This window comes from Microcebus murinus, chromosome 8 (genome assembly GCF_040939455.1).
Source record: "Microcebus murinus isolate Inina chromosome 8, M.murinus_Inina_mat1.0, whole genome shotgun sequence".
NCBI lineage: Eukaryota > Metazoa > Chordata > Mammalia > Primates > Cheirogaleidae > Microcebus > Microcebus murinus.
The window spans coordinates 39,115,782-39,692,497 of NC_134111.1; the positions used below are offsets into that span (position 1 = coordinate 39,115,782).

At 39.1% G+C, this 576,716-nt stretch overlaps 3 protein-coding genes, 2 non-coding genes and 2 pseudogenes across 37 annotated transcripts in view; 3 read left to right on the forward strand and 4 right to left on the reverse strand.

Moving 5' to 3' along the window:
- Positions 1-68,240: 68,240 nt before the first annotated feature.
- On the reverse strand, positions 68,241-68,444 carry LOC142872780 (uncharacterized; annotated as a pseudogene).
- Positions 68,445-90,153: 21,709 nt separating this feature from the next.
- Positions 90,154-90,260, forward strand: LOC142872826 (U6 spliceosomal RNA). Its single transcript, XR_012920912.1, has one exon. It is a non-coding gene; the product is annotated as a U6 spliceosomal RNA (small nuclear RNA).
- Positions 90,261-95,318: 5,058 nt separating this feature from the next.
- On the forward strand, positions 95,319-320,486 carry TANC1 (tetratricopeptide repeat, ankyrin repeat and coiled-coil containing 1). 7 transcript variants are annotated; one of them, XM_012745247.3, is made up of 27 exons: positions 95,319-95,464; positions 123,892-124,000; positions 173,384-173,463; positions 201,936-202,133; positions 232,721-232,825; positions 244,562-244,692; positions 245,770-245,956; positions 257,988-258,251; positions 263,735-263,857; positions 264,847-265,128; positions 265,978-266,135; positions 268,478-268,709; positions 269,916-270,082; positions 271,805-272,412; positions 278,735-278,843; positions 279,843-279,965; positions 287,664-287,900; positions 289,774-289,959; positions 292,237-292,315; positions 307,636-307,769; positions 309,242-309,365; positions 309,637-309,812; positions 312,652-312,784; positions 314,084-314,175; positions 315,951-316,097; positions 316,511-316,611; positions 317,260-320,486. In XM_012745247.3, the coding sequence occupies exons 3-27, from the start codon at positions 173,403-173,405 to the stop codon at positions 318,692-318,694; spliced, it is 5,592 nt and encodes a 1,863-aa protein (XP_012600701.2). In that variant the 5' UTR covers positions 95,319-95,464; positions 123,892-124,000; positions 173,384-173,402; the 3' UTR covers positions 318,695-320,486. The 7 variants fall into 7 exon arrangements, with proteins under 7 accessions (XP_012600701.2, XP_012600706.2, XP_012600707.2 ...); XM_012745252.3 differs by having other exon boundaries at positions 244,565-244,692; XM_012745253.3 differs by lacking the exon at positions 257,988-258,251.
- Positions 320,487-321,814: 1,328 nt separating this feature from the next.
- Positions 321,815-361,749, reverse strand: WDSUB1 (WD repeat, sterile alpha motif and U-box domain containing 1). Of its 5 annotated transcripts, none has more exons than XM_012745282.3 (11): positions 361,606-361,749; positions 359,002-359,176; positions 356,541-356,725; positions 353,732-353,824; positions 350,966-351,059; positions 339,732-339,765; positions 338,042-338,082; positions 337,855-337,961; positions 336,629-336,805; positions 330,569-330,709; positions 321,815-322,079 (listed from the first exon to the last, which is right to left on the reverse strand). In XM_012745282.3, the coding sequence occupies exons 2-11, from the start codon at positions 359,124-359,126 to the stop codon at positions 321,922-321,924; spliced, it is 1,155 nt and encodes a 384-aa protein (XP_012600736.1). In that variant the 5' UTR covers positions 359,127-359,176; positions 361,606-361,749; the 3' UTR covers positions 321,815-321,921. The 5 variants fall into 5 exon arrangements, with proteins under 5 accessions (XP_012600736.1, XP_012600732.1, XP_012600733.1 ...); XM_012745278.2 differs by having other exon boundaries at positions 359,002-359,423; XM_012745279.3 differs by having other exon boundaries at positions 359,002-359,423; positions 361,562-361,749.
- Positions 348,075-350,036, forward strand: LOC105860476 (syntenin-1 pseudogene; annotated as a pseudogene).
- An 11,600-nt stretch (positions 361,750-373,349) lies between the features above and the next one.
- On the reverse strand, positions 373,350-373,456 carry LOC142872834 (U6 spliceosomal RNA). Its single transcript, XR_012920920.1, has one exon. It is a non-coding gene; the product is annotated as a U6 spliceosomal RNA (small nuclear RNA).
- Positions 373,457-381,258: 7,802 nt separating this feature from the next.
- BAZ2B (bromodomain adjacent to zinc finger domain 2B) overlaps positions 381,259-576,716 on the reverse strand; it is a 248,145-nt gene continuing 52,687 nt past the window's right edge. For 4 of the 23 annotated variants that reach the window (XM_020288472.2, XM_076005568.1, XM_076005567.1 and 1 more), the window contains 36 exons: positions 511,518-511,664; positions 496,497-496,685; positions 491,610-491,777; positions 490,535-490,728; positions 483,617-483,817; positions 482,921-483,316; positions 476,603-477,209; positions 474,613-474,906; positions 472,966-473,026; positions 472,038-472,146; positions 471,667-471,768; positions 458,922-459,132; positions 452,969-453,061; positions 452,797-452,858; positions 448,832-448,897; positions 447,030-447,095; positions 445,626-445,670; positions 445,350-445,382; positions 444,032-444,097; positions 432,502-432,642; positions 429,126-429,380; positions 427,755-427,969; positions 425,185-425,259; positions 423,799-424,042; positions 418,494-418,556; positions 417,024-417,168; positions 408,315-408,970; positions 407,302-407,575; positions 406,973-407,128; positions 406,102-406,262; positions 401,139-401,449; positions 400,616-400,751; positions 396,679-396,825; positions 390,173-390,438; positions 389,731-389,874; positions 381,259-386,083 (listed from right to left, as the gene is read on the reverse strand). In XM_020288472.2, coding sequence (XP_020144061.2) covers positions 385,930-386,083; positions 389,731-389,874; positions 390,173-390,438; positions 396,679-396,825; positions 400,616-400,751; positions 401,139-401,449; positions 406,102-406,262; positions 406,973-407,128; positions 407,302-407,575; positions 408,315-408,970; positions 417,024-417,168; positions 418,494-418,556; positions 423,799-424,042; positions 425,185-425,259; positions 427,755-427,969; positions 429,126-429,380; positions 432,502-432,642; positions 444,032-444,097; positions 445,350-445,382; positions 445,626-445,670; positions 447,030-447,095; positions 448,832-448,897; positions 452,797-452,858; positions 452,969-453,061; positions 458,922-459,132; positions 471,667-471,768; positions 472,038-472,146; positions 472,966-473,026; positions 474,613-474,906; positions 476,603-477,209; positions 482,921-483,316; positions 483,617-483,817; positions 490,535-490,728; positions 491,610-491,777; positions 496,497-496,685; positions 511,518-511,662 — 6,651 coding nt within the window. In that variant the 5' untranslated portion in view covers positions 511,663-511,664 and the 3' untranslated portion in view covers positions 381,259-385,929. Of the gene's footprint in view, positions 386,084-389,730; positions 389,875-390,172; positions 390,439-396,678; positions 396,826-400,615; positions 400,752-401,138; positions 401,450-406,101; positions 406,263-406,972; positions 407,129-407,301; positions 407,576-408,314; positions 408,971-417,023; positions 417,169-418,493; positions 418,557-423,798; positions 424,043-425,184; positions 425,260-427,754; positions 427,970-429,125; positions 429,381-432,501; positions 432,643-444,031; positions 444,098-445,349; positions 445,383-445,625; positions 445,671-447,029; positions 447,096-448,831; positions 448,898-452,796; positions 452,859-452,968; positions 453,062-458,921; positions 459,133-471,666; positions 471,769-472,037; positions 472,147-472,965; positions 473,027-474,612; positions 474,907-476,602; positions 477,210-482,920; positions 483,317-483,616; positions 483,818-490,534; positions 490,729-491,609; positions 491,778-496,496; positions 496,686-511,517; positions 511,665-551,855; positions 557,370-576,716 lie in introns of those variants that run through there. The other 19 variants (XM_012745208.3, XM_012745210.3, XM_012745209.3 and 16 more) reach the window with 19 other exon arrangements.

Consider the following 576,716-nt stretch of genomic DNA (forward strand, 5'->3'; position numbering starts at 1 on the left):
ACCTCTAACTGATGATGCTATTTGACAATCAACGCTTCCCCTTACTGAAGGAAGAAGCCCAGCACGTCAAGTCCATCATTCTACAGGTTGACAACTCTTCAAGGACAACCTCGTGCTGAGCCTGTCTCTGACTCCTGGAAATCCAGAGACATTTGGCTAAAGCCCACTGGACATGAGGATACATCCCATCTCCTCCTCTGCATTTTTGGGCTCTTTTTCAGGAATAAGAGAATTGCGTGAGACACTATCAGGCCTTCAGGAAATGCCAACATGAATCGATAAGACAGGCCTAACCACCCCACTACTCTGGCTTAGCTCAGTTCCCAGCCCTATGAGGCTTTTGCCAGAAATATCCAGGAAGATAAGTGTTGTAAGGCAAATGCACAGAAGTTCAAGGTCAGCCACCATTTCCCCAGGGGACGGCAGCACAGGATAAGCCAGATGGTGGGTGCAATGGAACACTGGGGGGACTAAGATTTAGGAGATGGAGGCTTTACTTCTGGTCCTTACTAATTCTGAAATCCTAAACAAGCCACTCAACCTTTCCAGTTCTTGTCAAATGGGCATGATAACACCTTACTCCCAACCCTCCTACTGTTGCCTACTGGTGACAAAATGACCACTGATATTTGTAAAAGCTATTTGAAGAGGATTAGTGAAGGCAAGGTGGTACCAGGATACCTATTCTAGAAGCTTCCAGAACTAGAGTTGTAGTAGGAGAACTACAAGAGGTGGTATTAGCTGAACCCAGAATAGAAAATTCAGAGTAACGCTGAAGATATGGGGCTGGGAAGAAACATGGGGAGGAGATTAAGAAAAATGAGAAGCACAGATGGTGGCACTCCTAGAAGAGAGGCTGCTCAAAAGGAGCCTTATGCAGTGAAGTCTCGAGCAATAATTTAGGTCCCCAGTTGTGGGCCTAAACCACCAAATCACAGGCAGTAAGAAGCTTGGTGTGAGCTTCAGATCTGAAAGGAAATTGGCATGATCTTGGATAATGTATCAGAAGAGAAAGGACCAGGCCTCTGAGATAATTTGGTGGTGATGTGGCCGCACATGCAGACAGTCAAAGAGGCTGTGCCCTCCGCCTCCCGAGGAAGACACCCCCCTCGTCCCTCTGGTGCACCTGAGGCCCAGCAAACGGCTCAACAGTGGGCGGGGAGGGGTCCTCAGGCTGGGGACTCACTGGCAGATACTTTTCTTTAGTTCACTTAATTCCAACTCAACACACTCTGTGCTAGGCACAAAGAGGAGGAAGACAGTGCCTCTGCCCGTCAGGACCTCTCAGACCAGAGGGAGCCAGCCATGCCAACAAATCGACTGGAAGAGGGTGTTCAGGCATGGCTTGGCGAGCGGTGGGCAGAGAAGTCACCTGAGGGTCACGTATAGTCAGAAAAAGGCAGTGGCTGTGGGGATCACTAACCCAAGCGCAGATCATTCATAAACAGACTGTAGTTAAGCTTTTTATTGTGAGATTTTCAAACACACACAAAGGTTGAGTGAGTATGATATTGAACCCTCATGTACCCATCACAGAGTGTGAACAACGTGGCCAGTCTTGTGTTTGCTCTAGCACCAGCCCCTGCTTCTTCTGGCTCTTCCCTCTCTCCTTCCAGAGTAGTTTAGAGTAAATCCCAAACATCATATGATTTTATGTAGAAATACTTCAGTATGTTATCTCCAAAAGATAGGCCTTTGTGTACATTCTCTCTCTCTCTCGCTCTCTCTCTCTCTCTCTACTGAATTCTCACAAATTGTGAACGAAAGGGAGTATTTATGTCAGCCATCCAAGAATCCTTCACCACAAAGGGAGACTGGCACTGCCATGCTAGCCACAAGAGCCCAAACAAACAAACAAGCAGAAGACCCGTGGCCGAGCCAGTAACGCGCACTGGGGAATCTGGGAAAGCTGTGAGCCTCGCACCTCTGAGACAGAATGTGAAGGTGACGTTCAGGCTGAAGGAGGGAACAGGGCAGACACAGAGTTGCTGGGGGCCAACCAGTGGTATGGGAAGAAAACACAAGGAAAAATTCGTTCTTGCTGAGGAGTAAATATAGGAAACACTTGGAAGAGCTATTTCTGGGGCCACTCAAAAAAATGGGGTAAGAGAGGATCAAAGGATGATAAATTCATGTCAGGAAGAACTAAAATCAATTTATACAACAAATATTTATCAGGTTCTTCCTGCGCGAGAGGCTTTCTTTAGATGAAATCCAAGTCCAAAGAATTCATGGCTGGCATTTGGCATATATTGTGCTTTAAAATGAATGTCAAGATGTCAGCTGGAGTCACCACCCGCCTCAGAATAGACAAGATTGGCTCAGATCCCCACCCCAGCCCCAGTGGGCTTCCAGAGCCCTCTCCACAATGTTGGTGGAATTCCCAGGGGCACCACAGTGTCACGGTCACCTCTGGTTTCTGATGAATTGGTTCATTATGTTCAGTCCCTGTGGCCCCCACAACCATGATCTGGCCTCAGCAATTTTCTGTGGTTTCCCAAAACCCTGCTCCTGTGGGTGGTAAACTTTACCAAAGACCCAGAAGAGAGTAGATGGCAGTGACCAGACAATGTCCAGTAGAATATTAGACATGTATGTTCCCCTTCCACCTGCTTCCCACCGCCCCACCCTGCCAGAGGATTGTGTTCACTGTGAATTCCGCCCCGGCAGACCCTTCTCTTGCTGGTGTTCCCCTCCCCTACACTCCTGTCCTCACTTCTCTGCTCTCCCCCATTCAGTTCCAATTCAGCAACTCAGCTACTTCTCTGGCTGTTTTGACTCCTGGGAAACCATGTCTTCATACCCCAATATAGTCTCCCCAGCCCCAACAAGTCTGACATCAGCTGTCAGGATGTCAATATTTTTATCCAAATATAGTAGAACAGATGGATGAACAATGAATAAGTTAATTAGAAAAGCAAAGTAACAAAGAACCTGAGACAAGAAAAATGAGAAGCCAAGGGAAAAGAAGAGAACTGTCAAAGGAAATGTTGAAGGCCTGAAAGAGAAACACGTACAGGGTTAGGGCAAACAGAGCTTCAGCTAAAAATATATAACACAGATGGAATTCCAATCGTGGTTTCACATACAGTATTTCATGGACTCTTCACAAGAATCCTGAAAGATGGTGTCTATTATTATCCCATTATACAGATGAGGGAAATGAGCTTCTGGAAAGTTAAGCAATTCCCTGATGTTTTATAGCTTGTGAAGTTATGGAATTTCTCTGGGAATCTCTTAATCCCAAATCTAGAGCTGCCTCTGGCACCCCATAGGAAAATATGCTGGAGCTGAAGCTTAGAAGTCTCCAAAGAGGATCTAGATGTATTTTGACTTAAGAAATAGAGCTGAATTTGAAGACAGAAATCTGTGTGTGATAGGACTGGTTTGGGATGAACCAAATAGCTCAATAGGGCAACAAGCCATGCACGTTCAGATTTTCAGATTTTTGTCTGAAAGATGCTCCTATGGTTTGAATATTTGTTCCCTCCAAAATTTATGTTGCAAGTTAATCCTCAATGTGGCAGTGTTGACAGGTGGGAACTTTGAGAGGTGATTGGGCCATGAGGGTTGTGCCCCCATGAATGGTTAGTGGGTTAATGGTCATCATGGAAGTGGGGCTGGTGGCTTTATAACAAGAGGAAGAGAGACTTGAACTGACACACTCGCCCTCCTCACCATGTGAGGCCCTGCACTGTTTTGGGATTCTACACAGAGTTCCCACCAGCAAGAAGGCTCTCACCAGATGTAGCTCCTCAACCTGGAACTTCTCAGCCTGCATAACTGTAATAAATAAATTCTTCTCTTTCTAAATTGTCCAGTTTCAGATATTCTATTGTAAGCAACAGAAAACAGACTAAGACACAATGTGAAAGTTTGAAAGATCATGGAAGTGAACTGGGTGGAGAGAAAAGATCAAACTTATAGGTATGAGCCCTCAAAAGACAGATGAAAGACAAAAGGAAATTTGCACAGGATGCCTCTGCTGTGTACAGCAAAAGGCACAGGGGTGGAGGTGATGTCAGAAAGGAGCTAGGGCAGTGGGTAAACCAAAGGCGGCCTTTGCATTGAAGTATTTATTATCAGACGATAGAGCACAGTAACAGAGATTTAATCATTTTCTACATGGGCTCGCTGAATCAATTTAAATAATTAACAGAAGCATATTTCAAATGACCTGGATGCCCACCTTGTGAGTAGGTATGTTACAGGACCTCAAGCCCAAGTGTGCATTGGTATCTTCAACCCCATTGGGGTCAACAGTGCCACTAGTTCATCTCAAAGACTTCTGAGAAAAGAGGAAAAAAATACATAAATGTTCTTCACGAGCAAAAGTTTCACAGTAGTTTGAAAACAGAAAAATGAGAAAGAATTGAGTCCTTATCAGCTTGCTAAAGAAACTACCCATGTGAGCCAGAATCATATCTATATTAAAACAGTGATTTATTATACAATGAAATAATTTAGGTCAACACTGTGAGTCCAGAGGAATTTCTTTTCCTTCTTTTCTTTTCTTTTCTTTTTTTTTTTTTTTTTTTTAGACAGAGTCTCACTTTGTTGCCTGGGCTAGAGTGCCACGGCGTCAGCCTAGCTCACAGCAACCTCAAATTCCTGGGCTCAAGCGATCCTTCTGCCTCAGCCTCCCAAGTAGCTGGGACTGCAGGCCTGCGCCACCATGCCCGCCTAATTTTTTTCTATATATTTTTAGTTGGCCAATTAATTTATTTCTATTTATAGTAGAGAGGGGGTCTCACTCTTGCTCAGGCTAGTTTTGAACTCCTGACCTTGAGCAATCCGCCCACCTTGGCCTCCCAGAGTGCTAGGATTACAGGCATGAGCCACTGCGCCTGGCCTTCTTTTCTTAAAGGGGGTCCATCAATTACTTAACTTTAAGAATCATTGGAGTGGAAAAGGGGATATTTATTCAGCAGCCCATACTAGCCATTTGAATATAGGAGAATTGAGGGGAATCACAAGAAAAATGCTAAAGGTCATAAAATGTAAAGTATAAGATTTTATCATTTCTATGCACACAACAGAGAGATTGACACTGATTTACTAAAACGTAGGAAATTGGATAAAGCAGCGAACAGAAGTCCTGCTCCCCTTAAAGATTTGAAAATAATGAAACTTTTTTTTAAAATGACATAAGGAGAACTTTCTGAAGCAGGGTAGCCAGAAGCGTTCAAGAATAAAATAGATACCACTGCAGAAGCGTTTAAGGGCGAGCACAGACAAACAAAACGAAGGTGGCAACGCTGGGGCAGAAACAGCGAAATCAAAGACCAGATGAAAACAGGATGGAGGAGACGAGAGCAGAAAAAGGTCATGCAAGAACAAAAACACACCCTTCAGAAACCTGACGTCTGGGGGAAGAGAGGATTGCTGCCAGATTAAAATGGGCAGAATGAGAAGGCACCAAAAAGCGAGCCTCAAGATAATGGAAGGGTTTAGCCAAATGCGTCAAGTGCAAGGAAAGATTGAGCCATGAGCTCAGCCACAGGCTGACAGAAAAACGAGCAGTCTGACAGCAGACATCGCGGGTCAAATGGCTCTAAGTGAGCAGCGTCTTGAAGCAAGAAAGCTCTCCGCATCTGCCAGGCATGCCGTGTGGTTCTACCAGGCTTCTAAGAATGAGCAAACCGCTGTTTTCAACAACAGATGCTTACAAGGAAGGTGAAGTGTCCTGTGCAGTAAAACAAGGAGCTGGTGATAATATTTTCCAGAAAAGAGTGTAGCCGTTGAGAACTAGAGGCCACTATCTTTAAAAAACATGTAGTAGACTTTTGTAGGTAATTTTCCACAAGTTAGCACAATGCTAGATAAAGTAAAAAAAAAAAAAAAATGTTGTCTGAACTGGTGTGAAATGCCGAAAACGGCAGGGACTTAGCAGGGATAATCAACAATGGGACAATGTGTGTGGAGGTGGGAGAGGGCATAGTGCCATGTCTTTCTTTTTTTTTTTTTTTTTTTTTTTCTCTGTGTGTGTGACAGGGTCTTTTAACTCTGTCACCCAAGCTGGAATGCAGTGGCTCAATCATATCACTGCAGCCTCTAACTCCTGGTTTCAAGCGATAATTCTGCCTCAGCCTCTTGAGTAGTTGGGACTATAGGCACCTGCCATCATGCCCAGCTCATTCTTTAAAAAAATTTTGTAGAGATAGGGGGTGTCTAGCTATGTTGCCCAAGCTGGTCTCCAACTCCTGGCCTCAAGCAATCCTCCCACTTCTGCCTCCCAAAGTGCTGGGATTACAGTGTGAGCCACCACACCCAGCCCAAATCAGTCTATTTTTATCATGCAAGGGTGAAGGCCCAATTTTGCCCTATCTTTTTATTTTTTCAAAAAGAATCTGAAATATAGAGTTTCATGTAAAATCTCCTGATTTTTATATATTTGTTCAAAATTTTTCTTTTTTACTGTATAGTGTGCAGACCAAACAATTGCAGCCTGCACATTGGATTGGACCCATGGGCCATCGTTTTATACAAGCCAGGATTTTCACCTCGAGTCTGCACAACGATCCCAGATTCCTGATGACCTAAGGGATGTAACAGTAGGGCTTGCCTCCTTTGCAGTCTGGGTTCAGGAGAAAAAGTTAATACCAGAGTTTGGCAAGAAGTAGGATGCAAAGATGAAAGAGAAATGACCTACTTTAGACAGAGCTTTAGTTTTCACAGGTGGTACCAGTGCGGCATTTACTAAAGGCTTACAGCTGAACTGACAAATAAAATACAAGGTCATAAAAATAGAAAACCAAAAAATTAAACCTTCACTTTGCAAAAAAAATGAAAACCAGAGAAATCTGATAATACTGCTGGTATGGATGAATGAAAAGGCTAGACCCATGAGGATTTCTGCTTCTAGGTTTGGAGGGTGTAGAATAATAGCTATCATTTGTTGAGAATTTACTGTGTGCCAGAGACTACCTATTACATTTAATCTCTAATCTTTACAATAACCCATTTTACAAATGCTAAAGGATTATTCAGAAGGGTTAAGGCCCACAACACCCATGCCCTCTGAGCCTTTATTTATGCTTTTTTTTTTCCCTTTGACTGGAAATCTTTCCGCTACTCCTTTTTGCCAAGATATTCATTGCAACGTTATTTATAATATTTAAAAACCAACAAGTGACCAGTAATTCCACTCCTAGGTATATACCCAGGAAATAAAAACTCATGTCCACATAAAAACTTGTACACAAATGTTCACAGCTATTATTCATAATAGCCCCGAATTGGAAACGATTCAGATATTCATCAACTGATGAATGGGTAAACAAGAGACAGTGCCTCCATATGCTGTAATATTAGTGGACGATAAGAAGGAAGGAAGACTGATAGATGCTACAACACAGGTGAATCTTGAACATACCATGCTGGGTGAAAGCAGCCAGTCACAAATGACCACATATTGACCATTTATATGAAATGGCCAGAATAGGCAAATCTACAGAGACAGAAAGTACATTAGTGTTGCATAGTACTGGGAGGGATAGGGAGAAGGTTGGAGGTAGCTTTTTCTTTTTTTTTCTAGAGTCAGGGTCTCACTCTGTCACCCAGGCTAGGGTGCAGTGGCTTGATCACCTGAACTCCTGGGCTCAAGTGATCTTCCTGCCACAGCCTCCCAAGTAACTGGGACTAGACAGGTGCATGCCACCTCCACTGGCTAATTTTTTAATTTCTTGTGGAGATCACATTTCACTATGTTGCCCAGGATGGTCTTGAACTCCTGGGCTCAAGCAATCCTCCTACCTTGGCCTCCTAAAGTGCTGGAATTACAGGCATGAGCCACATGCCCAGCTAGACATAGCATTTTTAACCTGAAATGTTATATTTAGGGGTGATGAAGATGTTCTCAAACTGACTGTATTGACGGTGGCACAACTCTGTGAAAATACTAAAATGCATTGAATTGCGCACTTAAATAGGTCAAATTGTACCATGTGTTAATTATAAAGAACAAATTCGGCCGGGCGCGGTGGCTCAAGCCTGTAATCCTAGCACTCTGGGAGGCCGAGGCGAGCGGATTGCTCGAGGTCAGGAGTTCGAAACCAGCCTGAGCAAGAGCGAGACCCCGTCTCTACTATAAATAGGAAGAAATTAATTGGCCAAGTAATACATACAGAAAAAATTAGCCGGGCATGGTGGCACATGCCTGTAGTCCCAGCTACTCGGGAGGCTGAGGCAGGAGGATTGCTTGAGCCCAGGAGTTTGAGGTTGCTGTGAGCTAGGCTGATGCCATGGCACTCACTCTAGCCAGGGCAACAGAGTGAGACTCTGTCTCAAAAAAAAAAAAAAAGAAAAGAAAAAAGAAAAAGAACAAATTGGTTTTGGGACATCAGTCGCATGCCGTGAAACACATAAAGAAGGTAGCGAAGGTTGACACCAGTTTTGAGTTCTAGCTTCCTCCCCAACCCAAACCAAGCCCCTCAATCTTGGGGTCTGGCTATGCCTTGGGCCTTGGTCTAGCCAGGGTGGCTGAAAAGACATTCCGGGGGTAACAAGGAGACGTGCAGTCATAGGAGTGGTGAGCGGCAGGCAGCACATAAGCATTTCACGTCCAGTGTCTCATTTGCTTTCATGACAGCCCCGTGAGAAGGGTATTATTATCGTTTCCACTGGAAGGATGAGGAAATACTTAATGAGATAAATGCTTAATACTAATGATGAATGAGATTGCATCATTCACGAAGGAGTGAAGCTGGCACGTGGCAGGGCCAGGGTGCAAACCCAGACGACCAGACGTCACTGCCAGGACTCTCCACACACGGCTCTAGAGGTCAGATGGTTCCTGACAGGAGGACCCCACATTCCCGTACACTGTCAGTGGGACTGTGAAATGCTACGTACTTTCTGGAGGGTAATTTGACAGGATGTATCAAAAGCCACTAAGAAACAAAAGGCTGTATTTTTCAATTCAGCAGCTCCACTACTAAAAATTTATCCTACAAAAATTGTTGGACATACAGATGTGAAACGTGAGGCAAATTAAAAAAAAAATTGTTGGACAAATAAAAAAAGATATATATATAGATAGATAGATATAGATACAGATATATGAACATAAGGATTTTCATGAAGGTATTGTATACAGCAATAGACAAAATTAGAAAAAAAAACTTTTTAAAAGCAAAATCCATACTTCCGTCCACAAAGGAATGGCTAAATTATAACACAGCACATCTCTCTGCCACTGTGGCTGAGCTCAGGAAAGAGCTACTCTGTGGATAGCAACTGGGGAGAGCAGCGTGGGTGAGAAGCAATGGGGGAGTAGCAGGGAAGAGCCCTCCCCCAAACCGGGTCACAAGTCCCAGCCTGGGCTGGCATGCGTCTCCTCCTCACCACCATCCAAGTCTGCAAGAAGACTGTAGAGCAGTATTTATTAATATTAATGGCAAAACCATTTGTTCAATGTCATTTACCCAAAACATGTCATCTAGCATTCATGTATTCATGGAATGTTTCTGAAATATTTAAAAAAAAAAAAAAAAAGAACTAGACTTTGGGCTGCAAAATACTTTCTCTAAGTAGTCAACACAGCTGTGCGAGACTCTGAGTTTTTGACATAGCCATGAAGGAGCCAGGCCAGGCCCCTTTCCTTCCTTAGACCTTCTATGATTTCCCTCCACTTTCGTATTTCTCCTCTTTCTCCAAAAGGAGCAAGCTCAACTGGGAGTGAAGAACAAAAGGCAGGTCCAGACCTGGCCACATTTACCACGGTTGCCAGTGGCAGCAAACAAATGAATTTAACACAAGGTGCTATTTATATTTTTTAAATGACTCTTAAACAAGGTGTAATTGAGGACTCTTCTCCCAACTCCATTACTGAACTATAACAGTAGCCTGTATAACTTCTTCATTTAGGACTTCAGGGAAGCTGCAGACCTTTAGAAATGAAATGGCTCGATTTGTACGAAAGGGAAGAGGAAAAAAAATCTTCCAGGGACTGATTAACAGCCACCCTGTGGAGTGTTTGATGAGCTCCGCAGTGACACACTTAATTGACCTCCTCACCTACAAACAGTAGATGACCCAATGGCCATTTTGTACAATAGAAAAGTTAAGATCCGTCTTCTGTTTAGGAAACATTTATTTCCCCCAAAAAGACTCTCTTGTTCATATCGTATCACCATAAATTCATGAGGTTGATAACTAAGCAATGGTTATATTCCTAGGAAATACATACTGAAACATTTAGGTGTAAGAGAACACAAACCTCAGATGGTTCAGATACAAAATTAGTGAAAGGTAGGTAGATAGAGATCGCATGAGTTCATGTGGGATAAAATGTTGGCAATAGGTGACTCTGTAAAAGGCATACACATGTTCTTTGTGTTATTTTTATTTTTGTAATTTTTTAAAAATTTGAAATCATTTCTAAATCAAGTGTTAAAAATAAAAAAGAGACTCTAGGTCAGAAACTAAGAATACACTGATGATCCTCAAATAGTAACAAGGCAGATTGGGAATATTACTGGCCTATATCTGATATTACTTTATTTTTTATAGTTATTTTAAATAGATAATATATTTATATGATTCAAAACTCTGAACACCATAAAAACATAGGTACTGAGAACTCACACCCTCCCTGCTCCATCCACTCAGCTACCTCTCACACCCTGTAGGTAACCATATTTATTCATTTCTGATTTATCTTTCCAGTGATTATTTAAGCAGATATAAACAAATATGAACAATCTATATGGTTCCTCCCCTTCCTTACACAGAATAGGGCATGTTGTACACACGATTCTGTGCTTTGCTTTGATCATGTAACAGTATATCCTGCAGTCTCTTAATTCTGATATCCCTTTAGGACAGGCGTCCTCAAACTACAGCCCGAGGGCCACATGCGGGCTGCCAAGCACATTTATCTGGCCCTCTGGGTGTTTTTGCGCCGCTGCCTATCCTGCTTAGCAGCCAACTCATCCCGGGCCCACAGTGCGCACTCTCCAACGGTCTGAGGGACAGTGAACTATCCCCCTGTTTAAAAAATTTGAGGACCCCTGTTTTAGGATGTCCCTAAAGTATGCCTGACCCTGATACCTGACTATGGATTAAATTAACTGTATTTTGCATTTACATTTCACAGCTGACTTGAAAAGTCAACTTCTAGGGTTGTCAAAGGTCAAATTCAAAATGTCTAGACACTGTCTTAAACATTCTAGCTAGTTTTAAACATCAAGGAAAAATAAAACTTCAAATATTTTTCTTGAAAGAGCACTGAGAAGATGGGTTGACCACAGAGTTTGCTTACCCTTTCATTATTCCTTTTTTTGATGCCTCACTCTGGGAATTTTCGGACAATATTTGTTTTGTCGTCTTGTGCTCTTTGTTGCACATGGCTGCAGCCCAGAACTGTCAGAGGAGATTAAGTTTATAAAAGAAAAGTTTCTAAATTCGTTAAATATTGTGACCAAATGAAATACTTTTTATTTCTATTTGCAATGCCTTTCAGCTCAATTCGACAGACATTTGCTGTGCCTTGTGCAAACCACTGAGCTTTAATAGATGGATCAGACATTGGTCCTGGCCTCAAGATGATCACAAATAATGTGTCTTCAATGAAGAAGCTGCTGTGGTATACAAGCAGGCACACCGTGCAGCAGGAGGACAAAGGAAGGATGCTGAGCCCTGCCTCATTAGAGAAAATGAGCTAAGTCATAAAGACCAGTAAGGGCTGACCTGAAAAAGAAGGACAGGGAGGAACAGCAGAAAGGAAGGTCATGAAGTTTCAGAAAGACATGAAAGTACCTAGTGTGGGTGGACAGGGAACAGCAGAAGACGTGGCTGCCAAGGGGAGAACCTTGTGTGACCTGCCAGGGAGCTGGGACTTGGCTCTGAGCAGTGGTTAAGGGAAGGACCTTGGTCAGGCTAGCCTTTGGGAAGGCTCACTTTTGCTTTGATGCAGAAGAGATACATCCATAGGCACAGAACCAAAGGGACAGAGAGCAGCAGACACTCCAAGGCTTGAGGATTGTTGGCTGTGGACAGGAGGGGCCAGGAAGATCTTTGGTCCCAACTAGTGTGACTCAGGGAATGATGGTTCCATTAAATGAATCAGGGAAGCTTAGAAGGAGGAGGGACAGGAGGAGGACGTCTGTTTGTGTCATGTTGAATTTGCCCATAGCAGGCAGATGCAGCCATAATTGTGATGATTAGAGGAGAGTTCTGGTAGGAGAGACAGATATTTGAGCATTGTATTCGTCTCCTGAGGCGGCTGTCACAAATTACCATGAATTTAGTGGCTTAAAGCAACCTAAGTTTATTCTCTTACAATTCTGGAGGGAGAAGTCTAAAGTTAGTGTCACTGAGCTAAAGTCAAGGTGTCAGCAGGGCTGGTTCCTTGTGGAGACTCCAGGGAGAATCCTTTCCTTGCTTTTGTCTGCCTCTGGAGGCCACCTGTGTTCCTCAGCTCACGCCCTTCATCCACCTTCAAAGCCAGCAGCACAGCATCTTGCTCTGTGCTCACATTGCTCTCTTCTTCTGTCTCCCTCTGCCTGCCTTTTATAAGGACACTTGTGATTACATTGCGTCCCCACGGATACTCCAGGATAATCACCCCATCTCCTGACCACATCTGCACATTTTGCCATATAAGGTAATGTTTATGGGTTCCAGAAAGTAGGACCTGGACATCTTTGGGGAAGGGGCAATATTCAGCTTATGACATGTAGACGATATAAAGTTAGTGAGCCACCAGATATATTCTCCAGCAAACTGGTATTAACTGAGTAGCACCTAAGTGGACACATAGGGGCTACAGTAATAGGGTATTGGGCAGGTGGGAGGGGGGAAGGGGGTGGGTATATGCATACATAATGAGTGAGATGTGCACCATCTGGGGGATGGTCATGATGGAGACTCAGACTTTTGGGGGGAGGGGGGAAAATGGGCATTTATTGAAACCTTAAAATCTGTACCCCCATAATATGCCGAAATAAAAAAAAAATCTCAAAAAAATAAAAAATAAATAAATAAAAAAAATAAAGTTAGTGAGGGTAGAGACAATCGAGGAGGTGAATGTGTGCAGAGAGAAGAGCAAGACCAGAGCACTGGGAACACCAAAGTTAAAGGAGTGAGCACTGGAAGAAGGAACCCAAAGGAGAGGGAGAAGGAAGTCTGGCTGGGAAGGGGAGTCCCAGGAAAGAGCTGTAGATGAAGTCAGGTAAACCACCTGGAGAACATCTTTCCTGGGCCATGTCAGTGAAGTGCAAGGGGAACCAGATGGCAGCAAATAGCGGTGATGGGCAATGAGGACAGGTGGACCATCCTTTCAATAGGTCGGCTAAGAAGAGAAGAGACAGGGTGGCAACTAGAAGGACATGAAGACTCAACAAGGGAAGCCATTTTGCTTTATTCTGCTTTGTTTCTAAGAAGGTATGAGTCTGGAAAATGTTTGTAGGCTGAAAAGAAAAAGCCCATGATTGGGAGAGGCTCAGATTTATGCAGAAGAGGGAGTTCCTGATAGAACAAGGTCCCCAAAGAGGCTGGTGGATAGGAATTCAAGAGCACAGATAAAGAAAATTTAAAGTAGGTGTATTTTTAATGAAGCTTGTAGGAATTTGTCTTATGAGCAAAAGAAAACATTTAAAAAGCCTATAAAAATTCTCACATAGGAGAAAAAATGTACAAGATTGTTCAAAGGCAAAGAGATATAGGTACAAAAGTGTTGGAGACAGTATTGTTTGTAACAGGGAAAATTCGAAACATGTCTATCAGCAAAGGATTAGTTAAGCTATGGATTGCAGAATGGCTTTAAAATCTTGGAGTGGAAGGTTCTCCCTACATAGTACATGATTTTCAGACAATATAAAGGAAAGTGCTACAGAATTAAAAACAAAAACACAGCCAACAGCCTCTATAGATGCCATAAACAAGGTTGGAAAAAAATCTCTAACTAAAACATAAAAAATTCCTTCAAATTCATTTTTTAAAATGACAACCTAATAGAAAACTGGATAAAAGGTATAATCTGGCATTTCCTAGAAGATACAAATCAAATAGCTAATAAATACATGTTTTTTAATGATCAACCTCATTAGGGATTAAGAGATAAGCAAATTAGATGCCATCATTTTGCCAATAAGACCAAAAAGAAAGATTGATATCTTTTTTCTTTTTTCTTTTTTTTTTTTTTTGAGATTGGGTCTCGCTCTGTCACCCAGGTTGGAGTGTGGTGGTGTGATCATAGCTCACTGTAGCCTCAAATTCCTGGGCTCAAGTGATTCTCCTGCCTCAGCCTCCCAAATAGCTGGAACTACAGGCATACATTGCCATGTCTGGCTAATTTTTCTTATTTTTTGTAGAGATTGAGTTTTGCTATATTGTCCAGGCTGGTGTTGAACTCCTGGCCCCAAGCAATCCTCCCACCTCAGCCTCCCAAAGTGCTGGGATTACAGGTGTCAGCCACCACACCTGACTAGAAAGTTTGATATCTGTTGTTGGTAAGACTGTGCAGAAAAAGCTACTCTGATGCAGGTTGATGGAGTTTAAATATATCTAACATTTGTAGAGAGCAATTTATAAGTATTTTATTTTATTTTATTTTAACAGAAAGAATGTCCAGGGATATAAGTATTTTAAATATACCTTTTGACTTAGCAATTCTGCTTGTAAGAATCTATTTATACATACACAAGAAATTATGAATAAATATGTGTTTTACTTGTTCATACTTGTTTATGTGCCTGGAATGGGGAAAAAATGAACATGACCTGAATGTACATTAAAAGAAGAACAGATAAATACATTATATAGCAGTATGTATTGGAATAGTGGGCAGCTATTTAAAAGGAAATAATTAGATTTAGATGTAATAAATTATAAAGACATGAACTTATAACATTAATATTTAAGTAAACACAAAAAAGAAATAGCTAAATTCCAAGTATAACATAGTCCCATTTGGGGGAAACAAAAATTATTTCTGCGTAAAACAAAGATTTGATAACACACACAACTTGGATGCATCTCCATTGCATTATGCTGAGTGGAAGAAGCCACACTCAAAGGGCTGCATACTGTATAATTGCATTTATACTACCTCCTAGAAAAAGCAAAACTATAGAAATAGAAAACAGATCAATGTCTGCTAGGGCTGAAAGTCATGGAAGGGTTGACTACAAAAGACACAAGGAAAGTTTTAAACTTTCCTTGTGGGGGCATAGAAATGCCCCAGATCCCAATTGTGGTGATAGTTGCACAACTATATGTATTTTTACAAATTCATAGAACTGTATCCTATAAAGCGTGAGTTTTACTACATGCTGAATTCTACTTCAATAAACCTGACTTTTTTAAAAGTTTGTAAAGATTCCCAGCAAGCTGTTAATAATGGTTACCCCTTAGAGAATGGGAGTGGGAGCATAAAAAGAGAAGAATCTTTCACTTGTTACAATCCTGTGTATTTGGATTACTTTTAGTAAGTGTATGCTACTTTGTGATTTTTTAAAAGGTTTCAATAAATACGACATGTTGAATCCATGCAACATTGAATAGACACTGGAACACAAGTAAATTTATAATACATGTACTAACACATAAATGTATTCATAATCACTGTTAAGGATAAAAAGAAATTATGTGAAAATATGATTTGGAAAAATACAATACAATTGTGTGTACACATATATGATTAGATGTGTGTGTGTGTGTGTGTGTGTGTGTGTTTGTAATGTGTGTAAACCAGGAGGATAGCTACCAAACATTTAACAGTAAATTAATGGTATTTACTTTTGGGCAGAAGTATCATTGTGGGTTTATAGAGGGGTGTGACTTTTATTTTTAACATTGATTGAATGGTTATGTGGCTTTATCATTGCCATAGATATAAAAAACAATATGCTTTTAAAATATGAAAGAAACTGAAGGAGTTTCTTTGACTAAAAGGAAGACGATCCCGTCCTGTGAGAGTGAGGCAAAATTTGTACAGACATAGAAAATTTATGAGTTGGACAGTGGAGAGATGGAAGATTCTGTACTGTACTTTTGGCCTCAATTTTCTCAATAAAATTGGTCATCTGGTGAGAGTGTAGGGGAACGGGTGTTGGGGAGGGGAGGGAGTTCCTGGAAGGTACAAAGTTCTGAAATAGTTTGTAAGAGGAATGACAGAAAAGGCCACAGAGGCTAAGCGAGCAGAGCTGCCTAGGGGCCAGGTTGCAAATGCTCTCAGGGCTGTGTGAGGTAGCCAGGGAGGGGCCCCAGCAAAGTGGGAGGGCAGGATCATCCCAAGTGGGTCTTGGTGCCTCTGCTACAGCCCAATGTCGCCATGCTCCAAGAAAAGGCAAAAGTACAGCTTTTTAGATGAAACCATCCAATTGCAAACATTGGCAACTAGTTAAATGTTGTTTCAAATATTGTCCAGGCCAAATAACCTGGGAGCCCATGAGAGGGCAGGTAGGGTGCAGCATGCATGATTTTTTTAATATAACCCTATTTTTATTCCCCTATTTTTTACAGCCCACTATTTTTTTAACCCACTGAAGCTTGTTTCAGGGTGGGGGAGGGGAGTGAGATACAGTTCAGAACAAGAAAAGTCATTGATCAGTTGTGATGTTCAAAATAGACCTTTTTAAAAGAACATGGCAGAAACAATAATTTTGAGATTCAAGTTCTAAGCGGCAAGAGCCAGGTTCTTAAGAGAGAAAAAGAACTTTTTCTCATTCTAAAAATTTCTTCTTAAATATCTAGAACAGGAGACTGGCTCTTTTGGAGCTCACATGAGAAGGAATTCTGCAAAATGTAGATGTAAGTTTCCCTCAAGGAAAGAGAGTTTGACCGGTTGGTGGGGAGGAGCAATCAGAGTGGAGGGAGGAGGACAAGATAGGAGAGTGGCTCCTGAATCCCCCAGGGAGGTCTGATGGTGGGTGGGGGTGGTGAACACCATCTGCTTCTCTCCTGGATGCCTGGGAGGAAGCAGCCTGCCCCATGCTCCGTGCCAGCACTGGGCAGTTCTGCATTCGAATAGCATTCACAGGACGGGTCTAGACAGAAAGGGCCTGAGCGAGCCTCTCTTCACAAGCCTCTCTGATCTGACTTTCTAGACGCCTAGGTGGTACCAGAATTTCTCACAGGCCTCAGGGAAGATGGCTTAGGGGGAGCTGAGAGGGCTGGCCTGCAGGCCAAGGGGTCCCTATGGTGAGGGATGAAATGACCCTGCGGCTGAGGGCTCCCGGGTGGACCGTCTGGTCACAGCAGGCCTCAGGGTGGTCTGCATGGCCAGTGGGAGCTGAGGTGGGCTGTGACCCCACCTCATTCAAAACAAGCATTTCAGGTAATTGTGGGGCATGCTGAGGCAGCAGCACAACTGAACTGGAGCTGGGTTTGGCCTGGCTGGGGCCGGAGGGGAACAGGTGTGCAGTGGAGGTGAGGATATTTACAAACAATGATTCCAATTACCCATCGAACAGACTAAACCCACACTTGGGATATTGACAACGTGGGGAAACACAAAAATGAAAAAAAAAAATTTTTAAAGAATATCATATTCTCAAACAGGGCATGGTGGCATGCATCTGTAGTCCCAGCTATTTGGGAGCTGAGGCAGGAGGATCATTTGGCCCCAACCTGGGCAACATAGTGAGACCCTGTGTCTTAAAAAAAAAATTATATTCTCCCCCCATTTTACCTTCTTTAATAAAAAAAACGCATATAGTCACAATGAGAACCAAATTAGAAATTGGACTTCCTTATAGTTTTTGCATTTCATGTAGGGATGAGGGCACCCTAATTATTTCAGCATCCTGGGTATCTAATCTATCCCAAAGTTTCAAGTAACTGTGTGATCTGGCTTAGCTAAGATCCAAGATGGGAAGATGGGAAGAAAGAGGCCTCCGTGGGGTCCGAGAGCTGCCCTGGTGTGTGGGAGGAGGTAAGTGAGGGTGTGGTCATAGTCTCCTGAGGACAGGCTCTGGGCTGTGGCCATGGAGGTAGGTGGCCCGTGGAGTGAGATAAGGGGGCAAGGTGGGTGAAAAGGTCACCCAGGATAAAGCGGGTCATGGGATGGAAAAGGAGGACTGTGAGTCAGGTATCATGGTCTTCAGGGAAAGCCAGAGAACCTTCTAGTGCTGGACAGATGCTGGATGCATTCTGTGTACCGAATCTACCCTGTTAGTCACACACTTCACCATTGGCACTTCATCCGAAGCAGCCCATAGGCCTGTTCTATCAAGTAACATGTGTATACTGGGTACTCACACAACACCCTTTACATGGCAAAGCTTTGTGAGCAATACAAATTAGTTCTTTTTCTCACATTTGTCAGCTTTTAGCAAAATTAAGATCCACATGTGCAATATCAACTCTGTACTGTACTGTTTCCTGTTAAACACACATATAAATTTCTCCTTCCCAATTTTCCAGCTAACAAAAGGCAACATGTTATCTTCTGAAAATTTTGTTTTTAGGCAGCTGAAGGTAGACACACGAGCTGCCAAGGGAGCCCATTCTGTGCATTTTTATTTGACATTCAAAGTGAGGTTGCAGAGAAAGCTTTTTATTCAACAGCAATGTCTTTTTTTTTTTAAGTCTCCAGAGAAAATGACTACCCAGGAATGATATTTTTAAAACTTGTTTTCATTTTCCCTGTGCCAAACTGAGTATTCCTGAGAGAAAACAGAGCTTCCCAGGGCATCGGGACTCAGAGTTCACGATATCTAATCTGGAGCGAGTTGCCATTTTTCCTACAGAGAGGAGGAGAAGACAGGCTAGAAGAGAATGCACGTTGACTCCTACTTAATCTTTAGCTTTACAGTGAGTTAGGCTGGCTTTTCTCCTTAATGATTTAAGCATCCAATGCTAAGCTCTCCTGTCAAATAAACCAAAAGTCTGGCTTTTTTCTGTTCTTAGCTATAATAAATATTTATCTATGGTCTGAAGAAAGAGGGAAAAGTCAAGCTGGTTGTGGTAGAATGCATTTCTGTACATACCGTCAGCAAGTGTTGAAAAGAGTGATGCAGTCATTGCCACATTAAATGCTCAAGTCTGCCAAGTGGAGGAGGGTTTGTTTGTTTTCCCAACAACATCCCCTTAGTTTTCTCTCATTTTTATTTTACTTTGCTAATCGAGACTTCTGCAAGATCTGAGACTGCACTGGATTTAGTCTGGGAATTTGTAGGGTAAGAGAAGCCCTTGAAAGCAACCAGTGGCTATCCTTGACGTTCTGGAGTAATAGTCAAGTATTCATGTAAATGGAAAGGGGAAATTTAGATGATATAGAATTTCTTTTTACTTAATTTGGATTCTTGTCCTTCATGCACATGCATTTATATCATGTAGCAATGTGCTGTGCTTGCAAATTGTTGATGAGGTCTATAGGAAGACTGTGCTAGGACTGCATCCCATCTCCTTGGAATCTTTAGAAAGGGTGGGGATGGAGGCATGTGTTGCAGCTTGGAGACTCTTCAGGTAAAGTTCTAAGAACTACTAGAGTCTCTTGAGTAGTAAGGCTTCTGTTACACTTGATTTATTTATTAGAGACGGGGTCTCCCTATGTTGCCCAGGCTGGTCTCAAACTCCTGGGCTCAAGGGATCCTCCTGCCTCAGTCTCCCAAGTAGCTGGAACTACAGACACATGTCACTGCACCCAGCTACTTCTATTATACTTGAAACTAGGTGTGTTATTTTCCTGTTGTTGCACTAACAAATTACCACAAACTAAATGGCTTAAACACACACACACACACACACACACACACACATATTGAGTACCGTACAGTTCTGGAGATCGGACATCCAAAACGGGTCTTATAGGCTAAAATCAAGGTATCGGCAGGTGTGTGCTCCTTTATGGAAGCTCTAGAGGAGGACACATTTTCTTGCCTGTTGCAGCTTCCAGAGGCCACGTGCATCCCCCATCTTCAGAACGTGTCACTGCAATTCCTGCTTCTGCCCCCGCATTTCCTTCTTCTGACTTTGACCTTCTTGCCTCACTCTTACAAGGACTCTTGTGAATACATCTGGCCCACTTGGACAGTTCGGATAATCTTCCCATTTCAAAATCTTAAATCCACGACATCAACAAAGTCCCTTTTGCCATGTCAGCCAACGTAGTCACAGGTGTCAGGGACTAGGGCGTAGACACTGTTCGGCCTCCTGCACCAGCACGGCTCATGCTTTCTCAAACTTGGGGCCGATCCCCATCTTCAGCTGCCACAGCAAGTTTAACCCGGGCCAGGGCCCTTAGGGGTCCAGGCTTCTGCAACCCCCCACAGCCAGTGCACCTTCTGCGCCGCACACACTTCTCAGCGTGCCCCTGGCTCTAATGCATCCGAGCAGCCAGGACACGGCTGAGCAGCCGTGGGGGAGAGCTCTCAAGTCGCCGCAAAACAACTCCAACCCCAGGGTAATGGATGTGGTGAATAAGCATGAAAGGCGACATAATCAAAGATATTCCCGGCCGGGTGTGGTGGCTCACGCCTGTAATCCTAGCACTCTGGGAGGCCGAGGCGGGCAGATTGCTTGAGGTCAGGATTTCAAAACCAGCATGAACAAGAGCAAGACCCCATCTCTACTATAAATAGAAAGAAATTAATTGGCCAAGTAATATATATAGAAAAAAATTAGCCAGGCATGGTGGTGCATGCCTGTAGTCCCAGCTACTCGGGAGGCTGAGGCAGGAGGATTGCTTGAGCCCAGGAGTTTGAGGTTGCTGTGAGCTAGGCTGACGCCACGGCACTCACTCTAGCCTGGGCAACAAAGCGAGACTCTGTCTCAAAAAAAAAGAAAAGAACAACAACAACAAAAAAAGATATTCCTATTTTCATCTCCCACTGTCTTTCTAAAATTTGTTGGGGGGAGGGGTAAGTGTGAGTGGATGTCTCCATGGGGCACTTTTCGCATTTCGAGCAGGAGAGTTCTTGGCTTACTAGACACTGGGCATTTCAGGCCCTTGTCCTCTAAGTGCCAGTAGCATCCTCCCCACCAGGCATGGTGACAATCAAAACACACTCCCACACATTTCCTAATGACTCCTAGAGAGGTGGTATTGCCCGAAAATTCAGGCGGGGTCTGTTCACTCTCGGGTCCTCGAGAAGTAAGTGTTTTATGGTCCCTGCAGGTCACACACAGAGTCTCTATTCAGCCATTAGAATGCCCGGTCCAATGTGAAAACCAAAATCCTGAGGGACTTTGGGCTGCTGCTGGGAAATCTGCAGTAGGACATGGGGACTATCAACGATTTCCTTAGTCCCCTCCCTTATTCACTAACTTGAGTGGGCAAGAGCTGGGAAAGGGGTCAGAGAATTTCCCAAGTTTCTTGCCAATGGCTTGACCACAACTGACTTTTCCTTCTGTGGGGGCTTTTGTGAGTTTTTTGGTGATTCCCATCACTGGGAATCCGGCACAACTCTCAGGAAATGCAGGAGGCATGTGACCCTCAAGTCCACACCCGCGTCAATCCCTGGTGTCCCCACTTCAATCCTGCCATACGCATGTGCACACAGCTCAAAAGTTGGGGAGCTGCCGCTTCATCCTGTGCATGGTGCTCCAGAGCCTGACTTTGGAACGTCCCATCTATTGTAACTTGGTACCTAGTAGAAACTGCCATTTAGCATCCTACTGTGGTCAAGAATTAAGAGAATAATTTCAAAACAAATAATTTGCTGCTGATTCTGCGATACCAGAGGCCCTCTGGGTCTCTGAGATTCCTCAACACTGTGAAATATATACAATTCATTTTTATAATCCGATACCTTTCCAAGCTGAATTTTGAAGATAGTGCTTGAAATGTCCTTTTGTCTGGAAGAGTGTTAATATTTAGGAAGGTTTTTTCCTCCCTCCCATTAAAACTCTGTCCTTCTCTTTGCTGCTAATTCTAAAAGCTGTCTTAACCTTGCTGCTTTATTTTCCAGTCCCCTTCAAATGGAGGTTTGGGGACCCTCAGATAACTTGTCATCCATGTGGGTTTTGACTTTTAAAAAGCATTAAGGAATGCCTGGAATACAGAGGAGTGACCAACTCAAATCTAATGAAAATATAATGTCTTGTTTCACAATAACAGCTACTACAAAGCTTACACAAGATCTGCACATACGTTTTCTCCTTTGATCCTTACGAGGCAAAGAGTAGGCAAGTCCTATTTTACAGATGAAGTGTTCACAGTGAATCTACAAGGCAGGCACTATTACCATCCCCAGGAAACTGAGGCTCAGAGAAGTTAAGTAATTCACCTAAAGTCACACAGCTGGTAAGTAAGCCTTCCATACACATGCTCCTTTTGCCGTGCCTCACGTTTAGCCTTTGCTCTTGAACTAGAACTTGATCACTTGCCCATGAAACGCTTTGATATTCACCCTATACCAGGAAAAAACATTCGAGGGTGTTTTTGTCTGCCTGTTTTATGGAATGTTAATGCCAGCAGAAGCCCAGATGGCCCAAAAGAGTTAGACTTTTATGGCTCCCAATTTTGGCATTTAAGGGTGAGTGAAAAGGAACATGAGTCTGAGGAAATAGCAGAGCGAGGCATCCCACAAGGTATCACACGTCTTTGTAAAATGAGTACTTTGGGACCAATCAAGCCAAGATAAACACCGAATCATTTCGAGTGAGACCAAATCAACCTCCTGGTCTCTATATTGCTCATTAGGAGCCCAGGGCACAAAGCTCACAGGGCCAGGGTGTCAGGTTAAATTCTGGAGCATTCCTGTGAACATTTCCAGAGACCTCCCCTTGCCTTTGTCATCTGCACATTAAACAACCTCCTCGCCCCAAGGGGCCCCTTGTTTTGCAGACCTCCTGCTGGGCAGGGCCTTCTACCCATGATGTCTGTCTTCACCTTTAACTTTAGGAGAGCCCTGTTAGCTTCCTTTGTTGCAGAGTTATGATCTGCCCAGTACTCAGGCTTTGTACCCTGAAGTTTTATAGCTCTTCTCGACTCTTCTACCCCGCGTAGCACTTCATAATGCTCAGGATTCTTTGTTGCCTTCATGCACATTCAAGTGCTGCTGCTATGAAGCCTTATAAATCACTGAGTTGTGGCGAAGAACTGTGAAATGCAAGGTCAGATGATAATGTTTTACTGGACACAGGAGATTCTTAAAAGCTCAAAGAGCATGAATATTTAGCAGTGATGATGTACTACCCAGACGATAGCACCACCCAAAGTGGCAGAGACTGGTTGGCACCACTCAGAGGACCCTATCTGATAGGATGAGGTGGTTAGCATAAGCAAATAATGGGAGAATTAAGAAAAGGGTAAGTCAAGCCTCAAATCTGAATGACACCCCCAGAAGAAAAACTATCTTCTCTGAATTCTATAACTTCACCTCAAAGCAGTTTTATGGCACCAATAATTCTATATAGCTGGTCAGTATGTTCATAATGAATTTCATGCCTTTCAGAACAATTTGATGAAGTAAAGCACCCTGGGATCGTGGTCAGAACTCATTCCCAGCAGCTGTTTACCATCCAGGTGGGTAGAGCACAGATTTCAGGTTTATAGAAGCATCCCTATACAACCCGGGGATAGAGCTCATAGCTGCCTGCGTGAGGCTCTTTCAGGTTGTCAGGAATAAAGGCTTAGATGTCCTGATTCCAAGGATGAGGGTCTATGATTAACAAAGAAAAACTCAGGCTCTGAAGTCAAACTGACTGATGCAAATACTGGCACTCCTATCCCTGAACAGTGTGCAGATTGGGTAGCCTTCCTCAGCCTTCATTTTGTCATCCATAAAATGGGAAGATTAATATCTAACTAATAATATTATCTGAGATTAAATGAATAATACTGGTCCTCAAAACAATGTTAGTTCTTTCATCAAAAACACCATCAAGAAAACAAATAGACATACCATAGACTTGAAAAATATTTATAGCATATTTATCTGAACAAGGATCTATAACCAGAATATATAAAGAATTGTTACAAAGCAACAATAAAACGATGAACCAACCAATTTAAAAAATGAGCCCAGGCCGTGCATGGTGACTCACACCTGTAATCCTAGCACTCTGGGAGGCTGAGGCAGGAGGATTGCTTGAGCTCAGGAGTTCGAGACCAGTCTCAGCAAGAGCAAGACCTCATCTCTACTAAAAATAGAAAAAAATTGGCTGAGCATGGTGGTGTGCACCTGTAGTCCCAGCTACTCGGGAGGCTGAGGCAAGAGGATGGCTTGAGCCCAGGAGTTTGAGGTTGCTGTGAGCTAGGCTGACGCCACGGCATTCTACTCAGGGCAATGGAGTGAGACTCTGTCCCCCCAAAAAAACAAACGGAAGGGGAGGGCCAAAACTTGGACAAGAGAAGATAGACGAATGGACGATGGACATGGAAAGGTGCCCGACATCATTATTCCTCAGGGAAATGCATGCAAGTAACAGTGAGATACTCTTTCACACTCAGTAGCATGACTAAAGTCTGAAAAGCACTAGCTGCTGGTGACGATGCAGAACAGCTTTAGAATTCTCCTACGTGGCTAGTGGGGGTGTGAAGTGGTGCAATCACTTTGAAAAACAGCCTGGCAGTTTCATAAATCTAAATATGCACTAACCCTATGACCCAGAAATTACACTTCATGTTATTTATCCAAGAACATAAAAACATATATCCTCAAAAACCCTTGTATATGAATGTCTGTAGCCAGCCTTATTCTTAATAGCCCATCAACATGAGAAAAGAAAAACAAATCATAGCACATCCTTAGAATGGAATACTAATTAACCATAAAAAGAAACCAACCATTGACACTTGCAACAACATGAGTGACTCTCTAAATTATGGAGTGAAAGAAGCTAGACACAAAAAAGGACACTATATGAAGTACACACACAGGCACATTAAGCCATGGTGCAAGAAAGGTTGCCAAGGAGCACGAGAACTTTCTGAGGTCCCGAAAATATTCTATTGTGTTTTGGTTGGAGGTTACATGGTGTACACACATTTTCCAGGTTCATAGAACTGAACATTTAAGATCGGTGCCTGTTGTGTTAAACTGTACATCAACATAGAATTACCTGTGTTGCTTATTATTTTATCCTTAGTACAACAAATCCGTAGCAACGCCATGGGCCTCGTGGAGACCTGGCACAGGACTTGCAGCTTTCAGCATATGCCAGGAGCTCTGTGACTCTGCCGTTTGTGGTCCTGTCAGAGCTGAGCATCTGTTGTTCCCTAAACCAGTGACTCTGCTCTGTCATGACTCAGAGTCCCCCTCAACTCTGCAATTATTTCTACTGCTGCCTCTCTCTTTACTTCTCATGGTTTCTATTGTAATTTTTCCTACTTCCCTCTCTCCCTGCCCGCACCCTGCCCCAGGGAATGAGATTGGGTGAGTTAATGAGCAATCTCTAACTAATAGCACCCCTGGGTGGGCACCCCTGTTGGTCGGATCTCTCATATCCGCCCAGCTAAAAGCTTCTGCTGCCCTTCGTTTACAAAATCGAAAGCTGAGCTGTCCTTTGTCAGAACCCTATTTCTGTATGGTCCAATCCTCATGGCCGAATCGGCAGGGTGTTATAACACACTTCATGGCAACGTGGCGGAAGGCAGGAAGTCAAGGTGCTGTGTGGGCAGCTGAGCACTTGTAGGTCCCTGAGTCAGTCACTGTAATGGCCATGTTCTACCATGGGGAAGCAGTGCCCCTCGGCTCCCTAGTTTATAAGTCTCTGGCCCTGGTTTGGGGGCAAACATCACTGCAACAGGAAGGATCCAAATGCATGTGTTTTTCACTCATAATACCACTCTAATACTTGGTCGTATTACCAGTAAGGTCACAAGGTCACCAGAGCTATATAGTTAAATATATGTTTAGTGTCAACTGTTGACTCCCAAAAAACCACTAGAAAAACTCGTTGATGGCCGGCGTGGTGGCTCACGCCTGTAATCCTAGCACTCTGGGAGGCCGAGGCGGGTGGATGGCTCCAGGTCAGGAGTTCAAAATCAGCCTGAGCAAGAGCAAGACCCCGTCTCTACTATAAATAGAAATAAATTAATTGGCCAACTAATATATATAGAAAAAAATTAGCCGGGCATGGTGGCGCATGCCTGCAGTCCCAGCTACTCGGGAGGCTGAGGCAGCAGGATCACTTGAGCCCAGGAGTTTGAGGTTGCTGTGAGCTAGGCTGACGCCACAGCACTCACTCTAGCCTGGGCAACAGAGCAAGACTCTGTCTCAAAAAAAAAAAAGAAAAGAAAAGAAAAATTCGTTGATCAAGCAACACTAAGGGAGAACTTCACTTTGACAAAGTGTTAATAGTGCCTCAACATGGGAAAGTAGGGCACGATGTTTTTAGGGTTTAGGATCAGGGCCAAGTGACTTTCAGGCAGTGTTGCAAGGTGAGAAACTGGTTAGAATGAGACCAAGTTTATGACATAATAGCTCGGCACCGTGGGCTCAGTGAGGTGGGGGTCTTGAGGGGTGTCTTGATGAGCAGGCTGCTAGTCGGTTCACACTCTTCCAGGAGGGAGAATTTCCTGGAGTAAGCAATTCACCTATTTCTGCTAGATCCCAGAATTGGTCAACACACCGAAAGAGAACTCTGCTTTCAGTTCTCATTGATTTACTTGTAAAATTTTAGAGCAATTTCTCACATACTCTCCTTTAATCTCCCGCCTTCAAATCCATCAATTACAAAACAAGATTTTGGTGTAAGTCACAGCTGTTGGAGACCTTGGCAATGAGAGCTGGTTGTAACAGGGTGGCTATTGTTGTTTTTTTTTAAATTCCTCTAAGACAGTAGGATGCTTTTTGTATTTTACCTAGTGTTTTCCTTCTATTAACTTTCGGATCCAGTGCACTGATTTTCCTCATTTGTAAAATAGGGATAATAAATGTACCCACCTCACGGAATTGGGGTGAGCATTAAATGTCTTACATATGTGTAAACAGCTTAGAAACTATTATTATTATTTCCTCTTTTCTCCAGCCTGGACACCCCAGTAATCTGTTAAGCCATGAACATATCTTGGTAAGTCCCACTGTGGCACTTGCCCCAGGTCTTTTCCTGCCCCTTTACCTTTCGCCCTCAGTAACCAGGTGCGCCAGGGTGGCCATAGTAGTTATTTAAAACATCCAGGCTGCTCAGTGCAGCCTCCCTCTCCTCCTCTGGTCTGGTCTTTTTTCACAGCAGGGGACTTGCTGCACTCACAGCAGCAGATGTTGACGTCCATGGCCACCATCCTGCTGTTCCTGCCTCTGCTCTTGGTTCCAGCCCCCACACCCTTTTGCTCCTCCTTCTCCCAAATTAACCTGTCCTGATAATAATATGCAGCTTAAAAACAAACAAACATACGCCCATAATATGCCAAAATAAAAAAAAATTAAAAAAAAAAAAAAAAACAAACGTGTCGCCACAAGCCGCGGGACTATACATAGGTGTATGCACTTGTGAAGACGCGCAGTAGGTTCATCACTTGAGTTTGATTCCACCTGAGAATCGTTTCCCAAACCGGCGTTGCACTAGGCCAGGCACTACCAAACGTGGAACTCTCCTTAAATCCTAGAAAATGTCCTCAGCTGGTTGAGGCTAAGGCTACAGTAGCCCAAGGCTGAGGATCCAACGAGTCAGCTCAGCCACAGGCCCTCTGCCTGTGCTACAGAAGTTGGCGACACCCTTAGGCTCACCTCACCGCAGTTCTCCTGGTAGCAGCCACCGCCAGGCTAACGCCCCTTGCCCTTCCACCAGCAGTCGCTCTGCTTCCCCCACTTTTCTCAGAATGAGAGGCAGTCCCCCTGGAAGGGACAGAGACACTCCCTGTTGACCTCCTCACTGCTACACGTGGACGCCATATACATCACATCCCACATGCAGACCAGTCCCAAGGTGGGACTGGGGAGAGGGCCTTTGCCACAAGCCTCCCCTTTTCTGAGCCTTTCCCCCTGTTCCAAGTGTCAGTGGCAGACACTCCGTCGGCTCAGGAGTGGGAGGAGGCACAGGCTGTGAGTGACGAGCAGATGGCTGCAGGGGGTTGAGGCTGAGCCGCTGGCTCTCCACCCCCTGCCCGGCTTGTCCCGGCAAATTCGTTCCCTGACGGAGCACAGCCTGGGTATTGCGACAGTCCCTCCCTGGCCTCCCCACCTCCGCTCTCTCCCTCTGCCGCTCGTCCTACGTGGAAGCCGGAGTTCTCCCCTGCGACAAGGAACCCTGTCACACTTGGCTTAACAGCTTTTGTTGACTGTCTTGGCTGCAGGATAAAATGCCAACTCCTTAGCTTGGCCCAGGTCACCTCCCATCCACTACCAAGCTCAGTGTGGTCTTGTCACTCCTAAAGTCATCATAATCTCCAGACGCTGCCCCGGGACACAGGCTGTTAATACCACCAGAGCTTCCTGAAATCTTCCCTCACCCTTCCCACCTGCCAAACTCCTATTCACCCTTCAAAACCTCTCTAACATCCCTTCCTCTGGAGAGTGTTCTCAAGGCCTCAGTGGGAAAACAGTGGTTCCCGGCTCAGGGTCCCCTCAGCATTAGGCTCATCTACCGTGTTTCTCCGAAAATAAGATCTACCCATAAAATAAGCCCTGGCAGGATTCTAGGCATTTGCACAATATAAGCCCTACCCCAAAAACAAGACCTAGTGATGGGCGTGGCCGCGCAGCGTATCTGCACAACCCATGCATTTCGTCATGGAGCAGTAATGAACACGAGCAGCCCTTCTCACCTGCCCCATCATGACAGCTACTACCCTAGAGGTGACTGGAAAGGTGCGGGCAGCCCCACCAACAAGGTTGGCTCCCCCTGTCAGGTCCCGGCCATCCTGTGCGTGCTGCAAGCTGAGGCTTTGAAGGGAAAATAACACATCCCCTGAAAATAAGCCCTAGCGTGTCTTCTTGAGGAAAAATAAATATAAGACCCTGTCTTGTTTTCGTGAAAACACAGTATCTAATACAGGATGCTGCAGGTTTCACTGCAGTTTATGTTTACATGTCTCTCTACCCCACTGGACCATAAGATCCTCAGTGAGTGGTCCCCATCATAAGCTGATGCTCAATGTTTCTAGTGAACAAATGAATGAAAGGTCAAATGCATACTGCTTATACTTTCTTCTTAAGCTTTAATATGCTGCTCAATATTATCAACAGGTTCGCACCTCCCCTCTTAACCTCCCCATTCACCTTTCCTGGGGATTGGGGGTTATGGAAAAAGGGAAATTATAATGGCTGTGAAGTGGGGCAGCCCTGTCTCTGGACACTTCTGCCTGCCCTTTTGGATGTCCTTTCCCGGCTCTGAGCGCCCTCTGCACCTCCAGATGCTCAGGAAGAGAGCGAAGCCAAGCGCCAACTGGTGTGTGACTGTGAGGAGTCATTTCACATCTCTAGACTGACACACTGGAGATTGGAACCCGGTGACGTCAACGGCTTGCTGTAGTTCTGACAATATTTAAGTCATAAAGAAAGTAATTTGAATTCCAGGCATTCTCCCAAAATGGGAAAATTATTTCCGTGCAGAGGGCCTCTTCAGCGCTCCATGTAATATACTGCTGTTTATTCGTGAGTAAGGCCAACCCTGGTAGTGGCTTCTTCCTTTCCAGACACATCACCTCCCACCACATGGGCACCTCGGGAGACTGTTTTTGGCCTATTGATGTTGATGGGACAGCATTTGCTACTGCTACAACCTGTACAATCCAAACGCTCCCTAGCAAAATTTTATTTTTTTCCCATCTCATGAGCCACCACTCACACCCTGGACTATTTGCAAAGCTTCCCTGGTATAGAGAGGCCTGGGAACTTGTGCTTTGTGAAGCCCTGTATTGGGCACTCTTTGAACAACTGTGCAGGTAATATATTGCACAACTCCAGGGGGCACCCTTCATAGTGAGGGCAATGTACACTTGCACATGCATTAGGATAACTTTCTGGCAGATGGCAGCAAAGTGAGCAAAAGTTCCCTCTGTTACCCGTGCAAATGTACTTTTGGTATTAGCTATAGTGCTTTTTTTTAAAAAGGAAACTATGCCAAAATAGGGTTATGCAAATTGTGTTGGATCATCAATATTCCTGTATAATAAATTAATATTCTTCTAATTATAGTAAGATATACATAACATAAAATTTACCATTTTAACAATTTTTAAGTATATAGTTAGTATATACTTAATATATAGTTAATATATACAGAAATGTTAAATGCATTTCCATTGTTATGCAACCAATATCCAGAATTCTTTTCATCTTCCCAAACTGAAACTCTGTACCCATTAAATAACAACTCTTCATTTTCCCCTCCCCCCTGCAACCACCATTCTACTTTCTATCTCTATAAATTTGACTACTGTAGGTTGTTCATATAAGTGTAATCACAGTGTCTGTTTTTTTGTGACTGATTTATTTCACTTAACATAATGTCTTCAAGACTCATCCATGTTGCAGCATTTGTCAGAATTTTCTTCCTTTTTAAGGCTGAATAACATTCCATTGTATGTATATACCATATGTTTTCATCTATTCATCCATCAATGGATGTTTGGGTTGCTTCTACCTTTTGGCTTTTGTGATTAATGTTCATGTGAATGTGGATGTACAAATTAGTACTTTCAACACACCAAGAAAGTTTCATGATGAATAACTCCTTTGGGACTTTCAGAGTATCTCTAGAATTGCTCATATAACTTCATTTCCTTTTGTGGGTACACGGCCAGGTCCACATGGCCCTACTTTTACCACTCCACACTACTGAAAACTCTTTTTTATGATTCTTCAAGCAGGCCTCCCTAGCATAATTGGCAACCTGAATAGATCATTTTAATGACCCTCCTGTATACAACAAAATTATTTTCAAAAATAATCATGAAATGAATAATGATTGCCTAAAAGAAATGCAGATCATGATAACTTTCTTTTATTGAACTTTGCATATATTGAGAACTGAAACTGTCTACAGTCCCACAGCTTACTGTCTACACTAACATGACTTTACTCTTCCAGAATATTCTTGATCAGGAAGATAAAGTTGAATTTCCTAAAATATAGATTTATCCAAACGATAGATTATTAATTTGCCCTCAGCAGGGTGTCTTAGTTCTTTCCAGTTGCTATAATAAAATACCATAGACTGGATGGCTTAAACAACAGATTTCATTTTCTCACAGTTCTGAAGGCTAGCAAGTCCAAGATCAAGGTGCCAGCCGATTTGGTTCTTAGTGAGGGCTGTCTCCCTGGCCTGTAGACAGCTACCTTCTCACTGTGTCCTCACATGGCCTCTCCTTGGTGCATGCACGTGGAGAGAGAGAAAGCTCTGGTGTCCAGTCCTCTTCTTATAAGGACATTAATCCTATCATGGGTCTCTACCCACATGACCTCATCTAAACCTAATTACCACCTAAAGTCCCCACCTCCAAATACAGTGGACCCTTGAACAACACAAGTTTGAACTGGCTGTGTCCACTTACACACAAATTTTCTCCAGCCTCCACCTGAAACAGCAAGACCTACTCCTCCTCTCTCTCCTCCTCTTCAGCCTACGCAATGTGAAGGAGGAGGATGGAGGATGAAGACCTTTATGATGATCCACTTCTGCTTAATGAATAGTAAATATATCTTCTCATCCTAATAATGTTTTAATAACATTTTTTTCTCTAGCTTACTTCATTGTAAGAATGCAGTATATAATGCATGTGACACACCAAATATGCGTTAGTCAACTGTTTATGTGATCAGTAAGGTCAACAGTAGGCTATTAGTAAAGTTTTGGGGGAGTCAGAAGTTATGCATGGAATTTTGACTGCACAGGGGGTCAGCACCCCTAACCCTGTTCAAGGGTCAACTGTCCCATCACATTGGAAATTAGGACTTTAACATGAATTTAGGGGGACACAAACATTCAGTCCATAACACAGGGCAAATAGCATCTTTTCAAAGCAATGGAAAACACAACTGTACTTATCAAATGAATGTTTACTTTTTGAAGACTAATTTTAAAAACCTAACTTCACTGTATTCCACAGTACTAAGCTATTATATTATGAACTTTGTCCAATACCAATCAAGCCTGACATTGAAAGACTCACTTTATACCAGACCCCAGAAAGCTCATAAATATCCCCACCTCTGATTTCCCTGCTACTAAGATTTCATCAAGACAGTGACCCCTCTGGGAGGCCGAGGTGGGTGGATTGCTCAAGGTCAGGAGTTCGAAACCAGCCTGAGCAAGACCCTGTCTCTACTATAAATAGGAAGAAATTAATTGGCCAACTAATATATATAGAAAAAAATTAGTGGGGCATGGCAGTGCATGCCTGTAGTCCCAGCTACTTGGGAGGCTGAGGCAGGAGGATTGCTTGAGCCCAGGATTTTGAGGTTGCTGTGAGCTAGGCTGACACCACAGCACTCACTCTAGCCTGGGCAACAAAGGGAGACTCTGTCTCCAAAAAAAAAAAAAAAAAAGACAGTGACCCACCAGACGCCAGCAGTCAAAAATATAATCGAGTCAGTTAAAAAAAAATTTTAACAAAATAAGTATTAAAGGACAAAAAAAAAAAAGTAATAGATTGATATTTTTAAAATTAGGCCTGGTGTGGCACTTTGGGAGGCCAAGGCAGGAGGATTGCTTGAGGCCTGGAGTTTGAGTTCAGCCTGGGCAACATAGCAAGACCCCATCTCTACAAAAAAATAAGAAAAATTAGCCAGGCATGGTAGCACATGCCTGTAATCCCTACCATTTAGAAGGCTGAAGCAGGGGGATTGCTTGAGCCCAGGAGTTTGAGGGTGCAGTAAGCTATGATCATGCCACCACACTCTAGCCTGGATTACAGAGTGAGACCCAGTCTCTAAAAGAAAAAAAAAATTAATTTTTTCTGAAAAGGAGGCAAAAACTTATGCCTACATTTCGTCTATTGCAGTAATGAATAACATTACCATTTCTATTTTTAAGCCTTAAAATTTTGCAAAGCTGCCAAAGACTGTCAAAATGAACACTTTCACTCAAACAAAGAACACTTTTAATTATTCTAATTTTGAAAAGCTTCTTTCAAATGAATCAATACTTATACAAATAGTTAAGAAAAAACTTAAAGCAGCAGGATGAGATTCATAAAAATCCCATTTCACAGTCAATCTGAGATAGTGATTCTGTACATGTTGTTTCTTCAGGATTAATTGGAGAGGTTTTAAAACATCTCTGCAGTCAAAAAAAATTCCCTCAAGTATCTCCACCAGGAAATGCATCATAAATTTCCTCTGCATTTACTTAAAACTTCCCAAATTTTTCTTTTGCAAAAATCAGAGAAAGTAGCTGAGTGCTAGTCAGCATTGATTGTACTTGATCCTTTACTTTAGAATGAGTGTCTAGTTCTTGCTGAAAACAATTCAGGCATTCAAACATTGTTCTTTTGATTTCTTCTGGCAATGTAGACCAGCATCCTTTGTTGTTTCTCCTGACATTCTTCTTCGACGTGTCCATTTCCTTGTTTTGTTTTTGCAGAGTTAACGATGTTCTCCACAATTTCTATGTGTCCATCTTCAATAAACAATTCTAAAGCTTAACATTTCACAGGACATTGTTCCACGTTGATTCCGGCCCACTTGTAAACATGTTTGTGTGGTCACATAAAATGACAATTAAATACTCAAGCTGTCTGTCTTTACAATCACTGTATTGTCATTGATCGTTTCAAATCTACAGTTTAGACTCAGAAATATGTGATACAACTGTGCCCAAACCGAGGTCTAACGATTCCTGTTTACCATGAACTTAACTCCTGAAACAAATCCTTGTGACTGAGCCTGCGTGTGTCATAGGCCAGCTACGTAACTGGAAGTTCTCCTCATTAACTTCCATGATATAGAACGCCATATTTATGAAAGAACAAGTCATTTAAATGTGCAAATGGGAAGCATACATATATATAATTAAAACTGCAAATAAAGCATAAGTCATTGTTTAGAGCATAGCCAAATATAATTTTTCAGAGAGAATTAATTTATCAGTGTGGTTGTTTAGAATTTCTGGCTAAAAGTGATTATAAAGAGCCAGTCGCCTTTTAGTTAATTTTATTTATTTATTTTTTTTATTTTTTTTTTTTTTTTGAGACAGAGTCTCGCTTTGTTGTCCAGGCTAGAGTGAGTGCCGTGGCGTCAGCCTAGCTCACAGCAACCTCAAACTCCTGGGCTCGAGTGATCCTTCTGCCTCAGCCTCCCGAGTAGCTGGGACTACAGGCATGCGCCACCATGCCCGGCTAATTTTTTATATATATATCAGTTGGCCAATTAATTTCTTTCTATTTATAGTAGAGACGGGGTCTCGCTCTTGCTCAGGCTGGTTTTGAACTCCTGACCTTGAGCAATCCGCCCGCCTCGGCCTCCCAAGAGCTAGGATTACAGGCGAGTTAATTTTATTTTTGTTTTTAAGTTCCCTTTAGATAATACACCGCTTATGGCCCACGAAGGGAGGATGCTCCCACTCGCCTGTGTCCCCTTGGCTGCCACCTCCGGAGATCAGCCGGGAAGGGAGATCGAGGCACATGCGAGACTGTGGTGCAACTGTGACCACTCCTGTAGCAGGACTGCTTCCTTGTAAATGCAACCCCAATTTTCTTCACAGCTCCGCCTCTCCGGGAAGTGGACCCTATGCCAAATTCAGGAGAATATACTAATTAATCTAAGATTTAGAGTTAATCCATTTCTTCTTGCCTGAAATTGGTTTAAGCATGGGCGTTTGTTGACATTCTAGCCAAAGAAGCTTGAAGAGAAGTCTAACATGGAGATTTCCAAATCCATCAGTCACCCCAAGCACCGTCTATAGCTAAACAAATAAGAACATGCACGTGTGTGTGTGTGTGTGTGTTTGTGTGTATCACCTTGTTTCCTATGTATGTGCATACTATTGAGATTAATTAAAATAAAACTACACGTTCACATAAAAGTAATAAATTCATAGTATCTGTTAGTCTTTATGTATTTTTGCAGTGAAAAGATACTAAAGATACAAATATTGTCATATATATATATATACAGGTTCATGTCTTATTTTTAGGTTTAAAAGGAATCCTCTTTAATGAATAACATTCTATTTCTTTGCTATTACATAGCTATAGTGTCAAAATTTTCCATCAACCACTAGAGGGCAGTATAGGCCAGCAAAAAAGCCCAGCCATCCACTTGACTGCGGCACAGTCCTAAGACTATTTAAGTGCTGTAGTAATAAACAGCCACTTCGTTAGAATGACCAATTTAGGCAAAACAATTCAGGCCTCACGTTTTAAAAATTCAAAATGAAAATGTTTTTACTAAATTCCATGGAAATATGTATATTAGACATGAAGTGCTCAGAGTCTAGGGTTGAAGTGACAGGGTTTAACTCTCATCTCCACCATGAGTAACAAAGTGACCTTGGGAGGGTGTTTTAACCTCTCTGTTTCCGTCTCTGTAAAACGATGATAAGAACAGTATCTAAGAACAGTGACTGCCTCGCACATAGTGTGTATGCTCCGTCAGTGTTAGCTCTTACTAAAGGTAGAATACTCTAGCTCTGGAGTTATACTGCATGGATTCAAATACTGGCTCCATCTAGCTATTAATAAATAGCTTGGTGATTTTGGGCAAATGACTTTTCGTAGCCTCAGTTTCCTCACCTGCAAAATGGGGCTAATAATATCAACCCCATTGTAACCGCTTGAAGATTAAATGTACATAAGCACTTAGCACAGTGGCTGGCACTTAGTAAAATGTAATATATGCTTATGTTAGTTTCATTTTTAATATTTTTTATAATCACTAATGATATTATTACTTGTAATGAAAAACTTGGCACTGGTATTTATGCCATTTATTACTTACTGTAAGGCATATTTGAGAAATATTAATAGCAACATGGAGTACATTTCCTGGTTTGTCCCAAAGCCACACAGCCCTTTGGCCACAGACAGTTCACCTCTGTTCTAAAGCGCTGTCTCTACCTGAAGACCAAAATGAAAGATCGTGCAACTAAGTGGAAAGTGTGATTGGACACATGGGGGGAGAGGGGAGGGCAGAGGCAATATTTGTAACCCTAACAATATTTGTACCTCCATAATATGATGAAATAAAAGGGAAAAAAAAAAAGAGTGATCCTTGTCAGAAATGTGTACAATTTGTGCCCCTTTAAAACTTGCTTTCTGTAATTTTTTTCTTTTTCTTTCCTTTTCTTTTTTTTTTTTTTTTTTTTTTTTTAGAGATAAGGGGAGGGTCTCGCTATATCGCCCAAGCTGGCCTCAAATTGCTGAGCTCAAGCGATCCTCCCACCTTAGCCTCCTGAGTGGCTGGGACTATAGATGTGTACCACTGTGCCCATCTAAATTTGCTTTCTTTTTGGAAGTAGATCTTTGATGTGGATCATTCAAAAATTTTGAATTCCTACTATAAGTTTGTGCCCAAGGTGTCATCCCTTGTTTATTTCTGGATAGATTCACAGATCAAAGCTAGCATCTGGCTCACTCCTATATCCCAGCACCACTGCACTCCACTGGACTCCAGCCTGGGTGACAGAGTGAGACCCTGTCTCTAACAACAACAAAAAAGACTCTAGCATTTGCTTTCTCCCTATCCCTAAGCTATTCTCTGCCACCACTGGAGTCTGTCTTGCCATTGAGCAAGGATATCTCAGCATTGACAGCCCAATTTACATCTTCCTGTCTCCATAAAGAAACTTGTCTTTTAAAAAAAAAATCATACCTACTTCAAAATGATATAAAGACATCATCAGTCATTTTATGCGTTTTTAAATATCTGCCACAAGAGTTTGATGGTGCTGAACTGTTGCTTAGCATGTAGTATCTTTTAGTAACAAAAAAAATTTTTTTTAATGTTGGCAACAAAACAAATTGATTTCATGAGCTTACTTGACAGTATAGGGGGATTTAGAGTTTGCCATAATGAGCCAAGAGGCCCAAGCTGCTTCTGCCTGGCCTGCAAATCCCCACAAATCCCACAGTTGCCAGCCAATCTGGTCAGTTCTTAGCAATGGATTGAATTTCCCCTCAGTTTTCCTCAGTCTCACCTCAGAACTTCCTACTCCACTGGACGCCATCACTGCTCAAGCCAATCCCATTATGGACAGAGCCACCGGGGGCAAAATCACCAAAAGACAGAGAAAAGGGCTGGTTGGACTACTGCAAACCCTGATCGCTTCCAGAAGACAAGCTCCCCCATGGGAGCCAACGAATCTGTTTTCCCAGTCATCTGTTTTCTCCAAGAGTTCAAAGGCTTTGTCCAGTAAGTCAGAACTTCTGTAGCTGGACGACTGGTGTTCCAGTGTGATCATGTCTGCCCTTTAAATGTGAAAACTGAAGCACTTTGTAAAACCTGAAAACAGTTTAAGACATTAAAAAGACTCCCTCTTCCTAAGAAAGAAAAGGAATTTTCATGCACTGTAGAAACCATTCAGGGGCAAAACATCACATGTAGTGAATATAATAGGGCCTTGCATCTCCCTCTTATTTGAACACAACTCTCATTGACTTAAAAGTGACATTTCCAAACTGGCTGCAAGAATGATTTGTCCCCCAAACAAAGCAGGCTGCATTTGTTCTGCTAGAATGGCTTCTCTTCTTTGTCTCCGGATAATTTGATACAGCATACATTCATTCATTCAGGGCTGACTCTCATTTGAAAAATTTCTCAATGAGACCATTTAAAAAATAGTTTCTAATCCAGAGCTTTCATGACTTCCTCTAAGACTTCTTTCAGTCTTCGGTCTTGTCCCTGTTAGCTTAATAGAATTGGCAAAAATTGATCTTTTGAAATGAAATTTTTCACGATAAATTTTAACCTAAAAGGGGTCATTTTTTCCCTAAAACTCTGTTTGGACTATCAATATGCAGTTTGTATCTACAGTTTTAAGCTAGGGATTTTCTAATTGCTTCCAGATTTTTTTTCTTCCAGTTACAATGACAGGTTATCAGCCTTAAGACTTGGAAAGGAAGGGAAGGGAAGTCACTTAAATGAAGTCTGGTGCCTTCCACATGCCTGAGCCCCTTGCAAAAGGAGTAACAAATCTTAGAGTGTTTAAAACCAGTGCCATGGAAACCAGAGCTGCAGGTAATATTTTCTCTTCTGGGAAAAGCTCCCATCAGGGGCCAATCTCCTTGCTACCCACCTCTCAGTCCCGTGCACTTCCTGGCCCCTTAGGTCAGAATCCCTATAAATCTCAGGGCTCTGCCATTTTCCCAGGGCAGAGGTGAGGACTGGGGGAAGAGGTGCCTCCAAAATCACATCTTCATTAACTCAAACAAAGCACACATGAAGGTTTACATTTTGGGCCTATGAATCTTCTTGGTGATGGTTCCCATGTCTCTTTAAATAAACAATGTGGAAAGAAAAATATTACGGTCTCTATTTGCAGCAGTTCTGAAAATAACTTGTGCAAGAGAGGTGAAGCAGCGGCATGTGCCCGAGCAGGGCTCTCTCGCTTCACTCTCACAATTGCCTCTTCCTGAAAAAACAACCAACTCACAGGTTAGGACAACACCTGTGTGTACATTTAAAAAGCCACAGTTAAAAAGCCTCTTTTTTACTAAAGGTCAGCTGCGAGTTAAATTTAGAACTGACCAGAAGGCAGTCTGATTAGTGGTTGATTTTACCTTCAACTTGTGTTTTTAGCATATGAATAGGGTTTAAAAGAAAAATCGGGTATTTAAACCAGGGTAGCCCTTTAAGACATAAATAACTGAGAGAATAATGAGATTGTTAAATATCAAAGAGGTAACTACTACATCCTAAATTTCCCCTTGAGTGAGAAGCGAATGATCAAGTTCAGAAACACTTCATTAGATAGAGCTAAACGCTAGCCTTCTTCCTGCTAATCTCCTCCTGAGCTTTTTGCTCTTCACTTGAGCAAATTAACTGAGGGTGAACGGTGATCAAAAGAAAAACTTACGAAGAGCAAACTCCATAAATTGCCGGTGAGGCTGAAACACAGATCAGAAAAATATTGCTTCAGTCAGATAAAGATCAGAAGCAAGAGGCACAGAAATAAGCATGAGACATCCGCCATAAAATAAATAGAAGGAAAACAGAAACAGGAAGATTTGGAGAGGGGTTAAGAATGTCACAATCAGAAGAGATCTTTGCCGAGCTCAGCAGCTTCTCACGCCTTCTTTGTGTACCTTGCTTGGCAGGTAGAGCCTGAATTATGACAAGGTCTTGCTTTAGAGACCCCATTGCCCACCTCCTCCCCCCCCAACACTCCCAATTTTTTTTTATATATATAAATAAGGTTTACACAAGCCCCTTGAGCTGAGTTGAAATGAACACAGGAAGTTTACATATGAGTTAAGAAAGACCATGCTTTAAGAAATAGTGATCTGGGCCGGGCGTGGTGGCTCACGCCTGTAATCCTAGCTCTTGGGAGGCCGAGGCGGGCGGATTGCTCAAGGTCAGGAGTTCAAAACCAGCCTGAGCAAGAGCGAGACCCCGTCTCTACTATAAATAGAAAGAAATTAATTGGCCAACTGATATATATATAAAAAAAAAAAATTAGCCGGGCATGGTGGCGCATGCCTGTAGTCCCAGCTACCCGGGAGGCTGAGGCAGAAGGATCACTCAAGCCCAGGAGTTTGAGGTTGCTGTGAGCTAGGCTGACGCCATGGCACTCACTCTAGCCTGGGCAACAAAGCGAGACTCTGTCTCAAAAAAAAAAAAAAAAAAGAAATAGTGATCTGAAAAATCACTCGGGAGAATAATACATCCTACATACACACCTGCACATAAACCAAAAGACCTGCGTGTGAGGTTATACTCATTGTAGAGTTGTTTGTAAAGTATGCTCTCCAAGATATATTGGTCCTCAACAGTGTGTACAGTATGCTATCTCTGGCATAAGAATGGAGAGGAAATAGGGATATATACTGTGTTTACGTAAAGGAACTCTGGAAGGAAACGTAAAAAAGATCAGTGAACATCATCTCTTACTGGGGCAGGACAGACAGGGGTAAATGGGACAAAGATGGGCACTTTTCTATGAATGACTTTTTAAACCATTTTGTTTTAAACCATTCAGAATTTTTTTTTATTTTTTTATTTTTTCAGAAACAGGATCTTATTCTATCACCCAGGCTCCCCAGTCCCATTTCCCAGATATCCACTGTTAGCTTTTTGTTATATATTCCTCCAGATTGTTTTCTGTATAACTACAAGTGTTTTTTTTTTGTTTTTTTTTTTTTTGAGACAGAGTCTCACTTTGTTGCCCAGGCTAGAGTGAGTGCCGTGGCATCAGCCTAGCTCACAGCAACCTCAATCTCCTGGGCTCAAGCAATCCTCCTGCCTCAGCCTCCCGAGTAGCTGGGACTACAGGCATGCGCCACCATGCCCGGCTAATTTTTTCGAGGTATATATTAGTTGGCCAATTAATTTCTTTCTATTTATAGTAGAGACAGGGTCTCGCTCTTGCTCAGGCTGGTTTCAAACTCCTGACCTCGAGCAATCCGCCCGCCTCGGCCTCCCAGAGTGCTAGGATTAAGGCGTGAGCCACCACGCACAGCCTAACTACATGTTTATTTTAAGAACATTACTTATACAAAGATAATTTAAAGAAATCCAAACCAAGATATATACACTGGATATTAATACCCTGATTAGGAAGAAGACATTCTATGAGATGATATATCTAATTATCTTTAAAGGATACATCTAAATAATTCACTAACTGCTAAAGTATTAATCTAGGATTTTTTTTCTTGGTGATTATTAAGAGAATGTGATAGAAAATTCATGCAAACGACTAAAATAAAATTACAGAATTATCTGATTCTATAAAAATATTTTAGCAACATTTCAAAAAGAGTTAATACATTTAATTTATGAGTAAAATGTTTGACTCTGATAGAAATGCTTTCTAAATCACATAATAAAATATATGCTTCAATGTATTTAGCTATTTAATTAACTGTTTAAATTAAGAGAAAATAGTGGTTAATAACTAACACCGAGATATCTTGTTTGGTTAGACCCAACCTTATTCAAGAAAGATTAAGAAACTTTTTACCATAAATGTGTTTTATATCACCTTATACACAAATTCTTTTAGTCATAAAAATATTTTGGGCAGTCAGGCTGGGTGCAGTGGCTCATGCCTATAATCCCAGCACTTTGGGAGGCCCAGACAAGAGGATCACTTAAGCCCAGGAGTTTGAGACCAGCCTGGGCAACATAATGAGACCCATCTCTACAAAAAAAAAAATTTTTTTATTAGCTGAGCATAGTGGTACATTCCTGCAGGCCCAGCTATTAGGGAGGCTGAGGCAGGAAGATCGCTTAGGCCCAGGAGTTTGAGGTTGCTGTGAGCTATGATCACGCCATGCCCTGAGTGACAGAGTGAGACTCTGTATCAAAACACAAAAAAATATTTTGGGCAGTCAAAAAATACCCAGTCATGTTTTGAAAAGTCAACTAATACTACAAAACGTATCATAACAGACAGACAAAAAAACATGACAACAACAAAAAAAAACAGCAGTATTTTGTCCCAGAATTAGACTCCCCGAAGGCAGAGGCAACTTTTAACCCAGTTAAGTACTTTTCCCTTTACATTTAACATCTTATTTTTAGGAATAAGTTTATGCTGTTATTTATAGATTAAACAATTTTATACGTGGCAATGGACTGAATGTTTATGTCCCCCAAAATTTATATGTTGAAATTCTAACCCCTAACATTATGGTATTAGGAAGTGGGACCTGTGGGAGATAATGACAGTGAGCCCTGGTGAATGGGATTAGTGCCCTTCTAGAAGGGACCCCAGGGAGCTCCTTCTACCACCTGAGGCCATAGCAAGAAGTTGGTAGTCAGCAACTCAGAAGAGGGCCCTCACCAGCACCCTACCACGCTGCTCGCTAATCTTGGACTTCCAGCCTCCAGAACTGTGGGAAATAAATGTTTGTTGTTTAAGCCACCCCATCTGTGGTGTTCTAAGACAGCAGCCTGACCTAAGACAGACATCATCTACTCACTTCCTACGACAGAAGATAAATACTTCGTACCCTTTCACCAAACCCCCCATGCACACACTTCTCCCTCCCTGTGTGTTTTAATCATAATTTTGTGTTACATGAATATTCAAGTTTTATAATATAATGCTGCAAATATTGCTCAAGAGTAAGCAATACCTTGTTTATATTTCATTTTCTATACAACTTTTCTTTCTTTTTCCTACAGTTAAATATTGCTTACTTGTCCTTTTTGTTTTGTTTCTTGTAGTTGTGAGTAGAAAGGTACATATATGTGTGTGTGTGTATATATATATAGAGAGAGAGAGAGAGAAGGTATATATATCTCTTTCCTTATACTTTCCCAATTCTCTTCCAGGCAACATGGTCAGGCTCCTCAAGCATTCTAGCAGTTCATTCCTTTTTCTTCCCCCACCCTCTCCTGGATCCTCCCATCCTCTGTTTCTTCCTGGACTGTCTGATTGCTACATTATTTTGCCGTTCTGGGATATCAGTTCACCATCACTCTAGAAATTAGCCGGACGCGGTGGCGCGCACCTATAGTCCCAGCTACTCGGGAGGCTGAGATGGGAGGATCGCTTGAGCCCAGGAGTTCTGGGCTGCAGTGCGCTATGCCGATCGGGTGTCCGCACTAAGTTCGGCATCAATATGGTGACCTCCCGGGAGCGGGGGACCACCAGGTTGCCTAAGGAGGGGTGAACCGGCCCAGGTCGGAAACGGAGCAGGTCAAAACTCCCGTGCTGATCAGTAGTGGGATCGCGCCTGTGAATAGCCACTGCACTCCAGCCTGGGCAACATAGCGAGACCCCGTCTCAATTAAAAAATAAAAATAAAAAAAAAATAAAAAAAAAAGAAATTCAACTTGCCTCTTTCTTCTGTTGGAACCCCTGATTCCAAACTTACATCTTCCCCTTTCTTCATTTATTTCCCTCTTTCAGTGGTGCTTATGCTCCAGAAGCTTCCTAGGGAAAAAACATGCAGAGAAAGCAAAGTTTTCGAGATTTTGCCTGTCTGAAAAACAAAGTTTTTGCTATCCTCATCTTTGGTACTTTGGCTGGCAGAGAATTGGGTGGGAGAGATTTTGTCTCAGAATTTCAAAGTCATTGCTCCATTACCTGTTGGCTACTAGTGTTGTTGGTGGGAGTCCTATGCCATTCTGTTTCCTGGTGACCTAGCTCTTTTTCTCTATGGAAGCTTTCGGATTCTTTTTATCCCTAATGGAAATTTTACAGTGATGTGCCTTGGTATAGATCATTTTTATTTGTCATTCTCAGTGGGACCCCTCACCAGGGAGTCACTACATCCTTCATTCTGGGACATGTTCCTATAACGTAACTGTGACGGTTAATTTCATGTGTCCACTTGACTGGAGTGGGGGGGTGTCAAGATATTTGGTTAAACATTACTCTGGGTGTGTCTGTGAGAGTGAGTGAAGTAGATGTGCCCTCCCCGATGTGGGTGGCTCTCATCTAATCCACAGTAGGCCTGACTAGAACTGAAAAGGTTGAGTAACAACTCACTCTTTCTTTCTGTCCTCAAGCGGGGACAAAGGTCTTGTTCTGCTTTCGGATTTGAACTCAGACTGGAACCTACACCTTCTCCTGTTTTGTTTCTCAGGCCTTTGCACTCAGACTGTAGTTATACCGTCAGCTCTCCTGCATCTTGCTGGCTGAGGGTCTCGGGGCTTTTTGGCCTCTGTATCCACACAAGCCAATGCCTGTTGGTTCTTTTATTATTATTATTATTTTATTATAAAAAACGAACTCCTATTGCTCCTAGGCTACAAATGTGTGCAGCATGTTACTGTACTGAATACTGTAGTGAGTCCTGTTGTTTCTTTCTCTCTGGAAAACTTAGACTAATACGTACTTTTGACAATTTCTGCCTCTCTTTTTTGTCTTCTCTCTGAAATCCTTATTAATTAGATGGTGAACCTCTTGAACTGCCCTAATTTTCTTATTTTTTTCTCTCCTTTTTTCCAGCTTTTTTCTTCTACTTTTGAGAAATTCTTCAACTTTGTCTTTCAACCCCTCTGTTGAATTTCTCATTTAAAATAGTTTTAATTTCTGAAACTCTTTTCTTATTCTTTGATTATTCTATTGTCTTAGCATCCTGTAGTTATTTTTTTTCTTTATTTTTCTTTAAAGCCAGTCATTTTAGCAGTGGGGAGTTCCTATAGTTATTTTATAATTGCAATATAATCTCTTGTATTTCTGAGGATATTCATACTTTGTTTGAAGTCCTTTGCTGCTCCTTGAGCTTCTTGTATTCATCTGAGTTCCTTTTTTTCTGCTTGTTTTGTTCCTATTTTTTCATGTCAGAAGGTTTCCTCAAAAATTCATATTTAAAAATGAGGCACTAAAAAGTGGATTGGAAGCTCCGAGTACATGAATGAGGCTTGTTGACTGGTGGGGTTTCACTGTAGGGTGGTCAGGTGGGATTTGGATGGTTTGTTGGATAACCGTAAAGGTGAATAGGTCTTTCTGGGGAACTTCTCAAAGAAAAAAATTATCCAGGCTCCTGAGTGAGGGGTATGAGCCGCCTGCCAATATCCTTGTGGCTGAGGAGGGGAGCAGGCCTGGGCTGTCACCATGTGGTATGTAGCCTTTCACTCATTGTCGCTGTGTTCTGTCCTGTGCCTCATCCTCACGTTCAGTTGTGCCTGTCACCCCTGAGTTGAGAGTGTCTAGTAAGATTTTTCCAGGGATGAAACCTCCCATTCCTGCTGGGGTTGGAGGAGTATAATCACTGGACTTCAGGGGGTAGGATAGAAGTTCAAGAGATTTAGCTGCTCTTTATTCAAACTCTCAACTAATTTTCCTATTTTTATCCCACATCTTGTCCTTCCTTTGAAGGAACATGGTGTCTCTAACTTCTTGAGTCTCTCAAGTATTCTGGGCCATGAATCAGTTTACCTCTCACTGGGAAAGCCTCTGCAGAGACACAAGCTTCAGTTTTTACTTTTCTACTAATTCAGTTACCACTTATCTTCCACTTTAACCTTTCAAAAATTTGCTGTTATCTCTAAGCCACTATTGTTGCCTATCTGTTCTGCTTGACCTTTATTGTCTCTTTATGTCTCCACTGTCATTTTGGTAAAGTTTTAGGAAAAAGCATAGATGTACACAAAACACGTGTTGTAAAAGATACGTAAGAGTCCTTTGCAATACCTAAGCATAGACAGCAAATATGAAAGCACACTTGACAGTCTTCCACTCCATTCCCCCAGGGGAATCTTGTCAGTGCTCTGGTATGTACACCCTCCCCAGTCCAGTCTTGAGGATGACACCTATACAAGTCATTTGATTCTATGTTTTTGTTGTTGCTGTTCTGGTCTTGGTTTGGTTAAGTGAAAAATTACCTTGGAGCAATTTTCATATTAGTACATATCTCATTCTTTTAATGACTATTTAGTATTCAATTGTATGAATTTATCATGATTGAGTTAATCATTTATTCTTTCTCTTTTTAAAATTGGACATATGTGTATACATATATACGTACATACATGTACTTACATATACACATCTATATATTTGAAAGGTCAATAAATTAAGTAACTTGAATCTCATAAATATCAAACAATTGTCTATACACAAGAAAGAGGGTAAAAGAAGGACAATGTTATATGCATTGAAAACTTTATTGTAAAGTATGTCTAATAGTGAATGAGTAGAACCACATCCAAGGCCTCCAAGACCAGAGATATTAGGATTCAGCTCCCCCTGAAGATGCATCATAAATTAAGCTAAATCATCCTAGAAGTTATGCAAGCCCATAGCCATAGAGTTATGTAAGTCAATAGCTCTATGGTTCAATTTACAATTTATACCTTTACAAAACATGATTTACTCTCCATTAGTCAGAACCACTGTATCAGTCAGAGTCCTGATGGGTAACAGATGGCACTTTCAAATGGGGTACTGAGGAGAATTTAACCATGGGACCATTTTCAGTGGTGGGGCAGGGTTAAAAGAAACCAGTAAGAAAGGGTTAAGCAACAGGGAGAGCCATTGTCACTCCAAGGCCTGAGTGTCAAAAGAAGAAAGCAGTTACTGGGTGCAGAGAGTAACTCTAGCCAGGAGAGAGGACACCTACAGGGGCCATGGCCTTTGAGGGGGACACAGACAACCTTTAGCAAGCAGAACTGGAAAGAACAGGAAGAAAATGCCTGACCTTATTCTTCTCTTGTATCTTTATTTGCTAGATCTGGCAATGGCAGATAGGGAAGGCAAGTGGAGGATATTCCTCTTACATGAAGGAGACACATCAGTGTCCTGTTTTGTTCATTAATGGCAATGTATGTGGACCTCTGGGCAAAGCCACGTCCCAAGAACCAGAGACACACATTTATTCAATCATGGTAATGAATTGGTTATGTCTGCTCTGAAAATTGTCCACACTTTGGCTTATAATTCCAATTATATAGAAAAGAGACTGCGCATAAAAAGAGTCAATAAAAAAGTAATCCTTAGAGGGGAAAAATGTCCCCTACTTGCTTTTGCCCATTAGTATTAAGATTTAATTTTTTATTATTCCAATCTGGAGTCTGCAAATAAGATGTGCCACCAGGAGCTGCATGGAATATCTTAGAAGAAAAATTCCAGCATGGCCAGAGGCTAAGTCAACCAGAGAATGCGAGAGGAATAACTTGAGCAGAGACTGCAAACCGTCCTCACGTTTGCAATAAATATTAACCCAAGAGAGAAACAATGCACAAAGAAGAATATGAATGGGGTGGGTAAGAAATCAGAGTTCTCCACAAACCACTATGGTTAAACAATATTCTTGTAATTCCGAAGCAGCAATCTGCTTCAAGAATAACATTTATTTTAACCTATAAGCAAATAGACAAAAATTGGAGACAGTGTGTCTACAGCTATTCTTAAATTAACATAATAAATATGATTGGTAGGCAAAATAAGAGCCCAGAGAAAGCACTGGGATGTTACAGGTTTAGAAAGTACTTTTTCCCTACAAAAGCTTTCTTAACTTAAAAATAAATTTGATTTATCCCATTTCCACAGCTCATCTATTTACTACCAAAATGTGACATTTTTAGAGGTTTTGCATGTCATACTTTCATTATGAAATGTGTTTTTTTAAAAAACAGTGAAGAGGAAAAATGATTCAAGTTCTGCCATTTGGCTCAACAGCTGTAAGAGTTTGAACTCATTCTAAGTGTTGGGCTACTGTTGGCTCCTTGATGCCTGGTGATGTCCGAGCATCTGGTTTCCAAATAGTGACCTACATAGCACAGCTGACACCTGGGGTAGATCTTTTTTTTTTTTTTTTTTTTTGAGACAGAGTCTCTCTGTTGCCTGGGCTAGAGTGCCATGGTGTCAGCCCAGCTCACAGCAACCTCAAACTCCTGGGCTCAAGCGATCCTCCTGCCTCAGCCTCCCGAGTAGCTGGGACTATAGGCATGCGCCACCAAGCCTGGCTAATTTTTTCTATATATTTTTAGTTGGCCAATTAATTTCTTTCTATTTTTAGTAGAGACGTGTTTTCGCTCTTGCTCAGGCTGGTCTCGAACGCCTGACCTTGAGCAATCCTCCCACCTCGGCCTCCCAGAGTGCTAGGATTACAGGCCTGAGCCACCGCGCTCAGCCTGAGGTAGATCATTTTTTAACACACGCTTCTATATGTAACCCAATTATTTTCAGTAATAATCATGAAATGAAGTGAATAATAACAAAAAAATACAGTGAAATTTTTCTTTTATTGAACTTTCTACTTATAATCATGTCAGCAAAAAAATAAATGTTACAGTACCAAAAACAGTAATTCTGCTTAATTACATTGAAGGAGGGTTTTTTTTTAAAGGGGGGTGGAGGCTGGGCATGGTGGCTCACACCTGTAATCCTAGCACTCTGGGAGGCCAAGGGGGGCAGATTGCTTGAGGTCAGGAGTTCGAAACCACCCATCTCTTCTAAAAATAGAAAGAAATTAATTAACCAACTAAAAATATATATACAAAAAATTAGCCAGGCATGGTGGTGAATGCCTGTAGTCCCAGCTACTCGGGAGGCTGAGGCAGCAGGATCGCTTGAGCCCAGGAATTTGAGGTTGCTGTGAGCTAGACTGACGCCACGGCACTCACTGTAGCCTGGGCAACAAAGTGAGACTCCGTCTCAAAAAAAAAGGGGGGGGGGTGAGGAGGCATAGAACATAGAAATAAAGGCTTCCAAAAAATTTAACTCCCCAAGATGTGACTATAAAGAGGTACCATAAGGACTTTTGCAATGGTGAAATAGTTCTGTATCTTGATTGTGGTAGTGATTACATAAATCTACAATGTGATAAAATTGTATAGAACTACATACACAGCCACAAGCAAGTGCACGTAAAACTGATGAAATCCCAATGAGGTCTATGGATCATACCAATGTCAATTTCCTGGTTTTGATATTTCATGATAGTTATGTAACACGTCATCTTTGGGGGTATCTGGGTGAAAAGTACTGGGATCTCTCTGCACTATTTTGATAACTTTCTGTGAATCCATAATCATTTCAAATTAAAAAGTTTATTAAAAAGTTTGCATGCTATGTGATTCCATTTATTTGATATTCTTTTTTTTTTTTTTTTTTTTTTTGAGACAGAGTCTCGCTTTGTTGCCCAGGCTAGAGTGAGTGCCGTGGCGTCAGCCTAGCTCACAGCAACCTCAAACTCCTGGGCTCCAGCGATCCTTCTGCCTCAGCCTCCCGAGTAGCTGGGACTACAGGCATGCACCACCATGCCCGGCTAATTTTTTACATATATATATCAGTTGGCCAATTAATTTCTTTCTATTTATAGTAGAGACGGGGTCTCGCTCTTGCTCAGGCTGGTTTTGAACTCCTGACCTTGAGCAATCCGCCCGCCTCAGCCTCCCAAGAGCTAGGATTACAGGCGTGAGCCACCGCGCCCGGCCTATTTGATATTCTTGAAAAGACCAAAGTATAGCAACAGGGTTGCCAGGGTGGGGAAATGGTATGACTTACAAAGGGGTAGAAAAGGGAGCATTTTTGGGTGATGGAACCTAATGGTGGATGTGGTTACATAAATCTACACATGCATAAAAATTCATAGAAATGTATACCAACAAAATGTCAATTTTATTGTATGTTAATTTTTTATAAAATTTTGTCATTATCTTAAACATTTTTTTAAGTGTTGAAAGCTTTACAATCAGTCAGACTTTCATTTAAATATGGGATATCGGGCAAATGAATCTCAGTTTTCTTATCTATAAAATAGTAATAATACTATCCACCTAGTAATAATGTATGTATAGGCCTTAGTACATTGCCTAGCACTGAGAAAGCACTGAGAAAATAGTACAAGGAGACTTCAAAAAGTTCATGGAAAAATGGAATGAAAAAATAAAATTAAAAATATAAACTTCATTTATCAATGTAAGTCCATCAAGTTCAAGACACTTATAAGTGATGATACTAGCCATTTAATCTATCTGTAAAGAATTTAGGGTTCTGGGAATTTAATCAAGTTGATAAAGTCTAATTTACATTATTAACTCCAGAAAAATGGGGCTCTTTAAATATTTTTTTTAAGATTAAGAAAGAAACAAGTGGCTCATGCCTGTAATCCTAGCACCCTGGGAAGCTGAGGCGAGGCAGGTGGATTGCTCGAGGTCAGGAGTTCAAAACCACCCTGAGCAAGCAAGAGTGAGACCCCGTCTCTACTATAAATAGAAAGAAATTAATTGGCCAACTAAAAATATGTATATTTATATAGAGAAAAAAAATTAGCCAGGCATGGTGACGCATGCCTGTAGTCCCAGCTACTCGGGAGGCTGAGGCAGTAGAATTGCTTTAGCCCAGGAGTTTGAGGTTGCTGTGAGCTAGGCTGACGCCATGGCACTCACTCTAGCCTGAGCAACAAAGGGAGACTCTGTCTCAAAAAAAAGAAGAAGAAAAGAAAGAAACAAAAAAGAAATCAGAAGAGTCAAATCAGGACTATAAGGTGGATGCCTAAAAATTTCCCATCAAAACTCTTACAAAATTGTCCTTGTTTGATGAGAGAATGAGCAGGAGCATTGCTCTGGTGAGGACTCTCTGGTGAAGATTTCCCAGGCATTTTTTTTTTTTTTTTTTTTTTTTGAGACAGAGTCTCGCTTTGTTGTCCAGGCTAGAGTGAGTGCCGTGGCGTCAGCCTAGCTCACAGCAACCTCAAACTCCTGGGCTCGAGTGATCCTTCTGCCTCAGCCTCCCGGGTAGCTGGGACTACAGGCATGCGCCACCATGCCCGGCTAATTTTATATATATATATCAGTTGGCCAATTAATTTCTTTCTGTTTATAGTAGAGACGGGGTCTCGCTCTTGCTCAGGCTGGTTTTGAACTCCTGACCTTGAGCAATCCGCCCGCCTCGGCCTCCCAAGAGCTAGGATTACAGGCGTGAGCCACAGCGCCCGGCCGCAGGCATTTTTTTCTGCTAAAACTTTGGCTAACTTTCTCAAAGCACTCTCTACTACCAAATGTTATCATTCTTTAGCCCTCTAGAAAGTCAACAAGCAAAATGCCTTGATCATCCCAGAAAGCTGTTACCATGGCCTTTGCTCTTGACTGGGCTGCCTTTGCTTTGACTGGGCCCCTTCCACCTCCTAGTAGCCGCTGCTTTAATTGTGCTTTGTCTTCAGGATGATACTGCTAAAGCCACGTTTCGTCTCCTGTTACAGTTTTTTAAAGAAGTCCTTCAGGATGTTGATCCCACTTGTTTAAAAATTGCCAGTGAAAGCTCTGCTCTTGACCATTGCTGATCTGGGTGCCATACTTTTGGCACTCATTAAGTGGCAAGTTTGCTCAACTTTAATTTTTCAGTCAGAATTGCGTAAGCTGAACCAATTGGGATGTCTACAGTGTTGGGTATTGTTTCCACTATTAATTGTTGGTCCTCTTTAATTAGGGTATGAACAAGATGCTAATGTGGGCTTCCTCTCCAACATCATCCGGTCCCTTCTAAAAACAAGTTATCCATTTGTAAATGGATGATTTCTTTGGGGGCAGTGTCCTCATAAACTTTTCATAAATCATTAATAATTTCATCGTTCTTCCACCCAAGTTTCACCATACAATTTTTTTCTTTTTGAGACAGGGTCTCAGTCTGTCACCCAAGCTGGAGTGCAGTGGTGTCATCTAGCTCATTGTAACCTCAAACTTCTGGGCTCAAGCAATCTTTGAGCCTCAGCTTTCCAAGTAGCTAGGGTTACAGGCATGTACTACCACACCTGGCTAACTTTTCTATTTTTGGTAGAGATGGAGTCTTGCTATACTGCCCAGAGTTGTCTCAAACTCCTGGCCTCAAGCAATTCTCCCACCTCGCCCACCAATGTGCTGGGATTACAAATATGAGCTACCGCCCCCAGCCTTCACTACAAATTTGATGTTTGTTCTGGCTTCAATTTTGGCAGAATTCATGTTGCTCTGATTGGGGCTCCTTTCAGACTGAAGTCTTATCCTTCTTAGTGCCTCAAACTAGATCTTGTTCAGACACATTATAACAAGTTAGTATGAGTTTATTATGGAGCCAAAAGATTTTTAAATCCATGCATAGTTTTTTAAATAATATACACATTTATCATGAATTTTTTGAAGAACCCTCTTATTACTTATTTGTTTCTACTTTTTATTTAGAAGATTCACTCTGTAAGGAAATGTAGAACAAACAAAAAGATTACTAGGTATCTCTAATGGGAAACTGCATTGTCTAGAACACACCTTTTGCATTATCTGATTGTAGCCTTTCATTGACTTTGAGTTATTTAATATTTTATAATTCTGTAATTTGTAGACAACTGATCACAATCCAAAATAATTCTTATCTATTGTCATGCAAATAAATTCTGTGGTAGAATTGTGGTGTGGTGGTTTGATTCCCCCCCACAAACTCCCACTCCAGTGAAAAAATCCAGTTTTGTTTCCCTTTGTAAATTCATTTTAGCATTTCTTTATTCCATATAAATGTGTGGTTCTTTTGACTTCTCCTTTGAATAAGTTGTGATATGTTTCCAGTTTCTTTGTTAAATAATGAATTAAGTAAAATCTTTGACATGTGTTCATTTCATATTTGCATAAGAGTCATGATTTTACCTTTTTTTGGGAAAACCATCCTTTAACAATTTTATAGCTGTAAAACGCTCAGAGGAATTGCGAAATTGCAATAAAAGCATTCTGCATAGCACCTTTGTCATTTTGGCTGTTTTGAGCTATCTGAAATTTCAGTGTTTTATTAAAAAAATGTCCTAATAATCAAATGCAGTTTTTGTTACCTTTAATATAAAGCTTTGTACATAGTAAATCCTTAGTATATATTTGTTAAATGAATAAATTGTATTGACATTTTATCTGAGATTGCTTCATCAGATGAAAAGGCAGACTTTAACTTTTGTACTCATGAATTGAGGCAAACATACAACAATGCTTTTATTACTTATTTATGATTATTCTGAATTTATCAGTCAGGAAGTAACAATATGGTAACAAACAGCTCCCAAACCTCAGTGGCTTAATACAGCAGCAGTTAATTTTTCACTGTCCATTGCAGGTTGGAAGGGAGCTCTTCTAATCATTGTCACTCAACGACCCAGGCTGTGGAGTTTATATCTCAACATTTACTTCTGATACGGAAAATGTTGGGCGCCAGGACACAGCCGCTTGCTGCCTTCCCCCGGCTCTGCATCTCCGTGGGTCAGCGCTGCACGTGGCCAGTTGGAGGGCACGCTGCTGGGGCTGGGCCCCACAGCAGAAAGCCGCCAGGGCAAGCCTGCGGGAATGACCCCAGGCCTGGATGCTGCTGCCTGTTCCGGACTCACTGCTTGCATGATCCTGATTGGGTAAATTTTGAATCCCACTGTTTTTGATCGGATGTTAAAGCTTGTTGTCGATTGGATGTTAAAGGTTGATTTTGATTGGATATTAAAGCTTGTAGTTGATTGGATGTTTTTTGAGCCCTCCCAAGGGTATAAAAGCAGGAGGAGAACAAGGAAGGGGGCAGAAGGAAAGAAGACCAGAAGGTGGGAAGAGAGCTGTAACACTAGGTGTGCTGAGCCTGCTGTGGAAGAATAAAGACTATTCTCCGACTCTTCAGTTCTTTCCCCGGTCAAGAGCTGTAACACTAGCTGTACACATTGCCACAACACTTCTACAATCACCCCTGCGAAGGGGACCTGATGAATCATATACAGGCTTTTTAAGGTTTTCACCTAGAAATGGTACATGTCACTTCTCCTCACAGTCCATTGGCCAAAGCAAATCACATGGTCTCACTTTACTTCTAAAAGAAGTACAGCCCCACCATGTGCCAGGAGGAAAGAAAGATGGAAACAGCATTAACAATGTCCACGTCAATACGCTCAGTGATAAAATGAACACAGAAGGATGAGGTGCCCAGCAATGGACTTCTAATAAAATCATTAGTAAGAACCATAAAGCTGCTAGAAATTTCCTGTACACCTTCTCCCCTCACAAAAACGTTTCCCTTGCCACTGCCCTACAGAAGAAATCAATCATCCTTTGCATTTTTTTCTTTCTGGTTAAGATTTGGAGAAAGAGAGGGAAGCACTCTCCTTGTCATTTACATCATCAGAAAATCACTAAAGCACCCCTGTGAACTTGAGGAGAGCTCTGGGCACTAATCTAAGATAAGAAATTATCTGAATGTCTAAGGGAAACCTAAATACTCAGAAAGAATCAAAATAAAACTTCAACTGAGGGCACAAAGGAAGAATGAAAAAATAGTTGTAATTGGACAAAGGTAAGAGATTCTTCAAAAAGCAGATGGATGGGTCGAATACAGTGTCTATCCGATAATCTACCATGGGGGGGGGGCACAGAGCCCTGTTTAATTTTTGTGCACTCCTTGGTGAAGACAAAATGATTATCCCTGGCACAGTTTTAAAACAGGAAGAATGAAGCCTTTAAATCAGTTTTATTGAAGGAAAACCACAGTCTGCACCAGAGGACTCAAACAACCCAGGAAGTGAAGTGTAGCCAACCGCTGCCTGGGGGAGTGGGGGGGTGGGGAGTCTGTACCTGGATCCAGACCAAGTCTGTTTCAAATCTGTTTGATTGAGAATTTCACTTTGAAAAGAGTACTTCATGGGACCTTCGGGAGCTGTCAAACTCTGCCCCAGGGCAGAAGATTAACTGCTCTGTGGACCAGCAGGGAGAAGCCCAGTAAATCAGAGGCCCCTTGTTTGTGGGTCTGTGGACTTACAGGTGGCAATGTAACAGGCAGTGCCTCTCTGCAGGCGCCTGGGGGACTTCACAGTTTATGGCTCAGAACTAACCCTGTGAATGGAAAAGAGCTCTGGAATCCATTTTCCAAACTGCTGATTAAAAAACCTATTTGCATGAACCTACAAAAGAAAAATTTCCTTGAATTTTGTATCTTCTAGAAGAATGCCCAGGAAATGGGCTTCTGGGGAGGGGAGCATCTCTCTTGTGTCTTATTGAGGGGATTATGTCAAGTTAATAGCATGACTGGAAACAGGTCTGCCCTTTAGTGGCTGCATGTGTTTGTGACCCGGCCTAAATTGTTTTTTCGGTAAAAATGGGGATTATAATGAGGATTAAATGAGTCAATTATATGGAAAGCAGAACAATGGACATAGCATGTGCCATACAACAATTGGCTTTTGTTATTATATGTATTTGCATGTATTACCTATTGAAAAATAGTCTAAAATGTTTTTATAAGATATTTGGAAATATTTCTATAAAGCAAATAATTGCATCATAATCTCTCTCTTTTCAAGGATTCAATTTTTATAAGGATTTCTTATAATTATAGACACAACTGTTACGCCCCTGACTCCCTCATTCTTTCTTCTTTGCATTTCTTTTTGATGATTCTGCCCTGCCAACTGCAGGGCTTCCTATAGCTATATGGTGACTGAGAGGGTAAGGGGCTGTTTCTATCAGTGGCCTCCCACACCCCCTCTTCCCTTGTTATCTGACTGCTCCCCAGAGAGCTTATCAATGGCAGTAGAAATGAAAGAATATCTACTACTCCTCAGACCCCTACATTGTAGCCACCCCAGAAAGAGAGGAGGGTGCTCTCTTCCTCCATTTTTATTTGCAATTAATAAAGGCAAGGAAATGCCTTCTCAAATTTAGGCTTAGAGTATGGGTATTAAACTGGAACCACCACTTCCCTTTTTTTTAAATTAATAAACTTTTTTTAGAGCAGTTTTAGATTCACAGAAAAATTAAGCAGAAAGTACAGAGTTCCCATATAACCTATGTCCCCACATAAGTACAACCTCCCCAACTATGAACATCCAGCACCAAAGTGATACATCTGTTAAAATTGACAAACTGACCTTGACACATCATTATCACCCAAAGTCCATAGTTTACATTAGGGTTCATTTTTGGTGTTGTGCATTGTGTGGGTTTTGACAAATGTATAATGATATGTACTCACAGTTGTAGTAGAATACAGAGTAGTTCCACTGCCCTGAAAATCCTCCATGCTCCACCTATTCATCTCTCTCTCCCCTTAATCCTTTTACTGTCTCCATAGCTTTCAATTTTCCGGAATGTCATACAGTAAGAATCAAACAGTATGTCGCCTTTTCAGATTGGCCTCTTTCACTTAGCAATATACATTTAAGGTTCTTCCATGTCTTTTCATGGCTTGATAACTCATCACTTTTTAGTGCTGGATAATATGTCATTGAATGTATGTACCACAGTTTATTTACCCATTCGCTAACTAAAGGATATCTTGGTTTCCCCTAAGTTTTGGCAATTATTAATAAAGATGCTATAAACATACCATTTGTAGGTTTTTGTGTAGATATAAATGTTTAATTCATTTGGAAAAATACAAAATATTTCAGTTTTGTAAGAAACTGCCAAACTATCTTCCAAAGTGGCTAGCTGTACCATTTTGAATTCCTACCAGCAATGAATGAGAGTTTCTGTTGTTCCATATCTGCCCCAGCATTTGGTATTGTCAGTATTCTGGATTTGGGCCATTCTAATAGGTGTGTAGTGGTCTTATTGTTTTAATTTTCAATTTCCTAATCACATATGATGTTGAACATCTTTTCATATGCTTACTTACCATCTATATATATTCTTTGGTGAGGTGTCTGTTTAGATCTTGTTTTATTCCATTTCGTGTTTCTATAATGGAATAGTTGAGACTGGGTAATTTATAAAGAAAAGGGGTTTATTTGGAGAACAATTCTGCATATGGGTAAGTTCAAGGTTGGGTGGCCACATCTGGTGGCCTCTGGTGAGGGCCTTGTGCTACATCAAAACATGGTGGAGAAATGGAAGGGGAACCAGACACAGGCAAGAAAGGGCAAAACACAAGAGACAAATGTGCTTTATAACAACTCACTCTCTTGGGAATTAATCTATTCCCAGGAGAATTACCTCAGAATCTGAGGACAGACCTTAATCCATCTTAATGACCTAATCACCTGTTAAAGTCATCATCTTCCAACACTGTCCTCTTGAGGACCAAGCCTCAGCATGAGTTTTGGTGAGGACAACCCATATTCAAATAGTAGCAGATCTTTTGCCCAATTTTCAATCGTCTTTTTTATTTTTTCATTGTTGAGTTTTAAGAGTTCTTTGTATATTTTGGATAATAGTCCTTTATCAGGTATGTCTTTTGCAAATATTTTCTCCAAATCTGTAGCTTGTCTTTTCTTTCACTTGACATTATCTTTTGCAGAGCAGAAGATTTTTCATTTTAATGAAGTCCAGCTTAACAATGATTTCTTTCATGGATTATGACTTTGGTGTTCTACTTTAAAAGTCATTGCCACACTGAAGGTCATCTAGATTTCTTTCTATGTTGTCTTCTAGGAGTTCTAAGTTTAGCATTTCACATCTAGGTCCATGATCCATATCCATTCTGATGATGTAAGGTCTGAAGATGTATGGTCTGTGTCCAGATTTTTATTTTTTTTTTAAATATGGATATCTGGTTGTTCCAGCACAATTTATTAAAAAGACTATATTTGCTCAATTACATTGCCTTTGCTTTTTTGTCAAAGATCAGCTGACTATTTTTATGTAGATCTATTTCTGGGCTCTATTCTGAGCCATTGATCTCTTTGTCTATTCATTTGCCAATACTATACTGTCTTAAATACTGTACCTTTATATAATAGTAAGTCTTGAAGTTGGGGAGTGCCAGTCCTCTGACTTTGTTCTTCTCCTTCAGTATTAACTATTCTGCATCTTTTGCTGCTCCATATAACCTTTGGAACCAGTTTGTCAATATCTGTAAAGTAACTTGCTGGAATTTTTATTGGAATTGCATTGAATTTACAGGTAAAGTTGAAAAGAACTGACATTTTGACAATATTTGGCTTTCTATCCATGAATATGAAATATCTCTCCACTTATTTAATTCTTTGATATCTTTTATCAGTGTTTTGCAGTTTTCTTCATGTAATAGACCTTGCACATATTTTTTTAACTTATACTTAAGTATTTACTTTGGGGCGTTCTAATGTAAGCAATAATGCATCTTTAATTTCAAATTCCATGTGTTGATTGCTCATATATAGGAAAGTGGTTAACTTTTGCAATTAACCCTGTATTCTATAACCTTGCTATAATCACTTACAAGTTCCAGAAGTTTTTTTCTCAATTCTTTCAGATGTTCTACATATACAATCATGTCATCTGCAAACAAAGACAATTTTATTTATTCCCTCTGAATCTATATTCCTTTTACTTCCTTTTCTTGTCTTACTGAATTAGCTAGGCCTTCCTTCCAGCACAATATCGAAAAGCAGTGGTTAGAGAAGACATCCTTGTCTTGTTCTTCTTTCTTTTTGTTGTTGTTGTTGTTTGCAATTGCTAAATAATATTCCACTTGTCTTGTTCTTGATCATAGTGGGACTGCTTCAAGTTTCTCACCATTAAACATATTACTAGCTGTAGATTTTTTTGTAGATATTACTGCCTTGTCAGAAACAGCAAGGGATTTTTCTCTGATGTTCACTGTGAGAACCTGGTAGAGCTTCTGGGGATAAACTCACAAAAGTGTGGAGACCCTTCTATTATTGGGTCCCCCTGGATTTTTTAATGTTAAAAGTTGTCCACACTGAGCTTCCAGCAATTCATCAATTACAGTTCAGGTTTCCCTAGCCCAGCACTGGTTCCTGCAGAGATTTCTGCTAAATTGTGATTCTCTGTATCTACCTGTTGGTCTCTCCAATTTGGGAACAGCAGTTTACCCTAAGATCTCAATTCTCTGATAGATCTAAGAAGAGTTTTGTTTTGTTTTTAAATCTGTTCAGCTTTTTATTTATTGTTAGGACAGAGGGGCAACTTCTCAGCTTCTTACACATATAACCAGAAACTGGAAGTGATCCTTTTTTTTAATTAGAAAAAAATGTTTTTTCAAATATACAAAGAAGTAGAGAAACTACTATAATGAACCCCTATATACCCAGCACCCAGATTTAATGATTGTTATGTTTGTCATATTTACTCCTGTTTTTGTTTTGTTTGCTTAAATGTTTTAAGCAAAATTATAGATATGATGACTTTATTCCTCTTTTAACTCTTTTTTTAAAAAACAGCTTTATTGAGGTGTAATTCAGATACCATATAATTCACCCATGTGAAGTATACAATTCAATATTTTCTTTAACCCTCCACTCCCTCAATGTTATTTTTTTTGTATATCATAGATATGTGCAAACATCACCACAGTGAATTTTAAAACATTTCTATTACCCCAAAAAAGAAAACTTAAACTGTTACTCTTCACTTCCTCCCACACCCCACAGCCCTAGGGAACTACTAATCTACTTTCTGTCTCTATTATAGACTTGCCTCTTCTGAACATTTTATATAAATAGAATCATACACTGTGTTACAATTCTTTACTAACTGGCTTCTTTCATTTAGCATAATGTTTTCATGGTTCATCCATGTTGTAGCATGAATCAGTAGTTCATTCATTTTGTGGCTAAATTATATCCTATTGTTTGGATACACCATGTTTTATTTATCCATTCATCCACTGATAGATATTTGGGTTGTTTCCACATTTTGACTATTATGAATAATGCTGCTATTCATCTACAAGTAACATGACATTTTACTCCTAACATTTTTCATATTCATCTATAAGAGATAAGGACATTTTTCCACATAGCCACAATGCCATCAGAATTAACAACAGTCATCTAATAACCTAATCAAGATACAAATTTCCCAGATTTCCCCCAAATGTCTTTTCTAGTTTATTTGTTCAAATCGGGATCCAATCAATACAATGCTTCAATATACTGCATTTGGTTGCATGTCTCTTGAGTATGTTTTAGGTAGAAGAGTGCCACCCTTATTCCTCCTTTTTGCTAATGTTGACTTTTAGAAAGCCACCATCCTCCTTTAAATCATCTGGCAGCAGTGAAAAAATAGCAGACTGAGCTAACAATAAACTTACTCTATCCACCTTCATTCATTCTTTTTGTAGTTTATTTGAATCTCAGGCCATAAAATAAATGTAACTTTACTCTTCTATACAGAACTTAACTTCCACTTTGAGCCCCAGCCCCATTCTACTAAATGGTGGAAACTTAACCATGATCAGATGGGGGTTTCAAGTCCATTTTTCCCCAGGGTGGAAAAGGGTTTTACAGAGGGTGGATGTACGTGGGCAGGTGGGTCATGGATCCTTGGATTATCATCTCTCCATGGTGTCCTCTGTCCACTCAGCCCATGCAGATTGGTGCTGTCTTTATCGTCAGCCTAGAGCAAGTCCTCTATAGGTCCAGGGGCTCTCTGGGCCTTGTTTTGTAATATTCTTAAGCATGCAAGAAACATTCTATGGCTCCAGTTTTTAGCTTTGGGTTTAGGAATTCCATGACGCTGTTTTCATTCTGTCTAGACCTGCACTGTCTAATATGGCCTCCAGCCATATACGGCTACTGAATACTTAATTGAAATGTAGCTAGCCCAAATGGAGATGTGCTATACTGATAAGATACATTCCAGATTTTGAAGACTTAATACAAACAAAGAATGCAAAGGCTCCAGTTGTAATTTTTATGTTGATTATATGCTAAAATGATAATATTTTGGATATGTTGGGTTAAACAAAATATATTATTAAAATTAACTTCACCTCTGTCTTTTACTTTCTTTGATCTGACTATTAGAACGTTGAAAATTACATATGCACACACCTGTACTTCCAGCTACTCAGGAGGCTGAGGCAGGAGGATGACTTAAGCCCAGGAGTTCAAAGCCAACCTAGGCAATGCAGTAAGACCTCATTTCTAAAAATTAAAAGTTAAAAATTAAATAAAATAATTACATATGTGGTTCAAATTTTATATATATATATACATACACACACACACACATATATATTGCTTATTTTTATTTATTTATTTATATTTTTAGGGACAAGGTTTCAGTCTGTTGCCCAGGCTGGAGTGCAATGGCTCAATTATAACTCACTGCAGCCTTGAACTACTGTGCTCAAGTGATCTTCATTTTTCAGCCTCCCAAGTAGCTAGGACAACAGATGCATGCAACCACACCTGGCTCATTTTTAAATTTTTTTGTGGAGATGAGGTCTCACTATGTTGCCCAGACTAGTCTGGAACTCCTGGCCTCAAGTGGTCCTCCTGCCTTGCCTCCCTACGTGCTGGGGTTATAGGCATGAGCCACTGCGCCCAGCTGAAATTATATTTCTACTAAGCAGTGTGCTGACCTAGACGTTCCATGCAGCCATTTATTCCCTACTCCTCTATGCCATACCAAGGCAGGGGGGATTCTGGTGTTTTATCAACTCTGCAAGCTCTATTCCAGAATGGGGCTCAGCAGGGTGGAAGGTGGTGCCTAGATTCCTTTCCTAGGAACATGCACCAGTATCTCACTTGCTTCCTTTCCTCAACTCTCCTTTCTCCTCCAAATTACACAATGTTTAATAAGGGGTGGGTAACCCTGCTTTTCAGTTTTCCAAATCTGTTGTTTATACCCCACCCAAGCTTTTGAAAGTCAAAAGCCAAGAATTTGACTCTTGTTCTACTATGTTATTCATAACCTGAGGCAGTCTGTGCAAAGAACACCCTAAATGCTATCAAAATGGGGGAGTTATTACAGAGAAGCAGGAAATGGGAATAAAAACTGCATCAGCTACTATACCAAAGCATCACCCATTACCCATCATTCTACAAGCAAGTTTTGCACGATGATTCTGTGTCCAGCGCTGTGCTGGGAGCTGGAAGTACCAAGATGACTGAGCCTCAGGTCCTGCTATCACGGAGTACAGGCCTAATGGGTGATTTAAGTATGTCACCCATAGATGCAAAATGTGATAGGCACTGCTGCTGACATCTGTTTAGGACACAATAGGGCACAGGGAAAGGGCTAAACTGGTCTATTCTGCTGGGGCCTGGGAGGAGCTACTAGAAAATGCAAGTCAAAGCACTGTGGAAACTGCAGAGCATGAGAGAAACCACTTTATTGGGGCCTGTTTTTGTGCCTCTGAAAAGTCACTTAACCTTGCTGAGCCTCAGTTTCCTCAACTGAGAATAATATGGATGATTTTGAACCAGTTCTCTCTACCTGCAAGCACTGTTGTGAAGGGGAATTGTTCATTCCATAAATACACCAAACTGTTAGCATGCTCTGGCTTTGGATGATGAGATTATAAAGGACTATTATTTTATTCTTAATAACATACATTACCTAATTTTTATGTAATGAACAAGTACTATTTTATAATCAGTAAAAAGAAATTTTTTTATTTTAAATTTGCCTTTGCTGCCAAACTCCTTGAACTAGTGGTCTACCCTGGTTCCTTCCACTTCCTCCCCTGAATCCACTGAATCTGACCATTGTAATCTGGCTTCTTCTCCTTCATCCAAAGGTCTCCGATGGCCTCCCACTTGCCAAGACCAATAACCTCTTTTCAACTATTGTCCAACTTGACTTCTCTACAGCATTAACACAGCTCCTTAAAATTTTTGAAAATCATTTTTTAAATTATAAAAGTGAGTTACCTACACTCCCACATGTCAGAAGCCATCATCTGGGATGGTGCCACCATAACTCAACCAAGGCTATTTTGGTCTATTTCCTGCTACTCTTTTTCCTTAACCACATTTTTACGTCACTGTGGCATGAATGTATATCCAATTTTGGACTCAACACCTCTTTCTTGAAACTCTTCTTATTTTCACAAAACAATTCTTTCTTGTTTGTTTTTCATAATTTACCCATCTGGCAAACTCAAAAACACGAGAAGGGACCCAGAGTCTGTCTGATTAAATCAGTTCCAGAGAAAGTGGCTGCTACATTAAATCACAAAGTTTTTCCTAAAGTGCTTGTTTAAATGCAGATGCCTGGACCCCAGTCCATTCCCTCACAAAGATCCTATTTCACTGGGCTTTGTTTGGGCTCAAGAGCCTGTATTTCCTGCCTTCTGTAGCATGTGGCCCAGAGACCCCACTGAGAAACCTGCTGCAGACACACCCTTCCACAGCAACCAACTAGCCAACCAGCCAAAAACCAAAAAAACAGAAAACCGAGGAAACCCTAACCAGTGTTTCCTAATCATCAGATTCCCTAGAGGTGGAATCTGAGTGTCTGTATTTTTAAAGTCCTCTATGTGGTTCTGATGAACTGTTGACTTAACTTCAACCACGCTGTTCTATTTGTATTTCCCCGAACACATGGTTCAAGTGCAACAGTTTCTTTGTTTGTGCCTTTCCTTTGTCCTGGATTTCGTGTCCTCCTCATGTTCATGCTTAAAGTCCAGCTCAAAGGTGGTCTCCTCTATAAAACCTTCACAGAGGCTCTCTTCTATCCCCTCTATCTTCCTAGCCCACTCACAAATTAGAGTTATTCATTTAAATATCTATGGCTTTACTGGGCAATGAGCTACTTAAAAGCAAGTATAGTGACTATATTAGTTATCTATTCCTGAGCAACAAATTATCCCAAGCCTATTGGCTTAAAACAACAACAAACATTTATTAACTAATAGCTTCTGTGGTTCAGGAATTCAGAAATAGCTTAGCTGAGTGGTTTAGGCTCAAGGTCTCCCGTGAAGTTATGATCAAGATGTAGGTGAAGGCTGCAGTCATCTGAAGGTTTTACTGGATTGGAAAATCCATTTGCAAGATGGCTCATTCCAATAGCCAGCAAGTTGGTACCAGCTGTGAGCAGGTCTGAGTTCCGCTTCTTGTGGATCTCTTCATAGGGCTGCTTGAGTGTCCTCACAGCATGGTGGCTGACTTCCTCCAAAGAAAGTAATATAAGAGAGAACGTGATTCAAGCTTCGAAGTCTTTTATGAGATAGCCTTGAAGGTCACACATCATCACTTCTGCGGTATTCTACTGGTCATGCAGGTCAGCCATGATTCAGGGTAGGGGAAGATCATGCAAGGATGTAAATACAGACATGCGCCACATTACGATGTTTTGGTCAATAACGGACCGTGTATATGACAGTGGTCCTATAAGATTATAATACTATATTTTTATTGTACCTTTTCTATGTTTTGATACACAAATATTTACCATCATGTTATAATTGCCTACAATCTTCAGTATAGTAACATGCTGTACAGGTTTCTAGCCTAGGTGTATGGTAGGCTATACCACCTAGGTTTGTGTAAGTACACTCTATGATGTTTGCACAATGATAAAATCATCAATGGATACATTTCTTAGAACATGTCCTCATTGTTAAGCAACACATGACTGTATCAGGAGGTAAATCATTTGAGGCCATCCTGGAGGCTGGAATATCTGTTCTTTTTGTCTATCCTTTGCCCCTTCTTCTGTGTAGGAAACATATTTCATGTTGTTTAAGTGATATTAAACCCTCCTCATCTGAGGGGAAAGTAGGTAATCTAAGCATGGCCAATATGAGTACTCTATTCCCCTATCCAGAGTGGTCAGTCAAATGGGCATGTGAGCAAGTAGGGCCAATCAGAATCTTCCTTGATTTTTGATAAATGGGTTCTTGGAAACAGACAGTCTCTATTCCTCTAATATTATATTTTGAGCTCTGAGAATGATCTAAACTGGAGCTTCTTATAGCTGTTTTGTTCAGGTTTATTGGAGAAGGCTATCTTTAGTAAAAGAAAATGAGGCCAGCACACAAAGAGAGGCAAAGATGAGCAGAGGTGAAAAGAGAAAAGGGAGTCCTAATGAAATAATCTAAGCCCCATTGATCCAGTCATGCCTGAAATTTACACCCAGACTTTTCAGTAACATGAGTCAATAAATTTTCTTTTTCGTTTAAGCTCTTTTAAGCTGGGTTACTATCACCTGCAACCAAAACAGCCCTGGCAAATCAGCAGGGTTTGTGTCTTATTCCTCTTGGATTTCCAGCATTGGGTTCAATTCTTAATACTCAATTCAAGTTTGATGAATGCATTAATTATATTTTTACATAAAAGCAATCAGAGATGTGCAAACATTGGGCATTTTTTGTTAAGAATTGGCAACTTGCTAAGTAACTAACAGTTACAAGAACCCCAAAAATCTTAGAACATCCAAAAGTTTTGAGATCTGGCATCCCCCAAAGCCGGTATGTTAGTCTGCTGTTCTCTGGTTAGTTTCCTATTGTTCTGTGTGATGCGGTTGAGTGAGTCACTCACTGAGATCCCACATATACACAGAACTGGGCTGAGAAAGCAGGACTGTGGTGATGTGCACCAGATTGCCTCGGTGACAGGGAAATGGGAATGGGCCCCGAGTGGACCCCTACACACTCGCTTATGCAACACGTGGGCAAAATTCTGTTGCAGGAATTAAAGTGAGTAAATGGGTGAGAAACATTTATAGAATGATGGTCGGGGGCTGGTGATTTATGTCCCCTCTAAGAACTACGCCCAGAGAAGAACTTGCAAAGGAAAGATGCAAGATCAGATTTACAGCTGCAGATGAAGAGTTCATCAAATTACTGTGCTAGTAATCGGATTATCCCGCTTCCTGCCCTCACTGTGGGGCTGACGGGAGCAGAGATAAACGTGAACGCTTTGCTATGACTTAGATCAGTCGCTTCACATGTGTAAATGGTGGTTCTAGTAGAGGATATTATAGGGAGATATACAAAGAAGTAAATACGAAAAAGAGAGAGGCAAGTTGTCTACCTTTCTCTTTAAAGCCTCCAAAAACTCAGCAGCTTTGTTACGTCTAGGAAAACTGTTGTACACATCATCAACCAAACGACAGGTCTTTATTTTTAATTCATCACAGAAGCCTGCTGCCCAAATGATGCCTGACAGGAAAAATCTCTTGTTGGTAAGGGCCTTTTCTGAAGCCAAGAAAAAACCTCAGAATTCTTTAGTTTTCCCCAGGGCTCTTATGGCAAATCCAGTTTCCTTTAACCCTATAAACTCTTGTTTTGGCTTCTAGCTAAACTGTTGTTTTTCAGAAAGGAAACTATGATATGTAAAGTGACTACAAGCCTAGATTCCAGAGTCTGGATTCAAATCACTGCTTCTCCACTTATCTGATCTCTATGACCAAAATCACACTTTGTGCCTCAGTTTCCTCATCGGTAAGTTGGGGATAGTAGTATGATAATAGTTCCTCTTTGTAGAGTTGTGGCTCAGAAAAGTTCCTGGCACATAGTAAGCCCATATAATTTTTATATTATTATATAGACAAAACCGCATTTCTCTCTAAGACTCTTCCTCAAAACTTTGTTATTGTAGTTAGATTTTGTTTCTATTTGACTTCTTTTTTTTTCTTTTCCACTAAATACATCTCGTGGGCCGGGCGCGGTGGCTCACGCCTGTAATCCTAGCACTCTGGGAGGCCGAGGCAGGCGGATTGCTCAAGGTCAGGAGTTCAAAACTAGCCTGAGCGAGACCCCATCTCTACCATAAAAATAGAAAGAAATTAATTGGCCAACTAATATGTATAATATAAAAATCAGCCGGGCATGGTGGCTCGTGCCTGTAGTCCCAGCTACTCGGGAGGCTGGGGCAGGAGGATCGCTTGAGCCCAGAAGTTTGAGGTTGCTGTGAGCTAGGCTGACACCACGGCACTCGCTCTAGCCTAGGCAAGAAAGCGAGACTCTGTCTCAAAAAAAAAAAAAAATACATCTCGTGTTAACTATTTGTGGACCAAATGTTGTTAACTGGCACAAGTCAATTTGGTGGTCTACACTGCCAATGGGAGTCATTAGACTAGCCTGGGCCTTCTGTCTGCCCCTGCCCAGGGCCACTGAGTGCTGAGGTCCCTAAAAGTTAGTCTCAGACCTGCCGGCAAACAAGCCCATGAGTCAGACAAGTCATCCTTGTAAGCTCCTTGAGCTCTAGGCTCTCTGGCCCGAAGCTTGCGTGAAATATTCAGTTGAACCAGACGCCACAATGTCTGGTCCAGTGGATCAGGTCACTGCATACTGCATTAAGCAGCAGGCACAGACTAAACAAATGCCCAGGCCTATAGCACCATTCTGGGCTCACCCCAAACCTACACTCCATTCATTTAAGGATGAGGTGCCTATGCAGTACACACACCTCAAAAATCATGCATTGTACCAATAAAAAGTTATGTCTAACATCTCTTATGCTAATTAATAAATTCTCTAGTGTCGATTCAGAAAGGAATAGTTGAAGAAGCTGTCATAGCCATAGATTCTAAGTCCAAAGTCCTGATTAGGGCCCTTAAATGCTAACAAACTGCCCCCTGGAGTGTGTATTCCCCATTAGACTGCTTCAAATGTTAATTAACAACTCCTAGAGTGAATGTTAAAACTAACTTTTAAAGCACACACATATATCTTGCTATCTAGGCTGAAGTATTTAAATTATGGCAATAATTGTCTAATGTCAGTAAAACTCTCAAACCACAACTTGATTTTTTTCTTTTTTTAGGTGACAGCCTACCTATTGACTCTGATCTTTAAACACATTCATAGGTTCCTCATTAAAAGCGAATAATTAAAATAACATCAGCTGATACAGTGCTCTGTTTGCAAGGAACCTTTACAGCTCTTGATTTTATAATCCGTGAAAAATGTGTTTTCAGACGTGTGGGTGGGTTGGAAGTGATTCTACATGTGACTCAGGCACAGCAGAGGTGACACTTAACTAGAGCGCTTTAATACAGGATTATCAGTGGGAAACGGTCCTCAAAGAAACAGATTTTTGATGAAGCAAGTGGAATGCTACAATTTAAATATCAATGTATTAACAAGGTAATCTTTTTAATTTTTGCTAGCTGTAGAAAACAAATCTTTGGTTTATGGTACAAAAGCTGTGTAGCCAATGCTAAACTCGAGTTCACAGGCTTGTTTATTTAGGACACACCTCACCCCCTTTGCTTTTGAAATTGAACTAAAAGTAGGTCACAGTAGGCAAAATATTAGAAGAAAATATAGATACTTATTTTTAGCATCCTTGATGGTACATAAGTTTGGCTCTAGTTAATTGCAAGGAGAGTAGCAAGAGGGCACGGATTTTTTTGCAGGGCGAGGTAGAAAAGGCAGAAGGGGAGAGAGATGCTGAAGGGTTGTCAAAGACAGGCTCTGTCTGGTTTGAAGTGGATGGTGTTCCCTCAAAATCTTAACCCAAATTTTTTTATTTTGTTTTTTGTTATTGTATCGTTAAGGGAAATGAAGAAACTCTATTATTATTGAGGAGTAGCAATTCACTGTGGTGTAAGCATGACACTGTTGAACTGCTCCCAGCTTCCTTTCATGGAGTCCCTGCTTTGTTCTGGGCAGTGGGCTCCCTTGATCTCTAAATGATGTCTCCTATAGTTTTCCAGTCCCATTTCTAATGTTCAGACTCGTTCATTTTTAAACTTCAAACGCAAAAACAGAACGTCGATGTCAGAAGATTCAGAGCTGTCTCCTTCCCCTGCCCCACCATCCCAGCACAAGGCAGGCCAGCGGGAGTGGGGCTGGGGGGTGTGTCTGCTCTCACGTGCCCTCTTCTCCTCCTTTCTCAGAGAGGAACAGCCCGGGTTTGGAAGACGCAATGAGAGGCAGAGGCTCTTCATTGGCTCCTTTAAGGAGCCAATGGGTTCTCCCACTGAGATTGCTGTTGCATCTCTACCTCTCACAGACTTTCTTCCTCCTCTGTAGCTGCCCCTGTGGCTGCTCCCTGGCTCCCTAGGGTCACATGTCCTGGCACAGTCCCCTGACATGGGACTGCTGCTCAGGCCCAGCTTCTTCCCCTCTCCCTTGGGCCAGGCTGCCTGCCTTCCCAAGTGACCTCTCATCCAACACTCTCTTGGATGTGCTACGGGCAGGATGGCTCAAGCCATGCTACTCTGCCTCCTTCACTTACAGGAAACCCTAACCTTGCAGTGCAAATGGTGGAAATACAGTCTGGAGCCTCATTAAGAATGAATTAGAGCACTTTGTAGGAGTCAAGGGAAACAACAGAAAGCAATCTATCATTAACTCAAAAGGAATGCACCATTCCTGAAAACACTGCAATTCTATGCTGAGGCATGGAGTGGATAGAGCAAGCTCCCAATCCATCTCCCAGTATTAATACTGTAAATATTAATTGAGTGCCCTGTACACAGATAAGAAACACATTAACTGATGCTTTAACTGATAAGAACAGATAATAACTATATTTGTTTTTAGCCAATAGGTAGAGGATTCTACTTAAGCCACACCCTTCCCATTTCACATTTGAGTTGGAGGCTGAGCCCTCCTCAGGGCCCTATACCTCTCCCATGCTCTCAATTTTCTCTGATGTTTTCCTGACCCAATAGTACACTCCCAAGAAAATATCTTTCTCCCTGAAAATAATCAATTTCAACATCTTCTTCCTGAGGCCTGACCCCCACACCTCCTTTGTGTACGCACACCCACTAAACATCACTGGTCAGCCCCATCCTCCAGCCCCTGTATTTTCTGTACCTCTTTGAAAGTCAAAGGACAACTCTGGGACTCAAGAAACTTTTTTTTTTTTTTTTTTTTTTTTTGAGACAGAGTCTCACTTTGTTGCCCAGACTAGAGTGAGTGCCATGGCATCAGCCTAGCTCACAGCAACCTCAAACTCCTGGGCTCAAGCAATCCTGCTGCCTCAGCCTCCTGAGTAGCTGGGAATATAGGCATGCGCTGCCATGCCCAGCTAATTTTTTCTATATATATTAGTTGGCCAATTGATTTCTTTCTACTGATAGTAGAGATGGGGTCTCACTCTTGCTCATGCTGGTTTCAACCTCCTGACCTCAAGCAATCCTCCCACCTTGGCCTCCCAGAGTGCTAGGATTACAGGTGTGAGCCACCAAACCCAGCCAAGAAACCATTTTTTAAAACTTTTTATTACTGAAATTTCCAAACATCAACAGAAGTAGACAGAATCGTATGATAAACTGGCATGACCCTATCACCCAGCCTCACAGTTATCAACTCATGGAAACCAATCTGGCTTCCTTTGTCTCCCCCTTTCCTCTATAACATATATCCAAAATAAAAGAACTCTTTTTCATTTTCAAACATAACTGCAACACCATCAACACACCTAAAAACTGAAACAGCAATTTCTTAATTATCATTAAATATCCAGTACATAATCACATTTCTCCAGTGGTCTCATAAAGTCAGGATCCTATGGGTTTTTGTGTTGTATTTGAAGCATTACTTGTGAGAATCAGAGTACATTATGTTATGCTGTGATCTCAGACACCTCCAGAATCAGAGCAACACGTTTTTATTTCCTGCTCACATGAGTTTCCACTGTGAGTCAGCTCCACATCCTCTTTACTTCTGGCCACAGGCGAAAGAAATGGTCCCTGTTTGGGAGATGCCCACTTCCTGGCAGATGGGAATGAGGAATGGTTAAAACACACAATGACTTTTAAAGCTTCTGTTCCAAACTAGCAGCCATCACATCTGCTCACATTTCACCGGTCACAGCAAATTACATGGCCAAAGCTGATGTCAGTGAAGAGAAGGGAAGTATAATTCTCCCTCGGGAGAGGGCAGCCATGATCGGAAATGATGCAACCTAGCATACTTTTCAAATCTCTTTTAATTTATAGGTTTTCCTCATCTTTTTTTTCCTTTAATTTATTAGTTGAAGAAATGGTGACATTTGTGCTGCAGAATTTCCTATATTCTGGATTTTGTTGATTACACTCCTGTAGTATGTTTGTTTAATGTGTTCCTCTGTCACCTCTACTTATAAAATTGTAATTAAATCTAGAGGCATAATTGGATTCAGGAAAAAATTAGGGCCTAAATGGAACCAACTGGATCTTTATTATGGCCTGTGAAGTCATTCAAAAATTCAAATTTTGGGCAAGGATACTTCCTCAGTAGTCATATGTTGCATCAGTTATCTCTTGCTGTGTTGCAAATCATCCCAAAATTTGGTGGCTTAAAACACAAATAATTGTGTATTATCTCACGGTTTCTGTGAGTTGGGGGGATGGTTTATCTCTGCTTTATGATTTCTGAGGTCTTAGCTGAAAAACCTAAAAACATGGGGACAGAAATCATTTGAAGGCTTGACTGAGACTGAGAGTTCTGCATCCAAGTGGCTCACTCACTTTGTTAACAAGCTGGTATTGGTAAGTTGGGTTTTTTCCAAGTTGCTTGTTCACAGGGCTGCTTGAGCACCCTCACAATATGGCTGACTTCCCCCAGTGATTAATCCAAAAGACTGATGCTGAAGCTGCAATGTCTTCCATGACCTTGGGAATTCATTCACTGATACTTCTATTGGTCACAAAACCAGCCCATATCCAGTATGGGAATAGTCTACACAAAGGCAAGAATACCAACAGAGGAGGTTGATTGGAGGCCATTTTAGAGACTGGCTACTATATATGTTAAGTGATTTTTTTTATATTAAATAGAAAGAAAGAAGGGAAAAATTATATCATGTTTTGTGGGACAATGGCTTCCAGCATTTAGATATCATGGTCCAGTAGAATTTCAAGGGAAAAACTTCCTAAATGGAACTGCTGGATCTTTATTTGGCCATGTAAAAAGAGTAATCTGTTAATTCTACCATCATCATTTTTTTTGTTTTTTTTAAATACCTTTTTCATACACAAGTACATTATCTGAGAATGAAGAATCCTTATTTCAGACATGGAGCAAGAGCAATTCTTCTAAACTGCTGGTGAGAATGTACATGGGGAATCCATTTGGAAAACATTCTATAGCTAAGTTGAGGATTTACATACTTGATCATCCAACACTTCTTTCTATTTTTTTTTTAATAGAGATGGGAGTCTCACTATGTTGCCCAGGCTGGTCTCAACTCCTGGGTTCAAGCAATCTTCCTGCCTCAGCCTCCTGAGTAGAATATTTTTGATTCACAGTTGGTCGAACCCATGGGTGCAGAAATGTGCAGATGTGGAGGGCCAACAGTATATTCATACTGTGTGATTCCATTTGTACAAAGTCTCCAAACAAGCAATATAGGCATACTTCATTTTATTGTGTTTTACTTTATTGCACTTCAAAGATACTGTGTTTTTTAAAAATTGAAGGTTTTTGGCGACCCTGCATAGAGCACATCTATTGGTTTCATTTTTCCAACAGCATGTGCTCACTTCCTGTCTCTGTTACATTTCATTAATTCTCACAATATTTCAAACTTTTTCATCATCATTATATCTTACGGTGACCTGTGATCAGCAATCGTTGATGTTACTATTGTAATTGTTTTGCAGGTGCATCCATAGAGAACAGCAAACTTAATAAGTGTTGTGTGTGTTCTAACTGCTCCACTGATCAGCTGCTCCCCCATGTCTCTCATTCTCCTCAGGCCTCCCTATTCCCTGAGGCACAACAATATTGAAATTAGGCCAATTAATAACCCTACATGGCCTGTAAGTGTTCAAGTGAAAGGAAGAGTCATACATCTCTCACCTTAAATCAAAAGCTAGAAATGATTAACCCAAGACAGGCTGAAAGCTAAGCCTCTTATGCTGAACAGTTAGCTAAGCTGTGAATGAACAGGACAAGTTCTTGAAGGAAATGAAAAATGCTACTTCAGTGAACACATGAATGATAAAAAAGTGAAACAAGCCTATTGCTAAAATGGAGAAAGTTTTAGTGGTCTGGATAGAAGATCAAACCAGCCACAATATTCCCTTAAACCAAAGCCTAATCCAGAGCAAAGCCCTCTCTTCAATTATAGGAAGGATAACTGAGGTGAGGAAGCTGCAGAAGAAAAGTTTGAAGCTAGCAGAGGTTGGTTCATGGGGAAAGAAGCCATCTCCATAACATAAAAGTGCAAGGTGAAGCAGCAAATGTTGATGTAGAAGCTGCAGCAAGTTATCCAGAAGATCTAGCTAAGATCGTTAATGAAGGTGGCTACAAATTTTCAATGTAAACACACAACCTTATATTGGAAGAAGATGCTGTGTAGGCTTTTCATAGCTAGAGAGGAGAAGTCAATGCCTGGCTTCAAATCTTCAAAGGACAGGCCGGCTATTGCAGCTGGTGGCTTTAAGTTGAAGCCAATATTCATTTACCATTCTGAAAATCCTAGGGCCCTTAAGAATTATGCTAAATCTACACTGCCTGTGCTCTATAAATGGAACAACAAAGCATGGATGACAGCACATCTGTGTATAGCATGGTTTACTGAATATTTTAAGCCCATTTGAGACCTGCTGCTCAGAAGAAAAAAAAGATTCCTTTCAAAATATTATTGTTAACAATGCACCTGGTCACCCAAGAGCTCTGGCAGAGATGGAAAAGGAGATTAATGTTGTTTTCATGCCTGCTAACACAACATCCATTCTGCAGCCCGTGGATTAAGGAGTCATTTCAACTTTCAAGTCTTATTCAGGAAATACATTTTGTAAGGTTATTGCTGCCATAAACAGTGATTCCTCTGATGGATCTGGGAGAAGTAAGTTGAAAACCTTTTGGAAGGGATTCACCATTCTAGATGCCACTAAAAATATTCATGATTCATGGGAAGAGGTCAAAATATCACCATTAACAGGAGTTTGAAAGAAGTTAATTCCAACCCTTGTGGATGACTTTGAGGGGTTCAAGACTCCAGTGGAGGAAATCGCTGCAGATGTGGTGGAAATAGCAACAGAACTAGAATTAGAAGTGAAGCTTGAAGATGTGACTGAATTGCTGCAGTCTCATGATAAAACTTAAACAGCGAGTAGCTGCTCTTATGGATGAGCAAAGGAAGTGGTTTCTTGAGATGGAATCTACCCCTGGTGAAGATGCTGTGAACATTATTGAAATGACAACAAAACATTTAGAATATTATTATACATAAGCTTAGTTGATAAAGCAGGGAAAAGGTTTGAAAGGATTGACTCCAATTTTCAAAAGAGTTCTGCTGCGGATAAAATGCTATCAAACAGTATTGCACACTACCAAGAAATCTTTCACGAAAGGCAGAGTCAATTGATGTGGCAAACTTCGCTGTTGTCTTGTTTTGAGGAATTGCCACTGCCACCCCAACCTTCATCACCACCACCATGATCAGTCTGCAGCCATCATCATAAAGGCAAGTCCCTCCACCAGCAAAAAGATTGCAACTCACTGAAGGCTCAGATGATCGTTAGCATTTTTTTTAGCAATATAGTATTTTTTAATTAAGGTATGTACATTGTTTTTTAGACATACTGCTATTGCATACTGCATAGATTACAGTATAGTACAAACATTACTTTTATGTGCCTTGGGAAACCAAAAAATTCGTGTGATTTGTTTTGTTTTATTGAGATATTCACTTTATTGTGCTGGTCTGGCACCAAACCTACAATGTCTCTGAGGTAAGCCAGTTTAAAGTAGTCTGCTTTGGTACACTTTTTTGGTTTTTTTAAGAGATGAGGTGGTCTCACTATGTTGTCCAGGCTGGACTCAAATTCCTGGGCTCAAGCAATTCCTCCTGCCTCAGCCTCCAGATTAGCTAGGAATACAGGCACGTGCCATCGTGCCTGGTGGGATGCAGTTTTTCAGATGAAAAGAGTTAAACAAAAAAGCAAGCGAGTAATTATTAGAAAGCTCAGGCTGTAGTTATCTTTGGCAGAGGAGGGTTTTCTTATTCTGAAGGCACATAGGTGGGGACTGCTGGGGTGTGGACAATGTCTTATTTATTGACCTTAGTGGTAGCTACACAGATACCTATTAAACTGCACGTTATTTTTTTTTCTGTCTGTGTGCTATACTTTACAATAAAAGGGGGTTTTAAAAAGGAAAAACATTCATTTTTTTGAATTAAAAATTTTAGCAAGGAAAACTTTTTTTTTAAAAGACCATCTGTTCTTTCTCAGCTCCATCATCTCTCTCCTGCCCCTGTCCCCCTGCGGCATATCAGGGTCTCAGCGGGACCTCTGCTGGCTCCGCCACTTGCAGCTTTCGCCGTGAGACTCACATGTCCCTGACTCAGTGGAGCAGGAGTGGGTGTACGTGGTCACACATGTGCATGCACACACGCCTGGAGCTTCCCTCCCTGTGCTTCCAGAAGAGGAAGCACCTTCCCTCCTCTCCCAGGATTGGTGAGAAGAGGGAACAGCCTCTCTTCAAGAACTCTGTGGCCTCAGCCCCCCTCAGAAGCGCCCCCACTTCTTGCTGCCAGGTCTCCAGACATATAGAACGGTGAACTTGCTGGCACTTCGGACAGGCAGTCTCAGAAATGCCACCAGCAGTCCAGTGCCTGCCAGAGCCTAGACTAAGTGGACTAAGAAAGTGTGATGCTTAGTGCTTTAGTTCCCTGCAGTATCCTTGCTAGTTCTTTTTTTTTTTTTTTTTTTTTGAGACAGGGTCTAGCTACATTGTCCACTGACAATGAACTCAAACTTCTGAACTCAAAACTTCTGGCTCAAAGGATCCTCTCACCTTGGCCTCCCCAGTAGCTGGGACTACAGATGTGCACCAGCATGCCTGGCTAATAACTTATTTTGGTACTGAACACTTAACAGCATCCTGTTACCCTATTGTTGGTGGAGCACATAATGCTCCAGGAACTTTGCCAATTGTCTTACATGCATTATGCAGTGTTTTATAATTCACAGTATTTTACTTTATTCTCACAGTAATCCAATGAAATAGATGGGAGGTAGCTAATTATTTCCACTTTTCAGAGGCCACTGAGGCTTCTCAGCTTGAGTGTCCTGCTTAAATCTCTGTAAATGGCTGGCCACACCTCTGAATGCCTCCTGCACCCACAGGCTCCTGATAGTATCTCCTGACCCACTCCCTACTGAAAGGCTGGGTTTGCCAGAGGCAGTAACCTGACTCAAGGGCAGCCAAGCTATAAGGCGGAGATATATGGGGTGGCCTGGAGCAAAATCTCTGCTCAAACAGGAATAGGGTGATTAGGGAGGTAATTATATTAGCTTGGAAATACTTTGTAGGTAATACAGGAAGGATGTCATTATTAATAGGAAAAGCTAAAAGACACCAGATGAGAAGGTCCTTGTCTTAGTCTTTTGTGCGTTGCTGCAACTAAATACCATAGACTGGGTAATTTTTAAAGACAAGAAATTTATATCTTACAATTCTGGAGGCTGGGAAGTCCAAGGTTGAGGGGCCTACGTGTGGTGAGGGCCTTCCTGCTGGATCACCCATGGTAGAAGGGAGAAGGGCAAGAGGGCACAACAATACTGATAGGTAGGACCTTACTAGGTTAATTATCTCGGGAGTGAGTCCCTGATAACAGGAAAAATTTAGCCTCCTTCCTCTCTTGCCCTCTTGTGCCCTCTTGCCCTTCTCAAGACTGAGCCTAGAGGCAATGAATACTATATCTTATCTGATTACAAGAGTAATCAGATACCTTTTTCTCCCAAAGTACTGATAGAAAAGTAGCATAGAGAATATAAGAAACTTAGAGAATGAATCCAGAAAGCTATCACCTGATTAACAGGATAGACAGATTTGAGGAAGGAGGGGGAGGAGGAGAAGAAGAAGAAAGAGCAGGAGGAGGAGAGGGGGGAGGAGTGGGGAGGAGGAGTAGGAAGAAGGGAGTGGGGGAAATTATAAAGGAAATTATGGAAGAAAAATTTCCACAAATAGTCAAAGTGGGTAAGGTCCATCCTAGTGCTCAGTGCAACAAACGAAACAAACGAACACCGCCACAAAAAAAAGCCATGGCATATCTTCATATAATCCCAGAACACCAGAGAAAAAAAGAAGACCCTAAAAGTTTCAAGAAAGAGAGAACAGGTGGTGCACAAACCAATAGGTAGAATGACACTGGACTTTTCTCACTCATTTTTTAAGAGTTTTGTAAAAACAATTATAAATATATATAAAACATATATATGTAATATGTACACATACATATGTACATCATATATGTTTGTAAGTCCATAGAAAAAGGTCTAGAAAGTTACCTACCAATATATTAAAAGTGGCTACCTTTATAGAATAGGAGCACCATGGTGATTTTAAACTATGTCTATAAGCAGTTCAGTACTCCTCTCTTCAAAACGTGGGGCCCAATCTCCCTCCCGCTGAGTGTGGGTGGACTGAGTGTGCATGTGTGATTTCTGACATTAGGTCATAAAAGACATTTGGCCTTTTCCATGCTCCATATTTTGGATCACTCACTCTGGGGAGAGGTAGTGTTATGAAGACAACTAAGCAATGCTGTTGGGAAGTCCACGTGGTGAAGAAGTGAGGCCTCTTGCCAACAGCCAGCACTCACTTGCCACTCGTGCGAGTGAGTCACTTGGCAGTGGATCCTCCAGCCCCAGTCGAGCCTTCAGATGACTACTCTCCCTGCAGGCATCATGACTGCCATCTGTGAGACACCCTGTGCCAATAACCACCCAGCACTTTGGTAGGATGAGGCAGGAGAATCGCTTGAAATTAGGTGTTCAAGACCAGCCTGGGCAACATGGTGAGACTCCTGTCTCTACAAAATATTTTTTTAAAAATTAGCTGAGTGTTGTGACACATGCCTGTAGTCCCAGCTACTCAGAAGGCTAAGGCAGGAGGATCACTTGAGCCTGGGTATTTAAGGTTATAGTGAGCTATGATCACACCACTGCACTCCAGCCTAAGTGACACAAGAAGACTGTGTCTCTAAAACAAACAAACAAATAAAAGAAACTTTTTCAATAACTGATGGTGATGATGGTATATATAAGGGAACAGACAAAACTATATAAAATATCTGTTCCTAGTGATATAAAACATAAGGCATTGCCAATCATCCATTATTATGTTTTTCTGACTGAATATTACCTAGTCATCCCTGATTTGCAGAGAGATCACAGAACAGCATTTTGCTCTGTTGTATAAAAGTTTATGTTTGTGTTAACAAGGGACAAAGAACCCCTTTCCGATGTTTTTCCTTAGAGAACCAGTACTTCAACTTGACAGTATTGATTAATGTAATGCCACTAGTTAAGACACCAGTTAAAGAAGTTAACTAAGTATTTAAGGTCTGCCTCTTTCTCATCACCTGCATAACCTTTCTCTGGGTTACGCCCATTAGAACTTCAGTATTTGTCTTTTGTTCACATCATTTCTTCTCTTCTACCCAAATATTTTATGTCTGTACTCCTTGGGCAAACCCAACAAATCAGTCTAGCCAGGTTGCAGAGTAAGGACTTCCTAGAAAAATAGCATTGGCTTAATGACTTCCCCTGTTCATAGTTACATTTAATTCCTGTTTGAGCTAATGGTACCAGGGGACTGATGTCTGCATCCTGTAGCAAATATTCCCATCGTTTCTTCCTCTCCACTTAAAAACATTCTTTAGCTCTTACTAAAGTTAAGAGCCCCAGAGTTCTTTGAGTGAGTATTGTATGTGCTATTATATGGATTTTATCCATGTACCAGATTTTGTTTAAAGTGTATGTTAATCTTGCCTGTTATATAAACTAAGCATCTGTAATTTTCCATATGTAATGATACCATCAAGGGAGGAAGGAGTGTAAGAGAAGGAGAAAAATCATTATAAAGAGAATGTTGGAAGTGTATATTCAGGGAAACTTGAACCTATGCTCCCAGGAATATAAATATTAAAAAAAAGAAAAAAAAGAATGTTAGGCTAAGACAAAGGCACTTAGACCTAGACCAACTGTCTGAAAAGTTAAAGTCATCGGTCTCCTTGAATTACATCATTAACCCAAGTTGGGGTGTTCAGGGCCCTTCCAGTCATTGTCATTGCAGCTAACCACCCAAGGAGCATAATAACTGCTGTCAACCTGTCCTTGTTCATTTTTAGCACCCAGGCTTAATTAGCTTTCAGAAAGGAACTTGACACCTCTTTGACACACTTAAAATGTGTTGGTAAAACAATTCTCCCCAACATCCTCCCCTGGTCCCCTTGGCTAACTCGAAGTGTCCACCATAACTTTCCCAGAAGCAAGTCAAGCTCCACCCAGCTTTGACTGTGGAAAGCAGGGCTTTCGGGCACTGCCTGTTTTATGGTCTCATTTGAATTATAGTGGGCAAATAGGGTGAGATAAAGTCCAAATAAACTGGCTCTGAAATCCCCATGCTTGTGCGGATTTCTTTGGCCCTTTGATGTCTGTTTTGTTTCTCTGTTGGAATGTTTCAAATATGCACTTAAGTCACCCATAGAAAAAGCTGCTAATGTAAATAGACGTGTGCTTAGAATGGGCTGTCATCTTAACCTTCCCAGAGATGCGAAACCCATGAAAACACAAAGGGTCAATTGGAATTACCTTTTCTGTTTCTTTTAAATACGAGAGGTTGTGGAGTTCAGATTGCCTTTTCCTTCTCGTCTCTTTATTTATTCAGGTGACTTAAATTTTGGCTATTATAAGAGGGGTTGACCCTCAACTTTAGGACATTCCTCTTAAAATTAAGTTTTGGCTTCCATGCCTAACTGATTACTTTACGAGTACTCTTGAGTCTTTGATAATTTATCTTCATCGTGATTTTCAATTTTAAGAAATCTGCAGGAACACAGAAGTGTGCTATCACAGGTACTTCTTAAACTCGTGCTGTAAATGCTGTTTTCAAGTTTAAAAAATTTTTGTCATACAAGTTTCATAAAAGAAAAAATTGAGAAGAAAGGAAAAAAAAATCATCCATGATCTATAACTCACCCACAAACACTACTAAAATAGACCTAATCAGAAATGAGATGGGGCATCGACCCTTCCAAGCACAATCAAGTTGGTATGTTGAAGGTAGTGTGTACTAGGACCAATGGCACTGCAAAATTTAACAGACTGCCTTTTATATGTAACATTATGTCACAAGTATTTTTAGGTACAGTATTCATAAAAGACAGAATTCTATTCCTTCGGGTTTATAATGTTTTTTTAATACTGCCCATAGAGAAATTAAAATCTGGCTATATTGTATCTACATCTCCAACTTTGGTTGAATACTTAAAGGTCTTACCATGAACTAGGTGGTAGAAGTAAGTCATGGTGTAAAAACTACTTTTGAAGCTCATCCTTTCTTTGCTAAAAAATACACATCTTATAGAAGTAGGCCAGTGGTGTGCAACCATGCTCTGTTCGAGACTTCTAGAGAGAATCAGTCTCTCTGGCACGCTTGAGTGCATACCTCACTTTGAAATGTGAATCCCTGTCAAAATTAGTATATTCAGAGCAATAATAAAAATAATAACAATGCTTCTCGTGAACTTCTCAAAATTATCAACACTCCTTAGATATGAAGGGTGAGAATTATATAACAGCGCAGAGAGCCCTTTAAAACACTTAGGTATCACCCTGGGTGACAGGAGACACTCTGAAGGGCTCACTCGAAGGTTTCTGAGGAACAGAAATAGCACACGCTGCCTCTTGGCGTTAGGGTACTGTCTGACTCACGTGGCATCCCTAGTACCTACCCCCTTCTCCACAATCTCACTGTAGTCATCTTTGTTTCTGGTCTTGTGGTGACCAGTTTTAAATCCTTGGGCAAGTTGGTTCAGTTGGTCATCTCACTACACCAGGGAGGCCAAGGAAGCATGACCTCATCAGTGGCCATGGTTTGGCTTTGTGGAGGGAAGTCTTTCTTACAGTAACCACTTTCCTCCACTCTTTATTTTCTCACTCCCTCCCGCCCTCCCTCAGTGGTTGTCAGTTTGTGAGTGGTTCAACATGTTATGCTAGAAGGCTAGAGGGATCATGGAAAAAGTATCGATTTTGGAATCAGGTGAAACTGAAATCAAGTCTACCTATTAGATGGGACTCCTGAACAAAATACGTGACCTGCCTAAGTCTCAGATTTCTCATCTGAAAATTGGAGTTAAACGATATCAAAAATTTGTTGTGAAAATTATTATCTTTTTTTTTTTTTTGAGACAGAGTCTTACTTTGTTGCCTAGGCTAGAGTGAGTGCCATGGTGTCAGCCTAGCTCACAGCAACCTCAAACTCCTGGGCTCAAGCAATCCTCCTGCCTCAGCCTCCCGAGTAGGGACTATAGGCATGCGCCACCATGCCCGGCTAATTTTTTCTATATATATTAGTTGGCCAATTAATTTCTGTCTATTTATAGTATTGACGGGATCTCACTCTTGCTCAGGCTGGTTTCAAACTCCTGACCTTGAACCATCCGCCCGCCTCAGCCTCCCAAAGTGCTAGGATTACAGGCATGAGCCACCGCGCCCGGCCTGTTGTGAGAATTAGATAAGTGATACGGCACACGGCTAGCACATAAATAGGCACTCAGTATTGCCCTTTCTCTGATGGTCATTGGTGTGATTTGCCAACACTTTCCGGTGCTGCCCTTCCCGGAACATGGTAGATTGCACTTCCTGGCCCACTTTTGGTTACTTGGGGCCATGGGACTGATTCCAGCTAATGAGCTGTGGGCAAAAGCAACACACACTTGAAACACCAGAAGAAGACCCTTTTTTCCTTTTGATATGGTGACTGGCAAGGTTCAGTATGACGGCTGCTCCCTCGGCTTGGGTTCCATGGCAATAATGAGGAGCGTGTCCCTGCTGACCCGTGAAGGACTAGTGGAACGAACAGGAAACAAACCATATTTTCAGCCACTGAGATTTTGGTGGTATTGTTCCTGCAGCATAACCCAACCTGTCCTGTTGCTTCTGTTGCTTTCCACTACTTGGGCAACCAAGTATAAAATCTGAGTAAATAGGAACATCATTTAATCAGTGGTTTGGGGAGATGTCTGCTAGGTTCTCTGATTTCACTCTGGTCATATGGTTAAGTCATATTTTCAGACTGAAGCTGGAAATAGCTTTGCTGGTGTTGGAGATGGATCCATGTTTCACTCTGAGTAGAGTAGCTTGGGCAAGCAGAGATGGGAGGGCAGGCTATCTATGCTGTCATATACTGACCCTTGGGAAAATCTTGAGACATCTTCCAGGGCTTTCATGTGTTTCAGATTTCCTCTTAGGTGAATCGACAACATTCTCTTCTCCCCATCCCTATCACCAGTCTTACTTAGAAAGCATTGAAATGTTTCTGAGTACCAAAGAAACTAACCTATTCTATTCATAAATAAAAATAAAGAAAGCATCTCTTGGAAATGAACATTTGTTTTCCCCAAATTAAATTTTAATTTTGAAAAACAATCCCTTTATTTAAAATATTTAAATTTTCTATACCCACCCCCTTCATAAATCTACTAGATCTGTCAATTAAAATATCTCCTTAGAGGGCCAGTTGAATGTAACCTAACAGCAATAAAACACTACACTAGAATGTCAAATTCTATTTTAACAAATGTTATTACTGCCAGTGTCTCTGAATAATGTTTACCTGCCCTAGTTGATAATTGATAACTTTATGCAATTTTGCCATAGCTAAATTCCAGAACAATAATACTGCTCAGTGCAGTGACAGCTGATTTATAATCATGATACTTTATTTTTAAAAAAGGTAACTTTTATTCAACAGAACAGACTCGTAAAAAGAAAAAGAAAGGAAAAAAAAAAAAAAAGGTAACTTTTATTAAGGTCTTATTATTGGCAGGCAGTGTGCTGAGTGCTCAGATCAGGATTGCATTCAACTGCAGATAACAGAACCCCAACCACAGCAGCTTACACAAATGGAATTCATTTTTCTCGTACAATAAGAAGTCTAGAGATAGGTAGCCCACCACAGGGACAGCTGCAGGAGAAAGTCATTAGGGACCCAGGTTCCTCCCAGCTTCCTGCTCCACCATTCTTAGCACGTAGCTTTTGTCCTCTTGGTTGCGAAATGGCTGCTTTTCTTCCAGGTTTCCCCATTCCAGATGGAATGAAAAAGGAAGGGCAAAGAGCTGGCTCAGTCAGTCCCTTTTTCATCAGAATCTGCCACTTTCCTGGAAACCTCTCCCTGTAGAATCATATGATCACTATAGCTGTAAGGGAGTCTGCAGGTGGGAGTACTTTAGCTGGGCACATTGCCACCCCAAACAAAATCGTATTTCTGTTAATAAAAAATGAAGGTAGACTGTATCTTGGATAGAGAACTAGTAATATCCTCCATTGAGCTTTAAGTGCATTCTCAGATCTTTACATCAAAATTATGAAATACTGTCCCCCCCCCCACATTTTATACAGTAAGAAACTGAGACGTAGAGGGCTTAAATAACTTACCTAGATGACAGGTGGCAAGAATGGAATTTGAAGCTAGGCATCCTTTGGATAGACGATTCTCAAGTAATCACAAAAGGCAAAAATCCGAAGTTGGTTAAGTTTGGAGATTGATTCTGAGTGCAGCCAAAGTCTCTAGGGCAATCTGCCAGCAGGTCCCTATGGGAGACAGTAATGGTGTCATAGATTCCCTGCTGTAACCACATGCTCCCAGACTCCAGACAGTCCTAGGGCAGCTGTGACAAGCATCTGTATTAGCTTGCTAGTGAGGCAGAGTTCATGAGTCCAAACAACTTGGCACATCAATGGTTCTCAGCCAGACAGTGGGTTGGGGGAGGGTGAGTCAAAGGTGTGGCCTTTCTGCCCTCTGGGCTTAGGGCACATGTTTCACACATGGTATAAGGCACTCCAGGTTCAAGGACAGAACAATAAATATTTACAAAAATTTAAATAGTCACTAAAATGTGAGGTTTTTTTTGTTATTTTTTTTTTTAATACTCACCCTGTTATCTTTATTCATTGTTTTAGTTAACTTTAATAGCTCCTGGCCTTTACTAAAATACATGAAGTATAGTAACAAGAAGAAAGGCTCCGCTCAGGGAAAGAGAGCACAGGCTGGGAGCCAGCCAGTGTTCTCAGGTTGTAAAATAAAATCTCTAGACCAATCGGACACTGGCCTCAGGCCATGGCAGTGATTAATGCCAGAGTTGTAAAAAGTGCTATGGTGGGAATGGCTAGCCAGGTTGTACTGTGTGTATGTATGAGTTGCTTTTTTTCTTTAAAGCAACTTAATATGAAACACATAATTTTCAGGTGTTTGGGAATCTAATATAAAATTAAAGACTCATTTACTTTTCTCTTTTAATTAAGAACTTAAGTAACTTTATAGAAGAAAAGTAGCCTAGGTAACATTAAGCTCCAAACCAATTCTATTACTCCAAATCTCCACTGACCTTTGTTAATAAACATTAGTACATTTTTACACAGATGTAATTAGTGTAGTAGTCATACAATTCTGGGGTCTACTTTTTTCACTTAATCTCATTTCATATGAACATTTTCATACTTATTCAAAACACATGTTCTTAGGTTTTTTTAAGCTTTCGAGTATCCTGTTACATTGATCTGCCATAGTTTGCTTAATTATCTCCTTATTGTTGGGCATATGGGCTGTTTTCATAGTATTTCTGTTATAAATGATGCTACTTCCAACATTTTTACACAAATTCTTTCTTTTTTGCTTTTAGTTTCTTAAATTATATTCCTCAAAGTGGCATTGTTTAGTCAATGCGTATAAATATTTACTTATCTCCTAACTGTGCTCTGTCTAACTTACTTCAGCAATGTAGAAATAATACCCGCTTTTGCACAGCCCTGGAAGTGCCAATTATGTACCTGTTGTTTCTTAGGTCCACATCAATCCCACTATATGCTGCTTCATAATGCTGGGGCCAGGAGCCTGCAAACTACATTTCCCAGGCTTCATTTCTACCTGGCTTCCTGTTAGGTTCTGCCAATAGAGGTGCCAGCAGAAAATAAGAAAGTGGAAGAAGGGGGAAGCCATACTTTCCTTTCTTTCTGCTTCTGGCAGTATCTCTAGAAGTGACTTCATTTCTGGATGCCCTCTCCCTGGGGTTCCCAGAACACTATTTGGCACTCCCAGTGATGCAGTGAGAAGTGCAATCTTGTGCTATTGTAGTGCTACCACCTCCTTGTTGCTCTGTGAGCTGTTTTCAGTCTTTCTGTCCTTGTTAATCTCAGAGTTATCTACCTTTCCTTTTTTGACCGTTCAGTTCTCCCAGCAATATAGTTTCCTGTATTAAATGTCCTCTCTTTGAAATACCTACCTTGGTTTCTAGTTTCCTGACTAGATCCTGATTTATAAGCTGAGTCTTATAATTCTAATATGTATTTTATTAGGTTAATGTCAGTATGATGGCACCCTAAAGTCTAATTTTGAATTTTTAAAACTTGCCAGTAGACATTGATTTTTTTAAAAACTGTAAACATTTTGTTGATTTGCATAATTGTTTGTTTTTGTTTGTTTGTTTTTTGAGACATGGTCCCTCTCTGTCACCCAGGCTGGGGTTTGGTGGTGCAATCATAGCTCACTGTAACCTTCAACTCCTGGGCTCAAAGGATCCTCCTGCCTCAGGCTCCTGAGTAGCTGGGACTACAGGCACTCACCACCATGCCTGGCTAAGTTTTCTATTTTTTTTCAGAGACAGAGTCTTGCTTTGTTCCCCAGGCTAATTTCGAACTGTGTCTGGCCTGATTTGTATAATTGATTTGTAAATTTAAATCTATTGATCTTTATTCAATTTTTGTTGGCTTATTTTTCAGTGTTAACAAACGTAGTTAGGCTGAGTGGTGGCCTCTAAAAAGATATGTCCATGTCCAAATACCTAGAGTTTGTGAATGTTACCCTATTTGGAAAAAAGGTCTCTGTGAAAGTAATTGAGTTAAATATTTTAGAATTAGATCATCTCGGATTATCCAGGAAGGAGCCATGAATCCACTGACAAGTGTTCTATTTTTTTAGTTTGTTTTGTTTTCTTTTGGAGACAGGGTCTCATTCTGTTGCCTGGGCATGAAGGCAGTGGTATTATCATAGCTCACTGCAACCTCAAACTCCTGGGCTCAAGTAATTCTCCTGTCTTGGCCTAACAAAGGGCTGGGATTACAGGCATGATCCACCAGGCCAGGTGACAAGTGTTCTTAAGAGACAAAGGCAGAAGCCCTGCGTGGTGGCACATTCCTGCAATCCCAGCTACTTGGGAGGCTGAGGCAGGAGCATCACCTAGTCCCAGGAGTTAGAGGCTGTAATGTGTTAGGATGGCCTCTATGAATAGCCACTGCACTCCAGCCTGGGTGACAGAGCAAAGAAGTCAGAGAGAGATTTGAGAGAGACAGAGGAGGAGAAGACATCACACAGGGGGAGAGGACCATGAGAAGATGGAGGCAGAAACTAGAGTCATGGAGCCATAAACCAAGAAATGCCTGGAGCCATCAGAAGCTGGAAGAAGCAAGGCAGGATTCTCCCTTTGAGCCTCTAGATAGAGCACAGGGCATGTTGGCCTTGCCAACACCTTGACTTTGGACTTCTGGCCTCCAGAATTGTGAGAAAATAAATTTCTGTTGTTTTAAGCCACTCAGTTTGTGGCAATTTGTTGTAGCAGCCACAGGAAACTAATACAAACATTATACAATTTCACTATTGTTAAAAACTACTTTTTCTTTATTTCATTTATAGTATTCAAAGTACTTATACCTTAAAAGGGGAAAAGGTCACACAACTATGGCCATTAGATAATTGGGTTTCAGATGCTTTTTTACTTGTATCCATCTCTCATTTATTATTTGTTCCTACCTTTTTTTAAGGTGAGATTTATTACAAGTTGTTCTCGTTCTGTTCTTTCTGTTTCATTTTGCTGATGGCTCTAATAAACCTTATAATTAGGCCTCTGTGTCATTCATGTTCAGGGAAAAAAAACTCTATTAGCTTCTCATTGAGCCAAGACTCTTACAATTAATTTAACTTTGCCTATCTGTTTGTTCCTCCCTATCCTTCTTTTTAAATTTTTAATCCATCTGTTATCCTGTTTTCTTCCCTTTCTTTTACTTTCTGTTGTACCAGTGATTCCTAACCTGTTTTTTTTTTAATTGTGGTTACAAAAAAAAAAAAAACAAAAAAACACATAACTGGTTTTTTTTTTAAAACCATCAAAGAGCCCCTTGATTATTTTCTCTCATATTTTCATCTGCAACCCATATTTGCCAGTTGTGGTGGATACTTTATGGCCCTTCAACCAGATCCAAACTTCACAGAACAAATCCCTTTATTAGAAGGATTTGTTCTGTAAAAATTGGATTCAGTTAAAAGGCTGCACTCAACTGGGAGGCCAAGGCGGGAGGATCACTTGAGCTCAGGAGTTAGAGACCAGCCTGAGCAAGAGCAAGACCCCGTCTCTACTAAAATTAGAAAAAATTAGCCGGGCAGTAGTTTTTCGTGCCTGTAGTCCTAACTACTTGGGAGGCTGAGGCAGGAGGATCCCTTTAGCCCAGGAGTTTGAGGTCAAAGTGAGCCACGATGACGCCACTGTACTCTAGCCAGTGCAACAGAGTGAGACTCTATCTCCAAAAAAAGAAAGAAAGAAAGAAAGAAAGAAAGAAAGAAAGAAAGAAAGAAAGAAAGAAAGAAAGAAAGAAAGAAAAGAAAGAAGGAAAGAAAGAAAGAAAGAGAAAAGCTGCACTCCAGGATTCAGAAGGCCACATGTGGCTCCAAGGCCTCAGGCTCCCCACCCAGCAGGGCCCTTCCACTCTCTGTCATTGGTTTGGAAGTGGACATTCTATCTCAGGTGGTCCAATCAGGGTGAATTTCAGGACTGTTGCTTAGTATGGTGGGACAGAAATGTGTGTTCTCTCCTACTGGATATAAAGAGGAATCACATAGCCCAGTTGCAGTTTCTAGTCATACCACATTCACAGAGGGGATCAGCATTAGGATGAAGGATGGAGGTAACATTGTACACAGCTGAGCTGAGGATGGAAGGAAAATGAATCCCTGATGGCCTTGTTGAATTGCTGGATCATCCAATTTTGAAGCTTCCTCTCTACCCATGATCTTGCCACTTAAGTGAGCCAATAACACTCTCTTATTGGTTAAGCCCATACGAGCTGAGTTTTCTCTGACTGTACCCTTAACTGGTATATCAACGAATAAGTAATTAGTCTTTTTATTAAGATATGCAAATCTGAGCTTTTGATAAAGCATTGTAATATTTGTTAGCATTTATTATCTACTATGTGCCATTGCGTTGCAAAGTAGTTAAAATCATTGTCATTAAAAGTATGTTAGTGGCTGAGGGAGGGAGAAGGGCAGAGAAGGATACACAGAAGCAGCACATTACCACCAACAACTTTAAACTTAATAATAGATGCTCTCATTCTTTTTTTTTTTTTTTTTTTTTTTTTTTTTGTGGACGAGGTTCTGGGGTCCAAAGAGAGGGGGGCCCCAGAAGTCGCCCTCTCATTCTTAAAATGTCCTTTAGCCACCACACTTCAGGGAACTTCCTGGGGAAGGGAAATGTCCTTCCTACACAGCCTCCTACCTTCTGCTATCTTGCAGTTTCCCCTTCCCTCCTCTCCTTACAGATTCTTCTCCCTGCCACAGGCAGAGCAGTTTGGCCCTTGTCTCTGATACCTTGCCACTTAATTCTCGCCTTCTACCACAATAAATGTTTTCCCCGGGAAAAACACCTTTACTTTCCTGGGGGGGGGGGGAGTCTGGTGCCAACTATTAAGATAACAGTTTCACTTTGGGTTGCAAAGAGGCTAAATCACTTTGCCAGGAGAGGGAGAACTGGGTTGTGAGTGCAAGTTTATCCATTTCTAAAGCACAAGGTCTTTTTATTACACCACAGCAACGCTCAGCAAGAACATTAAAGGATACTATGTGACCTCTGAGTCTGGGTTGGAAAAGGCCAGCTTTTCTTCCTTCCTTCCTTCCTTCCTTCCTCCCTCCCTCCCTCCCTCCCTCTCTCCCTCTCCCTCTCCCCCTCTCCCTCTCCCCCTCTCCCTCTCCCCCTCTCCCCCTCTCCCCCTCTCCCCCTCTCGCCCCCCCCCTCTCTCTTTCTTTCTTTTTGTTGTTCTTTTTCTTCAATTGGTTAAGGGCCATGTAGCTTTTGCTGCTGTTCTTGGGAACTCACTCTGGGAGCCCTCAGCTGCCATGTGAAAGATTTGACTATGCTGAAACTACCATGTGGAAAAACCACAAGGAGACAGATAGAGATGTCCAAGGAGCCCCAGCAACTCTGGCTCCCAGCTGTTTGAGTCTTCCCAGTGCAGCCACCAGACCCCACCCCAGCCATATTCTGACTGCAACTTCCTGAGGGACCCTGAGTGAAAACTACCTAGCTGAGCCCAGTCAAACCCTAGATTTCAGAGCAAAATAAATCATCATTATTGCATGAAGTCCCTCAGTTTGGGGTGGTTCATTACATGGCAATAGATAACTGGGAAAAAATGCACAGTTTATATTTATTAAATCAGGCAACATATTCCTTATCCTTATGGAGCTCACATTCTAGTGGGAAAAAGTTGTCAGACTATGATCAGCTTTTAAGCCACTCTGCCATGTGGTCATCAGCATTATTTATTGTACAGACCTCCATTTGTCTCAAGGGCCTCTAGATGTTATGTTTTAATCAATATCTGGAGACGATCTTGCTTTTGATATATTTGTCATTCTAAGTGGTGAAGTACAGGAATCTTTCTTAAGTCAATTTTTCCTATTATTATTTTGGCTTCCAGCTTGCTGAGTGGTTTTTTTTTTTTTGCCATCTGATTTTTTTTTTAAACTAAACTTTTTATTTTAAGATTATTGTTGATGTACATGCAGTTCTAAGAAATAATATAGAGAGCTCCCATACCTTTTACCCAGTTTATCCCAAATGGTAACATCTTGCAAAAGTTTAGTAAACTATCACAAGGATATTGACAGGTGTATAGTCCAAAAATGTTCCATCACTATGAGGATCCTTCTGGTCGCCCTTTTAGAGCCACATCTGCCTCCCTGCCCCTTACGTGGTCCCTGACTCCCGGCAACCACTAATCTGTCTTCTATTTCTATAATTTTATCATTTCAAGAAAGTTATTTAAATGGATCATACAGTATGTAACCTTTTGAAATTGGCTTTTTTCGTTCAGTATAATCCCTGGAGATTCATATAAGTTGTACACATCAACAGTTCATTCCTTTTTATTGTTGAGTAGTATTCCATGGTATGGATATGTCACCATTTATTTGGCCTCATTCATCTGTTGAAGGGCAACTGGGTTGTTTCAAGAATAAATGGCTAGTAGTATAATTGCTGGGTCATTTGATAGTTTCATGCTTAAAGTTTTTTTTTTTTTTTACAAAACTCCTTAACTATTTCCCAGAGAGGTTATATCATTTTATACTCCCACTAGCAATATGTAAATGATCTAATTTCTCTGCATGCCACCTTATTTTGAATAAGTTAAATATAGCTTCTCAAATAAATATTATGTTATCCCTTTTTTTTTTTTTTTTTTCTGATTGCAGGTACCAATTCTTTGTCCAACAAGATTTAGGCCTCTGACATTCTGGTTGAATCCTAGGGGTAGGATAGGGGCATGGTGATTTAGAAAGAAGATGAACAATCTAAGAGGACACCACCTAATTTTAACCCTCAGTGATTGCTTTCTTATTTTGAGTTCCTGATATCTTGTTTTAACCTGTTTCTATTGTAATTGTATCAGTAATCTCTTTCCCTTCAGGTGGTCTTTTCAAAGGCACTGAAAACCTTGAAGAGTTGAGAGGCAATAGATTAGCTGTGAAAGCAAAAGGAGTTTTAGCAAGAGCTTTGAAATCACTGAAAGGTAACATGGCTTTAGCTACAGCTCACTAAGTACTCAAATAAATCTTTACTAAGTAGCTGGCTTTTAGAGCAAATGCTCTAGGTAAGGGGTGACTTCTCTAATGAAGCTTGGTAGTTTAATTTCTCCTGATAATTACACAGTGCCCTATTTTCTCTCAGGCAGACATGACTCCCACTAAAGCCACTGAAACATTTAGAAATGACACTCAAAAAAGATAGAGAGGAGCAAAGTTTTATATTTAAACAGTTTCTGCCCTAAATCTAAAATGTTCAGATCTTTAATAGACTGTTAGATAGAATTTCTAATTACTGTATTAAAATCCCAAAACTAGTTTAAAAAATAGTTTTCTAAATGCATGAATCCTGTTCTATGCACCCTTTGGCTTAAAAGTTATTGTGGTCTATTCTAAGTGGCCCTTGATTGGACAAACCTCTCCAGTTCTATCAAATTGATTATTTTCATCATCAAAAATATCAACATAGCGCTCACCTCTGTAGCACATGTACTAAAATAGGAATGATACAGAGAAGATTAGCATGGCCCTTGTGCAAGGATGACACACAAATTTGCGAAGTATTCCGTATTTAAATAAATTAATAAAAAAGGAATCTATTCCTTATCCATTTCTGGATTAGGTTGTCTGATCATTGAGGGAGGAGCTACAGACTGATTTTGAAACAAAACCAAAGTCTCCGTTTTGGCTTAGGCTCTCCATATTTATGTCCCTCTCCTTGGCACTCCCTTTAAACCAAATGTTTTGATAAGTGCTGTTCCCTCATTTGCATTTCTTCAAATAAACATGCAACCACAAAGCAGTTTTGATTAGTGTTTGGATTGACAAAAATATTTGTAGGATTCAAGTTTACAATTTCATTAGTGTTTCTCAGTGCTATTTCGCAGAAATGAAAAGATTGTCACTACTTAATAATATAAATAAGATTGTAGTGGCACTTGCAAAGAATCTCAGTAAGTTTTTTTAAAGGAAATATTTCCTTTACAATTAATATATTATGTAATTAAGAATTTCCATATGTTGGTTTGCATAGTGAGATATGCCTGTATTGCATATGTAGTGTAATTTTTTCTCTTTAACACTAACACAGGATAAAAATATATCTCTATAAATTGCTCTTGTGACTGCTACTGTTTGAGACAAGAACTGCCAATTTACCCCCAGATGAGTCTCTGAGAGCTTAATTGGAGTTATTACCTACCACTAAATCATCTTGAAATCACTCTTCCTCAAGAGTGCAAATGTAGGCATTCTGGATTGCTCTGGTTGAACCTTTAGGTTGTTATTCAAACCAAAGTGGTTCCAAGAAAAATAGTTTATTGTCTTTTAAATAAAAATGAACTTTAGTAGAGCATTTTCTAATTTATTAAGTGGTTTTCACCTTTCTTCGTTTAATCTTCCCAACAATCCTGTGAGGCTGGGATTCTATATAGCCTCCTCACTTCATAGATTGGGAACCTGAGGCTCAAAAAGATTAAACGAATTGCAATCACAAACAATAAGTGACAAAGTCAGAACTGGCATCTAGATATTATGGCTTCATTGCCAGTGCCGTTTCTTATACAACTTGCTGAAAAGAGGGAAGTGACACTCCCAAGGTGGAGAATATTGAAATGCATCTGTTGTACTCAAAGTTAACAACACATTTCTTTTTAAACTATCTTAACCAGACTCACTGACAGATTGCATTACCTTACCCTTCCTGAACAAGGGACATTTCTGTTTCCCCCTATAGGACATTTTAGCATCATAAGATTGGGCTAGATCTATATTGAAAATGTTAGTCAGATGGCATGCCATCTTAAACCAGATTCTCCCAGGACTTTAGATATTCCCATATTCTTATGAAGAAATGTGAACCTTGGAATCTATCTCCCTGCTTCTTCCCTTAGTGGACTCCTTGTCGGTTTAAATAATTAACTGCCTAACCTGTATTGGATGAGTTTCTACAATATTGGCAGGCCCTGTGCTAGACCTGTGGAGGGGTTTATATGTCCCATGACCCCTTTAATTTAACTGCCTGGCTAACAGTGTACAGTTATGGCTTTCCATATCCCTGGATGAATGTCTGCTGTTAGCCCACATCTGACCATGGTGTTGGTACACGTGTGTGACCACGGATCATTACACATGCAGGGACAGTGTGGGGTATGTAATTTCATTGCTTTTCCCAGCTGATTTCCAACTACACCCAATGTATTTTATTATTCCCCATGTCTTTAAAAATTCTTTTCTTTCCCAAAATGTTAAAAGGGAGAGGAAGTATGAATGGACCAAAGGAGAATGAATTCTGTAAAAATTTAAAGATACCCCAAAGAAGGAAAAAAGTGTTTGTGTGCTAAATTGTTTTGTCTGGATTTCCTTAAATTTTGCCTTAAAAATTGCCTTACATTTCTTTTTTTTAGTCCTGTCTCAGCTTTTGTATGTAATTACTGTACTGTTTTAAACATTTCACTTCTCACTATGTATTCTATACTACACATACCATAATAAATACTGGCTATGATCCTTACTTAGGCTTGATTTAAAATAGAAGTACTTATGAATCTGAGCAAGGAAAAAAAGCATACTAACACTCACAAGGCACTTTGTTTTCTCATGCCTTCCTCAGTCTATTGCCCTGGGCAGTAAATTGTATGGTAAAATAACCAGTTTATTATTTGTTGTTTTCTTTCACTCTGCTGAGAAAAGCTACACTGCTGGCAAACTGACAGAAAATTAAAAAATGGAATCCAATATATCGTATGTATGTTTGGTGAATGTGTGCAGCGTATAATATTCATGTGATATATATTTCTCTTTTAATTTTTTTCCAGTTGTTATAAACAGAAATGTGATGAATGAACTTTTTAAACTATTATGAGCAGAGATACCCCCAGGAAAGGAAAAGCTATTCTTTCTCTCTCCTCTTCATAAAAATACAAACAAACCATCACTGAACAACTAACTAAAAGCATTTTTATTTTTTAAGGGAAAAGTAGATTTTTAAAAAAAGTACTAAAATTCATTTTTTGAACTTGTGCTCAGCTAATACTTCATATATTAAGATGCTTAGAAAATTTTCATATTTTTTTTTTCTTGTGAAACTGGTCTTAATGGAAGCCTCCCTTTTTTTCCCTCACCCTCGTATTTTTTTTACTCTGTGTTTTTGTCTTTGTCTTTTATAAAATGTACTGTTCTCACCCACAGCTTAAGACAGCTTTGATGTTTTTAGTATAACATACTCTATGTAATGTTAGCTGTTTAAAGCTGGAGATCAGATTGTGCATATAACATATGTAGTTTGGATTATATAAACACTACAGGAAGAAAGGGAGACAGGGCCTTTCTGTGTGCAAATTTCAGATTGCTAGCTGTATGCCTGTTTAGAATGTTAAACACTCCTAACTAGGCAGTGATGAAGTTACTTCTTTAGTGACTGTGACTTCTGAAACTATAAAGACAAAACTTTTTCAACTAAAAATAATTTAAAGTTGATGACAGTAATTAACATATTTACGTGATTTTCTACTTGCTACTTTGGGAATTTTGAGGGTAGAGGGGGAAAAAATCGCCTTCAAAACCCAATTTAACTAAGCAATTTCATCAAAAATTTGGAAATATAGCTGAGAAGAGCCAAAGACAGAAGAATGTGGGACAAATGATAAATTTCAACCATTATACATTTCACTCATTATAACCAAGTCTGGAGCGGGAAATTGCTTTCTAGTCCCCCTAAAAATACGAACCAACCATCACCAAAGAACTAACTAAAAGCACTTTCGCTTTTTAAGGGAAAAGTAGATTTTTAAAAAAGTATTAAAATTCAGTTTTGAACTTGTGCTTAGCTAATACTTCACATATTAAAATGCTTAGAAAATTTTCATATTTTTTTCTCCCAAAACTGGTCTTAATGGAAGCCTTCCTTTTTTCCCCTCACCTTTGAATTGCCTTAGGACTGTTTTTCTTATCTTACTATTTCAGATTAGACTACCATGGAGTTTTTGTCTTTTGTTTGTGGATTCTTTTATCATTAAGGTTGCAGTCTGGCTTTTTCATCTGCTGTTGAAAGATTGGTAACTTTTACTCATTTCAAGAGAAATTAATAAAATAAAACATATTACCATGTTTCCCAGCAATGAGACATTTCAGAACGGAGAAAGAAGTCAATAGCTTTTCTGGTTTAATACCTTTGTATTTTATTTTAAATATTCATATCCTGCCTTGTTTCAGGAAGACTTCAAGGCTGCTGATATGTTTACTGCTCACACATCAACACAGTAATAATAATCAGGCCTTTGAAACTGTGGATGAAATACCCAGCACATTTCAGTCATTTTTAATTTATGAAGAGAGATTGGCATTTTGCTTCCAGTCCCTTTCCATAGAACTTTAAATATGGACACCCCTCCTGCCGGTATCTTTATATTGGAAGCTCTGCGTGAGGTTGAAGTTTTTATGGGGAAACTTGTTTAAAACACAGTTGTCTTTAAAGGCAAGTTTGCCACAGCAAGGTTAGGGGTTGCCAATAAATCCATTTATAGCAACTTCTGTATTCTCTGCTCCAGACACACCGATGGGGTGACCCGTGCACAATTCCCGCTGGCCACACAAGGCAGCAGCAGTTCTAGTTAATCCTTCCATGACGAAGGCTGGCCTAGAGGGTTTCGGGTATGAAGTGGGCTGAGGTCCCCTGGACCGATTTGGCTGCCTGGAACTCCTGGGAGGATCTGGAGAACCCAGGATTCCCGAATCTCTAGGGTCTAACCTGACTTTTGCTCTGCTGAGGAATAACAAAACATTTTGGGAACGCAGGAGTTTAATTTACTGCCACCAACTGACATAATAATAGCATCTTTGTGTGTTCTCCCCCTTGTCCCCGCCAGGCCTCCCTGCTCCCGCCGGCAGAAGCGCGACGCGGGCCCTCCGCGGGTGCAGCGCGGACAGCACCGGCCAGCCGGGAGGGGTCAGAGCAGGCTACAGACCTGGGGCCCCAGGGACGCCCAGGCTACCACTGTCCCTGAACGTCCCTAATTCGCTTTCAGGAAAGAACCAGGGCGCAGCCAGGGAGATGCTTTCTTACACCTTCCCTCTCCCTTAGCTCGTTGTGGCCCCAGAAAGTGAGCGTGTTTGAGTGTGTTCGTATTTTTGTGTATGTGTGTGCAGTTAACTGAGGCATAGAAAATCCAAGAAAGCCACACAAGCCACCCTAAAGCATCCACGGAAACTCCAACTCGGCTAATTGCTCCCACATGTCCCCCTTGGTTGTTTTTAAAAAGTAGTGAGGAGGGTCACTTTACTGGTTTTAAAGAGGCTACAGAAAGGACTATCGCCCACGTCACTCTGCTCCCGGAGGGGTCCAGGCGCAGAGCCCAGGGACCCCCCCTCCAGGGCGGCCGGGTGCTTCCCGCCGGGACCAGGCCCCGAGGGGAGCGGCGGGAGGCGCCCCGCCCGTGCCCCGCGGAAAGTTCGCGCGCCGCGCCCCAGCCGGTCCCCGGAGCTGCGGCAGCCGCGGGCGGGGAGGGGCGCGGGAGGCGCGGCCGGGGCGGGCGCGCGAGAGGAAGGTGCTTTCGGGAACACGCGCAAGGGCGGGGATTCGCGCTGCCAATGAGGCCCGGCCGTGGGCCGGGTGAGGCGGGGGGACGCGCCGGAGCGCAGCCCTCGCTGTGGCAGCTGCGGGAGCGGCTGCCGCCTCGGGAGCGGGAGGAGAGGCAGCCGCGGAGCGCCGAGCCGGCCGCGCCCCGAGGCCGGGCCCTGGGGGTGGGGAACCGCGCGGAGGAGCTGGAAACTTTCCCGGCAGGTAACTCCCGCCGCCGGGGCGCCGCCGCGGACCTCCGCGCGTCCGGGGCTGGGCCAGCTGCCGGGGCGCTGAGAGGAAGAGAGGGTCCCGGGGAGGAGGAGAGGGTGTCCGGGGCGAGGGGAAAGGCGTGTGGGAAAGTTTCTGGCGCCTCCTCCCCCCTTCGGGAGCTTTCCGGGCATAGGCACAGACATGTTGGGCGCCCCGGGCCTTGGTCTCGGCGTTTCTGGGGAGTCCGCACCTTCCCTGCGCCGTTTCCTCTGCGTCCGACCGAGCCGGCCTCCGGCGGAGCGGGTGTAGGGGGAACCGGGAACACGCGGGGCACGCTGGAGTTTCGGGGCCACCCCCGGCCGGCGCGCCTGCTCGCCCCCTTTCCCGCCTCCGCTGTAGCCCTGGGGCTTGGCAAGGGCCTGGGCAGCGCCGGGTACCTGGGGCTGGGGCGGCGGGGGAGACGCGCGCCTGGCACCGCGGGGTCCCGGGCGCCCCCGGAGCGTCGGGGTGCGCGGGTCGCTAAGTTGCCGAGCGAACTTAAGCCGGCGTGGGGTAGGGTGGGAGTGGGAGTCGTATTGCCCCAGTCTGGGCTGAAAGTCTATTATTTCGCCTCCAGGAACACTGCGATTACTATATCCACGCTCTTTGAGTGGGGAGCGGGGTGAGTTAGAATGAGACATTGAGGACTTTTCTGTGGGGGAGGGGCTGAGGAAACCAGAGTTGTGTCAAGATTGCGAGCCCCTTGGTCTTGGATGCAGAGTGGTCACTTGTAGGGGACTGTGTCAGGGCGCACGCCCTCCCCTGGAGGACTTTGGGGTGAGGACGCGCAGCTCTGGGGTTGCGGGGGTGGGGGGGGCTCCCGGCTTTGGCGCAGCGGCTTTTCAGAACGGCTGGCTGGGAAGGAAGCCCCAGGCGTTATGTAGCGTGTTTGCAGGCGGAAAGGTCTCTGAACCGGCATTCTCAAAACTAACTTACTGTGTGAGGCTCCGCGAGGAAATGCGGCGGTGGCCAGGTAGAAATGCGGCGAGGGGCGGGGGACGCCGGGCTCGGCGACAGTCCTCTCCCTACCCGCTTCGGCCCACTCTTGGCAGCCCCAGAGCCCTGTGCCTCAGGTGATGGGGCTGTTCTCGGCGCCTTTCCCTGCTGGAGTCAACTCGGGGAAGTAAGGAGGGCACCTTCATCTTGAACTTGACCCCGGGAGGGAGCAGCGTCGTCCCGGCGGGTTACAAAGTAAAGGGAAGCTGAATCTTAACATGGGGTGGACCTCAAACGCTGGCGCAAAAAGAAGCTCCTGGTTCAGAATCATGGAGGAAAAGGCTCTGGTCTGCTGAGATGTCCCTAGCCCTGGAAATGCCAGACGCACCAGACTGCAGAAGTTAATATATGTTTGGTGGGGGTGGAAGAGGAAAGGAGAAACCTGGTTAGTTGGCACAGAGGGTTGGTGTTTCTGTAGTGGAAATGAAAGGAGTTTGCTTCACCAGATCCGCTACTCTTTTTTTCTTCCTGGGTCATCTGCTTTTCCTGCCAGGTTGGCACTCCTGGGACAAGGGAGGGGGGAAGGAGAAGGAAGCAGTTGAGAAGCTTCTCTGGCCAGCCTGGAGGTATTTCAGATCTGCCACTAGGAAGATTCCTGGATTTTAACAGCTGCTTCTTGATTGCTGGGAATGAAAGAATTTATGAGAGGCTGAGAGGTGTTCATTATAGTAGTCGTCCGAATGTTTTACTCATCTAAACTGCTTAAAGACCACACAAAGAACCTTCCCTAGAGTATGCCAGTTTTTGCAGTTTGTGTCAGCCAGAATGCTTGGTGGGTGTCAGTCAAAAAGCATCATAAATATATCCTGGCGGTTTTAAAATGAAAAGTATGTGGAATTAAAGTAAGTATGGTATCTGATATCCTTCAGGACTTCCTCCTCGGGTTGTTCTTGTTACCTGCCAAGTGAACTTGGTCCAGGCTTCCGGACTGTTGTGATTTGACAATAAGGGATGGGAAATAGTGTCATTGATTTTAGTGGAGGCAGGAAAGCCTAGAAATAAATTTAAGGTCACTTTTCATGACCCTGTCTTGCAATTGTGGTGCCACAGACTTAACTTTTTGGCACCAAGCTTTTTTGTTTCCAAGTTTTGCTGGAACTTGGAAGCAGTGATTTTCCTGCTTGCTTGGTTTAACCACCAGAATGTCCAAATTATCATAATTTATGTCCATAGTGGAGCTAAAATGTAAGTGATTCATAGTTAGCCTTTTTGTGCTTCCCATAACAGCCTGTAGAAAAAAGGAACATTTTGTCTCTTTAACCACACACAATTTATTTGGTGCCATAGTAGGTTTTTGATACTGGGTGATTGAGGGCACAATTTTAGAGACAATGGCATTGTCTTGATTAAATTGTCCATTTTTAGGCAACATTCTCTTCTGAGTTGGCGATTAATTCTTTATCTCCCTGAGAACATTAAAACCAGTATCCTGGGCTAGTAGAGCTGTAATCCATCTTATAATGACTCCTGTCGGCATAGGTGGAGGTTAATAATGGTAGGTATGTTGATGTTTCCGTTACACGTTTTTAACCCAGTTGTGAAGATTTTGTCTCCCTTAGGTTGAGAATACGGTTGAGAGTCTCATAGATAAAGAAATGGCTTTATTTTTACCTTTCTGATAAAAAGTTTAGCTTCTAAGTTACAGGAAAAAATTTACAGAAGCATAATAAAGAAGCATGCTTATATGTTTTTGCGAAGGGGAGAAGAGGAGTTTGTTTTACTCCCTAAAATAGCTTTGTTTTGAAATATCTTTTAAAATGCATATTTCACTGGAAAAAGTAGGACCCCAGCTTCCCCCCCACCCCCAGTTTACAAAAATGTTCTCTGTACAGGGCTCTTAAGCCTTTCTGGACCTTGGTTTTCTCATCCTTATCATCCCTAAAATGGGATTACCTTGCAACCCTAGAGTTCTGTGATTCTCCAGGAGTTTGAGAAATGTAGAAAATCTGGAGCCAGTGCAGTAATAGTAGAACAGTGCTGTGGGGTTTATAGACAGTTTTACTTGCATGTTTTATTTCTGAACCCTAACAGACCTGGGATGTTGGATCAGTTAGGCCAGTGTCATCCATAAATAATGGAGTTGAATTGAAACCTGTATCTTCTGATTCTCCCTACTCCCTTTTCCATACCTCTGTTATTCATGGAGTCACTTGTGCGTCGGCTGAAACCTGACATACAGACCGATGTTAATATGTGGCAATTTCTCACAGTATTTTATTTATGAGTTATTTTGGTTTCAGAACCCCAGGGTTAATATCTGTGCTTTGATCTCAGGGATTAAAAACAGTTCACTAATAATGGTAATAAAACTTTCTCCCCAAGAGGAAAGTCACATACCTCAAACTAATCATTTGTTTATTTTCAACTTCTTTTTATTAAGTAGGCTTCAGGGTCTAATGTGATTTATAATCCAGACTGGTAACCCAGGCAGCATTCTTAAGGAAATCACTTCTCAAATCTGTACCTCTTTTTAAAAATAAGAAAGGAACATACCATTCGCCTTTCATCTTGGTATCTCTCAGCCTAATTACAAAGCCTAGATGAATATTCCTCTTTAGGTGCCATCATTCTTGGGCTCTTTCTAATGACTGGATAAGTGTGATATTGCAGCACTTTGCATGCTAAATAAATCCTTCCCTTATGCTATTGGTTTAATGGTAAAGAAGTAGTAGGTTACAGGTGACCCATATCCACTGTGTCTCTAAATGTTTGTACTGTGTCCTGCTTGCCTAGTTAGGAGCACTCTGCAGCTTGACTTGCATCTGGAAGCTGGTATGGATATCTTTAATAGGTTCTGAAATGAGATTACGTGCCAGCTCTTGTATGTCTGAGCAGCTTGTGTATCTTCAGCTTTATAAACTTGTTCTCAGAGGAATGTCTTTCCAAAATATTAGGCAGTGCAGTTGAAACCTCAGAAAGGATATATCAATCAGAACCCATTGATAGGGTCCCATTACTGGGAAGGAGGTGCGGTGAGTCTGAAATTGCTGCCATTTCCATGGTTGAGAGGAGAAGGGAGCATCATGGAGCAGTATTTGCTAATGAAGGTGGAAAACTTTGTTATCAGTGTACCAGAAAGAGATGAAAACAGCAAGGCACAAGAATGGCTGTTGGTTTTTTCTTTTAAGGAGAATGGATTTTGAACGACAGAGGACTTTGGATGAAGAGAGAAGGGTTTCAGGAAACATTATCTTGTGGAGAGTGAAAGGGGTTCTCGTGGTTTGGTTTGGCTTTGTTGCTGATGGAGGTTGCCCTTCTAGGGCAAGTGTTGTCTTTAGGGGCTCTTGCAGATGTGTGTGCTAAAGAAGAATGTTCTGGAAAAAGAGTTTCAGAGGCAGGCATGGCAACGACCAGAAAAATGTTGCGGAGGGATGATATAGTCCCTGGATTTTAGCACACGCTTTGCCGCTAACATGAAGGAATTTATTAGTAAAAATCTTCTAGTTGCAGTTGTGGATGGATGTGAACCCAGTAAGTTCAACCACATAGCCTAGAGCCACAGTGACTCAGCCCCTTCCCTGCTCCACCCCAGCACACCTAGGGCTACATACCTATCATGAACAGCTGCTTGTTCCCTCTGTGGGTGGGAGGTGGGGGCTGGAGGGTGGAGAAGTCTCTAAGAAATGCTTGGCTGTGACTTTCTGGTGCATTTATATATATACTTATGCAAAAATGGGATCCTATTGTACATGTACTTTTGAGGAAATGTAAAACCTCACAGCAAGAAACTGCCTTTTTGATCTTAGTTTCAATTTGGGAAAACCTTGGAGAGAATCCAAATTGGCCTGATGCCTGCCAAAGGAGAGTTACGATGAGACCCATAAGATGGGACTATGGGGAGACAAAGTACCCCACAAAGAAGGAGGTTATTGTTAATGGAGGAGGAAGAGAGCTGGGTAAACAAAAAGAGCTAGCCAATGCAGTATGTTTCCAGAAGTGGTATTGCTGGTCATAGCAACATACCACCCACTATGGCAAAGGATGTGAACATTTTGTGATGTGTACCCCTGTAGTCTTGAGAGCAATGGACTTGTCCACATTCTGTGAGGCTCTGAGTTGCTGTGCACACAGGCACTTGCGTAAGGGGGTATTGAATTACTGCTAAAAACTTAAAAGAGTTGGTCATTATTCCCATGTAACCCATTATACTTCCCTCGCTCTGCCATGCTTTGTTCTAAATTACTTGGGATTAGTAACATCAATTATTAATGTTTATTGAGTGCTTGCTGACTCTGAACTAGATGTTTGAATTTTAAAAAAACTGTGGAAATGAAACAGTATGGTTCTTCCCACCCCTCCACCATCCTACATATATAGACTGCTATGGCAGAGATGCTTGGTTGCTCGTACAACAGCATTTTAGGTTTTGGTCCCCCTTGTTTCTTGCGGCTTAAGTCAGTAACTGTTTATTTGCTTGGGATTCAGAAATTGGAGTCAGGCTCAGTGTGGATGGTTCTTCTGCCTGTGTCTAGGCTCCCTCGTGCTCTGGTGGTTATGTGGTTCATTGGGGATTGCTGTAATAATTTATAATATTACAGTCAACTCTCGGTACCTGTGGGGAGTTCGTCCCAGGGCACCATGGATACCAAAATTCTCAGACACTCAAGTCCCTTGTATAAAATAGTATAGTATTTGCATATAACCTATCCAAGGCTCCTGTGTATTTTAAATCATCTCTAGATGATTACTTATATTACCTAATACAATGTAAATGTTATATAAATGTTACATTCTATTTTTTATTTTATTTTTATTGTTGTAATTGTTATTTTTTATTGTTTTTTACCTTCAAACTGTGGTTGGTTGAATCTGTGGATATGGAACCAGAGGCCAAGTATAGAGGACCAATTGTACTTAGTACTATAATTTTGCTTTTGATTGGTTTTTCCATTGGCCATGTATTTAAGGGTAAGCTGGATGTGTCCCCTGTCCCAGGGAGTGAATTTTGATTAAGCCAAGTTAGTTTTAGTAGTAACCATACCTGTTGCCAGCGACTGGTTAATGAGCAGGTATGTGATACCTATTGGATCTTGCTGTATTTGAAACATAAGGTGGTCAGCACAAGAAAACAAGTTGCACAGAGTGCAAAGATTGAGGTGCCTAAGACCACAGTGACTTTTTTTAGCTGCTAAATTAACCAACCCTACAACTGCTGTGACTCAGAACTTCTTGATTAAAACAACAACAACAACAACATTTTCATTATTGTTTCAGACAATGATCTCCAAAGTAGAGTGTGATAGATCACCCAATATGGAAGGGAAGAAATTATTAGAATGTTAGAAAAAAATTAAGCCTTGGGTTGACACTGGTTGGTATATATATATATATATATAGTCTCTTGTCAAGGTAGGTTGTAGGAGGTCTCCTGAGGAAAGTGGACATTGTACAACCTGCTAGAATTAACAGCAGTACCCTCATTCTTGCTTTTGGTGAACTCTATCCATATCAATGGATTTATACATTATAATAACCAGTTTTAACTAAACTGACCCCACAAAAATGGGCAAGTGGTTTGAAAAGTTTTCTTGCTAAGATAGTGTAATGATAATGAAGTAAGTATATAGGAACAATTTTGTAAATATGAGGTTAGAAAATGACCTTTAAATCAAATTTGACAAGTTGGCATAAAAATTGTATATGGTTTGTATTATTAATAAAAATTAACTTAAAAATACTGTGACTTTCATCCTTGAAAAAGTTTCTAATGGATATTTTATAATGTACATGATACATTAGTTATATATACATGTAATTTATAACTACTGTTTTAATTACATATAAATTATAACATGTTGGGGGTACATGTTTAGTATTTTTACTGATAGGGCTGCATGATCATAAAAGCTTGAGAACACTATTTATTTATTTTTAAAATAGAGATGGGCTCTTGCTCAGGCTGGTCTCAAACTCCTAAGCTCCGGTGATCCTCCTGCCTTGGCCTCCCAGAGTGCTGGGATTACAGGCCTGAGCTGCTGCGCCTGGCCCGAGACCACAATTTAAGTCACAATTATAGTCAGGCATTTTCTGTTACTTGCAGCCAAAAGCACCATAGTGATGCTAGGACAAATGAGAGTGGTGCTGTCCCCATTTTATTTTTAGCTTGCAAGATTCTCTGTGATCTGGTCCCTAACTTTGCTTTCCAGACACAGCTGTCCTCCCCATCTCTGCTCCTAACACTGAGCTCCTGTCCATCCCTGACTGTCACATAACTTTATTTCAATTTTGCCTCTAGTGAGGCTTCTCTCCACCTCCACCACCACCACTGAAATTTATGTTCTTTATGGCTTACCTCAAATATTACTTTCACATGAACATTTTTCTGATTTCCCTCCCTTCCGCATTTCAATGGTTATTTCCTGTTAGAATCCCTAGCACATTGTACATTCATTATGTTTTTCTCTCTTTGCCTTTTATTATTAAGGTGCTCACTTGTTTGGTTTGCAGATGGATTGTAGGCTTTTTGATGGTAATGGTCCAGTCTTAATTTCATATGTATATATGTATATTTTAAATATATATATATTTTAAATACTGCTTGTTTCCCTGTTGGGAGAAAGAGAGATTGACACAGAGCTACAGTTGTTCAGCCTCACTCTGTGCCTTTCACTCTGGGGGGATTCTCTTGCTGCTAACCCTCTGGCAAACTTAGGAAGGCAGGACCTCCACACACCTGAAGGGAAACCGAGGACAGGGTGCTCATGTGGCCAAGACAGGAGGACTCAGGATTCATACCTGGGTCATTTTTATCCCCAAGCTGTTTTGTCTGCCCTCACATGTGTTACTTAGAGTTACATGCTCTTTCATGTGGGAACTCTGACGTGGGGAAAAAAATGGGAAGCTCCATAGGATGATGGTGCAAAAATATTACTGGGCAATTGTAAGCAGGTGTAGTGAGTTCAAAGGAGAGTCTTCTCTCCTTGTGGAGTAACAGGAAAGGCCTGGTGTGTGATATGTATGAAGATCTAAATGCTTGTGAATAGTTAGTTAGGTGTCTGCAGGTACCACGAAGCACAATCGTGGAAGATACTTCCCATGGTGGACACCTGGCTTGAACATCCCTCGTGGGAGACAGGAGGTGATGGGCTCAACGCTCCTCAGTAAAGTTGCCTATGCCTGTATTCCGTCTATGGAAAGGATAGTGAAGCGTTGCTAATTTGTAGGCTTTCAACTTGAGCCCTAGGTACATGCTAGTATGATGGAAGAGAGGCGTTTCTCCAGGGTTTTTGAGGGTCGAATGACAGAATGTATATGAAAGTGTCTTGAACATTGTAAATTACCTCCTAGAGGCAAGGAAACATCAAATTTGGATATTTCCTTGTAGCAGTTACTTCTAGCTCAAATTTCTTTGTTAGCCATTTTTGTTTTCTTTTAAGTACATTTCCAAAGTGTTTTAAAGTGTTGGGGTTCTTAAATGGCATAAGTTATACTTTTTTTCAAATGAACTACAAATATTAGTTGAAAGCTTGCTATGAAACTTTTAGCCATGGTATAAATAGAATTTGTGATTAAAGTAAATCTCTTTGAGGATGAGTTCAGTTTTTCCAAAGCACGTGTTTATAAGAATTGGACCACTTTTGGTACATAAAGATGGAAATTTAGGGGGTTTTGATTTCGCGTTCTAAAAACCCTAACTGAAAGACTAGAGTTTTGATTTCAGAGTTTTGTTTTGTTTTTGTTTTAACTGTAAATCCAGTAATTTATTTTGATGAGTCTTTGGAAAGGGTTGGGGAAACCTTTGAAATATTTCAAGGTAGTTTTAAAAGGGAAAAGTAGGCATGGTTTGATAATTTGGATGAATTTGAAATCTTTTTCATTGTAGATATCCAAGGAAATGGATTTGAATAAATAAAATTTAACTCCATTTGAAGGAAATTTCTCAGGGGAATTTTATGTTATAGAAAGTCTACTTATAAATTAAAACATGTTACCTCAAAGAGTAAATATACCTCCAAATGCAGAAGATACTGAAATGGTGAGTGACTCCTAAATTGCAAATAGATGCAATTGTGAAATTCATATTCAAGGTTCTTGAATTGTGCATGTGACATAAGAGAGCCTTACTTCTCTTAAGATTTAGTTAGGTAAAGCAAGAATTCCCAAGTGGGTTCCATGGGAAACTGATTCTCAGGAAATGAACAGGTGTTATGCAGGGGGAAAAGTTCTATGGTTAAATAAGTGGGAGAATCTGGGCTAACAAAAGAAAACCAGATATTTTGCTTTTAACTGAAGGAGTTTTGAACACCCTTAGAGCTAATGTTCATCATGAATATCCTTGAAAGGAAACAGAGTATTCAGTATTTCCCAAACGAATGGAACTGTAGAAACTTTTTGTTTTTTGCAGAGCATCTTTTGGCCAGAAAACAATGTTAGTTGGGTTGATGTTTGCTGAAATACTTTAAAGCAAATCTCAGATATGATGTAATTTCGCCTGACAAACTTTAGTATGCATTTCCAGCTAAGGACTAAAAAAAAAAAAAAAAAAAAAATCACCATCCCATTATCACTGTTAACAGAATCAACAATCATTTTTTGATATTATCCAATTGTTCCCTAAATGTCATTTGTCATCATTTTTGTTTTTTGGAACCAAGATTCAATCAAGGTTCACATATTGCACTGTGGGCTGTTGTTGTTTTTTGTCCCTTTAGTCTTTTTAAATGTCAAAAAATAGTATCTTACCACCTCCCTCTCCCCCTCTCCTGACTTTTAGAAGAGAACCTGTAGCATGTTCCACATTCTGAATTTGTTTCTTTGTGGTAGTGTTTACCTTGTCTCCTTGTTCTGTATTTCCTATAGGTCTAAAGGCATGATTAGATTCAGGTTGAACATTTTTGGCAAAAATAGGTCCCATACTTTGGCTCTTTCTCCACCTATGATTTGGGAACAGGCATTTAAGTTTAGCAATTCACAAGAAGTAGCTTTTTTTTTTTTAATATAAAGAAGTAATGGCTTAGGGTTTGGCAATTAGTTTTACTAGTATATCAAGCGGATGCAAGTTGAATTTATTCTAGGTGTGTTTGGAAAGATTCTCAATAGTTGGCCTGGTTAAATGGATATAAGTTGTAGGTATATTTTAAGACTATGAGCCATGTATCTCTTGGGTAAAGTGGCTTGGGTGTTAAACGTATTTGGTGGTTGAATTTTATTCAGAATGACAGGGTGGCTGAGTTGTAATGGTAAAATACTATCCTATAAGAATTATTTTTAAGCACATTAATTTGGTAGTGTGCATTAATTCTACCTCTACTCGATAAATTTTAAATTTTTTTTTTAGAGACAGGGTCTTGCTCTGTTGCCCCTGCTGGGAGTGCAGTGGTGTGATTATAGCTCACAGCAACCTCAAACTCCCGGGCTCAAGCAATCCTCCTGCCTCAGCCTCTTGAGTAGCTGGGATGGGATTACAGGCAGGCGCCACCACGCCTGGCTAATTTTTCAATTTTTTGTAGAGATAAGGTCTCGCTGTTGCTTAGACTGGTCTCAGGAATATTTTTTTTATAAATGTTTATGCTAATCTTTTAAGGTACCGCCATAAATTTAAGGACACCCTCAGGGTGATGATTTTATATGTACGTTGTCTTGGAAATTCAGACATGTAAATAAAAGTTTCTATCATAGCTGACTTTGCTAACTTAATTTGCTATTTAAGTTTTTTCCCTTGATATCCGTCCAAGTGCTTGTTGTATGTCTGGGAAAAGTTAAACTTAAAGGAATTTTGTGAATCTTAATGAAGAATAGCTTAGTATATATAAAGTAGCTTTGCATGATGAATGATAGCTGTCATAGTCTTTCCTAGCACATTCTTATATTTAATCCCTGAACCGGCAGGGATGCTGTTTTATACATTAAAATTTGCCTGTTATGAATAATAAGGTGCCTTGGACAGAATAGGTACTTTGTAACTATAGTAGTACATTAGCAATATACATACACACTCCTTTTCTTCTCCTCCCCTTGGTAACATACAAATATATAGGATATGGTAACAAGCATGATCTTTGAAGCCAGATGAACCTTGGTTTTGTATGTGGTTCTGGCAATTTACTTGACCTGTTTTTTGTCTGTAAAATGGGGATGTAATTTCTGTTTCATAGGGTTCATGCCAAGACTCAGGGCAAGAACCTATAATACAAAACACTTAGCACCAGGCTTGGATCATAGGTGTCCCAAACAGATCTTCTGCCTACTTTTACTATATTTTAAATTCACCTTTCTGGATCAGTTGTTGAATGGTAGTTTTTATTTGTTCTGAGTGTTTTTAAAATGTAAATTTTGAGGTATTAGTGATGGAAGTCCAGATAAGATCTTGATTTCAATCTATATGGGTAATTGGTTGCTTAAATTAAAACATTTAGATGGTTATATGAAATGTTTTGAACTAAACAGGTGGGACAGTTTTAGTTGGCAATTTATAGAGGAGAAGGAACCAGAGGAGAAAAAAGGGATATTTTATTATTGACACAATAACATTGCTAACAAACTGTCTGGTTTTCATGAAAATCAACAATTACAAAATCCATTTATTTCCTGAGACTGCGAGAACATGAGGAGCTCCTCAGACTTCACTAGTGCTTGCTTGACTGTGGTTTAGAACAGTAAACTTTATTTAATTTAGATGGAGTAAGTATGTAGCACTGCACTCAAGTCATATGCCATGTGTTTTTATGAAATAAATAACACGCAGGTGTATTTAAGAAATAAATAACTGTTGCCGACCAGGAGAGCTGGAGGGTGGTAAGCACTTCCCTAAAGAGCCTCAAATCCTCAGCTTGGAGCAGGGGGATTCTTTGTATTGGCCTTGTGCCTACTAAGGACACAGGTGAAGGTAGAATTAGTACATCCTAAGTTTTGAACAGAAGTCAAGGAGCAGTTTGGGGACCGCTTAGACATTTATGGGCCTTCTATTCTTGGCATTTATGGATAAACCTAGAAGTGTTCTCTTCTGCCATCAGCTGTCTCCAAGTCTTGGGGCATTTGGCTTTGCATGTGGCTCGTACCATCTGTCTCAGCAAGACAGGGGCTCACACTGCTCCCTGCCCAGGTAGTGCCTATTCCTTGAGAATGAACTTGGTTCCCTAGGGATATTCAGGTCCAGCTACGCTTGAGTTTTTATACTTTCTCCTTACCATTAAACAACAGTTTCGTTTATCTCTTCCTTTCTGAAATGTTTCATTTCAGCAAGAGGGACCCCATTGGCCATCTAACTCCATGTACCAAGTGTCAAGGCAGGAAGAATTGAAGGGTGTGATTTCCTCCATTTCTGGAGGGACAGTGAGTTCTAAGCCAATGGAATTCATAAAGAGATTTTTATCTTCACAGGGTTGTTTTGCTTCCTTCATTAAGAGCAATCCTAGGTGTCTTAATAAATGTATTACCCTTACGAGTTTTGTGTTTTTTTTCCCTTTTTTTATAGACAGAGTCTTGCTCTGTCACTGGGTCTGGAGTGCTGTGGCGTCAGCCTAGCTCACAGCAACCTCAAATTCCTAGGCTCAAGTAGTCCTACTGCCTCAGCCTCCTGAGTAGCTGGGACTACAGGTGGTGCCACCACCCATGCTAGGCTAATTTTTTCTATTTTGAGTAGAGGTGGGGTCTGCTCAGGGCTCAGGATGGTCTTGAACTCCTGAGCTCAAGAGATCCTCCTGGCCGGGCGCGGTAGCTCACGCCTGTAATCCTAGCACTCTGGGAGGCCGAGGCAGGAGGATCGCTGAAGGTCAGGAGTTTGAAACCAGCCCGAGCAAGAGCAAGACCCTGTCTCTACTAAAAATAGAAAGAAATTAATTGGCCGACTAAAAATATATAGAAAAAATTAGCCGGGCATGGTGGCTCATGACTGTAGTCCCAGCTACTTGAGAGGCTGAGGCAGGAGGATTGCTTGAGCCCACGAGTTTGAAGTTGTTGTGAGCTAGGCTGACGCCACGGCACTCTAGCCTAGGCAATAGACTGTCTCAAAAAAAAAAAAAAAAAAAATCCTCCTGCCTCAGCCTCCCAGAGTGCTAGGATTGCAGGTGTATGTCACTGTGCCCAGCCTATCCTTACGAGTTTTTGGAGGTAAAAGGTTACCATGAAGGAGTTAAATGTTTGACAAATTAGGAACTATTTTCCTTTGTCAGAGTGTGGTGGAGGTCTTGCATCAGCTTTTCCAACAAATATTTCTTGAGGGCTGTCATTGTGCTCTTTAGAGCTTGAGGCCCAGCCCCGTGTCTCAGTCTGGGGAGACAAGTGCACACAGAGTTCTAATGGAAGGTGTTAGGGATACACATGTGCAGCAGGAGAGTGAAGGGGGAGGAGGAGAAGAGGGCGGACGGGGAGGTGGCAGCTGGGGAAGGCTTCAGGGAGGAGAGGGAGGAGGTGAAGGATGCGTAGGATTTTGCCAGGTGGGAAGGAGGGTGAGGGGCTTTCCAGATAAAGGGAGCGTGATGAGCAGAGGCTGGGAGGCATGAAAACATGAGACGTGTTTAGAGTGTTGTTACTAGAACAGACGGTGCTTGGCATTTGGGTACAGTGGCAGGGAGGAGAGAGCCAGATTGCAAAGGCCTCGCATGCCAGGCTAAGAAGTGTGGACTTGATCCTGTAAGCAAGTGATAACTGTCAAAGGCTTTTCAGCAGGGAGATGATGTAATCAGATCTGTGTGTTGGAGGAAAGCTGTGGCGGACATGGTGTGGAGGAGAGATTGGAGTGGGGACAAGATAGGAGGCTTTTGAAGTAGGTCAGGTGAGAGATGATGTTTGAGGTCTGAGTTAGTGGGAGGAAGAGAACTAATGCCAGTTGTATACCTCTTAGTGTGCACTTAAGGTACATGAGCTCGTGTAATCTTCACAAAGAAAACTTTTCATGTGACGCTGTTATCCTCATTTTGCAGAGCAGGAAATGGACGGGTTCAAAGTAACCTGGCTCAGCCAGGATTTGAACTCAGGTTTACTGTCCTGTGCCATCATGGTTTTAGAACAGGATGTCAGGGAACAAAATTTCAACGAACGATGTTTTAAAGATCTAATTGTCTTTTATTGGGGATTCATAAACCAGGCAGCATTCAGTCTACAGAATAGACAGGAGCCCCGCAGGGTGTGGCAAGAACAGTGGGTTTTGTAAGGTATCTTGAGCAGGAGCAAAGAGATAGCATAGTGCAAAAAGCAGATTGGTTAACATCAGGTTACTTCGGGTTGCTTTCCTTGTGTGGGTTAGAGCAGAGGGGACTTCTTTATTGCGCTGGCTCAGGTTGACCGGGACTCTGTAGATCAGTTGCTGTGAATCTCCTATTTTTTTGAAAACTGGCCTATTTGGGAGTTTGGCTGTCATCTCTCCCCTGATTTCTCAGAAGGTCCAATCTTACAGGTAAGCAGCTTAAGTTTCAGTTTGGTGATGTGGAACCTTAGCACGAATGACTTCGTTTTGGGTTGGTCTTTTGGGGCCCAGTGTAGGAACTCAGTCCAAGTCATTCGTCCCCCATACATTTTATTTTAACAGTTTTATTAATGAAAACATGAAGAGAAGGGTGCACATGGGAGATGATTCTTTGTGGTAAATGGAAACTTCTTCCAGAATAGAAAAGGAATGCTTGGCAGCTGACTGAATTCAGGTAGGGAGTTTCCAGGTGGGGCAGCAAGGCGTGGATGGTGAGTGATACTAGGAACAGTACTCTCTCAGGAGGGGAGGGGTAGAGTTTGGAGGCCATCTCAGATACCCAGTTGTAAACGCCCAAGGAGGTAGTTGAAGGTCACCTTTAAGCTAGGCAGGTGTGGACTTAGAGCTTGTGTAAAGGGCATGCAGTGCACAGGCTTCATCTGGGGCGCTGATTCAGAATGCAGACTTCCAGGCCCTGTCCGTAGTGTTGCTTCAGCAGATCTGGGGTGGGGTTTGGGGATCTGCGTTTATGTCAAGCTCCTGGGTTGACTGAGGTTCTCCCTTTTGAGAATGTTTGGCACTCCAGATGGCCTGGCTATCTTTTAATTTCACTTCCTTCAGAGAGTGTTTAATAGCTTCTCAGACAATATGACGTTGATCTCTGGTAAAAAGCAACATCCAGGAAAATTGCTTGTTTTCAAAAACTTGTGTACATTCATATTTAATTCTGCCAAAGATGTGTTAATTAATTAATTATTTTTTTTGTGTGTGTGTGTGTGTGGGGGGGTCTTGCTCTGTTGCCTAGACTGGAGTGCAGTGATGTGGTCATAGCCCACTGTGACCTCAAACTCCTGGGCTCAAGTGAAAGGATGCTTTTTAGTTATTTGGATTAACATTCAAGAGTAACAAGCGGCCTGGTACATTGGCTCACACCTGTAATCCCAGCATTGGGAGGCTGAAATGGGAGGATCGCTTGAGGCCAGGATTGTGAGGCTGCAGTGAGCTATGATTGGGCCACTGAACTCCAGCCTGGGTGACAGAGTGAGACCCTGTCTTAAAAAAAAAAAAAAAAGCTGGGCGCCGGTGGCTCAGGCCTGTAATCCTAGCACTGTGGGAGGCCGAGGCAGGTGGATCCCTCAAGGTGAGGAGTTTGAAACCAGCCTGAGCAAGAGTGAGACTCTGTCTCTACTAAAAATAGAAAAAAATTAATTGGCCAACTAAAAATACATAGAAAAAAAAATTAGCCAGGCATGGTGGCACGTGTCTGTAGTCCCAGCTACTAGGGAGGCTGAGGCAGCAGGATTGCTTGAGCTCAGGAGTTTGAGGTTGCTGTGAGCTAGGCTGACGCCACGGCTAGGGGCAACAGAGTGAGACTCTGCCTCAGAAAACAAACAAAGAAACAAAAAACCACAAAAACAAAACAAAAAACAAAGTAGAAAGCACTCAAAATTAGGTTAATTCTTGCCTTTTAAGTGGACCTCTGGCAAAAGATATCTAGTCAAATTAGATTCTGAGTATTTTTCTTTCTTACAAAGAGGTTGGAGGGGGGAGTCTGGGGTGTGGGCAGGGAGGAGAACCCAGGGCTCTTGGTTTGCCTGGGAATGGCCTCGGTTGTCACTGATTACAAAGTCACTGAAAAGTACTCAACTCTTTGAAGTCTGGGTTTTAAATCCGATCAACCGTTTATTAGACCATTTGCTTGTTATTAGTCCTGACCAGCCTAGGTCCCCCTCTTTGTCTCTGTCATGTGTGTCTTTTTTTGGTGACTGGAAGCTTTGAAGAAAGGCAGACTAGGTTAAGGTACCAACTCATTCCCTCAGTCCCAGTGTGATCTGGGCAGGTTACACAGCCTCCCTGAACTATTTTCTATGAATTTGGAACAAGGGTACTTTTGGAGGTTGTTTTGGGAATTGAATGGCATGCAGTCAAAACACATAGACCTGAGCTAGCGAAGCTCCCTTAATCTCCAGAGGGAGGGTGACCAAGGCATCTGCCTCATTCAGCACACGGGTAAGTGCCTACCTGTTCTGCTAGGGCGTGTATCTAGGGCTGACCATGTGCACTGCTTTACAACCATTACCTACCTTAGTCTACTTTTCCCCCAGTGTTGGGAGGTATTCTTTTATGCCTGTGGCTGATACAAGTCAAGAAAGGGTTTTTTTGTTGTTTGTTTTTGTTTTCACCCTGTGTGTCTTTTTTGTTGGTGTCTGGTTACCCTTGGGATAATTTTTGCTTCTTTGTTTCTCTTAGTGAGCAAGGTTTGGGTTCATTAACTGCCTGCTGCTGATTAGTTCATTTTCATAATGTGTGGGAGGGAGGAGCCTCCTGTGTTGTTTTTTCCCCCCTTACCTTTGCTAAAAGCCATTACTACTTACTGCCTCAGTGACAGGGCCTCTCAGCTCCCAGCCCCCTTTCCTTAGTCCCCATCCTGATGGGAAGGGCACAAGGAGGAGTCTGCTTGCTCTCTGCTCGGTTTGTGCAGTCATTTAACATGAGCCAACTGAGCCCTGTTCCGTGCTAGCCTTTGTGCTAAGTGCTTAAACTGTCTGATTCAATCCTCTTAAAGGCCTTAAAGAGGAGCAGGCATTCTTAACTGCTGTACACCCATTTTGCAGGTGCATTTCTGTATAAAGGTGCACCCCTGAGCCTCCCACCCTTCAGGCTGGTGGGCCCCCAGTACCTCCTCCTGCAGTGCTGCCTTCTCTCCTTCCCCTGCCCACCCTCACTATAGGCTTCCCAGGGTGCTTTTCCTGGGGTGACTGTGTCCGTCTGGAATTGATCCTAAAGGACCTTATAGATCCTTTAGGGGTGTTGGGTCCAAAGATCAGTTTTAGTGAATGGTGTGGGAGCTGAGGATGCTGTGGAGTTGGGGGGTGGGGAGAGAAATGTAGGGCATAACTGGCTGTGCACAGGGAGCCCAAACTGCTGGCATGAAGCAGGGCTGTTGCAGCTGCTGGGGACTGCATGAATGGCCCCTGGAAGACCCTTCCTGAGTGTGCTAGCTGCAGCTTTGTGTATGCTTTAGGCAAACTTTTTTTTGTATATAATATCCTTTTTGTTTTCTGCTATTTTAGTCCTACATTCTAGGTTGCTTTTCACTGACTTTTTGGGGACAACAGTGCCCTTAGATTATCCATAATAATTATGAAGATGTTGAGTCCTTCAGGACTGCATATTTGACTGCCTCACTTAACTTGCAGCATCAAAACATGCAAGGGAACAGCGTAACGGAAGGAAGAATGATTCTGGAGTAAGTTGGAGTTGGTTTCAAATTTCAGCTCTCTCTCATGCCCTTGGATAAGTTTCTTAACTTTACGGTGTCAGTTTCTTCATCTGTAAAATGGGGATCATTGTGTTTCCTAGAAAATAAGACAGGGTCTTATATTTATTTTTCCTCAAGAAGACACCCTAGGGCTTATTTTCAGGGGATGTGTTATTTTTTTTGAGTACGGTACAACAATCTACACTTATTCAAATATAGTTAAGTCATCGTCTTCTGGAACATCATCATGACTCTCCAAATCCAGAATTCCATCTTGAATTTCTTACTACTCTATTTCCTTTAGAACCATTGGCCCCAATCTCTCATGTCAAGCAATAGAGCTCTCATGGGGCAGATGAGAAGGGCTGCTCATCTTCTTTACCGCTCTGTGATGAAATGCATGGGTTGTGCAGATCTGCTGCATAGCCACTCCCATCACCAGGTCTTATTTTTGGGGTAGGGCTTATATTGCACAAATGCTTAGAAATCCTGCTAGGGCTTATTTTATGGGTAGGTCTTATTTTCGGGGAAACGCGGTAGAAAAAATGGTACATATACCATTTTGACACATAATAGGTGTTGGGAACTTCCCTTCTTGTTTGATTCAACAGGTAATAAATTGTACCAAACTCTAGGCTGTTACAAAGATGAATAAGATGTGGTTTTTGTCCTGGAGGAAATTTAAAATCTAGTGGCCAACGCTGACTCATGCAAATTCATCCCGAGGAGATTAAGTGCCAAGACCCTGGTTGAGGCTGGAGCTGAGCCCGGCAGCATTTCCTCTGCCCTGAGGGTTGGGAGGTCCTTGCCTTTAGGGAGGAGGTGATGCCTAACCCCTGTCTGGAAGAATTGAGTAAGAATTCAGTTAAGCAAGTAAGGTAGGATGGGTTGTAGCCAAAGCAACGGCATGAGCGATGGATGGAGAGTATTAGGAGAACTATACTGTACGCCTCTGGGTCTGGCTGGATGGAATTGACTGTGAAGGAGAAAGTCTTGGAAAGTGATCCCAGAGAGCCTGGTGAGTGTAAAGTTACTGGTGGGCCTTGTGTACCTTGCTGAAGTACTTAGACTTGATCCTGTAGGTAGGTGATGAGGAATCACTGAGGGATTTCAGTTTGGGAAGGGACATGTTTGAATTTGTACCTCAGCATGGCTGCTGGGAGTGGGAATGAGCGTGAATTTAGGAAGGATAGAATGGAGACCAGGAGACTACATTATGGTTGTGATGACCACTTGAACTTGGGTAGGAATGGGAAGGATGGAGAGGCATATTAAAAGGCAAAATTAGTAGGGATTGATTGGTAAGGGATGGAGTCAGAGGAAGAAGGAAGAGTCGAGATTTCAGTCTATGTAATTGTGAAGGGTGTTGTGGATGCAGAAGGAAGGAATACAAGAGTAGAATTAGTCTCCCCCTCTCCCCCAAGGAAGATGAGTTTGGGGCACGTGACACTGAGGTGTCCATGGGAGTCTAGGTGTAGTTCAGCAGGTAGTTGGATGTTGGCAATAGGTTTTCGATGCTCAATGGGAAAAAGCCAGGGAGTTTAGAGATTAAAGTATACTGTTATTGATGAAATGTTAATGATACATGTACATTTCCTAGTAAGAGAAGAAGATGTAGAATTTGCTAGGATAGAAAATCAAAATGTGAGGAGAAATAGTGTTTAATAGCATCATCATGCATTTTTACAGTGCACGGTCTGGTTAAGTAAATTATGGTGTATCCATACAATAGAGTGATCTGCAGATGTTAAAAGAATAAGGTAGATTTATATGTGCTCTTAAAAATCACCAAGAATGTTATTAAATGAAAAATAGATGGTATGCATAGAATACCTTTAGAAGTATCTATAACAAACTACTAATGATGATTGCTTTTGGGAGGGATGTGAGGTCTAGAATAGAAAGTCTTGCTTATTGTTGCAGATTCTTTTGTGCTGTTTGGCCATTTTTTTCCATATTCATACATTTCTTTAAAAGATACTGTAAGGAGATGACTAACGTTGTACATTATCAGGTGAGCTGGAAACCAAGTGGCAGAACATAAAAATAATCTGTGCAATGGTATTGTAATAGTATTATGCATAATGCTAGACTATTTCATGCTCTGACAGTAATGCCATGCATGGGGGGAGAGTTTAGAGTTTCTACCTTTCACATACATTATTTGAGTCAGAATTAATCACTCCTCCATCTGTGCTTTCATAGCAATTAAAATATTTTAAGAATTATAAATGTTAAATGATACTCTGTGAAGTTTGGAAAGGAGAGAAAGGAGTAATACATGTTTCAGTACAGCAATCCTGATTTTGTTCCCTTCCTTCCCTTCCATTCTTTGCATATACCTTTAAAAAAATGTAGCTGTAACTAAAGTATACCTGTACTTACGGGCTTTTCTGTCTAATATGCTTTCACGCATTCTCCAGGTGTTGTATAGCTGTCCTCCTTAGCTTTGTAAATACCTGTTATTTTGTGGAGTGCCGTGATTGTTTCCCTGTGCCTCCTTGCAACCTCTGCTCATGCCCTCTCCAGCGTACCTGTGTTAATTCCCTGCATTGTTTTTATTTTATTATTTTTGAGACAGAGTCTCGCTTTGTTGCCCAGGCTAGAGTGAGTGCCGTGGCGTCAGCCTAGCTCACAGCAACCTCAAACTCCTGGGCTTAAGCAATCCTCCTACCTCAGCCTCCCGAGTAGCTGGGACTACAGTCATACACTACCATGCCCGCCTAATTTTTTTTCTATATATATTAGTTGGCCAATTAATTTCTTTCTATTTATAGTAGAGACAGAGTCTCACTCTTGCTCAGGCTGGTTTCGAACTCCTGACCTCGAGCAATCCGCCCACCTCGGCCTCCCAGAGTGCTAGGATTACAGGCGTGAGCCACCACGCCCGGCCAATTCCCTGCATTGTTGCTCCTCTCTTCCTAGACTCTTGGGGCTGGGATGGCCTCTTTGTTACCAGAATCAGGGCACAGAGAAAAGAGTGCAGCAAGTATTTTTGTAGGAAATAGATGTTCCTTCTGGACTTTACAACAGCATTTTAAGGTAGAGACTGAGCAGACAGTCCTCGGCCAAGGAAAGGAGTTGGGTTAAACAGTCTTCCTAAAGTCATACAGTGGCTACCTGGAAGTGACAGAACTCAAGCTTGAATTCAGTTCTCCTAACCCCAGCCAAGCTGTCTTTCCACTGTTTGTAAAATCAGAATTTTTCAGTAGGTTTTACAGAGGAGCAAGCTGATTGAGTTCCATTTAGAGCGAGTAAATCAGGATTTTGACCCTTTTGAGAAATTTAAGAGCTGTAGCTTGTATTTTGGAGATGCTTGATGAACTGGGTTCAAATCTCAGCAGCACTTTTTTTTTTTTTTTTTTTTTTTTGAGACAGAGTCTCGCTTTGTTGCCCAGGCTAGAGCGAGTGCCATGGCGTCAGCCTAGCTCACAGCAACCTCAAACTCTTGGGCTCTAGCGATCCTCCTGCCTCAGCCTCTCGAGTAGCTGGGACTACTGGCATGCGCCACCATGCCCGGCTAATTTTTTCTATATATATTAGTTGGCCAATTAATTTCTTTCTATTTATAGTAGAGACGGGGTCTTGCTCTTGCTCAGGCTGGTTTTGAACTCCTGACCTTGAGCAATCCGCCTGCCTCGGCCTCCCAGAGTGCTAGGATTACAGGTGTGAGCCACCCCGCCCGGCCTTCAGCAGCACTTTTGACAAGTTGTATAAACTTGGGTAAGTTACTTAATATCTCTGGACTTTAGATTCTGCTTCATATTATAAGGTTTGATATGTATATGGGCACCTACCCACAAAGGGTTATTTTAAGGTTAGGTGTTAGCACCTAACACATGGTAGGGGCACACTTAATGTTAATATAACTTTTTTCCAATGGTTTGACTAAAAAGAATAATACCAGTGTTGGTACAGGTGATGGAAAAGTGAGAGTTCCCATCCAGTGTTGGGAGAATAAATGGGAATAACTCTTCTGGAGGGCAGGCAACCTGTCAATGTGCTAATTTAAAACCTGCAAATCGGCCGGGCGCTGTGGCTCACGCCTGTAATCCTAGCTCTTGGGAGGCCGAGGCGGGCGGATTGCTCAAGGTCAGGAGTTCAAAACCAGCCTGAGCAAGAGCGAGACCCCGTCTCTACTATAAATAGAAAGAAATTAATTGGCCAACTGATATATATATAAAAAAAAAATTAGCCGGGCATGGTGGCGCATGCCTGTAGTCCCAGCTACTCGGGAGGCTGAGGCAGAAGGATCACTCAAGCCCAGGAGTTTGAGGTTGCTGTGAGCTAGGCTGACGCCACGGCACTCACTCTAGCCTGGACAACAAAGCGAGACTCTGTCTCAAAAAAAAAAAAAATAAAACCTGCAAATCCTTGGACCCAGAGATTCCAGTTCTAGAAATTTGTGCTAATGAAATAATTGTACAAATGCACAGTTATATTGCATGGATGTTCACTGCAGTATTGCTTAACAGCAAAAAAGTGGGGAAAACAAATATTTACGTCAAAAGGAGCTTTGGGGAAAACTGGTCATGCCAACAATGGAATGCTCTGCTCATAGCAGTTGAAATATTTTTTACAAACAGGTTGTTTGTACGGGCTGAGAGGGAGCTAGATGGAGTGATATGGAAAGGTGTCTTCTATCGATTGTTTAGTTGAAAACAGCAGGCTACAGAATACTGTGTATGGTATAATATGTAGGCTTTTTTTTCCCCAAAGTGTATATTATGTATCTGTTTGACATGTTTATATGCCAGGTTCTAAGCTAGGCCTATTTAAATGTATATATGTAAACAGGAAAAAAAAAAAAAAAGACTGGAAGATCTTTGGTGGGATTGAACAATTTTTTCTGTTTAAAAATTACCTTTATACAGCATTATTATTTCATTATTTATGTACTACTTTTATAAACCATATTTAAAAAAATACAAAACATTTTCCTCTGTTCGTAAAAAAGTAAAAACCTGGGCATTCTCTTTCTCTCCCTTCAACTTTCAGTTCTTAAATTTTCTTGTTAAGTTTTTTAGTAGTCAGTTTCTAAAGTCATCTCTGGTTTTTCTTCAGGGAAGACATTATCTTTTGTCCTGAGTTGCTTTTACTCCATAACAAATAGCATTGAATGCCTTTTGTGTGAATGAATGTGCTGAGGTTTGGCAGTGATGCTCCAGATATCTGCAGTGTATATTTGACAGTATTATTCTGGTCATTTTGAGTACTTGAAAAATTAAATCATTTTAATATGAAAAACCTTTCTAGTGGTTTGGATAGAGTATGTGCCCTATACATACTCTAAGGGGCTAATCTTTGCCTTGCTTGTTGTGGGGGTTAAAGGAGATAATGTGTGTGAGACACCTTCTGCCTTGTCTAGTTAAGTATTCAGCAAATACTAGTTCTTCCCAAACTCTTAGAGTTGAGATTAGGATTTCTGGGTGTCTTGCCACTGTGTTAAGGTTGCCTTATAGCTCTCTCTGTGTTTACAAGTGTGTGTTTTTAGAAGTGTTTGAGATGTGGTCGTGGTGGTGGCTGGCTAGTGGGCAGTTTTGTGTATTGAAAATTGCTGCAAACTAGGGCTTGGTCATTATTCCTCTTGAACTTTTTAAGTATAACAGATGGTTGCCAAGCGTTTCTGTTATTCTCTGTTAAAAAGCAGTTTTTAACGGGTGTAAATTCCAGCGTAAAAATATTAATCTTTGAAAACCCAGAGCTAGGCTCCTGTTATCAGCTGCTTGAGTGTTACCAAATGTGGTAGAGGCTAACCAGATCCCTGTAGTGATCCCTCTCCCCCAACCCCAGCGCATTGCCCGAGGGAGGGTGGGACACTTGGAAACTTCAAACCGAGGCTCTTGGTAGCTGTCAGAAAATCTTCTTTAGGTTTTTATCGAAAGGGATAATGAGAAACCTTCCAGGCCAAGAGGCAGTCTTATACCTGTCTCTGTTCGCTTTGGCTCCCTCTCTCCTCCCTGACCCCCATTTAAATCTTTCCTGACCTTTAAACCCCACATTTCTCAGGATGCTTGCCCTGACAGCCCTCAGTTCTACCCTTGTATTTCTGTCTGTATCAGACATGTTAGCACCGACACCTACTGCCTGACCTTTAGATTCTCATCGCAGGTTACAGCCGACTAGAGGGCATCTGCCAACCAACCTTTTGCTCTTGCCTGTTGTCTGGGCATCCCCTGCCCGGCTCAGCCCTGAATGCCACTCCACATGCTACACGGTGACTGATTCTGTGTTTCTTCTTTGTCGGGTTCAACACTCTATGTTTTGGAAGAATCCTCTGGAAGGTTTCCCACACAGCAAGCAGTCTTCTCTCCTTTAATTAAAAGAGAAGGAAAAAGGAACTTAAAATAATTTTGTGTAAGCCTGCCTTCAGTGTTTTTCTTTTCACAGACATATGCTAAATAATATGGCATACTTTTTTGTTGTATAGCTTGATATTTGTACACACGGTATATATATTCTATCAATATGTATTCTTCTGGAAATGATTTCTAATGATTCTATGTAATTCTCTTTCCAGCCTGTAGGTGTAACATAAATTTTCCAAGTGTTTACTTATTACTGAATTTTAAATAACACTGCAGTGAAGTATTCCAGTTTTAATTGAATGACCTCCAGCAATGAAACTGTGTTAAATTAACTAAACATAGCCATTTCTTTGAATAAATTTGTCCAATCTGTTCATCTTATTAGTCTCCTAGTAATCACTGTGGTCCAGAACTAAGCTGTCTGTCCTGGGGTACATTCAGACCTAAGTATTATAGTATTAAGGATAAAACAACATGTATACCAATAAGAAGGTGGTGGCAGGTATTTAAGTAAATAAGACTCTACATATTTAGGCACTAAAGAGCTTTAATGGGCGCTGCCTGTAATCCCAGCACTTTGGGAGGCAGAGGCAGGAGGATTGCTTGAGGCCAGAAGTTTGAGACCAGTCTGGGCAAGATAGTAAGACACCATGTCCACAAAAAAATTTAATTTTAAAAAAACTTTAATGTATACAAATTCAAAATGAACCTGTAGCTGTTTGTGCCTTTGTGTGTGTGTGGAAGGGGGGAGGGGTTATTGAGATATAGACTGTGAGAAAAGAATCTACCTGCATGACAGTTGTATGACTTAGCCACTGAAGAGAGTGGGGGAAAGGTAGGTAACTTTGGAAAATGAGTGTTTTGACTATTGTACATAAGTGTGTACTCACAGGTTAGGATACACACATGTATTTCCTAGATGTGTCCACTGATAGGGCTTGGAAGCAATGACATTCCAGTAGCAACAAGCACACCCAGATTTTGGTTCCTAAATAGCATTCTCCAGTAACAATAACCATGACTCCTTGAAGAAATGGATAATTATAGGTCAGGAGCATCTTCCATTGTCAGAAAAAAAGGAAGTGCTCATAAAACAAAGGGTGTGGGCATGTCAAAAAGATATAGGAGCCAGCTTCCTAATAGCCAAAGCTGGAATAATTTGAGAAACAAAATAAATAGCATAGTACTGTATTATAATTGAAAGTATAAAATAATTACACCTGTACATAACTTTATACTAGAAGAAGAGATACCTTCCTTATAGAAGAATTTCAAATAATTTAGATACTTCCCTCTTAAGGAGCTAGGGCTTAATTCCCCCACCTCTTGAGCTGGGCTGAATTTAGTGACTCACTTCTAAGGGATCGAGTATGGAAAGGGAGGAAAAAGTAAGTTTATAGTGGAGAAACCTGACAAACACCACCTTAACCAAGTAATGAAAGTTAGCATCACCAGTGGTAAATCATGTTGAAAGCATGTACAGTCAATATGGTGTGATGAGAAGGCACTTCACGTCTGTGGTCTTCCCCCAAAACCCATAACCCCGATATAACCATGAAAACATGAGACCAATCTACAAAATACTGGACCATTACTACTCAAGACTGTCAAGTCATGAAAAACAAGGAAAGACTGAGAAACTGTAACAGACCAGAGGAGAATAAGGAGGTAGGGCAGGTAATTACAATGTGGGATCCTGGATTGGGATCCTCGAATGAAAAAAGGACATTGGTAGAAACATTGGTGAAAACCCAAATGGAGTCTGGAGTTCAGTTAATTTTTTAAAAGGGCACTTAAAAACATTTGCTTCCCAACATTTCATTATGTAAACATTCAAACATAAAAGTCGAAAGAAATGTACGGTGAACATCTTCATACCTGCCACCTAGATTCTACAATGTAAGATTTTGTGATCTTTGCTTTATTACATATCTACCCATCAATCCATCTTATTTAAAAAATTATTTTAAAGTAAGTTGTACACATAAATACATGTGACACCCCCCCCCCCCCCCCAAAGCCTGTTTAAAATGTAATTTCTACACTCTCTGCCAAGGTTGTTGTCCAGCACCTATCGGGCCTGTCACAGTGGATACTATGTCTATGGTTGTGCCCTGTTGAGCCTACAGGACCATGAGAAGTTGGAGAGGATGTCGGTTATAGAGGCACGTTCCAAAGTGATCACAGATGTGTGTGATCAGGTGACCATGCTTGACCGACGTGGGTCTATACTCGTGGGCAGTGGGGCATCGTGGGATCTGTGAGCATCAGGATGTAACAGCTGCTTTCCTGGCATGAGGACAGTTTTAAGGAAGTCTGGAAGGGATGGTGCATCTGGTCTGAGACAGCACCGAGCTGCTGAAGTTGTAGTGTGCAGTGCCTGAGCATTTATCTGGGGAGAGCCTAAGGCCTGCCTCACCATGCCATTCTCCCTTCCCTCTGATCCCCTGGGAAAATAAATAGAGCTGGAGGAGAGAGGCTTTAGTTCTGGAAGGGAGTAGGAGGACTGACCAGCTCATCAGTCAGGAGAGAGTGCAATTACGCAGAAAGGACAGAAACCACTCCCTGAAGGCCACAGACTTGGGGATTTGCCCAGAAGAAGACCTTACAGCTGCTAACAGTAGCCCTATTCAGTTTGGGGTGCATAATGATTTTTAAAACTAATCAGGAGCCAAAGCCTGAGGCTGGGGACAAATACAAATATCTTGTTGACAGAGCAAACATCTATATTTTTGTCAGATAGGAAGTTGCTGGGAAGGTCAGAGTGATGTAATGGTGTGCGGCTAAGCCTTCATCCTTAAACAGATGGGCCCCCAAGGTACCATCTGCAGCTCCCTGGGGCCCTTCGAAATCACTTCCTATAAATTAAATTGTCCTAAGTTAGTATTGTGAAATTAATGTGGTAGCCATACCAGAAGCAAAGCTAGACAAAGGAAGGAAATTTCCACTGAGTTACCCGTTTCCTTTTCCTCCCCTGGTTTATAAATAGACCTGAGATTTATTATTTTGTCAACTTTCTTGTAGCATGTGAATATTGTTGCCTCCCCAAATAGCCATCCAAAGTAAACTTCCCTTTCATCTCTTAAGCTTGGACAACTGCATTTATCCCTACCTAAGCCATTGTCAGCTAGATATTCTTCATAAACTGTCTTTTTCTATTTTCGGTTTTCTGTTTTTGTTGAGGAGGAAGTAGTGTTTTTCTTTCTGGTTTTTTCTTTCATCAAAGGGATATTTGTTCTGGAAAGACAAGGGGAAGGGGTGTTTCTCAGTCTAGATCAGAGGCAGAAAATGTGGGGCATCGTATGTAAATGGCTGGTGATGAATCTAAATTGGCGACATTTTTAATAAAACATTTCAGCATAGAAAGCAGGGTCTGATGTGCTCATCCTTTTATTTATTCAACAGTTCTTGGCACATTGATGTGCCAGGCACTGAGGAGTCGTAACGGATGATGCAGCCTCTGTTCTCGGGGAGAGAGAAAATCGCAAAGTGAAGTTTAAGGAGGTGCTAGAGAAGCTGGAGGAGGAGGAATAAGGGGGGCCTTCCTGGAGGAGGTGATGCTTGAGCTGTGTCCCAGGGGAGTAGCCAGGTGAGGTGGGGGTTGGGTAGGGGAGACCCTAGCGGAGGGGTGGAAAGTTAAATGGTAGATGGAGCTCAGCCAGCGGGGAGCTGAAAGAGAGGCTGAGGGAAAGGTTGGTTCAGAATAGGAGTAAGAGGAAGAGCCCGGGAGGTGCTTGTGGCTCAGTTGGTAGGTAAGGAGTAGGGAAGGTAGGGTGTTAGCACATCAAGCTTGCTGGCTTCGCTTTTCTGGGTAAAGTGGGAAGAAAGGGCATTTGCTAGAGCAGGACTGAGAAAGATGATAAGAATTTTCAAACAGTGGTTGTGGAGAATGGAGGGGGGCTTTCTTAGGCTACTAAGGGCCTTTCTGGGTCAGAGAGTTCAAGTGCATTGGCATCTTTCTGTGGTCTTTGGGCCCGGGGTGTAGGTGAGGACAAGCTGAGTTGTGTTGATACTCATGGGTGTGGTCAAGGAGGAGGGCTGCAGAGTCTACGGGGAGAGCTGGATGGTTAGTGGTGGGGTGCGTGCTGTGAGGTAATGAAGATGGGACACACTCAAGGGACATCAAGGAGCAAGGACCCCTGGGGAGAAGGGGCTGTGAGAGTCGGAAGGATGGGAGGTTGTGGGCATCAGGCAAGAACTTTGAAATATGCCTCTGGCTGTGAGGTGTGACCCAGGGAATGGCTGGCCAGAGCCAGGAGCCAAGGACCAGAGCCCAAGTGCATCTGCATCACTTCCTGACCCTGTGCCTGGCGCTGCCCTTCCTGCTTTGAACTGTTGGTTTAACAAGAGCTCCATGAATAGGCACTATCACCATCCCCTGAAGAGGTGAGGCCACCAGAGGAGGTGAAGAGGTTGCCTCAGGCCACGCAGCTAAAATGTGGTGGAGTTGAGGTTCTAATCCAGGTTGTCCCCTCTGCTCTTGTTCATTTAGGAGTTGACTGTTGGGGAAGAACGTCTCTCAGGAGAAAGGGCAGACCAGAGAATTGTGAACTAAGCCTCTCCTCTTCTTTTCCTGGTGAATGAGAAGTCACCAAAAATAGGTAAGACAGCTGAGATTTGGGGTAGGTGGTGGTAGGACTGTGAGTGGTGAGAGCCTCAAAGGAGGACGAAGTTTCACCTGAAGTTGGAAGACAGATGGGCTGGAGAAGGTCTGGTCTTTCTGCCCGTCCAGAGCCACACTTGAACCAGTGCCTCCCGGTGGAGTGGGGTCCCCTCAGAAGCACAGAGAGGAGTTAGTGTTTAATGGGTACAGAAATTTCATTGGAGAAGATGAAAAAGTTCTATAGATGGTTGGTGACGATGGTTGCAGAACAATGTAAATGTACTTAGTGTCACCGAACTGTATACTTAAAAATGGTTAAAATGGTAAAATTTGATGTTTTGTCTATGTTATCACAATAAAAAAAATAAAAAGGTGGTGTAGGGAGGGAATGATAATTGTTATCATTTATGAAAGTTTTCCCTGGTACAAAATGGGCAGTTATTAAATATTTGAATGTCTGCTGGGGATTTTGCTAAGTGCTTTGTGTGTATTTTCATTTAATCCTCACTTTCTGAGATGAGGTAAAGCCCTGCTGTGCAGATGAGGAATCTCAGGTTTAAAGAGATTAGGCAACTTGCCCAAGGTCATGCATCCAAGCAATGCTGTAGCCTGGGTGCAACCATATCCCTGACTCCAGAGCCCTTGCTTGTACCAGAGCCCTTGCTTGTATCCCTTACGGAATTGAACAGTAGAAAGAAGGTTCCAGAGACTGTGGGAGAGGGAGAATGGAGGGGGTTGTGGATAGAGGAAGTACCTGGAGTAGGGAATTCTGGATGAGGAGAGGAGGGTGGGGGGCAGGGGAGCAGCAGGACCACAGGAAAGAGAAGTCGGATGGCAGGGACCACCCTCCAGTGTCCAGACTGGGCATGTGCTGTGACAAACTGGCGCAAAGTCCAGGTAACACTGACCTGGTCTCAGAAGAGGGCTGGAGGTGACAGAGAAGTGTAAGGGCCAGTGTGGCCCTTACACACAGGGATCACACAGGGGATGCCTGTGTGATCTACAGTTAGTCTTGTCAGCAGAAGATTCTTCCCAGCCTGGGACTGGTGGCATGGACAGCGTGGAGAAGGGCTCAGGCTGTACTCCCTTCTCATCTTCATCCTGAACTCTCCTTCCTGCTGACCTGTGCGAGGGAGCCAGTCTGCCATTGAGTCTGAAGTCAGCAACATGATACTGAATTTAGGTGCACAAATACAGGGAAGAGGAGGAGGCAGAGAGGAGGATTGAATATTTTTCTAATGCTGACAGAGCAAATACCAGAGGTGAGGTTAAATCATGGCCAACTACCAGGCTTTGTAGACGATCAGCAAACTGCAAACAGGTTTTTATCCTATCTAGCAGAACAGTATGAAATATATACACCAGGAAATAGATTTTACCTGGCTCCCCACGAAGAGTTTTGAGGTTGTAACCTAAAGCTCCTAAAGGTGGGTCTTATCTTAAGTGGTGGCCAGTGGTGTTTATGATCCCTCAGGTGGAGACGGGGGCCTGTCTCAGATATTTAGGTTTAGTGGGGTGTTTGTGCACTGATTATAAGGGACCTCTTCAGAGCTCCTGTTACCATTTTTACTTAATATGTTTACTTTGGATTCAGCAGGATTCTTTTATTCTCCTGCCCGTAGTTTTAAATTCTGTGCTAAAAGGCAAGACTGCCTGAGCAGTGCTTTCGGTGTGATAGTGGTGATCACGGAAAGCGTGCTCTGTGGTTATATAATTATTTGGAATAAATAAAAAGGTGTCTCATGGTAGGTCCTGCAAGGGCAGCCTGGAAGTGGCATTGTTGGGGATTAAGTTGCACTGCAGTTGAATCTTGCAGCTGTCAGACACGCGGTAGGGCAGCTGTAACCTCCAGGTGTAAATAGACTTTCATCAGCATCACTGAAAAGTGCTGGGAGGATCCAGGGCGCTGCGGGATGCTATCTATCACGAGTCGATTGCAGAACCTTATTCCTGGCTGCGATGTGTTTTACTCCCCATAGCTGGCTGGATCCATAGAGCTTAACACAGTTCATTTCCAGGAAAGGTAGAGGGTGTATATGTGCTCGTTGATGTCAAACTCTGATTGATCATTTCACTGTCCCCTTTTCTGCCCTAAGAAACAGTTGGGGGCCGAGTGGAATTTGCCTTAAAGTGAAAATAGGGCTAAGCTAATGATAACAAAAGTAGTCCTTCGTTTTGGGAAATAATAATGGCTAACAGTATAATGGCCAGTTACCTTCTGTGCTTTCTTGGGATTACCTAATAGGCTGCTTGAACACAAGATTTTTTCATTTATTCACAGCTGCATCCCTCGGCCAAGAACAGTGCCGGGCACGTGGTAGGTGCTCTAATAAATGAACTTAGTACAGGTGAGGATGCTGAAGCACAGAGAGGTTAAATTGGCTGCTCAAGGCCACACAGTTAATAACTGGATTCTTTGACAATAGGTAGATGAAGGAAGTAGGAGTCTCAGGGAATAATGGTTTGTCTTCAGAACTTCCTCATTGAGAATAGTATTGTGCATGCTTTTAGAGGAGGTGTGAGTTTTACAAAAGTGAAATTTTTCTATCTGTTAATAGATACTAATTTTTAAAATTAATTTTATTAAAAATATAATTTATGATATTTTATAATTATGTTATGAGGATTAAGTGAGAAAGAACTTAGAACAATCCCTATATTTTGTAAGTGCTAGAAAGTGTTTGAAAATTTGCCGTGCATGTCATTTATTTTTTTTAAAGGATGTTTGATTGCTTACTTGGTTTCAGTTTTGAAATCATGGCAAAATTTTTTTTAATTATAGAGATGTCTTTAAGAATAGACTTGAATAAGAACATATAATTCAAAATATAATAGGAAGCCAAGAGTGAGGTTTGATTTTAGTAACAATAATGTTATGTTACCATTCTAAACACTGCATGAATATAAAATATTTTATTATACAAACAACTAGAATATAACATTTTAATAGGAATTGTCCATAGAGCACCAAGAAAAGTATATTAGGAAAAAGTATTATTGTTTAGCCCAGTAGTCTTTAAACATTTGTGACATTGCAGTCTTAGCAATAAAATACTTTTTGCTCACATCTGTATCATTTATAAATTTATAGTCACACACTTACTAATAAGCTCTTTGCATTATAAAATATACTAAATAGAAATAAAAGAATGACACAAATAAACATGATTTGAATATTTAGGGTTTTTTTTTCCTGTACCCCTGGAGATTACCTTTTACCCTCTTTTGAGACATCTGATTTAGAAAGACAGCATAATCTAGAAGAGGAAGCACACAGCATTTTTTGAAGGAGGTTTACTATTTTTCTGGAGTCGGATGTGCATGAGAAATTGACAGAGGTAAACTGTCAGGCAGACTGAGTGTAGGATGTTTGGAGAGTTAACCAGAAAGCTATCCTTGGCCATCTATCTAAAAACGTTGATGATTAAAGGATTAAAGTGTCCCCATTAGAATTGTCAGTCCACTTCCTTATAACTGATAATCCTGGACACTATGAAATAGAAGAAAAAATATAGTTTATACACAACATATGCAAATTTGCTTTTAAATTCAAAAGGTGTTTCAACAACTGTCATGTACCTTATCACATTGCAGTCCGTGATGGACTGCACGTACTAGCGGCCCCATAGGATTATAATACTGTGTTTTTACTGTACCTTTTCTGTGTTTAGATGCAGAGATACTTACAGTTACCTGCAGTACTCAGTAGAGTAACATACTGTTTGTTACTTTGTTGCCTGGGAGCAACCACGTAGCCTAGGTGTAGTAGGCTGTACCAACTAGGTTTGTGTAAGTGCACTGATGTTCTCACAACTAACATTGTCGCCTGACCGTGCATTTCTCAGGACCTATCCTTGCCATTAAACACATATTACTGTATTTCTGAATGGAATGGTAAGGAAGCTAAGTTAATTATTTGGAAGTGAAAAGTGGAAGTAAGATGAAATCACTGGTCTGGACCTTGGCAAGAGGGGTAGTGGGGAGGTGACACTCTGCTTATGGTCCCCAAAGAGACCAGGGTAGAGGCTGGCTGAAAACTCTGGAAAGGCAGAGGCAGAACCTAGAGCGGGGTGCTTACCTTTGTTATTGTGTAATACTTGCTGGTAAATAATCTTAGTTTCTCCACAAATTAACGTTTTCTAAGATTATCAAATCCTTTACCTGTTTCTAGATTTAAAATATCGTATAAAGAAAGACTATCAAGTTACACTGGATTCATTGGTTGAGTGCTTTGTCCTTGTGGGTCAGATTCAAGCTTTTGTAGTAATTTCATTTATGAATGAATGAATGAATGAATGACAGGATCTTGTTATCACCCAGGCTGGAGTGCAGTGGCATGATTATTGCTCACTGCAGCCTCTAATTCCTGGGCTCAAGTGATCCTCTCACTTCAGCCTCCTGACTAGTTGGAACTATAGGTGTGCACCACCATGCCCAGCAAATTTTTCTGTTTTTTTTTTTTTTGTAGAGACAGTGTCTCACCATGTTGTCCAAGCTGGTCTTGAACTCCTGGCCTCAAGTAATCCTCCTGCCTTGGCCTTCCAAAGTGCTGGGATCACAGGTGTGAGCCACCTTGCCCAGACTAGTGGTTTTATTTTTGAGAAAATTTTTATTTTTTATTTTTCTCAAGAACATTTATATATCTTTTTAATTAGATTAGTTTTACAAGCAACTTGAGAGTTCTTTTCATAACAAAACACCGCTTTTCAAATAACATGACTTTATAGTCTGTTTATGAATCCTGAAATTTTCTGCCTGCTATTGATAAAGGTCTGTGTTTTACAGCTGGTGAGAAAATTTTTATTACAAGAGAAAGCAGCTATTGCTATTTTTGGAATTTCAGCTTATACTGTGGTTGATACCTACAATTTCTGTTGCAAAGCATGCCAGTATTCTGAATTGCATCCAATACAGGTTGGTGGTCCAGATCATTACTTGCAAATTGATGAATCCTGTTTTAGCCACAAAATCAAGAATCACAGCTGTGCTCCAGAGAGGGAAATATGGGTTTTTGGTCAACCAGCTATTGGTTATTTGGAAATTGTTGCTGACTATTCTGCCCAAACTTTGCTGCCTATTTGCAACTTGCATTATAGTTCAGCCTAGTTCTGCCATTTGCCCTTGTTTGTGGGCTGTGTGTAATATCATTCAGTCTCTCCTTGGTTTCCAACATGCCCAGGTTAAACGTAATGATCCCAGATTCTGTTTCATGTCGCTTTTTGGCATGCATACCCAAAACATTGAGTCCTATATTTGGTCAGATTTGTGTGGCATGATTGATTTGGAAATAATGTTTTCAATTTCCTTTTACTGCATATATCAGAACAACTTTCTGTTAACTAATATGGTGTTTTGACTTTGGGTTTTAGCATGTTTTAGAACAAATATTCCAGGATAAGTCTTATAGTAGGAGTTCAAGGCAGAATTCATTAGCCTTGTGACATTTACTAGCCACCTCAGACCATCAAGTGGTAATGAACATGAATTCATTTCGAATGATGGTTTGGGTAAGCTGATCATCCATAGTTTCCTATTGATCTTAGAGACTGGGTCTAACTGCTGAAATAAGTTGGCAGTTTCAAACAGATTTACAATGCAAATTATTATTTTTGAAACATTAAAAGCAGGTCCAAAGCTTCATTTTTCATTTGAGAGTGTTTAAAACTGTGCTTACAGCCATTTTGTCCCTCAGAAAACTAAAAAGAGAATTATCATATGATGTGCAATCCTACTACTGGGTATATATCCAAAGGAAAGGAGATCAGTATGTTGAAGAGATGTCTACACTCCCATGTTTATTGCAGCTCTGTTCACAATAGCTAAGATATGGAATCAACCTCAGTGTCAACCAGCAGATGAATGGGTAAGGGAAATATGTGGTACATATACACAGTGGAATACTATTCAGTCATAAAAAATGAAATTCTGACATTTGAAGCAACATGGGTGAGCCTAGAGAACATTATGTTAAGTGAAAGAAGCCAGGCACAGAAAGGTAAATACTGCATGATCTTACTTATATGTGGAAGCTAAAAAAGTTGATCTCGTAGAAGTCAAGAGTAGAATAGTGGTTACCAGAGGTGGAGAGAAGTAGTGGAGAGGGGAGGGTAGACAGCCAAAGGTTGGTTAACTGATACAAAAGTACAGTTGGATAGGAGTAATAAGTTCTAGTGCTCTATAGCAATACAGGGTGACTGTAATTAACAGTAATTTACTGTATGTTTTCAGATAACTGGGAAAATAAATTTTGAACATCCCTAACACAACAACATGATTAAATGTTTGAGGTGATGGATATGTTAGTTACCCTGATTTGAACATTGTACATTATATGCATATATTGAAATATCCTATTGTACCCCCCTCCCAAGAAAAGGTCAGCACTAATTTAAAAACAAACAAAAAGCAAAATGCTGTGTACTTAGTGCTGAGAAGAAGGTGGAATTTGAAAGCATTTCAACATGATGGCAGATTATCTACAAATAAAAATATTAAAGTGTTAATGGAAGCATTTCACAGCAAGTGAGAAAAGATCCTTTTCTGGAAGTAGGTGGGCCAGATATTAAAGAACCAGAGGAAATAGCAAATACAGACCATTTGTGGGAACCTTCCATTCCCTCTGGAACTTCCTTGAAAAACAGGCTATGTAGGGAGCTAGTCTTTGGCAGTATTCAGTCAGCTCTGGAGAAGTTTTCTTAAACGGTAGTTATGGTATCATTCGGAGAACACTAGTGGTAAGTGTTCTTATCCTTAATTTTACATGAAAAAAGACAGTCACTTTTATAACATCGTTTGTTGATGTATTTATGGCTTAGATGGGGGAAATGTGAGAAACTATGATAGTTGGCAAATACTTAGAAATGACAGGAATAGAATTAGAAACTGATAAAATAAGAATTTGGGGTTCCTGGGAGTCCTTGGGAAAAGTGGCCTCACTGAAAGAGTCAATCAGGGAAAAGTAATGCTGCTTCCAGAGACATTACTCACTGGGGGAGCGCAAGCATGCCCTTCCTCACCCTTGCCATGGGAGGCTGTGGGAGTGTCGGTGCAGGGCCTGGCCTGGGCACGTGAGCCTGCAAACCCCTTTGCGTCCTCCCCATTGTTAGTACAGTAAAGAGAGATTTCACACTAACATGTGGCTCTGGCTTACAGATTCTAATCTGCCAAATCCTATTTCAAGGATGTTAAAGGGGACGACATTCAGAACTATGTGTTTGTAGAAATGAATGAAGAGCACTTAAAAGTTTTATCTGAATGACTTTCATTTTCATTCTAAAAAAAAAAAAAACGAAAGAAAGGTTTATTGGAATAATCTCCTAAAGCCCCTTCTGGTTCTGAATGAGTGTGTCCATTTTGAATAGATGAGGATAGGAGGTGACATTTATTTAACACAACCTCCTATTCCAGGAGCTGTATGTACAACAGTTGCTTTAATCCTTCATTATTTTATTCACTCTATAAATCACACTTATTAGGTAGGAATATCACTCTTCCTATTTTACAAATAAGGGTGAGTAGCATGGACAAATTCACTTAGCTACCACCAATAGGTAGCTGAGCTGGGACACATTAGGAATGGTTATAATAATAGTAATGGTTATAATAGAATGGTTATAATAATAGTAACAGTGAATCCTTGTGAGTTTTGAAAAAAGTTAGTGTTTTGGGTGTTAGAGTTGTTTTGTTTTCTGTATTTCTTCCTATTGTCTCACAGATTACTTGAAGTCACAAAACTTTTTAAAGATAGGAAGATCTCAAATTCTACCCCTTGAAGAAGAAACACTAATTTTTTGGATTCTCAGGAGGGGAGAGGGCAATAAATGATACCCCAGTTTTCCGTCAGTTCTGAACCAATTCTGAGAGGCAAGGAGAAAGAATACATAGGGAATTCAAATTGCACCTTTTTTTTTTTTTAAACTGATAGAACTAATATTGGAGAATATGACTTAAGTATTTTTTTTCAATAATCCGAGACTTATGTTTTGACTAGATGACTTAAGTATTTTTTAAAAAATGGTTGTTATATGTACCAACAATGGGCTTCCTACTGCTGAATTCCATCTAGACAGCCTTGCCCACCTGCTCACTGACAGTGCTGGACCATCAGGCCCTCCCATGTGGTGGCTGTGGTGGCCAGAACGTTGACCAGACTTAAATGTATGCTTGCAGAGTAGCTTGGCATCCGAGAAGATGAGGGAAGGGCTGGGACCTGTCCCCAGTTCCTATTCCTAAACTTCATGGATTAGGTAAGTCACTAGGGCTGCTAGGAAGGGGTGAGTGAGGGGCCAGGAGAGAGGCTCAGATGATAAGCTAGAGGGGTGTTCTTCACATGCAAGAGGAACCAGGCTGCCCCCAGCCCCCAGTGTAAATGCTCTTCTGTTTCCCAAAGCCAACATTGTTCTGAATGAGTTGTTTTCTTCTACTTGAGATTCCAGCATTTGTAAAAGTGAAGTTGTTAGATTAAAAAGAAAAGCAGAAAAAACCCTAATCTTGTTGTTTTTGTTTTAGTAGAAGTCAACGTAAAATATGTTAGCATATGTTATTCATGCAGTGTTCTAAGTTGGTATACGTGATTGTGCCAATAGCAATGTCTTTCAGAACCTGAATTCAAACACATGGCCCTGAAACCTTAAAATACCTTGGTACTTTTAGGTTTTTTTGGGAGATAGTGAATAGATCAAAGACTTCACATAAACAAAAACTGCCCCTTTCCATTGTGTTGAGTTGAAGTCTCTGCCACGTAACAGACCCGGTTTTAAAGCTGTGCTTTCCTGTTTTTTCCTAATAGGGATGGAAGATACTCAGACTGAAAATTTTTGTGGGCAACTGGCTTGTCAATTTCTGAAGTAACATTTTTATTCAACAAGGAGTACAGCAAATTTGCCCAACTAAATTATTCATAGGAATTACAAAACTTGTCACTTAGAGTGGATGTTGGGATATTCAGGTCATTTAGGAGACTGTGGTTAAAAATAAAATGACCTAAATATATAGCTCTACTTTTTTTTAAAGGGAAGTTTAAGCTTTTAATTTTTGTTTGACATTGGTTCTAATTCTGTTTCTGTGGGGAATGTAAGTAGCTACTCTTTGAGTGTTCCAAATAAAGAAAAATTCTTTCTACTTTTCTCGTTGGTCGTTCTGCATAGTATATATGTAGCTCTATTTTTAAAACAGGTTATATAAATTCTGTATTCTTTCTGATACATGAGAGGTATACATGTGGGTGACAGAGAAATTGGAGAAGGTTGTAAGCAAATGACTCTTCCAAGAAGAAGACAATTCATTAATTGTTCTGGTCATTCCTTTTACACTTTTAGGGAAGGAGCATTGGAAATATGAGCTTGTCCCAGTCTGCTTTTGGGCAATAACTGGAGCATAAAATGTTGAAAATCAATTATGTATTTAGGGAGGATAAAACAGGCTGACATATTGAAGGCATATTGTATTATGTTTGGTGGACTAACCAGGACAGTTACGTCATATTCCTGCAGTAAAATTGTGTCCCAAGAGGGTGAGACGTCCTGATAGAGGCTAACACATCCTGATGTACCCAAACTTCACAGAACACAAAAGTATTTCTAATAGACTTGCCATTTGTGCTGGGTAAAAGTCCTGTCTTAAAAATCGGCTCTGCTTTTTTGTTGTTGATGGATAAAGAGCTTGATATTTTTGTTTTATACATACTTGTCCCTGATTCACAGCAGTGTGGTAAACCTGCAGTGCACTGAATGTTCCCTGTGCCGGTTAGGTCGTGAGGTCTCTGCAGGAGAGGGTAGAGAGTTTTGGATTTCTCCTGTAACCCCCCTGTGCCTGACAGAGTGCCGACCCTCTGTATAGCGTTTGTAGATTTGTAGGATACTTGTGTGGATGTTGTCTTATGTCCACTTGATAGGAGAGGTACCCAAGAACGGGGTTCTGTTGTCTGTGGTCACAGAACTTGTAAGTACCTATATTAGTTTGCTAGAGCGGCTGTAACAAAGTACCGTGTTCCCCCCAAAATAAGACCTACCCATAAAATAAGCCCTGGCAGGATTTCTAAGCATTTGGGCAATATAAGCCCTACCCTGAAAATAAGACCTAGTGATGGGCGTGGCCACGCAGAATATCTGCACAACCCATGCATTCTGTTGGTCACGGAGCAGTAAAGAAGACGAGCAGCCCTTCTCATCTGCCCCATGAGAGCTCTATTGCTTGACATGCGAGATTGGGGCCAGTGGTTCTAAAGGAAAAAGATTTGCAAGAAATTCAGGATGGAATTCGGGGTTTGGAGAGTTACGATGATGTTCCAGAAGACGACGACTTAACTATATTTGAATAAATGTAGATTGTTGTACCGTACTTAAAAAAAAATAACACATCCCCTGAAAATAAGCCCTAGGATGTCTTCTTGAGGAAAAATAAATATAAGACCCTGTCTTATTTTCAGGGAAACACAGTGCTACAAACTGGCTGCCTTAAACCTCCAGTTCCCAACACCACCCCCCCTCCCCCGCCCATCAGTGGAAAAGTTGTGTTCCATGAAACTGGTCCCTGGTGCCAAAAAGGTTGGGGACTGCTGCCTGAAACAGTAGAAATTTATTGTCTCAGAATTATGGAGGGTGGAAGTCCAAGATCAAGCTGTTGGTTCCTTCCTAGGCCCTGTGAGGGAAAGATTTGTTCCAGGCCTCTCTCCTTGACTTGTAGATGGCCATCTCTTGTGTGTCTGCACATCATCATCCCTGTATGCCTGTCTATCCAAATTTCTCCTTTTGATAAAGATACCAGCTATATTGGATTAGGGCCCACCCTAATGACCTCATTTTAACTTGATCACCTCTAAATATAGACCCTATTTCTAAGTAAGGTCACATTCTGAAGTACTGGGTGTGGGGACTTAAGCATGAACTTTTAGGGGACATAATTCAACCCATCCAGCAAAGATCTGGGGGCACAGCCTCTGTCTCCTAATTCAGTAACTTCCCCTGCCCAGGTTAATAAATATTTGGTTTTTGGTTTATATGCAGCATGGACAGGAAAGACCTAATTTTCTGTTCAAACAAATACCTACTGCACTCCTTATAGTTTCCTTCTATGCTGGTTTATAGATTGAAGCCAATGCTTAGATGGTGACAGTTTTGCTCGAGGCTGTTTTTCAGTGAATTTTAAAAACAATTATCTTCTCCCTGTTTGATCCTAGGAGTGCAAAAGTACTTGTTATTTGATGTACACATTGGTTTTAAAGAGGCATAAACTGTTTTCTTTGCCTATGATTTTTTTCCCTTTTAGAGTTTTTGAAACACCTATTTGTGCCCTAGCAGGGGAAATGATCAGTGATTGAGGGTTTCTAGTATAGAACATAAAGCCACCTGGGGAGTTGGCATCTTAACTCTCAGGCAGCAGTGGAAATCCAGGTGCCAGGTAGTTATCCACTGAGAACAACTTTGGGTTGATACTCAGAATGTACTCTTTAGAAGATAGAAAATACTATATCCCATCACTTTGAATTTTCAGAGGTATTTAAAGGAATCTTTTATGCCAAACAGGCATCACTTTAAGAAATTCCGAGGATAAGTTTCACCTTAGAGCTAGGTGCCTTCTGTCTGACTCAAGATTGTAAACTCACAGGGGATGGCCCTGTAAATGTTAGCAAATACATATTTGCAGGGGTTCTGAGTTAGAATACTGTAAATACAGACTGGATATACCTGTTCTGTGTGTGTTTCTCAGGTTAATTACAGTTTTCAAAGTAATTTTAAATTTGCTTTTATTTTACATACTTATTTTTTTTAGTGAAAGACAGATGCCTTAGAAAGCAGCTGCTTATAGAAATGTGAAAAATAAGACCCTGATTGGGACTTTCTCCTGTGTGTGTTGATTCATAGCGCAGTGGAACTCTTTGTGTGTGCATTTTGAATACTGGTATAGAACAGGCGTGGATCAAAACCTCTTGTCAGTGTTGCGGTGCATCCCACAGTGCGAAGGTAGCCAGTTACATAGTGCTTGGCAGAAAGCCGCCTATTTTGAATATTTGTTGAGAGAAAAGAGAGCTTGAATCTGTGTGGAGCATTCGATAACGAAGAAAGAACAGCCCAACTGCTGTAGACAGGTATTCAAAGTCTATCCCACCAGCCTCATACTGTATTAGCTACACATGAATTCCCACGAGGCCTCCAGATTGAAAACAAAGTCCACTGTTGTGCTGTACAGCTGTTAAAATAGTTAATACTGTTCTTCTCAAACTATTATGGGATGTGCATTATGTAGCTTTTGAGAGCATGGATTTATAGTGCATTTGGGGTCTTTGGGATCATTAACAACTTAATTCAAGCAAATAGCAGCAGACCAAATTATGTAGGCTATAGTAGTTCTTTTTTTTTTTTTTAAACTGTAGTAAAATATATACACTTAAAATTTACATTTTAATCCATTTTAAGTGTACAGTTCAGTGGCATTAAGTATATTCACACTGCTGTACAACCCTTACCGCCATCCATCTCCAGAACTTTTGCATCATCCCAATGAGAAATTCTATACCCATTAAACAATCACCCTCCCTTCCCCCCTCCCCCAGCCTCTCTAACCTCTATTCTACTTTTTCTCTCTATGAATTTACCTGTTCTGTGTACCTCATACAGTGGAATCATAGACTTGTTCCTTTGTGTCTGGTGGCTCTAGTAATTCTTAATATATGTCTGTATAGTTTTCACTATATACCCTTTTCTCTTTGATCATAAAATGATTTGGTAGATAACTTTAGAATATTAAAACTCTAGGACAGAAATTTGAAACTCTTATGTCTTCAGGGGCCAGAAGGTAATGACATCTAATATTTATAGAGAAGTTACTGTATCAGGCACAGCTCTAAGCACTTTGCAGGCAATAACACATTTGCCCTTACACCAACCCTGTGAGGTAGATGCTATTAATAATACCCCAGTTTTGCAGGTGGGAAACTGAGGCCCAGAGAGATGAATTACTTTCTTAAGATAATAACATGGCTAGTATGTGGGGGAGTGGAGATTCCAGAGCCCAAGTTCCTAAGAGCTCCTTGATTATGCTTAGGTGCTGCTGAGCCAGCCAGGGAGCGAGCTGATGGGAAACAACTGATGCTCAGCCCCAGTACTGGGGGGTGAATTAAGGGAGTTCTGGAAATAGAGATTCCACTCAGCTACCGTTTGTTGTTGCTGAATGGGAATGCAGGTGCAACGCTGCTTGTGCTTCCAAATTTTTTCAGAGAAGCTAGAAATCCTTTTTTATGTGTAACCTCCTGATTTCTAAGTGTTGACAGCCTAACTCTGTTACACCCAAAAAGCATGTGGGCCGGACAGAAGAATATCTATGGCCCACTAGTTTCAGACCTTTGTTCTGGAGGCTCCAGGACAATCTCCTTCTTAACCAGACCCCTCAGCAGTTGATACCCCTGGGAACACTCATCACTTGCCACTGTTTGGACCTGAAGCAGGGTCTTGGTAATCTTTGCTTCCCCGGCTGCAACTTTCATGTAGCAATTTTCAGTAAATGTGTGCCCAGCAAATGAGTCTTTACAGCATTCACGATTTCTTCCCTAGTGCTGCCAAGAGTTCACTGAAAGTCTAATTTAAAACAAAACAAAGCCAGTCAATTTTGAGAGAGGCTCATATCTTTTCATGTAGAGCTTCATAATTTATTGTTTCACTTTGAGCTCCTTTGAATTAACAATGCTGACTAAAATAGGACTCTAAAGTGTTTTTTTTCCCTTTAGAAAAATTCCCACCAAAGAAATTTAAATATATGCTATGTATAACACATAGAAACCTATGCCTTCTTATTTTAATAATAGCTACCAGTTTTTATGACATGTTTACTGCCTGCTAGTCACTGTGTTAAGGACTTTTACGTACCTTATTTCTTTTAATGTAGAGTCACTCAATTAAGAATTTGTGAATTTGAGTTGAATTTTAGAATAAGAAGGGCTTGAACATATCTAATCCAATTTACTGACTGTGTGTGAAGCTGCTCACAGCCAACGTATTTGTCTAAGGTCATACATCCGGTATATGTACAGCCAGGTCTTTTGTACACACACATGTGTTAAGTGGTATAGACAACCTTGTTGGACATGCCTGTTGTGTGGTATAGTCAGTCTCCCTGTTTTTTTCCTGGCCTCTGGTCCAATAGTCTTTTTTTTTTTTTTTTTTTTTTTTTATTATTTTTTCTTTTTTAACACGTCGGGGTAAGTACCAATAGTCTTTTTTTAGACACCATAGTGATTCTACTTTTATCTGTCCATCATCTGTGGAAAGATAGGGTTTGTTAAAGTGTAATAATAATGTGTTATTACTCATTAGGTTATTAAGTATGAAATGTTCTATTTCCTTAAGTACTAAGTTTGATGGTTGATATGTCTGACATTTCAGTTTGACACTTCTTGTTTTGTTTTTGTTGTGAAGGTACATTCTTATTCTTTCAAACACACGTTTTGGCTTGTGATTTTCTTTCCAAATTCTTTTTTAGAACAATTTTTGTGAAACCATGGATAAGTCAAAAATTCGTGTTATTTTCGAATGTGAGTTCCATCATGGAACAAATGCAGTGCAGACCAGCTTGAAATATTGAAGTTTTTGGAAGGGTTGTGGCTAATGAACATACAGTATGTTGATGGTTTGGGAAGTCCATTCTTGTGATTTTAATCTTAAAAAACGAGCCAGGTGGGCGACCTGAGACCAAGGTGAATGATGATGAGCTGAAAGCTGTAGTGGAAGCGAATCCATCTCAACCCATGCATGAATTAGCAGCAAGTTTTGACATCACTATTCCAACAATATTTGGCCATTTGAAACAAATTTTCAGGGTAAAGAAGCTGGATAGATGGGTTTCACTTGAGTTAAATGAGCGTTAGAAGAGAAATCATCTCGAAGCTTGCCTTTCTTTGCTGTCACAACACAAAGGCGAACCATCTCTATACCATATTGTTACATGTGATGAAAAATGGATTCTTTTTGACAATTGCAAGCAGTCAGTACAAGGGTTGGATAAAGATGAAGTACTGTCCAAAACTGAATATTTGCCAGAAAAAGCTAATGGTGTCTGTTTCGTGGCCCAGCGCTGGTATTATCCACTCTGGCGTTATGAAACCCAGTCAGTCCATTACAGTGAGTGTCTACTGCAGCCAATTGGATGAAATGATGAGGATGCTTACCATTTAAGCAGCCAAGATTAAGCAGCCACATGTCACACAAATACCACTGCTCAAACTATAGAAGCTGGACGTGGAGACTCTTTGTTATCTACTATATTCCCAGACCTTGCACCAACTAACTACCACTTCTTCCAGGCTTTGGACCATTTCTTGCAAGGAAAAATACTCAATTCTCAATGAACTATGGAAAATGCCTTTTGTGATTTCATGGCCACTCCTTTCCAGGCTGCTGCTTTGCTGCTGGCATAAACAAGCTACCATTAAGATGGCAGAACTGTGTCAGTAGTGTAGGCAAATACTTTGATTAATTGTACTGCTTCTTGTTTGAGATATAATAAACTACAGTTTTGATTTGAAATCAGACATTTCATATTTAATCACGTAATAGAAAGCTTCTGAGAGACCAGTCCTTACCAGGGTATTGGAAATGGTTTGCTGCTGCTGGTCTGGATTTGGATCATCCTTTTGCCCTTGTGAGATGCCTGGAGTTCAGAGTTACTTGTGGCTAAGAAATGTGACCAGATCCTTAGCTCATTAGCATAGGTCCCTGAACCAGATGATCTCATAGATACTGTAAATGAGAATGTAAGGAGAAGTTTTAACTTAAAACAGGCAATTTACATATGAATGATAGAGTAATCTTCATATTCATCTAAAATACTTGACTTTTGGCTTGCACTTCAGTAGATATCAGCGGTTTTTAAATCTGTTTCTAGTGAGGAGGGTAGGGTTTGTACTTTTCTCTCATTCAGCTGAAAATCATTTAGGCTTTTCTGTCTAAAAGTTATTTTCCAGATAACAAAAGCAATCTATGCTTCTGGTAGAAATTTTTTAAAATAAAAGTAGCTGGGCACGGTAATGCATGTCTGTAGTCCCAAGCTACGGAGGAGGCTGAGGTGGGAGGATCACTTGAGCCCAGGAGTTCAAGGCTGTAATGTACTAGGATCACATCAGTGAACAGCCACTGCTCTCTAGCCTGGACACCCATCTCAAAAAAACAAACAAACAGGCCGGGCGCGGTGGCTCACGCCTGTAATCCTAGCACTCTGGGTGGCTGAGGCGGGCAGATTGCTCAAGGTCAGGAGTTCGAAACCAACCTGAGCAAGAGCAAGACCCCATCTCTACTATAAATAGAAAGAAATTAATTGGCCAACTAATATATATACAAAAAATTAGCCGGGCATGGTGGCACATGCCTGTAGTCCCAGCTACTCAGGAGGCTGAGGCAGAAGGATTGCTTGAGCCCAGGAGTTTGAGGTTGCTGTGAGCTATGCTGACGCCATAGCACTCACTCTAGCCCGGGCAACAGAGTGAGACTCTGTCTCAAAAACAAACAAACAAACAAACAAAAAAACAAGAAAAAATTTCTCTATGCACAAATTTACTACAGACATTTAAAATAAAATATTAAATTTAATTTTAACAGTATACAACTGAAAGTAAAATCAAAGGAATTGCTGAACTGCAGTTATTTTTTTTTTTTCAAATTTAATGTACCCCCTCCACACACACCCAGAGAAAATTGTCCTAAAAAGTTTTTAAAGTGTATGAAAATACTGATGAGCCCAGTATAAGAATCCAGATTACTCGGACTTCAAAATTTTTTTCTTTTCTGCCTCATTGTACTGTCCACATGCAAGAAAAGTATAAGCAATAGAGATTGGCATATAATTGAGGACTCGTGTGCAATACAGGTCAGAAATCACAGTTTGAGGAGGGATAGAGAGGGGACATGAAAACTCACATTAAAAAAATTAAAAACCTAAGACAGCTGAAAAATTTTTCAGGAGAAATTAATGGAGAGATCGGTATCTTTTTCATCACTTCAAAAATCTGAAATAAGAGTTCTGCTACATAAAAATAGGTTTGAAATCCCAGGCATACATCATTTTACTTGCTCCCAGCAACTTTTGGCAGTATTCCTACTTTTATCATTGAAGATTGAAGGCTGATGGAGGGGAAGTGACTTGACTCCCTGGAGGTGACACCACTTATCAGGGGAGTGGCTAGAATGCCATCCTGTCTCAGCTGGTGCCCTTTGTGTCTAATACTCAGGAGAGTTGGGTGTCACAGACATGTACAGATACATGTCACCTGGCACTCTTGTTATCCTATACACAGTTGCAACTTTGGAATTAAGCAGGAAAGCCCTGTGAGCAGTCTAGAATAGATAGTGCATGTATAGGGCATGCACCTTTCTCCTAAGTGCATTCCCAGGACCTGTCATCTTTGATCTGGAGGCCATTTGGATTAAGGATACAAGAAGGTTCTATTTATAAGAAAGGTCAAGCTGGAAATTGGAAGTGGATGTGGACTGGAGAAGCTGGCAGACTTGACTGGGTAAGAGCATCAGTTTGGGAAGAACACAGATTGTGCGGCTTGACAGACCTTCCCAATATCCTTACAGGGACAGTAACTGGGTTTTTGTAGTGTCTCTGGGCTAGGTATTGTTCATGTCCCAAATGTTCATCAGATGCATACTGTGTACCAGGCCCTAGGTATGTGATAATAAACGAGTTGGAGTCTCTTCCCTGTTGACAGTCTAGGAGGGCACAGGATTTCATATATAGATACAAGACAGCATAATAAAGGGAATATAGATGAATGAGGTATAGTGGGAGCACAGGGGAAATTGAGACCTTAGCTTTGGAATGAAAGGAAGGCAGTGGGGTCTTAGGGAGTGAATAGGAGTTGTCCAGGTAGAGTAAAAGGACATTCCAGGTAGAGAGAGTGGTCTGTGTATGTAAAGTGGATGGAATCTGGGTAGCAAATTTTAGAGAAACTTTTACACCAAATGGGCTTTCAAAAGTCATAGAAATTGTCAAAAAAATACAAGTATAGGAGGTATATAACAAACTAGCTTCACAAATACCAACATTTTGCCAATCTTGTTTCAGTAATCCAACTTTTTTTGTTTTGGGTTAGAGAAATTTGTTTATTTTTTACTGTATGTATTTAAAATGTACAGCATGATGTTTCTGCATACAGTCATGTGATGCATGGTGATGTTTTGGTCAACAACATACAGCATGTACCACAGTGGTCCCATAAGATTGTAACGGAGCTAAGAATTTCCTATTACCTAGTGATATGTAGCTGTCATAATGTCATAGTACAACTTTTTAAATAAATTTAGTGCAGCGAAAGTATACACTGTTTATAAACTCTACAGTAGTGGATAGTAATGTCCTAGGCGTTCACATTTACTCACCACTCACTCACTGACTCAGCCAGAGCAACTTTCAGTCCTGCAAGCTCTGTTCATGGTAAGTGCCCTACATTTTTAATCTTTTATACCGTATTTTTAATGTACCTTTTCTATGTTTAGATACACAACAGCTTACCGTTGTGTTCCTGTTGCCTCCAGTGGTTGGTACAGGTGTGTAGTAGGCTATCCCGTCTGGGTTTGTGTAAATGTACTCTATGATGTTCTCACAGTGATGCCTTATCTCTGTCCTTTAGCAAGGCTCATATGACTGTACTTATGCTGATTAACATGTACGTCGTGAAGTGATCACTACAGTCATGCAAATTTAACATACCTATCATCTCATATAGTTACTTTCCTTCCTCCCTCCTGTGGTAAGAGTACCTAAAAGCTACTTTCTTGGAAAATTACCAGTAAACAATATTATTAACTATAGTCTTCATGTTGTTTCATGTTGTACAGTAGTTCTCTAGACTCATTCATTCTATATAACTGCAACCTTGTAACTTTTGACCCATGTCTTCCCATTCCTCCCTTGGAGCAATTTAAAGCAAATCCCAGGCATTATATAATTCCCCTTGCAACCAGTATGTATCTCTGATTTTTTTTTTTTTTTTTTTTTTGAGACAAAGTCTTGCTCTGTCACCCAGGCTAGATGCCAAGGTATCAGCCTAGCTCACAGGAACCTCAAACCCCTGGGCTTAAGTGATCCTCCTGCCCCAGCCTCCCTAGTAGCTGGGACTACAGGCACACACCACCACATCCAGCTAACTTTTTTTTCTATTTTTAGTAGAGACAGGTTCTCACGTTTGCTCAGGCTGGTCTCGAACTCCTGGCTTTAAGCAATCCTCCCACCTTGACCTCCCAGAGTACTAGGATTACAGGCATGAGCCACCATGCCCAGCCTGTATCACTGATTGATAAGGATCTTCCCATCATCACATGGTAAAATAGGGATAATTCCCTAATAATAAATACCCAGTCCATATGTAGATTTCCTCTATTTATACAGGTTTCATTATCTAAAGGATTAATTTATTTAGCGTACCTAATTTTTTAGGGGTGTTAAATGGGGCTGTACTCTAATATCATATTTTTATTTCTTTCTTTAGAAATATAATACAATTTATTTGGTCTTATTTCTGATCATTGTTACTGATCAGACTGGCCTCGATGGAGGGCTGTGTCTTAAAATTTTTTATATTGCTTATTTGTCATATAGCAAAGTCGTTTCTGGGATTCAGAGAACACTCCAATTCTGAGAGCTAGACTATAAATGGCTTAGGATACACTGACCAATTCCATTGATTTTTGCTTCAGATTTTAGCTGTTAGTGTTTGGTGCAGGAGTTGGAAGCGTGGAGTTTGTTGTACATAATATTATACCTCCAGATTTTGAAAGCTGTCCCTTAGCATGCCTTCTTGGCTTAGACCAGCTCAGCATCCTTACTCAGGTACTTGGAGTGAGTCCCCACAGCCTCAGCCTGATCCTTCAGGGTTGGGCCCAACATGCCCTCCTTTTGATGCTTTCCTAGACTACTTCAACCTTCTTTGGTTCTTCGTTCCCTCTCCATATCTCTTACCCTGCACTCTAGCCCTTAATTCTATGCTGTCTTAGTCTGTTTTCTGTTGCTATAGCTGAATACCTGAGTCTGGGTAATTTATAAAGAAAAGATTATACAGTTCTAGAGGCTGGGAATTCCAAAGTCTAGGGGCTGCATCTATTGAGGGCCTCCTTGTTGGTGGGGCCTCTCTCTGCAGAGTGCCCCGAGGGTTCCCCAAGGTGGCTCAGAGAATCCTGAGCCTGGTGGATGCTGCCAAGATTTGCCACTTGTACCTTCCAGAGCAGTGGGTTGAGTTGCACTTGAGATTGCTTGAACCACAGCTGGGGCTGCCGAGGAGCACTGCACTAGGATGCATGCAGAAAGCAGAGACTCGAGGTGGCCCTGGGTAGCACACCCATGCTGGGTACACTGGGCATGACCCCTGAAACTATTTTGCCCTGCTAGAGCTCTGGGCCTGTGATAGGAGGGGCAGCCTCAAAGACCTCTGAAATGGCATAATGTTGTACAGCAGAGTTCTAAAACTTTTTCACCCTCTGTGACTGAAATTTTATATTCGTTGTACAACTCCCATTTTCCCTTCTCCCAGCTCCTGGCAGTCACCATTCTAAACGACTTCTATGAGTTTGACTACTTTATGTACCTCAGAAGAGTGGAATCATACTGTATTTGTGCTTCTGTGACTGGCTTATTCCACTTGCATAATGTCTTCAATGTTGATTCATGTTGTAGCATGGATCAGAATCTCCTTTCTTTTTTTTTTTTTTTTTTTTTTTGAGACAGAGTCTCGCTTTGTTGCCCAGGCTAGAGTGAGTGCCGTGGCATCAGCCTAGCTCACAGCAACCTCAAACTCCTGGGCTCAAGCAATCCTACTGCCTCAGCCTCCCGAGTAGCTGGGACTACGGGCACGCGCCACCATGCCCGGCTAATTTTTTTTTTTCTATATATATTAGTGTGCCAATTAATTTCTTTCCATTTTTATAGTAGAGACGGTGTCTCGCTCAGGTCCAGCTCAGGCTGGTTTCGAACTCCTGACCTCGAGCAATCCGCCCGCCTCAGCCTCCCAGAGTGCTAGGATTACAGGCGTGAGCCACCGCGCCCGGCTCTCCTTTCTTTTTGTAACTGTATAATATTCCACTGTATATATACATACACATTTTATTTATCCATTCATCTGTCAATGAATATTCAGGTTACTTCCACATTTTGATTATTGTGAATAATGCTACAGTGGACATTGGAATGCAAATATCTCTTTGGGATTCTGATTTCAGTTCTTTTGGATAAATACCCAGAGATGGGGTTGGCGAATATGTCTCATCTTTTAAAATGAAAGTGTGTAATAATGGAACTTGTTTATTGCTTCATGCAATGCATGGTATACAGAGTGCACCTGTCTAGCGTCATTGGGAGCCTGTCTAGAGACCAGGTGTCCACATAGTCTGTGTATATTCACTGTGCCTTATTATAGGTACTTAGTGCTTCTTGCTTTACCAGTGCCTTACTGTTTTTGATCATGTCTTCAGTAACTTTGAGAATTATTCTGGACAGAAGTCAACGTTTTTTCCCTCGAATACTTTTTTTTCCACTGGTCACTCACAGCAGCTGTGCCATGGAGGAAGTGTTGACAATGCTTTTGGTTTTTTCAGTGACTGTGTATTATTCCTTCCCAGGGGTGAAAATATTGCAAGCTTGGAATTTTCTGGATTGTTAACAAGATCAAAAGCAAAGATATAAAGCCAAGGGGGAAAAGTTTTTCTACAGAATAGTGGTAGAAAGCAAAAAATGCTAGAATTTTTGTAGAAAATAATAGGTATTGCAAAAATAAACTTTGACCAGAAAATGAAAGTTGCTGTTTTTCCTGTTATTCTGAAGCAGAAGAGAGTGTAACCTGCTAAGAGTTTTTAATATCTGATCTTAAAAGGGTAGTGATAAAAATGCACATATGTGTTTAGCTTATTAGTAGAGTTTTAGAGAATGACTTGATTTCCTAGAAATTATTTCATATTTGTAATTTCAGTAACCATGGGTGTTAGCTTTGAAGTGGTTGCCAGAAGCTTTCTTCGATTCTCTGCCACCTTGGGGAGATATACAGTTTTAGCCATTCCTCTGATTTTCCTCCGTTTTCACTTTAGAACTTTAGAACTAATGAACAAAGCCAAAATGGGGGTGTTGAATTCTCCAGGAAAAGAGATATCCTATTTTCTCTCCTTTGTTTTTGACATTATTCGATAGGTAACATCGAAATCTTGTGACTTATTTGTGCTTTGGCCAGAGGACCCTCAGCTTTTTGTGATCTGAGTCATTTCTCAGCAAGGCCCAAGGCATTGAGCTTGGAACCGCCTTCTCAGGGTTGTGGACAATAGATCTAGCATCTGCAGCTGGGAAGTCAGGAGGAAAGGCGGAGATCATCCGGGCTAGTGGCCTGGCAGATGGTGGTCTGCAGTGGCCCAGGCAAGCTTGTCCCCCGTTCTGGACATATGGATTCAGAGTGACCTCCAGTCCCCTGGAAGATTGCTAAGAGCAAGGCCCTCTCACTACCCTCTCCTGGGAGTTAGCAGGTCATCCACAGGGTCTCAGGCTCCTCATTAGAACTGAGCTAAAGGATGGGTTAGGCCTGTGGAATGCAAGAGAAAGAAAGCGAGTTATTAGATGCAAAGTCAGAGCTGGTTAAAAGGCAAGAGCAGCTTGGCCAGAGCTACTTAAATCTCTATCTTAGAAATTCCCACTGGGTTGAGCCAGCAAGGGGAGTGTGGGGGCGGGGGTTAAGAGGCTTCAGCTGTGGGGAAGGAAGGGCTGTAGACACTGAAAACAACTGCCCAGGCCTGGAAGTCTGGCAGCTTAGACCTAAAGAGGGAAATGTTCATTGTCCTGGTAGGGCATTTTGGCCTTCTTGTAAATGCACACTGGTCTTAGAGTATGAGGTGCATACCCAACGATGAGCTTGAAACAAAACTGAGAATTACTTGAATCTGGTGAATCTGGAAATGGATGTAGTTTTCAATTCAGTTTAGACAAAAAAAAATTCCTCAGTTTCTTCTCCCAAGTGTAAATTATAACCTTATAATTCAGAACTACCAGTTAAATTCATTAAAGTACTCTCTTTACCAAACTTGAAGCAAATCAGTGCTTTCAAATGAGATTATTTATCAAGAAATAAGTATGAAGTCACCCAATAATCAATTCTGAGTAGATGAATGATTAAAGATGTATGAAGTTAGGTTGCTTTAGGTCACAGGAAAACCCACACTAGCCTTTGTGGTTCCAATGGGCACATACAACAGTGCAGAATTTATCCCTTGGCTCTGTATCCCATATAAATAAGATTCCAAAGCAAACTGAAGCTTGCCTCATTGATCACAGAATCCTAACATTTAAACCAGTTTTATTAACGTTAAGAAAGCTGGAAGCTTAATACCTTTAGAGACTATGGAAATGTGTAGGCTCTTTTAAAACATGCTCATTTAAATGTCTCCTTCCCTAACGTCATAAGGTCCCGGGGATTGAGCTGGCAAAGTCATCAGGCTTCATCTGTGATGGAGGAGGAGGTAGGTAGGGGACCTGGTTCCAGTACAAAGGTGCAGTCCCTCTGCTTAAAGAAGTTTATAGTCTGGTGAGCAGCTTTACTCACGGATACCATCATACAAGGTAGATGAGAAGATGAATGTGCAAGTAGCCAGATGGGAGAGTCCAGATCAGAAGGGCCATGCTGAGTGTCGTGCGCTTGCCCTATCCTGGTGTTCGGTGGTGTTGGAGATGATGTAGAGATGGCACATTGCAGTGGGAAACAGTGTCCTTTTCTATTTTTGAGAACACTTGGGTCTTAAGGACTGAGGTTAGCCGTGTGGACATCTTCTGTCCTGCATATAGTGGCAGAGACCCACTGAAAGCAAAAATAACCTTTTCCTGCTGCCCAGGGCCCTGAATAGTGCTGTTTTGAAATGCTTTGTTTTGGTGTCCTTGGGCACTTTTGGGGACTGAAAGTCTGTTTATACTAAAACAGCCTATAATCTACTGTTTGGGGTTGTACAATTTCTCTCCTGTCATAATTTCTCAGAGCTGTCATTGTGCCGTGGTCTAACAGTGGCCCTCCACCCTCTTAATTTATGGTGGCTTGGGAGATCAAATATTCCTTCCTGTTAGAATTGAATCTAAAAGAAGAGTGAAGTGGCCCTAAGGGAGGGCCTGGGAAGCTGTGGTAGTAGGTGGAGGGAGGTTGAGAAATTCTGTCTTGTATTGTGCATGAACTTAGTTGCAAATTTTGGCAGCTTCGAAGACTTACTTGCATCTTGGTTCCTAGCTGTTTTCTGGATAAGTTGAGGTTGCAGCTTATGCCTTCTGTCTTTGATAGGCCTCCCTGCTTTCTTCTTCCACTCTTGCCTAAATCAGTTTTGTTATGGAAAGGAGAGAATGAGAGTTTTCTCAGGGCAAATGAGAAAAAGGTGAATGGAGGAAAACCCAGGGCTGAGGCAAGGTCATGGCCTGTTAGTCAGGCATGGTTTTTGCAACCTAAGATTTACGGAACCATGTGGAAGAGTCAGTGGAATGTCATGGACCTTGTCATCAAGAAGCTTAGCCTGTAGTTGGGAGAGAAAACAGACCTGAAACTGTCAATTGAAAGAAGTTGTTTTGCATCTGGTGTGAGTTCAGAGAAGAGTGATTTGAGTCAGGAACTTGAAGCTTCAAGGGTTTGGGGTCCTAGTGGAATTTGGGTGGCCATGAAATGTATACTGTAGAGCCCCTATCAGGAGGCCGAGGAGGGCAAGTTTGTGAAACCCCAGTTAGGAAGTGGCAAAAGTTAGGGGAGATTTAGCAGCACATCTGGGGAACCCATTTCAAGAGGAGGAATTGATGAGGGTTTGTGAGTGGTTCACAGTGTTGTGTGGGTGATTGAAATGCAGTCTCTTGATGACTTCTGTGGCCTGGGCTAGTGCCCAGGAATGGCCCAGGCCCCTCTGATACAGATGGGACACACTTTAGGAAACAGTGGTAAAGGATAGAAAAGGCAAAGCTGCTTAATTCCCCACAAGAAACAGAAATTGGGAAGAAGGCATCTGAACTGAACAGCCGGTGACTTTACAGTGACAGGTGGAGAGCAAGTAGCCCTAAGAATTAAGCAACATGGGAGTGAGAATGGAATTAGCAGCTCAGCTGGAGCTTGTGTTCCTACAGCCCTCACTCTTCACCTGGATACCCAGGTTCTTTCTTATCCAGTCTGTGTCATGTCTGATAACATGATGATGCTCATGAAATCAAGGTCAGGTTCAACCTGGGTATGGACTAGCTGGTTTTATACCAAGGAAAGCTCTGTTCTTCAGGCACTGTTAGGTAGTTGTCCTATAATGGGTGTGTTCTTTCCTAGACTTAGCAAGAAAATAAGCTCAGTTAAAAACAAACAAACAACAACAACAACAAAAAACAAAGCAAAACCCTTTTAGTACTGTTATTAGAGGAACAGGAGGAAAAAAACAAAGCAAAACCCTTTTAGTACTGTTATTAGAGGAACAGGAGAAATCATAGTGGAGTAGATTCTTTGCATCTGAAAATCATCAGGTTATAATCACTTCTCACATGGTTAACACTTAACATAGAAATCTTCTTTACAGATAAGCTTAGAATTGCTACCTCTTGCCCCTGCCGCCACCCACCAAAGCAGCCAAACATGATGGCAGGTGCCAGCCAGGTCCTGTTAGAGATGACCCAGTCTGTCTCTGCTCCTGCCCTCTTCCTCAGACCACACCTTCATTACCTGCAAATTGTTCCTCACTTCCACTTCCTTCAGCTCTCTTTCCTGGTCCATTAGTTTCTCCCTCCTCTCCCTTTTTTTCAGGCATAAATATTTTCCATCCCCTCAAGAGGACAAAGGAAACACCCAGAGGATTCTAATGGGCCCTTGGGATCAAAAACCACCCCAGTGTAGTTGATAGGTATAATGGTACTAGCAGGACACCTCTCTCAGAGAAATGGAAGCCACAAAATTTGAAATTGAAATAGGTTTTTTAAAATAATGCCTTTTGCCTCTCAAGCCCCACAAATTCTCCTCCTCTCTGTTTTCCTCTGTCATGTAAACCTGCTTTCTATTAAGCACCAGCTTTCAAAATGAAACAAGAGCTTTCTTTTATTTGCTTTAGGATTTCTGTGGTATTGTTTTCCACTCTGTTGCAGTTGCGTGTGACCTGCAGCTGCTGGCGAAGTCCCTGGTACAGCGCCTAGTGCCTGAGCTGCCTTCATCCCGTGGTTCAGCCTCTCTGGGCCTCACATTCTAGCCAAGGCAGGATTCAGAGCTGTAGAACCCTGTACCACCGGAGGATTCAGACTGTCACGTGGAATCGATAGTGACATGCTTTGGTCCATGAACACATATAGTAGTCTTTGTCTTGTGGTCTGAGAAGGCCCAATGCCAGGTTTTTAGAAGGATATTTCAGAGAGTTTTTTGATGAATACTTCTATTGGGTAAACAGCTTTGGAAGTCTATCTGTTCATCCTTGAAAAAAAGTGATGAATAGGAGGTAAAACCCTAATAATTCTCCTTAAAAGCATTTTATGGGGTTTTTGTTTTCATTTTAAGACATCAATAGGAAGTTAGAGCTGAAAGTAAAAAAGATAAAGATGGGCAGTTGAAGTCCTCTTTCAGCTAGTCTCTAAACTCCTGTGTCTTAGGGTCCACAATTCCTTCAATAAGTGTATTTTGTCATCTTGTACATTTTACATGAGAATATTTTGTGGTGTAATGCTAGTTGTTTCAAAACTTTCATGGGTCCAAATGTTCGGTTGTGCATTGAAAAAGGCCTTGGGATGAAAGAAGGCCAAGACAGATTAGAAAAAATTCATGAATTTTTTGCCGACCTGCAATTGATTTTGAAGGACAAAAACATGAAAACACGAGGCATAATTTCTCTTCTGAGTCTGGTAGGTGACCTAACTATAGTTATAAGTAACTTCTCAAACACCACTCAGAGTTCCGCTGGTCTTCTTGACCTTTCTTTTTCCTTTCTGTAATTGCTGAATAAGGCCCTTAAAACCCATGTAGGGCCAAATACAGAATCCAAACTCTGTGATCTCATCACCACAAAAACAGGCTGGAGGGACAGTCCTCCTTCTCTCAGGAAGCCGCCTCCCCTTGGGAGCTCTGTAACTCTGTAATTTATACTGGTGCCTTTGTAGTCTTAAGTCAGAAAGGACTTCCCCCCCCTCCCCTCACCGAAGTAGTGTTACCAAGGAGTTGCTCTAGGCGGGGAAGAGGCCATAGAGAAAGTGTGTGTGTCTGTAACCTGTTGTGGATCTAATTTCAAGGGTGCACACCCATCGTGGGTCCTCTGGGCAGAGGGTCTGTCTGATGGCGGGCATGTTGTGGGCTGTGATGGATATTCTTTCATACTTGCCCATCGGTTGTGGTTAGGACAAATGAGAAGCCTGCCTTTTCTGCTGGTTTGTGCTTTGTGAAAGGAGGCTTGGCTGAAAGCTGGGAGATGATTCCTTCCCGGCTGCCAAGGCCATCTGTAGAGAGGCAGGTGATCCCTTTGAGCATATACTAGGAGGATCCCTGAGGTATTTGAGCTACTGTTCACTAAGTGGTACTGCCCTGCATCGAATGCTTAAATACAATGCCAGTGAGGTCAGCAACCCAGTGTAGGAAAAACCTGGGGTGCTCAGAGCCTTGGCATTTGCAGGCTGTTGCTGAACGTGAGCTGTTTTCTTTTTGAGGAAACATTAAGCATTTGACATAGGGGTAACCCTCCGGTCCATGTAGGGTTCTCCACATTCTGCTCAAATGAGATCTCAGCTGTCCCTGAAGTGGGGGAGACTGAACCTGTATGAGTCCCTGGTTTCCTTCCAGAGAAAAGCTTCCATGCACTGTTCCCATCTTTGAAGTCCTGGTGGGCAAGGAAGGCGTGTCTTCTAGAGCTCCTCATTAAACAAACTTGAAGGAGAGGCCTTCGTCCAGCCTCTGCATGCACAAACCTATTAGTACCCTGGTGCCCGGGTGGTTTTGTTGGCCCAAACGTGACTGCACACGATTCCGTCCTCCTCTTTGGCAGTGAAGCCCGGCAGGATTGACTTGGGCAAGAGCCTGAGTTGGTGTGTTTCAGCGTGGATGGCACCTTGAAAAAGAACACTGTCCAGGACAGGTGCAGCAGTAAAAAAAAGACATTTCCCAGGGAAATGGGCTCCGAGTCAGTCAGAGAAAACCTCTCGTTGGAATCCTTCAATCATCAAGCATACTTGGGGCATCTGCCTCCTCTTGTGAGGAGAGCAGGAGGGGTGGTGGGCGACACCAGGGAAGCCCCAGAGAAATGGCAGTAGGGGCGGTCAGGCAGGACAAAGCCGGTGCTGAAGCCCAGGTCCCAGCCAGGTGTTCTGAGTGTGGAGGAAGGACTGTGAGATTCTGTGGGGCTGGGACAGGCATGCAGGTGATTTTTGAGCTGTGCTTGGAGGATGACTAATTTCTAGAGTGGGAGAGAGGTGTTCCAGGACGAGGGAAAGGGGAGAGTAGAGGTGTGAAGTTGGGTGGTGTGTTCAGAAAGGTGAATTGTGTGGAAACCTGGGACCCGTGAGGGGGGGAGATAGGGAGTGAGAGAAGGCAGTGATCCGGAGGATTTCAGCACCCTAGAGTTTGAGAGGTTATAGCTCATTATCTTAAACCTTTCAGACATTTCATTGTGTGTTGGGTGGCAAACCCATTAGCATCCCATAAAGAGAAAACCTGAGATGGGGGCTGGGGGAATCTGAGGGGCTTAAGATTATGTATATGCTGATGTTTTTCCTCTCAGTTACTGCTGCTTTGGGATTTTCAGGGAAGTTGGAGCTGCTTTATAAACTCTGCTGCTTGTCTCATAGGGTCGACAGGTTTCCTGAAAGTTCTCTTGCCAGCTTTCTGTGGCCAACTTGTCCAGAGGAACTTTCTGGGTGTCCTCAAGGGAGTGAGACAACCACTCTCTGTTGCAAACAACAGGAGACTGGGGTGAGAGCTCTTGAGACCAGGGAGATGTGTGTACTAATATAGAATCCATGCTCTGACAGACCAAGTGTTTTGAGATATGTTAATTACTGAAAATTTTGAGGACTTTGACGGTAAATCAGGTTTTTATTCGAATTAATTTAAAGATGATTATTTTTTCTTAAATCAGTGTCTTGCTGTGTTAAAGCACTCCCGTTAATAATGTGGAAGCTTTGGTACATTCTTATAAAGCTTCTAATTTTATTGACTTGAGAGTTTTTTGGTCTCTTTTTATGGTGTTCAACACGGTACTTTTCCACTGAAACATTTAATATTTGTTGACCGAATGGCTAGTATTTTGGTTTACAGCTTGTATATATAGAAGTACAACTGATAAAAACTTTAGATTTTTAATAAAGTCAGACTGGCTATTTATTCTGTGTCATTGTATTATTCTCCTGCCTCTTATTCCCCATGAAAAACTTTGTAAAGCTTAATTACAAGCCACCTTATAGCTCCCGGGAGACAAATAAGGGACCGCTTACAACCTGCCTTACCTCAAATGCTCCTCATAGATTGGCTTTGGGGGTCATGTCAGTTAAAGCTGGCGTCAGTCCCATCTCCTGCCCGTTCTGCAGACTGTCCTGTGATCTTACGCTGAGTTGTTTTGTCCTCCTCCCCCACCTGGGTTTCAAGAAGGATTTTCTAGTTGTGTGGCTTTAGGAACTCTAGGCAAGTTGCTAAACCTGTGCTCTGATTTCTCTAGTCTGTGTAGGTTGTGAAACAAAAATACCTACTTGAAGAGGTTTGGTGAGGCTGGAGGCTCCTCGTGGCAGAGGTCCTTGTTCTAGTCATCTTTCTATTTGCATTCCCTGTCTCCAGCGTGTAGCAGGACTCAAATATTCTCTTTTTTCCTTTGAGAGAGAATCAGCTGTCTGAGAGTGGAGTCTGCAGTCCGATTTTAAGTGAGCACAGCTTGAAGGACTGTGGCTGTTTGTGCTCAGCTGCGCACAGTTTAGGCAGAGCAGGAATCCCAGAAACACCCAGAGCAGAACGGCTGACGGGGGGCACTGAAGACTCTTGACTTGGATCCTTCTCTGTAGGTGTTGGACATGCTCCTCCGTAGGGGGTGGGGGTGGGGGTGTCCAGGTTAAAGCTGCTTCCCACCCTCGGTGAGTTCTTGAGATGTCCACGTGACCCGCGCGCGTACCCTGCCATCTGTTTCGTATGACTTGCCAGCAGGATTTTGTTTCCTGCGCTCACCCTTCTGCCACACCCTGCTGTCCGTGAGGAATAGAGTGGCCACATTGCTCCCCAAAACTTTGGGGGATCGTGCCAAAAGGCAGAGCTTCTCAACAGCAGGGGCATATCAGAATTCTGTGAAGCTTTAAAAATTAGGATAGTGGGACTCAACCCAGGTGTGCTGAACTAGCGTTTGGGGGAGGGGGAGTCCCTGCTATGCATGGTTTTTTTTTAATGCTCTACAAGAGGTGATGGTGTGCATTATTACTGATAGCCACATATAATAAAGAGTTTGACAGATGCATAAAATTAGTGACACGAAGATCCGAAGAAATTACCTGCTTAGATAAAACAGTGCCTACAAAGAGCAAGTAGTATTTTTAGAGGACGTATTTTGGAATTCTCAAATATTCACATCTTTTCCTGTATATAGGTGATGATTCTAGTCATTCGTATTTGAGATGTTTAGCTTTTTGAAAAATATTTGTATGTGGAGTAGACTTAAAAACAAAAAACTGTTTTTTAGCCTGAGCAGATGTTTGGGGGAATTTCTTTGAACTTCACCGACTCGTTTAACCAGTTCATACTGCCAAACCAAACATTCCCTTGTTGTGCCATAATATGTATCATACAACCATTTTATAACTTTAACTTCAAATTGCATGGGACAACATTTTTTATGATTGTAACTATAGAAAGAACAAGGAGGATGACATTGACAAGCAATTCACTAAATTCAGCAGGAATTGAGTCTTATTTAGAAATCCAGGTGGAAATCTGCTTAAATAAAATTTTACAAAGATTTGCATATTGAAACCAAGCCTCTCTACCTGTGGTAACACATTTCTCAAAGTAACACTGAAAGAGCAATTTAAGTGTATTGCCCTTGGAGATTTATTGGAAAGGAAATCTATTAAGTTAAACATTGTTCCCCCTCCAGTTTTTGTGTGGCAGAGAATTAGCTAATTTTTTCTCCTTCCCTGGGACCAACTTTAGGAAGCAGAGAGGGGCTTAACAGCAAAGATCATGTTCAGTGGTTTTGTGGTTTTTGACTATGTCTCTTTTGCAAATTCCTTTTCTGTGAAAGAAAACCTTGCAACCCGTTGCTATTTGAGGTTTTATTAATTTGATGGGTTTGGTGGAGAACGGTGAGTTTTGAAGTTAAAGAATTTTACACTTTAGGAGGGACCTTGCAGATGGCCTAACATCTGATTTCCATTGTCTCAGCTCAACAGAAGCTGCTCTTGTTGAGGTCACAAATGGCCTCTGATCATTAAGCCCCGTGGTTGCTTTTTTGTCCTTGACGTGACTTTTCTGTAGCACTTGATACTGCTGACCACGTCTCATTTGAAGCTTTCCCCTCTGGGTTCCTTTACACCATTTCTGACTGCTTTGCTTTTCCTCCTTTTATTTCCTCCTAGGTCCTGCTGTGTCTACCCTTAAATGTTCATGTTCCCTGGGCTTTATCCATGGTGGTTTTCTTTTAGTCTGCTCAGCTTTTTGGGGGGAGACCTCAGTACTTCCGCAGCTTTAGCCACCACCCGCACTTTAATGACCTCCCAAGTCTCTGAGTTCACCCTCCTCTCGAACAATCTTTTGGACATTTCTACTCGGATGACTCATGGATACTTTTAACTCAGGATATCCCAACTGAACTCATTTCCCCCCCTAATTATCGCCTGCTTCCTGCCCCCCACTCCAACCCCTTCACCCCATGCTTCTGTCCGCTCTTCCCATTTTGGTCATTGGCACGACTTTCTAGCCTGTGGCTGAGGCCAAAAGTTTGTGACTCATCCTTTACCCCTCCCTCAGTCAGCCCCATATTTTAATTGGTGATTAAATTGTATCATTTTAATATCCTAAATAAAGAAGGAAAAGGCAAAACTTAAAAATCACTCCCCTAACATGTAATTATTATGGGCTCTAAAACCTTCAGTTGGGCCTGTATAAGCGGGTATAATTACATGAGACAATTACAACCCTTTAGGTAATACACGCTTCATGCTAGGTATAGTCCTGGGCACTTGTCATATGTTATTTCTGATTTTCACAGTATTCTCAGATACATCATCTCTGCTATAAGGGAGAAATCTAGGGTTCGGAGAGCTTAAGTACAAACGCAAGGCCACAGGGCAAGACATGTGGGTGTAGCTGAGATCTAAACCTATGGATTGGTCTACAAGCTTTTGCCTTTTGGCATCATGCTGCCTCCTTGTCATCTTTGTTTTCATAATGCCACAGTGCTGTTTTAGGTTTCTTTCAAATAGATTGATTTTTTAGAGCGGAAACTGGTCTTACTAAAGTTTGTGTCTGTCAAATATACATATTTTTCTTATATAATTGGTGCTAAAGACGTGACTCTTGTCAGGGGTCCTCAAACTTTTTAAACAGGGGGCCAGTTCACTGTTCCTCAGACCGTTGGAGGGCTAGACTATAGTTTAAAAAAAAAAAAAAACTATGAACAAATTCCTATGCACACCACACATATCTTATTTTGAAGTAAAAACAAACAAACGGAGGCCGGGTATGGTAGCTCACGCCTGTAATCCTAGCACTTTGGGAGGCCAAGGCGGGCAGATTGCTCGAGGTCAGGAGTTCAAAACCAGCCTGAGCAAGAGAGAGAGAGACACTGTCTCTACTATAAATAAAAAGAAATTAATTGGCCAACTAATATATATAGAAAAAGTTAGCCGGGCATGATGGCGCATGCCTGTAGTCCCAGCTACTAAGGAGGCTGAGGCAGGAGGATCCCTTGAGTCCAGGAGTTTGAGGTTGATGTGAGCTAGGCTGACACCACGGCACTCACTCTAGCCTGGGCAACAAAGACTCTGTCTCAAAAAAAAAAAGAGCAAAAACACCCGCATGTGGCCTGGCAGGCCGGGCCATAGTTTGAGGATGCCTGGACTATGTCGTCTGTGGCTTCATCTTGGTACAAGCCCCGATTCTTCCTTTTGCTGTGTATTTGCTAGGCAGCCTGAGACAAGGACAGTGGGATCGTGCTGCTTGTCCTCACAGGGTTTTTGGTGAGAATCACATGGATCACCATAAAAGAAAGTACTTTAAAGTTCAGGGACATTTTTGAGAATTTCTGTTTAGTTGTGGAAGTGGATGTCTGATTTACATAAGCCCTCTTTTCTTCATTTATAACTGACAGCGTGTGAAAATATAAACTCTCCTGGATTTCTGATATTCATGTTGATCAAATCATGTAGAGAAGAGGCTAGAAAAAACCTTTTTAATAAAGATAGTACACATAGAACTACTTTCTATCTTTAGTAAAACTACTTTAGATAAGGGTATGATCTACAAAAGCTAGATGGAACCTATTTAGGTTATAGGCAGGTGAATTAAAGCAGAGTCTACTGAAGTTTATTCTGTTAAGTTGATCTTGGGAGCATGGATTTGGACATGTTTTGTTCTATACTAAAATGAACCCTAAATTGTGACTCAGAACCATTGTATTATCTTGTTTCCTCATAGGTCCTTCCTTTTGCCCTGTGAGAAGGAAACCCTCTTATTTTCCTTTAGAGTTCTCCCTTTTCCGTAATGTTTTGGTAACAAAGTTTGTCTAAGGGGAGAGAGTCCCTTCTAATAAATGTATAACCCCATTTGTCATTGTGGAATTTAGAAATTGTTTAACTTTCTAAATCTCAATTTCCTGCAAAATCACTCTGTAAATTTGGGGCAGTGCTGTGTATTTTTCGGAGTTGTTTTGACTGGATTCTGACAGACTGTACCTGACACAGGTAGGTCCTTGGTGAGTGGTAGTTATTACTGTGACAAACTTAAGTTATCAAAGGCCTAAACCTTCCAATTTAAAAAGGGTTAGACTGGCCTATGAAGAAAAGATTGAGGAAGAATTTATGTAACTGACATGGAGAGGGAGGGAGGGAGGAGACAGTCTTGAAGAGCAGTGGGTCCCAGGAATGTGGACCCTAAAGAGTACAGTCCCTGTCAGCTGCACCCCAGGCCTGAGGAAGCAAACCCAGGCCGGGAGCCCAGCAGCCTGCCTTGCAGTATCCCTCCAGGTGACTCTGAGGCACTTACCTGGCCTAAAGTTAGAGAACTCGGGGTGGGGGTTTCTGGAGTAGTCCCAGCAATGGAGGAATGGTGGGAGGGAGCAAGGACTGATGAGACAGTCATTTGATTGGCTGTTTACCAGGCAGGGAAGGAGACAGTGAAGAAGAAGAGGGTTCAAGTCTCGAAAGGAGTGGTTATTATGTGCAGAAGCTTCGAACCCAGGCAGGTGAGTGGGGTCTGGAAGTAGGGGAGAGGAAGATGAGCTTATTTTATCTTATTTTTGAGGAAGAAATCTAATTTTATTTATTTTTTTATTTCAGCATATTACAGGGGTACAAATGTTAAGGTTACGTATATTGCCCATGCCTCCCCTCCCCCTTGAGTCAGAGCTTCAGGCATGACCATCCCCCAGACGTTGCTTAGTTTCCAGTGAGTTTGTGTGGCCAGGATTGATGTCAGCAAGTTGGAAAGAAAGCACTTTTCCTGTAGCACCGACAAAACAACGAGAAACAGAATTGTGTTACCTGTGTGGAGATAGCAGCTGAAGTGGGTATTTCAATCATTTTTCTAAGGAAAATAGTGCGAAGAAAAGAGAGCCAAGGATAGACTGGTGTGGAATTGGGTGTTTGGGATTATGGCATCCAGTTTCTCTTTCTGAAGGATAAGTGGAAATGTTTAGCAATACATGGCAATATATTAAATAAAACCAGATTATCAGAACAGTGTTATAGTTTTGACCTTTAAAATTTTTTTTTGAAGAGACAGAATTTTGCCTTTTTGTCTGGGCTTTTCACAGGGGCTCTTCATAGGTGGTGATAGTGCACTACAGCCTCTGAATTCCTGGCCTCAAGTGATTCTTCCACCTCAGCCACCCAAGTAGCTGGTACTATAGTCGGGCACCTGGAGAGTTTTGCCATAATTCTGTCTTTAGACCCCATGCTGTGTAATAGAGCCTTGTCCTTGTGAGTCATTTTATCTTGGGCTTCTGGTTGTGCTGTGAGGACCAATCGGGAGGCTATCTGTGAAGTAAGTGTCTCCATCTCTGCCGTTGCTTTTGTGTTTGTTTTTTTTTTTTATTTGTAAAGATCTTCTATTTTAACTGATTTAGAGTATTGACAAGGAGACAATTATAAAAAGTCATAAGTCAATTAGAGATGAATGTGGCTTTATGGTTTTTAATGAATTATCAGTACGTTGAAATATGGGTTTTTTAGGTTTGTGAGAAGGCAGAGAGTTGGCTTGGGAAGTTTTGCTGCATAAAAATGAGAATCGGACATTTAAAAAAATTTTTACATCCAGCTTTGTTGCAGACTCACATGTTTTGCTATAGCAGGAATCTGTTTTGCTGAGACCATGAAAACTTAGCACATCTGTGCAACATTTTCATTATATCTAGAACAATTTGACATCCACTGTCTCTAATTCAAAGACATTCAAGAAACATGTGTCCTGTTTTCCACTGGGTTCCAATTGGGCTGTTTTTCCTTAACGGGAGGCATTTGGACCACACACTTACATTTAGGAAATGACTTTGTGTTACATGTACAAGAATGCATAAGGAAGGGTCTCAGTTTGGAAACTGTAGCTTCTGAAACTCTCCCACTCCTCCCCAGGAAAAGTGTGTGTATGTGTATGGTTTCTGTGCTGCTTCACAATACCGATTTTGTTCCTTACGTCTGAGATGTGTTTCATACTGTCTATGTGTTGAGAGAAGTGATGACAGGATCGCTGATCAAAGGCTTCAGTGCAGAGTTACTAAGGGCTTTAATTGAACCTTTCGCTGGGTTTTAGAGGGAAAAAAATCTGATGTTCATACACGGCATGTGACATACCTTCAAGTGTAAAGCTTGAAATTCATAGGTTTGATTAAAGTTTTATGGGACTTCTACAAATAACATCTGTCATCTCCATGCATAGGAGTTACTCTAATTTAGCTGCAGTATTTTTTTTTCCCTGTTGAGTTGGGTTTGAATGCTTTCAGTTTAGTTCAGAGCTACCATGCCAGTTCTTCCAAAACTGCACGAGGCTTGCACCTTTCTGGGAAGTTTGGCTGCTGCCACAGCTGAACTGAGCCAGACTTAGGTTATTTTATTAGCCTAGAGTATCATGCTCCTGCAGCTGTTGTTGTAGTTCCTAACCATGAAAACAAAAACCATCTCAGTTACCCAGGGTCCATGGGAAATTGGCATTGGCCCAATGTAAGTCCGTGTATTTTGGATTCTGAATTATATTTATCTTCCTACGGGCATCCTCTGATTTAGGGCACGCAGCTGGGGAATGGCTTTGACTGTATGAGGCAGTGGGGGCAGGAGAGGCCGAGCTTTGGGTACTGCCCTCACTAGGAAGCCTGATCCAGTTAACCAGACACCATAAATACTTTTTAAAAGAGGGAGAGAGTGAGCACCAAGAAAATAATAAAACCAACAGTGTGTATAAATACACTTGTCCCAAATATGAAACCTGGCATTTCCGTTTTTGTACATTGTCTCACACTGTGAATTTCTGGAGGTCTTTGTCCTGTAATGCCAGCCAGGCCTGGTTATTGTAGATGTATATTAGTATTATAATTTGGTGGTGATAGTTGATCTTGTTAAATAGAACCTTTACAGACTGCTCTGAAAACTAATTGTAGGACTTGGCATTTAATTGCTAGCAGCGTGCATGTGTGGAATACTTCATCCTGTGAATATGTGCCAACTGGTAAATTGCTGTTCTTATGAATTTCAGTAGTACCATGAGTGGGATAAAACTGTGGTACTGTTTCTCTAGAAGCACCTAAGCTGTTAGCATGGCTTTTGGTAAGTCTAAGTAATTGTTCTATTGCGTCTGATCCTCTGGGTCAGGGTCCTTAACGCTTGGGATCATTGGTTGGCCTTCAGGGGTGCTATGGTTTGAATATGTCCCCCAAAGTTTGCGTGTTAGAAACTTAATGCCCCATGCAGCGGCTCTGCCCTCATGAGTCGATTAATGTCATTATTTTGGGAGTGGGATAGTCATCGTGAGAGTGGCCTTGTTCTGAAAGTGAGCTTGGCACTCTTGCTCTTCCACCATGGGATGGTGCAGCAAGACAGCCCTCACTAGAAGCACGCCCCCTGACCTTGGACTTCTTAGCCTCCAGAACTGTAAGCCAAATAAAGTATTGTTTGTAAATTACTTAGTCTGTGGTATTCCTTGACAACAACACAAAATGGACTAAGACAAGGTAGAGGGGAAGGGGAAGTCTGTGAACTTGGATGGTTGGAGAAAAATTTACAACTTTATTTTCACTGACCTCTAGCCAGAATGTAGCCTTTGCTTCGTCCATGAAAGCAGACAACCTGCCACGTAAGATCAACAGCACCTGTGACTTTCTCGTGTAGAAATTTCTAATTTTTATATCATGTTGTAGAGATAGCTTAAAATGTTTATACCACCACTGTTTTAAAAACTGCAATAGTTATTAGACCTGCTGTGTTTTATTTATGTGTTAAGCATACACTACTGTATCAGATTCGCTTTTTAAATATTTTGACATTTATGTTTCAATATAATTATTCATAGTTTTCTTTGTAATCCTATTTTCTACTTAGAAACATTCAGAAACACTCTGATTAGAGGGTACAGATTGCTGAAGTGGACCCATGGCACTTAAGAGGTGTTACAAATTCCTGCCTTGGTTGGTACCCTTGAATCTTTCTCATCTTGCTTCAAGACCAGATTTATAACATTAAACTTGGATTGATATATATTTTTTAAAGTCTTAACATATTTGGCTTTTGTTTTCTAGCGTGACTTGTCTTTGACTTTTTTCATCTGGAGCTCTGGTATTCCCCATTTTGGGACTGTTGGAGTCAATTAAAAAATAAAACCATTGTCCATGCCCATGTGCCCTTTCTCACAGGCCTCTGTGAGACTGTTCAGTGCAACCCACTGTTTATGGCCAGGAATGAGTTCCCTTAGAAATTTCAGATGAGAACAGAGTGATATATAGGCTGATATCATTGCTCCAGCTGTGGGAAGAGGTTGGTGCTATGTGGCTTCTTATGAATTTCCTTTAGCTCCTGACTATACCGTCACCACAGGCATACCTTAATTTAATTTAGAACTTGATATCCAAAGCTAAAACCTTAATAAGTGTTTTAGACTGTGTAAAACTGCCCAAAGAGAGAAATCAAGGGCATCAAGCCATTCCTGTATCCCATCACCTTTTAATAAGCTTTATGCAATTTGTTCATGAGAAATGGGGTGGTTTTCTGAACTTCTCTTGAATAACATAGTTCTTAACTTCTAGGTAAGTGTTAGAAATAGGAGAAGCATTGCCCATATGATGCAAAGGTCTCTGCCCCAAATAATCTTCCCAATCGGCATTCTGGCCCAACTCCAAGTGTTTTCTCCCTGTGGTCTGATGCACTCAAGAGCTTGCTCATTTTAGCATGTGTTCTGTTGCATGGTACTCTCAGATCACACATGGACAATGCTGTGATTTAGAATAATTCTGATTAGTGGGACACCTAGCAGACCTTGAGGGACTGGACAGTAAGTGTCTCTCAATGGCGGCAGGTTCTTTTGCAGGATAGATTGGGTGTGGCTCTGGGGGTAAGGGGTGGGGAGAGAGTGAGTGTGTTTCTCTCCCCATCTCAGTCTCCAAAGATGATTCTTCTCTCATAGGCAGCTTTGCCTTTGTTTGACTTCCTTACCAGGTCCCTGGGAACTAATGTCTCTGATTTTTTTTTTTTTTGAGACAGAGTCTCGCTTTGTTGCCCAGGCTAGAGTGAGTGCCGTGGCGTCAGCCTAGCTCACAGCAACCTCAAACTCCTGGGCTCGAGTGATCCTTCTGCCTCAGCCTCCCGAGTAGCTGGGACTACAGGCATGCGCCACCATGCCCGGCTAATTTTTTTTTTTTATATATATATCAGTTGGCCAATTAATTTCTTTCTATTTATAGTAGAGACGGGGTCTCGCTCTTGCTCAGGCTGGTTTTGAACTCCTGACCTTGAGCAATCCGCCCGGCTCAGCCTCCCAAGAGCTAGGATTACAGGCGTGAGCCACAGTGCCCGGCTAATGTCTCTGATTTTTATCCAGAAGAGGAGGCCCAGTAGAGAGACTGCATGGTCAGGCTTGGGAGTCAGACTGCCTGGATGAGGACTCAGTGGTGTGACCCTGAGCAGGTCACCGGCTTGTCTGCGCCTCTGTAGAATGGGGATTAATAGCACCTTCTCAGAGCATGGTTGTGAAGGTGAAATGACTACATCTGTGCTGAGTGTTTAGAGCAGGGTCTGACGTGGTTAATGGTAAATAGGTGTTGCAGGCTGCACATTAGAATCACCTGGTGGCATTAAAAACCCTCTCCCTCTCCCCTCCCCCTCTCTCCCTCTCCTCCCCTCTCTCCCCCTCCATGGGGATTGAGAACTCCCATCCTAATGAAATTAGGGCCCAAGGAGTTTAAAACCTTGTTCAGAGAGTCACAAGTTACTAACAGAAGTAGAAGAGGGATTCTGATGTCTTATGTTCTGGAATATTAAGTGAAAGATCCATCTGTCAGCTACATAAGCAAGAGATCTTTCTGTCATGAAGGGCTGCCTTTCACAGGGCATCTTTGAAGTTGTCTGACCCTTCACTTTGAGGCCAGATGCAGTGCAACTTAAAAAATTTAATTTCTTTAGATTTACATTAATAATACCAGACTCCATTCAGCTGGCATTGATTGATCTGTAGTGCTTTTTTGCACTCTGAAAATTGTCAAGGCCTCTTTCAGTACTGAAAGCTTATCACCTCATACTGTCTCCCACTCTGAGGGTTCCTTTTTCATCCGTGGTGATGTGGTGGTGTATTGTCTACTGTGATTACACTGGTCTTAGGAACAAGAAATAAAGTTTTCCCTTTAAAATTATGGCACCTACAGGAGGAAAGGACCTGAAATTATCCAGGAAAGGGAACAATATTCCCTTAGGGAAGTCTGCAAAAGGTGAAATAACTTGTTCAAAATCACTTGGTATGCATAATGCCTCCTACCTTTATTCAGGAAGTTCTGATTGCCATGAATGAAGAAGGTGGTCAGTGTAAGGTGAGGATTGTAGCTCTGTTGTATGATACAAGGGAAAAACTTAACAGGGAGGAAAAGGGGAGAGAGAAGAGAATGTCATTCTTAGAGTGTGACTGTTGTGGAGCAAACCGCCATAATGAGGATCAGGGCTTGAGTCTCCAGGTAAACCTTACACAGGTGCCATCCTGTGGCCCCAACCATGTCCTCTGCAGAGCTGTGTGAGGGAGGATGGGACCACAGCTGAAGACCATGGTTCTCCGGGAGCTGTTGGCCTTCTGGCCACTGGGGCCCAGAGTTGACATTGCCATTCTCTCCTTTGTCCTTGGCCAGACCTGTAACTGCTGCACTCCCACCTTCATGCAAAGCCACCTCTTCTTTGAGGCTTGTATCCTGTGCTGTTCTGGTCACCTCACTGTCCTCTTCCCTCCAGTTCACTGAGGACTTTGGAAGCAGCTGCTCAGTGCCTGAGCTTTCAAATCAGACCAGGGTTCAAGTCCCAGTTCCACCTTTGCTAATCCCGTGGGCTTTATCATTGTCTGGAATTGTTCCACATCTAAAATTAAAAAAAATTCATTTAAAAGAAGCAGACACTTTTCAGCTTCTTCCTCCTTTGTTTATTCCAACTGTGTTCGTTCTTTGATCTCTTTGAGATACTGTGTCTTTTCTCTCTGGCAATCCTGCCTCTCAGGGCTTCACTCCTTTCATGTCCAGCCTTGGTTCCATGGCCCACCACTCTGAACACTCTTGTACATGCACCTGTGCCGTGAACTCCTGATTGTGGATCAGTCCTCTTACCCTCTGGGTGGTGGCTTCTCAGGGCTGAGCATAGAGGACAGAATTGTACAGTTTCATTATTTCATTCCATGGCCTGGTCTGCAGTCTGGTTTGGGTGATCAGAGCTGTTTCACCTAGTGCTTGCATTTCTCTCCTCTACAGGGCTGTTCTGAGTCTTCACTGCACCTCCCTCACCTTCTTTTTACTTTATAGAGAAAATGAAGGCATGAGCTTTTTTAGCTTCTCACCCATGTTTGTCTACATTATTGTCTTCCTCCTCCATCATCTTGTATTTAACTCTGTGTCCTCTGTAGCTTGGCACAGAGTAAATACTTAGGAATGTGTATAAAATGAAAAAACTGGAATTGCTAACCCAGGGCTCATTCCTTAGTTGGGAAATTAGATTGTAACCCTATTTCTGCCATTCACTGGCACAAGAGAGCCAAGGCAGTTTCCTCCATTGCTCAGGGCCTTGCATTTTAAAGAAGGATATTAAATTTACTTATTAAAGGATGACAGTCTGTTTTGAGGTACAGTCATTCTCTTTTACAATGACAGGTGGATTAAAATTATGTTCCTACACAATCATCCAGTTGATGTTGAAATGAGAAAATACATACTGCTGATTGTGGCTTGTGGAGTGAGGCAGGGTCTGACCATGTAGGGGCTCACAGCCCAGTGGAGGGGGCAGGTACATCAGCAATTAAACTATGGTTAGGAAGGCTTTTTTAAGAGGAGGAGCTTCTGAAGTGGGTTTTGAAATGGGCTCATGAAATTCCTTTGCTTTCTCTACTAGATCTAAATAGCCGTGTAATATCTGTGTGGTGGTAATAGTGACAATATTGCCATTATTTTGTCTTCTAGTTAGGAGTGTTTTGCTGCCAGGGTAGGGAGGTAAGACTTGGCTGGGGAGCTTCCATGCTACAGGGAATGGTGGGTGAGCTGCTCTGCGAGACTGGGAGCTCCACCTTGCATAGTATCCATTGCCTGGGAGGCATAATGATTATTGGCAGGATTGCTGCCCTTGGTTATTTTCCTATCTGAGCCCTTCTGGTTTTAGGGAGAATGTATTGATTTCGTTTTGGCTTTTCCATCATTGCACTTATCCATTCTGTGTGCATATTTGAAATACCAAAGTAAAACATTCCTGTAGCTGGTGCTTTGGAAGGCCTGATATTAAAACAGATCTTGCTGTATAAATGTGCTGTTCTTCACATATAAACCAGATGCCTTTGACCATAAACTTGAGAATTAGTGTTTGGTACCACTAGAATTCTTAAATTTAGTCCATTTTGATTTCTCTTCCCCAACAACCCTTTTAAATAAAATGCTTTTATTTAAAAGCATTTATCTAGTGTTATATTTAAGGTACTTTGCTAGATGCCAAGGGGATTTGTAGAGTTCAACATTTTTCACCACAATTTGGATGGATAATCATCTCAGTACAAAGTGGGTTATAGAAATTAGAGAAAAGATGTATTTTGGCCCCCCTGGCCTGGAAAGGCTTTATGGAGGAGGTAATGTTAAAAGTTGGACTGACCAAATCCTTTCACAGAAACATAAAGATGACTTGTACTCAGAAGCAAGTAACTTCTTCGTATTTTCCTCCAAAAGTAAAATTTCCTTTCTGCCAAGTAGTTATCAAAATGAAAACATCTTTAAACAAACTTCTGTATAGTAATTTTCTAACAACTTGAAATACTGGCTTAGAAGAGTCAGATTTATTTTTACTAGGAAACTCTTCCTAAAACAGCTTGTATAAATATTAATATATCTTCCTACAGAAGATTTTAAATATACACTGAAGGTGATTTTATCATAATAAGGAGTTTCTACTTAATTTTTTACATCAGAACTTAAGGATTTGAGTTGAAACTTCATGCTTAGAACTCTTTTAAATTCACATTACTTGTGACTATAAATTTATGCTTTTTAATAACTGATATTCTTTAGAAGTTTCCAGCACATTTGAAAGAAAAAAAAAACCTGATATTCAAATCTGAAATCTTTTTCCCTAAGACAACTATAAAGAGAAGGACAGTAGAATTAGAGGTTCAATTTATAGAATGAGTTTGAATAAAGAAGACAGAATGGTTGGATCTCTGTGTCCTAGAGCAGCAGTCCCAAACCTTTGTGGCACCAAGGACCTGTTTCATGGAAGACAGTTTTTCCATGGACCAGGGGAATAGGGGGTGGGGTGGGGATTGGTTTCGGTATGATTCAAATGCATCACATTTATTGTGCAGTCAAACCTCTCTGCTAATGATAATCTGTATTTGCAGCCGCTCCCTAGCACTAGCATCACCGCCTTAGATCATGAAGAGTTAGTTTCTCATAATTCCCACACAACCTTGCATGCGTAGTTTACAGTAGGGTTTGCACGCCTGTGAAAATCTAATGCCCCTGCTGATCAGAAAGGAGGTGGAGCTTATGGCGTGATGTGAGATGGAGAGTGGCTGTAAATACAGAGGAAGCTTCCTTAGCTCACCACCTGCTGTGCGGCCCAGTTCTTAACAGGCCATGGGCCCCTACTGGTCCATGGCCCCAGGAGTTGGGGACCACAGTCCCAGAGAATAAATTAAAGCTTAATTGTGCCATATTTTCCAGCCATACAAATTAAGCAAAACCAAAGGCCAATTCTTTACTTATTATCAGAATTGCTTTCTGGTGGTTTTAACACTCCCTCCCCCTCTTTTCTGGTTGAAGCATCTCAATCTTGGAGAAATTGTGTTACTTGTTCACAGTCACATTGGCTAGGTCTCTTAATTCCTAGGTTTTCTCTACTTATTAGGGGGCGGGGAACATGAGAGAGATCCTGGAATTTCAAAAATTCATTAAGCTTTGGTTTTTCCCAGCCTCCTGGGAGCTCCTGCTTTCAGGAAGCTTCTGTATGCAGAGTTTCCCAAGAATCTTCAGCCAAACCGCCAGTGCTCCCTCTAGCTGGCCTCTTTGTTTCCTCTCTGGTCTCTGTTCTGCTTTGTTTTCTCTTATTTGCTCTATTCTTTTTTATTTATCTTGTAGGCTGCTTCAGACTCCTTACTACCACCACCCATTTCCTTTCTTTTGATAAACTACTAAATCTTGCTAACACAAAGAAAAGTTCTAAAGGTGGCATACCGAAGACATGGCTATTAGATGAGTCAAATTAGGTTTTAAAAAGCTTTTTGAGCTCCTGACATTGAGAATGTTTACAGTGTCTCTCCCTTCTTTGAAGCAAAAATATTTCTTATTATGTGCACCTTAGTTTCCAGTGTTTCACTTGTAAATATTGCTCCTCTAGCTGTACTATTTATTTTGACAAAAGAAAGGAGGCATCTTCAGAGAGAGGTTTACTTTGAGGCCAGATGAATGTTTTGATGGGAGAAGCTCCTTCAATCAGAGCATGCACTGAACATGTGAGTTTTGGCATTCGGGGGTTACCAGCCTGAGATTTTAAGGTTGACTCAGGTATGGACGTAAAGAGATATTATTAAATGCAGCACTTTTCTCCCAAATATCTCATTGCCTTTGATAATGTCACATGGATTTAACTGAGGTTTCTTGCATTCTTTGCAAATGAGACTATATAGGAATGTTCTTTGTCAATTATAAACTGCTATAAATGTTGGTTAATTGCTTGATTTGGAGGAAATCGCTCATCTGTGTTCATTGTAGCCTGGTTAAATCTGTCAACAAATACTGAGAACAGAGTGGGTGCAAAGCCTGTGTTCTGGCTTCTGTATGTATCTAGTAAAGAATAAACATAGTCCCTGCCCTCAGCTCCCAGCTTCCACTTGAAGTTGTGTAAACAGGCAATATGGCCCTCCAAAAGTGCAATATTTTTCCCTCCCAAGGAAAAATTAATTTGCTTATTTAATACTCTTTTTTTCAATTTAATTTGATTTTTAAATTGACAAATAATTGTATATATTCATGGGGTACATAGTGATTGCTGGATACATATATAGTGATCAGATCAGGGCAATTAACATATCCCATCATCTCAAATATTGTTTGTGTTGGGAACATTCAGTATACTCCTTGTAGCTATTTGAAACTATGTATTATTATTAATGATAGTCATCCTACAGTGATATGGAACACTAGGACTTATTCCTCCTATCTTTCTATGATTTTGTATCTTGTAACGAATTTAATGCTGGTGCTTTCTATGATTTCAGGCAGGGTGGTCGTAGTTATAATATTGTCATTGTGATTACAACATGAAATAGATTTTGTCTTGTTTTGGAATCATCTCACTGGTTGGTCTAGGATGCTTTTTGTTACATTTTATATACCAGTATAACACCCTGTGCAGAATCCTAACCATAATGTGGAGAGGTTATGCCTGTCCTGGAAGACTTGATGTGCTAAAGGAGAAATGCCAAAAGTAAAAGTAAGCTTTTGATAGTTGATTTAACTTCTTTTGCAACTTAGAGGCTAGTTTTTCTCTTGTTGGGGCCCAGAACATGATATCCCAAAATACGGCACCTTGACAATTGAGAGAACTGCAGAAGCAAGAAGGCCCCTCTAACCTCCTCTCACCTTTGTCCCCTGAATCATGGGATCATAAGGGATTCTCTGACCTATCTCACTTTAAAGTAGGTTATATCAGACCCTCATTCCAGGGACGTCCTGCCCTAATACACAGGCCTTGCTAAGTCCCCACACCCTACTTATTACCATTAGGACATACTTCTACACAACTGTCCGTTCTTCGTTGAACCTAAGCATAAAAACACAGGTTCCCTGGGACTTGGGGTCTCCATTTCTGAAGGCTCTTGTGTCACATAAAACTTTGGTTAAATAAATTTGTTACGATTTTCTCCTGTTAATCTGTCTTTTGTTATAGGGGTGTCAGCTATGAACCTTGTCATGAGTCAGGAAAAGATACTACTTTTCTCCCGTATACTCTGTTACTCAAGAGCATTTGATTCAAAGGAATGACAGCTGACATTCTCTACTTTTTCAAAGACCTATAAGTATTTTAATCCAGCCACATATTTGTTCTACTTGCTGTCGCAGAGGCTTAAGGGTTTTATGAGGCAGAACTTGAAGGATTCTTTTTGGCCAGCATTTGAATTATACCTGTGCCTTTGGTCTGTAATATATGCATGTAAAAAAGGACAATATTTCTTATCTTTTATGCTATGATACTTGTCCGTAAGTACTTCCTCACCACACATATGGTTCTCTGGTAGCAACTTGATAGCTCTGCCAGTTTCTTTTCAGTGTGTTGGGCTTGCCATTTAATCAGTTGGGTCTCAATTACTGTGTCTGGAGGGCTGGTTTACATCATTTCTGTTTGGTTCTCGTCCATGACAGGTCAGTGTTCACCCTTTGGGGGGGCGGAAATGGCAGTAGTTGCAGTTGCTGTGGGGAGGGAAGTGTGTGGTGGTGCAGGGAAGGAGAGCCTGCTGGCTGCCACCCAGGTGGGCCTCAAGGTGGCATTCCCAGTGAGGGCTTTCCCATTGTCTTCCTTTTGGTCTTCAATGGGGGGGGGGTCAGAAGCTCACGATTCTCTGCTTCTTAAATGGATGACTCACTTGGCAAAGTGACTCCCTTTAACAAAGCTCACAAGAGCTTTTGTTTAAAGCTAGAGCACTGGTTTATTAATTTACTTCCAGAATCATATCTGTCAACAGGCCAAACAGTTGTGTGGACTAGACCAGTACCCTCTCTCCCTACCGTTGGTAGGCTAAGAAAGGAGCCAAATTCTGTAGTGCCTCTCTCTGAGAACAGAATCGGAACAAAGGGGAAGTAGTTGCATCATGTCAATGTTTAATAGCACCCAGCTCCTATAGCCTGATGTATCCACTTCCAGAATTGGATGTGGGGGAGTGTGTTTTTAAGTACATAGATACTGTCAGGTATGCCAGGTAATCGTCTCTGGAATATACCTCAGGTGTTGGCCCTTCCAGCCTGTTATTACAGCTGCTATTTCTGACCATCCACCTTCAGATGGGCACAGTCTTTAGTTGGTGAATATCAAGTTGCCATTATGGGTTTTAGGTCACAGACTTCCAGGTGACTTTGTATAGCTCCACTCTGATCTGTTAATCTCAGAATTTAACTTGCTGGGAAGGCTTACTGTTTTTCCTTTCCAGTTGGTGTTTGGTGGGGAATGGTTCTTTATTTTTGCACTCAAATATGACTGGGTTAAAGTTTCTCCAAGTCACAGTTTGAATAGCCTTTAGAATATAAAATTTAAGCTCTTCCCCTTGAGTTTCTATTTATGGAAGAAAACAGGAATTGGAAGAAAAAAAATACAGCAGATATTTGATAGCTTCTTTCACTTAAGACCACTGATGTGGAAGATTCGACTATCCTGAAGACAGCGAGCTTCTCAAAGTAGACAAACTAGGTGTCTGGGATGAGATGCCAAAGTCAGTGTCACCTAGTATTTGCACTGTGGGATGTGTACTCTGGCAGGGCAGGTCTGCTGCAAATTGCTGATGACCTGGGTGATTAATCAGGGGCAGCTTCGTGGACATGGTGGGGCCTGAGCTGGTCCGTGATCAAGGTAAACACAGGGCTGTGGGAGAGTTCACCAAGGCGCGTGCAGGGAACGTTGGGCAAGCTTTGACAGCATGGCTCTGTCGATATTTTTCTTTTATAAGTATGTAGTATTTGCTAAGTTGCAAACCCGAAAGGTTGGTTGATTCGAAGAAGGAAACGTCTGTGCTTACCAGGCATCTATTTATTTATTATTTTATTTTGCATACCATTTTTTATACTACAACCTTTTGCATTGTTTCTTTCAAGTGTGACTCTCTAGAGAAATTTGTGTTACCATGGTTCCCATCGTGGAAGCTCACTGTGGCCCTCTTCCAGGTTTCACGTTTGCCCTATAGGTGAAACCTAACTCTTCTCACCAGGGTTCATTCAAAAGAGAGACTTAGGCTCTAAGCCCTGCTCCTTTTGTGTGGTAAAGACTTGTTTGTAAGATGATTTAACCCCCAATAACCTTCAGTGTGGCTTTCTTCAAATTATACCTAAGAAATTATTCTCTTACTATCTCCCAGTTTTGTTTGTTAGATCGCTGTTTGCCCAGAGCTTTCATTAGTCTGGGAAGACAGGCTGGCCTGCTGGAGTGGAGGAAGGCAGAGCCTTGCTGGGAGTCTGCACATGTGGGTTCTGGCCCTGCTGTTAATTGCTGCATGACCCGTGGGCAAGTCAGCCTCCCCGGGTCTCTCTGTTTCTTCATCAGAAAAACAAAGGGCTTGGAAAAATAAATACAGGCCTGGACCATATGATAACAAAGGTCACCCCATGCTACACTGTGTGATTCTGTGAATGGCAGCACATTTCAGTGGGGCCTCACAACATGTCTGTTCATTCTGGGGGTTGAGAAGGTGGGGTGGGGTGGGTATTACACTGAGGCTTCGTGAAGCATGCTGACTAGGCAAGTCTGGGAGCCCTCCTGAGTGCATTTCTCCCTCCAGCCCCCATCCTCTATTCCTCTCTCTCCTCCTCCTCCCTTCGCTTCTTCTCTTGCTCCTACCCACTCCCTCTCCCTTTCTGTCTGTTTACTAGTAACTTCCTCGCCTTCTGCTTTCCTCTCTCAGCGCATTAGCAAAGGTGTGATGGGTTAACACAACCCAGTAAGAGTTGTTACTGTTTGGGGCTGTCCAGCTATGTCATCCGAGTTACTAGTGGGGGGAGAGCTAAAGGAGGCTAGCTTCATGATGAAATAATGGTGCTTTTGTCTGTCTCTTGCTGTGGAGATGGTTTCATGTTTCATCTTAGGCCTGGGCCATTGTGGTGTTTTCACAAGCTCAAAACAACCCTGCTTAAAAATGCAGTTCATTATTTAAAGGATTTGGCCATAATGCCACAGGCCAATTCTACTTACCTTCCCGCTCCCAACACCCCAAGGTCATAACTATATATAGTAAAAACCCACTGCGGTGTGTGCTGTTTAATCGGCTCCCTTGATCAGGGTTAAAATGTATTCCCACTGTATTTATTTTGCAAATGCTTATAAGATATGCTTCATTTCATAACCTTCCAAAATGTTTTTCTTGTAGTTATAATTAGTAACACCTGTAAAACATTGCCTTTGACCGCATAGCTTCCTCTTAAACCATTATCTTTTTGATTCTGTGTTTTAGTGTTTTCTTCTTTTGATGAACTGAGATTGGGAGACAGTATTTCTGTGCCAAATCTCTTACAGTACTGTACCCAGGTTTAGCCTCATAACCTTAATTAGATGTGGAATGCCGAGAATGCACTATTGTGTTTTTTTTAATTTTATAACAAGATAGTGAATTTCTGATTACTTCATTGAAAGTTACAAAACATTCCTCATGTCTTTAGCATTCAGTTTCCCATCACAGTTGATTCACAGAAAATTAATGTAAAACTCAAGTACTTTCATAATATCCTAAGCAATCTGCTTGAATACAGGTTACCTCTTATATCAATATGCAAGTTATTATGCAAGAACCTTTAATTCCTCTTCTCTCTTTTCTCTTTAGAAACAAAAGAGTGTTGAAAATGTTAAAGGCTGTGCTGAAGAAGAGCCGAGAAGGAGGAAAGGGAAGCAAGAAGGAAACAGGTATGTGTAGGAGAATGAGCTGACTCACTCCAGACTGGGTAGGTTCACTGCTATGGGAATAGGTCAGAGAGGGTGACCTGGTTAGAACAAACAGCAGACTGGAGGCTCTGAGAAATGAAATAATAATAATAATATATCTCTATATATTTTTTAAATTTCAAAATATTAAGAGAGTATAAATAAACTCATTGTATAATGCTGAATTCAGGGGTTTTAGAGTGCCTGTCACCAGGGTAGTGTTTACTGTACCCAATAGGTAAGGTTTTATCCTTCATCCTCCTTCCTTTCAACCCCCTTCTTGGTTTCCAATGCCCTTTGCATCTCTTTGTGCCTGTGTATGCCCATCATTTAGCTCCCACTTATTAGTGAGAACATGTGGTATTTGTTTTTCTATTCCTGAGATACTTCACTTAGGATAATGGTCTCCAGTTCCATCCAAGCTGCTGTAAAAGACATCATTTCGTTCCTTTTCATGGCTGAGCAGTACTCCATGAGATATATATATATATACACACACACACACACACATCACATTTTCTTTACCCACTCATCCATTGATAGGCATTAGGTTGATTCCATGTCTTTGCAGTTGTGAATTGTGCTATAGTAAACATTTGAGTGCAGGTGTATTTTTGATCAAACGATTTATTTTCCTTTGGGTAGATACCCAGTAGTGGGATTGCTGGATCAAATGGTAGGTCTACTTTTAGTTCTTTGAGGAATCTCTCTACTGTTTTCCATAAAGGTTGTATTAATTTGCAGCTCTGCCAACAGTGTGAACATTCCTTTCTCTCGGCATCCTCGCCAGCATCTATTATTTTTTGACATTTTTAATAATGGCCATTCTGACAGGGGTGAAGTTGTATCTCATTGTGGTTTTAATTTGCATTTCCCTGATTATTACTGATGTTGAACATTTTTTAATATGTTGCCCATTTTTCTATCTTTTTTTGAAAAACTTCTGTTCATGTCTTTTGCCCACTTTTTTTTTTGAAATAGGATTTTGCTCTTTTGTGCAGTGGTGTCATCATAGCTCATCATAGTCTCAAACTCCTGGGCTCAAGTGATTCTCCTGCCCTCAGCCTCCTGAGTACCTGGAAGTACAGGCAAGTGCCACTGGGCCTGGCTAATTTTTCTATTTTTTGTAGAGTTGGTGTCTCACTCTTGTTCAGGCTGGTCTCAAGCAATCCTCTCACCTTGGCCTCCCAAAGTGCTACCATTACAGGCTTGAGCCACTGCTCCTGACCCTTTTGCTCACTTTTTGATAGGGTTGGTTGTTTTTTGCTAGCTGATTTGTTTGAATTCTTTGTGGATTCTGGATATTAGTTCTTTGTCAGATGTATAGTTTGTGAGTATTTTCTCCCATTCTTTAGGTATTCTATTCACTCTGCTAATTATTTCCTTTGCTGTGCAGGAGCTCTTTAAGTCCCATTTATTTATTTCTGTTGTTGCTGTATTTGCCTTTGGTGTCTTAGTTATAAATTCTTTTCCTAGACCTATGTCTAGAAGAGTTTTTCCTATGTTTTTTTCTAGAATTTTTATGGGTTCATGACTTACATGTAAGTCTTTAATCCATCTTGAATTAATTTTTGTATATGGTGATAGATAGGGGTCCTGTTTCATTCATTTGCATGTGGCTATCCAGTTTTCTCAGCACCATTTATTAATAGGGAGGGTATCATTTCTCCAGTGTATGTTGTTGTCTGCCTTGTTGAGGAACAGTTGATTGTATCTATATGGTTTTATTTCTGGGTTCTCTACTCTGTTCCATTGATCAGTGTCTCCACTTTTATACCAGTACCATGCTGTTTTGGTTTTTATAGCCTTATAGTATAATTTGAAGTAAGGTAATATGATGACTCCAGATTTGTTCTTTTTTTGAAGATTGCTTTGGTTATTCTGGCTCTTTTTCTGCTTACAAATGAAGCTTAGGATTATTTTTTCTAGGTCTTTGAAATATAATATTGGTATTTTGAAAGGAATTGCATTGAATCTGTAAATCACTTTGGTCAGTGTAGACATTTTAACAATGTTGATTTTGCCATTCTGTGAGCATGAGATGTTTTTCCATTTGTTTGTGTCATCTGCAATTTCTTTAATCAGTGTTTTGTAGTTCTCCTTATAGCGATCTTTCACCTCGTTAGTTAGATACATTCCTAGGTATTCTATTTTCTTTGTTGCTATTGTAAATGGTACTGAGTCCTTGATTTGACTCTCAGCTTGTCTGTTATTAGTATATAGAAGTGCTGCTGATTTTTGTACATTGATTTTGTAATGTGAGCTTTTGCTGAATTTATCAATTCTAGAAGTCTTTTTGTGGAATATTTAGAGTTTTCTAGATACAAGATCATATCATCAGCACATAGGGATAGTTTGACCACCTCTTTCCTGATTTGAATGCCCTTTATTTCTTTCTCTTGCCTGACTGTACTGCTAGGGCTTCCAGTACTATGGTGAATAGAAATGGTGACAGTGGGCACCCTTGTCTTATTCCAGTTCTTAGAGGGAATGTGTTCAACTTTTCCCCATTCAGTATGATGTTGACCATGGGCTTGTCATATATGGGTTTTATAATTTTGAGGTATGTTCCTTTATACTCAGTTTATTGAGTTGTTGTTATTATCATGAAAGAGTGCTAGAAGAGTATTTTATTGAATACTTTTTCTGCATCTGTTGAGATGGTCGATCATATGGTCTTTGTTTTTGTAGTGAATCATATTTATTGATTTGTTTATGTTGAACAATCCTTGCGTCCCTAGGATGAAACTCACTTGATCATAGTGAATTATCTTTTTGATGTGCTGTTGAATTTGGCTTGCTAGTATTTTATTGAGGATTTTTGCATCTATGTTCATAAGGGATAATAGTCTGTAGTTTTCTTTTGTTGTTGTGTCTTTTTCTGGCTTTACATGGTGATACTGGCTTCACAGAATGAGTTAGGGAGGATTCTCTCCTTGATGTTATGGAATAATTTCTGTAGCATAGGTACCTGTTCTTTTAGGTCTGGTAGAATTTGGCTGTGAATCCTGGTCTAGGGCTTTTTTTGTTGGGAGATTTTTTATTGCTCCTTCAGTCTTGCTGGTAGTTACTGGTCTGTTCAGGGTTTCTATTTCTTCTTGATTCAGGTTTGGGAAGTTGTGGGTTTCCAGGAATTTATTCATATCTGCTAGATTTTCTAGTTTGTGTTTATAGTAGCTTTTGTAGTATTCACAGGTGATATTTTGTATTTCTGTGAGATCAGTTGTAACGTCTCCTTTTTCATTTCTAATTGAACTTATTTGAGTCCTTTCTCTTGTTTCTGGTTAATCTGGCTAGTGGTCCATTGATTTTTATTTTTTTGAAGAACCAACTTTTTGTTTCATTGATCTGTTGTGTTTTTTTTTGTTTGTTTCCATTTTGTTTAGTTCTGCTTTGAGCTTTATTCTTTTCTTCTACTGGCTTTGGGTTTGTTTTCTTTTTTTTCTAGTTCCTTGAGATATGACATTAGCTTGTTAATTTGTGATATTTTTGATGTAAGCATTTAAAGCTATGAACTTTCCCTTTAGCACTGCTTTTTCTGTGTCCTGTAGATTTTTTAAAGCTTGTGTCCCCTTTGTCATTCAGTTCAAATAATATTTTGATTTCCATCTTAATTTCATAATTGACCTAAGGATTGTTCAGCATCACATTATTTAATTTCCATGACTTTTTGTGGATTTGAAATTTTCTCTTGGAATTGATTCTAGTTTTATAACATTAAAATAAAGATAGTGGTCTGAGAATAAAATAAAGCCAGTGGTCTAAATGGTGTTGTTTAGATTTTTCTGAATTGTTAAGACTAGTTTTGTGGCCTAAGATATGATCAATCCTCCCATGTGCTGATGAGAGGAGTGTACATTCTGTAGTTTTGGTGTAGGATGTTCTGTAAATGTCTGTTAGGTCCCTTTTTTCTAGAGTCCCAACTTAAGTCCAGTGTTTCTTTGTTGGTTTTCTGCTTTGATGATGAAAAACATTTCTAAGCTTTCTTATGAGAAGTGACTTTGAGAATTGAGTTTGGGTGTGAATGAAATTCTTCCCCAGAAGACTGTGAAGGTTAGTAATTTTAACAGGTCCTTCAAATCTGGAGGGAGTCAAAGCTAAAGACATTGAGGGATAGCAGGTGTGTTCAGGAATTTGGTTTCTAGAAAGCCCTTTCCCTTTTCCCACATGTGATTACATTTTATATGTTTGACCAACTGCTGGCTGACTGGTCCTCATCTTTTTAGGTATCAAATTTTACTCCTAACAGGTGTAGCCCCACTTAATGCCAGACTGCTAGTTTTCATTATGATGAAAGCTACTTAATTTGGCTTGGATTTCATTCTCGTTTGTAGAGTTCTGGTGCATGTGGTCATTGTGACTCTAATAGCATTCCATTCCATGTGATAACCACCTCTGGGGTTATTTTAGTGAACACTCGGTGCTATACCCTTTTTTTCTCTGCTAGAAAAACTACATGTTGTCTAACTGTATTGCACAATAAAAATCTCTTAGGGTGAGTTGACTTCCCTGAAGTGTTGCATTTCACTCTGTAAACTCATGTTAATCCAGTCTCATTGGATAGTGGATGGTTTTTTGAGTTATTATATATTGAATAACATTTCAGTTTTAATTTTTGTTAAAATATGCTTGTTACTGAAACATCATGAAATTATCAACTCTTTAATTCAAAAGATCTTATAATGCCTTCTTCTAATATTGTTAGTATCTGTTGTTTCCATACTTACATAAGAGGATAAGTGGATTTCTACACTTTGGTTATGTAGAACTTAGACAAAATTTCTATTTATTACTAATTATCCCTTAAATGAAGTCTGCAAAACCCGCAAACTCAAGATAGAGCCTTTATTTTAAGGTCGCTGATAAGATTCCATTATCAGCTTCCCATCAATGCCCGGGTAAGCAGACACAAAGAAAAGAAGAAACCAGTTTTTAATGATATAAACAGGAGACCATCGTTAGCTCTTAACCTTAGAAAATCAACCCCTAGCTTTGAATAATTAATTAGAATTGTTACTATGGAGAAATTTCAGTTCACATAATTTCTATCCAGGGAGACATTCACCGTCTGCTGGATCAAGGCCAAAATGTCTTTCTCGTTAGTTTTCTGAAAGCTGTTTTTAAAAAAAAAAAAACCAAACTTTTTTCAATTTTGGCTCATCTGACACCAATCCTAGGAACATTTTTATTTGCTTCTATAGAAGCCTTGTAATTTCCAGGGTAAAGTTAGATCCTAAGCTGTCTGTTTGGCCGAAGCTGCCAACCATAGATTATTTTCTCAGGGCCAGGGTCCCCAAGCCAAAACTCCCTAGTCAGTAACAGTCTTTCAGAACAGACCTACCATCATCTTTGACCAATGCCAGGCTCATGTGAAATAACAGTATATTAATGATCGTTAGCACCCCTGCCTTTCATACTGGCCAAACAGACACGTAGTTTGTGTTTGAAACTTTTCCAGTTTCAGAGCATGTGATCTGGGGTTTATTCTCCCTTTGGTCTTTAAAAGCAACTACTGCTTTTTCGGAATTATTTCTTCATAATAATTCCCACCCCTGTGGCTTTTTCACTAATGTAAACCAACTTGAAAGAGCAATAGGAACGTTTCTCATAAAACATCTGTATGGTATGTGCCTTTTTGCTCTTAACTAGAACCTGGTTGTGTTAGGTTAGGAACAAAGCAGATGGAATTTTAAATCCTGATGAAGTTATGTCACAAGATGATTGGGGAAAGTACTTGGAAATTTGACCACTCATGTGGAGTTCTGTGCCAACTCTCATTATATGAGTAAATCATAGCTAACTTTCTCTATAAATTAAAGCTGGCTAATCTGAGACTGTTTCTAAGACTTGGGTAATAATGTCTCCTGCAATATGGAAAAATTTTGCACTACTGTTTCCAATTAAAAACAAAGACGCAAAATTCATTTTTATGTACTTGAACTTGCAATCATAGAAATTAAGGAAATATTTATGTCAAACGTTGAGTTCTGTTTTTCATATCCTTTGTAGATTGTTTTTACAGACAATCATTTACTAAACTTTTATGTTATACGTATTTTGAGAATTTAGAAAACATAATCACTGAGTTAAATCCAGTATTATTCGAAAGAAACCAAATATTTTTCAGAGGTATTGAAAAGTTATTCCTTCAACAATCCCTAAAAGAATATATCACATGTATCTACTGTAAACTATTGGTAACATTTTAGCAGGTAGTGAAATACAAGTTATATGTATATAAGGATATTTGAAATGGATATTGAAATGATATTTGAAATGTTATATATAGTGAGATTTAAACTATTGAAAACATTGAGTAAGCTCTAAAAATAGCAAAATTTTTTTTCTTGATTATTATTTTTTTCCTAGGAAATGCTATAGCTAGGCAAAAAAAGTGTTTTTTGGAGGCTATAGAGGCATGTTGCAGAAAGCAATATTGAAAACTTTAAAATGTTTTATCAGAAAGCACATTCACCTTATTTCTGTTTTTCCATCAGTGCAAATGATTACTGTATTTGTCTTGACCTTGAATTAGGCCTAAGGGAGCAAAAATCAATATTAAACCATAATGTGGGGAGGGCCAGACGAGGGCATCTGTTTTTCTCTCTCTTTGCTTTATGTTAGGGCCTTGATCAAAAACAAGCAAATGAGGTGCTGTGTTTATTTTGAAGCTCTTCAGAGAGGATATACAACCTTTACTACACGTTTTACCATTTTAAGTGACCTTTACTATCAGAAAATAGTCATGTTACTATTATTAAACTGTTACTTAGTTTAAAAATTAAATAATTTCTGCACTCTTAAGATTTGAAGTATTCTGATATCAAATCTGGACCTAATAAGAGTTAAGAGTGGAAACAGCCACATAGAAAGTTAATATCTTTTCTGTATAACACCATTGTTTAGAAAATGGATAGGAAAAAAGTTCCATTTTACAGTGGTAATAACAGCTTTAATGATCAGCCTAAGAAGAAATTTGCAAGCCTTATATTGAAGAAAATGATAAAACTTTACTCAAGGACTTAGAGGAAGTCCTGAATAAGTGGGAAGAAATACGGTATTCCTGAATAGGCTGATTGATTTTTCTTCCTTAATTATCTGTATATTCCATTTAATCCCTGATGCAATCCCAACTTTTTTTTTTTTTTTTTTTTTTTGGAGACAGAGTCTCGATTTTGTTGCCCAGGCTAGAGTAAATGCTGTGGTGTCAGCCTAGCTCGCAGCAACCTCAAACTCCTGGGCTCAAGCAATCCTGCTGCCTCAGTCTCCCGAGTAGCTGGGACTACAGGCATGCACCACCACGCCTTGCTAATTTTTTCTGTATATATTAGTTGACCAATTAATTTCTTTCTATTTATAGTAGAGATGGGGTCTTGGTCTTGCTCAGGCTGGTTTCGAACTCCTGACCTCAAGCAATCCGTTCACCTCGGCCTCCCAGAGTGCTAGGATTACAGGTGTGAGCCGCTGCGCCCGGCCTCAACTATATATATATATATATAAATATATATATATAAAAAAATATATATATATATAAATATATATATATATATATTTTTTTTTAAGACTTTATTTTTAGGACAGTTTTAGGTTCACAGCAAAATTGAGTGGAAGGTACAGAGATTTGCCCTTACATATGCATAGCCTTCCCCATTATCAACATTCCCCTCCCAGAGTGGTACACTTGTTACAGTGGTACAGTTACAGATAATAATATTGACACATTATTATCACCTGAAGTCTATAGTTTACATTAGGGTTCACTATGGTGATGTAATACATTTAATGGATTTGGATGAATATTTAATGACATGCATTTACCATTATAGTATCATGCAGAGTAGTTTCATTGCCTTAAAAACCCTGCCCTTTTATTTTTTTTTAAACACAACATAAAATTGATTTAAAAATTCATCTGGAAAAGAAAATGCTTAAGGAAAGTCAAAGAAAATTTGAAAATGCGGTGCACCTGCATTTAAGTAGCTAAGCCTGGTTCACATGCCTGGGTTCTAGCTGCATGAGAGACTGGAAGAGTGTGTTTGGACTTCTTAGCTTCTGTAGGGCAAAATGGGTAGTGTGGAGGATCCTTCAGTCATAGACATTGGGCAGGTTCCCTACCCTTCAAAAACTAACAGAGCACAGATATCTAGTGCAGTTCATTATAATAGCTGTTACTTCTACACAGCAAATGAATAGTGTTTTCTTTACTGGTCCCTAAGAAATGAAATAATTTTATCTCACATCTGTGATATAAGTAAAGCTCAGAGTTGGTAGTGCTTTTTTCTTTGAATTCTGGAGACTTTGGCCTTACTCTGGAAGCATTAGATGGGCAAGGCCTCTTGCCCTCCCTGAAGAGGGCTGGTCCCTCCCTATTCCTCTGTCCCTTCTCCAGTCTTCAATTCATAATGTTTTATCCTAACTCTCCCTAGTCATTTGGCATTGGTGTGGAAATAGGTCCAAGTTGAGACAGAAAAGCAAAGTTCAGTGAACTTTTTATTGTGGTATGCCTCAATTAAAATATAGACCGATTAAGGAACAGTTTCTTTATGTGCCAAAATAATAACTTTTTATTAGTCTTTTCCTTTCAGTTTAATTATTTGTATCCTTTTTTTTTTTCAGCAGGGGGGCTTAATTTGGAGCAACTTATTAAAAAAGCCATTTGACCTTTACCTTTCCATCATTAAAACCCAGGTGGTTGGCTAAATAAACTTGTAATGATGTTAATTAAGGCATTGGATAGTCTCTAAGCCTGTGTGTGTACTGAATTAATCTGTTAGCTTTGCATCTCATTCTTCACTTTGAATTTGAAGTAAAAGGAAGCTGTTTGCCTCTAAAGTTTAAAAGCCATTGATGTGATTGTTAAACTTGGTATTTTAAGCCATTCCAGGCTGCAGTCTGGCTTGCAGTGGTACCTTCTAAAAATGCCTCTATACAAACGATGCTTTGTTTTATGCGGAAAATATGAAGCTGCTTTTGATTACTCTGTGCTGCCATTGCCCATTTTCTGTGGTTGTAGGCTATTATTTAGGAATTTAGTGCAGTGACTTGTCTTGCTGAGCTGTGGATATTTGGTATCTTCTTGTTAACGGACTCCAAAAAGGTTTCCCAAGCAACAAAACAAGCAGAAATAGTTTAGTTTAAAGGTATTGTATTTCTCTTTACCAGGACATCTAAACAAATTCTGTAAAATATTAGGACATGAATTAAATGTAGAATGGAACCAGGCTGGTTTTTAATAGGAGCAGGAATGCTGTTTGATCAGTTCCTTCATCAGTTTTTCTCTTTGTCGTCTCACGAATGTCGCAAAGTCAAGGAAAAGCAGAGACTTCGGAATTGGAGGACACAGATTCAAATCCCAGCTTGATCACCTCCCATTTAACTTGAACTTGGACCAATTTTCTTTACCTTGATAAACCACCCTAGAGGGATGTTGTCAGGGTTAAATAAAACAACCTTTCTGCAAAAGCATCTTAGCTTGACATTTAGCTTCTGCTAGATACCTGGTGGTACATCTTTTCTTTCTTGAGAAAACTGTATGGTACCTTAAAGAATAAACAAAACTCCTTTTAAAACCCCTTGTTTTTTCCCTGTTGAAGAGAAGGCAGGACTGATCTCAGTCAGAATGATGGTCTAGAAGCTTCTTTCCATGACTTCTTATTCCCAAATATTCTGGCATCTACTTTGGGTACTAACGGCTCTTCTCCAGTCTTTATCCTTTCTCTGATAACATGCATATAGGAGGCTGTACTGGTTTGAGACCTTGTCTAGAGTCTTTCTAGATCATGGAACTGGCAGATAGCAGAGGCCAAGAGCCTGGAAGCAAACTCTAGGTTAAGGATGGAAAAGGGCCATCTGTACACTGCTGTCTTCCTGATTATTGTGCTTTTATTTCCCTTACTTAAATCAAGCAATTTAACCCTTTGCACTCGCTTAAATGTTAATGTGTATTTTCTTTCTGAGGGCTTTCCTCCCTCCCAACCCCCAACCTCCCACCACAGAAGCAAATTTTCTTTTTTTTTTCCCCTTTGAGGCAGAGTCTTGCTCTGTTGCCTCAGGTAGAGTACAGTGGCGTCGTCATAACTCGCTGCCACCTCAAACTCCTGAGCTTAAGCGATCCTCCTGCCTCAGCCTCCTGAGTAGCTGGGACTACAGGTGCATGCACCACCACACTGGCTAATTTTTTTTTTCTTCTATTTTTAGTAGAGACAGAGTCTTGGTCTTGCTCAGGCTGGTTTCCAACTCCAGAGCTCAAGCAATCCTTTCACCTCGGCCTCCCAGAATGCTAGAATTACATATGTGAGCCACTGTGCCCAGCCTTACAAATTTTCTATACGATATTTCTATACGATAGAAAACTTCTTTCCAAGTACCAGACATTAAAAGTGTTTTTATTTTTGATAGAAAATTTTCTTAGCCTGCTCAGGCTGTCTTAACAAAATACCATTGTCTAGGTGGCTGAAACAGCAGTTTCATAGTGCTGGAGGCTGAAAGTTTGAATTCAGGTTGCAGCAGGATCAGGTTCTGGTGGGGGCTCCCTTTCTGGCTTGTAAATGGCGACCCTCTCCCTGTGTTCTCCCATGGCTGAGGGAGAGAGACAGCAAACTCTCTGGTCCCTCTTATAAGACTACTAATCCCATCATGAGGGGCCCCACCCTCATGTGAAGGAACCATCCAGTCTGATCTCATGGAACTGAATTTATGTCCCGAAGTCCCTATCTCCAAAAACCCTCACACTGGGGCTTAGGGCTTCAACATTATGAATTTAGAGGGGACACAATTTATCCATAGGACTTTATTCTGATTACAAATATAATACTGTATTTCACTGATTATAAAACACACTATTATTTTATGTACTGCTAAGGAAGAAAAAATTGCTGTCAACTAAAGTGCCACAGAATTTTATCACTTAGAATATTTGTTATACTTAAGATTTCCCTTAAGTTACTTCAGAGAAGTAAAGATAATAAATATCAGTCTTTGAATCAATGCCCAATATGTATATGCTCATTGTAGAAAGCTTGGAAAACACTAAGAATAAGGGGGAAAAAACCAAGATATTCTGTATTTTTTGCTTTATCCTTTAAAAATATCATTGGTCTATGAAAAATGCCTAACATTTTGTTGTATCACTCTACCATGGTTTTATGTGGGCCCATTTTGTTTCCATATTTTTTTCCTCATTCATTGAAAAGCCCTCTGGAAAATACATACCGTTGTATGAATTACTGATTATTTTAGTAGAGTATGTTCTTAGGCATGGGATTAATAGGGGAAGGAAATGAACTTTGTATAAGCTCTTAGTATCTCTTGCCAAATTGTTTTCCAGAAATACTGTATCGGTTGCCATCTGTGTAAGCAGTACATGTGTGTGCCTGCTTTACATGATTCTTATTAGTATTGGGTATATTGTGGATTTTAATAATCCTTGCCACTTGTATAGGCTAAAACATGTCATTGTTTTTAATTAGCATGTCTTTGAGGTCGGTAGGCCTCTTTTAAGTATTTAGTGCTCATTTATATTTCCCCTTCAATGATTTTCATTTCTTTTCATGCCCTTGTATGTTTTTTCTGTTGGGAATAGGAGAGATATTAATCTGGGTCTTCCCTTTCCTAGTGTGGCTGTTGGTGTGTAATAGTGGGGTTTTTATAGAAAATCACTCTTTGGGGAATTTTCACTGAAGTCACTTATGGTGAAACTGTCTATGTTAGATGGATAAAAGTGTCTTTCTCTGTTGTTAAATTTCATATTTGTGCTGAGGCTGGAGATCCACTAGTCTGATTGGCCTTATATTCAAGAATTTATGAAGAAACCAAAATAACTATAAAAGCAACTAAAATGAGTCATCAGGTTGTCCGCAGTATGTGATAACATTCTGCCTCTGTGCACAGCCAAAAAGTCAAGATGTGCCAGAAACCTGACTCCTGGTGACTTCTTAACAGCAGACGGGGTTAGTTCCAGCAACATCTTCTGAGTACATTGCCGTATTCTCAAGTGCAAACTTCTATCCATGGCTGTATACTATCCCTATTGTATACAGGGATTCTTTTTCAAACTATGATAGAGGAATGAAGTTTTAAAGTTTTAGATCAAGAAGGATCTTAGAAATTTAGTTAAATTTCATTTTTTGAGAAGTATTTGGGAAAAGAGGCATTGAGCAATTGCCCAAAGTCATATAGCTAGTTAAAGCAGTGATAGGATGAAAGCACAATTTTTTTTTCCTTTTATTTTTCTTTTTTGCTTTCTTTTTTCTATAAATCAGGGAACAAAGTATAGTTTTGACTGCAAATGAGTTTTTTGTACCATGTCTCTGGCTGGCCTTCTTTATGTCTTGCAATGAGTACATATAAAGGAAAACATCTCTATGTTATATTTCTGTCCCTGAGACAGAAGATAGTAGATTTATTATTTATAATTTTTCTCTTTAGGGATGCTTATTTTGATTTTTTTTTCTTCTCTTAGGTTTTTCTTTTTCCTAGAAGGATTGAGATTCTTATGTGGTTTTAATCTAGACTCAGAGTCACTGAGTAATATCTATATTTCTTTTTCTATATCTTAAAGTCAAGTTTTGCTTAATATCCTTGAGAATGCTATGATTTAATCCATCCTATTCTGAAAACAGTTGTTTGGTAAAACCATTCAACTTCGTAAATGTAATGGTTAAATATAGTGCACAATTATATATTAAAAAAAACAACTATATGATGTTATTAAAGAAAAAGAACAGATACCATCCCTATTTCTTCTCTGCTTTCTTTTCAGTCCCCAAAGGCAACTAGTGTTAAATTTCTTATATGATCTTTCTAGATATTTGCTATGCATGTATGTGCATATGTTCATATATCTATATATTACAGATCCTTAAGAAACCCCACATGGACTTTACCATGCATTTATTCTGCACACTACAATGTTGACTGAATGCATTTTTAGATATTTTTTTGTATTATAGCACATTGTCAATATATAGACTTCTAAAAAGTTGGTCAATATTACATTGGGTGTGATTTATTTCATTATTCCCCTGTAAATGAACACATAAGTTGTATCTTTTTTGTTATTACAAGTCAGTTCTACAGTGAATCTCCTTGTGCATCACTGCCTGTGCTTTCGTAAGAATAGTGGTAAGAAAAATTATTGGGTAACAAGTTTGTTCATTTATAATTTTTCTAAATTTTTCTAATTATCTTTTGAAAAAGCGATGTTAGATTTATAGTTCCTCCAGCAATATATGAGGATACTTGTTTATTCAAATCCTCACCAACATAGATTATAGTAGTCTATTTCACTTTTGCCAGATGATAGGCAAAAATTGTATCATGTTTTTAATTATGTAATTCTTAATAAATTCAAACACAGTTTTGCATGTTTATTGGCCATTTGAAACTATACTGCCTGGGTTTATATCCTTGCTCCACAGTTTACTAGCTATGTGAATTTAGGCAAATCACTCAAGCTTTCTGTGCCTCGTGGTTCACTTATGAGGATTAAGTGAATTAATATTTATGAGGTGCTTAAACCCTTGCTTGGCACATAGTATATGTCATATAAGTATTTGTCAAAAATAAATAAAAATTCAAATTGTTTACTCCGTCTTGCCTGTTTCTTTACCTGTTTTCTGTTGGGTTCAATAGCTATTTTCATATTTTGGTAGGTGGTTAACTATTGATTACTTAAGTTCTAAGCGAGGCAAACATATGTGTCTTATTTAATATTGATTTATTGTATAAAGCCTGAAAAGATTCATCTAAGTCATCTTGCGTTTTTGATAGGATTAAGTGAAGGATTTTCTATTAATTCTGTAAGTTCAGTGTTGAAAACTGAGAGGTTACAAATCATTTTTTCAGGGAGGTCAGCTCTCTTTATTTCCCTGCCTTGTGAGTTTTGATTCCACTAATCTGATTAAACCTCTTAGAGCTACATCCTTAGCTCTAAGATTCTGAAGATTAGAGGTTCTGGAAGGTTTTTTGCCCTTCTATCCATTAGATTGTTACTATGGTTATTGGATTCCCTACACAGTACCTCAAATCCCTTCTGATTTGTGGAAGCAGCATCTTAAAGATGAATAAGAACTCTGCTGGGTTGGCTTCAGAAATCTTACGAGCCCCAGTTTGAATGTACCCAGAGTTCTCTTTGAACAAATTTCATTTTTTTTGAACTTCAGTTTTCTTACCTATAAAATGAAGGTGCTAATCTCTCTCTCTGTTAGATAGTGATTATCAGGGTCAAATGAAATGAAGTGTTTTTAAAAACCTCAAGTATATACAGTTGTGAAGAGCTGGGAAAAAAAAACTAAAAAAAAAAAAAAAAACCGGCCGGGCGCGGTGGCTCACGCCTGTAATCCTAGCTCTCTGGGAGGCCGAGGCGGGCGGATTGCTCAAGGTCAGGACTTCAAAACCAGCCTGAGCAAGAGCGAGACCCTGTCTCTACTATAAATAGAAAGAAATTAATTGGCCAACTGATATGTATATAAAAAATTAGCCGGGCATGGTGGCGCATGCCTGTAGTCCCAGCTACTCGAGGCCGAGGCAGTAGGATCGCTTGAGCCCAGGAGTTTGAGGTTGCTGTGAGCTAGGCTGACGCCATGGCACTCACTCTAGCCTGGGCAACAAAGTGAGACTCTGTCTCAAAAAAAAAACAAAAAAAACCCTCAAGTATGAGAAGTTTTAAAAACTTCAAGTTGAAGGTTGGGGATTAAAAAAACCCCACATAATCCTTGGTTTTGGGAAATGCCTATTAAGCAAGGAAAAATAAAGTATACATGTACAAATATTTAAACTCATATCAGGAGTTTTTGATACTCAAATGTTATGGGAGAGGAATGAGATAGCTCTTTCTTATTCAAGATACTAGAAACGAGGAAGTGAACCACAGTTCACCAGGAAGTAAATCCTCTGGAGATCCTATGATAGTACTTATGAAAAGTTGTTTTTTATTGAGCATTTACTGTATATCAGACAGTGTGGTAAGTTACCTCACATAACTAATAGCTTATTAGTAAAGGTTAGAGAACTAGCTTAAGATTACATAGTTACTAAGTGGCAGAGCCAGAATTCAAACCCACATGTCTCTATATCTGTAGATCCCTGAGAGCCCACCCCATGCATAGTATAGCAGCCAGGCTGCTTGAGTTCAATTCCCAGCTCTAGTTGCTTAATCTCACCATATTTCCATTTCTGCTTCTATACAATGGGGATAATGACAGAATCTACTTCTTTCTCATTGTTGTGAGGATTGAATAAGTTATAGTGCTTAGAACAGTGCCTGGGTGAGTATAAGCATTTTATAAATGTTTGCTCTTATTATAATGTATAATAATTCTATACCATTCTGGCTTGCTTTTCTGTTCCTTTAGGCTTTAGTAAATGGTGGCATTTTGGATATTTTTGTTTCCTTAGCTCACTTGTCTGTGTGGCAGACAACAACCCTTGCTATTCCATCTGGTGCAGATGTAGGAAAAAGCCATGGTGATAGGCGTGTCCTTAGCAGAGTACTGTAGGGACAGTTGCTGTAAACAGTCTAAGAGGATATGCATTTTCCAGGAGATGGAAGGAGGGCAGGGATATGAGACCTGGATGCAAGGATCTGAAGCCGGAAGCCTTTATGCAAAGGTGTGTGTACATTCAGAGGTGTTGTACACAGGTGATTCAGCGTTCACCTCAACTTTACAAAATGGGCTCTAGTGTAATCGTGTAGTACAGTGATTCCTAAAACTGACTGGTTCACCTGGACACTTGTGACTCATATTCCTACAAGACCCACTCACCAGGGGTGGAGCTTAAGCTTTTTCTTAAACATGATTTTTGAATGGATAGCCCTGTTTCGGTATGCAGTCTGTTCCTGTGTCTCTGCAGGGCCAGCCCCAGCCGGCCTCGTAGATGTACGAGTATGTGACTTTATAAACTCTTAGGAGGAGGTTCCCCCATTACCTAGGAAACCCTGTTCTTGGCCATCCTATAAAGATAAACTTCAGATACAGATATGCAAGCAGATAGGTGAAAGGATTCTATTGCAGAAATAACAAGGAAAGAGGATTTGATTCAAGTAATTTGTCAGTATGTTTTATTTGGCTCTTGTTTTTATGCCAATTCCCTGTCATCATTTGTTTGTTCTTATATTTATGCTTGCAAGTTAGATACATAAAAAGTAATAGCTATTGAATATAATTTAGATGTTTAATTTATATGCCACTTTATAGAAATTGTTAGAGGGCTTTTTTCCAAGAGTGATACTCAAAGAATGAATGAAGTAACTCACATTCCATTTTATATTTGAGAATTCATGATTAGAGTGGAATGTTAATATGGTTAGCTGCAGCGAGACAATATTGACATTGTTGCTAAGATATTTTACCAGACATGTCATTGAGGCTGCTATTTTGAAAACTGAGCAAGGATTTTTTTTTTTTTTTTTTTTGGTGGTGATAGTGGAGCCAGGGATATAGAAAATAAAATACAGAAGATACATACAGATAAGATACAGAAAATGCAGTCATCTCATTCTCTCCCCCAAGCCACTTGTTCACAGTTGATTTAGTTTGTTGCTTTCTAGAATGTGAACTGAATTGGTTGTGTTGCATTTCTGGGCATGTTTTTGTGGGGAAGAAACTTTAAGTGCTGCCTAGAAACTTTGAGGCATTTTTTCCCCCCAAAATGTTTATAGATCCCATTTTCCTTGTAAGGAGTTGAAATAAGATAAATGGTAACAACTTGCTTTTATTGTCTCCCTTTTCTCCTGCAGCAAGGCCCTTTGGCAGACAGCTTTGCTGATGGGACTGCCAGAGTTTGGATTTGAGTAGTTAGTGAGGGGGTGGTGTACTGGTTATGGTATTGTTCTAAAAGTCTTTTTTCCCCTTCACTTATTTTCCACCCCCAAAATGTCAGCATGTCCAATATGACAGAATGTTCCTGATGATTATCATTCAGAGAAACGTGACTTACTAAATTATCTGTGGGTAACTCAGAATTTCTTAAGCAGCGAACAATGCTTCATGCTCAGTATGCCTGTTGGTTAGGGAATCTGCTATCTGGGACGACAGTCCAGTGTGATCCTGTGATTCAGAGTTCTGACTCCGGACTCAGACTACCTGGGTTCAAATCCAGATCTGCTATTTACAGACTGTGGGATCCTAGGCAGCTTACTTAGCCCCACCCCCACCCCCAATCTTAGTTTCTTCATCTAAACAAGAGCACAATGACAGCATCTGCTTCAAATGGAATAGGATGAATAGATAAGTTAATGTATTGCTTTGGTTTGATTGTCCCCACCAAAACTCATGTTGAAATTTGATCCCCAGTGGCAGTGTTGGGAGGTGGGGGCCTACTGGGAGGTGTTTGGGTTATGGGGTAGATCCCACGTTCTTTCCTAGTGACTTCTCACTCTGGTGAGATGGAATTTGTTTTCACTATAATGGATTAGTTCAAGAGAGCAGGTTGTAATAAAGCCAAGATGCCCCTCAGGTTTTCCTGTCTTCACATGTGTCCTCGACCTTCTCTGTCATGTTGTAAAGCAGCACAAAAGCCCTCTCCAGAAGCCAGGGCTGTCCCCTTGAATTTCTCAGCCTGCTGAACCAGGAGCTAAATAAATCTTTCTTCTTTATAAATTGCCTAGTCTCAGGTATTTTTTTTTTATATAGCAACACAAAATGGACTTGTATGTAAAGCACTTGTATATATAGCACAAGTATGTATAGCACTTGTATGTAAAGTGCTTGGCACTGTGTCTGGCACACAAAGCAAGGGCTTAGTACTTGCTAGCTTCATCATCATCATTAGGGCAGATACATGCAATGAGCATGCATATATAGTTAAAACAGAACTCAATATAAATCCTGACACACTGCTTAGGTACTTACTTAATTATGAAGTTTGAAGGTAAGTGAGCTCTACCAGTAATTGTGGGACTTGGCCAGTAACTGAGATGGAGAATGGCTTTAGGAGTCGGATGTTGGTAGTCATGGTCCCCTGGGCTGCCTTGTTGCATGTTTCCATGGGCATCATTGACATAGGTGTGACATGTGCAGCATGGGGGTTCTGCTATTTTCATTTCTCACATTGGCCTCAAAGTTCTGCGGAGAAAAGTGAGTTCTCTGTTGTTATAAATTAAGAGGGTATATTTGGGTGGTTTTGGAGAAGTTCAATGTTAAAAAAAGCATTAATTGCTTGAGACTGGAGATTGAAGGCAGGAAGGCCAGAGTGTAGACAGCTTAGAGCAGTGAGGTTGCTTTGAAATGTGTTGAAGTCCCTGGGAGTAAAGCACTGGATCTTGGACCATGCAGTGGCTGTGGAGAACAGCCAGTCCAGAACTTCCTTGTGACAACAGTCAACAGGGAAGGCCCCCTGACAGCAGTGGGACCTGGATATGGGCACTTGGGGCTAGATGGACATGGGAAAGTCTGCAGGATGGAATAAAAAACAGTGGGCACAGCTCGCTCGAGATGCCTGGGTAAAGGAAGAGTGAGCCCCCCTCCTTCCTAGGGAAGGGGACTCAGGAGAGCAGGCATCTCAGGAACTTGACAGGTGGCCAGTGGGGTGGCTTGCTGGGGAACCTCAAGAAGTAAAAAGAGATGGATACACGTTTATGTTTCAGATAAATGTTTACTGGAAAATTAAATATTAAATTAAAATTAAATATTATTTTATCTTAAAAATAGTCTCATATATAAAAAATTGTCAGAATATATGTCAAACTGCAAATGTTAAAAGAAAGGGTTAAAAACAGCCATACTTCCACTCTCTTAAAAATACAGTCAGCATTGTGTTGAGCTTCCTTCTAGTTTGGGGGGTTGTATGTCTTACTTTTCCATTATTGTCATACAGCACACAAAAGATTGTGTATTCTGGCTTAAATGTTTGTTCCTTATGTTTTTTTTAAAAAATGGTGATCATATGGTAAACTTTGATTTCTCTTTTGCTGTTTTGTAATTTCAGTTCCTTGGCAATGAAAATAGTCATTGTGGTGTTCCCTGCTGTTTTGCTTGTTGAGAGGGGTGGGTTGGAGTAAAGAGAACCTTCCCTGTCTTGTGTCCCAATCATGTAAAGAAAAATGTGAGCTATTGTTAGCAAGTTCTGGCAGAGTAGCTCCAGTTACTGTTTTAAGAAGTCTCCAGATAAGGTAAGAGATTCTTTCTGCACCATGGGGTGAAGATAGGGTTCAGAAAACATATTTCCTGAATGAGAAGGGAGGAATAGAAGAGGGACAGTTCAGTGAAGTGCTACAAGGCCAGGATAGGGTTGTAGACTTTATTGCATTTTTTAAAAACCATAGTGTCCTCACTGTTGAGTAGTTAATTTTGAGTCTTCAGTAACTTTTTTTTTCTTTAGAAGTATAAATGGGCTGTTAATTTTCTGAGCCTTTGAGAATTGTATTTGGTTGATATCACATATAGTAGAAAATCTGGTACAGTTTCAGAAGATTTGGTCATGCTTTTCCTTCCCTCAGGTTTTATAGATGTTGCTTTTTTGACTTCTGGCTTTGAGTGTTGGAGCGGAGAAGGGTTGTGGGTACAGTTGTGTTCCCCAAGAAACGTACATTGAAGTCCCAACCCTTGACACTTGTGAAAGTGACCCTATTTGGAACTAGAGTCTATGTAATGTAATCAAGTTTAGATGAGGTCACACTGGATTAGGGTGGGCCCTAAACCAGTAGGACTGTTGTCCTTAGAAGAGACAGAGAATGCCATGTGTTGATGTAGCCAGAGATTTGAGTGATGAATCTATAAGCCAAGGAATGTCAAGGACTGTTGGCAATACTGGAAACTAAGAGAAAGGAATGGACTAGATTCTGCCTTAGAGTCTTCAGAGACATCAGGGCCATGCCTCACACCTTGATTTTGGACTTACAGCCTCCAGAAATGTGAGGAAATAAATTTCTGTTGTTTAGGCCACCTAGTTTGTGGTACTTCATTATAGCAGCTCTGGGAAACCAACATAAGAAGTCTAAGTGCAGCCAGACTCTGGTTCCTTTCAAAGTCCCTGTGGTTTTATATCCTACTAAACACTTTTTAAATACTTACCTGGATACCTGTGATAATTTTTTAAGTCTTAAAAAACATTATGTCATCTTGTCCTTATTTTTTCTCAGAAACACCTTTTTTGTTTTCTGTATCTATAACCTTTTCTCACTTTGTTAAAGTTTTTGCCCCTCCCCTCTGCATTCTGGGGAAACCCTCCCAAGCTTATTCTCTTTATGACTGGATTTTCTGTAGTGTTAATTATGCTTTACTGCCAGAAATGTGGATCATGATTTTATTATTGTTTTTTAAATTTTCTTCCTTTTCTTTCCTTATCTTTAATAGTCTATTGTGTAAACATATAGCATATCTTAGTCTATAGGACTAAGAAAAGAAACACCGTTATCAAGGATGTAGAGGTCATGTCACCCTATAGTCTACTGAGTTTGCTGAGTAGTTGACAGAATTTTGTTCTCAGTCTTCTTTCTTTGAGTCTTCAAGAAGATGTTCCCTTTCCTTTCACTAATAAGCTGTTTTCTCAGTCCCCTGTCATTGATTATTTGGAGGTAGGGGAAGTTTGATGGAGGCTTATCATCAAAAAAGGAGACCTAATCAGCTGTGTATTACTTACCCAGATTTGTTGGTGCCTGCCAGTAGGCATGGGGTGGAGGTACAGAGGCTGACTCTGGGGTGAGGGATTCACATCTTCCCCCGCGTGATGGGCTGGGCTCTGATGTTTTATAGACTGCACGGTTAGGCCATGAGCTGTTGGTTGCAACAGCAAAGGATGCTGCATTGTCATCCTTAAAATTACTAGGAATTTTTTCCTTTTCTGACCATCCCTTTCATTTAGTATAGTGTTTTTGCACTTGGGAGTTTTTGTGTTTTACCTTGTAGTTACAGATATTTTACCAGGGTGTTGGGAGAGGCCTTGCCAGGACTGCTAGCCAGATGCGGTTTTAAACAGAAACAGGATTTCATGCTTTTTACCCTCCCTCCGTCCAATCCCCTTCTCAGCCGGCTGTTTGTTCCCCCTCTTCCTTTTACCTCTCAATGCCTAGGTCCTGTCCTGCCTCATTTCTTTCCCTTTTAATATCCACTTTCTTCCCTGTCCCCCCATGCCTATCTCTCCCTCTCCCTTCCCCAGCAGACCTGATGTTTCCCTGGGGCATTGCATTATCCACGTCCAGGTATGAATGAGCATGCATCTGCAAGTGCGCTCACACTACACCACCCCGCCGATAGCAGAGATGACCAGGACCTGGAAGGGAGATAGTGAAGAGTGCGGAGACATGAAATGTGGATAGCACAGAGCCCACTGATGACGGGAGTGTGGTGGGCTCCTTGCTATTAGCATCTGACCTTGAGAGCAGGGCACCGGCCTCTTCTTCCTCCTGTGTCCTGTGTCCACTGCAGTCAGCTCCAAACAAACTCACTGCAGAGCAGTGAGCGCCACACACGTGTCACTCTGAGCACATGCCTTGTGGACTAGAACCTCATTTCACCCACTTGACAAATTAGGACATAGTGGGCAGCCCAGGTAGCCTAAAGATCTCTAAATCTACATGTGCCTCAGTCCTAGGGAATATAAATTTATTTATTTATAGGAAACATATGCACATAAGAAAAAATGCAAACCGTCTAAGAGTGTCTATCTCACACCTATGCTCCCAACTGGTCAGTTCCCATTCCCAGAGGCAGCGCTGCTGCCAGTTCCATGTGTGTCCTTCTGGAGACCTTCCATTGCATGTACGAATGTGTATGTTTACCTATATAGGTAGGTAAGCATTTACCATGTGTGCATGCGTATATACACACACATAGATATACACACTCAAAGAATGCACATTTTGAATAATGGAAACTTTTAATCATCTTCATGATTGAGTACAGTATTCCCTGAAGTTTCTTTTTCTTTGCTTCTCTCCCCAACTCTGTCTTGTGACAGGCACACAAGCATTCCAGGTCTTTCTGACCACCTTCTTGCCTCTGTGGGTCTCAATCCTAGCTGCACATTAGAATCACTTGGTGAGCTCTAAAGACCGTTGCCTGAACCGTGTGCCCAACCCATTAAAACAGCCTTCCGGGGCGGGGTTTGGGGGGGTCCTTCTGTGTGGAGGGAGTTGGGAATTGCTGCTCTGGTTGGGCGTGGTAGCCACATGCCTGGCAGAGCCACAGAGTTGTGTGTCCATGGACCCGGGCAACAAGTCTGTGCTGACGAGGAAATGTAGAATGATGAATTCCACACGGGTTTAAGGTGCAACCTGCCAGGCTGCTTTCCGCCACAGCAGCTGCTCTTCGTTCTCCACGGGCCAGGCGGAGCGACCGGCCTCAGTGCACCCAGGAAGCAGCGGGCCCGATGCTACTACGCACGCTACCAGGTGAAAGGAGAAGCAGCTATTTAGGGTGCTCGGTGACTAAACATCTATCTTGGATCCACTTCGCTTGTATGGTGACAGCATAAGGTGTGACTGAGAGAAAATTAATGATTGCTGGGCCTGGGTGCCTCCCAAATGGAATGTTCCAGGAGTGCTGTATAGCTAATTAACCAGCCAGCATGAAAAGTGAAAATAGATGAGGGAACAGGTTTCTTTTCACAGTGGCCCGGTACTGTGCCTAGACCTACATACACTATTTTTGGATTTCCCTCTTAAGCATACAAAATGACGTAATGTTGAAAGCCTATCTCAGTAGGCTTCTTGAAGGAGAGCAGTGCTGAGGCAGTGACGTCTGGATCTAGCTGCCTGGGTTCAAACTCTGCAGTGACACTTGCTGGTGTCCTCGGGCATGATACTTGCTCCTTTCTGTGCCTCGGTTTCCTCATGGGAGGAGGCTGCTGAAAATACCTACTTTGTGGGGTGGTTGTGAAGATGAAATGAGATAATATATATAAAGAAGCACCTAAAAGCCTGTCCTGGCATCTAATACATCTAAAAAATTTGTTATTTTTAAAGTACACCCCTCCAGGGTTTGGGGGCGAGAGTTTTTTTGTGAGGTCATATATTTTTAAAGCACAAAAACTCTTGCCTGCTGACATGTCTTAAAGGGAAAACTTTGACAATTAGAGAGGAAATGCCAGTCTGTTTACTCATCTGTTTCAGGGTAAAGCGCATTTTACATTTGGTTCTGTAACTATTGAGTGTTGAGAATAAAACTGGGAGGATAGTATTTACTGATCTCTGTTTAGAAGCCACTTGATAGATTTTTGATGACAAAAGGATAAGCTTGTCCTAGGGGCTAGGTTTTTCTGTACCCTGAGGGTTAGCTGCTTTTTTGCCCCTCAGTTGATACTGTTTGAGAATTAGTCATGATCTGTGAATAGGCTTTTGAAAATTGTTTTCTTGATGCATTTATCTTAATTTTCTTTTTGAAAACACATAATGATTAGTAGCACTGCCAGGGTACTAGTAGATCCTATATAAAACATGGAACGGTTTAAAGTGCTTTTAGTTTTGCAGAATGAGCCTTCTGAAGGGTCCAAAAATGATACTGGACCTTGTGGAGAAAATCTTTTCCAGTTTTCTGTAAATACAGTTTCCTCTGTGTGCATGTATGCATATAAAAAAGTTACACAGTTATAAAACCTTATGATGAAAAATAAGTTTAAGAAACATTAGTGTACTCTAAGGCAAAAAAGATGCCCTAACACATTTAATGCCCTAGTTAAATGTATTGCGCAAGGCTCGTTTTCTGGAGCTGGATAAACAGAACATCTTTCTCTTTCTATTCTAAGCTTCCATCCCCCGCCCCCCGCAAGCCACTTCAATGGCACACTAAATGGAAATCTTATTTCCTGCCTCTGCAGACCTATTTACCTGAATGTCCAAGTTCACCCTTGCCTTTCTCAGGTGTACCCTTCCTGAAATATACTTTTGCTTTCATCTCCCTGCCTTCCTTGCCCTCATTTTTTTAAAGCCTTCTCTAATCCTGCACCCCATGTCCTCCAATCTATGATGTCCAACACTGCCATTCTGTATAGCCACCTTTAAACAGTCATCTCCGAGGTTCACATTTTCTTCCAGTGTGAATTAAAATCCCTTTTCAATCTGTAATAGTGTACAAATTTTAAAATAAAGAACTATTCTCAAAAGTTGTGTCTGCCAGTTTAAAATACCTTCTTGGCTTGCTTTTATCCCCTTTGATAATTCCATTGTTGTTGCAAATTATAACTTTGACTTATACTTCCTGTATGTGTGTTGCATGTATTTTTATTTATTAGAAACAGAGACGACTACATGAATGTTCACATATCCCTATGCCCTTTCTGGTCTTTTATTTTTGGACTTCAGGGAATTGGTGATTTTTAAGAAAAGGGGTGTGTGTGTGTAAGCATGTTGGTATGAACAAGAGAGACTGTATATAACCTACAAAGCCAGAAATATTTACTGTCGGGCCCTTTACAGTGAAAATGTGCCAACTCTTTATATATTTAACTCATTTAAAGCATGTCTGTTTTGGGGATATCTACCTTTCTCCCCCCCCCCCCCAAAGTAAAGTTCTTGAATGTGGCTCTGTTCCTCAAGGGTAACTCCTAGGCCCCAGCTTCCTGTCTGAGAGACAGCATGACTGGACTAGATGCTCTGAGATGGGAAGCACACTGGGGTAGATGTGACTGTCTGCAGTGTGTCACTCTTCCATGGGAAATGCCTGTCAGGAGGAGGCCTGGTAAATCACTGGCCATTGATAACATGGTTTTCATACCCTGGAGAGGATGCATTGTCCTCCCTGGCCTGGGCATTGCTGCTGCCACAACAGGAAGGGTGATTGAAGTGTGCTTCCCATCACTTAATTGAGATGGGGAATAAAATAGGTCACTGCTAAAAGAAAACATCTATTCAAGGCTGAAAGAAAACTGCCAGCCATGCTGGTTGGTGCAGTGAAACATCTTTAATTCTTCTTAAACATCTTTAAGCATCTGCTGAGGAATGTTAAATCAACCAGAGAATTTCTGGTATCATGTTGCTGGTGTTATGTTGCCCAGAACCAGTATTGTATTGTTCATATGGATGCCCCTAAGATTTTCACTTTCTGCCTCTGGCGTCATTGTGGTGCTCTGTCTTTGACCTTAACCCCCTTGCCCTCTTGCTGCTAAAGCCACTGGCTCCAGAGCGCTGTCTCCAGCTTCTGAACTGCTGGATCACCCTGCTTTGTGCTTTGTCTCCTGTTCATACACAAAATTTCTCTCCCCACTTTGTGCCTTTCTAATAAAAGGAAGCTAGAAGTTAGGGAATTTTAACTGCCTCTGAAAAACAAATTAAACAGAACAACATGTTTGGGACTGATAATGAGATGGCAAAGTAAACTTGAAATAGAAAACCCCCTCCCCCAAACCCCATCTCCTTAAGTCCCGTTTTATTGCAGCCTGCATAAAATCAAAGTGCCAGGGCCCAGCTGCTCCAAAGGCTGAAGGTCCTCATGGTTCCAGCATGCTTCGGAAACTCATCCCCACCACATTTGCAGTTAATGAAAATATTTGCTTTGCCTGACATAAACAAAGTTTATGGGCAGAATTTATGATTAGGAAACTCTTTAATTCTCTTTTACCCTTCAATCCCTAATTGCTCTTGTATCATGTTGGAGAAATTCTTTAGTGTTTAAGAAAACAAACCTTTTCTCTCAGTAATAATCTTTTTTTATTTCTGGTGGTGGTATATGTATTTCTCTCTTCTTTTGTGTCCCTATCTAAATTAAGGGACTTGAAATCTGGGTTTTTATTAATATTTTTTACATTTGTATATAGGTCAGTAATATTCATGTATGAGTGGGGAGATACAGACCATCCCATAGCCATTTGACTACCCGGGTCTGTAATTTAGGCTGTGTAAGGGCAGCCACAGGGCAGTGTAGCTCTCTTCAAACCACGTGGAAAACCAGTGTCACCTCTTCAAGATGTCTCCTGTACATCTTATATATGTGACCCTCTGGGGCTGTGGGCTGCAGCCTCATTGCTTTCCAAGTTCTTGTCTATCTCCTAGTATTTCTTGCCCGAACACCCACAAGTCGGGTGACCTGGTGCCTTTCTTGTAGGCATAGTACCTGCTGGCATTCTTAACATGAGGGCACAGTGGTGGTGTGGATCAGTCTTGAGAACCAAGGTCTTGGTTCAGGTGTTGGACCAGAGAAAACAACTGTCCCTCTGCTTTCACAAGTCTTGTCAGGGCAGAGGGCATCTAGTCCCAGTGGGAGTCGGCATCATGGCAGAGCCCCAGCTCTGCCTCAGAAGCCCTTTCCTTATCAGACAGGTGAAGGGGAGGTAGCCAGGAAGCTCCATGCACTGGCTAAAGGCCTCAAGAGGTGGTTTCTGAGAGCTTCTAGGCTCATGCACGGTGTGGTAGACTGGCCCCTATGTACCTAGTGCTGGCTAGGGAGACAGGCTGGGTGAGGGTTGTAGGGACCTGGGGTGGGGACTGTTGATATTTGTATAGACTCTAGGAGGGAAGGTGCCTCTAACTGCTGCCTGCTTCCCACCCTTGCACACAGAGCTTTGTCTTGGACATTTGCACGAGTGTCCTTGTTTTTGTCATTCCAGTGATGGTTTTCTAGTAATTCCAGTTTTTTTCCTTTAAATGCCAGTCATTTGGGCAATTAGTCATAAATCTTTTGGTTTCCTAAGTTTATTAGAACCACTTCTAGCAGGGTGTGGTGGCATATGTCTATAGTCCCAGCTACTCGGGAGGCTGATGCAGCAGGATCACTTGAGCCCAGGAGTTGGAGGTTGCAGTGAGTTACGCTGACCGCCACTGCACTCTAGCTGGGGTGACAGAGTGAGACTCTGTCTATTAAAACAAAAAAACAAAAACCTTTATGCATAGCTGGCCCAGGTTAAGACTGAAGTTACCTTTCTGGCTTTGCTGACTTATCCATCGTGGAACTTCTCTGTTCACAGCTCTGCTGGTTTTGAGTTACCTTGAAAAGTAATGCATGAGCCTGTGCCCCCAGTCTGTCGAGGGAATGATTCTGCTACTTCCTCATGACTCCTAACATGAAAAATAAGCACAATGGTGCAATGTGGAACTGGATGGTTTGGGTTGAATCTCTTTTGAGCCTTGCACACACAGTTCTGCAAAAATTGAGTTCCCACCTGGCTAGACAGCTGTCATTTATCTTTTTAAACATTTTTTTTCAAATCTAGTCCTTGATTTTTTTTGGAGTCAGGAAGGCATGAGAAGGGCCAGTAGCATAGCTTTTGTTAGACTGGATGGCTTATGGAAAACTATGTATCTTTCAAATTCTGCTGTCCATAATTTGGAGCTTGAAAACGCTATTTAATCAACAAAGCAATTACTTAACCTTTTCTCCCTGCACATCCTCAGTTCCTTAGTACATACTGAGGGCAGGGGTGGCGAAGGTGATGGGTGGGGAGGAGCAATAGGAGGAAAGCATATTACCTGAATACTTGAGGACTGGCTGTATTTTTTTAGATAGGCTGTTCCTAGCCAAGGTATTCTCTTTCTTCTATACTTTCTACTCTATGATTGCATCCTCTTTATTTTTTAGGGGGTCTACCTACCCTAGAATTTCATAACAGTAAGCTTATTTGTCCCCAAGTTCATTTAGGGGTTGAGTACTAAGGGGAATCTGCCTAATGAGTGAGCCATGGCTCCAACCTCATGACTGGTTTGTGCAAGTTTGAAGTTGAGTTTCAGGAGAGTGGACCCTGTGTTATGGAGAGTGCAGAGTAGATGAGATGAGATAATAGAGAATGGTGCTGGGAAGGAACATGGAGGTGGGCTAGACCCTCCCTCGGACTTTTATTATTGGAGAGGAACTGGGAAGGCCAGAAGGGTTGGCGTCTGAATCTGTTCTGCTGATACACCCATGTAAGGCCAGTAAATCCCCTCCCTTACTTTAGCTGAAATCAAAGCTTCCTATGGATCATTCATGCTTGATGTTGATCTAATCTCAGATCAGTGGCTTTCTGGACCTCTTTGTTAAGAATGAAACCAGACCAGTTGGGGTGGTGCAGAAAGGGATATGTGACAGGGTTGCTTGATGTTTGAGTGGTGAAGCTTGAGTTTTTTCTCACGGGGCAAAAATTTTTAATAATAAGGGTAAAATAATTTTTTAAAAATATCAACACATCTGGTATATGAGAATTATATTTTAACAATGTAGTTTTTTTGTTTTCTTTGTTTTTTTTTTTTTTTTTAGACAGAGTCTTGCTCTGTTGCCCAGGATAGAGTGCTGTGGCGTCAGCCTAGCTCACAGCAACCTCAAACTCTCCTGGGCTCAGGCAATCTTCCTGCCTCAGTCTCCCGAGTAGCTGGGACTACAGGCATGTACCACTATGCCCGGCTAGTTTTTTCTACATATTTTTAGTTGTCCAGCTAATTTCTTTCTATTTTGAGTACTCTTGCTCAGGCTGGTCCCGAACTCCTGAGGTCAAATGATCCTCCGCCTCTGCCTCCCAGAGTGCTAGGATTACAAGAATGTTGTTCTTAGGAATTAAATTTGCATCAGTTTGTAATGGATGGTCTAACCTAAGGTGTTATCTCTCCACTCCAGGAGGTGACTTTGGTCCAGAAACTTCTCCAGTCCTGCCCCCTGGCCATGGTGGTGACTCTTCTTTGAGCAGTCTTCCTGCAGCAGAGGACACCTATAGGGTGAGCTTGGCCAAAGGTGTCTCGATGTCTCTGCCTTCATCACCTTTGCTGCCTCGACAGTCTCACTTGGTGCAAGCAAGATCAAACAAAAAATCCCCAGGTAAATAAGCAACAGAACAGTATCCAAATGAGCTGTCCTGGTTAATTAATCTACTGAAATTAAGCAAAACTAATGCTCATAAGAAATCTTCTGGGAGAATGTTTTTTCTTTGTAGCCATAACTTCTGAAAGAAGGAAATCTTTTTTTTTTTCCCCTTTAAGAAAAAAAGTGTGGTTTCAACAGACTTGTCCCTTTAGTTCAACCTCTACACAAGCTATTTGGACTGGCCAGGCTAGACTTTTACACAGATTCAAGATCGCATTATCAGTACTAACGTTAACCATCAGTTTTATTGTTTTCTTGCTGGTGAATTATAGTCATACACTGAATAATGACAATTTGGGGGGGGGTCAACAATGGACCACGTATAGGAGGGTATTGTCGTAATATTATAATACAGTATTATTACTGTACCTTTTCTATGTTTAGCTATGTTTAAATAAACAAATACCACTGTGTTACAGTTGTCTACTGTATTCAGTAGAGTAACATGCCGAACAGGTTTGTAGCTAGGAGCAATAGACTAATTAGCCTAGGTGTGTAGTAGGCTGTAACATCTAAGCTTGTGTAAGTATGCTCTGATACTTGCACGATGAGATCGCCTCACGAGCCATTTCTCAGAACATACCACTGTCGTTAAGCGACACGTGATTATAGTCCAGCCTCGTACGAGGTGCCTTTAAAGGTTATGGATTTAGGCAAGCATCATTTGACAACAGTATTTATTATTACCAAGTATTGTCTACTGATATATTTTACTTGATTACCTCATCTAGCAGTTGAAAAGCTATAATTTTTTATGAAAACTCAGACTTGTAAAAGGATGGGGGCAAGGGACTTATGGATTACTTGTATGCAGTATTTTGGCTTCCCTCAGCGTTACCAACTTTACTCTTACCATAACCTGAAAAACCAAACATTACTTGACCTTGAGAGGCTACAATTCACATGTGAGGAAAACCTTTCCAAAATGCTCATACCTGGAATGGTATAATTTCTTGGATTTTTTTTTTTAAGGTTTGCTGTGTTTTTCTTTCTTTTCTTTTTGTTTTCTTTTCTTTTCTTTCCTTTTTTTTTTTTTTTTTTTACACAAAAAGAAGGCAGGATTTTGGGGTCCAGTTGATTATATGCCACTGTAAGAGTTCTTCTCAGTTGCATGTAAACATATTTGGAATTCATCCAAAATGTGCCCCAGGGGCTGTGAAATTAATATCTTTTTCTGGTTTCCTAAATATTCACGTTACTTGAGATGACATATGTATTATTTCTGAATCATTCAGTGGATAGTTGAGTTTTTTATCTGGGTAAAATTAAGAAGGCAATCCTTAAGGCTTTGAATGTTAAAAATGGTGCTAAGAATTGGTGGGGGTCCAAAATCTTTTGTTCTAGAATTTTCTTATTTCGGACAACATTGTTTACAATCCAGTCATTAGCTGGAACTTGGAAACCTTTTTGGTATGAAGTGATTTCCTTTGCCAAGGAATTTGACCTGTTTATCAGTATTTGGGGAAATTCCTGGAATGTCCTTCCTTCCCTCTTTTCCCTCCCCCATGGCTATATCTCTTTGTCAGATTTCTTCTCTTCCTTCAAACTATAATAGTTCCCACACTGCTTTTCTTGCTGGGTTACCCTGATTGGAATTATTCTTACTGAATGAAAGTTATGCACAGGATTATACTTTTTCTTTATTCTCAGCCATGTCATTTGTCCTTTTCCCCTGAATTACGTATATATTGACAAAAATTCTTTGCTTGGCTCCTGAACCTTCTCCTAGGTCCATCTATGCACTTCCTTGTAAAGTCCAGTTGAGCAAAAAAACCTGCTAAGTCAGTTTAGCAAGAATCCGCAGCCTCCAACCTGACTAGATTCCTTATCCTTCGCATCCCCCAGGCGAAGTCTGATCTCCCTAGCCTATCTTCAGCAAGAATCCCTCACACCCCTGATGTTCCCCGTGAGTGATTTTTCATCCACCGAGGCCTACCCTGCTCCTTGGCTATAAATTCCCACTTGGCCTGCCCATGCTGTGTTCAGAGTTGAGCTCAGTTGCAGTGGCCCCCACACCTATTGAGATGGCCCTGAGTAAAGTCTGCCTTACTATGCTTGAAAAAGTATCACTGAATTGGTTTTTCTTTTCTTTAACAATATGTGCTTGCTCTGTCTGATGCTTGAGGACAGGCGAGATGTTTTATACCTCATCTATATAAAATAATAGAGATAATTCTGAACCTATCTGTATTCTTAAAAGGACTTCACTGAAAGTAACACCAAGTGCAGAGATTTGACCTCTTGTACAAATTTCCTTCCCGTAGTCTGTGCTACTGCAAATGCCTTGGTGGTGTTTGGGTCTTAGGTCTGGGGAATGCTTGAGAGACCCTAGAGAAGACTACATTTCAGATACGATTTTATTAACAACACATTCAATGTTTGTTTTAATGGGACTTTAGGTAGCAGTAAATGGCCTGGCAAGGGTTTCAAGGAGGCTACGGTTTGGGGGCAGAGAAACCCCTGACAAGGTCTTGTCTCCTTATATGTCTGGGGTAAATTAGATTTTGGGTTTTTTTTTTTTTTTTTGGGAAAAAAAATCCTAAAGTTTTTCTCCATAGGTATGAAATCTGTTTCTGCTGATTCTCTTCAAGGCCTTATGAATAGAAAGAAGTTAGTAGTTCTGCAACATTCAACCTTCTAACGGGTTGAAGAACATACTCTCCGTATCGGAAGTTTTTGGTCCAAATGGTCATTAAATAAACTGAGCAGATATATCTCTAACAGAGCAGTACTTGTGGGCTGCTCAAATTTGTGTAGCAAATTAGTGTCTCACAGTGGTATTTCGGCTTCATTGTCTTGGTAATTTTAATTTGAAAAGATAAAGGGCAGAGATGCTGCTTAAAAATGGCAGACTCAGAATATATCAAACCATGGACAGTATTTTTTCCACAGTGTCTAACACAGATTTCTGCTTAATCCGTATTTTTGGGAAAGTGTCCAGAACCCTAATGTTCTACCTGCCTGTTAAAAAAAAAAAAAAAAAAAGTTGACATATGGTTGTGAATGTGCACTGGATTTAAAAATATTCATCTATTTAAAAACCTGGCACTGTTGCTGCTAAGGATAGAGTAAATAAAGTGTGTCTGCAGCACCCAGAGGTGTATGGGACCACTTCCCACCCTCCGTCCTTCCACCCCAGTGGGTCTGCTCTAGGGTCATGTCATCATTCAGACCCCTGCTCTCACCTGAGGTGGGAACCAGTTTTACTTGTTTACATTGAAACTCTACACCAGTTGATGCTAATCAAGAAACTGTCAGGGACTGGAATTATTACTCTAGCAAGGGTCAAACACTATAAACCCCTGCAATAAGGCACTCTGAACAACACAGCCTGTATTAATAAACATTGGTATTTAATACAATTGGTGATTACCTTCTGGATCTTGGGAACTGTGGCCCAGAGATAATTTCATTAACCTTGCAATAATGTGACCCTGCCTTTTACATGATTGAGTTTCTTGCATTACACTTATATTAAGAGTTATTTTTATTTACTCTTCTGCCACCTTCCTCTGTTTATATTTTTTTTCACTGTTAGTTGGAAGATTCCATTTTCTGAGTATTGTTGCAAAATTTTTGTTTTCTCTAAGTAACATTTTCTGGTAATGAAAACAAGGGCCAGCATCCATTAAAGTAGTTCTGTGGCTTTTGCAAGTCTTTTTGGATTAAGAATTCATCAATATTCATAATGTATCCTTTTGTCTTCCAGAAAAGAAAAGAGCCCATTTCCTGTGGTTTATTAGTAATGTCATTATCACTGGTTACTTTATATAGCATTTGCATTTCTTTTCCCAGATCATTTTGAGCCCATTATCAAACAATGAAAAGGTCATGCATGAATGGGAAGTAACCCTTTGCAGTGCTGTGGTGGCCTACAACAGCAAATGGTGACACATGGGTGACACTGCTCTTCTGTTGTACTCACTGTGTGGGGACACTGGAAAATGCCAGCCATTTCTACTTCTGCTGGGTCCAGTTCCAGTTCTGTCTCAAAATCAGCATATCCAGTGTAGTAGTTTTGAAAACTCCTCTGGCTCTCTGTTTCTTTAAGGGAAAAAAAGCCCTCAAAACTGATAAGTTATGAAGTGAAAGTCATACTGTTTCTTTGATTCTTGGACCATGATGTCTGCCCTGGTGCTCTTGCCTCCTACCCCACAAGAATGTACTTACAGAAAATCTGGAAGTCCCATCATTGAGAGAGAACAATTGTCAACATTTTGAATTTTTTAATAGTCTTTTTAAAAGAAATTTGCTCCACCTAAACCTGAGACCACATTACATAAACTTTGGGACTCTGCCTTTTTTTCACTTAATATTATATCATGAGCAATTTCCAGTTTGCTGGAAAAGCTTGGTATTTATTGTCCATTGTTTCAATATCTTTTTTTTTTTTTCTGGCCAAAAAGGTGGTAAGAATCAATATTCTATAATTGATTTTTAAACCACTAATTGTTGGATATTGACATTATTTTAAAATTTTAAACATTGTTGCATGAGCCAAGATGTTTTGCTTTTTTGTTTTTGCTATTAAATTCCTGGTGTGAATTTTAAAATTGTGGTTAAATACATATAACATTTAACATCTTGACTATTTTTAAATGTACAGTTCAGTAGTAATTACATTCACACTGTTGTGCAACTGTGTCCAGAACTTCTGATACAAATATTTTCATCCAGTGATTGTTATACACATCTCTGGTATCTGCTCAAGGGTGGCAGGTTCCCAGCAGTGGAATTACTGGACTAAGTGGCCTGCATTTATAAGGAATCTTGATATATATTGCCAAGTTGCTTTCCAGAAAGGCTGTATTGATTTCACATTCCCTCCAGCATTCTTTGAGAGGCTTTTTTTTGAAGTTAACATCTTCTGGGAAGAGTCTAAATGCATAGTGCTTTGTCAGGCCTAACCGTGGACTACTGAACATTTTAAGAGACTGAGAGAAGTAATTCTGTAGCCGCCGCCTTTTGAACTTCCCTTCTGTCTGCACTTCTCAATTTCCATTTTCTTTCTTTCCACGATACTGTGTCAGGGGAATTATCACAGCTGAGTCAGATCAAGTTCATGGTCAGAAAAACACTCAGCTGGCTTCCAGTTTTAGCTACATGGCGAGGATCATAGAGATCAGAGAGGATCATAGGCATGTTGGAATTGGAAAGGCCTCCAGAGCACATCCTGTCCAGGCCGCTTTGCAGATGTAGAAGCAAAGACCTCTCAGTCATTAGGGAACTTGCCCCAAATTCGTGCAAGTTTTTACTAGAGCTTGATCTTCCTGCTCTGTCTCCAGCATGTTCTCCTGTGCTAGACTGTATTGTCTTTCTGCCTGTACATTGTTGACATGTGAGCTATGAATAAGTAAATGAGTTTGTGTTCTGGTTTCATGCATGGGGGAGGCCATAGGCTTAGACTTATGCACACATGCATCTGTGTGAGGCTGCTTGGGACGTGGAGAAGAGCACAGGAAATGCGCAGTCCTATGTCTCCTTGTAGAACCAGCTGACTCTAGTCCTTGCTTTCACTTCTGAGTGGTTGGGACCACAGTCAGGCATCTGACCTTCAGCAAGGATAGTTCCTCCTGCTGTGGTGACTAGGAGAACATTCTCTATTTCCTCCTGGAAACTTGTTATAGGATATTCTCCTCCTAGGAGTGGATGGCCTGTGCTTTACTGCCGTTGCTCTACTGTGAATGTGGCACACACATTTTCTGCTCTTTTTCTTAAAACGTGTTCATACATGGAACTGGTGTGTATGTATTTTGGTCTACTTTGAACCTAAGCACCTTTGGGTCCATTTATTTCCCTTGCCGATGAGTCCTGGTTCACCCATGTACAATTTGACTATACCCTGGAATCACCCCAGAAATTTTTTTTTAAGAGTACTGATGCTTGGATGCTACCATCAGAGATTCTGATTTAATGCATATGAAGTATGGTCTGGGCATTGGAATTTTTAAAAGGCCTCCCAGTGATTCTAATATGTAGCAAAGTTTGAGAACCACTGATAAGGAATATGTGATTATCTCATAATTCCTTTTCAATTGAGGGTAAGTCCATGTATGCTTTATTTTCTAATATTTGAAGATGAAAATACATTGCAAAAATGTGCAAAATAATCACACAATAAGTCTTGATTCCATCCATACCCCACCAAAGGCAACCACTTTTGATGGTATTTCCCACTTTGCTCCTGTAGTACATAAGCAACAATAATGCATTTGACCATTCTTCCAACATTGGACAGGTAAGAGGCTCCCCATTTTCTAAAGAAGGGTGAAAGAACATTCTTATGTGTTAATATTTGAAGACATCTCTGACATTATCATCCGATAGACTATAAAAGTGGGATTACCAGGTCAAAACTTACTTGATTAACTTTGAGGATGAATTAGTATGTGATTACTGGTCATTTGTCATTTTTTCTTTTGGGAATTTTGGTAATAGTTGTCCTTTATTCTACCAGGGCACTGTGTGTTTCTTACTGAATTATCACAGCTTTGTTGTTGTTTGTTTTAAGGCTATCAGTCATATATGCATGTTATAAAAAATTTTTTTTCCTGGTTCTTCATTTTCTGTTTAATTAGGTTATAATGTTTTATGACTCACAGAAGTTTTTCATTTTCTCAAGGCAAATTTATATATTTTTCCATTGTGATTTATCCTGTTGCATTTTTAAAAAACAGCTTTATTGAGATATAATTTACATATCATATAATTCACCCATTTGAAGTTTACAGTTCAGTGTTTTTTTAAGCATATCCACAGGGTTGTGCAAACATCACCACACTCTTAAATTTAGAATATTTTAATCTCTCCTTAAAAAAAAAAAAAAGCACAAACCCCCCATGCTCACCAGTAGTCACTCCCCCTTCCTCCCTAGTGAAGGCAACTACTCTTCACTGTCCACTGCCCAGCCCTCAGCAACCACTAAGCTACTTTCTGTTGCTGTGGATTTGCCTATTCTGGGCATTCCATGTAAAAGGGATCACATGTGGCCTTTTGACTGGCTTATTTTATAGAACATAATGTATTCTAGGTTCGTGTGTTGGAATGTATCAGTACTTCGTTCTGTTTTATTACCAAATAATATTTTATTGTATGTATATACCACATTTTGTTTATACATTCTTCAGTTGATGGACATTTGGGACGTTTCCACTCTAGGCTATTATAAGCAATGCTGTTATGAACATTTGTGTATGTATTTTTATATGGACGTATGTTTTCATTTTCATTTAGGTCTATATTAGTACCTGCTAGTGAAATTGCTGAATCATATAGTAACTCCGTTTAACCTTTTAAGGTACTGCCAGGTTATTTTTTAAAGTGGCTATACCATTTTACATTATTACCAGCTGAGTATAAGTTTTCCGATTTCTCCCTAACTTTGCTGACCCTTGTTATTGTCTTTTTTATTAGCGCCATCTTAGTGCATGTGAATTTCATTGTAGTTTTATTAAATTTTAAGAGTTCTTTTTATATTCTGGATATAAGTTCCTTATCAGATACATGATTTGTGAATATTATCTTCCATTGTGAAGATTGTCTTTTTCACTTTCTTGGTCATATTGTTTCAAATACAAAAGTGTTTAATTTTTATATAGCCCAATTTGTTATTAATTTATATTCTTTTGATGTCATGTTCTTCAAATAACTGTTGCCTAATCCAAAGTCTCAAAGACATCCACCCGTTTTCCTAAGAGTTTTATAGTTTTGACTTTTAAATTTACATCTGTGATCCATTTTGAGTTAATTTTTTGTGTATAATGTGAAGTAGGAACCTTTTACATTATTTTACATGTGGATACCAGTTGCCCCAGTACCATTTATTAAAAAACTAGTCTTTTCCCATTGAGTGGTCTTCTTTTTTTTTTTATTTTTTTTTTTAAGAGGGTCTCATTATGTCGTCCAGGCTTGAGTGCAGTGGCTATTCATAAGCATGATCCCATTATCGATCAGCATGGGAGTTCTGACCTACTCTGTTTCCAACCTGGCCTGCGGGTTCGCCCCTCCTTAGGCAACGGGGTGGTCCCCCACTCCCAGGAGGTTACCATACGGATGCCAAATTTACACCCGATTGACATAGCACACTATAGCCCAGAACTCCTGGGCTCAAGCAATCCTTCCCCAGCCTCCCACATAGCTGGGACTGTAGCCACCAACCACTGTATCCAGCTGAATGGTCTTCTGGTGACCAGATCGTTGCTGTGCCCTAGACCAGCCCTGCTCTCACCTTCCCCCTTTGCTCATTCTCTTCCCAATGTCCTGGGTCAGAACTTTTTCCCTCGGAGTTGACCTCACATGTGGCTTGCATCTCTTGCTTCATCCAGCCTTCCTTTGTGTCTCTCCTTTTCCCTAGGTGAGAAGTAACCTCTTCTTGCTCCAAACACCTGTAGCATTGTGTTTCCTCTTCCCTCTGCATAACCTTTTATTGCACTTCTCTGCTCTGACATTTTATGAGCTCCTTAAGGACAGAAGTCTTGTCTTTGAGTCTCGTCTGTTTCCCCTTGGGAGCCCTGAAAACAGGATCCAATCATTTCTTCAGGATCAAATCACTGCCTTTATCCTGGTGATGGGGCACAGGTAAGTAACTGTTAAAATGAATAGGGTTTTATCATTCCGTGTTCATCGGCTCCATGTGATTGGTTGAAAGTAGTAATGTACACATAAGCAATTTAAATGTAACAGTACCTTACATTTGTAAAGCTAGGAGCATACCTTTCTCCATATCTAGTGAGAAGTGATGCTTTAAGGTCCAACCTCCTTCTAGGGGCTTTGCTGTCACTGGGCAATGAGCAAAGGGGAGTATGTTTTAAACTGGGTTTGTCAGCAGCCTCTCATCCTTGCTTGCCTGTGCTCCCATCTCTCTCTTCCGTTTTCCTAGGCTTTTTGGCATTTTTGCTGCCTGTTTCCCGCCACCTGCAGTTAATGATGACTGGAGGTTTTATCCAGTCACACTTTGCAGCAGTGTCAGCTGCACCCTGTGGTGGTGTCAGATGGTGGCTGGAGCGAACCCAGTGCCATGCTCAGAAATGAATGTTTTTACCTCAAAGACAATAGGTGGGGGCGGGGCAGTGGTGGTGGGAATCTTTTTGATCATTTCTGATTCACTGAGAAACACAGAAGTCACAGAAGCCCAAGGAGGCTATTATACCTGTGTTTAGCATCAATGAATGTTAAAGTAAAAATAAACAGGAAGGAGAAACTGATTCTGCAGTTTGAATCCTGAAATTTGTTGTGAGGCAACTGCGTGTGCATGTGCATGTGCGCCTGTTGGCAGGGCCAGCCGGCCCACCCTGCTACCGGCAGAGGGCAAGGGTGTGCAAAGCCTGGAGTTGAGAAAGTATGGGATTCATAGATGGTGATTTCTAGAAGAGAGAAACCAGTAAGAACTAGAATGTCTTACAAAAGGAAAACTGGTATCTTTAGGACAGTCTTCATTATTAGGGCCTGGAGCATTAAAACCAGTAAGCACTGCCTTGGGCAGGGGCCTGTCTAGAGTAGCTGACAGTATCACACATGGAACTCTTTTCTGCACCAGGGCTCTGAGAAATATAATTTAGTAAATACTCTTCCAAAGAGATAGGATTTCCTTGTCACTTCCACCATCAACAAAATTGTCTTTATTGGTCACAGGTCCTGAGTGCAGATAATGAGCTCACCTTTTAAAGACCCTGGGAGAGTAAATTCTCCACCCTGAGTCAGGAACTGGTCTGACTCTGGTTTAGCTCACCAAGTTATGAAGGGTGCTGATAGATGCAGTCTGTCTTTGTCAACTCCAGTCTTGGGCAGGTCAGAACTGGGTTCACTTCCCAGCCTGGTGTACTTGGACAAGGTAAAGGTGTTTCCTCATCTGGGAGATGGGGTAATAATGGTGCTTCTCTTATGGGGTTTTTGGGATTGCATGTTTGTGTCCCCCCCCTCCCCCAAATTCATATGTTGAAACCCTGACCTCTAGTAGGATGGTATTGGGAGATGGGGTCTTGGGGAGGTAATTAGGTTTAGATGATGTCATGAGGGTGGAGCCCTCATGCTGAGATTAAAAAGAGAAAGAGGCCAGGGCTCACTCTATATTAGCCATGCCAGAAAACTGTTACCTACGGGTTTCACTTTCAGAGGTTTTAGTTACCTGAAGTCAACCTAGATCCAAAAATATTAAATGGAAAACTCCAGAAATAAGCATAAGTTTTAAATTGTGCAGTGTTCTGAGTAGCGTGCTGAAATCTCACTCTGTCCCACCTAGGACAGGAATCATCCCTTTGTCCAGTGTCTCCATGCTATAGACGCTCCCAACACTTAGTCTCAGTTATCAGATCGCCTGTTGTGGTATTGCAGTGCATGTGTTTGAGTAACTCTTATTTTACTTAATAATGGCCCCAAAGCACAAGAAAAGTGATGCTGGCAATTTGCCGGATATGTGAAAAAGAAACTTTGGCGTATCCAAAGAAGCACATGAAGTGCTTTCTTTAAGGGAAAAGGTGAAAATTCTCTACTTAATAAAAACCATCGTATGCTGAGGTTTCTAAGATCTACAGTAAGAATGAGTCTTTTATCTGTGAAAATGGTGAAGAAGGAAAAAGCAGTTCATGAGGTGTGCTAGTATTGCTGTCACACCTCAAACTGCAAAGGTTATAGCCACAGTGCATGATAAGGGCTTAGCAAAGATGGAAAAGGCATTAAATTTGTGAGTTGAAGACAAGACCAGAACACATGTTGCATGTTGCACCAGAAAGTTTTGAGCTTATATGAAAACTTGAGCAAGAGATTCCCTGAAATGGGTGACATCAAGCCATTTTTCTGCAAGTAAGGGACGTATGTACTTGAAAAAACATAGTGTATATACAGAGTTCAGTGCTATCCTTGGATTCTGGCATCCACTGGGAGTCTTGGAATGAATCTTCCGCAGATAAGGAAGTACTACCATACAAGGAGAAGGTGCTGTCTCCAGACCCTGGATCTGCTGGCAGTTTGATCTTGGACTTCCCAGCCTCCAAACTATGAGAAATAAATTGTGTTCAAGCCACCCAGTCTATGCTATTTTTGTTACAGCAGTAACTAAGACACGGGGCAAGCAAAATCTAAATGAGATGGAAACTGTAAAGTGTAGCCATCGTGGTTGCGATTTCGACGTAACCTTCTGCTCCTCTCATCTGAATGAGCGGCCATGAATGGGTCCCCACAGTTATCAGCCCCCTGGATTCTCCATCCTTAGCCAGATGCCCTCCAGTGGGATTCCACCCTCAGATCTGTGCTTTCTGGCAAGCACGTGTTGTCATGATATGCAGCACGGCGCCCCGCCAGGCTTTGTTCCCTGCGAGAGGACATGAAAGCGTGTAACGTAGTGGGTTCCACTTCCAGCTCTGCCACCAACTACTTGGGTTATTCATCTTCGCTTGGTTTGCACATGATTCATGTGAAGTGATCAAAATGGTATATGTATATAAAATTGCCTTGTAAAGGAAGCCAGCTCTTGGAACTGGCCGTGCTAGTGCAAAGATCTAAGAAAGCAACAGTTTGGGGCAGAAAAGAGAAATTTAGGTAAAGCAAAAAGGTAGGATGGCTGGTGGTGCCCTGCCTCAGTAATGTGTGAAGCTGCTACGTGCTGTCTGTGGAAATGAGAGCCTGTGGTTTGTGAAGCTGGTGGAAGTAAATGCTCCATTGTGGTCTTGATTTGCTTTCCAAGCAGTGAGTGGAAGTTGAGCGGTTATTTGCCATTTCAAACTGTGCAAGAGAGCAGAGTCACAAAGTTGCTCCTTATGCAGGTGAATGATAAAGTCAGCCCTTGAGGCAGAAGCCTTTGTCAGATCGACCTTGAATATCCCTTAAGTGGCTCATAAATGCCATATGCAGGCGTACGGTCTCTCGATGACACAGCCGTTTTTCTTCTGCCATTAAAACAGATTGTTGGTTGTTTGGATGAGCACCAGATGAAGTAGATAGCTTGTACTTAGGACTACACTGTACCAGAACCATGTGCATTGTACACCATAATCCCATCATGTGAGGGGCATGTGGGGCTGAGACTGGCTGAGGGACCAGCAGTTGAGACTGTGCCACAGTGGCCACGTCTCTTCCTTCTCCTCCTCTACCTTCTCCTCCTACTCCTCGCAAGTGAGGTAATTTTGCCCCTGTTACAACTCCACTATAATACTAGCCAGAAGAGTCCTCTGAGTTCATAGCAAGTATTAGGGATATTCCTGTCTTGGGTGGTTTGATGTTTCACAGGGACTCTGGATATAGAAGGTTGAGGGTCTTAGGTAATCACAAGAAAATATATGGCTCGTTGTACACATCTGAGTCTAGTAGTGTTAATATTTGATATAGAAATTAGAGGGCTTATTTATTCTTGGTCCTATTGTAGCTTTTACCGAAAGTGATGAAGATCGACCAGTGAGAATACAAGTAACCAAGTTTTAGAAGAACGTGAGAAGCAGTCCACAGACTGCAATCTCCTGTTATGTCAATCAGAAAGTGATTGTGGATGCTAGGCTTTTTAGTAAAAATTCAATAGGGATTTTCTTTATTGAAAAAATTTTTACAAAATAATTGACAACTTTTTTTCTAGTTATACAGTTTCTGTTAGAGCAGATTTATATATTCTTTGTGATTTGAATATATGCACACACACACTAAAAGTTGAGTGTAGACAGGTAAAAGATTCTCTGGGTGATGTTTTTTAAGGAGGTTATGAGGTCTAAGGAGGTCTTACCTGCATTAGGTAAACTTGAACTTCTGTATACTATTCCTTTTCTACCCAGGCTATATTGTATGGTGGGAAGACAGACCAGGATTCAATCCCAAGTCCCTGTCTTAGTAGCTCTGTTTCCTTAGACTAATGTCTCTAATCCTTGGTTTCCTTGTCTGGAAGTGAGAATAAATTGTCTACCAAATAGGTCTTTGAGAGGATTAGAGAGAATGTTTGTACAGCGCCTGGCTCCCAGAACATGCTGGAGAAATGCTGCTGCCGTTGCCATGTTACATCAGACTGGCCCAGACCTCTGAGATCAGGTCGCTCACTCCTGCCCTTTGTCATTTTTTCTCCTATATTGTCCTCTTTGGACTTCAGTCTTTCTCTCTGGCCAGAAGGACAGGAGGCACCACTGCTTCAGTGCAGGAACCTTTAAGACCTAATTTACTAACTTGGGTTAGTAAATGTTGATGAAACCATTCAAACTGCTGATATTTGGATTCGGGTTTGTAAATTCTGGGCATGGCTTTGTGCATGAGCGGACCCATCCACAGCTGCTGTGGGAAGGGTCTTGCTCTTGCCAAAGACTTAATTGGTTTTCATTTCCTGTCTCGTGTGTGAGTGTTGCTTGCAGCCAAATGCCTTATGCTTGTTTATTTTTTATCCTATTGTAGCTTTTATTGAAAGTAATAAAGATCACCAGTTAACCAAGTTTTAGAGGAGTGTGAGAAGCAATGCACAAGAAAAATAAGCTGATACCAAAGATTTTGTGAGTGAAGGCAGGGAAACCACCCAGCATCTGAGTGTTGTCTTGAGGTGAGAGCAGACCTGGCCTGACTGTAAAGAGATGCCTCACAGTGACCACCTGGGCCCGGTAAGGTTCTCAGGAAGAAATGACATCAGTAGGTCAGGTCAGGCAAATAGCCATTAAGCAGTTTCCAAGGATGTAATATTTACTTGATTTTAGGTATTACTGTACACTTTATTTTTCTTATATTAATAGTTTGTGATGTTTTAATAAGCAATTGAAAAATAACAGGTCCTTTTAAGACAGGGAGAAAAAATCTTGTAGCCTAAAACCTTGACTTATTGACACCGCTCCTGGTAGGTTTCTGTGTGATGCACAGAAGGGAAAAAATAAAGACAACCTGTTGAGTTCAACGTGTTTTCCCTGAAATACGAAACGTCTATCAGATTGCTTAAGAGAATCACTATTTTATTTGCACTTTTGACACCCTTTCATTATTTTTGTGGTTTACTTTCCCTGTTTTTTCCTTTGAAACTGGAAATTCTTAGTTTGCGTGCCCTTTGGGCTTTAAAAATGAAGTTCCATTTTATGCCACGGTTCTCTCAAGGGCTCTTTCTCTCTCCAGTTCTCCTGGACTTGCTGGCAGCTAAGCTGGCAAGAGACTGTTCCAGGATCCCTTTCTCCATAAGAGGACACTTTGTAGGTGGATGTGACTGTTTTTGGTGGTGATGTTTTTCTGAACAGCCTCTGAGGCACTCTGAGTCACCTAAATCTTTCACTTTAGTAACTTCGTGAGCTTCCATAAACATTTGTTTTCTGTTGGTTTATTGAACGCCAGCTATGTGTTGGGCTCTGGGGTAGAGATGAGGTGGGTGTAAAAGTAAATAAATACTAGCCCGTATGCTTTGGGAACCTCCCAGCTTACAGATGACAACACTGAAGGCATTGAGGTGTCTGCAAAGTACTGTGACCTGAAGGAGAAGAGGGAGACCCGCCTTTCAGAGGCTGGTAAGGCTCCCCGTGTGTGACGTTGGAGGGAGTTCTTGAAGGGCGAGTTAGGACTTAACGTGGCAAACAGGAGCTTCCAGGAGTCAGGCTTGGTGGAAAGACTGTCCGGTAGGGACGGAACGGCCCCACATGACATCCAGAGCGTACACGGAAATGTGAGTGAGTGGGCTGCGGCGGCTGGAGCTTATTACAAGGCCTAGTAGGGGAGGTGGCATCAGACATGAGGGTGGAAATACAGTGGAAGCCAGGAAGGGTTTTATTCTTTTGGCATTTTATTCTTTGACAATTTTAAGCAAAGGGATATAATAAATAGATTTGGGCTTTAGGTTGTTAACTGTGGCCTACAGGCCATCTTGGAGCTGAGAATGGTTGGGACTCTTGTCATGATTCAAATGAAGTATAGTGGCTTAAATCTCTGCTGTGGTAGAGGGGAGTGCAGTGAGGTATATGTGGGGTGATTTGAAAAAGTTTCCTGAAAAAGAATCTTTAGGTCGTAGTGACCTATTTGTACATAAGAATTAGGGAAGGAAGAAAAGTGCAGAATGGCTCAGAGCAAGGGCTTCCCAGCCCTTTTTATATTGTGGCACATACAGGAGATATTTGTATAGTAGTTGGGATGAATGACCTGTCCATGGGGACTGCTCTAGGCTCTGCCCAGCAGTCCAGAGAGCTGAGGGGACCTACATCTTGTCATACACATAACTCATTCTTGACCAGTTGGGAAGCTTGCTAAGCTCCCACTTGGTTTTCTAGATGGATCCAGATTCAAAAAATGTTGTGCCTAGTGGCTTCACATTTTTTCCCCAATTTAATTTTTATGGTATTTTCAAGGTGGGATTCATTCCTGTATTTTTGGCAAAGATTCTAAGGCTCCAAAAGATGGAATGTCAACCCTGGTTGGTCCCAGGATTCCAGGTAATGCTATTTCTGGCCTACCACAGGTGTAGGTGCTGGTGTAATTAGCTGCACTGTGGAATAGCTTGACTTTGCACATCTTGAACTTGGGATGTTCCACAGAACCTTGTTTGTGAAGAGCACCTAGGAGTTGGAGGTGCATAGCCTGAGCTCAGATTGCTGGCCTCAAAGGAGGAGGGAAGGGTTTGAAGATGTGACACCTGAGGCAGAAGCTGTCAGGGTCAAGTACGATAAGGACAAGTGTCTGTTAGCCTTGGAAATATGGTAACTGATGACCTTTGAGCAGAGTCAGCAAACTGTTTTGTCAAGGGCCAGATAGTAATATTTTAGGTTTTGAGGGCCATTCAGTCTCTGTTGGGACTGTTTGACTCACCGTTGCCGCACAGAGCAGCCATAGACAACACGTAGATGAATGGTCATAGGTGTGTTCCAGTAACACTGTATTTATAAAATCACTCAGTGGTGCTGTGTGACCCTTGGGCCGTACTCTATCCATGTGATTTTTGCCTCAGAAGAAATGAAAGGAACAGTGGAAACTTAGCACTTACTCAGTACTTACCATGTGCTAGACACATTACAAATATGTTAGCCCTGAAGTGTGAGTACCAGCCCCATTTACAGTGATGGAGAGCCCCAGGAGTTTAGGTAACTTTCCTGAAAGTGAGACAGCTGGTTGATGGCTGACTGGATTTGAACCTCCGTTTGATTCCAAAGCCTCAGTCATATTTTCACTTCACCGCCGCCCAGAATAGCAGCCTTAGATCAGATATTCTCAAAAGGTAGAAATGGCACAGAAGCCACAGCCTCTGTATTCCCGCCGCTGTCCTTCACATGACCTTCAGTGAAGCAGTATTTCTCTGCTTCCCCTTCCTCTATGGCAAGTGTCAAGGGACTGTCAGGAGCACAGTCTAAATACTTCAACATAGAAGGTAAAGGGATGGCACCTCTTATCAATTGTTACATTTGAGCCTTGGATGAACTTTTATTTTTAATACACTTTTTATTTTAAAATAGCTTTAGATTTATAGAGAAGTCACAAAGAATAATAGAGAGTTCCCATATACCCCATACTAAGTTTCCCCTATTACAAACATGCAACATTAGTAGGATACATTTTTCACAATTAATCAATATTCATACCTACTGATGTCTGTACTTTGTTCATATATTGGTTCACACCCAATGTCCTTTTTCTGTTCTAGAATCTCATGTTACATTTAGTTGTCATGTCTCTTTAAACTCTTCTTGGCTGTGACAGTTTATCAGACTTCCCTTATTCCGATGACCTTGACGGTTTTGAGGAGTACTGGTCTGGTATATTGTAGGATGCTCCTGTTTTGGAATTCGTGTGGTGTTTTTCTCACGTTCAGATGGAGTTACGGAATCCTGGACAGAAGCCACAGAGGGGAAGTGCCTTCTCACCACATGGTGTTGATGGTACAAGTAGCAACGTCACTTATCACTGTTCATGTTTATATTGATCACCTGGCCAAGGCAGTTGTTGCCTGGTTTCTCCATGGTAAGGTTACTCTTTTCCTTCCCTCCCCTTCCATGTATGAAAGTATATGTATCATATGCACACATGCTGTACATGCGGTCTGCTCTACTCTCCAGAAGGGGGTCAGTATGCACGGCACACACATAGGGGTGGGGAGTTAGGCTCCCCCTCCTTGACAGGGATTATCTATGTACATTGTTTGGAATTTTTCCTCATGAGAGATTTGTTTATTGTTTCCCATTTATTCATATCAGTATGGATTCAAGAGTAGATGAACTTCCAGTATTGCACTTTGATATAATTCAGGAGTACTCAGGCCATTCTGTCCCACTTTGTTGCCTCGATGGCTCTAACTGGAGCTGAGATAGTCTTTGCAGCGACTTTAGGTCGGGCCTAAAATGGGGGCAGGGAATCGCTGCCACAGTGGTTTAATTCCTCAATATAGACAGTTAAGCATATGTATGTTACCTGAAACCTTAAAGAAAAAGTATTTCTGGACTTCACGCTCCTAACAGATGCAAGCATTGTTACCATGATGGTGAAGAAACTGCTCTAGCAGGGCTGTGGGTCTGGAATTAGCATTGAAGTAGCTCCACCTTGCGGTTAATGCTGGATGAGCAGCGTATTCTAGGAACAGTTTCTGCTGAGTCCTGTGACTCTTACTTCAGTTGTCCCCAACTTTTTTGGGCACCAAGGGCAGGTTTCATGGAAGGCAATTTTCCCACAGACTGGGGTGGGGGAAGGGATGGTTTCGGGATGATTCAAGTGCATTACATCTATTGTGCAGTCAAACCCCTTTGCTAATGACCATCTGCATTTGCAGCCACTCCCCAGGGCTAGCATCACCGCCTCAGCTCCACCTCAGATCATCAGGCTTTAGATTCGCATAAGGAGTACGCAACCTAGATCCATCGCATGCGCAGTTTACATAGGGTCTGCACTCCCATAAGAATCTAATGTTGCCGCTGATCTGACGGGACGTGGCGCTCAGGCGGTGTTGCAAGGGATGAGGAGCTGCTGTAAAAAATACAGATGAAGCTTTGCTCACTCACCCACCGCTCACCTCCTGCTGTGCAGCCCAGTTCCTACAGGCCACAGACTGGGGGTTGGGGACCACAGTCTTACTTGATCCACTTGCCATTCTAGTAGCTAAAGTACTTTTATTTATTTATTTATTTATTTTGAGACAGAGTCTCACTTTGTTGCCCAGGCTAGAGTGAGTGCTGTGGCGTCAGCCTAGCTCACAGCAACCTCAAACTCCTGGGCTCAAGCAATCCTCCTGCCTCAGCCTCCCGAGTAGCTGGGACTACAGGCATGTGCCAGCATGCCTGGCTAATTTTTTCTATGTATATTAGTGAGCCAATTAATTTCTTTCTATTTATAGTAGAGCCGGGTCTTGCTCAGGCTGGTTTCGAGCTCCTGACCTTGAGCAATCCACTCGCCTCGGCCTCCCAGAGTACTAGGATTACAGGCGTGAGCCACCGCGCCCGGCCGCTAAAGTACTTTTAAAAGGAATAAAATATTTTAAGTTTTTCGAAAGAGGCTACCTTTTGACTTTGCCTTTATACATGACCAGGCTTACATAAAAAGTAAACACATTTAAAAAAATCTCTGTAGTTACTTCTTTTGGCATATTCACTATTACTGTATATCTTGAAGTAAGCTTTTTTCCGCTTTGATTATTCAAAATTGTCCAAAAGCTGAGATATATAAGTAGAACAGTTTGGAACCCTGAACTTCTGGAGCTATTTTTCTTTGGTATGGGCAGATTGGGGCATTATTTTAATAGTCTCATTCCATTCTTCTTAGCCCCCAGGTATTTTCAGACGTTTCTTCACTCATGGCTGAGATGTTTACAGCTATGTGGGGAAATGGTCAGGGAATATGCTAAGGCCCACTGTGATATGTGGGAACCTGGGACAGGCTGGGTTTAGCCGCTGTCTTCACCCTGGAATGTTCACACCCATTGGAGGCCTCTTGAGAACCAGGGGAGGCGGGGGAGTTGGGAGGATGATTTAATACGGCCTTGTGGCTGACCTGGTTGACAATTAGCAGGTGCTAAGCTGGAGATCAATTAGTGTTTGCTTTTTCTTAAAAAAAAAACAAAAAGTCAAGAAGGAGCCTCTCTTTCTGTTGTGGTGAATCAGTGTATATTCAGGAAATCATGTTCATCTTGATCAGCTATTTTAGAGTGAGGCCAGGTAAAATTGTGGTGGTTTTGACCAAGAGGAAAACCTGTACAAGAACCTGAACTGCAGCACGTTGAAGGGGGAAACCCTTCCCTCTGTTGTGTCCTGACCCCCCAGCACACGGATAGCTGCTGAGTGGTCCCGATGGCCTGCGTCCTGCAGGGGATGGGAGGTAGGCACAGTGTGAGGAGAGCTCTGGCTGTGACTCTTCATCGGCCTCCTGTCAGTGATGTCAGGGGTCACCTATGGCATCTGCGAGTGCAATTTGTCCTCTTCAGACTCTGCAGAGATAACAGCTAAGCCCCAAAATACCGCTTTGCCACTGCTCTTGAAGTTTGCAAGAGGAATTTCAGATAATGGAAAGCACATGCTTGCAAATGTGAGCTCATCACCAAGGAGGTCAGAAAAGGACTTTGCCTTGAGCTCACAAACCCAACCTTTGTGCTGCCCTTGCTTTCAGCCTCAGGTGAGGCCTGCTGTCGGGCTCTGTGGGGTGTTAGAGGCCGCTTGTATGTGGCCTGACACCAGCCCCCTCTCTGTTGTTGTGGACTGCTCCTGACTTCAGAGGTAGGGTCTCTGTACAAATGCCAGGGACACGCAGGAGTGAGTCCACTGGGGGTGCTGGCAAGTACACAGGTGATGACAGTGTACATGCTGTGGGGACAGAAGGACTGTGGTGTAGCACATGGAAGGTTCTAGAATTCAGCTGAGGGAACAGAAATGGATGATGGCTAGCCTTGCCAGCTGGGTAGGAGCTATGGGGATAAGAAGTAGACAGTGGTGGACTTGCAGTTAAGGGAATGTTTTTTTCTTGTTCTTTTTCTTTCTTTGAGAGAATCTTGAGCTCCTTGCATTGAGTAATTTGGAAGGGAGAGACTGACTTTACACAGGGGAGAGACTGTTTTCAGATGAGCCTTTTGATGTTTGAGAGCATCATTTTGTGTACACATGATGATAAGAGGTTCAAATTATTGTCCAGTGTATTATAGTTAAAATTTTAAAACATGGTTTTTCATAAGCCTTTAAAATTAATTCACAAATCTTGTGTTTATAAATTAATTAAAAAGGAATTTCACTTAAAGCTAAAAATTGCATATTTCAAATAGGAAGCACAAGGCTAATCTGTCAGATACTCCAAAATATACCCCTTTTTTAAAAATAAAAACAATAAAAATTCTGAGACCAGGCGTGGTGGCCTACGCCTGTAGCCACAGCTACCCAGGAGGCTGAGGCAGGAGAATCGCCTGAGTACAGAGTTCAAGGCTGCAGTGAGCTATGATCATGCCACTGTGCTCCAGCTTGGGCAACAGAGTGAGACCCTGTCTTAAAAAAAAATTATTTCTAGATATGCTCTATAGTTATGCCAGTGATGGCAAATTTATTACCAAAGTCAATAAAGAATGTACACACCTACCTATAGTAAGATAATCCTGTGGAATCTGCTTTATGTAAACAACACCCAGCTCCACTAAAGGGATACCCTAAGTATCTCTCTTTTGTCTCTTTCCCTGGTATTAGATACTTTTAAAAGTAGTGAAAAATTAGGGCTGTCTTGCCAAGGTGGACGGAGATGATAGGTGCTGGGGCTGGCCTCTACCTGTCTCTGCCTCTGAGTGGGTCAGAGATCTTGCCCAGGACCTGAGACTTGGGAGCTTCCTGCTACTGGGTATCACTAGTATCATATGAGTGGTGCTTCTCTGCACAGTTGGACACCACAAGCCAAGCCCCCTTTTTTAATTGAAAAAATGTTAAATGTGTTTTTAATTAACATAGAGTAAAATGTACCTTTCTGTCATTGTACAGATCTGTGAGCTTTGACCAATGCACAGAGTTGTGTACCTCTGCAATCAAGATAAAGACCAATTCTTTCACCCCCAAATATTCTCTTATGCTGCTCCTTTGTAGTCAGCCCCTCAGCCCTGGCAACCCCTGATCTGTTCTCTAAACCTCTAGTTTTGCCTTTTCAGAATGTCATGTATGGAATCATGCAGTATATAACCTTTGGAGTCTGGCGTCTTTCAGATAGCTTAATACATTTGAGATTTATCCATGTTGTAGTGGGTATCAATAACCCTTTTTATTGCAGAGTAGTATTCCATTGCATGGATATACTGCAGTTTATCCATTGACCAGTTGAAAGACATTTGGGTAGTTTCCAGTTTTTGGTTACTGTGAGTAAAGTTGCTGTAAATATGTACATAAAAGTTTTTGTATAAACATAAGTTTTAATTTCTCCTGAGTCAGTACCTAGGAGTATAATTGACTGAGTCATACAGTATGTTTAATCTGATGTGAAAATGCCAACTGTTTTCCAAAATGATTATACCATTTTGCGTTCCCAGCAGCAGTATGAGAGTTCCAGTTGCCCTAAAAATTCACCAGCAGTTTTGTGACATTTTGTATTTAAATTTTTGCCATTCTAAAGGGGGTGCAGTGGTAGCTCGTTGTCTGAGCTGGGCCCTTTTAATGGTCTCAGTGCATCCCTAGTAAGGTGGTAGCTCCCATCCATGGCTAATCTTTTGACCCAATCAGATTAAACCCATAAATCCTTTCCAGAGCAATAATTCTTATAGATATTTTTCTATAGGAACAGTTGGATTGTGCATCTCTCTTGCCCTTTCTTGCCTATGATCTCGGCACTCTGAGCACAGGTGGAGGGATGGCTTTATTATGGCTGTGACCGGAGGAGTAGCAGTGCGGGTGACTGTGAGGACAGGGTTGAAGAAAGTTTCAGGTATTTCCTCCCGATGGCCACTTTCTCCGTGAGGGTTCCTGCATAGGGCGAGGGGTGGAGCGTGCACGTGTGTGCATCATATTTGTTCAAGGAGGCTGGGAGGGTCTTGGCCTGGCTGCTGTGGAGAGAGGAGAGGGAGAGCTGATGGGTGAGACACAGGATTGCTCTGCTCTTGCCCTCTCCTGGGTGGTCGGGAGGTGTCACAGAGTCCCTCCCGGCTGGTGGGAGCCTCTCTGTAGACTAGGCCCCATGTCCTCTCTCCCACCTCTTCCTTTACTTCCAAATCTCCTGCCCTGACAAGGAATAAATGAGATTACAGCAGAATTCCCTACTAGCCACTGTGCCGAATAAATATGAGAAAATATTCCCAAATTAGAAAATGTCTTAGAAATTATTAGTTTATAGAAAATAAGTATAACTTATTTAAAAAGTAGAAAGAAACCTTTTCTTGTTGGAGTAAATATTTGTGCCCTGACTGAATACATAGCACTGTGCTAAGCTCTGTAAGGAACCCGAAAAGAGCTAAGTTCTCTTTCTCGGGCTGCTTTTCTTCCATCTACCGTGTTTCCCCGAAAATAAGACCTACCCATAAAATAAGCCCTAGCAGGATTTCTAAGCATTTGCGCAATATAAGCCCTACCCTGAAAATAAGACCTAGTGATGGGCGTGGCTATGCAGCATATCTGCACAACCCATGCATTTTGTCGTGGGAGCAGTAAAGAAGACGAGCAGCCCTTCTCATCTGCCCCATGAGAGCTCTATTGCTCAACATGAGAGAGTGGGGCCAATGGTTCTAAAGGAAATAAATTCGTAAGAAATTCAGGATGGAATTCGGGGTTTGGAGAGTTACGATGATGTTCCAGAAGAAGACACGACTTAACTATATTTGAATAAATGTAGATTGTTGTACCGTACTTAAAAAAAATAGCACATTCCCTGAAAATAAGCCCTAGGGTGTCTTCTTGAGGAAAAATAAATATAAGACCCTGTCTTATTTTCAGGGAAACATGGTAATTAACAAAGTCAGTAATTTAACCAGTACAATGCTAATTTCTAACCTATGCTAATTAGCATAACCCTGCTGTTGGTTGGTGGTAAGGGTGGCTAGCTGACTGGTTTGCAGCAGCATCTCTTGAGTGTGGCCTTTTGATTAAAGCTAGTTAACGACTTCTGGAGTCTGTATTCCAGATTAAAACAACTAATTGCCTTTAGGTGGTAGATTATACCCACCAGACATAACATTCATACCACACTGTTTATGTTGATGTGTTTTGAAATAAATTTCAGATGATGTAATAGACTCTTGTTCTCTTAGCTGAGAGCTTTAAGAGAGCTCATTCAGATCCGTGGTTCTCACCCTTGTGCCTGACAGGCAGAGGATGTGCCACTGATAATTTGTTGAGTAAATAAACAAAGTGAATTAATGCATTTCCATGTTCTAATATATAGTAACAATTTCGGCACAGTACAGGAACAGCATGACAGATCAAATGGCATTGGAAGAAAGTAGAAATATTACTTAGGTTATTTTGTTGTACTTGGAGTTTATTGTCCCTGTGGTACTATAAACATGCAGACTACAAACTTGAAAGTCTTTGTCAACATTTGTTTTAACAATGCCTTATTGCAGGGAGCATGGCTCCATTTTGATATGGTGTTTCCCGGCTAGCTCAGAGCACCTTACAGTAGTGAAGGTTTACAGCCTCACAGTGCTTGAGTGAATAAAGGCTGTTCACCCTTTCCCAGCAGACCCTTAAAATTAAGGTATTGGAAATGAATAAAAGGAGGCTTATTAAGAATGGTGTCAAGTAATTTTTAAAATTTCGTTCATCATTAGCAGGTGACCTGAGTTTCCCTAGACCTCACCTGTATTTGGGTGTGGATGAGGTCACAGAAGTAGTAAGAACTCAAATTGGGCTGACTTGATGTCCTCCTCTATTTACACAAGGCCCCAGGCTCTTGTAAAGTGTTTGTTAAAGTTCCTGAAAGCCCCCAGAGGGTATGTCTGCTGGGGCAGCCTGTGTGCTTCTCTCTCCTGATGCCTTGCCCAGCGTTGGTCCCCAGTATCCCTGGCAGTGTCATTCGCTGGAGTAGAGAGCCATGTCAAGCAGCATTTTAGGATTTTATTTACAGCCCCTGCCCTGCCTCTCACAGGGGAAATCCAAGTGATGGATGCCACGCTGTGCTTGAAATCACCCTTCTCTTTGGTCAAGGCTTTCTGCCTGGGTCAGTTCATTGTCTGACTCTTTCTTCCCCTCAAAAGGAATCCTCCCAAGAGGCTCTCACCCCTTATGATGGAGTCTGTGGACAGTGCCATCAGTCCACCAGCCCTGCTGCAAGTCCTGCAAGGAACAGAATAGCAGGGAGCCAGGCCCAGGGTCCTGGTACAGAGGACTGCCTTATGCCGCAGGCCTGGTTGGTCTGTCTTCCCCTTTCTTCAGTCTGAAATTGGATGTCTTCTCATTTTCCTCCCCCACCAAGCATTCCTTTTGGGGGTACAGGAGGAAGAAACTTTAGAAGGTCTGTCTGGATATCTTGCCCTTTCAAAATTTAAGACTCTGATCTGGTTCTTCACCACAATTAACCATTTGGAATTGGCTATTTAATGACATTTGTTTTAGGGATAACTGCCCCCCCCCAACAAACACACACACAAACAAAACCTTCTTACTCATCTCTATTTTTCTCATCTTGTTGTGAACACTTCCCAGTGTGAAATGAAAACTTATACTGGATAAAATTGACAGGAACCTTTACTGTGAAAGTTCAAGATGCTAAGAAAATTCCCTGAAATGATTGATAACACAAAGTATCACTTTTCATGGTCTCCAGATATCATGAAAAATGTAAGATCTACTTTAAATGCAATAAGTAGCCTCAGGTGTTCTGCATCCCAAAAATTGCTTTCATATATATAATTATTTTTAACTGAAAGGCTCGAATGAAAAGTAACCCCTGCCCTTCTCTCTTTCACTGCCTGGAGATAAAGCCCAGTTTGGTTTATTTCTACCATCCCTTTTTAGAAAATATTCCTTATATGGCAGTTTCTAAGCAGCAAAATAGTCAGCTGTGTGATTAAAATGTCAGAAACAGTAGGAAAACTGGCCTCTGGGAAAGTATATTTAGAGATTTATGTAAAGGCAGAATACTGAATGGGGAGATTGCTGTGCCTTGAGCTTGCAGAATGGAGTGATTAAGCGGAGGTGCTGGCCCCGGCAACTCCTTCCAGACTAACACAAGGCCCTTCTACAGTTAGAGAGGCTGGCAGGGGCTGTTCTTTTGCAAGCTGCATACTTGGTGCCTGCAAGTTTATGGCTATTTAACCTCTTTTGGGCTCATTTAAAAAATTTTTTTAAGTATCTTTTATAACTTTGAAAGCCCTCTCCCCTTGCGGCACTTAGTGGGGGAGGGGAGGTTGGAATGAAGAAAGGGATCTTGAGTTCAGATGAAGCAGGCTTAATTTATGACTGAGAAGAACCTCATTTATCTCTTAAATCTCGTAAACTGGGCAAGCTGATGCTCAAACCCCTGCCTCTGGGACCCCATTTCCACCTGACAGGAGGGGGTAGTTAAGTACTGGTTTTCCCTAGAGGCCCACCCTTGTTATGAAAGTATGGTCTGGGGTCCCAGCCCACACCTGAATATCAGAATCAGAATTTGAGCATGTCACAGTCGGAAAAGCTGCTCGGTGCCAATGCTGGGGGTCAGCTGCCTGGGAGCTGTGCCAAGGAAGCACATTGGCCTCTAGATCTGCAGTCCCCAACTCCCAGCTCGCAGACTAGTACAGGTCCATGGCCTGTTAGGAACTGGGCCCCACACCAGGAGGTGAGCGGCAGGCAAGCAAGGGGAAGCTTCATCTGTATTTACAGCCACTCCCCATCACTCGCATCACGGCCTGAGCTCCACCTCCTGTCAGATCAGTGGCAACATTAGATTCTGCATTATATGGTGAGTTGTATAATTGTTTCATTATATATTACAATGTAATAATAATACAAATAAAGTGCACAATAAATGTAATGCATTTGAATCATCCCAAATCCTCTACCCCTTGAGTCCATGGAAAAATCATCTTCTATGAAACCAGTCCCTGGTGCCAACAAGGTTGGGGACCACTACTCCAGATAAGCCAATTCTCAGCTAAGACCTGACAGTCTTGCTTTTAGGAGCCTGTTGCCTTAAAACATAGCTCGTAGCCAGAACACCATGTTTTGTGGGTAGCTGTTATGTAGAATTACATTCTGGTTAATTTGGGGCGGGGGGATCAACCTTTTAACACTTGGTTTATGAAAAGGGGGGAATTACTTTAAAGTACCTTATGCTTGAGTATTTTGTCTTAAACACAAAGCTCTGTGTAGGAAGGTGCTAAGCAGTAGTTCAGGGAATGTGGCCACTTGATTTGGGGAAGTTTTTCCATATTGATGGCCCAGAGTTAGTGTTACTGGTTTCATAGATGGTGAAAGACTTGGGTGATTGTGCTGGCTCCAGTTGTCCTCATTCTGTAGCCACAGCCTGCTCAGCCGACCACGTCGCAGGCCCTGAATGCCCTTGTCACAGTATCCCCTGTGCAGCAGATGCGATGTTGATTTTCTTTCTTCCTTCTATTAGTTCCTCAGAGTTCCTTCTTTAACCTGTTGCAATTGCTGTCTTTCTGGATAGGGTCCTTCTTTAACTGACTGTTGGGTGCTCCCTGGCACCTTATTATTTGTGCGTGGGTGTAAGGTGCTAGCAAGCTTATGGAAAGGTGTGTGTTGAGGGGAGGCTGTGTTGCAGCACGATTGGTCAAGGAGCTGCCGTTTTTCGGTGGCAGAGTCCCCAACTGCAATTATTTATAGGTCTCCTCTCTTGATGAGTTTCCCCAGAAAGGAATCCTCCAGTCTCTTCCTGCCGTCACATATAAGCTTGCCCGTCAGTTCTCACAGCTGAGAAGGGGGGCATACGTCTGAGGCCCATCAGTCTGTGTGTAGCATTTTTCTTAATCCTAGTTTTTTTTTTTTTAATTTAGAATTTAGGAGTTTTGAAAAAACCCAAAACACAAAAGAAAACAGAAAAAGGCCCTCACACAGTTTAGCTTTTGAATCTCCATTCTCTTGGAATTCAGGCTTAATAGAAAATAAACTCAGCCTCCAGAAAGAGAGAGGTAATGTTCAAGACTTAAGAAATACTGAGGTCTATTCCTTAAATAGATTATCAGTCAATCATGAGGTGCTGGGTATCCCCGTGCCCCTGCCTTCCCAGCAGCCTGGTGTCCCCGAGGCTCTTTGGCCTGGACTGAGCCCTCACCACCCCCACTCCTAGCACCAGCCTCTGCTCAGCCCATTGCTCCTTGGCAATCTGTTTCCCGCTTTTAGAAGCTCGGTTTCTTGCCTATGTCCTTTCCCTATTGGGCTCTCTTTAATCCTTTTATTGCAACTTTAATGGTATTTTGAGAGGGAGTGGAGGCAAAGTATCATCTGCTCTGTTTAATGCAAAGTTTGCACAAATTCTCTAGTGAGTGATTGAGGAGGAAAAGAATAAAACCTCTATGGCTATAAATTTATCTTGTTTTACAGTATTTGAAGTTCAGCTGTTTGTGAAAAGCAATTTAAATAAAAGGATCATGTTAGAGAGCAGTTGTTTATATTCACTTCATAATATTTCAGCTCCTAGTAAAAGTTAGGGGAGACCAGAGACAAGTAGGATGAGTGAAAGACTTGCAGGATGACTAGGTGGTGGAAAGTCACAGTGCCTTGGCTTTTTCTAGAATTGCATGTTTAATCTAGATTTCACAGCGCTTTGTAAGTGCTGAATGGTGATTCAGTGCATGGGCTTCAAAACTGCATAAGACCAGGCTTTGAATTCCTTCCTGCTTTGCCATGAGCAAATTGTTTCGTTTATTTGAACCTCAGTTTCCTGACCCCAAAATAGGGGAAATTGTGCTTTTTTTCCGCAAAGTTATTAGGAATGAAGTGATTAATATGTATACGTGCCTAGCCTTGTGTGACCACTGAATATGTGTATAATTTACTTTGGTATATTGTAGGTCTCCTTTCATATCTGACATTCCTGTGATTTACTGTGCTTGGGAGCCACGTTGGCCGGCTCTGCTCTCAGAGATGTTCCCCTTGTAGCAGGAGGCTCCCTTGCTCATCTTTCAGTTCTGGGACTTACCGAGGCCTGAGCTAGGGGGAGATGAAGAAGGAGAGGTATGGTATTTGTACCTAGGTCTGCCCAACTCACAAGTTTCTGCTCTTAACATCCTGACTCCTCAGTGCCATGTTATTTTTTATAGTTAAGGGATGCCTCGGAAGAAAACAGTCAGGGGCAAGTAGGATGCTTTCTGAAGGCCCTGAGTGACATTGGGTTCCATGGTCCAGTTATTATGAATAACCATCATACATTCATCTGAAATAGCCCATATTCTAAGAAAGTACTTACTATCAAAGATTATTTTTGAAGGACTTTGTTGGGTAGATAGATTGGAGCCTAGAAGTGATCTTTTTAGATTTCCCTGAAGAGTTAAGGTGAGTAGAAATACGGGCATCTCTTGAGCAGTGGGTATGGCTGCTGGTTGGGCAGCTGCGTGTCGTCAGACAATAACAATAAAAAAGGGCTTTGGGGTCCATTTTACCTTAGAGAGTGGGTAGGGAACCAAAAGTGTAGATTGGTTCCTGTCTTTGTCCCAGTTCCATTTCTGTCTATCCTGTTCAGGTCCTTCTTTCTAGTTTCTGTCTCTTCCACAGCAAATATTTTAGCCCTACTCCCCAGTGCTTCCCCCATGTATGTTTATATTTGGATGTGTGTATGTTTTAGATAAAATCTGAATACTGTTGCTCAGCCTGCATCCCCCACTTAGATTGAAAATATGTTTTCCCCTTCCCTCTGTAACCATTCTGTTTTAACCTTTTAAAAAAAATTCCCTTTCTGGCAGGGTTAAATAAATTATGAAGACAGCCATGTGATTAAATACTACATTAGTCATTTAAAAATCATGGTTTCTAAAGTTTGAAATAACATCCTTATTTGTAAAGTATATAAGCTTTGCTGATAACAGTCTATTTTTAAGATGTAGTACATTCATTATAGCTGGCTGGGAATTAGGTTATTTTTACAGTAGTGTAGATACTTTCGCAGCGAACCTTTAGGTGGCAGCATCTCTCCCCACAAACCATATTTTGCACAGGATTTCTCAGATGCTTGAGGTGTTTGAGTGGGAAGGGTGCCCCGCCTGCATCACCTCTGGCTGGTGGCATGACAGTGAGGGCCCCGGGACTGTCAGGGCTTGGGGCTGAGCAGAGGGGAGAGTCGTAGACCCCTGCCTGACACTCTTTCCCCCACCCCTTCTCTTACTCATGTAAAGTGTTTCCTGTCTTTGTGGCCTTATTAAAAGCCACTTTGAGTATAAGGCAGCCAAGGAAAACAGGAGTCAGGTGGGTGATTCTGGATCAGAATGTAATGTGATGCTTGAAAGGAGCAGACAGAACAGGCACTTTTTAAAAAGTGGCTTTATGTAGGTATAATTCAGTACCACCCAATTCACCCATTTAAAGCACACAGCAGAGTGCTTTTTAATATATTCACAGTTATACAAGCATCACTACAATTTAATTTTAGAATATTTTATCACCCCCAAAAGAAGTCTTGTGTCTCTCACCTGTCACCCCACAAGCCTGCACAGTGCCCGGCCCCTGGCAACCATTCATACTTTCTGTTGCTATAGATTTGCCTATTCTGGACATTACATACAAATGGAGTCATATAGTTGTGGTCTCTTGTGACTGGCTTCTTTCACTTAGCATAGTATTGTTACATTTCATCCATGCTGTAGCATGAATTGGTGTATCATCCTTTTTATTGCCCAGTAATATTCCATTGTGTGGACAAACCACATTTTGTTGCCATCACTTGATGGACCTTTGTCTATTACAGATGATGCTACTATGTACATTGGTGTACAAGTTTAGTTATTGTGTGAACATACAATCACATAGAAAAGTAGAATCGCTGGGCCGTATGGTAATTTCTGTGTTTAACCTGTTGAGCAATGGCTAAAATATTTTTTCCAGAGAGGCTGTACCATTGTACATTTCCTGTAGCAATGTGTGAGGGTTCTACTCAGTCTTACTAAGAATTCTGGTATTTTCTGATATGTTGGGGTTGCAGGGGGGACTTGAAGAGGAAGTAGGAGATAAGATGCTGAGTCTCTCTTGCATGTTTGAATTGCGTGCTGGACAGCTGTGTCAGCTGCCAAGAAAGCAGTCTTCTTTGCCCCGCACAATTACCGTGCGTCACCAGCCAGATAAGATGCCTGCCTTCCATAGCTGCTCAGACCATGTTGATATTATAGGCTCGCTGTTTGTAGTCCGTGCCTCCTGACTTGGAAGAATACCAAGCAACCAAATCGTCTTTGTCCCAGTTAGAGGAAAATTATATAAAAAACCCTGCACCCCAAGCCACCCAGGTTTGAACATGTCAGAATCACCTACTTGACATACAGCAAAGACAGCTGTAGAGACTTCACAGCAAAAAAGCAGCTTTTGTTTTTGTCAGAGTTTACATTCTCCAATCTGAGCTTTGGCAGCCCAGACTGGACATTCCCGTGTCTGAACTGAAATGACTCTGTGTGTGTGTGTGTGTGTGTGTGTGTGTGTGTGTGTGTTCAAGGGAGGGAAAGGGGCTGGCTCTTCCTTTAGGCATATTTGTGTCCTGCTAAGGACACACACTGTACATTCTGAAGCTTTGTTTGCATCTGGAAAAAATTAGCCACACTCAGATCTTTCCCACTGCAGGTCCTGTCAGGAAGCCCAAGTATGTGGAAAGCCCCAGAGTGCCTGGAGATGCAGTTATAATTCCGTTCAGAGACGTGTCCAAGCCAACAGAGCCCAGTGAGAATGGTAAGAATATGTTTTCAGTGATTACCCTCCCCCCGCAATTTTGTATTTAATATAGTGACACTCTCCATTTCTGAATGAAACTGGAGTGCCCCTTGCAGTAATACTTTGCTGAACTGATTGTATTTGGATTTTTCCCCCTAGGGCAGTTAGAGATCTGTTTAGCCAATGTAATTCTTGGAATTATGTACACAAGGTAGGAATATTTGAGTGGCTGCATATGCATTGTTTAAGGGTTGAATCTTATTTCCTCTGAATTTTGACCTAGTGGGGATTGAGGGGATATGAAAAGTCAGCCAGTGAACTGCTTCCAAGATTTCATTTTGTTTTTAATACTCTACCGCTTTAGAATACTCAACAACAGGCTTTGGGTGAAAAGCTGAAACTTTAACTGGACAAAGCTTGTAATAACTAGCTTTCTTAAAAGCATTTGGTAACTTGAAAGTTTCCTTTTTTTTTATTTTTTAACATCTAAAGTGTTTTAGAGGATGTCAAAGTAGGACAAAAAAAATCCAAATTGAAACCTTTTTATGAAGACATTTTTATATATTTTATGTCTGGAAATGTATAACAGACATTATGTAGCATTTAATAGATTGTATTAATAGTTATTTTTAAAAAATCAATTCAAGCATTTACTTGTTTGTTCCTCTCTGAGGTGTCCCCAGCTCTCAACTCTGTGGCCTTTAATTTGAGTGTTTTGAATTTGCATCCTATTTTCCTATAGAAACGGGATTAGGAATCTTGTCCTTTGTAAAGAAGCTTATTTTACCACAGTGTAGAGACAAGTTTAGAAATGTTCAAAGAGAACTTAGGGGAAAAAAAAACTCATCCATATTACTACTTTGGAATACCTGGCACCCACCTCTGCCTAATTGTTGTTGGTGGGGGCTACAGCCCGTATGCTCTAACCACTGCGTGTGTATGTTTGTGTTTCTGGTGGTGCATGGCAGGGAGTGGGTAATAAGTTGGACATGGGAAGAAAATGGAATGGGGTGGTGGTAAAAATATAGCTAAAAATGAGCTGAGTGGAGGAATTGGCAGAAGCTGAAAATCAGGAAGAGAAGGGGAGTTGCTCTGTCCAGGGCCCCAGTTGTGTGGTTTAGATAAGAGGCGCACACCGAGGACATGCGCTGAGGTGGGGCACCAGGTGTGTGTGGTGAAGGCAGAGACTCCACGGTGGTGTCTGGTGGGGGCAGCCGTCTGCTGGGGTATGAGTCCTCTCTCAGTTGTAAATGAATGTGTGCAGGAGGTCTGTTTGCTCTCATTTCTCCTCTGTGTGTTAAAAAGAAAATAAAAATCTATTTCTCTATAGTCCGATATCAGTCATCAGACTTACCGAGCTGTCTGCCCATTTCCGATTAAGCCTCCCTTTACCCTCATCTTCACCCTCCAACATCTTTGTAGTCCTGGTCAATTATGCCCCTGGCATTTTGGCTGGCCTAGACTCCATTATGCAACCTCTTCCTTCCTGGCTGGGAGCATTGTGGAGGTTCTGTGTAGGGTCTAGGACTCCTGGTATGGCAATGGAGGAGAAATTTAGGAGTTTCACTGGGCAAAGAAAGGAAGTTAAAAATAGTTCTCGTTGTCAACTTTTCCCCTCTTGCCCAAGGCAGAATTGGCCACCTTTCTTGGCAAAAGGAAGTGCTCTTATGTGAGCCAAGATAAAGTCAAGTGCAGCGATTGGTGGTATTGCGGGAGCAGCCTGACGTTTGTGTGTGCTCACTCCTGAGACCTGAGCTCTCTGATTCAGCATCCTCATTCTCCACGGGGACCAAACATGTGACATCTGTGGGCTGCAGACACAGAACCAGAGCCATTTCACCTAAAATTGAGGAACAGGGTAAACTTTTACTTTTCTAGGTGTCTGGGAAAGGGGTGTAGTTCCTGTTTGTGGGCACGTGGTCATGCTTGAAGGTAGCCATGATGCTGGTGGAAGCCCCAGCAGAGTTACCTTTCTCTTGGTTGGTGAGGAGGTGGTTGCCTAACAGAGTTGAACTTGGCAATTAGTAAGGAGTGTTTTGTCATCCCCATGGAATCCTTTAAATTTCAGTGGGAATAATGAAGTCTGCTGTATATTACAGTTTTTATGTCCAGGTCATTGAACCTAAAGGAAAGGATAGAGCTAACTAAAATTAATTGAGTTTGAGTATTAACGCAGGCATGTACAGATGCAAGATGGGCATACCCTCATTGTAAGCTTCAAAATCGGCATCATCACTTCTGTTTTACTTTAAAATTTGATCTTCTGCTTTCCATATTTCCTTTGGGCATTCTTATTTGTCTCTAAGACACTTTTCTGGGTGCTGTCAATAATATCATGGCAATGTTCTCCAGACTAACAGAGTCTATTGAGAAGAGCTCTTTGTGAAATGCTTTTGAAATTTCATGTAGACTCGTGAAATACTAAGTTATTCCGAAATATTCGAAATATTCTTCCTAGACTGTGCTGCCTCACTTTTGCTTTAGTGGTCATGCAGCTCCATCAGTTTAGTTTTGCTTTTTGTTTTTGAGACAGGGTCTTGCTCTGTCACCCTGGCTACAGTGCAGTGACATCATCATAGCTCACCACAGCCTCAAACTTCCAGCCACAAGTGATCCTCCTGCCTTAGGCTCCTGAGTAGCTGGAGACTATGGGCGTGCCACCAGGACTGGCTAATTTTTTTTTTTTTTTAATGGGTCTCACTATGCTGCTGAGGCTAGTCTACAACTCCTGGCCTCAAGCAGTCCTCCCTCCTCAGCCTTCCAAAGTGTTAGAATTACAGGTGTGAGCTACTATGCCTGGCTGCTTTGTCAATTCTTGATTCTTAACTCTCTGTTTGAAATTTAAATCAAAGTAAAACAAAGAGCATTTTGAATTTTTATATTAATTTATAGGTAATTGTATTTATGTGTATTTTGCATATTTTAGCCATCTGGGAAGCGGGGTAGATGATATAGACAGATGAACATTTTTTATAAGCAAAGAACCTGTTAAAGTTTGCATTCACCTGGAAACATCTTTAGGAAAAGACATTCTATCTTCTTCAGTATTTTAAAATATTTTTGAAACATAGCATTTTCTACTCTGGCAAAAAAAGAATGACTTGATGAAGTCCTCAAACAAAATACAGTCCCCTTTTTCCTGTCAGATGGTCTTAATAAGCTGTGTATCATATAGAATAGCTCATTCTAAATAAGCTGCTGCCTCTCTCTTTCCTATTCTTTCCTCTTCTTTCTCTGTGCAAATAAATAAATAAAAATAAGCGTCCTGTTGCTAAATCAACATATTGTTTAGGGGGAAATGTCATTTACCCACAAAAATAATATCTCTGCCTTAAGGAGGAAAATATTCCAGATAAGCTTGAGAGGATTATTATAATAGAATTCACAACTTTATTTCTTTGAATTAGAGACAACCATAATCCACTCAGGTTTGCTTTAATATATCATTAGCTACTTGAGCAAGCTTTGGGGAGGGGTGAGAAAGTTTTTAGTTTCATGAGTCATTGCTTGGTGAAGATCAGTCTCAAAATATGATGACACTATTTTTCTGGCAGTCTAGTTAGCCAGGAAAACTAACACACATGAAACAACAGAATAATTAAATGCAAACTATCTTATTGGGAGGAGGGGCTCTTTATCAGATATGTTTAAGGACTTTGACACCTTATGTTTTTGATTACTATTTCAGTCATTCAAACAGATGTAGAAGAGTAAAGAAGTATACATAATAATAGCACCTGTCTACCATTACCCAGGTTAAGGAATAAAACATAAGTGTGCATTTCCTCCAGTCACTGACATTCCCCTTTTTTTCCTAAGAGGTAACCTGGATCTTGCTTTATCTTTAATTTTCAGCTTCTGAGAATGGTGACGCACCATTCAGCCTATAGGTGAATGCGGTCAGATGGAAGTACAGAGGGTGCATGTGTGGTATGTGTGCATAGAAGACAGACACTTAGAGGTAGAGTATCCATTCATTCTGCATTTCCTTGAATAAGTATGAGTTAAATCCCTAACTGTGAAAAGCACTATCATGGGTGTTATTTGAGATAGGCTATCTTCATGGAGTCTTAAGAGTCTGACGGGATTAAAGACCTGTATACAAAGCGACTGTAATTTAAGGGAGGAAGTAATGTTGGCTCATCCAAGTTGTATAATGAATTGAAAATTCAGGATATGGAGATTCTGAGCATAGGAAAGGCTTAACTGGAGCTATGCCTTAAGATTTACCGGGTGTCTTAATTGGTTCAGGCTGCAATAATAAAAATACCATAAACTAGATGGCTTATAAACAACAGAAATTTATTTCTTACAGTTCTGGAGGCTGGGAAATCCAAGACCAAGGCACCCAAAGATTTGGGGTTTGGTGAGGGCCTGTTTTCCTGGTTCACACACAGCTGTCTTTTCACTGTAGCCTCACATGGTAGACAGACAGACAAGCTCCTTCTTTTATCGTGTCTTTTTTTCTTTTTTTTGAGACAAACTCTCACTCTTCCCCGGGCTAGAGTGCTGTGGTGTTAGCCTAGCTCACAACAACCTCAAATTCCTAGACTCAAGTGATCCTACTGCCTCAGCCTCCCGAGTAGCTGGGACTACAAGCATGTGCCACCATGCCTGGATAATTTTTTCTATATATATTAGTTGGCCAATTAATTTATTTCTATTTTTTAGTAGAGATGGGGTCTCACTCTTGCTCAGGCTGGTTTCGAACTCCTGACCTTGAGCGACCCGCCCGCCTCGGCCTCCGAGAGTGCTAGGATTCCAGGCATGAACCACCATGCCCGGCCAAGTTCCTTCTTTTATAAGAGCACTAATCCCATTCATGAAGGTTGCATCCTCATGACCTAATCATTCCAAGGGCCCCGCCTCCTAATACCGTCACCTTGGGGTGAGGGTAAGATTTCAACAGAAATTTGGGGCCAGGGGGACCCAAACATTCAGACCACAGCACCTGACTACATACAGAGTAGGATGGAATGGGGCAGGAAAGAGAATAGGATCAGGGAAAATGATTTAAGCAATTAAGTGAGAGAATAAAGTCTCAAATGCGATCAGGGTCAGGAAAGAAGAGGTGATGAATGGAAAGATTCTTGGAGGAATTGCAAGGACTTGGGAGCCAAAAGAGACAATGATGACAACCTCAGGTCTTTGAGACTACATCAGGAGGCCACTGGAGGAGAGGGAACTGTCTGCTTTGGTTTCAGTTTCAGGCACGATGACTTTGAAGTGCTGGTGGAACATATAGGCAGAAGTATCCAGGCACCAGTTGGAAAATGAAACTGGGTCTCAGGAAAGAGCTCAGGACATAAACTGGGCAGCTGTTTGTTTGGAGGTGATATCATCAGACTAGGCGAGTTAGATCAGGTTAAAGGTCCCTGAGAAGGTTGACTTTTTCACTTATGAGCTGTTACTAAGGTGGAAGGAGCACTAGCAAGAGGGCAGGAGAAGACACAAGACCACAGCATACTGGTAAGCATGACTGTTCCCTGGGAGTGTCTCTCAGGACGGTTGCCACTTTCTCCTTGGAGGACAGAGTGTTTGCAAGGTCACAAATCTACAGGAAGGTCAAAAGTAGAGGTGTGCTGTAAAGAAAGAAAAGGGAAAAAAAAATCAGCCTGCTTAAGAAGGCTGTTGCAGGAGAGCTGTGAAGGTGCATGAGTTGGAGTTACAGGTGTGTGATATGGAAATGGAATTAGTGAGGACCCTTTAACCCCAAGAAATTGAGCAGATAATAAGGGAAGATGAGAGATCAGTTATTAGGGTGAGGGGGGTGTGTAGCCAGGATTTTAATCTATTTGTAAGAAAAGCGAAAATTTAATACAATTGTAGGCTTAATGCAGAGGTACTCAAAGCAGGGGCTGTGGACTTCTAGGTGTCCCTAAGATCCTCTCACGGGTTTGTGAGGTCAAACTCTTTTTATAATAATAGTAAGAAGGTGTTTCCATTGCCATGGTTGTTGACATTTGCACTGATGGTACAATAGCAATTAGTGAAATTCTGGTACCTTAAGTTAATATGCATCAAGGCAAGGGCCTTGGGTACACTAGTTGCTGTAGTCTTCTTCACTGCCACGTGCTTGCATCAAAAATAATTCACTGAAGAATGTCCTTGACGAAGCACTAAAAATAATGTTATTAAATCATGACCCTTTTTTAACTCATCTTTTTAATACTCTGTGTGATGAAATGGAAATTTTCATGAAACAATTCTGAATGCTCTGAAGTATGGTTGTCTCGAGGCAAAGCACTTGTATGATTGTTTGAATTGCAGGCTGAACCAGCCACTTTTTAAACGGAACATCATTTTTATTTGAAAGAACAACTGACAAACCATGGTTATTCACAATTGAGCATTTGGCACACATTTTCTTGAAAAGGAATGAAATTAGCATGTCACTTCAATTAAAAAACAAAACAAAACACTGACAGAATTAGTTGCCAATAATAAAACTTGACCTTTCAAATGAAAATTAGGTTTTTGGGAAATTTGCATCTGTCACATTGATCTTGATGTCCTCGCAAGACTTTTCAATTGAGATCTTTGGTGAGTGATGTTTTGATATTGTGTAATAAAATGTGTCAACATTTGTAAGATCTGCAAAACCGGTATTTTCCAAATGACCCACTATGTAATGTTTCAAAATCCTGCATGGGTAAAAGATCCATTTGAAGTGAAAGAAATAGACCATTGGGTCTTACTATACCAGTACAAAAAATTCATTGACACACATTGAATCAACATTGGAACTTACCTTTAAGAAATTGTTGTTTGTCACATTTTGGTTAGGTATCAAAGAAGAATACGTATAGTTAACTGAAAAGACTCCTTCCTTTTTACCGGTTGCTTATCTGTCTGCGGCTGCCATTCTTCATATGCTTCAACCAAAGAACCTGTCCTAGCAGATTGAATGCAGTAGCAGATATGGAAATCCAACTGTCCTCTATTAAATTGAATGTTAAAGATTTGTAAAGATGAAACAATGCCTTTCTTCTTAACTAATTTTTTTAAATTGAAAGTATAGTTTTTAAATTAAAATATGAATTATTAACATGTAACAAGTCTTATTACTTTAAAATTAATCATAACCAGACGTGGTGGTGAGTACCTATACACCCAGCTACTTGGGAGTCCAAAGCTAGAAGATTCCTTGAGCCCAGGAGTTTGAGACCAGCCTGGACAATAGAGTGAGACCCTGTCTCAGAAAAAATTGAAATGACAATTAATATGCATTTAAAATTTTTAGTTTTAATTTCTTATATGAAAAATATCAACAGCTGTAACCCTCATAAACCAAAGCTCTTTGGAGTCCTCAATAATTTAGGAGTGAATCCTGAGACCTAAAAGTTTGAGAACCCACTGGCTTTAGAGTAAGGAAAAGAAGAGAGGGACAAAATGAAAACAGAAATGAGAAGAACTGATCTAAAATCTGAGAGCCTTCTAGAACTGAGGGAATGAAGACTGAACAGAGTGGCAGAATGACTAAAGAGAAAAAGGCTAATTCAGGTGGCATTCAGAAAGAAGAAATGGTTAAGTTTGGTGGCAGTTTCAGTGTGGAGTGAAAGATGAAGAGTTTACAGATAACATGTATGATAACTGTTTTAGTATCGCAGGCAAGAAACATTATTGATGGAAGCAGAGCAGGTTCATGGATAGACGCTCCTTTTTAAATACCGTTTTTGGAAATCTGAGGAGGGAGGGAATGGTGATGACTGAGGCGAAGGAGCAGCCAGAAAGAAACAAAGACATTACTTGTAAATAGAAGCCAGGGAAGGCAAGAGGCTGAGCACGAAGCGGGTCCTGGATAAACAGAGGCAGTGGAGGGGGATTAGCCCCAAACCAGGGACCTGTCTCATTTAACAAACTTGCTTCATAATTTCTGTCTTGGAAATTTGGTGTTAGGTCAGTTGTTCACATACTAGTGAATTGCTGGACCTTGTCAACTAAGCGCAGCATGCTCTAGCTTCTGGGGAGGGCCCGGGTGGAGAAAAGGTGCTTCTTGGTGGTGATCTCCAGGGATCTTCAGGGTTCTAATAGAGTCTGGCTTTAAGAAGAGGGAGTGATTCGATGGAAAATGAAAGCAGGCCAAATTGGGACAGTTTGAGAATCAGGAAAAAAAAAGGGAATTTGTTGTCTTGGAATAGGGTGTTGAGAGAAAGCTATTTGAGGCAGAAAAAATATATAAATAGAAAGCTCTATTTTTAGGTCAAGAGAAACATAAGCACATTTGAAACCAGATACTAACTTGTAAAACCAGAAAATAATAGCGAGGAAGTGTGGGCTCTCGGTGTGAAAATCGGTAGAGATATAACGGCCAACTTTCAAGCATCTTGTGGTTTTTATAAGTTGTTTGTCCCACATTATTGGTTTTGAGCCTTGAAACCTATAGGAAGTGGGTATGGCCGCTTCACTCATGAGGAAGGTGTGGTTCAGAGAGTTCAACACCCCTGTGAGGGGGCCAGAACTGGTGTAGCGTGGAGCACATGTTGTCTTCCCAGACGGTAGGGAAGGATTGATTATGAAGGGCATCGATGGTTTGAAGTTATGATGGCAGTGATTGGGAAGCTGGCCAGTTTATGGGCTACTCCTCAGTGTGTGCCCCTAAGCATAGTCAGATAGTGTGAATAGCTGAAAAGAGGCAGGCAGGACATGATGTTAGAACTTCCTTTTGCTTTTCTCCATGTGGTTAACTTTGGACAATGGTGTGTGATATAAACGGTTCCATGAAAATGTTACTGGGAGGAATATCACTCTCCACTTAATGATTTCCACAGAGGATGAGGCCAGTTAGTCTCTCAACTCCAAATATAACCATCATAAATTCTTTGGATATTTTAATCTGTGAAATGTAAAGTGTTGTTAAGAAATGAAGTTTTGTTTTCTCTCCAGCCCTTATCCTACTGGTATTGGATAAGATATGCCCATTATCAATATGTGATTTCATATTAATTATCTGAATGAAAATCGACTATAGTAGCCCATGAGAATTTGATTTGGAGGTCATTCTGGAGTAATAGCTTAAAGAAAATCATCTGGCTGTGCAAATCTCAGTGACTGGTGGAAATAGACATGCATTTCCAGTTCACAGTGTATGAGTGTGAGTTCCCGAGCAACTCTTCTCTCCTGGGATGGCCCTGTCACGCTTCACCTAGGGGTTCTTCTGCCAGAATGAGAAGTTCAGTGTGAGAAGGCTCTGTGCATTAGGGAAGGAGAGATTCAGACAGCTTGATGTGGATTAAGGAATTCAGACTGAAGGGGACCTTTTAAGGCGAAGGTCACCAGGATGACATCTTAGACGAGAGAATAATATGACAGACAGTTGGGGAAGCCTTTGGAAGAAATAAAATGGCAGTGGCTTCAGGGATGCAAAAACTGAAGTACAGAACTTCTGTCATTCATCCCGAACCCTGGTAGGGGCTTAGAACTTTGGTCACAGCAAAGTTCAGGTTGGACAGTTGATGATGAATTTAGGTGTCTCTTTTCAACTCAGCTATTAAACCTGGAATCGATACTGCTCCCCAGCTTAAGTGGGAGAGGTTTGGACTGGTAAGTTGTCTTAGGATTTTTTAAATAATGAAAACCTTGAGAACCGGGGTATCTGTCTGCAGACACAGTGCAGAGGTGGTAGTGGCTACTGGGGTGTTGTCATCCCCCTGCTGCAGGGAGGACCTACACAGGATGCTGGGTCTTGCAGCGAGTCCCGAGTGAGCTGCGGGCTGTGGCCTTGTTTGTTGTCAGGCGAATGTTGTGAGGCCCGTGCAGCTGAGCTCTTGGCCTCCACAGCAGCTGCCAACTGGGAGTAGTTTCTGGCCCTTTCCCCAGAGTGTTTCAGGTTGAACCAGAAGTGGAGCGTTCTGGGGCATAGTCACAATTGGGTAGCAGTATGGGGATTGTTTCGAAAGGAAAGGGGCCTGTGGCGTAGGGAAACTGCTGAGATCCACCCCTCACCCACTTCTTCCCTTTCCTACGTCTGTGTCCTGTCCCCTCCCTCCAGTCCTGCTGCCACCTCAGATAAAGTTGCTGCCCAGCCTGCACCTGGGGCTGAGCAAGGGGGCAGGGCAGGCGGGAGGACTCTGAGTGGTTCAGCCCTGGGCGTGCCTGGGTTGTGCCGATTTGGTTTGCTTCCCACCCTCCTTTCCCAAATGCCTATCTACCTTGAGAATCAAAATGTGGTTGGAGGTGGGAAGGGACCTTCTGTAGAGCAGCCTTGGTGTGTGGTCGACCCACCCTGGGGTGGCTCCCTTCTCTTGAGTTGGCTTGGGACCATTGCCACTTTGTATTGTGAGTTTAACTCACATGATCCAGAGACATCCAGGCTCTTTTAACCCAGAACAGTGGAGCCTTGGTTACCTTGCCCCTGCAGTTTTCTAGAGCAAACTAAAAAACATCCAAGCTGGATCCAAAGTGGTCTTCCCACCCCAAACATTGGGAGCTTTTGAGAGCAAGCAAGGGTGGGGTGCTTTTCCTTTCTTGAAGATGAGGGCAGCCTAGTTCCCTCCGTTGTAGCTGCCATCCTGGGCCCTGACTTACCTAGCAAAACGGATAGTAAGTAGGGATGATACAGGCGGTCTTCTCGAAAACTCTGCTTATTTTGCCTTTTGTAGTTCCTTACAAAAGGCAAAGTTAGCATTGAAATTTGTTAGTGATACTGTAGCTCAAAGGTAACATCACTGTATGCTTCTTTCCTCGTTTTATTTTTCTAAAACCCTTACCCATTATTTGCATATTTCTACATCTAGGCAAAATAGGTTCATGTATGTATGAGTCTAGGTACCTAGACAATTAAAGCAAGAGCCAAATGTTGAGTAACTATATTACCAGTTGCATATTGTTCTTTGCTTTGTACATTTTTTTCACCTCCTGATGGATACTGATTTTAAAATGTGAGAGAAGTGTTAGAATGATGTGGATATCACTTTATTTGTCAACCATAATTAAGTGCCCTTAGGCTTTTATATACAAGGTTAACCTCCAACTCTACATTTAATTCAAAGACAACAAGAAAATTCTCTTACATGCAAAAAGTCAGATGACCAGCCTCAGGAAGAACCTGAGAAAGGCCGGGCTTCTCGGCATTGCTTTGGAGCTTTCTGAGACTACAGCCTGGTTTTCCTCCACGTCTGTGTGGACAACAGTATGTTACTGGGTCCTGTCTCTTGGGTACGTTTAGCCGATATTTTAAATCTTTGTTTCAACATGGATTCTCAATGATTGACCCTTGTTGAAATCCCACTTTTGACTTTCACTGATGTGGGATGTGAACAGCAAGTTTTCCACTGATGTCATGCCCCCATCTTGCTTAACGAGAGCTCAGATTTCAGTTTGATCCCAACATCTATAACCTGGGTCTCTGCCAGCATGCCCCTTGGGGCTCCTGTGGGCATTGGCCACACCATGCTTTTTGAGGGTAAGAAGAAGGATAGATGGGCCTTTTCTTACCCAAACTGGTGTCTGAGGTCCCCGTTTTTCATATGACATGGAAATAGGAATTGCTATCAGATAACAACACCGGACTTTTCTGGTTCAGGTCAAATATTTTACCCTTTACACTTGGAGTTTCTCTTTTACTGTTTTCTTAACCTGTCACAGCCTTTTAATTAGAATGTATTGCTAGAGGACAGGCCGCATTGTCATACTTTGTGCATTTTATAAAAATACACAAAAGCACCAGACAAGCAGCTGTAGTGTGAACTCATCCAGATGGGAAACTGAAATTCCCCAGAGGGGCATCTTCATTGTTGTCTTTCTTTGTTCCAGAAGCAAAGGCCGATAATGAACCGAGCTGTTCGCCGGCAGCTCAAGAACTGTTGACAAGGCTGGGATTTTTGCTGGGAGAAGGGATCCCAAGTGCCACACACATAACCATTGAAGACAAAAATGAAACCATGGTAATGCCTGAGGAAGACACTGCATTTCATACCTGTTCAGAGGATGAATGAAGAGATAACCATCTTTCCCCCCTCCTCGAGTGGGGAAGTCATTGTTTGGTCAAATGAGTTCTGGGCTATTGTGTATTGAAATTTATTTCAACAATTTGGTTCTGGGTTTTTGCAGTGGGGAGGTGGGGAAAAGCAGAAGGAAGCAGAACTTAAGAAAACGTCCACATTAACCTTCTAGTGAGCACCTGGAGAATAGTGGCTGAATGAATTAAAGGGGCTAAAAGAATCCCTTCATAATGACACTAGTACTTTATCTTTATAGCACCATTCTTCTCATCTGGCTGCTTTAGTATATGCTTTCCTGTGCTTTTTTAGCTGCTGATATTTTGGAGGGTCAGTGGGGTGAGGAAAAGATTTATAGGAGATGAGACAGAGACAAAATAAGATGAGATCAAATGGTTCAGCTACCAAGAGAGCACCGCCTCCCCCCTCCAGGGAGTAGCTATGCAGCACGCACCCTGCCACTTCCAAGATGCGTGTGCTTGAATAGCAATAAGGGGCTGCAGCTTCAGCCCCCTGCGAGGGGCTCTGCGAGTGAGGGTGTCCTGTGTTGATTGAGGCTGCAGTGGTCACCAGTCTCCTTCCCCTGATCGCAGAGCCCATAAATCTTTAGGAATCGAATCAGGTCGTGGTGCTCATGAAACATTACAAAAACAGAGTTCCCAGGTTTTCCGTACAGGGGTCAAATAACCCATTTGTCTTCTGCAGACTTTCAATGAGAGGAAGTCTCTGCCCGTTTGCCATGTCTGTTTTACAAATGTGCATTCTCAATACATTATTGCTAAGACTGCCCTTTTAATAAAAAAAAGATCACAAAGGAGGGGAACAAAACAGATATATTTCTCTTAAAAGTTGAAAGATCATATATGTATATATCCATGTCTGTGCATATGTATTTCCCTAGATTTAAAAAACCGTCTTCCATTTTCCTGTTTTAAGTTTTATTGTTTCAGTGTCAAAAACAAAAGCATGTGTTGGAGACTGCTGTGTAAGCCGTGCTAACTCCTCCTTCCCTTCGTCTTGCAGTGCACAGCTCTGAGCCAAGGCATCAGTCCTTGCTCCACACTAACAAGCAGCACCGCATCTCCTAGCACCGATAGCCCCTGCTCAACCTTGAATAGCTGTGTCAGCAAGACGGCAGCCAACAAAAGTCCCTGTGAGACCGTTAGCAGCCCTAGTTCCACCCTGGAAAGCAAGGACAGTGGAATTATAGGTAAGAAGCACACGGCTCGGTAATGTAATGGCTTGATGCACGTCAACCAGAGCACTCACCAGGCACTTCCTAAGAGGGTTTTAGCATGGACTGTGAAGGTCAATCTGCCAGCAGCCTGTTTTTGCAAAAAAAAAAAAAAAAAAAAAAATTCTTTGCAGACGGCACTGGCTCCATGTGTAGCTGAGTGAATGGAGCATCGGCTTTTATGTTCCTTGATGTTTACTTTATAACACTCAGCTCCTTTAGCTAAAATTTTTTTTTTAATTTTTCCAGATCAGATCTGGCCTATGAAGTCCCTCCTCACTAATCAGTTCCATTTGTTGAGCATCAGGACCCGCTGGGGCACAGAGCAGGGCAGTGAAATCCCTGCATATTAAGAAGTCTTCCCAGTCTGATCTCAAGGTCACCTATTTCCCTGACAACAGTTCAGGTGTATGTTCTCTAAGGCTTCTTGCAATGGTATCTGACCACTGTTGAAGGACAGAAATTTATAAGGATGCCTTCCCTAAGGCCCCACACCCCCATAATAGGGGTAGTTGTCCTGAACCAAGCGGCCAGGAGACAGGGGTTCTAGTCCTGACTCCTAGGCCGATTTGCTAGGTGACTCAAGCAACATTTGACCTTTTTTGCGCGTTTCTTTCCTCCTCTAGAAAATTTAGGATATTGATTAATTTAGTAGTTTACAGTCCCATGTGTACATTAGAATCATCCAGGGAATTTAAGAGTCCTTATTTTCACCTGCCATCCCAGACAGACCACATCTGTGTTTCTGTAAGTGAGCTCAGACATCTATGTGTCTCAGGTCTCCAGCTTGGTGCCTTTCAGATAACGGACCAGTGGACCCCTTGCAGGGGATTGTTCAGGCCTTCCTCTGCTCTGAGATTATATTGCAATTTCACAGTGGAGCTCTTCTGAACAATTCACCTCCTTCCCTTTTGCTGAGTTATGCACATGTCTTTGAGGGATATTTTATGTTTTATTGTGGACTGAACACAATTTCCACATTAATATGTAATCAAGTGGAATGAATGGCATTTGAGCCCCTTATTTTCTTTAGTCACCTGCAGTTTCTTTTAAGTGTAATTTGAAAAGCCAAGTTGCAAGTTCATCCAGTTTGTACTTTGGAGATTGCCCCGGAAGGACTGTGAGATTCCTGGGATGGTTGTGGGCTATCTGGTGCAGACCTCGGTATGGCTTTGAGAGGGGCCCCTCAGCTTAAGGAATGCTGCTTCTTGCCTCAGTTTTCACTTGGATCAGACTCTTCAGTGGATTTTGGTTTTATTTTGCTTTAATTGCTTTCTTGAGACAATATTCACATACTGTAGTATTCACCCATTTACACCATTGGATGGTTTTTAGTATATTGTCACCATGTATGATTTTAGAACATTTTCATCATCCCAAAAAGAAACCTTGTGCCCATTAGAAGTCAACTCTACATACCCCCCACCCTACCCTTACCCTCTACCTGTCACCCCGGAGCTCCCCAGCCCTAGTCAACCAGTAATCTGCTTTCTGTCTATGGATTAGCTTACTCTGGACAGAGCATATAAATGGTGGCAGAGTTTTGTGTAGCAAATTTAAATTCTTTATCCTTGGTTTGAAGGCCTTCCAGTGAGCTTATTCTGCTAATTCCCCATTCTCATCTTACCTTGCTTCCCCAGTTGCTGTTTAGTCTAGTTCATCTAATTTTTTTCCTACATTACTTCTGTTCTCATTCTTTCTGAGCTATCCACCACTGATAGATCTTTGGTATTAATTCTGAGATAGCCAGATGACTTTCTTCACAGCCTTCTTGGCTCTTCTGAAATTTTATTCTCTCCGGGGAATTTATCTTCCTTCAAGGAAGATAAATTGTGGCCAGTGCTACTTTTTTTTTGGTGGTGGTGACGGAGGGTGGGGGGGGCAGGCTTTTACTTTTTATTGTATGTTCTGTCCGTTGGCATTACATGCTTCTGATTGTAACCAAATCAGTGTTTTGTTTTGACAGAAACTTTCAGTCACAGAGAACCTCCCATTCATTTATTTCTCTTCTCTCACACTCAGTGAGACACACAATGCTATGATTTTTAAAGAAGTCTAAACAGAGGAAAGAAGGGGTACTGATTTTGCTTTTTGTATTGTCAGTGAAAGATTGAGCTGTGGAGGCTCTTAATTAATTCTTGATTTTAATATAATCCCACCCAGATTTACTTGTACCCCTGGTATGTGCTCCCCCTGGTGCCTCAATATTTTCCTTCAGTGTATGCATTCTTGTTCTGTTTAATTTGGTCTCTATCTAGACAGGGGTGTGTCATTATTCCAGCTCCCTCTCGGCTTCTTAGCATGGTGTTGGGGATGAGAAAGAGAATTGTTGCTACTACCAGGTTGTGTTGAGGGAGGAAACATTTGGTCGGTTTATAAAGAAGCCATGCAGGATTCTCGAGAGTTCCATGTTGGCTTTGTCAAACCTTTTAATGTCCATGTTTTAAGCTCTGCCTTGAGGGCAGAGTAGTACATTTCATGTCACTCAGGCTGACCTTTGTCTGTCTGCTCAAGCCAACGTGTCTCCTGAACTTGGCTGAACTTGAAAAGTGGCGACGATTGAGGTGAAAGCAGGAGGAATTAGGAAGTGGCTGGGAAGGGCCCAGCTCTGGAGATCCTGCTTCCCACTGCATTAGCTGCTCCCCTGTGGGGTGCAAGGACTGTAGGTGGGATGAGAGGGAAGCACTGTGCTGGTGACAGCGTTCCTCTGTTCTCTCTCCTTCCACGACCTGCAGAATTAGAACCTCTTGCCAAGGGACACACGGGAGGTGTGGTAGGGAGGAGAAGGAAAAGAAGCAAGAATTTCCTCTCCAGGCAGACGTTAGCCACAGGCCTTTGAAGAGGCAGGCATGGTGGGGCCAGAGCGGGAAGGAGCTTCCTCTTAAGTCAATACAGGGTGTGCAGGTTCCATTGCTTCTTAACAGAGCAGGTATCTATGACTCAGTTATGGTTCTGCGATTGCTGGGGTGAGGGGCGTGCCTTTTTCCGTCTGAAGAACATGCCTGTTTTTGTAAGGTGTAGCCTGGGAACAGCAGCTTTGGGGCATCTTTAAATGTTCGATAAAGTATTCAAGAGCACTGTGATCCTAGCGAGCTGAGATGAAGGTAAGATACCTTGGCTTCCTGCTTTTGGAAGACCTGACAGTAGCTTGTAAAATAGGCCGGTAAGGATCCACGTTCCAGATTACATAGGGCCTGGAGAAGGGAGGAAGAGGCTCTGCCTTTAATTTTCCATTTTAAATAGTTTAAAGTTTTATCAGCCAGTAGTGCCCGGGTTGGAATGGCAAAGGCTTTAGGGGTGGGCTGGCACAAAATGCACAGCTGCCGTGGCATTATGAGGCTCAAACCGGGGGTCCATGTACAGTATTAGCGCAGTTTATTTAGGGCATTTGGGGAAATTTCAAACAGTACTTCACCCATCCTTTAAAATTCCTGAGCCTCTCCTTGCTATTTAAGCTGATTTCCGTCATGTTGATTATATTGAATCTAAATATTTTTGCCCAGCAGATGCAAGGACAGGAAGCTTGTGTTCCCACATGCCCGGGCAGCCCTCTCCGGGCTGCGCAGGGCGCCCTGCCTGTGTTCTGTTTCCACTGCTCAGGAGGAGGAAGGGCAGGCTAGTGACCACTAGAAGAATTTATGGGGCCCCTTCCAGTCTTTCCCCAGTCTTTCCCCACCCCGTGTCAACTGTATTATGTTATCCAGAGGGGAGTCCCACTTTATCCTATTTCAGGAGGTCCAAGTTCTTCTCACAAAAATGTCTTTAGAAGTATAATAATTCTGTCATGTAGAAATACTGTCTAAGCCAGATGGGATTCACTGAATTGGCTATTAATGTCTTTTTTTTTTTATTATTTTTTTAAGTAAAGTTCCTTACCCTTTGCGTAATAAAATCATTGGCATTACTAGAAGTCAGTGTCTGATTTTTAAATTTTCAATGTGGAAATCTTCTAAATGTGAAACCCAGCTGTACCCAATCACCATAAAATAGCTTTCAATTACTTGCTTTGAAAAGAAAAACTTTGTAAAGAAGTGTACTTTTGAAGGTGTTTCCTCCATGTCTGAGAAAACGTTTCTTCCGTAGTTGACACTCCTTTGAATATAACCTTGCTTCCAGCTGCTACAAATGGAAAGTATAAGCTGTCTTAATCACAGTGTAGAAAAAAATAAAGTGTGTGTATTCACTGGAATGTATGAACACCAATCTGATTTTTTTATTAAAAAAAAAAAAGCATCACTAAAAATAGTGGGTTTTAAAGTATTTTTTAGGCTGGGCTCAGTGTCTTACGCCTGTAATCCTAGCACTTTGGGGGGCCGAGGTGGGAGGATTGCTTGAGGTCAGGTTGAGTTTGAGACCAGATTGAGCAAGAGCGAGACCCTGTCTCTACAAAAAAATATTAGAATTAGCCAGGTGTGGTGATACGCACAAGTGGTCCTAGCTATTTTGGAGGCTGAGGCAGGTGGATTGCTTGAGCCCCGGGGGGGGGGGTGTGGAGGGTGTGTAAGGAGTGTGGGGGACGCCAAGTGGATGGCAGCCACCTCTCCCGGACTCGGTGTGTTTCCTCCCACCCAGAGCAGTGTGCTGTCCATCTGCCCGGCTCCCCACCCCTGAGCCGGCAGGCATGAGCCGCCACATTCCACCAGGCTAGGGAGCTTTCAGGATGATTAAGTGCTCAGAATTCCAGCCCTTCCCGACACCTTTCCCTTTTCTTTCCTCATGCTTGCCTGTGTTTTCCTCTTGTTCAGTCTGAAGCAGGGCAGCAGGTATACATTTAGACAGGCGAATACCTTCGCAGAAACATTTCTCCTGCAAAAGTGACTTGTGGTAAAATATTAGACATTTGGTTAGTATCTTTCCGGTGCTCGCTAGAGTCTGATAATATTTGTTTTTCTGCCCAGCTGCTTAGGATGTTAAGAAAATATCGTGGGCTGACTTTTATCTTCCCTGGACTCTCTCCTACCTCCTGCTAGGGTTGTAAAATGAAAGTGATTTCAGAGGTGGCTTTACACCTTTTATTTCCGGGAGTTTGTGTCCCAAGGGAGATCATCAGATGCAAAGGCACACAAAGATGAATTAATTGCAATTTATTTTCGCTTTTGACTTATTGTAAATCCTGCCCTTTTGATTTTATGCTAATGCTGCTTTGTTGCCACCTGTACTACCCTGCTTGCTACTAAATGGAAATGCTTTGAAATTGATTTGGTAATAACTATTTAGAGTGTTTCAAATCTGGGTTAATATTCATTTTGCTACATTGCCTGCAATTTAAAAAATCATCCTTAATTATAGAAGCCTTTTTTAAGTCTCTTGGGTGAAGGAGGAAAATTTTTCTTTACATATATAATTCAGTAGTATACTTAAATGTGGGAAAGAAATCCTTGATGATTTGCTATATACTTTTATTCAGCCAAATTAGATTCTTTAGGCTGTTCTGTCAGTGTAGCAAGCATTTATTGGCACCTACTGTGTACCAGGAGCAAGCTTGTCCAGTACTGGGGTAGTAAAGTTAAGGCACAGTATCTGTTGTCAAAACTTGTCCACCCCGGGGGACTACAGGATGGCCGCCTGCCCCATGGAGGGTCTGAGCAAGGTGTCAGTTGCTGAGAAGAGTTTAAAACATGGCATGATTGACACCTCTGATGAAAGGCATATGCTGTAGGTGCATAATGATACCAACCACTAATAGTGCCTTGAACTCTCTGCCAGAGTCTGGAACTTCGTGGTGTCATTGATCTGTGTCAAAAGCTCCAGTGTCTCAGCCTTCAGCGTACAGGTTATGTGAAACTTTGCCAAAACGCCGTGCAGTGTGCTTTTGCCGGAAAACTTCGTGTTTAAATCCTCAAGCTTTTCTCTGGAGACTATTCTCTGCTGTGTCAGACTGAGTTGGACAGTGTGGCTGAGCAAGGTGGGTCCCATTCCCCCACTCCTGAGCTGCCCTGCCCCCAGCTATTCCTCTAGGTGTTTCCGCAATCAAAGGGCCCGATGAATGTGACTGAGAAGGCATGGCTCAGGTCCCTGGCCTCGCTGCATGTCATAGCAGAGCACACCTTGCGCAACACGGGAGAGCATTGAGCTGGAGATTTGGTACAGAGATCTGGCTGTCACAGCCCGATCCCAGCGTGCCAGGCCAGAAGGGGAGCAAGGCTGGCCAGAAGTGCCACGCTGTCATTCTGGGGTGGGTGCAGAAGGAGAAGCCAGAAAGCCCCTTGAAGCTAAAGGTTATGGGGCATCCCACCTGGGACGTTCTGGTTGGCATTTCAAGAGAGGTAACTTGAGTGTCTTCACTGGATCCCTCTCCTTACTGGGCAGGGAGAGGTTAAAGCTGTGACTACAGGTGAGCCAGGGACCCTGTTCTGTGTATGGTTTGTTAGTTTGCAGGTGGGGTGAGCCCAGGGTGGGGAGAGAAGTGCAATCTTGTATTTCTGGCAGGAAAGCTGAAGGCAGGCTGGTCTCATCCGCGCAGTCTTTCCCTTTGTCACTCAGGGAAATCCCAAATACAGCCTGGCAGCCTCAGCTCCTCAGGAGAGGAGCACAGCCTCCTGCCAGGTCAAGAGGACTAGAGAATTCTTTGCATTGCTGCCCTGACTTGCCTTTTTGATCTTTTCGTGATTTTGGAGTTCCTTTTCTGCATTGAAACTTAATTTTCTAAAGTTGTTAATCAACTGAGGCAGTTTCTACAGTAGTTGGATTTTCCTTTTTTATTCGTTTCTTCCCTTCTCCTGCTTTTATAAACAACCATTATGTTCTTTTCTTGTCTGATCTTTAATTCATTGGTCCAGTGTTTTAAATTCTTCCTGTCAAACATTAAACTGAATGTAGAGGTTAAAAAATGTTTGGGGTTTTTTAAGCAACATTTTAATTTTCTTCAGTTATTTGGGGAGGAAAATGTTCTTGAGTACTCAGGATATGTGAGGCACTTTACATGCATCCTCATATCTAATTTTCTCCACAACCTGAGGAAGGACAAGACTATTCTATAGAGCCCTCATTTGGAAAATGAGGGCTACATCAGACTATTTATGGAGTGCATGAAGAAAATTTCAATTTCTGGGTTTTTTTCCCTCATTGTTTCAAAATGTATATTTTTATGTATTTTATTACAATAAATTAGGGTACTATATGTACAAAATTTAGAAATACATGTATATGGGATGCATGCCCCAGATTTTCTGTTACTAGTGTGGCATGATCAGAACAGTATAGAGCACCTTTCTGGAATACACCGCGACTTGGGGTGTTCTGGGGCTTTGCTGTCTGTAGGGTTGTTCCAGGGATTCAGTGAGTGGAGATATGGCACATGCATAGAACAGAGCCTGGCACGTAGTAAGCACTGTTGTGATAATCACCTTGGCCACTATCATTGTTGTTTCCTCCCTGGTGAATTAGAAATGCTCACAAATAGACGTTTAGTAAACCAAGATTTTTCTTTTTCGGTGAAAGGATGAGTTGAGGAAAGGAAATGGGAGCAAAAGAAAAGATGCAGTCAAGAGTCAGGTGCTTAAGATTTTATTCATTTGTCTTCTAAGTGGGCAGAAAGTTTTAAGTTTCCTAGTAGCCAGTGGAAAGAGAGAAATGCCATCAAATACTCGTTCCTGGTACCAGGTCCAGAGAGACATACCTCCTCCTTGTGGGACCTCAAAAGGGGAGAAACCAAGATTATCACCCAAGCCCCTCTCACCTTTCACCTCTTATCTTCCCTGTAGCTCAAAGAGAATTCTGCTCTGTGTGGCATATATTTGATATCATTGGCTTTTAGCTCCTAAACCTTTCTGGACTAACACTGTAGACAGTTTAGCTTTCTTTTAAAACTGTAACTTGATTTAGATCCCACCAAAGTAACTTTCAAGACCCTGGACCTACACTGTTTTTTTTGCTATTGACTCTTTTAAGTGTACATTCAACATAGAATCATCAGAAGTTGAAGAGGAGGTTTTAAAAAGTTGGGAAGGAGAAGAAAGAATACAGTCTTATTTCAGAGCTGTAAGGTAGCAAAACATTGGATGACTGAGTGCATGACTTTTTAACGAGGCAGACTTCATGAGCTGCAAACTATTTTTTAGCCATGTATACTTAAAAAAAACTCCTTTTCCATGTTGAGCCTTGTGCAAGCCAAAGGGTCTTTTAAAAATACACAGTGTGTATTGTCAGAGGATTAGTGTTGGATATACCACTAACCATGCATGTGCTTGCGTGTGTGTGTGTGTGAGATCAGGTTTTCCTGAATCCGTTTTGTACCTATAAAGAGAGGTTGGTGGTTCTCAGCCTGTCTACCTCCTTTCACAGTTGTGGTGATCAGGTATTTGCCCTAGTATATTAAGAAAGTACTTTGGAAGTATTCCAGCCCTGTGTACTAGTACAGAGAAAGAAAAGACCCCACCCCTGGGGCTAAAAGGAATTTTCAGCCTATGTGGAGAGTCAGAAATAGCACATGTGAATCAATGAGCAGTACCAAACTAATTTGATGCTAAATTGTAAGGCACAGCCTCACCTCCCAGCTTGATAAAGCTTAAGGCTTGATAAGTACTCATGTTTCAGAATCTGTGTGCTGGAAGCGTGGTTGAGACTGAACTGGGGTAATGATGGCAATAATTAACAAAAGCTATCATCCATACTAGTTGAAGGGATAAAATGTTAGAATTTTTTAGTTTTTAGCGAAATTTAACGATTATGCAGGCCAGGCGCTGTGGCTCACACCTGTAATCCTAGCACTGAGGCCGAGGCGGGCGGATGGCTCGAGGTCAGGAGTTTGAAACCAGCCTGAACAAGAGTGAGCCCCCGTCTCTACTGAAAAATAGAAAGAATTAATTGGCCAACTAAAAATATATAGAAAAAATTAGCCAGGGGCTTGGTGGCGCATGCCTGTAGTCCCAGCTACTCGGGAGGCTGAGGCAGGAGGATCGCTTGAGCCCGGGAGTTTGAGGTTGCTGTAAGCTAGGCTGACGCCACGGCACTCTTCCCCGGGACAACAGAGCGAGACACTGTCTCAAAAAAAAAAAAAATTATCCAGTCTCTGGGAAATGTCAAATAGCAACTTATTTTGTAGAGGTTAAAAAAAAAGTCACCACTGTTAGGACGTTGCCCTAGTTGTGTGTGTGTGTCTACATAGGCGCATTCTTGAGAGTTGATGGGGTTAACCTCATTAGGAATTTGAGTTTCTGTTAGCCTGCAAGAAAGACGTTAGGGTAGCCTGTCATTTATTGGAAGAACCAGCTTTCTCTTGAGAGACCGCGGATCTGCCGGTGTGGTTGCTTCTTAGGTTGGGGAAACCGGACTCATTGGGCCACTGTCTGCCCCGCCCAGTCTGCTTCAGCGCTTAGCTGTAGTGGAGCCAAAGTGGACATGCACCGTCCAGGATTCAGGCTGTGTAGGCTGCATCTGGTTTTGTGTTCCAGGGAGGAGTATCTATGGAGTGGGGCATCTTCTCGGGAAGGCCCGTGGCCTCAGATTTTCTAGCCTCCTGGCCCCTCAGAGCCCCGGGGAATGTGGACCTCGGAAAGAACGTCTCCTCACCTGAACTAAGGGCAGTGGGAGGGCTCTAGAGTCTCCTGCTTAAAACACCGCTCAGTACTTTCCTTTCGAAATGGCTATACCATCTGGGACTACTCAGCCCAGGCACCGTTCCTGCAGCTGGAAGCCTTCTTCCCCCACCCGTTTTCCTTCCTCTCACAGCTGAGACCTGCTCGTTTCCTCCCGTCAGATCCTGGGCATATAGTGGCCCTGCAGTGAACGCTGGGCCTTCAGCCTGTCCTGCAGTCCAGGAGCTCTCACGGGGCTTTCCCAGCTCTCTTCAGCTTCTGCCTGGGGCCCTGAGGTCCTGCTTTCCATAATGTCACTTGTGACAGGAAGTCTCTGTTCCCACTGCTTAAGGTCATAGGACTCAGACCCTTGGGGTTTTGAGCACACAAGTGCTTGGCACTTAGCGTACTTTGGCTTGTGTTTATTTTTCAACTTCTAAACATGTGCTCCCTAACAAATCCAAACAAATCACCCCCACCCCTGGTCTGGAACTTTTTCTCTCATTTAGATGTTGGGGTAGCCTGAGAACCTAACTTATTATGGTAAGTCTGAGAAAAGTCTTCTGAGTTGCAAACACTGGACTTAATAAATGAAAGTTTATGGTATAATCTGTGTTACAGGACCGCCTGTATTTTTATACTTATTAATAGGGTTGCCATTAATAATTACCACTAATAAGCAATAAACTTCTTAATAAATTAAACCATTTCTGTAAAGCATTAGAACAGTCCCTAGCATGTAGTAAACAACCTTCAATAAATGTTAGCTGCTGCTGTCACCATCACCATTGGCATTTTTATGATGGAAAGAGTCACATTTGCTTATATATGTATGCTCATGTTAACGGTCCATTTAAAAACGCCGTGAATCCTGTATTTTCCAAGGTAGAGGTATGGTTTAATACTGCTGATAGAACACTTGGCAATACTGGGAGTCTACTCAAAAGATGTGATAAACTCCATCCCAAGTCAGCTTATGTTTCTATTAGAGACATAGCACGAACAATCTGAAACTGTTAACAGTGGCGTTAAGTGTAGTGTCTCTGCCTACGATGGAAACGAAGTCTGTTTGTTTGCTCATTCTTTCAATAAGCAAACATTTATTGAGCACCTACACTGTGCGTCAGGCTCTGTGCTGTTGAGAAAAGAAAAGATTGCTGTAGACACTCTAAGGGAGGCTTCCGTGTGTAGCTGGGATTTTTAAATAGGGAGGCAACCAGAGGATGGTAAGTCCAGGCTGCAGACGCAGGAGGATCAGAGACAGCCTTAGGATGTCCTGCGGTCACATGCAAGGAAATTGTTTTGTCTTTACTTCCAAATCTTAAAGCGCTGTTGTAAAAATAAACAAAACCAAACTCCTTCAGGCCCTTTGATCCTAAATAACTGACTCTGTTTGAGCTAATTCACCAGTCTGCTGATAAAAGTACAAATCATCACAGGGTGTTGATAAAGCAGCTTAATCCAGGCAGCTGGGTTCTGAACGCACTTTGGCCTGGCGTACTCCCATTTAGCAGGCTTGCAGTCAAGGGCCTGGGCTACTAGGATTTAATAGGGAACAGAGGGGTCAGTGCACATGGCCCCTGTTTTCAAGGACACAAGCCAGCGTTAGGTCAACAGTGGGGCAGTGTGAGTGGCCCAGTGACCTGTGGCAAGGGGATCCCATACGGCTCCATGTCTTTAAATTAGAAGTGGCTCTTTGTAGAAGCTATGTAGGGTGAGTATTGCTTCTTTCTTTGGTCATTTTCCTCCTGCTGTTTTGCAAGAGATGTTTGCAAAAGGTTTTTTCCTACCTCCCCCCATCCCCAGGCTGTTTGTTGTTTTTTTTTTTCCTACAGGTTAAATTTAATTCTCCAATCATAGCATAGTTTCCCATGCTGGTACTTTCCCTGGGCTGCTTACCTGAAGGTTTTCCATCGCTGCTGAAGAACTAAGTCTAGTCAGCCTCTCTGGACCATCTTGAACAGATGGTATAAACTTTAAGGATCAAACTCTCTGCTTGACTTTATAATTGTGTTTTTGTTTCTGTAGATTTTATCCTGCATCTTTTCTGCATTAACCGTTTTGTTGATTGTCCCCACACCCCATCCCCCAACAAATGTTGTTCATTTGGGAAGTATACTTAAAGGTTCAAAGGAGTTTAATGAGATAGGAATTCTTTCCTGAGCAATTCATCTTTGTTAAAAAGAAAGGATACATTATCTCCAAATTATATAGATTTACTGTTAACTGTCTAAAAAGTATCTGAGAGTTTTTTTCATTATCTTCCTATTGGAGTTTTTTCCCCCCTTCTCTGTAAAGTGATTTAGCAGTTTCTTTCCCCTGATAAGCAATGTTCTTCTGATTTACCAGAATATCAACATACTTTGATAAAAATCTTTGTGGACTGGAAAACTTTCCATTGATCCTGGGGAGGGCAGTGTGTGTTTTAACTCTCAATAGATAGCCCCAGCCATGCCTGGCCTCCTTCAAAGTATTTTGGTCTCTCATTTCAGCCACAATTACAAGTTCATCCGAAAATGATGACCGGAGTGGCTCCAGTTTGGAATGGAATAAAGATGGAAGCCTAAGGTTAGGGGTTCAGAAGGGAGTGCTTCCTGATCGCAGGGCAGATAACTGCTCCCCAGTGGCAGAAGAGGAGACCACTGGGTCAGCGGAGAGCGTGCTGCCCAAAGCGGAATCCGCAGCTGGAGATGGTCCAGTCCCTTATTCTCAGAGCTCCAGCTCACTAATAATGCCACGGCCCAACTCAGTTGCAGGTAAGGCCACACCTCTCCCTGGAAGGGTTCTCTCACGAGACTGAGGTGTCCTGTGTTCGCTGTCTTCATGTGGGAGTCTAATCCAGACACAAGCCAGCTTTGTGATCTTGGATCGGGCAATGACCTTTTTTAGGCCTCAGTTTACCCATCTGTAAACACAATAAGGTTGTACTTAATGGTCTAAGTGATCTTTCTACTATGGAATTCTTTAAATCTATGATTTGGACTATGTGGCTCTTTGTGTATAAGGGAAGAAAGTATAAAAAACTCTCCTCTTGGGTTTTGTTGTTTTAAACCTGAGTACCTTCATGACTTTTGGTAAGCGGGAATTATTGTTTAGACTGAGTTTATTAATAGCAGCTCAAAGAATTTTGAATCCAGCTTTCAAACTTATTTTTGTGTAATTGGGGCCCATCCTACAGACTGGAGGTTGAATTTCCGTGCAATTTAATTGTAGCGGAGCTCACAGCTTAAAACAGAAGCAGTGGAAGTGAGAGGTCCCAATCAAAGAAATGAAAATAGCAAGACAGATGCCTTAGCAAGATGCAGCCGCTGGAACTAAGAGAACAAATGTCGGTCACTGTCGATAGCTGGACTGGTCAGCAGGTGGCTGTCAAGCAAGGAGAGTGCAGTCGGCCCTCCAGATCCGAGGGTTCTGCATCTTTGGATTCAGCCAACCACAGATTGAAAATATTCAAGAAAAAAAAAAATAATACAACAATAAAAATAATACAAATTTAAAAATACAGTATACCAGCTATTTACATAGCATTTACATTGTATTGGGTATCATAAGTAACCTAGAGATGATTTGAAGTATATAGGAGGATATGCATAGGTGATAAGCAAACACAATGCCATTTTATATAAAGGACTTGAGCATCCAAAGATTTTGGTATCCTGGGAGCCCATTGGGGTTGGGGGGTTACTGGAACTAGTCTTGAGTGGGTAACAAACAAGGGAAGGTTATGGTTTGGGATGGATGGGGAAAGAATTCTCTGCATCTGAGCCATGGTGCCTATTTTTAAGGTCTTGAGTTTCTAAACTTCAGGCTTTTAGGCTGAATTTAGAAGAGGAACTTGTTACAGTCACTCTTTGTTATCAGTGTAGCACTTAGAATCTCTCTCCTACTAATGCATGGACCCAGATTCTCTTTTGCTACATCAGAGGATTTCTCTGTAATTTATATTAGGCTCTCAGGATGTGGTGGGTCACTCTGGCTGTTGTTGGGTGTTTTACAATGGAACTCTGAAGCAGCTGATAAATAAATGTCCCTAATGGAAAAGTTCTGAGGCACAACTCTAATTCACTTTCAAAGGAAGTTAAAATGGCCTTGTTCCAGAGGAGGGATTTGGCATGTCTGTTCCTGGAGAACGTTATGTGTATTGACTGATGGCTCTTCCACAAGCTTTTGGTTCTCCCTCTACCGGTTCACCACCTTTAACATAATATGTTGCACCCAAGGCGTTTTAAATCGTATTTACCTAGTTGTGATGAATGGGTCATTTGTATTATCCCAGAACTTGATAGCTTTTCAACTTTAACCAAATAGCAAACTTGCATTCAATTTAATCAAGCTGTTTTAAAATTAGAAAAGATTAATACATTAATTTTAAGTGTTAAAAGCATCCCTTTTGGGGTTCTGTTTTCTGCTTGATGTTCTTTTGTGTGGTCTCCTGCCATGCGAAGTGACAGTGGGTGTGACCTGAGCTTTTCCAGAAGACTGCTGTGATTATAGAGCAGAGCTTTCTGATTTCTGCTGTGCTCATTCATTAGCTTCTACGTATGCCCTTGAGCTAGACCTCCTATGGAACTGGGAAGGTTTTACCTCTGGATTTGAGCAGAGTCTACCTGGCCTAATGGGTTTGCTCATTTCTTCTGTGCTGCATATTTTTAAAGCTAAATGCATATTTGAAAGGAAATAGGCAAATACCGTACCTCACAGTATCTGTTAACAAGCCAGGAGTCTGGAAGATTCTTCATGGCCCACCTTCCTGACCCTAAAGCTGAGCCTCAGTTAAGAGGGAATGGCAGGATTTTTCAAGTATCATTGAAAAGCATAAGATTCGGTTTGTAGAGACTATATGCAGCGCTGTTTATTTAGTGATGAGAAGGCAGGCTACTAGAAACAAGGCAGCAGACAACACTTGGTGCTAGAAGGATTGAAATAATATGTGAAGGACCAGATACTGAAGTCTCTCAGAAGTATTTGCATGTTAAGATCCATATAAACACAAATTGCTATTTGGTAGGAAAGGTGTTTTGGTGCATGAGGACAGAGTGAGGACTGGCAGGTGAAGGAAGAGGGTGATGCCAGGTGCATTCACAAGACTGGCCTGGGAGGTGAGGTGCAGAGCCAGGTCCTGAGGTTGTCAGCCTTCAGTCATCAAGCCTGCTGCAGAACTGTAGTTGTCTGTTGACTGTGTAGTCAAGTGACAATTTTTTTTAAATCAAATATCATAAAAATAAGTTGACTAGGTTTAGAGATTATTACACTACATAGATTTTCTTTGTAAAGGTGTTTGTTAGAATGGGATTGATTTGGAAAGCTCTGTGTCACATCAAAATATATGACATGGACACCTTTTTTCCTTTATTGAAAAACAGAATGTGAAGCCTTTAAAAGTATTTTAGATCATCTAGAATTTGGGGAATGTGTTCTACTATTTTTTACTTTTTTATTATTTACTTTTTTACTATTTTCTACTATTTTTTTACTTTTTCCCCCTTTACTTTGAATAGATTACAGAACCCTATTTAATTTTCCAGGAAACCAGCAAACACAATTACCATCTAATTTTCTTGAAACTCTTAACTGGTAATTTCCCTGGACTTAATGGCATTTACCTTTCATAGGTTAGTCCACAATTTTAGCAGATGTTCCTCTTTGTTCAGCTTAGAGAACTCTCCCCCTTCCCTCCCACTCCCCCTAAAAAACAAACTCTTTCCTCAGCATTTTGAAATGTGCTTCTTACCCAGATATTAGACACAGTATGTGTGTGTGCAATAAGTGTATAATTAATTTAATTGTAGAGATGTTAGCAGTAAGTTTATTGCAGCATGAAATTATTGCTTTACCTCTGGTTTTTCTTGGCCCTGAATAGTGTTTAGGATGTTGAAAGCATTTATCACTAAATACTGAACGTGAGTCTGACTCTCGCACAAGTAATGTCTGAGAATCTGCTGTGGACATGTCTAAGGAGGCAGAATGGCCCACGTCACCTGCTGGGTGGGGAACAACACCTGGACGCATAGTTAAGCTGCTGAAGCTTCCCTGTTCCTGCTTGCTGGTGTCTCTGTCACTGGAGAGGAGAGGGTAGAAAGTGAAGGTAGCTGGTGGCTTGGGACCTTGCTGTAACTTTCAGCTGAATCCTGTTTGAAACCGAGAATCAGCCAAGAGCTACAAGGGTTGTTGAGGCTGCTCTGTTGCACTCCTTGGAGCTAAAGCTCTGGTCACTGGAAATCTGAAAACAGAAGCATTTAAAATCTCACCATCTCCTGCATCTGTGTCAGATGAGGCATTTTTTGCAATCCTTCCTTTGGAATGTCCTTTATAGTTGTGTGTTTTTAATCCTTTCAGTTGTCACAAAACTATGAATCGAATGTTATATTTTAAAGGGTCAGGAAGAGAAAAAATAGGAAACCCTTTAGAGGCTCTAAGGATCTTTGTGTTCTCTAGGGCTGAGACAACACGTCAGATGTTCATGACTATTCAGCTCTGAAATGAGTTGTGGGTTATGGCTGTGGCTGCCTGCCGCTTTTACACGGGCTGCAATGGGCACACTTACCATGAGACATGCGAGGAGAAGGGGTCAGAGTCCTGTGACTTGGGCAGGAGCCTAGCAATGTGTTCTAAGCTGTGTTCCTGTTGGGAGACTGGGGGGCCAGGGTTGTGGGGGAACAGATCCAGTCCTGTTAGCCCTCCAGGAAGTTTCACACATCCTGGTTATGAAGGACCTGGAGTGAAGCTAGAGGCTGCCATTGGATTACCATTCATCGGGTCCATTTGTAAGTCCTGCATAAGGAATTATCTGGGAATGGGGGAGAATTGCGTGGTAACTGCATGGAGTATTCGCTTAAACATGTGCACGGTGTATAGAGGCTGTGGATATACACCAAAAGGATATAGAAGCAAAGGTGTAAGCTGTTGTGAAGTCAGGGTTGCAGATGTTTCTCTGATGGCTGGGAAGGTAAGTAGGTAGGGCACATGTTTGATTGTCCCTTCGGGGATGCAGCAAGAGGGGATATGCCATCACAGAGTCAGGCTGGAGCCACCCAGGTGGCTTGTTAAGTGAAAAGATAAGCAGGTTTGATGTGGACAGTGTGGAAGAGGAGGACTGAAACCTTAGGAGGGGAAATAGGAAGGGCTCTGGTCAAACTAATGGTGCCAGTCAACAGCTGGACGCTGGGTCACAGCCTGTAGGGGGTAGCCAGAGGGTTTTTGGAAGCCAGATGTCCCAACTTGACTTCTCTCTTGCAGCTTGGTCACACTAAAGATTTCATCAGTCCTGAAAAGCCTTTTACCCTTGCAGTGTGACTCCCACTAGCCTCCTCATTTGCCCTCAAAGCATGTGTATGTTTTAGTACCCTGGAAGATAATCATACATCTAGGATCAGCAATACTTTATGTTGGGCCACATAAGCCACAAACCAAATTAGGTTAATTCTATTTAAATTTTTCTCATTGTCACCTAGGATGTATGTATAAAACAAGTGGAGGGGTTTTTCAAGGCAAAAATATGTACTGTGTATGTGTGCTTCTAAGGTTTGCTGAGAATCAGAGAATACACACAAGAATCCAACTTGTGTGTATGTCGGAATAGATCCTTCATACTTTTTAACAGTTACCTATGTGCAATGAATCTTACTGATTTGGTCAGAGGTGAACATTTTTAGAATTTTAAGAAATATATACATATATATACCTAGAATAGTATCATATATAATAGATTTACATATCTGCATATATTTAAAGCTTAGAAATATGTTATAACTATTACAGCCGAGAGCTTTTAGTGTTCTGGGTACTATGGAATTATACATGCAGAATCTGCTCATTTAATTAACAAGGTTGGAATTCCAAACAGCAGAAAGCTTCCCAGAGCTGCAGAGAAGACGCTAGTACCATGCCACATGTTTGCAGTAAGTACTGAAGCTGTACTCTGTGACATGTGATTGTCAGATTTCTTCATAAAACAATTTATAGTAAAATCTGTCACCTTCCAGAAATAACGGAGGATTCTGGCAGTCATGTCAACATAATTTTGATTTAAGAATAAGGAGCGTTTAGATTTTAACCACTTTTCAATTAAGAATATTGCCAGAAAAAATAAACTGGGGCAAACAAAACCAAAATCCACCTTAAAAGTAAATTTTGCTGAAAGCCTAAACTGTGAATTGCCTAGTAATTTATGACTTGTAGTAGCTTAGGTATTTCTTTAAACTCAACTTTGAAGAGACTAAACTTCAATTTAATATTGCAGCAACAAGCTCAACCAAATTGGAAGATCTGAGTTATTTAGATGGGCAGAGAAATGCTCCTCTACGAACGTCGATTAGATTACCGTGGCACAATACGGCTGGAGGTAGGGCCCAGGAAGCTAAAGGTATTTATCCTTGCATCCACTGTGATAATGGCTGTGACGAGCTCATTCACGAAACATTGAAAGTCTGTGATAACCAGCATTTAACCCAGGGGTCCTCAAACTTTTTAAACAGGGGGCCAGTTCACTGTCCCTCAGACCGTTGGAGGGCCGTTGGCGAGTGCGGCGCACATTCCACACATGCGCACTGTGGGCCTGGGACGAGTCGGCTGCTAAGCAGGACAGGCAGCGGCGGCAAAAACACCCTGCAGGCCAGATAAATGTCCTGGGCGGGCCGCAGTTTGAGGACCCCTGATTTAAATAAACTGTTTTTAAAACATGATGGAAAGTGTGAGGTGTGCTAGGAGGCCATCCTCAACAGTTTTGAGCTGCTGCTTTAAAATATGTGATTAACTTGCTTCCGGAATTGATTTCCACAGTTATTTTGAAGTGAGGGGTAGTTTAACACTCGGTAGATTTTTTTGTTACTGACAAAGAATCAGCATTGTTTCAGTTCCTCGGACTGAATCACCCATGTCCTGAGTCACCTGTAACATGCATTTGTGTGCACAGCAGCCCACCGTGTGGGCAAAGTGTCATCATGCCCAGATGAGAGCTGTTGTAATCATTAGAGAAAACATATTTCTATTTTACCCATACAGTAGGGAAGAAACGTGTCTTAAATATGGTTTCAGGTCAACCAGTGAGACATGGTTTGACCCCTTGCATTGCTTTCTCTCATCTGCTGTGTGTCTGCCTTGAGCATGAGAATAACTCAGAGGCATGAAAGGACTAGGAAGTCATTTTAAGAGGACACTTTGTAGGACAAGTAGGGTATGATAAATGAGATATTGCAGAAGTATGAATAGAACCAGATTGGAAATACTTACAGATCCCTTATGGGGTGAAACTGGAGGTTGTACTAAGTGTAACACACAAGCAATGATATATTGAGTTTCTTAGCATATAAAATTATGACATTCTTCTAGAATAATGCTCTTTTTTTTTTTAAGCACGATTTGCTCCCTACAAGCCGCAAGACATTTTGTTGAAACCCCTGTTGTTCGAAGTACCAAGCATAACGACAGACTCTGTGTTTGTGGGAAGAGATTGGCTCTTTCACCAGATAGAAGAAAACTTGAGGAACACAGAACTGGCAGAAAACAAAGGCGCGGTGGTTGTTGGAAATGTGGGATTTGGGAAGACTGCGATCATTTCCAAGTTGGTAGCGCTGAGCTGCCACGGAAGCCGCATGAGGCAGATTGCTTCCAGCAGCCCCAGTTCATCACCGAAAGGTATGTCCACACTTAACTTCTTGTCTAGTTGATTAATATGAGATAGAGGGAGGAAATTGCTGTTCAGATAGACAGAAATTACCAATTTTCCTGAAGTTCCAACTACTATATTTGGTTTGCAATCACATGTTAAATGAATTATTTGAATACTTCATCTGTTGTAGTATATATTTGGCTCTACTCTGGGGTAAGGCCAGTGTTTCCTGATGTCCTCCTGAACTGCAACCCCTCGCTCCCTCTTAATACAGGCAGAGGTGGGGCCGTGAGGCCTGATCAAGTGCCCTGAGGAATGCTTGGTCCTAAGACCATGGGCTGGACCTCGGGCAGAACAAGCCAGATGGAGTCTACTGTAGAATTCTTTTGTACCCTGTTCACCACAGGCTTTGTATTCTATACTGAATTTGCTAAAACTATAAAGACTAAGTTAGGTATGACATACAGTAGCCAAATATTTGACTGTTCACTGTGTATTTCATATGCAGTAACCCCATTAGAAAGAGAATGTCTCTAAACATGGTGAATAAGAACAGGTGAGCCATATGAGATTTTTTTTAATCCAAAAGAATTTAATAAAGGAAATTGGAAACTAGTTCTCCAGGGTGGGGGACTTGTGCTCTCACTTGGACCTTTGAATTTTGGACCATGTTCCCTCTTTACCTGTTAAAATACTCTCTAGGGCTAATCAAGAAATACGTTCATTTGGGGGGAGGGGGGAAATGGGCATTTATTGAAACCTTAAAATCTGTACCCCCATAATATGCCAAAATAAAAAAAAAAAAAAGAAATACGTTCAATATCCCACCCTACTCCTATGTTGATGCAAACATGAAATGGGTCTTTTCTCTGCAGCCTCGGACCCCACCCAGGACCTTCCTTTCACTCCATTGCTCTCACCGAGTTCTTCTACAAGTGCTTCCAGCACGACGAAAATTCCTCCTGGAGCTGGGTCTGGTACTCCTGAAAACCAGAGGCCAAGAGAGGATGCGGTGAAATACCTTGCTTCTAAGGTAATCTGCTCTTGTTTTATGGGAGCCTTCCAGATAGAGAGAGAGGAAGAGAGATTTTCTAGTTTGGTTTCTGAGAAGTGAAGGGGAAAAGGAATCTTGAAACAGAGACAGCTGCCTAAGCTTTTGATAAAATTGTGATAAAGTATGCCAAATAAAAGAGGTAAAAGAAAATAAGTATCTATCTTAAGACATTAGCGGTGGATCTCTTATACAATGGATTGAGAGAGTTCCTCAGAGCATCAGAAGACATCTGTGTACTCACCACAAAACCATCCTTATAAGCACACACTTACCTTAATTTGATGTGTGAGCAGAGATGGGGAGCTTTTAACCAGACCCAGACCTCTTCTGCCTGCACGCTGTTGCCTGGGGCATTTGTCTCCTGCAGCTTTCTGTCAGAGGTTACTTGTGAAGTTGTAAAAGACACTTTAGTTGACTTTCCCTTCCTTAAATTTGTGGTCATCAGGGTCCTTCTGAAATTTTTCTTCCGCTCAGCATCCATCGCTGGTTCATAAGCCACCCTCCTGCATTAAGGCAGTTACATCTCTTGCCCTTGGTGAGCCGTGCGGGTCTCCCTTGGCAACCGTGGTGTGAGTTGGTGGAGCTGGAGAACCCCAGAGATGGGCAGCGATGAGACCCACCTTGTGGGGAGACCCGGGGGTGGGGCTGGTGCAGAGGAACTGGCGCAAATACCGCTCTGCCCTAATACGCACACGTAATTACACACACAACTGGAGCAGAAGCACTACAAAACTATGCTTATTCTTTTATCCCATAATACACTCTGGTAATTTATATTCACTTTATTACATTTAAAAAAAAACAAAACTCTGTGGCTTCAAGTTGATTTTATGACCACTGTTGGGTTGCCAAGCTGCTTTTGTCAAACACCGTGGGCAAGACCGTGGCACTGAATGTCTCATGGTGGTTTGCACAAGCTCACAGAGTCCTCACCTGTGTCCCTGCTAATCTCTGTCCAGGTGAGAGCTGAAGAGCAGTCAGCTTTCCTCTGAGTGTTGATGATAAGTTTGATCCAAACCAGGAGTTTCCTGGCAGTTCCAGGCTGGCCTGAGGAAAGCTGCTGTACATAGATGCTTGCTCCCTGCTTTTGAAGAGTCTGCAGCCCTGGGGTCTAATCCCAAATCTTTGATTGACTCTGTCACCCTGGCAAGACATTTACCCTCAGTGTCAGCTGCCCTCAGCAAGGAACTGTGGCTGGTGGTCTTGTCCCCCTTCCTGCAGGGGCTGGGATGGCCGTGACTCAGACGCTTCTGAAAAACACACAGCCCTTCGCACAAGTGTGTTTGCCCCTTTTTTGCACTCCTTACCTGTACTTACGTTCCTGCTTTCCTCCTCATTTGGGAAAGCACTGGATTTTTCATTTATCTGCAGCATACCTCCCACTCGTTCCAATGACTTCTGCATCTGACCCTTTCTTTGGGTCTCTCTTAACCAGTAACCTGCAACTGCTGCAGATCCCTTGTGTGGGGACCACTCCTCATCCTCTCGGTACTTGGGCAGCTCCTCTCTCCTCCTCCTTGTCTCTTCACACGAAAGGCAGAAGCTTGCAGTTTCTGATTTCCATTCTTCAGATAATGTCCCTGTTGAACTGCACAGTGTCTCTTGATGAAACGTGGGTATGAGGAAAGAGGCTGAGGGCTTGGGCTCCTCTGCCAGTGGGGAAGAACAGCTATGACTCTACAACCCGGGTTTCAGAGCCACCAACTTTATCTTCCACCTTTTGGGCTCAGCAAAAAGATTTCCTAAAGAGGTGCTGCTGCTCTTGAGATCAGAAATGTGATCTCTGTGTGAAGAAGACACTTTTTTTTTTTTTTTAAAGAGACAGGGTCTCATTCTATCACCCAGGCTGGAGGGCAGTGGCACAATCATAGCTCACTACAGCCTTGACCTCCTGGGCTCAAGCCATCCTCCTCCCACCTCAGCCTTCCAGGTAGCTAGGACTACAGGTGTGCGCCACCATGCCTGGCCTGGATGGTACTCTTTAATGTTGAGGACATTGGGATGGCTTGGAATTGCTTTTTAAGCCAGGATAGGGTTTAGGTTTTATGAGTGGCTTTTTATTAATTTAGTGCAGAGTAACTTGTGCTGATTTTTGTGCTAATCAAGGTGGATTTGTGGATTCAGTTAAAGGTCTGCAAAGCACACAGATGAAGGAGGGGATAAATGGATCGATTACGCTAACTAAGGACTTGGTCTTGGGGAGTAGAAGCAACATATCCTGTTATCTCAGCGAGTGGGCGGAGTTGTGTTCCCGTTTGAGATCATAGAAGGAGCTTTGTGAAGAGAGTGAGGTGACGCTGACGGCTCTGCTTCCCCCGTAGGTGGTGGCCTACCACTACTGCCAGGCCGATAACACCTACACGTGCCTGGTGCCGGAGTTCGTGCACAGCATCGCGGCTTTGCTCTGCCGGTCCCATCAGCTGGCTGCCTACAGAGACCTCCTGATAAAGGAGCCCCAGCTGCAGAGCATGCTGAGCCTCCGATCCTGTGTGCAGGACCCAGTGGCGGCTTTCAAGAGGGGAGTGCTGGAGCCGCTCACAAGCCTGAGAAACGGTACCTCGGAGCGGCCCCCACAAAGCCCCTCTCTCAGTGGTGGTGCGGGACATCCAGGTGGACCTCAGAAGGAGGGTGGTCAGCTCAGCCCTGGGGTAGGAGTGGGGAGGGGCGGGGAAGGATGTGGAAGCATCAGTGCCCATCTGGTCTCCTTCCTCAGATCTCCCCGAAGTTCCTCCTTACCACCCCCACCAATGGTGTAGTGTTAAATGAAGCATCCCTGACAAGAATGAACTCTACCATTGAACAGTTCCAAAGTAGCGAATTGGTAACTGCAGCTCTTAAGATGATTTGCACCCTTAGAAGACTATTGCCTACGTATTTTGTACTCTTAGATATCAGGGAACAGTGGATTATTTGGGAGAATTTTCCAGTGTATGTTTTTTCCATAGCCTCCGCTCAGTTGAGTTGAAACCTAAAGTCATTTCTACAGGTTTCCATTTGATTTTTTTTTTTTTGCCCATGAATATTCTGTAACATAAGGGATGTCAGTGACATTGTGGGCCTTTCAGTTTTCTGTCTTCTCTCCCCTTTGCTCCTTACCTTTTGAACTAGTTTGTTTACCTGCCCACATAGCACTTCCACCAGAACGTGCTAGAGAGAGAGAGAGAGAGAGATTGAAACAGATGTCATTTTGCCTCCCTTCTCTGGGCCGAAGGTTGGCACTAATAAATGGAATATTAGCTTTAGGCTTGTGGGAAGCAGCCCTGTTATGGGGTGTGTGAGGCAGAGGTCTCCCCACCATGTGGTTGTGTGGCTTGTGGCCAGACAGTGAGCCCTGAGGAGGAGTGTGGGGGGGTGGAAGGCCAGTTCGTCTTACCTGCAACCCACTGCAGAGTTCTAAGGGGGGACCTAGTATCTTTTCCAGGTCTGGTCTCTGTACGTGTTAATGTCTTTGCTGTCACCCAGCCCATGGCAGGCGGTGGTTTATGAAGAGCTGCGTTACATACATGGCCGGGGTTCTGCTGATGTGTGGAATGCAGCATGTTTCTGTTCTGTGAGAACTGGGTTTCTTTTGTCTCTGTGCTCCAGTGTTCATTGTGGATTTAATAGAAAATATGCTTCTGTGAAAACCGTTTCTCGTGCCATATGTAAACTATTTTAGTTTCTCCTAACACTTTAAACTGTGCATTAAAATACACTGGGTGGTGCCATCTTACAGATACGGATAATTTCTTAATTTGAAAAAATGATTTTGTCCTTTAGAGCAGAAAATTCCTGAAGAAGAATACATTATTTTGATAGATGGCTTAAACGAAGCTGAGTTTCATAAACCTGATTATGGAGATACACTTTCTTCATTTATTACCAAAATTATTTCCAAATTTCCTGCTTGGTTGAAGTTGATCGTGACTGTGCGAGCGAATTTTCAGGTAACTGAAAAATTCTCAAATCTCTTTCTGTGTCCCCATATTCCAGTTTTACAGTGATAAAGACTGATAACTTCAGCTATTGTAAACCGTTTAGTCGCTGAATTGAAAACTATGTTAGGAATTCGAAAAATCAGTCCACAGAGCTCCACATGGGTGAAACTATGCCCTTTTTAGCCTCAGGCATATTTATCAAGATGTCTCGTGCCTCCACTTCTCCTTGTTGATGTCTAGCCAGGTCACCATCGTGCAGTGTGCGAGGCCATCCGAGAAGTCTGGCCAACAGGTCTGCTAGAGTTTACAGATATTCCTGCTGGAGTTGTTTGCATGGGTTTGCAGTGGGGCTGTGTGGCTGTGTTTTGTTTTTTGGTTTTTTTGAAGGATGAAAGAGATTTTAAGGCCTCTTCTGGGAGATCTGTTTTTTCATAACACTTAAACATTGAGGTAGCATTTGCAGCCCAGTGGGGCAAGAGTGATTTTTTTTTTCCTTTTTCTATCTTCCCCCTCATTTGAACCCTAAAATTGTTTCTTAACCATTGACTCCCTCTATACCTGAACTTTTTCAGTATAAAGACATTTAGACATTAGATTTTGATTCTTGCTCTTTTTTATGATATTTATTTTAAAATAGCATTTGGGTGTTTTTGTCTTTATTTTTTTTCTCATTAAAACTGGAATTAGACCTCAGTTGAACTTGATGTTTGTTGTTTTGAACATTTGATTTATATACTTTTCAGCTGTTTTTGACACAGTAAGCATAATCTGACAGTCAACAGAGCATAGGAACCGGGAGTCTTTTGTTTCACTTCCTAACTGTGTAAGTTTTCAGAGGTTCGGTTAGCATCCACGTAAAACAGGAATAATAATTGTGCTACGCCCTCTTCCTAAAATTATTGCCTTAAATGAGGATACACACTTAAACACTTCTAAAATTATAGTGTGAGGTTAAAAAAAAAAAACCAGACAAGCGAACCTCTTCTGTGCTGGCAGGTGTCAGATAGTGCTTCTCTTTGGAATGGGGGGGAGGGAGGAAGGGCGCGAGGGTCTTCTGGGACTGGTGATGTTCCCTGTCTACGTGCTGGTTATGCAGGAATATCTGACTTTGTGAAAATCAGTGGCACTGTGCAATTAGGGTTTGTGCGCCTCTGTATGTATGTTATACTTCAATTTAGAAGTTTACTTAAAAAACAAAAACAATTTAAAACATGATAGCACGCTATGCCAAAGTAGGTACCTGTCATTGGGGTATAGCCCAGGTGCAGTCTCAGACTTCCTGGTTGGGTTACACAGCCCCAGTGTTTGATGCACAAGGAGGGTTCCCTCTTATCTCAGCATCTGGCCGTGTTCTGAGATGTGCGGTGTTGGTTTCTATAGCCCACTGCACAGTGTAAGGACTGTGGGTGGTAGGTCACTTGCGGGATCTCACTGCCCCTACTGGCACCGGCTTAGCTGCCACTGCCTGCGTGGGGCTCTTACTTGCTTGCCTGGCTCTGCGTCCTCGGGAGAGACTTTACTGATTCCATCTCACATCAGGATTTCTTTCACATAAGCTTTTTATCTTCACCTTATCCTATTACACGTTTTAATACGAAACAATGAGTCCCTGTAATCCATGAAAATCCTCCTTGAAAGAAAACTAGTGAATCTGGTTTGAAATGCTGCTAAAATAAAAAAAGGAATCTCTGTGGAGTGACACTGTGGGATTTTTTTCACCCCCCCCCCCAGGAAATCATAAGTGCGCTGCCGTTCGTCAAGCTTTCCTTAGATGACTTTCCGGACAACAAAGACATCCACAGCGACCTGCACGCCTACGTCCAGCACAGGGTCCACAGCAGCCAGGACATCCTCAGCAACATCTCCCTGAACGGCAAGGCCGACGCTGCCCTCATCGGGAAAGTGAGCAGCCACCTGGTGCTGCGGAGCCTCGGCTCCTACCTGTACCTCAAGCTCACCCTGGACCTCTTCCAGAGGGGACACCTGGTCATCAAGAGCGCCAGCTACAAGGTGGTGCCCGTGTCTCTGTCGGAGCTCTATCTGCTGCAGTGCAACATGAAGTTCATGACCCAGGCTGCCTTCGAGAGGGCCCTTCCCATCCTCAACGTGGCCCTCGCGTCCCTCCATCCCATGACAGACGAGCAGATCTTTCAGGCCATTAACGCCGGCCACATCCAGGGGGAGCAGGGGTGGGAAGACTTCCAGCAGAGGATGGACGCCCTCTCCTGCTTCCTCGTCAAGAGGCGAGACAAAACCCGCATGTTCTGCCACCCGTCCTTCAGGGAGTGGCTTGTGTGGAGAGCGGACGGGGAAAACACAGCCTTCCTGTGTGAGCCCAGGTACGGCGGCGAACCTCACAAGCGGCTGGGGAAAGGATTGCAAACCTGGTTCACGTGTTCTCATGGAAAGACAACCCAGATTGAAATAATTCAGTCTTGCTTTTTTATTTGCTTATTTTCCCCCCACTTTGGCAGAGGGAGGGGCAATGAGAATTCTCTCTGCTTGTATACACAAGCTGCTTCCCTTCAACTGCTAGGATTTTAGGACTGCTCTGCATACTCGGATGTAAGAGAAACGGGGCAGTGCCTGGCTGTCCATTCTTCCCTGATGTCCATTCTCTCCCAGATCCCTGTCTCCTGCGCCCAGCTATATTTGTTTGTGGTTCCGCTCAGTGTGGCAGACGGGGCCGGGCTGGGACGTGTTCTGCTCACTGCCTGGGCTGTTTGCATCACAGGAGGGTCGGGGAGGGGAGCCTGTCTGTGGTGTGGCCTGGTAGCAGTTAGGGGGAGAGGTGGGGAGTTCGAGGGTGTGATGTTTTCAGAGAAGGGTTTGCTCAAGCCTCCACTGCTGCTGACCCTAGCCTTGGCCTACACCTTTGCTGTCTCGAACGGCTTCTGCTCTCTAAGTCAGAATTGCCCCTACTTGAGTGACATGGGCTGGCAGGCTGCTCACTGTCCCCTAAGAACTGTAGTGGGCTTTTGACCGGCTTCCGGGGCCCAGGGATGCAGAGGTGAAAAAGCACTTGTGAGCCTCAAAGCCACCTTCTGCCCCATGAATATCGACTGACCGTTGACCTAGTAGATCCAGCTGCTGTTTCTGGTAGCTGTTGTCATTTTCTTAAGTGACACTGGACTGAAGGTTTGTTGTTATCTTTGGAACCTGGTTCGGGGCAATAAACTCTAACATCCAGGTTACTTAGCTAGACCATAATAGGTTGGTGAAACACATGCTGTGACATATCTAACCAATCAGATTATTTTCTAGGCAAAGTCCAATCCTTTCCCAGGAAGGTGGGCTATAGTTGAGTTTGTAGAGATATAAAAACAAATCAAAAGACTGCAGCAGGGGTTGTAGGTTGGTTACTGGGTTTGAGACTAAAGTAGTTGGACTATAGTCTTTGTGAAGCTCCACTTTATCTTGGGTAGGCCGGCCATGAAGGTTACGCAGCCTAGGGCAGAGCCGAGAGTGGGTGACTCATGGGCCAGGGCTGGCATCTGCTGTCCTCATGAGCAGTGGGGACACCCCTGGGGCAGGGCCTGGAGTCAAAAGAGGCACCAAGGGTGCAAAATTTAAGGAGGTGCTCACCTCTGGGGTGGTACCAGTTGGCATTTTCCCAAAAGAGTGCATAGAGCGGTGCAAGAAAGAAGCTACCCGATTCAATTTGATAGCGGTTTTTGAGGACCCCCTTTGTGCAGAGTGCTGCGGCAGATAGGAGAATTCCTGGGGCAAGGCCCTCCTCCCCAGGGCTTCCCGCCTGGGGTGGGTGAGACAGAAAGTGGCTGGGAAGGGGCCAGGCTGCATGTGAGACTTCGGGAAAGGGGAGGCGATTTCTGTAAACTGTTTCACGTGTGTGGTGACATTCGGGTTGGGTTTTGAAAGATGGTAGCATTTCTTCCCCAACCCCAAATAGTTGTGTTTTTGCCCTAATTATAAAAGGGGAAAAAATAGGAGAAAAGTCCAACTCCCACAGTCAGTGACAGTTCACTTTTTATTTCTGCCTCTTTCCACAGCGTTTTAAATGTTATACATATCATCATTTCCCTCTTAGAATTCTCGTCCTGTTTTCTGATTTTTACTTTTTTGTTTAACACATCACAGGCACCCTAGCAAGCTGTTACAAATCTTACAAAAGTGTCATTTTCATTTTTCATGGATATGCAGACCTCCTAGTAGGCAAGCTACAATGTACTTCACGATACCCTTGTTGGATCTTTAAGTTGTTTCTAGGTTACTTACAAACATAAAAACCTATAGTGAACACCCTGGTGCCTTACAGATCTGGATTCAAGTCCTCAATCCATTGCTTCTTGTGTATTTCTTATGCACAAAAATCCTCCAAGCCTTACTTCCTTATCCATAAAAAGTATGGGTGTCTTCTCACTGAGTGACAGTGGCTATTAAATTAGTTCTTAAGAGGATCCGCTACCTCCCTTCTTTCCTTTCTTCCTTCCTATTTTTGATTGTTCCTTAGGTTAGAATTCCAGGAATAGAATTATGAAGTTAGTTTTTCTGAGTGTTCATTCCTATCACCTAGACTTAAGCATATTCACATTTTGCAATACTTGCTACATCTGTTTTGTTGAGTATGTTTTTTTTTGTGGAAGTATGTTAAATAACATGTTAAAAATATGACATTTTACTTTAAATCAATTTAAATGTTATAAACATGACATTTCATGTTAAACAATTGATCATACATCTTAAAAAGAAAGGATGTTTTCTTACTTAACCACAATGCCATTACCACATCTAAAATATTAATAGAAATTCTTCAGTATCCCAAAATATTTAGCCATGCTCAAATTTCTCTACTACTTTTTTTTTTTAGTATGTTTAAATCAGGATCTGAAAAGTCCATAAAATGCATTTGATTCTCTCTCTTTTAGTCTGTAGTTTCCCTTGGGCATTGCGTCCCCACTTCTTCCCCGTCACCATAATTTATTTAAAAAGAGCAGCTGAGGAGTTTGTCCTGTATGATTTTCTGTAGTCTGAATTTTGTATCCTCGTGTTGTTTTTTCATGTGTTCCTCTCACCCCTATTTCCTGTAAACTGATAGTTAAATCTGGAGGCTTACTCAGATTTGATTATTTTTTTGCAAGGGTACTTAATAGGTGGTGGTGAGTACTTCTTTCAGGAGGCACATAGCATCTTTTTTTTTTATTCATTTTTTTATTAATACACATTAGATGTACATATTTTGAGGGTATATATGATAATTTAATACATTCATGTAACCCAGTAATTAGGATATCCATCACCTTAAATATTTATTCTTTATTTTATGCTAGGAACATTCATATTATTCTCCTCTAGCTATTTTGAAATATACAGTAGGTTAATGTAGCCACTCTACTGAGTACCAGGTGTTCTTTCTTCTAAGTGTGTGTCTGTTCCCACATGACGTCGTAATGTCTCTCTGGAGTGCTAGGAGCTGTTGATGACCATTCCCTGGATCCAGCAGTCCCCTAGGGTTGCACAGACACTCTTAGATAATCCAGAACGACCTCCCATCTCCTCTTGTCCCCATGCATTAACTTGAGGAGTGACTGGATAGGGTATTAGTATGTGGAACAAGGCTGCAGAGGCAGGAGGAGCTGTCGAGGGCAGTGCGTCAGAACAGGCAGGCCATGTTCTGGCAACAGCAAATCTAGTTTGGAGCTTTATTCATGGAAGAGAAAAGTGGGAAGAGCCAGCAGAAGGCTGTGCTCGAGAGTGTGGCCCCTTATCCTTCATCACTGGAGAACCTATTGTCACAGGAGCATCCTGGAGCATGGACCATGCATGTGGACAGGAGTTTGGAAGGCATAGAGTGTGCAGGGTGCAGAGTGTGGGGACCACTGTCCCAGTCAGGAGCAGGGACCTGGGGGACCAGGATTGGAGAGGCAGTGGGGTGGAGATGGGCCCTGCTGACACAAGATAGCTGGAACGCCTGGCCTGTGAGCAGAGTCTAGGAGGAGGAGCTATAAATGACTCCAAGTCCCAGAAACCAGGAGTGGCATTGCTCTTAGGAAGGTAAGAGAGGCAGGCAGTGGGGACAGATTTTGCAGGGACAGAGCTGGCTTAGGTTTTCTGCAGTTGAGCTTGTGGGGTAGCTGTCTCTCCCAGGGAGACGGGGGCAGGTCTGAGGTTGGAGAAGCTGGCAGTTGAGGATGCACCATCATTGACAGGTTGTTGATACAGCTTGGTGTGGACGCCAGTGTAGTTAGAGGAAAGAGTGCTGGGCTTCTGCAGCATGGAGGAGGATTTCAGGGAGGGAGGTTAGGGATGTCAGTGTTGCCAAGAGGTGAAGGGAAATGAGGATTAAGAAGAAGCCATTGGGTTTTTAGTGTGGGAAGAGGGTCCCAGCTCCTTAGAAGATTCCGTCCATTGAGTTGTGAGGTGTGAAAGGAGAGAGCCCACATTCCGGGATGGGAGGTGGAAGGGTTGAGAGGTTTCAGATTGAGAATAGGGGAGGTTTTTTGTTTTCAATAACACGAGATTGGGGCATTGTTGAAAACATCATTGAGACAGTGTGGGGAAAGACAGAGTCCATAAAGCAGGAGGAACTGGAAATGTGCGGAGGGAGGAAGGGGGCTAAGTGAGGGGCAGTTTCTCTCCCCTTTGTCCCCATTGAGGCTGCTCACAGCACCAAGTTAGCTGAATTTTATTTCATCTGCGCACGTCCCCTCCTCAAGGGAAGCACCTTGCATCACCCCCCCTGGGAGGACCCACGTCAAGCATGGTGCTTGTTACAAGGTGTAGCTGTTAATGAGCAAAGCAGGCGCCATGTTATGCTGGTGAAGAGCTCAGGCTCTCCTGTCTGGCAGGCTGGTTTAAACCTCTGCTCCGTCACTTACTGGCCGTTTGGTCTTGGGCAAATCACTGAACTTGTTCAGGCCTCTGTTTCCTCCTGTAAACACACTGGGAATCATTACACTTAGTGATCACAGGGTGGTGCAGGTAACTGAGATAATTTAGTCAGCTTTCCACACCTTGATACGTGAACTTTGAAAACTGTGCAGACTCATGAATGCAGGTGGCTGGAGACGGGGCACTTGGTCTCAAGACCAGAAGGGTGGGAGTGCAGGTATGGGGAATTGTCTCCTCAGAGGGGGGAAGCCAAGTGCTCAGCTGAGAGCCCAGCCACGATGAGGGGTGTAGTCACCTCCCCGTCAGGGCAAGCCATGGTATTTAGTGTGCCTTTGGGCCACAGAGCTCAACCATCTGGGAGACTGAGGGTGGCTTAGCCCATGGTTGGAGGGTGGACCCAACCGCAGTGTTCCAGGCCAGACTGAACCCTGGGACCAGCCCATGGAGGCTGGGGAGGACTTGGGGACCTGGAGCGCCAGCGGTGACTCAGAGCCAGTTGTGTGGGAACAAGGGGCTCTAAGAGGCGCTCATCTGAAAGAGGAATCGTAGGCTTGAGGTCAGGGAGGTAAAAGATGTCCAGGGGATCCCAGGATATGTGCTTATGGGAGAGCTCTAGACAGTTACAAGATGCTGGACAGGACACTCAGTGGGCAGTGTAGCCTTGAATGTCACACCCTCCCCTGTAGTGTAAAAACTGATTTCTTGGTCTCTACCTGCCTTGATTTCCTCTTCTCTAATGTGGTTTATAATCTGAGAAGCAGGCATCCATCTGGATGGATAAAGACAGTTTAAATGATGAATGCTTTTAATCCTCTATAATAAACTAGCAACTACTAGGAGGATGTTTTTTAAATATATATGTGTGTGTGTGTGTGTGTGTGTGTACACACACATAATAGATCACAATTGTCAGGTTGATAGAAATGAAAATAATTCACATTGCACAGAAGTCACTGCTATCAGAGCAAGCAACCCTTTGTGTCTTTTCTAAACAATTTGGCTAAGACAAAGGCAAGGAGTTCCCAAGAAGACAGGATGCACCCTACAGATGTGGAGGGGCAAACGGGTAGGACGGTCCCTTCGGGAGAGTTGTGGGGGGAACACAGGTGTCAGCTGCCCACCACGTGTCCACCACAGGTGTCAAATGTCCACCACGTGCCCAGCCACAGCAAGCCCACTCCCACATCTTACCTTGTTTCCCCCCCAAGAACCTGTGTTCCAGCCAAGCTAGAATTCTAGGCCTTTCTGATCTTGAGCCCGTTGCTAAGCATGGCCTCGTTTTTCTTTCCTTCCCATTGCAGAGCCTTGATCTTTGGCTCTGGTCTACGTGGTGATGATTATGCTGAGGGGCTGGACCCAGGGACGGCTCCGCTGCATCTGTCTGCTCATGCATCTCTGCAAAAAACACATGTTTGAGCATTTACTAAGCGTTGGACTCTTTGCTAGGCATTATGATTATACATGCGACTTGGACAAGACCCTTAATTTCACAGGGTTTGCTCTTTTGTGGCAGGCATAAATCAATAAAAGAATGTGATGAGGGATTGATGAGTGATGAATAGAGTGAGAGGTTCCAAAGATAAAGACCTGCCGTGTCCTTGGGCTTCAGTGTGAGCCGTGCCACGGAGATAAGAGAACCCAGAAAAGGCCCTTAAAATGACTCGAAAGATAAGCAGCGCTTGCCACCTTGTGCACAGAGGCGTGTGCGCCCATGCGGTGCAGGTGCCGTGCAGCAGCGCACTCACCCACCCGAGGGGCTGCCGTGTGGTGGGACGGGCTCTTTCATGATGGGCCTTTGTGTTTCTTCCCTAGGAATGGGCACGCTCTACTGGCGTTCATGTTCTCGAGACAGGAGGGCAAGCTGAACCGCCAGCAGACCATGGAGCTCGGCCATCACATCCTGAAGGCGCACATTTTCAAGGTGAGACGCACACCAGCGTGAGGAAGGATTTCTCTGTTGGCATTTGCAGGTTTGGGTTTTGGAGATTCTGGACAGCTTCGTCAGCTGCCCCCCACACACCTCCTCCCAAACTACCTCCTCCCCGCTCTCTGAAAGTAACCGCTGTTCTGCCTTAGCCTGATCGTTTCCTTGCATTTCTTTATAGTTGATTACCCAAGTGTGTTTCTACATGCTATGATTAAGTCTTACTCTTCCCCCTTTATATGTCTTCTAGTTTGTATTCATCTAAAGCAGGCGTCCTCAAACTACAGCCCGCAGGCCACATGCCGCCCGCCTAGGACATTTATCTGGCCCGCTGGGTGTTTTGCCGCAGCTGCCTGTCTTGCTTAGCAGCTGACTTGTCCCGGGCCCACAGTGCGCACTCTCCAACGGTCTGAGGGACAGTGAACTGGCCCCCTGTTTAAAACGTTTGAGGACCCCTGATCTAAAGGTTCCATTTCATCCTTTACTGTTTTTTTTCCTTGTTATTTAGGAACTCAGGAACTCAAGAACCTGAGTTCCTTGACTGTGTAACCTGGATCACACCACCTGGATTTTTTCTTTCTTTCTTTTTTTTTTTTTTTTTGAGAAAGGGTCTTGCTATATTGCCCAGTCTGGTCCTAAACTTCTAGGTTCAAGCAATCCTCCTTCCAAGTAGCTGGGACTATATAGGTGTGTATCACCACACCTGGCTGGTAGTCATATTCTAATCCTATCACTTATTCTTCTTCTAATTTACTTCCATGAAGAGAAGTTTTCTCATCTGCCATCTCTCTCCCCATACAGTTCACGTAGCAAAGGCAGGCTGAGTCTTTGACCTTTGGTTTTAGGTAGTGCAGGCTCACGGGTCCAGGTGTTCTTTGTGGGCATTGCCGTGCCTTCAGCATGTGTCTACACCCTTTGGGGCAGACCTGCTTTCAAACTGAGGCTGCAGGTGGGAAGGAGCCACTCAGGCAGGGGTATGTCTCTGCTTGTTTCCAGGGCCTCAGTAAGAAGACAGGAATCTCTTCCAGCCATCTCCAAGCCCTGTGGATCGGTTACAGCACGGAGGGGCTGTCTGCCGCCCTCGCCTCTCTCAGGAATCTCTACACTCCCAATGTGAAGGTGAGCAACCGTCTGTGCAGAGAGTGAGCTCAGCCCCGGCGGCCTTTCCAGGAGTCCAGCTTCGCCTTGAGCTGGGTGCTGGCGAGAGGAGGTAGAGGAGTGTCTCATGATGCTCTTCTCTGATGGTAACGGCTCAGGCTTAGACACGGTATTACACATTCTCTTCTGGACGTTTAGCTTTTCCCTGGCAGGAATGTGTGGGCGGCCGGGGGCTGCTCTGTGGGCATGTGGTGACTGTTTCAGAGCAGATGTGAGTGATAAGGAAGCAATTCTCAAAGGAAGCCAAAGGTCCGAGAGATTTCTGGGGGAAACTGATTTTTAAAGTGTCCTGGGTTACTAATCTGATCCGTCTCTTTAGCATCCATGGGACATTAAGCACTGAGGAATAACACAGAAATGGGTACATAGAAGATCCATGACTGCAGGTTTCGTGCACACGTGTATTTCTGACTACAGACAGGGTATCTGGTTGGCCCACGGCTGAGCCAGGAGTCCTGGGTCAGTGACTGTCATGTCATGATATTCTGCTCAGCTTTTTAAGGTAGATGTGTCCTCATTTAATGCAGTCTTTCGAGAATCTAAAGCACACAAGAGGCCACAGATCTGGTTAAGCCCATGAAGAAGGTTAGTGTCCAGGCTGTTCAGCCCCAGCCCTGAGGCACTCAGCTGCCTGTGGAAGCTCCGAGGCAGTTCCCACCAAGCTGGGTCTTCCCCTTCAATTGCTTCTGTGACGATGACTGCCCTGCCCCCTCTCGGTACAAAGGAGGCTCGGCGTGGTCATCAGTGAGGAACCAAGAGAAGCCCTGGCTCAGGGTTCTCCGGGGCGCCTGTCTTTCACATTTGCTCACGTGTGCTCACGTGTGTTGATCAAACCCACCCACGAAGGGGGGCCATATGCTGGAGAGATGGCACTGTGGGGGTCATTGGTGGAGTCCTCTTCGTGTCTCCCCTCCCCTGCTGTGCACACACCTCACTCGGTACCTGCACTTTGGATGTGTGTCTGGGGTCTGCGTCTTGCAGAGTGCTTCCCTGTGTCTGGTGAGATGTGTGCTCTGCCCCCTTCTCTGTCTTCTTGGTGTGTGTAGGTGGCGGGGGCTGATGGGCAAAGGGCACGCTGGGTTTCAGCCTCCGCTTGCCCCCGTGCCTGGGTGCCCTTGGGCAGAGCACAGCTGTGGGGCTGCTCATGGGGACCCCGTGCTCTGTCCTGCACTATGCCTGCTCCTTTGCTTGCCTTCACTCATGCTCCAGACTTGTAGGTTTGAGTGCTTGTGTCTCCTAACCGTACATGCTAGTTTTGTAGGGCGGATGGATGGGAAACCATTTTTTTATAGCTAGGGAGAACTAGCTGCAAGCTGTTGCTCCTGATCAAAGGGAACTTGTGCTTTCTAGATGGAATTATTTGAAAAAAAAAAGGTAAGGAAATAGCCCTCAGTTTAGATTTCACATAATAAAGAAGTTGTATTAAGAATGTTTTCATTTAGTATTTTTTTGTTTTATTTTTTTAAAACAGATTGTTGCTCTGTTGCCCTGGGCATAGTGCAATGGCGTCATGATAACTCACTGCAGCCTCAAACTCCTGGGCTCAAGTGATCCTCCTGCCTCAGCCTCCCAAGTAGTAGCTGGGAATACAGGAGCCACCACACTTGGCTAATTTTTTCTATTTTTAGGAGGGACAGGTCTCGCTGGTCTCAGGCTGATCTCAAACTCCTGGCCCAAGTGATCCTTGTGCCTTGGCCTCCCAAACTGCTAGGGTTACAGGTATGAGTCACCATATCCGACTGGCACAGGTGACTTTAATGTGGAGAAAAGTAAATGAGAAACATCTATTGAATATAAATTTTTAAGACAGTAAATTAAAAGGTACAGCATAATAATGTAATGAGCTTGATTCTCCTAGAGTATAAACTTCCCTCTTTAACATACTTGCAGTTTTAAGAGTTAATCATTTTTACTTTGTTTTGTAAAATGCCAGTTCACCTGTATCTACACCATCCCCCAAATTATATAATGTGCATGTGCTTATGGAATCTTAGGGCTTTCCATTATTCTTCTGTTTCTTTTATCTTTCAAGGGGGCAAAAAAGGTTTTCACAGAATCTTGAACAAATTATAGTAATTTAAAATTATGCATGCAATTAAGGAACTTTTTTTAGAGAGTATTAAATGTTGTCATACAGGAATGAATGTCATTTTGAGCAATAATTGCAGTTTGCCACTTTGGTAAATTAAAGTGACTTGCTCTGGGATGATTACTTGGGAGATGAATTTTAATTTCAGTGACATGCCAGTTGATCTCTAACAATGTCGTCTCTTGTTGCCAGGCCAGGGTGGTGCCAGCCTGGGCCCCAGCTGGCCCACTGGGGTCCTTGCCACCAGGGCCTCCAGGCTCCCGTCCAGCCGGTGGTTTAGCTCACACCAACTCAGGACTGGCTGCCAGCCACTGGCTGTGGACTTGGAGAATTCAAGTTGTGATTCTTTTCTCAGCAGACGGCAGAGAGGGGAGGAGAACAGGAGTTAGGCGTAGACTTTGGTCTGACCTCCCTTGGCTATGGGATCCAGTCATGTTCTGCAACACTGTTAGGCAACGCACGTTTTTAAACAGTGTCCTTGTGTGAGCTTCTGATACACTTAGTGGAAACACTGCAACCCCATTTCATGTCTGCCCTGGCCAAACCCTCTGCTGTCCTCATGACCGTATCTTCCTCAGCCCCCTTTTTTTATTTTCTTGCTTTCTCATTTTTTTTTATTTTTTTGAGACAGAGTCTCACTTTGTTGCCCAGGCTAGAGTGAGTGCCGTGTCGTCAGCCTAGCTCACAGCAACCTCAATCTCCTGGGCTCAAGCAATTCTACTGCCTCAGCCTCCCGAGTAGCTGGGACTACAGGCATGGGCCACCATGCCCGGCTAATTTTTTTTGTATATATATTTTTAGTTGGTTGATTAATTTCTTTCTATTTTTGGTAGAGATAGGGTCTCGCTCAGGCTGGTTTCGAGCTCCTGACCTCGAGCAATCCACCCGCCTCGGCCTCCCAGAGTGCTAGGATTACAGGTGTGAGCCACCGAGCCCGGCCTATTTTCTTGCTTTCATCAAATCCAGATATTTATAGATAACAGAACCACTTCCAGGTATTATACAAGGAAGGCTTCTATGATGACAAAAATCAGAATTTTCATGTAGTTGGGGAAAATCTGTAGGATGAGTCACTTATCTAAACACCTTTTACTGCAGTGCAGTCCTGGGGCTGCTGCTTCTGCCTCTGGACCACTCCATGACTGTCGTGAGCCCGGTGCTTGGCACCCATCTTTGCCTCACCCCCTCTGGGCCTCCGCTTTCTCTCCTGTAAAATGGAGACAGCGAAAAATCCGTCTCACAGAGTGATTAGAAACCTCACTGAGATGTTAGAGTGACTGGGAAAATCCTTGGCACGTATCACAGGCTCCAGTGAGTTGATGATGCTTCGCCTCATCTCTGGAAACTCTGACTCTGCTGTTGCCTAGGCCCCTGGGTGTGCCGCTTGGTGGTGAACAGGAGCCACCTACCTCGAGGGCTTGGCAGTGCCAGGTGGCTCCCATCTGGCCTCTGCTCTGCAGGAGGTCTACTGGCTGCTCTGTGCTGGTCAGCAGCCTAGGGTGGGCACACAGGTGATATGGATGGGTGGCCAGGCCTCCAGGTCACTGGGTGCCCTGGGCAGAGCTCCCTCCTGTGCCTTCCAGGGCTCAGGGACCTGGGTTCGTGACCCTTCTGAGGATTCCGTGAAAGAGTGGTGATAGCAATGGCAGTCAGCGTTTGTTTAGCACTTACAGGATGCGGAGTGCTGCGTTAAATGCTGTCTGCACGTGTGTATGTATGTGTGCACATAAATACATGCACTTTTTTTGCACATACATGTTTAATCTTTACCAACCACCCAATGAAGTGAAACTGTTTTTTATCCCCATTTTTCAGATGAGAAAACCGAGGCTTAGGGCGGTTGGTAGCTTGCCCCAAATCCCACGGCTGGAAGGGTACCTGGCACCCAGCCAGCTCGTGCTCTGCAGGTGACTATATCACCTGATGTGTTTACAGCCCCGGCTGCCAACTGGAATCACTTGGGAACTCTGGGCGCCAGAGCCGCAGCCAAGTCCAACTCTCCGAGGGTGGGGCCCAGGCATTGGAAACTTTCATGCTCCCTGGTGGTTTCAGTATGCAGCAGGGGTAAGAACCGTGAATTAATAAGAGAAGTGCCAAAAACTAATGGGGGGTTAAGCGGTAAAAATGCCCAGAGCATTGTTAGCAACAAAGGAAATGTTTTTCCCAGAGGCCGATGAAGTGTGAATTGATGACAAACATCTTTAGGAAAGCTGTGCCCTGAGCACATACCTCTCAGGTAAAGGCTTGTATTCATCATGGGCGCTGCAAGTGCACCTCCAACATCACTTAGCAAAGACTACCTGGTAGGTGGAATGGGGTGGTATACTGCTGTTTCGTTTCATTAAGAGGCACCTGAAGCACAGAGAGGCTGAGTAATGTTCTGAAATCACACAGCAAGTTAGTTAAGGGGCTGATTGAGAACTCAGATCACTTAATCCATCATCTTTTTCTCTTTGGTTTGGCTCATGGATCTCAAGCGGGTATGGGATTCATGGACGAAGGCTGGCAAAGCCCCCGGGGGAATTTACAAACTATTCTTCCCTGTCCTGTGGGGATCAGAGTTTGATCCCAGAGTTTGAACACGCCCCTCAGTGGTGATGTGTCTTTCTAGACGTGTATTTCTTCAGCAGCATCCTATGCTTTTCATACCTATAATAGTTGTTCAAAGGGGATATTTTTTAAAGCCCCTTTTATTTATCACTTACAATCTTAAAATGGCTTTTGAATTCTGTTTGAGTCCGGTGGTGTTTTTAAGAGCAAACTTGCATAGATTTGTAGCTCAGGCCTGATAGGTATTAATTAGGTCATTTGCCACGGTCCACCTGCAAAGTGCCAGTGTTAGGACAGGAACACCTTTTCTCATCTCTCCTCTGTCCCTCTGGGTGTTTTCTGCCCGTCCCTTCATGAGTGCTGGTTGACAGGGAGGCTGGTTGGTGCTACCGGGTCAGGACAGGTTGGTGGTCCCTCTGAAAGAGTGCATGACGGGGCAGTGGTCAGGTGATCGGCTAACTCATCAGGGTGGCGGCCTCACCTGTGCACAGCCTGTCCTTCCTTAATGTGGCAGTCCCAGCGACGTGAAGGACGTGACTTGTGGGCCATCCGTGTCCGTGGAGGAGCTTTGCCTACCTGTCGTCTTCTCTGTGAACTTCTACACCTTAGAACACGGGTCTGGTGCAGTGGGCTTAGCCGGAAAGCAGAGCGTGCCTCGGGGTGAAGGGAGGCCTGGGCTCTACCGTGTTTCCCCGAAAATAAGGCCTACCCATAAAATTAGCCCTAGCAGGATTTCTAAGCGTTTGCACAATATCAGCCTTACCCGTAAAATAAGACCTAGTGACGGGTGTGGCCACGCAGCGTATCTGCACAACCAAATCCATGCATTTCATCTCGGAGCAGTAAAGAAGACCAGCAGCCCTTCTCACCTGCCCCATCGTGACAGCTACTACCCCAGAGGTGACCGGAAAGGTGCGGGCAGCCCCACCAACAAGGTCCGCTCCCCCTGTCAGGGCCCGGCCATCCTGTGTGTGCTGCAGGCTGAGGCTTTGAGGAGAAAATAACACAACCCTGAAAATAAGCCCTAGCGTGTCTTCTTGAGGAAAAATAAATGGAAGACCCTGTCTTATTTTCGGGGAGACACGGTATGTGTGCGAGGGGGCAGGGCCGTCCTGCCCGGCGTCCTGGGGTCGGAGCAGAGAGGGCAGGAAGCGATCTGTGGCCCGTGTCTGTGGAATGAGCGTTCTAGTCAGAGGGAGCTGCGAGGCTGAAAGGTAGAGGCCAGGCCCGCTCGCATTGTCACAGGGCGCGCTTCGGGTGCCGGGTGGCTGCCGTGAGGGAAAGGGCTCGAGAGAGAAGTCAGGGAGGAAGCTGGAGGCCTGGGTCACGCGGGGGTCAAGCTTCAGCAGCAGCCAAGACACCTTCAGGTCTCACGCTTTGGGTTCTAACCTGTGGCTGTGCTATGTGAGTCACGGTTCACCACCTGGTAGTATTAATTTCCCAGACCCGTCAGTCTGCAACTGTGTTGTTGGCTACTCTCGTGCACACCTGTCGCTGAAATGCCCTGAATTTCACGTGCCTCCTCGTCTTTCTGTGTCTTTTAATGATCCCCATGTGTCTCCAGTCAGTAGATGAGACGGGCCCTGTGGTTTTCACATTTAGTGGGCGCCCAGGGGACCTGCCCAGGCTTTGGCAGGGGGTGACCGATGAAGGTTGGGAGCATCAAAGTGAACCATTTAAAGAAATGCGTTGGGCATCTTAATACCTGTTTAAAGGGGCATCATTTTTTTTTTCTAATTATCTGGAGAAGGTATTAGTATAGATAAAATGTGCATGTGTTCAGTGATTTTATTTTAAGATCTGTAGATAAAAAACCCTCCCTGGTATCTAGACCCAAGGAGTGTGGTGAGTGGTGGGTGCAGCAACTGGAAGAAGTAGCAGATCGTTTTCCAGCAAGTGTCGCGCTGCCAGTGGTCCCCAGGGTACACGAACATTTCCATCTGCTCTGCGTGTACTTTAGGAACCACGTCCTTCTAAAGAAAAGCGGATTTGTATTTATTTTTGGCTTTGTTATCTCACTGGTAATTATTTAGTCCTGTGCTCATGATTTCACTGCCAGAAAGGTGAGTTGTCTGTTTTTATTTAGGTTAAACTGGTGTTTGAGTGGGGTCCCCAAACCTGCAGCGTCAGTATCACCTGGGAGCTCATTACAAATGTGCCATTGCAGGCACACTGAATCAGAAGTCCAGGGGTGCCTGAGAATGTGCGTTTTTCAATGTTTTAATTTTTTATTGTGGTAAGCACAGTAACAGAAAATGTTACCATCTTAACCATTTTTTAAGTGCACAATTTATTAGTGTTAAGTATATTCACATTATTGTGCAGTAAATCTCCAGAACTTTCTTCTTGCAAAACTAAAACTCTAGATCCATTAAACAACACTCGTTTCTCCCGCCACCCAGGCCCAGAAACCACCGTTCTGCCTCCCGTCTCTATGAGTCTGGCTACTCCAGGCACCTCATATAAGTGGAATCACGCAGTATTTGTCCCTGTCCTTGGCTTGTTCACTGAGCATAGTGTCCTCCAGGTTCATCCATGTTACAGTATGTGTCCGAATTTCCTTTCTAAGGCTGAATAATACTCCATTGTGTGTATATACTGTGTTTTGTTTATCCCTTCATCAATGATCACCTGGGGGTTGTTCCCACCTTTTGGCTATTGTGACTGACGCTGCTGCGAACACTGGTGTACAAATACCTGTTCAAGTCCCTACTTTCAGTTCTTTTGGATATATACCCAGAAGTGGGATTGCTGGGTATCACAAAGATAACAAAGCCAAAATTTAATTTTTTTAGGAACTTCAGTACTGTTTCCTGTTGTGACTATCCCATTTTACATTCCCACCGGTGAGACTGCACGTCATGAATGTATTCCCGATGATGTTGGTACCCGCTCAAGTTTGAGAACCAGTGAATTAAAATGATACAAAAAAAATTAAGGATACTGCCCTTGTCCACAGATATTGCTGAGACTGACATTTACGTGAATAATTAATCTTGTCGGGGGACGTTGTCCAACAGGTGAGCCGTCTCTTGATTTTGGGAGGCGCCAACGTGAACTACAGGACGGAAGTGTTGAATAATGCCCCAATCCTGTGCGTCCAGTCTCACCTCGGCCACGAGGAAGTTGTCGCTCTGCTCCTGGAATTCGGCGCCTGCCTGGACGGCATGTCGGAGAACGGCATGACCGCCCTCTGCTATGCAGCAGCTGCAGGCCACATGAAGCTGGTGTGTCTGCTGACCAGGAAGGGCGCGAGGGTACGTGGCAGCCTGTGGGCTTGGCCAGGGTGTGGGCATGGGGTGGGGACATACCTTCATCTCATTGCTAGAATTGTTGTCATCTGGGCCAGTCTCTCTCTGGTCTCTACTCTGTCGAGTTGCATTGAGCTGAGAAGCCACAGCATATGCAAAAAGGGTGGGGCTGCAGGTCTCGGTCAGTCTCGAGCAGCCCGGGGGAGAGAGCTGGGCCGTGTGTTTTGCTCATTTGCTGTTACTCTGCTTCACGTTGCACAGAGGGAGGCAGGGCACCAGAGGACCTGGCTACTGGCCACATGAGCAGGGCCAGCCTTAACAAAGCCTGCAAGTATTAACCTAGAATTTAACACAGCACCACGATTGGTTGAAAATATTTTAAGCATTTGCTTGTTCTTTGCCTTCTCCTTTCCTTATCCTGTGTCATGCCATGCCCTTTTTAAAATGATAACATGAACTCCATGGGTCTTTGAAGCTGTGTGCTCGAGCTGCAGGAACTACACTGTCCCGAATCACCACCTCTCCACTTGCCCAGCTAAGGTGCTGGGCAAGTTATTGAGCCTGTATGTCTCAGTCTTCTCATCTGTAAAATGGACATGACGACAGTGCCTACCACAGGGTTGTTGTGTGGGCTTCAAATCATATATTAACATTAGTATGAAATAACTGTATATTGTTAAACAAGTTACTCTAGAGCTATCCGTGTTGATAGAGTAAATGAGAATGAGGCCTAGCTCACAGTAATATGCTAGCAGCAGTAGAAGGTTTACTATAAGCATTTCATTGGGAAATGCTCCCTTTGAACAACAGAAGAGATAACTGCTAATAATTGTCTTTCAGCTTTTTTTGTTAATCCGGATATTTAAAGTTTAGCAAATAATTAGGTTTATAGTAGCTATGAGAGCCTTTTTGTTTTCTTTCTCTCAAAAACCCAACATTTGGGATGTATGGACTTCAGGCTTACTAAGTAGGGGAATGTTGCAGCTCAGCCTTGGCAGTGGTGCGTTACTGCCGCGTGACACCTCACCTCCGTCTCCAGATCCCAGCTGTCCCTTAGCTGTATTCTGAGGCCGGCAGGCCCCCTCCCGTCACAGCTGAAAGCTCTGTAGGAGGAGGCTGGGTGTCACGTTGGGGGCTCTTACACAGCTGAGAGTTCAGGGCATCCCCAGGGTTTGCAAGCACGCGGGGGCCGAGCCCTGGGCTCCTCTTCCAGCGCCAGCACTCCCTGGTTTAGAGGGAAGTGATGGGCTGCCTGCTGCCCTCGTGCCTTGAGAAGATGTGCAGTGGCTCAAGCACCGTCCCTTACTGGCTAGCTGACCTGCCTTGACTTTGTCCCCCTGCCCCTACCTGCCTACACGTGGCCTCCTTCCCCACTCAGATGCCACTTGGACCCCCTTCCTGCCCGTCCTCGTTCAGAGCTGTTTTCCACACTCCGCTCTTTCTATGGCTCTGCTGGCTCAGTGGCCAGAGAACTGCTCTACTCCTCCCCTAAGTCATAGCTCGTCACAGTAGACTTAGAATGCTCCACCAGGAACCAAAGTTGAGATGCATAGGGCTTTGTCCAAGGTTTTGGTCTGTGTCTTCATACGTGCTCGCAAGAGAACATGTCCACTCCACGTAGTGTGCTGGAAGGACACGGGGTGAGGAGGGTGTCTTGTGATGGCCAGACCTGCACAGGGAACTCGAGGCCTTGTAATGGTGCGTTCCTTATCACGCAGTAACCAGACGGAGGTTCAGTGCTTTCCAGAAAAACAAGTTGGAATGGGAACCTGTGTGCATTTGCAGCGGGGTGGAGCTCGCACACAACAGGGGTGGTGCCCCCATGTTCTCAGAGGAAAGGTGATTCTCACCCGTGCCCTTTCTCTGCTCCTGCCCTTAGGTAGACCACTTGGATAAGAAGGGCCAGTGTGCACTTGTCCACAGCGCACTGCGGGGCCACTGCGACGTTCTCCAGTATCTGCTGACCTGCGAGTGGTCGGCAGGTCCTCCCCAGCCCGGCACGCTGAGGAAGAGCCATGCCCTGCAGCAGGCGCTGACAGCGGCCGCCAGCATGGGCCACAGCTCGGTGAGTGGGGCCGAGGGCTTTCCTCTAGGAAACTAGAAGCCACAGCCCAGTGAGTCACTTGCTTTTGCCAATCACTGCCTTCTGAGTTGCGAGCCTGAAACACGCTGAAGAAATGAAAGAAGATGAGGATTTCAAGAACTAGCAGTTGGCTTTGACCACTTGCAATAGAAGGTCTTCCACTGGCATCACGTCCTTCAAAGTGACATGTGACAACCCAGAGGAGGGTGCACAGTGTCATGCGTGTGGACGGGGAAAGGCAGTTTGTTCTTCTGTGCAAGGCCTGGTGCTCCCAGGGTGGGGCCTTCCCGTGACATTCATCTCTTCTCTTCCTAATCCGTTTCCCTCTTCCTTCCCTGCTCTACTTTGCCCTCTAGCCCTGCTGTTTTACATTTTTTCCCCCCTTTGATTCATTCTTTTGTCCTTGTGATCTTTTAAAAATAATCACATGGAATCCTGGTTCTAAAATTGTTCTTGAATATTTGAAGGATTTTTAAAAATAGGGCTTTAATGCTCTGCTAGCATGTAAGAATGCTTGTCATTTAGAGCCCCTGCACTGAAGGAAAACCCCATGCAGTAGTTAAATAGAGCATTTATTTCTGGCAGGTGTTAGTATTCCTCAGTTTGAAGATTTAATTTTCCTCTCCTGACCTGTGTGCCTTGCTTTTATCTGTGAATTTAATAACATTTTACTCACTCTCTTCTGTGTATTTCTCACTCTGAATTATCTTCAAGCAATTAGAGAGGCCAGTATTTGGGAAGATTCTTTCCCCAAAGTGACTTAAAGTAAATTTGAGTGCAAAGCTGACCGACCGACTTCTGGCATTTAAAACCCAAGGGCCACACACACACACACGAAATGCTGGCTGGCTCATTTTTGGCATTTAAAACATTAGAAACACACGTATATACACAGAGTGTTAAGTACATATATCTGAACATGTAGACGTTTTCCCTTTTTAACTGTTCCCAAAATCTGAATTTGTCTGAAATGTGGAAAATCATCACCGGGAGCACCATGACCACCACGTGACCGCCTCTCAACTCACTTCACCCCTCACGTTATAGCTGGCCGGGAGCAGCACTGAGCACAAACAGCCTCAGCACAGCCAGCAGCCATTTCATTAAAAAAGCAAGATTGATTCACCAGAAGCCTTGAGTGGTTTATTAGTTTCCTCCAGCTATTGAAATGAGTGGCCACAAACTTAGTGTATTAAAACGACACACACTTGCTCTTGCAGTTCTGGAGGTCAGAAGTCTAAAACCAAGGTGTCAGGGGCCAGTGCTCCTTCAGGAAGCCCTAGGGGAGAGCCTGTTTCCTTGCCTTCTCGAGCTTCTTGAAGCCACCTGGGTAACTTAGCTCGTGGCCCCTTCCTCCACCTTCAAAGTGGATCCCTGTAACCCTAGTGTCTGTCATCCCGTCTCCTCCCTCTGACCCAGATTTCTCCTATCACTCTTACAAGGACTGTTGCAGTTAGATCAGGTGTGTATCGGATGTGGACCTTGATAATTCAGGGTAACTGCCCCATTTCAAGATTCACAGTCACATCTGCAATTCCCTCTTGCCATTTAGGGTCACTTTCACAGGTTTCTGGGCTTAGGATGTGCACGTCTTTGGGGGCCTTTATACAGCTCGCCGCAGAGGTTGTGGTTTGGGGGACGGGGGGGGATGGCTTTGTCTTGTTCTCCCGTTGTTGCTCTTGCTCAGGGCGGACATTGGCTCCGCGCCAGGGCACAAGTGCTCCGACTCCCTGAGAGCCAGCCTTCCTGCCCCCATTCCTGTGACCCAGCCTGCTCTTTGACCGGCAGATCCCCATAAGAGAAAAGAATAATGCTGCCGGTAGAAAATTATTTGGACAGTACTTATTAAAAATTTTTATTGAAAAAGGCATATATTGCCTGTTTCCCTTCCTCGTGAAAGATGGATTCACCATCTTCTGGTGATTTATGCAGAAGCTGCACTTTGTGTGATCTGCCATGTCCTTTGTTGATGAGGCTGGCATATTTGGGTCATGTTGGAATTCATTAGAATTCTGAGTACCTAGTAATCCTGAACAATGTTGCTGAAATTCACTGAATTTTTTTTTAAACTCTTCTCCAAGTGAAAGTGTGAATAGCATATGAATTATGCTTGAAAACGATTTTCATTATATTTTCTCTCCTTGTGCAGCATGAGATAATAATGGTTAAAAAACAACACACTCTCTCCTTTGATACGTGGAGTATAATAAGCACCTATTGCTAGGAGAACTCATTAAATCACCTTGCCATTTCTGACAGGTGGTCCAGTGCTTGCTGGGAATGGAAAAGGAGCATGAGATAGAAGTTAATGGCACCGACACGTTGTGGGGAGAAACAGGTAATTATGGTTCCTCTGTTGCAGTCTGGGGCAGCTTGCTGGATGGGTGTCTTAGCTCCCGTTTTGGCCTAATTGTCTTAAGAATGACTTGTGATGCATGTAGTCCTATTTTTATTTTATCATTGAGGCATGTGAAGTTTAGAGCTTTTTAAACCTTCCAGATGAGTAGTAAAACTTTGCTGGAAGCATACATTTGAATCGTTTTGAATTAGACTAGCAGTTACCGTACAGCTGATGGGTGTCAAATGGTACCTTCTGGTTTGCCAAGTCTTCACACGTCCTAGCTGACCCGATCTTCCTACGACATGTGCAGAGTAAGCTGGGCAGGAACTTCCATCCCCATTTTCACATGAATTAAAGGGGGCTCAGCATAGAAGGCTGTGGCCTGCCCTGCCTTGTAGAACAGGGTAGAACTCAGGCCTCATGGGGCCTACTTAAAATACTGAATGCAAGCTGTAAACTCTGTTCCCTTTGGTCTCTATGGTGGGAAGGAAGCCTGAGTTGAGAACATCTTAGTGTGAAGACTTGAGTTGGTACTTGTGAAAGTAACATAGATAATGCTGCTTTCAAATTTTCCATTTGACTGGATTAGTATGAGAAATCTAAGACTTTAAATTGAGTTGTTTTTTAATAGCTATAAGCAAGAGTGTTTAATATGCATTTCGAGGTTATGTTCAGTATGTGTGCATAGTGTATATGATTTCTACCTGTAAAGATTTGTTTCCAAATGCTTCTCCCATCCAAGTACTAACTGGGCCAAACCCTGCTTCGCTTCTTCACTTCCGAGATCAGACAAGATTGGGCACATTCAGGGTGGTATGGCCATAGACTATTTCCAAATGCTTGTAAGTACTTTGCTGACAAAAGGTGGTGTGGGGAGTGTGTTAGCTAGCTTATGCTTAGAGAAAGCTGTAGAGATGCTCCAGGCAGGAATGCAGGCCTGCCCTTCAGAACCTTGTGGCCGCCCCCAGGGCTGTCACTGTTTGCCCCGTTACTCAGTGTGTGGCTGAAGCAGGAGCCGGGCATGGCCCCGGGTTGCAGAGAAAGCTCAGGACTCCAGACAGGGTTGGCTTGTGTGTTAGGCTAAACGTGTAGATTTAAATATTGCCACCAACTCATTATGGAGTCCTTCCCCCACCTTTTAAAATAATACAGGCTGCTCTATAATTTGGTGAAAGAAAAGTTTCTGTCAAATTCCATGTAATGAGTGGGTAGCAGTACAGTCAAGTAAATAAGAACATGACTTGCTGACAGCCCAGAACCTCTGAATCTCTGCTCTTTCATTGCCTAGTTCAGGAAACTTTGGGCAAGTTACTTTGCCTCCTTGCCAAATGAGGTAAATAATATCTGCCTTCTAGGATTGTGGTACACACTAAATGAGATAAAGCAATTTTACCCAAAGATCCCTGATGATTAAGGCTCTCTTGGGACACTTGTGCCTAGAAATTCTGATTCACTAGGCCAAGGAAGAGCCCAGGACTCTGTTTTCTTAACAAGCATCCCAGGTTTTTCGAGGTGACCAATAGCTTCTGGAAAAATGGAGAACTAATGTGCAGAGCTGTCAGGAATGCCTGACACAGGGTGACACCCAGTGAGAGATGCCCATGGTGACCATGGAGTTTAGGGCTAGTAGTAGTAACATCACACACTCAGCTCAAATGGGAATTTCTAACTTTTAATATTAAAGATAATTTTTTTTTTCTGGAAGAAAATTCCAAAAAAGGGTTGACTTTGAAGGCTCTGTGTAAGCTCTGTTTTTTCTCTCCATGACTAGTCCTGAATTTCAGCATCTCCCCACTTGAGATTGTGCCAGTCAATTGAGAGGCTAAAGAGACACATGAGAAACTATGGAATTCCCGCTGTCCTTTTTTAAACAATACCCATTTATTATCTCACAGTTTCCACAGATAAGAATTCTGGGAAGTTTGGCTGGGTTCTCTGCTGCACAGTCTTACCAGGCTATGATCTAGGTCAGGGGTCCTCAAACTTTTTAAACAGGGGGCCAGTTCACTGTCCCTCAGACCATTGGAGGGCCATTGGAGAGTGCAGCGCACTTCCACACATGTGCACCGTGGGCCCTGGACGAGTCGGCTGCTAAGCAGGACAGGCGGCAGCAGCAAAAACACCTGGCGGGCCGCAGTTTGAGGATGCCTGATCTAGGTATTGACCAGGGCTGTGTTCTCATCATGACTCCACTGGGGAAAGATCTGCTTCCCAGCTCTGTCAGGTTGTTGACAATTCATCTCCTTGTAGTTGTCCCACCAGTCTTAATAAAAAAGGTAAATAATAGTTCAGCCCCTCCTTTGCAAACCTTCATGTGTAACCTTCAGACCACTTTGCAGCCTGGGGAAACCATCTCACACCCTTCCTCACCAGGCCTTAGAGTGGATTTCATCAGCCAGCAGTTTATTTGAGATACTTAAAAACTTAAACCAAGAAGAGGCAAGCTGAGCACTGTTTTGCAGGTGTATAGAGCCACCGTGGCTCTCTGTGGACTGCATGTCAACAGAACCAACCTTGCCTTCTCTGTGGATTTTTCTATCTGGTCCCTTTCTCCTGTGTTTCTTTAAAAATGACCACCACTGTTGACTACCCCAAACCCCACTCTCCAGGCCCGTGTTCGTCAAAGGAATACCTTGAAATCTTGTGGGGGAAGTTTTAGATGAGAGAACATCTGCAAAGGTGGGGCTTTAAGCGAACATGTAATGTGTTGCCCAGAACGTGAGGTCTGTGTTTGGGGTTTGGCCACGGAGCGTCTGTTCGCCAGTCCTCAAGTGCAGAACAACGGTAGACAAGGCAAGTGGGTAGACTGCTGGAGCCACACTCCTCGTGCCCTGAGGAGAACCGAGGGCCTTGAGATGATCCCGTGAGCGAATGGGTCAGCTCACAGTGCCACCTCTCACCCAGCCTCGACTTCAAACAGCAAACCCTGGCAGGTCCCCAGCCTGTGTGGCTACACTGCCGTGGGCCTCGTTTCTCATTGCTGTGGGAACCCTCGGAAGTGAAAGAGATTGTTTTGCTTCCTGATCTTACTTGGTCCTTGTTCCTGGGTGCAGTCAACGGTGCTCTGTGTCCAGAACACTCTAGAATGAACCTTATCTGTCCTTAGCCACAGCACAAGGATAGGGTCCTGAGAGTGACTCCTCTGGGGTGTGGGAAGTTGGCAGAACAACTGGAAGCTTTGTACGGTAATGCAGTTTGTTATTTCTCTTTGAACCCTTGGTTACATTTAGACAGGTCTGTTCAGTATACATTTAGCTGTAAACAGCTTTAAAATGCCAGCTAATGCAGTTACGAGGCAGAGTATTCTTGTTCTCTTGTCAACTGACCTGCCCGTCCTTGGAGGCTGCTGTCTGCCATGCAGCGATGCCGGCTGTTTGGAGCACAGCTGCCGCCGTCTCTTCTCTTGCTCACAGCCACGGTTCCAGGCTGGGGCGCTGAGTTCGTGCACGAAGTTCTCCACTTTCTTGCCAGGAGGGACCCTTGGAGTCCCAGTGTGTGTATTTCACGTTGCAAATGCAAAAGTGTGGTTGTCGTGCCTGTCGCTGATCAGAAGCAGCCGGTTCTCAGAAGGGGTGATCAGCCAGGGAACAGCAGGCCAGCGGGGGGGCCCCTCAGCACTCAGGCCACCCTCAGGGCCCCAAGCATCTCATTGCTGTTGACCCTGAGTCATCAGCGTCATCCCAAAAGGGTTCCAACTTAGGTTCGAAGAGACAAGGAAGTATGTAATAGATTTTTAAGAAATTCATCAAAAATGGGAACGGTGTTTAATTTGGGGGGTTATTACAATAAATCCACAGCTTTTAGACAACTTCCAGACTACCTCTACTGAATTTGGAGAGCAGAGGGCTTAGCTGATTTAAGTTTTCCTTTTCACCACAATGTGGGGGCCATTTGCTTTTGTCTGTCCGATGTTATAGACCAACCCTTCAAAATCATTCCTGCTGTTCCAGTAAGTCTTGAGCTCTCCATTCCCCCACTGTGGAAGGCTCCGATGGAGAATAAGAAGTGGTATGACCCATTGGAAGAAAGCTCCGAGCAAATGCGAAGTGCCTGCGCCTAACCCTGCTGCCCTCCAGGCTCTTGGCTCTGTGACGTTCACATACTTGGTCAGACAGTGTCAGTCCCGTAGTTTCTGGGCAGCCTGAAACATGGCGAGAACCTTCCAGATGCTTGTGCCATCCATTACAGGCATTCCACAGTTGTGACAAGTCCATGCTGCCCCCCCCCCCACGAAGTCCTGGCTAAACTGAGTAACTGTTTCCACATCAGTGTTTGATGTGAATCAGCCCAAACTGAAATGACCAGAGACACTGAACTGATGACCTCATGCTGTTGTGAGTTGTCAGCAGTACTGTGTTTCTCCAAACTCCAGGCTACTCAGGTGTGAGCCTGCCCTCTGGGTTTCTGGTTAAAACTTCACTCTGAATAGAAGGGAACAGAAGCCCTTCTATCCCAGCATCCGCCATCCGTGAAGATCTGCCTATCTGGTACGCAAAGCTGTGTCTACTGACTGCCTTGCCTCACTCTGCAGTTTCCTTCCTAGGATTCATGTCGATATATCTCATTGTGTGTGTTGCTTGTCTGATGAGAGGCTGTCCCTCAGGCTCACCTGTGTGTACAGCACCTGTCTGGTAGAACTCACCTGTGTATATAGTGCCTGTCTAGTAGAACTCACCTGTGTATATAGTGCCTGTCTAGTAGAACTCACCTGTGTGTACAGCACCTGTCCAGTAGAACTCACCAGTGTGTACAGCACCTGTCTGGTAGAACTCACCTGTGTATATAGTGCCTCTCTAGTAGAACTCACCTGTGTGTACAGCACCTGTCCAGTAGAACTCACCTGTGTATATTGCACCTGTCCAGTAGAACTCACCAGTGTGTACAGCACCTGTCCAGTAGAACTCTCTGTGATGGTGGAAATGTTCTCTCTGCTGTACAGCATGGCATCCACTGGCCACATGTGGCTATTGAGTACTTGAAATGAAACTTGTACAGCTGAGGAGCTGCATTTTAAAATCTTAGGTTATCTTAATTTATTTAAATTTAAATGTGAACTAGTGACCATGGGATTGGACAATGTAGGTGTAGTCTAGTGTTTGTCTCATAGGTATTGACCAAGTGAACGAGTGGATTTAAAGAAAATAAACAATATAATATTTAGGACAGGTGTGATCACTTTGCAGAATAATTTGGGAGAAACACATATCGGAGTGGGAGGAGTAAGAAGGTCACTCGTGGGACTTGGAATCCTGATTTCTTTGTGTGCTCACGCAGGTCATGTCCTACTGGACTCCAGGGCGGCTCGGATCCTCGCAGGTGCAGCACCTGTGCTGAGGGTTGTGTCTGCGATGCTCCGTTTCTCCACCCGGGATGTGCCCTCGAGCTGGTCTCTGGCAGTGGCACTCGGGTCCCGACAGTGCGATGGCTGGTCCGCCAGCACACCTGGGCCTGGGCGTCACATAGGCAGGACACCAACTGCTCCCCGGGGCTGCCCTTCTGTTGGGTCTGGAAGAGGGGGTGCCCTTCCAGAGTTAGTGCAAAGTCCGACTGAAATACTTTATGTACGGGTTCTTTTATGTTAAGTCAGTGCTATTTTAACTGGTAAATATGTTCCAAAGGAGTTTAGTCATGTACATAATTATTTTTTATTATCAAATCTGTTAAAAACACTATTTGCCTCTGTTCCCAAGAAGGGCTGAGTTTTCTCCGATGTGAACTGAGTGAGTTATTCAGCTGCACAGCACACCTGCCTTTCTGTAGCACTGTGAAGCGGTTGAGCTCAGTGTGTGCTAATCACAGCTCGCTACTGGCTGATTCTGAACAGAATTGCGATAGAGCAAGGCTGCCTCTGGAACTTGAGTCTCAGGCATTGTCCTGTCAGCTGGGGTGGAATGTTTCCAGGCCAGACTGGGGGAGGAGGTTGTGACACCCGTTTCCATATTGGTCTGTGAAACTGGGTAATGAGTTGTATGTAATACTTGGTAATTTTTAAGTTTCCCTCTTGTCTCCATGGGACTGCTGTACTTTCCCATCCTGTGGCTCCTTCAGCTCCCATCACAAGTAGACCCAGGCCGTGGACGGTGGGCTTACCACATCCAAGGCCGCCCCAGAACACAGGGGACAGGAAGCCTTATTGCTGGCTTAAAAATGACCCTTCGTTCCTTTGAACTTTGCCGTAGGGTTTTTGGAGAGGGGAAGGGCTGTTACTTGGTAGGATTATAAAGTACATTTAAAACTTACCGGATTGAGTTTGGCACTCACATGCGCGGTCGTGCAGCACATGGTGATGTTTCAGTCAACAATGGACCACATGTACAATGGGGTCCCGTAAGCCTCGGAGCAACAGGCCACACCACATGGCCAGGTGTGCGGTAGGCTGTGCCGTCTGGGTTTGTGTACGCACACTCTGATCGCACAACGGTGAAATCACCCAGTGACGCATTGCTCAGGACGTATTCCTGTCGTCAAGCAACGCGTGACTGTAGATGTACGTCTCAGGGCAGAATTTTAGGTGGGAAACCGGGAGGAAAGGATTTGTGCATTGCTTGTGAGGGCACGTGGAGAATGTGTTGAACGCACGCGGACTTTTCTAAACGCGTCCTGTAGAGAAAAGCTAAGTGACTTGCAGTGTGCAGCAGCTGATAAGTGTTGGGTAGATGTTATATGCTGCAAGGGTTGTGATAAGTTGGTTAATAGTAATTATTATTATGATCTATTATTTATGCTATACATTTGGTCGATAGAGTATTTAAATGAATGTTTAAGTAATAGAATCTTAAGTTATTTTGCAGTTAGTTACTTTAGGAAGATGAAGTCATAGGTGAAGAGTAGAAAAGAAAAAAATTGTGGCCACACATGTAAAGTCCTATTTGGTGGCAGTTGCATGTTTTATTTTTTAAAAGAGCTCCTGGGCAATTTGGTTCATGTTTAATCCTTAACCTACCCACAGAGACTGTTTTCACAATGGAATTTGTAACATGATTAGGAAGGTTTTGGTTCTCCAGATTAGATTTCTGCCTAGTTTTAACCTCTGATAGGTAGCTCCTTGGAAATGGGGTGACGTCTGAGGAGGGCGGGGGAAGCAGGGCCTTACATGATGCTTGGTTGCAGCCCGCAGCCCCCAGCACAGCCCTCGGGAGATCCCGGCCCTCCTGGGAGAGTTTTGCTAAATGAGAACAACAGGGAAGGTGTTACAAACAACAACGGAGTTGTTAAATTCAGAAAGTACAGTCAAGCTTTTGAGAATTGCGTCATTAAATGATTTCGTTGTGTGAACATGAGAGTGTACCTACACAAACCTGGATGGGGCAGCCACTGGACACCTGGGCTGTATGGTGTAGCCTGTAGCCTGTTCCTCCTATGCTACCAACCTGTACAGCATGTTCCTATACTGAATACTGTAGGCCAGGGGTCCTCAAACTTTTTAAACGGGCCAGTTCACTATTCCTCAGACTGTTGGAGGGCCGTTGGAGAGTGTGGTGCACATTCCACACACTGCACTGTGGGCCCGGGGCGAGTCGGCAAGCAGGACAGGCAGCGGCAGCAAAAATGTCCTCAGCAGGCCACAGTTTGAGGACCCCTCCTGTAAGAAGTTGTAAGACAGTGGTAAGTATTTGTATGTCTAAACATAGAAAAGGTGCAGTAAAAATGCGGTATTATAATCTTATGGGACTGAAACGCTGCTATTACACGGTGGCACATGACTCCCATTCACAAGGTCGCTGAGCGGCCAGCTTCTCCCAGCAGGGCCTTGGTCAATCCTCGGGAGTGTTGGAGGCTTGCTGGAGACCCAAGGGCCTGGGGGTTTGTCTCCAGTGCAAGCAGTCTTAGTAAGAGCAATCTTTGTTATGTTTCATTTTATCCTTTAAATTGTTAAGGATTAGATTAAGTAAGTACCCAGTCTTTGTAGAGATGAAGAATTTATAGCTCTTGGAAAGTATTTTCTTCTATCTGATGGAAAACCCTCTCCTCAGAGAAAGAAGGAAATGCCTGAGGAAGCAAGGCTCTGAGATTCGACTTCTGCAGATCTTAGCCCCGTCCCCAGAGGGCGGGGGAGGCGTGTCTCCTGCTTCTGGCAGCAGGGTGAGAGGGGTGACTTTTAGTCAGGGGAGTTGGGGACCAGCTGCCCTGAGACCCTCAGTTTGACAGCCCAGCCCCAAATGGCAGCAAAGCAAAGCACAGGCCCAGGTCAGCCTCTGGATACAGCAACTTCAAAAGACAGTTGTCAGAAAGTAGGATTGGAGGATTGGGGGGTAGGGTTGGCTGGGTATGTCACTCCCAGAACATAAAAGAGATCATAAAATCCCAATTACATTTTTACCTTTTAGATAAAATAGTTGAGTAATTCCCACAGTCCAGGTATACTTTCTTCTTTTCCTTGGCAGTTGAGTGGGGTGTTTCCCTGGAGCCACCAGCTGAAGGTCAGACGTGACTCTTTGTCACATCTAGTGGTTTTCACCTTGGCCACAATTAGATGACATTTATGAGAACCCTGCTGCTTACTAATGTCAGTGCTTTCATTTTTTCATTTTCCACTTGTTTCTATAAAAGATGAGAGAAGCCAGTGTAATAGGAAACAAATGGCACAGATGAGCGCAGGTACACAGGCAGGGCTGGGCCCCACTGCTTACCTGGCAGGAAGTGTGCTCTGCAGGTGCAGTCTGCTTTGCTCAAGTGCTCCGTGTAGCTTGGAGAATGAAAGGCTGAGGTCACTGGTGTGTCATGTATGAGAGGCAGTTGTCTGTAAGGAAGAGCTGTCTTTGTGTGCACCTACCTGTTGTCCTTCTGTCCAAGTCTCCAAATTGGGTCCAGAAGCAAACGAGGGTGGAATAACGATCCATTGTTAGGACCATCAAGCAGAGCCATCCTGTACCTGGGTAGCACGTTCCTGGGTATTTGAGTGACAGATCTGCTGCAAAATTTTATAAACAGTCCTTTTACGGAATGACTGTGTTCCCGGCAAGTTGACAGTCAAGTTTTTATGAATCAAATTTTTGCCCAGAGAACCTTAACATGTTAAAGATTTTTTGTTGCAAACGATCTATTTTATGGGACAAAGAACTATATCTCACTGATGTTTCCAATAAGTTCAGATTGTTGAGTGTCAGTCAGGCTTTTCTTAAAATGAATATCTGCCATTCCAAATCTACCCATGCTCTGAAGACATGGGACAGTTTTGTTGAGGTGAAATTATTCAGATCGTCAGAAAATTTGTGCTTTCCTGGGAATTTAATTCACAAATGCCATCGTGTTAGGGATTTTGCAAGTAAAACAAATCGTGTCCAATTTGAGTCCTGAAAAGTGGTATATGTTCATGTTGATTTTATAGCTTCTATTTCGTACCAACTCTTTGTTTTACATCTTTGTGTTTCATTGGCCAGAAGATGGGACACTGCCCCACCAGCAGGGAGCACTCTTTTCCCACCCTGAGCCCCGCCCCTCTTTGTTTCTGGTCTGGTGGCATTGACCCTCCTTAGGGCTTGGCGGTCAGCACAGAGCTCAGCTCTTTTGGCAGAATAGTTGGAATTCCTGAGCGTAGTTTTGCTGTGATTTTGTTTGCTTAAGCGTGTAGTTGACTGCTCTTCAGTCGCTTGTTTCCTTATATGGTATCTGTAAGTCCTTGTGCCTGCTGAAACCTGAGATACCCCCTAGCCTCAGGAGTTTACAGTGTGGGCTCCAAAACACTCAATCAGAGTAGAAAAGGGAAAACACAGATCTTGTTGTCCATCCACATGTTTCCAGGAATTTGCATCTAGAACGTGATCTGCTGTCAGCCCGAGCAAAGGCTGCCTGTGCTTGCAGGTTCCCCATCCCCTGAAAAGGAAGTTGATCCCACGCGGCAAGTGGGTGGTGGAGGTGGAGGAGGACGAGTCCAGCCCAGTCGCCAGGCCCAGGGTGGCGCTCTCGTCCCTTGTCAGCTGCTCCAACTTCTGGCTTCTCCACCTCCATAAAACACACGGTCCCTAATTTTAGTGCCGGGCTGACATTTCTGATGTGCTGCTGTTGCAAAAATTCAGTAGCAGATGCAACAGAAATCCTGATTTAAAGGCCCCATTTATAATGGGGACCGAACTTGTTTACCAAATAAATGAAGGGATTGCTGTGGTGGATTGGCCACTTCAGATCTCGTAAAATGGAAGAGTCCTGTGTGTGTCCTTCCCTGAGGAGTCCTGCGCAGACGCTGGCCCCGTCTCTGGAGCTCATGTCCTGTGCGCGAGTACCCGTGTGCAGCCAGAGGAGGGGAAGCGAAGGAGCTCCCCGCCTGGAGGGAAGTTGCAGAGGAGCAGCAGGTCCAGGTAGCGGCTCAACGCCCAGCTCTTCCAGCTCACGAACCTCTCTCAGGGCCACAGGCAGATACTGCATGTTGCAGGGGAGGAAAAAATCATTTTATCCCTGGCCGTCATAGTTGTTACTTGAGACAGACCGCTGTGACAAGAGGAAGACAAACATAAGCTTAATAACACATACACCTCATGTTGTACACGCAGGAGATACCCCGAAAATGAGGAAACTTCCAAGAGGTGGCGCAGACTTTAGGCTTAAATACCGTTATCCTCCAAAACAGAGATGAAAGGTGTGAGGAAGGCCGGTGGGGGGAGGCACCCAGGGAAAGCAGTTAACAAGCGCAAGGAGTGTGAGGTGGATTCTCCATTGACGGGAGTCTCTAGGGTTTAGTCGTCCTTCTCTTCCCAGGACAGAAAGGAAGAAGACACCCTTCCAAATGGAGATTTCCTTTATAGATGTAAATTTCTTAAAAAAGGGTAACTTGTGTTTTCAGAGATTTCTCCTGTGTCTGCAGTTTCTCAAAATAATCAGCTCAAAATAATATTTATGCCAACGAGGCATATTTTGGGGTGGTATATTCTGGTCTCCTACACTCATATTTAGGGGTGGCATATTCTTGTCGGCTGCAACATAAAGGGAATCACATACGTTATCACAGCAGGAACAGACGGGAGGTGGGGGGTCCCAGGACAGCAGGGACCAAGACCGGCTTGCTTAGTCTCTCATGGTACAGGCAGGATCACCTTGGCCACTGTTTTTCAAATATTTTTGATATGGGAGCCCCCACCGCTACCTCAGTGCATCCGTATATAAAACTGATGTAAATACCATTCTGTTAATGCAGATTTCTAAGTTTGAATATCTCGCTCAGTAGGGACAGTGGGCCCGTTTGCGTGATATAAAATATGAATGGTACTTTCAGTCCCGATCAGCTGTAGCATCCACTTCCCTTCCGTGTTTTTTGTTTGTTTGTTTGTTTTTGAGACAGAGTCTCACTTTGTTGCCCAGGCTAGAGTGAGTGCCATGGCGTCAGCCTAGCTCACAGCAACCTCAAACTCCTGGGCTCAAGCAATCCTGCTGCCTCAGCCTCCCAAGTAGCTGGGACTACAAGCATGTGTCACCATGCCTGGCTAATATTTTCTATATATATTAGTTGGCCAATTAATTTCTTTCTATTTATAGTAGAGATGGGGTCTCGCTCTTGCTCAGGCTGGTTTCAAACTCCTGACCTCGAGCAATCCGCCTGCCTCGGCCTCCCAGAGTGCTAGGATTACAGGTGTGAGCCACTGCGCCTGGTCACCCCTTCTGTGTTTTGTTCTGGTTCAGAGATCTTCCAAATCCATCCAGATCCGTGATGGCAACTGTTGTTTAAATGGCTCTTCTTGTAGTTCTAAGAAATTCTTTGACTAGAAAGATGACAGGAGAAGCATTGTTATGAGACTGCCCAATGACAAGTTGCTCTGGTCACCCGTGTTAATGTGCTGGGTCTCTGGGTATTAGAATTTAGCAACAACAAATGTGCCGGGAGAGAGTTTTGTGTTTACTACAAATTGTTAAGTAGTTAAGGTGCAATTAAAGAGTGAAATTAGAATAACATGTGCGGAACCTTTGCAGTCTTTGTAAATCTGATCTGGCTGAGTCCTTAGCTTACAAATGAGGACACTGGAGCCCAGAGACCTTGTGGATTTGCCAGGGTCACACATAGCAACTGAGACTAGAACTGGGTTTTCAGGTCACTTGTCCCATGTTGCCCTGGACCCCTGGACCCCAGGGCTGAGGAGTTTCTCACATTCTGAGAGCCCGTGTGCCGGGTCTCTGCGAGGATGACTCTCTCAGCACACGCCTTGGTGCCAGCTGACCTCTCATGAGGGCCATGGCTGGGTTTACCAGATATCTCCTTGGAGCTACAAGGGACCATGTCCCACTGCACGCAGTCAGTCCTGCCGCAGAGAGCTGAGGAGAACCTGCCGTCAGAATTGGCTGTGCCTCATGGAAAAATGCTGCTGCTTTGGAAGTCAGAGCGTGTCGGCAGCTGGCAGATGCCTGCTCCTGCTGCCCACAGTGCAGCCTGGGAAGCCGGCAGTCAGTTCCTGACCTGTGTCTCCTCTCGGCCCCCACCTGTGCCTTTAGTGCTGGCTGCTGTGACCATAGATCACGACACAGCCCTTTATAAACTTATCTTTCTGGAGAAATCTGGTGACCTCCTTCCTGAAAAGCAGCAGGCTGGCCAGGTGGCAAGTAATCGCCAGTAGGACGTTCAGAGTCGGCCAGGCTGTTGCAACCCTTCCTGGAAGGGTGGAGGCAAGGGGTGTTATCCCCGCCGTGTCCTAGGTCTGACCGTCACATCCTTAGGTCCCCAGGGATAGGACAACCTGCTGCCCTGGCTCCCTCCCTGCATCCCGCCTCCTCCCTCTCTGGTGGAGGATCCTCCCCTCACCTGCCTTGGAAGCAGAGCTCAGGTGGCCCATCCAGCAGATGTGGATACCTCCATGACATGAAGAGGTGAAGTCACCAGCCATGCCACACTGTGACCCTGAGGACAGTCCACAGACACTTTGTTCCTTGGAGGAACAGCCGTTTGTCTCAGATCAGGCCCGGGTGTCAGGTTTGCATCCTCTCGGGTGTGGCGCTGTGGGGGGAGGGTGGGGGTTAAGCCAGGGCCATGCTGATTAGCAGCCGGGGTCAGTGTGGCCAGAGGAGGTCACGGATCAGGCACTGACTCCAGCTTCCCTGGGCTTTACCGTGGGTGCCAGAGGGGGCATCTGCCACCTGTCCCAGGAGGGCTCCAAGAGGACAGGCAGACCTAGGCGTGCGAGGGGAAGGCAACATTCCTGAGCCGGAGAGGAGTCCTGGGCTGCGCTGAGGTGCCCGGGCCACTGAGCCAGGTCCACCCTTCCTTTTTTGTTTCTTTTGAGACAGAGTCTCACTCTGTTGCCCAGACTAGAGTGCTGTGGCATCAGCCTAGCTCAGAGCAACCTCAGACTCCTGGGCTTAAGCAATCCTCCTGCCTCAGCTTCCCGAGTAGCTGGGACCACAGGCATGTGCCACCAAGCCCGGCTAATTTTTATATATATATTTTTTTAGTTGTCCAGATAATTTCTATTTTTAGTACAGAAGGGGTCTCACTGTTGCTCAGGCTGGTCTCAAACTCCTGACCTTGAGTGATCCTCCCGCTTTGGCCGCCCGGAGTGCTAAGATTACAGGCGTGAGCTACCACGCCCAGCCCAGGTCCACCCTTTCTGATAGGCCCACAAGTGACCCTCTTAGCAGTTTCAAACTATATATGAACCAAGTCACCTGTGTACATTCTTTTGTGTTTTGTTTCTATGAATCAACGTTAAGTTTGAGAGACTGAGCCACTCTGTTGCATTTGGCCACATGGTATTTATTTTTGTTGATGTGAGGCTTTCTGTTGTGTGACTGCACTGTGATTTCTTGACGCATTCTGCTGCTCATGGCCACTGGGCTGCTGTGGCCAGCACTGCCCAAGTTTCTGGTGCTCCCCTGGAGTGCCTGCAGAGTGTGGATCTGCAGGTGGGGTGGCCGGGTCTCGGGACACGTGTGTCTGCCACTCACTGGTGTCAGCCTGTTTTCTGAGGCAGCCAAACTTCTGACTTCCGTCTCCCAGCAGTGCACGTGCATTCTCGTCGCCCCACATCCATTGCTCAGTTGCCCGGGTTACTAATGAGGGGTGGCACTTTGCTCAAGTTCATTGGCATTTGGACCTTTCGAAGGGCCTGTTCCTGTGTTCCCCGTTTGCAGCCTGAGAGGCCCGTCACTGAGGTGCAGGATCACTTCTGTATTCTGGAAGCCGAAATGTGTAGGCTCGAAGCTGTGTTTAACAACAGAGTTGTCCGAGGCAGGCACCAGGGATAGAGCCACAGCATCACACCCGACCACCGCATTCCTCCTCTGTGTGGTCCCATCTGGGGCTCTCCATCCCACGCCGCTCAGCCCTTCCTGCCCTCTTGTCCCACAGAGGAGCTTGTCGGCGATTGTCTCTGCCACTGCTACTGTCCTTTCTCTGGGCAGTGATTCTCAAGATGCGGCGGAAGCACCTCTGCACCCAGCTTGTTACTCCCCCTCACCCAGTTAAGAATCGGGGAGCAGGGTGGCCGCTCACCCACATGAGGGTGTCACGAGTACCCCGACTTGCTGTTCTCTTTCTGTTCGTGCCATCTTTGTTTTATCCGTAGCTGACTCCCCTTAGCCACACCCAAGACAGGCAGCTTGCCGCCTCTGGGATCACACCGGTTGTTTACTCGAGGCCTGTGCAGTTGGGTCCTCTTTGTTTTCATCCTTGAGTTCCTAACTCTGAATCGTGATGTGTTAAAGAGATTCTGAGCTCCAGGAAGGTAGGGATGATGTGCTATGCTCTTGACTGCTCAGTAATTACTCTTGAATGAAAGGTAGGGTACCTCACCTTACTTTAGGGTAAGAAGCCCAAATGGGCAATAATACTAATCTCTGTGTGTGTGTGTGTGTGTGTGTGTGTGTGTGTGTGTGTGTGTGTGTGTGTTACACTATCTCTTGTTATCTCTTGCTGTGAAAAATGAAAATGTAGTCACTTCTGAGTCTACAGTTTGGGCATGGTGGGGACGGCTCACCTCAGCTCACATGGCTGCAGCTGGCGTAGCTTGACTCAGGCTGGGATCCACTTCCAGGATGGCTCATGCATGTGGTTGGCTGCCCATTGCTGGCTGTCTGCTGGGAGCTCACCTGGGACTGTCAACCACACCTCAGTTCTCCCTGTGGTGACACTACAGGGCTGTTTGGGCTTCCTCACAGTATGGTGTCCGGGTTCCAAGAAAATGCAAGTAGCCCGTCTCTCAGGACCTGGGCCCAGACTGCCCAGACACTGGCACAGAATCGTTCTGCTGTGTTCTGTTGGTCAAAGCCATCACAGCCCACCTAGGCTCAGAGGGGGAGGGTGCACAAACCCCTACCTCCCCGTGGGAGAAGTGTCAAAGAATTCTTGCTCATCTTTAATCCACCACATGCTAACGATTCCCCCTCCTGTGACTTTCCTTCAGCCCTGACTGCCGCTGCGGGAAGAGGGAAGCTGGAGGTCTGTGAGCTGCTGCTGGGGCATGGAGCTGCCGTGTCCCGGACGAACAGGAGAGGGGTTCCACCTTTGTTTTGTGCAGCACGCCAGGGACATTGGCAGGTACCCAGTGGGCCCCGAATGCTTCAGAAGCAGTGAGTGGGGATTGAGTTCACCATCGCCTGTCTCCCGAGGCCACGCGTGGCTCCCTGAGCCGTCTGTCTTTATCCCCGCTCTTGCCTTCTGCTTGTGCTGTCGGGACTACTCGACAGACCTTTGCCAGGCTGACGCGGTCGGCCGCAGGGCTGGGGAGCAAGGTCAGGTCCAGGGCAGAGACACGCACATGGAGGCGTGGAGCGGGCGGCAAATCACAGCAATAGGGGCTTTGCTCTGACATACATATGCCGTTCGGTGACCCATTTGTCCCATATACTTGGAAAAGGAGACGTTGTCCTTCTGGTTCAGCGCTGTGACTCAGGCTGGTTTTCTTCTGCTGTGAATGACGCACTGTTGTCTTTAATTCAAGGGAGCAGCAGATCCCTGTTCCTTCAGTGTGTCGACAGCGGCCACATCCCTGCCCCACACCTAGCACCGGGTTACAGCTACAAACACAAAGGGTCTTCTGCCCAGTATAGGAAGAATTTTCTAGACCAGAGCTTATAGCATGGACTCGTGTCTCTGCGTTTCCTGCTAGCTCCTGCGGTGGAACTGTGTGCGCCACCCCCGGGATTTTGGCTCCTCTCCCGCCTGTTCCGGGAGCTTGGTTTGTACCTTCTGTTCTCTGTCACCGCACCACTTTGACCAGAGCCTCTGGCTCATCCTCTCTCCTGGTCTCGAGTCTCTCGCGTTGCAGGGAAGTTCGGGAAGCATTTGTTAGTGCATAAAGAGCACAAAGGCAGTGGGAATGAGGAGGCAATGCCACAGCGTGCCCGGGAGAGACTCCAGGCTCACCGGTAGATAGAGCGGTTCCCACCGAGCTGGTGGTCGTATTAGAGCCCTGTCTGGTTTTTGTGTCTTCTCCCAACCTTACCACACGCGCAGATTAAAGACGCATGCCGGAGGCTGAGAATCTCCTTCGGGAGCCTTTGCCGAAGTTGCTCTTTGAGAAGGGCAAGCTACCCGCCAAGCCTGAGTCTAGGGGAGCCACCGCTTGGGGGTGTGGCGGGTGAGCCACCTTCTGCGCCCTCTCCCTGCCCTGCCCTCCTGCAGGGGCTTAACCTCAGCGTCAGCTCGGGACCCCATGGCCGCTACTCGGTGGAGCTGGGCTTAGTCACCACACGTCTCCCCTGTGGCCATCTGGTCCCAGCCCCATCGTAGTTGGCCCCCTGCCGCCTCTAAACAGTGGTTCCTGCTGGGGTGTGTTTTGTAGGTACAGTAATGAATCGGGCATGTTCAAAAGGCCTTGTGTTTAGAAAAAAGATTCTGTTTAAAGGAACGCAGTGGAAAGATTTTATGGGCACTATGGATCACACAACTTGGAGGGATTTTTAAGAGAGAGTCATTTGACTGCTGTTGAAGGTCAAGGAACCTGTCTGGGTTTAGAGAACATGGTTGAAAGGCAGTGGGGAGATTGTAATTCCCAGTGTCTCTTTCAGATCGTTAGGTTGCTGTTGGAACGCGGCTGCGACGTGAACCTGAGCGACAAGCAGGGCCGGACGCCTCTCATGGTGGCTGCCTGTGAAGGGCACTTGAGCACCGTGGAATTCCTCCTCTCCAGAGGTAGTGCCATGTCGCCTGCGTGGGTTTCTGTCGGGTGGACGGAGAGAGAGGGCTTCGGCACCCCGGGCAGTGCGTTCTGGTTGAAATCTGAGGTCTTAACGCTGTGCACGTGTTCTACCGGCCACGCCAGTAGAGCGAACAGGTGGCGCAGCCCACATGCGGGGACTCGAGCCCAGCGCGCTGGTGCCTGGTTGACGTGCCACCTGGGGAGGTTGCCCCGGGCTTTGCCGTCTTGCAAGGCTCATGCTCTGGGAATGGGCTCTTCCTTCAGGTGCCACCCTTTCTGCTCTGGACAAAGAGGGCCTGTCAGCACTGAGCTGGGCGTGTCTGAAGGGTCACAGGGCCGTGGTCCAGTACCTGGTTGAAGAAGGAGCTGAGATAGACCAGACAGACAAGAATGGCCGCACGCCCTTGGACCTGGCCGCCTTTTACGGTGATGCCGAGACGGTGAGTGCTCGCTCCCCTTCCCCCGCACGGGACAGAAACCTCAGGATCTGACCAGTTCTGGGGGCTCGTGAGGCTGTGCCTGAGTGCGGTGTATGGGGGGGGAGGCGCGGGGGGGGGGGATCTTTCATTTTTCTCTGATTCAGTGATGTGCGCTCTACTCCAGGACTGTAGTAAAGATGTCAGTAGACTCTTAAAAGCTTAAAAATATCTGTTTACAAACTGCACATACAACAGACATGTACGTGAATATATGTACACACATGCATGTGTGGTTTTTTTCATAGTGATCCATATAAATAAAATTCCTGCATAGATCTTTTAGAAACCATGGCTAATCAAATGCTGGTTGGTTTGTTTTTGTTTTGTTGTTATTTTATTTATTTATTTTTATAGCTGGAGTCTTGCTTGTTGCCCAGGCTGGAGTGCAGTGGTGCAGTCATAACTCACTGCAACTTCCAACTCCTGGGCTCAAGCGACACTCCCACCGCAGCCTCCCAGTAGCTGGGACTGCAGGCTCGAACCACACATATGGCTTTATTTTTAATTGACCAAATAATTGTATATATTTATGGAGTACAGTGTATACACTATGGAGTGATCAAATCAGGATAATCAACATATCCATCACTCAAATATTTATCACTTCTTTGTGGTGAGAACATTTAAAATCCTCTCTTTGAGCTATTTTGAAGTAAACAAAACATTATCATTGACTGTAGTCGTGACGCTGTGCAGTAACCACCAGAGCTTGCTCCTCCTGACTCAAACTTTCTTCCTACCCATTGACCACCCTTCCCCCCCCCCCTCCAGCACCTGGCAATCACCATTCTCCTCTGCGCTTCTAAGATCCCACATAGAAGTGAGATCGTGCAGTCTCTGTCTGTGCCTGGCTTCTTTCACTTAGCACAGTGTTCCTCAGCTACAAATGAAAGAATTTCCTACTTGTTAAAGGCTGATTAGTATTCCATTTTATATATATATATATATATATATATATGTGTGTGTGTGTGTGTGTGTGTGTGTGTGTATACACATACATACTGGTTGGTTGGTTTCTAAAGCGATATGGCATTGCCTAAAAATAATATAAAAAGCTGTGGGCACTGTCTTTATCTCCTTGCCAAATCCCTAATTCTACTCAAGGTGTGGGGGGATAAAACCTTAACAAACCAAGAGCTACGAAATATCTCGAGACTGAGCCTCCGTCAGGTTCCAGGTGCCAGAGTAGAATATTCAGCTACCTGAGAGGGGTGTCATTTTAAGTCGTTCCTCGTGCCTCGTGTGGGGGCTAGCCGAGAGGCGAGTGCGGGCCAGGCAGCGGACGCCGTGGGCCTGCGCGTCCGTGCCCTGGTGCTCTGAAAGGCAGCGCCGCTCAGGGTGTCCGTCCCGCGCCTGCGAGCTGCACGGCACGCTGAGCTTCACAAACAGAAGTTTAACTCAATCACACGTGTCTATGCTTCAACTTTTCAGCTACTTCCCCAAATTCTGTGGTTTATCAGCATAAGGGAAGAGTGAAGGAGCTTAGTATTCAAGTGTTGTTTAAAAGAAATTTTGTAGTAAAAACACATAGCATACACTCTGGGAGGCAGAGGCGGGCGGATTGCTCGAGGTCAGGAGTTCGAAACCGGCCTGAGCGAGAGTGAGACCCCGGCTCTACTAAAAATAGAAAGAAATTAATTGGACAACTAAAATATATAGAAAAATTAGCTGGGCATGGTGGCGCTTGCCTGTAGTCCCAGCTACCCGGGAGGCTGAGGCAGAAGGATTCCTTGAGCCCAGGAGTGTGAGGTTGCTGTGAGCTAGGCTGATGCCACGGCACTCTAGCTCAGGCAACAGAGTGAGATAAAAAAAAAAAAAAATAACCACATAGCATAAAATTTCCCTCTTAACCATTTCAAGCATATGGAGTTCAGTAGTGATAAGAACATTCACCTTGCTATGCAACCAGCGTCCAGACCTTTTCATCTTGGAAAACTGAAACTCTGTATTCATTAGACAATAACTTGTTCCCACCTCCCTTATCAACACCTTCTGCTTCCTACCTCTGATGTTGACTGTGCTAGGTACTTCATACAAGTGGAATCATACAGTATTTGTCTTTTTGTGACTGGCTTATTTCACTTAATGTCCTTAAGATCTATCCGTGTTGCAGCATGTGTCAAAATTTCCTTCTTTTTTAAGGCGGAATAATATTCCATTGTATGGATGTACCACGTTTTATTTATCCATTCTTCCGTCCTTGGACACTTGGCTTGCTTTCATGCTCTAGCTATTGTGAGTAATGCTGCTACGAACATGGGTGTGCAGGCATCTCTCTGAGGCCTCCATTTCAGTTCTTGTGGATATGTACCCAGGAGTGGGATTGCTGGATCGTATGGTAGCTCTATTTCAGTTTCTTGAGGAGCCACCATACTGTTTTCCACAGCAACTGCACCATTTTACATTCCCACCAATAGCATACAAGGCCTCCAGTTTATCCACATCCTCACCCACACTTATTTTCTCAGTCTTTTTTAACAGTAGCCATCCTAGTGGGTGTGATTGGTATATGGCAGCTTTGGTTTGCATTTCCCTAGTGATTACCGATGTTCCACGACAGGCCCCTGCCCCCAGTATCCCCGCTCCACAGCAGAATCACTTCAGCAGAGAAGGTCCAGCTATGGACTGTAGCTCTTCATCTCATTTTGTGTCAGCTTCTTTTCCATTCTTAGGGATGGCTACAATGGGAGCGAGGCTAAGAGGGCCAGCGCCTCAGCCGGCCTGCGGAGGGGGTGGGTGGCCGCGCTCCTGCCTCCGGCTGCTTCTCAGGCCTCTGCCCCCCGTCCGCCCGCCCCCGCAGGTGCTGTTCCTGGTGGAGAAGGGGGCTGTGATCGAGCACGTGGACCACAGCGGGATGCGCCCCCTGGACAGAGCCATTGGCTGTCGGAACACATCTGTCGTGGTTACGCTACTCAGAAAAGGAGCCAAATTAGGTTAGTGACCCCGCCTCGGGTCAGCAGAGAGGAGGGGATTAGATTTTAGAGAACCTTGGGGAGCACAAAGACTGCCCTGCTCCCAGGTAGGAAATGAGACATCAAGATGTTTGGAGATCTCTCTTCTCATTTAATCGCAGTCATCCGGATGTCCGAACAGCTCGTGAGAGGCCAGTGTGGGAAGAAAGCAGAGGCTGATGTTGAAGGAGGCTCTAGCACTGCGTTAGAGTCGGCCAGGGAGCATGAGATTAGGCTAATCGCGGGGAGCGACTGTTGGTGAGCTGTGGGCTCGCTGGGTGACTCTCACGTACAGCCCAGGCCGAGAACCACTGTTCTAGAATAACCAGCCGGGCAGGAGAACGGCCACCCCAGCACAGCTGTGCAAAGGAGAGGTTGTGCGACCTCACAGAGACAAAAACGGGGGTCCCTGGACGATAGTGGGGGGCTGAGTAGGGAGAGCCCCTTCTGTGTGGCTGGTGGCAACATGACACCCTATTTGGTGCCTGAAGGAACGAGCGATGGAGTGTCACTGTCACGGTTCCATATGCAGGACCTTTGGCCAAGAGCAGTCTGGGTGGGGGCTGTGGTGAAGGTACTAGCGACTAGCAGGGACTCTCCTATGTTCACGTCCGACTTAAACCTCGCCCCAGCCCAGTAAGGAGGTGGCGATCGTACCATCACTTTGCAGGAGAGGAAGCCAAGGCACACAGGAGCTCACTAGCTCTTCCCTAAGGTCGCAGTGAGTGGCCTGGTCACCGTGGGAACCTGGCAGTCCGAGTTCCGAGTCTGTGCTGGGCACCACTCCTCCCTGCGGCATCCCAGGAGCAGAGACGCTGGCCGTGGACAGGCGGGGGTGGGGGGGACTGAGGCAGCCCCAGAGTGGATCGTGGTGGAAAGTGCACAGGGGACTCGGTGCCGGGAATGTACGCCCCTCGGGGTGGGCACTGCAGGGACCTAAGGAGCATGTACAGAGGCCTGGTTTCATCAGTTTTCCTCCAAATCTCCCTCAGAAGGGAGGGATGGGTCATGGCTGCTGTGATGCTTCAGTTTGTCATCACTTCCTCTCGGTAGAATAACAAGGACAGATTTGTGCGCCAGGCACCGTTGCCTTCCTGAGTGCCCAGTTCAGTGCAGAACAGATGAGAAGCGAAACCAGTTTGCCAGTGTCTTGCTTCCTTTCCTCAGACGTAGTGTTGTCTGGAAGCCTGGGACGCACTGCAGCTGTGTCGGGGCCGCAGAAGAACTGAGCTCCTTCCCTCTGGGACCTGAAGTGCCTCTGAATGTGTGTTTGTTTTACAGGAAATGCTGCTTGGGCGATGGCCACTTCCAAACCTGATATTTTGATTATACTTTTACAGAAATTAATGGAGGAAGGAAATGTGATGTACAAAGTAAGTGGTGTCGCCCTTTTCTGTGCTGTTGTGACTGACTCCGAGCGACCTTTCAGCTTGGTGGGTGACGGCCATAGCCATGCCGCTGCACCGAGTCCACGTAACTAGGTTGTAAGGGAAGCTCCAAGACATGCCAGCCTGGCCTCGTGCCACAGCTTAGTATCGTGACATGAGATCTTAAACCTAGAAAGCACTTCTCTTTGTGTCTGAGAACCGTTATTTGAGGAGTGAGCCTTAAGGCTGTAGCTATGACTTACTGCCTGAATCCGTGGGGGGAAGGAGAGTCACCTCTAAGCCAGTTGACACATCATACAGGAGGTTCCTTGGCCTTTCATGTTCCCTCAGTGTTCAGAGCACCATGCAGTGACACGGTCAGGAGACATGGGAAAGGGACACTCAGGAAACACTTCCAGAAGAAAAGAATCATTCAGTCTTCTAAGCCTTTACTACCTAATTTTTAATATGTATAAACTTCTGGAATTTAAAACTGTTTTAGAGATATTTTTGCTTCATGTAGCCAAGTAATATATAATATTTAGGAGACTGAATTTTTTTTTCCATTGGAAATGGAAATATGATTTATAGTTTGATAAACTTGACTAAACTTTTCAAAATAAGACATCAGTTTAGATCGGAAGTCAGCACCCCTCACTTTTGCTTTGAGGGGCCAGATAGTAGATGTTTTAAGCTTTGTAGACTGTATGGCCTGTGTCACAACTGTGCAGCTCTGCTATGGTGGCACAGAAGCAGCCACGGATAATACATGAAAATGAGCCATGGCTACATCCCAGTAAAACTTTATTTGTAAACACAGGTGCCCGGCCAGATCTGGCCTGCAAGCTGTATGTAGTTTGCCAACCCCTGGTTTAGGTAGATGTGGACCATTTACATAGATCACTGTTCTTTTCAGATATATGATTAGACAGAATTAAAAAATTATGGGGAAAAACTAGATTATGACTATTTTAATCCTTTTTACTATTAGGGAGCAGTACTTGCTATGTTGTAGGTTTTCTCCTTTTCATTTTTTTTAATGGTAACAAATAAGGAGGTAATATAGCATGACCCAGCAGGGTTCCTGGCTTGGAATCAGTTTGAAATGGAGTTGAGAGTGTGTATTGTTGTGGCTTTGAAGTGCTTTTAATACAGATTTTGGTAGGCAATTATGTCAGAAATATCAAGCCATTTTCAACAGACTTCATACCTGCTGTGCAGCAGGGACTGACTGAGCAAATGGATTTCTTTAGCCTTGAAAATGATGTGTGGTGCTGTTCTGATTTTTAAAGCCCATGCTTTAGTTCCTCTTAAAAAATTGTTATTCTGCAGCAGCCACAAGGTTTATCCACAAGACTCTACTTGTCCTAGGAGCTGCATCATTTTTTCATCTGATTTCTGTTACCCTTGGCATTAAAATATCTTTGGATGAGAGATCATTCTTGAAATAATTTTCAAAAATATATAACAGAAGATAATCCAATGCATTAAGATTGACAGTTGTCAGTTTGGCAGTTTACAAACACCTTATTGTAAACCTGTCCTCTTTCTTGCTGTGTGGAACCCGTGTCGCAGATGCATGTCGGGGCGGTGAAGCCCGAGTGTGTTCAGGCCAGTGTGTGTCCTGGTTCCCACCTTGACACTTACTCAGTGGGATACTGTCAGTATGCTGTCCTGGTTTTGCATGGGGGAGCAAACTCCCCAGGGTCTTCAGAATATGGGAGCTTATTCATCTTAGAACCTCTGAAAAAAGGATAAATTTTTGTGATTTTGAATCCTAGAAAGGGAAGATGAAAGAGGCAGCCCAGAGGTACCAGTATGCCTTACGGAAGTTTCCTCGAGAAGGATTCGGAGAGGACATGAGACCGTTCAATGAATTGAGAGTTTCCCTCTATCTCAATTTGTCTCGCTGCCGAAGAAAAACAAATGTAAGTCACCCCCTCATCCCAACCCAGTCCTCTAGCGGTAGAGCTTTGTCGCAGTGGCGAGGGCCTGCCCTTCCGCAGACCCGACCACAGGCCCTCCTGTCTCGCTGCTTGTGCGTGTGTGTGTGAACCTGCCAGCCGGGAACTGCTGCTCTTGGACGCCATCACTGGTCACTGTCCCTACACACCTCTCAGAATGCGCTCAGTATTGCCTTGGCTTCAGTGCTGGGAAGCAAGTGCAAACCGCTCCTCTGCACTGACTTTAAAACAAAATAAACAGAAAAACATGCTCTGCATTGCTCCCTAGTTACGCCCCCATGCTCTGCTACTCTTAGAGCAAAATACCTGTGGAAAAATTGCCTGTAATCGTGTTTCTAGTGCTGCTTTCGACTCACGTTTTTAAATATTGACCCCAGGACTTCGGCATGGCAGAAGAATTTGCTTCCAAGGCTCTCGAATTGAAACCCAAGTCCTATGAAGCCTTTTATGCCAGGGCAAGAGCAAAGAGGAATAGCAGGTACTGTCTGTCTGAGGTTATCCACATGACTGGGGCCGGGGGGCTTTTTTTTCTGTAGGATCAAACGTGCTGGTTGAATTTGGGGAGGTTTTGCTTCAGAAAGGTGGCTCAGATGCCTCCCATCCCTTCTAATACTAAATTATTAGCCTCCAAGAGGCATGGTCGTGAATATTCGTAGTGAAGGGTAAATTTTTATTTCCTCCCAACATCTCAGTAACTATTTCTCCCCACCTGCACCCCCAGCTGAGATGACTGCAACCTAAAATTCCTGGTTTAGTCTATATTTCAGCAAAACTGCCAACTTAGGGGCATTAGGGTATGGGAGGAAGGAGAAGGGTCATGTAAGATTTCTGAGTCAGAGGTGGGCAGGGCGGGGGGGATGATGAAGATGACAGTAGTGGTGCCTAATGATTTATGTCCACCCTCATCCCCAGTCCAGTGGTCTGGCATCATGCTGGTCTGCATTAGAATTCAACACTGCCACTTAGCTGAGTAACCCTGGACTAGCTAAATGGGTCCTGGCCACCATAGTTAAGTGTTCAGAACTTATTCGGGTTCCTTCTCTTTGAGCACAGCTATTTTATGAACAGTTATATTCAGGCATGTTCAGGCATGGCTTATAATTGTAACTTACGTTTTCCTTTAAAGGCAATTTGTGGCAGCTCTGGCTGACTTGCAGGAGGCTGTGAAACTCTGTCCTGCCAATCAGGAAATCAAGAGGCTTCTGGCCCGTGTAGAAGAGGAATGTAAGCAGCTCCAGAGGAGTCAGCAGCAAAAACAGCAGGGCCCGCCCCCCGCTCCACCCAACGACTCAGATAATGAAGAGGAGGATGCCCCCACCCCCAGGTTAAACGACCACTTTCATCTGGAGGAGGCTGAAGAGGAGGAAACTTCTCCACAGGAAGAATCCGTTTCCCCGACTCCCAGGCCCCAGCCATCCTCATCCGTCCCCTCCCCCTACATCCGAAACCTGCAAGAAGGGCTGCAGTCCAAAGGACAGTCAGTGTCCCCGCAGAGCAGGGCAGGGATCAACAAGCCCCTGAGGGAACCCGTAGCCCAGCCAGGGCTGGTCCTGCAGCCCACAAAGCAGGCACAGATAGTGAAAACCAACCAACACCTGGGCTCTGGACAGTCTGGCGGCAGAAGCAGCAGCACAAAAATTCAAATCTCTTCTCAGAATCCTCCCCCGAGTCCAATGCCAGCTAGACTCGCTGCAGCTCCTGCTGGGAGCAGAAACCAGCATTTAGAGGGAACAGGTGCTTTCACTCTAGGAGCTGCTCCTGGCCACTTTGGGGATCGGCTGGGCCCCAGCCAGAGTGTCCACCTGCAGCGCAGCGAGAGTGGCACTGCGTACCCTCTACCAAGCAAGATAAAAACTGCGGAGAGGCTTCTGTCTTACGCCTCCATGGCCGTGGACGTCGCCCCCCCAAACCAAGGTGGGCCGGTGAGCTGCAGTGACGTGCGACACCCAGCTTCCCTCACCAGCTCGGGCTCCTCTAGTTCTCCATCCAGCAGCATAAAGATGTCAAGTTCAACCAGTAGTTTGACCTCAAGCAGCAGTTTTTCGGACGGCTTCAAGGTCCAAGGACCAGATGCTCGAATGAAAGACAAGGTTGTAAACCAGGTTCAGAGCGGTACCGCTGAGCACAGACCTCGCAATACTCCATTCATGGGCATCATGGACAAGACCGCGAGGTTCCAACAGCAGAGCAATCCTCCGAGCCGCGCCTGGCACTGCCAGGTGGCAGAGGGGCTCCTGACAAACACATCTGCAGCTGGCCTGCAGCCCTCGAACTCTGAGAAGCCCGCCCTCAAACCAGGAGGAGGATATGCTAGCCAAGCGAAACCCTGTTCTGTTTCTACCCTGAGTGGAAGTGTCCACAATGGGGCACAGGTGAAGGAGCTAGATGAAAACAAGTGCCAAATTCCAGTCCACTGTCCAGAGAACAGGGTAACTAAGACTGTTTCTCATCTGTATCAGGAAAGTATCTCCAAACAGCAGCCTCACATCAGTAATGAAGCCCACCGGAGCCACCTCACTTCAGCGAAACCAAAGAGATCGTTCATAGAGTCAAACGTGTGAGCCTTAAGAGAGACCCATTTAGAGAATTTGGAAAAGTGTATTTAGCTCCTGGTGGTAATAATTAAATGTTTTTCTCATCCGAAAAATTATTTTTTAGCCAGTTTCTTTTTTCCTCTGGGGTGGATCTGATGCCATTGATATATTTAAAATGTGAGATAAACTTCCTTAAATAGCTAGAAGTCACCATAAATAAAAATGCTAAACAATTATAAACTATAATTAACTGTACCTATCAAGCTAAACATTTAAGACAGCCAAGAAGGCATTAACTCATGCTTTTTCTCTTACGAAATTATTTGGTTTTTATCAAAACTTTTCTCCTAGCCTTTGCTATATGGTAAAATCACAGTATTAGAGAATAAAAATGTCTATTGGTAAAGAATGATAGGTTTATTATTCACATAATATCTAAGTGATGTATTCTGGAAAAGATGGACTTTTCCAGTTACAGTTCCACTGAGACAAATCCCAATTTATGTAAAAAATTAAGATCTAAGTGATTTCTAGCTGAATATAAGTGTGACTATAAACATATAGCTGATTTTTTTAAGCAAAATATGAAGACACCCAAATATTGTTCCCTTCATAGCAGTTCCTTTAACAAGATTCAACACTTGTTTCTGTTATGATTCTTATTCAAAATATTTTTGTAGCACCTTTTTTGGAACTATATTCATGCTTGAAGGTGTTTCTGATATTTGGAAACAGTATAAGCCATTTGGAATTATGATTGGTGGGTGGTCAAGTGGATCTGAGCTAAAATACTAAGACCAGCAGCATTCTTAGTGGCACTTATAAATTAGCTCTCAGCTGGGTCCCATAATGCTTTTTAACAATGATAGTGCTTCTGGAACAACCTTTCCAAGGTCCTTTAAGGACAGTGTTTAATTTGGATACTTAAGGTATGGTTGGTTGGTTGTTGCTTTTTTGTTGTACAATCAGTGCTTTATATTAATAGTCACATGTTGTATATATTAAATAGCCCAGTTTTATTCAGAACTGTAAATATAACTAGTTCCAAGTAGTTAATCTAAAAATAAAACCCCAGTCATATATTTGCATGTTCTTTGTAAGCTTCATCCATGCTGGTTATTGCACTGAATGATGTATTATTACGGCATGTTAACAGTATACCAGTAACGGCACTTTATTTCATTTATATGAACACCTTTGAGGTGCTACTTAAGTCCAAACTGATGTATTATTCATTTGTAAAGATAAGGTACAGGAATGAACCTTGGTCTAAAGGTATTTTTATATGAAAATGGTGTTATTGGAGAATGTTAAAATGCTAATTTGAGAGAAGTGGGAGTGTATTCGTTTTATATGTTGGGATGTGAAATTTATTTTCTAGAATTGGGGAGAAGGAAGTTCTATATTTGCAGAATGTTTTAAAAATGAATAGTTGTAATGAAGTTCCTGTGAACAACATTACAGTTTTGTACGAATAGGAACCTTCTGGTGTCATTCAACATTTGTTCCTGAGTATATGTACAGTGTACTTTGTACAAACAGCTTTATCTTTTTTTTTTTTTTACAGGCTTTCCCTGAGTTCTGCTATAACTACTATGGCTTATTTATTGTTTCCTTTAATATTTGTGAAAGTCTTACTCTTTTGTTATGTAGTTTTGTTTCTGCACAACTACTGTACCTTTCCATATGGAATAAAGACTTAATAGAATTTGCTTTGCATTACATGTGTCAGTGGGTAAGTAGAGAATATCTTGTTGGCAACTCTCTTGCTTAATCCTTGTTACCCTAAAGAAAATACTAAAAACATATTTTAATACTACCTAAATGCATATTTAATTTCATTTTATAATAATTTGAGAATAAGGGTGGCAGCTTCTAGAAATTCCATACTATTCAAGGATCAATTTAGTCTTTGTGCCTGAAAAAGGAAGAAAGCATGAAGAAAAGCAATCTATAATTTCCTACCTGTTTCAAGAAATCTTGGTGTCTGTGGTATAGCTAAGTTTGGCTAATACATTTACACTGCTTTTCCCCATTTATTGCTGAGTTTTAAAATTCTGAACTGGAAAGAGTCTGGGGGTGACAGTACAGAGGGGGATGGAGACGCAGTCCTAGTCCCCGCCTGCCCCTGCAGTTTGGTTCCAACGTGCTGCCCACCAATGGCTTCCATCCTGGTAAGCGACTTTCGACAGGTACATAAGACGTCAGTACAGCTTTAACTACCTGAACTTGAATGTTTTTTCTGAGTGAACGCTTGTCAGGGTGTTATATTAAATATCAGGCTGTTGTATAAAATGCCTTTGTATAGTCACCCTAGCTTAGAATAATATGTGAAAATTGTAAGAATTCCAAATTCTGAAAGGCTAGTTTGCCACTCTATATACTTCAGCAGTCAACTTGACTTATAATAATTTATTTCATCTAACTTGTACCTAGGTTTGGACAGTAGAAAAAGTAATTACCAACAAAACTGCTTATTAAACATGTCTGAAGGGCCAGGCGGGGTGGCTCATGCCTGTAATCCTAGCACTCTGGGAGGCCGAGGTGGGCGAATCGCTCAAGGTCAGAAGTTTGAAACCAGCCTGAGTGAGACCCCATCTCTACTATAAATAGAAAGAAATTAATTGGCCAACTAATATATATAGAAAAAAATCAGCCAAGCATGGTGGCGCATGCCTGTAGTCCCAGCTACTCAGGAGGCTGAGGCAGGAGGATTGCTTGAGCCCAGGAGTTTGAGGTTGCTGTGAGCTAGGCTGATGCCACGGCACGCACTCTAGCCTGGGCAACAAAACGAGACTGTCTCAATAAATAAATAATAAACATGTCTGAAGGAATTTTCTCAATTTAATCAAACAATCTATAACCATTTTGCTATAAATTCTAAAACTTACCAAATTAATGGCTATTAACTAGGATTTAAGCATCCATTATATTCCAGTCTTTAGTTATGATGAGGTATGAGCTATACATAAGAATAAATTTGGGTACTGCAATTTAAAATCAAAGTAAACTTTATTTCTATACAGCTTAAGATTTTTTTCACTAGTACAAAAAAGGCTTTCATAGTAAAAATACAAATGAGCTTAGATGTGTAATTTAGTCCATGTGTTTCAAAGAATGAAAACTGACAATTTACAGGTAACTAAATTTACCTTTTTCCTTGTTTTGCTTTTAATATGTGTATAATTAGTATTTACCTTTACATCATTCAAGTGATACCACTAAAAAATATAAACAATTCAATACAAACAATTTTACTTTTGATGTGTCTCAAGCCATCGATTAATGGCCATTTTCAGAGTCCTATTTGGTGTAAGTACCAATGAAGGAAGAACAAGATTTGTCATTGGACTTGTACGTTTCTTTTTGCTGATCCAATTTTCCATTGCTTCTCTTTCATATGAATAGCCATCTAAAAGAAAGCACACACAAATTATTTCTGATGTGTAGAAAAGGGATTTAGGATTACTGAAATGAATTGAGTATAAAAACTTCATTGCCAAGGCCTTTATTGTGATTTAAGTGGTATTCTTTATTGTATCATCACTCCCAAAATATCTCTGCCACAACACCTGAAATTCTACCATTTGAGATGCATTAAGATTGAATAGTGTTTTATGAAGCCTAAATTATCTAGAACAGTTTCATTGTAAGTTCTTTGTGAACACTACTATTGAAACCAAGACCCTGTCAAAAATTCAGACACAGTGGAAAAGAGGAAAGGGACAGAGCTGGGTAGAGTAGTGAAGATAAACTGCCTCATTACAGGTATTAGCTATGTGTGTAAATTAATTTGGCTAAAGATAAAAGGGAAAAGAGCCTTAGGAATAACTCAGCAAAACTTCCCAAGACATTGAAAAGTCAGGAAAACAGAGACACAGATGTTATAGAATTTGCCCCACTAAGGATTTCACAATAAAGGGATTTGTGATGCCAAAAAATATCTACTGGCTAAGACTTAATACCATTTCCTTACGGGCCAGGCATGGTGGCTCATGTCTGTAATCTTAGCAGTGTGGGAGACTGAGGCAAGAGGATTGCTTGAGCTGTGGAATTCAAGACCAGCCTGAGCTAACACAAGACCCTGCCTGTACTAAAAATAGAAAAATTAGCTGGGCATGGTGGCGGCACATGCCTGTAGTCCCAGCTACTCAGGAGGCTGAGACAGGAGGATCGCTTGAGCCCAGGAGTTTGAGGTTGCTGTGAGCATGATGATGCCAAGGCACAGAGTGAGACTCTGGTTTTTACAACAAAACTAAAAAAAAAACCTCCACAAAATACCATGTTTTTGCAAAGTTCTTTGTCTTTACGTATGTGAAGACTATAGGGGCTTTTTGCAGACAAGGTCTTGCTCTGTCTCCCAGGCTAGAGTGTAGTGGCATCATCATGGCTCACTGTAACCTCAAACTCCTGGGCTTTGATCCTCCTGCCTCAGCCTCCCAAAGTGCTAGGATTACAGGTATGAGGCAACCATGCCTATCCTAAGACTGGAGTTTTGCTTCACTACTTTCATTTTTATACTTGTAGCTCTTTCTCTTATGCTACAAATCTTGGTTCCTATTTACATTTAAACATTAACCTATTTTGCTTTGTCTACTATATATATATTTGTTTCAAAATAATGCCAATATACTACTAACATAAGACTGTGAAAGAAATTTAAGATTTCTCTGTGGTTCTTTCTGTCATCAAGGTTAGATCCACTAGGGTGGTCTAATCAAAATACTGTGTTTGGAAAGCACATTTGTATGGTTCTGAAGTAAAACCTAAAGCAAGATACATTCAGAGGAGTCTAATCTATCCCTATCCCATCCTTGTTCCCACCCTTCCCATGAGTAACCATATTAGTTTTTCTTTTCCTTTTTGAAAACATAAACAGATGCATATGTATACAGAGTATATACACATTCTACATAAAAGCTAGTATACTGTGCACGTTTGCACCTTAATGTGTTTTCCACCCACTATACTGCGTGGATGTACTGATGGACATCTGGGTTGTTTCCAACCTTTGCCTTTCACAGACAGTGCTGCAATGAACGGCCTCGTGCATGTGGCACTTGTACTTTGGGGAGATTCCAGAATAGGACTGCCAAATCAAAGAGTGAATGTACATAATGTTGCTGTATATTAATAGTGCCAACCTCCATATTTCATTCCTACTAGCAATGTTTGTAACAGTACCTTTTTTCCCTACAGCCTAACAGAATGCTGTCAAACTCTTGGAATTTTACCAATTTCCAAGTGAGCAATGGTATGTATTTAATAGTATGTCAGGTGGGGAACATTTTTTTCATATTTTTTGCCCATTCTTTGAGGTTGTCTTTAATTTATGAAGATTTCATATATGTGGAATATTAACAGTTCACCAATTTTCCTTTGAGTCCCAGTTAGGAAGGTTTTCCCCATTCCATCAAGGAATTCACCTGCATTTTCTTCTGGGACTTCAAAGGATTCTTGTTTAGATTTCTTATCCATTTGGAGTTAATTTAGATGTACAGTATGAGGGATGGATCCAATTTTATCCCTTTACACATGGTTGTCAGAATATCACTTGCTTAAAATTATTTTTACTACTGATTTTAAATGCCTGCTTTTATTCCCTAAATTTCCAAATGTACTTGGATCAATTTCTAAATTTTTAACATTTTCCATTGTTCATGTGCCAATACTACACTTTCATTTATGAAAACTATATAATTTCTAATGTCTAGTAGGGCTGCTGAGTTTCCTATCCACCAGCATGGTATGCTTCCATTTGTTTAATTATACTTTTACAGGGATGTTTTATAAGTTTTTGTCATGTAGGTTTAGAAGTTTTACATATTCTGTTTAGGGTTTTATTCTAGTTTTATTATAAATTGTCTTAAGTTGTACCTTTTAAGTGGTTTTGTTTACACCCAGCAACCTAGTGATTCCTCTTTGGGTTTTTAATTTGCTACTTTAGTAAATTCATATTGTTTGTAGTTTTTCTGTTCTTTTGGGCTTTCCAGATACATCACTGTCATGTAGAAAGGGTTCTTACCTTTGAGTTCTTATGTCTTTAGTTGCTTTTGGAGGGGACAGAGGAATCCCTAATTTTGTTGGCTAGTATCTCTAAAACAATTTTATCTATTTTTCTCTAAGGACAGCTATGGTTTGATATTTTTTTCCTTCTTCTAAAACAATTTTAAATAGTGAAGAGAGTGAGCACCCTTTGTGTATCCACGGCTTCCACTGGCTTTGGGGCCAAGGTATATGTTTGTCATATAAGAAAGTCTCCAATTCTTTTTGTCAAAGATGGTTGGGGCATTTACAGAGATGAGCCTAAGTGCTGCTTAGCCCTCTTAAGCTGTTGTTTCTCAGCTCCAAACCCACAGGTGACGCTAAGGATTTGCCACGTTGGGACCAGAATACTGCAGCCAACATACCCGCTTTGCCAGCTCGCAGCAGGATCCCTCTAGAGGGAGGCTGGAAAACAGAGTGCAAGTTCCTACCAGGGCTGTGCTTGGCCCTGGCTTTTCATCTGGAGGGGCAGTTGGTTAGTGTCCAGATTTTTGTGGTTGCTTCATTTACTGCATTCAAATCTTATACTGCCCCTTACAGAAACCAGCACTACCTGGGTGGCTCCCCCTCCTTAGAGGCCCGAGTTCTGGTAACCTCAACTTCATTGTTCCCTTAGTCCTAGAGTTGCTACATGCTTTCTGGAGATACTGGTACCTGTGCTTGCCTTTTGTTCTTGAGATACACCAAGAACCGGTGAGTTGTATGTCACTCCGCCCACCACTAATCTACCTTCTGTCTGTATTGATTTGCCTATTTCTGACGTTTCATATAAATGGAGTCAAATAATATGTGCCTTTGGCTTCTTTTATTTAGCATGTATTTGTCCCCTTTTAGGGCCTATTTTATTTATCCATTCATCTATCTATTGATGGACATTTCACTTGTTTCCAATTCTCCTGGGCATATACTTAGTTGTGGACTTGTTGGGTCACATGGTAACACTAACTTTCTAAGGAACTGCCAAGCCATTTTTGACAGTGGGCACTGGTACTTTAGGATGTAGGTATTACTACTTTACAGGTTGGAAAGTTACAGGCTATGACTCAATTTCATGAGTCACACAGGTAGGATTTAAATCCAGGAAATCTGGCTTCAGAGTCAAGGCTCTTAATCTAAATGTGACTTCCAGAAAGGACAACTATAGTATATGAAATTTTTTTAAAAATCTCAATTTAGACAATTACAGAAAACACAATTGGTAGATCTGAGAAAATTATCTAGAAAGGCTTAAGAGATAAGATGTATAGGAAGACTGAATAGTTAAAATTCCAGAATTCAGAAATATAAATCCATACTGGACAAATTCTCTGAAACAGAAATTAAATTAGTATACTTGAATTCTACAACAAGAGAAGTCAGTATGTTTGGCTCATAAACAATCGATACAAACAATATAAGGCTTTAGGAAAAAAGCAAACTAGTTTGCTCAAGTATAGTAGGTTATTATATCATAAATTTATGAACATTTTTTCTTAAAAAGTTATGTAAATGAATTAACATCCTTTAAATATTTAGAACAGACCTGAAAGGAGTGGAAAGTTGTCATCTCTACTCCTCATTCTACCCCCATTAACATTTAGTTTTTTGGTCTTTTAAAACATAATGATTCTAAAATTTATCTTGAAGGCAAAATGGGCAAGCCAGTTTTTTAAAAGATTAAAAAATGAACATAATTCCCTATAACTCTAGATCTGGGGAGAAAAAAAAACATGATTAAAACAATTTATTCAACAGTAGGTATGCAAGTGAACCCAGATATATGACTGAGGGTGTTGACAATAAAGATGTATATCAACATAAGAGTTCATTTAGGCAATATCTGCACCATGAAATACTTTCATAATTTAAAAGAATGCTGAAATACAGGCCTTGGAAATTTTTCTGAGGCAATTAGTTCAATAGATAAAAGGACATGTGATCAATTCAGAAAGACCATATGCCAGGAGGAATTAGCCTACAGGGTATCAATAAATGGTTCAACTCTGCTACTGAAGATTGAATTTTTTAAAAAAAAAACATACACTTGAATTGCTTCCTACAGGAACAACTATAAAAACAAAATAACAGGAAAGTTAAGTCATGAATCTCCAGGGATTATGCTAGGCAAAAAAAAAAAAGCCAATCCCTAAAGGTTATTCCATTCATACAACATTTTTGTAATGGAGAACAAATCAGTGGTTTCGACGGGTTGGGATGGGAATAAAGTAGGCAGGTGATGGGTATAGTTATAAAAAAGGCAACAGGAGGGTGTCCTTGTGGGTTTGAAACTGCTGTGTCCTGACTATAGTGGGGGATACACAAATCTCCAAAAGGAATAAAATTAGAACATGATACATACAGGTAAAACTGAGGAAATCTAAGATCTGTGGATATCAATATCCTGGTTGTGATATAATGGTATCATATCATTTTAGAAAATGTTACCAGTGAGGGAAAATAAGCAAAGCCTACAAGGTATGTCTTACTATTATTGTTCCTTACAACTGCATATTGGATCTATAACTGCTTCCATAAAATAAAATTTCAAAATACCTGGGTGGTACCAGAAAGGTTAAAATGAAAGACACAGACAATACGAAATAGTAAGCAAGGCTGTGGAGCAATTAGAATTCCCGTCTGTAGTCGTATTTTTCTGTCATGTAGAAAAAAGCACACTGAACGTTACAAGAAGTGAACATTAAGAAGCCTCTGAATAAATTAGAGACAGAACCCTACTATATTCTGTGCTGCAGAATTGTTTTTTTCCTGAGACTCACTTTTTTTTTTTGAGACAGAGTCTCACTTTGTTGCCCAGGCTAGAGTGAGTGCCGTGGCATCAGCCTGGCTCACAGCAACCTCAATCTCCTGGGCTCAGCGATCCTACTGCCTCAGCCTCCCGAGTAGCTGGGACTACAGGCATGCACCACCATGCCCGGCTAATTTTTTGTATATATATTTTTAGTTGGTCAATTAATTTCTTTCTATTTTTGGTAGAGATGGGGTCTCGCTCAGGCTGGTTTCGAACTCCTGACCTTGAGCGATCCGCCCGCCTCGGCCTCCCAAAGTGCTAGGATTACAGGCGTGAGCCACCGCGCCCGGCCCTGAGACTCACTTTTAATAAATCAATTGCCGTTTAAGTAAGCCAACTTGAGCTTCTTTCAGGTTGCAAACAAAAGTCCTGATATACTAAAGTCAAAAAATGTACAGCCATTGCTATGGTCATCAAAATTTTCCTAGCCTGAAATAAAAATAGCCAACTGGCTTTTACTGAGTGTTTATCATATGCAGGTACAGTTTTAAGTACCTACAAATACATTAACTCATTCAATCCTTACAAAAATCCCACAAGGTAAATACTAGTATCCCCATTTTGTACATGAAGAAGATAAGTCACAGTGAGGTTGTATAGCCTCCCACAAGATGACATTGCTAAGAAGTAGCAAAACAGATTCAGGCAATCTGGCTCTCCCATGCATGCACTCAACTATTGAGGCCACACTGCCTCCCATAAGTGTATCACATTAAAGAATAAAAATTAAAGGAAATGAACATGAACTAAATGCTTGGGAATAAAAGTCACATAAGAAAACTACAAATGGGTAAAACATTAAAAGGTGCTCAAACCCAGTATTACACAAAGAAATGCAAACAGATTACTTTTCACTTATTGGATTGAGAAAAATTAAGATTGCTAGTACCTCAGTATAGGTAAGGATGGGGGGAAACCGGACCCTCCACGCTATATTGAGAGGGCAGTTTGTCAGTATCAATTTCCTTCAATAATTTTACCTGTAGGGAATTTATCCTACAGAAATATTCATATTAGGACGGCAAGGATAAATTTATACAATGCTGCACAGTTTACAGTAACAAAAAAAACCAACAGGAAATGGGCCGGGCGCGGTGGCTCACGCCTGTAATCCTAGCTCTTGGGAGGCCGAGGCGGGCGGATTGCTCAAGGTCAGGAGTTCGAAACCAGCAAGAGGGAGACCCCGTCTCTACTATAAATAGAAAGAAATTAATTGGCCAACTGATATATATATATATAAAAATTAGCCGGGCATGGTGGCGCATGCCTGTAGTCCCAGCTACTCGGGAGGCTGAGGCAGAAGGATCGCTCGAGCCCAGGAGTTGGAGGTTGCTGTGAGCTAGGCTGACGCCACGGCACTCACTCTAGCCTGGACAACAAAGCGAGACTCTGTCTCAAAAAAAAAAAAAAAAAAAAAAACCCAACAGGAAATGAAATAAATTATAGGACAAAGAACAAGGTAGATAAAGCAATGCCTGCTTCTTTCCCCTGAAACTAAACTTAAAAAAAATTAAACAGCACATAGAGATGACTACATACTTAAAACAGGCAAATGTCCATGGACATTATACCAAAAAAAAGTATGATATAGAATGGTATAAACACTGTAAACCCGGTTTTGCAAATATAACTTGATTCTACTGCTATTTAAAATGTGATATATAAGCATACACAGCAAAAAATATCTAGAACTATATGCTAAACCAGTCTCAGTGCTTGGCTTTTAGACCTGGGATTCAGGACTAGGTGAGGTGATTTTCACTGTGTATACTTATATGTTTGCTTGAAATTTGTTACACAAAAAAATGAGCATACATTAGTGCACAAGTAAAAACTTTTGCAAAAAATACAAACTGGCTATTGATTTAATCATATCTCAGAGCAAAAGAAACCTACGTATTTTTTTAAACTAGATAAAAATGTTTACAGTTGTATAAATGAAAAATACTATGCCTACAAAAGTTCAGAGCAAGCAGAGACAATCAAATATATTAAAATGATAAAACTCAGTAACTATTCATATTTAGTGTATCTAAGTCCCTCATATGTTAATTATCAAAGAAGGTGAACATATTTTCTACCCATGTATATTTAAACAGTAAACTCACATGTAGAAAAATTCACTACCTCCCTAGAAAAATAAGGAATAGTTTCAAACAAGTATTAAACTAGCAAAAATAAATGGAGTTATAAAATTCAGTAAAACTACAAAACTGTAAAAAACCAAGTACCCTTAAATATATTGCTGGTACTACTCTAAACTGGTGTTTTTTTCTAGAAAACAATCTAATAATATTTATCAAAACTTGTTTTTCATATTCAGAAAATATTCTCTAATTCTGCTGTGAGGCATATATCCCATGGAAATAACACTAAGTAATGGTAATAACAGAAAGAAATGTACCAAGATATCAGCACAATGCTATTTACAACGTAAGGATTTGCAAACACATACACTAACTAGTAGAAGAGTCAAACAAAATGTATTACAGAGTCACATGGACTAAAGGTTTTAAAAGTGAAAATTATAGACTGTCAATACAGACTAAGCCAATATTCAGAAATGTATATAATAAAGTTTTAGGCCAAAATAAAAACACAATATAATGTGTATTCGCTGATTAAAACTATGTAAAGTATACGTGTCTATGTTTGTTGACAATGATTAGAAATTAATGCGGAATAATGGAACTTTATAATCTTTAAATTCTTATTTCAGTAAGTTTACATTCATGAGAAAAGAGATCTCAACAATCTATCTTTAAAAAAAAATAGTATTTCATCTTTACATCCTGATAACTAAATTCATATTTCACATGTAAAACTTACTCCTTTTGTCTCAACTCCAAACCTACTCTGTCTGATTGTATTTATTATGAAATATACACTGTTAGATTGTTCACCTCAGGTCTAGTGAATTTAAAAAAAAAAAAAAAAACTACTTATGAGAAATAAAATAGGAATTTTGAAAATTTTCCACATTTAGGCAAACGTTCTGTAAACTATCTACATTTTTTATTCATTTAGCACATAGCACGCCCAGCAACTTAGTATAGCATCACACGTACCTGATGCGATGACTGGATCTGTCATAAGTTCCCTGGTTATTGGACATATGAACTCATCAGGAATTCCAGAAGACAGAGATTTAACCTTGGTCCTGAGCTCTTCGATTTTCCTCAGCAATTTACTACGCAGCCCTAGAGATTCTGGAAAGAAAATTATTGTTACAGCTGGAGAACTACTGGTAACCCTTATTATGCAAGTCTTTCACAAATACAGATTTTGTCAACTACAACCAAAAATCTTACAACATACTCCTTTACTACTTGGAATTTTTTTTTTATAAATTCCTTAATAAATCTTTGCAGTATAGAATACCATATTGCTAATATATATCAGCAGCTAACAGCTTATTTTAAACAACCTTAGATTCTGAAAGTTCAAGAATTTCAGGTTGCCAGATAGTAACATACTCCACAAAATCATAAAAGACTTATTGGTTAACTTATGCATACAACAAAACATTTCCTAAAAATCTTTTTTTTTTTTTTTTTTGAGACAGATCTTGCTTTGTCATCCTGGGTAGAGTCCAGTAGCATCATCACAGCTCATGGCAACCTCAAACTCCTGAGCTCAAGTGATTCTCCTGCCTCCGTCTCCTGAGTAGATAGGACTATAGGCACGTGCCACCAAGCCCAGCTGATTTTTTCTATTTTTAGTAGAGATGGGGTCTCGCTTTGCTCAGGCTAGTCTCAAACTCCTGACCTCAAGTGATCCTCCCACCTCAGCCTCCTAGAGTGCTAGGAGTACAGGCCTGAGCCTCTGCACCTAGTCCTAAAAATCATTTTTAAACATGTTTGGGTTAATAATGTAAAAATTCCATGTTATATTTTTTAACTTAATGAAATCGGATATATTTGCTGGTTCTTATATGAAGTACAATCACAAATAAAGCTCACCTGTTTGTCCAAAACGTCTCCCTCTTGGGCTCATCTGCTTGCAGCCCTCTTATAAGACTGGGAATTTCATATGCTCAGGGTTCCTCATGCTCCACAGACATGAATCACCCCCATGAGACTTACTGGGACTGGGGAATCAATCAGAACAGGAAGCTCCTGCTGCGCCATGAGCAAGACACTTTAAATCAATCTGGGCTCGCCACCCATATTTGTGTAAATGTGGCAAGTCAACCTACCGTGTTTCCCCGAAAATAAAACAGGGTCTTATATTTATTTTTCCTCAAGAAGACACCCTAGGGCTTTTCAGGGGATGTCTTATTTTCCTCTCAAAGCCTCAGCTTGCAGCACGCACAGGATGACCAGGACCTCACAGGGGGAGTCAACCTTGGTGGAGCTGCCCGCACCTTTCCAGTCACCTCTGGGATAGTAGCTGTCATGATGGGGCAGATGAGAAGGGCTGCTTGTGTTCTTTACCGCTCCGTGACGAAACGCAGGCCTTGAGCAGATACGCGTAGCCACGCCTATCACTAGGTCTTATTTTCGGGGTAGGCCTTATATTGCGCAAAGGTTTAGAAATCCTGCTACGGCTTATTTTATGGGTAGATCTTATCTTCAGGGAACCAAGGTAGTACCTGCCTGCTGCTTAGGGCTGCTTTCCTGCGACTCCTTTCCTATGTAATTCACTGAAACCAAACTGAGGACTTTTAAAACTTTTTAAAAGTACGACAACATAAATCAACTTTTTTACATGTTGAATGATTCTGCAAAAACATTTATGACTCAAAGAGATTCCCTTAGATTCTTTATGAAATCACTGTCCAGACTCAAGAGAAAGCTAGTTCAACACAAAAATGCCTATTTAGGGAAGGGTGCCTCTAAAATCAAGCACATTGCTGAGTGATCGCCACAGACAATATTAATATAACAAGCCTGAGAAACACTCATGATAGTTTATTGAGTTCAACTCTTCCCGTGATGGTCCTACTCACAATGCTGCATTTTTCAAGGGTTAGCCAAGCTGTGTATTTTTATTTTGCCAGGCAAATATAATGAAGGGCTTAAAAGGAGTTATAATGATGGACCATGTACTCTAAGCTAAGTAAGGAGGGAAATGAGAGTGGAGATAGAAACTAATAATTTAACAGGTAGGTAAGAGCAACATATTGAAGATTTTGATGAGATCAAGATATGCTGAGGTGGCTGGACTGGAGGATGAGACGGTAGCAAATCTGTTAGGACTTGGGTATGCTTCCTGATCATCTGCCAAGTGAAAATCCTCCACCTGGGTAGAGACAGGGCTTGATAAGCTGTCTTGAGTGTTTCTAGAACATGCTTATAATTAGACAGCCTTCTCATTTAAAGGGATAATTATACAACTTACAATAAGAAAAGGATATAAGAACATTGAATATTCTGAGGAAAAAGTACCTTTTCTTATCTGTCAAAAATATTAAACATATGTACTAGTATTTAGAATGCTAACATTTATAATAGAGAATATAGAAGGCCTAATTCAAAATTCCCCAGGTAAGAAAAGGTTAAATTGGGTGTTATCCTTGTCCAATTTTAATACCATTTAAAAATGAAGTCAGATCACTTTGCCCTCAGGGAAGCATTTACCAAACCATATCCACAGAACTTAACCAGAAACAAATATCTCTTTATGACTGAGGGCTGGAAAAAAGTGTTTTATACTTAGCTTCTCAGAAAGAAAGGACTCCTTACCAGCTGAGGGCTAATAAACCCTCAGTCCAGGTAATGGGCAAACCCCGGCTATTTGCTATAACCCTGAAAAGGCATCTGGTTCATGCTGACAAGTTTAAAAATGGGCCACAGCTCCTGTCCCCTCCTCCTCCTTTCCCTTTATCCAACTCTAGAAATGCTACATAGAGAGTTTGATGGAATCTAGAAATTAATAACCATCAAATATACAAAACTAAACTCTGAAAACTCCTGAAGAAATAGAAGGTAAATGGGTTCCAGAGCAGGAGATGAGAAATGACAGCTTAGAGCAGAGACTTGGGTGTGTGAATGCAAGAAAGACCTTTCCTACTTGTGCTCTTTACTCTCCCAACTTTGTCCTCTAAGTATCATCACCAAAGCAGCACCATGAGCATCAGCTGGAGGGTGGATAACAGGACCGAGCTAGAGCCTGGAAAGTAACAAGCAGACTATGGTGTGGTCACTCTCCACTGCCATAACAGAACAACAGAAACAAAAGCTGGTTTCTTGGAATGAAGGCCTTAAAAACTACTTTTTATTATTTATTTATTTATTTTTTGAGACAGGGTTTCACTGTTGCCCAGGCTGGAGTGCAGTGGCATCATCATAGCTCACTGCAACCTCAAAGTCCTCAAATCAAGTGATCCTCTTGCTTCAGTATCCCAAGTAGCTGGGACTATAGGCACGCTACCACACTCGCCTAATTTTCTATTTATTGTAGAGAAAGGGTCTTACTATGTTGCCCAAGCTGGTCTTGAACTCCTGGCCTCCCAAAGTGCTGGCATTACAGGTGTGAGCCTGACCTTGCTTTTTTGTTTTTTTAATAAATTTTATTTTAAAAAGTCAAACTTCTGAACAGATCCAGAGGACTTAGAGAAGATGGTGGTAGAAGTAGTATAGTTTAATTTCTCTGAGTCCCCACAAAAAAAGAGCAATTAGATAGCAAACTCAAATCACGTGGATATTTCCAACAAAACAAGGTAGCAAGTTACCTCATGAACCCCACACAATAGAAGTGGTGAGGACAAACTGCCATAAGACGTGTGGTTGACACCTGAGTGGAAGGAAGCAACAGGACATCGGATAGGCCTGAGAAAAGGCGATCCCACAATGTCCAACGAGTACTCACTGGAAAGTGGGGTGGGCCAACTAAGAGCAGCTGAACTGGAAGTGTTATGCCCCCTCCAGTCATGATCGGTACACAGTAACTAGATTTGAAGGGACTATTTCACTTTAATCATGTATAATGCAAAAATGGTAAATGTTCAATTACTTAACAAGATATGCATTTATAGCTAGGCAACAAGTGAAAATCTGCATAATCAAGTATTACTGGGAACTGAAACATGAAACTTTCAAAATCTAAGGATGTGAAGACAATGTATAAAGGTTGAAAAGAAATTCGATATTATTTTTAAATTAGAAAATGATTTAAAATGTCTTGTGTGCCTTTATGACCTCTTGGAAAGAAAAGACCCTTTGAATAAAATCTTATTCCCAGTTAGGCATCTACAATTTAAGATTATCTGAATATAAGCATAAACACTGACATGATATACATAGTTCCTTGGAGTCTTTCAACTCCAAGTTTCTGCCATTTTATCATCTACAGAAATTCAAATCTCCAAGATATGCAGCAGTTTGCAAGGTTCCCAAGGTCCAGATTATCAACTAAGGCCAATGAGCAGACAGAAGCCATGTGGCTTATCATGGACTTACTGTTTGCCTAATACCACATCTAAAAGTGACTTTCCTGCTCTTCACCTTTCATACTTTATGCCTTTTGAATGAGATATTAAATGGTATAGTATTCATAAATTCATGGATTTACAAACGTCTTAATGACATATCCTTCTCAACAGCAAGGATGTTTTGAAACTATAATCTGTCTGGACATTCCTTATGCAAATGTAGTACTAGATAGGAGCTATTTCCTAACCAAAACTGTATGTCTTTTGTACCCTAAGTTGTCATTAACATAATCCTAGAAAATGACTATCCTCAGTTAAAGCACCAGACTCAAACTTATTCATGTCTACAGAAACTTCCTTTATTGTGTATTTACAAAAGATTCATTGAAAAAGGATTTGATAGCCTACTCAATTCCTTAAAAATATCTTTTAAGTCTCAAACATAATAGATATACTACTTTGGTCTCAAACACTTCAATGTACTTTACTGCACAACTAATTTATTCTGTGTTTAATTTGTTGAGTTTGCTAACTTTCCAAACCTTCACCACAAGCATAAAGCAGATTCCTTATTTATTAAAGAATATGCAACATTTTGTTTCCATTCATAATAATGATTTTTCAAAGTCAGCTATTAGACTACCACAGAACTCATTTAAATATTTCAATTTTGGCTTGGGCCTGGTAATTCCAAAACCCATTTCACTGAACCTTAAAATGATTACTACCACTAAACCTGAGATTCACCCTTCAAAAACTATTTCAGGCCATTAATTGAATCCTGTAAGAATGAATGTCTTACTCTTTCTTTACCTGGCTATAAAAACTGAATTCTACTTCTATTAATTGTTTTCATATGTTTCTCTTATGTTTTCAAATATCTTTTGTTGAAACTGAAATTATTTTATGTTATCAAGTACTTCTGCTTGATAAGGTACTGTTAAAATTTCATTGAGAGAGATCAATGAGAAACTAAGATACTAATTTCATCCAAATTTAAAAAAAAACAAAGTTGCACCCTATTACCTACTCTCAGGAGGAATGGGTAAATTAGAAAACAAATATTAGAGATACAAAAGTGACTGTCACAGTATGACCCGAGTATAGTATGTAACAACTCAACCTAAGTATTTTCACAAAATCATCCTTCTGTTAATTCCTTAAAAGGCCATAAACTTCCAAGGGATTTAAACAGGCTCACATACTATATTTACTACATAAGGAAAGTATATTACAACTTTTTAAAATGGTTTTATATAACAAATATTTTTTGTTATTTCACTCATTAACAATAAATCTCAACATGAATATCCTATTTCCTGAGCTTTCTGGTTAACTAAGATTTTACTACAGCATAATGGTAATAGCATCTGGCTATTACATTTATTAGAGCATGGTGCTAAGAATCCAAACTTGTTTTTGATAAGAATCTAGTATTCAGAATAAACAACTCTTACAACTCAATAATAAAAAGACAAATAACCAAATTTAAAGCTAGGCAAAGGATCTGAATAGACATTTCTTCAAAGAAGATATATAAATGGCCAATAAGCACTTGAAAGATGCTCCATGCCATTAGGTAAATGCAAATTAAAACCTCGATGAAATACTACTTCATAACTACTAGGAAGACTATAATCAAAATGACAGGTAATAAGTGTTGTACTAGAATATTAAAAGGAAATGATTAATGCAAATAAAACCAACCTCAGAGTAAATACTAAAAGTTGTTTTTAATATCGCCTAATCTTACCAATTTTCAAATCATCAGCCAGAATTTCTTTTGTAAGATTCAACAGTTCTTTTCCATCAATGTTATTTTTCTTGAAAATACCAACAAGGTCTTTTAAGCCTTGGGCACAAAGCCACATTGAGACATCTTCCTCTGACCAGTCTTCAGTGAACTTCAGCTGATCTTCTGTGCTCCTTGCTTAAAAAATAAAAAAAGGTAAGTGAAATAACGAAAGTATTTCCTTTATCAACATTCTCACTTTGAATTACAAAGTAAATGAAATTTCTTTAATCTGTTTCACTACTTTAACTCCCTTTTAAGAATTTCAAAAAATTAAATATCCTATGTCTAATTAAAGTATTATTTAATACTACATTAAATATTCCTCCTTTGGAACCTTTTCCTTTTCACTCCTGAAAAACAATTTTTCTTTATTATACAAAATTCGTACCAGCAAATGTATTCTATTTGCTCTATCTTCTGCATATCAGCACCATTATTTGGTTAATTTTGACAATGGTAAAAATAAAACTCCTAAATTATATGGCAATGTTGCTTGATGAGGCCAAAAATAAAGCCAACAAAATATGACTAACTTCTATTCTGTTCTTGGGCTATATTTATCTGAAAAATTAGTATGAAGTATAAATAAACAGTGTACAAAAGCAAGGAAGGTGTGATATACATAAACACGGACCCAAAAGCATTTACCAACAGCTTTAACATAGGGCAGCTACTTTGACACTGGCTTCTCTAAATTATTTTTTATTTATTTCTTTATTTTTTAGACAGAGTCTCGCTTTGTTGCCTAGGCTAGAGTGAGTGCCGTGGCGTCAGCCTAGCTCACAGCAACCTCAAACTCCTGGGCTCAAGCAATCCTACTGCCTCCGCCTCCCAAGTAGCTGGGACTACAGGCACGTGCCACCATGCCCAGCTAATTTTTTCTATATAAGTTAGTTGGCCAATTAATTTCTTTCTATTTATAGTAGAGCTGGGGGTCTCGCTCTTGCTCAGGCTGGTTTCGAACTCCTGGCCTTGAGCAATCCGCCTGCCTCGGCCTCCCAGAGTGCTAGGATTACAGGTGTGAGCCACCGCGCCCGGCCTTCTCTAAATTATTTTAAAATTGAATGTGGATGCACACTTCATATGTGAAAAGCCATGTGAATAACATGTCAAAGGATTTACTGAATTTCCGATTTTAACAGTGAGTGGGGTTGAGGTGGATTGAAGATGATGTCCTTACTAACCTTGGCAAAGTGTTTCCACATCAAATTGCCAGATGTTCACTGTTTTGTCCATTGAACCAGTAGCAAGTAAAAGAACATTGGGTGCAAAGGCACAAGTTGTGACATACCTAGTTAATAAAAACAACTATTATGTATCTTCTGACTAATTATTTAATTTTATTAATACAAAGTAAGATTAAGTTCAGACCTGGTATGCTGAGTCAACGTGTAAAGTATATTCTCAGTATTCTGAAAAACAAAAACAGCCTTGTATTTATTCAGGCGGGAGCAAAGTTTCTGATAATGACTCACTTGATATAAATGGGTTTATCCTATCTGTACTCTAATATTTTCATTATAAATATTACTAACATTTATATATAATATCACTAATGATATAAATAAATACTACTAATTTAAGTTGAAACGTCAATGAATGATAGAGAATGGCATCTGTAACTACTAGTATTATCAGGTACTTATTTCACTTTCTCAATTACCAGCATTGCTGTCCACTGACCACCTTCTTAGAAATGTTTAGTAGAGCAGAGCCTTGGCATTTGCTGACCTGTTTAAACTTACTAACTAGTAACCTAAACGTCTATTATATGACATAATTTGTATTTCTGCTATGGTATCTGACTTGTATACATTATAGGACCAGTGATTAGAAATTAATCAGTTAGGTTTTGAGGACACTTAGGTGGCCATCCAACATTTAGGTGTATTTAGTGGGACTCATACATATTTTACAGAAAAAATTTAATGTTAAAACTATTTTTGTGAATGTGAACTCTCATGAAAAGTTCATGAGTAATATTAATGATCTACTTCATCTAGCTTGAGTATTCTTTCCCATTTCCTGCCAGAACCCTTAATGATATGAACTTCTATGTGGGGGCCCAGTTTAGGTTACCTGCTTGACCCACTACACTTTGACAATTTCTGTCTCCATTCTATTTTTGGAAGAGATGGGGTCTTGCTCAGGCTGGTTTTGAACTCCAGACCTTGAGCAATCCGCCCGCCTCGGCCTCCCAGAGTGCTAGGATTACAGGCATGAGCCACCACACCCAGCCTTCTATCTCCATTTATTTGCTGGCTACAGCCTGAACTTAATCGTTGTCTCACTCAACACTGATTTCTGTTAAAGAATTTTTTGTCAACTACATCTTTGTTACACGTAAAACATTTTTTCTGCACGCACATGCAACTTGAACTTTGCCCACATGGATTAGCCAGAAACTCCCATTTTTCCAAGTCCATAACCTATTCTATCTTATGCTACTCTCCAAAATCCAGTCAAGACTCCAAGAATGGTAGGCTACATTCAACTATGCTCTCCAAAAACCCTGGGGAAAACATTCACTCTTTGCTGTTATTGAAGCCTGGTGTAAAAGTTTAATAATCCAAAGTGATTTCTTTTGGATATTGGTACTCTTTAAATCTGTATTTTCTATGATCAGATATAAAATCTATCCATCTTAAAATCATTATTGAGGCCAGGCACTCTGGGAGATCACTTGAGCCCAGGAGTTCAAGACTAGCCTGGCCAACAGCAGACATAGTGTTCCATGCCTGTAGTCCTAGCTACTCGGGAGCCTGAGATCATTTGAACCTAGGAGCTGGGAGACTACAGTAAGCTATGATGTCACTGCACTCTAACCATGGCAACAGAGGGAGACTGTGGCTCCAAAAAAAAAAATTATTTAAATATTAAAGGGCTTGACCCAGAACAAATACTTTACCTGCATAACTATTTTAATATTCATGAAAATGTATATATTATATCCTGGGCATACTAAACAGAAAAAATGTATACTTCTATCATGCCTAACCAAACTTGAAGTTCAGTAGTCTAAACATGACTTAGATCACACATAAGATTTTGATATACTTACAGTATGATATACTATGACAGACTTATCCACTGATCTTTAAAAGAAAAAAGAAACTAGGTGAAAATTTCTATAAGGACAAAGCACAGCATTTGTGTAATTAGTATTTTTAAATCATACATTTCGAATACCCTCTTTTTGTTTATAGATATATGAACTTTTATTCAAAAACTACATGCCATATATAAAATTTATCAGAAAATTATAAGCTTTATTAAAACAATAGCATATGCTATTTATACTACATAGCTATAAACAGAACAAGCATCTGTGATATATAAGTCATAATTCTATATCAAGTTAGTAACTCAAAGAGAAAAATCATTACAAGGAAAAGCTATTACTTGCTATTTGGTTTTGTTTCCGATAGCATTGTTCTTTACCATCGATATGGTTGTGCCTTAATAAGTAATCAATGTCTATATGTTTTGATCATGACCCATTTTTGAAAATTATAATTCTAAACTTGATGTTGACTACATGGTTTCCTTTAATGGTATAAAAATTAAAAGGAACCATCTGTGATTATTCTAACAGGGGAAAAGATAATCATGCAAAGAAAAATACAACATTGTTAACAAAGTACATAATTAAAAACAAAGGATAAATATGCTTCTATTTGGCATTTTCCTCTCCTTAAAAACAGTCTTTATGCTACATGACATATGCTGCAAGATCAGAAAACATCAGCAATAAAAGTGGTACAACTCTCCATAAAGCATGATTATTTGTACTTATTATTATTAAAAGGTAACTGATTATTTTCTGACCACAGGATTCATACCTATTAGAAGGTTTAAAATTCTTGTTCAGTAAAGTAGGCCATCCAGTGATGATGATGGATATCGACTACAGAATCTTTGTCATAAGTTCAAATTAAAATTATACTTTAAAAATTCAAATGTAAAATAAAATACAAGATAGGAAATATACAGTTGGCCCTTCATATCTATAGGTTCCACATCTCTGGATTCAACCAGCCACAGATCAAAATATTTTAAAAAATAAATTAAAAATAGCAACAGTAAAAAATATAGATAAAAATACAGAACAACAACTATTTACATAGCATTTACATTGTATTAGGTATTAAAAGTAATCTAGAGATGATTTAAAGTCTATGGGAGGCTAGGAGCAGGTGATATGCAAACACTACACTATTTTACATAAGGGATTTGAACATCCATGGGTTTTGGTATCCTTGCAGGGTCCTGGATCCAATCCCCTGAATGTACTGAGGTATGACTGTAATGTACTCTGGATGCCAAAAAAAGGTTATAGTTTTAAGTATGAAATTCCATCTAAAACAGTGAGAAATAATATTGGCAGCTAACATTATTTGATTATGTATATGTGAGACATAACGTATAGATACTCTTATTTGGTCCTAAATTCCTCGAAGTACAAGTTATTATTTACAGAATACCTAAAATTCTTAGGAAAAATTCTATTACTTTTGAGCATCCTTAAAAAAAAAAAAAAAGAGTAATGTCAATACGACAGCAGAACTTCCCCTCACAGAAACATCAATTTAAACAATTATCCACACACAATAATATAATACCTTCATAAGAGGTAAGGAAACCAGGTCTCTAGCTATAGAAACACGGTGGGCAGTCAGGAGCACATTAAACATTCTTTTAAAGATTTTATGAAGACAAAAAACTCAACTGGAACTAATAGATTAAAAAAAAAAAAATAAGTGAACTGGTCATTGGGTGAATTGGCTTTTGTTTAACTGACCTGGTGCCCAGTTCTGCTTAAGCCTATCTCTTCTAAAGGATGACTGCCAAAATTTCATTTGGAGCTTGGTGGAGCCCAACTATGCTAAGTTTACATAGAAAATGATCTTCCCTTCTTGTACCCATTACATTGTTTCTCAACTATAATTCTCTTTGGTGTCAAAAAACAAAACAAAAAAAACTAAAAGGAAATTCTACCTTCTGAAACTACCACTGGATGCAATTAAAACTAATCCTTGATGTATCACTTAAGAAACAGGATCATCGTTAGGGATATTTATAAGCACTGTATTGGGAAGACAGAAATTAGGGTAACAAGCAAGAGTCCACATATGAAAACAGCAAGCAGTAAGGCTGAAAATGTGGAGATGAACAAAAATACAAAGCACCCTGAGTGCCTGCCCAAGGAATTCAGACAATTTCACAGAGCCAGTCATGAGGGGAATAGAATAGGTTCTCTTGCTGATGAGGTATAGGAATAAACATAAGCAGCAAAAAAAAGGCCAAACATGAATAAACTATTAGGAGTACACTGAATCCATGCAAGCAGAATGGAAACTATGAACAGAGACCTGCAAACTTTTGGAGATAGAAAGGATTTTAAACTCACCTCCTACCATCTCTAATTTGATTAATATTGATTCAAAGGAAGACACAATAGGATTTGATAACTCATTAGATTTTGAGGGACAGAAATTAAGAGTAGGGATTAGTTTTCAATATTTTGAGATTTGAGTGTGAGAAACTAGGAGAATAATAGCTCACTGTAAATAGGTACAAAACAAAATACTTTGAAACTACTGCAACAATATAAAACCTCAAAATATTTCCTAAATTGAAGCTGACCCAACACCAAAACTACAACAGTTTGGTGCCCTTGGTTATATGTTTTCTACCCTGCTGTGGCTCTTCCCAACTTTTCAGTGCACACATTCTACCACAATATGCACTATCATCTCTACCTGACTTCCATTTTGAGTCAGGTACTAGTATTCAAGCCTTTTGATACTACATTCCTACAGTTTCACGGTACTCTAAACCACAACTCTGCTCACTCAAGAACACAAGAGAAAACACATCATATCTAGACAGCTACTGGACAAGAACAACATACACAGTTATGTGGTTGATATGGAAGAGCATATAATCACAGTCTCCAGGGAGACTGTGACACTGCAGTGATGTGGTACAGCCACCCATGTCAGAAAGCACACGAAGCATTTTGTTTCAAACTACCTTTGTACAATGGCAAAAAAAAAAAAAAAAAAAAAAAAAACCCTAATCAAATTAAATTACCAATAATTATTTCTTGAGGTCAAGTATGTTCCTAAGGCTTAAAGAATTTTACACTTCAGCACTTTTACTTTAAATGTAAAGAGGTAGCAAAAACAAGATAAAAATTACATGAAGAATCTGAAGAGGAAGAGAACATAAGGATGATGTGGGGGGGAGAGAAATGAAGACTGAGGTTAGCATCCAAAACACAAGCCATAAGATCCAGTCCACTTTGCTAAAGGAGAGCTGCAAGTTTGGTTCTGAGCTTCTTCAACAGCAATGCGACAAAGACAACATGATCAGTTACACAATTTAAGATAGAAACACAAACCTAGTGCTTAGGAAAAAAAGACATCAATTCCTTAGACTGAGATCTGACAGGACCAAGGTGTTTATAGAAAGGACGCTATGAAACACAAAGTCCTCAACAACTCTTCCTGAAACAACATAAGTTTCAAAGAGTTGTTTTGTAATGCCCCTCAGTATAAGCCAATGGCTAAAAGAGCTCAATTCAGAAAAAAAAGAAATCAGAAAGAAGGGATAAAGTTATATGTTATATAATTCTCTGATGTTCTGGATTACATAAAATACGTGTATATGTAATATTTAATAAATATATATCAATTATATCCCAAACATAATAAATGCTTTACCTCCATTTTCTTATTTAAAATTCTTAACAACTTAATGACAGAAGTGCTATTATATTCTCCATTTTATAATTCAGACAATGAAGCTAGAGAAGACATGGAATAGAACTTGTTCAAGGTCACACAGCTAGTAAACAGCAGAGCTGGGATTAAAACTCAGTTCTATATGATCCCCAAACCCATGTTTCTGAATTTTACACTTGCTAGAATATTTTCCCCCATGAATACATACATTAAAACTGATTCATGATAGGCACATACCCTGATAGTGTTATTCTAAAAACTTAGAAAGCAGATGGCATGGCTATTCAAATTTCACTAAAGCATGTAATTTCAAGCAATACAATATCTGCTAGCCCTCCATGACAAACAAATTGCAAATGTCCTTTTAAGTTACTAAATAAACCTATTCAATTGTAGCAATTGCAGGGAGTGTGGGGGGAAAAAAGATGATTTGGATTTTGGGAAAGGTGACCTTAAACCTTCTTCTCATAGTCATTACTGGGCAAGAGAGAGTTGTTCATTAACACCACTGATTTACTACAATAAACTCTCACATATTTACAAAACAGGTAAAATATAAAAAGCATCTTGATGGAGAGAGAGGGAACATTTATTTCTTATCCCTTCTGGAGTAAGAGTCCTGGCTGCCTTCCTCCCTCTCTTGCTTAGCAGGAAAAGAATTACAGAGGACTGGAGAGTTTAGGGGAAGATGCTGGGCCATGTGGCTCAGACCCTTCCAATTTTCTTTCTGATCTGCCTACAGGAGCGTTTGCAGTGGTCTACGCTGCTAAAGAGCAGCTGGGCAAGTTGGTTGCAGATTGAAAGTCATCTTATCCATTCTGTCATTCTATCTGTCCTGTATTTGTCTTTCATTGGTTTTCAACTCAAAGAGAAGAAAAGAGGGTGTTGTTAAACTTTTAAAACCCCAACAATTGTGGGCATTTTAAAAATTGGTTGCCAAGGAATCTGACCTACTGAGACTTTATGGAAAGAGGCAGCTTCTATCATAAAGACTGACCCTTCTTGTTTGAATAGAAGCTAATACATATTTGTTTTATCTGGTTGGATCAAGAGAATTAGGGTGGAACAAAAGACAAATTCTGCTAAGGGGCTAGAGCAAAGTTACCAGAAATGTGGAGAAAGTTGAAGGCAAAAAAAATTCCCACATGTTTTGCTACACGACACGTGATGCCATCATAGCTCTGAGGGCCAGTGGAATGTGAGCAGATATGAAAACCCAGGTGCCTTCTGCTATGCCAGACACTGAAAATATCTTCAAAGATGTAAAATAATGCCACTCTTCTCACTATATTTAATTTTTCCTTAAAAAATGTTAATATGCAATAAGTTTATTATTATTTTTAAATGAATTTTAGAATACTTTAGGATTTTCTCAATTTTATTTTCTATTATTATAAATAGTGGTAGATATAACCTACATAAGCAAAGGCTTTTTGGGGTCCTAACTTTTTAGAATGTTAAGGAATCTTAAGACCAAAAAGTGAGAACCACTGATCTAAATCATGAGTCAGTTCTTTACTTCACCATTAGCACCCATCTCCAATAGCCAGGCCTAGCAAGTTAGAAATGCTTTAAAAGTTTCAGTAGTTCTCCTAAATTTGCTAGATAAAGTTTGAACAAGTTCTAACAACATCCTAGGTCCTCTATCATCTTTACAACCTATTTTTCCGGCCTCATTTCCCTTTATTCCTTTTTATGTTTATCACACATTTTAATCTACTCAAGAATTTCCTGCCTCTTGGAATGCCCACATTTCTGTTCTCCAGTCCTCCCATATCTGCATATGAACTCTATACTGCCTTTTATACAACCACATCTATCTATGCCTTATACACCACACCTTCCTTAGCATACCTCTGACAATCACATTCTGTTGCTCATTCATTTTTCCTACCTAGCCATTTAATCCATCTTTTATCCTACTCACTTATTTTCACTGTCACTCTTGCTCATATGTATCCAATCTATCTTACCAATGACTTTTAGTCACAAATGGAATCTATTATTAACCAATTGGTTTGCTCTTATCTATCGACTCATCAAGTATGGTTTAAACATGTCTGTTAATTCTTCTAAAAAACTAAATTGGAAAGATAAACATTTCCAACTCATTCATTTGCCTGTATGTTTATCCAAATAAACTAAGAATATTCAGAAAAATATTTAATGTGACCTTGAGCAATAATACATACCCCAAATCATTTAACAATGTAAACTTCTATTTATCCAGAATGATTGGGAAAGGTATATTCCAGTTAATTTAATGTTAATTATCTAAGAGTCACATATATACAGACAAAGAATTACAATGCAATAAAATGAACTTAACACAAAACAATATTGAATATCACTTAATACTTCTTCCATGATTTAGAGGGTAAGGATATGTCAGGATCTTGCAGTGTTATTAGGTTATCACCATAAACATCAACTATCGGAAAGAGACTTAAAACATCTTCAAGAGCACAGTGTCTTATATTTCCTTTTATATGCCTTATTGCAACTGGCAGACAGCAGGGCACACAAGAGAACCACAGTTACTTGTTGAATTTCATTTAATCATATGTCAATTAACCTGTCCCCCAAAACAACAGAAGGAAATCAGTTTTATTTGCTTAAATTTTCCACTGATTTAAATTCTGGGTCAGAGGGGAATTACATAAATGCTTTCGATGATAATATTCATCTTTTGAGATGAAAATGCCACATCTAAAACAATGGCAGCATAACTAATTATTTGGCTGACTGATAAGAATTGGAGCATATGGAGAAGAGAACCAATAGGCTTAGTCCAGATGTTTCAAGCAGAGGTTAGGAGCCTAAATGTCTTTGCTGAAGCAAAAGCTGCTGTAAAGAGCCATGAATGTGGGGGGTTGGAATGCAATGGCCTGATAGATGTTCTAAAACTTTCCTGTCTGATCTATCTAGTGGTGAGAAGGAGAAAACATACAAAAGTATTCAAAATGAAAAGACTATACAATTACCTAACACAATGAAGCTTTGAAAAATAAAAAAAAATGAAAATTTCAACAGAGAACTGGAAATCTTAAGTGACACAGTAGACTTGAAAAAATAGCCAAATAGAAATTCTAATACAAAAAATAAAATTAGCAAAATTAAGAATCTCAGTGCACCAGTTTAATATCACATTAGCTGAAGAGGGAATTAGTAAAGGGGATATCATTCAGAATGAAGAACAAGAAACAGAAGAGAAATAGAATAAAAACATAAAAGTGAGAATACAAGACAAAGTCTAAGTGAGAAGGTATAACCTGCATTTAATTGGAGCCCCAGATTAGAGGAGGAAAGGGACAGAAGCAATATTTAAAGAGATAATAAATAAGAATGTCCTGTCGACGGAAAAAAGCCAAACTCTGTAAAATAATTTTAAAGAGATTTATTCTGAGCCAAATTTGAGGACCATGACCCGGAGCCACTGCCAAGAGGCCTTGGGCAAGTGGACTCGCTGTGGCTGGGTTACAGTTCAGTTTTATACATTTTCAGAGAGACAGGGGTTACAGGCAAAGTCACAAATCAATACATGAGAGGCATATATTGGTTTGGCCCAAAAAGGTGGGACATCTCGAAGCAGGGGGGGGGGTGGCGGCTTACAAGTTATAGGTGGGTTTAAAGATTCTTTGGCTGGCAATTGGCTGAGAGAGTTAGACTTTACCTAGAAGACCAGAAAGGATATGCTTACTTTAAGATAAGGGTATGAACACTCTGGGAGGTCCAGACAGGAGGACATTTTAAATTTACAATAGGCACCTGCTAGGATGCTTGAGTTAAGGTATTTTAAATTTGTGATAGGCATCTGCTAGGATGCTAGAGTTAAGACAGGGGCTTCATATCTTTTAATGTTAATGCCATACCAGAATCAGGTTGGGAAATAAACCACCACTTTATTTGGTTAACAAAAAGCCACTTAGTAGGAATTTACCATTTGTCAGCCTGACCCAGCTGGCCTCCTTAGGAAAGAGTTTTTAGCAAAAGAAAAAGATCAGAGTTCAGTCCTTAGTCCCAAAACTGATCAAACATCATTCCACAGATTTAAGAGGCTCAATGAATTCCAAGCAAACTAAATAAAAAGAAACTCATATGTAAGTACATCAAAAAAAATGTGCAGAAAACCACAAATAGAAAATTTCACATTTACCTATTAGATAAACAGAAAAATAGAACAGAGTAACAGGCTGAGAAACAGACCCACATGTACATGGTCAGTGATTTCTAACAAGGGAGCATAACAAAATGGCGAAGAAAAGATAGTCTTATCAATAAATGGTGCTAAGACAACTGGATAGCCATAAGGAAAGAAATGAAACTGGATTCCTACTGCATATCATACACATAAGTCAATTTTGTGAAAGGTAAAACAATGAAGGTTTTAGAAGATCATACAGGAAAAGATCCTCATGACCTCAGAACAAAAAGAAACTAACTACAGGCCGGGTGCAGTGATTCGTGCTTATAATCCTAGTACTCTGGGACACTGAGGCAGGAGTATCGCTTGAGCTCAGGAGTTTGAGACCAGCCTGAGCAAGAGTGAGACCCGTCTCTACTAAAAATAGAAAAATTAGCCAGCATCACGGCATGCGCCTGTTGTCTCAGCTATTTGGGAGGCTGAGGCAGGATGATTACTTGAGCCCAGGAGTTTGAGGCTGCAGTGAGCTATGATGACACCACTATACTCTACCTGGGGCAACAGAGCAAGCAAGACTCTGTGAAAGAAAGAAAGAAAATAAAGAGAAAGAAAGAAAGAGAGAGGAGAGAAAGAGGAGAGAGAAAGAGAAAGAGAGAAAGAAAGAAAAAAGAAACTGACTGTTAAATTATGAACCGTGGGACGTGCCTCATGGGCGGTCCTTGGGCGGGCGCCGCTCCGCTTCCCTCCAGCCTCAGAAGTCGGTGCCAGAGGCCGTAGGAGGCAGGCAAGCGCATCTCCATGGTCTAGAAAAACACTGCAAAAATGTCCCTCTATCCATTTCTTGAAGACTTGAAGGTAGATAAATTAATTCAGGCTCAGGCTGCCTATCCTGCAAATCCTGCCAACCCAGCAGTTTTATCAGAAGCTTCTGCTCCTGTCTCTCAAGATGGAAGTCTCTATCCTAAACTGTATCCAGAGCTCTCTCAATACATGGGCCTAAGTTTAAATGAAGAAGAAATACATGCAAATATGGCCATGGTCCCTGGAGCACCAGTGCAGGGGCAGTTGGTAGCAAGACTTTCTAGTGTGAACTATATGGTGGCTCCTGTGACTGGCAATGATGTTGGAATTCGTAGAGCAGAAATTAACCAAGGGATTTGTGAAGTCATTTTGTGTAAGGATCAAGATGGAAAAATTGGACTCAGGCTTAAATCTATAGATAATGGTATATTTGTTCAGCTAGTCCAGGCTAATTTTCCAGCCTCATTGGTTGGTCTGAGATTTGGGGACCAAGTACTCCAGATCAATGGTGAAAATTGTGCTGGCTGGAGCTCTGATAAAGCACAGAAGGTGCTCAAACAGGCTTTTGGAGAGAAGATTACTATGACCATTCGCGACAGGCCCTTTGAACGGACAATCACCACGCACAAGGATTGTACTGGACATGCTGGCTTTATCTTTAAAAATGGAAAAATAACATTCATAGTCAAAGATAGTTCTGCAGCCAGAAATGGTCTTCTCACAGAACATAACATCTGTGAAATCAACGGGCAGAATGTCATTGGATTGAAGGACTCTCAAATTGCAGACATACTGTCAACAGCTGGGACTGTAGTTACTATTACAATCATGCCTGTTTTTATCTTTGAACATATTAAACGGATGGTCCCAAGCATTATGAAAAGTCTGATGGACCACACCATTCCTGAGGTTTAAAAATCATGGCGCAACAAAAATGTAGCTGAATTTCTCCAGTTTCCTTCTTTGGCAACTTCTGTATTATGCACACGAAGCTTTCCCAGAGCCAGCGAGCATATGCTGCATGAGGATCCTTCTATCTTACATATGGCTGGGAATCTTACTGTCTCATCTGATATCTTGTTCAGATTTCAAGATAGTGGTAGCCTTATCCTGGTTTTACAGATGTGAAACTTTCAAGAGATTTACTGACTTTCCTAGAATAGTTTCTCTACTGGAAACCTGATGCTTTTACAAGCCATTGTGATTAGGATGACTGATACAAGCTTAGCTCTATGTCAGAACCAGTCACCTTTCTCCTAGGTAATGAGCAGTACTGTTCATATTACTTTAGTTCTATCTTATATTTGCATTTTTAACATGTTACCATGTACATTTAGAATGATTGCCTTTGATGTTTTCTGTTTTGATGTTTTTGTCGTTTTTTTAGTTCTGTGTGTGTGTGTGTGTGCGCGCGCGCGCGTAAAACACCTATTAAGAACACTGGTTTCATTCCATGCAAGCATTATACAGTGTATGTAGGTTGCAAGAGATTGTGATGATTGTCGTTTAAATTTTAACTACCTTCTCTTAATATGCTTGAACTGTCGCCTTAACTATGTTAAGCATCTACACTAAAAGCCAAAATATAATTATTGCTGCCTTTCTAAAACCCAAATGTAGTTCTGTAATAAACCGAAATGTGTACTAAAAAAAAAAAAAAAAATTATGAACTGTGAAAAGGCAAACCCACAGGATGGGAAAAGATAGTTGCAACAACTATAACCAACAAATGGTTCAAATATAAAAATACAAACAAATCAGTAAGAAAAAGATTACCCATAAAAAAAGAAAACAGGCAGGAGACATAAACAGATACTTCATAAGAGAAAATACCTATGACCAATAAACTTCTAATAAGGTTCCAATCTCATTGTCTTAAGGAAATGCAAATTAGAATAACAATAAGATAACAAACACTACACACCCATCAGAATGGCTAAAATTTAAAAGATCCACAATACCAACTATAAGCTAGGATATGAAACAATACTGTTATATATAGAACTATTAATTGTTTCACCATTTGGAAACAATCTGATATTATATCTGCCAAAGTTGAAAACACAAATACTCTATGATCCAGCCACACCATTGCTATATAGGTATTTATTCTACAGAAATCCATGAATATGTGCACCAGGAGATACAATATAGTCATAGAATTATTATTGCAATGCTCCTAAACTGGAAACAATCCATATATCAACATTAAAATGGATCATATAGTATATCCATGCAATGGAATATTACACAGCAATGAAAATCAACAGATCACAGCTACATACAGTAATATGAATTAATGTCACAAGTGTAATGTTGGGTAAAGGAAGCCAGAGACAAAATAATTCATATTGTACGATTTAAGTCAGTTTAAAAGAAAAAACAGTATTGCATATGACCTGAGGTGTTGTCAACAGAAAGGGGCACTTGGAAGGGACTGGAGGGGATTCTGGGCAGAACCAGCAATGTTCTAGTTTGACCTGAATAGTGGTTACATCATAGCAATTCATCAAGCTGTTCTTTTATGCTTTATGTACTTTTCTGTATGTCTGTTCTATTGTATATAAAAATGGCTTAATAAAATTAAATTAAATAGCTTACCCCGAGACCAGCATCCGTCCATCATGGGAAAAAGCACAAGCCAGAACAGGAGCACAGTGCCCACTCAATGTACTTTTATATTTTAATTCAAAACCTGCAAATAACAAGGTAAGAAAAATTAGCAAGCTGACCATGCTTAGACTTTATTTTAAAGTCAACACTATTCCACTTACTTATTCAATAATCTTTGAGTGCCTAAAGGACACAAAAATTAAAAATCCTTATGCAGCTCAGGTATCTATACATGTAAGCAAATAATTGGAATGCAGTATGATTAAGTGGTTTCAAAAGTACAGCAATGGACTTAATAATGTGCTCAGCAAAGGCTAGATGGGGTGATTTTATGACTAATAAAATATTTTTAAACATTTAAACCATACAATTTTAGTATCTGATAAAAAGAAAATATGTCAATTGTCCAGAAGACTAAAAAAATCTAATGCTTACATTTTTTTAGACATTAAGAAAATAAATTCTCATTCTATAAAAACAAATGGCAATTTATATATCTTGTAATTCCAATATATCTTTATAACACCCCTACAAAGTATGAACACTAAAATCCTTTTTATACTTTCTAGAATTACTGAAAATAAATATCACAACTATTTTAAAGGTAAACTGAGGGAATTCAATATATTTTGGTGACAACCAATAAAAATAATTACTAAGAAGTTGGGAGGGTGATGTACCAAAAAACTCTTAGAAATGACAAATGAATTCAGTAAAGTTGCAGGATACAAAATCAATATACAAAAATCAGTAGCATTTCTACACAGGAAGAACAAACTAGCTGAAAAAGAAATCAAGGCAGCAATCCCATTGCAATAGCTATTTTAAAAAACCCTATAAAACACTGATGAAAGAAATCAAAGGGCATACAAACAGAAGACCCACACATCTATTTACTCCTCCTACAAATAAGCAATTCAGGTACAAATGATGATAAATGCTTTATGAAAAAGTTGTAACTATATATTTACAAACTGTTACATGTTTTTTAAAAAAGAGTCAGTGTAGAAATATTTCCCAACAAATGTATGAAAGTCTTTACTTCTGAACAATTATTAAAGACATTGTATTTAGGACATCCACATGAATGACCATTTATAGCTGCTTACTAGAATTTTACTTCTGGTAAAGAACAAAGTAGAAGGAAGAGGTGGGATAGACAAGAGAAGGACAGGAACTCTTACTCTCACCAGCATGTCACCCATTAAAATTACTAAACATAACTAATAGGCAATAAAACTAAAAGGAATGTATTTATTTGCTGGTAGTAGGCTCTTCTCCGTACACTAGCACAATTAGTAATAAAAATGTAGTTTGTGATTTAACCAAAACTTAGTAGGTAACAAATAATATTGTGAGGCATCTGAATCAAGATGGCCAACTGACCACAAAATTCAGTTCTCATTAAAATGTTAGAGGGAATAAAGATATAAATGTACATTATGAAGAAAGGGAAGGGGCATCAACAACTGATGCACCAGAAACTGAAAGCAACTTTGGAAAAGCAGAAAGCAGATGAATTGATGAGGCAGTAGAGCAGAACAGCATCCAGAGTACAAGGGAGAGGGCTAGAGCCAAATAGAAAGTTGTTCTCCCCTAGAAAATGCCCCATGACTTAGGACTATCAACAGCCAGGAGAAAATAAAATTAACATGACACAAACATGACTTGAAAATAGAAAAATTAACTGAAAAGTTGATATGTGGATGACTCAATGTCTACCTCCAATCCCTCCCCAACCCCACCCTTAGTACGATGCACTAAAGTTGGGTGCTTATCCCCTGGCAAAATCTTTCTAAGGAAAATAACTGTCTAGGGAGCTCTTGGACAACATGGACATCCACTCTTTCAAGCCTCCAATCCCTCCCCTTTAGGGCCAACTACCTACCTCCTCATACTAAAGGGAAGCCAGCAACAACAAACTACCAACATGCACAGAGCTTCTAAACGTCTTATTATTGTCTACTTCTTAAATGTAAATGGAATATTAAGCAAAAAAGGAGACCAAGAGCAAACGAAGATGATCAGGAAACAGAAGGGAACTTAAAAACAAAACAAAAACTCCTAAGTGATATCCTGAGAGTTTTGAAATCTTACATTTGTAAAATAAAAGGACATTATGAAAAGGAAACAAAGAGGATGATCAGTTTTTAGAAACTGAAAATATGACTGATGAGATAAAAAATTCAAAAGAAGGTTAAAGGAAAAAGCTGAGCAATTTTTCCATAAAGTAAAAAAAAGAGGTAAATGTGGGGAAAACAAAAAGACATAGCACTCAATTAATGGGAGTTATAAAAAGAGAAGTAGAGAAGGAATTATTAAAGAAATAACATAAAGGAATACTGTATTCCAAAACTGATTATAAGCTTCTTAACTGAAAGGGTCGCCTGAGGGAATAGTACAATGCATGGGGGAAAGATCCACACACTGTCAAACAGCAGTAACAACAGTGAACGAAAAAATAAATAGTAATACAAACAATGTTTACAGAAATTGCAAACCACCAAAAGAGTGGAAAATTAAAAGTAAAGTGGTCACCTCTGGTGAGCAGGAATGTGCATAGTAGCAAAAGGGGTAAGGTCATAATCAGCATGAGCACCTGATTTTTAAATCGTGTATTACTTTGATCAAAAGATTCTTAAACATATTTTTATAATTACTTTTAGGTATCCAGGATACCTTAAGTAAAAAGATTAAACAGAAATTTTATCCAGAGGACAAATAACTTTTGGGAAGTACCAGCTATATACATACCTAAGACATGGGTAAAAGAAACCACCCAAATTTTGATTTGGCAATCTTGACCACATGATGCTAATCGAAAAAACTGGAGGTCTTGTTCTCCATCTAAAAATTTGTTAAAAATAAATACAAAGAATAAATCATTTAAACCCAAAAATTTTCAATTTATTATACTGAGATTTGTTAATTCTATTCACTTAAACAAGCAATATTAGTTAATGTACACCATCTAGTGAAATGTCAATTAAAGAATTTCTTTTAAACAAGGTACTACATAGGATTATAACTTTAGTCCTGAAGTTGCTACCATAAAATGCCTTTTATTTACCTTATAGTACGAATATAGCTCAAGACTACAAGTACCAATATTCAACCACTAAGAAGAGTACCCTCCAACTCCATTTTAGAGCCTATCACTAGCATTGATTAGAAAATTTAGGAAGAAAAGTCATCTATGATTAAGAATGTTAAATGCTTAATCATTCTTTTCAAACATTCTTAATCAACTTTTTTTTAGGACATCAATTTCTTAAAAGCCTGGTCTATAATTCACATGGAATAGTAATAGGAACTTTTCTCCATTTGATTTAATCATGACAAAGGCTGAAATTATATTAATCCAAAATAACATCAACTCAGCCCTTTTGGTCAAAAATATACAATTTAGGGAAAGCAGTGAGTTAACTGGTGTTACAAAAACTCCGCTAGTTTGTGCTGAAGGTAATTTCAGTGTATAATTATATATCTACTAAATGAAGTTCCTAAATATGTGTAAATAATGTAAATATTGGTATCATCAGCTCAATTTTACAGGCATTCCACCACACACCACAGATTAGCTTCATCAAAGGTAGTTTGACACTTATATGCAGGAAACACAAGAAAGCTAATACACATCTTAAGATTGCACTCTGTTTTTCACATATTCAGTATAGAGTATTTAATTTATATACCTAGGTATGTAAATTTTTTATAAGGATGCTCTCTGCCTCAGTGAAAGTACACACAGTTTATTAACAAATTAACTTCCATTTCACTGAAAGTTTTTCTAAGTCCACGGGATTTCCACATTTCAACAGCACTTCTGTTTTTGTAGCACAGATTCACCCGAAGTGTATTCTTTCTATGAAAGATTTTTTTTTTTTTTGAGACAGAGTCTCACTCTGTTGCCTGGGGCTAAAGTGCTATGGGGTCAGCCTAGCTCACAGCAACCTCAAACTCCTGGGCTCAAGCAATCCTATTGCCTCAGCCTCCTGAGTAGCTGGGACTACAGGCATGTGCCACCATGCCTGGCTAATTTTTTCTATATGTTTTTAGTTGTCCTGCTAATTTCTTTCAAAAAAAATTTTTTTTTCCAGTAGAGACAGGGTCTCGCTCTTGCTCAGGCTAGTCTCGAACCCCTACGCTGGAGCGATCCTCCCACCTCAGCCTCCCAGAGTGCTAGGATTACACTGTGCCCAGCCTCTATGAGATCTTGATGGATGTAAGCAACTCCTAATAATCACTAAGTCTTTTTAAGGTAAAACATTTTACTCAATAAATGACTGAGTAAAATATTTAAATATCAGACCTGATTAGCAAAACTTTCTTTTCACTGTTTCTTGACTAAAGAGTCTTTGAATTCTGAAGTTCTTTAAGTAGTAAGAATTCATCTAAAACAAAGGAAAATTATGGAGCTTAAAATATGCCTATGTTTGGTATCTAAATATAATATTTAGAAATAGAGTTTTCAGAAAAAAATATCTAAATTGTATTAATAACCTAAACCAAGATTTATTGTTTAAAAACTGGAGAGATTGATCATTTTTCACTGGGTGCAAATGGGATTATTTGTCCTTATTTAAGCAAAATGTCACAAGTCAATGTCATAACTATTTATAGATAGTAATATCAAATTAAATGACAAATTAAAATTATATACTTTGTCTTTTAAGTAAATACAGTAGTTCTCACAAATTTCTATAAATCACTTTTAAAGCATGTATCAATCTGTTTCAGGGAACTTACACATAAGGTTAACATCTATGTCAACAGAAGCCCTAAACAAACTAAAAAAGCACAGATTAAAATTATACTGAGAGAAATGTATACTGAAATATGCTCTAAAGGCAGGGCAGGGATATGGATATTACTTATTTTAGAATCTCACATAGAATTCTCTGCCTGTTTTAGTGAATCTTTCCTGACTCCAGAAGCTACTGATCTCTCTAAAGGCAAAACAAAAAACCCTAGTTTTACTCTAATATTAACTAATATTAATAATAATGGTATTTTTATTGGAAATCTATCTCTAAAAAAAATACAGAAAAACAAAAACTTTCTGATTCACCATATCTATTTAAAACCAAGAGATTGTATCTATATTCAGGAGGCTTTTTTCCTTCTTTTTGAAAAAGTAATTGTGTTGCCAAACATCTTATTTTATAAATTTAATCTTCGGAAGATTAAGTTAGCAAATGGACAATGCGGCATCTGTTTCCAATTTTTTTTCCAATTTTTTAATGTCATGTTTTTAAACATGTGTATTTTTAGAAATCATAGTAAAACCAACAGGGTTAATCCTCTAAGTTGCCATATTCAAAGAATATGAATCTTTCGTACCAAGTTAAATCACCCCCTACATATACAAAGAAGGTGAATTCCCCACGTATTTCTTCATGATTTCATTTTGATCCAAAAAGAGAGAAGGATAATCCCTTAAAAGGAATAAATTAGGAGGGCTCCTCGCTTTACTAATGATGAAATAGAATAAAAGAAAAGTCATGTACAGTACAAATTACGAATAGGAATTTCAAGTGCTTAAAAGAGTAAAATAACTAACCAGAAACTGGCTGTGAAGAAAAATCGCAGCAGGTAATTCCAAGATCATGCGCTTTTTCACTATGCAGACACCTCATTTTATCATCCCACACTGTTAAATCTCCACATGAGGAGCCAGTGACAAGGAGGTTTCCATTAGGAGAAAATGCACAGGCCACTAAGGAACCATCCTTAACACTACCACATCTGAAACAAAAGCAAAAAAGGGGGTTTTCATTTCAGAGCATCTTTTACTTTATATTATTACACAATTTCTAACAGCAGCTTGATATTGTAAAAAGAATAAATGGCTATCAAAGAACTAGAGAGAAAGGACAAATGATGACAATTTCTGTAGACACAGAAATATCATTTGTATGCTAGAAACTGAAATATGCTTTCTAAAAGTAAGGGAGGATTTACACATCTTAATATGCCTACATGTAATTATAGGGCTCCAAACCAAAGTTAACATATCTTCATATTTTGCCATGTGCCAAGTCAGTATAAACACATTAAAATCTACAAAACTTAAAAAAAGCAATGACAACCAACAATATCAAATGTAGCCAAATATTTTTTTTAAAGGTAAGATAAAACTATTTTTTTTTTTTTTGAGACAGAGTCTCACTTTGTTGCCCAGGCTAGAGTGAGTGCCGTGGCATTAGCCTGGCTCACAGCAACCTCAATCTCCGGGGCTCAGCGATCCTACTGCCTCAGCCTCCTGAGTAGCTGGGACTACAGGCATGCACCACCATGCCCGGCTATTTTTTTGTATATATATTTTTAGTTGGTCAATTAATTTCTTTCTATTTTTGGTAGAGACGGGGTCTCGCTCAGGCTGGTTTCGAACTCCTGACCTTGAGCAATCCGCCCGCCTCGGCCTCCCAAAGTGCTAGGATTACAGAGATAAAACTATTTTTGTTGAAAAACATGTTATTGGGGTCAAACGTTCTTTCACCTTCGATATTAAAATCACAGAAGAAATGCTAAGGCTTTTCATCTCATCTGGAAATATAAATTCTTTATGAAAAGAAAATGCTGTGAACAAGTTAAAATTATCTTAGGAAGACAGGTAAGCACTGTGCTGACGATATTACTTTAATTAGGAAAAATAGGCTGTTAACACAACAATTAGTGCCGTGTCCCAATCCAGCAGGGCATCATTTTTATAATACATCATTAACTACTATACTTCAGGGATAGTTAGGCTATAGAGTCAGAAGTCATCACAGGTAAATAGGGGGGAAAAAAAGTTTCCTTGACTACCAGGTGTTACTTCATTCATATGAAACATTTTGTTTTTTCCGTGCTTTTTCTCTAAACTAAGGTTTATTTACACAACTTAAAACATATCACCTTCTTTAACTGGAAGACTAAGCTTAAGTGGCATCAGTTGTTGACCAGCTGGCATTTGTGCTCTGAAAGATATTGGGAGGTAGGAGTAGGGGGAGGTACATTAGGCTATTTTAGTTGAAAATACTTAAATGGACTTTATGGTTTATGGTCTTTAACGTACTTAATGTCACCTGAAAGTGGCTGAAATGGTAACTTTTGTTATGTATTTTTTATCACAATATAAGTAAAAGTGTATGATTATAATGTTTGTTGGTATGTTGCAACATACCATTACCAATGTAAATTAACTGATGTATTTTTTCCAAAAATTTTGCTGAGGTTTTTTATTTATTTTTTTTTAGAAATGATAAATAACACACCATCATACTAGTCACGAAGTTCTTTCTTCTGGTCTTGGCCATTCACCCAGCAAGAAGGAGAAATAACCTGTTACCTCTTAAGTGAGATTTACCTATCATTACTTTATTATTGAGAACACTTGAGCCACAAGTGACACCAATAAAGCCTAAAATCACTGAACCTTATTCAAAAGACTGTTCTCTTTACCTAATTCTTATAGTAAAAATCCAGAAAAGTCTAACAAGATTAACTCTTATTTTAAAAAAGACTGGAATTTAAAACTCTCAGAGCCAAGGAAATCCACTAAAAGATTTTTTTTTTTTTTTTAGATTTAGGCTCTCAATCTCAATCTGTCACCCAGGCTAGAAGAATTCAGTGGTACAATCACAGCTCACTACAGCCTCAAACTCCTGGGCTCCAGCAAAACTCCTGCCTCAGCCTCCCAAGCTGCTAGGATTACAAACACACTCAGCTAATTTTTTGTAGAGATGGAGTCTCACTATGTTGCCCAGGCCAGTCTTGAACTGCTGGTCCTCCAGTGATCCTCTGGTCTCGGCATCCCGAAGTGAGGGGATTATAGGCATGAGCCACCACACGCAGCCCCAGAATCATATTAAACACCTCTCAAGTTTTTTGACCTTTAGAAGACAGGTTAAAATATTTTTCCTTGTGCTGTCTGAAAACTATCTGCTTCCTAAAGTCATCAAAATATTTTGCTTTCTGTGTGTGTGTGTTTTATACTTAGTCAATAAGATTAAAACCAGGAAGGATTTAAATACTCATACCTATATAACTTGTAGGACTGTGCATTCCACAAAACAATAGTTCCATCAGCTGCCCCTGAGGCCACACAAGTGGAGTCTGGGGAAAACTGGCAAATTCTCACAGGGCTACCACTAGGCTGTTCCATCACTGCCAGAGTCTGTCCATTCTGAGTATTCCATAGGACAGTGGTTCCATCTGTTGAACATGAAGCCAAAATATGTCCTGAAGGGGAGAAACAGCAGCAGTGGACAGCATAGGTGTGAAACTTCAATGGAGAGTGTGGCAGTTCAGTAAAGTCACTTAAGGAGTACAGACGAATTGTTTTGTCCAAGGAGCAAGTAGCCAAAAGGGAAATGGAGAAGGCACAGCAGTTGACATCATCACCATGATCACCTAATGTGTGAATTAGTTTCACCATGTTCTTTATTGGAAGTAAAACAGCCTGTAATTTTTAAGTAGATAAAGGTTACTTCATCCTAGGAATCAGAAAAAGCAACTCAAATCCATATAAAAAGGCCAAAATCAATGTAAGAATTTGTTCAATGAAAGCTCCTATAATATTTTTAAAGGACAATCTATTGCTTGGGATAAGGATAGCTTGGAAAAATAAAAAACATTTATAAGACTATAACCTCTGATGACGATCACAGTCACCGCTCCCATGCCAATGAAGTTTCACAACTCCTGAAAAAGAAACTTCGCAAATAACTTCAAACTGATTTGATGTTGAACTTTCAAAACCTAAGGTATTTATTTCACCTTCGAAGCCTTTCCCATAACTAATTAATTCCCAACACTGCCTCATTCCAGATCTAATCTCCAACTCAAACTGTCTCAGCTGCTCCTTCCACAGGGTGGAGCCAAGGCTATTTGCTCTGCTTTTAAGATGCAACTGTAGGATTTGCTCATAAAAAACAAAGGTCTCACTGAAAATTTAAGCGGCAGTGTTGAAAGCTACCTTGTCATGGTTTGTCATCTTGCCTGATAAAGAATAAAATGATATAAAAGATGTGAGATGAGGCACTTACTATAGATAAATCAAGGAAACCAAGGGAAGAAAACCAGAGTGGCAAAAAACAGACTTCACCAGAGTGCACTCAAGAATAAACTTACAGATTCAAAATAAAATCCAAACTCCTCACCATGGCAAATAAAACAATCTGTGATCTGATTCTTGCCTGCCCACTTCTCAGACCTCAACTCTTGCCACTCTCCCTCATTTCTTTCCATCCTCCCCAGTCAAATTCATCCCAGTCTTCTACTTTCAGAAAAGCAGTTTTCTTGAAATGAAATGCTCTTCCCTCTGCTCTTGGGACCCTATTTGCCATTCAGATCTCAATTTCAGTGTCCCTCTTCAGAGAGGGTTTCCCGAAAGTAGCCACTCTCTAGGCTAGCACATTCTAATTCTCAGCATAGCAATTACCACCATCATCAGATATTTGTTTTCTTCCCCAAATTCCAAAGGAGTATTTTATCGATCTTGTTCATTTCTGTATCCATACTATGCAAAACTGTGTCAAGCACCTAACATGTTCAAATATTATTTATTTTGTTCAAACCCAACTGAATTTCAGCCTTTAAATATTATACATGAAATACAATATGAAATGATTAGAAAATAAATCTACCAAAATCAAAATATATACATATATATCTGACAATGAAAAAATGGTTTGGAATGAGACAGTAGTCAGCCCTGAAGGAATAGGTATAACCTTGACTTGTGAAATTCATGATATTTTGTTCTAATCTTATATAAGGAAATCTCTACCAAAAAAAAAATATTTACAAATGGAACATGCCTTTCCCACCTTCACTTAATACCCAAAAGTTCAGCCTCCTTTTGTCAAACAAACTCTAATAAGGTCTAAAAAACAAACACGAAAGTTTCTGGGAGATTATCGCCTGTATTACTGCACTGAAAACAACAGATCAGGTGGTGCTTTCTGGAGAACTCCCAAAATCCCAACTGTGCAAGTGCAGACACAGGTGATTTTTCCAAACAAACTCTGGCTTTCACTCCCCTGGGGCACTCAGCTCCCTCTGCAGCTTGAACTCGGACGGCTGGAAACACGGAGGCCACCGCCAGCTTAAGAGTTTTGAAAAGCGCCCTCAAGCCTACGCCTACCTGCCGGGGTGTGGGCGTCCACTCGGGCCTCCGCTGTCACGCCACACGCTGACCCCCCGGGCGAACCGGGCCAACCGGCCAGTGTAAACACATGCATCCCCACCCAATGCGAACCAAACCCGAACTAGCCAAGCACCCCCACGACAAAGCCCGCGACTTATCCCCCCCGCGCGAAATGACCAAAGATGCGCCCAACTCTCGGAGCCCGCCAGGCCTCTGCGGACCGAGCGGCCCGAGGCAAAACGGCGGCCTCAGACGCCGGGTCAGCCCGCGGCGGGCCCGGGCAGCGCCCAGCTGGGGCTTCCACCGACGCCGGCAGGCCCCCGCCAGCCCCGGGGCGGCACGACCGCGCCGCGCAGCCCTGAGGGTCCCGGCCCGGCCCTACTGCGCGCTTAAAACAGGATTCCAGGGAACGGGAAATTCAGACGCCCCGGGCGAGGCGGTTCCCGCACCTGCCGCCGCCGCTAAGCTGGTCCGTGGGCGCGGCCCCTCTCACCTGGAGGACCCGGGACCCGCCAGATCCGCCCTCAGGTGCCCCGCGGGCAGCGCGGGTCACGTGACGTGGAGGTAAGGCGGGCGGGGCCGACGCCCGCGCAGACCTACAAATAGAGCGGACAGGCCCCGCCCACCCGGCGGGCGCGGCTGCGCATGCGCGACCTTCGGCCCGGCCTAGACGGTCTCGCTCCAGCTGGCTCTGGGGTCAAGCTGAGATGACTTAATGAGGACCTTCAAGTGCAATTTTGTCTGTTGATGAAGCTGAGGTCCCAAGACCTGGTGAACGCCTAAAATGTAGTTTCAAAGGTGGCACTGCATCAACTGTCCTGTTATCCCAGTTTAAAGTTTTTAAGTCTCTTTCCTCTCCTCCCTGCACTTTGTTCTCCTCTGAGACCAGTCTCCCGGACTGCTGGCGTTATCTGTCAAGCCCAGCCCTGCGCGGTCCATGGCGCGGTGTCTTCTGCCATCGCCTCTGTGCTCAGGGTTCCCAGAGCTCTCTTTCCAGGGCTGGCTGCTCACCCCTGGGCCCCAGTCACTGGTCTCCTGGTATCATCAGAGCCCGATGCGTCTTTCTTCCAGCCTTCCCAAGTGTGTCTCCGTGCCCCATGAGTAGGCTGTGGGTTCCATGTGTAACTGACTACAAAGTGGTCCTGTCAGTCCCTTTTGAGATTAAAAAGTTATCCAAAAAAAAAGTTCCTAGGCATGTTACCACTTGTTAACTAAATGCACTACATCGGCTAGGACTGTATTCAGATGAAAATCAAAGATACAGATAGCTTTTAATATATTAAAATATATTATACATATTTTATATTTAATATTTTATAAAATATATTTTATTATATATTATATAATATAATATCTTATAATGTTCTTTAATTTTTAATCCATGAGGAAACATTAAAAACATGTCAGCCTAAGGAAACCAAAATCATATCTTTGAAGAGTAATAACCTAAAATGCTTATATTTAAAGATGAATGCCGGGTGCGGTGGTTCACGTCTGTAATCCTAGCACTCTGGGAGGCCGAGGTGGGCGGATTGCTCGAGGTCAGGAGTTCGAAATCAGCCTGAGCAAGAGTGAGACCCCGTCTCTACTATAAATAGAAAGAAATTAATTGGCCAACTAATATATATAGAAAAAAATAGCTGGGCATGGTGGCGCATGCCTGTAGTCCCAGCTACTCAGGAGGCTGAGGCAGGAGAATGGCTTGAGCCCAGGAGTTTGAGGTTGATGTGAGCGAGGCTGACGCCACGGCACTCACTCTGGCCTGGGCAACAAAGCGAGACTCTGTCTCAAAAATAAATAAATAAATAAAGATGAAATTGAGATCATTGGAAATTATTTGTAATAAAAAAGACTACAAGGAAAGGGAACATCAAAATTCATGGTTTGGGGCCCAGCGTGGTGGTTCATGCCTCTAATCCTAGCTCTCTGGGAGACCGAGGTGAGAGGATTGCTTGAATTGAGAAGTTTGAAACCAGCCTGAGCAAGAGTGAGACACATCTTACCCAAAAAATAGAAAAATTAACCAGGTGTGGTAGTGAACGCCTGTAGTCTCATCTACTCAGGAGGCTAAGGCAGGAGGATCCCCTTGAGCCCAAGAATTTAAGGTTGCAGTGAGCTGCGATGATGCCACTGCACTCTAGCCAGGGCAACAGGCAGACTCTATCTCAAAACAAACAAAAAACAAACAAAAAAATTCATGATTTTGTGAAGCTCTTGTGATTTTTAAATTAACAGAGTACATCATGATTAAGACTTTCAACACCTAATTATGTTCCAAAATACTATCAAAACAGTATTTTTCTAAAAAACAGATTTTTGATTGTATAAATAAAATAGTAAATACAAACATGAAAATAAATAGCCAATAATCACATCACTCAAAGATAACCCACTCGGAGATATTTCCTCTCAGTCTTTCACTCATATCAATAATTTTACAAAAAGTCCTGCGTGCTGCCTTTTTAAACATAAACTTTTATCATGAGCATTTTCCATGTCTAAAATTCTTCATTGGCTTTATTTTTCTGCCTAATGGTCTGCATGAAAACATACCATAATTTATTTAACATCTTCCCTGTTAATGGATGTTTGTTTCGACATTTTTGCTCTCGGTATAAATAATGCTGGACTAAACATCTTTGTACATAGATCTTTATCCACATTTATGAATATGTACTTAGGATGTAATTAAATAGAAACGGAATTACTTGGCATGAGGGTGTAAAGATTCTTAAGTATTACTATACTGCTAATGAGAGAGGTAGTATGTTTATGCTCTCAGCAACATGTAGTTGTGCCTGTCTCTCCATATTCTTGCCCAACTTGAGTAATGCCTTTTTTATCTTCACTAATTTGATGAGCAAAATTGGTTATAATATTCTTCAAGTAAAATGTGTAAAAGAAATCCCTGCCTACAAATGCCAGCAGTTTAGCATGTGACCTCAAGGCCAATATGGTCAGCTTTGCCTGTCCTACAGACAGGCATTTTCAGAGAAGGAAGCCCTGTTGTAGCTGGTCTCCAATCTACAGGTTTGCAGTTTGGGAGACAACTAAAATATCTTGCCAATATACCATAGAAACAGAATTTATAAAGATAAATTTATAAGAATTGATAGAGATCTTTGATCACATGAGTGAACTGGTTATTTTATCTCACAGGACAGAGTGTTAAAGTAGTTGGACCTTTGACTCGGAATATTAAAGATTTGAATATTTTATGCATTCCTTGCTTTAATTCTGTACCTGTCAAAATGTAACCAAAATGTTAAAAAAAAAAAAAAAAAAGAAAATACATTTTTCGGGTGTCAGGCAGGTGGGAGGGGGAGGAGGGGATGGGTATATACATACATAATGAGTCCGATGCGTACCATCTGGGGGATGGACACACTTGAAACTCTGACTCGAGGGGGGAGGGGAGGCAAGATTTGTATAACATTTGTACCCCCATAATGTTCTGAAAATAAAAGAAAAAAGGAATAAAGAGCATAAGTTTTTTAAAAATTCCATTTTATCATTAATTTCTAGTTCTGCTCCTTGTAATAATGCTACTTCAGGAAGATAGAAAGCAATTTTAAATGATATGTTTAATGGAAAACTAACTTTTTGATTAAATAGTAAGCAATACATGCTCTCAAAATTCATTTGCAATAGGAACACTGTGAAGCAATTAGTGAGCCACTGATTACTAAAATGTGTGATCGAGAGTAAATAAGCAGAGGGAAAACTGATAGGTGCTGGCTAAACTGGAAAAGGTGGGTGTAGGGATGTGTCCTAAATAGGCCTGAAGCCTGGGCCAGCTGAGGGATGAGCCTGGGACATAACCAGTTTCACAGGAAATACTCTGGAATATATTGAGGTTGTTTTGCTTTGTATGCAGATCAGACATCAGAGTTTCCAGAACAGTTGGGCAGGGTAGAGCTTAAAGTATAAAAACTCCCTTGAGGTGTTTAGTTTGTGAAAACATATGCAGCTTGACACATCATATGTGTATCTTTGTGTATGTACATTATACTTCAAAAGAAGTTTTTTTTTTTTTCACATATTTCTGAACATCTAGAGAGGTGAGAGAAGTTTTTTAAAATGCCCCTGAGAATTGCGCAGAGATTCTCATATCTGATGTAATCATCCATTCTCTGCAGCTAGTATCATCCGCAGTGCCAGCGCCTCCTAGAGAACTCTGGGGACCTGGGAGGCTGTCACTCTGCCTGGGAGCTTGCCTTGTTATCCTCTGCATTATGAAATGTTCTCTCAATTTCCTGTAACCTTTGCCATTATATAAACTTTACACCTTCTAACTGGCCATCTTTTCATTAAACCAGCTGTAGTCCTGGTGTGGCGATCAAGTAGGCAGAGTCGGAATTCTGGAAGGAGCTGTAGTTCCATACAGAAAAAGGGAACATCCAGGGGCTGCCAAGCAAAGGGTGGGAATTTGGATGGAGTATATTGGGCACAGTGAGAACTGCCTGGCAATAGAAAACACACATATGGCTGGAAGTAATAATATCAGAACAAAATGTGATGATGCATATGACACTTGGTATTTGGTACATACTACAGAAATTTTGCAGTTCCAACTGTGCCCTTTTCTTCCTCTATGTACAGGAAATATTTTCCCTTGTTTATGAAATTTTAAATTTCAACTTCCCATAACTCAAATTTTTTTTGTTTTCTTCTTCTGTCTCATTTCTTCAAATTCTCTACTTTCAGATATCTTATTATTGTTTTTCAAGAGAATTCAAGATGTTAAAAATGCAATTTGGAAAAAAATACATTTTTGTTTTCAAATGCATGTTTTTTTGATTACATAAGAATATATTATAGACATCAATAAATCAAATTCACTTAATAATAGTTCAACTTAGAGAATTAACAAATCATGTGTCCAGTTTACTGCCTGTTATAGTCTGGAATGTAATGTATTGATGGTACCAGTCTTAGGCATCCTATTACCTCCTGATAACTATTAATAATTGGCCAAATAGTGTTAGATCTATATTTTAACTAGATTATTTGGTTTTCATGTGTGCACACATGAAAATAACACTTACTGGAAATCAAGCAAGTGGCAGGGGGATGGGTAAATTCACACCTAATGGGTACAATGCACACTATCTGGGTGATGGGCACACTTATAACTTTGACTCAAATGGTACAAAAGCAATTTATGTAACAAAAATATTTGTACCCCCGTGATATTCTTAAATAAAATTTTTAAAAAATCAAGACACCCCTTTAGTTGTACTGACTTTTTCTTTAGTTTGTAACCGGAAGAGGGAAATAGAACTGTCACATTTAAAAGAATACAATAAATGTCATACCTCATGTGGCCAGTTGTGTTTTTCAAAAGTGACTATGACAATATTTTCTATCCCACGTGCTTTTCCAGAACTTTGCCACTTACCCATCAAGAGGAGGGTCCCTTCCCCTTAACTGGATGGGTCATTATAACTGCCTCAGGCAATAGAGAATTCCGTATAACTTCCAGGGCTAGATCATACAAGGCAGTACAGCTCTTGGGTCATTTCCCTTAGCACCCAGCCACCGTTCTGTGAGGAAGGCCAGGCCACAAGGAAAGGCTCTCATGGGGAGGAAGGAAGGCCCCAACCCTTAATCCGGGCTGACCTCCCAGCCAATAGCCAGTACCTGTGAGTGAACCCTCTTGGAAGAGGATCCTTCAATGCTTGGTGGAGCTACCGAAGCTCAGGCCATATGAAGCAGAGATGAGCCTTCAGTTGCAGATTGTTATTTTAAGCCACTAAATTCTGGAGTGCTTGGTTTTGCAACTAGGTAACTGTTAGAAAGATTTAAGTGCAGTAACTAAGACTGAACTTAAATTGTTTAGAATTCCCTCAGCACTTCAGTGAATTAATAATAGAAATATGCCAGCACAATATCTCTTTGCTTAAAATGAGTTAGATTACACTCAAATCTCATTATATAGTTATCTGTCCAAAATTTGAAAACTATTAGGGCATGGGACAATTATAATATGCTTGTAATTTGATTACTTTCTTTTCAGAATAGTATCACTTTGACTCTGGGGAAGCTTCTACTTCAACTTTTCTTCCAGCTTCTCCTCCCGAATTGCTTGTTTTTAATGATGCTACTATACATATAGAGCCATCCAAACCAGAAACCTAGGAGCCATCCCTCACTCCTTACATCCAATCAGTAACCAAGTCTTGATGACACTGACTTCTGTATCTCTCCCAAACTTCCCAAACCTTCTTTTCCATCTCCGAGGCTGCTAAGTTCAGTTTCTCCTTTACCACTTCTCACTAAATTGCCACAATAATCGCCAAACCTATTTTCCCACCCCTCCGTCCCACTCACACACACGCACTCCCACTGCATGCAGTGGATTCCGTATCTCGGACGGAGGATCCTGGAAAAGCATAAAACCAGTCATGGATTTCCCTGTTCCAAACCCATCCGCTGTGTCCTCCAGCTGGGTGGCTGTGGCATGGTGGCTAAAGCATGCATTTGGGTCTGTGACCCCATTTATGAAGTCAGAAAACTTGAGGAAGTTTTTGGGGTGGTTGTTGATTTGTTTTTGGTTTCTCATCTGTAAAATGAGCATTAAAATACCTTGCACAATTGCTTTGAGAATCAAATGAGAGGACTCAATACTTCCCACTTGTGAGGTGTTAATATTTGATTTTTTTAAAAAAATGATTTTTGTAGTTAAGTTTGGACATGATTAAGTTAAATAAAGTTAAACAGGACTCTTTGCTAAGGAACTTCTTAGACCTTATCCTGCAAATGCCCATAGTTCTCTTAGAGGAGAAACATTGTGTGCAGTGTCTCCCAAACTTAATTTGATCTTGGCATCTATATTTTAAGAACATCTCATGGGAAGAGTTTCATGGGACACACTTTTGGGAAACACTTGCTTCGTGTAAGTAGGAACTCAATAAGTGGCAACTGACTAATTCTGAACGCCTTAGCATGTTATAAAACTGTTGTAGTGGACATTTGATGTTTTCCCCTGCAGACCCTTCCTTCCTCTTCTTCAGGTAATAGCCTCCAGTTCTTCCCTTGGGTTACTGCCCCTCTCCTATTCCACGTGGTCCTAGTAGAACTGTCAAAATGCCCTCCCGGACACCCCCCTCTCCACTATACAAGTTTCCAGGGTTAAGCATATAGTCAGTATCTTCCAGAATTTGAGACTTTTAGTGGCTTTGCATGAGGATGCAGGTGATTGGATTTGTGTCATTTCTACAGCAGGGCCTTTAAGAAGCTCTGCTCAAGTTCCTGCTACTGAGACCCAGAGAACTGTCCTACTTTCTGTCTTTCCCCAGGCTGGCTTCTCAGCAAGAACTGTTTGTGACCCTGATATAACCCTCTGTGCTATAAGCTCTCTGTTCCATGAATACCCGTCAAGCTTTGTCTACTGCCTTTTTCTCTTCTTACACTTTGTTCTAGCTATCCCACACTCTTGGGGGTCTCTTGAACACACCAGGAACATGTGTACGTTTACCTGGAGTCACTTTTCTATCTTTTTTCACTATTACAGTCTGAACCATTTTTCAAGACTGAGACCAATGGTGTTTCATCTGTGAGAGTCTTCTCTGACTCCATGATATCAGTTGATGTGCTCCAGCTACATATGTTACAGTTTGAAGAAGCAAATAAATAGCGTCTGTTTTCCCCACCTGAATTCCATGCCAAGTGAAGAGAGGCAACAGAGACAACAGACAGAAATCACATTATTCCCTTTGACATTGAAGAAGTCTAAGCTGGAGACATGGGTGAGGGACACAACTATGGACTTAATTCTGAACCCCAGGATTACACAGACATGCTCACCCCAGTAAGTGCAGGAAAACTGAAGGTTTCCTCCGGTAGGGCAGAGGTTTTACTGCCCGGCTTGCAGTAGAGCCCAAGTCAGCCAGCATACACACTGTGTGGCAGGCCAGAGAGACTGGGGCAGGCGCCGAGTTACACAAGCCCGTCCTTACCCTTAGCCCACCAAGCAGAGAGGGGAGGCATGAGCAAGGGGCGGGAAGACCGAAGTGCTGCACTGATCCAGGTCCTTTCACGGGAAACACAAACCCAGGAAATGTGCTTCCAACCGCAACATTCCCCGGCTGTTTCTTCTCTCCACTTAACTCACTGAGCAAGGCCAGCCGGGGGCATGGCCATCCCCCAAGGTCCAGAGTTCCTAGATTGCCTTGCTGCTAACCTTCATTGAGTCACGCCCCTAATACCAGCTACTGTTCTTTTGTGGGTCATTTTGAATCAACAGAGGTCAACATTGATTTTGCCCCAGAAAGCTCTGAAATGGGCCAAAACAGTGTATTAATTAAATCAATTCTAGGGCCATTTGGTACCCAAAGCTGAACAGTTACTCCTTAGTCTCTTTCCCATTCTAATTAGGAGCAACCATATTGTCCACATTGGCTCAGGAGAGGTTCTGCCGTGGGAGAAAATCACTACGTTAAAATACTCCAGCAACAAAACGACCAAAATGTGACTATAGCTGCTATAACTGCTTCCTGTTAGGAAATTCAATAAGATGAAATTAAAGGCCCATGATTAAATCTCCTTGAAAATTGAAGTCCAAAGATATAAAAATTCAAAGGAATGTAAGTTAAAGTCAAATTCTCTTGTCCAAATAAAAAATACCCAAATATTTGTTTTTCTGACATATATAGATTTCTTTTTTGTCTTGTGGAGTCTTCCATGGTATTTTGGGGAAATCACAGGTGACTATAAAGTGTAGAAACACCACCCCTCTCCACCCCACCCTCCCAACCCCCGCAGGCCATCCCAAGCTGAGATGGAGCCAAGAGAGGAACCAGTGACTCAGACAAGCCCAGTTTGGCCAGTTAGATGGGTTTATCGGAGGTTACTCACAGGGCACTCACTCCTGGGGCAGCTGCAGAAGTTCTTTGAAGAGTAAGGTCCGCCCCACCTACCCAGGTGTTGCCTTAAATCCTTTCCCACTGAGTCACTTTAGAGATTTTATGTTGTATCACGCATATTTACACCGAAGCAAGTCAAGCACGGGCAGTCCAATCATCATGTGCTTTTACATAACCCACGTTATGTTAATGATATAATTCTTCATTAGGCGGAGACTTTAGTATTGCAATTAGTTAAAGGGTGTTTACTGTAGGTCAGCTAAGGCAGGTGTACAGCAGTCAGGGCTGGTTTACACCGGTTGCCTCTGCCTCAAGGAAGTGCTGAGGCACATCTCTTGTGCCTTGTAATTATCTTTTGGCATTTATTTAATCTATTTTGTAATGCCCTTGTTGAGCACTGGAAGCTAGCACAGCACAGTGTTCCTCTTTGTGTGTGAGGGGGAAGTTGTATTTTTTCTCACATGGTGACGGTTATGAAATCAGCGTTTCTAGAACTCTACCACAAGCATCATCAAACTACATTTAGCTGCAGAGAGACCAACTCAAAACAAATGAAGAGGTTGTTTGAGAATAGCAAGGGGGTTGGGGAAAGGAGATTCTTTTAAACGGAAAAAGGAGAGATCCACATAAACTGTTTTGAAACAAAAACCATTGGCTACTGGGGCTCATCACAGTTGGTGGCATTTGTTCATTGGTTGTACCAGCGGTTGCTAGAAGGAGCTTTAACTGGAACTTCCTGTTGGGAAAGTTCTTCCGGGCAGTTCCTGTTAAGGCACATATGCCTGAGGGCACTTTGCTTATGACCTCCTGGCTCCATTTTGTTAGGGTTTGGCACAAGTGACTCCATTTTGGTACCGACAACTCTCACAGCCTTTATTGTTTAAATGAATCTTGTCTGCTTTTACCTATCTATTAGTAGAGTAATCATACCCAGGAGCTAGTCTCCTATCATACCAATATATAACAGGCCTGAACTTTTTTTTTTCCCCACCTGGATCATCTTTAATATGCCTCATCTTTCCTGTGACTTCTTAATTTCTTAGGCATATTCCTTTAGGGAAGAGGCAATACTTGTATCCACACCCACAATAATTCTATCACCGTGAAATTCAACAGTGAGACAGCGAGTCTTTTTTTTTTTTTTGGAATTGTTTAACTGACATATAATTTGTATGCAATACAATTCATCCATTTAAAGTATGAAATTCAATGGTTTTTAGTATATTCACAGAGTTGTGCAACTATCACCACAATCTAATTTTAGAACATTTTTATAACTATAAAAAGAAACCCCATACCTATTAGCAGTTACTATCCAATCCCCCCAACCCTGATCAACCACTAATCTGCTTTCCATCCTTATAGCTTTGCTTATTCTGGTCATTTCATGTAAATGGAATCATATAATATACGATCTTTTACAACTGGTTCTATTACTAATCATAATACTTTCAAGATGTATCCATATTATAGCATATATCAGTACTTCATTATTTTTTATTGCCAAGTAATATTCCATTGTATAAATATACTACATTTTATTTATTCATTCATCAAATAGAATTTGGGGTGATTCCAATTTTTAGCTAATAGGAATAACGCTGCTATTAACATTTGTGCACAAGTGTTTAAGTGGACATATGTTTTCAATTCTCTTGAGTATATACCTAGGAGTAGAATTTCTGGGTCATACAGCAAGTAAATATTTAAACTTTTGAGGAACTGCCAAACTGTTTTCCAAAGCAGCCTACTATTTTACAATCCCATCAGCAATGTATGAGAGTTCCAATTTTTCCACATCCTCACCAACATTTGTTATTGTCTGTCTTTTTTCATTATAGTCATCTTAGTGGTTCTAAAGTGGTTATCTCATAAGGTACAGTTTATCTATTTTGTTCTTTTGACATTTGTGCTTTTGTTATAATATATAAATAGGATTTGCCTAACCCAACGTCACAAAGTTCAGTCCTATGCATTCTTCCAAGAGCTTTCTAGTTTGGGCTCTTACATTTAGGTCTGTGATCCATTTGAAGTTAATTTTTATGTGTGGTGTTGAGAGTGGGGTCTAACTTTATTCTTTTGCATGTGGGTATCCAGTTATACCACCACCATTTGTTGAAGAGACTATTTCTCCCTTTGAATTGCCTTGGTACCATTTTCAAAATCAATTGGACATAAAGATGAGGGTTTATTTTGGGACTCTCACTTCTGTTTCATTGATACATGTCTATCCTTATGCCACTACCACATTATGTTGATTAGTAAAGTTTTTAGTAAGTTTTCAAAGCGGCAAGTCTGATCCTCTTTCATGAAAGTTTTTTTTTTTTTTTTTCGAGACTGTTTTTGCTATTCTTGGTCTCTTGCATTTACATATGAATTTTAGAAACAGCTTGTCAATTTCCTCAAAAAACCATCTGAGATTCTGATAGGGATTGTGTTGAATCAGTACACCAATTGGGGAATCACTTTCATATTAACAATATTAAATCTTTCAACAGACGAGAAAGGTCTATCTTTCCATTTATTTAGGTTTGCTTTAATTTCTTTCCACAGTGATTTATAGTTTTCAGGGCACAAGTTTTACACTTATTTTGTCATATTTATTTCTAAGTATTTTATTCTTTTTGATGCTACTCTCAATGGAATTGTTTTCTTAATTTCATTTGCAGATTTTTCATTGCTAGCTTAGTAAGTCCTCACTTAACGCCATTGATAGGTTCTTGCAAACTGCAACTTTAAGCAAAACATCATATAACAAAACCAATTTTACCATCGGCTAATAATTGATACTAATTGATATAAATAAGTCCTCATGGCATATTTCTGGCCACAAAAACATCACCAAACTTCTAAATAAAGACCTAAACACTTTTAATATTAAACACTGAAATAAATGTGAACTACACATACATTTAAGAAAGATTATTAAAAACAAGTAAGAAAATAATTTACTTGCTTATTCCTGTTCAGTGACTCATGTAGCCAGAGCTTCTCCTGGTAGCTCAAGGCACAAAGCAAGAACCGATCGTGGGCAGGACACCATTCCATCACCCATCACAGAGCACATTCATACACACACCCACACTCACTCAAACTGGGATGATTTAGATATGCCAACGTGAAATGGGAGTACCTGGAGAAAACCCATGCAGACACGGGGAGAACATGGGAACTCCAGGTGAACAGTGGCCCCAGCCAGGAATCCATTTTTTTCTTATCTATCTTATAATGAAATGATGTCAAATGAAACAATGTTATTTGAGAGCCTGCTATGTATGGAAATACAATTGATTTTGACTTTATATCCTGTAATCTTGCTGAACTTTTTTCTTAGTTATAATAGGTTTTTTGGTGAATTTCTTGAGGTTTTCTACTTTTTTTATAATTTAAAAATATTTGTGTTATGCTTGCCCAGGGGCCATACTAATCTTCTCTGTATCGTTCCAATTTTAGTATATGTGCTGCCAAAGTGAGCACTGGATTTTCTGTATGTAAGATCGTATCATCTGTAAATAGAAATAGTTTTACTTCTTTCTCTCTAGTCTGGATGCCCTCTCCTCTTCTCTTCTCTTCTCTTCTCTTCTCTTCTCTTCTCTTCTCTTCTCTTCTCTTCTCTTCTCTTCTCTTCTCTTCTCTTCTCTTCTCTTCTCTCTCTTCCTTTCTTTCTTTTTCTTTCTTTCTTCTTTCTCTTTCTTTCTTTCTCTCTCTCCTTTCTTTCTTTCTTTCTTTCTTTCTTTCTTTCTTTCTTTCTTTCTTTCTTTCTTTCTTTCTTTCTTTCTTCTTTCTTTCTTTCTTTCCTTTCTCTCTCTCTCCTTTCTTTCTTTCTTTTTTCTTTCTTTCTTTCTTCTTTCTTTCTTTTCTTTCTTCTTTCTTTCTTCTTTCTTTCTTCTTTCTTTCTTTCTTTCTTTCTTTCTTTCTTTCTTTCTGTCTGTCTGTCTGTCTGTCTCTTTCTTCTTTCTTTCTTTTCTTTTTCATAATTGTCCTGGCTAGACCCTCCAGTGGACATCTTTCTTTAATACTTGTTTATATTAAGGGTATAGCATTGAGTCTTTCACCATTAAGTTCGATGTTGGCTGTGGATGTTTTGTCAATATCCTTTATCTGATTGAGGAAATTCTTCTCTATTCTACTTTGTCGAGTATTCTATCATGAAAAAGTGTAGGATTTCATCAAATGCTTTTTTCTGCATCTGTTGAGGTCTCCATAGGGTTTTTGTTTTTATTCTATTTTTAGAGGATATTATATTAATACTAATTGATTTTTTGGCTATTAAACCAACCTTGCATTCCTGGAATAAATCCCAGTTGGTCATGGTGTATAACTCTTTTCATATGTTGCTAGATTCAATTTGCTAATATTTTGTTGAGGATTTTTACATCTATATTCATAAGTGATATTGGCTTCTAGTTTTCTTCTCTTGCAATGTCTTTGATTTTGGTATTAGAACAATACTGGCCTCTTAAAATGAACTGGGAAGTATTTCTTCCTCATATTTTTTTTGGAATCGGTCATGAAGAATTGATATTACTTCTTCTTTAAATGTTGGGAAAAATTCAGTGGTGAAGCCATTTGGGCCTGGGCTTTTCTTTGTGAGAAGTTTTTAAAAACTCTTTGCTTATTGGGTATTTTCAGATTCTCTATTTATTCTTTATTCAGTAGCAGTACTTTGTGTCTTCTAGGAATTTTGACTTTATCACCTAAGTTATCTAATTTGTTGGCATTCATTTGATCATACTATTTACTTATAATCATTTTTATTTCTGTAAGGTCAGTAGTAATGTACCCTCTTTCATTCCTGATTTTAGTAATTTGAGTCTCCTTTTTAATCTATTAGTCTAGCTAAAGCTTTGTCTATTTTGTTGATCTTTTCAGAGAACAAATTTTTGATTTTATTGATTTTTCTCTATTCTTTTTATATTGTCCATTTCATTAATTTCTGCTCTAATCATTATTTTTTCCCTTCTGCTTGCTTTAAATTTAGTTTGTTCTTTTTCTAGTGGAAGGTAAGACTTATTATATTTTATTTTTTAATTGACACATAATTGCACATATTTATGGGGTACATAGTAATGTTCCAATATATATAATGTATATTGATCAGATCAGGGTAATTATATCCATCATCTCAAGCATTTAGCATTTCTTTGTGTTAGGAACATTCAATATCCTATTATAGCCATCTGAAACTATATATTGTTGTTAAGTATAGTCATCCTACATTGCTATTGAACATTAGAATTTATTCCTCCTATCTAGCTATAATTTTGGACCCTTTTTTTTTTAAGCCAGTCAAATTTAGCAGTGGGGGGTTGAATACCAACTTTAGTGACACTAATGTGAATAAGTTCTGATAACCCACTACCATCGGACCAGCCAATTTTGGACCCTTTTAACAAATCTCTCCCTATCCCTCCCTTCCCCGACTCTTCCTACTCTCTCTCTAGAATCCTCTGTTCTACTTTTTACTTCTATGAGATCAGCACTTTTTTTTTTTTTTTTTTTTTTTTTTGAGACAGAGTCTCGCTTGTTGCCCAGGCTAGAGTGAGTGCCGTAGCGTCAGCCTAGCTCACAGCAACCTCAATCTCCTGGGCTCAAGCAATCCTGCTGCCTCAGCCTCCCGAGTAGCTGGGACTACAGGCATGCGCCACCATGCCTGGCTAATTTTTTTTTATATATATATTAGTTGGCCAATTAATTTCTTTCTATTTATAGTAGAGACGGGGTCTCACTCTTGCTCAGGCTGGTTTCGAACTCCTGACGTCGAGCAATCCGCCCGCCTCAGCCTCCCAGAGTGCTAGGATTACAGGCGTGAGCCACCGCGCCCGGCTAGAGATCAGCATTTTTTTTTTGCTTCTACATATGAATGAAAACACATGGTGTTTAACTTTCTGTTCCTGACTTATTTCACTTAACATAATGATCTCCATTTCCATCCATGTTGCCACAAATGACAGGATTTGATTCTTTTTATGGCTGAATAATATTCCATTGTGTATATATACATCACATTTTATTTATCTATTCATCTGTTTTTGGACACCTAGGTTGATTCCATATATTGGCTATTGTAATAGTGCTGCAATAAACAGGAGGTGCAGATGTCTCTTTGATATACTGATTTCCTTACCTTTGGATAAATGCCCAGTGGGTTGTTGGATCATATAGTAGCTCTATTTGTAGTTTTTTTAGGGACCCCCATAGTGTCCCTCATAGTTCCTGGACTACATTACACACTTCCACAAACTGTGTCAGTTCCCTTTTCTCTGCATCCTTGCCGACATCTGTTATTTTTTTGTCTTTTTGATAATAGCCATCCTAACTGGGGTAAGATAACACCTCATTGTGGTTTTGATTTGCATTTCCTAATGATAGGTTAAATTACTAATTTGCAATCTTTCTATTTTTTATATAGGCATTTATAAACTATAAAAATCCCTCTATGTACTGCTTTGGCTAAAACCCAGTAATTCTTTGCATTAATAAAGTTTACTATTTTTACAATTCTTTTCTAGGTGGATCACAACTTGACTCTCTCTGATAGTGTAAGGCATATCCACACAAATCCACAACAACCCAAACTTTCGCTGGGTCAAAAGGCACTCTGGTCTGTCCATTTTTCTCAGTGTCTTTGTGTCTTTCATTATGACATTTCTCAAAAGTAGTTGTTTCTCCTTTGAATTTAAGGTGAAATGTATTGTAGTCTTTCCTAACCAGATTACTCCAGTTTGATCTACTTGCTTTTTAAAGATCATTTTCATCTTTTATCACATATTCCTCTATTGTGCATTCTAGTTCTTTTCTAGGACCCCTTCTGAAGTGATGGTACATAGAGCAGTAGGATGTTGAACCCAATTGAGCCTATGTTTTTTCCCTTCTAATCCAATGGTTTGATAGCCAATCTGTGAGTATCAGTCAGGATAGCTTAAGATATACTGTGTCTCCCTGAAAATAAGACAGGGTCTTATATTTATTTTTCCTCAAGAAGACATCCTAGGGCTTATTTTCAGGGGATGTGTTTTTTTTTAAAGTATGGTACAACAATCTACATTTATTCAAATATAGTTAAGTTGTCTTCTTCTGGAACATCATCATAACTCTCCAAACCCCCAATTCCATCCTGAATTTCTTGCGACTCTATTTCCTTTAGAATCATTGGCCCCAATCTCTCATGTCGAGCAATAGAGCTCTCATGGGGCAGATGAGAAGGGCTGCTTGTCTTCTTTACCGCTCTGTGAGAAATGCATGGGTTGTGCAGATACGCTGTGTAGCCACGCCCATCACTAGGTCTTATTTCGGGGTAGAGCTTATATTGCACAAATGCTTAGAAATCCTTACTTTATGGGTAAGTCTTATTTTCAGGGAAACATGGTAGTACAGTTACAAAATGGAATCCAATATCTCAGTGTCTTAAAACAAGAAAGAATTCTTTCTTGCTCATTCTATACATCCATTGTAAATTGGTAGGGAATTATGTTCATCATAGTTAATCAGGGACCTAGGTAACAGAGTGGGAGTCATTTTGAGCACTAATAATTGCTATGCTAGAGGGAAAAGAGAGCAATTAAATGCTTTACCAGGAATAGACACATGATACCTGCATTCTGAACTCTTGGGTCAGAACTAGCTTGTCACACGGCCCCAGTAAACCACAAGGGGTATAGAAAATACAATTTCACCATGTGTATAGGAAGATGGAACGCTGAAAGTCTTTGATTTTATGGCATTAATGACTGTACCAGATGGTAGATGAGGTCTCCCTTCAAAGGGAGTCAGATCAAAGTCAGAGACCAGAGAGAAGCAATGTGGAAAATTACAAAGAAGTTCCATTTAGTATCATTCCATTCTTTTTAATCTATTGAATTCACCTGGGACCTCTTACTTAGGCTCTTTATTATAGACATGAGCCTCTTCAACACATCCAGGAAACAATTGTACACTATCAGAACATTACTAAGTTTGATGATATAAATTAATATAATTGCATATTTCATGAAATATAGTCCAATGTATACATATAAATAAGAGTATCCTTTTTAAAGCAATTGTTTCGGAAAACCAAACATTTATTCTAGTGTACCTCCTATCTAAAAGATATTTAGGGCCGGGTGCAGTGGCTCACGCCTGTAATCCTAGCTCTCTGGGAGGCCGAGGCGGGCGGATCGCTCAAGGTCAGGAGTTCAAAACCAGCCTGAGCAAGAGCGAGACCCCATCTCTACTATAAATAGAAAGAAATTGGCCAACTGATATGTATATAAAAAAATTAGCCGGGCATGGTGGCGCATGCCTGTAGTCCCAGCTACTCAGGAGGCTGAGGCAGAAGGATCTCTCGAGCCCAGGAGTTTGAGGTTGCTGTGAGCTAGGCTGAAGCCACGGCACTCACTCTAGCCTGGACAACAAAGCGAGACTCTGTCTCAAAAAAAAAAAAAAGATATTTAGAAGCCCAATTTTGGCATTGCTTTCAGAGCATTTGACTCATTCTTTTCAATATCTTCCTTGATATTGATAGGAAGGCTTTGCTGGTAAAGTTTTATTGGGTGTCTTTAATATGTCAGACAGTATACTAAATGCTATATGTTTAACAATATGTAAGACACAATCTCTTACAGATCTATGTCAGGCAAGAATGGCAGACACACAGCCTATAATAGCAATATCCCTAGTTAAGGGGGAATGTGAGTTCTAGCTGCTCACTGGAAATTTGAAAGAAAATAAGAGCCAATTAAATCCACACATAATGGTGAGAATTTTCTTGTGTACACCAAGAGCATGTCAATGAACACATGACTCATGATGAGCTTTGAAATAGCCATAATTCCAATCAGATGGCCAGATATAATTATAAAGCAGCAGAAATGACAGCTGTGATAATCAAGAAAGATGAGATGTTTCCATCTCTCAGGAGCAAAAAATGAGGACAAGCATCATAGAACCATGTAAAAGGGGTTTGAGGGCAAAATGTGCTGTTTAATTTGCATTGTCCAGGAGAGAGCACCAGAAGTTTTCATATATAGATGGAGCTCAGGAGTTCTAGACTATCCTGAGCAAGAGTGAGACACCATCTCTACTAAAAACAGAAAAATTAGCAAGGTGTCATGGTGCACACCTGTAGTCCCAGCTATGCGGGAGGCTGAGGCAGGAGGATCGCTTGAACACAGGAGTTTGAGGTCGCAGTGAACTGTGATGATGCCACTGAACCCTAGCCTGGGCAACAGAGTGACTCTGTCTCAAAAACAAATTCCTTTCTTCTTTGGCAATTCTTTTTTTTTTTTTTTTTTTTTTTTTTTGAGACAGAGTCTCGCTTTGTTGTCCAGCAGGCTAGAGTGAGTGCCGTGGCGTCAGCCTAGCTCACAGCAACCTCAAACTCCTGGGCTCAAGCAAGCTTCCTGCCTCAGCTTCCCGAGTAGCTGGGACTACAGGCATGCGCCACCATGCCCAGATAATTTTTTCTATATTTATTAGTTGGCCAATTAATTTCTTTCTATTTATAGTAGAGACAGGGTCTTGCTCTTGCTCAGGCTGGTTTCGAACTCCTGACCTCGAGCGATCCGCCCGCCTCGGCCTCCCAGAGTGCTAGGATTACAGGCGTGAGCCACCTCGCCCGGCCCCTTGGCAATTCTTGTTGTCTCAGTGATTGGCTGTGTGGTGAGTAACTGGACCTAGGCCAGACACCTTTTGGGTTCAGTAACAGTTATATCAGCTAAATTTATCATGCTTGGTTGTAAAAGACTTTTTAAACGTTAAAAAAGCAAATAATGTGCATTTGCTGCAGTGATATTATATACAGATAAGAAAGATGACAAGATGTTAAAGTCTTTCCAAATTCTATTAACCAGAGGAATAATTAACATTTAAATATTAATATATACACCTCTTCAGAATTTTCCCCATGCTACGTGCATTAATTTTTACAGAAATACTATACATTCTATACTATAAACAGTCTTTTCACTTAATTTACTCATATTTACATAGATACATATGATAATTTATGGCTGAATAGAATCTGCCTTTGTTTCAAAAGAAGTCACTTCTGTATTCAAATGAATTGAGATTTGATACAATGTAGATAGGTAGAAAAGTATATCATGAATGCAAGATTGAAAAAGTTGTAAAAAGAGGAGTAACTAGAGGAAGGACACAGCCTCCCAAGGCCTTTTACTGCCTCCATGTAAACCTGTGTGGGGTAAATGCCTCACTAGCTTTTGGTGATCTCACTAAGGTTCCCTTTTACCTCAGCCCAAGATCTATTCCCAAATGGGTACCAGCCTCATTTCTCTTTATCACTCACTACTGAATTCTTCTTCAACCACATTCTTTGATATCAATTAGCATGATTTTTAGGGCTATGTTTTACTAGAAGACATAATGAGGAGTCTGTTCATGGAGAATAACAGTATTCTTAGAAATTCAGCATAATGCTTAGTTTTTTTTTAAGTTTTAATTTAAAAAATTTAAAGAATGAACAACACAGAATATATAGTATACCCCATAATGCTTTTCTTTAGACATCCATTGAGAACAACCCAAATAATCTTCATATGTGTATGACTGAAGTAGAGGAGCTACAAACAGACATCAGATATTAATTTTGCCATCCCATATCCCTGGGTTTAAATGGTAAGGTGCAAAATTCTCTTTCAATGAAGGGTCCAGAAGATCCAAATAAGCTCTTCCTTTAACCCTAGATTTAGCCAACCTCTTATCCGCCACACTTCCAAATACTGCTTTTGCTGCAGTAACTGATAAATCTTTGTTAGTCCCAGTATTATCTAAGAACTCTCAATATTTTCTATAAATCTTCATGCACCTGAGCTTTTTCCTTAACCAGAGCAAAGGCTAACATTTCATTTCCTAAATATCACCCACTGAAAATAAAATCTGGGGCAGTTTCTACAGTCTATAAAGGAGATAGCGTTAGATTGCTGCTGCTTTAGGGGTTTCTCTAGGATACATATATAGGGGAAAATCCCCAAGTTATTAGGTATGTGTACAGTTAACTCTCTATGATACTGGCATACTAATTTTTAGATGACTATACCAGTTTACACTCCTCCCAGTAGTGGATTCTTTTCCTTTACCTTCCAACCAATGTTCAATATTTGGACTATTTTTCACTAAGTTTATTACAGATTTTTAAAAATTATTAAGCATTTTTTCTGATTATATGAGCAGCTTCAACTTCGATTTGCCTTTTTACAGATTTTGTCTTTGTTTCATAGATTTTTATAGATTTGTCTTTTATAGATACTGCTGTGTAAGAAATTAGTCAAAAACTTGAGTGGTTTAAAACAATTAACATTTATTATTTCATAGTTTCTGTGGGTCAAGAGTTCAGGTGTGGCTTAGCTGGATAGTTCTGGCTCAGGTTCTCTCACGAAGTTGCAGGCAAGATGTTGGCGGGGGCTCCAGTCATCTGAATGTTTAACTTGGGCTGAAGGATCCACTTCTAAGATGCCTCAGTCACACACACAGCTGGCCAGTTGGCGATAGCTACTGGCTGCTCCGTAGCGCTGCTAGAGTGTCCTCACTGTTAACATAGTGGCGGGCCTTACCCAGAGAGCAGGTGATCCAAGAGAACAAGGTAGAAGCAATAATGTATTTTATGGTTTAGTCTGGGAATTCACACGCTGCCATTCTGCTATACTGTGTTGGTCAGACAGACTAACTCTGATACAACGTGGGAAGGGACTGTACAAGGGCATGAATACCAGAGGGCAAGGATCGTTTTGGGGGCCATCTTGGAAACCAGATTCCATGCGCAGGTCCATGGATTATAACATTCACTGCAGTATTATGTGCAGTGACAAGGAGTTGCAGGAAACAGATTTTCATTCATACAGGAATTTGGAAGTAAAACATGGTATGTGCTTCTGATGGACTACCTTGCAGCACTTAAAAGCAATGAACTAAATTTACATATTCTATTTTCAACTCAGAAGAAAAATAAAAAACAGAGTAAGATTTACAGCATAAGTTAACTGATATAGGCTTAAAAACTTATATATAGTTTTTCACATTATATGTAGATATACATATTGCTAAATAAGTAACATAAAAGGCCAACTAGGAAGACATATTAAAAGTGATTATACATGGAGGAAAGCAAAGTGCAGAGAAGCTGAAGGAAGAAATGAAAAAAAAAAAAAGAAACAAAGGACTTTGCAAGAACAATATGAAGAGTGTGCCATGAATTGAGAAGAATTAGTTACTGAAATTAGTTGAGGTTTAAAAAAATTTTTATTTTCCTGGTAGAGTTGTAATGTGGCCTAAGCAAGTCTAAGAGATCTTACCGAAGCAAGATTCCTAGCAGATAAGGTTCTACTCATTTCCCTATGTTGTAATTTTTTTTTTTTTTTTTTGGAGATAGAGTCTCACTCTGTTGCCCCAGGTAGAATGCAGTGGCGTTGTCATAGCTCACAGCAATCTCCAACTCCTGGCTGAAGCCATCCTCCTGCCTCAGCCTCCCGAGTAAGTAACTGGGGCTATAGGTGTGCACCACCACACTCTCCTTATTTTTTCTATTTTTTAGTAGATGGGGTCTTGCTCTTGCTCAGGTTGGTCTTGAACTCCTGACCTCTAGGGATACTCCCACCTCAGGCTCCCAGAATGCTAGGATTACGGGCATGAGCCACTGTACCTGCCCTCTATATTGTATTTTTTATGAGTCATATACCTGTGTAAGGGAAATTTCCGTCCTCTTAAAATATCTTGCTTATCTCCTTGTTGGAATGAAATTCTTTTAACAGAACACAAACCTCTTTTATTTCTCAAATGGAGATATTTAAAATACAAATAACCTTGAAAAAGGTAGCTCGTAAATTAAATTTACAATAAGGAGTAAATCACTGATATCAGATTTCCTTGTTGAGGATGTGTTTAATGGGAGAGGCCCAAAGGAACAAGATTTTGAACTTCCTTAAAGAATATGGGGGCAGAGAGGACAGGAAAGAGAAAGAGCGTGGAGGAGAGCATTAAGGTACCAAAGACTGATTAGATCCTTCATAATTTTGATTAAAATTATTACTTACAACAAATTTTATTTTGTGACTGGAACAAGAAAAAGACCACCTTGCATTTATGGTAATTTACTTCTTCTGAGTTCATGGTGTACCTATAAATTTTCACCTGTTTAGTTTTCACTGTGGTTTATAACTCAATAAATATTAATTTACTATCTACATATTGTTTCAAACTGATGATTATTTTTTGTGTTTAATAGTAGTAAATTGTTGGATTGGTTATCCTTGGTTGGTCACCAATTGAGGGATAATCTACATAAACTTGAAAGTTTGCCATTTCTTTTTTTTTCAATTTACAGAGCATTCAGGACTAAAATGAAGAAGGTTCATGGTAAAGTCTAATTTAACTAAAGTATGTTGTGTATATTTGCAATTACATGATAGCAGAGGGTTAGAGTAATTTTTAAAATATACATTTGAGGAGAATAATGATATTGGTTTATTGAGAATAACCCTAACCTAGGGCACTGTGCGTGCATGAGCGGTCTACATAACAAGTGATCCACATGCGTACCCTAACAAACCACTGTTGCCGGCTCCAATTGGAGCCTTTTGGAGATAGTGCCTACTAATTATTGAACAGCTATCTCTGCTGAGTAACCGTAATGAAGACACCAGTCCAAAGTAGCCAATATTTACCAAGCTTTGCTTTTTTCAGGGAGATCTTATTTGTTTTTAAAAGAAAATTCTCACTCTTGAAAAACTGTTTTTGTATGTAAGTATTTTCTCATTTATGAGCTCCTCAGACACCCGACGTGTTATTATTAAGCCCCTTATATACCATCTAAGATAAATTAACATAAGCATATATAACCCCTAAGGCAAAAAACCCTTATGAAAAGGAATCCCCATGGAGCACCAGGCAGTTCTATAAGCACAAAAACCAGACACTTTATTCACAGTGCCACCTTGTTCTCTGCTCCACATGGTATTTTTGATTAAGCACCAGCCCCCTAAGGCATCGACCCAATATTTGGTTAACAGAAACTGACATATTTACATAATAACAGCTGATTTCCATATATGTCTTCACAAACAATCTAGGGATTTAGAAAATACTCTGTGGCTTCGAAACATTTTAAAGTTAGGAATATTTTCTTCAAAACTCTTCTATTCTCACTGTTAAAAGCAGTGGACATTATCTAAGGCCCATTCCATGATGCTATAAGCCCCTGAAGGTAGGGCCTGTCTTGTTTACCAATGATTGCCCAGAGTCCAGTGGAGGGCCCAGCAAGGCATCAAAGTACATTTTTTCACTGCTTGAATTTGTATTTCATGGCTTATTAGACTAATTTATATGATCAAATTTTCTTATTGACAGCCGGGTTATTATGTCCACCAATAGAAAGACTTTTCTTATATTGGGACAAGATCTTAAAAATGTATTCTAATATTTTCATATTGAAAATGCAAAATAAGAAATAAAACGAGGTCCAGAGAAGTTTACAGAATTGTGAAGCTTAGTGATTCCCGAAGTTTAGTCACTTGATTTAAACCCACCTTCTTCCTCCCAGCCTGATTTCTATGAACCACTCTCCATACACTGTTCCTCCTTTAGGACTCTGTAAAAATCAAATTTAAACTAACTGGCTTTCTGAAAAGAATATATTTTTAGGCTCATTAAGAAAAACTAAAAAAATAGTTTGTAAAAGTCTTTTATTGTATCCGTGCCACACATAGTAGTGAAAAATAACACTCCTAAAAAAAGAATGCTACCTTTTCCACAACATTTTATTTTAAATAAAACTTCAAGTACTCTTACATAGGTACAAAAAAAATTCTGATCTATTTGCCTCCAACAGGCCACCACAACACACAGTAGATAAAACACAGTGGTTACAAATGTCTTTTAAATTTATTTTTGAGGCAAGGCAAATGGGAGGGAAATGTTTCTATGAAAAAATACTGTGTGCGTAGGAAATTGTCACAATTTTATTCCACATGGATACAAATGATTATACTTTAATTTAGGCCCTGGTGGCTTAAAATTATATAACAAAATAGAAAAATGGAAAACTAATATCCCCTACACCCTGTTTCAAAGGCAGGCACTACCAAGATTAAGGAGACGCCACAGTGTTGGTAGAGGATAATTACTGTACAGGCTGTATAGCGATACCTTCCGACTAAAATAAAATGCTACAATCCTTCTAAGGCATAAACAATAATGTCTGCAAACAATATATACACATAATACATATTTAAAACAAGACAATATAAACAATAATGAACAGTATATACACGTCAATTTCTTTCACTGTCTTGAAATACAATTTAACTACACAAGTGATGCAGCAACATATATATATATATAAATGTACTTGTAACTCTACAGTAAAGTTTATTTTTGGTGCTTTCATAGCACATCAGTGTAAACAGTTTAACTTGGCTTTGTTTTATATTTTAAAACATTCCTTGTTGTATTTTCAAGATTTAAAGCAATTTTCTAGTTCTTCCTTTTCACAGAAAACGAAGATTCTGGATGTGGTTTAATCATAAATAATTCATAAAATTAAATACATTCACTAAAAAATAAACTACAAAGTAAAAAAATGAAAAATAGATATTTATTGAGAGGGAAAGGAGAACCATTTCCCACATTAGAGCTCTGGTGTTGAATATTCAGTGCGATTTGATATATTTTAATTGCTATTGCACTATAACACCCTTTCCTTTGAAAATTCTTTGGGTGTGCTTCCCTGTTCTACCTAAATTAGCTGATAAATCACACAAACCAATAACCAAGGGCCTTGGTTGTTGTAGGAGTGAAGCCTTTAAAAATGGTATCATTCTTCTGATACTTTTTTTTTTTTTTGATACTTACTCTAAGAAAAAAAAAGTCATTATGTATGTGCCTTGCACGTTTATGTAAATACAGTTCACATTGCTGGTCTCATTTGTCCTTGTTTAAAAGGAAAAAAAATTATAACTTCAGCTCACTTTGAAAGTATCTGTCCACTTTTTTTCAAAATATTTTCTCATACTGTGGCCAGCTCTGCCTATATCAGAATCATCTTCATTAAATGTTTCACAGTTGTCAAAAACAAGCCTGACATCTAGAGCAAAGGTTTCAAGGTTTGGATACCTGAAAGAAAACACATAATTAGAGATTGCTTTCATAAGGTGGCTTTGTTCTGTAAACAAACAAAGAGGTAATAAAAGACAAAATAAAAAGTAAAACTGAAAGGATAACTGCATTCAACTGATATAAAATACATGACACCCTTTTATAAATGGAGCATTTAAAAAAATTTCTTATGTTCTAGACCATATTGGGTTAGAGCAGGGTAAATGAAAAACAGATTTCTCTGAAGATCAAGGCATATTTCAACTGGCATTTTCCCTACATGCCATTTCCTTTTTGACCTGTATATCACAATTCTGTTGTAGGATTCATCCCACTTGACTAGTTTATTAACTCCTCTGATCAACTATATCACTTGTAGTACCCTATTATCCACAGTTGCAGTAGAAATAATGTAAATGTGTCTTAAGCGCTATAAAAATTACACCTGCCCTGTAGCTTTTACATACATCTCTCTCTGTGTTAAACCTTCTCCATTTCCCGTTTCTCTTCTTCTCTCTCCAAATTTGCTCAAGCACTGGAGTATGATGAACCAAAACAGGCAAAAATGCATCTGCTATTCCTTTACCAGAGATGACATTATGAGGGACTGACTTTCACAAGAAGCACTGTAGCTTCAGTGCTTTTCTGGTGGGATAAACCCAATTCTCTTTCTCTGTAGGAATACAGAGAGGAGAACAGAAGGGTGAATTAATCTGCCCAAGCCTATTAGTAAGAAGGGAGTGGTCATTTCAAGCCAACTAAACATATTTTGAAAGAGGGCTTTTTGGAAATTCAAATTTTAAATTAATTCTAACCTATGACAAGCTGGAAACTAAAATAATTTAACCATTAGAAATACCCCATGAGACACTGAAGCTCTGAGAACTTGTAAAAGTGGAATTCTATTTCTTTGACGAAATACCTTGTATGACCTGTCACTCCCTCCTTCTAACATGTGTAATAATAAAAGAACTAAAATTTATCTGGTTGTAACATGCTCACAAAGAGTTAAGTCAGCCCTTATGTAACCTTATCCATTTTTGGGTTCTTCTGGGAATTATTTACTTATTTTTATTGAGATGAAGAAATTCACATAAAATTAACCATTTTAAAGTGGACAATTCAGTGGCATTGAACAGTCAAACCATTGTACTACCATCACCTCTGTCTATGTCCAAAACACTGTCATCACCCTGAAAGGAAAGCTCTCATATCCATAAAGCGGTTATTCCCTACTTCTCTCTCCCCTAGCTCCTGGCAACCACAAATCTGCTTTCTGTCTCTATGGAGTTACCTATTCTGGAACTAGAATAATAAATGGATTAAATGGAATCATATAATACATGTGAGAATTATTTTTATAAAATATTTTAAAATTATTTTGAGCACTGTTTCTCTCTTCAGACTGTTTCTGAGAATTCCAGGTCAGATAAGCCCACTACTTGTATGAGTACCTGTCCTTTGTAAAAGGATCTGGCAGCTAATGGAACTCAGAAAGATTCATTAAAAGCAGGCACTTCCTTCCCTCCATTCTAAAAATTTTCTAGTTTAAAGATTTGAAATATTTTTCGTGAGTTTTGGTTCTACCGCATTGGTTTGGGTTTAATCGAACGACTTGCAGTTAGGAAGCCTGAATCCTCTGGCTTTTGCTCTCACACAGCTGGTGCCACAAACAGGATCACACGGACCGCTTCCCTCTCTGCCTCGCCACGGTGACCCTTCTCATTCTCCAGGACTCCTGCTTAAGAGGGAGCTCTGATTTTGTAGCATTTTTGGTTATGTGTTAATTTCTAAGCTTACTTGTTTTAGGGATTTGGAGGTTGAGGTTCATCCTTTATCCAGGAATTGGAAGATCATGAAAGGTAAAATCAAGAGCTATTGGCTGGGCACGGTGGCTCACGCCTGTAATCCTAGCACTCTGGGAGGCTGAGACGGGTAGATTGCTCGAGGTCAGGAGTTTGAAACCAGCCTGAGCAAGAGCGAGACCCCGTCTCTACTATACATAGAAAGAAATTAATTGGTCAACTAATATATACAGAAAAAATGAGCCAGGCATGGTGGTGCATGCCTGTAGTCCCAGCTACTTGGGAGGCTGAGGCAGCAGGACTGCTTGAGCCCAGGAGTTTGAGGTTGCTGTGAGCTAGGCTGATGCCATGGCACTCATTGTAGGCTGGACAAGAAAGTGAGACTCTGTCTCAAAAAAAAAAAAAAAGAGTTATTAAACACTGGTAAAGTCTTCATGCATCTTTGTTCTGGCCATGTTAGTGATAAAGTTCATTGTGCTACCCACCTAGACATGTGACTATTTTGATAGTAAAAGCAAAAGAACTGGTACATATCTAGACAACAACTTTTACTGTCTGGGTCATATTAGAACCAATAGTTTTAATGGCTTTAACTGCTTTCTGGATTTAAGCAGGTCCCTTCCGTAATTTAAAAAAAAAATAAAACAAAACGGACATAAACCTTTGAAAGACTGTATTTCAGCCTCCAAAAAATAAAATTAATCATTTGGTCAATCTAGTAAATTACTTGATATACGTGAGAGAGACACTAATCATATGAGATAGGTTCTACTTAACTCTTCTGAATTGAATATAAAATCATGGTACACAGTGATTTTCACCAAAAGAATGTCCAGGAAGAATTAAATATATGTTGTATGAGTATTAGGGGATCCTCCCAATATAAGTAACTTTAGGCTGGGCACGGTGGCTCACGCCTGTAATCCTAGCTCTCTGGGAGGCCGAGACGGGTGGATTGCTCAAGGTCAGGAGTTCGAAACCAGCCTGAGCAAGAGCGAGACCTCGTCTCTACTATAAATAGAAAGAAATTAATTGGCCAACTAATATATATAGAAAAAATTAGCCGGGCATGGTGGCGCATGCCTGTAGTCCCAGCTACTCGGGAGGCTGAGGCAGGAGGATCGCTTGAGCCCAGGAGTTTGAGGTTGCTGTGAGCTAGGCTGATGCCACGGCACTCACTCTAGCCTGGGCAACAAGTGAGACTCTGTCTCCAAAAAAAAAAATATATATATATATATAAGTAACTTTATTCTTGGAATAGGATCTCAAAGAGAATATGATAGAAAGAAGCAAATAATAGTTTTCTTTTATATTTAATAAATAGATTTTTAGTATTCTCCAAAAACTCATAATAAAGCTTTTACTATTTAAAATTTCCAGTGATCTTCTATTTCTACATTGTAAAAATCTGAAAATATTTGAGTCAGTTTTTGTTAAATCCACATGAGGTGGTGTCAGTATTCCATGGATGCTGTATAATACAAGCTCCAGTTTATATGCTACTTGCTTTGGGAAGCTTCCCTGATATTTTTCCTTACCTCCCAATCTGGGTTTGGTGGCCTTTCAATGTCAAAAGCAGGTTTATATATTGCTTTTTAGTTTCTTAAATAATTCTAATTGACTTGTCTTCCATACTATGCCACCATAAGCAAATGCACACACACGCACACACATATACACATACAAACACACACACACACACACACACACACACACACACACACACACACACATACACCCGTCTCTCCAAAGGCAGGGCCTATGCCTTGCTGTTAATTAGTATCTTTGGCTCACTAGAAAAATGCCCAGCACATATCAGATATTCAATAAATATTCACTGAAGTGAAATGATTTACTTACTGTCCACTACTTAGTTTCTCTCTAATTGTGGAAAAATCCATAGGCTTCTTAATAACTTTCTTATAACCAGGAACAAGTTTCAAGTTTACAGGAAGTAGAAAAGGCCATGCATCCTCATGAGTTTCCATTTCAGTCAGAATCATACTAAAGAAAACAATGTTTGAAATCAGTATCTATATGTTACAATTGTTTGTTTTTATTAAAAAATTAGCTATTATAATCTTTCAAGTAAAAACTCAATGCAAATTAATTTATTAAAAAAGATAAAGGAATACATTTACTTTTACTTATATCTTACACTTATATTTACAAAAATTGTCAGAAAGTAACCTTTAATATAGTAAAAGTTTCTAAACAAATAAATGGGATGTTAGATATATAGTATATGATTTAGCTATATAGTATGATTTAAATATATAGTATATGAAAACTGAAATAATACCTGCAAAGAGTTAGGTCCTTGGAGTCATCTCTTTTAGGTTTCTTAACAGAAGTAAAACTTTCTTGTTTTGACAAGTTAATAGATGTGTTTTCCTCCATTTTTCTTTTTTTGAGGTCTTTGCTTCCTCTTTTTAGTGAACTACTTGTAGATGCAGAGTCTTCATCTTCAGTTTCCCCTGTTAAAGTTACTTTCTTGCCTTTCTTTGACTCATTAGTCTTTTTTCCTTTGACATGAAGCTTTTTGATTTTTAGAGTCTGACCACTTGCCTTTAATTAAGAAAAAGTAAATGAAGTATAAGAAAATGACTGACTATAGACCTATTATTTTAAATTATGAAAGTCTGACAGGACATATTATAATAAACATAATTTATTATAATAAAAAGAATATAACTCTGACCTAGAAGGTTAATAATTCCATTATTTTCAAGGGAGATCTGTGAATTTGTTCTCAGGACTAAAATCTAATAAAGCATGAAAAGTCTATTCATCTTAAGAATTCTTAAGATGTTGAAAGATACCTATATCTCATGGTAATTCTTTGTTGGGTACCACAGAACTTGTCAGTAGTATTCCTTTAGTCTAGGTCACTAACTAAATGAGTTTAAAGATACAAAAAGAACTCTCTTTTATAGTACAATATAATTAAGAACAAAGGTAAATATAAACAAAAACATAGAGACTATTAACAAGAAAGTTGAAGAGGTAATAAAAAGCTAGGCTAACGCATGAAAAAGAGCTCATGAAGTATCAAAGAAGGAAGTCCTTTTTAAGTGATCAAATCTACTAGAAATTGATTTTTTTTCTAGATAAAGAATAAAAGGTATTTGCAATAAGAAGAGAGTCCTGCAAACTTGTGGTTCCCAGGTGTGAAGAAAGCAATGGTGAAAGATGCGGAAAAAGATGTCTGTTTTTGAGGAAAACAACACAGAAACGGCATAACAGACATATTTGGAATCAAAGGATATGAATTCCAGCTGTGGCTCTCCTGCTAACTAGCTATGGACCTTTGGGGAAAATATCTGTGAGGCCTTGCTTTCTCATTTGTAAAATAAGAAAGGTAAACCACATTTTTTGCTAAGGTCATTCTAGCTCTAGAATTACAGGGAAAAAAAATCTCAATGTGGCTATATGCAATCTAACCACAAATCGCAGGTAGCACATTGATGAAACAATAAGGGTCTCTAACCCTGAATTTGGAACTGGGAAAATAAGTTTCTCTTTTGAGAATTAGATGTTACAATAAATATAACAGATCATAAAAGAGAAATATGTAAAGTCATTGGCAATGTATGGTTTTTGTTTTGATTTTCCCAAATCTGAAGTGCACACTAAATTCTTTTAGAAAACTACTTCTCCTTTAGCCAGACTATTAAGAAATCCTGGACTGCACACTGATATAACCAGTCCAGCAATAATTTAAAGTTGGCTGTATTCTTGAAATTTGCTGAAAACATTTCTTTGGAGTACTTCATAGCAATTTCTTTGAGGATTTCATCACTCTTGCCAGCAATATTATTAAAAGATGCTCTTAATCAAGTAAAGTTATTTGGTTCTCTAATGGCAGGTTAAAAGTATATTAATTGACTGAATAAGGCAAACCATAAACCCAATACCTTCTCTATACCATATTAAAGAATCACTACCCATGTCACTAACTGAAACAATAGAAAATGTTTTACTCAGTTTCTTCTCCATTTAGTTTAATTTTTATTCACTAAAATATGATTATTTTGGGTTTTCATATCACAATGGGCTTTTAGCACTCTGAAATCATTAAGAGAATGCTTAATATACAGAAGAAAAAGTCCATTTAATGAAAATTAAGTTAGTTGAATAGTTTTGTTATTTAAAAGAACAAAGTTATGTGTATTAATATAATGAGTCAAAACATGAAGTTTCTATTTGAACTAAAATATTACTTGGGACTATTTTCTAACAAATTAATATTCACATTAAAAAAATGTGACATTGAAATCATAGAATCAAAAAACTTCAGTGATTTTTCAATAAAGACAATGAAGTCTCTATTATTCATTTAATAAATAATGCTTATCAGCTTACCTCATTAGATAGTGTACATATAACATACTTTAAAAATAAGCTTTTATACAGTTACTCTAGTACCTGATTATTTTGTTCTTGGGAAGAGACCCACCCCCTCTATCTAGAGTACAAATTCAAAGAGGAACCTCAGTTGGATCTTAAGCAAAACCTATGAAATTACATGTACAAAGGTGCATATCTGTTATATTTGTATACTTTATAAGTTGTGAACTGGTGGCTCACAGGTAATACATAGCACACAGAATGTGCTATTTGGCTCATATAATGCTTGCAAAAAATCTGAAATTGTTTCTAATATTTAATATTTAGGAAGATATGCATAAAGATCCATAATCTTGACTTTCCTTGAAATAGTAGAACATTCTGGAACACAGGGCTCCCATTCCCACATGACAACAATTGGCTAGAGTTGAGTGATTACTGTTACCACATTTAAATAGGGACATGACTCTCCTGTTTGCCACAGTTCCCACCAGTGGTTTGATGAACTCTTTTATGTTATTTGCTTGGCTTTTGTAGGCACTGGATTTTGAAACTTTTAATATGCACGTTTGTATGTGTGTATCTATGACTGTGTATAAATACAAGTTGCCTCTCTATTATCTGCAGGTTTTGCATCTGTGGATTCAACTAACCATGAATTGAAAATATTCCAAAAACCCCCCAAAACAAAACAATAAAAAATAATCAAATAAAAATATAGTATAACAACTATTTACACATCATTTACATTGTATTAGGTATTACCAGTAATCTAGATGTGATTTAAAGTATATGGGGGGATGTACATAGATTATATGCAAATACTACATATACCATTTTACATAAAGGACCTGAGCATGTGCAGACTTTGGTATGTAAGGTGGGTCCTGGAACCAAGTCCCTGCAGATACCAAGGAACATGTGTGTATGTGTGTGACTATTCCTTGGTATGTGCTATTTGGCTTATATAATGTTTGTAAAAATTCTGAATTTGTATACATATATATGTGTATGTATACAATATATGTATTGTCTATGTGTGTGTGTATATATATACATACATATACAAGTCTTTTGATTCTGTGATCCTGACAACAAACATACATACATATACACACATACACACAGTGAAAGTAGTTAATTAGGATGATATATGCAGAAATAGCCATTAAAGAGCAAGAATGTATAGTACAAATATTTGTAAATAACTATGAATTAACTGGAAAGATATTTTTAAAAACTTAACTTTTCTTTATATACCCAAATCAAATGTTTAGAATTTTTTATTGTTGTAAGAAACATAACATCTAGTTCATTACATTTAAAAAACAAAAAAAAGCAGAGGTTTTGAAAGGTGCGTTCACATAGAAGTACTTGGATGAAATCACAGATCTTAAGTCTTCAAGGCCATTCCTTGAATGAGATAGCCAAAATTCTAATTTAAGCCAATTTAGTAAAAACAAAACTTTTAGCAGCCTACTACTCTCTCAAGAGTCAAAACACTTATCTGTTAGTAATTCATAAAGTATTAGAGAAACTTTCTATAACTTGACAGGCATGAATTTAAAAGATAATTTAAGTATAAACAATGAAGATTACTGTTGAACTCTATTAAACTACTTACAATAAAATGATCAAGTAATAAGAAATCAAAAAGTAATATTAATGAATATGATACCATAAGACCATATAAAATATAGTCTAAAATATAATAAAGTATTCAACATTTCACAGAACTCTAAAGTGATAAAAATTTTCACATTCATGACCTTATTTGATCCTCACAAATTCTCACAAAGCAGATACTATCCTATTTACAGATGACAACCCTCAAGCTAAGAAAGTGCTACAATGTAAACAGATCAGGGAAGTAAGTAAAAATTAGCAAAAGACACTGAGAAAGGGCAAAGGCAGGAAGAAAATCAGGTACAAATGTATCCTAAAAGTTAAGTGAGGCCAGGCATGGTGGTTCACACCTGTAATCCTGGCACCCTGGCAGGCCAAAGTGGAAGGATCACTTGAGGTCAGGAATTCAAGACCAGTCTAAGCAAGAGTAATACCTCATCCCTATTAAAAAAATACAAAAATTAGCCAGGCGTCTGTAGTCCCAGCTGCTTGAGAGGCTGAGGCAGGAGGACTGCTTGAGCCTAGGAGTTGGAGGTTGCAGTGAGTGAGCCATCATGATGCCACTGCACTCTAGTACTCTAGCTGGGTGACAGAGCTAGACTCTGTCTCAAAAAAAGAAAAAGAAAAAAGTTAAGTGAAAATCAGCGTTTTGAGGAGGAGGGAGTGTTCAACTCTATCAGACGTAACTGACAGGTCAGATGAGGCAAGCACTGATCACTGGATTGAGAGATGTGAAAGTCACTTGTGGCTATGATATGAGTAATTTTCAAGAAACTGTGTAAGTGAAAACCTAATTAGGTGAGTTTAAGAATGAACTGGAGGAAACAAATTAGAGAGAACCAGAACAAAAAACTTTCTAAGAGTTTTTCTGTAAATGGAAGGAGAGAAATGAGCAAAAAGTTGATGAAGGGAGAAGTGAAGCCAGAGAGAGTTTTTGTTTAGTTTTCTTAAGAGAGGAGGAATAGTACCATGTCAGTAGGTGGATGAGAGGAACCCAAAGAAGAAGGGGAAATGGATGATGCAGGAGAAGAGAGAACTCCTGGGATAATGTTCCCAAAGAGATAAGAGGGGATAGGAGCTGAGGCATAAGAGGAGAACTGATTTAGTCAGGAGCACTAGCAGTTCATGGCAACAGTAGAAAAGATAACGTTTGTGAATTCAGATGCAGAAGGACAGCAGATGTGGTGGCAAGATCTTGTGATATTTTCTTCTGATGGCTTCCATTTTCTCAGTGGAATGAAAGTAAGGTCATTAGCTGAGAATGAGGAAGGAAGACACAGAGCCGGAGATAAATCATTAGACATCATTAAAGGCGCTCATAATGAATTTAAAGGACTGTGTATTTTCCACAGCCACATTCAGATATAAAGGTACAGGTGCGGGCCGGGCGCGGTGGCTCATGCCTGTAATCCTAGCACTCTGGGAGGCTGAGGCGGGCAAATAGCTCAAGGTCATGAGTTCGAGACCAACCTGAGTGAGACACCGTCTCTACTATAAATAGAAAGAAATTAATTGGCCAACTAATATATATAGAAAAAATTAGCCGGGCATGGTGGTGCATGCCTGTAGTCCCAGCTACTCGGGAGGCTGAGGCAGCAGGATCGCTTGAGCCCAGGAGTTGAGGTTGCTGTGAGCTAGGCTGACGCCATGGCACTCTAGCCCAGGCAACACAGTAAGACTCTGTCTCAAAAAAAAAAAAAAAAAAGTATAGGTGCTAGAAAAACAAAGAGTTGGACTAATCAGAAGGATGGTTTTACCAAGTGAAAGAGAGGCAAAGGAACTAAAGGTGGATGCAATGATTATGATAATGAGAGATTAACAAATTATAAAACAGACTAGGAGGAAAGAAAGGACAAGGGGGAGAGTGACAATGAAAAATCTGAAGATAAAAGAACTGAAGGTCCTGGTGAGATCAAAGGATTGTTGGAGTTGAATTGTTAGAGGGAGTGAACTGGAAAGAAAGGAGGCAGTGGGCAGATGGATGTCTGAATTGAGTTTATGGAGAGGCAGTAGTTACTGGTAGGGATTAAGTCAAGAGACTAAATGTGGGCGAGAATGATTGAGGTAGGGAACACCTAAGAAAGAGTGTGGTCTTCAATACACGCTGATTCTTTTATACTTCTTACTCCTTGCCTTGCAACTCCAAAATCCATTTGTTTGTATTTTATCATATTGCTTCTCTCTTAATTGGTATGACAGTTCACAGATTTCTATTTTAAATGTGACTAGAAAATGACTTATTACCATATGACCTAACGATTCTACTCCTAGGTATATACCCAAACTGAAAACATACAAAAACTTGTGCATGAATGTTCACAGCAGCATTATTTATAATAGCTAGAAGGCGGAAACAACCCATATGTCCATCAACTGATGAAAAGATAAACAAAATGGGTATATTCATACAATGGAATATTATTTGACTGTAAAAAATAAATACTGAAATATATTAGAACATGGATGAACCTTGAAAATATTGTGTTAAATGAAAGAGGCCAGGCACAAAAGGCCACATATTTATGATTCAACTTGTATGTAATGACCAGAACAGATAAATCAATAGAGCAGAAAATGGGTTAGTGGTTGAAAAGGCTGGGGGGAGGGGAAAGGGAAATGGTGAGTGACTGCTAATGGTTCTTTCTTAGGTCATGAATTTGTTCTAGAAATAGATAATGGTGATGGTTGTACAACTATGGGAACATGTTAAAAAACTAATGAATTGTTAAAAAGGTGAATTTTATAGTTTGTGAATTATATCTCAAAAAAACCCTACATACAACTTTACATTTGTTCTGGTAATTAAAAAGTTTAGTTTTAGATCAGTTTTACCTTAGCAATGCAAGCTGGACAAAACCAGTCTCCATCTGGTATAGTTGTGATCTTGGGTCTATGGCAGTATGTATGACAGCCTTTGTCACAACCATCACAAAGGAGCAGCAGTTCTTCATTGTCTCCCTTTCGACAGATCTGGCAGTACTATAATACATGAAAAATCATTTAAAATTAACCCTCTGCTATGAATAATAGTTACTGGGATGTCAAACACACCATAATTCCTAATTTATATTAGTAATGAACATTCCACTTGCTAACAAATATACAGTAGCCATACACATCTATGTATCTCTCGTTACACAGATATGGACCACATGACGGGTGAGCAGTTCTTTTGGGATAAATGCACATTTCAGGTACACTGCAAAGAACAAAGCTAGAGGTTGAATGCCTGCACACACTTCAGAAGCATGTACACATTAACATATGAAATAATTAACATGACGTTAGAGCACATAAAGCAATGAATAGCTTTAAAACATGGTGTTTTATTTTTTTTAATGTGCTTCATCTTTTGCTTATCTTAGCATCCTCATGATATCCTGAGAAAGAAATAAGAGAGTAACTTTTAAGATCAAAATTAGGAAACTTGTATTAGTATCATAGTAGATATAATAATAAAAAGATATGCTGAGATTTTGAATAAATTATCCATCTATGTTTTGCCATTGATTGAAAAATGTCCAAAAGTGTCCAAACCACAAAACTGTGAAAATCAACCCAAATCAAATGTGTTACAAGTGCAGAAAATGGATCCTACACAATGATTTCTAAGTAAAAAAACAGATACAATAAATTAAGGAATTTAACAGGTCATGACTTATTTTCTAGACCTAAAAATTATTTCTTTTCTATTAAAAAATTTCTAACATTATCAAAAACTTTAAATTTGTAAAGAGAAGATTTTTTCTATGCATTCATATCCTGTATAACAAACTTTACAAAGGAAATAAGAAAAGTTAGACAAGTAAAAAAAATTGAGATGGTTTTAAAAAGATAGTAAGCACTAACATTATTCTTTGACATCTAGTTTATATTCTAATTATAGTAGTCCCAAAATTTTCTATAGTAGAAAAATCATTATCTTAAAAAATGAAAACATTTAAAGTGGAAATCATTTATATTAAAGTTAGGTATTTATATACTCTTAAAAACAAAATAGCTTAACTATTCAAATTTACTTTGTTTAACTTTCAGTACAACATTTTATTTCTGTCTGGTAAAGTCTAAAATAGTCTTATATAACTTAATATGTATACCAACAATAGTTTTAGAATCTTATCAAAATGGCCGATACACACTATTCAAGTTAACAAACATCTATCAAATACACATATTATATATGGAATACTAAAATTGGCATGTATACTAAGAACAAAAGCAGCAGAGTTTAACATTCCAACAATAAGTATCTATTTTATGACCTTTCTTAATACATCACTAAATACCTTAAGATGGTTTTATTTCTCCAAATTTGAGTTACACTTTTAAAACTTCTACTGTAAAAACATTCATTGAGAAATAACATTTGGAAGGCTATATTTAAATCGCTATAACAACAAAATTTAAAAATCAGATTCATGAACATAAGTAAATTCTCACTGTTTTCTACAATAGATAGATAAAAATACTACAAAGTCTTACATCTCACATTGATGATTTAAAAATAAAATGACTTTTGAATACTTTTAAAGACTTTTAAAGAAAGGGTGACAGATACCAAACTCAACACTTTTGAAAAATCACAGCAATAGCTCACAATGTTAGAGCAAATGAATTAATATTTGCTTTCAACTCATTTACTACTACAGTAAAAAACCAGTGGATGTTGCCTACTGTTTAACATTAACAACAATAATGAAGTATACTGTGGGCTGAGAACTATCTGGAGGCAAATTATGACAGCTCCTTCCTTCCTGGTAAACTCATTCTTTGGCCAAGAGAGTATTTCTAAAGGTATTGAACACTTTAACATTCTGATAGGACTTATGAGGAGTATTACAGGCATCATTATGTTCTAATTAAAGGTTACAAAGTGCTTCTTAACCTTTGAAGATGAAACTCTGCCTTGTTTTCAAGGAGTTTCATAGCAAATAATGTATTATTTAAACATTTAAAAAAGGAAATGAAGATTGTGAGAGATGGAGTTAAATGATGACTAATGTATATTAATAACATGGGAAAGGTTAATGAACTTGCAAAAAATAAAATAAGCTTTAAATTGCAGGATGTAAAAATACTAATATAAAAGCAGGTTTTGATACAAGTTTTGGATTTCTGTGTATAAGTTTATAAACAAAACTGACCTCATCATGATGATTGTTTTGGTATAAGTAAGAAAAAATAACTACAAATTTCCTTTTGATATAGGAATCAATCTTTTTGATCATCATAGGCTAGATTTTAAATACAGTTACTAAGCTGACTTTAAAACTGCTTTTAATAATAATTTTTACAAAAAAAAATTTGTACCTGGTAAAAATGCTATCATATGAACTGAATAATGCTTTAAAACTTATAGTAAATTCTAATCTGAATTGAGAAAGACCTCAATTTTGAGCATATTACAAAAACTGTAGATTCATTATTCCATAGTGTTTTAGGAAGAAGTGAAAAACCACAGAAGAAACCAAATTTATTTGTATAGAATTAATAAGGCCTTGGGTAGTCTAAGCATAGAGGTAAAGATGAAGGAAAGACTGCTAAATTATTTAAAGTTCACTTCTTTTCTTTAGGGAAACAACTATTTTAAGTAAAGGAATTTCACCCTTAGCCATTCATGAAACATATCTCAAATGTTTAAATTTTAATGCATTGTCTGTAATTCATAAGTAAATGTTAAAGTTATTCATAAAAGTCTACCTATAATAGATATTTCTACAGATGATATATAAAAGAGGCTATAAGGACACTTGTCATTTAAAATAAATATCTCTGGGCCAGGCCCAGTGGCTCATGCCTATAATCTTAGCACTCTGGGAGGTAGAGGCGGGAGGATCGCTCCAGGTCAGGAGTTTGAAACCATTCCTGAGCAAGAGCGAGACCCCGTCTCTACTAAAAATACAAAGAAATTAATTGGCTAACTAAAAATATATAGAAAAAATTAGCCAGGCATGGTGGCACATGCCTGTAGTCCCAGCTACTCCGGAGGCTGAGGCAGAAGGATTGCTTGAGCCCAGGAGTTTGAGGTTGCTGTGAGCGAGGCTGATGCCATGGCATTCTAGCCGGGCAAAAAAAAGTAAGACTGTCTCAAAAAAATAAATAAATAAAATTAAAATAAAAAAAGTATCTCTGGAACTATATGAACTATAGCTCTTATTTTGAGCACACAGCATTTTGCTATCTGGCACAAAGCAGAGACTCACTACAGGATAATAACTAATAGGGCTTGTACAAAGAAGGTGAAAAACCAGTTTTAATTAGTAGAGGAAAGACTAAAAGATCCAGTCTATGTCAACCACATCTGATGCCAAACACATAATAAGTGCATACGGTAAGAGCTCTCTTCTTATTTTGTATTTACTTATCTAAGTAGTTCTTAGCATTAAAAAAATGAAAACTGATAAAGACATTTTAGGAATGCAGTAATAGTAGGTAATGTTAGAAATAGGAATGTTTACAAGAGTGAAGAAACCTTGAAAATATTTAGATTAACAACTATTATGCTGACATAATATAGGAAATAACTTCAGTTAGAGGCAGAGGCAAGATTTTAAAAAATAAAAGATAACACAGTTGGTAGGTTCCTTCAAAAAGCTCAAAATAAGGAGGAAAGTATCAAACTATACAGTATATAAGAATTAGACAAACTCTCAAGTACAGCATACATTATTGTGACAATAGGTAATATATACTTAAGAAAGATCTGGAGGTTGGAAAAAAACAGGACAAAATAAATTAGTTATAGTATTTCTTAAATAAAAACACTTACAACTTTCATAATTGATTTTTCCCATGCTATTGATTTCTGTAACTGCTGAATGCACAGAGCTACCTGTGCAGCACTGCGAGCTTCTGATAATGCCCTTCTCCATACCCTGAGCCCTGGAGCAATATCCTCTTCAATTCTGCATTGAAATATAGAAAAATTAAGTAGGTCATGTCCACATTTATGGTTACTGAATGTGAAACAATCATCACACTGAAAGCCAAGCAATGACAAAAACATGTAACAGCCAATAAATATAAGGTTTAAGCAACTAAATTTGATGTAGTGCACAGACTGTGGCTACGTGCCTCAAAGCTTAGTCACAACCAAGTAAATGTAAGATCACTTTGCAGGATTATCAACGCACATAACAAAAAAAAAAATGTTTTTACAAAGCACCATGCAAATAGCATGATCCATATGGATCACAGACATACAAGAAGATACATAGATAACAGGCAATAGAAAATAGGCTCCAATTAGCAAAGAAGCACAATAATTTTTCAAGTTAATCTCAATAACCTACCCGTCACCATCACCACTAATGGATGGTGCAGGAGCAGGGACAGTAACTGTGCCCACATTATCCAGTTTGATCTGAATGGTGGTACTTAAGGGGCTCTTCAGATACCTTCTTTCAATGTTCCGCTCCAAATCAGCCAGCCTGGTTACAGCTATATCTAGGGGGTTGTCACTCTTCCGTTCTAGTGCATGTGCACTGCTTTCTTCTTCGCCAGTAAATTCTCCATCATGTTCCTTGCACAATTTAGTAAATGACTTATGTTCAAAATATACCAAGTCCTCCCTTTCTGATGCAGGATCTGGACACATCCAACCCTATATATCAAGAGAATAGTGTTATTATGGTTTCCTCTTAAAATGCCAGATGGGTGAATTGCCCTTACTTAAAATACAGCAGTGGACACTGGCAGATCTCAAAGATCTGTACTAAAAGTTTTTACCTTGTTTTTCCTAATGCTAGGTAGAAATAAGAACAAAAAAAAACAAAAAGAGAAGTTGGAAAAAGAAAATTTAGCAACTTTTAATAAGCAAAGTATTTTGCAGGATTTTAGACTAAAATACTTATTAATTTCATGGGATCACTTATATGGAAATGTCTTGGTACCTCTAAACTTTGCTCTTCCTTTCTGTTTTCATTCCTTCTAGTATTCTTCCGTACAGGTGCTTGTACTCACCATTTTTCCTTTGACTGCAGGGGCTTTGCATAAGCTGTTACCTTTGTCTGTATAGCTTTTCTCTGCTCCACTTCACCTAGTTAACTTCACTCATCCTGCAGCTCTTATGCTAAAAGTCACCTTAAATTTAGGATCCCCTAAGGTGAATCCTTCCTTGATCCCCTTTAAGAGGTAAGTCTCTGCATCACAGGCTCTCATTGGACCATGTTCCATAGCCTTGTCATGGTCGCAATGTTACACCAGTGTGATCATTTGATTTATATCTTTCTACTTCTAAATTCTATGAGAACAGGGACGATGTCTGCTTTTCCTCATTTATCTCCAGCACCGGGATGGGTACTCAGTACATATATATTGATTGTATAAATGAATAATCTTATAACTTAGTTTGCTTATATTGATCCTTTAGCTCAAAATCCTTCAAAGATTCCCACTGTTTAACAAAGTCTCAAATCTTTACTGTAGCATTCAAGTACCCCAGTCTATCTCTTCTCATGTTTCCATTCACATATTCTATGCAGCAAATTCTATAATTTGGACTTTACAAACATGTGATAAGCTTCCAATCCTGGTGCTCTGCTCATGCTGTTCCCACTTCCTAGTATGGTATTCCCTGGTCTCTGTCACAACCTTACTTATCCTCTTCAGTTCCACCTCAACTTCTACATGAAATCTTCCCTGATCTCTTCCATATTTCAAACAGAAGTCAGTACTTTTTCCTCGATTCATGCATTACTCTGTACTTCTCTATGATCAGTTACTAGATTCTGCATGTATGTATACAAATCTTACCTATTATATAACAAGCTTTCTAAGAATAGGAACCACATTTTATCCAATTTCGTGGTGTTTGCTTTCTTATATTGAATAGTTACTTAGTGAATGCATAGTAAATGAAAAACAGAATAAACTTTCTATTAAATCTCTTTAGATATAATTATTTTATCTTACATACTAGGATCAAGGCTTCCCCTTTAACTCAGTAGCATATTTATATTTAGAAAGGAAGGATGAAATTATGCATAGTACACGTAAGTGTATAGGTACAAGTAATGTCAAATGAATCTCATTCCTGTATTTTGAAAGGGATACAAAATAGCTAAATAAAGGGAACCCTGTAAACATTGATTTTTGTAAGGTAACTGACAAGATCAAAAAACAAGAGGACTAGGGTTAGAGAAATCTAGATGGTTGAAAACTGTATCCGGAAAAAGGCAAATAACACAGCTCTGTCACCTAAGAAAAGGTCCTTAGACTCATTGTCCAAACACTGTATATTTGGCCTGTCCTAGGAATATGCTTATGAATAACTTGGCTGATTGCTATAAATCTGCAAGTGACTTAAAACTAGGAATGAATTTTAATATTCTGCATGACAGAATTAAGCTAAAAATAGTTCCATATGCTGAAAACTGTGACCAAGTCAAATTGATAAAAAAAAAATAACAATGATAAATGCAAATTTTAACTTTGAAGGTTAAACAAACTAATCACAGAAATACCACATGTGATAGAACTCACTTAAAAGTACTTTAAATGAGGCCCAGGGATTTCGGTTATAGTGTATACTCAATAAAACAACAGTATGACATTGATGCTAAAAAGTCAATACAAATTCAAATAGCATTAATAGAAGTAGAGTGCTGGATTAAGGAAAGTAAAAGTCCCCCCCCCACACACAGTTAAACATTTCTATGTACAGTTATGGATATAACATTTTATAAATGACACTGATACTGCTGCTTATTCAGAAGAAAATCATGAAAAAAAAAAGAAGAAAATTACAGACCTGGAAACCGTTTCACAGGACTAATAATTGAAGGAATTAATTAACTTGTAAAAGAGAAAATTTAAGAAGAAACATAGGAGTTATCTTTAAAGGAGCTAGAAAAATAATAAGACTTTTTGTATGCTTTCAATAACAGAACTAGGACTAGAGACTCATTGATTTTCCTACAATATAAAAAAAGAACTTTCAGGGCCGGGCGTGGTGGCTCACGCCTATAATCCTAGCACTTTGGGAGGCCGAGGCGGGCGGATTGCTCAAGGTCAGGAGTTCGAGACCAGCCTGAGTGAGACTCCGTCTCTACCAAAAAATAGAAATAAATTAATTGACCAACTAAAAATATATATACAAAAAATTAGCCGGGCATGGTGGCGCATGCCTGTAGTCCCAGCTACTCGGGAGGCTGAGGCAGTAGGATCACTGAGCCCCGGAGATTGAGGTTGCTGTGAGCCAGGCTGATGCCACGGCACTCACTCTAGCCTGGGCAACAAAGTGAGACTCTGTCTCAAAAAAAAAAAAAAAAAGAACTTTCAAAGTATTAGCAATATTAAAAATAGCAATGATAAAAAAAAAATAGCAATGAATACATCTAAGTAGACCTTAGACCTACATCTAAGGCGCTGCTTAACGTGCCTTAACAATGGCTAGTTCCCCAGGCTAAACATATAACTCTTATTTTCTTTTTAAGAAAGAAAAAAACCTGGTAAGTCTTTTAGAGATGTTAAAATAATGTTTTGTGACTATTTTCATCACTTGTGTTCTCAGACTTTTCAGACTAATATAATTACAATTCAAATCTTAGGATAATTCAGAATAATTCGGTAATACTTTATTACCAGGATGTTAAAACAGCCCGCTTACAAAAGCAAATTCCACTTATTTTAGCTACTGAGAACACAGTCAAGATCATTTAAGCAGCCAGCACCATAAAAAGGTCAATGCACCCAAATCTGAGTATGTCACCAGGAAAATGTTTTGGGTCCACACTTTGACTTTATACAGAATTTTAAAAAGCTTAATGATATGCTTTCCCAATCAACAGTCAATGAGAATTGACAAATTAGATGGGAGAAAGTTTGAGGAAAATAAGGTTTGTGGAACCAACCAAGTTTAAACTAGCAAGTAGTAACAAGTGACCATGAGAGAGCACATAGACACACTACAGAAAGCAGATGTAATAGTTTAAAAAGCAAAACACACTAAGATCATTTACGGTAGGGGCAAAACCTCTTCACATTTCCTGAGGGAATCATTGTCTATTAATTGGTGTTCACACTGATCTTGTGTCACCAAGATAATTTAATTACACTCATTATTCTCAATTTAAGAAGGCAGTAAAATGCATAACATGAGAGATCCAACAAACATGTTAAAATTTATGGCACTAAATGGAATAATTTTTATTTCTCAAAAAAATTAACTAGTGCAGAAGAGTTCATTTGTTGAAGATGCCAGATAAATGAGGCATTTTTATATTGTATTATAGTACCAAGAGGAGGAGGCAGAGTTTGGAGCACAATAGTTTCAGCAAATGATAAATTTTTGCTTCCCAAGGTTGGTAATTATGTTTGTGGCAAGAAAGGGATATTTTATTAGTTCTGGAAAACTACATTTTTTTGGAGATCTTCAAAAGTATCCACAATGCCTATGTTGAAGTGAAATTTTAATTATGGAAAGGATAGTATTATTCTATAAATTTCTCATTCTGAATAAAATATGATATATCAAATCAAATTACTTTGAGACTAAATTTTCTACACCTTTTTGCAGGTATCTGTCCCTTTCACACTATTCATCAAACATCCATTCATTCTCAGAGATACTACCTTACTGTCTATCGAGAAGACCTTATATTCCTCTTTACAAAACCAAAAATTCTGCACAAAGATAAAGCTTTCCTTTTGCCTGTCCATTAGAAACCAGTTCTAATCAGTCTGTGAAACAGTAATGCCCCGTAGATATCTTTACATAGCTATGTGTATAATACTGTATAACATATATTTGGATATATCTACATTGTTCTCCAAATTTAAACTATGTACAGTAAAAGTCTGACATATAACATGGCTTAAATACAAGGGAGTTCCTGGCTCTATATGAGACACTGAAATAGGAGTTTGTTAAGATTTGTACTGGAACATTATATTTATCACGAAGAAAACAGGGTAATTCCAGTTGCATTAAAGAACTGTACACCGGATATGATATTTCTCAATACCATTAAAGAGGCAGCAAGATTGAATAAAAATAACATAGGTTCTGGGGTCAGACTGACTTGGTTTGAATCCACTTTTAGACATTTACACTATATGACCATTGGCAGGTTACTTACTCTGAGCCTTGTTCCTTACCTGTCAGATGGAGGAAATTAGTCCAGGATTGTTTTGAGAATTTAATAAGATGAAGTAAAAACATTTACCACAGTAACTGGTTAATATTAGGAATGTAATAAATATTAGTTACCTTCCATTATCCTAAAAACAGATTTTATTCCAAGTTGACTTTACCTTCACTTGCAAACTTGCTGATGCCACTCTCCTTTCTAGATCTTCTACCTGTTGAAGGATACTCAAATCCATTTCCATTGCTTGTTCTTCTACTGACCAGTTCTCCACAATATCTCGAGTTACTTGGTTTTCTTCATTTTCATTTAATTCAATAATAGCAACTACATTTGAAAAGAAATTAATTTTAAAATCTACTTTATTAAGTTTTTCCCCTCATTGATTTCTTCCAGAAAGTAAATACAATTCCAGGAGTAGCATGCACATCTAACTTAATATATACAAATGTACTTGTGCATGTGTAGGTAGCTTACTCTTAAAAATAGAAACACTCTAAGAAATATAAAACAATATGTCTGTAGGAATAAAAAAATTATAAAAATATAACACCAATTTAAGAAATGTAAATAGTTACTGTTTGTTGAACAAATTAGAAAACAATAGCAATAAATTAAGAAGATATATGGTCATCCCTCAGTATCCATGGGGGATTGGTTCCAGGAACCCCATGGATACCAAAATCCATGGATGCTCAAGTCCCTTATATAAAATGGTGTAGTATTTATATACATCCTTCTATGTACTTTAAATCATCTCTAGATTGCCTATAATACCTAATACAATTTCTAATGCTATGTGAATAGTTGTTACACTGTATTGTTTAGGAAATGGCAAGAAAAAAGTCTGTACATGCTTAGTACAAATGTAACCATCCTTTCTTTTTTTTAAAAGTATGCTTGATCCATGGTTGGTTGAATCCATGGATGCAGAACACATGAATACAAAGGGCTGACTATACTAAAATATGTTTTAGAATAGGAGAATTAATTCTCATAACTAAACAAGAAAGCAGAAATCTCTTTTAGGTACCTACCATCCTTATTCTTAATGCAGGCTTGAGTAATATAATCCAAGTGTTTCTGAATTTGTTTTTGTAATGCCTTTTCCCTTATTCCTCTGAGATGTAGCACTTTGAGCAAAGCTTTTAGGTCCTCTGGGTCAATAATTCTCCACCAACCAAACTGCATTTCTAAATAAAAATAAATATGTATATCTTTTACAAATATTTTGAATAAGAAGGGGCCTAACACAAATCAAAAGATTTATTAACTACATAAAAAATCCATCAAAGATTCAGTTATAATATAGGAATCTATGATAATGAAATAAAGTAAATGGCTAAAACCACCTCAGTATACCTACCTTCTGGAATAGGTTTTGGGCTAGGAAAATCTACTGGTTTTGCTACTTCAACAGCTGCAGGTTGAGTTGAAGAGACCTTTTCACTCTGTGGTATTGGAGATTCACTTTTACTTGAGGCAACATTCGAAGTCAAGAAGGAATTACCATTTCCTTCTGATAATCCCAACCCTGATCCCAGACTAGGTAAAGGTGATGTAAATGGAATATTGGAAGTAAGCACACCAGTGGGCCACCCACAAAACTGAAGTCCCATCATAGATACTCCACTTTTCATCTAAAAAAACAAAACATTTTAAAAGTAGATTAATATAATAAGTTATGAAAAATGTTTAGGATCTGAAATTATTTTTCAAATTCTGAAAAAATATTCTTTCACTTATCACAATTAGAGGAAAACTAAATACACTTGAGACAATAATGTTAAATTCTATGTTCTTATTTGTCCCCCAAAGTAACCTTCCTTTTAGGTATGCTGTAACAGTGATAAGTTAAAAAGTAATTAAAGAAGACTTAGACATAGGCACAGCAGTTCCTAACCCTTTTGGCACCAGGGACTGGTTTTATGGAAGACAATTTTTCCACAGATGAGGTGGTGGGGGATGTAGATGGTTTAGGGATGATTCAAGCACATTACATTTATTGTGCTTTATTTGTATTATTAATACATTGTAATATATAATAAAATAATTATATTAATACAACTCACCATAATGCAGAATCTAATGCTGCCACTGATCTGACAGGAGGCAGAGCTTATGCTGTGATCCTGCCTGCTGCTCACCTCCTGCTGTGCAGCTGGGTTCCTAACAGGTCATAGACTAGTACAGGGCCACAGCCTGGGGGTTTGGGATCACAGGGCTACAAATTATTAGTTCCAATGAAGCTTGGTGACAGAAATTCTGACTTGTTTCACTTCGCACACTGTGGCAGGGATCCCCCTTGAGTGAAAATCTTCATGGGGTCAAAGATTACATAAATCAATATAAAAATGAGTTACAGTTAGCAGTACTAACCTGAAGAGGTGATAAAGCGAATGGATTTAGGCCAACAGGATTCTGAGCAGAAGATGATCCAAGAAGCGGAGCTGGGGCAGGTGAAGGTGACTTAGATGGTGGCTGAGACTGAGGAGTCACTAAAAAAGCAGTTGACATATCAGCATGGGTAAGTGAAGTATCATCACAAGGTGTTCTTGGCAAAAGGCTAAACCACTGTCTATTCTTTTCAGTCAGTGTTTTTAACAACTGGTCATTGGGGACAGGACTGTAGAACTTCCCTGGACCACCTGAACCAGTATTAAATGGATTATTTGAGTCTGTCTTTTCCATGCTGCTTTGTGTTGCTGTTGATTGAATGCTGCCCAGTGAATGTTTTCCACTGTTTGGATAAGACAATGTGCACCCATTTGCACTAACATTTGGTTTGGGGGTAATAACATCTGATTCAGGAGGCATCTTGGCTACTTCTAAAAGCTTACTTAATTTAGAAAAAGAACCAGGTTTCTGAAGAAACAGATTTGTGTTATCTTTTTCTTTAAGATCTTCCTTTTGCTCACAGTGATCTGTATTTGAACAATTTAAAGTGTCCCCAGAAGTCTCAAACATTTCTTCTTTGATCTGGATACTTTCTGCCCTTTTAAGTTTTTCTCTTTCTTTTGCAATTTCTTCTAGCCCTACAAAATAAAAAAGCATTATAAAGATCAGTTATTCCAGATCAAATCAATACAATTAAATTTTATTACTAGTTATAAAATTATATGCATAAATATTTAAATAAACATTTCTAGATTACCTAATACTCCCCATATGTTCCTTTTTTTTATTTTTAGAGATGGGGGTTGGTAAGGGTGGCTCTTGCTATTTTGCCTAAGCTGGGCTCAAACTCATGATACTCCCACCTCAGCCTCAAAGTAGCTAGGACTATAGGCACACACCTCCTTGCCTGGCTTGTATGTTCTTTTTATAAATTATATTTTTCCTTCATTGGAAAATTAATATATGTTCAACATAAAAAATTAAAACAAAAATATTAAAAGTATAAAAAATATTAAAAGCTCTACTATACAGCAAAAATTATATTTTCATATAAATCCTCTAGTAGTTCTCTAAGCGATAAATATATATACACACTTAAATCTATATAATTAAAAAAAGAAAATTCTATTATACACATAATATTCTAAACTACCTGTTTTACTAATACTCTGAAAACATAGGTGTCAATAAATACATAATGATATCATAAGTTTTAATGGCTACAGAGTAGTCAATGAACTATATGATAATTTAAGTAATCAATCTTCTGATGGACAATTTTAAGTCCCAATTAGTCACTATTATAAACAATGCTATAAATGTTGAATGACCTTGTATATGTATCTCTGGACTTTTTTTTCTGATTTACTTCCTTAAAATAAATTCCTAGAAAAAAACTTACTGAGTCCCGAAATATGTACTTTTCAGAGTTTTTGAAATACATTGTCAAACTGCCCTCTCAAAAGTCTGGATCAATGTAAACTCATGCCAGAAGTACACAAGAGCATCTGTTTGCTTACATCCTCAATGAAACTGGATACTATCAGTATTTTTTGTCTTTGCCAGCATCTGAAAGGTGAAAGTCTAAATTGCATAATTTCTGATCACTAGTATTCTGAATATGTTTTCATAGGTTTATTGGTATTTCTCTTTTGTGAACTTCTTGTTCATATTTTTTTTTTTTTTTGAGACAGAGTCTCGCTTTGTTGTCCAGGCTAGAGTGAGTGCCGTGGCGTCAGCCTAGCTCACAGCAACCTCAAACTCCTGGGCTCAAGTGATCCTTCTGCCTCAGCCTCCCGGGTAGCTGGGACTACAGGCATGTGCCACCATGCCCGGCTAATTTTTTGTATATATATCAGTTGGCCAATTAATTTCTTTCTATTTATAGTAGAGACGGGGTCTCGCTCTTGCTCAGGCTGGTTTTGAACTCCTGACCTTGAGCAATCCGCCCGCCTCGGCCTCCCAAGAGCTAGGATTACAGGCGTGAGCCACAGCGCCCGGCCTTGTTCATATTTTTGACCACTGTTTTAAAATTAATTTATAAGAACTCTTTTAAAAACATAAATCCACTACTTTACTCAGTTTGAAAAGTAATATACTTTCAATTTAAAATATTCATAATAAAAGGTATAAAGTAAAGCTCTTTCTGTCCTACTCCTTCAGTCTCTATTCCTACCCTTCAGGGGTAACTATGGTTAATTATGTCCATATATCCTTCCATAAATCTTATATACACTATGACTATCATTTTGCACTATTACATAAATGGAACCCTACTATTCACTTTTCTGCAACTTAAAATAAAATCCAAACTCCTAACCAAGGCCTACAACATTTTATGATATGGTTCCTAAAAACCTCTACAACCTCTGCATCACTCTTGTCCTTGATAACTTTGTTCCTCATTTCTCCCCTTTTTTCAGCTTCTCAAACACGCAGTTCTTCCTTTCTCAGGGCTTTTTACTTCCTGTTCCCTCTGCCTGAGACATTGTTTTATTGACTGGATCCTTATCTTCCATGTCTCAGATTAAATGTCTTTTCCTTATACAGATTTTCTCTGATCACCTTATCTAAAATAGGTCCCCTGCATTCATTGTAGAATATCATTCTATAGATTTCCTTTATAGAATTTACCATTAAATATGATACTATTTTCTATCCCCTCCTATCAGAATTTAAATCAACAAGCTCTACTTAAAGGCAGAGCAATGTCTATCTTGCTTATTATTGGATCTCAAATGCCTGAAATAGTAGCTGCTATAAAATACAGGCTCAATAAATATTCCTTGAATGATGAAATAAAAGGATGAATTTAATATTTTTACTAACAATATTCCTTAGAAAGCTTTCCATGGCAGAACATATAATTGTACTTCATTTTTTCAATCAGCTGCATAATATTTTGCTATATGGATAAATCATAATTTATCTAACCAGTCCTTTATTAATGTTTGAAATAGTTCTCATATCCTTCTCTTCAAATTAGTTTCCAACTGAAATTAAAATCCTACATATCACACTTATAGTTCTGAGCAATATAGATTAACAGGGACTAAATTTACCCTCTCGTATGAAACAACCAAAACCATACAAAATACACGAACAAACAGTTCACAAGAAAATGGACATCAAATAACCAAGATGGAAAACAAACTCAGTAAGTCCTACAATCGCCCCAGCTTACTGCTTTAGGATAGTTTCCAGGCTATAGCATAGAGAGGAGAAATCCAGGTGGAGTCTGGCAGACTCCCTGAGATTAGGAGCGGGAACTAAGAGTTCAGGGAGACCAAAGTAGCAGGAGCACTCAGGAAAGCATTCTGGAAAGGAGAGAGCTGCACAGAGAAGGAACTGCAGAGATCTGCTGAGGGATGAGGGATGCCTTGAGTATTCAGCTGAATAATGATCAGCACATATGTGTGAGGAACCTACCTGTGGCCAGGGGAAAAAACACTTGAACTGATTAGAGGTGACTGTGCCAGGTGCTCACACAGGCTGGGAATAGTGTCTGCTCCTACCCACCAGACTGGGAAACTTCAAGATTCACAGGCATTAGGTAGGATACTGAGAAGGATGTTGCTTTAGTAATTAGAGATAATTAGCCCTAGACTAAGTAAGCACTGTTCTAGTCCTGTCTAACAAATATTAAATGCAAGATTTGAAAAGATGAATTTTTTCCAAGTATGTAATTTAATTCTGTCTCAGTTAAACAAAGAAGAATATTCATAGGAATTTAAAAATATCCAACACTTAACAAGATAAAATTGACAATGTCTGGCATCCAATCAAAATTAGTAGGCATGTAGAGAAGCAGGAAAACATGACACATAATTAGAAGAATCAATCAATCAAAAGTGACCCAGAACTGACAAGATAGTAGAATTAGCAGGGAAGGACATTAAATTTGAAAAAATAATGGGTGAAAAATTTTCACAATAACTAAAAACTACAAACTTACAGATCCAAGAAACTCAACAAACTCTAAACAAAATAAACATGAAGGTAATTATACCAAGATACATCATAACCAAATTGCTCAAAACTAATGATACAGAAAATCTTAGAAGCATCCAGAAAAAAATGTCTTTATCTTTATGCACTTCTGCACATTTGCCCTGAGAAAACTACCATACCTCATCATGTTAGGTATACATGAAAATAGTTACAAATATTCTCTTCACATACCTGTGTTCACAAATTCCTTTAACTTTATATAATTTATTGGCCAGTAAGGGTGTGCTATAATAATATTAGTGTTTGATTTATTCTGAGGACTAAAATCATGAAAATTTGTCATATATTCAAAACTAAATAAAAAATCAATTTTTACTAGTTTGAGACTAGTCAATGACTTCTCATTTGTATCTAATAAAGTAGATTGAGCTGATGGTAATTTTAATAGTCATGGCTGTTTTTAACCTTTATATTCAAATTGCTTAACTCTAAACAGTTAAACCTCTAATTAAAATGTAAAATTATTTTTTAAAAATGAAAGTATATACCAGATATTTAGTATAAAGAGATTTTAAAATTTTAAACAGTTTACTATCTCCTATCTCATACAATCCCCTGTTCTTTCCAGGCCTTACTTCTTTGACATGTGTCAATGAGTATTAATAAACCTTGCCTTCATACTCAGGCTGAGTTTAGGCAGCTGCATCTCTGTCCAGCTTAGGAGGGACAGGGCAGCCCAAGCTCTCCTACAGACATCTAGGACAATTGCCACTACCCTGCTAATGGGCTCCTGTAAGACTGAGATGCAAGCACACTGCCCTCCACATACTTTCTTGCCCATGCCACTCACATGAAAGGAGCCCTGCCCTTTTCCATTGCAAACCCACAGTCAGTGACATTTTCAGAGTTTAACGCTGGGCTCTACCCTGCTCTCAGGCCAAGTTCAAGGCTGTCAGCCACCACCCAGCTGGGAAGGGACAGGAGAGATCAAGCTTCCCTAAGCACATTTAGGAATATACCCAACGCCCTGTTTCATGCAGTTGTGGGACTGGAGACTAGCCTGCCCAATCCATTTCAGCTACCAGTAACACCAATACAGCCACTTGGGTCCTTGTGGGTGTCTCTACTATTGCTACTGCTACCTTCCACATCACACCAGCTGCTTAGGAGTCTGAGAAGCTGCCCAAATGGCCATCTCTATGCCCTAAATACTAGTTTCTGAGCAAGCTACCCAAAGGCCAAAGAATTAGCCCCAAGACACACTAACACTGCAGCCAGTGTAAGCTGCTCTGCCCACTGCTCAGGGATACTCAGCCCACTGCTGCCAACTAGGACCTGAAGACTGTCCTGGCTAGTGTCCCTTGCAAAACTTCACCACAGCCTCAAGTAATAACTGTAACCACCAAGGAAATCACAGAAATCACTGGTCCTGTGTTCTTCCTAAGAAATCATTAAAGATTACACTATTGCAGACACTCAAAATGAAAGCCAAAGTATCCTGGTCAACCAATAGCATGTATACATCTTTGGGGAAAAAATTCTCCCCTTAAAAAGCAATTAAAAAAAAATAGAATAAGCGACTGCTACATCACATACACAGATATCAATGGAAGGATACAGGAAATAAGAAAAAGGAAATATTAATATGACAACCAAAGGACCACAACAATTGTCCAGCAACAGATCCCAAGCTAAAATAATTCTTTGTAATGACAGATACAGACTTCCAAATATTGATTCTAAAGAAGCTCAAAGAACTTCTTTATATATTCTCAGATATAAGAGAAATCTGAAAACCAATATAAAGAAATCAGAAAATCAATTCAGGATATGAATGAGAAATTTACCAAGGAGATAGATAGCTCTAAAAAAAGAAACCACACAAAAATTCTGGAGCTGAAAAATTCATTGAAGGAAATACACAACATGTTCAAAAACAGACAGATCAAGCAGAAGAGAAAGAATCTCAGAACTTGAATACAGGTCTTTTGAAATAATCCAGTCAGACAAAGAAAAAAAAAAAAAGAAAAGAAAAGAAAAAAAGAATAAAAAAGAATGTCTCGGCCGGGTGTGGTGGCTCACTCACGCCTGTAATCCTAGCACTCTGGGAGGCTGAGGCGGGCGGATTGCTTGAGGTCAGGAGTTCGAAATCAGCCTGAGCAAGAGCGAGACCCCGTCTCTACTATAAATAGAAAGAAATTAATTGGCCAACTAATATATATAGAAAAAATTAGCCGGGCATGGTGGCGCATGCCTGTAATCCCAGCTACTCGGGAGGCTGAGGCAGTAGGATTGCTTGAGCTCAGGAGACTGAGGTTGCTGTGAGCGAGGCTGACGCCATGGCACTCACTCTAGCCTGGGCAACAAAGCAAGACTGTGTCTCAAAAAAAAAAATAAAGAATGTCTCAAAGCAAAGCCTTTGAGACACCTGGGACTAAATAAAGTGATCGAACTTATGAATTATTGGTATTCCCCAGGGGGAAGAGAGATAAAAAGTTTAGATAATCTATTTAAGGAAATAATCTATAAAACTTCCCAGGACTAGCAAAAGAATTAGACATTCAGATACAAAAGGCCCAATAACTCCTAGGCAAATACACTGCAAAAAGGACTTCATTATGGCATATTATAATCAGAATGACTAAAGTCCAAGTAAAAGAAGGAATTTTAAAATTAGCAAGACAAAAGTACCTAGTCACCTATAAAGGAAACCCCATCAAACTAACAGCATACTTCTCAGCAGAAACCTCATAGCCCAGAGAGAACGAGATGGTATTTTTCAAAGCGCTGAAGGAAAAAAACCTGCCAGACAAGAATTTTATACACTGACAGAATAAGCTTCATAGATGAAGAAAAAATAGTCTTTTCCAGATAAGTAAATGCTGAGAGAATTCATCACTAGACCTACCCTTCAGAAAATGCTCAAATGTGTCTTAAACATGTAAATGAAAGCTCAATATTCACCATCATGAAGAAACATGAAAATATAAACTCAAAAAACAAAACAACCCCCCCCACACACAATGAGATACTACATTACCCCTGTCAAAATGGCCACTATTATTTCTTTCTTTCTCCTTTTTCCCCAATACTGAGATGGGCAAGAATGACCATTATGAAAAAGCCAAAAAACAGCACATGTCGGTGCACATGTGCTAAAAAGGGAACACTTACACACTGTTGGTGGGAATGTAAATTAGAACGACTTCTGTGGAGATCAATATGGACATTTCTCAAAGAACTAAGTAGCTCTATCATTTGATCCTGCAATCCTACTACTGGATGTCTACCCACAGGTAAAGAAATTGTTTTATCAAAAAGATATTTGCATTTGTATGTTTATGGCAGCATAATTCACATTTGCAAAGATATAAAACCAAACTAAATAACCATCAACTGATGAGTGGATAAAGAAAATGTGGTATATATATGTAAGATACACCATGGACTACTCCTCGGCAATAAGAAATAATGAAATAATGTCTTTTGCAGCAACTTGGATGGAATTAGAGGCCATTATCCTAAGTGATGTAACTTGGGAACAGAAAATAAATGTCACACATTCTCATTTATAAGTGGGACCAAAACTATGTCTATACAGTGCACACAGAGTGGTATAATGGATGTTGGAAACTCAAAAGGAGTGAGGGTAGGAAAAGATGAGGGATGAAAAATTGGGTACAATGTAAACTATTCAGGTGATGGGCATACACTAAAAGCCCAGACTTTACCATGATACGATATACACATGTAATGTAATCTAACTTGTACCCCTTAAATCTATTTAAAAAAAAAAAAGAGGCGATTCCACTGCTAAAAACAAAAAGCTCAAAAACAATTGCTTTATTTATAATTTCTATTAAAGTTACCTATGTGATTAACCAATCATCTCTCTCCATTGGACTGTAAACCTCTACATGACACGGATTATGTTTTATATAGCTTTGTGCCTCCTGTAGTGCCTACCATACAGTAGGTAGTAAAAAAAATGTATTGAAAGTTTTTGCTTCCATGTACTGCCATGGGTCGATAGCTACATTCTGAAATCTGTAAGCACTGAAATAGCACTTTTGTTCTCATCAGAATATAGACATTTGGAAATGTTAAAACATAGACTTTTGAAAAGTTCAAGAAGGTTTATTGAACACATAAATGTACAATGTACTGTGGTAGTTAATGTAACAGAAATGGAGAAGCAAAAGAATAGTCTAAAGGTAGACTATCAAGAATTTCTGGTAACACAAAATTCAAGGAAGGAAGTTTAAAGGAGAAGAAAGTGATCACAAATTTTAAACATGAACAATGTTAGAAAAGGAATGAGGATTACAATAAAGATCTTAGATTTAAACAAGTTTCTTCCAGGGGTACTGTCAGGATGGATGCTTGTTTCAACAGTTAAAGAATAAACCACATAGTAAGAAGTTTGACAATAGGAAGAAAGAAAAATGGAGCAACAGCTATAAAGGATAATACAGGTGAAGCTCTTTGTCCAGTAAATAATAAAAAAATAGCTTATGTTTTATGTCAGAAAGAGTGGCAAAGGAAAAATCAAGGGCAGTGAGGATGTTTATCCCTGAAAGGGACATTATGAATTCAAAAGAAATGGGAAATCAAGGTTTTACAATGTTTATCAATAAAAGAGACTTGATTATGGAAGCACAAAATATAATGAAGAAGTAACAGGGTTTTTAAAAATACAGTTTTGTATTTAATGCTTTGTAATAGATTAAGAGTTCCTACCTTCACCACTCTCCATGCCTTCTACAAAAATCCCCCCACACTGGGGAAGAATCCAGTATCGTCGTCTGTAACGATCCTGGCCGAACATCATCGAACGTAAAGAGTGAGAAGCATCAAAGAGCTTCCTTCTGTACTGACTCTGTTGCTGTAAATGGTACATATAATTATGTTATGGATGTTAAGTGCTTTAAAAATTAAAAGGAACTTTATAGTTACTATGCCTTTAGAATACACAAATTTCACTACTGAGATAAGACAGCAAAAGGGCTAAATTACATTCCTGACTTCAATTACAGTAACATTTATAAAGATAGAAATTATTTTGATACAATTGCAATATGTTTGTTGCCGTGGATTAAAAGGATAAGTTTTATTTTATCAGGATCTTACAATAAAACATGTTTTATACTTGATAATAATAATATAATCAGTATTGTACTATATCAAAGCAAACTGGCTCAATTCTATTGATTATAGTACATAACAAATAATATTTATATTTGTAATTGACAAAACCTGTATTTACTTATATTTATACTCATGCTGTAAACTTAGACAACACATGACAAAGTTTGGGGATAGATCTGTGATAAATCTAACATTTATACAACACATAGGCATCTCATAATACTTATACAAATTCATTTTTTTCTTTATGAAAGCTCATCTTAAACTTCACTAATGCTACTGGAAATTTAGTTTTTAATGAGAAGTACATAAATATGTACAGTTTATAAATCCAATGCAAATAAAATCCACAAATATAAAAATGTAAAATAAAACCTAAGATGCTAAAACTATTACCATGAAATTCATGGGAAGTTTTTTTTTTTTGAGACAGAGTCTCGCTTTGTTGCCCAAGCTAGAGTGAGTGCCGTGGCATCAGCCTAGCTCACAGCAACCTCAAACTCTTGGGCTCAAGTAATCCTACTGCCTCAGCCTCCCGAGTAGCTGGGACTATAGGCATGCGCCACTATGCCCAGCTTATTTTTTCTATATATATATTAGTTGGCCAATTAATTTCTTTCTATTTATAGTAGAGACGGGGTCTCACTCTTACTCAGGCTGGTTTCAAACTCCTGACCTTGAGCAATCCGACTGCCTCGGCCTCTCAGGATTACAAGCATGAGCCACTATGCCCGGCCCATCTGAATTTTTTGAGTAATTAATTTCAAGAAATAAAACTATGTCTGTATTGAAACTCTGTATTTATATGAAGAGCTGAAAAATACAGAATGTTTTTCCACGGGCTCTAATTAAGTTCAATATCATGTGTTAAGAGGCAGGCCTTTAACTTTGGCATTAAACTTTTAAGGTTTAATCGTGAGAATATTTCTGGAGCTCTTCATTTTAGTTAGTAACAAAAAGCTTGTTTTTATTTAGCGGTCAGAAAAAAAAACTAATGCCCCATACAATGCAGATTTTTAAAACACTACAAAAAATGCAAACATTAATCTGAAAAGTGCTTACTTTACTCAGTTTTTCAATCTGTTTTTCTAGCTCTTCAACACTTGCTGCTTGGTCGCCTTCATCCTATACATAAGAAAATACAGTATCATTTATCTGTTTTTCTGATTTATTTATTCAATCAATCAGTAAGTATTTAATGAATATCTCCTATATGTAAAGTAGTAGGAGAGGTACTGAAGAAACAAATAAGACCCAGTTCTTCTCTATAAGCTAATAATGTGGTAAGGAGACACAAAACATTACACTGAAAAAAAAAAAAAACAACCTAAATAGTAGGAAGCTATAAGGACTTCAAAAGACATAGAGATTAAATAAAAACCATGGAGTTCAGGGAAGGGTGAGATTACTTTTAGTGGAAATCTATACTAAGAGAGGTTATATGGATGAAGTTATATTTTAATTAGCTACTAAAGAATAGTTAGAAATTTATTTTTTATATTTTTTAACCTCCTACAATGCACAAGAATGGTTAGAAATTTATCAATATGAGGAAAGAGGATAGGGCATTCCATAAAGAGTTGGATATATCTTGACATGAAAGGTGCATAAGGAGAGGTAAGGTAGGAGATGAGGCAAGATGAGTTTTGGGCTAGATTGTGAAGAGCTGTAAATGCTTGACAATGAAAAATAATATGATCCTCTGAGGGAGGTTAAATATCAGAACTCTGCTTTACAAAATTAATATGGCAACAGTTGTAAGATGGCTTGGAGCAGAGAAATGAGCAAAACCAGCTAATAAATAGATTGCTGTAATGATTCAAGAGAGAGAGGAGACATGGGCCTTATTAGGGTAAGAGAAAGAAAAATGGAAAAAAGCAAATGGATGGAAGAGGATATTACGTAGGTATAGAACTGTTAAGTCCTGGTAACTTATGAATTTGAGGCAAGGAGGTGTGAGGGAGATGATGGAAGGAGCAAATTATGATGTTAAGGTTTTAAATCTAGAAGACTGCAAAAAATATTGCTACCATTAACTGAACGGGCCATTTTTAGAGTAAAGAAGGTATATTTTGAACACATTTTGCTATTAGAATACAAATAATCCCAAGTATACATAGCACTAATTTCATAAATAGAAAGTTTGTATGTGATTACATATACTATTTCATTCTGAAATATGGAAATAGAAAAACTACCCCCAAATTACATGTTTTAGAGGGAAACCATGAATAGAGTACACGGTCTTCTTTTAATCTTAGCTGCACTACTTGATACATGCAAATTACTTAACTTTTCTAAGACTATTCCCTTATCTGTAAATTGGTGATAACATCTGTAACATTGAATTTTTGTGAGGACTAATAAAAATATCTGAAAGCAACAGAGTCCCTTCTTTAATAAGAAGATGCAGGCACAGCTCAGTTTTTAAAAAAACAGAAGTTGTTTTTGATATTTACTTTCTGTAGGCACTTTTTTTTTTTTTTTGAGACAGAGTCTCGCCTTGTTGCCTAGGCTAGAGTGAGTGCCTTGGCATCAGCCTAGCTCACAGCAACCTCAAACTCCTGGGCTCAAGCGATCCTGCTGCCTCAGCCTCCTGAGTAGCTGGGACTACAGGCATGCGCCACCATGCCCGGCTAATTTTTCCTATATATATGTTAGTTGGCCAATTAATTTCTTTCTATTTATAGTAGAGATGGGGTCTCACTCTTGCTCAGGCTGGTTTCGAACTCCTGACCTCGAGCAATCCGCCCGCCTTGGCCTCCCAGAGTGCTAGGATTACAGGCGTGAGCGACCGCCCCGGCCCTATAGGCACTTTTAAAAAGCCATATTGCCACCAACCATTTGTGAATATTTATTCTAGACCAGTATGGCTATCTACGCAATAAAATGAAATGAAAAGAAGTCCCCAACAGTGCTATTGTTATCTATCATTTATCCACTCCTTATCCAAATTTAGGAGACCAAGTTAGGAAGGTGTTTAGGTATATTATTGGTGCTAACAGTAACATAAATTCTATTTGGGATTAAAAGAAACCTTAAAAGATAATAGGCTCAACAAAAATTAAATCTTGACTCTCAAACATATATTTATATATTGATTTCAAAGTGATATTTTGATCAGCAGGGCAAATGTTTGATAATCTGCTTATAAAAAATATACTTCAATCAATAAATATTTGAAGACATCAAATATTTGAAATAGCCAGATAACAGCCAAATAAATTAACAGTCATTTTTAAGACTCTTACAATGAGAAAGAAATAAAATGTCTACTAAGGTTTTATTTAAAAGAGTTTTGGCTAATAGCACTTAGAATTTTCAGAGTATAAAAGAACTTAGAAGACCAGAGAGAAAGGCAGCAGCAACAACAATAAAACTAAGAACACAGCATCTATCCCTGCCATGGTTCCCCACAGTTTCTCAATCAAAAAATAAGGCCATTATATGTCCCTATGTGTCAGAGTTTAATCGTCCACAAAACCTCTTATATGCCAACTTGTGAAGTTAAAGCTCATATAGGTCCTCAACACGAATTTAAGTATTAAAGGAAGACTCCATGTGTTGAAGGAATGAAGTCTGAGGAGAGGGAATCATCTTTGAGACAAAGGTCTATGACTTAGTCAAGGGCAGCATCTTCTAACTGAAAGTATCATATGGGTCTCAATGGAAAACTCTGCAATTACTCCTTTAGGGAATTTAACCACCACCAATACTCTACCTACAACTTAATCAAGAAGATAAACCTATTTTTTGAGAGCCAATGTGCCTATTTATGAATCAGATTCATTAAGTAGTCATTATACAGGTAATTGGTAAGTGTCTGCCAGCTCTTTATTATAAAGAATAATGCAAATCACTTATAAGAAATGTTCATTTGGCTTCTTAGGTCCCAAAATATTTATTAGTTTTAAAAGTTTTAAAATTGTTTCCTCACATTCATAACAAAATATACCTTTGCCAATGAAATCCTACAATCTATTAAACTCTATAATTCAATACTCATAAAAAAGTAAAATACTAAGAAATATTAATGATGATTTCAAATAGTATATGTATAAAGAATAAAATGTATGGTGTGTTAAGTCTCTGTTTAAAAAAAGCCAGGTAAAACAAATCATTTCTATAAATAAATTCTAGTTTAGTTGGATAACTACCCAGTGGAATACACTGAAAACCCAATATAGAGCTGTCAAATTTATGAGAGTTAACACTTTAAAACAATTTATAATATTATTAAGTGCCAAAAGGGTATACTAATTCTGTGAAAAGGTGATTAATTTTGGTGAGAAAGGGTTAATTCTTGCTATGGAAACAGCATCACTTGCAAATGAAACAGACTGCTTATTAATGGTATCTTTTGTTTGGGTAATTATAATTCTGATGCCTAAATTATATACCCTTCATATTATTTGTCATAGGATGAATGTATTAATATATGATCCAGTAGTTTCCAAAGTACAGCATTATGAAATAATTTATTTCTGCAAGGAAATCTCAACATAGTCTCATTTTTAGATTGGTATTCATAAAAGTCGTAAAGTAAATTCACTGCAATGAAGTCTTGGATATGACACCAAAAGCATAGGAAATAAAAGCAAAAATAGACAAGTGGTACTATATCACACTAAAAAGCTTCTGCACAGCATAGGAAATAATTAACAAACTGAAAAGGCAACCTATAGAATGAGACAAAATATCTGCAAACCATATATATTTGATAAGGGGTTAATATCCAAAATATATAAGGAACTCTTGCAACTCCATAAAAAACTAGGTAACCCGGTTAAAAAATGGGCAAAGAACCCAAATAGACAGTTCTCTAGTGAAGATATATAAATGGCGAAGAGGTGTATGAAAGTGTATTTAATAACACTAAATAGGGAAATGAAAACCAAAACCACGCTGATCTATCATCTCACACCTGTTAGGATGGCTAAAGGAATAACAAAGAAGAAAGGAAGAAAAGAAGAGAAGAGAAGAGAATCCCCCTGTGCAACCTCATCTACCTCATGATCTTAAACTATCATCTATGTGCTAATAACTTTCAGATATGTATTTCTAAGACTGAACTCTTCAGGTTCCTAAATTCAACCGACTGCTGAACTTCAGCACAGGTACCTCAAACTCCACATGTTCAAAAATAAAACTATCATGATTTTGTGTCTTTAATTATCTGTTCCCTTATCTACCACTACCCCAATTTTTCATTTACTGTGTTAATGGCAACAATAATAGCAAGCCTGATAGCTAGAAATCACTCCTACCCTTCCACCAAACCTACAAAGTTCATCTTCAAATCCTGCCTGTTCTTCCTCCTAAATATTTATTACATTCTTTCCTTCTTCATCCCAACTATCATCGCTCTAGTTTCTTCCCCTCACAACTCACTTAAACTATTACAACACCTCTTGACTGATCTTCACACCTCTAATGTTGCCCTGCCCCATTTCTATCTTCCACAAAGCCGCCAAAGTGAGCCACTCAATCAAGTCTGACCATGTTATTCCCTGCTTCTTATAACCCTGCAATGGTTTCCTATTACCAAAAAAGCATAAAATCCTAGTTCATTGTTATGTATAAGACTCTTCAGTAACAGTGAGGCACTTGTAATTCCCTTAAAACATGTGGTTTCATGTTTCTGTGTCCTTGCTCATGCCATTCCCTCTGCCTGGCATACTCTTCCCTGGATTTTTCCCCAGGTTAACATTTGACCCAGTTTGTAGCCTCAGCTATTGGGTCCTGAAACCCTTTGTGGGAATTTATTCCATCAAAAGTCTAAATGCCTTTCCTTTGAACCTGCCTAGTCCATTGCAAACACTCCTCTCAAAGCAGTTAAAACATTAACATATCACATCTTCTTTTTGTAAACCTTCCTCAGTAACACTGTAAATTGAGAGGGGACTTTCAGTGTTTTATTCATCCTTGATTAAGAGTGCCTAGAACTAGAAAAATATAACTGGTGTTTGTTTGAGAAATATATCATTATCACTAAACCTGACAACACTTTTAAAGGCATGAAGCATTGTACGAATGTAACACAGTATGTTAATAGAATTAGAGAGAACATCTGAAATTAAGAACCTGCACAGCTCTTTGGAGAGAATTCTCAAGTAATTATATACAAAAAAACACTAACTTCTTTTATTAAGTCTAAGCACTTTTTATGTATAGGCATTCTATCTAATATTTACAGAACCACAAAAAACTTTATAAGATAAATATTATAATCATTTTTCAGATAAGAAACTGAGGCAAGTAAATGTCAAAACTGAATTCAAATCCAAATCCATTTGACTCCAAATTCTGTTTTTTAATATGTTATGCAGTTTTTGTTAAGTCTTCAAATCAACCTAAATTTGATTACCTCATCTTCACAAATATCAGTCTTCTTTCCTTTTTTGTCTTCTTTATCTTCTTCATCCTCATCATCTTCATCAGCTTGGTCATCACTATCATCATCATCATCATCATCATAATCACTGTCTCCTCCCTTCCTTCTTCTTTTGCGTCCTGGAGTGGGTGTGCCCAAGGGATGCTGCTCTTCTCCAAGATCAATGCCACTTGAAGTGTCTCTTTTGCCCGTTTTCTTAGCATGAATGATTCTGAGCCTTTAAATATTATAAAAAATGATGATATGGAATAAAATCCTTCTCTATATACTTTTTAAAAACTAAAACATGAGTTTTAGTATTTTTTTATGATAAGCAATATATCAATGGCAATAAAACTTAGCATTAAGGAAACTTAAGAAATGTGTTTCCATAAATTACAGAATATATTAACTTTCAAGAGTTATTCTGGATATCTCTTTGGAATTAGAACACATTTAAAAATACTATGAAAGCTGAAAAGATGAATTCTAAAAATGGCCAAGTGATAATTTCAGATCCTATGCTATCTGACTGAATAAATTTCAATCCAAATTACTGTAAAGAAACTATACTCTTACCATAGAAGTTGAGTAATTTTAGCATGAGATTTCCTTGCAGGAATATAATTTAGTCTTAATGTTGAATAAGTTTATTTAGACTATGTAAAACATTTTAATTAGAAAGCAATTTTAAAAAGCGGTAGTTCCAAACAGATTCTATTTATGATAAAAGTGACATGATAGCAACAACAATCTTAGAAAATGTGATTGCTTGACTTCTTTGAAAGAAAAGGAGAAAATGATTTTCTTCTAAGTATGAAGATATAAGCTCAATGAATTTCATTATATCTTTTGCCCATTGCAAATTCTGGCCCAGAGTTTTATTAATTTCATACACCATCCTAATTAAGTACTATCTTTTCTTTAGATAATTAAAGTTTAAATCCTATCTTTACAATTCATTTTCTTTTTTTTCTTTTTTTCTTTTTTTGAGACAGAGTCTCGATTTGTTGCCCAGGCTAGAGTGAGTGCCGTGGCATCAGCCTAGCTCACAGCAACCTCAAACTCCTGGGCTCAAGCAATCCTGCTGCCTCAGCCTCCTGACTAGCTGGGACTACAGGCATGCGCCACCATGCCTGGCTAATTTTTCCTATATATTAGTTGGCCAATTAATTTCTTTCTATTTATAGTAGAGACAGGGTCTTGCTCTTGCTCAGGCTGGTTTTGAACTCCTGACATGGAGCAATCCGCCCGCCTCGGCCTCCCAGAGTGCTAGGATTATAGGCGTGAGCTACTGCGCCCGGCCTGCAATTCGTTTTCTTTACTGGGAACTTATACAAAAGAAAAACAGTAGTTTAATTTTAATAAAACAGGACTTACTTGCGGAGTTTACCTTCCACCACCCATTTATCTCTCCTCAAGTTTGACATATAATCGATGTTCTTGTCAATTTCACTGCCAATGTAAAAATTTATTAAAAGATATAAATTAATCCATTTATGCAATGCATTATTTTGGAATGCAAACTAATGCATTTTTGGTAAGTAAAAATGATACAATTGTGTGTGTGTATATATACATATTGTATGTGTTTGCATATGTATGCACATATTGTTGAAAAGTGATAATTTCTTCATTGGATACAACATTAGTATTAGAAAATTCACTTTGGTTTCTAACTTAAACCATGAAAAAACTATCCACCAATTGCCTTAGAAAGATAACATTCCAAGTTTTGCATACATTTAAGATGTGATATTTCCATCAAAAGAGGAAATCAGAACATATTAATACATGGATACTTATGTAGGTGCACATATATACATATGTACATGTAAAATCTGAGTGTGTGTATATAAATGTCCAAACAAATTAAGAATATTATGATATCTAGTGATAGCAATAAGTCAAAGAGGGGTACTTTTTTCTTCTAAGGTAAAAACCACAGTGTACCATTTACATTGAATTTGTATGTGCGTTTGAGTGTGATCAACAATTGCTACTCAGCATTACTATTTGTTGCCACGCTCATGCTTAATGAAATTATTCTTTCATGAAATTGTAAAACTTAAGTATAATTATACTCTTTGGGATGATAGTCAATGAATAGCAAAAACAAATGAAAAATTATATAGTATCACAGCTAAGATATGGACAAAAAACATATAATATCTAGTAATGGTAGAAATGCTTGGCTTTGAATAGTCAGACTGATCCTTTTTTCTAGAAAGGTAAAGGACTAAAAGTAATATAATTAAAATTTGTAAAACAACAAATAGCAAGGATAAGATAAACATGAATTTGTTCACAAACCTTGAAAGACTATGGTACAGGTTGGTATTAGTATTAATATTTCACTAGTAACAAGTACTAGAGTAGAGGACTTACTTTGACTCTTTTTTTTGAGACAGAGTCTCGCTTTGTTGCCCAGGCTAGAGTGAGTGCCGTGGCGTCAGCCTACCTCACAGCAACCTCAATCTCCTGGGCTCAAGCAATCCTGCTGCCTCAGCCTCCCGAGTAACTGGGACTACAGGCATGTGCCACCAAGCCCAGCCAATTTTTTTTTTCTATATTAGTTGGCCAATTAATTTCTTTCTATTTATAGTAGAGACGGGGTCTTGCTCTTGCTCAGGCTGGTTTTGAACTCCTGACCTCGAGCAATCCGCCTGCCTCAGCCTCCCAGAGTGCTAGGATTACAGGCGTGAGCCACAGTGCCCGGCCTTACTTTGACTCTTAAATGAGATTAAGTTTTTTTTTTTGTTTTTTTTTTTTTTGAGACAGAGTCTCCCTTTGTTGTCCAGGCTAGAGTGAGTGCCGTGGCGTCAGCCTAGCTCACAGCAACCTCAAACTCCTGGGCTCGAGCGATCCTTCTGCCTCAGCCTCCCGAGTAGCTGGGACTACAGGCATGCGCCACCATGCCCGGCTAATTTTTTATATATATATCAATTGGCCAATTAATTTCTTTCTATTTATAGTAGAGACGGGGTCTCGCTCTTGCTCAGGCTGGTTTTGAACTCCTGACCTCGAGCAATCCGCCTGCCTCAGCCTCCCAGAGTGCTAGGATTACAGGCGTGAGCCACAGTGCCCGGCCTTACTTTGACTCTTAAATGAGATTAAGTTTTTTTTTTTTTTGAGACAGAGTCTCCCTTTGTTGTCCAGGCTAGAGTGAGTGCCGTGGCGTCAGCCTAGCTCACAGCAACCTCAAACTCCTGGGCTCGAGCGATCCTTCTGCCTCAGCCTCCCGAGTAGCTGGGACTACAGGCATGCGCCACCATGCCCGGCTAATTTTTTATATATATATCAATTGGCCAATTAATTTCTTTCTATTTATAGTAGAGACGGGGTCTCGCTCTTGCTCAGGCTGGTTTTGAACTCCTGACCTTGAGCAATCCGCCCGCCTCGGCCTCCCAAGAGCTAGGATTACAGGCGTGAGCCACAGCGCCCGGCCTTGAGATTAAGTATTTTTTAAAAAAGTACAAATTAATATACTGATAAACTAATAATCTGGGGTTATATTTGCATATAACGAAACAAATTATGGCTGGATAGTTCTATCAATGGCTACTAAAGATAATCAGGACGTCATCTGACTCAAAAGATGTCAAGGAAAGAAAAATTCTGGATCCTTATGATGGTGCTAAATTCTGGCACCATAGCAAGAAAAAATATTAAAAATTTCTAGTATATAAAGAATTAATAAAATTATTAAACAAAACAGGTGACAAAGACTACAGGTTACATATATACAGTATGATCCAATTTTTTTCCCAATAGACCACAAAGAAATTACATTAATGTTATGATTAGTGGCCATCTCTAAATGGTATAATTTTAATTTTCTTTGTGTTAGTCTGTAACTTCCAAATTTTATATAATCAATTTGTAATACTTTGTGATCAGACAAAATCAAAACAGAAAAGAATAACAGGAAAGTCTAGGTATATTCTTACCTCACCACACTCTTGCTGCATGCCAATTCATTGATCAGGAAAGCCAGGACTGAGGCTTTCTGTGCTGGAGTATGAGCCTGAAAAGCTTTGGTCTTTAGGCTTTCAGTAAGCTCAGTTTGTCCACAGTGGGCTTCCATAAAAATCTGCAAAATCTCGGAAACATTGTCTCGATTCACGCCAACATTCAGTAAATGTTCTCCAAGAGCTGTTTTGGCCTATAAAAATTTGGCATTTTTATCAGTATTGATCACAGCCATTCAGAACATAAAAACAGTAAGATTAAAAATACGTGTATTACATGTTCTAGATATTACTGAAAAGGGCTTTATTCACTTTTTTTTTTTTTTTTTGAGATAGAGTCTTGCTCTGTTGCCTGGCCAGAATTCAGTAGTGTCATGATAGCTTACTGCAACCTCAAACTCCTGGGCTCAAGGAATCCTCCTGCCTCAGCCTCCTGAGTAGTTGGGACTACAAGCGTGTGCCACCACACCCAGCTAAAACTTAATTCACATTTTTGATGAAGTAGACATAAAAATAGGCAATAGATGATAGACAAATATTCAAGTACTTGTATCTTTCTATTCCCTCTCTAAACCATTGGTTTAATGTCATGCAGGAAGAAGAGTATGTATACTTATGGGTAGCAGAAGTTTTAAATAATCTATCAAGCCTTCTCTGACTATAGAAACTATCTCAAGCTTTTCTCCAGATTTATCTAGACATTTTATTAGTCATGGAAGAGTGGTGAGGTTTAAAAGCATTATTATTGTGCTTTCTAGCTTTTCAGTCTCATAGGTTTCACTGCTTGGTAAACTGAATGAATATGGATATGGAGGAAAAACTAACAGGTCCATCTGGAAGCTTCTCTCTCTATGATATTACCTAGAAGAGCAAAGCTAACTGGAATGTGTATCTTAACTGGAACGAACTTATTGAATATCCATTGAACAGCACAGAGTCTTAAAATCCTGGTCTGTAGGTACCCTGATTAGCCTCAGTTATGTGCAGTGATTGAGAGAAAACAAAATATAATTTCAGGAGGCACAAAGAAATTCTAACTGCCTTGTGAATAATGAATTCTCTGTTTTTGATGAATATCATTTGGGTATTGCCTTAAATCAACTTAGTCTTTGCCTATAGCTATAGGAAGAAAGAGTAATTTGAGAATGGTTTATATTCCTTAAGGTTTATAACCAGGTTTCTCTGTACCAAATATTAATACAACTTGATACAAGTCTACATTTAACTTTGTGAGACATTACGTGAAAAATTAGATGCTTCTACACAATCTTCTGCTAATTTGCTAAAAGCTAGCTATTGATGCACTAATAGTACAAATTTCAAAAAATTTTTTATATATATATTTTTTACCTTGTATCCTGTAATTAGACCTGGATCACATACAGCAGCTGAGAGGAGCCTCACAAGCAAGTCTTGTACTTCACCCATGCTGTCCCCTATATTTAGCAATCCCTCTTGAAGAACACTCAGGTTTGGAACATCAATATTCACATCAAAGCCCAAAACTTTACCAAAGTTTCGTAAGAACTGCACCACCATGAGACAGTCTGAAAATGTACTTCCAGAGAGAACAAGTCCTGGAATACGAGGCAACTCTGGCAAAGGCTGAAAATAAAAGAATATATAAATAAAACAAAAAAAAATCTCAAAAAATTTAAAAGACACGATTTTGTATCGTTTGAAAGAAAAAAAACTGCTATCTTTTTTCTAGAGTATTGTACCAGTGGTTTTCCCTTGGGATGGTAAATTCCTTGGAGGTATTTCTGTAACCTCCAGGGTACTAACCATAGTAACTTGAACACAAATAACCATCAGTCAATTTTTGGTTGAATTTAATATGAACTGAGATCTCTGTAAGAGAGACACTAATTTTAATTAATTTACATACTGATAAAACATGGATTATATCACTGGAGCAAAAATTAAATAGCAAGAAATAAGTATTTCAAAAGTACTTTATCAAGGACATATGTAGTAGGGGCTTATGTGTCAGATTTCTTCTAATGATGGAGACATTTAAAATTCAATTAAAATTCACAGAAGCTTTACTTTTTTGGTAGCTCAAAAACTAACAGCAGGCATCATGAGCTCTCTGGCAGGCTATATATGGCTAATAAATGCAGATAAATTCCTAGGTCCACATGACCAGAACCCATGACCCTGAACATAAACCCACATTTAATGCAACTTTAGGTTTCCCTATATTTAGCAAAACATTAATATAAGTTTCAGTATTAAAATTAGAAAGCTGTCTCTGTTGCTACTTCTCAAATATGCTTACATGTTAACATTTTAATGACTAAATTGTAGTACCAGTTGTCATAGACATTTTAAAAATTCAATAAATAGGTAATCTAAATTAAATTATTAAAAATTAAATTAATTAAAAATCTAGGCCGGGCGCTGTGGCTCACGCCTGTAATCCTAGCTCTTGGGAGGCCGAGGCGGGCAGATTGCTCAAGGTCAGGAGTTCAAAACCAGCCTGAGCAAGAGCGAGACCCTGTTTCTACTATAAATAGAAAGAAATTAATTGGCCAACTGATATATATATAAAAAATTAGCCGGGCATGGTGGCGCATGCCTGTAGTCCCAGCTACCCGGGAGGCTGAGGCAGAAGGATCACTCGAGCCCAGGAGTTTGAGGTTGCTGTGAGCTAGGCTGACGCCACGGCACTCACTCTAGCCTGGGCAACAAAGCGAGACTCTGTCTCAAAAAAAAAAAAAAAAAAAAAAAAAATCTAAATTAAATTAAAAATATTTTTGTCTATGAATGTGATTTAAAAAAAAGTACTTTCAATTTTAATTGGAAGAAAGTGACTTATAAATATTTCTATTATCTGAATTGGTGGTCCCTTGTTCAAAAATATTCCTCCACCCTGTATTTACTAAAGTAACTAAGCAAAGATTTTTTTCCATCAATATTGAGTAGAAAATCAAAACTATGGATAATAGCTGATGCCATACAAATCTTTTACATTCCACTTGAAAATCAGTTAATTCAAAGTCTCCCTTTTTCTCAAACCATATAAGACATATGTATTTCTATATAATTCTAAAACTTCATGTAATAAATCTAATAAATGTATAGCTTTAAATGGACTTACGTATTTGATATAGTGCATATGAATTTATTTATTTTTTGAGACAGAGTCTCGCTTTGTTGCCCAAGCTAGAGTGCTGTGGCATCAGCCTAGCTCACAGCAACCTCAAACTCCTGGGCTCAAGCAATCCTACTGCCTCAGCCTCCCGAGTAGTTGGGACTACAGGCATGCGCCACCATGCCCGGCTAATTTTTTCTATATATATTAGTTGGCCAATTAATTTCTTTCTATTTTTAGTAGAGACGGGGTCTCGCTCTTGCTCAGGCTGGTTTTGAACTCCTGACCTCCAGCAATCCGCCCGCCTTGGCCTCTCAGAGTGCTAGGATTATAGGCATGAGCCACCGCACCCCGGCCAGTGCATATGAATTTAAATAAAAAGAAAAGATGCAAGAAAAATAAAGCTCACTTAGGATTTAAAAAACTTGCTCACTATGAACTTATTAAATATGTTAATTAATTTATATACCTATTCTCTGTTTAAGGAAATTTAAGCATCCAAACGACTAGAACTAGTATGTATTCTTTCATCTTTATGTAGAAGCATTTATGCTAAGTAAGTAAATAGAATATTAATATAATTCAATCCCCACTAGGGTACTAAAAGTTTAAGCACTTTAGAAAAGAACTTATATAAATTAAGAGACAATCATTTTTGTGTATCAGATGATTATGACATATAAGTTAATAGAGATGTTACTGACCAAGTATAATGATATATTATAGGACAGTATTATAGAGATGATATGCATTATTGATGTAATATAATTTTCTGGAAGTACCATCTTCTTTACTATAGTCAAAACATAATTGATTTCTACTCAAAAGTACATGAAATCATGTCAGTTGCCAAGATCTTTGCAATCTCTGTAAATTTCTACTTTTATGTATTTTAGCAATAATACTTGTCTGTGAAGCACCATGCAAGAGAAAACATATGAGATGCTTTGGTTAGACATAGTTTCTTAGCTTCTAGGATGACAAACATAATGGACTCTAAAGTTTAACAAATGGGGGCTTGAATCTAAATTGCCATTTATTTGTTGTATAATCTTGGGCAAATTCCTTAACCTCTTTGTGTCTCAGTTTTCTTATCTGTAAATGGGAATAAATACCAATTCTACAGGACTGTGTTGAGGATTAGAATTCATATAAGTGCTTTGCACAGTGCCTGCCATATAGTAAACATGCTTGGTAAAGACTGGCTACCATTACTAAAGCATTGAAGGTGCTTATAGATTATAAATTCTAATTTATTTAAACATATATGGGGAAATAGGGAGAAGTCAGATCTTTCTATGCCTGAATACCTGGAAAGGACCAAAAGAAACATGAAAATCCTATCTACTTCTATCACTCTTCTTTGTAGATTTCTGCAGTATTTCTACTTAAATTTAAAATGTGTGGAGTGTTCCACTTACATATTAAGAATTGCCATTATCAGCATAGCTGATAATGAGCTCCAGAGAGGTTCATTGGTAGAGAAGTAAATAGATCTAAACTTGGAATTTCATTGCTCTAGTTAAAAATGAGAGGCTTTCACAATGGCAGCTCTGGCAAAGGAATCAGGTGAGAAAACGGGAAATATTAAACTTATTAATGAAATGGCTTACATGCTGTATAAATTACCTTTTGGTCTGCTAAGCACATGTCTTCATTAGGCTTCTTTAGCTCCTTTGCCATTTCTAATTCTAATCTTCTTTGCTCTAGTTTACGCTCTTTATTTAATCTTTTCTCATCACGTTTTTCTTGCTTCAATCGTTCTTTTTCCTTAAAAAGAAAATCATGCCCACATATTCTCCTTAATCATTATACATGTTTGAAAACACTAGTTAAAACTGATTAAAATGTTATTATTTCCATGAACAGAATTCTCTTAGGAAGTTTACAAATAAACTTAGAATTACATAGAAACAATGACTTATTTTGCTTTTCACTGTTTTTACTCTTTGAATTTAAAAAAATTTTATGACTGTATATTTAATATTAGATTAAACCCAGACTATTCTATTATTCAAAATTTGTTCAATCCTTTGCCAAATTATGAGAATAAAATACTTATTAATAAGAGAAGGCACATAGGCAACCACATATTTATAAAATAAAGTTAACTAGTATTAACAAAAGTTTTTGTGTGTCTCCAGGAAGCAAAGGAGGATTTACAGCAGGAAGGTGGAAGCAACATGTTTGAATTTTTAGAAAAACAGTTCTTTCAAAGCAAAAGCTAGTCTTAAGATTGTACCAGTGGTGAAAGAAAAATATTATTCATCACCATAAACAACACTCAAGAGAATGCAAAATGGGTTCTGAAGGCACTTGCAAAAACATTCAAAAATGTTTGGCAATGGCTACAATATGGAAATAATCCTCTTGTCTCCCTGTTAGAGGGAATGACTTTCTATAAGAAGAGATTTTCTATTATAATACAATTACCATTACTTTATTGTCATAATCTCAAATAAAATTCTCATTTATTTAGAGGAGAAAATAGAATCATCAAGTAATTCTACCTATTACCTCACACATCCTATATACTGCTGATGGGCTTACTTTTGTAAGGATGATCATATCTCTTCCTTGATTAAAAATCTTGTAATTTTCCACCAAAATAAGGTCCAAGTCCTTACTTCTGTATTTGACTCTCTTCTATTCTAACCTTATCACTTATTTTTATATTCTATGTAGATGTAGAATTTGCTATTCCTGATGAACGCTTGTTTCCTTATCTCCTTATATTGGTTCACTCCATTTAAGAAGTTCATTACTCCCATCTTTTTTTTTTTTTTTTTTAATTATTTTTTGAGCCAGGGTCTCACTCTGTTGCCCAGGCTGGAGTACAGTGGCAAGAAAACAGCTCGCTATAACCTTCAACTCTTGGGCTCAAATGATCCTTTTGCCTCTGCCTTCCAAGAAGCTAGTACTATAGGCATGGGCCACCATGCCCAGCTAACTGTTTTATCTTTTGTAGAGATGGGGTCTTGCTATATTGCCCAGGCTAGTCTTGAATTCCTGGCCTCAAGTGATCCTCCTGATTCAGCCTTCCAAAATGCTGTGATTATAGGCATGAACAACCACACCCAGACCCTATTACAAATTTCTATTTATTGTCATAGCTCTTAACTATAATTTTAACATAATACTTATTGCTTTCTATATTATGTAGCCAGAGGGAAAGAATACTGTGTTTAAAAATTTCTAGAAGTCTCAAGAATAAGGGCAGTTTGTAGGTTGAGTAGTTGTTGACTATTATGATAGAGAGCCCGAGGCCATATCACGAGGGCCTTTTTATATGAAATGCACAAATTAACTTGTTCATTTTTATACTGCCTCTAAAGCTGGGTTACTGATTCAAACAGACATTTGGGAGGACAAATAATAAGGAAACTTTCAAAGATTGTTGACACCAAAAAAGTTCTACAATTAATTTTATTAATTAGAAACTAAAAAGCAGTTTCTGAGGTTTGAATGACATGAAATATACACAACAGTAACATTCCTACAATGTAGGTAGAGATTTTCAAATCAAATTATCAGGAAAAAGCTTGAATTACTCTTACTACTAACTCTTACAAAAGGGTAGCAGAGTCATTGGTAGAACAATTTTTTCCCTAGAATTGGATTTCCAATTCTTAAACACATGAAATGTTGTTCTAAGAACTTTTCTAAAAGAAGGAAAGATTTAACTTTTTGGTTCCTCACAGGATAATGAATTAGGATCACCAACAGAAAAAAGCATGTTAAATATCTCATAGATTTCAAAGTGGCTGGTGTAAAGTTTTTCTACCACAGTCATGTGCCACATAATGACATTTCGGTCAATGATGAACCATATATACAATGGTGGCTATAACATATAGCCTAGGTGCGTAATAAATAGGCTATACTATCTACGTTTGTGTAGAAACATACTATGATGTTTGCATAATGATGAAATTGCCTAACAATGCATTTCTCAGGAAATATCCACATCATTAAACAACATTATATGGGATTAATCCAAACTTAATGATGTTCACAATAGCAATTGTAAGTGTAATAATTGAGGCTACTCTAATAATCACTAAGGTTGTTGACAATAGTTAACCACTTCTTTTCAAAAAGAGAGAAAGAGCCCATGTGACACATGCACTTTTCACTATGCCAATTTCCCATTGGTAGCAATCCTGGGGGTACCTACACATGTCATAGACCCATAGGCAATGAGGTAGAGTGCGTTGAATGCCATGAGATAAATATGGATTATATTCTTGGAGTATGAATTTTGCCAGGTGATATGCAATATTTTTTTCCAATGAAAAAAGCATGGCTATAATATTGGAATAGAATGCAAAGGTCACATCAATATTTAGGATAAAATGGAGATTTCCAAGAAATCTTAGCAATTTATGGGGCCTTTATCAGTTAAAGACAAGTATCCATTCTTCTCTACTATTAGGAGTACTTTAATGGAAATATGGAGTCTCTCAATTTATTATGAATGGTTTAGAACTAATATAAATTCTATGGTTCTGGTACAAGATGACTTTCAAAGAATCAGAGCTTCTAGGATACCACCAACTGAAATTTAGGATGGCATATAAAGCCAGTCACAATCCAGCCCCACATAAGTTCTAGTATCATCTCTCATGATTCTCAGTGCATTTTCCACACTCTAGCCACAACGTGTGACTCAGTTGTGTGGAGAAGCCAGCACAGCCCTTTTCAAGTTACTGCATGGATGATGATGATGAAACAACAAAGTCAGGATGGGTGTGTACACAAGGTAAAACTGGCTAAACCCCTTCCTGTGCCTCATTCCCTGGTTCTGTTTAGTCACAGCATTATACCTTTGTATATGCCACATGCTCGGCCTGGAATCTGTTTAATGCCTGTTTTTTTTTTTTTTTTTCATTCTTCCCATAACTACTTCAAGCATTTTAATACTTCTTGTGTTTGAGCTTCCATATAACTTAGTATAGCATTTATCGTACTGTGTAACAATCATCTATTTAAAGTTATCTCTCCCACTTGAGTGTGAGCTTCTTCTAGAAGGCAGAGGAACTAACTTACTCACCTGTTTCTTCATGGACCTATTCAATTCCTGGCAGTACAATTTGCTGGACACCTCAGGAAAATTTTTAATGATTTTATCTTTCCCTGACTCTTAAAAGCCTGTATCAGTTCAACTCTGCCCTCTCACTAATCTCCCTGATCTAAATATTTTCTTACCTCCAACTATTATAGTTATCATATGACTAATGAATATATTCAGTGTGCCATGGTATATAAAAATTATTTAAGTATTTATTAATTTGCTGAAAGATTAATTCTTCAAATGACAAAACAATAAAGATAGGGTAACATTTGGACCAGTCATTAAACATATACAATAGGCAATTTTTTCTTTACTTTTTATATTTCATCTGTGGACAAACATAATTGTTGTCTTCCATTTTCAGTTTAAAACCAAAAGTGGAATTCAATATATTTATTAATCTTTATATTATACATTTAGATATTTTAAAATATCTAAAATATATTTCTAAAATCTACTCCAACATTAACTTCTTAGCCACTTTAATGGCATACATTGTGATTTAATACGCTTGTGAATAGGCCTCCCCATAAAAATTAAACAGACTTATTATCTGATCATTTTTCCAGAATCTAAAGTTTGAAGTGGCAGTGCTACTTTAGGCCAAATTTGAAGATATGGAAATTTGCTTGGTATTTTCTCTTCTAGATTTAGCATAATGCTTGGAAATGCAATATACTTACCCACTTTTTACCTAAGCCTTTTCATGATAAATTAAGCTGCCATATTTGATCTTACATCTAATTTCTGTAATATTATATTTTATTGCTATGCCAAATATTAGGATTTCACAGTAGAACATTCTGCTTTCACAAAGTCAGTTCACAACAGACTTTTGATTTATCAGAAATAAGACTTACTTCACCGATTATAATATGAAAGAAATATTAAAGCATATTTTATGTTCATATTGGTTAAATTGCAGAGTAATAACTTAGATTGCCTACAATTGACTAAAAAGGAGAGCTCTAGAGTATATTTTACACTGACTATAAGTAATTACAAACAAATTAGTATGACTCCTTCATATTTTTTTGCCTTCTTCCCGCTTCCTCCACCCACCTTTCCAGCTGTAGAATTCTTACAATAAATGTGGATTCTTGGATTATAAATCACTTATAACCAAACATCTTTTTTTATCCTAATTATAGTAATGGGATTTTTATATCAAAATTTTACTTATATTTTAGATAAGAAGTCAGTTAAAATTTCATTTCAAACATCTACTGATAGCCAATGCATTAAATTTAGATTATCCTAAAAAGTCTAAAATATATAAGGTGAAAATGTAAACATCAATTTTTTACTCACATGAAAGGTTATTTTAGGGACTCTAAAGGCATAAATGAAAGTATTTCCAGAATTTTACAGAATAACAAATAAATGAATAAATTTATTCTAAGTTTAAAAACCAAATGATGAATGTGGTAAAATGACCTATTATTGTAAAGTTTACAACTTATAAGACCGCAAAAGAGGTCATTTTTAAGAGATCAAGTTGCAAAGATGCCTATGGTTTTTGCATTTTATGATTCTACAGGGTCTCTTAGGTGTTTATTCTGGGCATAATTAGGAGAATACATTTCTTTTGACAGCAACTTGTACTCAAATTTAAAAGACATAAATATAATTTAAGAGACAGATTTACCTCAGGGTTCAAGAAGAATAAAATTATAAATAAGATTAATAATACCAGCCATTTATAGTAGGCAGATATAAAGAACAAAAATGATACTGATTTATGAGTCATATATTGAATATGAGTAGATCAGGTAATTTTTTTAAAAGGTATTATTTTTCCATTTTAATTTTACATAAAAATATGAAAATTAAATTTAAACAAAGGAAATAACTATGAGTCACATGACTGAAGAAATCTAAATGTACTTCTTATATTATATTTTATAGGTATAAAATAATTATATTTAAAAAGAATAAAACCTTCCAGTTATCATGTTTTCTTAAAACCCACCAAGTATTACATAAAAAATCCTGTACTTATTTTAGATTAACTATTTTTAAATATTATATAGACTAGCTATGGTTATATAAATGTCTCCTAAATGAAAATCAAAATTGTTAATAATTCTTGAGTCAGATAATTACAGATTTTAATATACTAAATTAAATTAATAATAATGCTTTCCAAAATCTCCTGTTATATGCCATTTAATATTCTATTGAATAGTTAATATGTAAAATAATTAACATTTTTAAAAGGCAATTTAATTTTAAAATTGAAATGAAGTATAGCTGTGTAAGTGTTGCTTAAGTACATTTACTGTGTCTTCCACTGAAAATGAGTTTGCTTAAAAAACTGTCTACCTGTGCAATTCTACTTTTTATTTTTCATTAAATAATAACTGATATAAACATAAGATTATGAAATATTCCTATGACTTGAATCACTGGGGGGCTATGCATTTTTTCTGCTTTCAATTTGTTTATTAGATGACTTCTGAAACCTAGACTACTCTCTTCTATTTTATGGTTTTATATCCTAAAGTGCTGACACAGTCATTCTGTGATCGATGCATGTTTAACAACCTTTTGTAGTTTATTGATCCTTGAGGAGACATACAAAAGACTCTTGTTACAATTACTGTGGTTGATTATTCAGTTAATATGAATAGAGTGATTATAAATTTGTGACTGGTGTAGTCTAAAGTTTTTATAATTGAAAAGGAGATTTTGAGTTAAATGTTAACTTTCTCATGTTGCATAAACCAACCTTATTTCTAGTGATTAGTAATAATGAAAGCAGATGCATTTCATATTACTTGAATAATACTAGGAAATAATAAGCCTTTTTTATTCATGAAGCTAAACACTATTCTTTCTTATATTATGAAAACATTTATGAACTATGATGATACACTAATGGCCCTTTAAAACTGATATAACAATTAAGATAATTTACATAAATCTGAATGTTGGGTTTTTTTGTTTTTTGTTTTTTGAGTCAGAGTCTCACTCTGTTGCCCGGGCTAGAGTGCCATGGCATCAGCCTAGCTCACAGCAACTTCAAACTCCTGGGCTCAAGTCATCCTACTGCCTCAGGTCGCCCGAGTAGCTGGGACTACAGGCACACACCACCATGCCCGGCTAATTTTTCTATATATTTTTAGTTGGCCAATTAATTTCTTTCTGTTTTTTTAGTAGAGATGGGGCCTGAGCCTCTTGCTCAGACTGGTTTCGAACTCCTGACCTTGAGCCATCTGCCCGCCTCGGCCTCCCAGAGTGCTAGGATACAGGCATGAGCCACCACGTCCGGCCTAAACCTAAATTTTTAAATTATACATTTATATAAAGAAAAAGTATAAAGATTAGATTTCTAAACTAGAGAACCAGTGGAAATTTGGGATTTTTTTAGTGAAAAATATACTGAGGTAATACCAAATCAAAAAGATCAGTGTAGTATATATAAAAGAATCACACAAGTGGTATTTGTGTTACCTCCTTACTTTGATGGATGTGGAGAGTTTCTTAGAATAATTTCAGCTATTACAGGAGATTTTTAATTAGCAATTTATTTTTAGAACTTCATCTTTTCAATACTAGTCATAACATTTGTACTTTTGTTATTCTACTTTTCTTTCTTCCCCATCTACTAATTAAAGATCTAAAGGTATTAAAGTTTAGAATCAAGAGTTACACATAACCCAATTCAGAATTTTGAGCTGTCCCTGCCTAAATGTCATCTAGCCTTCATTTTACAGTACAGTTTATTCTTTAACTAGTTAATAATGAAAAAATTAAAATATGGGCTATTAGGAGGTAATGGGTGGCAGAATATGAAGTCAAAATATGCCCATTATTGACATTCCACTAGTTATATCTTGTGCATGTTAGGTAATAATGAGGAAATGGGCAAGTACACATAGGAATGTTTGTTAATACTGAAGTGCAAGTTTACAGAAAAGGCCAGGTGAAAGTTTGGATTGTTCAGAATATGCCATTTTTTCAAGAGACAGATTCTTGCTCTGTTGCCCAGGCTGGAATGGAATGGTACCATCATATCTCACTGTATTTCTTGAACTCCTGGCCTCAAATGCTCCCCTCAGCCTCCCAAATAGCTAGGACTACTGGGATGTACCACCATACCAGGCTAATTTATATATATATTTTTTAGAGACAGAATCTTCCTATGTTGCCCAGGCTGGTCTCAAACTCCTGGCCTCAAGCAATCCTCTGGCCTCGGCCTCCCAAAATGCTGGGATTATAGGCATGAGCCACTGCACCTGGCTAAAATATCCCTTGTTATTGCTTAATTGCTTATACTCTTAAGTTTTATCTGTATGATATGATTACTGCATCTTGAAGATTCTTTTTGTTTTTCCCATAGTATCTAATTTAATGCTAGGAAAACCATAGCTTAAGAATTTAAGAAAATATTTAGTTGATCACAGATCTTATATAGGTGCCATTCATTAGAGGAACACAATTTAAAATCATAATGACTGATAAAATCATCCAGTCTATGAATTGTCCTGTTCACAGGTCTATGGTTATCAAAAGATAACATTTTAAGAATTCACTTTTACTTATGAGATTCTCTCAAACATTCTAATTAAGCATTATTTGTGACATATGTTATGATATTTCTATTTTGAATAGTAGTTCCTTGAATGCTTGACCTTAACAAAAGAAAACTGCCTAGAATAAAATCAAATCAAAAGATTTTATTATCATACAAAGTGAATTATATAGACAGAAAAAATAATATAATCTTTCTTTAATAATTTTGTTTGGTCTTTAATTTGTTTTTTGAATTCTACTACTGTAACTTTCATTTTAATGCCCTCACTCATTCATTATTTCATCTACAATTTTTTATCTACACTACTATATACTTGGTTCTAATCAAGGTACTGGCAGTAAAATGGTAAACAAGACATAGAAGAATTCTATCCTCATAGATCTTACATTGTGGGAGGAAATAGACCATAAAAAAGTAAAAAATAAACAAGATGATGAAATGGAGTTCCAGAGGTGGGATGTAAGGAAAGGCAAAATTAGATGTTCTGGGAAAACCTCTTTGACAAGACAACATTTGACTGGTGACTGAACAACAAATAGGAACCATTTGAATATGTGCTAGAAAAACAGCAATACAGTGTGGAGGACTAAGAAGAAGACAAAATGAATGGAATATAGTGTATAAGGGACAAGTTGGAGTGGAAGGCAGAAGTCAGAGCACGTGAGACTGCTGTGTCAAGGTGAGGAGTTTGAACTTTATTACAATTGCAGCGAGAAGCCACTGGATAGTGTCAGGATACGACCTGGCTTACTTTTTGAAAGATCACTCTGGTTGCTCTGTGAGAATGCATAGGGAGTGCTGAAGGAAGTAATAATGAAAGCAGGGAAACCAGGCTTTTTAAAGTATTATGATTTAAACTATTACTTTATGTATATATGCACATATTTTCTTTAATAATTTAAATATCAGCATGTACGCCTTACCATTTCTTTGAAATTACTTATGCTTAACATGAGCAGATCTGTTAAGAACTTCTACTGCACCAATATAGGTGGATTAATTTTCCTTTAGTTTCTTCTCACTTTATCTGGTACCTGTTTTTATAATTATAAGTACTTTAGATTTAAGGGTGAGTATTCTATATTCTACCCATGTTTCTTTTTTCTCAGGATGAAAATAGCTAGGAAAGGAGGAGCTATACCTGGTTTTTAATAGCTTTAAGTTTTATTGGCGACACTGTACCTGATGCACTTTATCCTTTTCCCCTTAAAGGTGCTCTTGTGCTTTGATGGATTCTTAGACTATCTAATTTTAATTAGCTTTATTTATGCTGGTGGCTGCCACCCTCCACTCAACCTAGATCTTACCCACCTCTCTGTAGCAGCTTTTCTTACTCTCTCCTTACACCACAGCTGGCAAGCAGGAAAAACCAATGGGAAAGTTCATATCTTTGGGCCTTTGGGGTGTCTGTTTCACCTGAGTATTCACTCTCTAAAATAATCTTATTCTTACTATTTTTTTGGATCTTTTCTCTACTAAATCTTAGTATGCCTGGAGATAATGCTTTCTTCTTTATCTTTCCTCCCTGCCAGGAAAAACTGGAATGACAAGCATTGGTTCTTTTTATTCTTTCTGGTAAAAAGAGTTATTTGTCTCCTGAGGGATTTTCCGGTCTTTTGTCTGAGTTATTAATTGCTCCCTCAGTTTTGTCCATCTTTCCAGATTGGAGAAAATTAAGTTCAGCTTTCAGGATTTTAATTAATCCCCTTCCTGACTCTTCCCACCACTGTGCTGCTCCAGAAGGGAATAGAGAGAGCAATTGTGCCAATTTCTAAGACACATTACCTCTTCCTTTCCCTGGCTGTCATTTTTCAGAGATTATGGTTATAATTCCATGCATAGATATATAGTTTCTATTATTATGTTAAGTGTAGAGGGTCCCAAAAGGCCTTGGATAATCAACAGGTTGGGGAAAAGAGATAGCAAAAAAAATGTGAGGCCAAAACCTCCATAAAGTTTAGGAGAGTCACAGAAAGTGATTGCTATAATGTATGTTACATGCCACGTTACATGCTCTAATTTATGTTCAGAGATAATCCATGTTAGTAGCTCCTAACCCTGTCCATGCATCTTGCTAGGACCATTCTACTTAGCAAACACATACGTAGTAAGTAAATGTATTAAATAAATACTATGTGGTACCAGGCACTGTTCTAGGAACTTTACACACAGTTATACAAATATCCACTCATTTATTATCACCACAACCCTAAGAAATAGGAGTTAGTATTATCTTCATTTTATAGATGAAATGAATCACAGAGAGGTTAAGTAACTTGCCCAAGGTCATATAGCTGGAAAGTACTAAAATCAGAATTCAAATTCAGGTAATTGGGCTACCTTGACCACGTTCCAAAACAATACACATATTGTTTCTACATATCAAAAATCTAGATTCCTAATTTAAGCCAGAGCTGAGACCAAAATACCAAAATATAGTGCCAGTCTCATGAATTCTCATGTATTAAATTCTAATCTCACTTAATAATCCCACAGTCCTAGGAGGTAGGTATCATTGTCTCAATTTTAAAGAAATAAAATAGGTAAAGCAAGTTAGTGGCAGAGCCAGCAGGGAAGTTTCTCAACTTCCAAAACCCTGGTTATAATGACTATACCTCTATTCTACTGTTTTAATGCAGAATATACTCCTTTGTAACATATATTTTAATCCTTTAACTGATTTCTATCAAATTCTAAATAAGCTCATTTTGATTTATTGCAATAATTTTATAATTCTGAATTATCTATTAAGTGTCTATTTTAAGGAAAATACTTATGCCTAATTTTATACATAGAATCCTAAAGAATAATTCTGAGGGTAGAAGTCCATGTTTGGATGATTAGTGTATGAATTAAGACACATAGGACTTGTCTAGGCACATTGTAATATTAGTTTTGTGAAACTCTGGTTATAGTAATAAATAGCTACTTTTACCCAAACCAATATCATTAAAAAAAAGATAATTAAGGCCGGGCGCTGTGGCTCACGCCTGTAATCCTAGCTCTTGGGAGGCCGAGGCGGGCGGATTGCTCAAGGTCAGGAGTTCAAAACCAGCCTGAGCAAGAGCGAGACCCCGTCTCTACTATAAATAGAAAGAAATTAATTGGCCAACTGATATATATATATAAAATTAGCCGGGCATGGTGGCGCATGCCTGTAGTCCCAGCTACTCGGGAGGCTGAGGCAGGAGGATCGCTTGAGCCCAGGAGTTTGAGGTTGCTGTGAGCTAGGCTGACGCCACGGCACTCACTCTAGCCTGGACAACAAAGTGAGACTCTGTCTCAAAAAAAAAAAAAAAAAAAAAAAAAAAAAAAAAAAAAAGATAATTAAAATTTCAGCCAGAAAAATTAACACATACATTGGAACCCATTCCTACATATTTTTATATTCTAACACTCAGTTACTATCTCTAACCTTTGGTTTGCTTATGAAAGCCAGTAAATCATGACAAATCCATACTCCAAAAAATTTATATTTAGGAGTCAGTGCTTTAGGAAAAAATATTAATTTATAAAGTAATATTTTTTCTAGAAACATCACTTACTTCTGCTTTTTTACGAGCTTCTATAGCTTTCATAAGCATCATATGTTGTCGCCTTCGCTCTCGTTCCTGTTAGGCCAGATAAAATTAGGGAAATAACTCAACCACAGTTAACAGTTTGATTTTCAAATGGAAAAACAAACAAACAAACAAAAAAAAACCCAAAAAACTTATTACAGCATGTTTAGCATTTATAGACAAGTCACAGTAAATACTAAATATAAGACAAGAATGGCCAGTCTGTGCATGTTTTAGTTCAGGTTTAGAAAGCGAATACAAGAACAATCAAAAGCAAAAAGGTAAAGCAATGAACATGGAGACAGTGTAAACAGAAGCATACAAGATTTACTTATGGTCAGTTGTGATGCTCCTTCAAAAGCTGGCAGAACAAAAAGCATAATGGTTGGCTGGAACAGGTCAGTTACCTTACATCTGCTATTTGAAAAACCATAAATACTATGGCCAATTAAACTAAAGGTTGTGTTCTTAAATTTTTAGATCAGGAAGAAATTGATTTATAGTCATTTTCACTAAATGGTTTTAGAATTGGTTATTTTTATTTCAAGGACAAAATCATTTTGTAAATCCAATAAGCCACCACCAAATTAGAAAGTTTTTTAAAATGCTTTTATACCAATTTAGTTAAACTAGTCTTGTTTCATCTGTAACACCAACGAAATGGGATAGTCCTAGTTACTGATGTCTGCCACTTGATGCACTATTTAAAGCCACAAAAGCTGCACCATGGGCTAATAAGTAGAATCTGAAAAGAACGGTATGAAAATAAGGCAAGGACTACCTTAATTTGATAATCTCGCTTTATTTTTAAATTTTAGAAATCACATATTTATAATATATGATCAATTTTTTAAAGTATATTTGGTCCCCTCAAAGGGATATTTCTAAAAGTATTTCTAAAATTTGTCTATAAAACCAGAATATATTAATATTTCATATTCTCTCATCAAGCAAACTCAAAATTCCCACTGTATTCAATGGCAGTTTTGCATCTAGAATGATGGGAGAATATAGGTCATAATTGTATCTAATTGTATAGTGATCCAACTTTCCTTGTGACATCAGTAATGTGAATTTTTAGAGAGTAGCCTTATTTAAGGCTTGTACAATTCAGTGGAAAATCTTGGAGATGCATCATACTTCTTTGTAGACAGACAAGCAGATGTATGCAATGCACTGTGCTGTAAAGCCATGCAGCAGTATGTAATATGACAGCAGCCAGTGCTACACTTTATGCATTGCTATGACAACCATATCACAACCAAATCACAATGCGGTGTTAGATGTACAAAAATAAACATACCCATACCATATCTAGTCTATGCCTCTCCAACTCCTGGTAGAAAGAGTTGGCACAACATTATGAAACAGAAATCACAGAGTCATAAAACCAATTTTTAACCCCCCAAAAGACACCAATACCAAAGCAAGGCAATCAACTGTAAGATGAAAGAAAAACTTAAGCAGAAATTATATGGGAAATTTTTAAAGAACATATTTTGAAGATTTCCCCCACATAGATTTGAGCAATATTATAAAATGTACATTTCAACAGTTATATAACTATATGTATACAGACCTGATGTTTCAGAAGAACGGCTTGTTGTCTTCTCATTTCTTTTTCCTTAAAAATAAGAAACTTTTAATATATGATTTTTAGGGAAGATTTAGAACATGCTGAAAATACTAAAAGAAACTTTTCTGAGATTCTGTAGTCTTCCATTAGATTGAACCATATGAAATTGCCAATATTCAATTACCTTTTACTTATAAAATGGCAATCCAATTTCACATGGTTCTACCTAATACATAAAAATCATAGCAAGGATCTTTCCTCAGTAGCCATTTCATCTTAAAATTCAATGAATGACCTACTAGCACACTTCAATGGCTCATTCCCTGAACTGACTAGCTAGATAGTCAGAGCATAGATGCAACTCACACATGTATTTTAAAATTAATTTAATACATTATGGTGCAATCCTCAAGTCTAGCTGATTAGAACTCTCTTCACTCTAAATTTAAACTCCTTAACGTACTCTACTTAACATTTTTTCATTTCTATACAATGCATATGAATGAAAGTGACAAAGATTATAATCGGTTTGAGATTTTCATGCCCACCTATGACTCAGGGGACCATCTCAAGGGGATGGAGCTTAATGCAAACCATTCTAGGAATGTCACCAATTTCAATATTTTTATAAAAGTAAAACCTGGATGAAATTATTCTTAAAGGCAGGCATGAAAAGAGCTAGAAATCTTAAAAATAAAGTAATACAGAAAAGATAACAAACAGTTCTCTGGCTTTATGAGGTAAACTTGTGGTGACTGTTTCTAGCACCAGCACTAGAAGTTTGCTCAGCTGCCCCCTTGCAATATTCAGTTATCACAATTGTAAGGTAAGGAATGGGAGGGGAGGAGAAGGGATAACTCTCATGTGCTTCATGCCAGAAAATCAAAATGAAACCCCCAAATACTTGACCTTAAAATAATTAACAATGGCTAATTTTATTATTGGTAAATAACAGTTGATAAAAGTTTAGTTTTTGTTTCTGTAGGCTCTTCATTTTTAATAGATGAAATAAATGCTGGATATTAACAAAGAGAAAGTTTAAAGGGGAGAATCAGATTTGAGACACAATTTGGAACATAAACATCAATGACATACAAAATAGTTTTGGGAAGATCATTCTTATCCAGCAAAACTATATACAGGTATTAAGCAAAAGTTTGCATTTCTGATTTGATATTTCATATTTAAAGAGCTCAAAGCATCACATAAAATCTGTACAATGAAAAAAAATGATATACATATAATATACACAGAAATAAAGGCACACATTATACACATGTTGTATCTGCTAAACATACTTTTTAGATAGCCATTGAGGAAAGCTATTTTTGTCATATAATTGATGCTAGTATAACATATAGTTTTTATTTTTGAAAAATAAAAACTCTGATTCTCATCTAAACTAACCTTTATTCGTTTCTCGGCCTCCAATAATTTGGCATTTGCCGCTTCTTCCTTCTTTTTCTTTTTAGCCTGTGCATGCAAAACAGGTCTCAAAGTCATGCAACAGCAGCACTACAACTTGCAAATAATCTCAGACTTGAAATGAAGCTACATGCCTCACAACATACAAAACAATATGTAACATACATGTAGACAATTACAGATTTCCCCCAGTTAATGCTATATTTAACATACTAGTTTTGTTTCTAATTTACAGATTAGCATTAAAATGTGCAAAATTTAATAGATTCATAAGAATATGGCAGCTTTTCTTCTTCTGGCTTTGTTAAAAGTTGAAATAATTGAGTGCTTATGATTTTTTTTGCTATTTTTTGTTTTTCTGATTTAAATTAAAATGTAATCACTGTAAAGATACAGAAAACAAGATAGATTTTAACTGACAAATAAAAATTATATCAAGAACAAATCAGTGATATTTAAAAATGTACATCTACTTTATTTGAAATTTCTTATTAATATTTGAAATTTGAGATAAAAGAAATCCATGATTTGGCTATATAAACTAAATGAAACATTAAATCTGATTTTCCTGATCACTGTATATTGTGGTTAAATTCAAGCATTTGTTTTTTAACAGAATGGTAACTTGTACTCTTTCATGTAGCATATTTTGACAATCAAGATCATGCTATCAAATGTGAGTTTTATAATCTTAAAGTCATTAACTAGCTAGTATTTTCTTAACTATCCAGCAATTATTGTCAATTTGCTTTAAAACAGAAATATTTTCAATTTATGGGTTTTAAAATTAATTTGAAATGGGTAAGGAAATACATGTGTATATCTAGGAAGAAAAAACTAACATAGAATACTTGAGCTATTTGGAGTCCTCAGGGAATAAACTGTTCTCTAAAGAATAATTTCCTGAATAGCTGAGAGGTTATAATAATTTTAAACATTAAAAGTTTATTTTCACTGTTTTGGATGGAAATAATTTTGAGACATATGCTTGCTTAGACACAGTACACTAAACATAATTTGGCTTTTTCTTGATGACTCAGGGCAATTGTTTTGAATATCAGTTATTATACTGCACAATTCCAAAGAGTAATACCTTTGGGCGATTAAGGTGTTGAAAATTGCTTGCTATTCAACTAAAAAATTATAGTTGCTAGGCTTTTGAGTTCCTATATATGCTAGGTGGTGTTTTTCTGTATTTTCCCTTGCTGTCTTTTGGCTATTTTGCTATTGCCAATATATGTCCTCTATCCCTATTCTAATCAGCTTATAGGAAATGGGGATATGCTAGAAAACAGAAAATCCAGTAAAACTGTTTCTACATTTAAAATCTATATTTATAATCTATCATGGGATTAGGAAAAAAAGCAAAAAAATTTACTTTCATTTTTGGAATGTTTACCTTTGTAAACATCGATTTCTAAGTTAAAAGTAATATCTGACAATAATCCCTAATGACTCCTCTATACGTAAAGAAAAGGAAGTTCTTTACTTGTATAAAAGTAATGAGTTTTAGCACACGAATTTCATGACAACTATATTGGCTGCTCAGCAGTTTTCCTATACTTTTTGTTTCATTTCCTCGGTTTTTACGGTAAGAATTAGATGAATTTGCTAAAATTAAAGGTTCAGATAAAGTCTTACTCTATGCATTATGTCTAAAGAGAATTTCTGATGAACAAATTAATTCATATTAGTGGAAAGAACATGTAGGCAAGATTTTTATTTTGCAGATTTAAAAATATATGACTATATTATTTTAATTATATTAAATTTTAGAAATATACCTCTAGAATTTGTTGTGCTCGAAGTTCTTTTTCCATTCTGATTTGCTGTATTCTCTTAATTTTTTCCTGTAGAAAAAAATTATAATTTAAGTTAATAAAATAAATTAAATATTTAGGTAAAGAGTATTTAAGTGGAATCAAATAATTGAAGACATAAATTATTAATTTTCTGTAAGTACAAAATTACTAAAGACTGTCCATGCTGGATATAAATATTTATTTAGTATATCATATATATTTTCATGTCTTAAATTAACATTTTACACAATGTCTCATAATAATTTATAAAGTACAAATGCTAAATAAATATACAGAAACCAGGTAAACCAAGCTGATTAAACTCATATAGTCTGAGGATCTTCATAAATATCTGTAATTGCAAATAATACTTAATTTGAAATAAATATAGGACAGAATAGAAGAAAAAATAGTGTATCAGAAATCAGAAAGTATAAGGCTGATCCTGGGTTATTGTCATTTATTGAATGATCTTGTGCAAATAATAACTATTCTTCTATAAAAGAGGGAGAAGTGCTTGTCCTTTCTCACTTTGTCATGATTAAATAAAAAATGCTTTAAAAAGTAGACAGTGTAGGCCGGGCGCTGTGGCTCACGCCTGTAATCCTAGCTCTTGGGAGGCCGAGGCGGGCGGATTGCTCAAGGTCAGGAGTTCAAAACCAGCCTGAGCAAGAGCGAGACCCCGTCTCTACTATAAATAGAAAGAAATTAATTGGCCAACTGATATATATATAAAAAATTAGCCGGGCATGGTGGCGCATGCCTGTAGTCCCAGCTACTCGGGAGGCTGAGGCAGGAGGATCGCTTGAGCCCAGGAGTTTGAGGTTGCTGTGAGCTAGGCTGACGCCACGGCACTCACTCTAGCCTGGACAAAAAAGTGAGACTCTGTCTCAAAAAAAAAAAAAAAAAAAAAAAAAAAAAGTAGACAGTGTAACTGTAATAGATTATTAATAGACTATTAATAGATTATTAATAATTTCCATTCTAAAATTTACTTCATATGCTGAATAACATGATAATATGACATTACTTTAACTACCACAATTAGCCCATTTCAGAAATAATTTGTAACCTTATTTAAAAATGGATTAATTAAAATTTAACATTCCAGGGAATTATTTATATGACATAATTGGTGTACACATTGTCTAAATGTAATGAACTTGTTATTGCTTATGTTTTATAATTTAGTGACCATGTAAATTTTGATAAGAATTTACATTGTGATTTAAAAAAATATTTCATATGCTATGAGCACATTGTTAGCAATTTCATGTTCATAAATCTCTTTGTAAGCACCAAATTGGCATTGATGAGAATAAACACAAGTTTTCAAAAAAAAAACACCCAAAGTTTTCTGCCCAAATTCTTGCAAATTATACTTGTCCTAGAATTTCTGGAGGCAACATATTTTATACTGCTGTATCACAATACCTAGTCCAATTTCCAGATGGTACTTGTACCTTCTGAAGCTATACTTTAAAATGCATTTAAATTTATTTCTCTTTTTGTACACTGATGTTATTGATTCTCTGAAGGGGTCTACTGCAGGATAATGAGATTTTAGGAATTACTGTTCTAATTTTAGTAGACTGATTACATTCTATAATTTTGCTGTTAGTGATCCTATATTGGTACTGAATATTGATTACAGCTTACCAAAAATAAAAACCCCAAAGTATATTTTTCATGTCATTTCAAGTCTTAGAAGATTGTATTTGATCTATATTTGAAGTATTTATTTCGATTAGAACTTGAGACCTAAGAAAAGCATACTCTTGATATAATTTTTCCATTCTTTTCAATCATAAGATTATAAGGTGGCATATGTTTTCAAGTAAGCAAAAGCCATTCATTGTTCTCTTACACACAGAGATATGGAATCTTGGGCTTAAGTAAATTCTCTAAAGCTTTATCTTAATTGTCCAAGTGATATATATATACATATATATATATCATATACACACACATATATATGAATGCTAGTACTTTCATTAGCATGTAAACATTATAAATTATTATAATATAGGTTAACTTCATAATGCTGAATATTCAACCACTGAGCTGGTCACTTTGCCTAAAGTCCAATAGTAAATACAGAGCCTTGGTTAGATTCCAATGCCTGTACACCTCCTGCTTCATAATAATGCTTCTTCAACCTTTCACAAAACTGCCTTAAGGACTATCTGGTGATATTTTTGGCTTACTGAGTGGAAAAAATAATCCCAGGGATGAGAAGCACACGCCACTATTTTATTCTAAATCTAATGCTGACTTTAAAATAGGTATTATACAACAGACTGTGTGAGTAGAACTGTTTTATACTTTTATTCACATAGTTGGCAATAAAGAATATGTCAGATGATACTCTAAGATTAGCCTCAGATAAATTTCTTGATAAAAATTAAGACCAGTTCATTTGTATTAATGTTGCTGTAACCTTTGGATTCCATTGCTTTTTCAATGAACAGCAAAGACCATGTGGATTTAGGTTGTAGCCACTTAAAGACTTTAGGATCACAAAGCTGAATTAAAAGTATGGATGGGATCTAATGGATCTCTAGCTATCAGGAAACAGAATGAGCTATAAAAAAAAAAAGCATAATGGAAACAACAGTATTTTACTTAAAAATGAAAAGTGAACTTATTTTACACACACACACACACATACATATACATATATTATTCTGTAAATATATTTTAACAAATGCATTCATTAGCCAATCTTACAATGTTTAGCAGTCATGACTGACAAACCAAGGAATTCAAGTTTATAATTGATTACTTTAAATTATGGTAAAAGAGTATAACTATATTGTTTCATGTTTTATATATATCTTTAAAAATCTGAGCATTTGTTTTGTGCCACACACAGGGGTAGGCACTTTACACTCATTATCTCACTAATCTTCAGATATGCAATTCTTCTTTTACAATGGAGGAAACAGAGACTTAGAGGTTAAGTTATTCATCTAAGGACACAAAATTATTAAGCAGCAGAGCCCATATTTAACTCTAGGCTGCCTGACTACAAATTCTAAATTCCGAATCCCAACTCTGTATCAACCCTCTCTATAGCTTTAGTCAATACTGAGAAAAGGCTTAGAGATAATCACATCAAATCCTAATTGAGCTATTTATTTAGCAGCTATTTTCATGGTAACACATCTGATTTCATCTCACACTTAGAAATAACTACTTGCTGTTTAAAATTTTTTTAAAAATAGTACTTTCTCCCCATTTCCTTTTTGATTAAATGTTAATACAAGTATCTGGATAGATGATAGAGTAGTTTACACACTCCCATCTTAAATGAACTTGAATACTTTCTCACTTAATATTTTACCTTCAAGAATTTAAAAATTACCTACTGACTTAACCTTAATTTTGAAAACCACATAGGGAGAGATATTGTAGATATAAGACAGAACTCTGGATATGCTAAAAAAAAAATAGTATTGTTATTTTTTTGCAGAAGCAATTTTTAAGTAACTCTGAAAGAATCCAGAAGCAATGAGGGCAAATCTTATCATATATAACTTGAATTTAATTTTAATTTTTTACTAATATTTTACATATTTTGGAACAGTAAGCTTTTCTTATCGAGATTTGAACATTCAAGCAATATATTTCATTCACTAATATATTAATTTTAAAAAGTCTGAAAATTGTTCAAGATGTCAACTTATATTTAAAGTCTACAAGGATATTAAAAGTACTTATACAAACTTACCATTTGGAAATCATTTTTTTAAAAACTTGGAAGTAAAAGATTTTAAAAAGTGAGGTAAAATTTTAGCTAATGGAAGAGATCAACTTTCTAAATAAGATATATAACATAAATGTGAAATACAGTTATTTAAGAAATTAAAGATAATGTATATATAGAAATAAATCCTCAAAATAAGGTCCACGTTTTAAAAGTCAGTTCCAAAGCATAAACATACCTGCTGTTTCATAATCTTTATCTGTTCTTTTTGTTTTCGCTTCTCCTCAGCAGCCATTATTGCTGTGATGAGAAACCAAAGTATAGGTATCAGAGAAAGAATGAAGAAGAAGAGGCTCTTATGAATCCCCCAATACTCTCTTCAAGTTTATGTTTTTATTTAAATTACCCACCTTGCTGTTTTTTAGCTTCTTTAGCAACCCGAGCTTGTTCCTGCTTTTGAAGTTTTCTCAAAAGCTTTATTTGTGCTGCTTGCCTGGCTATTTCTGAAAAACACAAAATTTCAAAGAATCTTATTAACAACTTTACACAACTGATAACTTAATAACTATGTGAAAATAAAATGATCATGAATGATATAATATTTAAGAGACTTGCCTAAAGATTAGACAGATGTGAAGTAGGAGAGTAGTGTGGTAGAAAATGTCATGTTTATTTCCCTCAGAAATTGTCAAATTATTTCATCAAAGATGAGTACACGGAAATCCATAAAAATGTTTCCCTTAATCCTCATCAGAGAGGCTATTTAAGTACATTTTTTTCACATTTCCAGTAAACCCCACTTAGTAGGAAAGTAGCTGTTATATGTAAGAATAGAACAGTTTCGGTCTTAAAATACTAAAACATATAAAAAAGGGATAAGACCTCAAAATAAAACAAATACAAAATCCCCTCCCCTACAAACTTAGTATTAAACATTTCAATTAGCTATACTAATGGTTTAAGTTCCTGAATCCAGTGATATTTTCATGGATGAAAGAGTGGGACTAACTCTCCTAAATAAAAATAGAAAATGTCAATGATTTTTAAGGACAATCTAGTTCTCATAATTTTCAAGGACAAATGTATGAAACTGGGGTAGATGAACATAATTAATGGCCCCAATTCTTTATTCCTCCCTCTACCCATGTCATTTGCAATATGATTTTGCAGCGGTTCCCATCAAGAGGTGGAATATATTTTCCTGTACCTTGATTCTGAATTCAGCCATGTGAACTTCTATGGTCAAAAGGATATTAGCAGTTGTGATAAATGTAGAGCTTGAAAGTATAATTGCACTCTTTCTACTTTTATTCTTGTATGTTATGCATTACTGAGGACATGATTGGGCTAGGCTGTGGAGATTGGGAGCCAGCTGACCTCATCCATGTGAATAAGTCCAGCCAAGATCAGCAAAACTGCTTAGATAACTTCCAGCTGATTCCATTTGCACAAGCAATTAATGCTTAGTATTGTATGCCACTAATATTTGTTGGTGGTTTGTTATTCAGCATGACTGTGGCAATAGGTATAATGGATATAGAAAATATGTAATGTCATTGCTTTCTTCTGCTTGCAAATTTGATTTGAATACTTCTAACTCTGTAAGTGGTGTATCATAGTATTACTCAGAAAATCTTTTAGGAAGCACCACTTTACAATAGACATTGTTTTAAATTTTGTAGTTGATGAAGAGTATAAGGAACCTACAGATTATATTTATTGATAATGAATATGATTGCTAGCACCTGAATCACTTGAGCTCTAATAATTTCCACTATTTATTGAATGCAGGTATTGTCTTAAGTTACATAATCTTGTCTAATCTTCACAACTTACCTTATAAGGTAAGCAAAATCATGCCCAGCTTACACAGAAAATGACTGTGGCTTATAGAGGTTAAATTGCAGAGCCAAGATATAAAGCCCAGGTCTCTCTGACTCCATGGTCTACATGCTACTGTCTCTAAAAAACTTTAAGCAAAATTTGAATTCCTTGAGATTTTAGCTAAAAACTGAACCTCATTTGTCTTTGTAATAGCTGAAGTGAAGTTGGTTACTATGGCTAATTTCCTATGATTAAGATTTTTTTAAAAAGGGGAAGAGATATAAAAAGGTTTAATTTTACCTAGGAAATTGGAAGTGTTAATAGAAAGATAAAATGAAAGCTGATGATAAAGTACAACTCCAATTTTCTAATAATTTTCAATATCAGGTTATAGGCATCATCAAAAATTTCTGAGATCACAAAGGATCTCCTGTTAACTAAATACTCTGGGAAATAAAAACCTATAAAATGACCTGCAGTATCAGTCCTCTGATAATAATACATAAAAAGAATGCCATTAACATCTATAATAATGTCAGATAAATATTTTTTTCACATTTAAGAACTGAAAGTTTTGAACTCTGCTATAATGCTGTGTTAAGATGTAAAGATATGCTAAGTGATTAAAATGTTTCCTAGAAAATGTTACATATGTATGATCTATTGCTTCAAGCTAAGCTGATGTTCTCTAACAGAAGTTTAACTTTGAATAAGGAATTTGTATAATATATATAGATGTGTGTTTGTGTAGAAGTGTATCAGTCAATTTCAGGCCCCTCACAAGTCACAGTAATTTTTATATTTCAACTCTTTGGACAGAAAAAACATAAAAAGTTCAACTCATATCTTTTCATTTTAGCAAGTAATATACAATTTTGATTCATTATTTAAAATGTACATAGCTTAAATTTTTACATTATGAATAGTAGGAGAAGATGCGAAAAAAAAAATTAAAGAGACTTTTGGAGGAAAGAAAATGAGTTAGAGACCTAGAAAAGTTTATCCAGGCTCTGAGGAATAAACTACTTCCAATATCTTCTTATTTATTTGGTTTATGGTTGGAGAACATATTATGCTATAATTGATTTTTGAAATATTAATTGAAAAATATCATTTATAGCTTTAAGATATTACTTGTCTGCCTTAATTTCAAAGATAAAAGTTTATTTTTAAAATAAAGTTTATTTTCATATAGGATTAGGGGTATTTTGGACATGATTTTTTTCTTTGATTTCTAAACATTTTTACATCCCTTAAATCAGAATGTGTCTGACAATTGGCCGTACTTTCCTTTCTTAGTGGTACATCTTAAAATAATGGTGCATCTGTCATATAGATTACTTATATGGCATCTCAGTTTCTAAGATATATGAAATGGAGGGGTACTACTTGATATTTTGGAAAATTTGACATGTTAGCAGCATTGGTCAATTAACGAGCAGGTTTATTTATATAGACTTTATCATATTCAAACCTTGTCGGGTTTTTTTTGTTTGTTTGTTTTTGTTTTTTTTTTAAGAGAGAGGGTCACTCTATTGCACAGGCTAGAGTGCAGTGGTGTCATCATAGCTCACTGTAACTTTGAACTCGTGGGATCAGGAGTGATCCTCTTGTCTCAGTCTCCCAAGTAGCTGGGACTACAGGTGTGTGCCACCATGCATGGCTAATTTATCTTTCTTTCTTTCTTTCTTTTTTTTTTTTTTTGTGAGACAGAGTCTCACTCTGTTGCCTGAGCTAGAGTGCCGTGGCATCAACCTTACTCACTGCAACCTCAAACTCCTGGGCTCAAACTGCCTCAGCCTCCTGAGTAGCTGGGACTACAGGCATGCGCCACCATGCTCGGCTAAGTTTTTCTGTATATATTAGTTGGCCAATTAATTTCTTTCTATTTTTTTTAGTAGAGATGGGGCCTCGCTCTTGCTCAGTCTGGTCTCGAACTCCTGAGCTCAAACAATCTGCCAGCCCGGCCTCCCAGAGTGCTAGATGATACAGGCGTGAGCCACCATGTCTGGCCTAATTTTTCTATTTTTTTTTTAGAGACAGTGTCTCATTATGTTTCCCAGGCAGGTCTTAAACTCCTATCTCAAGTGATCCTTCTGCCTCGGCCACCCAGAGTGCTGGCATTACAGATGTAAGCCACTATGCTTGGCCTCCTTTATCAGATTTTTTATCTGTACTCTATGAGAAATCAGAGCTCTCATTTCACAATGTTTGGATGTACATTCAAAACTCACATTTATGTCGGTACTCTGAATTTTTCTTCAAATTAAGTCTAGTTTTCAGTCTAGTTAAGTCCTACTAGGACAATAACATAACAAAAACTTCTTCTAGAATCTTCTTAGATAATCCCCCAAACTGTTAATGTAGAAGTCTTTTAGAAATCAAAGAGGTAATAAAATGATTCCTTCTCTTTTCTTATCCCCCATAACTATGTAAACTATATCCCATATACTGTAAATATTATTTATTTACTGTCAAATATTTAATTTTTATTATACATGTTGTGAAAAAACCCGTGTACACAATAAGGTCAAAGGTAACACAAGTTGCAAAATGCAAACCAAGACAAGAAAGAACTATGTAATCAAATATAAATCAATTCTAATTATAGAGAGAAAATATTGGTAAAAGTTGAATAATTAACTTCTCTTTTGTTACAATAAAAATATAATTAAGTTTGCAAATTTAAATTTGCCATTTTGGATGCTAAGGAATAATGATACTTGTATTAAATATGCAAAATATGCATGAAGAGCCCATGTTTTGAGTATCAGTTAATTTCAAGCTCTCTTATTTTATGCAAACAATGTCTACATTCCCCACCATTAAACACTCTTCAGAAGAACAAATAGTTTATTGACAATAACAAATTTTTAAAGCTTATCCATGTCTGTTTATCATTTTTTTTCTTTTTAACCTTCTGCATTAACTATTTGGAGAGATGAAAGTCTTATAAGAAGCCAAATAAAATAACATTTGAAAAATATTTGACTAACATGAGAAAATATTTGACTAAGAAAAAAACTTACATGATATTAGGTTATATGCTAGGCCTAACTTACATGCCATTGGTCAAAATATGAATTGGTGCAACCTTCTTGGAGACAATATTTGCCTGCTATTGACCAAAATTGAAAATGATATGTATATTTAGATATGTGCAATATATACTTATTGCAACAGTGCAATAGCAAAGATCCAGAAGTAGCTTAAACATTCATCAACAACAGACTGATTAAATGAAGTATAGTAGTACCATATGTGGCATCACTTAATATTTAGCCATTAAAAGAATTATGTTGATTTGTAAGTGCTGATATAGAAAGATATTCAACATAAAGTGGAAAAAGAGCAAGTTAAATAGTATGTATACTATAAATCCACTTATTTTATAAATAAAATATATATATGTGAATGTTTAAATGTGTTTGTATGTGGGTATACACTTTTCTGGAAAGATTAACAAAAACCTGTTAATTATTCTACTGATGAGTGAGATTGTCTTAGTTTAAAGCATTCTGTTCAATGAGGTTTTGCCATGGACATTTTTGTTCTATAATAAAAACAAAGCAGCAACAAAGAAGTCAATATTATGATGGTGCTTACAATAAACAGAAATAAGTTTTTCAGGCATTTCCTTCACATTTTGGTGTTTATTTATAGGAATAGTAAAAAACTCATCAGAAGAAGTAAAATTCTGTTTAAGTAAATTTTCATTATTAAACCTTTATTTTACATTGTCATATATCTTTACCTATATGCTTGCAAATATAAGACATCTACATATTTGATGATAGTTATATTCAGACAGCCTCAAGAGACTTCACATTTTAAAATAGTAACTCAAACTGCAAAGGAAAACCATTTCATTTTACTCAGCCTTCTCTGTGCCATGTGTAGCATAGAAACTTCATAATGATAATTTATATGTAATTTCAAATTATTAATGCATTTGAGGTTATGAGTACTTTAAAAGCCTGATAAATGATACCTTTTAGTGATCTCAACATATTTTTTGATTTAAATCTATTTATTGGGCATTTCGAAAATATATATACTATATTCAGACTACAGGAGAACCCAAACTAAAAGACTGGGGTTACTTACCAGTAATTGGAGTTCTCTGACTGAAAATTTACTCCACAGATCCACATATTTTGGAGGTATTCCCATGTACCACCTCAAGGAATCGGGAGCTGTTAAAATGAGAATTTCCAGAAGGTTGGCACCACCTTAAGGCATGTGCCAAGTGCTGGTTGATTCCCTTTCTTTGCAAGCCTTAAAAGCTTAACACCTACTTTTTTTAATTCTAAACACAAAGGGTAGGATAAGTTTATGACTATTCTTGAAAGAAGATTACTTAATCAAAGAACTCCAGTTACCAGTGGGACTCCTTATTTTTTCATTTTATTCTCACATAAATATCTACATTTTAGAAATTGAGAGCAGTGTCAATCATTCCTAAGTCAAAAACATAAGAAATACTTTAAGTATGATTTTTAATATGATTATTAGTGTCAGATACATTATATTTCTTACCTTGAGCTTGCAGTTTTCTTAGCAATTTGGCATCTGTGTTATCTAAGAATTCAGCATTGCCAACATTGGGAGGTCGACCCTTCCGACGTCTCATCCTGGATTCCTCTCTTGTTCGCTGTCTTTCTGGATTTGGCGGTCTCCCTCTACGACCTTCCATTGCCCTGATACGAGGAATGACATCCTCTTCTTTCAAAAGACACCACTGCATTCCCTTTTAATTAACATTTTACAGAAATAATATATTACAAACAAAATATACATAAGAGATCAATATGTCAAAAAATTCTAGGTAAAAATCACAGATATTTTGAAATTTAGAAAGCTGGAATGAACTTTAGGAATTTCATTTTTTTAATTTAGACTTATAATTGTTCATGACCTTTGATATATCTTTAGTATTCTTACTTTAATGACTTAAACTTTAATTAAATATATAGAGAGATTTGCATCTGTATTTATAAACATATAGCTAGAGATACATATCTTAATCACCATATCTGAACTATAATGACCATAAAGTTAGCAGATATTTGAAAATATTAGTTGTGTGATGAGCCCCCTATGGATTGTTCTTGTGGGCTATTAGTTCAACCAAGAAACTAGGCTACCCAAACAGACGAAAGTTCCTCTTTATAGGAATATTACAGCTAATAAATGAAGACAAAAAGTAAAAGAATATCAGCATTTTGCAATACCTATCATCAAAAAGAGAGGCAACAGGAGAGATTTAGCCTCCTGATGGAGGTTCATACCATCAGCTATAAAGTACTCTTGCCCCTAAAAAAAAAAAAAAATCAAACCTAGATTTTATCAAGGCTCTAGATTTAATTACCATAACTTTAAAAGAAAGACAGGGTGAGAGGTATGTGTTAAACTATACAGCAAAATCCAATCTGTAGGAAATTCTACAAATGACATAGTTTCTTCAACAATTAAATTGCAAGAAGTAAAAAAAAAAAAAAAACTGTTGGAAGATTAGATGACCCTTAAAAGTTTTATCAATCCCAATCTGTGGACTTTACTTGGACATTGATTCAAATAGATACACTGTTAGGAAAATTTTAACAGTTAAGAGACAAGGCTGGCATGGTGGCTCATGCCTGTAATCCTAGCACTCTGGGAGGCTGAGGAAGGAGGATCCCTTGAGGTCAAGGAGCTCGAGACCAGCCTGAGCAAGAGCGAGACTCCATCTCTATTAAAAATAGAAAAAAATTAGTGGGGCATGTTGGCACATGTCTGTAGTCTCAGCTACTCGGGAGGCTGAGGCAGGAGGATTGCTTGAGCCCAGGAGTTTGAGGTTGCTGTGAACTGATGCCATGGCACTATAGTCCGGGCAACAGAGCAAGACTCTGTCTCAGGAAAAAAAAAAAAAAAAAGTAAAAATTTGAATAATGACTGATAATTGATGGTATCAAGAGATTATTATTTTAAAGTATGATAAAGGTACTATGGTTATGTGGTTATATAAGAGTCTTTATCTTTTAGAGATACAAATGTAAAACATTTAGAGAGGAAATAAAATATATAAGATTTGCTTCAATGAATTATGAAAGGAAAGAAGCAGATGGGGGTATGTGTAAAACAATATTGGCCATTATGATAATTACTAAAGCTGATGATGGGTACATGTATATATTTTTCTATCTGCTTTTGTATATATTTGAAATTTCCCATTAAAAGTTCCTGACAGAAGCACATACCCCAACATAACACTTGTGTATTATAAAAAGAATCATTCTGCTTTAGTGCATAAGCACAATCTGAGTCTGGTTTTCACATATCTTGCATATGTCAATCAAAACAAATACATTATGATATATTACCTTAAAATACAAAATAATATATTTAGATATTGGAGAGATATCCCTTTAAAATAACTATCTTATTATGTCTTGCTTTTTCTTACGAGTTAATTACTTCAGTGTGAAGGCTAAAGGAAATTTGTAAATGTGTTTTTCTGTAAACTAATCTCTAAGTAGAAATTTTGCTTGAAACAGTGAAAAAAATTCTACAGCCAAAAACGATCAAAAGTTCTTCAGTTTTATTTTATACCATGACTCCTAACCTGGGGCAAGGAGTCTATGAATATCTCAGTTAATGGGTACTCCTGCTACTATAATGGATAATAGCTGCATCCCACATTCCAAGCACTGTGTTTTATTCCAGGTACTTTGAATACATTATATACTTTAATCTTTACAACATTTCTATCTCGTATGGAGGCTTTCATTGTCTTTATATTACAATTGAGGGAATTCAGGCCCAGTGAGGTTAAAGAATTTGTCTGAGGTACACAGACAGCAAGGACAGCACTATGATTCAAACCCAGGACTGTCTCACTCTAAAACCTGTGCTCTTGACCACTATGTGTGCTTAACTGATGTTACAAATGTGTTCTTATACTTGATAAGTAACTGATCACAACATTCAGCAATGAAAACACAGCCAAAGTTAGGTCAAGGAAAGACTGGATCAGAAAAAAGTTAATGTACATAGTCCATATCTTTATGCTAAAAATAATACTATACTAACTCCCTTCAGCAATTCTCATGTTAAAAATAATTTTAAAAATTGAGGAAAATGAAAATTTTTGCTGAGATTTCCAATGAAGTAAATAGGAACAAAAGTTGTACCAAGTGTACTTTTAGGCCATAAACTACTAAGGAGGAAGATATCAGAACAGTTTTATGTTATGTTCAACAGCACAGGAAGTTTTTGATTAGTTCAGGTTTTCATTTTTCTATTATGCTCTTAGGCAGCAAGGCAGCATGTATTATATTAATTGAAAAATATAAAGCTGACATTTGTGATGCTTGGAAAAGAAGAGAGACTAATAAAAAGGTCTGTAAACAAATCTGTATTCAGTTTTTAAAGTATCTTATTAATAATAAAATCAATTTTTGGCCAAGATTTAAAGGGTTTTATTGACTTTTCTTACCCAGACACAATTTTTACAGGTATATTTTTTCAGCTAGAAAAATAAACCTGTGTCAAAAAAGCATAGAATATGTTGGTGCCCCAAATTTACGAGACAAATACAGTGATATTATCATTTATATTTTTGTCCTTGGCATTTAGGAAGTAAGTACTTTCTAAAGGGATTGCATATATTGGGTTACATAAAATATCTTCTGACTAGTGGATTTTAGAAAATGAGAAAAGGATGGTTAGGAAAATATGAACCTTACATTACAGATTTCAGTCACTGAAGAGCAAAAATAATTGTGAGCAAGGACAAACAGTATTTATCTCAATAAACTTTTCCTCAGGAAAAGCTTATATAATTTATATCACTTGATTCATATGCTATTGGCTTTTTGTCAATCATAAATTATATATAAAAGAATTAATTCTTTTATAAATTTCTAAGACTTAAGGTAGTAAATGATTCCTGAAAATGTTTCTTGACCAAGATGTAAAAGACATAGACAAAAAAAACAGATAATCAACAATTGGAGATGGTGAAAGATTAAGTTTATATTAATATTTTTATAATTCCCACTTTCAAGGGTTGCTAATTTATCATTAGTGAATAACACATTCACTTCTATAAATACTACAAAGAAAAAGAAGGAAAAATAGAAAAGTTTATTTCAGAAGACTAAATAAAATAATTCAAGTAAATAAGTAAATAAATAAATGAAAATAAGTAAATGAAATAAATGAAAATATATTGTAAGACTATAATGTAGTATAAAAATAAAGTTTCAGCTACTTAAATATTTGTGAGGCACCTTACTCTGAGTAAGGCATAGCATTATCTAATGGTGAGCTAGAGTCCTTTTCTTTAAAGTAACAGTATTTTTAACAAGGACCTCAGGTTCAGGCTATCCTAATGCAGGTGATCCAAGGTCCACACCCTGAACAGTAATGAACTGAAAGAAAAGTCTGGAGATTGATACCGGAAGTTGTCTCAACCGCCCACATAAAAGTTATGGAGGTCTGCATTAGGGCATGGGAATTAGAGCTGGAAAGGAAGGGAACTGTACATTGGTCTTTCTCAAGAAAGAACTGACTGGAATTTAAGACTGCCTGGGTGTGAAGGAGGAAAGCCTGAATGTAGACTACAAAGGTGATTAAGGTTTGGAGTAGTCTCTAAATGACATAGAAAATGGAAATAATAAATGGATAGTGAGGTTTTCTCCTTGAACAAAGGTAAGTTACAGGATGGAGAAATATTTGAGCAAACTGGCAAATGCATTTATTTCCTCAAAATTTTTTCACTTAAAAAGTAAACAGAGGCTAGCGAGGTGGCTCATACTCATGATCCTAGCACTCTGGGAGGCCGAGGCAGGAGGACTGCTTGAGCTCAGGAGTTGAGACCTGCCTGAGCAAGAGTGAGAACCATCTCTACTAAAAATAGAAAAACTAGCCAGGCATTATGGCGTGTACGTGTAGTTCCAGCTACTTAGGAGGCTGAAGAAGGAGAATCACTTGAGCCCAGGAATTTGAGGTTGCAGAGAGCCAAGATGACACCACTGCACCCTACCCAGAGCAACAGAGTGACACTTTTCTCAAAAAAAAAAAAAAAAAGGAAACAGGAATCCCCCCTTACTCCACATCTTTCACTGAAAAAATAAAAATGTAAACAGAGTTTTAAAGAAAATCTCTGTCTCTCTCTCTCTTTTTTAAACAGACAGGGTCTCACTCTGTCACCCAAGCTGGAATGCAATGGTGTGAACATTGCAGCCCAAACTCCTGGTCTCAAGGAACCCTCCAACCTCTGCCTCCCAAAGTTCTGGGATTACAGGTGTGAGCCACAGCACCCAGCCAGAACACGTTTATTCTGAGTGAATTAATTTTTGAATGTTTTCTGTATTTGGAAATTCAAAAGAGATGAGCTATTATGCAATTTAATGTCAATATGACTTTATTTCGACATTACTATTATTCTTCACAAATGACACTCCAAAGTATAATTGAACATTTCATGAACAACTGGTCTGTTTCACCTTATCTTATAGACATCGAATTGCTCAATTAACTGGGTTTCCCATGTTTCACTTTTAAAAGCTAGAATAAATTTGAGGCTTAGCAGCAACATGAATGTGTTCTCAAGTCCCATTCCTGCTTTAATTTCATATCCTACTTTGTCTTTATTTTTCTTTTGTTGCTCCCATTTTGTTTGCTTTTTTTATACTTGTAAGCTGATTTATTTTGAAAGGAAAGCACTATGTAATTAATTATAAGTAAATGCAGTAAACCAGTCCACCAAGAGCAAATTCACTGAATGATCTATTTGATAAGTTACTGAAGATTTTTTTTTAAGTTTTCTTATCAGTAAGACTTGGCTGCAGCAATTCCACCATGGATTTGCAATCCTGTGCCACTAAATGCCAATTTCTAAAGTTAACATTTGAGATGCCTAGTACCACACTTCTTGAATGCTAAATGTCATATAAGTGAATGGATGAACTTTCCTCTACTTTACGCACATTCTTCTGGATTGGGACCTGAATCTACCCTAGTCCTTTCCTCTGGTAATAAAATTGCAGTGGTGTAAGTTTTATTTTATTTTTTTATAGACAGGGTCTCACTTTGTCGCTCATACTTGAGTGCGATGGCATGATCATAGAACACTGCAACTTCAAATTCCTGGACTCAAGGGATCCTCCTGCCTTAGCCTGCTCAGTAGCTGGGACCATAGGCTAACACCATCCTATCCGACTAATTTTTTAATTTTTTCGGAGACAGGGTCTTGCTCTGTCACCTGGGCTAGCTAGAGTGCAGTGGCGTTATCATAGCTCATTGCAACCTCAAAATCCTGGGCTCAATTGATCCTCCTGCCTCAGCCTCCTGAGTAGCTGGGACTATAGATGTGCACCACCACATCTGGCTACTTTTTCTATTTTTTGTAAAGATGGGGTCTCACTCTTGTTTAGGTTGGTCTTGAACTCCTGGCCTCAAGAAATCCTCCTGCCTAGGCCTCCCAGAGTACTAGGATTACAGGCAGGCACCACCATGCCAGGCCATATGTTTTAAATCTGGATTAAGGCAATCAGTCTGACAATTTAAAGCCTTTTAGACATTTAGTGAACTGATAATTTACCAAAATGATTTTTGGCTAAATAATTTTCAGTAAATTTAACCACACCTTAAGCAAACAAATTGTTTTTACTATCTTTCTCTTTGAAAGTATACTTCCAGAATCCTTTACTTCCTAATAATTAGTTTATATAAAACTTTTAGAATGTCATTCCTAAAAGGAAATTGATCTTAAAGACTCCCCATATGCATTTGCATTACAGAGAAGGGAATTAAGTAGGCTTCGGTTTTTCAAAGTAACATAAGATGTTGAAATATCCTGCTAGGAATCTAAGAAATATCTTATTAGGGCATGAACAAAGTAAGGGTATCAAATATTTTTGACAAGATTTGACATTTCATATTTTTGACAAACATTAGAATTAGTATCATGAGAAAAATCTGAATTTTGTTGTATTTCCTTACATCTATTTCATAGTTTAGTATGTCTATTTTTAGTTACTTTATAGTGCCAGAAGTAGGTCGTGAAACACTATAAACATTATGGCATTGGAGATTTTTGGAGACAGAGTCTTACTCTGTCACCATGGCTAGAGTGCAGTGGTATCATCATAGCTCACAGCAACCTCAAACTCCTGGGCTCAAGCAACCCTCCTGCTTCAGCCTCCCTAGTAGCTGGGATCATAGGCATCAGCCACCCTGCCCAGCTGATTTTTCTTTTTGGGGGGGTAGGGGGTCTCACTCTTGCTCCGGCTGGGGCATTGGGAATTCTTAATCCACTCTAGTCATAATAGCTTATTAAAATCATATACTGAATAGCACTTTAAAGATGTGAAAAAGAACAGCTAAGATCTTAGGGGGAAAGGGGTGTCACCTATTAAAAACAGTTGAGAAAGATGTGATTTGATACAATTGTTTCCACATGATCACTATGCTTTCCACTTAGAGTAAGTTACCCTGTAAAAGTCTTAACTTTCAATAACTCCTCCTTAGCTCCACACTTGGATTCATACAGTTGGCTTTCTAGTATAGGCCTTGCCTAGCCATAAAAATCCTACCTGGTAGATCAGTGATATAAATTTCTAGACTTTTAGATTTCTGGTACTGATCTTTCATGTTCTTAGTGTCCATATGTGCCCACAGCTATGTTGCCTTAGGGGTGACAGTTAACAGCAGAGTTGAGTTAGAACTCTGGTGTTGGCTCTCCTCAGTCTTTTGTTCTCTAATTCAAAATAATCACCGGCTTTACAATTGCACCAGAGACTGTGTGCTGCCTACCTTATTGTGAAGTCTCCTCTTACTCCTTATTAACAAAACTCTAACTTTAACTGGGCAGCATTGTGCCAAGTGTTTTTTATCTTATCCAGAAAATAAACCAGAGTTAACTTGTACTTTTTTGTATTCTTCAGTTCCTCTATGAACACTAGTTTGTCATGCTTTCAATTTCATTTCTGTAATAAAAGGTGTGTTCACTACTACATTTTTCTTTATGGAAAAAATACCTCTAGGGAAAATTAACTTGGGGAAAAAAAGTGCCTGGCACATTAAGTATTTGCCACAAATATTTATTGATTAAATGACTAAGAAAAAAGGCTCTTTTCAGTAAGAACTGTAGACTTTTTTTCTTTTCTTATGCCATTAAAAAGAAGAAATATCATACTTTAAAAGAATACATGTCAAATAAAGAGAAAAAGCAACATTTTCTGAGTCATTTTTAACTTATTTCTTTGCATGTTTCCTTTTTTGGCCTGATAGCAAAAGGCATTCAATACTCTAAATGCTTCTGAACTTCCTGGTTGATAAAACAATAAACTTAACTATAATATTTATGCTGAAATGTTTAGTTTTCTATAAGTCACAAAAAGTGCTTTTCAAAATAGATCATCATATATTTCAAAATAATCATTGTCATTAATAATTTACTTTGAAACCTTCCTATACTCCAAAGAAAAATGTGGGAAAATGTGAATATCTCTTATTTGTATTGTATTTAAATAAATAAAAATAATGCCATTTTTATATTTATCAAAATCTGTTGATAAATATATCAACAGATATATTGCTAAATTTGACTGTCTTTTTTTTTTTTAAAATCTGTTTAGCTCAACCTTACTTTGTATTATTCTGACAATAAAAAACAAAGTAAAATAAAAATGATGACAAACATTAGGTTCAACAAGTTCTTTATAATGTGATAGGACAGATATCTATAAAAAATCTATTTACCTTCATGGCAGTAGAGTCTAGACTAAAAAAAAAAAAAAGAGAGAAATCTATTTACCTTACACCCTTTTCAAATGGGTCTCAAAGGGGCTAAAACAGCTAAAAGAAATTCATTAAAAAATAGCCAGCTAGTATGGCATGGACTGATAGAGAGTATTATAATTGTTTTGTTCCATGAAGTCTATCACCTCCCCTAAAATAAAGATTTTTATAGAAGATGGTGAGAAGTGTTTGATGTCTAGCAGTACATACTGACAAGTAGCTGATTCTATAAATCTCTCACCATATTTGTGGATCAAAATAAATAAAACTGATAATGAATAGATGAATCGCTCCCCCACCGATTTCTTTTTTTAATCCTATTTACTTCAATTAAGGTCTTCTCTTTTTACTTTTTTTTTTTTTTTTTTTTTTTTTTGAGACAGAGTCTCACTTTGTTGTCCAGGCTAGAGTGAGTGCCGTGGCGTCAGCCTAGCTCACAGCAACCTCAAACTCCTGGGCTCAAGCGATCCTCCTGCCTCAGCCTCCCGAGTAGCTGGGACTACAGGCATGCGCCACCATGTCCGGCTAATTTTTTTTTTTTTATATATATCAGTTGGCCAATTAATTTCTTTCTATTTATAGTAGAGACGGGGTCTCGCTCTTGCTCAGGCTGGTTTTGAACTCCTGACCTTGAGCAATCCGCCCGCCTCGGCCTCCCAAGAGCTAGGATTACAGGCGTGAGCCACAGCGCCCGGCCTCTTTTTACTTTTTTTAAAGGTAATAATTAGATTGTTCCTCTTCAGTTAATGGTGAATTTACTTAAATTTTAATAAGTGTAAGCTCTCATATCTCTCCATATTTTACTATACACTAAGTCAATATTTTCAACAAATGCTTGCTGTTAATAACATAATCACTATTTTAAGCACAGAAATATCTTGAATCAAAAATTACTAACTTATGAAAACAACCATAATTTTCCACTGCAGATATTATCTTCTAACAGAAATTATCTCTAAATTTCAACTGTAAAATACAGAGCTTTAGAATACCACTGATGCAATTTTTGAAATGCCTTAAGTAAAATTTGAACACATAGAACTAGTCAGTGGTTAATTTTTTGGGTATGTTTTAAGAAAACATTTTCCAAACTGTAGCTTGGAAATACATGAGGGACAAAATATATTTCCAAGGAAAATGTTTCATCAGAAGAGAGATTAAGAATAATGTCATCCCTCAGTATTCGTGGGGGATTGGTTCTAGGACTTTCCTCCCACAAATGCCAAAACCTACGGATGCTCAAGTCCCTGAATATAAAGTGGTATAGTATTTGCATATAACCTATCACATTCTCCTGTATAATTTAAATCACCTCTAGATAATACCTAAGACAATATAAATGCTATATAAATAGCTATTATATTTTTCAGGGAATAATAAGAAAAACATCTGTAAATGTTCAGTATAGATATAATTTTTTTTGGAATATTTTTGATCTGAGGTTGGTTGAATCCAAAAATGCAGAACCCATGGATATGGAGGGCTGACTATATGATTCTGCAAATACAGCATTTCGTTTGCTATCAAATACCCAAATAGATATATGGAGCTTGGAAAACTGTAGCAGTAACATTTAAAATCATTATGTACAATCTCCATGCTTTTGGAAAACTATGAATTCTTAGCTTTATTGGATTACAAAGTGTATGAGCATTTACTTTTAATAGTCAGGAAATTGTTTTTCATATTATATACATAAAACAGTAAATTTTAGAAAATACAAAACATGCAAGAATATAGAAAGCAAAATAAAGATTCATTGTACCAATGAATACATATATTTTTAAAGTTTTGACATATTTCCTTTGTCTTTTCATATGCACAGTTTTGTTTTTTAACATTTATTCAGCCATCATACTATTTATACAGTTTATATAAAAGCAAATATATTGTAAACGCATATGATCATCACTGCATGGTAATGATGTCTTTGTGCCAAACTATATTTTACATCTACAAAATTCAGGGTGATCAAAATTATTTCACATTATTAGTTACTGTAACAAAAGTATATAATCTTTGTTCATTTTCATAGAAAATTCTTATATAATGTTTCTAATTAATCATATGCTTACATAAGTGAATTATATAACAGTATATAGAATGTACACTGCTTTACAACTATATGCATCTCTATTAATTAAAATATGTTTTTAATTACTTACCTTTAACCACTGTTACCTAAAAGTATCCTGATATAAATCCAATTTACTAATCTTTTTTTAACTGAGAGAAATGTTCTCAAATTGCTAATATTTTCCCCTAGCACTCTACTGAAATGTTGGCAGCTTAACATATTCTGGCTTTAGTAATTAATCCTATTTCCTTGATTTGAATTGATCTCAATAAGACAATATTCATTTGGAAAACACTGATTATGTTTAATAAATAGTGAATGGATGTCAAAGAACATTCTGCTCTGTGTAAAGAGATTAAGGCCAATTATCTGATACAAAATTAAAAATCCTCTATGTATTGAATAGCAATTAGCTTTCCTCTCAGAACAAAAACCTAGTAAACTTAAAATCATAAAAATACCTTTGGGATAAATAATATAAGACTGTGATAGGATTAAAAAATAAGAACTTTAAAATGAGATTATTGCCTTCTTGCTGGGCACATTGGTTCACACCTGTAATCCTAAGGCTTTGGGAGGCTGAGGTGGGAGGATGGCTTGAGGCTAGGAGTTTGAGACCACCCCCACCTCTACAAAAAAATTTAAAAACTACTCAGGCTTGCTGACACATACCTGTAGTCTTAGGTACTTGAGAGGCTAAGATGGGAGGACCACTTCAACCCAGAAGTTCAAAGCTATGATCGTACCACTGCACTCCAGCCTAGGTGACAGAGAGAGACCCTGTCTCTTTTAAAAAAAAAAGCCTTCTAATATGTTTTGTGACTAAAAAACTGATCCAGTGTACATGGAATGTGTAACACTGTGGTTCACTAAAATTTTAAGAATCTGTTTGGTGGTAGACTTAGTCTAAGTCCTTTTTTTTTTAAGTATAAAAAAGAATCCTAGAATATTTTTCTACATACTTTTATAAGCCTCAATAAATACATTATGGCATTTTAGAACTACCAGTAAAGAGACGAGTAAATCTGGACATAACTACTTCCTTAAAAATTCATGGCTACCAATGGAAAATAGGTTATATGATGTGTGCAAAAGAATATTTTTTCAGAAACCTTGAGTTGTAGTTTTATCTCTGCCTAGTTGAGGCTATGTGACCTTAAAAAATTCCCTTAATCTTTTGAGCTTTCAAAATAAGCCTGTTACAGAATGAAGATGGCCTTTTCCATTTCCACAATTATAAAATTAGAAGGTAAGACAGGATAGAAAAGCCTGCCTAGTCGCAGAGAAAATATTAATTATTAGAAAAAATTTCCTCTGTACAATTATAATGGGACAGAAAGGAGAAAGGGTCAATCAAGAAAGAAAATATCAACTTCAACTAACCGAGCATTTTAACCTTTTTGAAACATTTTCATGCATATGATCTCATTTTAACCTTGCCATAATACTATGAGGCTTAAGTGTAATTATTTTTGTTTCTACTTGGCAGATAAAGAAATTGAGGGAAAAGGGGACATTTTATTGTTATTGTTTGGAGTCACAAAACTATTTCATGGATTAATGAGAATCTAGGTCTCATCATCACTCCTTAACTAGGATTCATTTGCAATGGAGCTGACAGGGAAAGAGAATAATAAACATATGCTGCTAAATACAAGTAAGGAAAAAAGGAAAAACATTCAAGGAAACCAAGGAAATGAGGTCTCCTTGGTGGGTTCTTTTTGCTGGTAGGTAAGGTTGTATGCTTGACCCATAAGATCAAAGGGAACTGTAGTGATATGTTCAGAAATGTGTGTAGTATAACTAATTTAAAAACTCAATTTCTACAAAAATTAGAAGTTTCACTGACCTAGTTTTAAGGAACCAAATAATAATAATAATAATCACCAATCTTGTGAAAATGTATCATATAGTGTGGCATAAACAAATGGACAAGATTCTTCCCCAAAACTAAGGCATATTTATTCTCCTTGGACTGACTTATATTTAATAATAACAAGGTTTTCTTATTCAAATTAGTTTTAAAAAAATATAGGAATTAATGTTTTCCTATATTTTACATGAACATGCAGATACTTTTATATATGTATAAGCTGTAAAATTATTAATGGAATTAATAAACAGGATGAACATGCAGATACTTTTATATATGTATAACCTGTAACATTATTGATGGAATTAATAAACAGGAAAAAGCTTACTTAAATATGAAAAAGACATCTATTAAAGTCAAAGCTCCTTGTTACTGAAACACAGAAAATTGAGGCCTTAGTGAGTGTTTACCATAAAGTTATATGTGTAGCTATATGAATTAACTAACAAAGGTAATGCTCCAGAGTGTAGTGAGATTGATTTACTTCATTTAGGTTATGGTACTACTTTTTGGTTCAAAGACTGTACTTTTTAAAAAGTGGATACCTGTGGTCCATCTCTGGCTTCATAGAAGTCACCCACTCTTATTTTTGCACTGAAGCTGAAATTGTCCCTTGAGATATCCATTATTCCATTTCTGCTGAGATACTGAAAAAATCACATATTTTTCCACTTCAGGTTTTAATAATTACAACCCAGCTTTGATGTATAGATAGCTTCAGGACACTAATGTTTTGCATATTCTATGAAGGGGCTATGGATTTATAGGAGATCAATTGGTTAATTATAATAGTCCCATACAAGAGAATATTTTGTATCAAGGAACTTTATCTGACAAAGGAGTGTACCTTTTTTTTTTTTTACATGAGCATGCTTAACAGGCACCAAATGTATATTATTTGGTGAAAAGTATGTACCTTTATTACTTCAGGGTACTGCCTAAGTTTCTTTCCACATGGAGCATAATATGCTACTTCTCCTTGAAGGCGCCCTCCAAAGTTTCTTATTCTTGTCTCTCTCTGCCAGCTACACATAACAGAAATGAAGGTTATGACATACGTAATTTTAAAAAAACTTTTAAAAATGAAAAAAACTTTTAAGTATACATGCTCTTCAGAAAATATGAAAAACACAAAGATGACAAAAATAAACCCCTCCTACAACCCAAATATACTTGCTATTGAAATTATTTAAACTTTTAATTAATTCAACTAAGAAATTAATCAAAGACTCAAGTTATAAATATTAAACTCCACTGAAATTTTTAGAAATCATAACTTGTATTACTTTGTGTACTTGGACATTTCAGTAACCTGTCAATGTGTACTGATTTTTTTTTTTTTTAACATATGAAAAGCTTTAAGCAAGAAAAGTAAACCTGACTCTTTGCTGTTTGGGGCTCATGTACATCCAAGTCTGAAACCTGTCGGGTCTGATTAAATTATTTTAGCCAAATGCTGGTAGAGTCTTTCAGTTTTGACCAAAGTGGCTTTCACTTTAATTCTATCTTTCACTTTAATTCTATCTTCACAGAAATTTCTGACAGTCTTAACTGCATTCTGCCCTTTGCCACATGATTTGCTCTTGGTTCTTTTCCAGTCATGTTAAACTTGGCTGCACGATCCCATCACAGCTCTGCCATACCTTTACGAAGCAGTTAAGACTTAATTTCAGTTTTCTGATCTATCAACTTCTTTGCCCTTTGCTTTAGCTCTTCTGCTCTAATAAATACTATGCAGTATATTCACTTCTTTTATTAATAGCAGAAAATGAGAAATCAAGTCTATATCAAACATGCATAAATCTATAGAGAAAAGCAAAAAAGAAAAACCTCATTTTGCATACCCATATTCCAATGGAATACGCAGTTCACGTTCATCTGTTACTCTTCTTCTTTTGGAGGTGCCTTTAAAAAAATTCAACCAGTTGATATAAAAGATTAGTTCATATAGATGACAATCTTTTGATAGTTTAGAAATTTTTCCTTAAAAAAGTATATTTCAATGACTTGGATTATTTAGGGTATTTCTGCAATTTATGCATTATTTTTAGATAGTTTTTCAATAAAACACGTAAAAGGCAGAGGAATTGTTTTTTCTTTTGGTCTGAAGGAAAGAATGACTAGTCTTTCTAAAGAAAATACAATCAAAGGTAAAAATACATAGCTCTGTTATTAAGGAAATGGCTAGAGAAGTAGGAGGGAAATAGAGGTTTCATAAAATCTATTTATAGTTGTCTTAGAAAATGTTAGTTTTCAGATGCTGAAAAATTTCGACAATTGGCACATACATTTAAAGGCAATATAATTTCTATGTCCATATATACCAATAGTCAAAACCACTACTAGGTCTTTTAATTAACCGAAAGCACAAAGGAATAGGATTATGATTATATGTAAAATTTATCCAATACAAAAATCAAGTTTCATAAATACAAATAAATTCGTCTATGACAAGTAGGATATACTGGTTCGTGGTAAATTAAAGCAAAATTAGAAACTGCCAAGAATAGAGTAAAACAAGTGAAACAACAAAATATTTTACTATACATATATGTATTTTCTTAGTTATCGAATGAGAATAGAAAGCAGTTTGGGAATATTAAATGTAGAAACTTTTAATGATGGCCTTGAAAAGTTTATAAAAAGTCAAAGAGGAAAAAAGATGTGGCATGTTAATGGAATTAAGAATACTAATAGAAATGATATTGGCTATATGCTGGGCAGAATGCAGTTGCATCTTAAGTAAACAAGTGAGCTTTTTTGTATAAACTACAGTTGACCTTGAACAACACAGGTTGAACCACATGAGCCTACTTATACTCAGATTTTTTTCTGCCTCTGCCACCCTGAGATAGCAGGACCAACCCTTCTTCTTTCTCAGCCTACTCAAAGTGAAGATGACAAGGATGAAGACCTTTTGATGATCTACTTGGACTTAATGAATGGCAAATATATTTCCTCTTCCATATGATTTTCTTAATAATATTTTCTTTTCTTAATATGTGTAAGAATACAGTATATAATACATGTAACATACAACATATGTGTTAACTGAACTGTTTATGTTATCAGGCTTTCAGTCAACAGTAGACAGCTATTAGTAAAGTGTTTGGAGAGTCAAAAGCTATATGTAGATTTTCAACTATGAGGGGGTCAGTGCTCCCAACCCCCACATTGTTCAAAGGTCAACTGTACAAAAAAGTCCAATTGTCAACCGAATTCTATATTCTAGAAGCATAAACTGAACACAAAAGCAAGAAAGATTCAAAATCAAGTGCTGTCATCAGATTCTTAAATTGGAAGCACAGGAAAAAAAAAAAGACCAGCTAATAGGTCATGTCCTTTTAAAATACATGTTGACCTTTCCGAGTCAACCTAAGATCTAGCTGCAATACTTGATTCCAGTGAGATCATCTCCAGAACACTATAAGTAAAAATTCGTGCTATGGTTTGACGTCTACTTTACAATAATAAAAATAAAGTGTAGGTACCAGAGTGTGGACTTGAAGTAAGTGTGGAAGAAGATGTACCAAGAAAAACAGGTGACTGTGATTCAGAACATAAGGCAGCAGGAGCAGAGCCTGGGGCTTTTGTTATGTGGAGGTTACGAGGTGTTGAGTGAGCTGTGAGACTCATGGAAGGGCTTTTGACAGAGGAAGTTGTTTTATTCAGTTTCATTGAAGTTTTCTCTCCTTCAGTATCACTATCTGATTCATCTTGGTCTTTATCATCATCATCTTCTTCTTCTGATCCTTCTGTATCTGATTCTGAATTACTATCTGATTCTGGGAAGTAAAAGAAGCATTTGTATATTATAACTAGATAATCACCAATAATTTGCAGTTTGTATCTAAATGGACTAGTTCAGGAACCAGTATCTGTGAATGAGAACTCAAAAGAGCAACTTTCCTGAAGAGTAAATCTTTTAATTTATTTGAGAACAATGTATGTAGGCTATATACAACAATATATGTAGGCTATATACATCCTCAAAAATTTTTTTAAAAGTATAGGTTTCACTCAACACTTCAATGACAAAACAGTTCTCATGTGACACTGTTCACATGATGAGTTCTGCTTAATGGCTTCAAAATCACTTTTAATAGAGAAACTAAGGTAAAAGGGGGAATTTACTTGAGTATTCAAATTAATACATTCTAATGGCTTAAGAAGTATGTTCAGTCCAGTATGAGGAAGAGAAGTCTGGCATTACCCTCATACTTTCAGTTGGGCTTTGGGGTAAAAGAAAACAATTTTCTAGGGGAGATTCTTGGGTTTTTTGGCTATAGTTTTCCTATTTAGGTAGCAAGATTTAGTAAGGGCTCTGCGGCACAATGTATATAGCACATTGGACTTCTAGGTAGCAAGATTTCATCAGGCTTCTCAAAAAACTAGCCTTACAGAAATAATTATGATAGGATAATTTAGTGATTTAATAATTTAAGTTCCATATATAATTGTAGTCCTATGTATAATGTATCCATTCTTCTAGATATGTAAAATCTATTACTGGATTAAACTTGATAAACATAGGGCTAATAATTGGACCATATTGTAATGATTCCCAGAATAACAGCTTTTGTAGAATTCTATTTTGTGTGGTACTGTCTGCCTATATTGAAGTTCATAACAAAAATTAGTTTTTGAAAGTTATGAATATTGATATTTATTACCTATCATGCAAATTTGTTTTTATGGGAACTCCAGGAAAAATTACTATCAGGACAAGCTGTTCTTATTCTGAGCAAATAGTGTAACTTACAGATACTTTCAATTGTATTAACTGACTATACTTTCCTATTCATATTGGTTGCTAGAATTTAGCTGAATTTGTGTCTGACCAGTAACAAATTTACAAACTTTTATAAAATGCATTTCATCTTTGTATTTAAAATTTAAGCTATCTTGTATTTTATGTTTTCAGTCTTCTGTGGAACAAGAGCAATAAGGAAAAAGAAAAATGCAAAGAAATACCTGCCCACCCAAATCTAGAAAATGAATCAAAATTAAACCAGGAAATATTCCATATATTATTTAATAAATCCTGTGTTGCTGATGGACATTCATAGTGATTTAGTACTTTTTGAATAACTGTGACTACAATTTTATCTTTGTTCAAAATATCTGGTGATGCAGTTTAACAAACAGCAGGAGAGATGGAAAAAAGGGGACAAATAAGTGGTCCTGAATGAAATGAAAATTAAGCAAGCTGATGAAACTGTCTTAATTTATGCATCATTTATATTCACCCTAAAGTTATTATTTGTTTAATGTCAAATGGATGACAAGCTGAGAATTTAACTTAGAATTTCCCATATTAATTACTCCTATATTTTGTAAGCTCATTATAGAAATGCACAAAGCTGTATGAAGCACAGTGAATGACAATGATTATAAATCTGTGAATTAAGAAGTTCTTTAAAATGTTATGGTTCACATAGCATTTAGAGAAATACTTTAAATTTTAAAATGGAAAATAACCTGATTGACTGTCATCAGATTCATCATCTTCATCATCTTCCTCATCCTCTTCCTCATCATCTTCTTCTTCATCCTCATTTGAATCTTCAGAATCTTTACTACTGGGAATGTCTGAATCTGTTCCTCTAAACTGCTCCACTAAAGATTTTGCAGGATGGGAGTGATGCTGTGTTTTTACTGGATTTACATTATTGCTAACTGCTTTTTCCTTCCCTTGACTATGCAGTATGGGAGAGGCAGAGGGCATTACAGGTGTCTGATTGCCAGGGGTTCGTCTCCCACTTGTACTCAAATTTATAGGGGAGCAAAAAGGGGTGCTACTTGCAGTAGCAGTGTTTTCATTAATCTTACTCTGCATTTTAGTTTTGGTAGTAAGTGCTAGAGGAGCTTCTTGAATGACACTTTGAATAACTCCATTTGGTTGGTGATTACCTAAAAGTGCATTTGTCAAGAATGGATTAGGGTGGTTATTTTCTACTGTTTGTTTTGGATTTGCTGGTGAAGTAGAGGTTGCTTTTGGATTGGACAAAGCTGCAATAACCTTCTTCAGGCTCTTAGATGACTCCTGTTTCTTTAACTGTGATGGGAATGCCTGTTTGTATTGTTCCTGTTGAAACATAAGTTTAAAAACAAAATGTACCATAAAAAAAAGACTGCTTTTGCTTTCAATATCTGAGAAGCAAATTATAGAAACCATATCATATACAAATTTAAATCATGATATACAAGTGCTTTAAAAGGAGTGGTAGTGATGACTAGTTGGTTGTTAAACCTTGGCCATACCTAATATATTTAAAACTTAGTTTTCCCCCCTCAAAATATAAAATACATATGTTTCCTGACTGTCTCCCTCTCTTTACTGTTGCTCCCATTCTCATAATAATCCAAAACTGAAACTCTAAAAATATCTTTTATTGTCTTTTTTCCAGTCGGCCATAGTACCATGTCTTTGGATTCTTTCATTGAAATACTGCTCAAATTTAAGCCATGCCATAATGTCTTCCTATCCAACTCCCAATATATGCTGTATACCAATGCAAGTTTTATCTTAGACTAAACTTTATTTTATTATATTGGCTCCTTGGAGCATTGCCAAGTTTATAAAGTCTAAAAACTTTAGTTTGTTGTTCAAATTACTTTTAAGTACAAACATACTTTTCTGGTCAAACTGGACTGTTTGCCATGGGCTATGAATATCACATTTTTACCATCTCCACATTTTGATATAATCATTTTCTTTGCATGAAATAGCCTCTTCTTTATAAATTTCAAGCTGATGAAATACTTCATCAAGATCTTTATTCTTCAAGATCTAACCCAAGAATCTTTCTATGTTTATCCCAGACAGAAGCAGTCTTTGCCTTATCCTTTGAGCTCCTTTATCTCCTTATACAGATGCTCCTCAACTTGCAGTTACTTCCCTATAAACTGATTGTAAATTGAAAATATCATAAGTCAGAAATGTATTCAATACATTCAATACATCTAATCTACCAGACATCCTATCTTAGCCTAGTCTATATTAAATGTGCTCAGAACACTTACATTAGCTTACAGTTGAGCAAAATCACCTGGCAATACAATACACCATAGACCAGGTGTCCAAACTACGGCCCGCAGGCCACATGCGGGTGTTTTTGCCCGTTTGTTTTTTTACTTCAAAATAAGATATGTGCAATGTGCATAGGAATTTGTTCATAGTTTTTTTAAAACTATAGTCCGGCCCTGAGGGACAGTGAACTTGCCCCCTGTTTAAAAAGTTTGAGGACCCCTGCCATAGTGTATTGGTTGTTTATCCTTATGATAGCTGGCTGATTAGAAGCTGCAGCTCACTGCCTCTGTCCAGCATAACAAGAGACAACTGTAACACTTTCTACTGGATAAATATTGCTTTTGCATCATTGTAAAGTTGAAAGATCTTAAGTTGAACCATCCTAAGTTGGGGACAATTTGTATTCTATGCCATACTGCCTTTAGTATACATAATATATGTCTGTATGTCTTAAACTCTAAGAAGGCAAGTTTACATCTTTGATAAATTCCTTAGGGTAGTAACACTATCATTTATTCATTGTTACAGTCTTCCCAAAATCTTGCTTAGAGCCCTGCACTTGGTATATACTCAAAAAGCAATTTTAGATTGCTGAATAATGACTTCTTGGGCAAGAAGAATTTCTTTGAAGCAAAGATTTACGATATTAAGCTAGTGGGAATGGTGGCTCAACATTATGTGGGATATACTCAGAGTGCCTTTAGCACATTAACATCTGAAAGAGCAGTTTAGAAAAACAATTTTCTTGAGAAAAATTAATTTATGAACCATTAAGCCATAAAATATACATTTACAAATCAGAAATAAAAATTATTTAGCTATTAGAATCTCTTTGAAAACAATAAAATCATGAATTCATTAAATTAGCATAATTATTATATAATATATAAAGAACTAAAATAAAATTATTAAAATATTCTAAATTAACAGAAGTGGAGTTGAATTTCCAAACCCAAAATAATATTCTGCATTGAAAACGTGGCTCTGAAATTGAAATCAGCGTGTTGTCAGCATCACACTTGGGCCCCTAATACTCAAATCAACAATGATTTGTGGTGGGGATTTCACAAGTGTAAATGTAAATGTAAACAGAATGCCATATAAAATGACTTATTAATATTTTAAAGCAGCAGTACTAATAAGCAGTAAGCAATTTATATATAAATTTTTAATCTTATTTAACATCTTTACTATATTAGTTAAGAAAATTAAGATAATTCTTTGTAAACAAAGACTGTTATATAAAATTTGTACCTGAGGCAATACCTCACAAAGAGCAAGTGCTTAATTAGTATTTATTCAGTGAATAAATTATGGAAAATTACACCAAATAGTTGGATTTACCTTTTAAAAGGAATTTGATAACAAAATTCTTACATAAAATACTTTAACATATACAAGATTGAAATTTTCTTTACAAAAAACAATGTATTTTCAGGTGTTAGAACATAATTATGTCATGTAATCATTTTGTAGTATTTTCTTATAGGTAGTAAATTTTCCTTATAAATACATAGGACCAGAGGGCCATGAAAACAGCTTTATATTTAATTTTTTGAACTGCTCCTAATTCTGAAGAATCTCTTCCCATATACTGACACCTAGATAGATTTTCAATAATAGCCAAAGATTATTATATTTTATCCCAAGACCAGTATCACTTACTATTTTATAAATATCAGGGGCAATTTATAAAGGAGAAGGGAAGAAAAAATTGAGACCTGTACAGTAGCAAATCTCTCACTCTTTTAAGATATCAATTTGGATTACAGGTAGTATGGGAAGAGATAGGGTCAAAGGTCTGTCCTCTCTCTAAGCTCTTGTTCCCTTAGTCTAGGCGTCCTCAAACTACGGCCCATGGGCCACATGTGGCCCGCCCAGGACATTTATCCGGCCTGCTGTGTGTTTTGCCGCCGCTGCCTGTCCTGCTTAGCAGCTGACTCGTCCTGGGCCCACAGTGCGCACTGTCCAGCGGTCTGAGGGACAGTGAACTGGCCCCCTGTTTAAAAGTTTGAGGACCCCTGCCTTAGTCTCTACCTGAGACCACTGCAGAGAAAAAAAAAAATTCCTCCAGGGAAAACTTCGTAAGAGAAAACTGACATAAGACCTACAAAATTCTATTCCTGGTCTGTATATCCAACTAATGTATGATTTAAATTACACATCTTTAATGTAAGGGTACTGAAAGATTCAATGATTAAATAATATTCAAGAAAATCATAAACTGATAAGGGATGCAGACACATATACAGCAGGTAGTATGAAACAAAAGAGATTATCATGAGAAAGCAAAATTCTGCATGTCAAACTGTTGTATAGACAGCTGTTATAAGAGAAATATTTACAAAATACTCTCTATTCAATAATAGATACTGATAAATAGATAACATCATTTAGAATTGAGTCTAATGTGAATATCCATTCACATAAAATATTGCCATTAACTAACATTATCATTTTAGATAATTTATATTATAATTTCTGAATTATCTCCAGTTAACAAGAACACCAACAGTTTTCATTGTATTCATGCTTTGAAATCAGAACGCTTGGTTTAAGTCCCTTCTGTCCTTAACCTGTTGTATGATGTTGGCAAGTGACTTAACTTTTAAGGCAGGGGTCCTCAAACTTTTTAAACAGGGAACCAGTTCACTGTCCCTCAGACCGTTGGACAGTGCGCACTGTGTGCCTGGGAGGAGTCAGCTGCTAAGCAGGACAGGTAGCTGCAGCAAAAACACCCCGTGGGCCGGATAAACGTCCTAGGCAGGCGGCATATGGCCCAAGGGCAGTAGTTTGAGGACGCCTGCTCTAAGCCTTAGTTTCTTTACCTCACAAGGTTTGTAAAGTTTAAATGAGATCATATGTGTAAAAATCCTGGTTTGGCTACATTTATTAAGCAAGTGTCTAATATATGACTCCCTAATAAGTAGTCATATAAAATTCTTATTTAGGGAAACATTAAAAAAAACCCTTTGAAAAAATTAAGAAACTTTTGGAATACAGATAACTCTTGAGGTAGCTCTGCAACTCATTTATCTTAAAGTAGGATAATATATTAATAAAATATTAAAATAACCCAAATAATGTAATTTTTAATTTGCTTATTTTACTTGTGAAAAGTCAATAATGTGATGCTGATAATATTTAATACCTGCTTGTGTTTGAACAGTGCATTACAAGTCATATGCATAATGTGCTACCATTGGTCACTACACTCAGATCAGTGCTTCTCAAATCTGACTACACATTTGAATCACCTGGAAGTTTAAAAAAATCCAATACCTTAGTTCTACAACAAGATGTTCTGATTTAATGGTTCTAAAGGGTATTGTGCTTAAAGTTTCCCAGGTGATTCTAATGTATAGTTAGGCTTAAAATCACATATTTAGAGTCTCCAAAAAAGGTTGATTTGTTAAAGTTACTTTTCTTTGACCCTGTTCTTAAATTCTTCATAGTAAGAGTCAACAGACAAGGGCATTGTGACTTTTTCAAGTAAGAAAGGCAGAATATCATAGTTGTTAAGAATAAAGATTCTAGTACTACACTGCCTAGGTTTGAATTCTAGCTCCACACTAACCAGCACTGTGATCTTGGAAGAGTTATTTAAATTCTACAAATCTCAATTTTATCATCTATAAATGGGGATAATATTATTTGCACTCATAGATGTTATAATCCAATGAATAAATGCATGTTCAGCAATGAAGACAATGACTGATAAATAGTTAAGCGTTCTACAAGTGTTACCAAATGATTAGGATGCGTAATGATAATATTTGTTACCAAGAGATAGGATACTATGTTCGAACATAATATTTTAATACTCTAGGCTGATCATGAAATTAAAAGTAATGGTAACTTAATTATTAGAATTCTACTAAACATATGAATATAGACTACGTAGTGATATAAAATAACAGCAAGAAAAAGATGAAAAAATTCTCTGAAGAGTGGTTCTGGTGTTTTTTTAAGTAAAAGTTACATTTCATAAAATTCATTAAGAATGGCAAAGGAAAATGATTTTTTTTTTTTTTTTGAGACAAGGTCTTATTCTATCACTAAAGCTAGAGTGCATTGGGGTCATCGTAGCTCAGTGCAACCTCAAACTCTTGGGCTCAAGGGATTCTCCTGCCTCAGTCTCCCAAGTAGCTGGGACTACAGGCACGTACCACCACATCCGGCCAATTTTTCAGTTTATTTGTGGAGATGGGGTCTTGCTCTTGCTCAGGCTGGTCTCAAATTCCTGGCCTCAAGCAATCCTCCTGCCTTGGCCTCCCAGAGGGCTAAGATTACAGATGTGAGCAACTGTGCCTGGCCGGAAAATGATTCTTTATAAAGGATTTTTACACTTAATATTTATAAATTCTAGGACTACAATGATAAATTATTCAAGAGTTCACTTCTTTTTAAAAAGAACATGTAGATATTGGGGGGAAACAAATTAATTTTAAACCAAAGTAATTGTGAAGCTTGTCTTATTTAAATATATTTACCCTCTTATTGCTAAATCATTAGACCTTGGGGGCAGGTGGAACAGGAAGGGGTTGGGGGGAGTGACAAGATTGTGTTGCAAAAAATATATTAAACAGATGTATATGTGAATATAAAATCAGAGAAATTTAGTTTTCTGATATATATATTCTATTCCTGGAGACTAGAAAGTATAAAAGAGTAGAATTTAATTTAAGCTTGTGTATTGTGAGATAATATAGAAGCTCCATTTATTTCTAATAATAAAATTCTTATATAAATAATTTTTAACTCACCCGTTTAGATCGTAATTCACTGGCCAAAGAACTAGATTCTTCAGAGGTATTTTTATTCCCTGCTTTAAGTACATCAGAAGAAGGAACTATGAGTTTCATGTAAGTTTCCTTTTTGGCTTGATTTACCAAAGATAAAGGTTTCACATTGGACACCAATCCCGTAGACTGTATTACACTGGTGTGTTTGTTCACAGATTCCTCCTTTGCCTGAGAGCTTTGGAAAATAAATGGAAGCTGCTGTGACAAAACCTGAGGCTGCTTCTGCTGGGATTGGAATGATGAGTGAGTCTGGGATTCAGACACAAGAGGTAATGGCTGGTGTATTCTTTTTTCCTGGGCTTTTTCAGTTGCTTTCTGTCCATCTGCTTTTGGGTCTGAAATACCATGTAATAGCACCTGGAAACAAAAATTAAAAGGTAGCTTCTTAACATCTGTTAGGACAAAGAACATCAAACAGTAAAAAAAGAGTACTTTAAAAAGTGTTCCTAATGACTTATGATAGATCTATGAAGCTCATAAAAAATATACCAAATGTCCCTTTAAAAATGTCTCTCCATCTCCTATTCTTTCTTGTGCAGAAAGAAAGAACTCAAGGTAATGATTAACTTTAAAACTATAGACTTTGATAGTTAAGATAAACCAGTTAATTCCAAAATATGAATAATGTTTGAAAACTGTCCATGAAACAATTTATACCTGGTTGTTACTTTTATGTTGTGCTTCACTCTCTGAATCAGAATCATCTTCACTTTCTTCAATGCTTTGATCTTCTTCCTCTTCATCTTCCTCTAGATCATCTGAATCACTACTACTAATGCCTTCACTTGAGGTGTCTGATGATGTGCCTGAATCACTATCGCTGTTGCTAGAACTTTCCATAGCTTTTTTCCTTGGTTTCTGAATGAAGACAAAGTATTCGGAAAGACTTTATTTTTTTAAACAATTCAAGTTTCAGTAAAAGGTATGCTCTTTTAATTTTCAAGTGATATTTTCAATCTCAAAATGTCATTGTAGGAAAAAGGAAAAATGTTACATATTGTAAGCATAATCACTTAATAAACTGATCAAATTAACTTATCTGACAGGAATTTCCTAGTAAAAAGTATGAGCTCAGTCACATGTAGAATATTGAAATATCAATATATTATATATGTGGATATACTTATATGGCTGTCATGCTTCAAAATGTATGACAGATTAAAAAGAGCAGTTCACAAAACAATAATTACACTTATACATACGTTGAAGTTATACATTTAACTTTAGTCTTCTTTTTTTTTGCAGTGAGTCAGTACCCAAATATTCACCTATAATGTGTCAAACATACTTCTCTAAGTGCTGGACTACATGATATGCAGGACAGAATCCTTGCCTTCAAGAAACTTACATTCTAGTGATTGGGAAGGGAAGGGTGGATAGATGCTTACTATAAAAGCAAACAATTCTGTATAATAATAAAGTGGTAGAGAAGATATAATAGGTAGCAAAAGACTATGGGGATGCTTTAGTTAGAATCAAGGAATTTAATTATGTTTTATAACAGAAAAGATAGAAAAATATGACAAAGGAGAGAAATTTCTGGAATATTTAAGACTATAAGAAAAGGAAAATCCAAAGCTAGTAGAAAGGTCACATAAAAGGGAAGTTTTGTGTTTCAAGAATAGACAGTCGTACTAGATGAAAAGAAGAAAAATCATGAGATGAATTATAACTAAATAACTATATAATAATGAAAAGTTAAAACTCCATCAACAGAAAGACCAAAAAGGAAAAATGTTAAAATGACAGAGCAACACAATTAAGTATAATCTATAGTTACTTAGGAGTATTTCAATAGCCTTTGGTGATAAATAAAAGATCAAAACAAAGAAAAGGCTGTAATAAATTATAAAAGTAACGGTCTTAACAGAAATATAGCCTTTCATGACTAGTGGGGTTTGGGGAATGAAAGACAGTAATATACCTCTGCAACAGGAAATCAAATTGAAGCCACAGTTACAGTGTGCAGATCTATACTCTTTCTTTTGTACCTTCTAAAGATTGATTTAAATAAAAGAAATGTATGAGAGAGGAGAATCAATCCTGCTGGTATGTTCTGCTTGCAATGACTCTGTTTTAAATGTTCCTAGCTACCATAATATAATGTCTCTTCCACAGATACACATTTCAATAAGCAGACTAATAGTTACCATCATTCCCAGAGCTATCTTCTTCCCTCAGGGTAGAGTAGAGAGGGATGAGAAACTGAATTGGAATAGTGTGGGAATCATACCATGAGAAAGACCGTAAGGCAGACATTAATGGGAAACAACAATAATAATATATTAAGACTAGCATTTATTTGTCAGAGAAACAGCTCCTTCTTTGTAACCATAACCTGTTGTGGGTTTTTAAGCATGTACAGCAAGACTATGGAAATCATAAGGAATCTAAACTGAAGTTATTTTTAAGTAGAGACTAAGAAAGGAAAAGAATAATGGGGCTACAGTGATTTAGCAGAGAAAAATAAACTCCTATTTCAATGCCCAAGTAATCTGTGTGTATTTTTTTATTTAAAGATGGCACGAGAAACCCATATCTCCCCCAAAATGGGCCTACAAGTGCTTGTTCTAAATTTTTAGAGTGCAAATTTTTGGTTGCAAAACTTTTCAATACCAGCAGATTCCTGGGTCCCACTTCTAAACAGGGCATATGGATTAGCATTAACAAGCATTTAAGGTGATTCTGATGCAGGTGGTACAAATTTAGTACCCATTAAAAAAAGGTACAAGTGAGAAGACAAGTATTAGAGAAAAAGGAAAAAGATGGGTTTGTATATCACCAATTTCATTTCCTTATTAGAGTATGTGTGTATGTGTTTGTGTTATATTCACACATAATTAGGTAGTGAGCCACTTTTCTCTCATTTAAAACATTTTTAAAATGAGTCTTCCTAGGTTCATCAAAAATGATCAAAGAAGAGCTTATTAATTTCCTCTCATCTGATCTGGGAAAGCTTTTCAGAACCCTCTTCTTGAACTGTCATTTCACTGTATACTTATTTCTTTCAATAACAAAATCCATATTCAAGGCTATTATGTACCAGGTATAGTTGCTCAAGCTTCTGGAGATATAAGGGTGTGAGAAACAGACAACAACTCTGCCTAGTGAGAACAGGAAGAAGAGAATCAACAAACAATCTAAATAAGTGTTTTGAGTGATAAACACCAGGAATAAAACAAAATAACAGACAATGTGTGCTGGGAGGTGCAGGTGGGGTGAGCTTTTAGATGTAGTCTCAGATAAGAACTTTCTGAACTGAGACCTAAGGGAGAAAAGTCAGTCATACAAAGATACAAGAGAAGAGCCTTTTAAGACAGGGGAAACAGCAAAGGAAAAAGCTGAAAATGTGTTTGGCATGTTCAAACATGAAAAAGTCAGCTAGACTAGTCAGAGCATACTAAACCAGGAAAGACTGCTAGGAGATAAGGATGGATGGACTGCTAGAAGTCAGATCATATAGCTCTTATAAGCCATGGCAAGGATTTTATTTTGAGTGGGATAGGACATTACTGGAGGGAGTGATAACATATAATATATATTTTTCCCATTTTTTTATTGTGGTAAAATACATATAACATCAAATTTACCATCTTAACCATATAGTTCAGTGGTATTTTTAAATACAATCACAATGTTGTGCGACCATCAACACCACCCATCTCCAGAATTCTTTCATCTTGTAAAACTGAAACTCTATACCTGTTAAACACTGACTCCCCGGGGATCTTTCCCTCCCTCTAGCTCCTGGCAACCACCATTCTACTTCTGTCTATGATTTTCACTACTCTAAGGACCTCAAATAAGTGAGATCAAACAGTACAGTATTTATCGTTTTGTATCTGGCTTATTTCACTTTGCATAATTTCGTCTTCACAGTTCCTCCATATTACGGCAAATATAAGAATTTCCTTCCTTTTTTGAGCTGCACAATATTCCATTGTTATGTATATACCACATTTTGCTTACCCAGTCATCTGTCATTGGACATTTGGGTTGCATCTACATTTTAGCTACTGGGAACAACGCTGCTATGAACATGGGTGTACAGATATCTCTTGGAGACCCTGCTTTTGATTCTTTTGGGTATATAACCACAAGTGGAATTGCTAGATCCTACAGTAATTCAATTTTTAATTTTTTAAAGAACTGTCATACTGTTTTCCACAGTGGCTGTATCATTTTATATTCCCTAACATATTTTCAAACCATAAAAAAATCATATATGTTTTTGAAAGACTGTCTTGGCTGCTGTGGGAACAATAACTTGTACAGTAGTAGGAAGAAAACTCATTCAACCTTGAATTATTTAATTTTTTCTGCACAGGCTGTACATTTGTATATTTTACTTTGACGCTTTAATTAATTTGAACTATCGATATTTATTCTAAATATATGAAGACTATATGAAGAAATTGGACTTAATCAGTGACTTTCAATGAGAACAGCTGACATAAGTACCCCAACCCCCTCAACAGGAATTTTTAAATTAGCTGAAGAACATTTTCTCAAATTACACATACAAAGAGCTAATGAAACAATTTTTAAAAAGCTTTTAAAACTAAAAAATGCTAGGTAAAAAAGTACAGGACTTTCTTCTTTAGTTTCAATGCCCTTTTATCTACATTTTACTCGAACAACCCACTACCACAATCTCATGCCAGACCTCATGAATTATCTCATGAATAATCTCATGATTTATCCAAAGTGCTGTTCTTCTGAAATCTTAAGTTCTAATATGCCTCACTTTAATAGCCAATCTCTTTATAGTGTTATTTCCACTTAGCTATCTATAAACACTACTAATGGTACCTCAGAATCTCTCTCTTTATACTATTGAAGAAGTGCCTTTGTCATTTTTTAGTATGTGCTCCTGGTAATAGTTTTTAGTGTAACAGTACTGATTTTGTTTAGAAATGTCAATGTAGATTCCTCATTAGAACTCAGTAAAGGGACTGCTTCATAGTTATGCCTCCAAAGTCTTGTACAATGCTTATACACTGTGGAGGCACAGGATATTTTAGATTTTAGATTTTACTAGATTTTAGAACTAGTTAAAAGCATGGGTGCTTAACTTTTAGAAATATACATATAAAAATATACCCAATAATATGATATCCAGAATTTACTTCAAAATAGTACGGGAATCAAGAGTGGGTGGTGTTTCAGTGTCTGGCATGTGAAGAAGCTGGCAGCAGCTCGGAGATAGGCCCTTGCTGCTTACACTAAGGGGAATGCCCTTGAAACAATCGTAAGGGAGAAGAGCTAAGAGCAGTTAAAGAGTAACAGGTACAGAGTATGACCCTGAAACCTGTGTCCCTGGGAGGAAACAAGCAAGAGTTTTATTTTTAAATCATGTTTACTCAAATGCTTAGTGGTGTGGCTTGAAGGGAAAAGAAATGTTTGTCTTAGGGCCTAAGTATACTACTTTTGCATTTTTGTGATAGGACCATCAAGCTTCTTAGCATCATTAGATGACCTTTTCCAAATCTCTCATAGAAGTGTGCTATTCTCTGGAAAATATTTTCTGTTGAGAAGGAAACTAAAAGATCTAAATGAAGTATCTCTATGAAATATGCTCAGCAAAAGGAAAGAAACTTTTATTCCTCACTTGATCTTGGAAAATATACAGAGCTTGATCCTGTCTTTAAAAAAAGGACAAAGAAACATTTGATAAAAGAGTTCCTTAGGATTAAAAATTGGAGCCTAGGAAGCATGCTGCTTGGATTTAAAGTTCAGATCAGTGCCATCTGCACAGTAGCTACTCACATCTTGCTGTCGTCACTATGGTGTGTCAGAGCTTACTAGTCCCTTTTGTATTACAGTTGAAACATAGAGAGCATGATGTGCATAGGATCACAAACTTTTGAATCTTTTCAATTGGGAAACCAGGCCTTAAAAGCAGTTTTTATAAAATGTAGAAGAGTACACACAATTTTAGTTATTATCTATTTCTAAAATGTTTGCAGATGATGCTAAGGCTTTAACTCAGAATAAACCAAGACCTCTCATTCAAGAAGAAGTTAACAAATGGGAGCAGACCAAATTCACTGATATGGGTAATCTAATATATAATATGTTAGATCATATAGGTGGAGGTTTCTCAGCTTATTTAGTTGGATAAATGAATCCTGAACATAATGGTGACCTATATTGTACAGGGTTGAGATGTCAGAGCTTCCCTGGCATGATGTGGAAGAGGGAATCCAAAAGCTTAAGGGTGATCAGAATGTTGAAGTGGATTTACCATGTGTGACCTACACACCCACTCTACTCCTGGTACCAATTCTAGAATAGACAAGATCTAGCCAGGAAGCAGAAACCACATTAGCAATTAGAACAGGAAAAATTTACATGAAGAGTTATTAACTAGTTATTACAGATAAACTACTAAGAGGGATAAAGAGACCTCTAAAGAATCTAAGAATAGCAGATATAAGGAATAGCCACTTTCTGTAGGACTAAGGTAGAATAATGAAATAAAGACAACCTTGGAAGAGAGCTTTTCTCCAACCCCAAATTCAGCCAAGGCTGAGCTTCAGACTTAACTGGAGAGGATATGGCTATTGCCCACTGAATGGCAGAGAAGCTCAATGAAGTATCACAGGTCAAGGCTGGCACATAGGAAACACTGCCTGCTGGGGCGTCAGAAAAACGTGGCTGGGAACGTGCCATGAGGGATACCAGTAAAATGAGCTAGAAAGCTACCCACTGTTTTCCCAGCAAAACCTGCTAATAAGCTGCCTGGCATTGGGATAGCAGTGAAACTCACTATGATGGTGTGCACCACTGGGTCTCCTAACCACCAATGGGTCTCCTGGACCACAAGCAGAGAAGCTATCAGCTAGCAAGGAAGCCACCCCCTGGCAGCCACAGCATAAGAGAAAGAAGAAAAACCAGGAACAGAAGTCCCATTGTCTTACAGGACTCTGTATTAACAAGGGGTTACACTGTACCAACTGGCAAAGGAGAAAAAAAAAACATTGAATTTAGAGCGGAGAGGCAATAAGTTGATAACTTGCAGAATTGGAGATATAGGTGAAATAAAATTGGCCCTGATGTGATAACTGTTGAAGCTGAATTGTGGGTACACAGGATTATTCTGTCCACTTTGTATTAATATATTTGAAATGTTCCATAATAAAAGTCTTGTTATTTTTTTTTGTAAAGCACAGATTCTGGAGTCAACCTGCTTGGCTTCAAATCCTGGCTCAGCCACTTACTGGCTAATTATTTTGGTGCTTTGTTTCCCTATTTGTAATAATAGTTGCTACCTCATTTTGGGTATAGGGAGGATTGAAATAGATATTACATGCAAAGCAATTAAAATAGAGCTGATAAGGTAAGTTCTCAATAAATTTTATCTATTATTACTATTTATATTAATTATACTGGTGCTGACAGTTTTAATTTTTTAAGATATCTTAGTACCACACCATAAAATACATAATTGCAAAAATAAGAGTTATAAATTCATAACAAATTAATCCATAGATCCTGGTGATGTGAACTTTGGAATGCTTATCTCATATATAGATCTGTTGTTATACATTGGTTCTTCAAAGAATAACTTACCTTATCTTTGATTTTGTCAGCTCTAGCATCCAAAGGCTGGTTTTTGCTTTGCTCCAGGTTACATTTTCTATTTCCTCCGCCTGAGCTTGTACTTTTAATTTGTCCCATGGAACTTGAAGCAGTAGTGGAGAGTACAGATGTATTGATACCAATTACAGATGATGTACTATTTCCATTTATTGACCCATTTACACCTTGAAAGTAAAAATAAACATATTTATACAATGGAATGTTATTCAGCCATAAAAAAGAATGGAGTACCAATATAGTATGGATGAAACTGACAACATGATAAATGAAAGAAGCCAGACATAAAAGGTCACATATCTTATGATTAAATATTCACAGTAGGTAAATCTATAAAGACAGAGTATAAATTGGTAGTTGCCAGGGGCTGGGAGAGAGGGTACAGAGGAGCAACTGTTAATGGATACAAGGTTTCCTTTTGGGGTGATGAAAATGATTGGGAACAAGTTAGAGGTAGTGGTTGCATAACACTGTGAATGCATTAAATAGTGCTGAATAGTTCACTTTAAAATGGTTAACATCCTATTATATGAATTTCAAAAAACATCAAGAAAGATTATTAAATACAAATGTTCCCTTTTTAGAGCAAATTCCCTGAAACACTCAAGTGAAAAGATAATAAACCATCTATAATGTTATTTTTCAGATTATATTCTAATGATAGTTATAAGTTGTAGACATATTAATCACCATTTTAAAAGAAAAACAGAGTACTAGAATATTAGTTTTAATGAAGTCAATGCTTAATTGCAGAAGTAATATACAATATTGGATTCCATATAGAGAGGTAATGAGATATATATAGTAGAATTGGGTTAAAGTCTTGAGTATACCACTGCCATATGTAAGCAGTATTTTCTCAAACAACTTACTTAACCTTGGCTGCAAAATTAAAATACTTCTAATCTCAAAGAATTATTGTAAGGATTAAGCATGACAATGCAAAAGGGTCTAGCAAAATGCCATAAAAATGTTATTAAACCTAACTCTTTGAAAATAGTATTGAAATGGAAGATTTATAGTACTTCACTTATGTTAACATGGATACCTTTTTCAGGACCATTTCGATTACTTTTTCCTGAAGTCCTTGAATGGAATGAAGAAGAATCATGATTCTGGGCTGGAGGAGCAAACAGTGGTGGAATTCCCAGTAATGGTGAAAAGAAGGTTGCCCCCGTACGAGTATGAACATCTGTTGTTCGCCACCATTCTGCACCTCAAAACCAAACAAACCAATCAAATAAAAATATTTGAATTAACTTTTCAGTTAATGTGACAACTGCTTTCTATTTCCTTTCAAAAATATTTCAAGTTTCATCTTGGAACAGAATTGCTAAATTACATATAGTTCTGATAATCTTTCTAATTATAAATAGCTGATTAGAACTTGTACACTCATCCACTCTTCTCCTTAGGCCAATGTCCAAGAATCTTCACTTAGCAGCTTTCTAGAGTTCAAGCTTGTAAAGAACAAAGGTAGTCCATACTTTTAAAAATAACACTGAAAATTTGGAATATAAAAGAACTACTTGACTCTTTAACTGACTTAAACCATATCTTTTCTAAATTAGTAAAGACAATACTTAAGACTATACTAATCTGTTTTAAAACTTTAGAATTTAAGGTTATACCTACAACCCACATTAAGAATTTCCTCAAATTACATACAACATAAATCTGGCTCTGATAAATCAAGTGGTCTAAATAATAATACAAGACTACTATAATCCATTATACCTCAAATGCATTTATGAAAGAAAATATTCTATGGTCAAACAAAAACATAAATACAGCAAAATCAGTAAGCCTTTGTTTCGGTTTAAGAAAGAAGTTCTCAAAGAATTTTAAAAACAAGTAATTTTATATTAAAATATAAAAGATTTATAAAGCTTCTCCCCTGAAAATTAATGAAGAAAGCTTGAATTTTGTTTATACTTCTGCTCGTAAATTACAGACAACAATGACTGTTTTATTGACATAAAATGACTAAATGATAGAAAATCACTGAATACAATTTAGATACTCAAACAGTGGCTCTCAGTTAAAACTTTTAAAAAGGCAATAAGCCAAGTTTTATAGAATACATTTTTCAAGAAAGAATGAAGTAATCTTGTATTACCCCATCTGAAATATTGAAAACAATTTTCTCCAACTAGATAGCCAGTAGATTACCTAATCAGTTATTATCTTTCAGGCCAGTCTTCCAAAAGACATAGTGTAGTTTTCATCGATTGTAACAACCACAAGAAAATTAGAGGAAAAAACCACAACAGTGTAGTATGGGAAAAACTCAAAATTGTCAGTGTATCGCATTACATGATCTTACAGCTTTTCTAGAAATATCCTTTCATTAGAAATAGAATGTAGGCTGGGCCTGTAATCCTAGCACTTTGGAAATACTAGGCAGGAAGATTGTTTGAGGCTAGGAGTTTGACCCAGCCTGAGCAAGAGCTAGACCCCATCTCTACAAAAAATAGAAAAATTAGCCAGACGTGGCTCCTGTAGTCCCAGCTACTCAGGAGGCTAAGGCAGAAGGGTCTCTTGAGCCTAGGAATTTGAAGGTTGCAGTGAGCTATGATGATGCCACTGCACTCTAGCCTGGGTGACAGAGCAAAACTCTGTTGAAAAGAGAAAATAGACTGTAAAGTGTACCTTCATTATCTAATGGCAAAATCTGGTTATAAAGAAAAATGAAATGTTCATTGTAGCTGCCATTCTCAAAGGTCTAAAAAACAGAATAAGCAGAAAACTGCAAAAGCTATTCTTCTGCACTGCAGGAGACGATGCTAGTGAAATGACACCAATGTATATTCAGCCGAGCCTGAATGATGGGAACTGAACCAAGACTAACTATACAAAAGCATTAATCATTTATTCACTGTTTAGATGAAAGACATTCATTTAGATAGAGAGAAAAAGTGTGTACTTTTGGCTTATATCAGCACAGTCAGAATCTATTGTTATTTATAGGTTTGAAAACTAGGTTCCACCTAGCTAGTAAAAAGAGACTAAGGATTCCTGGAGATATTTATATTATTTAAGACAGAGTCAGTAGTTAAAGCATTAAAGTTGAATGTATAGACTTTGTAAACAACCAACAAATCAGTAAGGTAATCAAAATGTAGTAGGATTCAAATATTTTAGACATAAACTCAGAAAAAACATAAAAATGTGCTTCAGAATGCCAATGATAAATAAGCACACAGTAGGGATTAGAGAAAATAATGGGAAAATGCGTGTTATAAATAAATTGACACCACAGAGGAAAATACAAAACAAATGAATAAGATTAATTAAATAAAAAGATGAAAATGGTATAACTTCTGAATATAAACTTTATAAATGTCTGATATTTCACAGGAGATAATATAATTTTTATTAAGTGACAAGTTTAATTATCTTCCAAATTTAGGAAAATAAACAAATTTATTCACTCACAAAGTAGCTTATTGATAGAAGGAAAAATACAAAATAAGATTTCATAAATCAGAACATGGTGAATTTCTACGGATATTCAAAAGAAGTAACAGCATGGTAGCAACATTAATCATATGCAACTGAAAGATTGTAATACTTTAGAGGATATACTGGTTCTTAATTTAAACCTGGAAGATTTAGCAGAATTTTAAAGTCTTTCCTATTTTATAAAGCCAGATACTTCACAAAAATTCATGGTAATATAGTAAACATAATAATTAAAAGTAATAAATATTTTTAAAAAAATTACCATGAAATACTATTTCAATATAAAATAGAAATAATTTTTTAATAATCTTACTATATACTAGTGTCCATCAAACAATTTTACAGTTGTTGATTTAATCAGAAATCCAGAATAGTTTGGAAATGCATAAAATTAAATTATTCCTCACTTAAAATTCCTAGTAATGTTTTCCCTATGTGCCCACATTTATTTATTGGGTGATTTTTAAAGTTTGGCAATTTGGTTACCTTTTTATAATAAAGCCAATTATAGAGAATTTATATTTAAGTTATTGCACCAAATCTACAACTTAAGCAAACTGAGTCCTTGAAAACCAGGCACAGTCTCTGCCCATTTGGCAAAAAATTATGCTCATATGGGCATACTTTTATCATTAAACACTGTCTTAAAATTGCATGTTTAATCATCTCCTAAAAACTATAAGCAACATAAAATATACTATGTTAGTGTATTCCTTTAGTAACTGGCTTAGTGCACAGAACATAGTAGATACGCCAAGAACTCTGTACATTAAATGAATCAAGTGAATAATTTATGCAGGCTGGGGAACTTATTAAATTTTTTTCTAAACAGTTAAAGTATCAACATTATTGAAATCCAGGTGAGTAATTTTTAATACTTGTTAAACATCATTCCAGCACAGAAATACTTCATTTTAATAATACAGTAATTACATTATGGTTTTAAAATGTTCAAAAGCAATAGTTTAATAAACTATTAATAAAACAAAAACTTTAAGATACCAGTAACTATATTATTATCTATTTTGATTTTTATTCAGCAATCTTATACTTTAGTAAATATCTATTGAGTGCTTATCTTGCAAAGTAACCATGCTAGAAAAGAAATAAGTTCCTATTAATATTTTTAAAGGAAATGTTAAGATTCAATTTAAGACTTTAACTGTCTACTCACATTATTCTCTCCCCCAACCCCCATCCCCTCTCCTGGACAACTCAAGTAAAGGAATAATTTGACTCAAGAAATAGTACTTGAAATATACATTTAACCATCTATCCTTTCTACATATAGTTTAAACAGGATAACTTATTTCCTTTTAAAGAAGCACTTGCCAATTTGTTAACCATTAAAGTGGGCAAAAGAAAATAATGATAGTTATCAATTACAGATTAAATATGTATGTCAGACACTGTATTCAGCATTAAATATGATTTACTTTCTATAATCTTCACAAGAATCCTATGAGGCAGGTACTATTATTATTATCCTTGTTTTTCAGATGAGAAAACTAAAGCCAAGGGGTCAATTTGTGCGAGGTCACATAGCTACAAAGCAGCAAAGCCAGATTTAAATTCAGATCCATTTGTTTCTAGAATTATGTTTCAATGTCTTAAACTATTTTATGTACACTAAAACATGCATCCCTTACTAAATTTATTAAAGTAAAATTAATCACTGGGAAACACATTCAAGTTTAGACTTTCAAGAAAATATATCAAGACAAATTAAAGTGCGTTTGTCTAAATTAAGCTTAACTGGTGTCTTTCTGAATCCTTATAATCTGTAGAATTTTGGATAATAGTGGTCTTCTTGCCACATAAGTGGTGCAACTCTATGGTTGTTTTGATAAAATATAGAAAAATATAGAAACTTAAGAGTCAAGCTCATCTTGTTTACAAAGTGAAGTAAAAATCCAAAACAAAAGTGTAGTAATATTCACTCTGTACATTATTCAGGTGATGGGTACATTAAAAGCCTAGACTTTTCCACTATATAATTCATCCACGTAACAAAAAAACATTTGTAGGCACTAAATCTATTACAATGAAATTTAAAAAATAAAAAACAAAAAAATTGGACTTTAGTTTCACACTGTAAGTTAGATATTTTTTTAAAAAATCAAGTAAAGCTGAGAAAAATTCATCACACTCTATACTTAACAATACGTACACTTTATTTTTTGTATTATATTTCAATAAAAAGCATGAAAAAACTTGGCTGAATTATTCCCTTCCATGATAGATGCCTATTTCTCTAAATATCTGAATACTTAATTAACTGTTCTGCCACCTAACACACAGTGTGTTTTTTTTTCAAATGATAAATAGAATTAAGCCAATTCTTGCACAAGAGTTTTAATACAACAGGCATTATACTATGCTTTTTGGTTCAATTTAATAAACAAATTACTGCTTGAATATTTTCAAGCTTTCCTCCTTTCCTTGAACACTGTTTGTATCCGATGTTTACCTGGAAAAGATGCTAGTTGGGGATGTGCGGCTAAGGCTGTGGGTGTACCAAGTGTCCCCAAACCACCAAACTCTGAATGCCCTGAGCTGGCTGAATGTAGACCAAAGACTGGGTGGCTGACCATTGGGAAGGCACTCGACACTGTGGACAGGTTAAACGGTTGATCCCCAGCTGCTCTGAATAAATGTCCTGGGAGGGAAAAAAACACACTTAAAGTTGTACTATAAAAACAGAGAAATTTATCTGCTTTCAGCGTTCACAGTTAAAACTTATAATTTCTTATTTATTTTACATTTTTTTCTACTGCATTTTCTACTCTTCAAACTCTGTAGAATAAGATATTTCTAGAAATATAAAAGTACTCTAAAAATAATTAAAATGAATTGTATAACTTTATTTACTTTGAATTTGAGAACTAATGTTTTAAGTAAATAATTTTCGCTAATTAAAATACTTTGACCTGAGAGAGGCCAATTTTCTGTTACTACATGTACATTAATATATTATCAAGATTTTTTGCTTATAAGGAAAATGTCCTATTAATCTAAGGTTGAAAACCATTGAAATATTGAAATAAGTCCACAATCTGTCACCAAGTCATTACTCAAATTATCATACACTTTAGGCAAAGAGATTCCAGTTTCCATTTGCTGGAATGGAAGCTCTGTTCTCTAATACGGTCATGCATTGTTTAATGGGCATAAGTTCTGAGAAATGAGTTGTTAGGTTATTTTGTTGTTGTGAAAACATTATAGAGTGTATTTACATAAACATAGGTACAGCCTACTCACACCTATCCTATAGCCTATTGCTCCTAGACTACAAACTTGTACAACATGTTACTGTACTGAATACTGCAGGCAACTGTATGTACCACCACATAGTATTAGTGTATCTAAACATATCTAAACATAGGAAGGGTAGAGTAAAAATACAATATTATAGGCCGGGCGCTGTGGCTCACGCCTGTAATCCTAGCTCTTGGGAGGCCGAGGCGGGCGGATTGCTCAAGGTCAGGAGTTCAAAACCAGCCTGAGCAAGAGTGAGACCCCGTCTCTACTATAAATACAAAGAAATTAATTGGCCAACTGATATATATATAAAAAATTAGCCGGGCATGGTGGCGCATGCCTGTAGTCCCAGCTACCTGGGAGGCTGAGGCAGAAGGATCACTCGAGCCCAGGAGTTTGAGGTTGCTGTGAGCTAGGCTGACGCCACGGCACTCACTCCAGCCTGGGCAACAAAGTGAGACTCTGTCTCAAAAAAAAAAAAAAAAAATACAATATTATAATCTTATGGGACCACTGTCATATGTGGTCTGTCATTGCTGGAAACAATATCATGTGGTGCATGACTGTACCTCTTAGGTGAGAAGAATATCTTGATACCAAAAAGGGATTATATTCTAGCCTAGTAAGACAATGCATGAGACAACATAAGGATTTAATTAATAAACTTATTAAGATATTTCTAAATGCATTCACAGATGGTTATCAATATAAAAATCAATTTTAACTTTCTGATAGTAAGACAATATTTAATTCAAGTGAGTGTGACTTTTCAACCTCCACTTTTACCCTAAAAAGAATGTAATACTAAGTGTTATAATCTCAGGTAGGAGTGTTACATGATCAAAAACACAACTTATTTTTCATACTTTGTAGGAATTTGGCAGAAATTTTTTTGATACTTGAAAAGCTTCTGTTTACATCCAGAAAATAATTGCTACTGGCTTGCTACTATGAAAATAGAATATCAAACCCTAAACTCAAGGTTATCTTAAGAATTTACTGTATGAAAAATAGTGTGCTGTGTGTTTAAATCAGAATAAAGCTTCCTTAATATCTCCTATTTATATATACCAGCCCTGACTGTACAATGCAATTTAATTAGTTTTAACACAGTATGTATGAAGTAAATTAAAAAATGTAAGTTAAAAATAAAGTATACTTTTTGTTATCATTTAGTTATCCACTAAATCTATCTTCTTTGCTTTTTTGTTCCCTGAAAACCAAGGGGTAGTCCTAAAAAAGGACTCGGGGTCCTCAAACTTTTTAACAGGGGGCCAGTTCACTGTCCCTCAGACCATTGGAGGGCCATTGGAGAGTGTGGCGCACATTCCACACATGCACACTGTGGGCCCAGGATGAGTCGGCTGCTAAGCAGGACAGGTAGCAGCGGCAAAAACACCCAGCAGGTGGGATAAATGTCCTCAGGTCGGATAAATGTCCTCAGTGGGCCACATGTCGCCCGCGGGCCGTAGTTGAGTACCCCTGGGAGTGTACTCTCAAATACTGATATGAACCCTATATTCTTCACTGAAACAATACTACATTCTTTGTTGAAATAGGTAGATTTGAATGACTTAAATAAGATTTGAATAAATTTCATCAAGTATGTCTTGTATCAGCTTATAAGGAAAAGGTTCTGATTCAGGTTAGTGTTTTCAATACAACAGCAATAACTAAATTTCCCATGGAAGATCCTCAAAGTGTCCTTATGAGGAAGCCCACAAAGAAATTGTGAAGTAGAAGGATAAGAAAAGGGCACAAACTTGAATGTCTTTTTAAAGTCAGCCAATCTTTGTTTTGGTTTATCAAAACCTAAACAGAAAACTGATACATTGGTAACGTTTTTGTTACCAGAGTTCTGGACTGCTGCATCAGCACTGAAGATGAGTCAAAATAAAACAGGACATGCTACTGCAAAAAAAAAAGTACCCAAACGTCACTATCTTTAAGGCCAATTACAGATTACCAGAAAGGTGTTAATTTTTTTTTTTTTTGGCAAATCTCAGAAACTCAGCTAGTTTCTCTAAAAAATGAGTTTGTAATCTTAAAAACCAGTGTTTATTTTTATTTGTTATTACATATAAAATGTGTTTTCACCAATCATTTAAACTTCTTGACTCAAATGTGTTTAATCAGATGTTTTACTAATAAACATACTATGATCAGTTATATTTCCTTCTCTATCAATTTTCCTGATAAGCAAGTTGCACTGAACATTCCAGTTTTGGAAAATTTAGATCATTTTAAATTTATGTTTTACAAAATAACAATTCTTAAATTATATTTATCAATTTTATGTAGGTAGCTGTGATTTAATACAAAGAAATTTGCAGAGAATAAACTCAAAACTAACAAAATTATATAAAATATTATAAAAATTCAGAACAATTGAAATTGTCAAGGACTGGAAACTAGTATAAATACTTCTATAATAACTAATGAACTGGTAGTAAGCAGCATTCTGACATGCAGAGCTAAAACATCAATTTCATTATTGTGAAGGAGCAAATAAGCTAAACCTTGGATCTCAGAAGCAGAAAACATTAGCAATAACTAAATGATTTTATCACTCTTGCAGCAACAATTAACCAATTGTACATAATTTGATAACAAAAAATTTTTTTAACTCTAAAAAGAATGACATCTAGAAGCAATCAACCAGAATATGTCAACAAAATATGAGCTTTATTCATTATATAGATTCAAATGGGAAAAAATATACACAGAATACATCTATGTCCGACAACATTGCAGAGATGGGAGTTCAAATTAATGCTACCTCACTTGATTTTCTTATTCTTTCCTCTAACATTCTTGGTTAAAATAAATAAAGCACGAAAAGCATCCTAGTGACAATTGAATTAGGGCCTTTGTTGCTGAGAAAAGATTCACTTTTGTATTTAGTAAAGAATACTAGACCCAACTTATAATGACTGTAGTAATACCATGCATTACCAAAAATACCTATAGGAGAGACTTCCTCTGTTATATATGGAAAAATTATACTACAGAAAGGAAATAATTTAATAATATATTTCATAGTTTTAGTACATTTTTGCCTTTATAGCAAGAATCCGAACTTAATATTTTAAAAAGCATCTTTCTCTTTAAAAGGTTCTATAGCACTTTACATAATTTTACTATTGTTTTCCTTCCACCTTCTAAAAAACACAGAATAATTGCATGTAAATATCTTCTAGAATTATTCTGTCCTGAACATACCTATTAAGCATCAGGTGCTATGTTTAAGTAACTAGAATACAAGGATGAATAAGACATAAACCCTGACCTCAAGGAACACATGTTTTGAGCACAATTTAAGTAGTACAAGACTATTTTTTATACCACAATGTATAAAACAAGTTAGTTAACAAATTGGTACTCTCATATACAGGACTCAGTAACCTAACCCAAACACCTAAAACAGTGTCTGGTACATAGTAGATGTACAATAAATATTTTTTGAATGAATCAATTCACTACTTATTTAGAGCAGAAGAGGTATATCCATAAGACTGATTCCAAAGGCTTTCAATCACAACAAGAAGCTGTCTTCAGTCTTTTTTCAAACTTGCAAGTATACTTGTTTCCTTTGCCTTACCTCATCAACCTTTGGTCCTGATTTTTTTTTAAATTACCACTTGGCCCTTTATTCTTCCTTGATTCTGTGTAGGGCATATGTTGAATTTGATCATACAAAATTCTACCATCTCAAAGTTCTTAAATTCATTTTAATTTAAAAAATGTTTTTAATAAAACCAGTATTACCTGGAATTAAATCCTTTAAGTTTCACTCTTGAACTACAGTTTCCACATTTCCATTCCCTTATTTCTCATCATGACCTCTCGTCTCTCTCAAGGCCATCCCTTTATCCTATCTATCTCCTTCTCTCTAAATACCATCTATATCTCTCCTGTGTTAACCTTAAAAGGAAAGTCTTATACCTGCTATGTCTACCTCCTCCTCACTTCTCAGAATCTTTTTTTTTAGACCCATAGATTTCTAAGCATATAATCTTCAATATTTGTGCTAAGCTCCCAGTCTCTATAAAGTCACTAAAGTTTTTCTAATCACTAGATGCCACTAATCTTTACTCTTTTCATTCTTAACCTCTCTCTATATTAATAAGTCTGATATTTCTGATTTCCTCTTTCCCATTAAAACCCATTTTGGGGCCGGGCACAGTGGCTCACACCTGTAATCCTAGCACTCTGGGAGGCCGAGGCAGGTGGATCATTTGAGCTCAGGAGTTCGAGACCAGCCTGAGCAAGAGCAACATCCCATCTCTACTAAAAATAGAAAGAAATTAGCTGGACAACTAAAAATATATATAGAAAAAATTAGGCAGGCATGGTGGTACATGTCTGTAGTCCCAGCTACTTGGAAGGCTGAGGCAGAAGGATTGCTTGAGCCCAGGAGTTTGAGGTTGCTGTGAGCTAGGTTGATGCCACAGCACTCTAGCCCGGGCAACAGAGTAAGACTCTACCTCAAAAAACAAACAAACAAACAACCACGTCATGTAACTCTCTTGATCTTCTTCTTATCTACAAATCGTTCAATAATAGTACTGTCTCCTTATTCTTATCAGATTTCTTTTTTATTCCTAAATGTAAGCATTCCTAAAGATCTGTCCAGCTATCTCCTTTTTTCACTCTATACTTTCTCCCTCAATGTCTCATGTGCTTCCACTGTTTTAACGATCCCCTCTGTGCAGAGGAATTCTAAACAAGGATTTTTAGCTCTTTGAGGCAAAAACTGAATCTTATTCATCTTAGTATCCCCAATACCTAGCATAATCTGAAACACAATAGGTACTTAACAAATGTTTCCCACTGCCTGTATTTTTGGTCACATTATTTCTTCCACTTCAGAATCTTCAAGCCTACATAACATGCTCTTCAACTTTTACCTTTAATAATCTTATCTATTCCTTACTAACCATCTCAAAAATGTATTACCCAAGAAGTATTCCTGAATCTCCCAGACAGATATGTTTGGGGCCTCCTTGGAAGATTCGTGATATATTATCCACAATCTGTCTTTTATCATTCCATTAGGGTATAAGATTCTGAAGGAAAGAATCATTTCTTAATCATTTTTACTCTTTACAAAACATTACACAAAGCAAACTGTTATCGGTTGGCAGAGACAACACTTCATAATACCTGCTATAGGCAACTCCAAAATAGCAGTTTTCAAATCTTTACTTTTCTCTTCTTTTAAAAGGCTAGAATAACCAGCATCATTCTTTAAATGATTAAAGATAAAATGTCTCTCGTTTTCTCTGCTCCAATTGCAAAAGTCATTCACAATGTTACTAAAATCTCATTGGGTAGTTAAGGGCAAATTTAATTAATGTCTATGTTGTAGCTTTAATCTTTTTAATACAGCAGCAGGAAACACTCTGATTACACCCTTCTTTTATTGCCAGGACAATGCTCTTAGACTTCAACTTAAAATTTCAAGCTACTGTTTACAAGGGAATTTTTGATCAGAGACTGATGATGGCTCCACAAATCCTATAATTTCATTTAAAACAAAGTATATACTGTATTAATAAAAAAGCAGAAAGATATCTTCTTACACAAAACAAAATACAACACAAGTCAAACAGGTTCTTTTAACCGTATGACTATTAAAAAAATTATTTGGATATTATTATAGAATGGTCCACTCTTGGAGAAGTAAAATTTGCCTACATAAAATATACCTAATATATCATCAGACAAAATATCTTGATTAAAACTTTTAAGTTTTGCTCAGAGAAAACATTTGCAAACTAATAAATTATAACATGAAATGGTAATACTTTTAGAAGAGTCCAATTATTCCTTTTTAGCAGATATTAACATTCAAACATAGTTTCAATATTATGAACATAAATTTTATTTTAGTTTCTAAGACAGGTAACAGCGTGCACATTTTGCATAAAGAAAATTAATAAGGCTGGGTGCGGTGGCTCAAGCCTGTAATCCTAGCACTCTGAGAGGCTGAGGTGGGCGGATTGCTCAAGGTCAGGAGTTCGAAACCAGCCTGAGCGAGAGAGACCTCTTCTCTACTATAAATACAAAGAAATTAATTGGCCAACTAATATATATATAGAAAAAATTAGCCGGGCATGGTAGTGCATGCCTGTAGTCCCAGCTACTTGGGAGGCTGAGGCAGAAAGATTGCTTGAGCCCAGGAGATTGAGGTTGCTGTGAGCTAGGCTGATGCCATGGCACTCACTCTAGCCTGGGCAACAAAGTGAGACTCTGTCTTTAAAAAAAAAAAAAGAAAAAATTAATATATATCTACAATACCTAAATTCTTGACTTAAATTATAAGCTGAATATTTTTCAGCAAAGCTTTTCAAATTCTACTAGCCAATACATATGCAAGTGATTAAAAGCAGTACATAAATGTCAGTGTGTCAATAAAAAGGCAGGGTAACTACAAGTGTCTATCAATATTAGTGAACAATAAGAGTTCATTCCCCCTTAAGATTGAAACAGTATAAATACTGAACCCTGAACCTAAAGTACTAGTGAGCAAAATCTCCTTTCACCAAGGAAAAGTCCAGAAAGCAAATTAAAATAAAAATAACTGTAGGGCATAAGTATGATAAAGAATTCAATCTCTTAAAAAACAAGATTGCCAGGCCAGGCACAGTGGCTCACGCCTGTAATCCTAGCTCTCTGGGAGGCCGAGGTGGGCGGATTGCTCCAGGTCAGGAGTTCGAAACCAGCCTGAGCAAGAGCAAGACCCCGTCTCTACTATAAATAGAAACAAATTAATTGGCCAACTAATATATATACAAAAAATTAGCCGGGCATGGTGGCAAATGCCTGTAGTCCCAGCTACTTGGGAGGCTGAGGCAGGAGGATTGCTTGAGCCAGGAGTTTGAGGTTGCTGTGAGCTAGGCTGACGCCATGGCACTCACTCTAGCCTGGGCAACAAAGCGAGACTCTGTCTCAAAAACACACACACACACACACACACACACACAAAACGATATATGAATAGAAACAAGGGTTTTTTTTGAAGATATTTATAGCCTTTGTTTATCGCATACCATATGAAATATCATGGATTTCAGTCCCAAAATATAAATATATTTGAATATGGGGTGCTACAATACTAGTAGTATGTGGAGTTACATATTATATAGCATATGCATTATATTATATTTTTAAAATATATAAGTAAAGCACTTTGGATGTACATCTGGCCTTAAGTTTTTTTTATTGTAAACTGAGAATTTATATAAATTGATAGGGTACAAAGTGATATTATAGTTTATGAATACAATGCAGAATAATTTAATCAAGCTAGTTAAAATATCCATCATCTTAAATATTTAACATTTTTGGTGGTGAGAATATTTGAAATTTACTTTCTTAGCAATTTTTAAATGTATAATAGTCTAATATTAACTATATTCACCATGTTATTCAATAGAACTTAAAAAAAAAAAGCATATCCTAGCACTCTTGGAGTCCAAGGGTGGAGGACAGCTGGAGCTCAGGGGTTCAACACCAGCTTGAGCACAGTGAGACCCATCTCCACTGAATAAAAAAGCAAGACAAAAATAAAAACAAAACAAAAAAAAAATTTAAAACCCCACAAAAACAAAAAGCCAATTCAGTCTGTCATACTGGCCTGATATCTGATAACTATGTACTTTTCAAATTAATACTAAATGAGAGGTGCTATGCTCTGAATGTTGGTGCACCCTCAAAATTCAAATGTTGGAACTTAATACCTAATGTGATAGTTTGAAGAGGTAAGGTCTTTGGGAAGTGACTAATTTATGAGGGCTCTGCCCTCAGGAATAGGATTAGTGTCCTTATAAAATAGGTTGAAGGGAGCTATTTTGGCCCCTTTTGAACCATGTGAGGACACGGCAAGAAAGCAACATCTTTTTTGAAGCAGAGAACAAGACCTCACCAAACACCAAATCTGCTAGTGCCTTGATCTTGGGCTTCCCAGCCTCAAGAACTGTGAGCAATAAATTTCTATTGTTTATATATTACCCTGTCTATTGCAGCCCAAATGAACTAGGATAAGAAGTGAAATTTTAAAAATATATTCATAATCTTGGAGGTAAAGGAGGGTTTCTTAAACAAGACATGAAAGCATAATCATAAATTAAAATATTGATAAATTAGACTATATTAAAGTTGGAAGTTCTATTCATCAAAAGATAATGTAGAATTAAAAACACACCATAGACTAGGAAAAGTATCTCTCACACATAAAACTGAAAAGAGAACCATCATCTACTATATAAAAAGAACTCATAAATCTCTAAGGTATACAACCCATTAGAAATATGTACCAAAGCCCTTAACAGGCATTTCAAAAAAGAAATCCAAAAAGCTAAAAATTATAAAAAGGTACCTCAATGAAACACTACTTCATATCACTCACTGACAAAAATCAAAAAGTCTGATAATGACAAGTTTTAGGATGAATGATAAGTATCAGGAATTCTAATACACAGCTGGTGGGAAAATAAACTGGTACTACAATAAGTTGAAGACATCTTCAGTAATGTATGCTTATATCCATTAGGATCCATGTATAATGACATTCATAACAGCATTGTTTGTCATTGGCAAAAGCAGGAAACAAAACATTGACAAACAGTAGTGTGGATATATAAATATATGTATAGTCCACTCGAATGCAACATGCAAAATTAACTCAGTCTTATTATACCCTCTACAACTTATTCTTTCTCCACATTTCTCATTATGTCATTCTTCACCAAGTTACTCAAGTCATGTTATGGTTTTCTCTCTCTAAACATTCCCTTACTCAAATTAAGTCACTATACAAGTATCTCCCTAGATAGCTCTGGAATCTTGTTTCTTTCTCCATTTCTAGTAACTCCTTAATTTGGGCCCCCATTATGCCTCACCTAGATAAATATAAGTATCTCCTAAAGGTCTTCTTTGCCTCTAGTTCTGTGTCTGTTGCAAACTGATGCTCCATGTTTTGCTAGAGCTATCATTTTTAAAGTGGTGTGAGCATAGAAAACCATTCCTTTTGGATAAATTATGAATAAAAATATGGTTACAATTTACTAGGCATCTACTATATGTCAGGCATTATCTCATTTATCCCTATAAAGTTACAATGCAGGTATGTTATACCTATTTTATAGATGAGGCAACTGAACCTCAGAAAAAGGCAATTTAGCCAAATTCACACAGCTAATAAGTGGATAAGCCAAGATTCCATTTCAGGGCCTTTTGCCTGAGAAGTCTTTGCTTTTAATCATTACATTGCACTACCTCAATTCCTAAACATGAAGTTCTAAATGATCTGACCTTGGCCTATTCCTCAACTTGACCTTTCTATCCCTCTTTCTTAGTCATAGCAGAGATTGACAATACATTCTTTCTTCTTCCTTACTAATAGAATCCCTATTTAATTCAATATGCTAAGCTAAAATCTATTTTTCCTGGCCTTTCTTGAAGCTGAGATTACCACTCACACAGTTCTGATGAAAGATTTAAGTGAAAATCTCTGGGTGGGGCTTCTGAGAAAACTCTGTAAAAGGGGTCAAAATAAGCTGTCATAATCTTCTAGTCAGTTCTGTAAAAAAAAAAAAAAAAGAAAAGAAAAAAGAAAAAAAAAAAAAATAAGCTGTCATGCAACTTTTGCCTTCCCCGCCCCTCCTTACTTCCTGGAGGGAAGTGGTGTAGGTAGATCAGCCCTCTTACAGCCATGAGATACACATGTGAACATGAAATTCCCATACTTCCAAAGGCAGAATGTAAATGAGAAGGAGTACAGGTCTGTGATGACAGTACCCCATCCCAGAACTGCCTATGTATGGGATGGTGTGTTTATTTGCCATGCTTTTCTACTGATAGTTAATGTCATAATGAACATATACCCTAAAATCTCATGTTTTGCTGATCAGTTTGCAATTTTCTCAATATGCCATGATTTGGTACACTTCTGTAAGAAGTCTGCAAGTAAGATACATATGTAAGTCAGTCTCTTTAACTTTTAAAAGAAAAGGAGACATAGTCTAGCTTTAACCAGAGAAATTTTAAATAGTTTACCAATTTTTACATATTCTGGATTTGTGTAAGCTTTTGTTGGAAGGGTTCTACATGCAAAATGGGTTGAAAACCACTGGTCTATGGCGTAGCTTACCTATCATTGAAATTTCTCAAAGTTCTACCTTTGTATTAAATCAAATGACCACAAATCTCAAACAACTTCACTCTATAAAGTTTATTTATGGAGCTATGCTTAAATATTATTCTTTCAGCTTTTACCCAGAACCAATATGTGGAATAGTTCTTGAATATTTGTGAAACTGGCATGTAGAATATGGTGCATCATTTTACACAAAAGTTTTGATGGCATACTCCCCTTGTCACTTAGGGCCAGAAAAAAGTTTGTTTTTTTCTGAGAAACTGATATACTTACTAGCACTAGGGTAATATGAGTCATGTAATCCTTTATGTTTTCCTTTTATTCTTAGCACCTATTAATAGCTAGTTGATTTTTTTGTTCAATATCTGCAGCTTTCTTTAGCTAAGACCTTTTTAGTTTCTAGATCTTATCTTTTGACATTTTAGTTCATTGTTTTTGCTTATCTGCCTAAACATTTATTGATATATGTCCCAAATGATTTTTTAGGAGTAGGCGGTTTTTTTTAATCATTCCTAAGGGAAAAGAAGTATTACTCTTCTAATAAGATCACCAAAACCCATATATGCAGATAGCTTTAGATTAATCAATCTTTACTACAGTGTTATTTTCTTTTTTGAGAGAGTCTCACATTGTCACCCTGGGTAGTATGCAGTGGCATCATTGTAACTCATTGCAACCTCAAACTCCTGGGCTCAAGCAATCCTCCTGATTCAGCCTCCTGAGTAGCTGGTACTACAGGCACACACCACCATGCCCCAGCTAACTTTTTTTCTATTTTTAGTAGAGATGGGGATCTCACTCTTGCTCAGCTGGTCTCGAACACCTGACTTCAAGCATCCTCCAGCCTTGGGCTCTCAGAGTGTTAGGATTATATGTAGTGTTACTTTCTATTCAAATCATTGTAATAAAACTAAGGGTGTGCTGTTGGAGGCCCTGTATGATATTGCTGTATGTGCTAAGAATGCAAGGCCCTGACTACTTTTTAACCAGGCTATTTTTCAGGAGTAATCTTGAAGGATGAGGCAATATCTACCCCCAACCTGACAAAGAGTAGGCTTGCTTTCATTTACTATAAAATGTAGGAAATTCTTCAAGTTCAGCATGCCTCAGCTATAACATAAACCCACTACGTGCATAGGATCCAACGGGGCCTTTTAATACTGCCCCTTGGACATGGAGAAGCAATGCCAACATGATGCTTATGCTGTTTGCTGTGCCATAAGCAACAAAATCTCTGATCAAGGAATCTCATGTCTTCTGCCAGCATCCATAATAGCAAAGGGATAATTTGTAAGTAGGTATAATCTCAGACTTTGACAACATGTTGATTCTATAGAAAGTAGTTAATCATTCAGAGTTTTAAAGGCTTGAATTAAATCCTAATATCTCAGAGGAATTCCTACAGACACACCATTAATGAAGATGATAGAAAATAAATAACTGAAATAACTGTTTCTCTGAAACGAAATTGCTTTAAAACAAAAGAATGACCACAAAGGGCTCATTAAAGAACTGGTGAGGTTGTGATATTTTAAAGATGAAAATTCTGTTTTGTTGTCTCTATCAAAAAAATTGAGGAGATAAAATTCTTTAACATAAAGTGGTCAAGTCCATTATCACTCTAAGATTTTATTTTAAAAACAGAATTATCAGATAATAGGCCAAATGAATCAAGCAAACGAACACAGGAAAACAAAATAAACTGAGCTATGCAGGACAACTGAGCACTTTCTTAAGTAATCTATGTGTTAGAGGGGAATGCAAGGCTTTCTTTTAAACATGAACCACAACACTATGAAAGGTAAAAACAGAAAATGATTTTACCTAAAAGTGAAAAAACTCATGTGGTAGGTACTAAAAAGAAGTGTTAGTAGATGATAAATTTCTGAATAAATAGAAATAAGCTATACTTTCATTCAATATAAGCATCTCAATATAAAAAATCTACACTCTTTTTTATTAGGAAATAATAATAAAGAACGAATTCCTTTCTAGACAAGGAGATTTCCAATGTTATTCAGCAACTCAGCATACTCCACCCCTTTTGCAACTCCCAACCACCACTAACAAACAAAATATAGTGCCCAACAAATGACTAATCAGAATTGCAAGCAATTCCAGTGTTAAGAAAACTCCACCACTAACAAACAAAATATAGTGCCCAACAAATGACTAATCAGAATTGCAAGCAATTCCAGTGTTAAGAAAACTCCACCACTAACAAACAAAATATAGTGCCCAACAAATGACTAATCAGAATTGCAAGTAATTCCAGTGTTAAGAAAACTAAGTGAGAAAAAGGTGTTCAGAAAACTCAAGGCTCTGTACTCAGGATGCTACTGAAACTTTCAACGTAAAAAAAGACATTTCTCTAGAAACTATGCATGATAAAGACTGATTTAGAAATAAATACAAAGTAAGACAGTAGATTAGAAGAATATATTGAAATGAGCTGACAACAAAGGAAAGAGGAAGAAGAGTTACAAAAAACAGGAAAGAATAATTACAAAAGTACAACTGTGTACAACCATTTAGACAAAGTAACCTAAGGAAAAAGCCAACCATGGTATCACTATATTTTTGAGCACAGCGTATCATCAATGGACCTTAGAATCCAGCCATCATTTTATATATATGGGAAATGTCAATGAAGTTGTTAAATTACTTGATGAACATTGTACACAGGGTGCAGGAGAAGACAGGTTAAATTGATTTTTTAAAAAATAAAACACTATATTTTGAGTTATTTTGTAATCACTAAGAACATATTAGAAAACTGTTCTACAATAATATAATAACAAAATCACATCTTTCTTGTCATTCCATTGATTAGAAAAATCAGAATTAAAAATATATTTCATAATTTGCTAGGGTTATTTTATAAGCAAACATTCCATATTTATTTATACATTTAATTTATGTAATATTACAAATCTAATTTTGAAAAAGTAGATTATCATTTAGTTCCACCATTTATAAACATGAAATAATCTATAAGATAAAAAATATCTAAGGTTAAAATGATTCCTACTGATAAAGGAATGAGTCAATGAAGTTTTAGGTGTTTTTTTTTTGGTGGTTGTTGTTGTTTTAATGATATATTCTACCAAAACTGTGTAAAAAAACAAAGAATAATTTTAAGGGGTACTTAAATGTACCTTCCACATAATTAATCAAATTGAGGATATTTTTACTTTTGAAATAAAGTTCTCTTTTTAGTAATATAAACTTTGTTCATGTTTAAGAGAAACTTATTATGCTCTAAACTTTTAAATTATTTTCCATCAAGTAAATGACCTGCCTTAGTATACATCTGTAAACTGCAGTAGCTGGAACTTGCAAAGGTCATTTTGAATACTGGGAGAAAATTTAGGGCAAAGGGCCCACCAAGAACTCCTTTGTATATTTCTTCATTCCCTCATGGGCCTATTGTTTTTTTTTTTTTTTTTTTTGAGACAGAGTCTCGCTTTGTTGCCCAGGCCAGAGTGAGTGCCATGGCGTCAGCCTAGCTCACAGCAACCTCAAACTCCTGGGCTCAAGCAATCCTCCTGCCTCAGCCTCCCGAGTAGCTGGGACTACAGGCATGCGCCACCATGCCCGGCTACTTTTTTTTTTATATATATATTAGTTGGCCAATTAATTTGTTTCTATTTATAGTAGAGACGGGGTCATGCTCTTGCTCAGGGTGGTTTCGAACTCCTGACCTTGAGCAATCCGCCCGCCTCGGCCTCCCCGAGTGCTAGGATTACAGGCGTGAGCCACCGCGCCCAGAAAGGGCCTATTGTTTTAAAAAGACTTGACTTTACTAATTTATTAAGTAAAATAAATTAAGATATTAAGATTAAACTCTCAAAGAGAATTTTGAATAAGCATGAAAAGCATGGAATAACCAGTGGAAATCCAGTGTGAAATTCAGAAAAAGCAAAGAAATTAGATGTTTAACCTAGCCATTGTTCAACAGGTCAATGGGGGTCACGAAAACATTTTAATAGAGCTCAATAAAACTTGATGAATGCAAATTATTAAAAGAATCGCATTCTAAATTGAGTTAAAAAAAGGGATATTTACCACATGGGCTGATTGTAGAGCTAAGTGAAGCAACTCCAGTGGAAAGGCCGCCTTTTGAAACTGCTGAAGCCACAGAAGGTGTAGAAGATGAAGTTGGTGTAGTAGAGGAGGCTGTTGAGGACGGTAACCGTTCTCCAGACTCCATATCTATGAGAGAAGGAAATGTTAATTTTTTTCATATTTTTAAAAATTTACTATTTTTTTAAATTTCACAATATTATGGGGGTACAAATGTTTTTGGTTACATGTATCAGTTTTGTTATGTTTGAGTCAGGTTTATAGTGTGTTTATCACTCAGATAGTGTTCATTGTACCCATTAGGTAAGTTTTCTTCTACTCCCTCTTTCCCCTCCCTAATTCTCAGCATTAAATAGGAAAATTATTCAAAAGAGTTAAACATATTTAAACTTTTTATATACTTCTAAAAATAAATTTAGAAATACATGTTCTTCAGAAATATAAAATATGAAATAGATAAAAATATAATTAAAAATAATAATTTATAAAATAAATTTCCTGTTAATTATACCAAATCCTCTTCTAATAGAACTTCCAATTCAAAAACTTCTCTTCATATTCTGGTATTTCTGTCAGTTGGCTCAATAAATGGTAGTACTGCAATGGTTAAGTATGTCTATATTCTTATAGGATCTTTCTTTCTTTTTATCAGCATTCATCACCAGAAAAGCATAGTTACCATGATGGCTGTGTGGAAGTAATGTTTAAAGGGTAGGTTTTGGGTCAGAAACAGGCACTAATAAACTCTGAGATATGTGCCTGTCTGATGGTAAGGCCCATTGCTGACACCTTTCTCTATAAATTATCAATATTTGTACCAAGTCTTATTTTACTAAAAACAAAAACTGTGGATTCTTTACCTAGAAAAAGTTTATAGGAAGAGGCTATTTTCTTCTTCATAGCTATATTTTAAGCCTAAGTAGATTTCTTGGGTGGATGAATATTCTCCTTGTATGCAAAATACTATTCTCCCATATTAGCCTTAAATTGTTGTTTTTAATAGGTATTTCTTAGTTCCAGTAACCCCAAATTTGGTCAACTACTCCATGTTCATCTTATCTTTTTTTCTTTATTTTACAGAAATTTAACAAATCTACTCTAGCCTTTGCTACTCTTGAATGAGGACTGTCATTAGGATCAGCTCTTCCAATTTTCAAGTTAAAGATTTTATTATTATTGTTCCCTGCTAAAGCACAAATATAGCTCTGAAAGAAATCATGGTCATCAACTTGAAAGTTAAAAGATAAAAAGGCAATCCTTTGCAATTGTGAATACTTCACAAAACAATCATTGGGTTACCATACCTAAAGAACTATTCAAAGAACAGTTTAAAGTATATATGCAACAAGGGATGCTAAAAGCAGTAGGTGAAAGTTTGAGGAGAAACAGGATATTTGTATAGTCTCAACATATCTCCTCCAAAATATTAATTAAATAAAAAGGGAAAAAGAATAACTTCACAGTGGAGAAACTACATTACCTATGGTAAAAAAATATATCAACATCAAACATTCTCTGGTGCTCTGCCTGAAGAACACCTTTGTGGTATTCTTCCCAATAATGTAAAACCTCAGTCAAACCATGAGAAACAACAGACAAACCCAAATTAAAAGACCATGTCAAAATAACTATTATTCATTAAACGAGTCGAGGTCATGAAAGAAAAGGAAAGACTGTGGAAATGCCATGGGGTGGAGACTAAGGTGACACAACCAAATGTGATATGAGATCCTAGGTTGGATTTTGGAACAAAAAAAGGACATCAATGGAAAACTAATGAAATTCATATAAAATCTACAATTAGTGCCTCATTTCCATCATCGCCTCCGATTCCTTTAAAGTCTGGGTCAAATACCGCACTGCTGTTTGTATCTGTCAACGTCTGTTTATAAACCACTGCCCATAGTGGATACTGAAATGACTTAACCACTACCAAAAACATAATATTTAATAATAATATTAATTAAAAGGAAATTAATTGAAACAGAGAACTTAGGCCAAGACCCAAGGTCTTGTGCCAGGACCCTCTTGCTTAGCTGTCGTGTTCTTGAAGCTGCTGATCCAAGATCTCATGGACTGAAGACAGCACGTACCCTAACCCGAGGTGGCCGGCCACCACCCCCAGGGCCCACAACCTTGATCTCATGGTAACTCCCGTCCTCTGTCCTGTGAGCAGCATTTTGAACAGCCCAATCGGGATTCTCAACAATCATCAGGTCATAAGATCTGGGCAACATTTTCCCTCCTTTTGTTAGATTTGTGGGTTGTTTTGGTGTTTGGGATTTTTTTGTTTTTAAACGATTGATATTGCATGTACAGAGATGGCTGCAATTTTTTCTTTGGAGTGTTCTATTGATAGAATGTTTTTATTTTTCAGCTGACCATCTGCCTCTTGAGAGAGAGAAGTGGGCATCCTTCCTTTAAATTCAGGAACCACTGCTGTCTTGACTCTTTTTCTGTTAACCTGCATCCCTTATATAAGTTGTTTTGGATTTGGAATTCAGTTTTAGTCAAAAAAAAAAAAAAAAAATCAAAAAAAAAAAAAAAAAAATCTACAATTAATAGTATTGCATCAATGTTAATTTCATGATGTTTATAATTTTGATAATTGTACTATGGTTGCACAAATTATTAATATTAGGAGAAGCTAAGTGAAAAATATATGTAAATGCTCTGTATTTGTTTTGCCCTGTAAGTCTAAAATTATTTCAAAATAAAAAGTAAAAAACAAAAACACAAACACAAAGTCTGCCACATAGTAAGCACTCAAAAAAATATATGTGCACTGGAGTTGAAGAGTATAAACATAAACCTTGAAGGAATGGTGATACAGATTACATTGTGTCAGTGAGATATTAGATAATAAATGTTATCTGGGTTCAAAAACTGTGTCTGAAGCTTATTAGTTGTGACCTTGTGAAAATTATGTATTTTCTCTGAATTCTCAATTTCTTCATGAGAAATATAAAAAAGATACACTTGGGAGGATTAAATGAGATAATACATGTAAAGTGCTGACTGAGTACCTAGCATTCAACAATTGTTAGCTATTGTTTTAATTAGTGGATACATGGTTATCCATGTGTATACATGGCAGTAAAAGAAACCTTGATATTTTTAGATTTTTTATGTTAAAGTAAAACTTTAAGAGTTATACTATTTATAGATTATATATATCATTGCCATGGCATTGTATATTTTAGCCAGACAGTGTATGTAAGAATTTAAAATGAATGGGCCGGGCGTGGTGGCTCACGCCTGTAATCCTAGCACTCTGGGAGGCCAAGGTGGGTGGATCGCTCGAGGTCAGGAGATCGAAACCAGCCTGAGCTAGAGCAAAACCCGTCTCTACTATAAATAGAAATAAATTAATTGGCCAACTAATATATATAGAAAAAATTAGCCGGGCATGGTGGCACATGCCTGTAGTCCCAGCTACTCGGGAGGCTGAGGCAGCAGGATTGCTTGAGCCCAGGAGTTTGAGGTTGCTGTGAGGTAGGCTGATGCCACAGCACTCACTCTAGCCTGGGCAACAAAGCGAGATTCTGTCTCAAAAAAACCAAAATAAATAAATAAATAAAATGAATGCCTCAAAACCGTAGTAGGCACCAATGGTAAAACTTAAAACTTTGCAAATAAGCTATAATACAAATAAAAATTAAAAATTAATGTGTTAATTTTACATTGACATGTACATTTAGTCTATTATCACATGAGTATTTTATTTTATTGCTTCTTTTGAGACAGGGTCTCACTCTATCACCCTGGCTAGAGTTCAGTGGCATTGTCATAGCTCACTGCAACCTCAAATTCCTGGGCTCAAGTGATCCTTCTGCCTCAGCCTCTCAGGTAGCTGGTACTGTAGGGGCACACCACTATGCCTGGCTAATTTTTCTATTTTTTGTAGAGACAGGGTCTTGCTCTTGCTCAGGCTAAACTCCTGACCTCAAACTCCTGACCTCAAGCAGTCCTCCCACCTTGGCCTCCCAGAGTGCTAGGATTACGGAGTGAGCGACCACGCCTGGCCTCACATGAGTTCTTATTCATTATTCAAGTATAGTATATAAGAATTAGTAGAAACTCAGTTATTCAGATCATTTAAGAAAATATATTCATTAAAATAAAAACAGTTCAGGTATCTAAGGACCACCTATTTCCAGATTTCTGTTAGGGCCAGAGCATCCAGATCTGATGCCTACATTCTTATGATAGCCTCTCGTTTTGACCCCATGTGTTATGAATACCCCTTTCATTTTGGGTTCCAAATCATCACCAACCAACTGATTCTTCTGTGTCCAAAAAGAGCCCAGATACCATGAGATCAAAATGAACAGCCTATAATAACATGATTTCCCATCTGTAACACACTCTCCTATACAAAAATATCTAATAGGTATATCTTTAATCTTAAAGTCATTCATTGAGATTATAGTTTCTAATGTATAACTTCAGAATTTTTTATTTATAAAGCTAATCAGTTAGGATAAAGATAACTACAACTGAAAATTAATATAAAACACTACAGTGAAAAACAATTGTTGTTCTGAACAGGAGAAAAATGTGCAAAAGATGAAAGGATTGTAAATGATCTGATTCATTATAGATCTTCCCTGTAATCTAAAGCATTGGTTTTCAACCAGAGATGATTTTGTAACACTCCCCACTCCCACCATCAGGGAACGTTTGGGAGACATTTTTTATTGTCACAATTGACAGGATGCTAATGGCACTGAGTAGATGCAGGCTAGAGATGCCACTAAATACCCTACAATGCATAGGACATCCCCCAGCCCCCACTCGAACAGAATTATCCAGCCCAAAATGTTAGTGCTACAAAGGATGAAGAACTCTAATCTAAAGGATCAAAAAGTATATTATTTGGAATTTCTCTAACCAAAACTTTCCTTTAAGTAGTAATTCTATATGATAGTAAGATGATTCAAGCTGATTGTGATGATCCAAAATCACTATAATAAATGATAAAATTATATTCAACATATCTTTTGTGTCAGCATATCACTAAGATTCTAATATTTTACATTTTGTCCAACTTGTTTAAAACTGATAAGGTATGATATGCAACTAATGCAGATCATAATGCTCACTCATAAATTTGTTGTATTTTACTAAAATGATAATTATAACAATTATGAAAACAGACAAAAGTCAAAATTTATGAAAATGATAGGCCACAAACTACTTCTTTCTTGTGTGATGATTTTTATGTACTACAAGAGGATTCAATGATTAATTGTTACTAACAACATTGTTCAAATTCATGTTATGTCAAATATTCCTTTTTTGGAAGCCTGCTTGTAATTAGGTGCTCTGTGCTCCAGCCTGTGATCTGGATTCCTAAATACTAGTTTCCTTACTCAAAAAATGATGAGATTGAATTAAACTAGCTCTCAAGTTGCTATCAGAGTTTTATAAGCTTTGTCATTAAAAAAACAACCCCCTGGCCCAAACAAACCAAAAACACACCAAAAATTCATATTGCATTAAAATATTTAACAATTCTATTTTTTCCTTGTCCTTCCTCTCATTGGCCTTGATTCTCTCTCTAAATGTGGATCATGCTAAATTATAGATTTCTGTTAAATCTTTTAAAGATTTACTCTAGTCTTATTTATACCTCAGGAGACCTAATAACGAGAAAATTATCCACAAGTAAAGCACTGGTTTTCATATAGCTCAGTAAATAATCTACTCGGAGTATCCTTGTCTATCCAAAGGATTAAATATTCCTTTGCAATGAGATATCTGTGGGGAAGATGTTATCCTAAGACATATGAAAAAGATATAAAAAATTTAAGGGAAGATTTGAGCAAGATTTAACATTCATGGATCAACTAAACTGTAGATGTAGTCTATGAATTTAAATATTGACTAGACTTAGAAATGTCTAACACGGATACAAAGCTTAGAAAGATAAAAAGAGAGATAATGCATGGTTAACTGATCCTTTCGTCTACATATGGGGCTCCAAAGAACAAGCAAAAGACCTAAACCTTTGCTTAACTAAGAACCATAGTTAAATTTTTAATTGGAATAGCTAAGACAGTTCTAGAAAGCAACTGAAGCCAATGCATAAGAGATTGAAAAAATATATAGTATCAAAGAAAAATCATGTTATTCTATGTAAAATATCCACAAACACTAAGAAGCACAGGAAGCAAAGAGTCTAAGTACTATATATCTGATGAAGTAAAATAAAAACTCCTCTTTGGCCGGGCGCGGTGGCTCACGCCTATAATCCTAGCTCTCTGGGAGGTCGAGGCGGGCGGATTGCTAGAGGTCAGGAGTTCAAAACCAGCCTGAGCAAGAGCGAGACCCCGTCTCTACTATAAATAGAAAGAAATTAATTGGCCAACTGATATATATAAAAAATTAGCTGGGCATGGTGGCGCATGCCTGTAGTCCCAGCTACTCGGGAGGCTGAGGCAGAAGGATCGCTCGAGCCCAGGAGTCTGAGGTTGCTGTGAGCTAGGCTGACACCACGGCACTCACTCTAGCCTGGACAACTAAGCGAGACTCTGTCTCAAAAAAAAAAAACAAAAAAAACTCCTCTTTAACGGAAAAGAAGCAGAGCTAACATAACAGGGTAAAGAAAATACTTCTAAAAGAACAGAGAGAGGGTAAGAGGTTGTGAATACCATGAGAAAATGTTTTGTTGGGGTTTTTTTGTCCTGGTCACCTAACATCAGGTTTGTCTAATATTAACACTTCCCTACTCAAAAGTCTTCAAAGGAATGTATCTTAGAAATATACTCACACATATGGGTAATAAAGGATATTTATCACAATATTGAATTGCAAAAGACTAAACCATACATTTCCATCAACAAGAAATACTTAGAGCTTTTAATCTTTACTAGATTACTGACCAGGTATTCAAAAAGCATGAGGTAGATCTATATTGGCTAGTATGTTAAATGAAAAAAGCAAGATGGGGAAGAATATAAACAGCAAGATCTCATTTGTGATTTAAAGGGGAGGGGATATATACTTATTCCTGTATGTTCACTGAATGTTTCCGGGAAAATATATGTTAACTATATTTACTACTAGGCAAAAGGATGGGGGAGTTGGATTCTAAAATGAGGGAATTATTTTTACCATGGTTTTTTTTTTTTTTTTTTACTACTTGAATGTTTTACCATGTCACTGTATTAATAACAGTTAAATCAATAAAAAGAGAAAGGTTTCTAAAGGTTTGTTATTACTAGAAATTACCTTTCAAAATGCTCCACTGTCTTAGGATAACTTTAAGTACCTTGAGGTAGAGGTTCAGCTCTGGCCCACATGCCACTTGCTTCCATCAAAGGCCTTCTTTTATAAGTTTTGTATATTGTGATTGCATGTGAGATTTTATTTGAAAAAAGGGTCCCAGGACTTTAGAAAAAAACTTTGCAGGGCCAGGTGTGGTGGCTCACACCTGTAATCCTAGTACTTTGGGAGGATGAGGCAGGAGGATTGCTTGACATGAAGAGTTCAAGACCACCCTGAGCCAGACATCATCACTGAGGACTCAGCTTTCAGTAGGAGACACTTCCACTGTTCCCTGGTCTTTAATTCCTAATTTCAAGTCATTGTACAACTGATCTACAAATTATATCTTATTCCCTAATGGAGGATATATTCCTAATTCTACATCCCAAATACCCAGACCCTGACAAGTTGAGTCAATCACCTACTCAGAGAGGTTGTAAGTGACACATCTTATTATCTATCTACTATTCCCTTTTCAAACTCCCTGTGGATGATCAGTTCTCTCTTCTAATTTCATTTTTTTTTAAAGAGAATAAAACACCATCAATAAAAAAGAATAGGAACAAAATAAGGTAACTGTAGAATAGAGTGCTTGGCTCTACTGACATGAACAATTAGGAACCTACCAGTGGAGGGTGGAGAAGTAACTAAATTATAAATTTAAAATTAAAGCACTATAGAAAAACAATGTTCTTCCCCTTGCAAAATCTAAACGCTAATGACATCAGACCCATCCTCTCCTTTTTTCCTGTTAAAATGGGGGAGATGGCCTTCATTGCTTCAAACTTACTATTAACTTTTCACAGTTTCACACAGCTTGTAAGGAACCTTACTTCATTGGTTATTTCCTCTCTTTTCTGTATCTCTACTGTATTCTTTTCAGTTATCCCCCATCTTTAAAAACAACAAAAATCCCTTCTTTAACCACTCATTCTCATTTAGATATCTTATTTTTTTCTATTGCCATTTTCAACTAAGATTCCTAAAATTGTCTACATATATGGTTTCCACCTTTCTTTTTACAGTTTCACTCACTCCAGTCTGGCCCTCTAAATTTATTTCTGTAACATGCCATCATATGACTTTAGTGTTAGGATCCCACTACCAAAACTAGGCATGAAAATCAAGCAAAATCTAATTGAATGTGTCTGTGGCCCTGCCAGAAAGGAAGACTATGAAAAGAATACAAAATTCAACCAGGAGATAAATTGAATCATTGATACAAGTTGGCAGCAATCTGACTAGGGGATTGCAAACACAAAAGAGATCAAAAAATTTATGTAATGGTATCTTTAATCTGGGAGGCAAGTCATGAAACCAATCCCATATGTAAAGTGTGAACTGAAGTTCTCTACCAGGGGATGAGCACAAACATGTCCACTCTCCTGGTATCCAATCCAATACCATATCATCTCAATTTTACTTTCACCATAAGCCTTAAATTGATCCACCTTCTCCATCTCCATAACCACCACACTGGTGTATGTCACTAACAGGTTCCCCTTAGAGCAAGGGCCTGTAGTCAGGGTTCCTATTTTAGTGTTACTTGTTTCTGTATTAGCTGTGATTGCTTTTGTACCACAAGGGCACAGTGGAGGTAGTTGTGACAGAAACCCTAAGGTCTACCTAAAATATTATTTGATCCTTTAAGACAAAGTTTGCCAATCCCTGTTCTATTAGTCTAGGCTGCCGGTAAGATTCCTAACTCATCTTGTTTACAAACTTGCCCCGATACCTCTATCTTCCCTACTAAAATCTATTCTTCATAGAGCAATTGTTAAAAATATACATTAAACAACGACATTTTTCTAGTTAAATCCTTCGGTAACAATGCAGTTACATTTAAGATAAAATATAAAATCATTGACAGGTTCCACAAAGTCCTTCTTCCATCTACCTCTTTAGCATCATTGTATGTGCTCTTTAATAGCTCAATATTTTTGGCCAAACGAGCTGAATGTAACACGTAAGGGAGAACTATAAAGACATTTTTCATAGTTAAACTATGATTATTTCTCTTGACATTCTTGTCAATAACTCTCTAAAATAACTGATAAAGTAAAAAACTAGTTTGAAGGTTAGGATAAGGGAGCTGCTGGTCTTATTATTTATTCTTTTGAGTTTTTGTTTATATATATTTAATAACAAGGAAGGAATTAAAAATACACTCAATAAACTTTCAGTGAAACAATTTTAGTGAATTTAACTCCATGACAGACAAAATAAAATTGATAATTAACTAGACATACTGAAAAACATGACAATTCAAAAGAAATCAGTTCAAAGTTATACACAGGACCAAAAGCACCACAAATGTTAAGATTGGGAAAATCACACACACACAAAAAATAAAGTGAAAAAAGACATGACTAGTCAGACCGAATTAGAAGTCAATCAACAATTTAATATCATTGTGGAATAAATGGAAAATGTGTTTCAAACATGATACTACTGTTATTGACAGTATTACTATTGTTTATAACTTGGACTACAATCACCACCATCTGTCTACACCATTTACTGACAGCCTAGTATTTTTTACACCAGGCACTAGGGCAAGTATTTCCACTTCATTATTTTAATTATACCAAGTAAATTCTAAGTGTAATTATTATCATCACTATTAATAATGATTTTCACAAATGAGGAAACACAGACACAGAAAGGTTAAATAATTTGCCACAGTAAAGTGTATTAAGTGTCAGAGACAAAAGTTTGGTCTTACTTTTTCCTTTATAAGAAATCATTTTATTATTATACATATTAGTTAGAACAATACTAGCATATCCTATTAATTAGAATATTAGAACATCATATTAGAAGAACATAGATCATCTTAAGTTCTGGACCCGCCATGGTTTTAAAAATGTAAAAATAAAAGCAGCAGCATGCCAGACACTATAAGCAATTAAAATGGGACAGAAAATAAGTTTTAGTGAAAAAAGAAAAGATTTTTCAGGCTAAAAATAAGAAGACCAAAGAATGACAGTTGTGGTCTTAGAAACCTCTGGTCTTAAGAAAGCATATAAAAGGCAATCTTAGGTTCAGCTTTTTCTTTTTTTTTTTTTTTTTTTTTTTTTTTTTTTGAGACAGAGTCTCGCTTTGTTGCCCAGGCTAGAGTGAGTGCCGTGGCGTCAGCCTAGCTCACAGCAACCTCAAACTCCTGGGCTCGAGTGATCCTTCTGCCTCAGCCTCCCGGGTAGCTGGGACTACAGGCATGCGCCACCATGCCCAGCTAATTTTTTATATATATATCAGTTGGCCAATTAATTTCTTTCTATTTATAGTAGAGACGGGGTCTCGCTCTTGCTCAGGCTGGTTTTGAACTCCTGACCTCGAGCAATCCGCCCGCCTCGGCCTCCCAAGAGCTAGGATTACAGGCGTGAGCCACAGCGCCCGGCCTAGCTTTTTCTTACTTCTTCTCAAATACCTATAAAGACTCAGATAAAGAAAACTTAATAATATAAAAAATTAAAAGGGCTCATGACTCATCAAAATCTAAGAATTTCTATAACCCCAAAAATAGGAGGTTTGTTAAGTAAACTGAAATATTTATTCAACAAATAGCACATAACTATTAAAAAACATCTTTTCTAATATTATTTAACAAAAGGAAACATTCATTGTATAATGTTAAGTGAAAGGGGCAGCATATGACATAAACACAGTGTGATCTAATTTTGCAAAAAAAAGTACAAATATAAGAACATGTATAAAAAAAACTGAAAGGAAAACCCATTTTCTACTTTGTTAAGGAGAAGAAATAACCTTAAAATATAAATTTGGCATAGGAAAGATTCTTGATCACAAAGACATAAAATTTGCCCTGGAAAATACTTTAGGAAATTGATTCATAATCATTTGTCAGGTATGGTCCAAAAGAGATAAATTAGTGACAAATTTTGGAGCTTCTTTTCTAGTTATCATTAACCAAAAGAGTCACAAAATTACTATGACACTAAAAAGAAATAATTTTTCACTAAAAAAATCACGTGTATTTTGAGAACCAAACTATTAGTGTTATTGGCTTAGACTAGCTTATTGTTCACTAACCAAGAGGAAAGATTCTAGATCAAGTCACAAAGCCAAATTCCTCTCATCTATACTTTCCCCTGATAGATAGTTCACTATACCATGAGCAAATTATTTCTTGATGCCCAATATGTAAGAAAAATGAGTTGCTGATTACTCAATTTATCATGAACACACTTGATACAAATAGAAGAACAGAAAATCTCAGGGATGAAATAGAAAATATAAAGAACCACCAATGGAAACTTTAGAAAGGCAAATGTAATAACTGAAATAAAAAACTAACTGGATGAACCCAATAGCTAAATGAAGATGACAGACAAAAGAGCCAATTAACTTGAAGGTAGATCAATAGAAATTATCCAATCTGGTCAACCGAGAGAATAAGCATAGAAAAACAATTAGCAATGCTTCAGAGATCTGTGGGACAATAACAAAAGGTCTAACATTCATATCAATAGAATCTTGGAAGGAGAGAAAAAAAGGTATGGTGTTGAAAATTATTTGAAAAAACAATCACTAAAAACTAACCATTTTTTGGTTAAAGACACAAAAACCTAAAGATTCAAGAAGCTGAGCAAACATCAAATTGGATAAACCCAAAGAAAAATTGAATTTTAGATAAAATTTAGATAAAAGACATTTTTAAGTAAGTATACAACTTTTGCCAAATGCATTCAAATTGGAAAGAACTAGAGAAACATCAATTTATTCCTTGAAAGTAAGCTGAAACTTGGAATTATATTGTTTCTCTCCTATTCTTTTTTTTAAAGTCAATGTCAAAAACTAACTTCTTGATTAAATTTAAAATTAACATTGCAAAATATTAATTTTTCCTTTATGACAAAATTTCATAATGCTAGGGGTACAAAAGAATATACACAAAAATCCATGCTTTAATTCTTTTTATGAATTCTTTAATTCTTTAATGAACTAAATTTAATTATTACTAAGAATCTTTGAGAAAAATGTAGATCAAAACAGATATGAAATAGCTAGATAAAACACGTAAGGTAGTGAAATCTCCCCTTCTACACTTTTAATCCAGGCCTTAGAAAGTAGCTTAATTATTTTATATAAAATTTTATACTACAGAAGTCCAAAATAGCAATAGAATCTGCCTAACCTCCTGGAAGTTGACTATAACAGCATGGGTGTGTTAAACCCATCTAACCTAAACCAAATCTTAATATTATATTAACATCTCATGTTAATTCCTACAAGACTGATACTATTAGAAGTACGCCTTGAAGATATTAAAGGTAATATTGATAATCCTTGTCACAGAAGCTACAGAAAGATACACAAAGAAATTAACATTTAACACATTAAATTGTGCTTAGGCTGGCATACTGCCAACCTCTGGAGCTCCAGTATGCATCTCTGGTCAGCTTCCATTTTTCTCAGGCAAGACTGACAACAAAATGCACCTGTAACATGCTTTCTCCCATCACTGGCCTCGGCCATTAGGCCAGAATGAAAATTTTATTTAAAAAATAGCTTTTCCAGGACCTATTATAAAGATCCACAAAAAAAAAGTTTGGAGGAATCTATTTTATGGCTACTGTTAAGTTTACATAAATTTTACCTGTCTAATATGTCTTAGGATAATATTAAACTTAAAAATAGTTTTGAAAACAGGCTTACAAAAATGTATCCTAGTCCTATCAACACTAATTCCATGTCCTCCCCTCCTTTAGCTGGCTATTGATACCAATAACTAGGCTTAGAAAATATAAAACTTCACCAAATTGCTTATAGATTTAAAAGGCGATTTCAAAGATTCCAAACGTAAATAATCATGCGCATTTCTGATGCTTTATGCTTTCTAAACTAATGGCTGCTAGTTTAACATATCTCTATCTGCTAGTAAGCAAGTACAGGCAGTCCGTGAGTTACAGACGACCCGACTTACAACATTCCATTCCTATGAATGGGCTCCCAAGGCTCCCCATAAGGATAATTTATAATTAAGTAATTACATTAATAATTCAGGAACTAGTATCTTCTGCACATGTAAACAAACCCGCATGGCATAAGTGGTTTCTCGGTGCAACAACTTTATGCTAGCAGCTAGTCTCATTGCTTTTGTGGTTGCTTGTGCACAGAATCACTTTTGTCTTAACTTTTTTTATTCAATTTTGTGAGCCTGTGTTTACCCTTATGCTCATGCCTCCAAAGCAAAGTCCACTGCAAGTGCAGGCAAGCCTGCAGCAAAGAAAAAGGTGATCACAAAGGAAACAAAAGTAGAAATAAGCATTCGGAGAAAGGCCAGATGCTATCATTCATTGAGAAAGCATTAGGCTTCAGAAGCTCCTCTATGGGAACAATTATAAAGGATAAAATGAGAATAATGGAACGTGTGAAAGGCAGTGCTCCAATGAAAGCATCAATTATTACCAAGCAGCATAGTGGATTAATTATTGGAATGGAAAGGTTATTATAGATTTGGTTAGAAGCTAAACATAAGTGTAATATTCCTAGCCTAGCATTGATGCAACATTAGGTGAGTGTTAACCTTTAATATTCTTTTTTGAAATTTCTCCTATCTACTATCTAAATTTTTTTGTATGAGTTTGTTCTATGTTGTTTGCTTGAATTAAAAGAGCACAATATTTTCTGTAAATTATTACAGTACAGGGGTATTTTTACTATTATTACAGTATTATACTATATTATCACATATGAGCTATTATTGTATTGTTATTATTAGTAGTATTACTGTACATGTGCTGTTCAATAGGAATCTGAGTTACATTCAAATCTGACCGAAAGATGTTCTCAGGAACCTATCTCATCCATAACCTGGGGACTGCCTGTATATAATACTAGTGGCTGAAAATCAACTCTATAATTGGTGACTAGTGTAGCATTTTAGGGCTCTAAATTTAAATTTAAATTTTCAGCAAACATATTACTTTAAAACTTCTCATACACCATAATAGAAGTAAAAATTCTCTAATACCTAGTTTAGCCACTTGTTGCTAGAGATAGCCATTATTACTACCCTAACCCTTTTTTTCATTTTTCTCTTTCCTGATCTGTCATCTAAGTGTTCCGTTTCTCCCCATGAACCAACCCTCTGAAAAAATCATTGTGACAGCACATACCTACCCTCCCATCATTCCCTATATTAACAACAGAATTAATCTTAAACTCCTTAGTGGACTTTCTTACCCCCCAAAACTAACTTCCTTTGTATTCTCCAATCAAACTCAACTAATCATCATCATCTGGTTTTGCAACACGGTTTTCCAAATCCTTGTCTTAATTCCAGTTGTTCTCCGCTCCTTTCAATGCTCTTCACTCCCTCCCCCACATCAAATTCTCCCTGTTCTTAAACCCCTTGTCAAAATGACACCCCATGAAAGTTTACTTGATTGTACAAGCTGAAAGTCATTGATCCCAAACACTTAGCACTATGACTATTGTCAATTTGGAGAAGTCAAAGTTCTAAAATCTACAAAATTTAAAAAGTATCTTATCACTGCCACTATTACTGCACTTAATCCTATATCACATTTATGAACTTGCATTAATTTGCTTATCAATAAGAAATCATGTTTGTAGTATCTTACATTTCCCAGAGAGCCTTAGAAGAGTACCTTGCTCAAAACAGTTGCTTATTAAATATTTGTTGAATAAATGAATGTGTATTCATTATTTCTGTGCCTTAAATTAACAACATCTTATTTTAAAAGAAAACAAAAGTATGGCAAGAAAAACAACAATGCTATAACTATTAAACTGTAAAATACTGATATTGGAGCTAGTATTTTATCAAATCTGTTTAAAAATGATCAGATTTTACAATGAAAGAAAATAATTCACTAAACATAAATTTTTTTGATTTTTGGTGACTAGGTCTCACGTTTGCCTGGGCTAAAGTGCAGTGGCATCATCATAGTTCACTGCAACCTCAAACTCCTTGGCTCAAGTGATCCTCCTGTCTCAACCTCCCAAGTAGCTGGGACTACAGGAGTGTACTACCACATCCAACTAATTAAAAAAAATTTTTTTGTTAGAGACAGAGTCTTGCTGTTACCTAGGTTGGTCTCAAACTCCTGGCCTCAAGTGATCCTCCTGCCTCAGCCTCCCAAAATGCTAGGATTACAGGCATGCACCACCATGCCTAGCCCCTTTAAAAAATTTTTTTTTCTTTTTTCTTTTTCTCTTTTTTTTTTTTTTAAGAGGAAAAGTCTTGTTCTATCACCCAGACTGGAGTGCAATGGTGCCATCATAGCTTACTGCAGCCTAGAACTTCTGGGCTCAAGCCATCCTCCTGCCTCAGCCTCCCAAATAGCTAGGACTACAGGCATGCACCATCACACACAGCTAATATTTTTATTTTGTAGAGACAGGGTTGCCAGGCTATTCTAAACTCCTGGTCTCAACTGATCCTCCCTCCTCGGCCTCCCAAAATGCTCGGCCTCTCAAATTCAGAACTACAGTAATTTTATTGTTTCATATTTTTTTTTCTTTTTTTTGAGACAGAGTCTCGCTTTGTTGCCCAGGCTAGAGTGAGTGCCGTGGCATCAGCCTAGCTCACAGCAACCTCAAACTCCTGGGCTCAAGCAATCCTGCTGTCTCAGCCTCCCAAGTAGCTGGAACTACAGGCATGTGCCACCATGCCTGGCTAATTTTTTTTCTATATGTATTAGTTGGCCAACTAATTTCTTTCTATTTATAGTAGAGACGGGGTCTCGCTCTTGCTCAGGCTGGTTTCGAACTCCTGACCTCCAGCAATCTGCCCACCTCAGCCTCCCAGAGTGCTAGGATTACAGGCGTGAGTCACCGCACCTGGCCTATTGTATCACATTAATTTTTACATCCGTAGTCCTTGCTTTTGACATGCCAAAAGTTTTACTTTATATGCCAAAAATCTTGACACTTTCAGCAATCAACATGGAATTACTCATTTTATTTATGACACAATATTCAGCTAATAGTCTCAGAATAGCAAGACCAACACTAACACAACAATAGGGTTACTAAAAACACAGTTCTTCTGATCCTCAGAATACAGTCCACTAGGAATATATAATCAAACTACAATATTAAAAGTCATTTTAAATAGTTCTTATCTGTGTGGTTACACCTTCAACTAGACACAAAATCAGGTCCAGACATTTCATTCCAATGTTTGAAGACAGCATTCAATTAGATAGCAAGCAATTCTGATGAACTGAAAATCAATATATCAAAAGTAATATCTATTTCCCCCCTTCTTGTCCATGCCCAAAAGTAATATCTAAATCTACACTGTCCAACAAGGTAACCATTAACCACACACAGAAAATTAAATTTAAATTAATTAAAATTAAATAAAATTTAAAAGTCACCTTAGGCATATTTCAAGTGCTTAATAGCTATCACATCATCACTATAGAAAATTCTATTGTACAGTGCTGATCTAAATGATAATACTCTTCCCTCAGACACTGAAATCTTATTGCTTAGTGAGGAAACCTGTTTCACACCGAGTAACTAGCCTGTTATAACTATTAAACCATCAGTTGGCAGCTTTAGGGCAGATACTATTATACTTTATTAAAGTTTCCTTGAGAAAGACTGATGTGCAGTTATATGAAAGAGCAGTGAGCTCTATGAAAAAACTGAAACTATTAATTATGCTACCATATTTTCTTCACAAAGTATATTTACCACTACCAAAATATTGGGAATTTCCTTAAAATCAGTTGGAGATTATCTGAAGTAGAGTTTAGCTTATTTATAAACTTAAATGCAAACTACTCAGAAGATCACTTCAAAATAACTCTTGTTACATCTTTTACTACTTCTCAAATGTCTCCACCAAACTATCCCTAGTACGAATCACAAAAGTTTTGTTCTCTCTTCAACATTATAGGTCCAGTTATTATTGGCAGAAGAGGCCACAAACATATACCTGCTATAAGTTCTTTATGTATTTATAGAGAAAGAATTGAACAGGAAAAAAAGATGGCACCAAGGAAAGGAACAGAAACAGGAAATCTTTGCATGAGTTTTCCTTTGCTCCTCCACCGATGCTAAAGACACTCTTTACACAGGGAGGGTCTTTCAAGAATTGAAAAAGAAGTTAAAGCCTAGGTATATTCACTGCCCTTTAATTCTAGAACTTATATCAGCAAAGATAAATAATACACAGGAAACACTGGCTACCACCCCTAAAATGTTAAAGCATTCCTATTTATTGAACTCTTTAGTCCCAGGTACACCAATATTTTCATTTTATTTATTTATTTATTTTATTTCAGCATATTATGGGGGTATAAATTTTAAGGCTTCAAATAATGCCCTTGCCCCCCTACAAGTCTGAGCTTCAAGCATAACCATCCCCCAGACGGTACATATCTCACTCATTATGTATGTATATACCCCCCTCCCCCCCTCCCAATACCCAATTAATGTAGTTCTTATGTGTCCACTTAGCTGCTGCTCAGTTAATACCACTTTGCTGGTGAGTATATGTGGTGCTTGTTTTTCTATTCTTAGGATACTTCACTTAGTAGTATGGGTTCCAGCTCTATCCAGGAAAATACAAGATGTGCTATATCACTGGTGTTTCTTAGCACTGAATAGTACTCCATGGTATACATATACATTTTATTAATCCACTCATGAATTGATGGGCACTTGGGTTGTTTCCACAGCTCTGCAATTGTGAATTGTGCTGCTATAAACATTCGAGTGCAGGTGTTTTTGTAGAGTGTCATTTGATCTTTTGGGTAGATTCCCAGTAATGGGATTGCTGTATCACTTGTATTGCTTTAAGGTATCTCCCTATTGCTTTCCATAGAGGTTGGACTAGTTTGCAGTCCCACCAGCAGTGTAGGAGTGTTCCTATCTCTCTGCATCCACGCCAACATCTATTGTTTTGGGACTTTTTGATAAAAGCCATTCTTACTGGAAATAAGTGATATCTCATTGTAGTTTTGATTTGCATTTCCCTGATGACTAGAGATGTTGAACATTTTTTTCATATGTTTGTTACCCATTATTATGTCTTCTTTAGAAAAGTTTCTGTTCATGCCCTTTGTCCACTTTTTGATAGGTTGTTTGATTTTTTCTTGTTGATTTTTGTGAGTTCTAAGTAGATTCTAGTTACCAGTCCCTTATCAGATGTGTAGGATGCGAAAGTTTTCTCCCATTCTGTAGGTTGTCTGTTTACTTTCATGACTATTTCTTTGGCTGTGCAGAAGCTTTTTAGTTTTTAGTTTGATCATGTCCCATTTGTTTATTTTTGTTGCTGCTGTGATTGCCTTTGGGGTCTTCTTCATAAAATCTTCGCCTAGGCCAATGTCTAGGAGAGTGTTTCCAACATTTTCCTCTAGAATTCTAATAGTTTCATAACTTAGGTTTAAGTCTTTTATCCAGCGTGAGTTGATTTTTGTGAGAGGTGAAAGGTATGGATCCTGCTTCAGCCTTCTACAAGTGGCTATCCAGTTTTCCCAGCACCATTTATTGAAAAGGGATTCTTTTCTCCAGTGTACGTTTTTGTCTGCTTTGTCAAAGATTAGATGGCTATATGAGGATGGTTTTATATCAGGGTTCTCAGATCTATTCCACTGTCAATATTCCTATTTTTGTGCCAATACCTAATTGATTTAATTACTACAGCTTTGTAGTATAGTTTGATATCTGGCATATTAATACCTCCCATTTTGTTTTTATTGCCTAGAATTGCTTTTGATATGCGGGGTCTTCTCTGGTTCCAAACGAAGCATAAAATTGTATTTTCTATATGTGTGAAGAATGATGTTGGGATTTTAATAGGTATTGCATTGAATCTATAGATCAATTTGGGTAGTATAGACATTTTAACGATGTTGAGTCTGCTGACTCACGAGCATGGTATGGATTTCCATCTATTTACATCCTCTGCTATTTCCTTCCTCAGTGTTTCATAGTTCTCCTTATAAAGGTCTTTTACCTCCTTGGTTAAGTATATTCCTAGATACTTTATTTTCTTTGTTGCTATTGTGAAGAGTATTGAGTCTTGATTTGGTTCTCAATTTGATTGTTGTTGGCGTATATGAATGCCTCTGATTTCTGTGTATTGATTTTGTATCCTGAGACTTTACTAAGACAGCAGCTATACAAAATTCTTAGAATTTCCCTGGGGCTCAGGGGAATATAGTCAACTTTCCAGTCTATGACAAAGAAATATGAGACATTAAATAAGCTGGGCACCTGGGATGACACCTAAATACTAGTTTTTTATTCTGTACATTCAGCTAATTAAGATTCATCAAAGTTATTTGATGGATACTACAGGTGATAATAATATGAAGTTTCTCCATTTATGGAAACATCAGATGTTCAACTGTTCAGAAAGAATTTACTAAACCATGAAGCATGCTAGATGCTTGGGAAATAGTGAATAAGTTGTTTAGGTTAAGTACACTACCTCAAGAGTGTAAAGTCTAGTAGATTGGAGTACTGGTGGAAATGTAACTAAAGCCAAGTTAAATAGATCCTTATAAGAAATTGAGCTAAGTGACAGTAGCAGGTATTAAAGATGGTATGAAACTATATAAATTCAGGAAATGGGGTAGTCTTTTTGGGGGCGGGGGTTATGTGTACATGAACAAACACATATTTGGAAAATAAATTAAATATGCAGTGGGAACATATTTATTCCTTATTTTGTTAATGATTAGGAATATTTATATTAAAAGTTACACATTTTCTCATAATCCAAAAATATAAAAACATTTAATGTGAAAAAGTAAAATGCTTCTCAAAATAAATTGCCATCTTAGAATCCAATATTAAGTACAGATTTAAAATAGTTTATAATATATTTGACATTATTATTATAATTTTAATTATTTTCAAATGATTACATTTATAATTCATTTACACTTATAAATTTCAATATCTATAGACCACATGATAGTACTGCAGTAAAGTAGGAGAAACAAAACTGACTATCCAAAACTATATATACATTTTAATCCAAAAGGAAATACTTTTTAAAAATTAATGCTACTTATACCTGAAGATAATGAGAGATTTGAGAATTCTGATAAAATTTCAAAGACAAATTATTATACATTAAGGATTTATTCCTTCTCTGCCTATTGTGTTGAAATAGCTGGTCTATTCTATTCATTTTACAACTATATGTAAGCATCTACTACAAAACTATACGCTGGCTTAGTTGTTACAATACAAAGGTGAATAAGTCACAGTTTTTGCCTTATATAAAGTTCATCATCTAAAAATTTTCACTTTTTAACTTTCTCTAAATTTTTAATTTCATACTATTATCACCATAATTCAACACAAATCTAAATTACCATAAATTTTTTAATTTTTCTGGTAAATAGAAAAGTGTGCTTAAAAAATTAAAAATACAGGAGAAAAAAATCTACCTCCTTACATACCATATACAATATCTAAGAAAGTCTTAAACTTGTGCTGGGCACTAGGGGATATATTGTTGTCATTGTTGTTTTCTCTTAACTTTGAGATAACTGAAGATTTTTGTCCAATCTTTCCTTGTCTTTAGAAACAGATGAGGAAATAAGAAAACCTAGGGGGAATGGGGAAGTGAGAGAAAGTGGGTGAGAAAAGGAGAGGGTGAGAAGGGAAATGGACAGACAGATAAAGGTTTTGAAGACACAGCCATCACTGATAGACTACTGGGAATAAAAAAGATCTTTGCCTTGATGTAATTTTTAAATGATGACAGTTTTCATGAAAGTTCCAACCTCTACCCCAACCCAGGAAGTAGGAAGGTCCATGACCCATTATCCTTTCCCTGTGCTTCATTCATGCTTCCTCTTTACGGACTGCCTATTGCAACAGACAGGACTACTTGCTCTTGACGGAATCCTTGTCCTTTACCTTAACAATGGCTACCATGACCCCATCCTTGGCGTCAAAGCTATCTGAAAACAGACATGACCTAAGGAGACAATGGCAAATCTATATAGGTTAGTTATCTCTAAAAGATGCTATGATCTAAATCAGAGCTTTCTGATTTAGACATTTTTAAACTAACAGAAATAGGGGAAGTTGAGCTGAGAGATAATTAAGGCTAGGGGCCTAAGAATATACAAGTTAAAGAAAAGTGAATTGGAAAAAATCATGGAAGAGTAGATAGAGAAGCTGAGTGGCCCTGAGTGAGAGAAGATGAGAGAATGGCTAATCCCAGGTTCTCTTCCTTAGACTTTCCTTTTAAATATTTTCCTTTTCCTATATTCTCTGAGACTTCTCTGTAGCCTACCAAATACCTAGCCTTTTACATTAGCTTTAGTGGGTTACCATTCCTTGAAATCTAAAGAGGCTAGTAGAAAACCTCCTAAAAATGTCATGCTTATTCTTCTTTTCTCATCTTTGCTCATGCTAGTTACACCACAAAGACATATTCTGAGTTTTCTTTAAATAATCCAAATACTGTATCCCTTCAAATACAAGCTTAAGAGTTGCTTTATGCATAAAGCTGTATTTGACTAATCCTAGGTCACAATTTCCCATCTTTGAATTATGGAGGACTTTAGATTCTATCCAAGAAGCTACTAATTACATTGGCTTTTTACGGCTTTGTATTTGTTTTATGATTTCAATATATTATTCAGCACACAGCTAGTATGTCTCTTGAGACTTAGTTTCTAAATCTGTCAAGTGGGAGTAATCACATTTATTTCACAGAGCTATTATAAAAGACAGGGCCTAGCACACTTCCTGCTAGGTATTTTGTTCCTATGGGTTTGGCCAAGAGAATATAGAAGAAAATATCTTCATTTTTTTCAAACTAAAGATACCAGTGTGGAAAACAACTCAATAAAAGTCAATATTATTTCTTTTATACATTAACTGTGAGCAAAAATAAGTTTAAAATGTCAAGAGGATTTTCAATTCTAAGCAGATTTCTTCCACAGGTAAACCTGAATACATGTTCAAGAGCATACTACACTCTCCCCTATCAATCTGGCCCTCAAAAGAGTGTGTAGCTTTAGATAAAGTATAAGCTAAAGTTTTGTTTTTAGATAACAGTGACATTTTTGTTTTAGTTTTTAGTTAGCCAAATAGTAAAACTGCTTTTTCCTTAGAAGTTTATGACCTTAATTATTCAAAAAATTAATTTTGTCCAGACTACGTGACGTTCCTTTTTTCAGTAATTTAAGGGACCAAATTTTTTTCCTTTTGATATTAATAATCTCCAAATATCCACAGTATTCCCTCCATCATTCTCTTAACTACAAAAATGCAGTCAAGTCGTATATTAATTTATCATTTCAAATATATCCCATCCATTTACTTCATAATTGTTATCTTCTGAATTGTATACATTTGTCCATATCTCATTGTATGGGCATTTGGAAGAACCAGGACCCTCTGTGATATTGCTCAGAGAGAAATTAAATGCCTTCATACTACAAAAGGCCTTAAGTATACATCCCAAACATGTCGCAATATGACCTGCATTAAATACAAGAAAACATTTAACAGTTAAATACAGTGATATAATGAATATATCTATGAGCCAAAATTTTTGAGTATTTCTGCAAAGTAAAACAAAGTACCAACTCAATAATAAAACCACTCTGAAAATGAGCACTGGAATGGTTAAAAAAAATTTAAGTATCCTTTATAAATAGTTTACTGATTACTATAATGAATGTAGTATATGATAAAACCATATATACCTACTGAAACTACAACACTGTCTGTACTTTAAATGCTCATCCAAATACTCCACTTCAAATGTTGAAATGTTAAGAATATCTGGGATCCTCAAAAAGCTAAACATATGAGTTACCATATGATCCAGTAATTCTACTCCTAGGTAGACTTCTACTCATATTCTTGGTTATATACGTTAGAGAAATGAAAACATGTCTGGGCCGGGCACAGTGGCTCATGCCTGTAATCCTAGCACTCTGGGAGGCTGAGGTGGGCGGATCGCTCAAGGTCAGGAGTTCGAAACCAGCCTGAGCAAGAGCGAGACCCCATCTCTACTAAAAATAGAAACAAACTAATTGGCCAACTAAAAATACGTAGAAAAAATTAGCCGGGCATGGTGGTGGGTGCCCGTAGTCACAGCTACTTGGGAGGCTGAGGCAGGAGAATCGCTTGAGCCCAGGAGTTGGAGGTTTCTGTGAGCTAGGCTGACGCTACGGCACTCTAGCCTGGGCAACAGAGTGAGATTGTCTCAAAAAAAAAAAAAAAAGAAAACATGTCTGCACAAAAACTTGTACCCAAATGTTCATAGCTGTTATTCATAATAGCCCCAAAGTGGAAATAACTCAAATGGCTTATTGACTGATGAATGGATATATAAAATGTGGTATATCTATACAATGAACTATTATTCAGCAATAAAAAGGAATGAAGTATTGATGCATGATACAATATGGAAGAAATCTTGAGAACATTAGGCTAAGAGAAAGAAGCCTGTCACATAGGCATGATGGCTCACCCCTGGCTCATCCCAGCAATTTGGGAGGCCCAAGGCAAGAGGATTGCTTAAAGCCAGGAGTTCAAGACCAGCCAGAGCAACCAGTCAGCACAACATGTTGAGACCTCCATCTCTACAAAAAACTTGACAAATCAGGCGGGCATGGTGGTATGCACCTGCAGTTCCAGCTACTTGGGAGGCTGAAGCAGGAGAATTGCTTGAGCCCAGCCCAAAAGTTGGAGGCTGCAATGAGCTATGATGATGTCATTGCACTCTCTAGCCAGCCTGGACAACAGAAACACTGTCTCAAAAAAATAAAAACAAAGATTAAAAAAACGAAGAAGAAAAGAAAGAAAGAAAATAAAAGCCAGTCACAATAACCATATGTTGCATGATTCTGTTTACATGAAATATCCAGAAAAGGCAAATCTATAGAGAAGAAAGCAGATTAGTGGTTGCCTACAGCTACGGGAAGAAGGAAAAAAATGGATAATGACTGCTAATGGGTACTAGGTTTCTTGGGGGGATGATGAAATGTTTTAACTGATTGTGGTGATGGTTGTATAACTCTGTGAATACACTAAAAACTGAATTGTATACTTTAAATTAGCAATTGTATTGTATGTGAATTTATATCTCCATAAAGCTGCCTTTTTTAAAAAAAGAATATCTGAATCACTCATTGATAGAATGCTATTTGTCCTAATGACTTCTTTACTGAAATTTTAAAGTCAGTATTCTTGATTCTTCCCTAGTAAGACTTTTCATGTGTTATATGATGAGATGTTAAGACAGAAAATCAAGTCACTTACAAAATTCTCTCAGGTACTATCCATTTAGTTAATCTTGCACCTCTATACTATATATGTCTTTTTTTAAAAAAAGCTTCCTAAAGCTCCATTAGTCAGTTTGGGGACTAACAAGTTTATCTAACATCCTAAGTACCTAAGTACTCGGCCAGACCTGTTTAAAAACAAACAAAAAAAAATCAGAGGGAATTTAATAAAGATAAATAAGCCTGAAATTCTAAACCACATAGACTATTCACTTGCTTTGCTTATTCTGCTCCTTAAATATCTTCTCTTTCTTCCCACTATCATCTTAGTATAATCCTAAATCAGTTCTTACTGGAAATACTGTGGTAGCCTTCTCAGAGAGTTCTCTCTGCTTCTCTTTCCTCCAATCCCCCTCAGCCATCCTATTTTTTTTTTAAAAAAGCAGGAATTTTTTTAACATAAAAATCTGATCCTGCCACTCCCCTACTTAAAATCTTTCAGCATCTCTGTATTACTTGTATGATAAGATCCCAATTCTCTGCTAGGCATAAAAAGCTCTTCTTAAGAGGCCTCTGACTTCTTTTTTGGCCTCCTTTTCCACTCTATTCTCATACATTGGGTGACTAAACTTCTTGCCATTCCTAAATATACTATGGTCTCCCCTGCATCCATGCCATGTGTTGGGTACGTGATGTTTGCTCTCCCTCAAATATCCTTTCCTTATTCTCTGCTTTACTCCTACACACATATTCTAGGTCTTATCTCAAGTATTACCCTCCTCTAGGGAACCATTCTGACTCACAAGAAAGCCTTAGGTGCTCCTTTCTTGTTGCTCTTGTACATTCTCTGATTAAAGCACTTACAACATTGTACTATATAGCAATTTTCTACTTTGATATCTGGCTTCCTACCACATCGTGCAATCCTTGAGAATTAGGAATTATTATATATTATCCTTAGAGCCTTATATTACCTGTAATATAAGTTTATAATAAAAGGCTTAAATGAAAATGCATGATAGTCATTAAAATTTATAGGAAACTTTATAACTTGCAAAAATAGTGTGCATATATATTCTCGTTTTACCCTAACAACAAGTCTTGAAGTAGGTAAGCCAGATATTTTTTCAATTTTATAAATGACAATTTTTTTTTTTTTTTTTGAGACAGAGTCTTGCTCTGTCACCCGGGCTAGAGTACAGTGGCATCATCATAGCTCACTGCAACCTCAAACTCCTGGGCTCAAGTGAGCGATCTTCTTGTCTCAGCCTCCCGAGTAGCTGGGACTACAGGTGCACGCCCCATGCCTGGCTAATTTTTTCTATTTTTAGTAGTGATGGGTCTCGCTATTGCTCTGGCTGTTCTCAAACTCCTAAATTCAAGCAATCTTTCTGCCTCAGCCTCCTAGAGTGCTAGGATTACAGGCATGAGCCACCATGCCCAGCCTGAGAAATTCTTAAATTAATACATATTACCAGGCCGGGCGCGGTGGCTCACGCCTGTAATCCTAGCTCTCTGGGAGGCCGAGGTGGGCGGATCGTTTGAGCTCAGGAGTTTGAAACCAACCTGAGCAAGAGCGAGACCCCGTCTCTACTATAAATAGAAAGAAATTAATTGGTCAACTAATATATATATAGAAAAAATTAGCTGGGCATGGTGGTGCATGCCTGTAGTCCCAGCTACTCGGGAGGCTGAGGCAGAAGGATTGCTTGAGCCCAGGAGTTTGAGGTTGCTGTGAGGTAGGCTGATGCCACGGCACTCATTCTAGCCTGGGCAACAAAAGCGAGACTCTGTCTCAAAAAAAAAAAAAAAATACATATTACCAATTGTCAGTTTAGAAAAATAAGAAAGAACCTTAATATTTAGGAAAAAAAGCTATCATTATTAGTTATGAATTGTTAATGTAGGAATAACTTAAATAACCTTTCATAAATATACTTGTCAATAACTAAATAAACTATCTACCAATTTTTCAGTTTCTGAAGTTGAAAAATGTTGGCCAACCAGGCCTACACATTTGCTTTAATCTATCACTCCAAACTTATCAATATTAAAGGACTGTAAGAGGATCAGTTAGATATACACTTGATAATCATGACCTTATAATTTTGAACCCATGCTCATATTTCTAGTTGATTTTATTCTTCTTCTGTCATTCCTATCAACCGTCATCCTTTCTCATTTTTCTGATTTGATGGTTTCATTTATTGTTTGTGCAAGACCTTGGCTTTCCTGGATAACTATTTTGATATCCTATGCTAACCCCAATGTTTCCGGCTACTTTGTTGAACAAAACTCACATTCTTGTTAAATTTAGTACAAAGTAGACGTGATACTGCATTCCAAGTGTTTCATTAGTTAATCCAACCCTACTACCATAATAGTATAAAAAAGTTACTTTATCTTTTTGTTGAAGTAGTCCTCACTCTGTCATAGGTACGAATATTATCAGCTTATTCAATATGACCCTTTTGGTCTTCTGTAATTTTGTACTCAGGAGCAAAAAATTTTAGCATTACTTTCATGTTTTCTTATCTAGAAAAATGAATTTCTTTTAGGTGATTATAGGTATTCTAAGTAAATAGCAGAAAGGTGTTAATAATAACATATATAATAATGAACCAAATGCCCCGTCTCATCTTAATATCCCCAAATGAAAGAGCAATATAAGGCCAAGTGTGGTGGCTCACACCTGTAATCCTAGCATTCTGAGAGGCCAAGGTGGGAGAATCCCTTGAGTTCAGGAGTTTGAGACCAGCCTGAGCAAGAGTGAGACCCTGTCTCTACTAAAAACAGAAAAATTAGCTGGGCCTCATGGCATGCACCGGTAGTCCTAGCTATACCGGAAGCTGAGGCAAGAAGATTGCCTGAGCCCAGAAGTTTGATGTTGCAGTGAGCTATGATGACACCATTGCACTCTACCCAGGGTGACAGAGCAAGGCTCTGTCTCAAAAAAAGAAAGAAAAGAAAAGAAGAGAAGAGGAGAGGGGAGGGGAGGGGAGGGGAGGGGAGGGGAGGGGAGGGGAGGGGAGGGGAGGGGAGGGGAGGGGAGGGGAGGGGAGGGGAGGGGAGAGGAGAGGAGAGGAGAGGAGAGGAGAGGAGAGGAGAGGAGAGGAGAGGAGAGGAGAGGAGAGGAGAGGAGAGGAGAGGAGAGGAACGAAAAGAAACATAAAAAGAATGAAAAGAGCACTAGGAATAAGAGGCCTGGATTCAATTTCTGGGTATAGTACTAATTAACAGCATCTGATACTGGGCAATTTATTTAACATCTCTGAACCTAAGTTTTCCTTCCTATACATTTGTGACTCTGCTTTGCAAAATACATTAGCAATGCTTTTATAATTCTCCTACAAGTTTAGTCCAGAATGTTCAAATGCCCTGTCAAAGCACCTTCTTCAAGATGCCTTTCCTGGTCATGCTATTTAAATATTATCACTACACCATCACCAGTACTTCAACTTAGAACTTGTTATCATCTAAAATACTATATATTCACTTATTTTTCATATTTATTATCTGTCTCCCCCACAAAATCGTTGACTACTATACTGTTTTGTTCACTTTAGTATCTTCAGAAACCCAGAACAGTCCTAGCACAAGATGTGCTCAATGAATATTTGTTGAATGAATGAATGAACAGAAATCCAAGAAGACTGACAAGTTGAGGACCTCTCCAATCCTAAGAACTCATTAATGTAAGAAGGCAAGTCAGAAAATCTCTTCTGAAAGTTTTTACAAACTAGTCATGCAAATTGAATAAAATAAACCAAATGTCTATACTTTGCTTTAACTTTTTCTGAATATACTTGATAATTACTGATAATTACTTGATAATTAAGGCAAAAGCATCAATCTTGATTAGTACATTTATCCTACCATTCAATAAGCCTGATTTGCAAAGCACATCATACAAATTCTTCTGATGACAAATACATGTTGGTACTCAGGCCTCTTCTCCTCCTAATTTAAATAAACTGTTGAAAGCTTAAAAGTTTTGTTTTAAGATACAAGATCTCCCCATGTTGCCCAGGCTGGAGTATGGTGGCTATTCACAAGCTTTATCATAGTGCCCTGTGGCCTTGACCTGGCCACAAGTGATACTCCCGCACAAGTAACTGGGCCTGCACCACCATACCTAGCTTGAAATATTAAAATTTAACTTGCCATCCATGCTATAAAGTGCCAATAAAGTCTCTTTACCCATATTTATAGCAAACTTCTCACATTCATTAAAGGAAGGGAGTTAGGTTCTACTAGTTCATTTGTGTTAGCTAATTTTATTTACTCAAAACATAGCAATACCCTGGGCTCAGTTGAGTCACATTTGGTTTATTAGTTCCATATTGAACATCTCTTTCTCTTAAGATGCATATTAGAGTCCCATAAAAGGCAAATGAAGTTTCACTCAACGTACACAGTAAGACAATTTTTATATAAGTATGAAACTCTATACACAAATACATAAAAGCACAAGTCCAGAACATTCCTTTAACTGCCAAAGTTTCATATGAATTTATCTGGTTCTTTTGTTCGGTCTGTATATATAACCTATATTTTAAGCAAAGGTACGAAAAACATTATTATTCAAAATGTGCCTTCAAAATCATTCAAAATCTATCATTCAAAATCAAGACAGAACTTGATTTACAAAGCTATATATTTATTATATAATCACATGCTATTTATTTTAAATCTTGATGGACAAAGAATAACATAAAAATAACTTATGCAATCTCTTTAGAATCTTTAGATAAAAGTAATAAGCTTACTACAAATGTAGTCATACACTTAAGAGAAAATTTTACCAATAAAAATCTTAATTTAGAATCTATTAATAGTAAAGCAAAGGAGTATATGTAATTTCACAGAAGAAAATTCTAGCATAATGCCTTCAGCAAGTAGTTTTTCAAATATTTACTATTAAATTCTTTACTTCATCAGAATTTACCATAGACTTCCTTTAATGTAATGATTCATGAGCCTGGCTACATATCAGAAACATGTGAGGGATCTTAAAAACATATATATCCATGACAAGGCCCATCTCCAGACCAATTATATCAGAATCTTTGGAGGTGGGGATCTAAGCATTAACAGTTTTGGAAGTTCTCTAGAAGATTCCATGGTTGAGAACCCCTGTCATAGAGCTTTTAAAAGCTTCAACATTGCTGGATTACATCAACTTTGATGTTCAAATGAAAATTATAATCAACTAATGTTTACTGTACTTTTGGCTTCTTTTCTTTTCTTTTCTTTTTTTTTTTTTTTTAAGACAGAGTCTCACTCTGTTGCCTGGCTAGATTGCTGTGGCATCAGCCTCACAGCAACCTCAAACTCCTGGGCTCAAGCAATCCTACTGTCTTAGCCTACCAAGTAGCTGGGATTACAGGCATGCACCACCATACCCAGCTAATTTTTTTCTATATATTTTTAGTTTTCCGGCTAATTTCTTTCTATTTTTTAGTAGAGACAGGGTCTTGCTCTTGCTCAGGCTGATCTCGAACTCCTGAGCTCAAACGATCCACCCACCTCGGCCTCCCAGAGTGCTAGGATTATAGGCATGAGCCACCGCACTGGGCCTGGCTTGGTATTTAATATTAAGAATGCCATAAGCCTACTAAAACAAACAAAAATTTTAAAAAGAAAGAAAAGATCTGTTAATATGAGGTAGCAGTAAGGATTAAGATGAATACAAGAAGAGTTGGGAAAACATATAGAAAGCTTGAATGAGAAGGTCCCATTTAAGGAGAAGGGAAGAAAATAGAATTTATCATCATATTAAGGCCCAAGATCCAGGTAAGAAAAATAAAAAGAGAATGATTCATACAAGTAACAGCAGACATATGTAAAGGGAGCTTCTATAAATTGAAACAGACAACCAACCAAAGATACGAAGAATAATTTGCTTTACTGTTAATGGAGGCTCTGAATAGGTATACATTGGTAAACTAAGAGCATAAAACATTATAAACTATCTACCCTGTATCTAGATGAGCATTCAGGGTGGGTGGTAACAAGGGCAGTTGTAAGAACTCTCATCTATCCTGCCATAACAAGAACAGAGAAATCTGAACCAAGGATCTCCCCTTTCCAAGAGTCTTCTATCTCTCCCCCAAAAACTCTTCTATCTTTCCAAGAGTCTTCTAACTCTCCCCAGTGACTGGCAAGTTTGCTGTAACTAGAGTAGGCCTATGGAAAAGGGGGTAGGGAAAATAGGACCTTGACCCCTCCAAAAAAGTTTCTACAAGCATATGTGACTACCTGGGTAAGGCTCTCTATCTACCCATTCACCCCTTGCTGGGTAACACTTACCATAGTCCACCACTTCTTGAGGCTCTACCTCACTCATATACAGAGTGAGGCAGGATGATGGGAGGAGAACAGGACCTACCAATGGAACCTATTGCCCTAGATATTCAGAAGATATGAGTTGTGATATGCTATTTTAGAGTAGGATAAGTGAATATTCACAAAGTTCACTTTCAATACCATTTGTAAAGAATGATTAACAAACAGACCTGAACAAATAGATCCTTATTAGGCAATAAAGAAGAAAATCTTCCAAGGAGGGATGATGTAGATATCTATCAGTTACTTAGATATAAGATTATTTTCTGGTACTTGGGCAGCAACTCCACAAAGAACCAAATAGGTCTGGTCCAGAAAATAAACCAAACCTCCAGGTAGAATACTATTAATACTTAGGCCACAGCTTAGAAAAAAGGGCTTGCCTTTCAGAAACAGTATGTCCATTAGAATACAGTGTATCTATTAGAGTACAGGGCCAACAAAGGAGACAGCATTACCCTAATGTCTTACTCTTCTCTCTCCAATTTTTAACACCCTGGAAACTTTCCTCTTGGGATCAGAGCTGAATAAAAGAGAGCACTGAGTCCTTTTCCACCCTCAGTAATTTGTATCCTATAGTGAGAGGATAAGAGAAAGGAAAAGAGAAAGAATGAGTCAACTGAGAGAATCTAACAAGTAAGATAAACTATCTGAAGAGATAAGAGTTCAAAAATTGGCATTATTGATAGGACTGATAAATAACCCAGATACAAGTTTCCTGTTCAATACCAGGTGTAATACTTTGTAGGATAGGTCAACAGAGAAGCAATAGTACCTCTAGTAAGTTATCTAAACTACACTGATAAAGATTTTAGATTTATCAGGCCTCCAAATACAAAGTTTGGGATAAAAAGAAAACAGAGACTTCTGAAAGATGCTAGATGGCCATCAGAGAGAGGCTGGATGGTAGCAAAGGAGATCTGCATATTTTTGGGGGCAAAAAATTGAGGTCTCCTATCTAAAATATAGCTTGATATATTGAAGAGAAGTATAAAGCTTGGAGAAATATGCTACAAACTCCAGAAAAAGTTTATTAAGCAACAGATCAGCAGCTGGCTCAGTAATGAAAATCAGGTTTCAAACAACTATGAGAGAGTTAGAAGAAAAAAAGAATTCTAGACTACTTTGGAAGAAGAAAGGAAGATAAAAAGGGGGACCTAGAAGACTAACAGGCAACCAGACACACTCCGCAGTTCTTTCACATTTGCTATTATACTAGAAAAGGTTTGCATAGAAGTCCTAGGCCACCAACATACCTTAAACACTCCTCCATCCAGTCTAATAGGGTTACTGGCAACAAGGTCTGGGGTGGAGTGATGTGTCAGACTCAGAAAATATGTTGGAGATAGACACAGAGACACTAACTCTAACCCTATCTTCTTTGAGAAACCTTTCAAAGTGAATGCAAACATTACATCAACCAGTAAAGGGAAGAATTCTTAAAATTGGAATATTTACCTCCAAGTCTACATGAAGAATTTAGTATGTAAAGTGTGGAAGCACCAGGGTCTAGAATAGAACTTCAAGAATTGGCAATAATGAAATTAATCAAATGACAAAATCATATCTAGAAAGAATATTAATTCCTAGTTTGAGATGAAAATTAATACTTGGAAAGGTGTTTATCAGAAGAGAAAAGCAGTTGTCTCTAAAAAATTTCTTTTGAATTTCACATATACTATTTCCAGACAGTTCTAAGGCATTAAGTTTATTTGAATGTGTGTCTGCTTGTCTATTAATTAATATGTCTTTGGAAAATCAGATGTGTTTTTTAATCAATGAGCTAAGATACTGGGAATCAATATAGATCTAGGATTCATTTCAGACTTCCTAGCATATGAGAAGTAATCTAAATTGAATAAGAATACCTAAAAGAAGAAAATGAAAATGGACAAAGTGGGTAACGGTTAGTTATACTAAAGGTACGATTACTTTTAAAAGAAGGAACTCAAAGTTTTAAAAAGTGACATAGAAAGGAACTATATATTGTTTCCAACTAGAAGGAGAAATGTTTTGAAATAAAAGTAATAGCACTATATATTTGATATCTACTATGGGCTCTTAGTCTTATAAATAGATTCTTCCATCACCAGGGTTCAGCAGGTTCTTTGAAATAAAAGCTAGCCTTGGTTTTTTCTTACTCTCTTCAAAGTTTTATTCAGTGTTTGAACCCATTGACTCCTTACTTTCTTGCCAGATCAGCAATGCCAAAATAAAAACATTTAAACTATTATACCTAATTATTTAATTTGTATTCCATAGGTTATTCAAAGTATTTAGTACACTGCAATTCTGTGCTCCACAGACTATTGAAATTTTGCTTTTAACCAAATATAAACTTCCCAAAAGATTTCTCCAAGTCTAAACTTTTAAAGCATAATTTAGACTCAATAATCGTGTCCTCAGTTCCTACTCCAGTGTGGAAAAACAACTAGATTCAAATTCATATTAAGGCAAATTGCCTCACTTTTGCTTGCTTGCATGAATGCATATATGAATGAATGAATGAATGAATGAATGAATGAATGAATGAATGAATGAATGAATAAATAAGTAAATATCCCATGAGCTATTGGTGTCAATTTTCTCAAATTTGCTAGCTGTTTCAAATTCCGGTACATCAGATATTCTCATATACACCCCTTAGTGAGAAATGGGAAGTTACTGTTTAATGGTTACAGCTTCTGTTTGGGGTGATGAAAACATTTTGGAAATAGGCAGCGATATGGTTGCACAACACTGTGAATGTAATTAATGCCACTGAATTGTACACATAAAAATAAATAAAATGGCAAATTTTATGTTATATATATTTTACCACAACTTAAAAAGAATAATGTAATATACCAAAATCCATTAAACTGTATACTTTAAATGGGTGAACTATATGACACGTGAATTATATCTCACTAAGTCTATTTTAATGATTAAAGTCCTTCCTGTTTCAATGCCTGAAGATCTTGCTCTGGTTCTTTTTTCATCAAGGAGGCCTCCCTGGTCATTCTAGTTACCCTTATCTTACTGTCAATTCACAGTATTTTACTTATTTATATCACTCTTTCAGCAATTAATCTTATCCTCCTTTTGACATCTCTTGTGTTTCTTAATTACTGTAACATTTGATATTTAATTATGCTTTGCTTATAAAGTAGATTAGTTGCTTGAGTTATCATATCAAAACCCATTTTTAATATTTGTTTGTACTTTCTTTACCAAACTAGATTAGTAGTAGTTCAGATTGTCAAATCAGGACCCAACAGCCCTCCATATCTTCAAATCATTGAAAAATAATTCAATTTTACATTGTACAAATACATTAAATTTTAATAACAAACGTTAGGGGAAACATTCTGGGAAAAATTAATCAGAATACTCATTCTCTGGGCATTCCAATTAATCAAGGACATAATAGACTTAGTTCAGTATAATTATTAAAAGTAGGAAATAATGATACAGAAATTTTTTTGATTGACCAGTGATTTTTCTTTTTCCCCAACTGAACCAAAGACAAGACATTGTTCATATATAAAAATTTTCTAAAAATAGGTGAATACACAGAATTTAACATATATCCTAATATTTTTATGCCTAAGTAGAAAAGTTCAGAATATATAATTCGAATCCTAAAAAGAGTTAATAAATATGAAATTACACAGATAATTTAGTTATAATAAAAAATGGCCGGGCGCAGTGGCTCACATCTGTAATCCTACCACTCTGGGAGGCTGAGGCGGGCAGATTGCTCAAGGTCAGGAATTCGAAACCAGCCTGAGCAAGAGCGAGACCCCGTCTCTACTATAAATAGAAACAAATTAATTGGCCAACTAATATATATAGAAAAAATTAGCCAGGCATGGTGGCGCATGCCTGTAGTCCCAGCTACTTGGGAGGCTGAGGCAGGAGGATTGCTTGAGCCCAGGAGTTTGAGGTTGCTGTGAGCTAGGCTGACCCCACGGCACTCACTCTAGCCTATGCAACAAAGCGAGACTCTGTCTCAAAAAAATAAAATAAAATAAAATAAAATAAAATAAAATAAAATAAAATAAAATAAAATAAAATAATGTTGTGGAGACCAACCAAAAATTTTACTTACTTAAATAACTTGTTTAATGATTACAGTGACCTTAAAATAGTTATACTTAAGAGAAGTCTTTGCTTATGATAATAAAAGGAAGACTTTAGAGAAAGGAAAAGGATGAATAAATATTTTTTGTTCCTTTGAAAAACAGCATACAATTTGAGAAATGTTATCAAAACAGCAAACTTAGTACAAAGTCATTTATTTATAGAATAGAAATGTATAGGCTAGGTAGAGTTTTTATCCATTCCCTTTAGTATGCCCTTAAAATGACCTTTTAGACTCTGGCCATTTTAATGTACAGCAGGGTTTGTTTGTTTTTTAATTGATTTTTTTTTTTTTTTGAAACAGAGTCTTGTTCTGTTGCCCAGGCTAGAGTACTGTGGCGTTGGCCTAGCTCACAGCAACCTCAAACTCCTGGGCTCAAGGGATCCTCCTGCCTCAGCCTCCCGAGTAGCTGGGACTACAGGTGTGCTTCACCACACCCGGCTAATTTTTTCTATTTTTAGTTGCCTGGCTAATTTCTATTTTTTTAGTAGAGACGGGGTCTTGCTCTTGCTCAGGCTGGTTGAGAACTCCTGACCTCAAGCGATCCTCCCGTTTCAGCCTCCCAGAGTGCTAGAATTATAGGTGTGAGCCACTATGCCTAGCCAACATTTTTTATATGTGTAATAGTTTTGTAAAAATATTTCTTTCCTGCAGTTTGTCTGATTAACTTGCTTTTAAGTATCCTTAAAAACATAAATGTAAACAGTATTAGCTTATGCAAAGTTTAATAAATAATTTATACTTTGATCCAAAAGATAAAGGCTTTAAGTTTTTAAAAAATGGCATCGGCCGGGCGCTGTGGCTCACGCCTGTAATCCTAGCTCTTGGGAGGCCGAGGCGGGCGGATTGCTCAAGGTCAGGAGTTCAAAACCAGCCTGAGCAAGAGTGAGACCCCGTCTCTACTATAAAAATAGAAAGAAGTTAATTGGCCAACTGATATATATAAAAAATTAGCCGGGCATGGTGGCGCATGCCTGTAGTCCCAGCTACTCGGGAGGCTGAGGCAGGAGGATCGCTTGAGCCCAGGAGTTTGAGGTTGCTGTGAGCTAGGCTGACGCCACGGCACTCACTCTAGCCTGGACAACAAAGTGAGACTCTGTCTCAAAAAAAAAAAAAAAAAAAAAAAAAAAAAAAATGGCATCATTACGTCAAAAGTAAATCTGTTTCAAAGAACAACTATTTCTATTCTCTACTGAAGTAGAACAATTTACGTGCACTTTTACAATGAAAATACCCACTGGCATATTTGAGATTATTGCCTTTCCAATCAGAAATACAGCTATTTAACAAATTTACCTGTCCAAAAACAGCCAAAAAGGGGAAGGAAACAAAAGTGTTGCCAAGCTGACAAAATACATGAATTAAAACTCATCCTTCATTATTTAGAATGTCCTTATGTACTTAATGTTTGAAGTTTTATAATTTGCACGATTCCAACAAGTTTGGGTTGTGATTCCCAAGGTCAAAGCATATAAGAAAGAGAAATTAAGACAATACTAACAGCTGTAATTTTCTAAGCACTTATTAAGCAATGGATTAATATTAAGTATCATCTCCATGTATAGTGGAGGGAGTATCTATAATAAGTAAATATACTAAAAGCTGTGTAGGAATTCAAAAAAGACGAACAAATGATTTGACTCCATGATCAAAATCTACAAACCTTATGTCCAAGGGTATCACTGTGTTTCAATACAGAATGGTAACTAATATTAAAAAAGACAACTTCTTGAGACTTCAAACAAAACTTTAAGAAATGTTTAACTTTAACATCATATACTTTTTAAATAAAGAGCATGGTCAATGGAATTTAAAGACCTGGAGTTGAGGAACTATCACCTATATCAATAATTACCTTAGGCAGTATTAATCTCCCTCATACTCCGTTTCTCCTAATGTAAAACGGGAATACTATGGTGAGAATCAATATACGTAAATAAACACTGCACAACTCATTAGTACAGTAGTCACTGAAATACTCTGAAAAATTGACTACCCAGAATAATTTTCTCTTTGAGGTAAACAATTTTATTGCTTTTTAAATTTTATTACTTTTTAGATGTTTAGATGTTCCTCTAGTTAATAAATACATAAAGGAGATAATGCCAAGATGCATTCAAGAGTATAGTAAATGCTCTCAAATTTAATTACAAACTACCTCTTTGACTACATAAGTCCAATTCATTCTTCAATCTCAATTTAGGCAGTATCTTCTCTATAAAGCCTTTCCACAACTCCACTTGTATATCTAATGGACACTTCAGTCTACCACGTCCCAAACCAAAATCCTGATACTCTGTCCCTATCCCAAACCTGATCTACCTGAAAACCTTCCCCATTTCACAGCAGATGTCAATAGCTTCCAGTTACTCACCCCAAAACTTCAAAGTCATCTTTCTCCTCTTTTTCTCATATCTCACATATCCAGTTCATCAGAAAATCTTTTTGGTTGTACCTTAAAAACATCCAGAATTTAACCACTACCAGGCCACTATCTTCTCTCACTTAGATTACTCTAAGAACCTTCTAACTGGTGGTCCATACCTCCCTACAGTCTATTCTCAACATAGCAACTGGAATAATTCTTTATAAATATAAGTGAGGGGGCTGAGTACAGTGACTCAATGCTTGTAATCCTAGTACTTTGGGAGGCTGAGGCAGGAGGACTGCTTGAGGCCAGGAGTTTGAGACCAGTCATAGCAAAAGCAAGACCCAATCTCTACAAAAAATAGAAAAATTAGCCCAATGTAGCAGTGCGTGCCTGTAGTCCCAGCTACTCAGAAGGCTGAGGCAGGTGGATTGTTTGAGCTGGAGTTTGAGGTTGCAATGAGCTACGATGACGCCACTGCACTCTAGCCATGGTGACAGAGCAAGACCTTGTCTAAAAAACAAAAAAACAAAAAACAAACAAACAAATGAGATCTATTGAAAGTCCTGCAATGGCTTATCGAAGTCCCTACAGTAGTCTATGAGGCCCAACGTGAATCATCCTGTCACCTATTACTTTTCACAATACCTCCTCCTACTCTCCCTCTTCCTCCACTCCAATCACAATGGCCTCCGTTCATTTCCCTGAACACACCAGTCATACTCTTCCCTCATGCTCTTTTCCTGGAAGACTCTTTTCAAATGTACCCACATAGCTAACTTCTTTGGTCTTTGCTAAATTATCACCTTCTCTGTGAGTCCTTCCTCATCCCCGGAATCCCAATGCCACTATATCCTTCTCATCTTGCTCCTTTTTCTTTCCTTCGTAACACTTATCATCTTCTAACATGCTATGTAGTTTATTTATGTTTATTGTTTATCTTCACTCCTACTACAATATATGTTTCACAAAGGCAAAAACTTTTTAAAGTTTTATTTACTGATATTTGCCATGTACTAGAATAGCACATAACAAATTCAAATTAAATATGTAAATAAAACAATACATTGAATATTTCTCCTATACTTATCTCTATTGTATGAGTTATTAAATTGTATTGTAATAGCCTGTTAATTTTCTGCCTCTTCCATCAGACACTAAAGTTTCTTGAGACAAGGGATTTTATTTTGTTTTCTAATGTCATTGCCTGTACTTCCTTAAAGTGCCGAATTCTTAGCAAGCAGTCTGTAATATTTGATAAATTGATGAAAAAATAAGACCATCTAAATCAAAGGTGTAAGCACCTTTAATATCTCCAAAATACAAACACAATGTTTAGGGTATGACACTGGAGACTGAGTTCTGTATTCTGTTAGTGTTTTCGGTCTGGCTCTGGCAGTTACTGGCTAAAGGACCTTGATCGAATTATCTAAATTCTCTACAACTATTTCCTTATCAATAAAAATGGAAATAATAATAGTATCAGCACCTCATGTGATTATCATAAATTTTAAATGATAGAATTAGCACAGAGGTTTGTACATAGTAAACATTCGATAAATGACATCTATTACTTGTTATAAATTAAAAGAGGCACTATTATAATTCTTACTGATAACTAAGCTAGAATATTCTCTAAACATAATCTTTAGAATCTTCTTAGAATTTTTCATAATAAAAATTACTGAGTTACCTAAAATAACCTTGACAAGCATTTTGCAAAAGTACCTTAATTCTCTCAACAAAAATGGGATTCTATTTACATTATCCTGAATATTTAAAAATATTTCTAGATGTTAGGTTCTATAACCTTCTTCAGTACCTGCTTTCAGTTTTTAATATTATGTTTTCTTTTATATAACCAAAATGCCTAGTACTAGAGTTTAAAAATTAAACATCTTTTATATTTAGGTCTATAATTATATACCCATAATATAAACACACATTCTTTCCTCCACTTTGAACAATTTCATTTTCATAAATAAGACTTTTGAGAAAAAGTTAAATAATTGTAAGTATATTTGTGACTCTTTACTAAATCAACTTTAAGCTTTCTACTTCTCATTTTAGTCATGTATCTAATAATGTGTATATTCCTATGGTAATATTATATAAAGGATTGAGAAAAACTAACAGTTCTGTTCAAATTAAAAGGCCAATGTATTGGTGTTTATTTTAAAGCTATAAAATTTTTCTATTATTTCTATTGTGACTGATAATGTTTTCCTATTTGCAGAGTCAGTTCTCCATTTTATAAAATACTTGTGAAATTCATTTTCTTTATAGTTTGTACTATCATAAATAAACAAACGACACACAAACATTTTACCTAAGCACTCATCTGTGTAGTAGACAAGAAAATTGAGGTAAGCAGTTTAAATGATTGTCCCAAGACCACAGATGGAGTGATTGCCAGTTGGAGGATTAAAACTAAGAAGCTCATTATTCCCTTCTTATATTCTGAATACTCAACATTGTTTTTATATCATAAGGATCTCTTAACTATTTAAGAACAATAATTTAATTTAATGATTAAAACAACTGTCAACATATTTTGACAATATATAATAGAATTATGAAATGTATTAAATCAAAATAAGAGTTTATCCAAGTAGTCTTTTAAAAAAATTAATCTGATTTGCTGCATAAGTTATTTTTAAAATTTTGCTTAAAGTAGCAAGAAAGTAGCAGCTTAATATGCTTTATTATTTCAATGTCTTTTAACAAAGCTAATTTCTTCAACCAAAATCTACAGTAAGTATATGAGATGGTTGGATTTAAAATACCAAACAGAAATACTTTTTCATTTAAAAAAAAAATCCTCTAAACTTAAAACAGTAGTTTCTACTCAAATGGTAAACTTCAACTTCAGGATATATTTATAAGAGATATATTTATGAAAATACAATGATAAAAAGTAAAGAAAACACCAAATACTCTCGCATTTACAGGAGAAAAACACATACAGTATAACATTAACAGCTTACTGTGGAGAGTGGGTTTAATCAGGAAGTAGCCATTATCCTTTCGATTCAGAGCAGTGACAGCACTCCAAAACAACAAGCCGTGATATTTTTCAGTTGAAAGGCATGAAAGAATACCAACTATTGTGTCCTAGCTTTGCTGACCCCAAAGGTCAGCATATGTCTTTTATCAAAAGCTATCATGAAAACATAATCCAAGTAAGCATTTATAATGCTCTATTTGTTGAAACACCTAAAATCTACCTAACACAACCTCTCTCTCTCAGTTACTCACAAAACATGGCTGTCTTATTCAGAGATTAGCAATTATTGTAATGAGATACTGTCGGAGAGGGTCAAATAGTACTTCCTGCAGTTTACACATCTTGATTTCCTGGTAAACAAACTGAAAGGCAGGTGGAGCACTTAGATCACCAGTAACCGTGACTGCTCACGTGATAAACTAAGCCAGGTAAGGTTGATGTTTCAAGTAATCGTTCTTTTCTTCATTTTATTAACATCAAAACAGACAATAAAGAGAAGACTGCTGTCTTATTTTCTTCCTTTTCAAAGGAGAGTTTATTCCTTAGAAGCATGAACTCACAGTTTACAATCAGGAATGCTTGAAAACTAACAGTTTAAGCAGGTTTCAAAAGTTAGTTCTGCAAATAAATTGTGAAAAGAAGACAATGCTAATAAGATTTTAAAAAATAAAAATATCTGTTCAAAAACCTGCTAAATATAAAGCCTTTAAATTTCAGCTGCTTCAAGAAGGTAGATAAATTTCTGAGTTACAAAATACCAAAATGAAAATAGTCAAAGCATAGTCTATTTTTACTACAACTTCCTGCAAAATAAGACTGCTTTATAATTTATGTGGCAGCCTTTGAAAAAATGCTAAATCACATAAATCAAAAAGTTTACATAACTTGAAGCTATTCCCTACCTCATTTTAAACTGGTACTTCAAAAAGAAAACAAAATATTTGCTTGTGAGCACTTTAGAAAAAAAACATTGTTAGCTTGAAAACGAAGTTTCCTTGTCCTTAATTTTCACCCAAATTTCTGGGGTTTTTTGCCCTCTGCAATTTCTAATATAGTTTAATGAGGGTTGATTTAAATTAACCATGAGTATAAAACAAACAAACAAAATCCCCAACTCCATCAAAATAAGAAACCAATACACTATTTAAAAAATATCCAGGTGATTTTTAAAATCTGCAAAATTTTCATTTACCTTAAAAATTCTGTCTTTACTAAGGTCATGCATCTACATCCTAACAATTATAAACATAGTAAGCTTTAATTTTTTTTTTTTTTTGAGACAGAGTCTCACTCCATCACCCTGGGTAGAGTGCAGGGGTGTCATCATAGCTCACTGCAACCTCAAACTCCTGGGTTCAAGAGATCCTCCCGCCTCAGCCTCCTGGGTAGCTAGGACTACAGGTGTCCACCACCACACCTGGCTAATTTTTTTTTTTTTTTTTTTTGAGAGAGAGTCTCGCTTGTTGCCCAGGCTATAGTGAGTGCCGTGGGGTCAGCCTAGCTCACAGCAACCTCAAACTCCTGGGCTCAAGTAATCCTTCTGCCTCAGCCTCCCGAGTAGCTGGGACTACAGGCATGTGCCACCATGCCCGGCTATTTTTTTTCTATATATATTAGTTGGCCAATTAATTTCTTTCTATTTATAGTAGAGACGGGGGTCTCGCTCTTGCTCAGGCTGGTTTCGAACTCCTGACCTTGAGCAATCAGCCCGCCTCGGCCTCCCAGAGTGCTAGGATTACAAGCGTGAGCCACCGCGCCTGGCCCACACCTGGCTAATTTTTTCTATTTTTGGTAGAAATGGGGTCTCTCTCTTGCTCAGGAACTCCTAAGCTCAAGCAATCCTCTGCCTCAGCCTCCCACAGTGCTAGAATTACAGGTGTGAGCCATGGAGCCTGGCCATAAGCTTTAATTTTAATGCAAAGAGCTCTTAAGGACCTTTTTTCACAGCAATATAATCATGTCAAGACATTAAAAGTATACTACTTAAATTACGTTTGTATTTACTCAGTTTGCAAAATAAAATTCTAATGTACTGAAATAGAAAACACAACGAAACAGAATGACGATAAAATCAATAAAAACAACAGAACACCCAAGAAGATAAGACCATGCCAATGGTTCAGAATCTCAGAATAGATCTCCTTATGTACATCCAATGTCTCATGTCAAAGGAATATTTATTCAGGATTGAACTACATTAACGCAATTCGCTATCACTAATCACTACCTTTTTACTACAATGACACATGAAATAGACAGCAAATTTTCAAAAAACTGTGACTACAGACTTAACAGTTCCAGCTGAATTTCTTGGTCAAATTAAATAACTTAAATATCCTATAGTCACCTGGAATGCAAACGTAGTGCTGTTTCTTTTATAGAAAAATTAAGGTGTAATTCCTACTACATATGTAGCTTTGACTATGAAATTCATATACCAAAATAAAACAATTTTAAATTAGAAAATTATTGTTTTGGCCAGGCATGGTGGCTCACACCTGTAATCCTAGCACTCTGTGAGGCCCAGCACGGAGGGTCGCTTGAGGTCAGGAGTCAGGAATTCAAGACTAGCCTGAGCAGGAGTTAACATAGAAAAAATTAGCAGGACGTGGTGGCGTGCCCCTGTAGTCCCAGAGACTCCAGAGGTTGAGGCAGTAGGATTGCTTGAACTCAGGCGTTTGAGGTTGCTGTGAGCTAGGCTGATGCCACAGCACTCTAGCCTAGGCAAAACAGAGCAAGACATCTGTCTCAAATGTCTCGAAAAAATAAAATAAAAGAAAAGAAAGAAACCACAAAGATTAAATCTCTATGACTTAAGAAATACATGCAAAATGAAGTGGGAAGGCAGGAGAAGGGACAAGAGGAAGAAGAAATGCTCCTCTCGGTCTCTCAAAGATGCTAAGTTTATGTCCTCCTACCTTCCAGATTATGCTTATGTGGCTTCCCATTGCTTCCTCTACCTTATTGGTTTAGGTCTCATCATTTCCAGGATGCCCTTTCTCAGACCCTGACTATTTGGGTCCATAAAATCTTCTTTCTCTACATAAGTTACCTCTATATTACTCTATAATTATTTTGGGGATCTCCCTTACTAGATCTTGAAATTCCTTCTTTTATATTACCCACTGTGAATGACAAAATACTCAACATGTAGCAAACACTCTAAGTACAAATTAACTTATTATGATGTATTAATAAACAGCTGTAAATATTTATAATAGCTCATGTTTGTTCAACAAAGCTGAGATATTTATTAGGATTACATCAAGTGAACCAGAAGGCCATTTTTTACCATGTAGATGGTTTCTGCATGGTATACAATCAATCCATATTTAATCAAACCTTAGGCTTTTCTACATTCAAGCTTGTCAAAAGAATTTCAATTGTGAAGACAACTTTTGAAAACACTACCAAAAACCAAATAGATTTTGTAAGCTATTGTCAAATCTCAAAATGACTAAAATTAAATAACAATTGTGTCCAATACAATTTGATCCATATTTGAACTCATTACATAAAAATCATGCAGCCTATTACTTTATTAACATTAAATGAACTCTTTCAATGTGTAGCCACTGAAATTTATTTCTAAATTCCCTATTTTACGAAAGCTCAAATCTCAGTAATCTCAACATAACAATTTTTGCTATTGCAAATGGTAGTATCACTTTAGATTTGACATAATATGTACACTTCCTTAACATATTTTCTTGAAATAAGAAAAACCACTCCTAACATTTAAAAATATTTTAGAAAACATATGCTTAAGTACTTCATATTAATTATCAGCTTAAACCAATCAAGATTAATTCTGTTCATTTAAAAAGTTATAGGATAATTAACGTGGTTACATTATTAACCGCCTTATATTTGTTGACTTCAGAGAACAAAAGTAGGAAACATATCCATAATATAAATTTAAAAGGCTTTTGAACAAATTTAACAACAAAAGAACATAATTCAATTTTCTTTCTTTTCCTTAAAAACAAAATGGACTGATTAAAGACAGATACAAATGTGTATATTTTCATTTACTGCAACATAATAGATACACACGGAGCCTGTGAGACTACAATATTCATTTTGCTGCAGAAGAACAGACATTGCATAACAATGAGATTTGCTAATGAAATCAACCATCAACCTGAAATACATATGTATTAAACCAAGACCCCAGTGTCATTTTCTTTTTGCATAGTTTGTTCTTTCTTTCATTTTTTCTCGACCTTTTCAATATTTTTGTCCTTTAGATTTCAGAACTATGGATGAAGCAAAATCAAGACTCATATTACTGAGTGTTGCTTTTTATTCATCACATTTATTTTTAATGTAAATTCCAATTGTTCTGCTTCTATCAGCACTATTAATGTACCTTAAAAAAAAAAAAGAAAGAAAGAAAGAAGGAAATCAATTGATGCTAGCAGAAGAAACAAAGGAGGCTTTAATTCTATAGAAATTGTTGGATCAGGTCCGAAAATTTTTTTATCAACATTTGACATAAATTCCATATGAAAACTTTAATTGCAAGGTGAGTGCTTACTTATTTAATAAGAAATAAAATAATCATAAATATATTTTAAGGTCACTTGTCATAATTTCTTCAGCAATTTCTACTACTGACAATTATTAAATGAGATAATGTAGGGCCTAATATAACTATCAATATCAAAATTATTCTAATGTTCTTAGATAAAATCATAATTTTTCCCACAAAATGTTTTACTATCTTGGTCTGCAAATATTGATCGTCAATTTCTATTTATTAACAATAAGTAATTCTGCCATAGAAACATGGAATGTTTGGGGGAAAAAAAGTAATTCTGAGAATGTTCCTGAAGATTTATGATTTAGTTATGATTTTCTACAAAAGCACAAGACTGTGAAAGTATTTGATGTTATTAATATATATCTTAAAGTAAACCATTAATGTCCCCCCCAATCGATTTATATCCGTTGAGTATAAACTATTTAACTAAATAGCTATCTATCCTATTGGTTGTCCATTTACTTCAATTAGGTTTTCAATTCACCTGTGTTGCAGATAATATTAACAGCCTAGTCTCTGTGGTATATAATTGCTGCTAATTCATGATAATAACAGCTTTTTAAAAAGCAGTATTTATACCACCTAAACAGCTAAAGTCAAACAGAAAATTGTTTCCTATCTTTGTTTTTATACTACTTTAATGTCTAACATCAAATAGTATCCTGCAAAAATAACAAAAGGCAATATGAACTACAATACTGTTAGAAATGTAAGTAAAATAATTAGATACTCCTTATTAAACTTAAACTCTCTGAAAGTTGCCACAGTCTAATAGTTGTCAAGGCTATTTTAAAAACCTTGAAAGATGATTTTATTTTTTTTTTTTTTTGAGACAGAGTCTCGATTTGTTGCCCAGGCTAGAGTGAGTGCCGTGGCGTCAGCCTAGCTCACAGCAACCTCAAACTCCTGGGCTCGAGCGATCCTTCTGTCTCAGCCTCCCGAGTAGCTGGGACTACAGGCATGCGCCACCATGCCCGGCTAATTTTTTATATATATATCAGTTGGCCAATTAGTTTCTTTCTATTTATAGTAGAGACGGGGTCTCGCTCTTGCTCAGGCTGGTTTTGAACTCCTGACCTTGAGCAATCCGCCCGCCTCGGCCTCCCAGAGAGCTAGGATTACAGGCGTGAGCCACCGCGCCCGGCCTGAAAGATGATTTTAAACAAAGAACCACATAAGCAACCAATCATTAATCCATAGACAATATATTTCCCTTAAAAAATCCAGAAATTTCTATTAAAATGACAAAAGATAAAGCAGACTGTAGAGAAATAGTTTAAACAAATATCTATGCAAAACCAAAAGCCTACTTTCATCAGGGAAAAAAAATGTAAACCTAAAATAGTGATAGGCTTTGGAAGGTCTTCTAGCTCCTTGCTACTCCAAGTGTGGTCCACAGACCAGCAACATAGAAATTACTGTTATAATAGAAATGCAGAATTTCAGGCCCTCGCCCAGACCTACTCAATCAAAATCTTTTGCACATTAAAGAAGCCCTGATCTAGAAAATTCTTCAGTGTACCTAACTATCTATACCCCAATTCCAGTAATTTCCAATATTCTAACAAGTCCCCAAAATTCATATTAAAAGAATACTCAAAGGATAAAAAGCTTATTTGTCATACCCAAAGTCTATTGCCTAGCTTTTGCTTAATCATCTGAACTCTCAATAATATGGATTACTAATTTGAAATTTGTGGTAATACAAGGAATAAGCAAGCAGAAATAATATGTTTTTGTAAAACCTTTGAAAATATTAATAAATACATAAAACTGAAGTACTTATACTCTCCTAGCAATGATTTAAAATTATTTCAGCAGAAGAATCCTTTCTTCAAATAAAATTTATGAAAAAGCCCAGTATAGTAGGTAGAAAACAAGCAAAGAGCTGTTTTTTGAGGTAGGGGAGGCACCTAGCAGCTGGCAAGGCATCTCAATAGAACCAGTTATGTGGTTCCACAGAGTACACTCTAACTTGAGAAAAAAGGAATTGCTTAAGAGTCTAAAAAAGTTCAAAAAAGCTGTTATACTTATCAGCAAATAAAGTTTAGTATTCATCAAAGCAAGTCCTTCTGTAGTGTTTTAAATTCACAACACTATATTAAAATTATGTAATTGTTTCTAATTCAAATTGATTTTTTCCTAAATAGATCCAATTGAAGCTAGATATAATTAATATAATGTTATCTTCAATTAAATTATTTTAATTCATAGTAGGCCTATCACATACAAGGCATTATATTAAGTGCTATAAGAATAATACAGATAAATTGACAATTATTTTCTTGGAAGGATAAGACAAATACATGATAGCTCAGTGCAATGGCATGTGCCTGTTTTTCTAACTACTTGGGAGGCTGAGGTGGGAGGACTGCTTGAGCTCAGGAGTTTGAAAGTTTGAGACCAGCCTGGGTAACATAGTGAGATCCTATCTATCAATTTAAAAAAAGATAAATACATGGCACATACTAAGTATCATAAGAGCATTTTCAATAAAGTACTATGGTAGCAAAATTAACTGAGGATGTCAGAAAAAAACTTCATAAAAAGACAACATCTGACATAGGCCTTGAAAAGTGTGTAGAGCTTTCAATGGCAAAAATGGTAGGAGGATTAGGAAAAGAGGCATCCCAAGTGAAGGGAAAACATAAGCTAAGGACTAGAAGCTGAAAAACACTAGATGTATTCTGAGAATAGCTTGAGATGGCTTACAAGCTCCCTAATAACAGGAATCATGTATTTATTTTATACATCTTATTTTATAGCCTTGGCACCTATAAAACTCAAGTGTTAATATGGAGGTTCAGCATCTCTAATTGTAAAAATGCAAAATCATTTCTTCCAAGATCCAAAACTCTTCTGAGTACATACATGACACAACAAGTGGAAAATTCCACGTCTAACCTAATGTGATGGTTCACACAAAATTATTAAAAATATAGAAAAAACTTACCCTCAGGCTATGTGTATAAAATATATATAAAACAAATAAATTTCATGTTTAGATACTCTCAAGATATCTCATTATGTACATGCAAACATTCAAAAATCTGAAATATCTGAAATTCAAAATACTTCTGGTCCCAAGCATTTCAGATAAGAGATACTCAACCCATACCACATAAGAGTCTGTAAAATATCTATTGTTTGAATGAATCAATCAATAAATAAATAAAGTAATGTAGTTTGGCTAGCACATAGGGCATATGCAGAAAATAGTGGGAGGGATATTTGGCTGAAAAGGTAGTTTAAGACCTTATTGGAAATAATCTTAAATACCATATTATGTGTGTAACTCTGCAAACAATGGCAAACTACACACATTAGAAATACTGATCTAGCAGTTTTATGGCCAGGAATGGTGGCTCATGCCTGTAATCCTAGTACTTTGGGAGGCTGAGACAGGAGGATTGCTTGAGCTCAGGAGTTCAAGACTAGCCTGAGCAAGAATGAGACCCCATCTCTACAAAAATAGAAAAATTAGCCAGGCATGGTTGCACGTGCCTGTAGTCCCAGCTACTCTGGAGGTTGAGGCAGGAGGATCACTGGAGCCCAGGAGTTTGACATTGCAGTGAACTATGATGAAGCCATTGGGCTCTAGCCCACACAAGAGAGCAAGACCCTGTCTTGAAAAAAGAAAAAAAAAATATTGATTTGGCAGTTTTAACTAGGAAGAACTGCAACAGAAAGAAATTTCCAACATGAATACTGCAATATTCAGTGTATTGAGATAGTTTAGGCAGGAAGCAGATTGTTTACTAAAGTTATGGCAAAAGAGTCATAAATGAGGAGATGAATATGAAAGCTATTCATATATGGAAGCCAAAATAAATCAATTTTTTTTTTTACTTCTTGGCTGATCAAAGTAGAGTAAGAAATAAAAAATTATATTGTAGAAGTAAAATCTATTGGACTTCATAGCAGGTTTTATAGAGAGAGGTGGGAAGGCAAAATTAAGCAAAAGCCAAAAATGTAGAGCAGGAAATGTTTTATGCACCAGTAGCATAAACTGGTACAACACCTGTAGAAAGAAATTAGGCAATCTATGGTAAAGTCGAAGTTGCATATAGCCTATACCACAATAATTCCACTTTTAGATATTTAACCCAGAAAAGTTCACATACATGCACATAAGAAATCAATGAACAAGAATGTAAACTGCATTCTATTTGTATAGTGAAATACTGGAAAGATTGGAAAATGAACGAATAGAAATATTATGCTGTTTTAATAATGAAATACTATATAGCAGTTATAATGAAAGACCTACAGCTATACATACTAAGATAGATATGTATCTTTAATATGCCAATGCAACCACTTGAGGGAAGTGAAGATTTTGTTCATAATTCTGTTATTTTATTTTAGGACATAATGCTGTAAGGTTAATACCAAAACCATGAACATAACTACAAATGTGTATGTGTAATTCTATGTTATTTTATCATGTGTGGATTTGTGTAACCAACACAGCAATCAACATATGTAACTATTCCATCACCACAAAGATCTCTCTTGTGTTACTCCTTCATAGTCACACCTATCACACCCAAGCCTCTCTTATCACTAACCTCCGGGAGCCCCAAATTTGTTCTCTACCTCTATAATTTTGTCATTTCGAGACATCATATAAATGGAATCATACAATAACCTTTCCAGAGGACTTTTTTTTACTCAGTGTAATACCCTTGACATCCATCCAAGTTGTTGCATGTATCAAATAGTTCATACCTTTTTATTGCTAAGTAGTATTACACAGTATGGATGTACCATATAATGTTTAACCATTCACCTACTATAAAACATTTTCATTGTTTCCATTTTGGGGCTATTACAAATAAAGCTGCTATGAAAAAGCATACACAAGTTTCCACATGGAAATAAGTTTTCGTTTTTCTGGGATAAATGCCTGAGAGCAGTTGCTGGGTCATATGGTAAATATATGTTTAGTTTTTTTTTTTTTTTTAAGAAATTGATAAACTCTCTGACTCAAGGGAGGAGGGGAGGCAAGGGCAATATACGTAACCTTAATGTTTGTACCCCCATAATATGCTGAAATAAAAAATTTTAAAAAAAAGAAATTGACAAACTGTTTTCCAGAATGGTTGTATCATTTACATTCCCACTGGTAATGTATGAGAGTCCAATTTCTCCACATCCTTGCCAGAATTTGGTATTGTCACTATTTTTTATTTTAACTGTTCTGACAGGTGTGTAGTGATGTGTCATTTTTGCATTTCCCTGATGGCTAGTGATGCTGAACATCATTTCAAGTGCTCATTTGACATCCATATATCCTCTCTGGTGAAATGGTTCTTCTTCTCTTTTGTCAATTCTCTAATTAGACTGTGTGCATTTTTACTACTGAGTTTTGCTAACTTTTATATATCCTAGACATAAGTCTTTTGTCAGATAATTGGTTTTCAAATATTTTCTTCCAACCTAGTTTGTCTTTTCATCATCTTTATAGGGTGTTTTGTAAAGCAAATATTTTAAATTTTGATAAAGTCCAATTTACAGATTTTTTTCTTTCACAAATCATGTTTTTATGTCATATAAAGGAACTCTACCAAGTTTTGTCTTGTAGATTTACCCCTATGTTTTCTTCTAAAAGCTTTATAGTTTTATATTTAATTTTTTTTTTTTTTTTTTTTTGAGATTGAGTCTCACTGTCTTGCCTGGGCTAGAGTGCCATGGCGTCAGTTTAGCTCACAGCAACCTCAAACTCCTGGGCTCAAGTGATCCTCCTGCCTCAGCCTCTTGGGTAGCTGGGACTATGGGCACATTTTTTCTATTTTTAGTTGTTTGGCTAATTTCTTTCTATTTATAGTAGAGACAGGGTCTCATTCTTGTTCAGGCTGGTCTCGAACTCCTGAGCTCAAGCAATCCTCCTGCCTTGGCTTCCCAGAGTGCTAGGATTACAGGTGTGTACCACCATGCCCAGCTTATAGTTTTATATTTAAATCTATGATCTGAACAGGTTCTGAGCTAGAGACAAACAGAAAGTGATAGTTGTTTTCATCAGAAGGCCTTCAACTACTTAGTCAAGATAATTCCAACATTTACTGGGCATACACTTAAAGTAATAGGCACTTAACACACTTACAACGTATAGGACATACAGAGTGGGGAAAACACAAATATATATTTTTGTTTCGTTGTTTTCAGTGTTTTGATAGAATTATACATGAGTACACCTGACTTACCCAGGAAGAGCTTGTGAGTGTTCTTGTAGAAGATTACACGTCTGCTTTAAATCTTTAAGAATGGAGAATTAAGCTACTCACAGGTGAAAGCTATGTGAGGAAGAGATAATAGCACTGAGTAAAGGCAAAAGGACTGTACCCTGATCTCCTGCTTTAAGGAAGTATAAATGGTTTAAAATTTGGAGAGCACTAAACATGGGAGATTGAGACATATTTTTAGATGTAGGCAGGGGACAGACTGTGGAAGATTTCATGTGCCCAGTAAATGAGATTAAATTTTATTCTAATAGTTGGAAGTTAGGTAAAGGATTTTAAGCAGGTAAATAACCTAGTTAGATTTGTGATGTCAATTAAATTATCACTGAGAGAATGATGAACCTGGACATAGCAAGACAGTGGCAAAGACTAGTTAGCAGGTTACTGGGACAGCCTAGGTGAGACAAGGTACAAACCTATATTAAGATTTAGGTATCATAAACTGAGAAGAAAAGATGAATTTGAGAAATATTTAGGTAAATAAATATTTACCTAAAAAGCAGGCAGGGAGAGGTGTTGGCTTAAGGACAGTAGAGAAGTTGTCAAACAACAATTGTGGAAAATCCTTTAGCCCCATGAGTGCCAAGTCTCTGTTTTGTTCAGTACCTTATCCTTAGCATGTGCATGTAACTAGGCACTTAATAATTATTTGTTGAATAATTTAGTGATCATCATTTAACCAGTATCCAAGTGTATTATTTTATATTAAAATAGATAATAGGTAAAATACCATATCAACATATCCATTGATAGAAATAGTATCTTCATTTATGATGTGATTCATATTTTCCATATCTATATACTCTATAAAGATCTGACCAGTTTTATCCTTTAAAAAAAAAAGCTTCAGGATTTTAGAAGCTTTCAGCTCTAATTTTTCATATTTTTCTCTTCCTCAAATCCAAATGTATGCTGGGTGCAGTGGCTCACACTGTAATCCCAGCATGCTGGGAGGCCAAGTCAGGAGAATTGCTTGAGCTCAGGAGTTCAAGACCAGCCTGATCAAGAGCAAGACCCCATTCTCTACTAAAAACAGAAAAATTAGGCAGGCATTGTGGCGCATGCCTATAATCCCAGCTACTCGGGAGGCTGAGGCAAAAGGATCACTTGAGCCCAGGAATTGGAGACTGCAGTGAGCTACAATGACGCCTCTGCACTCTTACCCAGGGTGCCACAGTGAGATCATGTCTCAAAAAAAAAGTAAAATTGTTGTATAAATTTACCTTTAGAAAATGCACAGACGGCATTTTAGTATAAGTGCTGTTAAATTTCCCTTTGTGCTTCAGACACTGCCTTGCAAAAGGGTTAATTGAATATAGTAATCTTTACCCTCTAAATCAAAGAATCTTTTTCTTAAGTAATGTACAATAATTCCTTTCTATAACTTTAGCAACTGTCAAGTGCTTTAGTAGGTTTTGGTTATGTAATTCTTCCACTTTTGATTTTAGCCATGACTTATTACTCTTCAATATAGGTCAGCTGTCCAACTGAACATATTCCATATGATAATATACTCTCATGGGGACACACATTCCTCTAAAAATGGAAATTTTCACTAGAGATGCACAAGTTTTCAAAATATCTCAGTATACAACCTAAAAAACTCTTAATATTTTAATGTAAAATGTAATATTTCTAAAAAAGAGTACTTTGTAGATTAAAATGAAAATCCTCAATTATGTCCAATAAAATATCTACAATTAAAAAGTAAATAATTAAATATCTAAAATTATATACTCTTATTATGCAGCTGTTATAAATAAATGTATATTCATGACATTGGAAGTTTTTTGGGTACCCAAGATATTGGGTATATTCTGTGATATTGGAAGTTTTATTTAAACAGAATTTTCCCTTCATAACTAAAGATATTTTATAAGCATAACAAGTCATAATCTAAGAATCATGAACTAGCTAAGTGATTTTCCTTAATCATAATCTTTGAGCCCCAGTTTCTTCATCTGTCAAATGACTGGGTTGGTCTAGAAATTTTAGCACACTTTTAGGCTTTACTATATGGTGATTCTAAAAATAAAATTTTTCATTTGAACTCGATTAGGTGTTTTTATTCTTGCAAACCAACTGAGAAATATTTCTAATACCAAGAAATGCATGCTCTCTTAAAAGCTTAATTCTTTAAAAAGTAGACAATAAAACATATTTATGTTTCCTTATAATGAAATGCCTCAATTTGTAGTGAAATGTGATGACTACTATTTATCTACTTTAGGTGAATAAAAGCTGAGGACAATTTATTAGAGCATGCAAAAAACTACTGAATACTAGAAGGTCACAGCCTATGTGCTGAGCTGCTAGCAAAACATCTATGTGCTCCAAAGCTGCCATTTTTCTTCCTTGACAAAGACTCCATCTGCCACTGAGCCATTTACAGCCTCCAAGTCAGAATATCAATGATTTCCAACCATTCTGCAAGCCTGCTTTCACCTTGACATCACCTTTGTAATACATTTACAGCAGATGATACATACATCCCCACTACAAGCATGAAGCCCATGCTTTTATTCACCTGATAGGTATTTAAGCTGCCTTCTAATGTACCATTTTTACTCATGCTGTTGCAAAAGAATTTTAAAATATACATATTTCCTGAAATTCTTTTTGCCTTATTTATGTATTTCATTTTGAGACAAGGTCTCACTATGTCACCTAGGCTGGAGTGCAGCGACACAATCATATCTCACTCACTGCACTCTCAAACTCTTGGGCTCAAGCAATCCTCCCACCTCAGCCTCCCAAGTAGCAGGGACCACAGCATGTGCCACCATACCTGATTAATTTTTTTTTCTTTCTTTGGTTTTTTTCTTTTCTTTGAGATAAGGTTTCGCTATATTATATTGCCCAGACTGGTCTTGAACCCCTGGCTTCAAGCAATCCTCCCACCTCAGCCTCTCAAGTAGCTGAGATTACAAGCATGAGCCACTATGCCTAGCTCCTATTTACTTTAAATCAAATATATTCATAAAACGTTAAAATTTAAAAAGACTGTATGAGGTAGTTTTCAATAATGGTTTAGTAACTAAGGCAACATTTAACACAATGTACTACAAAATTATTATTATTTTTTTTTTTTTTTTTGAGACAGAGTCTCACTTTGTTGCCCAGGCTAGAGTGAGTGCCGTGGCGTCAGCCTAGCTCACAGCAACCTCAAACTCCTGGGCTCAAGCGATCCTTCTGTCTCAGCCTCCCAAGTAGCTGGGACTACAGGCATGCGCCACCATGCCCGGCTAATTTTTTCTATATATATTAGTTGGCCAATTAGTTTCTTTCTATTTATAGTAGAGACGGGGTCTCCCTCTTGCTCAGGCTGGTTTCGAACTCCTGACCTCGAGCAATCCGCCCGCCTCGGCCTCCCAGAGAGCTAGGATTACAGGCGTGAGCCACCGCGCCCGGCCTACAAAATTATTTTTTAAAAATTTATTTCCTTAGAAATTGAAAACATTAAAACAATGAAGGAATGCTGATAAAATTTCTAGTTTTGTACTCTAATCAGTATTCTTTTTTTTTTTTTTTTTTTAAGACAGAGGCTCATTCTGTTGTCCAGGCTAGAGTGACTGCTGTGGCGTCAGCCTAGCTCACAGCAACCTCAAACTCCTGGGCTCAAGCAATCCTGCTGCCTCAGCCGCCCAAGTAGCTGGGACTACAGGCATGTGCCACCATGCCCGGCTAACTTTTTCTATATACTAGTTGGCCAATTAATTTCTTTCTATTTATAGTAGAGACGGGTCTCTCTCTTGCTCAGGCTGGTTTTGAACTACTGACCTTGAGCGATCCACCCGCCTCGGCCTCCCAGGGTGCTAGGATTACAGGCGTGAACCACTGCGCCGCCGGGCCTGTATTCTTAATATTTTAAACAAATAAAACCCATTTACCTAGCAGAAAAACAGAGCCAGAGAGTTTTTCAATTGTATTTTGTATTTGTTTCAATTGTGTTTTCTACTAGTTAGTAAACTAGCAAGAACTATTAAAAACACTTTTTCTATCCCTTTTAAAAAAGCAGTATAATTATTGGCCATTAATATCTGTACAAATGGAAATAAAATCTTATACTTTTACCTGAAAGAAATTATTCTCTACCAAATAAATAAAGGATGAATTAAGGCCGACTGCTTTCACAATATTAAGGGGAGCAACAAAATTCTTGGCCTCAAACTGAGGAAATAATAAATGTACTCATGAAAAAGAATCTAAGCAGACTTTACAATGAGAGGAGGTGTGTTACATAAGAAGGAATACAGAAATTAGAAGTTAGGAGACTTCAGTCTACTTACATCTCTGTCCTGAACTCTCCAAGTACTGTGTTAATCATTTAACCCAGGAAAACCACTTAGTCAACTGTAAAGTGACTAGAATAAGTGATATATAAAGTTTCTTCCTGCTCCAGCACTCTATGAGAATAGGATATCAAGTGTTTAGATGTCAAATGATTACACATACTCTCTGACTCTGTATTTTGCAAGTCACATTCCCTTTAGGTAGATATGGCCAGTACTGGAAGGAAATGAGGTTTGAGTTAGGTCTTGAAGAATGTGCAACATTTGAATACATATGGAGAGGTAGAAAAATAATCTTTCAGAAAAGGGGAATAGCATAATCAAAGGTGTGGAAAAAGAAATTATGATTTCAGATATGTTTATGTGGCAATGTTATCCACAAGGAATAAGAAGAGAAGACATGATACTGGAGACAGAAACTAGTAAGTAAACTAATACGGTAATCTAAGCATGACCTGATAGAGTGGTGGTGGGGATGAAAGGAAAACAAAGGATGCAAGATATTGAAGATAGATCACAAGTACTTTTAAGTTTTCGTTATCTAGAGCCAGGGGAAGGAGAGCAATCTAAAGAGATACCAAGAATTCATATCTTGATATGGGAAATGGTGATACTATTAACAGAAATAGGCTTGAAATGTGATCATCTTTCTAAAACAATATGAAAAAAATAGAATACATTAAAAAGAAATAAAGTCACCTAATGTTCAATCAAAGAACACTGGACTAGGAATTAGACACTGATACATGAGTCTCTGACATAAACTACTTGTGTAACATAGAACAGACTCTGATAGAGATGCTTAAATTCTTTTATGCTTTCAATGTAAACAAACAGTCCAAAATTATTATCATATACAAATTAATTTTTAACAATTCTTTAACATCAAATATCAAGTCAATGTACATACTTCTTTCCCTTATATTTTTAAATTATTTGTTTGTTTGAATCTGTACTAAAATAAGATCCATACATTGGAACTGGCTGATATGACACTCAAATCTCTTTTAATCTGTAACTGCTCCTACTTTCAACCCCATGGCAATCTTATTTTTTCCTTAATATTTTTAACTTAAGAAACTAGGTCTTTTGTCTTTTAGAGATTTCCACAGTCTGGAAATCCCCAAATATATTCTCCTGGTGTTATTTAACATGTTCCTCTGTTCGTTTTATTTCCTGTAAATTAGACTTGATTATATTTAAGTTTCCCCCCACCCTTTGACTGGACAGCCTCATGGTGGTTAGCAACGACATAATTTCTTTCTTATGTAAAACAGGGATAATAATAGTGTCTAACTTGTAAAGTTAAGAAGATTAAATGAGTTACTACAGATTAAATTTTAGACTAATACTTGGCACACAGTAAGCACGTCATAAACATTAGTTCTTATTATTACACTCCATGTAGAGAATCAATAGGATTTGATATTAAGATTAGATGTGAGTTTGTGAAGAAGTAGTTGAAGATAAATAATATTTCTAGCTTGGGTGGCTAAGTAGATAATCAATCATTGACCATTACAGGGAATATATAGGTTTCTGGGAAATCAGAAGAAAATGAGTTCAAGTTTAAACATGTTAAGTGCCTATGGGACAGCCAGGTACCAATGTTATACGGAGAGCTATCAATAGAAGTTCTGCAATTTAAAAGAGAGGTGGGGGTTGGGGGACTATAGATAAGGATCAAAACGTTGAGAGGAAAGGGAGTTGTCAGAAAAGACTTCAAGACCACTTTGAGACTGAATTGGCATTGGATAAATAAAGGTAGTAGAACTTCAAGAAAAGGAAATGTATGGAAAAAGACTTGCTGACAAAATCATCAGCATTTATTGGTGACTAAAGGAGTGTTCTGACTATAAAACAATGTGTGTTGGAAAGCAGAGGAAAATGAATTTACATAGATAAGATGAACCTAAATTTAAATGGCTTTGAAATTCTGAAATAGGTAATTCAATTTAAGTAGTTAATAAGAAGACATTAAATAAGTTAGCAAGACAGCTGAACTGTATGCTGTGGGAACATAACACAAAAGTCCATCATAACAGAATTGGAAAAGTAGAAAATGTACTTGCTACATTATTCTAGAGGATTTAAATTTATGCCAGTTTTACTTCCATTTAAATTAAAGGGAATGTTACATAGGCACTGTGGCTTTAGGAAATATCCATAAGGTGGGAGATGGTGTCTTCAGTACCTGCCCCTATCTTTTTCCAGTCTCTCCTGCCTCTCCTCTTCCCTGAGCAACCTATGCTCTCAAGCTGCCCTAACTATAAAAAACTACATTTTTACAATGTTGCGCTGTCTTGTTCCCTGAAACACTCAGGTTACCTTCCCCCTGTTGAGTTCTAGCCTCCCATGAAATTTTTCATTCTTTTGCTGCCACCCTATAGATCTTGGCTAACAGAGAAAAATTTTGGTTATCTAATTAAGGTAATTCATATAACACTGTAAGTGATCAAAATCCTAGGGGATATTTAATTTTAAAAAGAGGAATTTGTTGTTTTTTTTTTTTTTTTTTTTTTTGAGACAGAGTCCCACTTTGTTGTCCAGGCTAGAGTGAGTGCCGTGGCATTAGCCTAGCTCACAGCAACCTCAAACTCCTGGGCTCGAGCAATCCTTCTGCCTCAGCCTCCCGAGTAGCTGGGACTACAGGCATGCGCCACCATGCCCGGCTAATTTTTTATATATATATCAGTTGGCCAATTAATTTCTTTCTATTTATAGTAGAGACGGGGTCTCGCTCTTACTCAGGCTGCTTTTGAACTCCTGACCTTGAGCAATCCGCCCGCCTCGGCCTCCCAGAGTACAAGGATTACAGGCGTGAGCCACGCGCCCGGCCTAAAAAGAGGAATTTGTTAATTCATATGAATTTTAAATTGTTAAAATACATACTCTTTTATATATTTATATATTCTAGTTCAGTCTGACACATTAAGAGGCAAAAATGCCTATTAATTCTCTTTAAATCACACTTAGCATATCAGCAAAGGCAAGTTTATTGCATAAATATCTGCTGGGCCACTACTAGGTACAAGGTATTGTGATAGACTCTAATGTAAGGATGAATTAAATATAAGCTATACCTTTACTAGATTATAAGGAGTTTATAGTCTTATAGGTCAAACAGCTGAACACACAAGCATAATCATCACATAAGGCATTTAAGGATTCTGTAACAATGTTTCTGAAACTTAAATTATGTATGGACCCCTTATCAAGACAGAAAAAAAGTCTTGTGGACCCCTGTACTGACTTAAATTAATTATATTATTATATTACTGAAATATAGAAAAATCAAGCTATAGATAAGGATAAACTCTTCCTCTTGCTTCCAGATCTTATTCAAATAATATCAAAACAATTTACAAACATGCACATAAAAGCTATAAAACTAACAGATTTAAAATTAGTATCATATGATGTTTCTGTGAAAATGAATCATACTCAAAACATGAATATGGTATTGACTGCTACTTCCCCATTATTTTCCAATTACATTTGGGTTTGACATGCCTATTTAGTGTGCCCTAAATCATTTAATATTCCCACCAGTTCTTTTTACTCAAACTACTAAAAACTTTAATTTAGCTCACTCTGAAGTCATCAGGTCTTCACTTGATACAAGTGAACAATTTATGTATCAAATCTATTTTTGCTGTTTTCTCATTAGACTGACATAATTAAACATAATCATAGCCCTGAAAATACATGGTAGTAATTGGTTATAAGGTAGGCATAGTAGAAGATTTAAGAGTATGTTTATATTAATTTCTTTTATATTAACATTAAAAAGTTTAACTCTTTCTCCTTGCAGAGAATATATCTGCACACATAAGGTTCAAGGACTCCTGTGTTGAAGAACACTGCTATAACAGAAACAACAAATCTAGAAAGGCAGAAATGTTGAGGAAATTAATTCCAACTGCCTGAGATCCAAAGGTTATATGGAAAAGGTAAGATTTGAAATGAACTGTGACATTGAGTTTAGTGCCAAGTGTATACATTTTCTGAAATTTCCTTTCTGTAAGACTGATCCTGAAAATACAAAGCAAACAAGGTTGAAAAAAAAAAAAAAGACACAGGAATATTCAGTGATAAGTAAAAAGACAAAATCATAAATTTTATTAACAGAAGTTTGGGGGTTTCTTTTAAGGTGAAAGAAAATCAGAGAATAAAAGTACAAGCTTTAGATATGCTACTTGCAAAATCACTGGCATACTTTCCAGGTCGGAAAGTTTACATGTACTGTCTTACTTTATGATGGAAATGTACCTATTGATGTAATATTTTTAAAATGTATTTAAAAATGTATTCACATAAGGATAGTATCAGGAATATATACACATTAGTTAAACTTTTTTTTAAACATCCATGGCATGTTAACTTTTGATGCTACACAACAAAAAAATTTTCCATTTTTATCAAAATCCTTTTCCTCCACAGTTTTTCCTTGTATATTTACAGAAAAATTACAAAAGATTAAATACCATAATCCCATAACTCACAGTATTACCCCAATTTTCTCATCTCTAAACAGCTTCTACAGATTATACTTATATTTTAGCTACTCCTTCACTAACATTTCTGTAAACGTAAATCTCACAGCAGAAGGTACTGGTAATTGGTACCAGTACTGGTAATGCACTGGTACTCTACAAAGTATGACGGAAAAAGAACAATTTACTAACCAGTTAAATTCTAAGTCGGCATATTCAGAAAATATTTACTTAGTTTAGGTGCTAGATTCTATGCTGGTTATAAGAAAACATCAAACCAAAGTAGAAAACTGATTTTTATTTTATATTTCTCTCATGCTTCTATAATCATTCCCAAATCTGTTAAAGTTTCTTTTTTGTTAAGGGCAGATTTATTAAATAGTAGCTCATTTAGAATTTTAGACAAATAAGAAATTATCTTTAAATCAAGTGACTGAAATTAACAATGCACATTTTCACATGTTCAAAAGAAATTTAACTTGAATCTGCAGGCCTGGCGTTATTTATATTTGCAGCCACTCATACAGAGAACACCGTGCCATTCTTTTAGCTCCATTAATTGTTAAATGTTAAACAGTGTAACTTTTGAGGGAGATACAATAAATGTAAATGGAGGGTTTATTTTATCCGAATAGACATTTACAAATAGCAATGGAAAAGTGGATTGATCTATATGAAGTATTTTAAATAGCTGTTACATACTACTTTTGAAGATATTATTCAAAATATTCAGAATCTAGAAAGCAAAATGTTTAGACAGTTTATAACTTTACTAAGTTAACATTAAAAACTTTAACTTTTTTAGATTTATCAGTAAGCATGAAATATGTAAATTCCTATGTAGACTTTTACTTCTGGCTTGATCACTGTTATTATATTTTACCAAAGATATTTTAAAATTGACTATAACCCTAGTTTTGGTATTAGAAAAGTAGAAAAATAAAAGTCAGGTAATGTATAGTAGACTTGTCTGAAAATGGCTGATTTTTTTACTCTTCAAATAATGATTCTACTACCATTTAGAACACATTGGGAAAGACAATTGAACTTTCTGAGGCTTAGTTTCGTCATCTATAAAATGTAACAATATGTCTTCTGAAGTTGTAAAATGTTCAAAGAGAAAGCACCTAGTACCATAAAAAGCAGTGAATAAATATTAGTTTTGTTCTTTGTTCCTTAACACTTGTATCAAAATATATTTATTAAAAATAATTAATGGAAGCCAGGCACAGTGGCTCACACCTGTAATCCAACACTTTTGGAGGCCAAGTTGGGAGAATCGCTTAAAGCCAGGAGTTCGAGACCAGCCTGGGCAATAGCCAGACTACGTCACTACAAAAAGTAAAAATAAAAATAAATTAGCCAAGTGTGATAGCACATGCTGTAGTTCCGGGTACTTGGGAGGCTAAGGCAGGAGGATCATTTGAGCCCAGGTGTTTGAGATTGTGGTGAGCTATGATGACACCACTGCACTCTAGCCCATACAACACAGCCAGACTCTATCTAAAAAAAAAGGAAAGACCATAAACAATATTAAAATTATTAATATTAAAAGTACTCATCACTAGTTACCTAGCACTTACCAAACTTCTCAGTTTATAAATTTCTGTAAAAGCTAATCATTAGGCTCATTTACTTTCTCAAATTTTATATTTCAACAATGCATGTCTCTGAATGTATATTCTTTCAAATCTATATGCCCATTTCTTCTTCCTAGATTCTCTTCTAATTTATACTTCTAAAATCTAACCCAGATGTCTCACTCCTCTGTAAAGATTCCCTGGTCCCCTTTCCTAAAGAGAATGAATTACTTCCTTTTCTATTCTTCTCCTAAAACTCAAACCATCAGAAGAGACAGCAGAGTTCAAATAAATGAAATGTAAAAAAAATACATTTTAACAATGGCATAAACTTTCTTTGTCAAACTGTCTTGGTGTATCAGAATTAGTTTAGACCATGAGTGACAGAAAGCCCAAAAGCTAATGGCTTTTACAAGATAGAAGTTTACTCTATCACATCAAAGAAGTCTAGATGTAGGCAGGCCAGTGCAGGCAGTGTGATGTCATGTTTACTAGAGACTTTCTATCTTAATGCTCTGCCTATTCTCAGTATGTGATTTCCACTCATAGTCCAATTATCCAGCCCACAATTCAGCCAGCAAGGAGGAAGGGGGATAAAAGAAAGTGTGCATTTATCCCTTTTAGGATGCTTTCCAAAAGTTGTGTATGCTACTTGTGCTTACCTATCTCTAACCAAAACTTAGTTACATGACTACATCTAGCTGCAAGGGAGACTGGGGAAATGATATTTTTATTCCCAATGAGCAGGGATAAAAAGGAGAAGAGAAAATCAATATTGGGGGACAACTATTAGTCATTACTATACTTGGTTATATTACCTATGCATAGGTATCTAATTGACATTTTAAATTTATTATCCAACACCAATATTTCTAACAGTGTGTACAATGTAAGATTATATAGTAATTTCTTCTAAATCACAATGATTAAGTTAATTGTTTCTATTGGTGGAGATTTATCTCTCTATAATATTTAAGTAATATTCATAATAAAATTACCAAGGAGAAAAAAAGGAAATTTAATGAAAACAGAAAAGGCCACTTTATTTAAAGGTTGCCTTGTAACAGATTGTTAAATATATAGTAAAATATTAAATAGGAATACTTGAAAATAAAATATACCCATTGTAGTAATGAAATTACATATAAACAAAACTGCACATAAATGAACCTACATAAATACCCTCAGAGAAGAAAAGGAACTGAGAGATTTGAGAAGAAAAATCTACAAAGTATTTTATTATACTCTCTATAAATGCTGTTTAGAGAGTTTTAATCAAGTAGAACATGATCACAACACAGAATAATAAAAATTATGACAGTATAAATGAAAACCCAGGTGAGTCCAAGTTCTCACACTATGTAATTTTAGGCAATAACTTTACAGATAATTATGAGTATGATGAGAAAATAACCTAAATATGAGCCCATCCTCTGCGCTAAGTGCTTATAAAGCATTTATTTCATTTAATATAAAGCATTATTTCATTTAATACTTATAACATTCCTGAGATATAATATTATCCCTACTTTAGAGAAGAAAAAAAACTGGACCTTAAGACTAAGTAATTTGGCCGGGTGCGGTGGCTCATGCCTATAATCCTAGCACTCTGGGAGGCCAAGGCAGGAGGATGGCTCAAGGTCAGGAGTTCGAAACCAGCCTGAGCAAGAGCAAGACCCTGTCTCTACTAAAAAAGAAACAAATTAATTGGCCAACTAAAAATATATAGAAAAAATTAGCCGTGCATGGTGGCTCATGCCTGTAGTCCCAGCTACTTGGTAGGCTGAGGCAGAAGGATTGCTTGAGCCCAGGAGTTTGAGGTTACAGTGAGCCTGGGCAACAGAGTGAGACTCCATCTCAAAAAAAAAAAAAAAAAAAAAGACTAAGTAATTGACTCACGATCACAACAGCTATATAAATAGCAGAGCACAGACTTAAACAAGTCCATATTCTTAATTATTATGCCTAATACCTCCCCTCAAACTTTCTAGGCCTTAGTTCTCTGTTCTGTTATATTAATATAAGGGCAACGTAGTACAATCTAAAGTATTTTAAAGTTCATTCTGGCCTTTTAAGATGTTGGGATTCTAGTTAAGTCTGACCCCTTTTCCCCAAATAAAAGGACTTTATATCAATAGGTCTAATTGGCCTCCTTGCTAAAACTTACACAAGTCAATAAAATTATCATTAATATATGTAATATATAAAGTAGAAATACAGTTATTAAAACTTGCAGACAAAAGGGCCACAATTTATAAGCGAGTAAATTTGGATGTTTGAGATTTATCCCTGATCTTTATGGCTGATTTCATGACCCTTGGTTTATCTGTAAAGGAGCAAGCCTTAAGTTATATGAGTAAGAAAGAAGACAGGTTAACCAACATTGTATTTAAATCTAATGATGATCATTTTAAATATAGGTAATGCATCATTTTATAGATGAAGATATTGAGGTACAAAGAGGCTGACTTGCTGAGAGTCACATAACTGATGTCACAGTGACATCAGTACTTGAACCCTAATGGTTCTAAAACTTATGTTCTTTCCTATCTACCTTGTTTCCTATTGTTCAGTTATGAATACTCATGTATTAACATACTTATTTCAATTTGAACATAAGAAAACTAAAAATACTAATTAATTTAGCACTTTCTGAGGTATTTACGATTACCAAAAAATACTTGCTGAGTACAGTTAAGAAGATGTATATTAAAGCAAATATCCAAAATACAAGAAAATATATGTTATCAGTAACACAGGAGTAATAAAAATTAAGTATTACCAAATTATTAGGGAAAGAGAATTTCTTTCAATTAGGATTATTAGGCAAAGCCTCACAGAGATGATTATATGTGGACAAAGCATTACAGAGGAGCTTTGGAAGAAATTTTTTAGAAGTGTGAAAAGGAAAAAGAGCATTCTAGGTAAAAGGAATGATATAAATGTAAGTATGGAATCAAAATGTATATTCAAGGTGGGGGATGTAGTCCACATTGAGTAGAGCATATGGTTATGTTGAAGCCAAACTGAGGAGGGATCTTGAATGCTAAATTAGAAAATCTGGATTTGATCTAAAAGGAAATGAGAGTGTGGATTTGATCTTTAAGGAAATGGGAAGCCACCAAACATCTTCAAGTAGAGAAATAAAAGGAACAGAGTAGTGCTTTAATCAGAATAAACTGGGGATCCAGGACAAGTTTCAGTGGAAACGATAATGGCCAGAACGAAGGGAGAGGGAGATCAGTTAAAAGGTTTTGACATTTCTGCTGATTGTGACACAGTGGGAAAGAATACAAATCCTCTGGACTTCCAAAAATTTTTGAGAAAAAAAAATATAACGTGTATATTACATAACATATAAATACCTGCTATGCTTCACCTCTGAAACAATCCATAATATAATCTCCCTCTCTAATCACAACATTCTATTCTTTTGGCTCTTACCATGTCATCTCATTACACCAATTTATATATCCGACAAGTCCATTGATCTCTCCACTTTCTTTAAATACATCACCCTTTCCTGGCCTAACTTCATTCCAATCCCACAACCAGTATGTACTTGAACTATTCTTTCACTGGTACCCTCTACCTGAATTAATGATGAAATCTACCCTCACTTCTTAACTCAAGGGGGTGGAGAAAGCCTCACAACCCTAACAAAGTCATTAGAAATAAACGGTTT

Bases quoted from the DNA above. Each gene is read 5' to 3' on its own strand.
- TANC1 (XM_012745247.3), top strand. From the start codon at position 173,403: ATGTTAAAGGCTGTGCTGAAGAAGAGCCGAGAAGGAGGAAAGGGAAGC. The intron at 202,134-232,720 runs GTAAATAAGCAA...TTCCCACTGCAG, and splicing joins ATCAAACAAAAAATCCCCAG to GTCCTGTCAGGAAGCCCAAG. The intron at 312,785-314,083 runs GTTAGTGACCCC...TTTGTTTTACAG, and splicing joins CAGAAAAGGAGCCAAATTAG to GAAATGCTGCTTGGGCGATG.
- WDSUB1 (XM_012745278.2), bottom strand. From the start codon at position 359,399: ATGGTGAAACTAATTCACACATTAGGTGATCATGGTGATGATGTCAAC. The intron at 351,060-353,731 runs GTATGTATATAG...TGTTATTTGCAG, and splicing joins TTCTTTTACCCATGTCTTAG to GTTTTGAATTAAAATATAAA. The intron at 337,962-338,041 runs GTCTGAACTTAA...TTTATTAACTAG, and splicing joins ACGTTGACTCAGCATACCAG to GTATGTCACAACTTGTGCCT.